Consider the following 512185-nt stretch of genomic DNA (forward strand, 5'->3'; position numbering starts at 1 on the left):
TATACAACCTTTGTAAATTTGTTGTCAAAAAAGCCAAATTGTATTGACCATGATTCCATTTATATAAGGAATTAAAGGGGAAAACACACAAAGGGGTGAATAATTTTGAAAGGCACTTGTATCTGTGACACACAATACAGGGACAGCATAACACATCACAACTGCTTATTATTACATATTCTGTTGATACTCGTACTTAGTTTTTGAACGTTTTTAAGAAGAATTCTTACACAATTTATGCAAAATTGCATATGCACTGGTTGCTTGCCTTTGGTTGAGTGGTTATTACGCTGATCAGATATTTGTCCTAAAATTCTCCCTTTCAGGTATTCAATTTGATTTTCTATGGATCATTTATTGGTTATCAGAAAGTGGCTTTATTAAAATCTTTGTCCTCCGAGAGGAAATAGCCCGGCACTGGCATTCAGTCATTCAGTACTTATGCAGAGGTAATACAGTGGTCTGCATTCTGCCAGCATTATATATATATATATATATATATATATATATATATATATATATATATATATATATATATATATATATATATATATATATATATATAATGAATTAAAATATCATATAACAGCCTGACAGGTGTGTACTGGTTATTTTGAGATATTTTGGATTTTGATTTTTGCAGAAAGTATGTATGAGGAAAGGAGAATTTTAAGAAAAATCTGATGAGTACTAATAAGCTGGTTCCCAGATCTATCTTCATATAGACTAGTCTCATTAAACTGCCTGATGACGTGTTGCAGCTGTGAGCATTAGCATGTCATTAGAGCCTTTCATTTTTGATGCCACACAAGTGAACAGCTCCAGAGGGGAATTTACTGGCGCCTGGGGCAGCTGTCGGGGCAAAATAATAAATATATGCATTTATTAAGTTTCGACTGCTTTAGGATGAGCCTCTGTTCTATACAAGTTCACACTGGATAACAAACTTCTCCTCTCTATATCAATAAAAGCGTGCATCTCTGAGCCTTTTATGATCTACCACAAATTAAGATTCTGGTTCATCTTTTAATCACCAGCTTTTAAGCACAATTCATGAACTATATTGCTTCAACTACCCAGACCACATAAATACCATACATAATTGAGTGGTTTTCCTCTTGAAATAGCTATTCTACAATCTTAACAATCGCCCCGCACACCAACAATATATACTGTATATACTGTACATCCAAAAATACAGCTTGTGACTATTAGTGACGCATGAATGGAAAGCACAGGCCGGGGTGAGAGCTACATACTGCATAAGGATATCACTTGTCGTAACCCGACCGATCTGAATGTGATCATAGCTGCGGCCTATGTATAAACACTGTAAGCTTGTGGCGCACACTATAGAGTGAAGAACCGTGAAGTGGAACGTGACCTGCATTAGGAGAAAACGGCTACAAAAGATTTCAACTTGACGCCACGAAATCTATCCACTTTACATGGACACCAAATGTCTCAAAACAGGACACTTTTGACTGTTTTCACTCCTCTGAGCCACTCATCTCCTCGCCATCATCAGGCTTTCTCTTCATCGGTTGTTTATGTCTTTTGGTTTCAGCTGACTAATTTCATCTTCAGTGCACTTCTCCTCCACTAAAGCACGCTGCATCTGTTCATTTTCGTAAGAGGCTGAACTGATTTCCACGAAGCTGTGGGCTTGACTCCAGATTCCTGTCTATCTGCCAATCCATCTGGCCAGCCGCTGATGTACAAGGGAGGAAAACATTTTATACATTTTCACTTCAAATTCTAGAACAAAAATTTTTTTTCCTCCAAAAGGTTAAAGAACCCTGACAGGTTTGTGTATCTCTTGTTTTCATGCTTCCTGGTCTCTGTTCATCCCTTGACGCACACTTCTAACCAGTAACTGGACACATCACAGGCACATGGAGGTATTAGCAGGGTTACCAGGAGGAAAGGACCTGAATAAAGATTAACATTCCTATACATAAAAGCCTCAGGTGACATAATAAATCAGTCTTTTCTAAGCATTAGCATCCTCAATCTATTCATAGTTTAAACAGCAGACAGTTATAATAACACACACACACACATCCTGTTGGGGTGCTGTCTTCTCATGTTACAGTCAACAAGAGTCACCCGGGTTGGGCTGGGACTCTGAGCACTGTGGCGGCGGCTCACGCATCAGATCGGCGGAGGGAGTATGGGATGGCATGTTCATATGGATTACATCCCTCCAAACACTGCAGCCTGTCTGACCTTGAGTCAGCTCTGCAGGACACAAAGTCTTCTCTCGCCTCCTTCCACACAGGACTTGACACGGGAGGGGAAACATAAGCAGAGCGGGGAGAACCAATCAGGTCAAGTGATCCGATTGGTCAGTGATGTCGTCCAAGTCATCCTCCTCCGCTCTCATTGGCTCAATGGCTCCCGAGGAGTGTTGCGACTGGCTGGAGCAGGACAGGTGGGAGGAGTGGCTCTGTGTGTCATCCTCGTCCTCCACCACCATTGCACTCCTCCCCTGCTGCTGCCCCTTCCTCTGCGCCTCCTTGTCCCTCCCTTCCTCCCCCTTCCTTCCCCTCCTCCCCCTGACCTTCCTCTGCTGCTCCAGTGTCCACATGCTCTCGTCCTCGTCCTCCATCCCTTGCACTTCCCGATCGAAGTCGAGCAGCTCCTCCATCATCTCCTCGATCTCTATCTCTCCGTCCAGCTCCTCCTCCACCTCTGACCGGAGCTCGCCCATGCTCTCTGTCCGGTTGGTGTCGTCCGTCTCCTCCTCTTCCCCGAGCACTCTCAGCCTCTCGGGGACGTCGCTGGCCTGGCTCTCTCCGAACTCCAGGATGGTGGGCAGGTTTCCCTGCTTGGGACAGCGCTTCCTCAGGCTGACCAGGAAGGGCTGTGGCAGGGAGAAGATGTCCACGTTGTTGCCCAGGTCAATCCACGTCACGCTGGGGAAGCTGCCCGGATCCTAGGGCAAAAAAATATCAACGCACAGCTATCAAAACATTGTCATCAACTAAGTTTGAATAAATTACAGCAGACAATATATGCAGAAGGAGGTTTTTTTTCAGTCCCAACATGTGGAGTTGAAATCCTCTGGGTTTCTGCCTGCTTGTACCAAATTCAGGTGAAAGTTTCAGCCACTGGTGCTGATGGCTGCTAGATGCTGGTTTCAATACAGCTCAAACCCTTACCCTAACCTTAACCCCTAACCCTAAGGGTCTTTGCATTTCCTTCCCATCTCTCCCTCATGTCCTCCTGCTCTCTCTCTGTCAAGTCTAAAATGAAAAAAAAAACAACTCAAGAAAGGGCAGTAAATGTTTCCCTAGAGGAAGTAATTTGAGTTTAAATATGTAGATTTTAAAAAATAATGTTTTCTTAAGAAAACATTATTGAGCTGTAGCTCAGGAAGTAGAGCGGGTCGTCTAATAATTGTTAGGCCACGGGTTCCCGGCTCCCCCTGGCTGAATTTCTAAGTGCCCTTGAGCAAGATCCTGAAATTGCTCCTGATCAGTTGGCACCTTGCATAGCAGCCTCTGCCATCACTGTATGAGCGTGTGTGTGAATGGGTGAATCTGACAAGTATTGTAAAGTGCTTAGAGCGATCAGTAGACTGGAAAAGCGCTATATAAATGCATGTCCATTTACCATATAAGTAGTTTTAGTGCCAAGACCTACATTTCTCAGTTACCAGACTATGTATTTCACTTGTATGTTACAATAGGTGCTCAAAAAATATACCTGTCGCTGGTATGCTGCAAGGGTCATTTTGCTTTCGGAGCGTGATACAAGTGGTTTTGGCAGTGATGTGTAGCTGCTATTCCAGTTCCTGAGATTACCTCCTCTTCACCCTTTGTACCAGGAATCATTTTAACATCACCAACATCAGCACTACCCTGGGGTCTTCTCTTTTGACAAATCTGAATTTTCTGGTACTTTATATGTTGATAAAAAATCTGTGGTTTATACCAAGGACAGGTGGTGGGAAGAGTTATACTATACTATACTATTATACTAGTCTATAGTCAGACTATACAATATTGTAATTATATTAAAAAAATAAAAAATAATCAAAACTTCAATATATAAGTGACGTCCTTACTTTCAGGGCGTCAGTCAGCTCCTTCAGAATAATTCTGGTCAGCCTGTTTCCGTTTAGTGCCAGGGTCTCCAGGTGTGGCAGTGAGGCCAGCGTGGGCAGCAGCAGGAGAAACGCCTCGTCCGTCAGCTCGGTGAAGCCCAGTTCCAAGCTGACCACGGTGGATGCATGACGCTGTAGGTGTGCACACAGACGCTCCATGTCCCGGGCTGTCAGAGGGATACCGGACAGATCCAATGCCCCGCTGGACAGAGGGGCCGACAGCACCGCCTTTAAACTGCAGATGAGCACAAGAGCAAATATTAGATCCAATCACTTTATTATTTAGTATTTAGTATTTTTCAACACTTTGCAACATTAGCCACCTAAGACTTGCACATAAGACTTGCAAAGTTACACTCTTTGCAAGTCTGCAGATGTTCTATATGTGACACCTCGACCCGTAACATAGCTCTGGGTGCCAACATCCCGAATACAATCCAACATAAAATGCAGTTTTTTGGATGGTGAATGCTAGGAATCAACTGAACAAAAAGTCCACCCTGCATGATGTTATGTGCACAGAAAGCATTGTACCATGGCAGCTACACACACACACACACACACACACACACACACACACACACACATACGGGCGCAGGCACTGGAGGGATTTAGGGCTAAAGAAAACAAAGTTTAATGGGATGAAAAATGACTGCCGAGTAACAAAACACTTTAAGCTATAGCCTCCAAGTGCACGGTCCAAGCTAAAAATAAACCCAGTGGGGTGCCGGGATTTGGCGGAGAATTTAGTGAACCGACATGAAGGTCTGGCCGGGGATCTGGTCCACAAAGAAAGAAAAACTGAGATCAGATGTTCAATCCTTTGAACTTACAAATGAACATAGAAGTACACACTGGACATCAGGTCAAACGTCAATTATCACCCACAAGTACCACATGTGACTGTGAGGTTTGGAAACACACACAAAGGAGGATAATTTCATTTAAGATTAACCAGCTGGCAGTAAACCTGCCTCTAAAGTTGGCCGCTCACTGGGAACAAGTGACAGTGACAGTACAGACTGCAGGATCCAACTATTGTCCTCAGTTAACAGCTGAATATATTCATCTATTCACATACCAGAGAGACTTCAGAGGAATCTAGGCCTGAGTAGCCAAAAGCAAAGCACTGCGCGTGGGTCAAATTTAGCCTTCCAAAAATGTTTCTACTCACTCTCCCAAGGGGTTTCAAAGAGAGTGAGCTGTCACTGCAATACATTTTTAGCTTGATTTTTTTAGGGGCAAAACCGGCAACTGGCTGTCAATCTACTAACCTACCAACATCATTTGGGACTGGGAAAGAGATATTGATATTCATGGTCCCCACAGGATGACTCCTGGTGATGCTGGTGATCACTGACTTCTCCTCATCAAGGAAAATTGTTAGCACATTTACACACTAAACTACGACAGTCAGTGGTGAAAATGATCCCTGTTAAATATCAACATAGCTTAAACTAACAAATAAATATTTTCTTCATTATTCATAATATTCATATTGACATGGTCCTCCATAAAATGGAAAGATATCTGAATCTATTCCTTCAAGTTTTGTTCTTTCTCTTTAACTTGCTTGTCCCTTTGTTAACCTACTAAGAGCACAGCAATATAAAAAGTGGATAGACAATAGCCTGTTGTTCTACTCTCATTGACCACCTCCCTAATATCGGCCTCTGCCATAAAGTAACCCCTGTTCACTGACACACTCTAGGGGCTATGCATGCATTTATACATGTGCTTTCCAGTGCGTGAACTCGCTGGTCAGTGCCCACACAGCTGCTGCAGGAGGAAACCAGGAAAGAGGGAAGGAAGGAGGGAGGGAGGAGGGCAGGAGAGGGCCAATCTTCCAGCCTGATGTTGATTCAATAGATATCTGTTCGACACGGCATGAAAACCTGGAGGGACGTCAGGCTGCGTTTCAAGGTAAAACAACAAACGTGAGAGCACACTTGCCAACATTAAACAACAGCTATGGAATGGCGTGCACTGATTATAAGATAGCAAGTGTATGCTTGTGTGTATGGGGGTTAAAATCTGTTGATAAAGAGTGTGAAGAAAGATTGATAAAGTAGTGAATCTGACAAACTTGTGTATCGGCGATCCTGTTAGGAGTATATTAATAGTAAATATTAACCTGTAACTAGTAGGATCAGTCAGTAGGAGGGAGAAGTCCTTTTTGTTTGCCTTCCTTATTTATTGGTAAGGAGATTAGGTTAGTTATTAGTCATTTATTATGTTTTGTTAAGTTTTGTTTTAATTTGAAAGGGAAGTTTATGGCTGGCAAGACACTGTGTGTTGTTTCGGGCACTTCTCGCATCTGAATTCAATAATCTGCTACAGGGAGCCTTGATTCTAACTGTGCTGCTGGCCTCACGTGGGAGTAGGAAGAGTGGGGAGTCACAGCTTGCTATGTCCCGCTTCCTCCAGGACCACAGGCGTAACATTAACCAGCTGATGTGTACTTTTGAGAAGCTGGAACGACAGATGTCTGCCATTATTCATTTTAGATTTGTAATTAATGTTTCAACAAGCAGTGTCATCACAGAATGTCGGACCAGCACACTGCCTCTAACGTCATACACGACCTGCAACATCAGAACTACAAAAAACGGCAAGTTTCATCCACAGGTTCGTCCACAAAACACTGAGACACAGCGTGGGTTTACAAAGGAACACACTCTACTAAGTGACTGTGACACATGTGACAACTCGGTCTTGTTTTATGGGATCCATCCACTTCGCAGCCACATCTGCTTCCTTTAGGCTATACAATAATAATAAATAAAAGTTGCTGGCAGTATTTTCTTCAACACCGTGCAGCTCCACTCTACTTCAGCCTTCACATGACCGATGACGTGTGTGGATAGCTCTCATGTGGGTTCTGTCCTTTTCACAGCACTTTTATGACCCTCGTTCTCTGACGGGCTTTGAAGAGGTCACTGATGAACAACGCAGCCTGATCTCAGGGGACATCAATGTGTCGGTGCACTTTCTTTTCTAGTTCCATCTCAAGATCAAATATAGCCAAGACAAAACTCTGCCAGACGTTCCTACAGCACCTTTTGATCAGGGATCCAGATTTATGGATATTTAATTCAAGTAAACACATCAATTGACATATGAAGCTGCTGCAAATCATATTGTTTATGCTGCGGTGGTAAGCTTGCTCTGTGTACTATTTCTATTTTTGTTGCACATTACATAAACAAAGCTGTACCAAGTTTTCAGGTCGACCTGCTCCACTGCAGCCCCTCCCCCCAGCATCACCAGCACTACCTTAACACGTCACCTGTGGGAAACCTGGATACGTAAGCTGCTGCAACTGCAGCTGTTGATTACAAGAGGATGTGTTAACTTTCAAAATTAGCATTACATGGACCAAAACACACAGCAAATAACCACCTACAATGTTATTATAATATGTGGCTGTAGTGTGATGTAGCCATACACTCAACCATACACCATTCCACAACTGAAAATAGTCCCCACAAATGAATAATTTGCTCATGTTTGAGTAACATTTATGAAAAACTACAGTGCCCAGCAATGCTAGGAATTACTCACATCAATTTTGCTGTTTTTAATGAGATTTGTTCAATTTTAGCTAACATGTTATATTGTGCATAGTCCAGTACATATACAATAATTATCATTAATCTTCTATAAGATTCTAGGTAGCTCTTCTGGTGCAGTAACATAACAGAGGCTTTTACATCTGACATGACACTCAAGGTTTTGACACCTCCGGGGCTAATGAGGCTCCCCGTCACTGTCTGGGTAAGTTGTCTTAAACCACTTCCCACAGAGGCCCTGGAGGTCTGTGCACCAGGCCAGCTCAGTGCAGCAGCCCATTTCCTCCCCACTGACTGTAAGCACGCTAATTGGTTAACACAGCTGGCAGAGCCATGCCCTCATCTCTCCATTACACATCGTTTGAAACCACTGATCTTATCGTTACAGCTCATATTCTCCTCCCATGGTCCCCTCCTCCAGCTGCAGACTGTCTTCAAACTTTGATGTGTATACGGGGAAATGTTTTCGGACTTCTTTCCCATGCCTCGCCCCCTCCTCCTTTCTTTACTAACAGAAAAATCTACCAGTTCTGTCCAACAGCACTCCGTCCGCCTCAGTTTAAAACACTAAACAAAAAAGGGAAGACTATGTGTGCCAATGAAAAGCAGATGAGACCCTGAGAGAGCGCATGATGTATTTGGCTTCGGACCAGACTCCCACGCTACAGAGAGACACACACACCCCTGCTCCAAACTGAGGTCATCCATCCCCGCCTGGACGAGAACCAGCAGCATGATGGGACGGAGGGCCGGTCGAGATCTGTCATTGGAGGGAAACACTGATATAAACTGTGACTTTTTTACACTTGTATTTTTACTGTGCAAATAAAGTTCAACAGTTTGTTACTGCTGCTCTGCCTGTCACACTTTCCAGCTGTGGCGCAGCCCACTTGCAGTTCACAGTGACAACAGAGGCAGATGTAATGGATACATACTGTGCTCATTTTCAGATTCAGAGTTGCTGTACTACTAGAATGGGTTTACATGCTCTCATACTAAAGAAAAGTGTTCTCATACAGCAGCACTATAACCCCCCCTGTCTGAGATCCTCCATTTTAGCTCCTGTCTCTTTAAGGTCCCCCTCCAAAGCATCCAGTCTGCTCTGCACCGCTCGCTGTGTCCGGCTCTGTCATGTTTTCAGCTTCAAGCAATCAATCAATCTTTATTCCAATGGTGCCAACTCACAGCAAAAGTGATCTCATGACACTTTCTGAATTGAGCGGGTCTAGACCACACTCCTTGATTCATTTATTCACAGAGACGCAACATTTTCCCTGTGAGCGAGCACTAGTCAACAGTGGCGAGATAAAAAATCTTCCTTTTAACAGGCTGAAACTTCAGAGCAGTTGCTTTGCCAAAAGGCACAGTTTCAATCCTACTATGAAACCTAGAGGCCATCTTCCAGTGGAACCGACACCAGAAGATCCACAAGAGAGGAGCTTGATAGCTGAAGTCTCTGCCTGTTGGACACTATATGAACCACAAGTATCCCTGCATCCTGGGAACACAGTGTTCTAGTGGTAATAGTATAGTAGCAGTAGTACTATAGTATGAAGTCTATAAGTTATGAAGGCCCCTGGCCATTTAGGGCTTATATATGAGGAGAGAGATTTCAAATACTATTCTGCTTTTTACATGAAGCCAGTGCAGAGAGACTAGTGGGAGAAATATGCTCTGTAGATAGTTTCCAGGGCAATTTGATGCAAGGTAACCTTGGTGGAGGAACCTGTTGTAGGTTTTCTCCTTTTCTCGGGCATGAAAAGGTTACGACTTAAGTGAAAATGAAACTATTACCAATAAGACTGAATTTTCAGAAATCTATTACAAACCAGAAACAATCATTTGGGCCCAGTGTTCCCCTGCTTGTAGTCTGCTGACCCACATGCCTCTAATTATCACATTGTTGAAATAATATCTTATGAGTCATGAGCTACTCCTCCACTGACTGCTGTAAATGCAGCCTGTGTTAAGATATAGGGATGTCGTCACAACCTGGATTTCATATTGCATCCCTGAAAGTTAGATCAGATCATTTTCAGCACTTCACCACGAGGATTGACTGTATTTCACCTCCGTCCCCGGATCATTCTCTCTGTCTCTCTCTATGTTATCCGTCCATATACGGCCACGAATCCACATCGTGCACAGCCTCGCTCTCCGCCTGATCTCCTCCAGTGAAAGAACTGAAACCGCCCACTCGTTTCCTGAATCAGACTCAAGGGGTGAATCCAGGTGACAGTGACTCTTCGGATTCCATTATACGGGGATTTTTTAAGATAACTCATCTCATTAAAAGAATATGGTCTTAATACAATGCGTGTCCCGTGTATGGCTTCGAATTCAGCCCTTGTTTCTCCTCCACCTGCCAGACTGTCTTTCTGTTTCCCCCCCGGAGATCATTTATCACCCAGTCAGCTGGTATGTGTGCACACTGAAGACAGCAGGTCTCCTGCTGCCTCCTCTCTCCTCTCCTGTTCTGAAGGTGAAGATGAGAAAACACTTCCTACACCTCTCCTCCTGTGCAACAAGGTTTACGAAGGCAGCACAAGAACACTTAATGAGTTTCATGTCTGCTTATTACTGTTAAACTACACTAGACGTGCAGGAGGAACATCATGTGCAGAATTATCCTCTGTCTCTGGGTGACCACTGACGCCGCTGCAGTCATCTTGTTCAGTCCTTATATTTTAATCATATGCCGCCAAGAGGTGCATTTATGCAAAGTCACATTTAAAGCAATCACTACAACATCTGATTACACTGATTAGTGCGACTCAAACCAGACGAGGAGCTTGGGAAATCTGCTGCTCAAGTGTTCAGGTGGAAGAAAAGCAAGACATTTTGTTTCCCATGACGCTGGCCTGACAGCACTTGTCCAGCTGCTGCATCATCTCCTGATGAAACGGCATCATGCCTTATTGTCCCTCTCTACCAGCTGACCCACATGAGTATTTCCTGCTGCTGTGCTTTCCCGAGAAGCTGAACCATAAACCCTGCGGAAATCCAGGTGGCCCGTTATCTATTAGTTGAGCTTCTTTGGATGACAAAAGACACTGGGAGCACGTTTAAGATTTGCGTGCGTTTAATGTGGATAATTACAATAGTCAGTGTCAGTGTTTTCAATACCAACTCTGACTCAAATGACAAAAAAGATAATCAGATGCTGTATCGCAGCCTACACTATTAGCCAGGTTGACCCAGATGCAAAATTGTACCAGACATATTCATCCAGCTCACATACTGTTGGAATGAGCAAACAGGAGTGGACCGTTCTGTTCATGTTCATTTTAGAGTAATTTATGTGAGGCCCTCACTGCATGTAATGTGGATGATATAAATGATACAGTTTTGAGCTGCATTTCTTCTATGAAAGGTGCTATAGGAATATTACAGTTGTATTATTATTCTACATTATTTACACTACAGCGCTTCCTGGGCTCCACCAGTTTTTACAGATGGTTCACCCGAGACTAAAGAAAGGTAGCAGCTGACCTTACCTGTCTGACCTCCACTTGTTCTATCTACTCTTGGACATCAGAGGCTGAGACTGCTTTTCACAAGCTCAAGGAGCTATTCACCAGCACACCTGTGCTTACCCATCCTGACCCCTCCTGGCAGTTTGTGTTGCAGGTGGACGCCTCTGACTCCGGCGTGGGAGCCGTCCACCCCCAGCGCAATGCCGACTTTCAGAATCTCCCCTCAACAAGCATCCCTGTGCTTATTTTTCCTGACACAACTCAACGATGGGACAAAACTGCGATGTGGGAAAAAGGGAGTGGCTGGCCGTAGCGTTGGCACTACAGGAGCGGAGGCATTGACTGGAGGGCTCGGAGGTCAAATGAACGATGCCAAACCCTTTGGACATGCAGCCCGTTCACTCGCTCTAGTCCAGAGACCCTCGGCAGTGAAAATCAGAGCCAGATGAGAAGTAACCTACAACCCCAGAGCAGCATCACGTGGGTCAGGAGGGACTGCGACAGCCAACACCAAGCACCGGGGGGACGAGCTGGAAAACTCTCCTGTCGGGGAGAGGCTGTCACATGACGTACGTGCAGTCTACATCCTTCTAAATGTTCTTTTTTGACAGGTTTGGCAAATTGCATCACTCACAGAAAAGGTTATCGTTACCGTCATCACTTTCAACGCATCTTCAAGCACACAAACGCTGGTGGTACTGCTGGACATACTCTGAAGTAGTTGTTAAAGCCTAAACATTTTCATATTGCAAAGCAGAATTATTTCATGAAGGGAATTAAAGGGACCCAGTTGGTATTTTCAAATAGTCCGAGATACAATAATACTGCCCAACCCTGTAAGGCCAGAATGGCTTTACATTTTATTCTGATCTGAGATGGACTGTGTAGCCATGAACACGACACCAAATGAACACTAAATCTGTTCCACATGGGGATGTGGCAGCTGTGGTGGTGCTCTCTGCTAACGTGTAACTGTATGAGGGTTTTTACTGGAAATATGACAGAATTATCTATACTCTACTGTCTCTTCATCTACAAAGGAAATGCTGAGAACAATCAAGAGTTAGCCTGTACAAAGTGTCTTTATCTTATCGAGCAGCAGCGGAGCTCAGCGGGTAATACAATTATTCACACAGCTACAAGAGGTCACTGGTTCACTGGGAATAAACATGAGTCACACTGAGGCCAAGACAAGTCCTGCTGTTGTAATGTGGAGGAGGCTGGAGACAGAAATTCAGACCATGAGTCCATCTTGTGTCTGTTCAGGCCAATGCATTCGAGGCGGACGACCCGTGCGGCACAGCGCCACGGCTCAACAGCCAGCCTCACATCACAGACACACACTGCAGAAGGTCACATTTGAATTTCTTTACATTACAACAATACTCTCTATGACTGTATGCTTCATAGCACAGGAAGAATTAACATTTATAAATCATACATTTATAAATGCGAAAGAAATGGTGGGATTAAAGGGATAGTTTGTGTTTTTTTTGTGGTGGGGTCATATAAAGTACATATCTATCCTTGTTCCCTGCTGTAATCACTGATCAGCAATCTAGAATAGTTCAAGTGTGTGTTGTATAGAGAGAATTCACACTGATTTACATCGTCGTCAGACATGCCTTTCTTTTGGCACTACATTTTCTCAACCGTAGGACCTCCGTATCCCTACGCATTAGCGCAACTGGGCAACAGGTGACCTGCGAGTGGCAAAATAGAGTGCGAGGCCCAGTTGCTGGATGAGAGGTTTACTTTTTATTAAAACGAAACTGAACAATTTCAGACACAGACATCGACAGTAGAACCTCCGTATCTCTACGCATTAGGGCAACTGTGAAGGGATATGAGGTTCTACAGTTGAGAAAATGTAGTGCCTAAAGAAAGGGCGGTCTGACGGCGATGTAAAGCGGTGTGATTTTTCTCTTTACAATGTACACTTGAACTGTTGTAGATTTTTTTTAAGGTGAGCCTTGTTTTAGGTTTATTTCACTTTTTCTCTGGACCCCGTTCACTGCAGTACAAAGCTGAGCATCTGGGCTGGAGTGACTCTCTACTTCTCCAAACTCGGTGATTACGGTAGAGAACAGATCGACTATAGATATGTACTTTATATGACCCCACTTCAAAAAACGCGAACTATCCCTTTAAGACGTGTGCCTCACTACACCACCTGGACACACGAATTAAAAAAACACAGTCTGTTTCTTCTCTCTCAGCCCCGCCAGAGCAGATCGTTAGTATGTATCATAAGCACAATCTGCCTGAATCGCCTTTTTGAATCGTCTCTCATTGTCCCCCATTCACACAGCATCGTCATAATCACATACAGTTTTAGAAACGGGTGTTTCATTGTTTCCCCGTTCTCTTCAGTGAGCTACGAGCTATTGTAAAAAGCAGCAACAGCCTCAGGCTAACGATGCTGTTCAGTGAGAGAAGACAGAAGTGTACAATTTGGGAGCTGGGATGACGGTCAGGGAGGATGATGCATTGGGTGAGTCATAGAGAAGTGAGAAAAGATTTGGATTAAAACGAGGGAAGGGAGAGGAAGAAAAGAAGTCAAAAAGCTTGAAGTGCTCAGATAAGTTTTTGAAACTTCATTATCTTACTCATTGCATTATTTTCTGCATTAATATTTCAAGACTGACATTGTCAGGGGTCTAAACCTTACCAGGAAACAGAAACATTAAGGGTTTTTAAGAGAAAATGTGAATGAAATAAATTGAATTGAAACAAAAGAAACAGAGATACAGAGAAAAATGTAATGTAACATTTAACAAACGTTAAAGGACAGTAATTTAGCTGTTTAAGTGATTGAATCATCCATGCCACATTAAAGAAAAAAAAAAAATCTGTGTCATGATTTTAATGTCTGTGAGATTCATGGATAGGATCTCAAGGTACAGTCGCTGTGAGCAGCAGCCACTTGGAGGGTTTACAGCCCAGTGAGGAGGGTTGGGATCACGGCCGTATCCAGCATTGAGGTGTACCGAGGTCCGGATCTCTGTATTTTTTTCCCCAAGTAGTCCAATAATTACCTAAACATAACTCTACTTGAAATATGCAAAGGCTAAGATAACTGATTTTACCATCTGATAAATGACGCTCATGAATTTAATTTTGGACCTCGGTATTTCTAAAATCCTGCGTACGGCCCTGGCTGGGATGAAGGTCAGCACCTCAGCACAGATTGTGTGAGCTAGTTGGCTGCCAGCTCAAGTCTTTGCAGTGTGTTCAAGAGCAATGAACAGTCGGCAATAGCGGGTTTAAGTGTGTTTGATTTGGATGCAAGATTCTTGACAAAGCTTCTACTGCCTCGTCAACCAAAGACCAGAGACCAATCTACCCAAGCTTCCTCTTCAGTCAGAGCTCTCTCCAGGAGCTGATTAATGCACACTGTAACAAAAATTTTGTTGTTTTTACGGTAAAGTACCGGCAGCAGCAGTTGCCAACACACTACCGTTAAAGTACGGTAAGATCGTTTCTTCATTTACGGGAAAAAAATGTATTGGTACTGTTGATTTTACAGTTAAAATATGTGCTTAATTCAATGTTATTCTGTAAAAAAAAAAGTTTTAAAGTTTTAAAAAAACATTGTTTACCTGAAAATTTAATGTAATGATACTGTTGTTCTTGCGGCTGAAAAATTTGCTTAATTTTATATTTTACCGTTAAAAAAAAAGTTTCAAAGTTTTAAAAAAAACACAACTACCTGAAAATTTTATGTTGATACTGTTGCTTTTGCAACTGAAAAATGTGCTTAATTTGATATTTAAACGTAAAAACAAAAGTTTTGACATTAAAAAGAAAATTTGTTTTACCTGAAAATTTAAATAAACAATTGTTACCAGAACAATCTCAATAATATCAACCGTGAAATTTCAAATAAAGAAAGTCTTTATTTGGACAAATTAAACATTTTTGTACAAATCTATCAGTGTACACAGTGTTTCATTTTCACGTTCAAAATCATACCTGAAGGGTATGAAGGGTAAGCGAAAGTCTCAAAACTTGCATAATAAATCTTAATACTTCCTCTGTTACTGCATCCATATCTAGAACTAGCGAGTTTACTTCAACGTGTTTAAAGTACAAAAGTAGTGCAGTAAAGCTGAACATGAACAAACTTGTAAAACTTTCAGAATTTTACACAATACAATACAATATCTGCAGTGTATACATTCAGTGTACCTTTTATCACATCATCCCTCAACATCACTGGAAGGTCCACTCGTGGTCAGCGAGGTCTGAGATCAGAGTGAAGACTGTTGGATTGACTGAGAATACTTTTTTCTTCTTCTTCCACTCGACTTTGGTGCCTTTCTCAGGGTTGATTGAGAAGAAACACCTTTATGAGAAAGAGAGTAAGGGGGGGAATAACTTCAGGTGGGATATCTAATGCCTTTGATTTTCTATGATGACACAAAGTAAGACATTTTACCGTTGGAGGAACTCCAGTGTAGACCTTAGTTCCACTGGGTAGTGTATGTTGAAGCAATAGTAACTGCCAAACATCAGGCAGATGGCAGATGTGAAGGAAGTGATGCAGTCGTTGACAATCTCATTGTCGATGCTCAACATAAATGTCTCAGCGGCAAAGCAGGAAGACCCTAAGAATAAACAACATGAATAAAAAAAAGAACTTTAATGACAAAAGCTTCAATATCAACGATTAATAGACATTCAATGATGTTTTTTCAATATAGGATGAGAGTCATCCAATCTACTGTTGGCAGAACTTGTTATCAGTTAAAATATTTGTCACCATCTTAAAATAGGCTAAAAGCAAACGTGAATGTAAACACACCAAGAGTATAAGTGGGTGTTAGTATAGCAATATAGAAGGCTTGCAGGTTTGGTTCAATTTACTTACCGCAGACAATAAGGCACGGTGTTGGGGGAACCCCGTCCATCTGAACCTCTTCAGCAAGGCTCGTCTTCTCAACAAAATGGAACATGTGCTCCTCCTTCTCATCAAAATGAGCCAGTAAAAGAAGCACCATCTGTATGACTTCTCCTGAGCAACCAGTGGACTGACCTATTTCAGTTTGAACTTTGAGAAGAGCATCCAGGACTTGTTTGTGTTTATGTGCATCAACACATTTGAAGAAGTTTAAGAGACGTGCCCCCTTTTTCTCCACATTGGCAAGGAAGGACTCAATCAAACACACGCCAGTCAGTTCCTGGAATGTGCTGCCATGCCGACTTCCTTGAACAAAAATGGCCATTCATGGCTTAAGTTCTTGATGCTTTCCCCATTATTGATATCTTTACGCTGTGTGAAATAGGTGGACTTGATTAATTCTTTCACTGCATCTGAATTGAAGTTAATCTCTTCAAATGTCTTCATTTTTTCTTTTTTTTCTGACTGACTCGTCACAGTCTCAGGGAGTGGCAGATGTTTCGGCATCCAGTTGACACAGCCATATGTGTCTTGAACATGTGCTCTTTGTTCGACAGAAATTTCATCGGTGTCATCATCTGAGGCTCTATTGCGTCTCTTTATCTTTGGTGTGTCAGGTCGTTTGACATTTTCCACTCTTGACTGGAGTTGCTTTGCCAGGGAATGATATCCAAGTCCAATAATATCACCATCAATCACATCTTGAAGAGATCTTGGATATCTGGCTACCATCCTTTTTGCTATCTCTGTGGTGTTCTGTTTGGTGGGATTCTTACAAATCTTCATCATTTCAGAGACCACAATCCTTATCATTTCTCTTCGTAGTCGCGGACTTGGCCTCTTCTGTCTTTCCAAATTCTGTACTAACTCTTCAGAGAGCTTCTGCCATGGTATCTGAAAAGTGTCTAACCAATTTGGTGCACGCGGAGAACAGCTTTCTGAGGATGATGTAGCTGTGGATGATGCTCGTGAGGGAGTGACCGGGGAACCAGAGGAAGACGAAAGGAGAGACCCTTGAGAGGAACATGCCGGGGCTGGAGTTGGAGTGGATGACTCTGTAAAAGTACCAAAAAGATTTGAAATCATAAACCTTAAACATTTTTCAACTCTGTAACACAATGTAGAACACTGATTAATTTTATTGGGCTGCAAAATATTTTCAAAAGTTGTTGCGTTTAATTTGACCGCTAACATTTAGAACTGTATTAAAAATTATATTACTTGTGCAACACTGTAAGAGAAGTGTGCTGTGGTGTGGTACCAATGTTTTACACTCACTGTTTTGGGCCCATGCAGCAACAAGTCTTCTGGCTTGTACGGGCTTCAACACTGGCAGTAAGTCTACCTCTGTAATGTACTGTAAATCATCTGCCGTCACTGCACCAAGTGCCTTTAAGGTATCTTCCACTGACTTGAGAACGTGGTCAGGAAGATCTGGCAGCACTGCTGCTATGGCATCGCTTACTGTCTGTGATTCAGCCATATCTGTTAAGACACATAAAAGAGATAGTTTAGCATCTGGTCAGCTGATTTAGTGTGACAAGAGACTGTGCTTCAATGGGACAATCTGGTATCCATTGTGTATGTAATATGATAGAGGCCACATGTCAATCAGTTCACTGACAACTCTGCATTCTAATCTTTCAGTTTCCTTTTTCACAGAGTACATGTGGTAGTGTGAAAGAAATTCCCCATCATACACTCTCATCAGAAAATGAAGTGCAAAATCATCTTTTACAAGAATGAGGATTATTTCCCCAAACTCCACTGAATCATCATGCTTGGTGACAACAATTTGGCCCTTCCTATAAATTATACCATTGTACTGCACATCAACAGGAATTTTTGTGTTTCTTTCAGTGAAGCCAAAATGTAGGATTGCTCCTTTAACTTGCTCACTGTAAAGCTCTGAGTAAAATGGTTGGCCATCTTTTATATGCAAGGGTGGAGGACTCACTGACCCAGCAGAGAGAAAGGCCTGGAACATCTGATGCCTCTCTGAAAGAGTGAAACACAGATTTTTGAAATTCTTAAGATGCCTTGTACACCTTTTGAAGTAACTGTGTTTACTCTCAAAACGCATAGTCCATAGTCTGATGAGTGGACCAAATTTCAGGATTAGTCCTGGATAATGCCGCAAAAAATGGTGTTTTGGTCTCAAGTTGATATCTGGAAAGAGTGCCTTCCTAGTTTCCAAATATTCTTGGATGAGAACATCCAGATAGGCGATCTGAGCCTTGGAAATTTGCTGAGCACAAATAAGGTCAACAATGTCCTTAAGCTGCAAAATTAATCGCCACACATTATCTTGGGGGTCCTGCACCTTGTCTCCAATTATCAGAGGCAACAATCTCAAGAAGTTCCAGTTTTGGACAGCGTGTCCACTCAGTTTTGGTGTTTGAGGACTGACCTCACAAGGTTTGGAGCAAGCATCTGTTGCTTTGTATTTGAACTGCTTGATTCGCCTGTTCAAAATTGTGTATGTGAACCATTTATTTTTCTTGATTAGGTACTTCAGATAAAGAGCAACATCATATGAGAGGACACCCTCAAAGATGTCATGACCAAGACAGGGTGGCAAGCCAGGTGAACAAACATCAAAGTTTTGTAGTGTGTTAAATACTGACTTGAACTTCAACCCTTGTACTTGTGGAGCATCCTCTGTCTCCAGCTGTTCGATGGCAGATCTGTACGTTTCTGGAGTCCGCTCCAGTCCACAGATGTTAGGATCAGCGCCCTGAAATTCAGTTCGAGAAATCAGACAATATCTGCAGAAGTACTGAGATGAACTGAAATTTTCTGTGAAACCACCAATGGTGTGAGAGCCTAGGTTGTCCCCAGCAATACAGTAGAGAGCTCCTTTTACTACAACTTCATCTCCCATTGTTATCCCATTTTCCTCCAGTTCTTTCAGATCAGTAAGCAGTTCAGAAAAAACTTTGGCATGGCCAAAGTTCTTAAAATCATTCTCTGTGCACAATAAAACCAGCTGCATGTGGTCAGTATTTGATCGTACATGAGGGGGCACATTAAGTAGAGAGAAGTACACAGCCAAAACCTTGTGCTTCTTTTTTGCAGATCCCAAAGGGTTCACAACTTCGAAAGCATCCTGGTATAAAACCAGCTTGAGACAGCTTGGGTTTTCCTGAAAAAATGTGTTTGACATAAACACCTTACCATCACAACAGTCAGAGAGAACATTGGTTTTGGAAACATTATTAGGATCCACTGACATGAGCCCCTGCCAGAACCCGGACTCCAGCATTCCCTTCAACGTTTTAAGCACAGGAACATAATAGGTACACCTCTCTCTTCTGTTCTCATCTCTGCCCAGCATGATTTTTTTGGGCTCCACATATTTAAACATGTCTTTAAAGCACTGGGTTCTCGAGTACGCAGTTCTCATGGGTCCTGTGTGGCAAGCTGTAAACAGGTCAGATTGTTTAACAGTGTCACTGATTTTTACAATGTCTTCATCTGAAACTGACATATCTTTTAGAAGCAAGTTTAGTCGATTCAATGTATACATCTGTCCCAACTCGTGTATATTCTGCATTTCTTCAATAATAATTTGGATGGTAGACACTGGGAGAAGATGCTGTCCCTGTAGTTTCATGTAAAACATGCATATATTTCTCAAATACAGGTTGCTGAAATGTAGCCAATCACCTACAGTGTCCTCAGCATCTGACAGAGTGGCAGGCAAGGATTCCTCCTGTGTGCTGGTACTTGTAGTGGGACTCTCACAATGTGTATCTTGGATTGTTGCACCAGTGACATTTTCTGACCAATGTCTGTGCTTTCTGGACATGTGAGAAGTAAAAGTAGTTTTTGCAGTAAACACACGTTTGCATCCTCTCACTGGGCAAGCCACATGGCGCCCTTCTGCAATGTGCTCCTTCAAGTGAGCAACCAGCAGTTTAGTTCCCTCACACTGGCGTTCACAAAGCGAGACGGTGCACTTTAGTGGCGTTAAGGTCACAGCCTGAGACACGTTAACGGTTGGCGTAACGTCACTGTTGTGGCGGCGATAGAAGTGCGACTTTAGAGCTGCATAACTTGAACAAACCTGATTACAACTTCTATCTACACATTTAAAAATACGTCGGGGTTCATTACGGTGCAGCTTGCAATGCAAAAAATACGCCTTCACAGACTGGACATTTTGTTCACATATATTACAAGAATACATTTTCAAATACACCGAGTTAACTCGCAATAAACGCGCGGCGCGGGTGGAGAGACTAGCTAGCTGCGGTTAGGGAACCAGGGATTTCGGCATATAGACTGGTGTTCTCCTGCCAGCGCATCTTTCCTATGGCAGTCAAATAATGAAACGACATTTTTATGTTAAAATACCCCCATCTCCTCCCTTTGCTTTAATTTATTCACAATAAAGATGAGCAGCGCGGTTGGAAAGACAGTCCTTGCTGCGCGGTTAGGCAAACAGGAGCTTCAGCACATAGACTGATCCCGCTTTAGCCCGCCAGCGCAGCAGTCAACTATTGAAACAATAACTTCACATTAACACTCTGTCTCCTCCTCATGATTTAATTTACTTACCGAGGTGGCGGCGAATGACAGCAGGGTAAAATCCTGGTGAAGACCGTGGACCTGAACGGTGTGAAGTCCGAATCCGAAATATCCACCGGGTCAGAGGACGGTGAAAGGCTGGTATCCGATACAATGCGCTGATTGGCCAATTTCAAATTTGGCGCATTAATGTCAACAAATGCACAATCCCGGAACTGTACGAGGCAAATACTTGCGTTTGGAGATGCTTCTTTTTTAATACTAATATTGATCTATGATACTGATGTGTGTGTGTGTGTGTGTGTGTGTGTGTGTGTGTGTGTGTGTGTGTGTGTGAGGATTAGGGGCCACATAATGAGGAAAAAAAATCACACAAAGCATATATGGAAATGGAAACTTATAATAATACATTATTTTTTCATTATATATCCTCTTGCGTAAAAAAAATAATAATAATTAAGGTATGACTGCAGAATATAAAACTCAAAGTACAGCAGAATCATTAATTCAGACAGAATAATGCCTTTTATTTTAGGGTAATTACTGTTTTGTAGCTTTACAGTATTTTCTCATGAATTTGACCTTTTTTTTCATTCTTACAGAAAAATTCCATGTTTTCTACATATTTCAACCGTAACAATTAAAGTTATGCTCTTCTTCTCTTTTTACGGTAATTCAATATATTTACTGCGGTGATACACTATTTTATATCTTACGGCCCTTGACTGTTGGCATTTGACATTTTTTTACCGTAATTTCTACAAACTTTTTTTACAGTGCAGGTGACTGCTTGTGACAGGTGTTAAAACAACAGCAGCACTGATTGATGTCTTCCTAAAGGCAGGGGAATGATTAAAAACCAGCAGCTCTGCATCTCCGATAATTGCCTTATATCAGAACAGTTGTCAGTACTTGTTCTGGCTGTTTAGTTCTTCACGTCCTTCCCTCCCACGTAGGCACTGAAATTTAAATATATATTAGGGCCGATATCCTCCCCGCCTGTTAATGCCTGCTGGTGAGACGAAGAGAGAGGCGCGGACATCCAGAGTCAACACTCATCTTCTGTCTCTCCCTCCACTGGCTGGCGGAGCTCGGGGAGGCAGCCAATAAATCTGTCGGTGCAGCGGCCACAGACATCCGGTCAGCAGGTGGCAGATGCACCGACAGACAGGTGCAGAGACAGCAAGCACAAAACATAGGTAGGTAGAGAATGATCATTTGTGCGTGTCTGTGTGTGTGTGAGCAGGCAGTTTCCATGGCAAACAATGCAGTGGTCAAGCAAATCCTCAGCGAGACTTCATTAATTCTCTTCCAACGTCATGAAAATGGTGCCATTCGGTAAATAAACTCACAGATGCCGGGCACAGAACATTTTGTCTGGAGAAGCTTTTTAGCTGGCTGCTCCTTGAAGTCAGCGGGTGCCTGTAGCCCACTCTCTCCATCTTAATTTACAAGAGTGTGAGGTGGACGGGCAGAAGTGGAAGTCATTATTTTTTTATCATTATTTTTTTTGCTCGGAAACACATCAGTTTTCACTGCATTTCCCCTCTGTCTGAAACGCACTGTTTCAGCTCTGGTCTCTTTAAGGCCCCTCCCCTGAAGTCTGCTCTGATTGGTCAGCTGACACTCACACCTGAGCCAGCGCTGCTCACCTTATCTTCATGTCCGCACTGTTGTGTTTTCAGCTTCCAGCTTAGCTTATTATTCCCTATAAGAGCAGTGTGCCAGGACCTGTTAAATATTAACCAGCGGCGCTCATCGTCACTGAGGGAACAGGACGTGATCCTCGGCTGCTGGACCCTCTGTCTGGCCATTTCACAATCATCTGTCCCATCAGTAAGTCTGTTTGACTGCATATAAGAAAATAAACTGATAATTAACTGAGAGGAGGAGGAGAAGCACTGCTACACTTCCCTCTGTGTGTGTGTGTGGATCTCAATGTGTGGATCAGGCGGGATATATCATCCTGATCAGTAACGGTGGGATGAGAAAGTGAAATACTTCCTTAATGAGGAAAATATTAATGACATTACCTGAAGTGATCCTCCAGCAGAAGAAACAGTATGTGTATCTACATTAACATGTGCATTTGTACAGGTGAGAAGCTGATAAACATGACTGATTATTTAAAACTCCTGACCTCACTTAATGCCCAGCACACCCAGGGGCGCACAGGTACATTTGCTTTTCACACAATGTGGGCGCTGGGGGTGAAAACCAAACCTGCGTCAGTCTGAAACTTATCTGTGGTATCTGTGGCAGAAATACACTCAGCTGACATTTACTCTGGTGACTGGGTTGGCAGAACCTACTAAGATCCAAGTACATATACATATAACGTGATGAAGTATCCGGTTGTTACTTGGTTATCAGCTCTGATTATCATGACATTTAAGGATAATTCCGGTGTGTCCTCCAGACCTGTTCAGTGTTTCTTTTCTCCACCTACTTCTCGGCCTTCAAAGTTTTCTCTGCAGGGGGGCCCACACTTAGCTTGTAAAGCAGGGAGGGTCTGCTGGCTGCTGCACACATTCAGCTGTGCAGCCGCGTCATTTCTGACCACTCAGTGGACTTGTTGAGCACCCTGAGAGGAGCTGTTGTTTAGCAGCAGAACAATGAACAGTAAGCCTTGTTAATCTTGCTTTGTTTCAATGATTCACCATCTCAATTGGTCTTCTTGAACAGACAGCGACTAATTGCCTCCCAGTTGATTTACATTATGTATACAGTATGCTCCTCCCTTATCAGAATTGATCTGAGTGATCTCAGCATTAAACTCAGGTCCAGAGGCATAGCTGCCAGGCTCATCTGGGTCTGATCAGGCTCCTCTTTACTTTTCTGTCCAATACACTATCAGTGATGTAAGGCCTGAATCTGGAAGTGTGAGAGCAAACAGAGGGCTTTTTCAAAAAGGTTTTCATTCCAAAATACTGTTTTTCTTTTGTAGAAGACAGCACTATGTCTTCTGGATGATCACAGTGGACATGATCACTTGTTTCACCTCTGCTGCTTAAGCTCATATTTGACTGTCAAACAAACCGAAGGCCTGAGAAACTGAGTTTTTTTTCTTTTTTCAAGTAAGTTAAGTATTTAGTCATTTCTCTGTTGCTGTTTGTCCATGTTTGTCTTTATTCTTCGACAAAAAGATACAAGTCCAATATCTGACTCATGATGTTGGCAGCTCAGTAAAGCTGTGTCTAACATTTAGTGGAGATTAAGTCATTCAGACAGAATATATCAAATACTGAATAATGTTACAATGTTGGCCCAATGAAGGTACTGCTAAGCCAAAGAGGATGTCACACATGGGAGATGATCCCAAACACACATGAAAGCAGGAATTGTGAGATGTGGTGTCAGTTTCCATGGTGCAAATCTGTGGGGCTATTAACCACATGCACATTTGGACTGGACTGGTGAACATCTCAGTCAGCCAGGTGTTTTCAGGTCTCCTGCGTAACAGTCATGAAATGTCTCCAAACACACCAGGACATCGTCTTGAGGACAACAACATCAGTGCCTATATTCTGTCCCAGCTACAGACCAACAGCAGAGACAGTGAGTTGTGTTTCATTTTTAACGACAACATGCTGGCTGTGGAACGTGTTGGCTTGTATGTGTGTGCTAACCACTTTACATGGGACTGCGTCAGTAACGAGGGTCAGTACAAAGCTGGCTTTGCCTCGACACTGACACCCAGCATCTGCACCCAAGCCACAGGTAAGTGTCGCCGCGGTTTGATAGTATTTACAGTTCCCTACGAGTATGGTGAAGTCAGCTGGACGATGGCTAACTCGTTGAATGTTAATAATATTACGAGGTGGCTTGGTTGTCACCGTAAAAATCTGAAAACGTGCAGATTGGAGACAGAGACTATGCTAACAGTCTGTACTTCTTCAGGAGCCTCTCCTTCTGGGTCAAAGTGGTATAGTTAAATGACAGCATCTCAGTGAGCCATAGCGATACATCCACTCTAAAACATTAGCGCATGCTACCGCTAGCATAAGCGGCATCCTCTCCCTGAGAGAGGCATGTAGCAGGCAGGGCTCTCCAAGTAGGCATTGACAGATGGAGCTCATTAGCATTTAAAGGTGCAGGCACAGAAACAGCCTGCTCTCAGTTGAGCTCACTTGAGCGATTTTTAGACAGCTGAAATTCAGGACCACAGATGGGTTTGGGGCAATGCATATCAAATGCAGTGTTGTTGGACCTCTGACAGCTGTGTGAAATAGATGAAAAACAGTATAATATGGGAGCTTTAATTCATTTCACTGTGCCCCTCAAATATACAGTATGAGTGTATCCGTACATGGATGCATGTGATGCATATTAGTTGCCACTCATGACACTTTGAACCTGAATTGATGATGTTTTTTATGCATTTTTTAATATGTGATAACTTGTCAATTCATCTATGTGATACCTGGTATCACACTACAGCTAAGAGTATCACCTTGTTAAATCTGTAAACCTCAACCTCCTCAGAGATATTGATATGATTTAAGTAAAATGACAGTTTGACAGCAGAGGCGGACACAGGGGAGGAATGAAGTGTCACCTCTGATGACATCACGGGTCACCTCTCAGTCTCCAGACTCCTTAAAGAAACAATAATGATGATCTTCTCTTCTGCTACAGTAAAAAAAAGTCTAAAGCTTAGAGCCAACAAGATGGGAGTCTCCCTCCCTCCCCCCTTGGAAAGCTGGCCACCACCCAGACCTCAGCTGCATGCTGGTAACTCAAGCATGCTTGGAGAAAAGAACTTGCAAGCCAGAGGCCTGCTACACCTTTGTGTCCTGACTGAACAAAGTCAGGTGTGAAGAAACTGGAGAAACTTCCCAAACAGAGAAACAGAGAGAGAGAGAGAGACAGAGAAAGATATGCAGGACCCCACGCTAACAAAGGCTGACCGGAAGATCGGCGCCTCCTCCCTCTTCATCCTCATCAGACCCAACTCCTTCTCCTTCTTCTTCCTTGCAGCCTTCGCTTCACTTCCTTCTCTGGATATCACTCAAAATAAAGGACGCTCGATATAGGAGAGAAATGTCACACTTCAACCCACGAAGCAACGTTCCAAGACCAAACAACAGTGACGTGTTAGCAGGTAGCATCTTTGGCAACTCAAATAAAAACTGAATTTGTATCTGATAAAGTCGCTGTCAGACTGTCTGTCGGCTGTTTGCCACACGTCCGCCTGAAAAAAGTGTCTGTTCCCTGGCAGTGATTATGTTACTTGATTTTGAGCAACAAACTCAGAATGTCTCTGTAGCCCTCCACTATTGTGTTGTTGCAGTTACTGTCTCTGGCAACTTATAAAGAAAATAAAATCAGCAAAAGTAATGAGGAAAAAGTCAATGTGATCCAGTCAGGCAACGTGATACATTACAGCAGATGATAAGTGACAATGAGTCTTGTCAGAATGTCTTTGGCACTAAGACTCTACAGGGAGATTTCATGATCCCAACCCACGATCACCCCATGGAGTCCAGACACTAGTGGTGGTTGATGACTCTTCTGAGACAGACAGGCTGATGAAGCTGATGGTGCTGGTGGATATGCAACGATTGCCAAGGCCTTGGTGCGGCATCAGTAATGGAAGTACAGCGATTGTACATGTAGTAGCAGCCTATCCATCATCCTTTGCTTTTCTTCTCATTTAACCATGTTTGTCTTCCGAGCTGAGCACGGGAGGTTACGGCTAACATCACATTTTCCTGCCAGATTAAAAACCCTCTTGAAAAAGCATGTAAAATCATCCTAACACACCTGTCCCAAGGTTATCGAAATGATCCTATGTTTAGCCTAAAGTACAGGCATGACAGGGCTCTTTGCCAAAATACAAGGATGTGGCTTTATTGTATGATATGATTTAAATAACAAAAACAATTCACTAATATATCATTTTAGGTCATTATGGCTGCAATCATTATTTGGATGGGGGTGAAAAATGACCTGCATACGCAATTAAAATGGCTGACCAGGACAGGTAAGTCTGAAGCTAGCCCACCTCTCCTCAAGAAATAAATCCAGCACAAACAGGGCTTTAGAAAAGTCTGATCTGAAAGAATCTTTCGAAAATAATGTTGAGCCAATTCGCGTTCAGAATGTACACAAAAAAAACACACTTGGGTCGTCAGGGGTCACAAGAACCCACAAAATTGCCAGTGAATGATGTCTTTAGAGTTTCTCAACTGGTTTTCAGCCGTAGAGAAACAGTTTTCATCCTTCTTGTTGATCCCAATGGGACTGAAGTAATCAGCATGGAGATGACTGTGCGTGTGTGTGTGGAGGGCATTAATGGTGTTTGTTCCATGCAAAAAGAGGATTCAATCTATTGTCCTGCCCTGCCGTGGCCTGCCTGGCAAATCACTGGAGTTCACGGCAGCCTGAAGCGCCGACTGCAGCGCGGCGTTGATTAAATCCGACCCAACGGTCCAGAATTACTTAAGATAATTACCAAACTCATTTTCATCCACAGCGATCATTTCATTTCAATATAGGTGACACACTGCTTTAACAGCGACTGTCTGAGCTCGCCGTGTGATCAAACGAAAGCAGCCCATCATTTCTATTGACCGTGAAAGCACTGAAAAAAAGAACGCCCCAACAGACTGCAGAGATCCAATCTTATTTTCTCTCTCCACACACTCGAGCAAAACTGCTTCACGGCGGAGGTGACACCCGGAGTTCATGCTGACACCTGAGGAGGAGAGATTTTCATTTCCTACAGATTCTCCAAATGTATGCTGCTACAATTCTTCTTTTTCTACAATTTGCTCCCACCAGGATGCATTTTATATCACGTCTGCACTCGACTTAGGTTCCTTTAGCATCTAGGGCTGTGCGATATATTGTTTCAGCATTGACTTGGACAGGTCAGTGAACAAACTCAAACCCAACCTGCAAAAGCTTCGGTCTTATTGTAGTCACATCATTGTACAAAAAAACTAAAGCCTCATCTCCATGTTTGAGGAATGATGATAATGCTAATAATAATGTGGTGTGTGTGCCGTGCTTGAAGTAGAGATGCTGTTACTCCCCTCATTCATATCTTGGCTTGCGTGACAGGGGGCTGCTCACAGTGGCACAAGAGGCCCTACACAGCCGGCAGTTCCGACTGTTGGACTGACCATGTCTGATGGCCAGTTCAACTATGCTGCCGTGTGTCCGACTTTGGCACTTTTCACAGACAGACATAATTACGTCTGGTGATTCTGGTCATTCGGTGAGATTTCAGATTGCAAACAACCGAGCACCCCTCCGCCTCACCCTTCACTACTTCCAAAAACATGAAAAAAGTGCAAGGATTACTAATGCAGTCAGTGTTTGGTTTGTGCTTTCTGGGCTACTGCAGCATCTAGACTGCAAGCTGGATGAAGGGTTTTGCATATGTTGAACAATTAACTTCTAGAAAAGCTCTTTAAAGCCTGAATAAAGTTGTTTGATTTACAGAGCTGGAGAAACCCAGGCATCAGTTGTTTAAGGTTTCTTTTTATGACTGATTCGCATATTGTGACACACTGATGTATAAGTGTGTAAGTCTCCATCTTCATTTGGTTGCAGGCCTTCAAATGAGGTTCCTATGATAAAGGCAATGCTACAGCAATGCAAAGTGAATAAAGATACAGCTGCACACTCGCAGACTAATCAAGCGACATTTATCCGTGGGAGTGTTTGTATGTCACACTGTAAAATCCAAACAAAATAACACAAAATGAAAAATGCAATTCAGGCAATAGTGACACGCACAAACATTTTGATAATCACGACTGAGCAAAAAAGGCAAAGAGAGACACAGAAGGTGGGAAAGAAGGAAGCTGAGTCGGGAGTCGACTCCAACTGTGTCCATGAGAGGGTGAGAAAATAACGAGACAGAGACATCAGTGGATTTTTCCATGGCGTCCAAAGGAGCAGCAGATGATGACACACTGGTGACACGCTGAGAGGCACATACTGTACCGTAGTGAGACACACACACGCACACACACACACACACACACTCACTCACCAGGCCTGAGGTTTCCTCTTGAGCAGGCCCTGCCTCCTCCACCGTGAGTGCGGGCTGAGATGGTAGGTCAGCTGACGACAAACCTTCTCCATCGCCCCGAGAGAGTCACCCTCCTGTTGGATGGCAAGAGACAGAGGCAGACAGACTCGGTTACAAAAAGGGGAAACCATATGATGGTTTACAAAATCTCAGCTCATTAAAAAATGTTATCTATTCGTTCGTATTTCATGTCTTATTAACCGTTTTATGGGACTTTATTTCTTAACATTTTTATTTCAAAATAATTCCAATTATTTTCCTAGTATTCAGTGTTTTTACACTAACATTTCTATTCTAAAATGCTTTGTAACACTCTTTCAAAAGTTTGCTTTCATTTTTGTCACTTTACTGACTTTCCATGACTATGGTATTGTAGCTGCCCTCTCCAGTCTCTTGTCCCGTGCCTTGTAAGCAAGGAATGTCAATAACATTTGCATTCTTGTTGCTCTAGCTGCCTGGAGCTAATCAGTATCAGTAATTACTATCAGTTTTTAAGTTTGCTACTTTAGAGAGGGGGAATGTGATTGGTTGAAAGGTAAGAGCACAGTGACAAAACCACTCTAAGGAAATGTGACTATGAAATCAAACTTGGCATGATGTTGATGACAAATGATATCTTGTAAAATTCAGTGATGGAAATAAATAGAGAAATAACATTTCACAACCATTGTTTGAGTTAAAAAAAAAAAAATTGCAATTGTTGGCTGATCTATTCCATAATGTCTTTTTCATTGTTTTGAAGCAACATTGTGTAACTTTTTTAAAACCTTAAAATAGCAGCTTTGAATCGTTTGATGGTAGAGTGTCTCTGTCACAGACACTCTGCAGTTCACATTTGGTTTTACCATCCAGTCAGTCAAGCTGACAGCTTCAAGCCTTTCATTTCACACCTGACAATACATGCCTCTCCACATGCCTCTTGAGTGAGCTCTTGCGACCGGAGCTCACTTCCCTGCTCTATCATATGCATGTCTATATCAGACAACTCACTTGTTGGTATTACGTTATCTCACACCTTTACACTGTTTCTTCATGCGGTGATACCCCACCTCGCCATCTGTGTGAAAGTTACAGATGTGGAGAGGGGGGACAGTTTGGCTGTGACTCCGGTGCGTCTCCAGAGGTAGTATCAGAGCCGCAAAAGAGGCAAGACAGAGGCACAGATCAGGAGTGTTCAGGCTGATGAGTTTACAGACTGACAGCCAAACAGATCCTTCACTCGTCAAAAGAGAAATGTCCCACACTTCAACCCACAAAGCAGCATTACAGGACCAGACAACAGAAATGTGGTAACTGGTAGTGTCTTTGACGACTTGTATAATAAAAAAAATACTGCAGTTATACGTGGAAAAGTGTCTGTCATCCTGTCTGTCCTACCAACATTTATCACATTTCTGCTTGAAAAATGGTGTCTGGCCCAAATAGCAGAGCCAGGCAGCTCCTGCAGTTGATGGGATTTAGAGCCAAAAAATTTAACTCACCATGTCACCTTCTGCTATTGTGTTGTTGTAGGTAATGTCTCTTGTATTGAGAAAAATCACTATATTATGCACTGACATGTCTCTTTTGGTTCCGCTGCTTGGTTCAGTGTTAACGAACAAAGGTGGCGTAAAGGCGAGCCTTCTTTGCGTCGATAATGCGGAGTCTCTCTTTGAAACGGGCTTTTGTGTCATGACTTTGACGCTGTCAGTCAAAGCTTTTACAGTAAACAGACACGCAGAGGAGTGGAAAAAAAGGAGAAATGTCATTTCGACACAATATTGATGTTGTGTATCGATTGGCTGTGTCCATAATTGCTCTCTATTTGGCGACCAGTGTGCTACTTTACAGTCACTTACTCAGTCAAACACTGAAATGAAAAATGTCAGGTTAAAAAGCATGTATACAACTGTCCCGCAGTGACACCTCGGCAACTCATTCAAAGGCAGTTTAAGACAATAGCTAATGAGTTGCTAATGCACTGCTCCATTTCTAGCCAGCCCTGTGTGTGTGTGTGTGTGTGTGTCTGAAGCTCCCACCCATATTGAAATGTATTTATTCAGGTGGTGAGTCAGGTTTGCAGGTCCCCAGTATCCAGTCTAAAACAGATGGTGAGGGGAAGAAGTGATATCAACAGAGAGGTTCAGTGTTCCTTAAACTGTGAGATAGCACACTGCGTTGTTTTGGTCAGTGTGTCTGTTGTTTTGTGCTCTCCTGGTAAAGTAATATAGGGCCAACGTTGGAAAGTACAGCCGAAAAACAATTTCTCTAGAAGACAGCCGTGAATGAATTGATGCCCAGAGGGTAGCAGACAAAGAGTTCTTCCATTTGATTGACTGCTAAATGAATTTCTCATTATTCAAATTAAATCAAGCAATAATGACTTCCATGGAGAATCTATGAAGATGTTCTTATAAATGTGTCTGTTAAATCTGTTAAATGTTCCAAAAACAAAGTTGAAAACATTTTGTATTTGTGTAAAATGACACTTTTAGATATATAATGAAACGCATACTGCACACTTTGACTTTTCTTGTTTCAGTAAGAAAATACAGTAAGGTCATCTTAATATTCTAATGAAAAACTGACTCTTTGAAAAAAGGTTCATGAGTTAAGAACATGTTAATATGTTGTGTGCCCCCCTTTTGCTTTAATGGCAGTGTTGTCGTCATTTCTGGAAAACAGAGGACTGTCCACAGCAAAGAGTAGCACTTTTCTTTATTCAGCACTTATAGTGGATGCATCAACCAATCAATATGAAAAGCCTTCTTGTGGTCTGTTTTCATAAATGAACACAACCTGAACTGACAGAGACACCTGTAGTTCATACACCAGCACTCTTGACATGACTACCTCCAAGTGGGGTGTTATAATACAAAGAAGAAAACAGCCTGTGGGGTTGACGTCAGGTGACTGTGGAGCAAAGTCCATGACACTCAGGACTCCTCGGTCTTCTTTTGTCATCAAGTAGTTCTTGCAAAGCTCTGAGGTCTATCTGGGCTCATTATCCTGCTGCAGTATGAACCCTTCTCCACAAAGATACGAACCAGAGGATGTAGCATGTCTCTGAAGAATATAGTGGTACTTCTTCTTCGTCAGGGTGAAGTCAATTATGTGCGGGTGTCCAAATCCAGAGGAGGTTAAGAACATCCCAGACTTGAATACTGCCCAACACCATTTCCACTGTGGATGTGAAACACTGTGATATCATTCTCTCTCCTGTTTGTCTCCTAACACACAATCCTCTGTCACTGACATACATTTCAAACTTGGATTCAAAGTAAATGGGGTTTTTCCCAGTTATCCACTGTGAAATTCTGGTGTGTCTTAGCCCACCTCAGGAGTTTGGGCTTGATCAACCTCCTCACATTTACACAATTTAGAGATACAGATTAACCTGACTTCACAGCTTCCGAAGGCTCTGGGGAGAACATGAGTCAAGTCTTCCCAGCAGAGTTACGGACCTTTCTCTACAGATGAATCCAGCTTAGAGAACTATGGCCGGTCTCCACCCCAGGACCTTTTTGCTGTGAGACAACAGCTAACCACTGCACCACCATGCTGCCTAAATGGTCAATGTCAGCCTAAAAGTACAACGTCCTAGTTGCAGAAATGTTGACATTTGCAAGGCTTTCAAGATAAATACCAGGTTCAACATCTAAGTGATATTTGAACAACATTTTAATTTTCAAACAATATTTCCAATTTAAATTGCTGTCTATCTGCCTGGTCCTGGCCGAGACACATTGATGTTGTGTTTTGTACTGACACTCCAGCTAATGCACAGTCGAGACGTCTCATCATGTCAATAAAGCTGCATGAATTGAATTGTGCTGAAGTGAAAGAGGGGGAGCTCAGGTCGATGAGGACAGCCGCTGGTTGGAGCCTCACGGCTTCGCTGCAGCCTTTTCCTACATTTCACTGCATCCTGCTCTCCCTCTCTCATCCCTTTCTTTTCACTTTGTCTCTCGTGACCACCCTCTCAGCTCCACCTCGCTTCTAGTTCTTTGATTCGTTCCCTCCCTCATCTCTCTTTCTCTCTCTCTCTCTCTCTGTACATTATTGATACAGAACACATCTATGAATCTCTCCTGTCTCCATGGAACCGATGACCTATCCTCTCTCTCCATCTCTCCCTCTTTTGTTTATCTGTCTGCTTCATCTGTATTCCTTCCCTTCAGGCTGTTCTGTTGATAAAGTTAGTTTGCACAGTACAAATGGATCCATTATTTTAGTCAGTATTTTTCACTGCCTGCCCTGGTAAATCACTGCTAAATGGTTCCTCAATTCTGCAGCATAATTGTCCGGGTAATTCAATCTTATATTGCTTGTTTCAGCAGTCAAGAGGTGCAAAGGAAAGCCTGGCTGACACAGAGCCATGGATCTCTGATCGCAGGGAGAAAATCATGTGCTCTAGTGAGGGAAAGGTTATGATGGACACTGCTGTCTATCTGTATCTTGGGAGTTGATGACGCTGTCATCTACCTGATGCAACAAGCCCATTTGCACCTGGATGGTGGTGGCAGCACTGTGATAATCACATTCTTTGATTTCTCCAGTGCTTTTGACACCATCCAGCCACTGCTACTGGGGGAGAAGCTGCGGGTGATGGGTGTCGACACTTCCATTGTCTCCTGGATTACTGACTACCTGACAGGCAGGCCACAGTTTGTCCGTACGGGCAGTGTCCTGTCTGATGTGGTGGTTAGTGATACAGGAGCTCCTCAGGGGACTGTACTGTCTCCTTTCCTGTTCACCTTATACACCACTGACTTTCAGTACAACACCGGGTCGTGTCACCTGCAGAAATCTTCTGACGACTCGGCTGTAGTTGGGTGTATAAGTCAGGGACAGGAGGAGGAGTACTGGGCACTGGTGGACAACTTTGTAGAGTGGACTGGACAGAATCACCTGTGGCTGAACATCAGCAAGACCAGAGAGATGGTGATTGATTTTAAGGAAGAAGAGGAGGACAGCTCCCCAACCACTGTGCATTCTGGGAAAGGATGTGGAGGCAGTGGAGGATTATAAGTACCTGGGTGTTACCATCAACCACAGACTGGACTGGAGATCTAACACTGAAGCTGTTTACAAGAAGGGGATGAGCAGAGCAGACTTCCTGAGGAAGCTGAGATCCTTCAACGTGTGCAGCAAGATGCTGGAGATCTTTTATCAGTCTGTGGTGGCCAGTGTACTTTTCTTTGCTGTGGTTTTTTGGGGAAGCAGCATCGGAGCCAGCGACACCAACAGACTCAATAAACTCATCAGGAAGGCTGGCTCTGTGATTGGCTGCAAACAGGACACTCTGGAGGCTGTGGTGGAGAGGAGGACACTGAAAAAACTGCTATGCATCATGGATAATCCTCTCCACCCTCTCCACCTCACACTGGTCAGACAGCGGAGCACCTTCTCTAAAAGGCTGCTTCAGCTATGCTGTCATAACAACAGATACAGGGAATCTTTCCTGCCACAAGCCATCACTTCATACAACAACTCTCTCACCTCTGCCTGACAGAGAGATCTCTGAGCTCTCTACTGCTCTTACTCCATGTTTTAATGTTTGCATCTGCACATTCTAGGTTATTTTAAGTCTATTTATCTATTTATATTACCTGTGGTTCTATTATTGCACGCTTACATGTACATTTTGGTTCTGTTATTGCACATTCATAGAAAATGTTTTTTTCTTGTACAGTTGAATAGATTAGCATTGTTTATAGTATAGTTTGCACTGTGTATATATATTGTATATACACAGTGTAATTCTATTCTATTCTATTCTATTCTATTCTAATTTTTTTGTGGGACCTGGCTCGGTTGACTTCCTGTATGGTGAGGACTGCGGAGTATGAATTCTGTGCAGAGCTCCTGGCACTATTATTATCCTCATTTGCACTAAATTGTCTCCTGTTTATACTGTCGTTCTTATGTGGGGTCCTTGAGTGCTTTTTAATGCGCCTTTGAATAAAATGCATTTTTATTATGGTTATTATTCTTATTATTCTTATTCTTATTATTATTCTTATTATTCTTATTATTCTTATTATTATTGTTATACTCTATTATTAAAGGTTAGACCTTGTATATATGGGTGTGTATTGTACAACAGAGACAGTATTTAAGTATAGACCAATTCCCTCTTGAATCATAGGAAAGGATATATTGTGTGTGTGTGTGTGTGTGTGTGCGCGCGCGCGCGTGCATGTGCACATGTGCGTGTGTGTGTGGCCCCTGTGTAGGTGTCTGGCACCAAAGCTGTGGTGATCTTTGAGTAAACAATAACTTTGCAGTATTCCTAATTACACAGACAGCTTGTGGTTAAGGTTCAGAAGAGGCACAGAAAATGGACCACCATTACAAATGATTTTAAGACTAAAGGTCTATCACAGATGAGAGTGTGGTTGTTCGTCTCTATGTGTAGCCCTGCGATAGACTGGCGACCTGTCCAGGGTGTCCCCTGCCTTCGCCCTAAGTCAGCTGGGATAGGCTCCAGCCCCCCCGCGACCCTGCAGAGGATTAAGCGGCGTACATATAATGTGTACAGATGATGGATGGATGGATGGATGGATGGTCTATCACAGATTTACAAGTGTTCATGTGCTAACTTCTGCAGATATCTCTGCAACACAATACATAACCACCATAACATGCGGGACTTACATTCTGTTGATCATTTCTGAATGTTTTCAGCTAAAATTCTTACATATTGCCCCTTTAGTTCAACATGAAATTACATCCCCATACTAACTGGAAGCTGAAGACATGACAGAACCAGGATCTCACACACACACACACACACACACACACACATACACACACACACACACACACACACATGCACACACACACACATACACTTTTTTGAGCCAAGTAAACTTGAGCTGTGAACTCTCAGATTCACACGGACAGACACGGACGATAAGTGAGAGACAGAGATGACATCACACTAAAGATAGGAGGCAGGGGAGGTGAGAAAAGTGAGGAATAAAAAGGCAACAGAGAGAAAAGAAAAAGAACAGAACAGATAGGAGATGGAGAGAAAATCCCTGCAGCTGCACTGACAAAGCAGCAATGCTCTTCAGCTGCTGCTTCAAGCACAGGTTCACAAACCGCCCTGCTTAGCTGGAGTCACACAGCAGTGAAGGCACCATCCACACTCCTGAAGGAGGCTGAGGAAACATGTGAGTGTGAGAGATAAGGTGACAAACATGAGCACCTCTGTGTGTTTTTATGTAAAAAAAAAAAAGAAAAAAAAAGGAGTATGTGCAAGCAACGGTATGCGCGCGCGCGCGCGCGTGTGTGTGTGTGTGTGTGTGTGTATATGTCTGCCAGGAGGGATCTTCTACAAAGGAGGATTAGTGAGCTGAAATGAAAGTCAGAAATCCTGGATTTTCTTTTTCAAAGGCTTTCCATTTTAGCTCTGAGGTGTCTTTTTACCTCTCCTATGGGCCTGATACAGCATGTTTTACCTGAGTTCAATCATACCAATTTACACTTCAGCCGCTCATCCATTGATGTCACTGACCCATGATGTCATGGATCATACCACGACGGTCTCCACCCCCAGACTGAGCAGTGTTGTTGGATTAAATCTGCAGATATTTGCACTTTAGCTTTGGAGTGACTGTATGACACTATATAGTGAATGTTACATTTTATAGATTTAAATCACTGCTGTGTAATGCTACAATTGTCAGTGATGATGCAAAAATGATGATGATTCTGTCATGATTCTGCTTTTGCATGTTATTTGGTAACATTACCCTCATGTGTCGTGTGTTGCATTTCATTTCCTCCCGTTGTGTCATTTTCCCTCCTGTTTTCTTCCAGCCCGTCGCCCCCCTCCCTGTTTCTAGTGCTTTTCCATTTATTTCCCTCACTTTTCTTGCTCCACCTCACTCCACATGCTCCTCATCTCCTCGTTAGTGGTGTGTGTATATAGTCTCTGTGCTCCCTCTTCATCCATCCTGTGTTACCTCCCTGTGTTCTCCTTGAGTTATCCTCCTGTGTCACTCCAGAGCCTTCCACTGTTCTCCAGTTCTATCTGCTTTATCCCCTGGTTTGATTTTCCTTCTTCTTTTTTTTTTTTTTACTTTGTACTTCTTAGTTGGTACATTGTCTTACCTTATGTTGTACAACATGTTTTTTGATTTTTGGCTTGTCATTTAAAGCTTATTTTCAGTTCTTAATCCTTTCTTCCCATATGTTTCTGCCTCTAGGCCCTCACCTGTAACAGCACAAACTGACAAATAATGGACCAGGCCGATGAATTACTCCAGCTGATTCAGTATTTAGTATGGTTTTAGGACTTGTAGCTGAGTCCCACTTAAGTGGTTCTCACAGTGTAACAGTGTAACTACCTGCCTACTAGCCTCTTGTCAGCTCCAGTGTCGGCTAGTCACCAGGCTGCTTGTTTCCAGTCAGCTCCAGTGTTTTCTAGCCGTCAGCCGGCAAACCTCCCACCAGCTCCAGGGCCCACTGGTCTCCAGCGTACGACTGTTGACACCTTAGACCAGCCCCAAGTGTCTCCTTTCTGGGGAAACCGCCTCGCCTACAGGGTGCCTCCGCGAAGACCACATCCTGACTCCCTGACATCTGGCTGCCTCGTCTACTTTTCTTCACTGCTGCCCAGGTGCTAGCCTTCGCCACTGCCCAGTGCCCAAGAGCAAGCCAACACCTGCCAGTGGTCCTCTGTTGGTTTGGTGTAAATTTGGTATTAGTATCTTATAATTTTGACACCCTTGACTATGTTCATATTTTCCAACCTGTTTCAATTCCTGTCCAAAATGTATTTCCATAGCTATCGACTGCTAATGTTAATGTTAAAAATACCTCTGCTCAACCAGATATGGACACGTTGCTGTTTTCTCTGCTCTCAGTGCATCAGCTGTAAATGGCCTATCACAGGGAGGAACGCTAAAAGACCTGCAGGCCAGAGGTGCTTTCCACACTTTAAGCAAATCAACAAACCTAAAAACACATCAGGGTAAACAACACCTTTCCCAGCACTGTCCTGCTGTATAGAGAGGGGCTAATGACATGTCTACACCATGATGATGCCTGTTCTTCACAGCATGGCTCAGTGCAAGTACCTGGCTGGGAGGAACGTATACTTGATTGACTTTAATCTCATTACACACCAGTGTATATAAATGTTTTTATCATTTGACGGCAGCACCATTTCAGTGCTTCACTAGGGTATGTTTTATGTGCTTGCAATATTAATAAAAATCACTGCATACTTTGGATAAAACAACTTCAACCCAAGGATGTGTATTAATATACTGAAATGGAATATTTATGTTTCTCTTTTTCTTTATCTTTCCTTTCATCTCCCTGAATGATCCATAAATGAAATGAGATGATTAACTCTGATGTAGTAAATCTATTTTTGCAAAACTACAACTGCTGTCTATTAACTAAACTAGAGTTCACTTTCTGTCATTATTGGTGGATCGGTGTTGTTAATTCTGCAGTTTGATTATCATCAGATTAATAAAAATGTGGTGGGTAAAGTTAATTGAATAAATTCTCTGCTCTATGGAGTATTGACTGAAACACAAGAGACTGTGAGAGGATGTACATATGAAGTCACAGTTTGCATTCTGTCACAGTATATTAGCAACCCTCATGTTTTCTGATAGCTTCATGTTGAACAGACGGTAACAGCATGACTGACAACTTGAACACTCTATATGTCATTTCTGCCGCTGCGAGACTGTGCCAAGTGTTCTGTGGGTATGGCTGGGAGGAGAGGGAGGGGGGTCAGCAAGTCAGCTGAGCAGCTGAGGAGCACAGCTGCTCCTCAGCTGCTCAGAACTGGCCAGCTCTGAGGAAGAGAAGAGACTGCAGAGCCAGTGTGTTTCTGGAGAAATAAACACCCAGAGTCACAGCTCATTCTGCTCTGATCCAGACTAGAATGAGATGTGACTAACAGGAGGCGAACTTCTACTTTTTAAATTTGAGGACATCGGGTGTTTATGTACTGCAGTGCTGCCTGCTGACCGGAGCGGAAATGTTCTTTACTCTATGGACGTAATTCAACAGAGAGACTGGAAACGGACAGAGAGAATCAGAGTTTATAGCCTCAATTTCTCCAACGTAGGTCCACTGAAACATTTAATATGGCATTGCAATCCATATCATCTGTGAAATATTTATGTTGTATCTGATTATTGGCTTGCTTGCTGAGATGATTTATTTATTTATTTATTTTTCATTGCTGTTGTGAAGAAACAGTCCTTGGCACAACCAGCAGTGCCAACAGCAGCAAAAACAAACAAACAAAAAACTCGTGAAGACCTGCAGAAGTCACGGAAAACCACCATACCATACTAACCATACCAACCCCATATACTCCAACGAAGACTATCTCACCTGGTGGCAAAACAACCAGGGTAGATATACTCTGCTCTCTAAGGCCTGCAACAAGAGCACCATCAAAGAGAGCATCAGAGGGGACATTGTCACACCTTTTCGATCCTCTCTGAAACAACATAAGGTCAATGTTCATTTTCTTAGCGTCCAACAGCGATGGAACAACCCATTGGGGGAATTCATTCACTGCAGCAGCCCTAATTCAAGGGGGGGCCAAAAGAAGCTTCGACTGATTGTTGAGCCTCGGAGGAGAAACGATGCAGATTCCGTCCAGGTCGTGAACAGCAGACACTCCAGTTTTCTGGATTTGGAGAAGGCCTATGGCCACGTCCCACAGGGTCCTTGTCCCCAGTCCTGTTTGTGATATTAATGGACAGGATCACAAAGCACAGCTCTGGTGAGGAGTGTCCGGTTCTGGACCCTCCGATTTGTGTCTCTGCTCTTTGCAGAGGACATGACCTCCAGTAGGCACTGGGCGGTTTGCAGCCAAGTGCGAATCTCTAAATCTGAGGTCATGGTTCTCTGCCAAAAAGCAGTGGATTGCCAACTTCGGTTGGTGGGTGAGCTCTTGCCCTGAACACAGAGTACATCTCAGGGTCTTGCTCATGAGTAAGAGGAAAATGGAGTGTGAGATGGACATGTGGTTTTGTGTGGCATCTGCAGTGCTGCAAGCGTTGTGCCGGATTGTCATGGTGAAAAGGTAGTGGAGCCGGGGGAATGAGGCCTGTGTTTTCTTCAGTCGCAGTGTGTTCGCCTTTGTTGTGCACCATAGATAACATTACCAGATGCAGAATGGCGCTTATAAGTGCAATGAGAGAAGCAGCTAAATCAATTTCTGAAGAAGAAAGGATTTTTGGAGGTAAACTACTCAAAGTCTTTGCATCTAAAGAATAACTGCGTTTTTGATGTTTTACACAATTGCAATAAAGAAGAATAGTTTCATCTGTCCATTTGTCGTATTTCACTTCTGATTACGTTTTTATTCGCTGACACATAAAAAATACATTTGTCACAAACAAAAGGCGGGAATAATTTTTGTCATTTTTCTCAGCAAAATGACCTGTAAATATATCTTTCTATGGGTGTTGAGTGTGTGCAGATATGCAAAATGCACTTCACTAAGGGGAAAGTGTAACTGACACACAACAACTGCACAGACACACAGATTAGAGCAGTTTGATTAGCTCAGAAATGATTTGGCATCATAAAAGACAGGAGGAGAGAGGAAGTGGTAGATATGATCTGTTCCTCAGAATGACAAGATCTTTTCCAGTAAATAGATTTGAATGGGCTCAGCACTGGTCTAAAATACAGTACGCCCTTTCACCCAGCCAGTATTGGGGCAACAGTGTTTCACAGTGCACCATGCTGCACTTATACAACAGGCCTTTTAATTCCTATCTTCTCCTCCATCACTCCCACTTCCTCCCTCCATTATTCATCCAGCATGACTGCTGTCACCCTTTCTTTCCCCCTCTCAACCTCAATGACAAACTGGACTACATGAATTAACAAACACAGGGCGCCGTGCTTCCCTCAAGGACACACACAGCCACACAACCACTTGGAGCACTTCTGTAACCTAATAGTGTCAGACAAGATGAATCAGGAGATCGCCTGATAGCAGCAGCGAAATGAATCACATCGGCATGTGTGTGTATGGGGGCATGCATAAGCATCTTTACTGTAATCGACAATATTTAAGATTATGATTTTTATGTGTCTGTGTGTGTGTACGTGTGTGAGTGTGTGTGTGTGTGTGTGTGTGTGTGTGTGTGTGTGTGTGTGTGTGTGTGTGTGTCCTACCGTCTTGGGGCAGTGGACGTATCGCGCTAGGCTGATGATCAGGTCATGCGTGATGGGGTCGACCAGGTTTCTGAAGCTGGCATAACGGTACAATACGTCATCCAGAGATGTCGACTCCATGCCCAGGTCCTACACACACACACACACACACACACACACACACATTAAATAAAATGGTAGCCTCACTTACGCGACTGTACATGCACTACTTAAATAGGAAACAGTCACAGAAGCATGGCATCTATTTATATACCACATTTCATACACATGAGGAAACTCACTGGGCATAGAAAAGGACAAAAACACAGAAATCCAGACACAGAAGAGCAGACACACTATTCAGTGGATAACATACAGAACACGAGGCCTACATACTTTTAACATTGTACGCAAACATAAAAAGGTTCATTCATGCCCATACTGAATGAAATGCACTGGTACATAAATCAGCCGATCCTTAAAAGGCTTTAACATTTTCCACGCTCCTTTGGAAAAACTCGCTGACCCACAACAGCATTAAATTAAAGCCTGTTGCATCGCGTCCCGCTGTCTGCCGCTCACTGATGAGGGAAAATCAAGATTTGTCACATCTCAAGCTCCATCAGAGCCGACGGCAAATAAATCAAATAAAGCGTTACTTCAGCGTGAAAGCCTGAAATCAGCAGTTCTTAGTGTAACACAGACATGCAGTATTTGATGTGTGATTCCCAGCACAGACAATATCTACTGATTATTGGGCTGCCATATCACAAGCTCATCGATAATATACTTCAGCTTTTCGTTTTTCAACAGTACCACCAGTGAAAGTAAAAAAGAAAAAACTGCATGAAAAAACTCGATTCTTCTTGTTTGTTATTTTAATGATATAAATGTAATAGCTCATGCTGTTGGATTACTGCTAGACCATGCAGTCTGGTGCATTTTTACACAGTGAAAATGTTATTTTCGAAAGGCTAAATGCAAACAAATATGTACTGAATCGGAATATTTTATTGGGTAAAAACATGTTGTGGATTTGGAAATTGTCACAGTGATCTTTTTTTCCATACTGAACCCGTTCATTCATTCATGATGACGACATCACTTTGGGTGATGAACATTTTGCACAATTTTTTCACATTTTGTAGACTGAACAATTCATTGTGAAACCAACAGGTGGATTAATGGATAATGACGTTGGTAGCTGGAGCTATGACGACAGCGATATCTTCCCCTCAACCTTCTGTCTGTCCGTCTGTTAGCTGTACTAATTAACAGACAATCACCTTTATTGTGCAGTGTTGTGTTTGTCCACACACTTTATTTGTCTCATTCATCATTGTGAGGACAACAGCCATTGATTTTCTGACATGCTCTTGCATGCACGTGCACACACGCACATATGCACACACGCGCGTGCGCACACACACACACACACACACACACACACAGGTAGGTGTATACATTCAGATGATATATACTGGCACACCACCCTGTATACACATCAGTAATGGGTCTGTTTTCTATAAACACCGCTGCTTTTTCTGCCAATTCCAGAGGGCTGGAAACACTTTCTGGCAGAATACATTTTAGTCTGAAGGCACAGGCTCTTACTCTCTACATTTATATATATTTTGGTTTGTTTGTGCAGACAGATCCGAGACATTTAAGTGGCTACAGGGCTGACTATGTTTGGACAGGGAGAGAAAGAGAGAGAAAGAGAAAGAAAGAGAGAGGGCAAGAGAGATGCTCAGTCTCCTACAGAAAGGTATGACTCACTGAGGCTCCATGCTGCCTATTGTTTTGCGTAGGGGGGGCAGTGAATTATGACAGGCGCTTTGACTGGCTGACACACACACACACACACACACACACACACACACACACACACACACACACACACACAAATCAGCTGCTGTGTTTTCAGACGGGAGTGACATTAATAGCGACATAGCAGATGAGAGAAACCTATGATTAGTGCATCAACAGGTGTATGTTGTGATATGTGCCGTTGGCGACCAGGATATACACACTCACACACAGTTTCCAGTTGAGATCACACATGGTGCATTGTGGGTGCATCGCATCGGAAATTATTTCTGCTTGTGTTTGTGTTTGTGTGTGTGTGTGTGTGTGTGTGTGTGTGTGTGTGTGTGTGAGAGAGAGAGAGAGAGAGGGAGAGAGAACTCAGTGGCATTAAACAACGCCTTCAAGAGGCCATTTGGCCAATCAGACGTGCTGAATTGGCAGCAGAGAAAGAAGCATGAAAATAATTGCCGAATTTGTATTTGTGGTCTTTCCATGATGCTTGGATCATGGATTATGAATAAAGACTGGTGAATCATTGTTTCAGTGTGTTCAAGTGCAAGTACTTGAGCCAACATTAGGTGATGTAGTGAATGATCGGCTGATCAATGTCACAAGAGTTCCTTCAAGCCATCTGGTCACAACACTGAATAGTCAAATTAATTGAATAACAATAATAATAATAATAAATAATAATAATAGAATTTTAATAATATTAAGTCTATTCAATGGCGCCTTTCAAGTCACCCAAGGTCACCTTAGATAGAATAAAAGCATAAATAACAACATCAAACATTATTAAAACCAAACATGACCTAAAAAAACTAAAAACAAACAAAAAAAAGTGTAGTGCACAGTGACCAGTCAGTTTGAACAGGTGGGGTTTGAGTTTGGATTTGAATGTTGCGATGGAGTCTGACTGTCTTATGTGTGGGGGGAGGGAGTTCCATAGTCTGGGTGCCGAGCAGCTGAAGGCTCGGGCACCCTTGGTGCTGAGGCGTGATGTGGGGATGGTTAGAAGTCCAGCAGAGGTTGAGCAGAGGGTGCGAGAGGGGCTGTATTCTTGCAGGGGGCTGCAGAGGTAAGTGGGGGCTACATGGTGGAGAGCTTTGTGTGTGAGGAGGAGGTTTTTGTAGTGGATGCAGTATTGTACCAGGAGCCAGTGAAGCTGGACGAGAATAGGGGTGATGTGGTCAGATGATTTGGTACAGGTGATGATCCGGGCGGCCGAGTTCTGGATGATTTACAGTCTGTTGATGAGTTTGGTGGGGAGTCCGGTGAGGAGGGCGCTGCAGCAGTCGATGCAGGAAGTGACAAATGAATTACCACCCTCTCAAGTGTTTTGGAGACGAAGGGGATGTTGGACATGGGCCGGTAAAGGTTAAGTTCAGTTGGGTCAGCACCAGGTTTTTTTAAGGATGTGGGGGGTAAGTTTGAGAGTGGGGGGTACAGTGCCAGTGGTGAGGGAGGTGTTCATTATGTTGGTGATCATGGGAAAAATGGATGGCACACAGGCTTTGACGAGTGAGGTGGGAAGAGGATCAAGCTGACAGGTGGTGGCTTTGGCTTTGCGGATGAGTTCAGAGATGGTGTGTTGTGAAGTCAGAGAAGGAGCTGATCCGAGGTTGTAGTGATGAAGGAGGTCCGAGTACATTTTTGTGTACAGTGAGTCTGTTTTTTGTACAGTTGCTCCAGTCGGACGGCCTGTGGCTTTGAGCTGGCGTAGGTCAGGGCTAAACCAGGGAGCAGTGTGAGTAAATGAGACTGAGTGGGTTTTTAAAATTGGCAATTGTGCATTGAATCTGTTGAATCTGTGATGAATTAAAATGACAAATTAAAGTGATTGTAAAGGAACGCATCTCATATCTGGGGTGAACATCACACCTTCTAACCCTGTATCTCATCTCAAGGAGTTCTGGAATGTGCATTTACTTAAAGAACAAATCAGTTTCATAAATAATACATCTTCAGGGCGCAGGGACTTCTGGTTCTGGGTCACCACAAAAGGAACATACGGAAAGATCTCCAGATACCAGCTAACGTTGAGTTCAACTACAAATGGCTTCAATCCTCAAAGAAGTGTGACAATTCAGACAAGACAACAAAGGCAGTTTGAAGTCATTAAAGGCGAAATGGCAAAATCTCGAGGGTGACACCAAGGATTGTAGAGAATGGGGAGAGGCATCAAATGACAGAAGAGGTGTTAGCAGGGATTCTTTCAATACAAGAGCAGCAACCAGTGGAAACAAACAGACCAAGAAGGGCGTTTGTCATGGAGAGAAAACCTAAGGACTGACAGAGTACCAGAGGGAGCTGAAGGCGAGCACGTCTGAGCACGCTAATCACACAGCCAAAACAGCTGATGGAGAGGATTCAGGAGTTGTCATGGCGACAAAGATATGGCAAAAGGTTAACAGCCTTCTGCCATATATTAGTTGTGTGGAATCCATAAAATCATAAAACTCTTCAGATGGTGTGCCCACGATACAGAATGTGTTCCCAACAGAGGAGGTGAAAGATTTGAATCCTGGATAGGGAGACTTACAGCTTATCTTTCATTTACACACAAAAATATAGGCTATTACAAAGTTTTCAACCCTAGAAAGATAGGCATCCACAAGGCACTATGTGCAGTTTTCAGGATCGAAGTACCGCAGAATTTTGAGACTGGGCCACATTTTGTTTTTTGGGCAGTGGAGGGGTATAAAGCTGCTGCAGATCCGTCTGGCGGCAAGTAAAAAAATCAATCACTAGAAGCGGTTAAACCCATAACCACCAACACATGATGACTGGTACGGAATCATTTTAGAAATATTTCAAATGGAAAACCTGACATGCTGTTTAGGGATTAGACAAGACCTATTCTGGAATAAACAGATCGAATGTATTACACCAATGTGAGCAGACTGTGTACTCCTCTAAAGCGCCACATGCCATGAAAAATAGAAGTATGAGATGCCTTAGTTCAAAGGTTAGTGGCTAACCAGTTGAATTGAGGAATCATCTGGATTGGAGGCATTTTTCATGGACCTCATGGAAATAAGTAGACATGGTATTCCAGTAAGGAAGGACGAGAACTGAAAGGTTCAAAGATGACTGTGGAAGATTTCTCAGGACTCTTAAATGACACTCTGGTTTATACGCACAAACATACTGTTTATGTTCACGCAAAAAAAAAAAAAAAAAGAGGAAAAGGGGATTGAATGTAATGCTGATGTGAAGAAATGGTAGATTGTAAAATATCTCCTTTTTCACAATAAAGAATTAAGATTAAGATAATTACAAAAAAGAACATCTTTAGGACTTGTAGAAAGGTGCAGAATAAAAGCATCTCCTCTCCTTAAATTCGACATAATGATTGAGAATTAATAATTTTACAGTGTTTGTTTGGTCCAAAATGATTGTTTTGTTTATATATGTAAGAATTCAGATGGCTGGTTCCAGTTCCTGACAAGGTCTGTCAGCCAAACGTATAACACAGTAGGTATCACGTGGTGTCTGTGTTTTGTCAGTGATCAAGAGTCTTGGTAGTTGCCAGTTTATTGAAAAATACATGAAACTGGCTGAGTTTTACAATATGAGCCCAGCGTACTGCAGCAGTAATATTAATCAAGGAGATATAATTGCAAAACGCTTTTGCTTTTGTGCTGCTGCACAATGGCAACTTTTACTTTTGATATTTCAATACATTTGTTACAAGTACATTTTGCTGATAATATTTATATATGTCACTAAAGCAAGGCTTTGAATACAGGACCTTTATTCTAGTGAATTATTTTCTCAATGTCACACTAGTCCACTGTACATTTGTATAACAAGCTAAATTAAGTATTTTGACCCCTGTCAATGTTGGATATAAGCTTGTTCTTAAATAACTTGGGCGAAGAGTTAAAGGATTAATTAGACATGTTGGGAAATATGCCTATTGGCTGTCTCGCTGAAAGTGAGATGAGAATAACGATACCACTCTGAGATGTGTTTCTTTTCATCTCCATCTGGGTAAGAAAGAAAATAGCGTTTTCCCCCAAAACTGTTCCCTTAAATGACTGATGCCAATTTGCATCTGCAAAAAAAAAACAAAAAGAAAACACATCTATAACATTTCCTTGGTTTTACATCCAGTAAAGAAAACACAGAGTCCAATATAAATGCAAGATCTTCCTTGGCTTAAAAAAATGACACAGGTACAAACACTCAACCTGTGCTTCCTCGTGGTGTGGCAAGAATTTGAGGTGCTACCTGCAAACTGGTCAGCACAGAATATGAACGCTTCCTCCAGCTCACTCTCATCTGAACCCAAACGCGAAAAGGCTTATGATTCAATTATTAATGTGTTCATAACAGAGTGCTCACTGTGTTTGTATATGGTGACAAGGCCTGCAGTGGTGAAAAACACAAGAACTGTGGAACACAATGAAACAACAGTAAGCAAAACAGGTTCGTGACCCCTCATGAAAAAAAGCATGATGGGGACAAAACAAAAAGAAGCACAGTCTTCCTCCTTGAACTCTCGCCGCTCAACTCTGTGTTGAGTGCACGCACATGCACAAACATCAACCTTTTATGCTACAAGACAAAAAGTGCGGGCTTTTCTTTCATTAGAGAGCACCGCCCACGCTAATTAATGCCGGTCAGTATCAAAGCAGCAGCAGCGGTCTGAATGCAGCTGAATAGGAACAAAGATGGAGCTGGAGTCGGACGGGGCAGACATAATGGCTCGAGTGCAGTTGGGCAAATAATGGCAAGGACCCACGTATGGAGCTGATATTGAACTTTATTAATGAGCATGTACAAAAAAAAAAAGATAGGTGAAGTCAGGCTTTCAGTCAGTGTAAATACAGTTTACTTTGTATGCAGTCTGTATTTTAGGATCACTAATGCACTAATTTTATATTTTTGTGTGAAGGGAAACAAATTAAGAATTTCAATGCCTGGTGCAAACTGTGTATATGACAATAAAACATCTTAAATTTTTAATCTATGAGCTCATTGTTAGCTAATCGGTTTTCACAGCCCCCAATTTTACCGATTTAGATGTCTCACCATCTTTGTCAACATCGTTTCCAGCCACAGCACACAGCTGTTTTCAGGGAAGAAACTCGAATAGACAGACAAAGTTGGTGACTATGTGGTGAACACAGAGGAGCATTTAGTAGCTAATGAACCCAAACCACCCGAAAGAGGCCAGCTAAGTTTGAGTAGTGGCCAAACGGTGTTATTATAACGTCTCGTGATGAAATGGAGCCCAAAAAGACTTATACTGTGAAAGATGTGGCGGTGGATACATATTTTTTGGAGCGTCACGATGCGGACACTCCAGGTATTTTTCGAGAAGTCTAAAGCTTTTTGGCTCCATGAGCCACTGAGAAATGGACAGGGTGCCACCTCTAATGCCTATCCAGATATGTTAGTGTTAGATCCATAAATAAGCTACATATATCTAGAGTTTTGTGAGTGAATCAGACTTACTGTAGTCAGGAATACATGACTGAAAATGGATGTTAATGCTAAAGTTAATAAGCACAGGTGGAGTAAATAACATAATGCTGGCTGCTCTCCTGTCATCAGTTCCAGGTCCATGGTCCTGGTGTTGTGCATGTTGTGGGACACTTTGATAGAACAAGACCATCATTTACATTACTTATTGTTACCTGTTGCTTTCCTGACATTACAAATTAAATGTCTGCACTCAAAATCTCTAGTGTCTCCTCCACTGGCCCTGCCATGCACACTGGAGTGACACACTGAGATGAGATTGCACCACGGGAATAAAAAGCTTATGAAAGCTCTGAGTTTAAATCTTCATAAATATTCATTCTTTTTTAAATTGGTTATAGGCTGAGTGGCTGAGGCCGAACAAAACACCCAGGCATAAACAGAGTAACGTAGTTTATGCAGCTCAATGCAGACAGGACTGCACGGATTTGTGTTTGGGGGAGACAAAACAACCTCTCCATAAACGAATGGCACAACACAGAGAGCCGACTCCTCAGGTCAAGAGTTTGCTGTGCACGTACACCCGAGGAAGAGAAATCATTATGTAAACAGCTTGGCCAGAGAAGACGGTCTGAGAGAGGAGTAAGAGAATCCATCTATGTCAAACTGCAGCAGAGGAGGCGACATCACTTATCACCCACCGACAATGCAGCTCTGAGTTCCCTCGCAGACAGCTTAACAACCATTCACACCTGGGCTCACCTAGCCCTAGCAACGCACATGAAGGGGGGTTTTATGCATCTGTAACAGCTAGCAACTGTGCCATTCAGTCAGTTTTCCACAGGTTTATTGGTGCTTACGATATTCTTCTCACCATGAGGGGAAAATCATAGCTGTGTGAAATTGCGGGTATTGATGACTTGGAAATAATGGAGACATACTGTGCTAATTTTTGGGTTTATAATTTTATTTTGGGTTACTATTAGAATCCTTTTACTAACCTTAATGCTCGAAAAACACACGTCCAGTATTCCCCCTCTGTGTGAGACGTTTTTTTAGCTCCTGTCTTTTCAAGGCCTTCACTCCAGAAAACCCACTTTGCCCTGATTGGTCAGCTCACACATGCCTGAGACAGCATGACTCAGATGTCTCTGGCTGTCTTCTGCTTTTCATCTTTCAAGACCTTTTACATATATACACAAGAACCTATAATACAAACTATAGGGGAACATGGATAGAAAGCATGATATTCTCCTTTAAGATGAGAATATTTTTCAGACTCCTCATAACTTCGGTCTTAAGGATATGACATCAGTGTGACAATCGTCAGCATTTAAACCAGATGGCTGCAAATCTACTTTTACATGGAAAACAGGTTGTGCTCCATTCATAAATTGTTTGCTTCAGTTTGAACATCAGGTCACTGCCTTACAACTGTAGCAGATCACAATATACAAAGGGTTGGAGCAAAGTTTTTATGTGTCTCTGTCTGAAAGTTGCATTTGAATGACCTTAAATCAACTGGTGATGAAACAGACTGTACAGTCTGCAGACAGCACACACACACACACACACACACACACACACCACTGGGATTCAAAATGCAGCCAAAACACAGCTGAACCAATCAATCAATCAATCACCACGTTAGCATGCTGAGACGCTGCCCTTCAAGTGCTGGTCAGACCAAAGAAAAGAAAAAGGAGGATGTTCAAATAACAGCACAGTGTACGTAAAAAAGGTTGTAGTCATATCTTCAATGAAATATATTTCATAAACAAACCAAACACTGGCTGAAGAGAAGACCGCTCATGTTTTTAGCAGCCACCGTAGAGTAGGGTGAGGCGAGGGGTGTTCAGTCAATTCTGCAATCTCTAATTCTACACTTGTGACCTGTAACTGAAATAAAAACATAACTACAACAAACTTGACAACAAACTTTTTTTAGTTTTATAATTTTACTGGCAAATTTTGGCAAAGAAAGGTCTACATTTCAGATGGAAAATGAATGCAGGCCACTGCATAATGTTGTTAGAGAATTTTGTTGATTTAAGAGACTTAAGTGAATCCAACTCGGTAGTATTGACGGCTATGATGAAACCACAACATGTAGAACGTGCTGATTTTCACCCCTCTGCAGGCACAATGCTACGATATGGGCTGAGTTCAAGCAAATGGGTCCCTGTTTAAGAAGCTTGAACATCATTCAGTTGCTGCTGCGATTGAAAGACTGAGTGAAACAAATTATATTACAACAGTAACAGTTGCTAGTAGCTTCTGTGCTTGTCAGATGCCTGATCGGTACTGTGCATGTTCAACTCTCAGCAGAGATCAGAAAGATGTAAGCTGTCTCACTCCTAAACAACTTCCATGATCAGTTTAACAGATCACACCTAATTAGAAATACTTCTTATTGAGTACGCGCCTGTGCAGCACTCACCTCAACTGACCAGTCAGATCCATCAGTTCAGCTGCATTTCTGTGTGCCTTAATGTCCAACCATAGCTACATGCTAATGGTAGCCAGTTGCAACATCCAAAGATAGCTACAGCAAAGACTATAGTGAGCAGCAGCTGGTTATGCTGCCACCTATAGTTTTGGAGCTAGGCTGGAGCAAGTTAACAATATAAAAATGCTCATGAATGAGCTTCAGTGCATTGTTTATCAAACATTAATGGCGACAACATCACAACAGCCTCTCATTATCTGTCACAACACTGGTCACACAACACAAGGAAAGATAAAAATCCCAGCTGTTCACAACAGACTAGAAACAGCTGAGTGGACCTCTGAGGGAACATTTCGAGGTTTCCACAGAGATTGCTGGTTTGAGCTTAGCGATGAGCTCTTTGGCAGCCCAGCAGGAAGTGGTGAAGGGAAGCTAGCTTTGGTGTCAAGTTAACTGAATGGCGGTGATTAAGAAGGTGACCTCCCCATTAGCTCTTAACAGAGCTCCTGCTTGATTAATCAATGTCTATTTAGTCCGAAGCCTGCGGCCATCGCCATGGTTTTCCGAGCAATATAGAGAAGAACCTGTTGACCAGCGATAAGTGACTTTGTGTCTTACACAAACGAGCTCTTTTTCCCACCTGCTCTTTTTTCCTTTTCTGCTATTACCTCTATGTTTTTTTCCTTTTATCATTTTGACATCTATTGCCTCTGTAATCCCTCACCACCTCTTCCTCCCTCTTTCTTCAGCTGTGCACGTAGCACTTCAACACTCGTGTTTTTCCTCCCCTCTGCTCTCTTTATCCTCTGTAATCGTCTTAATCCAATTCATCGCGCAATCTGTTCGTCATGTTCTGTTCTACCAGAGCACAAACAATACGAAATGTGACCGACGGCCATTAAACCGGAGTTCCTCCAATTTAGTTTTCACGACCCCTCGGGTCATCCTCCTTTGCCCTCTGACCCCCAGCTGATACAAAACAGATAACACATGTTCATACTTCAATCTGAAACATCCCAGTATCTCTCTATATCGTTAACGTCGGTCCAGTCGGAGTGCATCATGACTGTGGATGTTTCCTTTCCCCTAATCCCCACCTCCACCAACAGCAGCCAGAAAAAAATCCTGCAGAGATCAGAAGGCCAGATGAGCTTGACCTAACCCATCACCCACTGGATCAAGGCTGAGCCGCGTGGACTGCTCTTCATACTGCAGCTTCCCTTTTCTATTGATACTGCTTGGTATTTCAAAAACACTCGGTGTCATTATATGAAGAATGGATGCACTGATGAGTTAAGGAAACATCTTGAGTTTGTAAACCATATCCAATTACTTGTTGGCAGGAGAAGTAGCTCACTCTGTGCTGATGATGAAAGGCTTTTTAGTTCACCACAAATCTCCGAGCAGCTGTATCTGCTGCCACAATGGAGGTCCGGTACCGAATGTCTGCTTGGAAATAAGGCCCAAATTACAATGAGGCTGGATAACGAGAGATGCTTGAAGCGGCCAGTGGTCTGACAATTTAAGCTGTCCTCCTCAGATGAGCCTCCAGTAGAATAAAAGTGCTTTTTAGTGCAGTAGCTTATTCTGTCGCGTGGGAATATCCATCGAAATTGGGTTTTTCATGTGTGTTGCCATGTGCTCTTTCTGTCAAGTGGAAAAAAATAAAATGAGAAACTGTAATTTTTTTAAGCACACGTGTACTATGGCATCTGTACCGATTCTAGATGAATAACCCGTATCTGTAGCACTGAGCTGCCATCAGATCTCACCTCCCATACAGCAGGGGATTAAAACATTAACGCTGGGCTCACGCTTTTACAGACGCACGGTTTTAAAATCCTAATCGACTGTAAAAACAGCTTTCATCACAGACGTACAGAGCATCTTCACAGATCTTCTTCTCTCTCATCTCAAACCTGCACACAAGCCAGTTGCCAGAATAAATGCTGGCTTCTGCAAGCCACACATACTGTTTATTTAACCTTTACATTGCTTTATGTTACATTATTCTTTTTCATGTTGCGTCCTTTTAAACATGTCTGCCTGTTGTTCAATCGTGCTGCTGTTCTGGGCTCACCCTCCACCTCCCCGTCACTGCCCGGTCTTTGCATATTCACCAGCTTCATCCGCTTCATCAATTCATCAACCTCTCTCTCCCAGATGAGTCCTCAAATATTACTACAAACTACAGTGTCAAAAAATGCAGGTTGTGTTATTAGTGCTGGAACTCACGTAGAGTATCAGTCACAGCTTTGGGAAATGTCCCATGATACCCAGCCGAAGTGCCATAGCCATGTCTGTTCCTTTAGAGTTAAATTTAAACACAATACAATAAAAGAAATGAATTATTGAATTCTGAATTATTTCCAACAGGGAGATAATAACATTGGTTCCACTCTTATGTCTGTCTATTACACAGGGAGCAGGAGCTAAGAGGCAATTGGCATAGCTTTGCATGAAGACTAAACAGCCAGCTAGCATGCCTCTGTTCAAAAATATACCAAGCAACACTTTGTGTGCAGTCTCATTGGTTACAGTGGAGGTGGGAGCGGATTGGTTAGTGCAGATTTGGATATACAGCTGGTCTCTGTGCAGGCACTGTCCAGGAAGCTGCCATCAGGCCCTGCACTCGGGTCATGTTTACTAGAAAGAGCTCTTAACTTCTACTAAAAGATATGATGGTATGGATCATGCAAACAAGATAAAATGTGCTTTTAGGATTGGGGATTTTAAGGGTGCAAACTGAATCTTTAAGTCATTCCAGCTGTCTTGGCTGATGTCATTTTAGCAATCTTACTAGAATTAGCCGAAACTCAACCACTGGCTGGGTCCTAAATGCCTTATCAAGTTAAACATGCTAATACATCATCTGAGGGTTTTTCATGTGACCTATATCATGGTTTGAAACCAACAGTACGTGAATTCCACAATTATTTACAGGGAAATTTTACAGTTTGAGGCACTGCTGTAATGTTAACAACACTACAGAAACGCCTGTGTGTCTTCTTCAGATTAGGCGGACTGCAGTGGCATACTGCTGCCCTCTGATGCTTAATTTTATTGTAGCCTTTGACAGTTATTTATATTTGTATATACAGTGCTGATTGTCCATAACTGTATACATTTTAGTCCAGCTATCAAGGTAGAGTAAAGAGTAAAGTGCACAGCCCTATGAGTATTTTTTGAACTTCAGATAGAGTCAGGTTAGTGTAGCTGATATTTTACGCAGAAATGGTATAAACATATTCACCTAACTGAAACAAGTTTGGCATTTCACACCTAAGAGACTGCAGTTTCAAAAATCACTCTCAATTTTCCACTGACTAAGTGACAGATGTATTTTGCCCTGGGAACAACCGAACCAGTGCTTCCTGGGAAGGACTCTAACTACTACTACTGTTTTGCTGTGTTTCCTCTCTCAGACTGGGAGCAGTGACTCTGCTCCTCTGGGGCATCACAGCTCAATCAAGCGGTGACAGCGATTGTTAACGATGACAGATGAAGAGGTGTCCTTCATCTTTAAGCCTGCTCGCTTTGCTCCATTGTTTGCCATTGATGCAAGGATTAACAATCTAAATGTGTTTGATCAGAAAACTGTAAATAGAAACAGAGAGGAGCTGATGGAAATCTCCAAGGCCTAAACAATAAACTCTGTGTGTGTGTGTGTGTGTGTGTGTGTGTGTGTGTGTGTGTGTGTGTGTATGTGAGTGTACAGGCTGGTAGCTTTGTTCCCTGAGGTTGAGTCATCGGGGATAAACAGCGAACACCGTCAGCATATGGATTCTGTTCAGCGTCTGTAAGAGCTTATGAATGTGTTTCCTCCCTTCACCGTCTTCTCTCTGTTTCCTTCTCAACCCGCTGACAGACACCTATTCAGATCCACTTTTCATAATTTCACTCCTGTTACGCTCTGATCCCCCCTTTCTTTACAAATCGTCCTATTCAACTGGTGGCACTTTCACTTTCCTGCTTCCCCTTTGTTTCTCACCGCACCAGATACTTCCAGTCTGCAGCTGGGCTTTTCCTTCTCCCTGCAGCAGCAGCGGCAGCAGCCAGCCAAGCGCTGCAAATGTCTTGAAAGGGGGTGAGAGGCTATAAATCGCAGCAGCAGCAACACTGTACCAGTGCAGCAGGGTGACGCTGAGCCCAACAGGTCCGGCCAGCCAGGGGGGCCTCCTGTTCAGTCATACAGACACACAATTCATCAGTGACGTAGGCTGTCAATCACTGAATCAGAGTCGGGTCTAAGCCTGGCTCCTGTTTCAGCATCAGTGTCATTGTGTGCACACAGACAGATGAAATCAGGAGGGAAGAGGAAAGGGGAGCAAGCTAATCAGGCAGTGTTCTGGAGATGTGACCCCGTGACCCCTGAGAGCTTCGCTCCGACAAACACACACACACACACACACACACACACACACACACACACAGAGCAGCTACCTGTCGGAGTGTCTTCAGCATCTCTGTGGCCTCGTCCTGCTTGCCCTGTTTGGCCATCAGCATCATCTCCTGGATCATGCCGATGCGGCGCTGGTAGGGCGGCGGTGTCCCCCCACGGCTCAGCCGGTCCCCTGACTTCAGCATGAGGGAGGCAAAGATGTCCCCCCGCTCCTTAGTGGGCGTCCGCTTCCAGCTGTGCTGAGGGCTGGCTCCTCCAGGCTCCTGGCCTTTGGTCTGCTTGGCACCCATGGTGCTGCCTTAAAGTGAACTGTGATAATAACAACACTGGTCCCACCGGGAAGTCATGCAGAGGCAGGTTTGATTAATGTCGGGGATGCTGTGCTCATCAAAACGTAGGTGATCACATCTTTCTAAAAACCTGTAGTATAAGGCTGAAATGTGAGGCAAACAATTCCAAACTGCTGTAGCCTCCTGCTCCTGAAAACGTTCATTATCACTCAGCTACGCATAGGAACGGATGTTTCAAGAGTCCAAAATAAATCTCCAGAACAGCAAGAAACTGAACCACTAGTTTTCTGCTCGGGAGCTTGTTAATCCCAGAGAGTGCAGCTCAAGTCGGGAAGAGGTCGGAGGATGCTGCCTGCAGCATGGCCGCAAAGCACCGACACAGCAAAGTCAGGATGCAGGATGCAGGATGCAGGATGCCTACAGCGCAGATCGTGGCGCGCCGCAGCCTCCTATCCCGAACACAACTTCACCACGAACCCAAAATATTTACCTGCGACAACAGCGCCTCCTTCTTATTCTGCGACCCTCGACAACAGAGCCCCCTGTCCGGGCCCGAGGAGGGGAGCGGGTCGCGGGGAGTTATGGATGGAGCAGGGCATGGCAATGTTTACGTCTCCTGAAGATCACCACTGTCTGTCGGCTCCTGGCCCTGTCCTTCCACATCCGCTGGAAGTCAGACACAACCTGCAAGAAACACAGCGTCCGTCCTTCTCCAAGGTTGCTCCCTCCGGCGGCTCCCGAGCAGGAACCAGTCCCGTTTGGCGCTTTCGATCCACGGGATATGTCTCAGCTGCAGCACGGCTTGACAGGATGGGCGAGACTGGGGTGTTCCCGTGCTGGGACTGAATTATGTATTGGACCCTCTGTTCAACTACGTTGGGGGGCGCGCGGCGCGTGCACGCGACGAGGGCGGGGAGGGGAGGCAGGGCTGGAGCGGCGCGAGCGGCACGCAGCGCGAAGTTTGCCGTGTTGTTGCCGTCACACACGCGGCTTCAGCTGCTCCGCACCAGGCTGCATGACGTTAACCAGCCCGCTGAGTGGTCGGCGGTTCCTCAGGCTGGCGGTGATGACTCATGCCCTTGTACAGTCGTGCACGGTCTGCTAGTAATTCTGCGTATTGCTAATTGTCGAATCATCAATATATGTAATAAGAGACACCTCCAATTTAGACTAATTGATTATTGTTGATGGTAAAAATAGTTTGGTTGATGAAGGCATAATATTACAACCCGACTTTAAAGGTTGGTATTTTATTATTTATTCTTTGCATTATCGTGCGAGCGATTCTTCCAGAGAAACAATATACTTATATGCATTCATTTATAGTCTCTATATGTCTTCACCAACAGGCGTAATGTTGATTTTAAAATGGCTAAAATGGCTTGATTTTAATACATATCTATTTTCAAATGTTGGTTTAATGAGTACAATTGTATCCTTTTCTGCCAAAGGCTGAAATGAATTCGTATGTACGTAAGTATGGATATATTTTTTCATTAGGGCAGGATACTTGGTCAGCAGTGGTGTTTGAGTGGGTGGTGCATGTCAAATGTCCACATGAACGGCAGGACCCACGGTTTCTCTGGAGGAACATCTGACTGTAACAAGATGAGTACTGTTAATCGGTTCACTCGTCAGCAGCTCTAATGTTATGACACTACTGATGTACATGCAGTCACAGAGACCATGTAGATGACTGCACTGCCCTCTGGTGGTCGCTACTTGGAGCTCATGATCCAATAATTATGAGGTTCAACACACTGGATCCTGTCAAAGTCAACATACAGTAGGGTCACAAACTCATTTTGCATTTGTGATGAATTTAATACTGTTGTTTTCATTACAGGCGATAACAACAGTGTGACAATTTTAGTGAAACGTTATATTTGAAAACTGTCCATGAATTTCCGAATATCTAAAAGTATGTTGACCTTTTGCTTTAATGACAGTGTGCCCTCAAGCTGGCACAGAGTCTAAAAGTTTATGTAAAACCTGAAGACTTGTGTTATCGCAGCACAATTTGACGGACAAAACCTCTTGTGATGTCCCAGAATGCTCAGCTTTCTCAGACTTCAAGTGTCCCCATATATGTTCAGTCGGATTGAGTTTAGGTGACTGTGGAGGAAACTCCATGACAGTCAGGAATCCTTGGTCTTCTTTGCTCTTCAAGTAGTTGTTGTAAAGCTTCGAGATGTGTTGGGGTCAACTTGTGGAGTCCATGCCAGAGAAGTGCAGGTGTGCACCTGGATTTATTTTGCAGGGGCATGTCTAAAACTGACAGTTACATGTATAAGCAGAAAACAGTAATTTGCACAAGAAATGTCACATTGTACTTTTCAAAAGGTAGCTTTATTTGTTTAGCCTTTAATTACATCTCTATTTACAATAGCATTTCAACCATCATAGTTGTTTCAAAGGAAGATGTTAGTGTCTCATTTCCTTATTTTACTGAATATATTTTTGGCTCTTAACTTTTCTTGTCACAGAGCTTTTAAACAGTCAGCCTTATTGGAACACATCCAGCATGTGCGAACAGCACCGTGACTTCATTCTTGTTTTTACACAGAGCAGACTACATTTCACAGGCAGGCACGCGCGCACACACACACACACGCGCGCACACACACACACACATCCTGTTAGCCCCCTACACTGGCTGCCGACAGCTTGGTTTAATTACTTAATTGTGAGCTGCTTTTCTGATTCAAAGACAAGTGACACCCGACCCTCACCTCCTTTCCAGTAAAGAATTTCTTTTTTGGCAGTCAACACAGAGTTCACTGCTTTTTAATATAATATTAATTCCCCCTGACTCATTTAGTTTAATCTTTTACAACATTAAATCACAGTGAAGTTAGACGTTTTTCACAAAGAGAGGAACCAGATCTCATCAAAACTTTTATTAAGTATACATTTTATAAATTATACAAAATAATGGTATAAGTGTTCACTCCCTTCAAAATGTCACACCTAAAATATAACTGGGGCAGTTTTAACAGTTTTTATAAGCAGCACTATCACTTGAATAGAGATCAGTTTTTAGGCAAGGAGTAACAACTTTTTCAGGGTGGAATACGTCTGTATCTAGAGGGCTCGACAGCTGCTTTCTGCCTATCCTGGTGTTAATGGCATCAGGAAGACAAAACAAACACCCACCATACATCCCTACATCATGCTAAATTATGTGGTCTTGGCTTGAAGCCTGGTGGTGGCAGCATCATGCTATGGGGACACCTGTCTGTAGCAGGAAGTGGATAGGTTAGCAGGAAAACTGCACCCTGATAGGTGGAGCGGTTTTACACTAAAATGAATGAATGAATTTCTAGGGTCCAGATGTACAAAGCTGATGGAGACCTCCTCAGAAATACTGTAGAAGGCTATAAATGCAGCCAAAGAGCAACTAATAAATAAGGACACGAAGGAGCTAAATATAAAAATCACTGTTCCTCACTTTTAGAGATTTCGTTTTCACATTAAAGAGTCTTTCTTTTCAGTTGGGTTTCAAAGGACCCTAATGCCATCCACTGATCTTCAATGTTGTAAAACAATAAAACATAAATACTGCACTATTACTGTACTTCAACCAGCCTAGAAGTCAGTCTGATTCCCCTCTCCCCCACAAGTGTGACATAGGTAGCATAAGAATAAGAAAAAAAAAACATGACAGTAAAATAAGTTCCAGGATAAAAGTCATGTGTCATGTTTTCATTAATTCAAACAAGACTATAATCAAGGAAGGATGCATTTGTAACATGTAGTAGAAGTGATGGCTTACTAGCAGATGGAAGTATCCAACTGAGGCCCAAGTATGAAGTTCTCTGCAGGGAAACTCACACTATAAAACAACCTAAACAACATTTCAACCTACTGGATGCACAACAAGTCCAGCTCAGCTAGGCAACATTGACTCGCCTACCAATTTCCTTCCAGTGCACTTCCACTAGAACGCACATGCCTCTGTAAGTACACCATGGAGTGAAGATGCACAGGACAGCCGATCAGTTTCTACCCAAATGATTTAATCATAGACATGCTGCTGTTGAGTGCACTCTGGCAGGAAAATGGAAAAGGGGCCTATATTGGATGATCTCAAAAATGTAATATTTTCCCTTTGCATAACTTCTTAAATCTTATGCTGAAGGCTAAGTCAGTGTTACAGGGGGAGGACAATTCTAGACACCCAGACAGGACCAGGACTTGACGGTGTGATCAGGACAGCACAGGTGGGACTACTCGCAGTTAGAATGTGTAGCCAGCGGGGGGTGCTTTGTCGTCTTTGTTGCTCTCCAGGGAGAAAGGAGGAATGCGGACATCGAAGTGGGAGCCGTCAGTCCTTTCAATACGGAACGTCCCCCTAAGCACGAATGAAAGAACAAGTTTAATATTGCAAGCCGTGAATATTGTACACATCACGCATATGCTTATGTTGTGACTTTAGATGTACTATATAGTAGAATATGCAGCAGAGATGGCATGTGACTGGTGAAAGACTGATCACACTCACCACATATGACCACTGGGGGCTTGTAGAGACACATGGCTGCTGTACTGAAAGGCTGGCTGTTCTTTTGACAACACTGGCTCCTGTGACAAAGTACCACGTGACAAGGTTACAACAAAACCAAAGTGCAAGACTGAGTGTGCTTTTAATAATTACTTGTATCACATCTGTGCTGAAACACATCATCTATATAGCTACATCAGTTATGTTTACTACACAGCTGCTCTGGACCACACTAAAATGACAATTGTGTCCCAAGTTCAGACTACATACTGAATTTGAACCAGGTTTTAAGTAATTGTTGTGTTCACTGTTGGAAAGCGACTAAAAGCATATGTTAAACTTTTGAGTGCTGTTTATGCAGGCTATTCTCTCACTATGCAGTGCACAAAGGAAATGGACTAGCAGCTCACAGAAAGACACACAGCATTTTACTACCCCTCTAAACCTGCCTCAAAAGCATTCCGACTCCTGTATATGTTGTTTGTTATTTGTGGTTTTAACATGTCATAATTTCATTTCATATCTAGTATTACATAAATACTCATTAGGTACACTTTCCAATCAATTATTTTGTTTTTTTTATGTTGGCATTTTCAGCCATAAATGTAACATTTAAAGATATTTAGAAAAGCATGGTGGACCAACCTCCCTTACACTGTTACTGTACTTACTTTATGTACTGTCCCTCCTTGATATCAACACAACAGAGCATCTTAGACTAACTGCTAGTTGTGGTTAACCTAAGCTATCATTTTAAATTAGGTCTGCATTTCAGATGAATAACATGTATACATTCTGAAATAGCACAATTAAAAAAGACATTCAATTGAATTTAAGCAAATGCGTGATACAGGGGTTTTCTACCCAGAAGCTATTGTAAAGAAACATTGTGATTCAGTCTATATTGCTGAGTTCCCATTAGTATGCTAATAGAATCAGCCAGCTGTGCATGCTTCTTACAACCGGAGCAGTCTGCATGGCCAAGTGCCAGCGAAAGGTCAAATTATAATCTCTTTTCTGAATAATGAAAATCAATGCAGTCGAGAGGAAGTAGCAGGGAATATAAATACTCAATTTAAGCACCTCTAAAATTCCAGTAATTGAAAGAATTGCACTTAGTTACTTTCCATTATTGGCTATTCTAAATTCTGACACCACAATTTGCATTTTTTCTGCAAATGCACATCAGTTTCAAATATCGGTTATTAGTCACCTTGATTACTAATAATCAGTGTCGGCCCTGAGAAAAACATCTCAACACGTGCATTCTTATTGTTTTCTGTTGATATAAAAAGGAGTACTCAAATTTGTGTACCCATTAACATCTTTTCAACTGTATATTTGTGTGTTCCGTTATGTTTTGGATATTTAAAGACATTAAAAATGTATGACAATACATCAAAAATGGGTTAAGTGACACCGTTTCCAAAAGGCTGCGGCCTTGCATACACAATGTGTGTGCTTGTTGTACTAACCCTGCCGACAACTCCTCGTCCTCGGACTGTCTCCAGGGTTCCTGACAGGCTGAAGATCCTCCAGTGTCTCTCTCTCAGTTGAACCACCTCGCTGCCCATGTTCTCCAGACGGATACAGTATCGCCACTGCAAGGAGAAAACACACACTGAGTCTACAGCCACGCAAGCTTAATGCTCTGCATGAAATATAACAGCACCTGACTTATAGCTGGTGGATTAAACCACATGATGTAACCCCACAGAAAACAAGACAATCTGCTACTCACCCAGTAAACATGGGAGTTCTGGGCCTCCTGAGAACAAGGCAGAAATTCTATTAGTATTTCAAGAGACTACAGAGAAAACTGAGAAAGGCCCCAAAAAGCTTACAGGCCCCCAAAATAACATCACTGCACTGTAGTCAACCTTCAAACTGGTATTACAACAAGCTGTGCAGGATTCAGAGCCATCATGCTGATTCATGCTGGTCACTTACCCTCATGCCCATGTAGAAGGGGATAACGGTGACGCGGATGTTCTCAGTGGTCTCTCTGTGGACGTCTGACAGCTCCAGCCAGGGGTGGTTCTTCTCCTGCCATGCCTTCAGAGTATCTCTGGGTGTGAATGGAGGAGCTACAGTCGAGGACAAAACACAGACATTTACTGAAATACCTTCTTCTGTGACTTCTACAGAGTCACCGGTTAATGTCAGTGTCTACAGCAGATCTGAATCAAGAGGTGAAACTACCCATGAATTGCTGTTTATCAGGGAAATACATTATGATACTCCAAACTAAAAATCAATATCACCTAAACTTGCATTAACTGCATGCAATAACTAAATTGTCATATTTACACAGATGCATTATCTATGTACCACGTGATATAATTTTAGAAAAAATAATTTGATGAAATATGTTCACTATATGTTCACTGTGGTAGAGACTGAAGATAAGCTCTGGGCAGTGGAAAAGGTTTGTGTTAAGAACAGTGATGAAAGTTGAACTGGGGACAGTAGAGGGATGTTTACATTTAGCAGGGTTGTACATGAGGAAGCGCTCAAACAGCTCGTGCTGGATGGGTGCCTGCTCTGTCGAGTTATAGGGCAGGATGTCTTCATGGCTCACATAATCCAGACCTGAAGGGAAGAAACAAACATGCTGTCACATGGGGATGAGACAGAGATCAAGTATAACCACTTCAAATGGGAAGTTCTATGTTCTCTGGCAATGGCAAAAGTTCTTTGTGTAAAGGACACCTAGACTGACAAAATTAGACCAAGATCCCCATTTTATAATAACTTGTCCCAAGCTCCCCCATCTGAAAATAATTTTGCTTTTAGAGGTATTATTTCAGAAAGTGTATGAAACACATGACCAAACTAGTTGTAAATATTGCCACCGTGTTACCTGTGGACTGAATTATTGTAAAGTTAGTCATGTCGTTGGACCCCTGCGCATCTCCAGACCCAACAGGAGCCACTGTTCTATTGCAGGTTAACTACTACTGACAATGATCAAACTCAGCTAAGACATAGTCAACTCTAATATTGACCTTTTAAGAAATCAGAATCCAAGTGCTTTGCCTGAAAGGAAAGCCCCATTAAAAACTGAAATGGAATGTATATGTCCCATCAATGACATCATGTGGTCAGTATGTCAGTGACCAATCTGAAGCCAGCGTTTCCTGACCAGTCTGCATATGGATACCTGGGATGGCGTACAGCGCTCTGCTGTCGTCATGGTTGGCCAGAAACGTCACTGCCTCCGTTTGGGACCTCTGAGACTGTGAAGCACAATACAAACCATCACACATCTGGTGACTCACACAACAGTGAAACACCACAGCCAGATTCTACCATAGTGGTGCTTTTGTTGCACTACAATAATTCCCAAACAAAACAGCAAACACCCAACAGCATCTGGCTTTTGTCTTCAATGGGAGAAGGTACAATCTAGATCCATTCCCGCATCAAATGACTCTGCAGTGGTCACAGGTTTGTAATGGCTCCAGCTCTGATGACCAGTAATAGAAACAAAACACCTGGTTCAACACACTAATCTTTGTCTCTTTAATGGAATGATGCATTGATGCATCATTAACATTGATTTTGAAAGAAAGGCTGAAGTAAAACATGCAAAAATATATCCTCTGTAGGATCATCGGCACTGGCCTCCATGTCGGGATCTGATCAGTACTGCACAAGAACACCTTGTGTGTCCAATGTCATGTCATTATTGATTCATTTGTATATTGTTTTCATGACTTGCTGTTTACTGACAAGAGGTGCTCAGGTTGTTGAAGCTGCACAATTTTCAGATTACAAAATGATCTGATGTCATTAAGCTTCAACATGTCATCGTCTTAACTGCCTGGACTCCCTTGAAAGGATCTCTAGGGGTACTACAGATGTAAATGAAATGTAAGATAGTGATTGGCGGTCCTAAAGGCAAAAACATAATCACTCACTATGTGAGGGCAGTCCCTGGTGTCAATCAGGACTTGGTAGTAGGTGTGGGTCTTCCCCTTCACCTCCTTGGAACCGTGGGCTCCTGGGGGCTCAGGTTTGCTGAAAGAACAGAGGAAAGACAAAAGGAGTCTTAGTTATACTAATCTCACCCACAAACCATGCCAATGAGATCCTGTTTGGTGTAGTCTGCAGCTAGAGATGGAGGTTTACCTGTCAGACATGGGAGGGGTGATGTCTCTGTCATACAGTCGAGCGTGCCAGGGAAACAAGACGATGCCTCTATAGCCAAACACACTGTGGAGAAAAAGCTGAGGAGAGCAACAACAACAGGGAGAAATGGAATGAGATATTGTGAGATTATTACTGGAGAATGTTTAACAGGGCCAACATCAGATGGGATTACAGTTACTTGACAGTATAAAGTCAATGTGCTGTCATAAAAATAGAAGCTACTGATTTAACGCTTAAAAACAAACCAGACAAACACAGCAGTAGAATGTAGGTGTGTATGTATGTGTGTGTGTGTGTGTGTGTGTGTGTGTGTGTGTGTGTGTGTGTGTGTGTGTGTGTGAGTGTCTTACCTGTCCTGTTTCATATTTGCCATGCTGCTTCACAGCCTCAAACACTCCAACTGTCTCCAAAATCTTCCCCTCAGGCCTGTTCCTGCCCAAAACAGGCAACACCATTAGACACTAGATCCCCTGTGTGTTTTGTGTGTATTCTATCCAATAAATTATAGGATAAAAAACATCATACACTAACATACAGGTTTGTATTCAAAACATGGGGAAACATGAAAATGACATCATTAATGTAACAAACACAAAGTCCTTATGTCGCAGAGGAGCCTCAAGAGGAAATCTCACAGCTGTGATGAGAAGGTGCAGGATTTTTCCTCCTACAGAGGCGATTTACAGTCATCCACACAGGAGAGAATATCCCGCTGCTTCTCTTCAGCCTCTCTCCTTCCATTAAATCGTAATCTCAATCACAAATTTGCTAAGATTGAATGAAACACCTCGACTTGTCAGATGTCAACAAACCGGAATGTTATTTGACCTAATTTCAATATCATTACAACTCACACACACACACACACACACACACACACACACACAGAGTGCATATTACCACTGACAACAACAGCTGGTCACTTCAAATAAATAGCACGCATACTTGTGTGCTCCCTGCAAAGCTAATCTTCACAACAGAGATGAAGACTAGGGATTAATGAGGTGGATATATGCACAGAGGGATTTAATATTACACAGGAGGTTGGTTTCAGGTTACTTTCTGATCATGTGTGTATTGCACAAGAATAATCATAAGGTAACCTGATTTCACAATGAGAATTGTGGTGAAAGTCCAGCTGATGTCAAACTATATATTTTAGTCTGCTACAGCTGCTCTGTGAATCACTTGTCCTCAATTTGGGGAGAGATGACAGCAAATAAAATAAATGTCTCCCTTTTGGTTTTATATTTCTTTTGTTTCATAATGGTGCTCCCTAGTTTTGCCACAGAATATGAAGATCAAGGAGATTAGCACATTAGCTTTTCTGCTAATATCTCATTATTTTACTCACAATCATGAGTGAATCGTGTCCTAAACCTAACCACAAACACACAGACAAACACTTGCCTGGGAAAAGTTCACAATATTTGCAAAGCAAAAAGTGCAGTCCACAATTTCTTGCTAGCAATTGTATTCACATAAACTGGACTAGTAGCTTGAATGACTGAAACCACAGTGTAGTGTAACATAACGTGTCATGTGTATTCACTCAACTATGTAAACACATCCATGGATGATGAAGATCGCTTTAGGACCAGCATGTTTGACCTACTGAGAGAGAGGCATGACCCAGAGATCAGAGGCAGAGTACAACAGGTCAGTACTGGAGCATGCAATTTAGTATTGCTTAATGCTACAGAGGGTGACCAATGGACATCTGATGATGTTTTCACGACACTGTACACACCATACATTGCCCTCACAGTGGCTCAGCACATTTTTTTTAGTTCATTCATTTTAACATGAGCTCTTCTGTTCCATTTCTACATCCAACCTGAGGAAAGTCAATACACTATGTGGTCAGCTAAATATAGCCAACTAAGTGTAACCTCTGATACTTTGCCAATAGCTAGCCCTGGTCAACAACCTGCCCAGCACAGGAACTATCCACCTTACATTTACATTTTCCACCTGTACTGGAGGAGCAATGGCAGCTCATCATGCATGAGCTGGCATCATGGTAGGGAAACGTTGGCAATTACACTAATAAGACAGGAGATATGATTTAGAGAATTCATCACCATGTGTCAACGTAGTATGTGTACATCTTATCTGGCATCTTTTACTGATGGCTTAATTTCTTTTAACCATTGTTAAAGTCATACTTTTCAACATGGCATTGTGTGTGTGTACTGCAATCTTGCCTACTCATAGTAACTGAATAATATATAACACCTGAAAGTAGAGCTCCAGAGCAGAGATGAGCTGAATGAAGGCTACATCTTCATAGCTGCTTGCAATCAAAGCCAAGCAGATCAATCATCCACCTCTCTGACACTGCTTTTCCTCCAAAATTAGCAGGTTATTTTTAAACGTGGATACACCCGTTAGAAATCATCTATTGATCCCACTGCCACTTACTGCAGGAAAGTCAGCCCATCTGTGATTCTTATCCATAGCGTTATGTTGTAGGTCATGTTTCATGTCACAAATGTGCAGGAAACAGAAGAGAAGACAACAATAGACATGTTGTGAAAAAAAGCACCTGTAAAACAGCGGATCCTTTTTTTAAGCGTCACAATCCGATTAAACGACTCGCTGGACATATAATTTGAGCCATCAGGTCCAATAGAAGTTTAGAAAGTCTAGAAGAGCTGCAGAATTAAATCATTTAATCTGCATTGAAGTTAGCCGGGAGCTAAACTGGAAGTTAGCTGGCTAAGTCTCTAGTGCACATGCTCCACAACACGGAAGATCATGGTATTTTTATCGAGTCATTTTGGCTTCATGTGCAACTGAGCAGCTTTCACTGGAATGAATGAGGCTGTGTTCAGATATAACTGAACATCATTTGGGAAAACTCTCAAAATGTAATTACCATCAACTGTGAGACACCTAAGCCAGCTAATTACAGTGATATAGCTGATAGGACATTTTCTCAAAATGTCTGATCAGTAAATAATAAAGCACCTTTCCCCACTCACACTGAAGGTCATATACAGGACCCTGGCCTGGATTTAGCAATCGCTGATCATAAGGCCAGAATCCCTGCCATCTCATGTTGACTCTTGGGTCTCTCTAACTATCACATGCAGGAACCTCAAAACTCTGACCTGAGGACGGGGAGTTCCCAGTGACCACAGCCAACAAAGTGATGAGAGGACTGGCCAAACGCGGGCCAAGCGGGACCTAGTGCAGCATGCAGAACCAATGGCTGCCAATAGAGGATGCCCACTTAGGATTTCCGCAGAGCGAGCTAGCTAACTGCCAGTTTAGTGTGCAGCTAACTTGAATGGGGATAAAATAACTGAATCCTGCAACTCTTCTAGACTTTCCAAATTTTATTGGATAGAGGTTAGACAATAAAATAGGAGATTCCATTTTTGTACCAGAATTTCATTCAAATTAGGGAAGAGGACTCTAACCCTAACCCCTAACCCTTTCCAAATTTTATTGGATAGAATGGCTCAAATTTTCACAGTAAAAAAAGGCATTTGTGGAGGTTGTGAGGCTCAAAAACAATTATCCACAGGGTTTTACAGATATCTATCACAATGTTAGCTTATGGGAAAAAGTATTTTTGGGCCCCAGTGCATCACGTGATGATGTAAACAGTTTGGCCACGACAAAAACTGACTTCAAGGCCTGACACTCTTTCTGGGGGCTTGATCTTGACGATGAGGCAAGCAGTCTTCTTTGCAGAAGAAGTTCCAGTCAAGCAAAAAGTGTTATATGCTCCTCTTCTTCATTGGTTGTATCAGACTAAATACCACACCGCCATCCACTTTATCATAGTCAATAACATCGTGCTATTCACTGACAGGTGTGTGACCTAAACAGGATTTGCATATACTGGTGCAACATGACCATCGCCACACACATAACAATAAAAAATTGTAAGAAAATCTAAACAAACTGGACTTCTTTATCGCAACTGTCTGCACTAAATTATGAAATTATCGTTGGTAGTGTCATTCAATATGACTGTTACCATGTTACTAATGATAACACTAAAACTGTAAGCTCTGATGACATATCCAGAATGAAGCAAAAACCCTTGCTTGATCATAGTGGTCTTCATTTATACAGGAAATTACATGAGCAAACATGAGTTGTGCTAATTGTAGCAATAGCTAACAGCATCCCACAATAACCTGACACAACAGGTTAAGCAATGTTTCCCACAGGACTGTGTGAGACTATGGGGGGTGGACCTCTCACCCTCGGGGGTATATATCGATAGTCAATAACAACCCATTGCTTTTAATTTTGGAGTCCTGACTTGTAAATAAACGTTGACTGAGTAAACAGATAATCATTGTCTTGTTTTAAAAATGATGATGACCCCGAGTCCCATCTTAACTACATATTGTCTGGTCTGTGTGATTGAGGCTGCTGCTGCTGGAAAACGCAACCATCATTTAGTGTGTGCACATGTGAACACATGCACACACACAATGGGGTCATCTCAGACTGTGTCAATCCTAAACAGCACTGTGGACAAAAAGTGTGTTGCACTTTTTTAGTGACACAGGATATTACTGTGTCAGGAGCTGTATGTGTGAACACAACTGTCCACTGTTTTTTGTCTCAGACTAAACCTTGCCAGCTACCTAGTCCTAAATCCGGGTGAGCACGTAGAAAGATATCACATATGTAAGAAACCTTGGCCTAAACTATTACCTCAGATGAACCATTTACCTTGTTTTTTGTCCTGTTCGTCGACACATTCTAAACCATTTCTGAATTGTTTTTGCGAGTAGGAACAAAATTTTGATTTGTACTAATCTGAACATGCAGAGGAAGTGTCTCTGTTGACGGAAGAGGCAATACTATAAACTGAATGATGTACTGAAGCAGACATCACAGAGATGTAGGCTTTGCTGACTTTGATGCCAATTATTTATTGATTTCATTTAATTAATTTAAGAATGGCCATATAATATAGCAGAGCAAGAAGAGTTGTTACAATTGTTACTGAGTTTTAATCAAGGATTAAATGTGTAATGTCCACTTGTTCAGGTGCTAGGTAAACAGTGAGTGGTCCAGCATTAAACCTTAAATCCTACAACATAAACTTATCATCCAAAAGACGTTAGAAAGTATGTCAGCTCAATCAACAATGGACTCATTTAGAACATTTCAGATCAGACGCAGATTTACAGCAACCCAGTGTGTTAGCTAACACAGACTGCTGCATCAGTTTTTGTCATAATGCTGTTATTGTCAATCCCTATCTAACACGCCAAACCATTACACGAGGAGTCTTCCACGGTGGTTGTTAACTTGTATAAATGTGTGATTCAACGTTATCTGACTCAGCAGGTTAGAGGCAGTCAGATCAGACTGTACCAGGTGTTGCTCAACCCATGCTGGCTAGTTGCCTCGCTAGCTGACAATCAGCAGAGGGCAACTGTACTTTCTCCACTTTCGGCTGCTGATTGTTGTCTAATGTCGATGACTGCACATTAGTCAGGCACCGTCTCGAGTCATCCGTCCACTCAACAATAAGGGGGCCAGTGGCTTTACGGTGCCAACTTGAGGAGTTCGTACTTAAGTTAGCTAAAGTCTTTAGCATTGTAGCATTAGTAGGGGAGGACACTGGCTGCGTCTCTTACCGTGACGACATGAACCTCCGCTGCTGAACACCGCTGGCTAGTCCACAAGCTCGGCATTGTAACCGCGGTCTGTTCACCTCGAACACGCTGCTGCTGTCAAGGACACTCAGTAATCTCTGTGTGGGTTTCTTGTTGTATTTACTGACAGTGCTCAATAAACCTCGGCGTAACGCGCACGCCGCCATCTTTCCAGGCCTGACGGACTTTACGCACACGCATTTACAACGGGCTGCAGATGTTGCTTTCAGGGAACGACTTGAGAGTCGTACGTACAACTACACGTTAATAAAACAACAAAGCGAGTGTTGGTTTGCTGTCATTATTGTTATTTTTAGTATCTAGCAGTGCTATTTTTAATTACACCAACCGCCTGTTGCATTTATAGTGGATGATAATTTAATACTGATGTGACACGCGTAGTTGTAAGAATACTCCATTAGGTTTAAAGCCCTTATGAGGGGCCATTGAATGCACCAAAGCAGGTCACGTGTACTGCAGCACGCAACATTTGGGTTGAATAATCGATAAATATTCTCCCCTTATCATTAACATTAACAATTTATATAATCATTAATGCTATTGAACCGTTGTTAAAAATTCGAAAAAAAAAAATCACAGAATTGGTGCAGAGACCTCAGTCCAACGGTACCGTTACGTGTTACGTCACAGTACCGTTACCAGTTACGCCACAGTGGACTCAACATTCCTGGAATAGAAGAACAAGGACAAAGGTTTTATTCTCAGTTTACAGACAGTACAGTTCTGTATTGCCAGCTATCACAGTTATGTCCAGATCTACACAGATGCATCAAAGCATTAACATAGGAGTTTCCATTTTTGCACCAGAATTTCATTTAAGTTAGGGAAAGGGGTCTCTGGAACATTATGCGTTTTTGCAGGAGAACTGCTTGCTATATCACCGACAGCACAGTAGATAGAGTACACAATAGTGTTGAGAACCATAATTTCTTCAAACACACCATGGACCAGTATGGACTGAGAAGTTCTCTGTATTAAGTAGGAAATCATGGCGCAGGCAGGTGTGATTACTGTGGCCAAGAAGAAACAGCAGAGCGTGTGGTGTCAAACTGTTAGAGATATGAGGTGTGAGGAAGAGAGAGAGGGCAAATGACTCAGAATCTCAGGGAAATAAACGTAACCTAAAATAGACATTTTACAACAAAACTCATTAAATTGTTATAAGATCCTATTTCAGTACCTCAGAGCAACCAACATAATTGAGGGAATGTAGTTGTTTGTTTGTTTGTTTTTTATTTTGTATTGTACTAGACCTCCTGATCCACATTCCATACCAATTGGTGGCGGTAATGCGCCAATTTGTTGTTTGCCAACTGACGAAAAGAAGAGGAGGAAGAAGAAGAAGGAGGTCATGTGAACACTACGTCATCGCGTCACAAGGCAAACAATATGGCTACCTACTTGGTTTCGTGTTTACCCGTAGCTGTTGTTAACTGTCAGATGCGGAACTTTGATATTTTTGCTAACTAAATAATAGTTTGGCTCCTTTCTCTTGATAGTATATGTGTACCGGCACCTGTTTATTCGCTTATAGCCGGCTTGACAAAAGGTATATTTATCTACGTAGCCGCATCTATCCAGGTCAGACCTTTCAGTCACAGTCACCTAGATAAAATAATGGCCACGACATTTGTCATCGGGGATAAATTCAGAAACAATGCGTCGAAATTATTAGAAAAGACTGACTCGTCCCTGCCCCAACAACTGAGGGAAGAACTGGAGGAGACTCTTAAAAAAACGGGCCCAACAACCCTGTCCTTCAGTACGGCAAGAAAACTCCAGAAATACCTTCAAGGCAATGGTGAAGTATTTAATACTGCATAATGTAATGTGTATACTTGATACTGTCCTCTCAATGAGTCAGATGGAGTGAGTCCTTCTGAGGGACTGCTTAGTTTTACCATCAGTTTAAAGCTCACATTTCATTGCATGCTTTGTTTGACTCAATAAGTCCAATGTACAACATTTACTTACACTTTTGTTGTATGTAGTCGGTTTCTCATTAAAAAGACAACAATGATAGAAAAGCTTTGCTAATGTAGATATGAAGAATTCAGAGCCATTCACTGTTCAACTTATTCAGTAAGAACAGTTGAGTAACACAGATGTGGCTCTTAAAAGCTTTTTTTTCTAAAAGGGTAACTCGTACGATTCTACATGTTACAGTGTTTTTGTTTTGTTTTTTGTTTTGTTGTTTTTTTTTAATATGTATATATAGATATTGGGGGTACTCAAGCATATGTGTGCAGACCTTTTGTAGCTCCAGAGGAAGCTAAATAAAGTGATAAAGTGTCTCCAGTGATGTCACTCAGTCACTAGGTTCACTCTGGGAAATGTAGGTAATATCTCTGGGTTTGCTGTATCAATTTTTCTCTTAAAAACAAACTGACTGTGATAAGTCCTGGCAACTGCATTAACCACAATGCAACTTAGAAGTGTGTGACATCACTGGGGCAGTTTATCAGATTACATTCAGCTTCCTCTGGAGCCACATAAGACTTTATTCAACTTAATTCCACATAGGCAGCAGTACTCCCCAAAGCCTGTTAACACATTTTGATTTTCATAATAGAAACATACTGACCAATAAATCTGCAGTGTTTTATATTGTTTGATGAATAAACATCCCATGATATAGTCAAGTGTAGATTGCTTCACTGATGGCCACTTCAGCAAAGCCATTATGAATGGTGCAACCAAAAGAGTTCTGACATGATGTTCAAATAAATAATTCTTACTAGGAGCCATGCCAGTATTGGTATGTAATGTTAATATATTTTGTAAATCATTCTTATGGCTGTTTTTTTTCTCCAGGGCAACCTTTCTACCTGCATGAGTTATTGGAGGACAGCTCACTGTACCTGCCTGAGGTTGTGAAACCTCCCAGAGTAGGTGAAACTGCGGACATGTTAACCTAAAGGAGGAATAAAGAGCTTAATTTGAAACTACTATAAAGAAACTTCTGCTGCAAACAACTGAAATGATACTTTCTCTCATACTTTAGAACCCCCAGCTAGTGGCACGTCTCGAGAAGATCAAAGCAAAACTAGCCAACGAGGAGTACAACAGAATCACACGTAATGTGAACACTCAGGTACCTTTTTAAATGCAATATTTTTTAATAATTTTGTATTAAGGATATAGCTTTCTTATTTTGATGTCTAAAGGTCAAAATGTGATATCGTGCTGTGAGATTGCTTCACAGAAATCAACAATTTCAATGTAGAGGTCTTATGCATTAAAGACTGTGCAACAGCTAACAGTCTCTGATTTTTAATCATGATGTGACACTTACTAATGAGACATATTTAACTACCAGGCATATTTAAGATTTACACATATTTTACCATGTGATATATATATATGTCTATTTTTGTCTTCAGGAAATCAACCGCAATGGAACATTAGCAGATTTTGGGAAAGAAGGTTGGTCACATGAACTGTTTATTATCTTATCTCAATTTAAGGGCTTTTTGTATCATGACAAGTTCCAGTAAGCAGAGGCTACATTTGTGTGTGTATATGTTACATGAATGTGAACTTCATCTGAACTTGTTTTCCACTCTTCAGTGCGATCAGTCAAAGCTGTGGTGGTGACCATATTCAACTTCCTGGTCACAGTGGTTGCTGCTTTTGCCTGTTCATATATGGGAAGTCAGTACCTGTTCACTGACACTGCAGCGGTAAGAGAACATTCGATTTTTCTAGTATGTTCTGCGCCTAGATGCCACTTAAGTTTACCAAGCTACATGCAGTGCAGTTCAGTTCAACAGCCCTTAAACTAACTCCCGCTGTAATAGAACATGCTCTACTCAGTTCTGGTGGACTGTGTGTCAGACGGTTGTTCAGATCTGCTGCATGTTTGTTTTGTTTTTTTGTAGTTACTGGCGTTACACTAAAAGGCATCTCTGATGTTTTCTTCTTGAAGTTGTGTTTCTGCCCTGCTGAAAGGTAACCTGTTTTTGTTTCTGACACTTGTTTTCCAGCGAGTAATATCGGCAGTGATCGCTGCATCTGTAGTTGGACTTGCTGAGCTGTATGTGCTGGTCCGGACCATGGAGGGAGAACTAGGGGAACCATAGGTGCAAAAACTGTAAGCTGTAGCAGCCCTCGAAGCAGAACCCCACCAACCTGCGTTTGAATTTACAACATACTTTTTTTGTTTTTTTCCAGGAAATTTTGTGATCTTTTTGCTTTTCATTTGATAGGAAAATGTATGTAATTTTGAGTAAGTAACTTAAGTTAATAAAAATGTACAAATCAATCATAGAAGTTAACTGGTTCTAAATGAAATCTGTTGGATCTATGATATCATAAACTGTTAATATTTATTAATGCAGTTGCTGTCCTTTTTTATTTTCCATTACCTACCAAACTTCTCTCTTGGTTTAGATTGAGCCGTGGTGGAAAAGGTACTTGGATCTTTTCATAAAGCAAATGTAACAAAACCACAATGTAGAAATGCTGTTTTGAGTAGTAGAAGTGGAAGCATTAGCTTCAAAATATACTTGCAAAACAAAAAGTGAAAATGCCATGGCTCATTTCAGAATAATGTATGTTTTTGAGTTGTAAATATTGTTATCTTTGTGTTGTAACTTGTGAATCATCATGGCTATAATATTAAACATATGACATGATTTATATAATTAAATTGTGTATAAGTAAATTGAATATTCAAAGTAAAAGAACAAAAAACTTCTTGTAAAAAGCACAGTTTGTGCCTCTGAAGGGTTGTGGAGTGGCAGTAGCAGAACTGAAAATGGAAATGTGCAAGTAAATTGCAAGTTGGTCAGAATTGTAAGTATGGAACACGAGTAATTGTGCAATTACAGTACACTGCTGTACTCTGTTCTGCATTATGGGAACGGTCCAGGCTTGGCACCAGATGTAGAGTCTGATGTAAAGTAAAACTGACTATGTTAGTGGTGAAAAAAAATTCTGTGCGTTGAAAATAGAGTGGTGAAAATGCCTATTTCTCTAAGAATGAACTGATAAATTGTCAAGTGATTCGATTCATTTCACGCTAATTTGATCAGAGTCATGTTTGTCATTCATCCCATGTTACATTCATCATTCACAACACAAAAGAAAGTTATTTATCATTATAGGAAGGCGTCCTCAAGGGGGAAAGTAACAAAAAATAATTGACTTAAATGGAAGTGATGAAAATGTTTATGAATTTATTATAAAAGTGATAAAGATGTATTTGAGTTGAGAAATAGACCTTGTGAACTCTAAATTGATTTGAGAACCTGATTAACATTTAATTTTAAACAGTATTTCTCTGATAATAAACTGGGCTACCAATAACCCAACTGCCATTAATTGTTTAACCGGAACATTATTATGGATCTGCTGCTTTTCTGGCAAACCTGTATCTTGAAATAGCCTTCATCCAGCACACAGATTTGTATGGATTATTATTATTAAATCTATGATCCAGCATAGCATGCCATTGTGTAGACAAACAGCACTACACCTCTGCTCTAAACAGGCTACTGCTAACCTTGAGGATACCGCAAATGATAAATTTTCATTTTTTGCCTGGATAAATGATAAAACATGACTTATCATATCGACGCTTTTTGATTCAAATCGGCTTGAAATGAATCAAATCACTCGACTAAATCAGTCCATTTTTACCCATCTTATTTTCAATTGACATGCTTTTTTATCACCACCATGTAATCTTTGTTACCTCTGCCCCTCACAGTGTTGCCTCTTCTGAATAACCCACCAGCTGTGGCATCAGTTACTGAACACTGTTTACCGGTCTGACTTGATATCCTTCTCCACCTGACAGATGTGCTAATAATCGTCTGTCCTCTGATCTGTGCTTACTGTATCTGGTTAGAAGTGACTTATAGAGCCAACCAACACACGCACATGAAAAAAAAACAAGTGATTATTGCTCCCTGCGGTACAGTAGCCGTGATAGAAGACTTATCATCCAGAGGACAATAACACCATGTCTCTTCTTTCAAAACATTTCAATCCGACACAGAAGATCTGTTCCCTCTGATCCCCTGTCTGAGATATGAATTCATATTTTTGTAAACCATCCCCTCCACTTCTTATTCCGTCCTATCATATCAGTGGAAAGATTAAAAGATGTAACTACATCTGGAATACAAAAAACAGTATCTTCCTAAGATCTGAGATTTGACACCCGGATTAAAGGTTTATTGAAAGATTATTCGGTATTAAAGATGATTGTGATATGCAGAGATCTCTGTCCAGTGCTCATATTTGCCTCTGTATTATACCTCTCATGTAATATTTCAAAACTTAAATCCAGGCAGAATTACAGAGCCTGTAAGCTGATAGACCCTGAGCTCTGGCTTTAATTTAGTTCTTATTTGTTTCCTTCCCTCTGTCCATCTAACCCCTCCTGGTACTTACAGTACAGGGAGATATGAAAAAAAAAATATTTTGACTTGGAAAATAATTATTTCTCTCATGGTATCTTACCACAAGGAATCATTTTAATCAGGATGTTTTGAAAGATAATACTTGTGGGGTCACAGCATTAAACATGGCACGGTTCAGCTTAGAGAAGGAAAACAGGCATCTGTTAGAGGAGAACATGTCAAGTACGTCTGTGTTTATGAGCTGCTCGGTGGATCCTTCAGTCAGTCCTTTATTTGTGCAGGAAACATCAAAATAAGGCTAGAAACATGAATCTTGACCCGTCCACATCACACACAGAAGCTTGCAGCTGCTTCGGCTCAGTTTTCATTTTGCTAAACATTTATAGGGGCATTTACAACACTGAGCACCTGGGTTTATAGGTGAGTTTGAATCATCAATCATCATTTCTTTAATTAGTGCAGAGATGGTAGGTGTATACACACTGCAGTTCCCTTTTTTCTGTTTAATAAGTTTAATAAAAATGTCAAACAGTAGCCAATTATCATCCGAACATCACCTGCAGTGGTTGTTTCTTTAAGATTGTATGAAAAAAATAAACATCAATGTAATTTTATCAGAAGTTTGTGAGAAATAAGCTTTCATTTCATTTATTGCTATAAATATACTGTAGATGACGATGTCTAAAGTTTGATATTAAACTCCAGTAAATGTGACATTCATACGAGACAACATGATGATTTTACTTCACAGAATCAGTTTCTGTTCTTCAAGCCAAAAAGCAAAAAGTTTGTTTTGGTTCCAGACACCAGTCCTTGGATATTTACATCCCTTATGTGTCTCATCATCTGAAACACAGCTGGAGCTCATTAAACCACCATTTACACTACCAACAGACAACAACATTTGACAGTAATCAAACTGCATTTACTGGTCATTTCTTAGTTCCCTTGTTGCCAGACCAGTCCTCCCTAACACCCCAGCGCCTCTGAGTCAGTGAGGGAAACTAGCAATACAGCTGGCGCTCCTTAGCTGGCACGGTGGCTGACTGTTAGCCAGCATAGCTACAGCACTTCTTTTGTTGACCAACCAAAAGAAATTTCTGAAATGAATTGTTCCCTCTAAATTCGATATCAGATTTTTGCTCCTGCTGCCGTGCATCTGACGTGAGATCTATGTGCTCAGTTCCAGGCACAAAAACTTGTGCTGAAATTAAATGTTTGTATTCTGTGTGTGAGTATGTCATTTAGTGTTCACTACTGACTCGCTGGGCCAAAGCAAATGTAAAATACTCTAAACTGAAACGGGATGTAAGGAATCAAATTGCTCCCTAATGTTTTGCACATGAGTGGAACACACTGAACGAAACAAGACAACAGATAAACCTATGACAACTTGAAACCAACTCAACTCTATGTAGACAAACACAAGACGATCAACTGTGGTGTCACAGGACACACTCAAGGGAAATACTGACAGAAGTAAAAGCCTCAGTGTTAGTGTTTCCCACCGCCCAGGCTCCACATCTGGACTGATCAGAATTCTAGAAAGTTGGTGACAATAGCAGCATTGTAGATCAGGTCTGAGATGTAGCCCATAGAGGTCTGAGGTCCCATTTGTGGGTGGTGATGGTGGTGGTGTGGGAGGTGGTGTCCTTGGCCCTGAGTCACCTCCCAGTACACTGGCTGAGGGTGGGAAGGGACGACCTGGTCTACAGAGGTGTGGCCTCCGCCTGCAATGCCACCGCCGTACACGGCCTGATGAGCCCCGGATGGAGCCATCGTCTGGGGTTTGAAGTTCCTGAAGGATTGGTAGGGCCGGGTGGAGGCCGAGTGGTGAGGCTGCCTCGTGATGGGCTGAGGGAAGGAACCAGGAAGGAAACCAGGGAGCGCTGGTCCCAGGTGCTGCCGCTGGTGCTGCTGCTCCTCCTCCCAGAGATGATGGGACTCCGAAGGTTTGGAGGAGCCCAGTGAGGGCTGCTGGTGGAGGGAGGAGGAAGATGGAGGTGAGGACACAGTGTTGCTGTAGATCTGGATCCAGTCGGAATACATTTGCGGGACATCCTCGCAAGAGTGGTTCTGCTCCGGCCTGAAGATGTCTGCCAAGGTGGTGGAGGTGAGGAAAGCAGAGGTCACGGGACCGGCGGAGGGGTCAACAACCCCTCGACCTCCCAGGACAGGCTTTGTGGACTTGGGGAGTCTCCCGGTCTTGATACTCCTGGCTCTTCTGTTTTGGAACCACACCTGTGGAAAATGGCAAGCCTTGTTATGTCTCTGCAATTTTAATCACACTTTTGCTGGGCTGCTAGGGACAGATACTGTCCAGCAATTTTGCAGTTACATAACAGCATGAAGGCGTCGAAAAGTAATCAGTCCCCGTCTGCGAGTACACGAGTCCATGCACTGATCCGAAAACAGAATAACGTATTTATGAGATTTATCCCAGCAGCGTCCAGCATCGCCCTCATCTGTATGCAGCCAGCAGATATTTTACTGCATGTAGCCTGTATCCAGTGAAACTGTACAACTTCAAGGACAGACAGCACATATCATCCATATATCATCCAGCTGTTAAAAATTACTATAACAATTTAAATTTGTTACATAATGATCTGGTATGGTGCTTGGGATCAGCCAAGACAAAAAGCTGAGGTATCAGAATGGCAATGGAGGAAAAATCTGGATCAGTAGGCCTACATCTGTACCTGCCTCCTCTGTGCAGGACCAGCTCTGTTCTTGGAGGAAGTGAAGCCACAAATAAAACGATGGGAGCAGTAATGATTCTTCTATGTTTTATGACTTACAGCACATCCAATGAAATACAACTCTGACCTGTAAAAAGCAGCTGAACCATCATGAGACATGTTCTATGTGTAGTTTTATGGAGTTTAAAAAAAAAAGGGGGGGGGGGGGGTTGTGAGCAGAGCCCAGAGCAGCAGACTCACCTGTATCTTGCTCTCGGGCAGGTGTGTGTGCGCCGCCAGCCTCTCCCTCAGGGTGATGTCCGGGTAGGGAGTCACGGCAAAGGCCTGCTCCAGCTCGGACAGCTGGGCTCGGCTGAAGATGGTCCGCTTCCGTTTCCTCTGGCCCTCCATCAGGCCGGCGGCCCTGCCCGGCTCCGGGGAGGACGCTGCGCTCTCAGCTCGGGCATCCTCTGATGGAAGACAGCACAAATTGGAGTGAGACAGTCAACGTAATAAATACAGACTTTAATAAAATTGTAGTTGGAGGTAAATGCAACAAGGTTTTGGGGAGGGAAAAGGAAGCAGTAACATTTCGATCTGAGCTGATTATTTAAAGCAGACACGCTTCGAACTGTGTGCATGTTATAGTAGGCTAGTCTATTAAAATGAGAGACGGGTATGTTAATTAAAACTACAGGCCTGCTCAAAAATAATGTAATCAATTTCATATTACTGAAATATATTTTTTCATTTTATATTTATATTTATATTAAAGCAGTTTGCTTGCTGTATATATATATAAAAAATAAACATCGAACAAAATCGAACGTGTATATATATACACGTTCGATTTTGTTCGATGTTTATTTTGGCTTATTTGACATTTTAGGTTCTTTTTTTTCTTTTCTTTTTTAAAATTTAGACAGTTCTGTGCATTTCTGTCATGATTCCGTAAAAATCGTCTTTTTAATTAGAAACAAGTGAACTGACATCGAATTATTTTCATGCAAAAAAGTTTCATGTTAGTTGGCTCTCTTATCAATCCCATGAATCATTTACATGTGATGGGTTTTTTTGTTTGTTTGTTTTTTCACCCTTACATATCATACCATTACATGTTCATTATCTTTACGAAAACAGAAGATATGCATGTAAACATAAACAAAAACATATAATTCAGATACATATATACATAAAATATAAATGAATTGAAATCAAAAGACATCATTTGACAGAAGAATATACAATATAGTAATCTATACTGAACTCACCTTTACAGTGATCATGTTCTCCAAATAACGCCTTAAAATCCATCGCATCTTTCTGCTGGTTCTGCCTGAGCAAAGAGAAGTCCGAGTCCATGAACAGAGCCATGACTACACACTCACACACACTGCCCGGCCTCTGAGGAGGAGTGAGCGCTTCTTATATCACATGGGACACCCCGCACCCACCATCCACCATCCACCACCCACCCAGCAAATCCAGGTGTTATTCACCTCTGCCTCTAATCCTCAGACTTGTCATGCTGCAATACATTATGTGATTATCAACTGCTTTCAACTGCTCTGCCTATATACATACATACATACATACAGGGGAAGGGAATATAAGGGAATATTCCTTTAGCACTCACAGCTTCATACTGGTTTGTTTAGGAACTCACTATTCTCAGACATCAGTTTTATAGTAGATGAGTATTGTTTACAATCATTTTTAGATTAAAAGGGTTATAGAGGCTTTGTTGTTATTTCATTTCCATGTATGTATATGATATTTACCCAGTGAGATAATTATGTTGACCATGTTTGACATCTTTCTTGAGGGATCATCCATATGAATCATAATCTGGATGGGTTATCAGTTCCACTGTTTAACCAGCCACACAGATCCTGCCAAAACTGGAATGTGACTGAGCAAGAAAAGAATAGGGGATCGATGGACACATGGATCTACTTCAGAATCAAACCTCTTACACAAAATTACAGCAGCTCGCTAAGGAATGTTTTATACTGCAGTTCTGTTATTTTAGGAGCTAACGGCCATTTGAGATACTTACAGTATTTATTCATTATCAGTGTTTGTCAATTCTCAACTGAGCTGGCGACTTCAAATGCATTGTAAGGTCTAATAACCTTGTGGTTACATTTCCTTTCACCGATGAACATTTCACCAGTTTTCAATTCCGGAAGTTTAATTTAATTTGAATATATTTTTGTATCACGTGTTTTAAAGGAGGCGGAATAACTTCTCAAATGCGACAGAATTCTCTGTAGGAGCAATCAACATTCAACTTTCAGTACATAAACTGAACTGTATGAATCGGCCATGTTCATTCGTCACATCAGCTACAAATAAAATCCTTTTTTTTTCGTACCATTCTTGTTTGAACAGCCTACATAATGGACTGTAGTGGTCCTATTATTCCACAAGGTGGCGCCATGTGGCGTGAAGATTGGGTTAATATTATTGTCAAGTGATGCAAAATTTGTCTGTGGAAGTGTTGACAGCTTGACAGGTAGTTTGAAGATCTGAAGGTCACAGCTCATCAAAAATCCAAACCCTCCAAGTTTCTGGAGTAAGAGCCTCGGTATACAGAACCATACTGAGCCAGGCTGTGCCAGACCGCCATGATCATAGGCCTTTATAATGTGAGAATTTGTTTTAGGTAGTGGGGTTTGTCTTTCTATATGAAGTTAAAGTTCACTGTTTAAATCAATTTCTGTATATCTTTAGATATTGTTGGACCTAGGTAATTTACCTCAGTTTTTACGGGGGTGGTTTCAATACTAACTTCAGTGCATGAATGGAGAGGAAACACCACACATTCTTTCAGATGAAATCCAGACCTTGTGAATTAATTTTTATTTTTATTTTTATTTTTATTATATTATATTATATTATATTATATTATATTATATTATATTATATTATATTATATTGAACTTTTTATTTATTTATCATATTAACAGTTTTGGTAAACATTTGCATCCTTGTCTGATTTCATGTACAATTTTGAATTGTGGTGTCATTTCTGAATTAAGGAAATATAGCTATAGATTTTATTATTTAAAAAAAAATGGAATAACTGTAAAACCCTTCACCTGCCCTTAAATATAAATTCATGTTCCACAATATCAAACACTTTGGAAAAGTCTGCAAACAAAATGAGACTGTCTGATTCAATGAGTGATTCAGTCTGATATGGATGTGAATATCTTGCCTTTATAAAGGCTGATTGATATTCCTGTGTAGGTTTCCCAAGGACATGCTGAAGACGATAAGCATAGGGCGAGTGGTTTATAGTCATTACAAAGCAGTAATTGGTCTCCAGTTGTGTAGCAACAACAGGTGTTCTTTGGTTTAGGTAATAAGGTTATTAAACCTGTCTTTGTGGTTTAGGATAAATACCCTTTTTGAATACATTCCAAAAAGGCTATACATAGAAACTCCCTACTATCATCCCAAAAATGTTCAAGAAATTCAGAAGTAAGTTCATCAATCAATTCCTGACAATTTACTATTTTTCATTTGTTTCAATGCATTATCAGTTTCTGTTGTAGTTAATTCCTCATCCAGCAGGGTTCTGTCTTCCTCACTCTTCCCATTCTGAACTCTCATATTTTGCTTAATAAAGGCTGCAGTAAAAAAAAATCCATATTTCATCATTGATCTTGTATCATATTGTCCATAATATTATTTATTTATCTTTGTTTTTCAAGGCCGGGAAAATAAGATGAAGCTTTTTCCTCCTGTTCGATCCTGTTAGCTCTTGATCTTATATAAGCTCTGCTGCTTTCACGCGACACATCTCATCCAATTTTGACTGTAAGGATTCCAATCTTATGTTGTTTTCTATTGACAATAGTTTGTTGTTTACCAATGAATTAATTTCATCAATCAATTCCTTTTTTTTTTTTTTGGCTTCCTTCGTAATGAAATGATTTCACTCTCTGCTTCACTAACTCCATTTGCTCACGTTAGACGAATCTTGAATTTTGACCTCAGTGATGAGAGCTTTGACATGTTTGTCAAAATCCTTATCAAACTTCCATAAAAACATCACTAAGGACAGTCTAGTCGTACAGTAGTCCGTGAGCAGAGAAGCTGAGATTTCGCAGGCTGGAATATTATTGCGTAGTCTATAGGAGATAAGCCAATAGTCCAGTCTTGAACAGTTCCTGCAGATGTTATCCATGGATGTTGAATACAATCTGAGGTCATCTGTCTTACCATGGATTAAAGGTTAAATTAAAGTCTCCTCTGATCATCACTGTCTGAGGTTTAGGTTAGTTCCTAGAATGAAAACAGAAAACAAAACAAAAAAACAGAAAAAGAAACAGACACCAGGCAACAGACACAGACAACAACTGCTTGAAGTTCTTCTTCATCACACGTCTCTTCAAGTGCTGACAAGTTGTAGTCGATGCCTGGTATCTTTAGGTGGGACACATGAGCCATTCACTTAGCTTTAGCCTTTTTTTCACGTTGGAGGGAGCAGGAGGCTGTTTGGGATGTCCTGTAAAGTTTAACAAAGTCCAACTTACATCGGTTTCACACACCTCTTTTGGCTTTTTAATGCAGAAATAGTGCTTTCTGGGACATAAACACAAGACTTTGAGAAGTTGGGCTATTTATGGTGGCATCTTGGTTCTCTCAGTATGCAACACCAACATCTATAGTGAGCAGAATCAAAATTCCTCAAGCAGAAATGGATAAAGAAGTGTCTACTGCATGTCAAGTTCAGCTTCAAAGCCCTGCCGCTTGGTTTTCTCCACAGGAACAAAGTTAAATGCATTAACTGTCAATGTGAGTGCCAAAGGCAGACTACAGTATATAGTTTTCATCTGAGACACCTTGACACGTCTACACGCGACAAACTTTCAACAGTGATAGCTAAATGTGTGGCAGCAGCTCGCAGGCTGATTAACATTGTTTAGTTAACCTTTAGAAGTGTAAAGTTGGGCTTTGTCATGTTTTGCACTCAGCATGTTTTTTGAGCATGCAGTACCTTTGAAGTTATTCTGGAGAACATTCTAGAATGTGTTTGTCATTGGTTTGGATGTTGCAATATTAATAAACATACATTAGATAAGAAAAATTGACCAAACACTGAAGTTGAACATGGAGATGTAGCCTAAAGTAAGGATCGGGTGCCACAGTCCCAAAGATGTCATGATTAAACATTCATTTTCCTTTTTTCCCCTGTTGTGTCACAGGTTTAACATTCTGGTATTGTCACATTTTATCATCCTTCCTTATTCATCACAATACAGAAATGAGTCTCTTTGGTACCCAGTAAAGCAGTAAAGACACAATATCCACTTTTAGGTGCCAAACAATACAATTTATTTTTCCGTATCTCAACATCATCTCGATAACACAATATCACAGCATATGTGGAGGTACATGTCAGTCAGCAGTCAGCTGCATTTAACAAACACATCTTTGTGTTTTCTGTAATATCCAGTCAGATATTCTGCCACACTCCGTGCTCGGTTTCATCACAAACTAAATGACTTATTCTGTGACATTTATGGAACATACATCCTCTCCATTGTTGCAAGATTTCAGGTTAATTTGGACACTCACTGTCAAACAGGTGTGATGATAATAAAGTTTTGTACAACAAAGCAATGGTTGCGCTCTGCATTCAATATATCTCAACTACACACACACACACACACACACAAAAACTACTGCTGATAAACCAACCCTGACGTTCGTGTGTAAATTCATCCTCTTCATTACAGCTGACATCACACAGTGTTCTCCCAATCAGTTACTGTCCACTGTGTATCTGTGAACTGAGCTGATGGCAGTTTGGCTGCAGCATGTGAACCAATGGTGACCACTCCACCACCAGGGAGCAGTCTAGTCTTTTCAAGGTTGCTCCCATGCCAGCTGCAGATCTCAATCAGCTCATGTCAGGCACAAAGAATGAAGAAGAGGATGAGTCTGGAGGGAGAACCATGCAACAGAAGGGATCCTCTGCTCTTGAGCTTCACTCAAACTTGCGCAGGTGGTTGTAGAGGGACTGGACGTAGGTGAAGACACACATAGGGTCTGGTTTACGACCCATGATCATCATATCGTCCACCTCGATGAGCCGGTCGCAGCCTGCCTTCAGCCTGGAGACACGGACAGAGAAACACAAGTCAGAGCGGAGCAAGCATCTGCTGCCATAACACCAGACCACAGAGCTGCGAGGCTCCTGAACTCATCCTCAACGCTCCACTGTAAGGAAGAGTTTTTCCTCTATAGCATAAAGGGACATTTGTACATCAATACAGTTGCTCAAGTACTGCAGTTGAGCTACTTTTATTGAGTATTTCAATTTTCTGCTATCTTATACTTCCACTCCACTACAGTTTGAATATTGACCTTTTAACTCCACTATATTAATGTAATATCCTTAGTGACTTTGCAGACTGCCAAGCCACAATACTGCAGTTTTAGATGAATGTATTCTATTGGCATTAGAATAAAATGAATAAATAAAAACTGATTCTGATAATCAGAAAAACGCTGAATATCAGATTCGGCCAGGCCGATCATTTCTTGACCCATAGAACACATTATGATACACATAAATACATGTTCGATTTACTTTTACATGTACTTTTAAAACATGAGTATATTTATTGCCAGAAAATTACTTTTGATACTTCAGTACATTCAACTTTGACTGAAGTACTATTCGAATTATTTGAACATGATGTCTTTTCTTTTTTTCAAAAATGACTTGTGATTACTTTTTATACTCACAAGACTGCTGCCATAACCCAACCAAAACAGAAAGTTTGGACAGTGAAACAGCATACATGCACACATGTGTAGAAGTTGGTGAAAATGTTTCAGCTGAATCAGTTGAAGGTTTCTTTAATCTATTAATTGCACTGCAAAATGTCAGAAGATGTAATCACATTTCTTTAGAATTGCTGGTTTTCTCACACCAGCTGTCCAAAATGCAAAAATATAGAGTTTGCAAGAAATGGCAAACCATCACATAAGACGCTGGAACCAGAGACTGTTTAGTAATTTTTGTGTATTGAAACGATTAATTTTCAGTTGATTCTTGTTGACTAACCATTCCATATGTATGTGATGTGGGAGGTAAACACTGTGGCAGAAATGTATCAAGAAAACAGTGATAAACAGCCAATACCAGCCTGGTATATCAATCTAACCTTTCTAAAGCCATAATCTGCATCTAATACAGTGCATGCATAGTTCTGATGAAAATACTGATTTACTTGCCAATAAACATGCTTTGAGGGGCCAAAGAACAACACTATGCTTGTAATAATTCATATACACTTTCATATATATACAGATGCGTGATCTCTTTAAGAGGTCAAGTCTAAATCTGACTCTATATATGAAGGATTGATTCTGTGACCAAGTGAAGATTGTTTTTCATTCAAATCAGCTTAATTCTGCAGCAGTGTTATCAGTCAAAGAAAAACATATTCTTAAACAGAGTGCCAGTGTTTAAGCCCTGATAGAGAGCATGTTCAGAGCCATGCTGCAGGCCTGTATCAGTATGCTCTATAGTGCTCAGCCTGTATCGATGCTATCAGTCTGTGGAAACAATAAGCCATGCTCTGTAAAGCCACGGGGCCCTATTTAAATGATCTATGTGGTGCATAGACTAAAGCACATTAAACAGTGACACTTGTTTTCACTGAGGGGCAATATGGGTAATATGGTCCCCCGCTGCTGTCCTTCTGTCCCAGTCATTCCACAATCATCTGTACCATCAGATGATGACTACATAGGAGAAAATACAATGAAATTATCTGAGGAGGAGGAAGAGGTACCCTGCTGCCGCTACCAGCCAGCAGCATCCTCCTCACTTGTGCTTTACTCATGTTTGTGCTTTATCAATTGGTGTTCCTTGAGAGCTAGAGAGTATGTTTAGCTGAGTGCTAGTGTGTGTGTGTGTGTGTGTGTGTGTGTGTGTGTGTGTGTGTGTGTGTGTGTGTGTGTGTGTGCATCTGCTCTGCGTGATAATTTTCATTATCATCAGCACAAGGAATACAGGGTAGGCTTAATAGATTTTCCTCACCAACAGGATCAGTACAGGATCGGTTAGTATCCCATGTGAAATGTTGTTCTGTGTTATTCTACACATCAAAATGTCTCGCACACAACCCACATTCGTACAGAAAAATAGTTGCCGATCACATGTGCCTCGACAAATGTTACAGTGACATTACTACAGGCATGGAAAATGTATGCAATTTGCCTGTGAAGGTGCGCCTTACTGTCTGAATAATTTGCCCTTTAAATTGCAGGAAGAACTCTGCACCATTAACTTTACATCAGCTTTCTGTTGCTCTAACGTGCAGTTGCTTTTAGCTGCCTATAGGTAGCAGTGTGCAGCACCTCAACGTCACGTGATGAGAGCACAGGTGGGAGTGAGTGCATTTCCTATTCATACAATGTGGGTGCCGGGCATGAAAATGATAACTGTGTCTGTCTGAGACTAGCAGCAACACTTGCACTGTGTTGTGAACTGCTTTACGCCAGACAAAGCACCAAACATAAAACAAAAGAGCCTGGTGAAACAAACATGATAGGCAGGAAAATCATTATATAAACTTAGGGCTATAATATAACAAAAGCAACAATGAAAACATATTAAGAGACACTCAGCCACATAAAAGTCAGGAATTGCATTGTTGAACTGCTGAATTGTTGAAAGGCCAATAAATACTTTCAGACCAATCCAGCAAAATTCAGAAACCACAACCGACTCCGTGCTAACAAATAAGTCTTTCTGCTGTTGCATGACGAGAGCAACGGCTTAAATCAGCGCTGATTTCTTTCAGCACAATTCCTGTTGTGGCTTTAAAAGAATAGTTCAACTTTAAGGGTAATACGCTTGTTGGCTCTCCTTCCAAGTGTAGATTGATGCCTCTCTTATGTCTGTGCGCTACATTTTGAGCTGGAGTCTGGATGTGACTAGCTTTGCCTAGTTTAAAGAATGGATTCAGGGAGACACAGCTGCTTTCTACAAAACTAGAAAAAGAGCCTGTTAGTGTAAATGACCTGTCTAATCCGTGCACAAACTGTTATGTTTAAATACAATGTTAGTTTTTTTGTTTGTTTGTTTGATTTTTTGTTTTACTTGTTCCAAGTATTTTAAGAAAAACATCAGTTCATCCATCTGTCTGGAACTTCTGTACTAGATCGCTTGCTACAGTGTGGGTGGCCAGAGAGGTTTCACTGTAGGACTCTGTGCAGGCATCAATAGTATCAAACCGTGCAGCCTCACTGCGGCAACACGAATGTGGGAGTACCTTTCTACCTGCAGAACTTTATTTATAATTACTTTTTCTGTCCCTCAGTATGTAATTAAACAAACAATTTAATGTGTTAATTTCTGAACATGGGAGATGTTGGTGCAAGTATATTTTGACTTTGGGAAAAGCTAAACACAGGTTTATCATTAGGCTTATGAATGTTGCATGGAAACATGGGAGTTGTTGTTAGATAGACTTTTTTTATGCAGATCGCTTACATATTATATAGTTAATAGTTAAGTCTTTGCTGGATGGTCTGCTCTGAAAACAATCCAATCTTTACCACTCACACACTATACACTGCCCTATATCTTAAAGGAGCCATGCTGCTTTTATAATCCTATTGGAGGATAAACACTACAGTCATACGTCACTATGCCAATGACATTTGAATAAAAGTTTAAATGTAGTGACTTTGACACAAAATTAAGTTATTTCTCAGAAAACATTTCTCAACAGTAAGGCTCACCTACTTTGTCAGGAAATGACTAATAAGAATATAGAAATATAGAAATACCATAAAAATGTCAAAATACACTGGAGGCTTTGAAAGTCACATTGATGATATTTCTATGTAGACAAATATATATTTTTTAAATGAGGCATCTACAGAGCTTGCAGAAATGTGCAGAATAAAGGTATTACTTTTCCTTCAAGACATTATTATGATTACAAATCAATAATTTTAAATGGTTTTACAGGTCCAAATTGATGATACGTAAAATTTCTGATGGTTGGTTCAAGCTTCTGTCAGCCAATAGCATGATGCCACTGGTATCACATGGTACTAATCTTTTGTTGCCAGTTTATGGAAACCTAAAAATGACTGAGTTCTCCAGTGTGCAGCCATTTTGTCCTACCATAACATCAGCTAGCCAGCGTTACCTTGCTAGCATTAGAAATGTTTACGCTAACTAGCCTCAGCAATGTTAACTTCAGGCAGCAAGCATTAGCAACATTATAGTTAGCCAGCTAGCATAAGCATTAATATAATCTAGTGCAACAAACAGAACCACTCAAAAGGGCAGATAAACAACAGTGCTGCTGTGGCGTAAATGCAGTTTTAGATGGGAGGAGTAATGCCACATCTTGTGGTGGAATGTTATCGATAACATCTTTAATGCACAAACAGAGATTGGTACCCGTCTTCTCATATCAGTGACAGAGGGAAAGACAACATAAGTGTTTCTCCAATAAACCTAAAATCAATACACTGTAACTGTGACCAGCAAGTAGATGTTTACCACATCAATATGAACCCAAAACAAAGCCATTTTGCTGTGATCTGACAATGATATGGATCAAACCCAAGCATGATCAGTTCTACAATAAATCTGTAACTGATCAAAACCCATGATAATCATCATATCAGGGACACAGACACAGAATTCCAAAAAGCTGCCTTGTCTTCGTATTCTGGTATCACTCACTCTGCAGTCCTAAAGGCCAGTTCAAAGTTGTCTTTACGGTGGGCGGGCAGCAGAGAGTTGTAGTCAAACTCGGTGGGGAAGAAGGAGTGCACCAGAGCGCAGAAAGCCATCCCATCACTCCAGCTGGACGAGAAGTTCTGGATGTCAATGTTCTACCGAGAAACAGAGAAGAAGGACATTTGGATGATGATGCGGCAAGTGTGTATGTGTGTGTCAGTTCCTGTGTCACTCCAGTCCGTTTGTGTGCCTGGAAGACAGCAGTAAAAACTTAAAGACTGAAGGACGTTTAAGAACACCACTTTTAAAAAGTCATAAGGCCATCCCCTCATTCACTGTGTGGCTCATAATGATGATGGATAAAACAGACTCCCCTCTCCTCTTGACTTTGGTCTGTTACATGCTTTTGAACTCATGTCATTGCAAGGCTGTCCTTTATTAGTCTGGAGTTTGCGCTGAATGAAATGCAACATGTCAAGTTATCAGATGAAAATCTGTCTTGTGTGTGTGTGTGTGTGTGTGTGTGTGTGTGAATGTTTGCCCGCTTTTAATAAGAGTCTTGGCTTTGCCTGGCTTGACTATAACCAAAGCCACATGGAGCAGCTGGCACAGGCTGTTGCAGGGAAAAAGGTTACCAGTGTGCAGCAATGTTCTCAACCATGACTCGAATGATCTTAATCCTGCACCCTCAACACAAAGCACACACATACACACACACACACACCTTTATTCACAATAGCACTCACTTCCATACACCTATATGGCTGAGAGGTAGATGTTAAACACATTAACGCTACACTGTGTACTGACAGGTTAAAGCTATATGAAAGATAGAGAGGGGCTGGGCTCATTTAAAACTTATTTGTCTCTCTCATGTCAATACTAAGTGCTGGAGCTTTATTGAGCACATTTCTGACAAATTGTGTAAATAGTTATTTTCCGCCGGTCATTTGAAATCTTTATGAATGTTTTTCTTACATTGGCTAACTCTGGAATGGCTACAGTAACGCAGGATATATGAGTGTGCCTTATTCATTTTTAAAGGAATACATTCTGGGAAAAAAGCCTACTCACTTTCTTTCCAATAGTTAGATTGTATATGATAATGATACACTCTCATGTCCAGTGAGAACATGGGACTGAGAGACAATTGGCTTAGCTTAGCATATGTGCTCGAAGAAGCTCGAACAGCTAGCCTCGAAGTTATAAGACTGCTTACAAACATCTCTGAAAAATACTAAATGTAAGCATGATTTTGCATGGCAGATATAGATTCATGAGAAAGCAGTTGCCCATCAGCTGTGTGACTTCCTACGTAACAACAGTTCATATGAGGTTTTAAAGTGCATCATAGCACTGAAACAACACTGGTTAAACTGGCAAAGTACCTCTTAATTGCAGCTGACGAAGGTCTTGTCTCTGTGCTAGTCTTGTTAGATCTTACTGCAGCTTTTGACACCATTGACCATCATATCTAATTACAAAGACTAGACCATAGAACTGGTATTAAAGGAACTGCACTGAGCTGGTTCAAGTCCTATTTATCTGACCAATCTCTGTTTGTATTGTTTGCAAACAATGAATCCTACTGTGCCAAAGTTAGTCATAGTGTTCCACAAGGTTCTGTGCTCGACTCAATACTATTCACTTTATATATATGCTTTTTTTAGGGTGTATCACTAGAAGATACCCACTAAACTTTCATTGTTATGCAGATGATACACAGTTATACTTATGCATTAAGCCAGATGACACTCATCAATCAGCTAAACTTCAGGCGTGTATTAAGGATGTAAAAACCTGGATGACCCACAATTTTCTGCTTTTAAACTCAGACAAGACATTATTGTTATTGTGTTGTGCCCTAAACGTCTCAGTAAAACATTATCTAATCTCTGATATAACTACTCTGGATGTCATTACTCTGGCCTAGAGCACAACAGTGATGAATCTGGGAGTTATCTTAGATTAGGATTTGTCCTTTAACTCCCACATGAAACATATTTCAAGGACTGACTTATTCCACCTACATAACACTGCAAAAAACAAGAACATCCTGTCTCAAGAAGATGCAGAGAAGTCCACGCTTTTGTTACCTCAAGGCTGGATTATTGTAACTCCCTTATATCAGGCCGCCCCAACAACTCTGTAAAGACTGTCCAGCTGATCCAGCTCCTGCGCACATACTGACAAGAGCTTATAAGAGAAAACATATTTCTTCCATATTAACCTCTCTACACTGGCCTCCTGTAAAATACAGAACTAAATTTAAAATCATGCAATAACTTTTCTGCATTAATGTATCATTCTGAATTAAATACTGATGGTCTCTATATTATTTGGCCTGATTTTACAAGGAGAAAAATAAAGGTTGAGATACAGCACAAACAAAGCATGTCTGCCATGTGCACCCAAAACAGGAGGAGGCATTGTTTTCCCCTGGTTTCCCCAGGTAACAGTGGAACAGTGGAAAAACTGTAGAAACTTGTGTTTTACTTCTTAACACTGAAGTTGGGATTTCTAGGAGAAATTGGGATTTGTATAGGTGTTTTTTGCTTGGGACAGTGGCCAAGCTGTAAGAGGTGGCCATGTGGCTGTCTGCAACAGCAGCAACAACCGTCACACCACAGGGAGACACTGGGTGGGGGGGACAAAAGTTATATTATTTTGGCATGATATCGCAGTTGTAAGCCAGGAAGCCAGCTGATGTGGTGTGTTCATGTGCTGGTAGAAAGTTCGGTTATCTAGGACTTAAGCTTGAGGAACAACAGTGCATTCCCAGCCAGCCCCAACAGACTACCAGCTGGAAAACATCATGAAATGGATAACGTGGATTTATGAGCTTCTTGCATTTACTTTGCTGCTGCTGATCTGCTGCCAACTTGAAAGCTCAGATGTTAACGCTTTCCCAAGAGAACATGAACACAGCACCAGCTTCCATTACATTTTGCGCAAAAATTAAATAATTTCCACAAAAAAGACACCAAGATACACAGGGTTACCTATCTTAAGGAAGTATTTGTCAATTAATCTTCATGCCGTACTCAACTGTCAATGACTGTCTGGCTGGAAGACAAATATCTTAAAACATGTAATCAGCTATGATCTGCTTTGAAAAATAGTCAGCAATACTGTTACATGTGTGCAGTTTGTAACAAATGGGATGAAACAAGCATACTTAATTGCATTTAAAAGCTTTGAACTTGTGTGGAGTCTTATAGCATCTGACCAAGTGTTAGAAAATATGCTGAATGTGAATGTGAATATTTTTGGGACGGTTGTGTCTGCACATTTATAATTGGTGTTTTACCTGGTAGCCTATGGTCTTAGAGCGGCACCACTCAAGCAGGATCTGTTTGATGCTGCTGGCACTGGACACCCCGAAACTCTGAGACCTTTTCAGCTTGGGTTTAGAGTCCACTGGTTTGGGGCGACTGTACATAAGCAGGGAAAGGAGTGAAGAGTGTTTCAGTGTTTTGTTAACAACTTCAATGCTAATTTCATCCAAATGCAATGGTAAACAGCCTTTACCTGTTGCTCGTTTCTGAGTCCAGTCTTTCAAAGATGGACCGACGAGCCTGAGCGCCAATGTTCCGTGGCAAAGTCTGTGACCTCACTAGCTCTCGCCTCCTCTCTCCCACCTGCCCGAAGGATCTGTCACCATCTCTGCAGGATGTGAGCACAGAAGAACATGGAATGATGCCTATGCAAAACATCTCTTACCTGTCCTTAAAGATGCCACCTTTCACTCACCCGTCATGCTGCAGCAGCCCTGAGTAGGTGACCGACTTCGCTGGAGCTGAATTTGCTTTCTCTGTAAAAGACAGTCATTGTAAATCAAATCTGTAATGTGCAGTGTCTCAACAGGATAGCATGTGTGTCTGAGAGCATGGCTCACCTTGAAGGTGGGGAGATCCCAGAGCTCTGATAGGTGTAGGAGTCCATGTAGAGGATACTAAAAGCAACAAGAACAAGGAAATTGAATGTTGCAAATAAATCATCCTACACTGATGTCATGAAAATAACAACAACAACAACAACAGAGAGGTCTATTTAGATATAGCGGGGACCATCAATCACCTGGATGAACTGGAGACTCCTCAATTGGTTGTGTCTGTTTGGCACTAGCAGCTGATTGGCCAGTAGGTGAGGCACCAGAGACTGGAGAGGAGCAAGAACCAACAGGGCTGCTGGGGGAGTCGGGGCCCTCGGCCATCTTGGTTGTCGCAGTGATTGGGAGGTGTGGCATTCGCATGGCAACGGGGGCTGTGTGCTCGTGTGGCAAGTCATTGAGCAGAGAGATCTTTCCGTGTACCAATCCTGAATGTTCTGGTTGAATGAAAAGACGTGATCACGTTGATGAGAATCCTTATAGGGGATATAAAACACTCATATTCAGATTCACAATTTAATTTTGGGTTACTACTAAAACAGGTTTACATGCTTTAATGATCCAAAAACACATCAGTCCAATCAGTTTGTCATACTTTTCTGTCACTGTCTGAAATGCTGGGGTTTTAGCTCCTGTCTGTTTAGGGCCCTCTTCCTGATTACCCATTCTGCTCTGATTGGTCAGCTCACATGTGCCTGAGCCAGCACTGCTTTTTGTACTGCAACATCAGAGCAGCTCTGCTCAATAAATTCTTACTTACCGAATTAGCTGTTCTGCTTAAATTATGAAAATATTTGACATTGTGACAATGTGTGAGGTCACAAAGCCACAGAACTGGACCTGGTCATCACATTGTTCAGGACTATCTCAATTTCAAAATCATGAAAAACTGAATGCATATTCAGAAGAGTTAGGTTCTTAATTGAATAGAAATTATGGATGTGTATGTGTTATTAGTGTACTTATCTTATAACTGTCTTGTTTACTATTTAGTAAAGACCATAGTTTTTCTATTTTTTGCATAATTTGATGCAAATTATGGATTTACTTTACATCTTTATCAGATTACTAAGCATATAACTTTTATATGTTTGGTGTCAAATATAGACCACATTACTTCTAGATTTTGTCTAATTTAATACAAATGATGGATTATTAAATGTTATTACTGTTTATTGGAGTTTATTGGTTCACTTTGCTTTTAACTTTTTAACCATATCAATTCAAAAGTATAGCTTATCACATCTCGTTAGTGTACTCTAAAATAAAGTGCGTCTGGAAAAAGAATAAAGCAAGGATTAATATATAGCACACTAGCGAGAAAAGCAGAGAGGCAGAGAAGCAGTAGGAGGTCTGCAGGTAGGTCTGCATTATGTTGATCCAGGTGTAAATGGACCGTGTTCAGCCACACAATAGAACGTGAATGGAGGAACCATAAAACAGGCTGTGTCTGCATTGTTCAAAGCTGAGAGTATTGATGGTACTGTAAACCATCAACATTATTCACCCTTGGATAGTTTCTTATACCTGACAAGACTGCAGGGAAAGCAGGAGACATTATGTTTGACTAGAATGCAGAGGTAGGAGGCATCTGGCAACCCTTCTGTGGGTCTTTTTTGGCATGTGGATCTGCATCTCGCTCTCATTCTGTTTCACACACTCATTGTTTCTTTAAGTGAATGGAACAACGTATCATTTGTTTCTCTATTTGATCAACTTAATTACGTGCATACTTTTACTGCTATTACTAACAATTTTATTCTTGCTTAGCAAACAAGCTAACACCTCTATGACCTTGAAAATGCAGCAGGTGCATCAGTTATGATACTTTATTGGCTGAACGTCAGAAGTATCACCCATAATCCCTCCCCCACTGACCGTCACAAGAAACTAATGGATAACATCCAAGTCTTTCAAAGTCCATTCCTTAAGTTTGTAACAAAGGCTCTAAATCAAAGACTTGTAGTCTCAACCTTGCCTAGCCATAATCTGATTGCATCATCTGGGTTATTTTTTCAAACTTTGTAAAACTCCTCCAGAGTTATGTAAGACATTATTCAACTATTTTCATAGCAGTACTCCCCATGACATGTAAACTGATCTCCATGTGTAAAAACAGTGGAGTCATCCTTTACAACCTTGTTTTTCAGGGCTGCTATGACTTTGAAACAACCTTGAAGCAGGCTGTAGAACAGTGGTGGTGTAGTTACCTGTGGGAGCAGCGTGTCCGTTCTCCTGGCCGGCGTGTGCTGGGGCGGGGTCCACCTCTATTGGCTCCTCTCTCTCAATGCTCTGAAACACATTGAACCGTATAGTTAACAACAACACACTAGCACCCTTTATTGCTTTTAAAGGAGCATGAAGTCATATTTGACCTTCACTGGCGATCAGCAGGAGGGCTGTTGGTGGAGTATTTCTACTTCCAAGACAGTTCAAGCTGGAAAATTAGTTTTAAAACAGAAATATAAGCACCTGGTGAATTAATCATTCTGGATTAGTTGTATAGACTGATGGTAGTGTTTGTTCTTTTTGCCATTCTGAACTCGTGCAAGTTTTTGTTTGGAGTCATTCGTAAACCAACATGTGTTTGGATGGCAGAAAGTCAGGGCATCATGTTCTCCTTGTTTTAACAGAAAAAGAAATCCAGATGTCCGGAGCTCATTGAGTCATTGTTGGACCATTTTAAGTTTTGGACCTTCCTCCAACATATGGGCTTTTTTGACATGACTTCAGACAGAACAAAACAAATCGGCAAAGCTTGACACGACTCGACACACTTCAAAGTTGGCCGGCATGTGTGGATAAATGAGCTGGTTGATGTAGCCGTCAGAGGCACCGGGGTGTTCTGTTCTGTTCTATGTGTCTGCCTCCCCTCCTTTGATAAGACTTGAGTGGTCTTTGTTTTAAATCAGGCACTACTGTCCCTGAGACACCCAGTGACGGGAAGGCTGCCCACATCCGGCAGCGTGACTCCTAAAATGATTGAGCTCAAATTTTAATGTCAAACATCTTAAATATCTTCGGCTCGTATTTCAAAGGCTACGTGTCCCTGTGTTTCTCCCGTCTCTGTGATCAGTGCAGACAACTCTCCAAACACAATCAGCCACATGGAAACAACTATTCACTCTCCTGAGCAGATACTTCTATCTCAAGCTCTCACCCGCATGGTGCTGCTGACCCACATAGGTTGTGGGTCAAGCTGTCACTTTCCATGTGGCCCTGTCAAACAGACAGATGGAAATTGTTGTGTTGATATTTGGCCTCGCAACACGAGCCCGGTCAATAGTGCAGCGCTGATAGCTGCGCACGTTTTCTCAAGGTCGGTATCAAACCACATGTCTCAGTGTATCTGTGTTGGTCTGACAGACCCTGAAACAGGCTTTGAGGAGACGTAACGCACCCTCAGGCAGTCATTTTGGAGATCCTCAGCTCTTTGGCAACAGATAACTTGAACAGCTGGTTGTGTTTAACACTTGGCTCTCACACAGGAATGAAGCAGACAAGGCTGATTTCTGCGCTGTGTCTGACCGAGAACCTTATTTCACCACTGATGCATCTGATGCATCAATTCTTTGTTTAGATAACGTCACCATGTTTGGAAGAAGAACCGCAGCATCTGGCCCGCTTGCCTCTGCTGTCAGAAACCCCTAAATGAACGGATAGAGACGAGACCACATGGACAAACAAACGGAACCAATCACATTCATTTGCAGTCAGTTGAAAGGGAACAAAGTTTGTTCCTAAACCTTTTTTAACACCGTTGATTCTGTGGGAAATATCTCTTTGGCTGCTAAATGTTCAACACCAGGTGATCACTGTCTTTGACTGCAGATTGGTGCTGTGGTGGCACACAACGGGTTTATCACAGCTAATACCCTGAAACCAGCTGCCTGCTGCTGCTGGAAATGATACTGATGAGAGCAGTGAGACTGGACCAAGACAGTAACGCAATGAATGCGACAGGCACCATCTGTGGTGTTCAGATGATGGTGTACTGGAAGACTGTACTGAGTCTGTGCTGGATCTGGGCACATGCCTCTGGCCTCCTTGCCCCCCGGCAGAGTGGAAAAGATCATCACCTTCCAACATGAAATACTGTTTAACATATATTTCAAAATATCTTATATAATATCAAAAACAATCTCTGATCTAATGCCTTATTTTCAATGTATTTCAGTGTGTTTATTCATTTGTTGAACCCACACAAAATAAGCTACACTTTTCCCCTATTCCCCTCCAGCCTGGATGAGAATAAGGGAAAAACTGAGGACTTCTGGAGAAAATATCATCACGTATGAACAGGTGAGGAAGGCGCAGAGGGGATTGCTTGTGTACTGCATTATTGGAAATGAGGCCGAAAGCCATCCATGGTAGTGAGGTAGAAACAGCTGGCGATCCAGCAGGAGGTGGGAGAAATGCAGAATGTCTGGCTCTGAGAAGAGGGCTTTGCAGGCTTAATTACTCAGATCATCAGACGTCCACAGCGGGTCAGAGGGGGAAACCAGCTGCTGAGGCTCCTATAAACTCTCTGGTGTCTCCACGTCTGTTTTGCTGGCAGAACACACTGGTGCTTTCACCTAACATGGCACAGCACTGATGCACACAAACATGCATACACAAACACTTTGGCACCAGAACTTCACGAGCATGCACACACAAACATCAAGTGATATCTGATAGACTTACTCCCAACATGAGGTGCTGATTTGTGGGGATCATCAGCTTTTTATTTTTAAATATAGATGTCAGCAACAAGATGTCGCCAATCGTTCAGAAACAATCCTGGCTTTATATATGCTTCACTCTGCTTTAAAGGTGCAACATGCAATCATTTAGGTTAAAAAACATTCAAAAATTAACTAATTGTATCAATAGAATGTGAAGAAATAATCATTTTTCATGTTATGTCTTTGTATTGTATTATTCTCAGTATGAATTAGACAGGTGGCTGATTTTTACGTACTGCATCTTTAACGCTATGTTGACCTGCTTCCTGGTCTTAACCAAAGTTCAAATATTGCATTTCATCCCTGCTTTATCATTTTAACTTCTTTCTTGCAGTTTCTTTATGTGCAAAATGTGATAATAAACTTTTCTTGCTCAATAGACACAGGACCATTTGAAATCTTTGGTGTCATAGGCTGGATGCTATCGAGCGCAGTGTTCTGCTAGAGGTCAATATTGCTACCAGCATCTGCTCCAAAGCAAATATTTATACATTGAGGAGGTGTGGATATGTAAGTCTGCAACAGCAATGAAACATTGTGCAAATACACAGCTGCTCCAGCGGGACTCAGTGTCCATAGTAACTGCTACCTGCCTCAGTTTTGGGAAACCTTTATATCTTTATGCTTTTAAAAAAAAAATAAATAAATAAAAGTGTTGGACACTCTCACACAACTGGAAAATATTCTTTATGTTGGGGTGAGGTCACAGGTTATTACAAACAACTACTTTATACATTTAAAAGAGATTTTATGATTTTCTCGAATCTCTTAAACTGAAATTGTAGCATGCTAACAATGAAAACAATGAGGCCCAGTAATGTCAGTTGGTCAGTGCAGCACCAGGGTGAGATTTCTTGACAAATATTGGATTGATGAAAATCAAGTTTAATTCAGACAATCGTGTTCCCCACAGAATAGCAGGAAGTAGTTTTACCTCTTCTCGTGAGGCAACTGGTTTAGCGCAATCACATGTTCATGCCAGGTCTCGAGCTATGTGCACTCCCAAAACTAGTCCTTTGCCAAGAGTCAAAGGGTTGATGAATCCCTGTATCCTTGGAAATTAGCAATCAAATTTAAAGATCATCGCCTCAGTCTGGTGGCAGCTTCTCAAACCCATATCAGTCAGTAAGAGTCATGTTTTTCTTTATTGGCAGACACGTGTGTGTTAGAGTGTTAGCTGCCTACTGATAAGGCTAAACTTAGCATCATGTCAAGATGACGCTCAAACAGACCTTGCAGAGCTGTTTCAGGATCCCTTGATAGACACACAGGAGGTGTATTTACATTTCTCTTCATCTCAATTTGTCCCTGACTCCCATAAAGTAAATCAGACAAAGTTAAAGCTTGAAGGGGAATGACCAGTTGTTTAGTCTGGGCTGCTGTTAGCAGCTGTCATCGTCTTCTAGCTCTTCATAGAAGAAGAAAAACATCTGAACACATCTGCAACATCTCTGTCAAAGCAGTCTCATAATGGAGATACAGAAGAGTAGGGAGACAAAAGCTAGCTTTTCTTTCTTTGCTGACTCCCTGGTAGTGTATCATTGCGTCCTGAGAAGTGTTTGGTGACGTTACTCATTACATCGCAAGATAGCTGCTATTAAGAAGTAACTTGTTACGTTACCGCGTTATTTGCTGAGAAAAGTAAAGCGTTCAAGTACTTTAGAGTCACCATAAATTACGGCAAAACCGCATGCCGCGCACAGTCAGTAACTCTAAGTCCTAATAATAGGGATGACAGACGCAATTTAACATTTCCAGCTTTTTATTTTGCTGATAATCTGACAGTGAACTGGCAGAGGCAGACAGTATTAGGCACAGCTGTGTCAATGAAAACAATACAACGCAGGCTCTTATAGGGCTCTCTGACATGCACGTAGCCTCCAGGTACAAATTGTTCTTGTCCTTTCTGCCTGAAAATTCAAAATAATGGGAATATTTCCACAAAGTTAATGCTGTCCTCTCTGCCATCTTGCAACACTGAATTAGCTAGCTTGCACGTGTACTGAGACAACTGTAGGTTACTGTTCCACCTGCACGCAGCCACCTGCTGAGCAGCAGGAGAGTAACAAGAACAGAGCAAAAGCTTCAGGAATTTTATTCAATCTTAGTGCCATCAAAAGGGGGAAAAAATGACATTTTTTCCAATCTTTTATTGATTGCAGCACTAATGGGTTACCTTACTTGTTACAACAAAAAAGTAATCCAAGTAACAGATTACTTTGTAAAAAGTTAAGCCCCAACACTGATCGTGAGTGGGGAGCAATAAAATGTTGGACGAAATGGGTGAAACAGAGCAGAATTTGTGGAACAGCCCTCGGTGTGTCTAAGAGCAGAGACGGATGAGGAGGAGGAAAGAAACAGATGAAGAGGAAGGAAAGGAAGGAATCTGCCATCTTTACTTGCACTCGAAACTTAATTGCACACATCAAATTCTGACAAAAAAGACCACCGGCTTGAAATGCCATTCAACAAAAAAGATAAATCAAAGCGTGTTGTAAAGAGCTTTCATGTAATGGGTGAACTGTTGTTTGTTGTACAATTAATCTAAAAAATAAAAAAAAGAAAGAAAATGATCCTGGTAATTACAATATATTAGCCTGATTCTATGAGACAATGTAACATACTGAAACTTATAACTGTTCCTCTTCCGACGTCTCAGTGGGAGTTTTGACTTTTAATGCTAACAAAATGTCCACCAGAGCATTTGCAAATACCACAATATTGTTACTTTTGAACGACGGGAAAACCTGGGAAACCTGTCTGTGCAAACAGGAGGAGGTATGAGGGTGCTGGGTGAGCGCCATGTCTTGTGTTTAGTCAGAAGACATTGTTCAGCTGTCAGAGGCAACTTCATCACTGACACTTTGATAAAGACCTGGTAGGGGTGGGGGTGAGCTATGAATGGGACATATTTGATGAGGGTACACTGCTGGGAAACATACAGTTCCATCATAACAGTGGCCCAGCGCTGTGTTGGCTCTGTGCTCCAACACTGCATTTGATGCTTTTTTGTTATGTCTTTAAATATTATCTAATTTAGGTGACAGAAAATAGGTTAAATAGAAGAGTTAAAAGAATAGTTTCACATTTTGGGAATTTCACTTTCTGACTTTCTTCTTTAAAGGTTAAATCAGAAGACTGATACCACTTTCATTTAGGTCACTGAATATGAAGCTAGAGCCAGTTATTTAAATGTAGAGGTTCTGGTAGACAGACTTATTTTCCCTTTGGACACAGCCTAACAAGCCGTTTATCCAATTCCAGTCTTTATCTTAAGTTTGTAGGAATTTAAGTTGAAAACACTGAAAAATTAACACAAATTATCAACTGACTGTGAACAATTACCAATTTTGACAACATGATGTCTGTGTGTTGTGTTGCTGGGATATCTACTGAAGTTAGCATGCTAGCCAGCCAGTCCCAGCCTGTCATGTCCAAAGTTCCTGTGGCACTGACCCGATAGCTGCACGAGAATGTCAGCTACCTAGCTAAGGGGCAGCTGCAGTTAGCAGCAGTTAGTGGTTGTTCTGGTGATATGTTGTCCCCTATTTATCCGAGTATTAAAATGGCAGGCGGACAATTTTTACATATTGCACGTTTAAGCTAATAAACTGTTGACATTAAGCTTACCTAGCTTTATCCAAATTATCACATCATGTCTAGTTTGTTTAATTCAAACACACAGACCTTTAAATAAGTTGTGGTTTCATTGTGAGCTATCTGCTGTGACTATTTCCAGCTAATGTAAGCTTCCCTCTAGGCTGACAGAGGACTCCTGCTCTGTAATTTCCTCCCGGGAGTCTATAGAGGAATCCTCTCAGAGGAAGAGACATATTCAAACCACCTGTTCGTCATATACAACCATGCAGCCTGCAATTTCTATGCTAGAAAAATCGCAGGAAACACCACATTAGGCAGAGAGTGGAAAATATGACAAGCCTTTGAACTAAGAGGATAAAAAACGTAATTGCAGGTGAGCCACTGTACAGGGGTTTTCTTTCATAAACACAGCACCACTGAATGCAAGTTACAGTCCTGGCTGCTGGCATGACAAGATTTCACATATGCTTCTCTGCAAACTGCATCTAATGCTTTTGTGATTCTTTTGAGGTCTTTAACAATCTCTTGCTATGATTATAAAAAGGCATTCAACCCTCTGTTCATGGTTAGAGATACAGACCAGTTCAATGGATAGTGATGTCACGTGGGCATTCCTTTATAAAGCAACAATAATTACTTAACATTTTAATTAATTAATTTTCTAGGGGATTTTCTTAGTTTTGGACAATCAACTATACAAGTGTTTGTGGTCCTAAATACATAAGGTCCTCTTTAACAGCTCAATAACACACTCATCACTGTTTAATCACTTAAAATCTAAAGGTATGTATATGTAAGAAATTGACCACATGTCAGACATATACTCAAAACAATGAGGGGGCAGCATATCACCTGGGTAACTGCTAACTGCTGCTACCTGGAGGTGCCATTAGCTAGTTAGCTCGGTTATCCGTTCATCTAGTGGTCCAGACTGGGTGCTCAGGAGAACTGGGGGAGTGCTGGTGTTTACAGAAGCTTTTGACTGGGACGGGACAGGGCTGGCTGACTGGTTACCATGGTTAACAGTGCAGACATCATAATATCAAACATGTTACTTCTTCACAGTCCATTGATAAATAAACATGATTTTGGACTGATACTATAATTAGATGTAGCAGGACTCAAGGACTCAATCATTGTCTTGTTTTTTTTAACCGTTGTTAAAAGAAATGACAAGAACAAAGCACATATATCATATAAGACCTGCTCACAGTGACAGATCTCTACGCATTATAGAGGAAGAACAGTATCTCCTCTGGGACAAGTATCTATGAGAAATGGGTCCTTTGCCTTTTGGGGAAAAAAAATCATTATTCACTCTCTCCTCTATAACATCCAGTTCCAACATAAGTAAACAATAGAGAGTCGTCTTCCCTGTCCCCCTTCCTTCCTGTTCTCCTCTCCTCCTCTGTTCCCGGCAGTGAGGCAGAGAAGTGTAGGATGAGGTGGGGGAGTCTGACATGCTGACCTCAGCTCTACCCTCACTCCCATTTCTATTGGGAGTTTGACGATACTGTACAGGTGGTGTGAGTGTAAGAGCATACATGTGTTTTTGCTTGTGCGTGCTCCAGTAGTAGCTGTCATGTGGTCTTATCAAAACCAAATCCATGTTTTTTTCATCAGAGCTGCATTACAAATTCAATATGATATTATGACACCATTTAGACTGATTAGCATTTTCTGCCAGCAGCAGCTCTAAGAAAGTAGTGGTGCTTAGTCCACCACTTCGGTCCAGAGTAAAATATCTCCGCATATATCAGATCAGCAATCATGATCCCCATACGATGTCTCTTAATGACAGAAGTAATTTGGAGTTCAGGACACTTCTTGCTTAAGGCCCACCACAAACCACCCAGACTTAAACCAACTGCCTTTACCTGACCACCCGTTGCCTCTCATCTGACCCGTTCAGCAGAAAAGTTGCATTGAACATACCGCCTCGACGTGCTGCCAACGCCACAGTAACGCGTATGTTCTGCACTTGCGCGAGATGCAATAAGCCTTGAAACCAAAAACCTTCCTTACTAGACTGCCCATTTTACATCATGAGCTTGCAGCCACCTCACTAATTCATTCATAAAAAAATTCCTTAACTTTTCATGTAGAGCCCAATCCCTGCAGAAATAATGACATTACAATAAGCCTCAGCTGTACTGTGTTTAGTGCTGGTTAGCCAATGTTAGCATGCTAACTGACTAAACTAAGGTGGTGGAAATGTAGGCATTAATTGCTAAATATTGACTTGTTAGCATTATCAGTGTAAGCATTCTCAAGTTTGCTGTTAATTCACAACACTGGTTTTAAGTTCAGTCTCAGAGCTGCTAGCATGGCCTGAGGTCGTTTTTAGGAGTTAACTTAAATGCACAACTGTAAAGACCACAATCTAATCAAATAATAGTCCAAAATGGACAATAAAGAGTAGTTACAGCTGCGTAGTGAGCGGTGAGGGGGTGAATGGAGCACATTGGTAGGTAAGTGGCCCAGAAGTGTCAAACCAAATGCAAGAGCCACTTGGATTGTGGTGGCTTTTGCATTCTGACTCCGGCTTGATGGCTGGTGATAGAGTCACTTAAAAGTCAGCAGACATCATGATGATAACCATCTCCATCTGCCGACGTCATGGCCTGTATCATGTTTCTGCTTGGCCCTGAACCTACCCTGGCCTGCAGCAAAACAAATAAACACACAGAAGACATGCAGAACCAGCCTAGCGTGAAGCTCTCATCACCCTGAGGAGTGGAGACAAGTCTAAAAGTCCAAAAGTTTGGTCTGGAGGCTCACATGATTTTCACACGTCAGACTGCATGTATGTACAGTATATAGGTTCACTGTTCTCTTTTTCTCTTTATTTTGTGCCCTTTAAAAAGCATTCACCCCCTTAACTGTTTTCCCCATTTATTGCTTTTATAAATGGAATCATGGTGCAAACATTTTAGCTTTTTTGCCCCAAAAAATTACAAAAAAAAAACTTCCAACACCTGCTTCAAAGTGACCTAATTCAACAGCGGACCAGTTGACTGGTGCTACTAGTCTCACAATTAGTGAAATGTAGATCACCTGACTGCAGTGAATGTGTCTCACGTGATTGTGGTACAAATACACTGGAACATCCAGTCACTGGTTAATCAGTACAGACATACCATTAGGACAAAAGAACACACCAAGCATCTCTGTGAAAAGGTCACTGAACATCCCCCAGAGTTCAGTTAACTCCATCATTAACAAATGGAAGAAATATGGCACACGTGTAAATCTGCCTGTAGCAGGCCATCCTCATAAACTGAGTGGCCATACAAGAAGGAGAATTCTGAGGGAGGCCACAGAGACACCCATAACACCTATAAGCTTCATCAGCTGAGACGGGAGACACTCTGCATACAGCAACTGTTGCCTGGGTTCTGCACCAGTCAAAGCTTTATGGGAGAGCGGCAAAGACTCTCTTTGACCATGATGCCGTTTATAAAAGCAATAAGAGGGGGACACAATTAAGGGGGTGAATACTTTTTACAGGCACTATATCTACTGTGATTCTTCACAGCAGTGGCTTGAATACTGTGATTATCACAGTAACTCTGTGTTTGCCATCACTTTTGACTGCAAAACACAGTATTCTACTGTGAAATGGAATACTGGATTTCACAGCACATTTCAAGTCAGTATATGTTTTTCTTCCTTTTAGCTCTCTACACACCATGTTCTAGAGTTGAACTAGCCAGCTGTGTTTTATCTAAACACTGACGATTTGCTGTACCTGGTTATTTTGCATTTCTACTGTGACTGTAGCTGCTGTAATCACCCCATTTCCCTGCAGGGCTCCTAATAGTTTTATCTTGTTGTGAAAACAAATATGCTCTCTATGCAATAGGCTGCCTGTCCCCCTCCGACGCTGCATTATGTGACTTCTGCAGAGTTCATTTTTTGAATTTCATCCTCCTGGAGTTGACAGACAGATTGATTAAGTCGGGGTCATGTTCCTACCTCGCCTGGGCCCAATGGAGCAGTTATACGGGGTTCGCCCTCCTGTGGTCTTGAGACTTCATGTCTGATAGAAAACTCTCTCACCCGTGCCCCACACTTCTCAAACCAAATTTCATAAAAGTGCCTTCTGGGCATTCCTCCAGGACACTGCATCTGAGCGCAGCTAAATGAAATTGTGAGGTATCCCCACAGTGGATGGAGCTGACATAGCCAAAGGGGCAACCTTGAAATCTACTTTCTGAAATTGAGTTCCAGAGGGCAACAAGGGTGAGCCGTCCCATCAGCCAGTCAGTTATTAACCTGTTTCCAAAGAGATGATGACGGGAACACGGCCTATTGTCTGGAAGTCATTAAGAGAGCCAGGGGTAGCCAGGGAGTGGCCGCATACCTCTGTTAAACCCCCGGCATGTGTACGCACACACACGCACACACACGCACACACACGCACACACACGCACACACACACACACACACACTTGCGTTCTCTCCTCAGCTGTGCCCTGTTTTCACTTTTATTTCTTTCTTCTCTATCAGTCTCAGTCTATTTTAACTTCTTACTGAAAGCATGTCTTTATCAGAGTAAATATTGCCAAACCAACATTAGAAATGGCCTAAGCAGTAAGTAGTTTACATTGCCATAACACTCAAAATAACAACAGAGGGGACAGACAGACCAACAACCATGCAGAGATGAATTCATAATGACATTTAGTGAAATAAAAGCTCAATCTATGACAGGTTAACAAGTCCGATGACTACAACATATTTTTTTCCAAACATTGCATAAGCTTGTGAGAGTGTGTGTTTAAAAGTCTGCTTTCTGTCTCCTTCATGGCTGTATTAATAGCCACAAACGGGGGGATTGGTGCCAGGAATCCAGCCTTAAAATGTTGCCGAGCTCAGAGGGGGAGATTGGGGGAAGGGTGAGAGAATGGGGAAGGGGCCGCAGAGGCGGGGAGGAGTACACAGACGGACGGATAGATGGATGGATGGGTCTCACAAGAATTTTTGGACACACAGTGATCAGAAGTTGTAGCTGGGACAGTCCGAGCTGGCACAGTCTGGGGGGGGGCGGGGGGTTCCCTATCTTAGTCAGGGAAACACCACAGTGATGTCCTAGTCTGTAGAGTCACCTTCCATTCAGCATTCACTACTGACAAGGTGTTCAGGCACTTCAGGACCCGTGTTTACTGTGGGAGACATGTACAGCTGTTGGTATGGACATTGGGGCTTTTACTTGCACAAGTCTCTTTTAAAAGTGACGCAATGAAACAAAGGGAAATTGTGTTAATGTATCTGGGAGTCAGTACAAAGCAGTTAAATAACCTCTTTCATTCAGGGAATGATGAAAACAAGCTATATTAAAACATTAAAACATTGAAAACCTTTTCATTATGTGCTATGTGTTTTAGTGCTGCATGTTTGTTTTGGGCAGGTGGGAGGGAGGGAAGCTGTTTCAAGGGAGACTTTAAATGAGACAACCACGCCATTTTGAAAAAAGTGATGTACACCTAACCCTATGTTTAAAATCAATAAAGATATGTTATACAAAAAAAAAAAACAATCATCATTTGAATGTGGTGTGTGAATGGTGAATGCAACAAGTGCTTTGAGTTGTCAGTAGATTGTAAAGGTGGTATAGAAATGCAAGTAATCCAAAATTCAGTAATTGACAGCATGGCAGAACCCCCCCTTCACAACAAAAAATAAATAAATAAATAAAAAATTAAGAGAATATGCTTTTACTACTACCCAGACAGGAGAACAGCAGATGGATCAAAACAACCATTCACTTTTTCCATACATAATACTAAAGGAAGGTCTGCGCATGTATTAATGTTGCCCCAGCAGTCAGTAATCACAGTGTAGTTCAGTTTGTACTGGGATCACAATCAATCCACCAGGCTATTCTCAGACTGTGACTAAACTAAAACACAGCAGAGGTCTGCTGCTCGTAAGGGTGAATGTGCAGATAAGAAACGTTAGTAGGAGATGGAGCTAATGGGTGCACAAGGAGGAATGGAGGGGGAGTGCAACCTGGTGAAATCTGCACCAACTCACACACACATCATCATTCACATCATGTGCTGGTCCCTCTGACGGATCAAATCAGACCGTCATATGGCAGCCTGAATGTTTCATGTGGCTTGTGTCTCGCAGCAGTGGTGCTGTGAGTACAGATGTTTCTCTAAATTAAGATCAAATCCAGTTGCTTCCTGCAAAGATCTATTGATTCAATTATCTGTTTTCCAGCCAAATCTCCTACTCAGTTTGTACTGCACTGTTGATGGCTGGAAAACTTCACGATGAAAACCTTCATCTATGCAGCCTGTCCAGCCATACATGAAACACACACCACCCCAAATTCAACTTTTCAATCTCAAGAAATCATTTTTTACACAACGTGTGATGCAAGTGCTGTAACAAGCCATAAATCCAGTGAATCCAGTGTCTGCACACTGAGAACTGTAGATAACCTTCTAACCTGGCAGCTAATGAACACCCAGCCCCAGCACACAGCGCTGGAGGAATGTAGTGTGTCTAATGCTCTGCAGTACTGGAGTCTGGAGTAGTACAAGTGTGGTCTGGGAAGTTTATTATTTAACTGTGAAAGAAAGACAGCACAGACAGAAGGAAATGTTAAAGATGAAGAAGTATTACAGTAATGTGCATTTAAGTAAATATGAAACTTTCATTTGATTTTGAAAAATATAATACTCCCAGCAGTATTATGGGTAATGAGTGCCTCAATATTTGGGTAATCAACACATTTCATTTCCTATCAATTTTTCACAATAAAAGTCCCCTGTTAAATTGTTATGTAAAAGCTTTTATGTTGAAGTGACAAAACCAGGAAATGCTGGGTTTACACCAGCAGGAGCTATGTCTTTGAGACTCCACCCTCCATTGGAAGTCTGCCATCTGTCTCTGTTTATAATTTGTTCTCTCCCCGCCCTCGATGAAAAAACCTTGATGACATCACTATGACATCATCAGGGCTATTTTGGCAGGCTCTACAAAGCTCCTCCAGCACCAAAGAGAATATTTTTTACAGCTTTTTCTCACAGGTGGTGAATTACTAGGTGCACTTACTAATTCAAGTCTGGAGCTTTAACCACAGGATTGCTCCAGTCTGCCCCTCCATACACAACCACCTGATATCAGAGGTCTATATAGAGGGACAGTTTGCCCGAAAAACGAAAATTCAGTCAATTCAGCCATACTTTGGATTTGTCAGCTGATTTGTTTTAAGACACATAAAAAAATAAAAAAAAACATAAAAATGGGCGTCAAACAGCTCGACCAGGGAAATCCAAGCTACCAGAAGCCTGCTAGATGTCCGGTTGAGCTTGTGTACTTGATGTACGTGTAGTGATGATTTAGACATTAAAAAGGTCAAAATAGCGTCTTTTCAAATCGGTATGGGAATGGGATTTGGATTATGCTGGATGAGCTGTATGGGGTCATTTTATGTTTTTCTTCAGTTGTATTTTTTTGTTACCAAGAATATAGAATCTCTGAATTTGCAGTTTTAAATTGACATGATAAGCCATCTCCTTTACAGCTGAGCAAATTACATCCATTTTTTTTTCTTTTTTTTTGTCAAACTATTCCAAAGCCAAGAAGGAATTTACAAGATCAGAGGCAAATAGCAGTTACAATCTGATGAGGTGAGATAAGGGTGAAAGAGAGAGATGGAGAAGAGAAGACGAATGAGTGAAAGAATAATTCAGAGGGGAGGAAGAGGGGAAGGTCCATTCTGTAATCTTTCCACACTCAATGTATTCCTGATGAGGCCAAAGAGCCCACAGCATGGCCCATTAAAACGACTGCTTTGGCACTGTAATTGGCAACAGCAGTCTCCTGACACGTGTGTGTGTGTGTGTGTGTGTGTGTGTGTGTGTGTGTGTGTGTGTGTGTGTGTGTAGGGGAGACAAGAAGAGAAAACAGAGGAGAAAGAGGTGACAATATTAAGGAGGTTTAGGTCTTTGTCCCAATCCTAATCTTGACTAATTCCTGTTGCTGAAAACTATCAGAGGACAGAAAAGAGCCACACAGCTGCGTCTACACACACTTCAAAAACCTTCCAGATGGAAATGCGTACACACTGACACACACAGCTTGGTCTCTGAGCAAATATTTGTATGCAAATTTCACTGTTCTGAATCAGATTTGGGAAACATATTGGGAAACATTACTCTTCATTTTGACAACATTTTGTCATTAAAAACATACCTGGAGTATAAAGCAAACTTGTGTTTATATTTCAGTTCAGCTGCTGAAAGAGCACCAAATCTTCCGTTTGATTTCTTGTTTGAAGAGAACAGTGGAAAAAAAGCAAAAAGAAAGTATTCATGATTTATACATGTGTGCTGCAGGTGTGTTTTTAATGTGAACGAGATCATGCTGATGTGCTGCAGGTGTCTTTTGCAGATCTGCATGTGTGCGTGTATGTGTGTGTGTGGACGTGGAGGTGTGTGTGTGTCATCAAGTGACGGCGTGCCAGGTCACGGTGAAGGTGCACATCGACAGCTGGAGAGCAGGCGGGAAGACAAGACACGCCAATACACATCTCTCTGGCACAGTCTGCTTCCAGCTGGGGTTCAAGTCACTAAGAATGCCCTCAGTGTGTTGTTGTGTGCATGTGTGTGTGTGTGTATGTGCGTGCGTGTGCGACTCGTGCTGTATCATGTCAATCAGGCCTGTTTGAACAGCCAGCTGAACTCAACGTACTGTATCTTCCTATCCTGACAGACAGGTGAGGGCGTGGCAGGAAGAGCAAGCTGCCATTATGATTCAAACAGCAGTGTGTCAGGATCTGACTGCGTGGATGAAAAAATGGCATGGCGCTGATTACCAAGACATGAGAAGAGGAGCAGCGTAGAGACTGTGAACCTTGCATGTGCATGTGCATGGAAACAGTACATGAGTATTTTCTGTATGTTTGATGTGAGCTCTGTGCGGGGGATCTCCCGTGGCAGAAACACAGAAACAAAGGTGCCCTTGTGGTGTTTCACTCTGAACCACATGATTCCACATAAGATAACATTCTTCCACAAAATACTTTGGTAATGACAGATACAGGAGGAACGGCGATTTGCATAATTGTCATATCTGTATCTGCAATTCAGTGTGTGCACATACTTTGCATGAAGTTAGATATTGAAGTAGACTTTGGTATGCAAGACTGAAAACCTGAACCAAACCTTTACAGGCAGACTTCAGGGTAAAGCAAACGTGCAAGGCCCACAAGGTTACCACTACTGTAACATCATTCAGAGGTATAACCTTCTAACCCTTGAAAATATGGTGCGTCTTGCTGATGTTTGTTTAGTGTACAAGGGTATCAATGCTCTAGCCCCTCCCCCATTAAAAGAGTTCATAATACAATACAGCGTAGATCTCCTGAGTCTAGGAAATCAACTCAGACATGTACTCATGTATTTTTATATTTTGTAACTGCTCTTATGCTGTAATTTTTTTTCTCTGTCTCCTGCCCAATGAATGCAGATGTAAATTAGCTTTTAGCTAACTCTGGACCAGCTTAGAGGCTGTGCACTGTCTCTGTGAAATAAACGGATAAGATACATACAGAGCTGATGTTGTCCATAGCAGTCTGTATCATTTTGGAAAGCCGATTCCAAAACTGTGTCGTATCATTGCCATCTCAACCTGCTGCCTGCTGCGCTCCATTATATGCACACTCAGTTTGCATGAGGGATGTGTGCGAGGATAGAGGTATGTGTAGGCGTAATGTGTCCCAGCTTTGTGTCAGCTGTGACTTTACAGGCAAGACGAAATAGCGAGCCTCACCGAGGACCACCTCTGCTCCAAGTAAAAAGAGTCTGAATACTGGCCCCATAAATGTCATACTTTCCAGAGCAGGACTCAGCACCCTGGAAGTGATTAACATCCTCTGTGGCCCTCCTCCTGCCATTCACCTCAGCCACTCGGTCCCAGTATCATATGATTCTGCAGTATATTACTTAAGGAGTCAATGTCCAAAAGGTGTCCAGAATCCACAAAAGTAAGGAAATAAATAAAATATGTCTCCCGATGAAGCTCGTGTATTTTTACTTTTGTGCAAGTTTGTGTAGCATACCCCAGCCAGTGGAAGCATTTGGGTTAAAGTGGATCGTGTTGCAAGACTGCTCTGAGAAATTTCTGGCAAATTCCTTGCAATTAATAAAGGCATTGGTTGGATTTGCCTTCATTCTTGCCAATTCCAAAATACACTCAAATGTATGTAAACACAAAAGCCTGAAAATGGGAAGACAAAATAGAATAAATCTTGATAGTTACTCGTTCTGTTTCCAAATATTTAGACAGATTTGACAGATTAAATTTTTTCTGCTATGAAAAAAACCCACGTAAGTCTCTGATCAGGATAATGCCAGGAAAAAAAAAACATACACATCATCTATTGGCTGAGTGATGCAGCAACCACAGGATGGAAAGAAGGAGCGTCTGTATTTCTGTTTCATCAGTGTTGTAGTTTGAGTTGTGGTTTTGTTGTTTCCTGTTTTATTTTGAAGTTCTGCCCCCTTGTGCCATGTTTTGCTTTGCATTTCCTCCCTTAGTGTGATTTCCTGCCCTATTTCTGTGTTCACCCGTGTCCTATTAGTTAATCAGTCCATCATATAGTCTGTGTGCTCCCTGCTGTCCTTGCTAGTTGGTTTGTTTTGTTCCCCTGAGCCTGTTCCCGTGCCTCTGTGTCCCTTCTCCCATGGTTTATTTCTGGCTTTAATTCCTTGTGTTGTTCCTGGTTTGTACTTTGCTTTTCATGGTTTGAACTTTGTTTAGCTTTTGTGTTCGGGCTTTGTGTTTTTTTAAATTTTGTATTCTTTCAGATCTTGGTTTACAGCTTTTGTTATTAAAAACTTGATTTTTGTTCTTTACCCCGCCTGCCTCCTGAGTGTCTTGTGACTGGGTCCTCACTATTTCGCTCCACTTAACACAAGAGGCAAGAAGAGGCCAAGGAGGGGCACTAAAACACTGACACTGTCTGGTCATCGACGATGTGGTCAACTATGTAGATGAGACACAGACACAAGACACCATAAAACCAGTATTGATGGACTTGGAAAACAGGTTTGATTTTGACTTGACTCATCACTTTTGAAATGTATTCAGTGGAGTTTAGAGGGAGTTTCACAAGACCAGTGTTTGGACATCTCTTTTTCAAAACCAGAACCATGTAATCATTCTGGCCAAGTGAAAACATAGAATTACCCAAAACTGGACTGAGGAGGTTGGTATGGGACAAAAGCGATAATTACTTCTCCCCATTTCACAGTGCTGATTTGACATATTCGACTCAGGTCTGAAAACCACATTAACCGCACCTCCCAGAAGCCTGCTCAACTCATGTTACTTTTTCTTCATAAATCCTTATCCATGCTGGCTGAGGGCTGTTGTGCAATGGCAGTGACACAGCTGGTGACTCGCATGCATGGCGTAAGAAGAATTTAAAATGTGCGTGGGACAATTTCATCAGACGTTTGCCGCTCTTTCCTTCGACTTTTGTGTAACTGCATGAAGTGTGTTTGTCATATCATTTATTCTGGTATGTCATAGCACGTGGTTTGATACTATATCTGGCTGGAGTAGCGTGAGAAAATGTGAGAAAATCGGTAGGCCTACCTTACAGATCCCTAACCCAGATCATATATTTGAATATAAAAAAGAAAAAGTATGTATATTGAGTCAAGACTAATTCATAATAGCTTAAACTGCTTTATGGTAGTGGGTAAATAGCCCACTACCATAAAAAAATGGTAGTGAGTTCAACTACGAGGGAATAAAACAAAGATATGACTGCAATGATGCTATTTTTTAAATATTACATTAACATTTTTTTAAAAAGGTTTTACATTAAAAGTTATTTTACTTTTTAATTTCCATGCATTAAAAATCCATTTGTAATTAAATATTTTCAATTATTGGGTTACGGTTTTATCTTAAGTGTTAATTTGTATTTATTCCTGTCAAATTATATTTTAATGAAAAAGTAAATGTATTAAATTGATCACTATTAGTTTTTGATTCATCTTAATAACATCCTCCCTTCATAGAACACAACGTCAACCCTTTAACACCAGTCCCTGAATATATGGTTTAGAAATAGCACGTTAGACAACTAATTCTTGTCTCTTTTGCAGTCTGATCTCATAGTAAATTCATTGTGGCCAACTGAGCTCCCTCCATCTCTCTGGTTGTACATCAGACCACAGGGTCACCCAGGGGGTCGTGGACACAGGAGGGCAGCCAAGAACAGGCACTTGGCTGTTGGCACTAGACACGGTTCCCACTGACCTCCCTCCCTCTTGTCCAGCGGACTACCTGTGAGTGTAACTGACACGTCATTTATTTTCTATCTTGACTGGCTGTGTGGGTTGTGCTTGTGTTATTTAAAACAAACAACCAGTGGTGGAGCTGACGTGGTGGACTATGTGAAATGGTTGTCCCAGTAAACGGCCCCGATGACTGGCTATAGGCGCTACAGTGTCTCTGGGCTCATTTGGTAGAGCAGACAGGCCGGGTGGTGGGCCCCACCGACGCCCATGCTCATAAGATACATCCACACAGCCACAACACAGCCATAGTCAAACACACATTCTGCATCTTTACCACAGCAGCACACTCCTAATCTATATACGTCAAAGAAAAAAGAAATAAAGACGTAAAAAGCTAACATTAGGCTATAAGTGTACTCCATTGCGGTCACATGACATAAGTGTCACCACCACTTAGCATCTTACTGCACTTTAGTATAGGCATTATCATAGTGCATACTAAAAATGTATCAATTTACAAGTTTGGAAAGTAATGGTTAGGAAGTCCACTATGGTCCACCCGTAAAGATATATTGCGAGAGTGAGTAAGTTATCGCCATCTGGCAGGGCTTTGAAGCCGAACCTGTCCTTCAAAAGACCCTCTTCTTTATCCATTTCTGCTCAAGGAGTTTTGTTTCTGCTCGTCATTCATCAACTCACGCTTCCTGATTTCCCAAACTATGGGGCGAGTGTCATAACATGCGTGCATTAACCATGCGTTTAAAAAATGAACACCTTGCCACTTTGGCATAGAGGTATAAAGCAATATGGATGCTAAGTTTATGATATATTACGTCAACAGCTGTCAACTTTATAAACCTTAGTATATGTTGCCATGCCTTATTACAAACATTTAGTTTTATTAAGCCTTTCAAATGCATGATAATTTCTCATGAAAGTGCTTGTAATACATTCTAGACATGACCTTTATTGAAAGGACTTTCTTCTCTACAAACATTCAGTACTCACATTCGTCTTGCTGGACACGGCAAATGTGGCTCGGCTAGAGAAGCGAGTGGTGGAGGGGCTGCTGCCTGACACCGGGCCCGTCATCATGGAGGAAACTCTGGCACCCACAGGTGGACTGCTGGAAGTCGGTGAGGATGAGAGGGGGGCAGGTGGGGACGCAGGACTGGAATGACTGCCATAGGTCTGAGCCTGGCTCCCCAGGCTGCAGGACTGGATATGGAGGTGAGCCTGGCTCTGAGTGTTAGCCTGAGCCTGAGCCTGACCCTTTCCGTAGACCACCTCTTTAATCTCCTGATGGTTCTTCTGAATGTCACTGAGGTGATTCTTGTTATTCTGGCTGTGATTGTGGCTGTAGTTGAAGGTGCTCCTGTCGCACGTCATCCCGCTCAGGAGCTCCACCTGTCGGGTGAGAACCTCCAGCTGACTCTTGAGCTGTCGGTTCTCCTGCTGGAGCTGAGCCACAGCTCGTCCAAGAGGCCCACTCAGGTTGGCCGTCTCCTCCAGACGTCTTTCCATGCCCAGCTTAAAAGTGCTGACATCCATGTGGATCTCCCTAATGGCATCTCTGAGAGTCTTCTCATAGCGGGCTAGAGCTGCACACACTGTCTCCCCTTCTGGAGAGGGAGACCGGGGGTGACACAAGTCTCCCATCTCTGCCAAGGTAGGGGCTTCCATCACGGAAAACAGTTGTGAAATCAGTTGTGAGTCTGAGATCGAGCTCCTCTGGCCACTGGAGAATAGCTTATGTCAGAGTGCTGAGGGATAGGCTGGACGGGGAGCTGACAGACAAGGGTTAGGAGGTGAAAGTTTGTGGAGGAGGCAAAGGTCTGGTTTTATCCCCACTCTTCCAGATTTTTCCTGGGACGTCCTGGGTTGCTTCTCCTTCAATTAGATCCGCTTTTCAGGTACTTCTTCAGGTAATTTCTTTTGTCTGAAAGGGGGGACAAGAGTTAACCTTTAGTTTGTGATACTGTGCTTAGCTGGGGAAGAATGACATCCTGTGCAAACAGCTACATTTCAACTTATTCAAGAAACTGAAATTAAGGCTTGTACTATATCATTGAGAATCTGCTGAAAAAGAATCCAAAACATCCCAAACTTGATCCAAAAGACTGCTTTGACTGACTTTCCTGCATTGAACTGAACTCGAGACTGTGTTTTTAAACAGTCAGAATGACAGACAGAAAGCTCAAATGTCTATGTGCCATCTAGGTTTCATAACAGTCATAAAACACGTCAATGAGGTCATCTTCACGCACAGCTACAACAAACCTACCTCAGCTTGGCCCTCTGCTGCGGCTCGGTAGAGTTTCCTCGGCGCTCAGCAGCTTGTGAGTGCGTCTGTGCAAGTGTGTGTGCTCTGCCGGCTCTCTGGTTTGTTTAAACTCTCAGGTTGATCACTTCTCTCTTTAAGCCTGGAGGAGGAGGGAGGAGAGAGAGGGAGGGATAGAGGAGGAGGTTGGTGGTGGTGGTGGAGGGAAGAAACAACATGAAGAGAGTAGTAAATGTGAGGGGGGGGAGGGAGGCGGGCCGGGTCGCTTTTATATGCTTGCACTGTGCAAACTGTCGGAAGGAGGACTCCTCTCTCTTAGTCTTCACTCCTCCTCTCCTTTTTGTTACTTTCCCTGCTCTGTGCTACATTTTGCTTTTTTCTCTCTCATCTGTTCTTTTCACTTTTTTAATTGAAAGAAATGTACAACTAGAGGCTTATTTGCAGTGTTGCATTACTTGTGTGTGTGAGTAATCTATCACTATCTTTTATCGATGGCAGCATGGTGGTTATTTCTATCATAAATGAAGCATGTTGCCATGGTGACCTCATAAAACATATGTCTGTAAATGTGATGACTTTGACTGTGTCACCTTTACATCTCCTATATTATGGTCAGTGATGCACTGTTACCAAGTACATATACACAAGTACAATTGTGAAGTAAATGTACTTTGCTTGAGTATTTCCATTTTCTGTTACTTTGTATCTCATCTTCAGCAGGAGGCAAATATTGTGCTTTTGACTTTGCTACATTTATTTGATAGCACATCACTTTGTATCAGTATAGCAAATCTTAAATTCATTTTATTGGCAATTAGATAAAAAATTAATTGACATTAAAAACTTCACGACAAGTAAAATCAAGTGTGACATCTGTGATAGGAAGAGTCATTTATGAACTGTGTTTTAATGTTTGACAACAGACCATTTACAATTTCATCTGAAACACGGCTAACTATTAAATGTTTTGTTGCAGTGCCTGGAGGTCACGATCTAAAACACACTACGATGATTAAGGTTCATAATTTTATTCTGAGTTACTACTAGTGTAGTTTTATATACTTTAATGCCCAATAAAACATACTAGTTTCCTCATACTGTCCAGTGCAGCAGCATTGCAATCCCCCTCTGTCTGAAACACTGTCTGAGCTGTTGTCTCTTTAAGGGCCCCCCTTCCAAATACCCAGTCTGCTGTGATTGGTCCCACATCACATTACGTTTGTAGTGATAAGTGTAATTAAGGTCTACTTCAGCTTTATTTCCACGGCCAATCCCAATACACACTCAACACATATTTTCCCCCAATCTCTGTCTCTGTCTTTAATTCTCTCCCCCGATATCATTACCTTCCCATCCCCTTGTTCTAATGGTGTTTTGTTAAGATAAGTCATTTAGAAAATGTAACAGATAAAGAGGGGAAATCTGACCGTGAAAAGGTGTTGAAAAAAAGATTTCCACATTGGTTGTATCTTTTTTTGATACTCATTATTATACATGTACAGCAGAAATGAATCACCCATGTAGGCCAGTTTATCTTCCACATTTTTATATTTTTTACATGTTGCTAATATTTTCTATTCTATTGTAGTTGAGTGTATCGTGGCCCAACCAGACAGACAGACAGAAAACTTGGCTGCTGAGGACCACTACCCTCCCCCTTGTAACTGGACCCCAACAGAGCAAACATTTAACTCCAGATAGCAATTGTGTGTATGACTTCGACATTCCACCCTCCTGCTTACTGTCAACTGTGTGTGTATGTGTGCACGCACGCATGTGTGTGTGTGTGTGTGTGTGTGTAGGGTTGTGTGAGAGTCAGAGGTGCCACAGGGAGTGTTGGGAGATGAGGAGGGGGTTTGGTGAGGTGATTTACTGGTAGATTGTCTCCCCGTCTCTCTTGCCCCCTCTATCTTACTCACACTCACTCCCTCAGGGTTGTCTGTGAGTCTGCTGGGGGCAGTACAAGAAACAGACTGCAACAAACCACCGCAGAGGGCAGAGGTCACAGGTGTCAGCATTACTGGTCATCTGAGATTTATCTTGGTCTGAAGTATGTCCACATTACTTCTAATGATTCTGCTTTTCCTCTATTGACACAGTTTTCCATCCCTGAAAGATGAGCTTTCATGTCTCCATGATCACAGGTCTTGCTGCGGATCTCACCTTTATGCCAGTATCAGGCCAACAGTGGCAAAAAGCAGTTTTCTTCTTCCTGGAAACACATCACAAATGTTGGAGACTCATCCTGTACTTGGGAGGTATATTTATTTTTTGCCAAATAAATGCTTTCTTTATTTTTTATGGAGCCACCTAAAGGTCATGGCCAGAGGTTTTTTTTTTTTTACTTTTGCATTACCTCATTATATGTTTTTCGCTCCCTTGCAGTGATTTTTCCTACAAGTTTCCTCATAATAGTCTTCCCCTTCTGTTCACAATCACATCCACCTCGGTCTTGTTCGGTCTCACTGCTCTGGTCGGGGGTTCGCTGATCCTCCAGAGCTGCTGTTCCCTGTCAGAGTGTCTCTGGGCTCAGTAGGTAGAGCTGACAGGTCAGCTGTCTGCTGTTGCCTGGTGAGGTGAAATGAGATGTTGACAAGCTAAAAGATACATTTTCAATAATAAAAACTGTATGCCTGTAAACTGTATGACTGTCAGTCAGAATGTATGCTTTGTTTTCGTTGACAGGATGAGATGGATCTAAAATGTCAGTGGCGAAGAAAATACTAGATCTATGATCACACTTTATATTCAGCGAGGGAATACAATGCAGGTTAAAGCAAGACTTCTGGTCAGACAGCTAAGATGCTTTATCACATATTGTTCTGTCATTCAAATGAAATGTGTGTCTAGTCCCACCTGAAAAGTTTAAAGAGAGAAACCAACTTTTGACTTAAACTTGACTAAAATGTAATGACTTAAATTTCTGTTGAGTAAAACTGGACCTAAAACAATGAAACTGCCGAAATGAACACTGCTCATATTCACTGCTTCTGTGTTTTTCAGCTTATTGCTTTGATTTTTACACCCCATGCTGAGGCTGTATGGGTTTACTCTCGCTGTTCTCATGAATCCTGTTCATAGCAGGCAGCTGTTTTCAGTGAAAAACCTGCACCAAAGGACAGACAGACAAATATAGCATCACTAGCTACAAAACACAGGGCAGCAGTGAATGGGTAAAAAGCCAGATATTTGGTCTAATGAGCTGGTTTAGACCAGTGGTTCTCACCCCGCTATCTATTATGCAGGTGCCCTACAGACCATGTCAAATAAAGTGTTGAGGATTTATCTGTTTTGTAATAATGATTATCATCATTTTATTTATTTTTGTATTTTTTTCTTATTATGTGGTTACTTTTATGTGTCAAATTGTCAAAAAGCAAGTTACAAACATTGAATGCAAAATGATAATAACTTGATTTAACTGGACAGGGGTGGGATGAGTGCATTCACAAGTGTTCGTTTTAATTTATTTGCGTCATGACAACTGTAGCCTCAAAAATATGCATTGCTGAGATCTACGGAGAATCTCGCCTTACTTTTTCATTCAAACTTACCTATTCCCTACTTCACAGTTTCACATTTCATGTTTTCTTTGTCTTATTTACATTGTAATTTCTATTTCTATTTTTGCAAATGCTTTCTGTTTGATCATGTCCGTTACTTAAATTCAAATTTTGAATTTGCTATTCCAATTTGTTTATTTTTGTTTTAAATTGATTTATGACCTGATTATTTCTAGTTGTGTAGTGAAATAATTCAACTTTTTAAAATATTTTGTTAACATTTATTTTAATTGTAGTTTTCTATTTAAACTCTGAATTTTTAAAAATAGCCTAAAATATCCTCCACACAGAGGATGCTCAGAGTGCTCTTGAACATTGGACATTATGTTTCTTAACAATTATTTCTGACTGAAGGTATGAACATATTTGAAAGCTAAATGATCAGCAGACTAATGGTAACTCTTGATCATTGAAACAATAGACGAACTTTGGAGTGCAGAGACTTCATGGGAACTTTGATGTTGGACTTAAATTCATCAGGTGGTCAGAAATAAATCCACAGATGAAAGTTAATGTTGCTTCACATCAGCTTGATGAGTAAGTAGGAGACAGCTAGCAACCACATTTGCTATATCAACTCTGTAAGGTGACGTGTCTTTGCTGTTGACTGCATTGTTGTTATGAAGTGGCTGAAATCTATCAACCAGCCCTGTCAACAACAATCATTACCTCGCAGAGCAAAAGCACAGTTCAATGTGTGAAATGGTCACTTGGCTTATTTTACTCAGCTTTGCTGCGAAAGTAAATTAGTTGGTTTACAGTAAAACTGTCCCAAAGGCACCCTGAAAAGCCTTGTGGGTCCCTGGTAACAATGACTCAGCAGGTGATGTAGTACGACCCCTTATGATTCAGAGTGGTGATATGAAATGAAAAACTGGAACTGTCGTCACAAGAGTCCATCTCTCTCTCTCTAAGCTGCCTCCCACATCCTGGTTGAGTTTTTCATTGTTTTGATAATGACTGAATATGTTTTTCCTCCGTGAGGCTGGTTCCCTCGCTGCAGCGCTGAGCTTGTAAATGTCCTGCGTTATTGAGGAGGAGAGGTCAGAAACAATTTTCCTCGCACCTGGTCTTCAGCCAGTTAATGTATTTGTTCATGTTGCAGAGACATTTACAAACATACTTCTTCCTCTGTGCAGGGTGACTGCCTCAGCTGATTAAGTGTGGATTAGGTCATGCAGCAGGCTGGTAGACATTTGGGACTCATGATATATAGCACACTTATGGATAAAATATATCGCTGCTGTCAAGGGCCAAACTTCTGCAAAAAAGAAAATACAAAAGCAGGACAAAGAAAGTCATTGCTATTTCATCACTAATGCTCTTGTATTTTTTTGTTTCTACAGAAGCAGACTTGTGAGCAGAAAGTACCTGCTATTTCAATCCCTCACACACCAGGACACTTCCCCATGTAGGGGTTCGAATCACAGAATAACTCACAATAGGATTTACAATACGTTGCCCATGATAATGACAGTATCAACACAGTTGATACAGCGGTAACTGATAGATTTCTAGACAATTATCTAATGATGCCAGTGGCTCCACCAGTAGGTCAGTGCACCTTGCCACACCACAAAAAAGGATCGGGAACTGCTTGAGGAACACAACAAAGAGCCCAAGGCGTTTAGCGAACCTCCAAATTCCCCAAATCCCAATCTGATCGACAATCTGTGGGGCGTGCTAGAACAAGTCAGATCCAAATCCAAATTATGTTTTGAGGTAGCAGGACCACAGCAGGGTGACACATTTAGGGAAAACAAAAGGTTTCATGTTTCCTGATGTGTCATCTGTCTTAGACTAGACTTGGCATCTTAAAAAAACCTGCCTGAGCCTATTAAACAATCAAGTAACCCATCTAGCTGTCAGTGACTGTGGAAGTGTTGCACACAGAGGCCAGCCTGTGATTATAACCAGCGCCGCCACAGTGCTGTGGAGAGAGTATCAGCATGAGAAGACACACTCTGTTGAAGTCAGTGAAGCCAGTTCAGTTTCAGTAACCCCTTAGTGCTGACCCCTAAACCCTGTGACTTTATCAACATCCAGGTCCAGAGCAGTGATGCTAATACCATCATTGTTGTGTGAAATAAGTCATGCTCCTAATTATAAATCTACCATTTGCTAATTAGCTAATAGCTCAGTTAGCTGTGGAGCCAATGGCCCTGTCAGTGCTCAATCCCGAACTGCTGATGATCCAGGCATAGTAGAATACTCCTGTCAGGTCGGGGTCACACATGCAGTACACAAACGCAGGCAATTGAAAACCACTTGCGGGTGGTGAATGTGGGCAGTCGAGGCTGTGAAGCACAAGGAACTCACTTTGCTGGTTTGTGGTCTGTTCGAGGGGGTCACCACACCCACATCTTTGTTATTGGTTGTGGCTGCAGCTTCCCCCAGTTCACTAAAGTCGAATTCCATGCAGAGCCGAGATGTAGATATGCTTTCAAGACAGATTGCAGATGTTTTCTTTTTTCTTTTTCCCCTTTGCCCACATGGAATGGAAGTAAACTGGAGGTGATGTTGACTGTGTATATGTGTGACCACAGTCTGATTTAAAGAAAGTGTATGACTGGTCATAGAATAGTACCACCCCAAAATATCTCACAAAATGTTTTTTCAATCATTGTACATTTAATAACTTACTATTAGATAAAGGGAGGGTACTGAGTAAAAAAAAAAAAAAAAACATCTCAATTTGCAGAGGCATTTGGGAATTGCTTGAGAATTAAGAAATATACAAATTAATTTAACAAGGAGTTATTAAAAAAAGTTTCAAATATAGATGTCAAGAGATGAGCCCCTATGTAGATAAGGTTAAACAGGAATGAGGCTTTAAACAGAGAACCAAAGGTGCATCCAGATTAAAACAGGGTGAGAAAAATAGCAAGTATCATATTGTGTTGCATCAAAACTTGACTTTCGATTAGAAAGTATTTGTAAAAAGTTTGCGTGTATGTTAGACCTACATTATGCTGATGATTATGGAAAAGTAAAAGTTTGGCTTTACAAATTCAATGACCATACTGCTGCCGTTTAACTCCAACCACCTGATATCCATTGAAATACTGGCTTGTTTCTGACTGTTGTTGAAAATGTGAATCAGTTTAGAAAAACTGAAAGAACAGAGATCTAATCAGTCCAGACACAGATGATGTCAACAACTGCCTTGAGTGTTGCACAATAAGTCAAAACAAGGTGAGACAATCCCTGATTCAATGGAAGACATATTATGATGAAATGAAAGTTCTCACACTGCAAAAAGATGCTGGTTGCATAATACAGTATATAAAATGTCAACATGTTTGGACAGATACAGATCTCTTTGTATTCACAGTAAAATGTGATAAATGACTGTACACTTACTCAGAATGAGTTAAGGTTATTGGAATATGGGTGCATGTATGCACGCGCATGGATATGAAATAAAAAGTCAAACGAAATGTGGACAGACGTAATCACGAAACACAAAATAAAATTTCAGATATGTCACAGAATACACAATCAAGAGAAACAAGATGATCTCCCAATATCCCTAACTCATTCTGAGTAGTGTAACTACATTCATCATGAGCTAGATTCTGACACAGTTACATTAAAAATCCCACAATTACTCCTTTGCCAGCACTAGTGTTCTGGGTATGTCGTGCATTTATGGGTTGTCATTGCAATGACAGGCTGTTTCAGGTGTCTTATAAGCTTTATAAATTCACATCCTATCAGGAAGCATGGACATGCCAGATGTAAATCTTATTCAAATGAGTTTCTCAAAGAGAGAGTAAGCATTATTCTCTGACACAGCAACATGGCTCCTCTCTCCCGCTGTCAACAGCAGTATTTCAATAAAATGTTTAGTTTACAGCGAGCAAGATGAAAAGGGAATTCAGTGTTGTATTCAGGTTAATAATGTTTGACGGATGGTCACTGGGGAATAAGCTGTTTATAATTAAGTTGCTAATAATGTTTATGGTATATGAAGGGTTAAACTCAAACTCAACCACAGTCCGCCTCGTCACGTATACAGTGTTTCTCAAAGACACACGCACACGCACACACACACACACACACACACACACACACACACACACACTCAGTATATTTACATGCACAGCTTAGTCAGATTACAGCCATAGTTCGACTATGCTACTCAATCAGACAACTGCAATTGTCCGAGTACACATTCCAGTGAGAAAAGTGTGCTGAGAGTGAGACGAAGCTACTTCTTTGTACATTTTGTATATGGTGTACACGATAATTGCACAAACTAGATGCACAATGGTGCTGTTGTTAACATCATCAGTCACAGTACAAGAATTACAAGCTGCTAATATCCGAAAATATGACATCTTGAGGGCTCTCGACATTAGTGTGCCCTTGTTACAACCCCCTACAGGGGGTACTCCAAATGAGGTCTATCACAAGACAATCAAACAAGTTCTAGTTTAAAGGAAGCTAGGTAAATGTAAATGTAAGGTAAATGTATGAATTGAACAGCAATCAAACAAACTAACAAACTGATGGGTCTGCCAAAATAAACAAAAGAAGGGCAGCCTCCTAGACCAAGACACCAGGGTCGTCAGAGCTGGGGGCTTACCCTCTACCCTAACACAGAGGAACAACTAAATCTAACTGAAACAAAGTCACAAAAAGTAGACTACTGCGCCCATCAGATAAATCAAAACACAATACCCCAGCCAGCCTCCCAGCTGACTTCTGCATTTCTGGTCAGGTGGAATGGAGTGAGAGCGAGAGACAGAGACAGAGACAGAGACAGAGACAGAGCCTAGTGCCCTTCCACCTCTTATTGGCCATTCCTAATCAGCCAGACCGCAAAAAACGTACATCATGTAATTTTAAAATGTAAAAAAAAAAAAAAAAGACATAAATGGCTCCACACAGCTCGTCTGGGAATACAAAAAAGATGTTATCTTTAAAATGATGTGTGGTCAAACCTGTCTATGATAATACTAGCTTAGCAGCTACAGAGAAGTTTTGGCTTCCAGATCAACTCCTTTGGATGCAGGAGTGAGACCACACGCACACACACACACACACACACACACACACACACACACACACACGCATTATCCTCATACCACCACAATCCATCTAATTTACACACACACACATGCTCGCTTGCTTTAACTGCTGGTTACAGGCTGTAAACATTAACAAGAGGGCTCTGAGTTCGTCCACAGTTAATCGTTTACGTCACCAACACTTTAAACAGAACACAAATATGTCCATGCTCCCCCAAATTCCCATAAACACATGCATGCACACTTACAAATGCAAACATTGCCCACAGAAAGCAGAACTGTACGGGAGCAAGCTGCCAAACTGATCTCAGTATAAATGTTTAAATAACTCAGGATACAAGTGGCTTAGTTTTAAACAACGGCACTACTGATAATAATGAGTACATTAAAGACGTTTCATTCTTAGGTTGTGTTCATTTAGTTAGTTTAGTTTACCCACTCCAGCACCATGGTGCTCAGGGCATATAGTGAACTTGACAATTTTTTATACTTGAGGAGTAACGATATGCGTACATGCCCAAACATGCACTCGTACAAAGAATACATCTCACTGTGGTAAGAGCATATAACAATGAGCAAAAGCATAACTGTTCTGATCTATACAGCACGATCTAGTAGGTGGCATTGCTGCACCTAAAAGCTGCTTTTTCAACTGTACTTAAATGACAAAGGAGAAGGAGAAGGAGGAAGGAGAAGACATGATAAAAAAAAAAGATGACTCAAGAGGCAGCGTGACTGACTTTACTCTATGGCAAGTGCAAATGCTTTTTTCAAACCAGCTGTGTTGGAAAGTGTTTCAAGCACTGGATCGGGGGGGGTGGCTGCGTCAGTGTGTGAGTGGAAACACGCTGGCCACGCTAATGTGCATCAGATGTGTCAATCACCGGAGAAATGCACAAAGCCCAACCAAACCCTACAAAAGCAATACGAACAAACAGGAGTACAAGTTCAACACTATTCTCTGCAACTGAAGAATTTGCATTTACATCAACTTCACGTTTGTTTTATCAGCCCTGCATCATATTAGATTTGTGAATTTATGTCCTATCAGGAAGCATGGTAATAACAGATGTAAATTTTATTTAAATTAGTTTCTCAGAGAGTGAGTAAGCATTATTCTCTGACACAGCAACATGGCTCCTCTGTCCCTCTGTCAACAGCAGTATTTCAATAAAATGTTTAGTTTACAGCTAGCAAGATTAAAACAGAATTCAGTGTTGTGTTCAGGTTAATAATGTTTGATAGACGGTCACTGGGGAATAAGCTGTACATAAGTAAGTTGTTACGGGTGTATTATAGGTACGGTATATGAGTATAGTAATCAGACCTGTACATAATTATGACCTATGTCAGAGTGTATGTTTACTTTTTACTTCTTAATACACTTACAAGCAAGGTGAAGCAGCTTTGAGTTTCTATGCTCTCCACATGTAGAACAGGCTTCCTCAATACCTGAGGGCTGCTAACCTGTCATCTCATTTAAATTCAAGCTTAAAACATGATTGCTTGCTGTGGCTTTGTAAAACAGTAGGTTACCTCTTTTAATCCTTAACTGTTTATTTGATCACTTTTGTTTTTACTGCCTTTAAAGGAGACCTATTATTCTTTTTATTTTTTCCCCTTCCATCAGTTCATTAGGTTCTAGGTCTGCAACAAAAGGAGATCCTCTCTCCTACAGAAAACACTGCTCCTGAGTGTCTGAAATGCCTTTTCAGTGGTCCCACCTTTAATTCTGTGACTCTATGACATCACACTACGTCACTATGTTACACATTTTCACCATTTCTACCTATATTCACGGAAGAAGCGAAGCTAATGTGAAGCTGAAAACAATACAGAGCCAACGACCAGTCAATTTTCAATATAAAAACACCCTGTGCAGACTTCGGATTTACAGCACAGAAAGTTGGAAATATATAAAATATGATTAAAGGTTACAAAGACTAGCATTAGTACTGTAGCCATATACCACATGGAAAGAATACCAGTAAGTGGAGAGTCATTTGATCCATTGTTACAGTAGGCTAATATGAAAAAGCCTCTAGTGACATAATTTTATGTTGTTGTTTTGGAACATTTATCAAATTAAGGGGCTGAATACTCTATTATTGACAACCTCACACAAAGTAGCTATTCATGGTTACCATGCACTGCATGACAGTTGTCAATGACTTCTCTTACAGTCGCTCAGTGATGGATGCAAATTCAGTGGCTACAGAGTTGCAGTTCAGTCTTTGTGAAATATGACTAAGCATGACATGTGGTCAACAAATAAGCTAAAAACAGGCATGAGGGGATTTTGTGGAGAATGTTTATTTAGCAGTCTTGCCAAGATACATGTATGAGTTGCCAGTGTTTTACATCCAGTTGCAAACAACCTTCAAGCTAAAGATATAATATGTAACATCTCTGCATTAAAATGTCTAAAAAATGACTAGACCTATATATTTTGGTGAGTTGAGTCCCAAATGTTTCCAACAATGAGCCAGAATTTTAAGTAACCATGCATTTCATTTGGTCACCTATCACTATAATTTCAGGGAGAGAATCAAATAGTGACGTAACATGAAAAACATTTCTGCCTGAGTCAAGTCAGATTTTCATCTGCAATGGTGGTCATTTAACAAGGAAAACAGCATCTCCCATGAGCCCATGCGACTTACGAATTTGTTTTGATTGAGACATGCCTAGTGGCAGAAGGAGGATTCATCTAACATTCATCGACGTCTAGCATTGGCTGAGCATGACAAGCATGCAGTGTTCATCAACATCTAGTCCTCCAAACAGACCCTTTTCAAAGTCAAAACCTCCGTAGCTGTTTAGCTAAAAGCATTAGCGTGCACCCCACCTGAAGTGGGCATACAAGCTCAACCATGCATCAGGGTGTAAATAATGTCTTAGATATAAGCTTAAGATAATAACGATGCAGTTATAACTCATGCTATCACCGGTTGAAACGGTTTCACCAACAGCAATTTATATAGAGTAATGTATTATGTGTCAAAAATGTTCTATTTGGAATAGTTCCAAATGGGACTTCACGTTCAGTTTCTTAAAGGGAAGTGAGTTTAATCCATGGTCTAACACCGTGACACCGAGTAAGACCCCCCCTTGAGACAACAAGTTTTCTGACCACTAGCTTATGTAGTTTTAGCAACCTCAGAAAACACCACACGATGACAATACACTTCAGTCTATGCCTTCAACCAAGAAACCGCCATCAAAAAGCCACTCATAGCCACAAATAATGCTCAGAACAGCACTAAACCTCAGCAACAGTACAAATAAGGTCCCACCACATAGTTCGAGGCATCAAACATCTGCTAGCTTAGCTGGATTTCTACTGAAAAGACAACACAGCTCAACACTGCCCTGCAGCAGCTAGCTTGTTGTTGGGAAGCCCTGCGAGTCGATTACCGAGTGCAGTAGAGTTCCGCAGCTCAAGGATGAAAATGTGTATATTGGAAATTCAATCAAAGTTCACGTGTCTTGCCTACCAGTTTATAACAATTAATATCAGGAGCGGACAGAGAAAAGAATGAAATTGAGCATTTGTAACTGCATTCGGTAATTGACTCGCAGAGCTTCCCCACAATGAGCTAGCTACTGCAGGACAGTGGAGTTGTGTTGTCTTTTTTAGATGAGAGCATCGTTACACTTGTGCTACTGACTCGTCACAAAACGTCACAAAATGTCAAAATAATCATTCAAGAGAACAAAAAAACTTTCTTTTTTTTTTCTGCTAGTTATAAATCAGAGCAGCACACACACACACACACACACACACACACACACACACACACACACACACACCATGTTTTATATGCATTTCGTAACAGCAGAATTTGTGAGTATTCACACTTCGTAAAACTTCTGCAAGGACGACAGCCAGGTCATTTCTCTTTGTATCAGTCTTTAATTCACACTCTGTAAATTCTGAACTCTTTGCTTTCTCAGTCTGCTGACACACGGCACGGTTCCTGTCTATCCATGTGTTAACAGACATTTCTTTTCACCCCAGTACAGGCCTACAAACATTCTCATACTCTCGCCTCAACCCCACAATCACATCAGAGTTTCCATGGGAACGCGTCATGCATGAACAGGACCTTAGTGATGACAGCCAAGTCATGATGTCATCGACACCTCAAAGCACAACTTTAATTACCTGCTGATAAGGAAAGAGTAACAGAGAAGAAAAAAAGCATTGTTTGAGTACAATGCGTACAAATGAGGTATTATTGGGTCATGTTTATACTGAATCGTATTAAGCTCCACACGTGTTATGGCAACGTCAGTGCTAGTGAGGTCAACCAGACAAAGAGGAAAATAGAATTCATATACAAACCCTTTTATGCAGTGACAAGAACAAGTCTGATTAAAATGATGTTGTGAAAGGATACTGCCATGAAAGCAAATGTCTAATCATATCTCATTAATCGTCATTTTCCTACTCGCCAACAATTGTGCGCATGGGATTCTGGTGTGAGCGTTTCTCTCCAGTATCTTGAGAAATTAGAGAGTGTTTCACTGAAATCACACACTGAAAATCACTGGGTCAATTTTAATTCAGTACATTACTGGGTAAACATTAGTTTGTACCAATCGTACCTTTGAGTTGTACATCCAAACTAAATTACTTTTGCCCAGTTACAATGTCAGATATTTATTTCTGTTGGGCCATATGTCAAACCAAAAAGCATTGCTTTTAGCTGTTGTAATATTACTATGAATGTTTATTGGATGATGAATTAAACCAGGACTAATTATAAAACTGATCGTTGGATTATTGACACATATTAGTAAATGGTTATTTTGTCCCAGTAACAACATCAACTTTATGTTAATGTTTCTTTTTATTAAAATGGCAGTTATTTGTTCTCATGTATTTGGCCATCAGTTTTTTATCTTAAAATGTCCACAGTGGTAGGTGCATGCATATTGCATGAAATTGAAAATTGTAAATGACTCAGTGGGTATTCATAAGGATTTTAAAAGCTTGACTTGATTGCTTGAGATTTTGAGAGAAGAATAAGTCATCGCTCAAATTCAGGTTCAGACTAGAAACTACTTTTATGTCTGGACCAAAAACAGCATTACATGATGAAACTACATTCGTTCATAAACAGTTTGATTGTAATCAAAAGGCTCCTTGTATCTGTGTTTGAGTGTGTAATAACCACACACATTAGATCACACTGAGACCAATGAAACAATTATATAACAGTTATATAACAATCAATCCAAATCACTAAAATCAAACTTGAAATAAAAGTGCAAAAGGGGGTACTATGCTGTACATTTTTCAGAGGTTTTCCAGGATGAGTTGGTGTATATGCTGGTAACTGTTTCTTGGTCAAACCCAAATATTATTTCCTCTGTCCTGAGTTGTTGTGCCAACCTGGCTTGAGCATGTTACTTAGCACTTAGCACCAAAAGACAGAACAAACTGATTTGTAAAATTGTACAATTGCAAGTTGCCATTGTCATCTGCTTACCCGCAAAATGTGTGCAAAGGATTGCTAAAATGTGAAGTGCTAGTGCTCATTGCTTGTGCGTTCATATAGTATAAATGAACCTCACTTGTGTGCAGCTCACAGCAATAATTAATCCACTTGATTGGAGCGATGTTGTAGTTGGATCTATGTCCCATGACGTGACCAGTGCAGCTTGTGTTGACCTTGTCAAATGCTTCTTCTGTTTGTTGGCTCTGACAGTGTTTTTTCACACTCAGGTGCACTTAACATGCTTCCAACTGTCCTCTCCCCTGCAGTGGATGACTCAGGCCCTCTGACTCCTTCACCCCTTTTACAAGAAGCAGGTCAAGTACCATGTTGCTCCTTTGGCAAAGCTTATGAAGACCATTAGATGCAGAAGCTGCATCGGATTAGCTGGACAAAACCATCGCTTCCAATGCAGCCAAGACTTCCTCATAATGACTGAGGATGGAGTAAATGGGTTGGCTGCACATTGCCCATCATGCTGATGAAAGGTTTAAGTGTGATGTAGGAACACCATGTGGACTAAATAAATTCACTTGACTTCCAAAACAAGCACCCTAACTCTAAGATTCCACTGGATGCATGCCCATTGCGTTCTGTCTCCGGTACAGTTTTGCTCCTTCATCCATCGTCCAGCAACCCCCACTGCCTGCATTTTCTGTCTGGCATGGCACAGCACTGCCGTCTCAAAACAGGCAGTGCTTAAATTTATCTCTTTTTTTGAGATTGTTGTGCTGGCTTAGACACGGGGTGTTTTATTTTGAAAAGCTGCCAACACAGCTGGAGCTCACATTGCATGCTCAGCACTGCTGTTTACAGAGCCTTGTCCTGTATCAGTGTTGACACTCAGCTTGTTATCATTGTAGTTAGGTTTACAGTTATAGTTCTTGGTGTGGACAGTCCAACATGGTGGGGATACTTCTGCTAAGTGTCGTTTGACATAAATTAAATGGATGTACATTTTCATTCTATGCAGTAGTAACAGATCATCTCCATGGTAACCACACACTATCCTCCAGCCACTAAAGTAAAGTAATTACCCAATCACAACGTACACCACAACCTGACAGTGTCTATGACATAACAACATTTTCCAGGTGCACAACCTCAAAGAACTGTAAACGGACTGTGTAATGTTTGTTTTTCTGGTCTTAACAACTACTCAAAGCACTTTACAACACAAGTCAGCATTCACCCATTCACACACACATTGACACACTGGTGGCGCCACCTGCTCAGGAGCGACAACCATTCATATGCGCTCGCACACAGAAGCAAGAGCCACCAAGAGCAATTTTGTGCTCAGTGTCTTGGCCACATGGACAGTTATATGGCAGGGGCATGGAATCGAACCACTGTCCATCCAGTTAGTTGACTAACACTCTCACTGCCATGGAGAGGGGGGTGCTGAGGCCTGGTGGTGGCATAAGTTTATAGAAACAGAAAAAGAATATTGGATTTTTTTTTTTTTTTTTTTTTTTTTCATTTTCAAAAACCTGAATGCAACCAAACAACAGAGCAGCAAGAGGACAGTTTCCAGTGACTGTATGCATGTCTGCTAAACCTGCTAAGCAGTTCAACAGCCAGAGCTCCTGCCTTTGGCTCGAATACACATATTACCCACTGCTGGAATCGAAAAGCCACATCAGTCAAATTCAAACTTTCCAGGAAGGAGATTTTGGACAGAAAAATTTGAACAATCATTTCAGCACAGCCTGGCTTTTGAAGTGGCAGTGGCTGCACTCTGTGGCGTATAAAGACAGTTTTTAAAGGACTGTGGAGTCCCTCACGAGTGGAAGATTTTGTAGCTGGCATTAGGAGACCACCAAGTTTGCCCACCATGAAGTAACATAATCTGACATGCATCTGGGCTGTGTCGCATGCCTCAGCAAATATATGCTCCCACACATGACAACGCTACCATGAGAAACACTTAAACTTTTTGTTTCTTTCAAGGAGAGAGTTCGAGAGTGAGGAAGGAAGTCAGTGGACAAGTTTAAAACATCACCTCATCTGTGAACATTTCTGCCAGAGTCATCAGTAGATGTTCAACTACTGAAGACAACAACTTAATATTAAGATTTGTCAGTGAGCATTGGCGGTGCTGGTAGGTAGACTTTGCTAGCAGCCAGGCTACTGCTTCCCTATTTCCAGTCTTTATGATCAGCTGTAGCTTCACATGTATAGCACGATGGTGTTATCAATCTTTTTATCAAAGAACAATAAATAATGATATTTCCAATAATTTGGGAAAATATCATGACAGTCTTGACACAGTTTCAGTTCTTCACTTTTTTTGCTGTGGGTCTGTGTGTGGTGCTCACAGCATCGACAAGATGCAGCGAGTAACTCCATCAACTACATTGTATCGAGGAATCTTCCATCATTCTAAACAGCAGAAGTTCAATGACGTTTTCCACTGGGTGCCTGATGCAGAGAGATCTCCAGAGAGGACAGTGACATCGGAGGGAGACGCGCTGTGAATTAGTCAGGACTGTGTCTACTGGAGGACGGTGCCAGGATCAGATAGGTGTGGAAGTGGACAGGCCCCTAATGTCAACAGTGCAGAGGATACTGAGGACGCTGTGAGGATGTGAGCTCAAGAACTGGATGGACTTTGGGAAGTAAACTGCATGATGGATAAACAAATCTACACACTCGCTCTCTCGCACACACACGCACACTAAGGTTCAATTTGACTTTTTGTGATCGTCACTGCCAACATTTTTGCTCATAATTGACTTCCAACATTTGACCATTCCTGCCAAACAAATCACATATCTACTACAATTTGGTTAATGACTTACGTAAGAATAAACACACACGCACACATATGAGAGTAATATGTTTTTCTCCCAGGAGGCAGTGAACTTACACAACAATAAATGATGACTGATTCTTAGACCTAAGAGTGTGTATGTACGTGTAAGAACAAGATGATGTCATTCACCCACACTGAGCCAAAATACATCTCAGTCATATCCTTCAATTGTTCCTTCTCTGCAATCTGCCTACAGCACATACACACACGCTGCTCTACCGTATCAAAACCTCACAGTGTAACCAGATCAGGCCTTCGGCTGGCAGCGAAGCCCTGATTCAGCATTACATCACTCTTTCCTCATCCAAACCCTGGAGCGAACACACACACACACAATCAGCCACTCGAGCACATGAACGGAGCCTCTTACCAGTGTTGCTAGAGAACATCCATCATGTGGAGCCATTTTAGCAGATAGCATCTCTAGCAGCAGAGCAACATGTTATCAGTGAGCACTTTTGAAAACACAGGGTTAGGGGGTCTTTGGGTAAGCTGCTGATTTCAAACAGATGCCAAACAGCAACACGCAGCACAACTGATGCTGCAGCGAGAGCGACAAACATTGTGTATGTGAGTCAAATTCAAGGAACATCATTTATGACACGTGTTAGCTGTCAAATGTAGAGAAAATGTATTTTGTGTATTGTACGTCATGAAAAAAGGTGAAAACAAAAACAATGTAAGAGTACAGTCAGGATACATGCACGCTTACATCAGATTATTATTATGGATGACTGTATGCTGACTATATCTTACTCACACTTGGTCTTTTCCTACTTCAATCTCAATCATCTTATTGAAATTGAAGTAGCCAAGTGTCCAGGTTTAGGTCAATGAACTCCTTGCCACTAATGGTGCTATGTAAAATAAATGAAGTCTATTAATTATTCTTGAAGCCCTTTTTTCAGTCGTCTGTCCTGATTGAAATACTGTGCAATGGCAAAATGAGGGCTTTCCTCTTTTAAAACATCCAAAATGAATGGATGATCTATACATCTGCTATCAATAATGATATATATCATGTCAAAGTTTTGTTTGGGATTGATGAATTAATCTTTGTGGAAGTGAAAGGTAAGCCCATGTGCCTGGTTTATGTGGATGCGAGGATGGAGGCCATAACGAAAACGGCAACACTTGAGCGTCATTGCAGTGTGAAACATGCAAAACTGGATGGGTTGAATGTACAAGTGCGCGTGGACAAAGTTGCCGCTCTTCACCGGAGTTTGAGCGGCAGCAAGCAGTTTCATCCAAACCGCGAGCGGAGCAGGACAACGTGACGCAGGCTAGCTTCATGGTGAGTGAGCTAACTGCTAAGAAGATGAAACCTCATAAGGTGAATTTGCAAAGTCCCTGTTTCCACTCCACAATTTCACCTCAGATTAATAGTAGATAACCTTAAATGAGACAACTCAGACCTGTCATTTTCAGGTGATTAAAAGCTGATATATGAGATTTTAGAGGGACGTATTTGTTTGCTTTCACATCAGAATGCGCTGAGTCTGAAATTATTTGAGGCACACTAAGAGGTTATCAATCTGAGGTGAAATTGTTGAGTGAAAAGCAGCCTGAATACGGCTCACTCAGATGTCATTTTTCAAGTTTTTAAAGGTCATATATGACTTTTCAGAGGGCTGTATTTTTTTTTTTCATTTCACATCAGAATGCTCTGAAAGGATTTGAGGTACATTATAAGGATGTCTACTGTCAATCTGAGGTGAAATTTATGAGTGGAAACAGGGAGTTTTCCTTCAGTAGCAGCCTGAATTCAGGGGGAATACAACTCAGATCTGTCATTTTCAAGTGATCTAAAGTTGATATGAGATTTTAGAGGGCTGAATTTTTTTAAATTTCACATCAGAATGCTCTGAAACGATTTAAGGGACATTATAGGGTTATCTACTGCTTAAACTACTAAACATCGGTGAATATAAAACCATCAGGAACAGATTATTTAAAAAAAATAATTGGATTAAAACAATAAGATACACTGAGATGGATACAATTAAAATTGGCTAAAACATTCATTAATGGTCATGATATTTATGTTATTACCGTTCAGTTAAAAAGGCCATAAAAAATATGTTGTGAGCTACTTACCTTTTAAAAAAAATAAAATAAATCATGGCCCCTGAGGGATGGTATGAAAGCTGAAATGGCCCTCGATAGGACAAAGGTTCCCCACCCCTGCTTTAGACCAGTGGTCATAGATTGTTTGAATAGAACCCAATGTCTGTAATTTCAAATTTGAGAAAGTAGATTTTTTTTTTCTCATTCTCATTCCCAACTCATCAAATACCAATCCTTCGGAATTGCAGGTTGGCATCTGGATTTGAGGAGTAGGGAACGAGACTCATCAATCAAAAAAAAAAAAACAAAACCAAAAACTTGAAATAATCACTTTTGGCAGCAACCTGTGTGAAACTGCTGTCACAGACCTGACCAGGCAGGGATTTACCCAGGACCAGTGATCCAAATGTCAGACACAGTTGAACAGTTTCAGCCAACTCAACTGTCACAATCTAAGACTGATGAGTTCATCATTCATTTCAATCAGTGAATGAACAAACTATGAGAAGGGAAACCGCAGTAACAGAGAAGGGTGTGAAGACATAAAATAAGATAAAAAGAAAAAGTAGAGAAGACCAACATGTCAAAGGTCTGTGTTTAGGCGATGAGTGACACACACACACACACACACACACACACACACACACACACACACACACACACACACACTCAGTCAGTGTCTTCCATCTAACAGTACAAATGAGGTCATACAGGATGAGTTTTATCTGGGCCCTTGAGAGCCAATAAATCAGGAGTGTGTTGTCTTAACACCATGCATGCGCACCTGTGTGTGTGAGTGTGTGTGAGTGTGTGTGAGTGTGATGCAAAGACACTCTCATGCACGGAAAGAATATTATGGTCGTATTTCCTTGAACATCTCCTCTTGCTGTTTAACAGTCTGGGAATTTGTCCTGCTGACCTTTCCCATGTTAGCTGTTGGGGCACTGCTCTGACCGTGACATCCGAACACACACACACACACACACACACACACACACACACACACACACACACACACGTGCACATTACAAATTACACTGTCAGCAGCACTGACACTGGTTGTGGTTTTTACATGTTGTGTGACCACAGAGTAGTTTCCCTGCTCTGAACCTCCCACCCTTCAGTTATTTTAATCATTTCTCAGTATGGATCCATCCTAAACACCACCTACTCTATAAAATCAGCGCTAGATTCAGCTTGAGTAGCACTTTGACGTCTGCTTTTAAATTATAGTGTACAACCTGCAGAGAGATCTATGCTGGTTGGAAAAGAGAGCACCGTTTTTCAACCTCGTCCTTTTTTTTTCAGACATCAGTCTTCCTGCTGACAAAGCCTCAGTGATAATTTAATCAGAGAAATGTTGGATTAGACGGGTTGGCGTTAGGGAGGTTTCCTTACAAATCTTGACAAATGCATACTGTAGATATAGTGTATTTATTTCAGCATTTAACCATTTACGTAGAGATAGAGGGCGTACCCCTCAGTTAAGTCATGAAGAGGTAGAATAATGTCCTTTTGTCCATAATTAGATGTGGCTTGGGGTATAGCTGATGTGTTTCAGCTGAACAGAAGACAGGCCTTATTTGGTTTGAACCAGCTGAGAGATATGGGAGTTGGGAAAACGTCAAGAACTAATAAGAAAAATGCAAGAGAGGTTTTGTTTAATCAGTAACTAGTTTGACACAGATTTAAAAGACTCATACTACAGACAACAATCACGTATCTTACAAACTGCACCTACATCTAACGATAAACAGTACAAGTATTTTTGGTGCCTCAACCCAGCTTAACCGGATGGTCTGTCATAGAACCATTTGGAAAAGCATTGCTCGAAATGCTTCTGATATTAAAGTACTAAACTTATCTGTCATTCGCGATCTATGAAGTGCTAACTTCAACCAATCAGATCAACGGTTGGGGAGCACCAACACCATGGTGCCATTTGGTAAATCAAACTCTTACCCAAGTCAGTCAGACAGAGGAGTGCAAACATCTTTTCCACTGAGAAAATCCTCAGTTTCTTTCTTTGTGTCTCTTCAAATGAAACATTCCAGTTCTGGTATAACAGATGCTACGGACCCACATGCATGAGATGGGAGGCAGGAAGGTTTAATCTCCATCACAGTTATACAAGAATCTGGGTAACAAGAGGAATAATCAGCAAACTTTTCACACCTCAGCAAGGTAAACTGTGACCATACATGCTTTGGCCCAACACCAGATTGTCTTGCCAGTTGGTAAATCAAATATTCACTCTTGTTTTTGGCTCTGTTTTGGTCTAAACTATCAGGCAAGTCATGCAAATGCTATTATTTCTGCTTGACTTGGCAGAGATCTCATGTCCTCTCAGACTGTAACCCCTTGATATATTGCATTGTTGTTTGGTCCCGTCCTTCACGTGTCTTCATGTCCCACTGGCAGCACTTCAGATATGGAGCGTCGTACCTGCCTGATGTTGTAAACTTGCTGTTTATTTCACAGTTTCTTCTTGAATTTTTTGCACTTCCACTGTGGTTGAGTGGGCTACAGTATTTAAATAATTTAGTCATTTATCTGTTTTAGGTGTGTTTATTGTTAATATTTGAGAGTTTTCTGTGCTGAAGAGTCTGAGTGGGCACCAGATGTTTCATTTTGAGAATGACCAGATGCACTAAGCTGTTCCACGGTCTGACTTCCTGTGTGGCTTGATCTTATCTGTGCAGACTGACACGACTGCGGTCCACTTCTGGAGCTGAGCAGCGGACGCTGGGACGCTGCTGAAACGTGTCGTGGCGCAGCTGGTGGAAACATGAGCGTAGTCTAGAATAACTGCGATCAGCTCCAGCAACCATATTGTGGCTATAACAGGCCTGGTGGAAAATGGAGGTAAGAGCTAGATTGACAGCCAGCTGGAATAACAGGAAGCTCAGGGTCCAGTTTTCAAATTTTGATAACCCACATGAGGACCCACCTGTGACTGTGTTGACATCAACAAACACCTCAGTTTTACAAAGGAGCACACGGTAGCCATGGATCCTCTTCGTCATCTGACCTTTTGCTTTTTCCCTCATGAGCCGCCAGCTTCTTTGAATTATAAGCAAAACTTTGACCTGCGGTCCTACCCCTTAGAGTGTGTACCCTATGGCCCGTGAGAGTGTGTGTGTGTGTGTGTGTGTGTGTGTGTGTGTGTGTGTGTGTGATCATGTGCTTAACACCCTCTCAAACTTGGCGCTGGAAGCAACCATTTTGAAAGGTATGGCACACAATGAAGACATTTAAAACTCCACTGAGAAGCGTATGAAAGGTCAGACACTGTAAACAGGCAAACACACACACACACACACACACACACACACACACACACACACACACACACTGACGCACAGTCTCTGAGGTCCACTATCAATTACAGTTACTCCCCGTCAGTTTCCATGTAAACACAAACAGAGGGAGAAATACAAGTTAAAAATACTCGTAGTGTCATTAATCTCAATATGAAGCAAAACATCCTTCATCGTAACTCTACTGCTGCTCAATAAGTCGCCCGAGCTTGTCCTTACAGTGTCACCAAATAAATCTAATTGCTGTGGTCTTGTGATAGTCTTTATTAGAGACAGTTCCTGAAAACACATATAAGAAATTCCCCCGCCAACTGATCCGGCTATTTTCTTCCAATGTTGTCATGATGCTCACTGCATAGCTATGCAATGACACATCCTGGTTTTACATTCTGACTTAAATGTTGGTTTGCGGCGTTCCACATAAATCATATCTCTCTCCCTCTCTTTCTCCGTCACTCTCTCCCTTTCTCTCTCTCTCTCTCTCTTATGCAACTATGTTGTTTCAACATGAAAACACAGAGCATCCATTGCTGCTGGCTGATTGCAGCACAGCATCAGCCGGGCCAGAAAGTGCTCGCATGAGCTCATCGCCTCCAAGCTGCTGCATGTTTTTTTTTTCTTTCTTTTTTCTTCATTACTCGGCGAGACTTCATGTAACCTGACCTCACAAGAGAAACTGGCAGCGCAGAGAGTTGAGTTTGAGCATAAACTGAATGAGTCAAGGTCTGTCAGCGAGAACAGTGACGGCAGTTAGCTGCATTACTTTTTCAAACACCTTTTGTGTTGGCAGCCGGTCTGGTGTTATTCTAGTTCTGTCACAACAGGTCGGGGGGGGAGAGCCTGATGGTCAGACCATCATTAGAGCTGTTTATTGTTCAAAGATCAGAGGAGCGCCGACAACTGAAGTCAAGAGACAGAAACAGAAGAATGAACAGAGGAAGAAGTAAAACTGGGGCATTTGTGGTGAGGAGGAAAAAGGAGATAAGGGAGAAAAGAGGAGGCTTTAAGCCACAGACAGACGAAACCTCGAAGACTTTCACACACACACACACACTCTCAAAACACACTCAGACAGTGAACTTTCCACCAGCTCTACATGATTCTTCATAATGTGTGCAGTAGTTAAGTGTGTGGCCAGCGGTTTGGTCACCGGGTCTTGTGAGCCACAAAAACAAACGCACACACACACACACACACAATGATGGGACCTTTGCTGCTCTTGACGTGAAATTCAAGGTTCACTGGCGTCATCAGCGGGGGAAAGTTAGGATGATTCTTAAGGCTGACAGGGAGCCCCAAAAATTAGGTAAAAAACATTATGTATTATTTACCCATCATAATTAATATGATACTTGATTCAAAATATAGTATTAAAACTAATGGTCTCTTTTTCTTTACTTGATTTTGGCAAAAAATCAACTTCACTGGGATAGCTCAGTCTCCAAAGGGTTGGTGACTCCTGAGGTTAATGTTTGCGACCAGCTTGAAGGCACTGTGGAGATCACTGTAACTTAGCTGAGTGTGGTACACCCACATTAACTTGTGACATAACTTTATCCAGCGGTGCAGATATACGGCATATAACTACTTATTTTTCAGTCAGCATTGCATGTACCCGCTACACATCCCCTCTGATGCACCATTCATTTCAACAGACCAGAATGTCAACGTGTCCCATTATCTGACTTGTACAGGTGAGGGCCAGAAATGAGACAGGTTGCCTTTAAAGTAAAAGGGGTAAATCAAAACAATAAATAGCCAAAAACAATGTATGTAGTTTATACCTAAACAGTGAAACAGTGATATTGCCTTCATTAGATAATTACGCCACTAAGCTCCCTGATGTCAAAACGCTTTTTCATTCTCTTAATTGGGTTTAAATGAATGAATAATTGATGAATAAATAGGTCATTATTTTGCAAATGTATTTATCTTATATTGAACGCTGCAGCCAGCACACTTCAGAAACACACATTTTTACTTTAAAAGTAAGCTGTCTCTGCTTCAGTCTGTTGACCTCCTGTGTTCCCTTTTCATTTTACAAGTCAGATGATAGGATAAGTTGACAATCTGGTGCATTGAATCACACCGTCCACCAGTGTTTAATGCAACAATGACAAATGCAAAGTTTTAACAGTGTAAACAACATCATCTACTGAAGAGTGAGGTCATGTGCATCAAAATACAATTGAATTAGCACACGCGGGACAGTGAAATTAGGAAATATGCTCTGAACTGGCATTTTTTTACATTTTACATGAACAAGTTCACATGAATTATACTTCATGCACAGACCCTATATGTGAACTGTGGACATTTATCTTTAAAATAGAGTCTGAGTCAGAGTGGTGTCAATAAATTAACACAAAGTTTTATTCAGTGTTTCCATTGATTAATTATTTACCAGCCTGGACCTACATTTCCTGAACACCAACATTCTAGCATCCACCAGAGCATGTCATTTTATTGCATGTGCTCATAAGCACGTACTGTAAACAATGCATTTGTTTGATGAAGTTACAAGAAATTAAGGAAAACAAACAAAATATATCCCAGAGCTCAAAGCACAGAGCAGCATCAGCAGACTTTTCCATGTCCTGTGCCAATTTAGGTTGCACACTGATTTTGATCCTTGTTTATTGTTGCTTTTTGGATTCGACAGAAGATGAAAACAACCATACTGTAAGTATTGTACAATAACTGTTCAACCTGGAGATGACAGGCGAGATCTCACAGAGACGGTGTGTGTGTGTGTGTGTGTGTGTGTGTGTGTGTGTGTGCAGGGCTGGATGGCAGCCGGCAGCTCTGGTGGTCGCACTGTCAAGCTTTATTAGGCTACATTATAATTGCGTTATCATGTTTACATTGGGTTTGCCTTTAATAATAAACATTATTAACTACATATTCTACATACAGACATTAAAACTGTAGAGAAACACCGGTGTGATGTTGATATGACTACAAGTCGTTTTCAGGTTTATTTATCCTGAGAAAGAGTTGCGATGGGGGATGAGTCATGGTACCTTAAACCTGTGATTCCTGTTTAGAAATGGGTGGATTGCTGTCTGCTGAGGAGAGCCGTCATTTACTTTCTTCATTTAATCTTTAGCATTAGAATCACGAAAAATCAGTGCAACGAGAAAAACACATTCAGTTTCACAGAAACCCAAATTCATCTCAATAGGCAAAAGTCAAATGTCGATGACATCCAAAAACATACAATAATGATAGCAATTGAGTGAGGAGGGCAGTCTGTCATCACTGGTGTTGCCGGTTGGTTGGCTCAAAAATCCAAGGCTGTTCAGTATGGTTTCTTCTGCTCAGAACACACACACACACACACACACACACACACACACACACACACACACACACACACACGTATATATAGATACAGACACAGACAGATCAAGTATTTGTTTGATGGTGATGGTTAATTAGAAAGATAGAGGGGTCATTCCATGCCAACCCACCCAAAATCCAGAATGTTTTCAAGTTCATGTAATGGATTAAATGGAATGGGGGAAAAAATCATGTTGAAACTTTTTCTTTTTAAATTCACGAGGCCTTGCAAAACACTGTAGCTGTACTGTAGCTTTTGTAGCTGTGTGTGTACTCTAAATCTCACCAATCGCTTATTTTTCACTTGATTGAGTTGAAATTTATCCTGAACATCAGAGAGACCCCATGGAAACTTGGTGACACGTATTCATTTAGTTGTTGCCGAATGGTTAGAATAATCAATGTAATAATATTGTCATTTTAAAAAATTCATCTCTCTAATAGTTTTCACATTCTTTCAACCAAATTTCAGTTCTGCATAGTACTAATATAGGTATGTCACGTCTACAAATGATTTGCTCTTACATAAAAGAGTGAGTGCCACATAAAAAAGTGTATATATTCACATATCCTTGAAACTGCTGTATGTGAAAATGTTGATACTCATTGCATTTAAATAAAAAATCCAAAGATGTTATACAATTCCTTCAATGTTCATGATTTTTTGAATTAGCTTATTTGTTGTTCTTCTCTCTGACTGTAATGTTCAATTCAGTGGTTTTATTTCATCAGTAGAGATTTGTACTGTGTTGACTCCAATCTGTCAGATACCTACTGAGACTATTTTTCATTGGGTTCAGAAAATGTGCATGTTACAGCTTGTAATGCTTGCTTCGATGACTAAAGGTGATGTCATCTTGTTCTCTGTGTCTAGACAAAATATTAATCCAAGTTCTTTAGATCAATTCACAGATATTTTTATATACATGCAATGAATAACAACACTTTCACATAGTTTCAAGGAAAGTAAAATAATCATTCTTGGAAAAATCCATAGTCAAAATAACCAAAAGAGTAGCTTTTTCAGCTCAGAAGCTATAATTAAAGAAATCTGTGTCACTCCGTTTTTTATTCAGGACCTAAATAACTTCTCGATGTGATCGAACTACACTAATACTTGGAGGCCCTGGGTGTGTTGGCATAGAATGACCCAAAGGCCACAATGATTCTATTTTTACATCATCTTACCTGCACTGATCGTTTTCCTGCAGTGTAGAAAACAAATGATTGATAAATTATATCACTCTTTCAGGCATCAACACCTCATATTTCAAATCAGTAAGAACATTGACAAATTACATTGTCTGTAAACTGCCTGCACTATACATGCCATCATTGCGGGGATGAGTATGATAACTCTAATCATGTTTTTTGAATCTTGTGTGTTTGAATCAAATGTAATTAAATCAAACTATTTGTCATTATGACTGAAGCTTGGACTCATTTGATAGACTCCTTACTATCCACGATCACCATGTTCACATTTCATTCTAACAACCTGTTTGTGTTAGGGCCTCCACTCACCTGAGAGCAGCTGGGGCAGCATCATGCACAGGATGACCAGCAGAATGACCAGAACGAAGACAACAGTGAGGGTAAAAATCCAGCTGCTTGGCTCTGAACAGTGAAAATAAGGATCGAGCATGAGGTTACAGTGGATGTCAGATGTGTCCCTCTGCTGCCACTGTGTGGTGAATTGTCATGCTACAGTGTAACAAGTGTGAGATGTTTTTTTCCTCTCACCTTCAACAGTCAGGATGAAGCTCTTTCGGATGGGCACTCTCAGGGACTTATGTGAGACGCTGCATGTATACTGTCTACCCGAGTCACTGAGCGTAGGCTGGAGATAGAAGAAAGCCGACAGAGAGTAGGTCTTGTCCTGGTTGTGTCTGTGACTTGACAGCAGAATGTTCTGGAGCACCTTGGGGAGTGGAGCACCCACCCTCTGGCCTGACACTGCCGGGCCCTGGTACCAAACTATCTCCACATCCAGAGGATAGTACTTCTCTGCCTCACAAATAACCTTCTGCTCCTGGCCCTCCTGCATCAGGAGAGTGGGTCCAACATTGAGGGTGACAATGGGAGCCTCTGAGGGGATGACAGAATAACATGAAATTAACATTTACTAAACAATTTCAGCAAGAGGTGGCTGTTATCAAATTCACTCCAGCTGTCGATACTTATCTGGTGACTGTGTTTGACTACTCCTCACCTTCGATATGCAGACTAATATCCAAGCTGGCGAACAGTGGCATCACTGACACAGAACAAATGTACATCCCTTCACTGCTCATCTTGGTGAGGGGAAGTTTGTAGGAAGCGTCTCCGCCTGCGAGGGCCTTCAGCCCAACACCTGATCCCTGGACCTGCCCTGTGCGGCTGGTGTGGCTGAAGAGTTTGGCTCTCTCTCCACGATGCTGAAAGTGCCACTCCACAGTGATGTTTGGTGTTTTGTGGTCAACTGCGAAGTGGCAGTGGAGCTTTTGTTCCGTACTAAGGCCCACTATCACTGATGGAGTCTGTGTTTGAAGGACCATGACAACTATGGAAGCAGAGATTAAACCGAGAGTGAGGACTGATATTAATCTCTGGAGCACAACATTTACTCAGGCTGTGGTGAGAGTTACCTGTTGTGGTGAATATCTCTCTGTCTGCGATAGCAGGCCAGCTGTGATAGTCCTGCTGTCCTGAGGGGGGCTGGTCAGTTGGATGTCTGAGGAAGCTGATGATGGTGAACAGGCCACTGGTGTGTTTGAGGGTGCAGCTGAACCAGCGGTTGTACTCCTCGGCCCCCTTAACTGGCCAGCGAACATGGATGCCTTGTGTGCTGTACCTACGCAGCTCACACTCCAGCTGCTCTACCTCCACTCCGTCTATGTACCGCCGCAGGTCCAACTTAGATCCTAGAACAGAGCAGAATACAATAGTATACAATAGTTTTCAGTCTGTGTGTCGTTTAGGCTAAAGCTCTTACCAGTGACTAGGAAAGTGATGGCATTTGGGTTAACAGGAGCGTCTCCTTTTTGACCAAACTGCAGCATAGCCTCTCTGTGGATGAGGTCAGTCTCAGTGTGACCCTCTATATTCCGGAAGACATGCTCATCAATGAACTGACAGGGCAGCCATGACATCTGAGGGACACACTGCACAGCTGAGAGAGACACAGAATAGTTCAGCAAGCTCACATAAAGAATTATATACTGTAGTATAGTACAGTGCAGTATATTACAGCAACGTGTGGTTTATTACAGTATTGTATAGTACAGTATGGTGGTCATTTCATTCATGTCTTGTTAATGCAAATGTCGACCCCACGCATAGAGCTTTAAACACGGCACAACCTGTAACATAGCTGAAGACAATAACTTACCTGCAAACAGGTGCAAGTAAATAAGTATCTTTAATATCAAACCCATGCTTTTGGGTCGGAGTTTCTCCTTGCTGCTCGAGCACCGTACAGACGTGTTCTGTTGAGGGGACACTTTCACTTTCACTTCAGAGGAAAGAAAAACTTGCTTTACCCGCCTCTCGTCTGACTGTACACCTTATTTGCGTTTGCATCACGTGTTGGGATTAAATATAAAAGCTAATATGTATAAAATGACAATTCATTTTAAAATCTACACAACTGAAACAATACCCTAGATGTAACGACATTCTAATGACACAAAGATCGTTAGTCTCCTACATGTAGTCAATTAATCACCCCTGGGCTATAACTTCGGTGTTAACTATGTACCATGTTACAAATAAAATACTGAAAGCACAGACATGTATGTCCTTATTTCAGCTCGATAAACATTTCGCAACAACATTATTGCCACGGCAATGTTTTTAAAGAGTCATCCCTGCAGTACTGACTCCGTCCATTGACGGCGCTGTGACGACACCAGAACACCCGAGAGCAGCGGGTCTCTCTTGTGTTTTGTAATATAACAAGGCGTTAAATTAAAACATAGATACAGCCTTTGAGACTGAGCCCTGTCCATTTATGTGTAAGCTGCTCAGTGGCGCATGAAGCCAAAATGGCTGGACTTTGTGGCGATAAAATGTACCCCGGGCCGATAGAGCGTGTGCCAGTGCTGGCTAACTTCCGGTTTAGCGCCTGGCTAACTTATATGGGAATAACATATTTTAAGTTAGCTCTTGTAGACTTTCCAAATGTTATTGGACCAAAGGGCGCAAATTGTGATAGTGAAACGTGTCATTTCGCGTTGGCTGTGACGCTGAAAAAAATGTATCCATCATCTTACAGACGCTTCTTTCGCAGTGTTTGCCCATGGGACTAGTGTTATTGGGCCGCAGTGCATCACATGAAGATGTAATGACACAGTGTGGCCACTATAGCGGTTAACCGTAAGGCCTGGCGCTCTTTGAATATTACGTCCTGGGTTTTGACATGCCGATGCGGAACCGGAAGTGAGTTATAGGAAATTATAAACATGCTGCTGAAAACCTTGAACGCCGCGAAAAGCCGAAAACATGTTGATGAACCTCACCTCACCACGATAAACTACGTGTAGTGCTCGTGCTTTGGTGGACTAGATAGAACAGCCTGAGGAACAGCTCATGAATGCGACCTAAAAACTGGACTAAACTTTGCTAGATGAATTAAGCGGCTCACGTGCATTCAGCAGATATGACGCTGGTGATGAACAGAGGTATCGTTTAGTTTTTACATAACCTGTTTCTGAAACACGTCTCAGTTTGTCAATATGATGCAGCATTTAATTTCGAATACTTAATTTTCAGGCTGTCTTTTCATTGAATTGAAACTGGCCTTAGTTGGTGTGCAGAAGTACAGAAAGTACCATCCTGAACAAGTAGTTTATACTGTTTGTGGGGGAAAAAAAGAAGTGGTACAATTATAAGGAAACCAAAATCAAACATTGACAATATATTGAACCAGACTCTATTGGGTGAATTAGTCCCATGTCAAATTGAAAAATGTAAGTAGTAAGTTACATATTCATGTGCACATTGTCAGTGGAAGACAATGTCAAACCAGATTTTCGGCAGCAGTCAGAATCAGAATTCCTTCATTTGTCCCACAAACGGGGAAATTTTTTGTCACAGCAGCCAAAGGACAGTAATATTGAAATATCTTCTAATCATTTAATTGGTGATAAGTGAGTAGTAGATGGGCTGTTAGAGCTAAAACTTAAAGCTGCTGTAAGTTTTATCTTGGAGATAAACAGCTATATAGTCCAACAGTAATCACTGTTACAGATAATGGGCTATTATTTTAATAATACATTTGTCTTTTAAGAATTTTACAAGCAACAAATACTCCAGTTTCAGCTCATTACATCTGTAGCTTTGCTGCTTTCATTCTGGTCCATGGTTAAAGAAAATACTTTCCTACTTTTTTTTCCCCCCCATATATAAAAGTCAGTTAAAAACTTTTTTGAAGACACCAGGATGGCCCTGGGAAATTATCATGGGAATTGTCATCCTTTTGTTTTATAGATTAAACCATTTGGAAATAATTGGCAAGTTAATCAATTCAAATTGATCTAGATAGTTGTTACAGCCCCAATTTGGTCATGTCTCCTTATATGATGTTTTTTTGTATGAAGGAAACATTATTCCTTAACTTGGTTTTGACATTGCCTCTATTTTCTTTTCAGATTTGGCCGTTCTTCAGGGTGCTTTCGTCCTGGCCGATAAGCTATGTCTCCCCTCGTCACTGTCCTCCCTTCAGAAAGCAGACTGGAGCAGGGTGGCACATCCGGTCCTGGAGGCACTCAAAGACATCTGTAGACAAGAGGAGCTTAGTTCACATCCTACCACAACCAATGTTAGCTGGATAAAGAAAGTTGTTTGTGTTGTGTGGCTGAAGCTGTTGGCCAGGGAGACTGGAGAGGATGTAGAGACGTCCTGGAGAGAGAACCCTTTCTTTGCCCTCCAGAATGGCCTCCCTGAGGTCAACCATGTTGTTTTGCTGGAATTGTTGAAGTCGATGGAAGCTGCTCAGATATTTGCCAACTTCCTCTTGTATCTTCCTCAAGCTCAGATCTGTGCCGAGCTAGCAAGACTAGTGGAACACATGAAGAGCAGCCCTATTGGAGAGGATGATGTCAGACTTTTTATGGAGGTGTGGTGGGAACTGTGGAAAGGGAGAGATGAGAAGATGATTGGAGGAGAAGATAGAATAGAGACGATGTTTGCAAGACAATTTTCACATCTCTCCTCCAAGTCCTCCAGAGTTTCCCCTCAGGCTGCCAAGAGGTTAAAGCTGGACCCATCAGATCTACCAGCATCCTCTCCAACCACTGATGTCCTGTACATTCTCCTTCACGCACTTAAAGACATAAAGGATCACTTATCTTCAACAGACCTTTGCCTCCAGGCTCTCTCCATATGTCTTGATGCTTTTTACACCAACTTCCTGATAAGTGAGGCAGTCATACTTCCACCCAAAGAGAAACTGCACATCCTGTCTAAAGTCATCAGCATCAGAGAAAGGAATGATGAGAAACTGAGTCCTGAACTCATCCGCGAGACTCTGAGTGACCTGCATGCTTCTCACACACCAGCTCAGTTTCAGTCCAGCAGGATGAAGCTCGGTGAGGCCTTGAAGATTATTACAGGGCTTGCTCAGTTTTGGCAGAGCAGTGGGCTCCTGACAACATGTGACGATACTAATCCGAGCTTTCCCGCTTTCAAATTAGTACAAAGTGTCCAGAGAGTCCTGACGGCTCTAGAGAAAATAGAAGTGCCTGAAACTTTGACTGAAAATGTAGATCTAGAGGCTGAGAAAAGTATGCTGAGAGGTCTGCTGGAATCACTCGCTTTCCTTTCTATAGAGAACACCCCCGAGGTTAACGCCAGGGTCACCACGATCATCATCAGTCACCGTCTGGACGACTATCAGAACTTGGCACTGTTATTTGCCAGTGAGGAAAGTTTAGCTGTCTGTGATGAGCACTGGATGGAGTGCTTGGAAAAGAACCAAGCAGCCTTCCAGCAGTGCGACACACTAATCAAACTGACCTCTGCCCTCATGAGGAAACTACACAACAAGAGTGTAAATGAGAGCCAGTGCAGGAAGCTGATGAAAGTGGTCGCAGACATTTTCACCGCACTCTCCTTAGAAGACAAGAACAAAGTGTTGACAGCCATGATGAGACTGTCCAGCAGGGGGTTCTTTGGGTGCTCCGTCCCCTCTGCTGTGAATGACAGGTTTGAGCAGGAGCTCAACATGGCCTTCAACTGTATCGTTCAAGGAGGTGGTGGAGTGTCGCAGAGCAATCTGAACACAGCAGTGTCTTTGGTAGCGAGAGTCGCGTTTCAGAACCCAGAGGCCGCCTTGAGGGCTTGTTGTCATTCAGCTGTTTTCAATAAACATGGTTTCGCTCTCATTGCTAAGATCCTGCAGCAGCTGCCTGGACTCACAGGACCGGGGGAAAGAAAAGATGAAGCTCAAAGTGAAGAAGAAGACAGACAAGAGGCAATGGAAAGTGTAGCTGAAGGAAAGGATGCTGTGAGAGGTGGCAGTCTGCTGTGCAGCTGTCTACAGGAAATGATGAAGAACAAACCATTGTCAGCCAGTGAAAAAGAGCAGTTCCTCAAGTATCTGGGTCTGCTCATGATGCCTGTCATGGCAGTTGAGGGAGAAGAAAGGAAGCAAAGCTTTCTGCCACCTCAGGAGGTTGTGAACATGTTCGTCCTGCCTAACCTCTCCTCTGTTGGTGAGTGTAATGTTATGTCCACACTTAAACAAAGCTGATGGTAAATTTATATTTTTATGTTTACAGACAACATCTTACAGCTGCTGTTTGCTGAAGACGCCTGTGAAATGTGCTTTAAAAACCATAAAAGTCAATAAGGTGGCCCTTGAGCTAAAGAAAAGAGAGGCAGAATGGAGGAAGGCTACCCATGTATACACTGTAGTACAGTACATATGGCAATGAAATTGTATTTCTCCTGGTCCTTAGTGTAAACAAAGAATGAATGATACAACATTCAGTGAGAATGAGGCAAACATTAAGACTCCAACTAGGTGGAACAAGATTCAGACAAGATACAAACATACAGTGTTTGCAGGACAACTTCTGTTGAGAGTGTAAAAAATGTAAAATATGCACCCAAGTGTAAAAAGAAGTAGTGTGGTTGAAGCAGTAAAAGCAGTTTGTGGGCTGTAGTTGTCTGACAGCCTGAGAGAAGAAGCTGTCGCTGAGTGTGGAGGATTTGCTCCAGTGCCCTTTTCCAGACGGTAAGCAGTGTGAAGAGTCCGGGGGAGGGGTCTTTAATGGTCTGTGTTGGCACCTTTCAGAGATATAGATCACAAAGTGCTTCACAATAATGAAAAACACGAATAAAAGCAATAAATGGAAGTATAAAACAACAATGACAAACAGCACAGGGCTGACAGGTTAAAATAGCAACAGCAATAGAACAGATTAGGGCAGAGGCACATAAACCAACAAGGCAGGAAAACCAGATAAAATGTATTTAAGAAAAAGAGCAGGTATCTTAACTAAAAACCTGTCTAAATAAAACCATCCTCAGCTGCTTCATGAAACTTTTACAGGAATCTAGATCTAGAGTTTGGAGCCCTGAGGGGAGAGGATTGCATAAGTGCCAAAGCTTTTTAAGCCAGGTCACCACGAGTTTTGTAGAGTGTTCAAGGGACAACCAGCAGTTTGTGTTCAGATTACCCAAGGCAGCGATTTGGGGAACAAGGGAGGAGGTCTGAAATATATCAGGGGATTAAACCATGCTAAGTACTAAAGTCTGTAAGAAAAACGTTAAAATGGAGGCAGAGTTTGATGTGAAGGGAGGATAAAATCAGTGTGATATTTGATCTTTTGGGATTTCTAGTTGAAAGCCGAGTAGCTGAGCGTTTAGGACAGATTGAAGACAATTCATGGATTTAAACAGGAAAAAAGAATTTTACACAGTCATCTAATTGACAAGCAGTACAAGTATGAATGATCATCCCTATCTCAAGCTTGGTAACCACAGATCTTAGTTTAGTCAGGAATAGTATTTAACACATGGTTGCATATTTACACTGAGCAATCAAAGTACTTATTTAGAGTCTATTGTTCACTGCTGGACTCCACCAAATCTGGATGTAATATCTGGCTCTTAAAGGCCAACGAAGATTCCGTGAGGGTCCACTTTAGTCCATCTTTTTGTGAGATCTGTCAATGCTACAGTTCCACACTCCAGTCCAATTGGTGGCTTATACACATCTAGCTAGCTTGTTAAGGAGAGGATAAAAAAACGGATGCTTGTTCTGAAAAGAGGTTCTGAGAGGAGATATGTCAAAAACAGCCAGAGTGTGCCTCTCAAAAACTGAAATATCTTCTAACACAGATGTGTAAAGACCAGCAGCTAAATGCTCCACATTGGAGCCAGCTCCCGTCTTGTCTGTCTGCTTCTTTGGGCTGTACAGATATTTCTGCTGAAATCAGTTGCCTGCTGCTGGAAAAGTCAACAAGGTCAAGTGCAACAACATTGTTGCAAGTATACAAAAGTGAAGTTGATCAGCATAAGAAAACAAAATGATAATCTGAAAGACACGGAAAGCGCCATAGATCTGCTACTGTTGATTAATGCTGCTTTCAGGATTCCTTGTGAAAAAATGTTTACACAGTGGTCAATGGATGGAACATAGTCTTTGACCCCTCTGATCCAAACCACTTTCTTTACTCCCTCCAGGACAAAGCTGCTTTGATATAGAACTGAGTCTGCAGCTTCTCCACACTGCTTTGTCTGTAGTCATCCAGGAAGCAGACTCATCCTCTCACTGGATGTTGCACTGCTCTCCCTTCCCTCTTCTCTATGTCCTGGCCGAGCTGGACAGCCAGAGTCTCAGGTATGTAATGTGAATGTTTTGAACGTCCCGTAACTTCTTATGTTTAATTGCGTTATACCTGAACTTTTCACCTCTTTAGTTCATAGCTGTAACCCACTCCCATTTTAACGCAAATCCATCAAAATCTCTGCTAGGTGTTGGGAGAAGCTGCCAGAGGGCACGGTCCACCATTGGTCCATGGAAACCAAGGAGCTGCTGGCGGTGGTGCTGACCACACTAGGGAAAGTGATGGGGGCAGAGGTGGCTGCAGCTCCCAGCACCTGGTCCAGACCTCTTTTCTGGCTCTACAACAAGATGGAGGGACTTGACTGGACCGTTCGTTTCCACCTGAAGCCCGTTTGGGGGGAACACTTTAAAAACGAGGTTCCCTCATCTTTGCTGACTGTGTGTGATCTACCTGAGCAGGTAAGAACTTCACTTAATCTGGAGATTATATATCCTCCTTGAATAAACCCCTGATCTGTGCAGCTCCAGCCTGCCCAAACTAACAGTTTGTTTGAAATGTGTTTTTTTTTTCTTTATTGTTCTTGTTTTTTTCCTCCGACCACAAGTAACTAAGGCTACTAAGACTCTTAAAGAGAGATGGGGGACCATTATGGATCAGTCCATGTTAACTAACAGAACTACTGTTCTACTATGTTAACTGTTCAGAACGTGTAGTCTGAATGGGACAGCCACCTGACGACTTTGAAAGTTGTGTAGTGTGTTCAAGCCCCAATAGTTAAATTGAAGTTTTTAAAAGTAGAGTTGGTATGAAATTACCTTGGCATTCTGGGGAGGTTGTATGTAATCGTTCAGATTTGCAACAGTTAATTGATTTTTAGGTGGTCGGACAAAACAAAACCTTTTGTCCATGAGTAATTGTTTTGCCTTGAGTTAATTGGTTAATCCAGTAAATTGTGAGCAAAGTAATCAATGAGTATAATGTATATCATCACTTTCAGCTTCTGGTCACCAGCGGTCTGAATCTAGATTCAGTGCTGTATCAGAGGCAACTGGGCTTGTTTCAATTTCTTGAAGATTTTGTTTTTGCTTATTTTTCATTCTGTATCAAACTATTTCTGCTAATATGTTTGTTCATATCTTCTTTGGTCCCGTCTCCCTCCGCCTCTACAGGAGTGGTCAGGCTTAGACCTGCCTCAGTATGGCCCGGGTACAGGTCTTTTGGCCTGGATGGAATGCTGCTCTGTATCAGACTCTTTGCAGTCCACCATGTTATCCCATCTGTCTTTGGACCAGCGCCGGCTCGACCACGTCCGCATGTTCAGCAAAGGCCTGCTGGTGGCTCTGACCCAGACCCTGCCCTGGTGTTCTGTCTCCCAGTGGGCCAGACTGTTGAGGGTCCTGAGGGAGCTGATCACCTCAGGCCGCCTCCACGTCCCCTTCTCACTTGAGTATGTGGACTATCTGCCCCTCCTGGACCTGAGGAGGTTTTCGTCTGAGCTCCGCCTGTCTGTCCTCCTGCTCCGGGTCCTTCAGCTGCTGTGCGGGTCCAGCTGCTCCGACTGGCTGTCAGCGGATGGCTGGGCACATGTTGGCAGGTTATATGCCTATGCTGTTAGGGAGATGATCAACTCAATAAGAGCCAAGCTGCCTCTGCCTTCATCTGGTGCTTTGACTGTCCCAGCTTCTCCTAAAACACCAGCGCCCGGAGATTCAAATCCTTCATGTTCTTCAATCAAATCTCCAAAACTGTCCAGGGACTCTGAGAAAGGCCCGAAACAAGAGGAATGCTCTCCTCTCAAATCCAAAGAGTCACAAGTGGAGAAGGAGGAGAGCGTTCCCAGCCAGGAAGTTCTGTTTGTACTCAGCCAGCTTTTCTGCCACGTTCAGCACATCCAGGTTTGAACTGTTAACATCACCATCATGGCTACTAAGAGTTTAGCTTTAATCTTACACTGTCTCTTCTAACGTATCGGTTTTCCTAAATCTCCATCTAAATTTCCTTCTCTCAGGTGATGATGCCAGGAGGTCAGTGTGAGCCATTGTTCCTGTCCAGTCTGGAGATCCTCAGTCACTATGAGGCCATCATGGCCGCTTTCCCAGACAGCAGCAGCGCGCTTGAGAGTGACAACACCCGACACTTCTTCTCCACCATCACAGACAACCTGGAGAACCAGGAGATGAAGGCTGTACTGCAGCAGAAGATAGCTCAGCTTGTGTCATCTGCAGCTTAAGACACTGACTCTGATTCTCCACAAGAGAATCAGGCTTCTCAAATGCTTTATGTATTCTGTATATTCTGAGACCATCGTTTCAGTTGTCAGTGTCATACACTGTACATAATTTAGATATTTTTGTTGGCTAACAAAGCTGCGTGAATTAAAGCCAGTATGTGACAGCAAATGTCTTTATGTGCTGTTTCAGTAATATTCATTTTTACTTTGAAGTTGAACTGTTAGAGGTCCTTGGGCAGACTGAGAAAGTACCCTTATGTCAACCAGTGGATACATTTAGAATGAACTTGTACAGTATCTACCATTCTTCTGGCACAGCATGAGCTTTTTGGACACACAGAGCCATGTATCCCTGGCTGCACACAATTGCAATCAATATGTGATTTAATACAATGTAGTAATTTAAAAAGTCATTGTTTTATTCATACAAAAATGTCCCAGCAAATAGTAAATCTTGAACAATGTACCTGACTAGCTGTAACACAACATTTAAGACAGTTTTGTCTCATAGTAAAATCAAACAAGATTCATAGGCTAAAACTTCAAAATGATAGTAGTGCACAGCCCTACGATGACCACTAAGAGATTATTTTGTCGTCTAACGCTTTGTTTTAGCCAGCAAACTGGCAGTGCCAAGCTCGGGCAGTGATGCACAGCAACCATGGCCTGTTTTTCCTCAACATGGTTAAAAATAGACTACAGCAATGTAGAATAAAACAGATCCTGTAAAGCATGCATTTAAGTGTAGACATGGTAAAAAAAAAAATCATAAAGGCAGAAAAAGGAAAAAAAGTTTAGTTCTTGGAATAGTGCCCCATTCCTAGAAATACCCATTACAGTGAAAAACACTCATTTGAAATGTATGTAGTAAACATGTAGACAAACAGTTTACCCTCTCAACACATTTACAATAGACTTTTCTGCTTGTGCAAGTTGAAACACACACTGAATTTAAGGGCTGTGTGTTTATTAGTTCCAATAAACTTTAAAGCACATGCTGAGGACCATGAAAGGACTTGCTGCAGGTCTGTTCCCCTGCCATTAGCATGAGGAGGCCAGGGCTGAACAAGAGAGTCTATCTTTAGCAGGTGGAGAGGGCACGGCACACTTCACCAAATGACTTGCTTTAAAGATTTCCGTTAGTTTATACTATGGATTACTTTTAAAAATCATTTCTGTGCAGCTCTTCTTCTCAGCAGACAGATCACAGGCAGTAAACTTGAAATATAATATTCCTCACACTCGCAGCTGTAGTGACACGTGAGCTGAATGTTTATGAAGTGCCACACACTGGGAATTTTCAGCTCAATTAACTATATTTACCATCGACACTGATTGGGATTGCCACATAAAACATGGCAATTTTCTCCTTTAGCTTCATGTGCATGTAATGCAAAAATGTGTCATGTAAAGCATAAACTAATTATCATTATGTACCAGGAAAAAAATAACAGAACTCAAAGACTTCATCAAATATATTTGTAGAAAATAAACTAATGCAAGTGTAATAAAATGGACAATTCACAGGAGAACGGCTTTATTTCAAGAAAAAAAAATCTAAACTTTATAACAAGAAAATATATATTGTATTTGAAGAAGGCAGCCCTCTGTTGTATCTTGAGTGTTAGTGTTGAACCCTGTATTTATTTATCAGTTGGTGAATCCTTCAGTCTGTCTTCGGCCTGTCTTTGCTCCCGTCTTCCTTCCCTCTCTTCTGGCGCTGGTACAACCTTTTAGCTTTCCTCAGCAGCAGGATAAACCAATAGACCTGTGGAGCCAGTATTGCCATGTTACCCACGTTGCACTGCAGGGGCAGATGGAAGGCCACTTTATGCACAGGAATTCCAAACTGCCGGCCGTACATCCAGTACATGAAGGGGAAGATGGCGATCCGACACGTAAAGAAACTGAGGAGGACAACGATGCCGTTGAGCCTGTGCAGCCTGGTGTCGTCAAGGCCCAGCTGGATATCAGGGGACAAGAAAAGGAAGGAATGTGAAGAGGAATAATACAGCAGCTTATTTTAGTATTTACTTTGAGACCTTAACTGTTTGTTACAGACACAGGTGGGTGTTAGAGAAATAAAGCAGATGGTTCAGTGCTGGGTAAGAGGTCTCACTACATGGTTTAATAGGTATGAATGTGAATCAGTTTCTATGACCTTCACAATCACCAGATTTCATCCCCCTCGTAAAACTTCTGATGTAATTCATTAGACTGTGAACTCCTAGAACGCTGTCATATCAGCTTTGTTCTTTAACTTATCACTCTGAGGCAGCACGGTGTAAAGGCATTATCTTCCCCACGCAACGGTGGAACAACCACAATAACATGAAACTTTACAAAACAAGAAGAACCCTGCTGATGGTGGAGGCCTAGAATGTGAAGAGGGGGAGCGATACAACCCAAGGTCTAACAAGAGTGAACTGATGGCGGCGTGCTACCGTGTAAGGCGCTGATGTGACCGTAAGGAGCAATTAGCCCCAAGGACACTGCGACATGAGGACAGGAGATCAGGAGATCAAATCCTCAACCCTGTTTGGCACCCGTGCTCACATCGAAGCCTCCGTGTGAAACACTGTCAAAAGGTTGGGCACTCCAACATAAAGGAGCTGGAGTAAAAGAGGTCTTTTCTATATTCTTTAAAATAGTCAAACATAGCAACAGTGTGGAAACAGTGGTGAGCTCCTTGTAGAGAAATTGGGATGCAGCAACACTTGTATTAATAATAATAATGTCCGGATGATTTACTTGGATCAGAATCTTCCCCAAAGAGACGAAGGGAGTGCTGAACTCTGTGATGAACAGGCAGCCAATGAAGAAATCCCCCAGTCCTCTTCGGAAAAACTGAAAATCAGACACATTGCACAGTCAGCCATCTGGGACAGCCTCTTTAGACGGACCAATCCCATCTGCAAAACACACCGCAAGCATGACAGTCACTCCTCCCCATACTGACCAGTGTGATGGGCATGAACACGAGAAGCAGGGCCAGGTGGTGAAGGATCAGCATCCACTCCTTGCGGACGAAAGCCTTCACTATCTGAAGAGAGTGGCTGCTGCATGACCCGGACTGACCTCTGACCCTCTGGACATGGTAGTGGCTCAGATACATGGCGTAGATGTCATGGACCATGTAGGGCGCCCCGAACACAGCAAAGCCATTGACCAGCCAGTGACTGATCCAATCAGCGTTGTTTGTATGCAAACAAAGCACAACAGGATAGGAAAGGTTCATATGTAGATTAATAGGATATGGAAAGACAGTGAACTTACTTTATGTATTGTGTTTTGCCACAAAGGGGTTGGGGCTGATTCACAGAAACTAAGAAACTGTGACTCTTGTACCTGTCCTTCATGGTGTCCCTGCAGGAGGTCACTACAATGACTCCAGCTGCAGTAGCCAGAGAAGCGTGGATGGCGGAGACCAGCCTGAACACACAAAATCAGCACAAACGACCAAATATGTTGTTATGTTGCTTATCGGCACCCACAGATACATCATCAAACGCTTCGTCCACTCGAAGGTCCACTTTGGTGTCTTCGGCAGACATGATACACAAATGTGATGGAGTATTTTTTTTAATACTTTCAGACGGCTCTTGTCGCAATGTGTGCGACGTTAGAGCAGCACTTCACTAAGTCGAGCCTCTGGTTCATTATAAGAAAGCCCAACTTAGCAGCTCTTCATATGAACCGATAGAAAGTAGGAAGTTCATCTCAGTTACAGTATGTGAGCTGACAGATAGACAAGACGACATTAAACAGCCGCACGTCTAAAGGAGTTCGGTCCAGTGACGGGCTCGTGTCGGTTCTGCTGACCTCTCACTGACAGAAACCACGTCGGCATCGCTCCACTGTCTGAACGAGTGTCTCAGGGTTTTCCTGAAAGCGTAGAAAAGTCCTGGGAACACCACGGCTCCACACACTAGAGCACGAAACATGATCTGAGACGACATCTTCGTGTCTTCGCTGCAGCGCCCCAACGGTCAAATCCTGAGGTACGAAGTCACACCGGTGACATCATCGACGTCAGTGAGACAGCCGTCTGTCATGTCTGTTTACAGACCTGTAGCACAGAAGCTAATGTTGCTAAAAGGAGCCACTTCCTCACTGAGCCTTCATACTTGACATACTTGGGTTTTTTTTTCATAAGAAGGGCTGCTATTGGCTGGAGGAGACCTCGTTTGAACCAATGGCTGACAGACTCACCTGAAATAACCTTTCAATATGTCCGTGTTAAAGTGTCAGAACAGGGACAGCGGCTCTGCTTCACCACGGCCATGACACAAGTTTTACAATAAAGTCACGCAGGACACATTATACCACAGCAACACAGTCTTAATGACAGAGGAGAAGAGCTGGACATTTAATAAGGCAGCTGTGTGAGTCAGGTTCGTCCTCCGGGACTGAAAGGACTCTCCAGCCACCGTCTCTTTATTTTATTCTATAAAACGACGCCGGTCGTTGACCGGAAACGACATGAAAGAATTGCATGCCTTGCCTTGGCTAGAGTATTTTCAACTCCTAATACCTAAAAAAACTACGTTTTTTCTGTTGTGCTGTTAATGCTGATTCGTTAGAATTAGAATCGATCCCCAGTCAACCCGGAAGGGGGCGGGTCATGAGGTAAGGGGAAAGTACCGGATGGGTGGATCTTTTCTATGGTATTGATTATCAAGTTGCACCATCTATCAGTGGGAATATGAGATGTATTTCATTTATTCAGTCTGAATAACCACAGGACTGATATTCAGAGCGGAGAAAAACGGCATGGAGAGAATTTAACCGCTTGAACAATAATACAGTTGAACCACAGCAAAATGTAGTTGAACTACTAGTTTAATTACAAGCCTCATACAACCTGCTTTAGCAGCAAAATGAGTTTTGTGTTGACATGTAGCTGTGATCATCCATTCACTTTACTGACTGTCTGAAATGTCTCACACGCTTCTTGTCTGTCACACGAGCATCATCTCGATGGTTTAAAAAGCTTGGTTATGCAACTCCAAGCTGCAAAACCTGCAGCGTCTGAGTGTGAGTCCCTGACTTGCCTCTTAACTCTAACTAGTTTTAGTATTAAACTCTGTCATGTCTTGTTACACTGTAGGGTTTCTTACATTTAAAACCAGTCCCTATTTAGATCAGATATTTAGTAGAAGCTTCGGTTATTTTGCTGTGAAGCTCCATAAATGATTTGTGGACTACGAAACTTCCCGTCCCTTGGGATGAGGGTGAGTAGATAATGACTGAATCAGTTTCAGCTTTGGGTGAGCTTCTCCTTTAAAATTCTGAGGAAATAACATTTTTGGACATTTTTGTCAAATGCTCAGGGAATAATGCATGGATCCTGATGGACAAAATCAGGTCTATTTAGGTGACTGGGATCTATAAATGACTCATAAAGGGGATTTTTGCCCCCCCCCAAAGAAGTAGAGCTCCTGTTCTTTTTCCTTCTGTTACATTCACAATGCTGTGTCCGAGGTCACCCACTCATTACCTACTCCCTAGTCACCACATAGTGAATCCAACATAGTGCACTATATAGCGAGCTCAAGGGCAGAAAGAAAAACGGACTTTTGGACACTACTCCGGCACTGTTAATGACGTCACTACTGTCGCGCAGTTGAAACGTGAATTGAAACCTCCATGTGTTTGTCTGCAGCGCAATGCATGATGGTAAATATTGCTTGGTTAGTGACCATCGGTTGTACGCTACTTTTCGCGATGCATTGTGGGATACTTTGAGTGCACTATATAGGGTATATATAGGGCACTATATAGGGTATAATATTCCCCACTAGAAATTCGGACAGCACTACAAAATGGTGTAGTCACAATATAGTTCACTATATTGTGTCTGAAATCAGCACTATATAGTGCACTATATAGTGCACTATATAGGGAGTAGTGAGTGATTTCAGATTTCAGACACAGCCAACGTCTGAGCACTCAGGGCCATCATTTCACCATAAAAGCCAAAATAATACAGACACAAAGTAAAACCATTGTTTTGTCAACTTTATTTCATATATTTGTGTGTGTGTGTTTATATATACATATATAAATATATATCCACATATATATTTATATTTTTATATATATATACACACACATGCACACATATCACACACATAGGTGTGTGTATATATATATATATATATATATATATATATATATATATATATATATATATATATACATACATACATACATACATATATACTGTATACTAATGTGTTTGACTGCCACTGTTAAAAGGTGTGACTCATCACATTTTCACTTGTAAGCATAAATAATAACTTTTTTTTCTCTCTTGAAACTTGGGAAATAAACCAACTGACAACAGTTATGGGTCATTTTCAGCACCATTGAATAGTACATTCTCTATATTGCATCAGGATATAAAAATATACAGATATAGTGAGTTTTTTTTTCTTTAAAACATTCTTTCCGTGTTGTTCAATGGCATGAAACAAGAGAGGAAGAAAAGACCTCATGCTGACAATGAGGATTGTTACCATTATTATCGTCTATATTATTAATCCTTAGTAGATCTGTACTGGACTGTCCATTCATCCCTTCACAGCACTTTGAAAACATCAGTAGCAGCCACACATGGGAGAAACAAATGAAATAAAACACATTAGAGGGTCGCCCTCTGAAACATGTCACGTTCACAGTGCCATCGGCCTCCCAACCACTTTTAGAACAAAGAAAGAGAGTGAAGAAGTTGCCAACAGAGACATGGGAGTGTTGGGGTGCAGTGGAGGGGAAAGCCGTGAAAACCAAGCTGGCCGGTGGGCTCTAAGCTCTGTGTAACCATTAGCAGTCTGTTACAGTCATACACTAAGAACATTTTCTCCACAGTCCGAAGTGATGGTGGTAATGAAGATGCTCATGGTGCTAGGGTAATAACCCCACCCGCCCCCCCCCCCCAAAAAAAAAAGCATAAAAACAACATGAATTCAAAGCAGGAAAAAAGTCAAAAATTGCAACAAGTCAGTTTTAATACTTTGAGGCTTACAAGAAGAAAAATAAGCGAGGCGCGGCAAGGGTGAGAGTTCGGTTTGCAGTGCATAGAGAGGGACTTCTGAGATGGAGACGGAGTCACCTGCAGGTCAGTCAGATGGGATTATTGCCCTGTGTCAGCTTTGCACACTCTCTCTCTCACACTCACACACACACACACACACACACAAAAACACACAATAAACACACACCTCCAGCCAGAGTGAGCAAGACGCAAGAGTAAAGTCAGAGAGGGAAAGACAGCAGGGCTGGTTGATCAGGTTCCTGTGATTTCCAGAGTATTCCCCTCTCCAGCTCTCTTAGTGGAGAAAAGCAGCCTCCAGCTGAGTGGAAGTTTGTGCCAGAATGCGCGTGTGTGTGTGTGTGTGTGTGTGAGTGAGAGAGAGAGAGAGAGAGAGAGATATGTCCAAGTACAAGTCCAAAATATGCCTGCCTCCACCAACACTCTTGTTTTCCATCCTTCAGTCAGAGTGGTCCTGCAGCCCATCTTCCTCCAGGAGGCTTCACATCCGTGAGGAGGAAGCCAGCTCATAGAACAATACGTAAGCGTCACTGCTGCGCACTTGGCTGGAGGACATTGGCGTTACTCTGGAAAGAAAGCAAGGGACGAATACAAAGCAAACATAATAAGCAAAAAATGTATGAGGAAGTGTGTGAAGACAAAGAAACGTATTATCCTACAACCAATTATGGGACTAATTGTGAAAATGTTTGGTAATAAGGACAATCGTAAGTAACGGCCCTAATCTACAGCACCTAAGTACATAAACCAATTACTACTGACTTCTTTTCTGAGTTTAAAAAGGTTTTCAGTCTATAAAGCACACGTGGTACATCATGTGCATGTTAAGTTATAAATAAAAAAAACAGCTGGAGTGGCACACACACAGATCCACACATAATGCATTAATTTGAAGAGAGAGTGTATAGTGATGTCCTGAAGCAAACAGATACATAGTGGCAGAGACTGGGGGAATACATGAGTTCTGTGATATACGTGCTTCAGTAAGAAGGAGGGAGGTAGAGGCAGTAGAGTGGTGTGTTCTGAGTGAGTGCATTATAGCAGGAAGGAGCCCAGAAAGACTGACTGGATACTCAGGAGGAGGCAGTGGAGATAAAGGAGGTCAGGAGGATTATCTGCACCTTCATTACACTCACTGGAGTCTGCTTATCTGTTGTTGGTCATGGTAACTGCTAATGAGGTCAGGTTTATGACAGACAGTATTAAGATGTGGTAAAACATTCATTATAAATGATTTAGCTCTTGCATATGTAAATCAAGCGCGATTGTACATTTATTCTGACAGCCCAGCAATATATATTCTTCTATGTACATTTTTTCACATAACACCAATAATTGTATTACTAATTGGCAAATTGAATTTGAGGTGGTGTGATTGTGTGTTGATTATGAGCAGCTACCGTATAGTGGTATTTGGTTATATATAGTAGGCTTAATTTTTAACGGGACAATATGAACGATTTTTATTTGAAAAGTTGATGACATCATATTGATCATCAATTAGTCAATAAGCAAAAGAAAAAAAACAAGTTGGTATTTTACAAATCAATTCCAATGGAAAAAAACTACAAGTTATGTGTTATAACTGGTTTTTAGTTTGTTTCACTAACTACATGGCCAAAGTGGAGAACAAATTTGAGCTTAGTCAAATCTCAATTTTCAAACTGGTGGTGCATTTTTGTGTGGTATTTATGCCAGAAGAAGAAAGAAAATTCTGCTAGTTGTATTTAATCCCAGTTTTTAATGGTTATTCCTGCACTTACATGTGTTTTTATTCATGCTGCAAACTACATTTCTAATAAAGTGTGTCTTGATTAGTGATGATGGTGGTACATACCTGGAGTCATTAAAGGTGTACCATTCTCCCGAGTTGGGATTGCGACAGTAGGCTGTGTAATGACCGCCCATAGTGGTGCCTGAGTGGTTGGACACTGCATACAGGTTGTACACTGCATTTACTACAACAGGACAGAAACAAGAGACAAAATGGCTGAGGTTCTGTTTTTGGCACAAATCTCTCAAATCAACTCAAAAATCTGATACTTCAGAATTACAGATGTTTTGCATCTTTGCACAACATGTTTGATTAATGATATGATAACTGTAAGTGGAGAAAGACTGGAACAGCAAAAAGCATTATGCTGGTTGGGTGCTACTCAAGTATGGAGGACTGAAAATGCCCAGTTCAGAAATAAATAAAGAAATACATAAATGGTTTGATGAATACATTAATATGCCACTGAAAGCACCCAGAACAAATCAGAAAATAACAGTTTGTTAAGTTATTGAATGAGACATTGGTATTGATATCTCTGCTTTAATTTACCTCTGTATTGATTTACCTTTGTATTAATTACACTTTTTATTTACATCCTGTTCAGTTTTCATTTTAATTTATTAACTTTTAATGTAATCTGGGCACATAATTAATCTTGTTCAAGTCACATGACACAATATGCAATTCAATAGCCATGAGATATCAAAGGCCTTTTTAACTCATCATTCTCACTCAGACTTCAACAATTCTCCACTTAAAGTGATGTGACACTACGTCTATATTGAATATATTATAATCATGTTCATTACAAACAGGTCTGGACCTTAGAATCAGTACTTACTGCTGTTTTCGGAGGCAAACTCCCGCAGGTCAAGATCCTTCATAGGGAAGTTAACAAAGGTGGACAGTTTGCTGGTTCGTCGCGCCTCAGAAAAGCGTTTCAGGTCTGGAGAGTCAAGGACCAACTACTCTGTGTGAAGACTTGTATACAATTTGCCAACAATTTGTATGATTCTGTCAAAAAATGTCTTATTTGGTGGAATATGTTCAAATCTTCACTCACATAGAAACACCTGGGCATTGCTGGATATGAGTGATCACCACAGCCTATTATACTGTGCTTCAAACATTTCAGGGTATCAAAGCAGTCGTTCACAGAGAAGCGGCTCAAAACAGCTACCGCACTGAACCGTTCCATTCTACATGGGTGTGTGATTAAATGGACATTTTCACAAATGATGTGCAGATGCACCAGTTGCAGTTTCTCTGACAAATCTATTGGGGATTACAAACATACGCAAATTACTGCAAAATGGTACTGTCTGACTTGTTTCATGGCTCGGGTGCATCTCGTAGTAAGTTGCATCGTTTGAATTCCACTCGACTACTGTGTGATACAGTGTTGCCATAATACATCCCACTGACACTGACATACTCTCACAGCCATTCAATACTTGTACAATGTAGTGTGTGACGTGTATCCATTTAAGGAGCTGCACATCTGTTTACTTTACCAAAGCCCCCAACCTTAGTGATAACATGTCACACTTAACAACATGTATCAACGTGAGGGAACCAGAAGTCTGAAAACGTATTTCTGGCTTTTAGGACTCATTCCTGTAGCGCCCTATAGGCTCACTGCAGATGTCTAATATAACACATCAGTATCAGAGCCTGATGTCCTGAGGAAAGGATACGCAGCACTAAGATCTTGGGGAACTTCTGTATTGTGAACTTCTTTGTGCATCTCCTCCTGGCTTTACACCTGTAGCACGTCTGTGAAGAACAAACACAGAGTTAGTTCAGTCCCTGTTTACAAGCTGCCGACGCAATATGAAGCACACAGACTGACATCTAGTGGAATTACTACTACAATGAGATGCCTATTATATTCAAATAGGCAGAATTGAGACTTTGTAAGCACCTCTCAACCCAAGTAGTGTTACATGTTTGACCATAAGGAAAACTAAAGAATGCTCAGTAAACCAGTGAACCACTGATTAAATTTAAATATAAGTAATGAAAAAAACAAATGTGGCTACAGAAATTGTCCAGTGAAATGAAACATGTGGTAATGTTGTAATGATACTGTAGTTCTACGAACAGGGCTGTAGAATGTCTTCCATTGGTCCTTACCGGCTTTTCGTCCCCGTCGAGGACGTCTTCTTTGGTGAAGAGCCGCACGCAGTCGATCAGACTCACCTCACCATAGCCCTTCTGAGCACAAACGTGGACGCATTCACATTAGCATGCACACATAGCACACAACACATAAAAAACACACACACAAAGCAGCACACAAAGAGAGACAGGTAGAAACCAAAAAGCTCATGTTAAGAGCTATGCATCAGCTCATTAATGCTCCAAACATTTCAGCTACAACTTCAAATCATCAAGAGAAAATACAGCTAAAAATTACAGAGAGAGTCACCTCTGCAGAAACTGTGTGTGTATGTGTGTGTCTGTCCTAACCTTGGCGATCGGTAGAGAAAGATCCCAAAAGGGGTCGAAGACAGTGGAGCAGAAACCGCAGTGGCTGCAAGTCAGAGAGCTCTTCAGCTGCCCGACAAACAGATCTGTAAGAACAGGAAAGATTACATGAAACAAACATGTTCCTGATGACTGGAGATAATAAATGAATTTTTCTTTGTGCTCATCATATGAGTGTCATCTTTCTTTTCGGTGCGAGGGTTTAGCCTGCCCTGCCTCTACTATGCCATGTCCAAACTAGACAAGTTTGATTTGTAAAACAGATGTCATCATACAAGTCCAGAGTTGCAACACTTAATCGATTAATCACTTATTTGATAGCCAATTATTGATAATTGATTTTCAGTTTGAGTGAGTTTTTCTCTAAATCTCACCTTGTTAAATGTGAATATTTTTCAGCTTTCTTTACTCATGACAGTAAACTGAGCTTGGACATTTTCTAACATTTTACAGACGAAGAAACTAAATGAGTAATTGAGGAAAATAATCAACAGATTATTCGACAATGAACAAAATCATTGGTTATGGCCCAAAACAAGTCAAGTCTAATTTCATTACAAGTTTCAATGTATCCCTATCTATAAAACATATTAAAAGTGATCATGATGCATTTCTACTTACCGACTATTTTACTGTCTTCTCTCTCCAGATATTTACTCCACATCTTCTTCCCTTTCTCTTCATCCCTGAACAGAGATTAGAGATGAGACAGAATATTACATACAACATGGACACAACACTGATGATGACACTCAGCTGTTTTGAGTCAGTAAAAAGGTTAATAATATAACAGGGATCATTTCTGATAACTGAGGGAGCTGACCTACTTTGTCATAGGTGGCAGAATCTGAGAAAAAGGGATTAAAAAGACACTTTCTAACCTGACACACATTTTCAAGCTGGAAAATAGTATTTACCTGCATTGTTTTTCATACTCAGGCAGAAGGGACTCATATCGAGGGTAATACTGAAAGTTGCAGAGATTAACTCTGACCCTTAAACAAGCGACAGTTAGATAACTGATAATTATATCCAAGGAGAATTGGAGCATTAAGCTGGTCTGGGCCCCAGAGAGGCAACAACTCAACACAGGAGCTCAAACTCTTGCACGCAACCTCAAATGATGAAGCCTTAATGATTCATGTTGCTTTGGTCAGATACTGTATACCATACAGAACATTTAGCAGGCTTCTAAAATCGTCCCATTTTTCCATCCGTCAGTTAAAGTGGGTCCCATTCTGCTCTTTCACCAGTCAGAGAGATTGCTCGTGGATAAAAAGTCAATACAATACATGCTTGAAGATTTAATTTAAGTTCCCTAATATCACCCATACAAATTACTCAGTTTAGGATAAACTTTACAAAATAGTGATTCAGATATTTCATTTAGTTTCTATATGTCTCCGTCTGTTCAGAGCTGCACCAGGGCTGCTGTCCTGTGCAGAAATGTTACTTACGGCAGGTGGTCAAAGTCCTCCACAGTGCCTCTCGGTCTGACAGTGACCCTGTTGACCTCGTTGTGTAGCCCGTCCAGGAGGAAACGCAGGAACTCCTGAGCATCCTGTTGGCTGCAAGACACAGAAACAATCAGTCAGAACCACAAATATCAGGTGATGTTACTGTTTTCAGATGTACATACACTTACAATTTCACTAATGCAGTCATACTATTATCAGAAAAATATGTACAGCAGCTTACTTGTATCCCACAAATCTGGGAGCATATCTCTGGATCTGAGTTTTGAACTCAGACGGGCTGACTGCCTCACTGCTGGACAACGTCCACATGGTTTGTATCAGCTTGGCAAATTCTACCAGAACACAAACACTTGAGTTACTCACACTGGGACATAAAATAATACATACAATAATATTCTGGTTGATGGTCTACTGAAGCTACAACTAATTTTCTTATCCTGTCAGATTATGTATATCAACACTTAAAAGACCTGGAAAAATCTTAAGGAATTACTGTGTCTCTTTTCCTCACGTGTTCTGCAAGATGCACATCTTATCCAGGAATACAAAGTTAATGAGTTTGTTAGTTGTGTGCAGATATGAGTGTTTTGGACTCTAGGGGGCTTGTGTGACACATCTCTCACCTTCCATGAGGGCTGTGTTAGTGCGGCTGTTGTTGTTAAGGTCTCTGCGGTGCGAGTTGTGCAGGCAGTAGTCTCGCAGGCTGTGTGTGTTGCTGAGACACTGCAGGATACTGTTCATGAAACACTGTAAGGAAAAACAGCACAGAAAGTTTGATTCCCTGACTGATGATGAGACACAAAGCTCCTGCCTTCCTGTTCATTGATGACATTTTCTGGAAAGAAGTTAAAAACTCATTTTACACTAAAAACAACATGTCTGTTTAGTTATATTTGAATTGTGTTGTTTTGCCTGTCTTTTAACATACAAGTTTTACATTGTTTACAGATGACACAATCAACCAGTATCTTGGGCTGGACAATATATATGGTATATATCATCATCATGATATGAGTATACTGTATCCTGTCTGAGATTTTAGGTATCATTAGATACCTAAATAAGTGTTTTCTTTTCCTGATTTTAAAGGCTGCATTAGATTAACAACAGATTAACATGTGTGACGTCATTTTCTAAACTTATCAGACCGTTCTACTTGTTTTAAAACTTGCTCAACTTGCCAAAACATTGTGATGTTTGATTTCATCACCCAGTCCTAACATCAATAAAGGGCTTGTGAGAAGATGTCATAATATCGAGATTTATATCATGTATCGTGATATGGCCTAAAAATAGAGATTAAGAAAAAAAATATGTAACTAAAATATAGATTAGAAAATAATGTTTCCAGCGTTAACAGTCCTTATGCTAAGCTAAGATAACTGCTTGCTCCAACCTTGTATTTTTTCAAAGATCTTCTCATCTAACTCAAAAGCAAAACAGTGAACGACCCAGTCTTAATATTTAGTTGTTAATGTGATGATCAATGCCGCTGATCAACTTAGGAGGCTGATATTTAGATGGACAGGTGGACAGTATGTGATTAAAATACATAAGATTATGCAATTAAAAAGATTTGTTGATCTGGAAATATACAACATTTTAAAAACTTACAAGACAAATTGAAAGAACCCTTACAGAGTATAATGCAATCCTCCATTCAACGTAATGAATATACATGCAGGCATGTTGTCCAAGAGAGCACTGTGTATATACTGCTGCTCCCATCACGTGAGGCACGAGCAATTTGGTAAGATTAAACCAGTCAGAGAAGGAGAGAACGAGTTCTCTCTGGTCCATAGTTCAGAGCTCTCTGATTAGGTTACTGTACACAAACACTCACGCACACACAGCACACATCGTTTATTTTAGGAGTCGTCCACCTGCCTGTTGCCTGGTAGACAGATATGCTGCTGGACCATCAACAAAATACTATCAGCGTTACACAAACTGCATTATGGGAATTCAGATTGAGCTTCATCGTCCACTGTGAAGAATAAGATGCTATTGCTGGACTCTTGGCACTAGACAGATGTAATTACATACAATGTGTGTGGCTGCAGACTTACAGTGTTTCCTAGGTTTTTTAGTCCCACAAGGCCTTGGGCACTCTTTGAATTCTGAAAGACAAAAGACATAATATTTTAATAAAATTTACTGGACAAATTGACCTTATAATGAACTTCATTTATATACTTTAATTCACCAAAGCATTAAGACATGTCCATCTTGACAAAAAACATTTTTCCATCGATACTGAACAGTGGAAACATCTGAATGAACAGAGTTTATAGTGCATGGTCTAAAGCACAAGGCACTAGTGCAGGATTTACCGAGTCTATTTTGTTAGTTAAATGGTGGATAATGTTGGTGTTAAATGAGGCACCAGGACCTGCACAAATCAGACAGTAGCACTCGTCTTTGCTAAGGGAAAGAGATGTGATCCTGGGCTGCTGCATCCTCTGCCCCCCATTTCATAATCATCTATCCCATCAACAACTCTATTTGACTGTACATGAAAATATACAAATATACAAATAATAAAATACACTGACATTTAACTAAAGAAGAAGAGGAGGTGGAGGAGGAGGAGGAGTGCTGCTGTGCGTCTGTGTGTGTGCTCCATTCCCAGTCCATGGATCAGGCAGGATAGGTAGCAGCAGCAGAAACAGTATGTGTATCTCTACATTAACATGCATATTTGTGCAGGAGGACCAGCTGTTAAACTTAATTGCTTAATTTAAAACACCTGACTTGTTTTCATCGGGGAGTTTCCTCTGCAGCTTTTAAGTTTCCCTGCTTAAATGTGCCAAGATATATGTTACAGTGACATGACTGGATTCGTGGAAATGTTTAAAATAACTGAGAGCTGCCTCTCAAATCATAAAATCAGAGTGTATCAATGATATGAACCCGTCTGTGTAAGTCTGAAACTAGACAGACACTCGCACTGACAGTTTGTGCAGAGCATAAGATAGGGCCCTAAGCCTTGCTTGGCAGTGCTTTACCAGGTATTGATCAGTAATAGATAAGAATGTAGAATTAAGTATTTCTGAACTGCTCTAAAGTTCTAATAAAACCTCTCATGAAAACTTCCAGACATTCTCTCTCTTATTTACATTAACTACTTCTGCTTTTGCATGATGCATTTTCACCTTCAAAACTTGTAAAGCATACATTGTACAAATACAGTATCACATAAATAACTGTATTCATAATTACCGGAAGGGAAAATTAATTAAAACCACATTCAGTCACTTGCAACAACACAGCTCTCACAGATGTTCTCTTGTATACTGAAACCACTGGTTGTCTGGTCACCAGACGCATATTTACTGTGTTTTTCCTTCAGGGTGGATTTGTACTTTAATGAGATCCCAGGACAGCAGGACAAACAATAAAACCCGGACATGTGATGAATATGTGATCTATCTACATTTTGCAGTTGAATGTGTGTGTTGTGTACATCTAGAAATGACAGGCAGGAAGATTTTCTTTGTCAGAGGAACTTGTTTTTGTTATCTCGCGCTCAGTTCCTCCCATGGTAATCACTCCCAGATGGCAAAGTTCTGATCAACAACAGTAGATAACACAGCATTACTACACCTTGAGGAGTTTCTACGCTCTGCTGTTCACTGTTGCTGTTACTCAGGGCAACAAACCATGAAATACTTGCACTTAATCTCTGTGAATCACAACAGATGGCTAAGCATATTATCATGATATCAAAATCTTAAAATGGTACAAAATGCTTTGCAGAACTTATGTCATCGCTTGCTGCTTTTAAATTTCATTACATAAGTCAAGCGGTTATATAATTGAGTAGTGAGAGGAAGAAACTAACAAAGAACACGGGGGTGGCTAAGGAATGCACTTGTGCCCTTCACTAAGGAGCTGCGGCAGCACACGTTTACACTTAATAAAACAGGAGCCGTGCAAAATTTAATTAATTTTCCACATTGTTAGTCAGTCAGTACAGTTACAGTCAGTCCGAAAACATGACAACAAGAGAGAGAGCACAACAGCAAGAGGGAAACCATGTTGGCAAATTCCAAAACACACCAACATTAACCAGAAATCATATCAGAATTTTGCCAACCGGAAAGGGTGGGACTTTTACTTGTTGATTATGATTGGGCAGATCAGTGTCAGTAACAGTAGGAAATGTGGGGAAGTCCACGCTGAACTGAAATTATATAGAATTGTTGAATGTTTTGGGAATTTGCAATCCTGGTTTCCAACTTGCTGTTCCAAGATTTTTGTGTTTTCTCTTTTGCTGTTGTGATTTGCAGTAATCAGCCACCGTACATTTTCAAGACTACACTCCTCTTCTACCAATCCTTTCTGCATAGAAAATTGTATCTGTGACACAATACTGTACGTGTAGAGCAACAAAAATGATGGTTCGATCAGCTTCACTCTATGTATAAAAACAAGCCGTCTAGCAGTCCAGCAGAGAAACTAACAGCATGGTAACTTGAGTTTGTATTTTCTAGGCAGAGAGCAACTCTGCAGGACCAGCGGCTTAACGCCAGACACCTGATCTCTCTGGTGACTGAAATCTATCTTACCCACATGGCCCCTGTTACCCTCACCTGTGGTGAAGCTAAGGCTCATTCACTAAGGAGCACTATGGATTGGGACCACCAAAAAACTGTCTAAATCCAGACTTGAGACCACATGAAAACTAGAGTCATCTAAGTATTTAAAACTAAACCAAACAGAACTCTGAAAGACAAAGGGGACATGGTTGTTACAGGATGAATGTTAAAGAGCTAATTAGGGGAAAGGGACTAAGTGGTGGTGATCAAGTGTTTTCTCAGTAATTGCTGTGTTGCAGTGGTGGTATTGGGTAACTTTTGACATTATTCCACATTTGTCCCTGGTCTTAGTTTGGTTCTTGTGCAAAGAGCGGTTTGCAGTACTAATATCGTCAATTTAGGTTAACCAAATATGATTAACTGACAACTTTTATGCACAAGGTCATATACATGTTGGTGTTTTTTTATTTGTTTTGTTTTCTAAACTATAATATTAATTTTCCCATTGTATCTAGCTGTGGTGGTCATGCTCTAGCTGAGGGGATCCACCACTCATAAATTAATGTTGAAGAAACACTGTGATAGCTTTTTATCTTAGTATTGTCAAAGAAAGGTATCAATTACAAATGTTTGACTACAAATGTGACCCTGGGACCCTCGTGGGTTTAAACTTGAAACGCAATCAAACAGGATTATTTTCATTGTCCATTTTTCTGTTGATTTTTTTTTTTTTTTTAATAAATCAGTTACTTGTTTGGTCTATAAAAAGTCAGAAAGTTGGGAAAAAGGTTGTGTTTCCCAAGGCCTAGGATGATATCCTTAAAAAGTGCTCCCGAGTGCGAACTAACTGGAAGGAGAGTAACGGTGGACCTCCTATCTGTTTGGTCGCACTCTGGGATCGACACTTTTTGTCTGCCATGACGGCTTGCTGAACTGTTTTTGAACTGAACATTATTCTCAACCTGCTGTACATAAACATGAGAGAAAGGTGATATTAGCGTCTCAGTAAAGTTTTTTTTATCACATGACTGTTGAATCATTTACTAGTCAGTGTAGCAGAAACCTTGAAAGATTTACTCACTAAAAGTAAAATCTACCTCTCCTTTGAGCCTGTGTGCTAATTTCGGACCCTGTAAAAAGCATCTACAGGAAAAGTCATAGCCTATATTAAAATACTGATCTCAGGAATTGCAACAGCTGCCTGTTGCTACTACTAACAAGGTTAATAGAAGCCCTGAGACTGAACCAAATAAGATGAAAGACACTAACACACTTTCTAGACCTGAGTGGGAGTGCAGAGTAAAGAGACAATTCTATGTGGGTCACTATGAGCAAATTACACATTTTCAATATAAAGAATCTCATAGTGCAGCTTTAAGGAACTAAGTGATTACCAAAATATGGCGATTGTTGAGTACTTTTCTGTTATTTCAGCTCTTAATAGAAGAGCATAGCTTGCATCGCAGGTTTAGCCAAATAACCCTGAATGTAATTACAGAAATCAAACTGAGCAGTCCTGTCCTGAGCTGTGCTGTTAGCCTCCCGGAGGTATACATATTGGGAGCACGTTCGTTTGTTCATCAGTAGCATGAGCCTGCAGCTTATCTATGAGTACTGATGAAGCATGGGCTTTTTGCTATTTCATAAACAACCTCTGCCATCTGTCTCTGTTTCAGCAAAGAGAGAGAGTCACTGCAGCATGTGTGTGTGAGTGTGTGTGTGTGTGTGTGTGTGTGTGTGTGTGTGTGTGTGTGTGTGTGTGTGTGTGTGTGTGGGGGGGGGTAATTAACCATGGCTTATCTCTAAATCCACCTTTCTGTAAATTCCATTGTAGTGAATGGAACACTTTATTGGCCACGGTCATATAACATAAGTACGCAAACACACACACACACACACACACACACACACACAGCTTTGCTAACTCACTGATGACTCTAGAATGACAGGATGCAGGACAAATCCTCTGTGGTCACGTAAAATTATATTTCATAACAGACAGACACACACAGACAGACAGACACACACACACCTCTTTGCCCCACTCTTGGAATGTCACTACAATGAAACATCTTGGCTCTGTCTCCATAGCAACGCTATTCTTATGTTTTGCTGGATGGAACGCTAGAGGACATGGTGACATCACAGTGACAAGGCCAAGTGTAGAGGGAGTGTGTGTGACTCAGTGTGTGAGGGAGTTTGGATCGGAGGAGTCGAGAGTGAATGACTTGGAGCAGATGTGACTTTCACACGAGGACCATCATCCCACGTTCACATAAATGTTGATTCAGTTTTTATATCAAGATTTGACTCTTGTTTAAAGGCAGCATTTGGAGCATCAATGGATGCTAACACTAAAAGCTGCACTGATAACATTATTTTTGGTGAGTTAGCAGCCCTATGGGGCAGTGTCAAGCAGCTTTTATTGCGGCTTTGACAAAATGTTGAGAAAAATCTCCATTACCACACTGGAAGGATTTGATCATCATCATGAGCATTGTTTAAAATGGAAGTCAATGAAACCAAGAAGTGACATCATGTTTCAATTAGCAGTCTATTGAGTATAAATTAAATGAGGCTGTTTAAAGCAGCTTCTAACACTGAAGCAGAACAGGACACAATAAGTGAATGAGGAATATAGTACTAACCACCGTAGACAGTTTACACAGGTGCATTATTCCAAAAATGGTACAATGGTAGATTTATAGTCAATTAAACTGTAGTTAGTTATTTCATTGTTAACAAACAATGAAATGCTTTATAAACAATGTGCAAGTCAAGACCTATTATTAGTTTTCATTTTTCCATTTCCTTCAGTGTGTTATCAAGTTTTTTTTGGCATTTCAATGGTTTTGAAAATTAAAAGGTCCAAAATCCAAGCCAAAGAGAGCTCCTCTCTCCCACAGAAAACACTGCTCCTGAAGTACCCGAAAAGCCTCGACAGAAGTTCTACCTTCAATTCTGTGACTTCTTGACATCACTAAGTCACCATGTCAGACATCTGCAGTCTATTTCTGTATTCACTGTAGAAGTTAACCTAACTGGAAGCTGAAAATACTACAGAGTAAGGCTGCATGATATTGTCAGACAGTGATATTGCAATTATTCAGCAGATATCACGACTGTGATATAATTCATGATTGTCATGGATGATGACATTTTTTCAAAATTTTAAATCACAATTTTCATCGCCTATACTAGTGAAATCATGATGATGTGGCATTTCTCCCAGTGTCTGCCAAAAAACATGTTTTATTACATCTAGAGAACAAGCCTGGAAGCAGTGGAGAGATGGGAGGAAGGGGTATAGTATAAGTATAGTAGTATAAGTATAAGTATAATAATCATTATTATTATTATTCACACGCCACCAACTCTAGTCCTTACAGTTAGTGCTAAGATTACATGACTGCAGTATTATATGCTCCTGCAATACATTCTCTCCACTATTCAACCCTTTCTTCATTTGACTGTTTGCTGACTCTCTAAAGTTACAAATAAAATACTAAAATTACTATTTAAAGTACTATATATCTTAAATTACTCAATATCAAATGAAACGGCTAAATAATCTTACAAACAACATGTAACAACATAATCATAAAATGTTTAAGAATATTTTGACTGCTACAAAACAATGTGGACTAGTAATTTTTACACCACAATTTTATATTTTCATTGAGAAACATTAAAATCAGGATGATGTGACCTTTGTTGGGGTCTGTACCAAACAAACATATTTTCTTTCGTCCGGAGAAGAAGATCTATGGGCCAGGTCATCTCTGCAACACTACAGTACTTCCTTATAATGTATGTTTAATGTTTAGTCTGACTATAAATTGCAGTTGCTAATTTATTTATAAAACGGAAACAAGAGTGATTACATACTCAAAATTAATTATTGTTTCTTGTAGAAGATAACGTGAAAGAATGGGAGAAATAAAGAGTGGGAGGAGGACCAGAGCAGACACATTTTACCAACAGTCACAAGAAGGATCATACTTTTACTGTTCACAGTGCGACTCGTTCCATGTGAGCAGACTGATATACACAAAAGAGGCAGCCCAGGGGGGTAACTTTGCAAAAATGCTCTATTCATAAATAACAGAGGCAGCTCAGTCAACTAGAAAGCTGCTTTTGAAACCCTACTCTTCTTAGGCTAAAAAGCATGCCGAACAGAGAGGCTTTCCACGGGCCAGGTTGAACTGCTTCCTGAAGCCAGGAATAAGAGACACCGGAAATGTCCCTTGGCGTGTGCCCAGCTCAGTGGAAGTAAAATCTCTCTAACCACTGTGCTCAATTAAGTCAAAGATGTGGGCCTGCTGGCCTGAGGGATGGGGGCTGGTGTTGGAGCAGAGGAAATGGGTCAAACCAAGGTGAGTAGGCTGGAAGAAATGGATAATCCCTCATTATGGCTTTCCTTTCTAGGGTGACTTAATAGGGAAACAGAGGAGGACAACAACAAACTAGATTAAGAGAGAAAGATTCTGCATTTGTGCCTGTTTGACAAACATGATACTGCTCAATGAACTTTGGCCTCCAGACGGTAGATTAAACTGTGCAGTATGCATTCTTTGTTAACATCAAGCTTAGTCTAAGGAATGTTAAGTGTGACAAATGCCTGACATGCATTCCTTTAGCCTCGGACATCAGCTGATATTGATCAGAAGATTAGGACAGGAAGGATTTCAGGTTCAACTGACGGTTTTAAGGCTACATTCTTGTCATAAGGACATGAATGTGGGAATGCATTTACATGTTTGTTGAAGTCTATTAAAGCTATTTTACTTGGAAGCCATGCACTTGATGATCGCATTCATGAGAACCATTTGCTTTTGACTGTTTAAATTAAAATAAGAACAACATTTCCACATCTCTTAATTTTGATCTTAAGGAAAGTCATATCTCATCAACGTTATTAACTAGTGATGCTAATGTGATGCTAAAGTAGTGCTATGGAGCAATGCATTGATGATGACAGGGTCTCCATTTGTTTAAACTGTGCACATCCAAACATGCACAAAAAAAAAAAACCAGACCCGTTAAAGGTTCATGGTAAATAGAGAAACAGCTCTGTAACAACAAAGGAAACAAATAAGAAGACATTTTAATGGATAAAGTCAGATGTTAAATGTGCCTTCTATTGGATGAGGGTAGGCCCCAGCAATATGGCAAAAAACTCTACCACGTTAGTGAAGTTTCATATCTGCTGATGTTGATAATAACTGTTGATATTGTTTACTGGCCAGGTGAAAAATGTTGTAATCAATCACTTTATTTTGAATTTAACCACTTTATCAAGTCACACAGTTTATGTTAACACAATAATGAAAATTAATGGGTTGCGCTTCTGTTTTTCTCACGGTTGGTTTGAAAAACACTCAGCCATCAGCAGAACTGGTGCGGCGCATTGTGAAAATTAGTTGCTGCGGTGGTGGTGCTGACCACTTTGGCTGGCGCAGCAGCAGCGAATGAGCCCTGCCACACTTTGGCAGCGAAGAATGGCACCACAGGATGAGCGACACCTGAGAGGAGCAGTGCAAGACTGCAACACTGGCTGAAAGGGCCAGTGTGTTTGCCGGCAGCTTGTAAGCCACTGTATCAGACCACAAGAAAAGCACAAATGACTACAGTGTGAGTTAATAGTTTAACAGGCAGAGCATGGCTGGTATAGTGAGAAACAACCTGATGCCACAGCTCCTCAGTAATCAAAACCTCGTGGAGATGTGCGAAAATAACAAGCTCAGAGCACAAATGATAAAGCTTAATGAAAACCCACAGGGGAGCTCATTCCAAATGATTAATGAGTGCACAGGAGCATTCTGATGATCTCTGCACCATCTGCTATGAAGTTTAACAAGACATGCAAGTTAGATTAATTGGCAATCCTAAATTGGCTGTAGTTGTTAATGTCTTTTAATGTGTACCAACCTCTTGCCCAGTGTCAACTGGGATGGACTCCAACCCCAGCAACCCTCCAAATGATAAGCATGATGATACGCATGGCGTTAAAGAATGGATGCTCTTCGTATATCTTCGTGTGTATGAACAAAGAAAATGGTAAATTTGGTGAATAAAATTTACAGTACTTTCATATCAGTGTATTAGGTGCTTACATTATGTCCTTAAATCGGAGTCGGCCCAAAAACACCTACCATTGATCAGCAATAGTCCATAGGTTTAGTATAGTCCACTACCATTTAAAGTAAAACTCTCCAGTAAAACAGTCCTGTTCTATTCCTGGGAACTCATAGAGCTGGTTCAAAATCAATGTGGATGATTAATATCTAATTGCAGTATTGGCAATGCTCGAATAATATGCCTCCAACACCAAAGCAATAACACATGCCACTTTCTCCCCCTCCATGCTCTGCTTGTGCCTCCTGGTTTGTAAACTAAACTTTACACTACCAGCAGCAGGATGCCTGGGTCCACCTGGCACTGCAGAATGCCAACTGCTGATTGGCTGGCTGCGGAGAAAGAACAGCAGAACAGTCTGTTCTGACCTGTCCCTCTACTTGGCAGACCATCATAAACAATCTCCCTCTCACTCTCTATGAGTTACCTTTTTGGCTGCTGTTAAGTTTCTCCCATGTGAGAAAAGGTGACACTTTTGCTCACATACCAGCTTATGTATGTGTGACTACGCAGACACACACTCAATGTTGCCGCTTTATCGGGAAAGAGGGACAATCTATGTATTTTAAAAGCATACAAAGGGATGAAGTCAGTCATCAGAGCTTGTGGAGTCAATGTTGGGTGACGTGTTTCCCACACTTACATGCAAACAAGTAAACAGTGAGATCCTCTAACTGAGAAGAATGACTGAGAAATACAAATAAATATAGCCTATGATCCTATGAACAGGGCCAATGAGTCACATTTCACTTGATCGACGGCCGTGAGAAGACACTGTCCACACACCAGGGGTATCACACTAACATCCAGCATTGTATAGATAACAGTGTGAGAACATGTGACCATAAAGCAATGCACTGGCTTCTTACATAACAGCTCTGTTCATCTTCACACATCTCCAGTTATGCATTTCTCCAACAGGAAAAAAAACCAAGAGCACTCTCAGTGGTAAAACTGTTAACAACTACTTAACAGGCTATCATACTGAAGACTGGATTTCATATTACAACACCCTGCAGTGGAAAATCACATCACTGGTTTGAGTAAGTACACGGAAAATAACCAAATACTTACAGTATGTGTAACAAATCACCTCCACATTGTTTACAGTATAGGTACCACATAACTTGCACAGGAGAGGGAAAAAAGTGATTCCCACTTAAGTCAATACCAGTGTGATATTCTCAGGCTATATCTGGCAGTATTTTTCTTTAGTATAAAAGAAATTAAATCTTAATACCCCTGACCATGCCTTATTACCTTCATATAAACAAAAAAGCCACAAAAATGCCAATGTAAAAGGATGTGAGAAAGGTGCATCTGTCCCTTTATCTGCATCCATACCACAAATGAATGGGGTCCACTTAAGGCTGAAACCCATTCTCCATCTTTCCAGTTTTGTAGAAATACGTTAGGTAGTTTTAGTGTCATCCTGCAGATAAACCAACCAACCAATATGTTGTTCTGACAGACAACAAACTTGATATAACATAAATGTACATACATGTATATATGTATATATGTACACATATATATACGCCATATTATGAGATACAATGAAAAAAACAGTATAGAGATTAACACTGTTATATTGATTCTGACTCAACTGACAGACTTTGCTTTTGATAAATTAATATTATTGGGTGGATGATTACAATTGTTTGCAACTGATTTTCTGTCAATCATCTAATTGAGTCATCATTCCAGCATTAAAACTACTGAGCAAGATTAGAAAGTTTCAGCTGAAAGCAACCTTTGGCCTTCCAGCTGTCAGTGCTAGTGTGCTGCGAACATGCTGTGCAGAAACACACACGAGATCACAGATAACCACACACACTTGCAACTGCACATACATTTTTCTCATGCACAAATTCATGTATCCACTTACTAAGAGAAAGACAGAGTACCTCATGGTGGTTTGTAGGGGGGGAGGAGTAGAGGACGGATGATGACAAAGAGCAGAAGGAGAAGGACAGGACAGGAGGAGCAGGTGGACGATAACAACAAGGCTGAAAGCATGCCAAGCAGCCAGGCCTGGCCTGTACTAAAGTGTATTCTAGTGTGATGTCTCATTACATAACAGAAGCTGGCACACGGCAGCTCCACTCCACACTGTAGCTTGGGAACATACACACATACAAACAGAAACACACACACACACACACACTTGCAGCAGGAAGACTCCAGTGACAAACTAAGCAGTTCCTCTTCATCTTCTAATAGTGGGCTTTCAAATTTCACTTTCAATTTCACAAAACACACGCAATTTAACTTCCCCTTCTGCACACAAGGAATGGACAGCAAGGAAAGATTTATTGGTGCAATATGTTATAGTTTGAGAGCCATTGCCAAACTTAATATTACACAGATTATGACAACTTATTGGTTTGCCAAAATAACCTTTCTTAGACATCAGAAAATCTGTTACTAACAGTTACAGTTTTGTTTGGTGTGGTTAACATGTTTGAGACTATATTTATTTTTAATTACTGAAATCAGTTCAGTGCGGAAAGACTTTTTCAGAGGAAAAATTATTTTACAATCTTTTCCACCATGATAATAACTAAACTCATCAAAATAATTAGATAGATTTACCCTGTGGAGATGTTTTGTCTACAGACTGAACTGGCTTAAACACAATGATTTTCTGTACATTATGTACTCAGACCTAGATTTTGTGTATAATCTATGTGGCTGTGTGTCCATATGGAAACAGCCAGAGGCAACATTCATATCCATGATATTCTAGGGCATAAAAAGACCTGTCAGAAAGGGTCAGTCCTTTATTTATTTCCATTAGAGGCCTACAATGGAATACATAAGAGCAGTACAGTAGAAGCAACTGTAGTCTATGAGGGGGATTAAATGGTGGTTATATAACCAGTGACCTGCCAGTGCAGGCCTACTGATCCTGACACAGCGGAGTACAGCGGCTTAAAAGAGCGGCTTACCTCTGCAAATGACTCACTTCAACGTTTAACTGATCATCTTTGACAAGATACAGTGAAATAACCATCTGTGTCCTCTTTATAGTGACATCAGCCTCGTTTCTCCCTACAGGGAACCATAGCTCTATCACTATATCTCTGGATCCTGGTTCCAATTCCTGCTCACATTCACACATATCATCCTGGTTGAGTGGAATGTATAAAGTAGTGAAATTGACATAAATTCAGCATCATTTGACACCCATGGGAGCCATTTAATATGCGTTTAAATCTTACTGTAGGTTTACACTGCTTGTTACCACCCACTGAGAATCATTGACAGGAGATGGTGGACCACAGGAGCACCAATTTCACAATAAGCAAGTGAATAACTGCTGTTTCCCATGTAATACATGGCTCTTTTCACGGCTACTACCAGACAATTCACACACATTACACGGCCTTGTGACTTATGCAGCTTTGCCAATAAGAAATAATAAAACGATTAAAAAAAAAAAAAAAAAAAAAAAAAGCCAGATTTTTCAATGGAGTTTGGTGTGCCGTTCTGTGTGAGGCAGAGATAACGGGACGCAGCGGGCACCATCTCTTACCTTGGCTTGGTTTATTAGAAGCCCCACGAAAGTTGAGACCAGCACCGAGCCGGACATGCTGCCTTTCCTCCGCATCTCTTGCTTCAGAAAGGGGAACGCGGCCGCCGGCGGCTCCTCGGACACGGTCACCGTGTAGGACTGTCGCATGCTCGGCATGCTGGCGGAGGAACGAAGCCAAGGACTGGTGCGAGTTATTCAGCGGGTGTTTTCCGAGCGCTCCTGCTCCGCTTATCACGAGACGGTCTCTGTTGCAGGAATTAGACGTTTCACTCCGTTTTCCGATAGCCCCCCTGCCTGTTGTCATTCATTCATTCATATAACGGCACCAGCCTCACAAATCACGCCGGAACACAGGACCTGTGGCGTTCCCCTTAAATCACTCTACTTACCCCTATTGGGAGCGATAAAGCGCCGGTAGCACCGATAAAGACTAAATAATTACCAGAGAGCCGCCGAGTGTTGAGACATTACACATTGCTGTGTGCCAAACGCGTGCCCTGTCACTGGAGTAGGTCCGTAAACGATAATAAATACATAGTGTGCTCCCTCTCCGTTGCACAAGACTGGAGGTCTGTCTCCTCTGGCTCGGGTAAAAGTCGGCCTACAACAGACGTCAGCGACCGCCTCCAACCCTGCTGCCTACGTCACAGTCCATCCTTCCCCACGCTGCTGTGTCAAAGCTGAAGCACCAAAGAGACTGCTCATCTCCACAATGATCAGAGTAAGCCCTGTTTCATCCTCCAAGGTTTATATGCCACCGTACATTCTGCCACAATCATTGTTACAGCATGAGAATGGCTACATGTAAAGCACACTGCTGTATACCTTTCTTTGACAATAGGGATGTAGGCTCCTTTTTACTACAGTCTGACTCAGTGGGTCTAAAATTAGATTCTGCTGTCCTAAAATTGGTCTTCAATGAGGTTCCGGTGATTCACCAGCAACAGTCTAGGTGTTGAGTAGTAATTAGTCTCACTCTGTCACAATATGAGGATGAAGACGGATGTCTGCCGCAAGTCTAGATTTCACCAGGATTACCCAAGTATAGGCAGTTTGTGATCCTCCACCTAGGGTCTCTGGGGAAAAAAACACCATAGGGTCCATAACAGGCATAACAAGCTTAATTATTATTATAATTGGAGGTACAGTTTACAAACAGCACACCAATACAAAACAGGCATATGACTAGTTTAAGACGGCAAAGTTTTAAAAGCTAACCAGCAGTCATGAACAGCTGGAAATGTAACCTAGTCACCAGGTTGTTTAACATTTCTGTTCCTCATTTCTAACATCACCTGTGTTTGCAATGACAAAATATAACGTTTTTTAGGACCTTGTGTGGCCTAGTATTTATATATTTGATCTGGAATAATGTTGCCATTGGTGAAAAAAAAAACAGATTGCTATTGAAAGAAATTACTACACCAGTGGCACCAACTAAAAAAAGAGCCACAGTTGTTTACATGGTTTTCCCCCCATGCTAGAACAAACTCATCTTTCTCTCTCTAAATACATCTTGTTGATTGCTAGAGAACCTGAAAGAAAATCTGGAATACAGAGAGGTTTTGCATCGCTGTCTTTTGATTCCATGATCAGGCGATAGACAAAAGTGTGACTGACTCTGACTGAGGCAGAAACATGTGTCTTAAGACATTTGGACAGACTAGAATGAAATCATTGGGGATTTTTTTTAGGTGGAGCATGCCACTGCACTGCTGGTGGTTACACAAGGCTGTTGACTTTAAAGCACTTGATGACAATATTGAATGTCTTGATACACAAGATCTGTGACTGGGAGTTCTAGCCATTTTTCAACAGAAGTTTCTGAACTGCTGCAGTTAATATGTAAAAAAGACTGTGTGTGCTGTGCTTCACCTTTGACGTGCAGGCAGTATAGTTCAGGGTCAACAAAATGCAATCCTTGTTATTAATACCAAATGAAATTCATGATGTATAACCACTTATACATTAGAGGGTCAAAGAAACCTGTAGTAGATCCCAGCTGAACTGGACAGGTCACAAGTTGTCACCAAAATACAAAACTCACAAAATTATGAAGAAACAGTGTGCCAGTGATGCTACGTGCTTATATGTCATGAAAGCCGACCCTTTGTTTCTGTTACCTAAACTATCGGCCAATAGCCATATCAATGCAACATACTTTTCTGTACTTGTCCTCAGACAAAGGGTTGAAACAGATACTGGGTTTACAGTGTTTGTGATTTTAGCTGAACAGCAGTATGGAGTGAAAGAAGTGCAACGTGTCCCCAGCAGCAATCTCATGACCCTGGCTCAAGCTTGTGTACACAACAAATAAGCAAGGAGCACATTCCATCACCAGGCTAAACATGTGTGTGTTTGTATGTCTGAATGTGTAAATCCCAGAGATGGAAAACTACAACGTAAGAGAAGGGGGCAAAGAGTCAATGTTTGTTTAATGATATGCAATTATATCTAATGCATAAAGCTAAGCAGTCTGGTATAAACAATGGGGCTAAAGTAGTCTGAGCAGTTATTTAGGAGAAGCCAGAGTACAATTGCCTAAGGATAGCTGTTCTGTTCCCTCAGCTAAATTAGGCACATGAGACTGATAATCAAGTGTTCCAATTTAACCTAGGTGCAAAAGACTAATGTAGAAAGCAATTCAAACAATTCATTGTTGTAGATGACAGACCTGCACCCTTATTCTACATTCCTACAAGGTGGATAGTGTTCTTTAACCTGCTTGATACTTAATGCTGATGCCACCTCATGCCTGGTGGGTAAGCACATGCGGGAGAGTTTCAAGACAGAATGTATGAATGAATCAATGAGTGTCACTGTTACAGAACAGAATGAAGTATACCGTATACTGTACAAATGGATATCAGATAAAGTCAGAGGTCTGCTAAATAATTATTAAGCTAGCAAGATGAACAAATTATTACTGCGTATGAATTATTTTTTTAGTCGATTAAACCAGATGCTGATTGGCTAATTAATAGGATGCCTGCATCTACTGAGACAACTGATAAATATAACATCCTTAAGATGTCTCCGTCATGCTACATTTTAACAGAAAATGTGTATCATATCTGTCCTCATGTCTTCAGATTGTAGTCAGTTATGACCCCTTCAACTCTCCAACACCTGCTGAGGAGGCTTGCCTCAGAGTGTGAAACTCTCTAAATGCTAGACTTAAACCAGCTTCTTAAATGTAAGGATTCACTGCTTTTCTTAGTCATTTATGATGTAGAGTTGTTGAACTGTTGATTGGACCAAACAAGCAATTTGGGTGATGGGAAACTGTGATGTGCATTTAGAAACTTAGAAATTAGAAAATGGACTTCAAAGCACTATCGCAATATTTGTAAAAAATAATTGTGCAATACTGATCTATATGAGCAGTTTTCTGTATATTATAAATGCAGAATCTGTTGGCAAGATTTTGGAGAAATTATTGGCCACATATATATTATTCTTTATCCAGATATCTACTAGCTACACCGGAGGCCCTAATACATTGGCCATTGTTGCCAGATACTGAGCAGTCATTAGACTCTATAATAGTCGATGGGTTCCAAGATTGGTTCAGCACCAAGATGCCTTGTTTGATTTAAGGACACAATAAAAATACTCATACTGGTGCATCCTCAGAATTCTAGTTTTACTGTGTTAAAATAGCTGTCCTGACAGACACGCCACACACTGACCCACAAACCCTACCAAGCAGCCCCCTGATCGAATTATGGTCCGGCCTATAATTAAGAACAAGGTGAATCATACTAGACTGTGTTTTATTTTGTTTTGTTCTTTTTTATCAAACCATAAGCTGTCTGACCGAGGAGGCGAAGTGAGAGTCAGGCAGTCTAAAAATATTGTTGACTCAACATAAAGTCTAGACACAAAACCTGAGCAGACAAACCTGGAGAAAAAATAAAGGAAGCTTTAACTTAGGCCTTACTGTGGCTGTTTGTAGGAGCCAAAGAGCAAATTGTGAGTGAAAGGTTGTTAGTCTTTGCACAGAGCTGGCTCTAAATTCAAGGTGAGGCAACAATGCCCCTTGTCGCGTGTTTATAAGTCACACATAGTTCCCAAAAACTGAAAAAGTTTGCACAGTAATAAAAAAGTTAGCTACAATGTTGCCTGTCATACTGTACATCGTTGAACACCTATGGTAAAGTTTGTGTAATAGTAAATCGGACTTATCCAAAAGTCTGTTTTACAACTTGTTTCATCTCTTGGCCAAGTGCAGTGTTATCACAACTGAAACAGTGGCCTGAGCAAACAAAACACCCAACAAACTAATAAACAAGTTGTAATCAGATGTAATTTTCTTCTAAGCTTGGTTGGTAAAGTTAAGCTAAGTTAAGTCATATACTTAGTAAAACCATAGAAATACTAACATCATCCGTTCTTTTCTCGTACATGTGATCTCGTTTGAACATCACACCGGAGAAACAGAGAAAACATGTATGAGAGTTATGGTAAACAGCTTGACTTACTCATAAACATGGCACAAGATGAACAAGACCATGTGGCACCATCAGCTGCTATTTTTGCTATTCATAAACTGGGTTTACTTTGTTTTGCCAATGCTATTTAAAGACAGGCTTCAACAGTGGCATAAATGAAGAACATAAGATACCCCCTACACAGCAGTAGGTACTCTTTATCTGAGCCACTGACTAAGTTTGTTGATCTCTCCATGAAAGACATTGTAACGTCAGTTATAGTTTGTAAGGCTAAAACGTATTTGTAACAAAGAGCGTTTTGACATCAAAGCAAGAGAAATAAAGGCAAGGTTTGTCCAAAGAGGTTACCATGTTGTAGATATAGCCAACAATAAGTCTAACTCTAAGTTCCTTCTGTGTCTGACTACAGAACTATTTCTGGAAGGGGCAAGATATTATCAAAAAACATTCAAGCATACTAAAATATGACCCCTCGTAACAGCATAACCTTGGCCTCCATACCAAGGTTTTATTATAAAAGGATAAGGGACTCTATTGTGACATCTATTTATAGAGCACTTATAGACAACTAACTGTCTAAAGAGGTCTCCACATATACACATTGCTCTAATACTTACAATACTAAATAGTTTTGCCACCCTCATACAAGTATGAAATATAAGATTAAAGAGTTTATTAACTGTATGTTTACACGTCATCTATATGCTGAAGTATCCATGCAGCTTTACGTAGTATGTAAGCCAAAAAAACTGTTATCTTAAATTGAAAATGGTTGAACCAAAAGCATGCATAAGAAATGAGGACATGGATTATGCTATTGCGAGGCACTACAAGGACAGAAAACACGTTTCTGCTGCTTCCCTTAAATTAATAGTGCTAGGCCCACCCTAACCCTACATAACATCATTATAAATCAGTTATTGAAGGGGAAGCAAATTTAATATATACTCATACCCTTTGGAGCCACATGGGCTGAATGAGACATTGGATAAAAGTCAATATTTGTAGTGTGTACTTGTATGTCTAACCTACATTGTCTCATTGGTGAGATACGTTGGTAAAGTTGAGCCACTAAATCCTTCCTGGCACAATCCCTTGCCTTCGCTCCAATGATAATTAGGCATATTCATGATCTCCTTATTTTTTGTATGTGTATCATGAAATTTGTTTTGATAGTTTTTTTTAATATATATAAATTTTTAATCAATTAGATTCTACACTATTATGGGGTATTTTTGTACTATGTACTCTGATCATTTTGATATTGGCTTGGCTATAAATTCTGTCTTTTGTAATGTAGGCAAATCTCCTATCCCTCCTTTATATGTACAAGTTTGATGTGCATTTGATGAGGATATTTATGTAGTTTGTACTCTTTTATATATTTAAAAGATATTTAATAGCCATTGAAACCGTATACATTCTGTATCTACTCTTCTACTCTGTACTCTTCTAGTACTGTGACTGAAGCAGCCTGACTTTGTATTCAGATGTAAATATTTTTTACTCTAATTTTTGAATCTCATTAAAAATAATGAGTCTGAAATCATAAGAGCTATTCATTAAAATACACTTTCATGTAAAGATTTACCAAGAAATGCCATCCTCCACTCTTCCTCCTTTCTACTATCCATCTCCACCCTCCCCCCACTCTCCAAACCCTCCTCCACTCATGTAAGCGATTGGATGTATAGTATCGGGATTAATCCTGAGGGGAATTGGGTCAGTTGTGCTGCATGGAGGAAGCTCAGGTCAGTCTCAGAAGACCGAGCTCATCATAACCCAGTAGCACCTTCTGAGGGGTGTATGCCAGCTAACTGCTGGGTTAGAAGGGGTGGTATCATGCTAAAACCCAATTTGTGACCTGACGATCAAATTCCTTAAATAGTATACTGGAACATCGATCTATTTTTTGTATATGATGGGTTTCTTATTAGGTTAATAAAAAATTAGACCATTTGTTAGTGTTGTTTAACTGAATGGCTTCAACATGTTAACAGAAACATGTAAAAGGGATGTAAGTGAGTGTCTGATGTAATACTGTTAACCAGGACAATATTTGACTTGAGCAGTAGTGACCCCATTTGGTAAAAAACAGTACTATCAGAAGACACGAGCACTGTGGGGCTTCACCGTGTGTGGAACTTAAGTGTGCCTCTGTGGTGAAGACTGCAGCTCTAACTCAGCCTTACTCAGCATCTGCGTATTGATCCCTCTGGAGCAGCACATTCTCTGTAAAAGCAGCAAGCTTCAAGCCGGCATGTGTGAGAACAGAGGACACTCTCTTACCATCGAGTCCCTGGTGGGAGAATCGGACAGGCCATTACTGCTTGGCTCCCATGTTGAAGAGCTGAGCGCTCTGCTGCTGCTGCTGCTGCTGCTGCTGCTGCTGAAGGCCTCCTGGGTGGAGCTCCGCAATAGGCCTGAGTAGCCTGAACGGGAGCTAGTGCTGTACGAGTTGGCTCCATCACTGGCTCGACTGCGGTAGCTCCGCAGGACACTGGTGGAGGAGGAGGCGGTGGAGGAAGAGGACGAGGTGTCGTGGAGCCCCAGAGAGGCCAGGTCCCTGCTCAAGTCACTCTGGGATACAGATTTCCGTCGGCTGAGCGAGATGCTAGAGGCCACCGGTGAAGAGGAGAGGTAGCTGGACTGGGTTGAGGACGAAGAGTAGGAGCTGTAGCCGGTGTAGGCGGACCCCCCACTCAGCCCTGACCTTCCGTAGCTCTTGACAGGGGTTCTGCTGAGGCTCTCACTCCGACGGCTGCTGCTGCTGCTCCCGAGGATGTCAGTGCGCGGGATGGTTCGACCCCTTTCATAGTCGGGGTCTGATGAGGTGCTGTAGTTGCGGCTGCGGGCTGCAGAGCTGCTCATATAGCTGGTGGAGGAGTAACCTGAGGAAGAGGTGGAGGAGGATGTGGGGGACTTGTAGGAGGACAACCTGTCCCGCTCGGTGTAGGAGCTAAGGCCCGGGGTCAGGGAGGAGCTGTAGGAGCTGTAGTGGCTGGTGTAGGAGGGGCCAGCGTAGCGCTTGGCGGTGGAGGAGACGCGGGACATGCTGCTGCTGCTGGTTTCTCAGCCACAGGGACGGCGAGTCTCTGGAAGACCGCATTGACTGCAGCCACAGCAAAGAGACACGAGTATTAGTTCATCAGCAACAATCAAATCAATACTTTCACTTAATGTAGGCTGCATCTAGGGCATCAGTTATCTTTGCATTGATTTGACTATTCACTATGCATTAATTTGCTTTTAAAGACACAAAGTGATTAAGAATGTTCATAACTGACTAAAAAACATTTTTGGCACAATATTTAAAAAAGAAACTCGAAAGTGATACATGCCAGGCTTACTGTGTAACACATGACCAAACTGACCCACACTTATTGTTCTGGTATTTTGTGTTTTCTCTCTCCCTTTCAGGCTGCCATGAGCACTACATTATCAAAATCAACTTACAACTTGACACTTGATCATTTAGATAATATGTCAAAGTAAACTTCACTTCTCCTTTAAATGTGAACAAAGCTGATGCTTTTTCTGTGCGGTGCACAATGCATCAGTTGGTTCAAATTGATCTGAAATGTTTCACTGCATTAGCCTGCAAATTTAAAGGAACTTTTACCAACTTTAAAGCAACAATTTATTTCTCACTCAGGCAGCAAAAAATATGTTTGTTAATACAGATAATATTACTCCCACCCCGTGACAGATGGTGCTGTCCAATCTAGTAATAGTGCTCCAGTGTTAAAGTTGTAATAATATATATATATATATAATAAAGGTATTTTTATTATCCTGAGGCAAAAAATAATTAATGGTGAAATCATCAAAGGTTACACCAATGAAGTTACATCATGGAATGCAGTTTTGAAAGTGTTTTTGAAGGGAGAACTGCGAAAAAAAATAAACAATGCAAGAGTGGAATCAGATGCAACTGAGGGATGGAGGGACAGAGGTTTATTCTGTAACTTTTTACACTTCACATCTGTGTTTGGATCTGGATCTTTCTTACACTTCTTTGTAGGGATGTAATGAGCTCACAGTACAATATCATCATGATATATAGTCCATGATATGATATTTATCTTGACATTTAAAAAGAAAAGAAGATGCCCTGAATAATGTAATACATATGATGAAGCAATCCCTCCAATAGCAATCCCTCCCTCCCTTCAGCACTCTCTGCTGTTCAAATAGAGAAATACAGTGACAAGGGCAGATAATAGAATGCTTTCATAGTTTTAGATCCATGAGCTGTATGCGCAAAATAGCCAGATGATAGGTTGGTAGATATCGCCACAGTCCCATGACAGTATCGCAGCATTTTTGGGGGGCGATATCGTGAAATTCTGTATATCTTTACATGCTTTCCTTGTTATGTCTCTGGGTGAAATGTGTTTTTAAGTTGAATCCACATTTGTGACTATGTTTTTCATACAAAGCTATGTGTGTCACCTCACATATTCTGATAGCTGATTGTTAATTTCAACCCCTTGGAGGATTCTCTTAAACAACTGAAGTACCGGGGGACATGTTTGAAAACATAAAAGCAGTAACAACAAAAAACCTCCCCTCCTGAAGCTAAGAACTTCACAGTAGCAAGCTATGCTGAGTTTAAGGTCTCCAGGCTCGCATAGCGCACAAGTCTGTTACCCAGACCTGAGGTTTCCAAGCATCACAGAGACACCTACAACATGGATTCTATACCATGAGCTGACATCACGCAAGCCTGGGGAGTGTGATATACAATCCAGCAGAGACAGATCTGGAGTGGCACAATTAGCACTAGCTAGCATGCTTGCTGATACACTATTGAGGCTCAACGAAGGCAAATGATCTTGTGTTAGGCTTTAAAACACACTCACTGAGAAAAAGAAAATAGAAATTTGGAAAATAATCTCTCCAAACTATTTTGACAGCTCAAATTGCTGATGCTCTCTCTTGCAGGCCACCAGTCCACCCCTCCTCCATGCCTCGGTATAGTGTGAGTCTCCCACAGCTATTATGGAATAGTCCAGTTGTCGGAGGTAAAGCCAGGCAGGCAGCACAGTGTGTACCTGTGGCGGCCGTAACAGAGAGAGAGGCTCTTGTTCACATGCACAGCAGCGTCTGAATAAATAAAAGTATCTGGTGTTGCTCGTCCGTGTTGAGTTTAGTGAGAGGCTCCTATTTCTTTAATCTGTCTCTCTTTCTCTTACTGCTCCCTATCCTTTCTTACCCTCTCTCTTCCTCATCGGCACCCTGCCTTCTCTTCAAGTGCACCTACTTCTCCTCAGTGTAATTTCCCCTCCCTCTGGCTCTCTATCGCTTTCTCCCTCTGCCTCTCTCTCTCTCTGACCACAGGTCTATCAATAATTCAGCTTATGGATCTGGAATAGGCAGACAAGCAGTGTGCTGGAGACAGGCCAACACAGACTGTTGGCCAAAATACACAGAAGCAGGCAGGCGGCCGTGGTCATTCAGTACTGCTGAATGTACCGCTAAGCCAGCCAGGATAACAGCACCAAGAAGCTGGCCTCACTTGAAGTCAGCCAGCTAAAGGCAGGTTTGTTCCTATAATTTGGCAGTGGTGGGTGTAGGAGGGATTTTAAGGTTTTGGCACTGTAAGGCACATGGCAACAGTAAAACATGAACACTGTCTCTGACATCACCCAGTTTTCTAACAGGAGTATGACTGGATCTGGATTTAATCTTCACCACCACCTTTGACAAATACAGGAGCCAGATATTTACCAAGTTTGGGTAATATGTCAAGCAGCAGAACTGAAGGTGGATAAACAACTAGTGAGAAAGGTTGAGTGACTTGTCACACAAGACAAAACTTACTTCTCTGAAGATGATGAATGCATTTTTATTAATTTATGTCAGTGTACATGCTCTGGTAATTTGACCTGGTTATTTGCTGCCTGAACACAGAGAGAACACTAGCCGAGCAGTATTTTAAAGTGTGAACCTGCAGAACTTACTCATCAATGGAGATTCCACCGATTTACATGACTGCAGTTGGTAAGACCACAGGGTCAACAAAATGTGAGTGAAAATACAGTAAGAATCCTGGGTGATCCACACCACCCATAACTTGTGTTTTCCTTGACAAAACTGTCAATGAGACCTACTGAAGTGTAGGCTCTGTGATATTTTGGAGCTATACAGCCCTCAAATAAGGGTAGCCTGCTTCTCTGAACCCATGACTGCACCATGTTGGCTAAACAAAGCATCTTGGTTAAACCTTATCCATACTGCCTCATGCATGCACCTCTCTGTTTTCCCACAGTTGTGTCACAGTCAAAGACCAAGGGCAGCTGAGCGAAACAAGCTCAGGCTAGCCTGCTGGGAAAGCTGCTAAGAGTGAAGTCCAGGCAGCAAGTCACATCGTGGGAGTAACACCACACAGCATGGACACACAGGATTGATGAGATGATAGCAAACTATGGATATCACTTCTGAGAGGAGATGTCTCCAGGGAAACAACACACACACAGGAACAAGCGTGTGCCTCAAACACATTCACAAGCGAACTCTGGCTGCTCTGCATTTTCGGCCTCCCCTGAGGTTGTGCTTAACAGTTGTTACCATAGCTACCATGGCAACAAGCTGCCTTTGTTTGCTTGCTACCGACGCATAAAGGACTTAAAAAGTAGCAGCAGGGCATATTCCATAGATCATTTACACACTATCTTTCAGAGCCACAAATGAGTGGCTGCATTTAATGCTCCTTATTCATTTCCTTCTTTCAAGAAAACATCAGCGAAATTAAAAGTTCTGGAAAATAGAAATAAATATTTGGGGTCAGAGGAAATACAGAGTGAAAGCATAAAAATGTGAAAATACAACATTCTGCTACTATAAAAGAGCTGGTTGGTCTGCCAAGCTGATGCTAAATCTGTATTATATGTTGGGGACACTGGTTTGGTTATTAGCAATAATAATTACTTATAGTAATTATGAAAGATTGTAATAAAATTTCATATCAGGAATGAGGGACCAGTAATGCAAAGATGGCGCCCAAATAAACCAATGAGAATTGCTTGCTGAGCACATATGCCAAAAACTGGCTTTTGCCCTTACTCCTGATTGGTCATGCGGTCCACTGAATATGCACAAGTTTCCTACGAGTTCCCACTTGGCCAATAGACTTTTTAAAGGTGAGCCCAGGTGTGAATGGTTGTCAAGCTATCTGGGAAGGGAACTCAGTACGGCATTGTGGGAAGAGTGATAGGTAGTGTCACCCACTTACATCTGAAGGGGAAAAATTACCGGTATTCCTTTGTGTAATTGTTCTCAGGAAAATACTATGCCTAAATCTGCAAAAAAAAAAAAAACAGCTCAAGACTATGCCTCCATAATGGAAATTGTAGTCTTTACCCAATGTCACATAATCTAGCAGATTGTAGGCCCAGCAGCAGGCCCCAGATTTTTTAAGCTTCTTGTTCCCAAACTCCAATGCCTCATCCAGGTCCTCAAACCTGTGGGACTGGTCGGTTTTGACATTAGCATACAGTTGGCGCTCCATCTTTACCTTGATGAAGGCTGTCCTCTGCTTAGCCACGGAGAGGGTGAAGTCCAGAAAATTATACACTGTTTTCCAATTGTAAAGCAAGGGAGAAATCTCTACAGCCAGGGCTCTACAGTGCAAGCATTTCACTCGCATTTGACCCTAAAAAAAACAGTATGTGCCTGGAAAATGATTTCGGCGCACACTGTGCGAGCAAAGGTCAGAAGTTACCATGGCAACCAAAAGTTACCATCACAACCTATTCTAATCCTCTGGCCACAACTCACCAATCACAGTAGTTTTCTGTAATGATGCAACCAGGGTCATGCAAGAGGTGACAGGTCAACGGAGGGAAAAGAAAGAGTGAACCGCCAGTAACTATGTAATGTTAAGCACAAAGCCAAAGCTAAAGGTCTCTGTTGTGTATGATCTTCTCCATCTAATATAGATGACAATCACTCCAGTGTGAAATCCACAAGAGAGCTGTATGCGCTGAGGCAAGAGTTTGGTGTTTATATCTGCAAACCGAGTAGTGTCAATGAAACTCGCTGGATTCCTTGTGTCCATAGAGCCCTCAAAGTACTGCTGTGGCATGGACTAGAGAAGGATATTGTGACTGACGACAGGCAGTACTCTGTCGCTCTGCAGCACATAGAACACCTGGCCTTTGGCATCAACAACAGCAGAAGTTCAAGGGCGGGCAAAGATGGTCAGTTTAATTCATGTTAATTTAACGCGTTTAAAAGTTTATAAAAGGGACAGAAATTAAATTTCATGATCAAGAGACAAAGGAGTAAAACAGAAAAAATAACACTTCTATTGTGTATTTTTTTTTTTACTCACAATTCAATTCAGGTGATGTGGGAAATTGAGGCACTAAAGTTTAGGGCTAAGGCAGGAGGCATGCTGGAGAGGTTCCAGACCATGCGTACTCAGCAGCAGGGTTGAGGAAATTCCAGTTGTGTTAGGATGAGACTTTGTTAGGATGAAATTTACTGATGTATTTATTGAACAACAGAATGGTGTTAAGGAGGAAAATGCAGTATAGATAAGTCTAAAAACTAAAAGACACAAATGGCCAGACATTTCATTTCTCCCTCTCTCTCCTTCACTCTCTCGCTCGCCCATCCCCAGCTGAAGCAGCACATGGAGGCAGCCATCAACATTGGAGTGGGAGAACTGAAAGCCAGGTTTGGTGATTTACTGAAGGACGAAAGCACTGAGACCCCACTAGACTCTTTTTGAGTGCTAAATGCTGACACGTGGCCAGAGGACCAGGACAGCCTTCTCACCTTTGGTAATGATGATGTGAAAGAACTGGTGAGGCACTTCAAGGAGCCTCCGGAGAGGTAAACATTTATTCCACACTGCATGGCCCCATGAAACTGTTAAGTTACTAACAAACTATTTATCTGTGTTAAAGATCAGGATGCAACATGGCTGCAATCGAGGATGAGTGGCAGGGCCTGAAAAATGATTGTGTTTAGTATCCTCTGTTTGGTTTTAGTTTGTTGGTGGTCAGAGTTTAAATGAAATTGAAAGATGCTGTTTTTTCATAGAACATCCTGGATTGGTGCAGATGATGCTGGTGCTGCTCATCTCAGCTGCCCAGTGTGAAAGGGGGATTTCTGCCCAGAACCGGATAAAAAACTCCACATGAAGTCGAAGTCTCCCCTACCGAAGACTTGGTAAGGATCAGCCTGGAGGGCCCCTCCACTGAGGAGTTTGATCCTACTCCTGCAGTGGAAAACTGGCTGGAGTTCTAAACATCCAAGGTGGCCAACATACAAAAGCACTTGGACAACTAAAATCCTTTGTGTTTAGTACAAATGAAATCACTGTGAATTTATGAAATTGTTTTGTGCTGCCTGCAATGAAAAAAATGAAATCAAAGACTGAATAATTTTGTTTGTGCTGCCTATTTAAGAGTGAATTGTAACATAAAATCGATAAAAAAATATTTTTTGTGCTCCCAAATATTTTACTTTGGGAGCACATGTGGACACTCGTTGGGAAAAATGTCAGCATAGAGCCTTGTCTACAGCCTGGCGTAGAATGTCTTGAAATTGAAATTGTGTCACCCAGACAATAATTAGACATCTTCTTTGGTTTAGCATGTAATTCTGGCCTTGTTTAAACCAGTTTTAGCCTCAAGTCCCTTGTTGAATGTTGTTCCACCTGGAGCAAGCTTCCATATCTCCACATTTGTTGCTCAAAGATTCCACTGTAGCAGTGAGACAATCAACGTAAGCTTGAAGGTTAGCTATCACGTACCAACAGGAGTGCCATGAATCTCGATCTCAATTAAATGTGCATCTATTGGTTTTTCATTACTACTTTTCATGCATTTCTCTCCAAATGTCTGTGTGTATGTCTGTGTCCTGCAGTGACAGCAGGTTGTGTAACCGGAGAATAACACCATCACCATTCAATCAAACCTTACCAGCTCAGATAAACACAAATAATCACGACTGCATGTAACAAACCTAATCAAAACTGATATCTAAAAACCGAGGTGCATATCTAATTGTGGGCAAACTGTATTGCTGCATCCCTACCTTCCACTGGTCATTATAGATATGCGGCTTACTGTGTGCTCACACAGCAGCAAACCTAACACCTCCACAAAGAGGAGAATTTCAAATCAGCATGTGATGAGCACAAAGGCAAACAGCAATCACCATATTTTACAGTGTATGACAACAGAAAATCAGTCTAAAAAACTCACAAGTGAAGGTTAGAAAGCATACAATACATGCTATCAATAACCAGTATCTGCCCAGACACTGATTGCACTGATTGAGATTGTGTCCATTTGCCTCGTTCATTCATTCATTCATCTCATCTCTCAGCTTGGATGAATGGCACTGGCATAGCATCCTGGCTGTTATTGCCATCGTAGCAGAGGAAACAATAAAGTTGACAGCGGGGCTTGACAGTGGCCCTTTCTTTCTGAGGGAAGTCTTCACTTCTGCAAGGATGAGAGGCTGGAATGCATAGCATCTCCTCTGGATCTGGAATATTTTCAGCAAAATCCAAATATTTGGGTGATCCCTAGTAACTGCTGAAATGACCGCTGATGGGTCCGCTTCTAGCCAACGGAAGAGGGAAGTTTTGAATCTGGAGAAATGTAACTACCAGGTGCTACTTACTAGACCAGTGGTGTTGGTGCACATTTCCATTATTGGCAGGCTTTACCAGTGCATGGAGGTTGCATGTTGGCCTTTGGTTTTACATGCGGGCCTCTCTAGTTTGGACCATGTGGTGATGTCCCAACATAAGAGATCTGTTAACAGACCACATGAGCACAGGGGAAGAGAAGATTTTGGCAACTGACTGCTGACAACACTAAGGTCAGGAGCTGCAGGGATAAGGTTTCACTTACTGAGCAGATTTCATGAAACCTTTTGGTTATACCAACAATTTAGGCTAGTGGGACGCAGTCAATTACCAGCATTACCAGAGCTCAGTGATGAGCAACTGATGGTGTTTCTTTCTCTCAATTATAAAGATGCACTTGAACCAATCAAAATGTTTGTTTACAGTAACATCCTGGTAGAAAACCCCTTCATCGTGCACTAGCTTATGAAGAATGTATTTGTCTTTTTTCATCAATTTGATTCAAAGTGTAAACGTCTCCTTTAAAATGCATTTTTGATGCTTTCATATTCCATTAATAACAACACTTTCGCTAATGTTTGGTTGGATCACAGACAATGATGGCTTGAGTTTACACAGAGCTGGCAGTTAGACAGAAACGTCATGGTTGGGTAGAAGCTAAAGTACAGCAGAAACCTCAGATAGTTCACACCAATTTGCAAATTTGTTTCTAATCTCCAGGAAGTGCAAATAATGTGTCATGAAAGCCCATCAGTGTTGACATTCACTCATTCACATATCATGACATTCATGTCCAGGCATTAATGAACAACTGTGGAGGAGAGGATAATAATCACTAATCATCGCCGTTCCCTGAAAACCCATATCTACCTTTACCAAGACAGGAAAAATAAGAAGCTGCGATGGAGGGAAGTGAGCGAGAAAGTAATACTACCTGGTAAGTTCTGGAAATACATCTCAGCAAGGCCGAGTGTGGAAAAGACCTGGTACAGACTTGCTTCATATAAAAAAAAAAACAACACATCAAGCCACTTGAATGTTGCACGCAGGAGCCGCCGATGTAAAATCTTGTTGTGTAAAAGCAGGAAAGTGGATACAGAGTGTTGGGTTTTCCAAGAAATATGGACCACTCCAATATCAGACTTCCAGGGACAACTGAGAGCAGAGAAGAATTGCTGGCAGATTTGAAGAAACAGCGGTCTATTTTTATTCATGGTGGAGAAATGAGAGACACAGCTGCGAAAGCTAGCTACCTTAATGCTAACAAAATAGCCTCTGCTTTAAAACCATATTCAGAGAGTGAGTTTGTGAAGAAATGCGTGTGGCAGAGAGGATTTCAGAGATTGCTGGAGATGTGGACCAGCGATTTATGGACAAAGGGAGGTAACTTGTTGCATTTTCGGTTGCAACTGATGAGAGCACGGACATTACACATGTTCCTCAGCTGACCATATTCATCCATGTAGATCAACACTGCAACAGCTAATTATATTTTCAGCTCTCTCATCAGAGTGCTGGTCTGGGCTTGCGCTGACAGCCTGGCAACAGATGGTGCACCATCTACTTGGTTACTTGGTTAGTAACCAAGTGTCAGCCTTGTTTTGTGTTTGAGTTTGTTTCCTTATTGTTATCCTACCTGTTTCTCCCCTCCTTTTCCCTCACCTGCTCCTTCCCTGCGTATGTGCTTGTGGGCGTGGTTTGCTGCTGTAGCAGAAAGACGCACCTGAGTTTCATCAAACTCATCAACAGCTACTACATAACTCTGTCTCCACTTCACAATGGTGCCAGATTGTTCCATGTCTACCAGTGACTTTCCAGCTTTCGTTCCTTGTGACTTATCTTGTGTTTTTTTATTCTCTTTTTTGATCTCCAGTGTGCTTTATGTGTTTGTTTGAAGCTGTTTGTGCTTGCCTCAAGTGCGGATTTCTCCGGAATTCGCAATTTCCTCTCCAGCTCACCTGTGCTGCCTGCTACGTTCCTGTAACCCAGAAAGACCACTCATTCCTGCAACTATCTTTCTACAAGGACTTACTACAGCACCACCTGTCCATTCCTGCTTCAGTGGCTTCCCACAGTCTCCCTGTTAACTATTTATCACCATCCCTGCCAGGTACTCAGGAGAGTTAGGTAAATGTGGTTGTTTGCTAGTTTTTTGATCAGCAGCCTAACACCTACGTCTCCGATGAAGCTTAAATTGCTTTTGTTATGAGTTTATTAATTTATTAACCACCCAGTACAAGTAAAGGTTGTAAGGGTAAAGAAACAGCTAAGTGGCTGCTCTCACTCTGACAGTGGATCCATCTATCATGTTATTGACTTTCTGAGAGTGAAGATATGTCACTGCAGGGGGTGTTCATTCAGGGGTTTACTGATTGCATTAAGATGAGCTATCTGCTAGAGATGAGACAACTTCATTTACATTGTCATTTAGCAGACGCTTTTGTCCAAAGCAACTTACAGTAATTCATATATACAGTCATACACTGATGATGGAAGTGCCGACCAGCACATCAGGAGCAGTTTGGGGTTCAGTATCTTGCCCAAGGGCAATTCGACATGCAGACCAGGGGAATCAAACAAGCGACCTCCCAATAACAAGATGCTGGCTCTACCCCTGAGCCACAGCTGCCCAGGCAGGCTTGTAAAGGACCCCCCCCAGCCCAAAAATCCTCCTCACTATCCACCTTTTGCTTCTCCTACCAGAGTGCCATCTCTCTCCTCTTCTGAGGAACTCATGCAGCTATATGAGACTTGGAAAGACAAAGAAGATTTTGAGAAAAACTCTGCATCTACTGTGGCGAGTCTGGTTACTTCCTTCCAGGGCGAGCTCATCACGGTTCGGGGGACATTGATAAGCCAGCTCACTTCTCCCTCTACTCAACTGCATACGCTCTTTCAGTTATTTTAAAGATGTCACTGTAACAAATATCGTGGCACATTTAATCAGGATAACTAAAAGCTGTAGTTATAAACTCTCCAAAAGAAACAGAATTAAACGTTTAGCTTCTTAAATACATATGTTTCGACAGGATCTCAGGATTTATCAGGACAGTTGCTTTTCGCCAAACTCTTTTTGTGTGTGTGTGTGACCTTTTTTGATGTGTAGAAGAACATAGAATATTAACATGATCAGTCAGGACTTTTAAACAAGGCCATTTATCAGCTGTTCCATGTGTGCAAATGTGTGGGCTGCTGCTGGATGATCACTGCAGGTAATGTTATTAATATTTTCCTAAATTAGGGATGATGACTTTTTATGACTTCTCCAACCTGATCCACAGACTTGGATCCGGCCACACACAGAGGAATGTGTAGCAGTGTGCCTCTTTCCACCTCAAGCCTTGTACATTTTTACTCGATATAGACACGTCTAACAGCGTCTCACTTGGCAAAAATCAACGTGACTACAGCCAGCAATCAAGCTGGCTAACTTCCGGTTTAGTGCCCAGCTAACTTGAATGGTGAAAAAATTATTTTATCGAGCAGCTCTTCTAGACTTTCCAAATTTTATTGGACCGAATGGCTCAAATTCTGAAAGTATAATGAGTCATTTTGCAGCGGTTGTGAGGCTCAAAAACAATTATATGTGTATACTGGAGGAATGTAGAATTGGCTTCTTTGTAGAGGAAATCAAGCCAACAGTGTTGAATGCTTCTCCTGTTCTTTGTTGGTTTTAGTGGTTTTTAAAGACATAGTTTTGTTCTTAGAGGTAATAATGTCAGGAATCAACATGGGGCAATTAGGAGATCTCTGAGCTGTGCTGGGTTTGGCCTGGTCTTACAGGCAGCTATAAATACCCTGAAATGTGAGCAGATAAGAGACTGCTGATGTCTGTGAGGGCCACACTGACGCCTCTGCCCTCCCTTTCTGCCCGTCACAACTAGTTGCCAGGCTGTGTTGTATTGAAACCAGGCTTGACTACGTGGTCATTCTGACAAGCCATAGTTGGACCTTCTCCAGCCCTCCCTAGCTACAGATAAGATGCCATTCCAAGTGCCCAAAAAGACTCTTCTTCATGTTTCAACTCTATTTTCTGCTACAAGATTAAATTCAGATTCAATACAAGAAAAAATTCCCTCAAGAACTACCCTCAACCGCATATTTCACTACACATCCAAGTTTCTACAATATGAAAACCTGGAGAAGGGTAGTAAATTAGCATTAATCATAACCACCATCTGTTAACGAGTCACAGGAGAGGCCATAGAGCAGCAGTAGTGACCTCAGAGAGGACTGAGTCTAGGCTACAGTGATGTTCTAGCCTCTGCAGCTGACTGGCATAATTCTTTATTCATTGTCACCTAATCATTTGGTAAATTATATACTGTGATTATTTGAAACATCTGTCAATCTCTGCCATTCCACTGAGAGACACATTAGATACACAGAGGTGGCTTAAAGCGGCTAGAGGTTGAAGCATTAATTGACCATGATTGAAAAATGTCACCTTTCAACACACATGCTTCCTATCTATTCACAAAGACTCAACTCAGCACTATAGCTCACATGCGGATCAGTGATGATGTTAATAACTTTAGATTTTAAAGACTTCATCTAAAACAATATGTTGATGTAATCTTATAAACACTCCAGTACAAACTGTAAATATTCTGTAATACTATACTAAAAAATGATCCAATTTGGCTTCCACGGACAGGACTCAATGGAGAGACTTCACTTATTCATGTCACAATTTAGCCTCAGATATAGGCCTAGGATACCTGGAACTATACAGTATGTGAGAAGTGTAAATCGTATCTCAATAAAAATGGAACACAAGACGTAGGCAGAGCTAAGATGTAATGAGTTTAATTTACTCCTTTACACATACCTGATTAACTTTTTGGGCTATATTGTTTTTTTTGGAGTTTTTATGTAGCATGCAACTCTTACTCTGTTACATTTGGAAACAATGGCACTACTAATGGCACTACTTTTGTTATTCTATGCAGCAGGAGGATGGCTTTCAAATCAAGCTAACTGCCAATATTTCAGGATGAATTAACAGTGCACAGTACAGCAGACGGCAGTTGTATGAAGTCGGTAGAAAAGCAGAGGACTCATTCCTGACAGAGAGATGTCAATGTGTCTGTTGTGGAAATAAGTTTGATAATATGTATACACACAGTATATCATGCTTCAAAACTAGTGCTACTGTTCCTGCTTTCTGCCCTAATGTAAATATTCAGGCTAATGGTGTGTGAGCACCGGGTACCATTTATTTAACTAGTCATACTTACTGGCATAACCTGAAGAAAAGAGACCAAAAAGCAGAGACGAAATCATGCCAATGAATGTGGACATGACTAATTTAACCACAGGTGGTCTTCTTCAGGTCTAAGTACACAACTGAATTTAATATACAATTATGAGCCATTGCAGGTACAGCATTATCTACCAGTTAAGCTAAATAAATAATTTAACCGCACCTGAATGCGTATTGTCTTCATGTGATTGGGTGCCCACACCTGATTATGATGGAAACTGAGAAATCTATACTGAAATGGTTGAACTTGAAGGATACATAGTTTGACATAACAGACACAGTCTTTTATACCCAAGATTTGCAGATCTATTTGCCAAAACATAATGTAAAATGGGAGACAACAAGAACAAGAACATTACAAGAAACTTTATTCATAATAGTGTATAAGACTATAACTTTTATGCTACTCGAGTAGCTGTTTATGAAAAACAGTACCTTTACTTGAGTACGTTGACTCCAACAGACAATAGACTATAACCACAATGTAAAAAAACCCAGAAATGATTTGTATTGACATAGAAACTAAAGCCCTAGTGATGCTGGATTTCTTCAGGGCAAAACTGATATTAAAATTTGGAATTTTCAAAATCTGATAATTATATCACTTGCTTAATATTTTTAATTTTCAAATTAAATAGGATATCTTATTCTCAAATTTAGCCTTTCATCAATATTTACAATGTAACTATACACTATTATACATTCAATCAACTAAGTGGCAGGCCAACAATACCAATACACAATAAAGTAATACCTTTCTTGCAAAGTAATCATTAAAGAGCCCTCCAGTGTGTTTTGTGATATTTCATATTTCTTTCCGATGAGCCATACTGTATGACATTATTTTTTGAAAAATAACAAAATTTTATGTTTAAAGTTATAAAAATTAAACATTTTAAGATGGTTCTAAAATTGTCTAAATTACAACTAATCCTGGAGCCCTATGTCATCCTCCAAGCTTGGCTTATAAGAGGGGAAATAGGGGAAACAGGGCAGTGTGTAGTGTGTGAGTGGTCGAGCAAGAGAAGGAGAGATGGCTCTGATGGTTGTTTTCACAGCAGACCAGTGCTACTGACTGAAGCAGAAGCAAGGTTTAGCAGAGAAGTTAAGTTAAAGTTACAGTTTCATCATGAATAAACTCTGCAGCTCCTCAATACCCAAGAAGTACTTCTGTCTGTCAGCTAGCACTATCCCTGCCAATATTCAGGCAATTGCTTTTCCATGCTAATGCTATCCATGCTAGAGATGGTGATCTTGCTAGAATTCTAGCTGCAATGGTAATGGGTTAACCACACCCCCATTCTCTGTCTTTGAGAGAATGTCGACTTTAATAGGCAGAAAAACTCACTGGAGGTGTGCTTGAATCTTGGGCACTGGTAAACCCTGTGAAGCGGAGGAGGGAAGTATTGTTTTCTGACATTATAAAAGTATCTGTGGGAGCTGATCAGCTGCACACTAAATGTGGCTAGTGACTGCTGTGCTGACAGCATCCTACGTTGTGTTGTTAACCCTCTGCTAACATAGCAGTAAGCTACCCAGGTCACTTTTAGGATTAACTTTAATGTGATTTTGACACAACATGGTATGTATCTAAAAGGAAGGAGGCGTTCTGGAATATCAGAGCAGGGACTTCTGGCTGTTTCTTAAGTCTCAACCAGCCTTCCATAGACTCAGAGAAGTCAAATCAGGGCACATCTTTAATCTCATCATCTTTCTCTTGCTTGCTCTTGATTATAATTTTCAAGTATACTAGATAAACTGGCCTCCATTGAAAATCTGAATATATTACCATCATTGCATTAAACAGTATTACTGCATTGCATGGAAGTTTTGTAATGCAGTGTGCATGTGCTGAATATTATTTTCACACTATTTGTTATGGTGTAAGTATAATCAAAACCTTTCAACAGTGTACGCTGCAGTCAAAATTACCCTATTGGTGTCACAGCTTGTAGGTCTACATGGCAGTCCTGCTGTAAACTGAGAAGGAACCGACGTGCAGCATCACCTTTCCAGTTTAGTCATTTCTGTGAGTCATTGCTAAGCTGATAAAACAACACATAACTTATCTGTGAAACTTTTTCTAAGTATCTTTCACAAAGGGACGAGTCAACTCTGCCATAATACGTCAGAACCATGCAATCAGTGACGTCAAACAGGAATGCGATATCAACTCCATGTACTTGAGGATACTTAAGACTTCACACTGTCAACTGGGTCAGTCTGTGTGTGTGTGTGTGTGTGTGTGTGTGTGTGTGTGTGTGTAGTTAGCTGCCTACCTGCTGTATTTGCAGCGGTGTGTGTCAGTCGCCACAGACTGTGATGGCTCTAGGGCAGCTCATTCTACTGTTGCTACCCCACAGTGTACACATACACACAGGCCCTGTGACACTAATCACTCCTGTGGAAACACACAGACATTTTACATTACATATAACATTCAATACAAAGGACAAAACAGTCAAACAGCAACATTAAAACCTTTTCTGTTGACTGGGAATTTCTTTAAGGTAAGTGTAATCTGAAACAGGATTCATACAGTATCACCAGATTACATGCTGCCAAACACTACTATTGAGCTGTCTGAGTGGGACAGAGGCTTGAGAAGAAGAAATATATTGGCTGTAGCCCTACAAATTGACAAACATAGCAGTTCACATCAACACCATAATCTGTTTTGGGCTGTCTCTCCCAGCAAACTGTTGACTTTACAACTAACACACTCAGCATGAACTGAGGCCATCGGGCAACACATTCTCTGGATCTCATGTCCAGTCATTAAAGACTGGTGATGCTTCCTTCAGCTTGTATTTTCAATTCCGGAAAAGTTGCTCAATTATAAAGCTCAGGTAAAACTAGGCATTCAACTGACAAACAGATACCTAAAAGGAGAAAAAGGGAGGAAGAGTGGCGGTTAAGTTGGTTTGTAAGAGGCTCACCCTTGTTGTTCTGAGCGGACAGGCGAATAGACAGAAAGCAATGAGGTGCTACTTGGGAGGCTGTGGCCCCAGAGTGTGAGAGGATAGCATGAGCACAGCGATCCAGAATGCCACAGATCAAGTTACAGGGCCGGTAAATATAGCAGATGCCTATGACCTCTGCAGGTCGCTCAACCCTAAGCAGCGTTCCAATTTGCTCTTAAAGGACTAGCATTTAGGCTTTATATAAGTCAAGCTGGGAGTGCATCAAGTCACACTCCTTCAGTTGGCGGATTGGCGGCTTTCACAGAAACTAAAATCTGACGTGAGAGTGGCAAGCTTCACTGGATCATGATTCATCCACAGCACCTCCAGTGATAGTGCCACTGCATAGCAAATGGCACAGATATAGTGTACACCCCAGAATTCCCTACTTAGTGATTTGTAGGCTGGAGGTGACTCTGACATTTCACATATAAAAGTGAAATCCATCATCAATTTTGATGCTCATGATGCTAATTGTATCTCAGTTTTATATGACATGGACCGGTCCATGCATTAAGTATCATTCATTTGCATAGGTTCAATGTTTCATCGTATATGAAAAATTATACTTAAGGAGTTACCTCCTAATTTCACTGTCCTGTTTGGGCTAATTTAATTGTATTTTGACGCATGTAAGCTCACTCTTCATTAGCTGATGTTGTCATTGTCAAATACTGTGCCGTGTTACACTGGGCATGGATTTCAATAACATGAGTTACTAGGCATCTTGTGTGAATACATGCATTTATTTATAAACACTGAGGTCATAGAGCCAGCAGATCTAATTTTGCTCTCATAGTTATTTGAGTGTGTGCAGTGTATTTGTGCAGCCCATACTGAATCAATTAAAGGTCATTTATCGAGGCAGTGTTAATAATGTGTATTTTTACCAACAAGATGAAAAATGGGACTGAGATAAAGTTTCATCCTCTGAACTGGAATTAATAAACATATGCAGACGTATGCACATGTAAACTTGTGGTTCTCCATACCAGTCAGATATTGGGACAAGCTGACATTCTGGCCCGTTCAAAGGAACGGCATTCAATTGTTTAATGCATGACAAAGGCTAAGCGTTAATTGCGTTTCGACAACGTGAACTCACACGTGTCAAATTACAGGTTTAATTACAAAAGCAGTGCAAAGAAATCAGGAAATAACTTCTAAACTGGCACTGTTCACCATACAGCTTAAACAACTGCTAATGACATATGCTTCACGCACTCCGTTATTGTGGCCACATGTGTATATTGCCTAATGCCCTACTGGTGCATGAAATGTACATTACCAGTTAATTACCAAATATAATCTTGTAGTGCCGAGCATGTGTGCAGGACAATGGAAAAAGACAGACGTAGTAGCCTGCTGTGCTGGACTGTGGGCTCTGTGAGGGGTATAGCACTGGCACAGAAGCCATAGTTGATGCACCGCAGTGCGGCCGTCAGCACACGATTGTAACTACACTGATACGGCGCGAACATCGCAGTTGTCGAAAGATTCGACATTACAGTATCTTATGTGGATAAAGATATTCCGCACAGCGTTAGGTAACCGCTCAGACCCCCGGAGCGTTGCTCGGTAATGGTCGCGGGGCAGCTTTGACAGCATGCTGTCCGGAAAGGGGGCGGAGAGGAGACTGAAACGGCGAACACTTGCCGCCCCCAAGTCCTTTGGACCGGGAGACAGAGACGTTTAGAGTTAATACAACGCGTGGTAATGATTATTTTGTCAGTGTAACCTGGGTAACGTCATGCGCTGGATAGTTCCCTGGCTAACTAGTTAGCCAACTCAGCACCCAGTGTCGGTGTAGCCAGGACAGCAGCAGTGCTACGCCAGTGTGCTCAGACACCGCGCTGTGAGTCAGTTGTGGCACTGCTCATAGGCAAACATATACATATACATGTACATATTTCACGGTAATAACAAAACTAGGATCATTACACTAAGGAGCCCACTCCTCCACTAGGACACAGCTTTTTTAAAATAAATAAATAAATAAAAAAAATAGAACAAGCAAGACTTGATTCGACAGAATCTCAACTTTTAGTTATTTCATCTTTTATTTCTTCGCCCAGAATACCCCGTAAGCCAGTTTGTGTAGCTGACTAAAGTCATGACAGTAAAAAGAAGGAGCCTGCAACACCGAATATTTTAGTGGATCATTGTAACTTCTTACATTTTTTTTTTCAATGGTGGCTGGTGAGAAATACATCCATTCCTGACTAGCAAGGCAATATAACATCACCAGAGTTCGACAAGAGTTTATCCTGGGCTTCTGTGGATAGGAGAGCAGCTATCTACCAGGGTTATGGTGGTGTACGGTAGCTAGTTAATTGCAGTCACTCACCTCACAGTTGGAGATCATCCCGATCCGAACGGGCAGCGAAACGCCCCCCAAAAAGTAACTTTACGGCCCGTTCGTGCCGCTGTTTAGACCATGACGTGAGCTGTTTTGGAGGTTGAGCGGTACTGTTCGACAGAGGACTACGCCGCCATGAGCTTTAATCAAGACTATGCTGGTATTCAGCCATATCTTCTGTCCCTTTGCAGTTGGAGAGTTCGGCAACCAAGTAACGGTCCTTTTCGCTTTAACGGTGACGTCAGTCCGGTAACGGAGTTGGTTTGTGATTGGTTCTTACCTCTTTGTGAGCGTCACTCGAACCGCCTCCTACACCGTCGCCATGGTGATGAGCGTAAACATCAGAGACTTCTTTCATTGAAAAAATGCGTCGTTCTTGTGTATGGGAAAGATGGCCACTTGTATTCATTCACTCGAGCTTTGTGGTCTAAGCACCGCCAGAAATACTATTAAGCTACAGGGTAAGCTTTCCAGTGGTAAATAATGCTTAATCCACACAGTAAGTGCATGTTTTTTTTTGTTTTTTTTTTGTTTACTTTTTTTTTTTGTTTACATTTTTTTAACATTTTTTTTTAAATGCAAAATCATTTAAATTTAACAATCTCCTAAGAACAATTCAGACACTTCAATTGTGCAGTGTTTTTTTTTTAAACAATAAGCCTTTTCTGTAACTGTCACCATATACTGCAAGCAAAGTATTTCTCTTTTCTTTTGTAGTAGTAATGACAACAAAATGAATACATGCATTTAACTGGTCCTAGGTTAATAAATACTAATAAATTATGAATATGAAATAAGTGCCTCCTAGCTCATACAGTAGATGACTTTTTTTTTTATTTCTCACCATCACGAATGGATAACGGAATGGGTCCACTGGGCACAGGCTCAGCTTGGCCCAAGAAGTCAGGGTGCCCATGGGCCAGAGCATCAGTTCGAACTGAAGTTAACATTTCTTTGCTAAAGTCAATCAGACGAGTGCAAAGAGACACAAAATAACTACAGAGCCACAAAACTACGACAAAGGGTCAGAAAAAAGACTACAGGGGCAGGGAACTATCAAAACTGTCTACTGAAATGACTGAGAGTAAACATGAAACCACCATAAAACAACAACAAAGACACACAAAACAACAACACAGACACTGTGACTCTATCCATCTGGGTGTGGTCATGTGAGAGGGTTGGGGGGCTTTACATTTCTGTTGCCCAGGGGCGTGTTGTCTTATAATCTGTCCAGGTCCATCGTTATCATTAGAGTGCCCTTATATTTGCTATACACATGCACTATGCTGCTGCTAAAATCTGTTATGGAAATATATTCCTAGAAGACGTAAATAGAGCTTCACGTTTATATATACAAACAGAGATGGGTGAGGTGATCAGCTTAAATACTGGTGCATTAGTCTAAGTGGAGATGAAATCTGCATATTTGGTCCAACTGAAATCTATACCACTGTAATAAAAGAGAAATTTAGTCTTCGAGAGTAGTAAGTGAGTATTTAGTTTCACAGGGTTCCATTCAAACAGTATGTGCTGTACTGAAGCTGCCAGATGTCTTATGTGATGAGTATTTCACTAAGCAAAGGAAATATCAAGCTTTTCAATGTATGAATTATCTCCATTTGAGTAGGCAAGCTCTAATCTAACAAAGAAGTGGTTCATCTCCTGAAAATACATCTGAAATCAGTATTTTATATCATTTTGTCATAGTAACTTCCTTCTATGAGTTAATAAGCATCGATGTTACTGTGTGTAACTAACGGGAAAAAAAGAATTCTTATAATGAACTTGAGTATGTTAGTATGTCTAAGACTGTTTCTTTGTCCAAGCAGTCACTTGTGCTGGGGAGTAGAAGCATCTTCATCAAAGAGAGTGAGTCATACAATCATACTGCATTATAACCGTCTCTACCACAGAACACATCCAGACCCATGAAGCTGTTGCTGTGAATGAAACAAAGTGTCACACACTGAGGAGGGAGATTGCCATTTATTACCATTCAGTGATGCATCTTCTCTACTTATACTAATACATGAGAGACGACTCAATCTGTTCCATTTAATACTTCATATAGGTGCCAAATAAAAATGATTATGTTTTTATTTGCCAAAGATTACGAACAGTCCCGTGTTATATATAGATGGGTGAGGTGATCAGCTTAAATACTGGTGCATTAGTCTAAGCGGGGATGAAACCTGCACACTCGGTCCAACCAAAATCTATACCACTGTAATCAAAGAGAAATGTTTTCTTCGAGAGTTGGAAGTGTGTATTTAGTTTCACAGGGTTCCATTCAAACAGTATGTGCTGTACTGAAGCTGCCAGATGTCTTATGTGTTGAGTATTTCATTAAGCAAAGGAAATATGGAGCTTTTCAATGCATGAATTATCTCCATTTGAGCAGGCAAGCGCTGATCAAACAAACAACAATCAAACAAATAAGTGGTTCATCTACTGAAAACATATCTGAAAACAGTTTCACTTTTCTGAGCAATTATGCAGCATTTCAACTCAACTTTGGCTTCTCATTTGTTTCTTACAATAATTTCTGACTGCACTGGTTTCCAGGAGTAGAGCAGGAATTGAAGGTAAGTTCAACCAAAAAGTTCAGTGATTCCTCTCCCCACTTCTCTCTCGTATTCTGATGAAGAGTCAAGGGAAAGTGAAGTTTTGTAGACCACTTAACATTTCTGGGGCGACACACAGTGCAGCAGCATCTTACTAAACAACTGAAGTAGCTGGAGACTTGAATGTAAAAATAAAAAAGCCCCCCCCCAAAAAAAGAAGAAAAAGAAAATTAAAATGACCGAGATCCAAAACTGAATTGGAAATATTTACACATTATACATTTACACCCACTTCAAACAGGTTGCACGCCAACACTTTTAGCTTTGCAGTTATAGTGCAGATTTTGAATAAAAACTTACATTTAGGAGGACTGCTGTGACGCCCCAGAAATGTTTGTGGACTAAGAAACTTCCCCAAACTTTCCATTGCAATGGGGGTGCGGGGATAATGACTGAATTTTTGGTTTTGGAGGAATATATCCTGTAATGGGTTATACCTGGTTAAATTTAAAGGAAAAGTCCACCCTCAGTAACTCTTGAGTAGGTTTGTTTTTGCCACTTAGATGAATACATTTCCAGGTAATTTGAGTTGAAGGTTGTGTCAAATCAAGTCCCAAGTCAAGTTAACAGCAGTATATGGTACTTGTAAAGAAGAAATACACTGTGTCTGTACCTTTTTAATAATATTACTGGCCAATGTATCTCACCTGTTAAAAAATACGACAATGAGTTGGTATTCAATGAAATAACTGTCATCAAAGAAAACAAAAATATAACTTTAAAAAGGCCAAATTATTTCTTAGTTTCTTCTCAATTAATATATCACTAAATACCCTTATTAACAGTGAAATACTGTCAGCCAGACTCTAAACAAACTAAACTGATAACATAAAAATGAACACAGACAAGTCATCATGTCAAACAGTGACTTGAGTCAAATCCAGTCCAATATATGAGTGGTTATAGTGAATTCTGACCTATTGAGACAACTGCTGGTAGAATTATTGTGCCTACTTCTGTGACAGATGTGTCTCTAGAAAGGCCTCACACAGGCCAAGAATCTGAGGTATGCTGTTGATGGTCCAGTTGGTAAGAGTACAGTAACTCAAAATTTGCAGTGTAAAACAACAGATTATTACATAAAACCCAAACGGTGCATTGCTACAAAGTGTCAGGATGGAATTTTCCTTTAAAGGGTCGCAAGAATTTGTTTTTCTGATTCACCTTGTCATATCACACAACATATAAAGTGTTCATGTTGTTTGATTTTGCCTGAGTTCTTCTCACTTATTTGAATAGACAGGTATCAGTTGGTGATGTCACAAAATATACCAGTCAGAAATTGAAAGTGAAGTAAAAGTGAAAATGTGATGACATTTGGGCTTATTTATTTATTTGCAAGGCTGCTGTCAATCACATTTAATCAAACCACATCCACACACTCTTGATGGGGCTGATCAGGTGAGTTTTTGTTCAACTCTTAGAAGATAATAACAGTTTTTAACCTAACTTTTATTGTTGCTTTACTAGTAACGATTTCTTAATGTACCAGAGATATACTTTTAAATCAAGTTTTCAGGAGCTTTAAGCACTGTAAATTGCCTCTGCCAATATTTTTGGCTTGTAGGAGGTTGGACAGTAATCAACAGACACAAAATAACATATTTACATTATAACAAATTTTAAAAACATCTGGATGAATTAAACAGGTAAACAATAAATATAGATAGAAGAATATTTTCTTGGGCCGAACAAACAACAAACTTCTATCAAGATCTAAGCAGGCATGACGACTTCCCTCTCAAACACATAAACCCCTACAAACAATGATATACTGCATGTTCTCACTTCTCACTAACACATCTCACACTGATTAGTACAGACACTGTAACTCAGCACTGAAGTTGGTGCCAGCACTGCATTGCTGCCTCTCCCTGTGCTGGTTTCAGTGGCTGTGGTTCATGCTTCGCAAACATTTAATCAGCATTACCGTGATCCCATGGGACAACAGGTTCCTGCATTGCAGCTTGTTTCATCTAACCTGCTATATGTCAGTGCTACACCTTCATACTGTCTCTTTAGTCTATGACATCACACTTTCTAGTATTCAAGTATTGCAGTTGTGTTTTTAAAATAAAAACTGGTAAATTATGCTAGTAAGGAATGAAATATTGTTGCATTTACATACTTGAGATATTGATACTATTAGAGTGAAAGAAAACTGATGAAAAGAGGCCAAACATAGCACACTGAGCTGAGTGTGGATGAACTGAGAGTATAACCCAAACCAACATGTGAATATTTAATCTTGTGGTTTGATGAATCAGCGGTGTCCATAGCTATAACACTGCACACCGTCAGGGATCCCCTGCTCTGCTAAGTTGCTTGCTATAGGAAAAAAAACGATAGCACCAAACATCAATGCTCCTCTGATACATGGTGGAGGCTGTATAATAAAATCAATACATACTGTAACTTTTCTATGTTATAGTGATAATAATACCCTAATGAGCTATCTTTGGTGGAAGTACTTCTGGGCATGAACGGAGTAAAATGCAGAATGCACTAAGGTGGAGCAGATAGAGTACAAGGCATAAAGGAACATTTAACTGAATAATGGGCAGTTGAAAAGTGCATACACATGCATGAAACTGAGCCAAAATTGTTCATTACTTTCTTAAAAAACATAATAAAGCGTAAAGATGTAGGTTCATTGATTAAGTGTTTAAAAGTGCATAAAACAGGATCATATACAATGACAAAAAAACATGCAATTATATTACACCAATGAGTAAAAAAAATGAACTGAAATAACATAATGCTTGAACAAAATTTAATTAAATACTTTCTCCCTTTAAATTAATAATGACAAGCTCTCAACCTGCTCCTGAATTGATTAAGATGATATGAATGAGCAGGTTATGTAGCTGAAGGAATGACAGGTGGATGAATAGAATCAAATCTGTAATTACATGGTGATTTTAATATTTAAGATGTGCCATCATACTGCTCCTGTGCAGAATGTGCATGAGAGATTGTATACAATGATCCCACCGTGTGTGTGTGTGTGTGTGTGTGTGTGTGTGTGTCACTTTTCTCCTCACAAAAAAACCCAAACAAACTGAGCTGTTGAGATTACTGTAGAGGCAGACATTTTACTCTCTAACACTGTGAAGCCTGTAGGGGGCAGCACATATCATGATACTACAGCTGCTTTGTGGTATGTGCACGTATACATGTTTGGAGTAGGTGTCTTGCCATCCATCCATGCACTCATCCATGCATCCATCCATCCTCTGCAGCTTATTCTGAGCCACCTTCCCAATAACATTTTGCTGCTTCTTCTGGGGGATCCCAAGTCGCTCCCGAATCAGATGAGACACCTTATCTCAACATGTTCTGAATCTACCCTGGGGTTTCCTCCTCCCCAAACATGCTTGAAAAACCTCCAAAGCAAGCTGCTCTACTCCTTACTCCCCCCAGATGTCTAAGCCTCTCACCCTGTCTCTAAGAGTTAGACGGACCACCCAATGGAAGAAACTAATTTTGGTGGCTTGTTTCCTTTGATCTCACTCTTCAAGTTACTACCTGAAGCCTGTCACCATGGGTTAGGGTTGGAATGTAGATTGACTGGTAACTTAAAAGCTTTGCCTCCCGAATCAGCTCCCACTTCACCACAATGGTTCAGTGCGGCCTGTTGAATCATTTTATCTTCACTAGTGAATAATAACTTGAGATACTTGAATTCCTCATCTTGAAGCAGAAACTCACTTTTAACCTGAGGAAAGTATTTTTGGCCAGGAACCGGGGATTCAGACTTGGAGGTGCTGACTGTCATCCATACTGTTTCACCAACAAAACACTTAATAGCATGTTAAAGTTCTGAGTCTGATGAAAGTAATAGGTCCACATTGTCTGCAAAATGCAGAGGAGCAATTCTGAGGGCCCCATACAATTCCCCCTGGCTGAACCTTGAGATTCTATCAACAAACATGATCAGTGACAAGGGACAACCTTGATGAAGCCTAATAATCACTGGATGGCTTGTAGCAACAGCTCCAGTGCCCCATATTCCCATAAGACTAGATGCAGAACACTGTCATAAGACTTTCTGTAGTCCACAGAATGGTCAGAAGATAAATAAATGAATGAATGAATGAATGAATGAATGAATGAATGAATGAATGAATGAATGAATGAATGAATGAATGAATGAATGCATTTAAGCCAAGCCAAATTTGCTTGAAAACTCACCATACATTGCACAAGGGCTAAAAGAAGAAAAAAAAGTTGAACATAGGTGGGGCTAAATGGTTCGGCAGCACCCCCTAAAAATGTTGCCCTTGCTATACATTTCACCCACACGTATGCAATTTGGTAGGCACATTTAGCATCCGAAGACTTTAAAGTAAGTCTCTTGGGGACAATGCCTAAACCCAGCAGGTTTGGCTATTTTGTTTGATTTATTTTGAAATTTGGCTGTTAATAGGACTCACAATTCCACCTTGATCGTAGGACTTAACAACGCTCAGTAATCAAGTAATTTCAGTAATCGTGGTGTCTAACGAAAGTACTCTGTCATGAAGCAGGAAGTGTTTTGTCACTTGACTGCTCCAAACTTCACTTGTTTGCTGAAAGTCTTGCACTGAGGGCATGCCAATATTCAGTTACAGTTGTAGTTCCACCCTATGGCAACAGAAAGGAAGGCCCTATATGCTTACAAATGACTTCTGGCGTGTAAACCAGACCCATCCCATATGGGGTAAGCAAAGCCATAATACATTCATTATGGCAAATAATGAAACTTAGAAACTTTCTTCAAACAACATTTCCATTGCTCGCAATAATTGCACATTGTCCAATCTGCCCACAACATGAGCATGTGTTCAAAGACTGTCCAAGGACATCTACATCCAATATTCAAAAGTCACTCTGCCATCTACTGATGACAGGAAGAACATATTGTGTCACAATAATTTTGTTGCTCATATATTCTATGCTGTGGTCTACGCTTGATACACTAAATGGAAGATAACGTGTAATTAGTGGCTGTTTTCTGGTGCCATAGGAGGTGACATTCAAATTCAGAGCCAATTTCGAGTCAGTGTCCATGGCTACCACATGCCCCAATGCACAGGGGGTGCCAGGGCCTGCTGCTTGCTAAATTAATTTCAAAGCCAATAGGGTCATTTCGTGCCAACTCACCCAAAGTTCAGAACTTCTCCCAGTTCATGTAAAGGACCTTTCTCAGAAATATTCATATTGAAACTACAATTTAATTCATAAGACATTCCAAAGTCATATAGCTATACTCCAAATACTTTTTAAGCTATGACCTTTGAGGTCTGAGCTAAATTTCAACATTTTTGTGGTTCCTTCTCCAAGCTATTTCAAACCTCACCAATTTTACATTTTCACTGGATTTCCTGAAAATCCAAGAGACCCAGAGTGCACTGAACTGGATTATTACTACACAGGACCAAAATTTGGTTGCAAGACAGTGAAAAATAGTGGAGAAAGGAATTTTTGAAATTGACAGATTCTTTTAAAAAAAATGGCTCCTGATTATGAATCTGATTACTTTTACCATCCAGCAACAACCATTAAATTGAAAACATGTTGCCAAGTTTCCTTAGTGTCTCTTGGATGTTCAGGACAAATTTCCATCCAATCCAGTATAAAATAAGCGATTGGTGGGGATGAGTGTTCACATACAAGGAATCAAAAAAAAAGCTACAATATAGTTCTGAGGGCCAAACATCAATACTTAATAACTTACAAAGCATTTGGAGCACAGTTAAAGGGTTTTACAAGCTCCCATGAATTTCATAGAAATCTAAACATGATTTTCTTCCCAAAAAAATCCATGACATGAACTGGGAGGCCCACTGAATTGACATAAGAAGAATAACCCTATACCTTATATCATGTGCAAATATTATTGTGCATCCCTCTCTTAATTCATGTACAAACACAATGATAACTAGTTTGGAAGCCAATCCTGATGCAGTATGCAAACATGTGATGTGGAAACCAGAAGCCGACAGGGCACATACACTGACAATCAGTGAAGTAGGAAGATTTTACCACAAGTAGTTGATCTTTTATGGCTAATTCCAACATTTGTGTATTTATAGATTCTGGATTTTAGGATGAGGGAGAAGGAGTCAATCCGTTCATTCATTTCTAACTAAAACCCGTAGAGAAATTAGAATTCAAAGGAAAGTATTTTTACATATCTTAAAACATCTGGAAGGCGCGTAAGGGTTTAAAATCTGTGTTTTCTGTTATTAAATCCAAACTGATTGTTGATTGTCATTCTGTCTCAGGAATGATTCCTTGCCTTTTTGATTCTTTTGTCAAACAATCTGAATGGCATGTAACATCTTGTAACTTTGGCAGTTACACACAGATATACAAAAAAAATCCACCACTGAACAACAAAACAAACTCGAAAAATGCTAGTTTCATTGTGAACCCCTGCATTTAACATTGTATATGGCATGATTTTTCGTTCAGCAGCTGCTGCTCCTCCTGATATGGTGCCTACTTCAAATGTGCAGATGCGCACAGAGCTCCCTCTCCACCCTGAAAGCACGGCGTCACTACTTATCAGGGTAGCTTTTGCATCAACTGGGCAAGTCATTGGTGTTGGATACTTACCTAAGCAGGTGCTATGGTACATACCGTGTACTAAGAGATAGAGCTGCTATGCTGGCACAGCAGTGCCCTCCCCTCTGTTTAAGCTGTTAGCTAATCGCAAGTTGCTCTCTAGGTCGGTTCACCAGTGTGACAGATTTGTCCATTAGCTCCAGTGGATGCCCTTGAAAAAAGATGAAATAAATAAAGTTCTTAAAATCCACTCCAGACTGGCTGCATTTCCAGCCAGAGCCCCCCAGCAGCCCACTGTGCAGTTGTCATGACGGTGTTCACATCATTTTCTTCTTTTACTCTCCAACATTCCATGTGGGCTGCTGATGCTGTTCCATATGCATTTCCCAGTTATTTTGTGATAATCAGTTAACCAATCAACAAATAATCCAATTAATCAATCAATCACCGAGTCACTCTATATCAGCCAGTTGGACATCAGCGGCTCACTTGATCTTGGGCACCACCAGTATTTCATCCCCATCTTGAATGCTGTAGGAATGGAGAACCCGGGTGTTGTAACGCATTTCCTCTGGACCAAAGGCGCTGCACTTATCAATGTAATAGAGCCTCATGCTATTGGTGGACAGCTGGACCACTGTTGTCAGCTGCTTCTTCAGTTCAGCTACCGTCTGGTCCAAGCGGATGTTCAGCTGAGACAAAGACAAACAGTTTCTACATTTAGGTGTTAAATGCACACCCATATATCTCAGAGTAGGTACATAAAGCCAAAGTCTTATGTTTTAAATTCTGTACATAGTATAGGTGGGTTTTTGGTATCAAGTGGCATCCACATGAATGATGATTGTTAAGTAATTACCAATGTTTTTCATACCACCTGCTTGCCCTTTTAATGTTTTGGCTGATAATGTATGTGTATAAGCTATTGTACAGTAGACTAGATTGTACTCTTACCCAGCTAAGGTAAACTACATCAGAATATCCACTAGACTTTAATCCAAATGCATAGTTAAGTCTGTATTCCTTTGTTTTATGGTCATTTGAGGGAAAAGGTCTTATCTCATTATAATACAACGAGCTGAAAACACAAAAAGAAATATATCTATGGACACTATAATTCAGGAAAACAGGAAAACACAATGCAGTAAAGGGAGACTGAGAGACGATCTGTGGCTTAAGTTTAAGTGGTGATAATAAAAACAACCTGAAGAGTTGAAAGCCCTTAACTATAATAAATTGTCCAAAGGTCAACTCAGCATACTTGTAAAATTTAAGTTAGTGTTACTGCTCAATCGGCTTTGACAATTTCTGGCAAATTTGCTCCCAAACCATGCAGACTCTGTTTTGTTACTCAGTTTGTTACCTACATTGAAATGTTGTTATGTGCATGCAAAAACCCTAACCCCCTTGCAAGTCTTTTACTAATAACTTTATAACTTGTCCGGGTCAAGTAATAATTTTGGTGAATTGCTTGAGATTTGTCCACTAAAACTAGACTAAAACTATGAAGGATGGAAATGACAGAAATGTGAGAACTAAAAAGCATTTTCCTCTAGTCTGTGTCTGAGACTAATCCTAAAATAGATGCAAAAATTAACATTGTCATTTCTCATTAACATTCAGGTTGCAGGTGGATAAAATTACACATTAAATGACTACCTGCAGTGACCCCCAAGCAGCAGAAAACTTTGGGTTATTTGCATAACCCTGTTTCTCTGAGTAATATGAGTGAGATGTTTCACTATGGGATGCATATCTTGCTGCAGCCCTCAGAAGCATTAATCTCATTACACCAATCCTGAACGCGTCCGTCAACCTCAGGTAGTCCCATCTACCTTAAATAGCTAATGTTGATGGCACCACGACATTCAAGATAAGCGCCTTTTCTCACTTGCCCAAGCAAGAAGGGTTGTCTGGTGACACATCTCACTCATATTACTCAGACAACCAGGTTTATGCAAATAACCCAAAGTTCCCGATGTCTCACTATGGGATGTGGTAGCTCCCGTATTGCCAGACAAGCTTATCTCGCGTCCACCAACCCACAGAGAAAAGTACTTTGTTCCAGGACAGCAAAACAGCGCGTGCCACGCATGGAGCGGAAACGTCCAGCATATAGAAACGGACAAAAGTGAGAGCCGAGGACCAACTCGCTGCAGCACAGATGTCTTGAACAGAAACTCCCCTGAACAAGGCCCACGATGCGGCCAAACACCTAGTGGAATGCGCTCACAGGCCTACATCCTCCATTATGAGGATTAGCCCAGGACACGAACATCTGATCGCTCCTCCTGAAGCCCTTTGTTCTGTCCATGTAAGTGCACACCACACAGATTGGACACAACACATGTGACCGCTGCTCTCCTGGTGAAGCAGCAAAGGCCACAAGTTCAATAGGAGGACGCGAGCCCACCACGTTGGGCACAAAAGCCGGGATGGGCTTCAAAATCATCCTTACATTCCCCGGAAAGAGCTGAGCACATGACGGATGCACCAAAAGCGTAGAGATGTCACTAACACGTTTAGCTGAAGCCAGAGCCAGTAACAACACTGTCTTGAGAGACAGGTGTTTCAAGTCTGCTCCCTCCGGTGGCTCAAAGGGAGGACCTTTAAGCTGCTCCAGAACCACAGCCAGATCCCATGGTGGTGCCAGTGGTCTGGACATGGGGAGAAGCCTGCACGCTCCCTTCATGAAACGTTAAACCAGCAGGTGCTGGCTCACCGTTTGCTTCCCAAACCCCACGTCACAGGTAGCGATAGCTGCCAAGTACACTTTAACCATGGAGAAGGCTTTATGTTTGTCAATCAGGACAGTATATTATATAATACAATATATATAATATAGACATAAAATATATAATTAAATAATATAATATATATATATATATATATATATTTGTCAATATCACTCCTACTGGACACTGAAAGGGAATGTGGCTCTGTCTGTGACACCATCCTTCAAACACTCTCCACTTACAGTCATAGAGACCCAGTGGAGGTGGCTCGAGCACTTTGTATAGTGGAAATCACATGTCGTGCGAGTCCCACAGCTGACAGATTGAGCCACTCAACACTGTGGCCCGACTGTAACGGGCCCATATCTGTTCCACATTCTCTAGGTGTAGAGTCCACTCCCCGTATAGTGGCATGACCCTGGATAACAGGTCCGCGCCCTTGTTCAGAGCTCCTGGGGCGTGTGTCACTCTCAGGGAGAGGAGACGACTGCAGCACCACAGGATCAGTTTGCGTGCCAGCATGGGCAACTGACTGTAACGTAACCCCCATTGAAGTTTGATGTACGCCATCGTCGTCGTACTGTCCATTCTCACCAGGACCTGATGACCCATAAGAGACGGAAGGAAATGTTTCAGGTAGAGGAACACCGCTGACAGTTCCAGAACATGTATGTGAGACTGCTAGAGGTCCAACCTCCAGTGGCCCATTACAGACAGACCCTCGTGAATTCCATCCCAACCTGTCAGGCTGGCGTCCGTAGTGACAACCTTCCTGGACAGAGCCCATGGGCACCCTGTGTGTCAGAGGGGACGGGACTTGCCAGTGGCGTAGCACACTGGCACACCCCGGTGTGACCAAAATGCTCTGTGCGCCATGACGCATGGGATCCAGCTCGCATGAGGCCACCCAAAGCTGGAATTCCCTCATGCAGAGGCGACCGAGATGGACTATGAGAATGGCAGACGCCATCAGCCGGAGTGATCTTAGACACAATCTGAACTGAACAGATTTGCCTGGATGAAAGAGCGTGAGACATGCCCTGAAAGTTTTCACTCGTTCTGCTGACATGCGCGCTGTAAAAGTCACCGAGTCCAGGGATAATCCCAGAAAGATTATGCCCTGTGCTGGGGACAGCATGCTCTTTTCCGCATTTATCACGAAACCCAGATCAAATAGGTGTCATATGAGATACATGTGTGCGCCCTGGCCTCCTGCTCCGACTGTGCCAACAGCAGCCAATCTTTCAGATATGTGGCTGAGCGGATGCCCTGCCATCTCAGCAGGGCAACTGCTGCTTCCGTGCACTGCACAAACACCCTCAGGCTTAAAGATAGACCAAAATTTAGTACCCTAGTGACATTACTGCATGCATATATTTAAAATTACCGAAGAAGGCTTCTCTAATCATGTCAGGAAATTGTTAAGCAAAACACACATCACATCTGAGAAAACAGTTCACTCAGTCATTTGGGAGGTGATTGATTTATGTGTACATGTTGAATTTGGATGACATCAGAGCCACATAACTACTGCTAGGTATGTTTGGGCTGATGCAGTGGTTGATTACTAGCTACTCCTACTGGGCAGTTAAGAGAAGGGAGGAGTCAGCAGTTGGTAAAATGGGTTTTTCAAAAATGTGAATCACCACAACCACAGGAGGTCAAACATTCATACAATGCGTGTGCCCAGAAATGATCCGGCAAATGGTTGAGTAGTATGTGAGGTTAGCTGGGGATAGATACACACACACTCACACACAACCACAAACACAACTCATGATCCCCTCCAAGCTTAACAAAAACACCATTAACAGGATTGCAAGGAGGAAATAAGGTTACATAATATCACTTTAGGGCCCACCTTCCTACATGTGTGAACAATTTGGAATCAGTACCCCGTTACCTGCTCCACTTTTTCCTCACAGTGAACCTCCACCTGGGCACGACACCGAGGTCGAAGATCAATCTCAGCAAGCGGTTCCAGCCTCCCATACTTGGTTACCAGGGAATGGTATCTGAGGAGGAAAAGAGCAGCTTTTGCTGTCAGTCTTAACATCACACACACCAATGCAGTTAGTGTGTACAGACAGAGAGTACAGCAACCTGTAAGGCAGCTCTTCCTCAGGGTAGTCAAAGTAGTAACGGATGAAGAACCGTTCTGCGTCTTCTCTTTCACTGTCAGTCACAACACTGCCATTTAACAGTGATATTGAAGGAAGCCTGACGGGAAGCACATACATTCTGTATTATTGCAACAGTCCTCAATGTTAGGAAAATACAAACCAACCTCTATATCTACACACTATTCTCACTGATGTCATTGATAGAACTCACTGTGCTATCATGAGGCTGCGTCGCTCTGCATTGGTGTAGGCCTGCAGTAAGGGAATGCCCTGCAGCCGTACTTCCTCTAACTTAGGGAAGAAGTTCAGCTTCTCAATGTCACCCCATTGGTTGAGACCTGATAAAACACACACAAGTCACGTTTCAAATAGTTTGGCATATGGTGTGTTAAATAATAGCAAGCGAGCATTCTCCTGAAAGGAGAAAATTAGAACATATGGCACCAAGGCCCCGAAAAAGCGACATTAAGCATACATAGATAGATACATACACCAGAGCAAGACTTCAGCACCAACAGCAGTAAATATAACTGGCAGGTGTGCAAAGTCCTTCTGAGAGGGAATATAAATACAGCTGCTGGTCCACATAATATACCTGGTTGTGTACTCAAAATGTGATGATCAGCTAGCTGATGTTATTACTGACATTTTAACATCTTACTCATCCTCACGCTGGACGCTGTTTTTTTTTGTTTTTTTTTTTACTTCAGCTCAGTGTTCAACACAGTCTCACCCTTGAAGTTGATTGGAAAACTAAACACTCTGGGCTTGAGTACACATTCTGCAACTGGATATTGGACTTCCTCACAAGCAGACCCCAGAGAGTAATGATTGGTAGTCATGTCTCAACTACAGGAGCCCCCCAAGGCTGTGTGCTCAGCCTCCTCCCATCAACACTGGAGACTGCACTCCCAGACATCAATATAACTCTGTTGTGAAGTATGCAGAGGAACCACCATAATCAGCTGAATTCTAAACAACCAGAGTAAAAGTAAGAGTACATACTCGGAGGAGCAACGCACAGAAAACAATCTACTGCTCAACGTCAGCAAAACCAAGTAGCTGATTGTTGATTTTAGAAAAAAAGAGGTAAAGACAGGCACCCCTATCTACATCAGTGGAGCCGAGGTGGAGCAGTTATTGGGTCTTTGGAATTACCATCACTGAGAACCTATCTTGGTCATCACACATCGCCAAAAAAGCTCCCCTGATGCTTGTACACTGGGACAATGGTGGTAGTCCAATTAAACAGCCTAATCGAGCTATGACCGTAGCTCGACTTTGGTGTGCATGGAAAGGTAGTGACTGTTCAACTGGGTGAGATGTTTCTTTATTACCATGAACACACACACACACTGTTTATTTTGACTGAAATCCTACATACAGTACACTGTCCTGCTGTTTAAAATAGTCCCCTATAAATGCATTTTTCCGCCTTTCTGAGTAACATTTGTTAAAAACTACAATGCCCAGCTGGTTTAAGCAATTAATGACCTTGTTTTTAAATGCCAGGAACTAACAGATTTTGTGAGAGACACAGACAGGGTACAGAAGTTAGAAAGTATTGAGAGATACAATACACATTTTTATCAGTTTAAAATAAGCCTTGAAGTTGGCCTGGGCTGAAAAGTCTACCACAACAGTGAAGTTTCATATAGACAGGGCAAACAGGCCAGGGTGGCCGAGCACATGCTGGCAGAGCTGGACTGTCAGCTCTACCGAACAAGCTCAGAGACACTCGGAGAGCATTTCTGAAGGATGAGTGACACCGAAAGGAGCAGCAGAAGATCAGAAAAGAGATGGAGGGAGTCGATGTGTTTGCCGCAAGAAAAGCCGAGATGACCAGAGCTACTGTGTAAGTTACCAGTTTTAATGAGTTATGTTTTTAGTTGTGAGAACTTTCGGTGGGCTCCATAATAACACCTCATGCTCTTCTGCTGGTTGTCACTGACAAGGCGATACAAACATAAAATAACTGGCCTTGTGTGTAATTCGTAGTGTATTCCAATATCAAGGGACAATACCGTTCATAAGCCAGGGGATATTTGCTGTGTGTTTGTTTGTTGTTTCGCATGCAACGTCTTTGATGCATACATGTAACACTATCAAATATTTTCTCAAACAATCTTCTTCTTGCTTTCAATGACATGTCTATAGCTGATACATATTGCTTTCATTCTAATGCCCAGACTTACCTAATACAAGTATTTAGTCAACATCTTAATCCTATTTGACAATGTTTGCTGCCTTAGTATCTCCTGTCTCAATACTTTAAGGCACAAGTCTAAAAATCCCTGACACAAACTGCGCTTGTAACCAGAGTAATAATCTCAGCCCGTGAGCAGAATTCAATTTCGTTTCAAGAAAAATACATCTTTAGGACTTCATCTGAGACAAAATGACTTGCAGAAAGGATGTTTCCTGTGCCTCTGGTGATCTGACAAAGTGATGCATTGAAGTCGATTTGAAGATGTCTTTGGTTATTGTTTTTGCCCCATCTATTCTCAACAGAACTCTAAAAATAGATTCACCACTGATATTCCCTGAAATAGAAACAGTTCCTGCGATTGGACGACATGGAGAAGAATCTAATGTAATACTCTCCAAATAAATCAAAGCTTTTAAGATACGGTCACATGTTTGCTTGTGCTAATTTTATCATCTGTTACAAAGTCAGTGCCCACAGACCCAGATACTGTCATCCTGGGGAAACATCTGTAACCTAAAATCAGTGTTAAATTACACCATCACAGGACACTCAAACACATAGTTTTAGTTATTGAACATGTCCTTCACTAAAACCGACAGACAATGAGCCAACACTCCACTATTCCACTGACCTGAGTTGTTCAGGTTGATGCTGCGTAGGTTGGGAAAGAGTCGCGGCAGGATATCCTTGTTGTCCTGGATAGAGGCTAAGTTGTTGTTGGCCATGACCAGCGTGTCAAGGCTGGGGAACATGGAGCCAAACTTGCGGACTTCGGCCCAATCCTTGAGGCTGTTGTCGGTGATATGAAGCAGGCGCAAGGTGGGGCAGGCCACACTGGAGGCACTCACACTACTGTACTCATTAAGGCAAAGGAACAACTCCTCCAGCCTGCAGGACAACACAGGAGAAAAAAAGGTTGAAGAAGACAGTGAGAGAGTGATCCAGTCCTTCTGATGACAATTCAGGGACTAATTATTTAGTAGAAATCGCTCTCTCTTATTTTTGTTATGGTGATAGCTCATTAAAGATGACAAGGGCAGGCCCTTTCTAGCTGGTTTTGGTGGACAAGGATAACAGCAGCGATGCTATGTGGAAATACCTCACAACTGAGGCAACTTTGAGGTTACAGAGCAGTGCTCACAAAAGTGCTAACACACTAAATTTAGCAAAGAAAGAAAACACAGCACACTGATTTCTGTAAAGAATTTTGAGAGCTGTGGCAGCTCCCACTTCAGCATCACCAATTCATGAAGATTTTCATAATAAACAGACAGCAGAGTTTAAGCTGACAGGAAAATACTCTGATCACGGAAAGATGCAATCACGCTAAGAAGCAGTGGTGCTACAGAAACATTGTTATATTTATCATTTAATGAAAAATGTTTTTTATATTTTGTTGTGTACATTTTTTCCAAAGGTATAAAACATGGTATTGATTATCAATATTTTTTCAAGATATTTTAACAGAGCAGGAAATTCCAGTACAATGCTCGTAGAAAGCTGCTCCTCAACTGATTAACCCCCCAGTTCCACCAGATCTGTGTTTGTCCATCTCTGGTCCGCCACAGCAGCGGAGCTGATAGGTTTCACTCTAGTTTATGTGTGTACTTCCACTGGCTCCGCTGCATTGCACATCTACTCTGTTGCAGCTCTGACAGTCCAGACCCTTCCACAGCAGATACGCAAGGCTTCTAGATCTGCCGCAACATGGCCATATTCAGCACAGATCAGATCAAGTGACACAGGAAGCAGATACTGAAGCAACATTTAAACATCTGGTGCATTTTTTAGAATAAAACACTCCATGATGACACCTGCACAAAAATGTCTAATAATATAGCTGCTCTGGATGTCATTCCTCTGGCCTCCAGCACCACAGTAAGGAATCTGGAAGTTATCTTAGATCAGGATTTGTCCTTTAACTCCCACATAAAACACATTTCAAGGACTGCCTTCTTCTACCAGCAGCACATTACAAAAATCAGGAACATACTATTTCAAAAAGATGCAGAGAAACGAGTCCATGATTTTGCTGCCTCAGCGCTGGGATATTGAAATAACCTATATCAGACTGCTCCAATAAGTCTGTGAAGACTCTCCAGCTGAAAACATATCTCTCCTATATCAGCCTCTCTGCACTGACTTCCTGTAAAATCCAGAAGGGAATTCAAAATCCTCCTGATGTAATGGCCAGGCACCGGCATATCTTAAAGACCTAATAGTACCCTATTACTCTACTCGTACGCTGCACTCTCAGGCTGGAGGGTTACTTGTGGTTCCTAGAGTCTCCAAAAATAGAACAGGAGGCAAAGCCTTCAGCCATTTTCCACCATCTTACAGTGTCAGTTCAGCAGGCAGACACCTTCTCTATGTTTAGGAGCAGACTTGAAACTTTCCTTATTGATGAATTTAGGGTCTGTATAGGGTCTCTTAACTATGCTGCCATAGGTTTAGACTGCTGGGGGACTTCCTATGATGCACTGAGCTCCTCTCTCTTTCTCTTTCTATCTGTACATATTCATGTCTCATTAATGCAGGTTACTGACTTGACTTCGTCCCCAGAATCTCTGTGATTTCTTTTCTCACTGGTTCCCATAGATGGTGGTTGGCCCTGCTGCTGTGGTCCTGCTTGACTTCTACTATCATCACCATCATTATTATCATTATTATTATTATTATTATTATTATTATTATTTATCATTCACTTAAAATGATCATTTCAAGTCAGAAAACTACTAAATCTGTGTTTGGCCTTCATTCTCAAAAGTACAGGATTGCCCCCCACCCCCTTCACAAGTCTGTGTAGAAAAGAAGAAGCACTGGTTAACTTTTCTTCTTACTCAGGTATCTCCCTGGTGAGCAAAAGCAAGGTGTCCCAGGACACTTGAGTGTTGTTTAGGACGAGGCGTCGGACCCGACAAAAGGCTTCAGCCCACTGTGACTCAAGGTGCATTCCTTGCAGAGGGTTGGAGCTCAGGTTCAGGAACTCCAAGTGTGGGATGTTGGACACAATTTTGCTGATCTGAAAATTAGACAAGAATCCTTTATTAGTCCCACAATTAGGACATGGGAAAAATTACAGCAGCAAAGGGGATAGAAGAAACTGCCATAGAGATATAAAGAGCTCCAGCTTCATGAGATTGATGGTTCCTTAGCATACAGAGTGTACGTTGTTAGCATTCATTAGCAAATTGATTGTTCTTTACCGAGACCAAGAGACTGGTAAAAGCTGCAGAGATGCCTGCTAAGGACACCCGTCTGCCCGTTTGTTCATCAGAGACCGAGAGACTGGTAAGCCTGCAGACTGCACTAAGAATGCTAAAATAAAGGTACCAAGCTTTTATTTTTGCTCTTTTGAGTGAACCAGCCATACATTTTGGGTCTCATTGCTCCCAAGCCTGGCATCCGGCCTGCAACAGGTGATTTTCTATATTTTGTGTTATTATGCCAGCTTAGGTGTGTAATGGTTGAGTGTAGCCCCACTGACTTCAAAGTGCATTTTAGTTAAGGTAACTTGAAGTTGGTTATATTGTGTGCTGCTACATCTGAAATTGTTGAGAGGTGTTAAATATTATTTCGGTGTGTTATCTGAAACTTTGAAAGGTAAAAAAAGGAATTCATTATTTTCTAAATTGGTCTAAATTTCAATCCAGTGATTTATTACTATTTTGTTAAAGGTTACCCAAGAACATTTATATTGTGTTAGCATGAGAGAAATATAAGGACATTGTGATCAGGTAGCCGGTACAGGGGGTAATCGGGTAATGACTGACAGCACCTCAAGCCAGTCCCGCAGCTTGTTATGGGACAGGTCCAGCTCTATGACATGAGCACAGAAGGCAGCGATCTCAGTCTGGTCTCCCGCCCTGCTGATCCCACAGCTATTCAACACCAACACACTGGGCAGGTTCAGACGGTCTGGAGTTGATGTGAAGGATGATGGGGGGAGAATTGATGAGAATGAGTCAGACAGAAAGAGAAGGTTCACACCAAATGTTTTTAAGGGTTGTTTGTCTAGGTAAAATGGCCTTGAGACTTAGCGTTATCTGTCACAGGAAACTGTGATTTGTTAAAACAAATCTACCAGACTAGCAAATAGTTCAGCATAATGCTGAAAAAGTAAAATAAAATTTCACCCATAAATGAAAATTATCTACTCACCCCCATGCTGATGTATAGTTGTGGTTTACATACATTAGTAAAGAATATGTATATCATGGAACTCTTGAGTTCCAATGATTTCTACAGCTCTAATTTTCCTGTGATGGAATGAGTGGAACACCTAATACTTTCATGCAGTTTGGCTCAGAGATAGATCTATTATAGATCTGGCCAAATCTGCTGGGTCAAAAATATACATACAGTAATTGTATTATTTGGTTTAATGTCTCTTGGCCATTTTCACTTCAGTTAGGTGCTTCTGATCACAGTCTCCTGGTAGTCCTTTGGATTATTTTTTTCTCTTGACAGAACCAATGAAGTTCAACTATATTTGTTAGCTTCCTGGCACTGACTAGTTTCTTCAGGACAGTCCACATGTTCTTGATGGGGTTCAAGTCAGGACCTTGGGAAGGCCATTCCAAAACCTCAATTTAGCCACAATATCATTCCATCCCAGAGAATAATGTATAGCTATAGAAATCACTGGAAGACTGTCATGGTGTACATGTTCTTTGCAAGTTAATGTAAACTTTTGAGTATGACTGTAAAGTCAGGTTACGTTTTGTAGTCCACAAAACATTTTTGAAGCTTCAAAGCAAACAGTGCAAAATACCTATATACAGTGGTCTCCAGAAGACCCGAGATCCAAATCAATTTGAAAAGGCATTATTTACCCCCTTGACACGGTTGTGTCTTCCCTCTTCCAACCATGTCAGGGCCAAGACGGTGTACTGTGCTAAGTATGGAGCAGTCACACTAGTCAAGCACACTAGACTTTGGGGATTAAATGTGCTTGAGCCTGGTACAGATTGCCTAGTGTAAGGGCACCTTAAAGTGTTTCCTCAATTTTCTTGAGCAGTGTAGGAAAAAAAGGAGGAAGTCACAGCGGCAGACAGCTCTCCCGACCAAGTCTTTCAGTAAACGTCCCCCTGGAAACATCAGAGGAGACATTCTGCCCTCCTTGGACTGTGCAGTACATTGAGGTGTACAAAAAAACTACACAATCAATACTTGCTGTTTGACTCTCATCACCCACTGGAGCACATGTTGGGGGTCATCAGAAGCCCAAACCATCGGGCTGAGACCGTGACAGAGGGGCTGGAGAGGGGGAGGAAAAGGAAGGAGAAGGAACAGAAGCACATCAGAGTACTTAAAACTGTCACTACTCAAACGGGACCTTTGTCAAAATGTCTAAAGGATCTAGAGCATACAGAGAGGAGGAGACTGAAAGGCAAACAACATCATCATTCCTCATTTCACAGGCGTATCTGAGAAACTCAGGAGGGTATTCAATGAACATCCTATCCTGGTTCACCTCAAAGCTACCAACAGGATGAGGCAGAAACTTGTCCATGGACAAAACACTCAGGCATGAGGAGAGTAACGTATGTTATGCTGTTCAAAGCAGCGAGGAAAAAAAAGCCTTTCCATAAACAAATGGCATAACACAGGAGGGCCAACTCCTCAGGTTAAGATTCTGCTGTCCACTTACACCTGAAGGAGAAAAATCATTCCTTAGAGAACAGCAATCTAAACATCTTGGCCAGAGAAGACAGGTAGTTTGAAAGAGGAGTCAGTGTCAAACTGGAACAACCATCTTTGAACAGGGGAGGTGGCATATGACATCACTTATCACTCACCTACATACAATGCAGTACTGAGCTCCCTAGACAGCTCAACGACCATTCACACCTGGGCTCACCTAGCTCTAGCAACCCACATGGAGGCCAGTTGGGTCAACAACCCACAAATGGCCTAACGACTCTGTAAGGACACTCCCACACAGGGTTTAAAAGCCTGCAACTCCCCTCCAGTTAGTTGGGACTTAAGAAGCCTCTTGGATGAGAGGTGAAACGTTTTCAAGAAACTGAAATAAGTCCAGTTGCCAACGATACAGCACTTACAATTACAATGACCGGGATGACTGAGAACCTTCATCAACAAACACCCCCCTGGAGAACTTCCCATTACCCTTGGGTTGAGTAGATAATGACTCTGTTTTCATTTTTGGGTGAACTGCACTTTTAAATAGAAAACTATCATACTGTTACAAAAACAGTTTGTCAAAGCCAGAGAATTTAGTAATTATTGCAATTCAAAATAAAGTAATACAGTCATGAGCTGATTGTGCTTTACAAACAGTAGGGAGACGAAAATCAGTAATTGCTATGGGACAGTGATGCAAGTTCCCAAAATAAAGAGCACCAACTTAGAATTGTGACGTTTTAGCTAATGAAAGGGAGCACATTTTACAAAGTTTAATACAGTTTATTTGTTGAAAGCCCTGGTTCCTTACAGTATCTGTTTCTTCTACCTCAAATAAAAGAATGGATACATCTCGTATTCATGGGTCCAATTTTTCAACACCAGAATGCCTCAAAAGACCAAAAAGCAATGCAGCCACATGGCATGTACTGAATCCAAATGTTCTACCTTCTCTACAACTTTTGTACTTGTAAAAACATCCATCCATCCATCCATCATCTGTACACATTATATGTACGCCGCTTAATCCTCTGCAGGGTCGCGGGGGGGCTGGAGCCTATCCCAGCTGACTTAGGGCGAAGGCAGGGGACACCCTGGACAGGTCGCCAGTCTATCGCAGGTGTAAAAACATCTGTTTATATTTTTTTAATGTAGTCTAACTATTACTACGTGTATAGCATTACTTATTAATACTCAGTACCTTGAAGAAAATTCATAAAACATTGACATTCATTTTTTAAAATGGCTTCCAAATCACATTTGAAATGAGTGAGGCCTCATCTAATAGTGTTCTTTATCCCCACACAGATTTGATGGCGAACACAACCCACGTGCACAAGATGGAAGTTCATGAGAGCTGTTTTTGTTTTATATGCATCCTGTTGTCAATGTCTTTCAAATACGACAGTTGAAAGAGCTTTGAATGACATCTCTGAGTAAAACTTCTGGTATTGTTAAGACTGTCTAGACAAGAGTCTTTTTGATTATGAAAATCTGAAAATTCTGGTTAGAAAGAACTTTGCATCCTTGTTATGAACTTCTGTCTCCACTGATCGGTGAATAAAACTGAACTGAACCAGCCACAGAACTGAACCTGCAGAAATATCTTCCTTCTACAGGTGCAGCTAGCTAGAAACTCTCTCTGTCTGTCACTCTACAGGGGCTGTAGTGAGGTAAGTAATGAATGAATGATGCTCACATCTATGTATCTGTCAATTTTACAAAGCAAGCCATTATTCACCTCCAGCTCACCTTTCATAGGAGAGCCTTGAGGACCTGCAGTGGGCACCACCACCACCCCCATACCAGGCCCTCTGCGGTATGGGAAGTTCTCTGGACTGTACTTTTCACTCATCACCTCCACAAAGGTACGACCCTCCATGTTCTCTGGTGGATCCATGGCTAAGTCCCACTGAACAGCCTCCCCCTCAGCTGTCGAAAAGAGACAGAGCTTTAGATTAGATTAGATTAGATTAGATGTCTATATTGTCCACTAGGGATATTCATTTTGTTCAGGTCAGTCAAGACAGTAATATACAAAACAAGTAAACACTGTAAATGAGTAAACAATATGCTAGTACATAGTCCTGTTTTATTTTCTAGTTCTATTTGCTACTCAATACATTTTGCACTATGGATTATTAGTCTTTATATTTTATGCTGATTTCTACAGTGTTAAAAAAAGTTAGAAAAAAACAAACAACACAAATCGTGGATTTTGTAAACCGTTCCACCCCTACCTTCCTTTTGAGTAGTACCTGATTGTGACAAGGATGGCCAGTAGTAACTCTGTGACCCTTACCAGTTCTAGTATTAGGCATTGAAACTATCCTCTACCCATGAGTTTTTTCCCCTTGCATGAAACTACCAATTGTGGAAGTGTATTGTATTGTATATGGTAGGGACCGGAACACTAACCCTTTCCCCACCCCTTATCTGACTAGGTTCCTGTTGAATTTTAGCAGGTTAGAGTCCAGTAGTGACCGGTTAGAGATTGGCAGATACACAGCAGATTCAAGTCCACTGCTTTGTTATATGTCATCATTACTAGAGAGTGTCACTGTCTAAATATGTGTGTGTTGGACCTGGAAATTAGTGCAGAAATTCAAATTACTGCTCTGACTACCAATTTGTGATTTATTCTTTTGTTTGTTTTTATTAGTTTTTACTGGTTGAGATGGATCAGAAACTTAAGTAGATAGTGAGTTCCTGACAGAGGATCCCTGACCTGGTAAATGCATGTGAATGTTGGAAGCAATTATGCTGTGGATATCCCAAAATGGTTTAATAGACACAAGCAACAAAGACATGATGTCAATTATAAGATTAATTTGACAAAAGGGTTTTAGAACAACTAAAGGTGTAAGATACAAGATGAAAAGATTTGAATAAGACAGTAAATTGGTTAAGAGATATGGCTTTGTGATTAAGGTAAAAGAAGAAATAGAACCTTGTGTTTGTCTTCACCCAGCAGGTAAACTGTGTTTTCTTTGCTTTTTTCGGTGAATCGTTTTTGATTCTTTTAACTGAGTCCATTGACAAAGTCAGAAAATCAGTGGAGAAATCTGGTTTTACTTTACAAAATAGTGAAGAACAGCTATTTTCAAGTGCGCAAGATGATGTCTGTAGCTGACGAAACTAGTTGATTAATTAGTTGATTCACTGATTTCTCAAACGTTTGCATGTTCCAGCCTCTTCAATGTGAGGGTCTGCAGCTCTTTTGTCGCCCTTTTTTGTTTTTTGAACTGTTGGTTGGACAAAAGATCAACATGAAGACGTCACTTTGGGCTCTGGGAAATTGTGATGAGCATTTCTCACATTTTACAGACTAAATTATGGCAAATGGTAAATGGAATGTACTTTTGTAGTGCATTCCTAGGTTTAGCAACCACTCAAGTGCTTTATAACCCAAGTCCGCATTCATCCATTTACATACTAATTAATTGGTGACACAGGCTACCATACAAGGTGCCACCTGCTCATCAGGAGCGCTAACCACCAACCACTAACCCCCTAACTGCTAACCTCACACATACACCCTGTGAAGAGCCCCAGGGAGCAATTTCAGGTCTAGTATCGTGTTCAAGGATACTCGACATATAGACTGCAAGGGCCTGGAAACAACCCACCGACCTTCTGATTGGTGGGCAACTGCGCTAACTCCTGAGCCAAGGCCGCCTCATAGTTAATCGATTAATCTTGAAATTTATTTGCAAATAAATCAATAATGAAAATAATCAGTGGTTGTAGACCTCTTGAAATAGCATCCTTTCTTGATAGCATAGAAAATGCAGCAAGTAATCAAATTAACGACATTGGAGTTAGCAATATTTAACATTTTTGCTTTACAGTTACAGAGACAAATAAATCAACTATCAAAATGTGTTGTTTTTTTTTAATCCACTGGGCCTTTCAGGTATATATTAGTAAATTGTTGATAAACTCAACTGTAAGTTATGTACTGTTGGAGAAATTCCATGACTGGTAGGGTACAGTAGTCCACTGTTTTAACTGGCTGTTTCAGTTTAACAGCTGGTTTCACATACTGGTCTAAAATTTCAAAACACTGGTGTCCTGCTGATGATCAGTCTGTTTATTTCAGGAGTTCGTTTGCCATTTTACAACCTCCTCATTCCATAAATCAGCCATTAATAACACAGTCACCCCGTGTTGTAGATAAACCATTTCACTTCTCCCAGTTGTAGCCTGTTTAGATCAGGCATACAAGCAGAAACACAAAGAAGGCTAGGTCTGATCAATGCCTGTGTTTCTATTTTTGGAGCGGTATGGATGATAATGTGATCAGGGAGTGACAAAAGGGGGTGTCTCTAAGTCTTTATCAGGAAACCACATAGGCACTGTTCCATCCCTGATTTTGCCCAGAGGAGAGAAATGAGAAACCTAAACTTTGTAAAATAACAGCGCAATATAAGGAAAGCCCTTTTAACCTCCCTTATCACTTTGCTTTCTATAATTAAAATGACAAGTAGATTAGTGTGTTTTAAAATGCATGGACAGAGCCTTGACCTGGAATCTGCTGCAAGCAGGCATAAATTATGTAGAGTTTTTTGCTGAAATAAAAAAATAAAAGGATCCTGTTACAATATCTTTGTTGACAAAAATGGGATGCAGTAAATTGTGGTAATGTACGAAAGCCCCTTTTTATTGTTGAGCATATAAATCCAGTTATTTGCTGTAATACCATTGCTGTTTCTACAGACATAACACAAATAAAACACAGATGCCAAACAACTCGCATGTGAGATTTCCAAACTGTTTCTGTCATCTCCAACTGAATATGGTTATAGTTGATATAATGATATGGCAGAAAGTGTCTTACCTGAAGGGATGTTTCCTTTAGTTTGACCACTATCACTGCTCACTGTCTTCTTCTGTGTTTGTACCGATGGCCTGTTAAAGAAAACAGCAGTAGCCTGATTCATTTCATATCCACTAACAGATCTATTCTTTCATTCACTTGAAGTGCAACTGGAACCGAACACAATTAACTTTCACACTAGACAAAGCTGTCTGTTTGGTAGATGAAACAAGAGGCCAATAGTCTAAGTCAGAAATGTCTTACTCCAGAGTGCCTGGCAGGGCTGACATATGTCTCCAGAAGAAATCCTTTCCCTCTTTTGATCAGTTTGTCAGGATTTGCTCTGGACAGGCCAGAAAATGGCAGACTTGGAGGGCATTCACCACATGACACTGGAGAACAAACAAAGTCAAAGATCAGCTTCTGCCCTGGTAATCATTTGACAATATCAATAAAACATCGAAAGACCATGAAAGCACAGTTCCATAGCAGAGCAGAGCGCTACTGTGAGCAGCCAAGCTTTCTCAACCTGGCAGACACACAGCAGACAGGAACAACTATAGGGGCTAATAAAACCAAACACTTATCCATGAGTGACAATATAAACACACTCGGTCTTATGACTGTACAGTAAGTATGTCACATGTATAGTGAAGAAAATAGGAGATAAAGAGGTGATGACGTTTTGTTGTGTCAGTCCACTGTGCCGAACCCCCTTGAGAACTCTGACAATTTTACTCACCTGTGCTTATGAGAACATGTACGCACCCAACACTTCAGCATACGTTTCACAAAGCAAGTACTATTTCAGCAAAATGTTCACTTTTAAAGGCGTCTTACCAGCCAGTGCCTCTCATAGAGGAACATCTGCTCGGTGTGGCAACAACAATCACAAAATGACTGTAAAAAGTTAATATTTCATATCGCAATGTCGTGCTACTGATCCAATAAAAACGACGCCGACCTCATATTCAACTTTGTGATTCGCTAAAGATCTCACGGAGGTGTTGTAACGTTCCACTGAATCGGCACTGGCACCTACTGTATGAAGTGACAGATTTTCGAATGAAATACGGCCAGCCTGTTCTCCATGCTAAGCCTGCTATGCCAAATACCTTTTGACCGTGTCGTAATTGTTTGCATATCAGTAAATGCACATATCTAACGATTGAAACGAGACAGCTTGCTATTCAATACATAATTCTTGTGAATTCGGCATATATCCCTTTGACAAAGCAATAGTCAGTTAGACAAAATATGAACTTCCATTGGCGCTTTACTAGCTACAGTCCCGTACCAGGCAGCGTCAATTTGGTTGAAAGCGGTCCTGGCAACAACAGGCAGAGTGATTACAAAAGTTGATATTTCATTGTTGTGAGTGACACTTCTTTAATGAGAGTTATGCCGAATTCATGTATGACTCGAGGTGATTAATAACGGTCCTTCTTTGGGCTTGTTACGTTACAGCTAGGCCGATAAGGCACAGACACCGAAAAATCGACCGATTTGTGAAGCTAGATTGGTTTTTGATTAAAAGCGTTTTGCTAACCCTGAACGGCCAATAACAGCACATTCCAAAATATTCTTTCCCAAGTGCTCCTAGTTAGCATTTGACCGGTAAATATCAAGCGCAACTGCCGGTTGTCGGCAGCCGAGAATGAGACAGTGTCCAGTCCAGACTCAGTGAGCCTGACCCCCAGCAGCACCTCGATGGAGTCTGACATGGATTACAGATGGCAACGATATAAACATATTTCCAGTAACCACTGTATGATGACAGTACGCCAAGAGAACGGCTCAAATACTGATAAAGTAGGAGGTCGTCGCTCTACATACCTTGAATGTCTATTTTGAATTTTCCTTGTTGATAAAAACAAACCAGCTGTCATTTTGCTCTCCCTTGCATCCCGGAAGTGACGTAGCTTCTTAGCTGAGAGCGATTTTTTTTCTTCTGCTTTTAATTCATTAATTCTATTTAAAGTAGCACGTTTGTGTTTGTTGTTATGCTTACGAGATGCTGCTGTACAGAAACAATTACAAATAAAAGTGAGTGGTGTCTTACAAGAGGAACTATGATGTCACTGTGTTCTGTGGTCTTCTCTCATGTAGCTGGTCTGACATACATACGGTGCTTCTTATTGTGTTGACAGACCGTGCTCATGGCAGATATTCTGACACGTCACGACAGGTAAAGAACAGGTGGAACTAATATCACTAACGATGGCTGCGTTCACTTTAGGTGATAAGGTTCAAGGTTCTGGTATTTTGCATGCTGGCTCACTGAAATGGCTTACTTACTTACCTACACTTATTAATGAGAGTGCAATTGTAAGTGTAATACATGAGTCAAAATGTCTGCTGAGAAAAATGCCTCATCAAAATAGCTTAATGTGGTACTAAACAAATGACTGCTGCTGCATTGTAATAAGATGATCAGTGTCACTCATATTTAGTGTTGTGGCTGATCAGTGCACAGCAGGAAGAACAATAACTGGCCATTCAACATACAGAGGAGACAGCATTTACTATATATTGAATAAAATGAAACGATTATTATGCAATACAGTGAGGACATTAAACCTCAAATTTGTGAATGATGTTTTGACTGTTTGCAGCAAAGGCAGTGGTGATTGATTGTAACTAAGTTTATCCACTCAAGGTCTGTGTAATTAATGTATCCATCCATCTGTACATCTCATAGTGGGTAGTGACATATTTGCATTTTCTGTTACTCCGTGCTTGCGCTCCACCTCATTTTGTAAACAAATCTGCACTTTTCACTCCAATACATTTGATGCATTTAGTTTTCTAGTCACTTTGCAGATTGCGTGCTGCATCAGAGTAAAACTAGGGCATCTTTTAAAAAAGTACTGACTCCAGTGATCAGGGAATATACAGTACATGAAAACATGTAAAGTTTAGTTTTTCTTCTATGCTTTATATGCAAGTACATTTAGTACCAGGCACTCAGGTGTTATTCGTATGGGTGACTTTCACTTTTACCAAAGCAATATTTCATCATATCTTTACTTTTATGCATGTATGGCTTTTTGGTACATTTTACAACACTGGAATGATACAAAAAGCAAGACAACAGCACCACCCTCAGAAAATCTTAATTCATCAAGAGTAAATCTAGAGGATTCCATGATAAAGTTTTTTTTTTTTTTTAATGAGTGTAGAGCAATAGAAAAAACACAACCACAACCTTTTATAAACATAAAGGAGCAAACACATTAGCACTAAATGGGACGAACCAGGGCATTCTGACAGAGTCTGTTCTTGTAGACCTGGCTCTTCAGCCACTCTCAGGCTCTCAGCAGGGATTCCATTACTCTGTCCACTAGAGCCCTCTTGTGGCTGCATCTAATAATACCATTGTCTCAGTTGTACAGTTATCTATTCTGTTGCTTGCTGAGACAGCTTTTTCAGTGTGAAAAGTTGTTAACCTTACTGTCCAGTTTCCGTTCTGTTGTGTGGGTCTTGGTGTGAAAGTAAATGTAGATTGGTACTAGTAGCACTGAGACAATGATTGATCTTCAAGGTTTCAGTGGAGAAGAAGATGAGGTTGTAGATGTCTTCTTTTGGACACAAGAGGCTACTCTGTCCAGTTAGAGATGGACTGTTCAGCCTAAGATGAATGCCATTCTAGCAGTGGCCAAATTATCCTCAAACATGGTGTCACAGTGTATCCATGAATGTGGACTGCCCTGTGAAATTTGACAGGGCACGGTACATTGTGGAGGATTTAGAACTAAAAAGACTGCGTGCATTGGCCCTACTTTCAGCAGCACCCCTAATTACAGCCGGTTTAACGTAAACACGCACCTGCAGACATGCTACACCAGACAAATACAGCAAACATTTCATTATAATTACTTAAATTATTTAAAATGTTGTTGGGATCACAAAGAACACATCAGTCTTAAAGCTGCAAATGAAAGTCACTGTAAGCTCTTCAGTCTCATTAGAGGACGTAATTTAGAGTCTTCTTACGAGTATACTGATATACTCGTTCATCATAACAAGTGTCAGCAGAGGTGTAGTTTGTAGGAAGCGGCCAGAATTCTAAGGTACCAGCAAATAACCGCCAGCTGCTGCTTGTTATACTCTTTTGTGTAGTGAATAGCTGCTGATAGCTAATAAGTTAAACCAGAGGCCAGTTTGCCAACTTTGCCAGGCATCAATTCATAGTTCATGATATGTTTGAGATAAGTACATGTCCATCGACCTGAGAACTATGGATGGTCACACGCTGTGGATAAGAAAAGTCATTTGTCAAGAATTGCAGTATTTCCTCTTTAACTGAATGATAATTACATACAGGAACTTAAGCTTCAGAGCGAATTTGGGTCTGTGAGATTTGCTGGTGCAGTTAGCCTCGAGTTTGACCTCCACACTGAGATCTTTTCACATGCTGGTGAGTTTAGTTTTCTGTTGCAATTGTTTTAATTGTTGCTCTCTATTTTTGCTATCCCCTTAGCTGCTCGAAATAATGCAAATTTCCATGGGACTAATAAAGGATTATCTCATCTTAATTAACAAAAAAAAGTTCGAACAATGTCATCCAAACCTTACCTAAATAATAAAAGCCCAAGAAAGCGAGATTTAGATCACTTTATTTCACTGTCCACTGTGCATGTCTTTCATTAACAGCAGATAAGTCTTAACTGTATGTGTACAATTCCAGAAAACAGACATGGAATTACACAAAGTTCAGAATTGTATCAAATGATACTGGAATCAGCGACCACCTGAGGACGGACTACACGTCACACTTCAAGCTGTGAAAGAGAAAAGAAAGTGTTTGCTTTATGTGGTTTTGAGGTTAATCAATATAAGATATATAGATTTTCTCTGTATGCTGTTACGGATTGTTACCTGCAACACAAGGGTAGCTGTATTCTGTCTCAGCCTGGTCACCTAGCAGAAGAGAGACGGAAAAGAAAAAAAATCAAATAAGAGTGAACTTTCTTAAATTGCTCAACAGTCTAACTCATTAAAAACATACAATACTCCAATTTACTTATACGATACTCTCTTGATACTTAAAACAGATGGGCTTTGGTCGTGTGAAGGTAAATACAATCTTGTAATTCTTTGGGTATTTTCTGATGACGGTTTGAATTTGTTTCGCTTTCTAAACATCTGCACAATAAACTCCTACTGTCTTGTGCCTCAAGGTGCTAATCGAACTGTAAATAATGACCTGGGCAAGGAAGAGGAAGTCTTGGCCCAGATATTTGTTATGAATATCTGATGGCTACAACTGAAACCTCAAAACATTGGCCATTGCCCTCAAAGGCTAAACTGTCATCAGACAGTCATCAGGGATTGCTATTCTGACAAATGCTCAGGTGTTTAATGCTCAGGATTGACTGAGTATTGGAGAGGACTGCAGTAGAGTATCTGACTTACTTGTCTGGTAGTAGTCATAGATCTTGACCACAGCTGGCTTCAGGTTCTGCACTGGGTGCTCCTGTACAATCTCAAGGGTGTGGTTGATAAGAATGTCCTTTGTTAGCTGTTGGAAGAAAAACAGACAACACAATCAGTAACAAATGTGTAGAACATCATTAATTGTCACTCACTGAATTCCTCTCACCCTCTTTAAGTACACGAGAACGTGATCTTCCTTTTGTTCAACACGATCCACCAGCTGGGCACCTTTGAGCTGTGAGGAGGTGATATTCAGCTGGGTCATCCTGTTGTCTTGACATCAACAATAATAATGCAAATCTGAAGTGTAACTAACTACTAAAACAGCTTACCCTCTTCAAAGACTGTGGGTCTGGGACAAACCCTGAGAGCATTTTGATATCCAGGATCACCATGTTAGTAGTGCTCTCCTTTCCACTGTATCTGTAATTCAAGCATAATAATGTGATGTTATGGAGTTATAGTTCATCCATTTCTTCTACTAAAGATCTACAAGTTGCATGCAGAGAAACTTATAATAGGGCTACAGTATCTATCTAGATATCTACAAGATATGCTTGAGCAAAGTATAAACTACTAAGTTATGGACATTTGCCACACGTTTGTTTTCAGAGGATTGTTCAGTATCTTAGTATTCTTCTATCATTGCTGTCATGTAGATCCAGTTGGTGGTGATTACTTACAGGGACTTAAGCTTCAGAGTAAGTTTGGGTCTCTTGAGGGTGCAGTCAGCCTCTGGTTTAACCTCCACACTGAGGGTATTCACATCAGTAGGAGTTGGGATGTTGTAGTGCAGAGAAATCTGGGAAAAGAGGTGCACAAGGAAGGTTTGATAATCATAAACGTGGACAAATGTGGTGTAAGTAACATGTTTATTTGCCCTGGAAATCAAGCCATTTACTATTGCTATCTGCAGGTATTTACCACAGCACTGAGCATAGTGTTTCACTTTATGCTGATGACATTTCTATATCTTTACTCTAACCTTCACCAACATCTGGACCTGCTAAAAGGGAATTCCTGTGCTTTTAAATAAAGTGCCTTGCAAAAGGATTCACCCCCTTGAACTTTTGAAAAGTGTGGAAAAGGGGGGTGAATACTTTTGCAAGGCACGGTATGAGCCTGTGTTTTACAAACTTTGGTGTGTAAATCATTTATAGCTACCAACTGTTTCAGAACTGGTCCAGTAAATCACCTCAGTGAGCAGCTGAAATATGGCTGTTGGTTGCATCATAACCCTTTTGGGGCAAATCCAACTGTCAAAGTTAAGTTCACTTTAATTGCTTGTTTTTGTTACTGACAGGCTGAGATTGTTATTCTTAAAACATTACAGAAAAAAATAGTATGGAGATATAGCTTTTTGTCAAATGATGAGATCTGTTTTGTAACTAGAGGTGAGTTGCTGCAGGAAGACCATGGTGTGAATGTCAGTCAGAGCTGGAGAGAGGAGTTTGGAGTGTACCTCAAAGACTGCCATCAATAATTCATACCAAGTCATGATGACTAACTGATTTTGATGATCTGGATGAGGCAACAACTGTTACAGCTCACCTCAAAAGATTTCAGAGTGAGACTTATGTGACGTGTGGCTTTGTTACAAGGATCGTATTATTTGACAAAAAGGTCTTTCTCTGTAGAAAGGGTTAGGGTTAGTGCTGGCATCTGCTGCCTATCCTCCTCGGTGGAATAATTAACACACAAGACGTGTTTCCTAAATTGTTATTCTTATTTTCAGATCACATAACCTTCTCAACATTATATATTTTTTTAATAACAGAAATAGTCAGATTTCACCCCTAATTTGGAAAAGAAACAGCCTATGATTAAACAAAGCATACTACAAGAGACCCATTACAATAGAGGTATGGCAAAAAATCCTATTTAACATTGGTGTGTTGCTGTGTTTATGGTAATTTATGTACTGAATATAGAGCTGCAGTGATGACTGACCTGTACTGAAGCACATGCAGTGCCCTTCACCTCCAGGCTGTACTTTCCTGTCACATACTTCAGCACCTCCTCCTGGTAGAGCAGTTTGTTGTCCTGATTAACATCAAATGTCAGCTGGCCACTGGGAGACTGGACTGTCACTGTGCTTGAACCAACCGGACTGAACACCAGAGTTGCGTAGAGAGCCAGAGCCTGAAGAGCCACCACTGTGTCCTACAACAAAGACATATTTTTTTTTTTAAAAAAAGACTTAACTTCATGAATTCCTGGTCTCTCTGAATACTGATCTTTATTCAGAAAGCTAATGCCAGCCATCACTGCCTCCAAGTTAAAACCATGAAAGTTAAATGCTCAGATCCTCAATAATTGTAATTTGTGATTAAAAGTGTATTTTGTAAGGTGTGGGCATAATTTAAGTTCAAGACATTCAAAAATGAAGTGTGATGAAGTAACAGATCAGGTGTTACGTCCAACATGCCTATTTATTGTTTTGCAGAGATATCCACTTCTAAGCTGCCACGTACGGGTCATCTCCTGTTGTAATAACTTATATTGCCAGAATATAATGTCAAACGTCATTACTTGACTAAACACAGAGAGCAATATGAGAAGCACCCGGGAGACGAGAGTAAACAATGGACCAACCGTCTACATAGAGGACAATCGTCTCAACAAGGTCTTTTCCATAAAGAATGTTGTGAGTGAATTAATTGCCAAAGCTGGAAAGCCATTCACCAAAGGGCCATTTAGGATTGCATGTGGCAAGTTGCTAATATTCCATGTCCAAAAAAAAGAGCTTGTTCAACAATATCTCTTGATCGGAAAAGACATTGACAGAGCAAATTAATGAGATATCAAGTGACATTTATAAAGTTACGGGACATGACGTTTCACTGCATACTCTGTGGAATTTGATGAAAGCACAGACTGGACTGAGAGTGCACCGCTGGCTATTTTCATCAGCGGTATTAATGACAAATTCTAGGTGACAGAAGAGTTGCTGAGATTGTGAGCTGAAACTAAATTCAGAGAGGCACAAGGAGAAGACAACATGACAATGTCAGAAAGAACTCCCTCTATCCATCCTGCCTTTTTGGAAACACATCTGTGTGAGAAACTGTTTCTCGACTACAGTATGAATGTTAATATGTGCCAGTACAGGTCCTGGCTTACCGATGCTCATCAGTTTCAACTGTGACCTCCATCAGGGTAAATGTAGCTCAGCTGTGTGAGTAGAGGCGCTGTCTATCTATTCTATTCTATTTTATTTAATTTGGTAGTTCATTGCAAGGTTTAAATAAGTTATTTAAGGAAAAAAAGATTTGCACTAACATCCACCCATTGTCTGTAACTGCTTTATCCCTTTTATGGGGTCATGGAGTTTTTTGCTGTAGCCAATCCCAGCTGTCTCTGGGCGAGGGCAGGGTACACCCTGAACAAGTCGCCAGATCATCGCAGAGCTCAATGATGGCAGAGGCCTCCATGCAAGGTGGCAACCGCACATCAGGAGCAAGTTAGGGTTCAGTATCTTGCTCAAGGACACTTTGACATGCAGCTCAGCTCAGTCCGGAGCCGGGATTTGAACCAGCGACCTTCCAATAACAAGCCAACCTGCTCGACCTGCTGAGCTACAGCCACCCTGATTTGCGCTCAGGGGTGCACAGGTGGGGGCTGTTTCCTATTTACACAACATTAGGGCTGGGACCACATAAGGACAACTGCGTTGGTCGGAAAATAACGAAACTGCATTGCATAGGTATTATAGGTAGCTAGCCATCTGGACATAAGCTAGGGTCTCCATGATTTCACCCCATGATTTCAGACACATCACTGAAGACGTGTCTAGATGCCTTCACAAAGTTTCACAAAGGTCCAGCTGTTTTTCACTTTTCACTGTACCTGTGTAGAGGAGAAGCCTCCGTAGTAGTTCTGCTGCCCTGTAAGCCATCTGACAATCGGTGTGGTGTAACCCAGGTCTTCAGCAGTAGGAGAGGCACTGAGTTTGGCCAACAGCACATAGGAGCTGATCTCCACAGACAGAGAGGCTGACGTTTCTGCTGCTGTCTGAGACCAGTGGAGGAAACCTCCTACAAACAGAAAAAAGGGACCAGGTCAGCTAAACTTACAATAACGGTGCCTCAGTGACTTCCCTCAGGAGGATGACTCACCTTGTCTTACAGCAACAGTGTCTAGGTGCTTCAGAAGGTGAGCGCGAGCCTCCATGTCTCCTGCCAGGGTGAAGACGTATGCTAGCAGAGCAGTGGTGTAGGTGTTACTGAGGTCACTCATGGACTCCCTGAGGCATGACAGACTCTGTTTTACCAAGGCATCCTACAAAAGATTAAAACAAAATCATTTTAAAAAATCATGATAAATAAGTGTAATATTAGTTGAATTTACTGATCAAAACACAGCATGTTTCTACTGTTTCATGAGTATTTTTTGTTAGAATATTGTGTGAACAAATTCTTGGATTCAGGGAAACTTTTGACCTCAATGAATGGATACTGAACAAAAGGAGAAAAAATAATTATGTATCAAAAGTATACAATCTATGTTTTATTCATTGTTGCTTATGGCAAAGTTTACATTTTAAACAACATTAACTGTTTGTACGGCCGAGACACTACTTACATTTGCAGACGTATTCATCTCCAGGAAGGCAGCAGTTATGTAGGCACTGAGAGTCACTTCATCAGACACTCCACCCTGCAGAGATTGAGCATCTTATAGATATTATAACGCTGTATCTCCAACAGTCAGGAGCCCAAAGTTATATAAGTTATCTAGTGAACTGCTCACATTCAGATGGATGGTGCCAGTATTTCAAAGTTACTACTGAGGCATGCATAGCTGATGGGGGTATGGAAATGTACATGTCTCACCTTCATCAGTTATCAGCAGCTGATGATGATGTTAACTGATAGTCCTTTTAGAATATGAAACACTTCAGGGATTTTTCACCTTACCTTCATTCTGTTGTTGAAGAGTTTTCCTGACTGTTCAAAACAGCCGTTTTCACGTTGTTTGCGCTCCAGCCAAATCTTTGACTGCTCAATCTTTGTTGGGTCGATGTAGATGAAAGACTGGGCTTTGGCGAAAGATCTGAGCACGAAAGCTGTCAGCCTGAGGATGTTACAACAAGGTTAGACATTAACTGACAGGATACGACACCAGGACGAACCTGATCTGTGTAACGTCTCATGATAGTCATCAGAGAACAGCTGAGGTCAGCTGTATTATATTGATAAGAGATGGTGCACCTGTACAAACACTATTCTATATGGAGGATTGATTAGTATTGTCCTCACCAAGTGTTCCCTGCTCCTGCTCCAAATGTGCTATAAGCACCGTCAGAATGTTTGTAGTTCAGCTGTCTCTGGTAGCCTGAAGAAGAAATGAAGCCTGTCAATGGGGCATTACTGGTTCACATATTGACACGGAGGGAAATTTGTTCATGATATCTCTGTCAGTTTAAATGTACAGACAAAGAAAAACAACATTTTGGGAAATATTTTGCCTTTGTTGGACAGCTGGTAGCAGAGAGAAGACAGGAAAAGAGAGGAGAGATGAGGAATACTATGCAACAAAGGTCGCCCCAGTGACCTCGGGGTTTTGTTTGGGACGCTCTCAAGTGATTAAACACACCAGATCTCCTGTTAATACATATAATAAAAGGAATCTGATGCTTACAGGTTGTATATTTTGCACATCTTAAGGGTCTTATATGTTTCTAAACAGAGACTCACCACTGGTCAGGTAGTTGTTAGACTTCTCTGTGATAGCTGGGGTCAGCTGCTGTGTATTTCTCAGGTACTGGAGGATGTAAATGTTCGGGGCCAGAAGTGCCATGTTCTGCTCACCACATCCGTATGGCATCGTCAGCAGCCCATCCAGGTTCTTCAGGGCTCGGCCCAGAATGTCACCTGCACAAAAACACTGACTGGCTAAGCAAGAACATGTAACCAACCTGACACAGAAAATAAAAGTGAGTGTTATGTTGCTACAACACCCATAAAATACCCGCCCATAGAATCAGAATGTAATTGGATTTGTCATAGTTTGTGTTTTTGGTTTTGTTATTTCCTACATTATTTTGAAGCTGCTTCCTCATGTGTCATGTTTCGCTTCTTATTTTCTTCCTTTGCCATTTTTACTCCTCACCTGTGATCTATTAATCACCCCTGTGTTTTGCCCTTGTATTCTAATGTGCTACTCCTGGTCTGGGGCAATAGGACTAATATTGTTATATTTAGAGAAAGGCTTCAAGGGAGGTAATACTGTTAACTTTCCAGATTGTGTATGGTTAAAGATTAACCAATTACTGGGGCTGTCAAGCTATACAAAAATCAATCATTACAAGCTTTGTGATTAATCAATCAAAATTAATCATATGTGCCAATATTTACCTGTAAGCTTTCCGAAATATATCAACACAAATACATTTTGGTTGATGAGTAAATCAATGAATAAATAGATATTCTAAACTTTTAAAAGAGGTGGTATTCTAAGTTGAAGTACTTTGATGGTTTGAAGCTTCACTCCAGTGTATTTTGGTATATATATATATATATATATATATATATATATATATATATATATATATATATATATATATATATATATATATATATATATATATATATATATATATATGTATATATATATATATATATATATAATGCAGAAAAATAATAATATATATATAAAAAAAATAATATATATATATATATATATATATATATATATATATATATATATATATATATATATATATATATATATATATATATATATATATATATAATTTTTTTTTTTATGTCTAATTAATCCCTTACAATAGTTGCTTGACGCCCAGTTTTAAGGTGACTAGGTGTTTTGGTATTTTAATGATCTTTCCTGACAATGTTTTAGAATTTTTGGCAAATATCTTAATTTTGTGCTTTTGTGTGTCGCTAAAGTGGACTACAGTAGAATCTTATATGTCACCCACCAAGCTTGGCTTCTGGTGTGTTAAGAGTGGTGTGGCTCCTTGTTAAGAACAAGGGAGTTTGTGCAGAGTGTGCCTTCAACATGTTATCAAAGCAGTAACATCAGATCAAGGGGCGCAATGAAGCGTGATTAATCTGCATTTTTTGTTGTTGCTGTGTAATTATTCACGTAATTATTCAAAGAAAACCTAATAATTTGACAACCATACTGATTACATCTTCTTAAATTACAGTTAGTGAGTGTTCATGAACTTTTATACTCATACTTGTACGAATGTTACTCGTACTTAAAATCTTAACTGATATCTAAACTTAAACCTCAAAGCTTCATTTGGTGGCTAATAAGGCTATCCAATCACAAATGTGCCAATGAAAACCCTGGCGTGTGGACAAAAAACAAAACTTTGCAACAGGCCCTGGTTTGGAGAGGTGACCATGACCACTGAGCAGACCTGTCAGAGTTTGAGCTGGTTATTTTCTGTTTGAGTCTGAAGACAGCATGCAACATGGCTAATGCTAGCTGACATTTGAGAACAATTATAATTTGCGCTATGTTTTTGCATTTGGGGCCTATCTTGTGTGTTTTGACAAGAACAATGCAGGAGTAAAAAGTAATTTCAACTTAAAAGTAACTAATACTCTAAAGTATTATTTTAATACCAGTAGCTTTACTTGTAATTGAGAGCACAGTAATGTCACTGTAATTGTGGTTGAGTTCAGGATTTCAGTACTTTCCACCACTGGTTAAAACAACACTTCATTCACTTCATTTATCAGTTTACCCAGGACTGATAGTGTAGCTCGGCCAGATCCATCAATCATGTTCTCAGGGAGTTCTATGTCTATTTCTTCTGTCAAAGTCTCATCTGTGTGCAGAGAAAGAGAACAAACATAATATAGAGTGAAAACTCAAGTAAAACTCAAGAGATTTAATTAACACTTCAGTTAGTATGCTGAAACAGGTCAGACTGGAAATAAGACCAGTGTCACAAAGTGGATCCATCCATCCATCCATACTGACCTTTTGGACAGAGCAGCCAGTTGTAGTTCTTCATCATCTCAGTTCCCTCAGCCTGAGAGGGAAGAAAATAATGACTTCTGTTAGTTTCTCTTTTCTATTAAATACAGTGCAGACATGGTTTCTTTGTCATCTTTTGTTAAGGTACCAACCTTTACAATGAGAGATCGTGTGACCACATCAATACGACCTCTTTCTGGCACGCTCACAATCTCGTTGCCACACAAAGCGTGGGATGCTACAGCCTCAGCAGTCACAGATACATTCACAGCCCCTAAAGAAGATCAGCCAACACAGCATGAAACACAATCAAAACATGAAATATTATAGTGTGAAAACATTTTGTCACTGATTTCACTGAGAATAAAAAAGGGAAGCGCTGGGGACATTTCAGCATTTTACTGCAGTGTGGATGAAAGCTTGATACTTACCCAAGGCTGAGGGAGCCATGGTCCAGCTGAGGGTCTTGCGCTCGCCGCCACACAGACAGGATGTGTACTCGTCACCAGAGAGGGGGGTGAGGGTGTAATCTAAGGAGGGAGCTGCAGTCACAGTGACCTGTTAAATGGAGACAGCAATTTATATTTTCAGGTTGTCCTCATCAGAAAAACATCTACAACTGTGAAAGCAGCTTATCATCACCCATATATATTTCACTTGTTTGCTGGTGGCCTCTGTTTTATGCAATATCATTATCATTAAGACAGCAAAGGAGGAAGTCAGATTAAGTAGTATAAAGGCTGAAATAATCCACATATGGAGGAAGTTAGGGATGGATGGTCAGTTCAAACAAGCAGAGGACTCTCATCCAGGAGACCGCTGTTAGTGTCACATGTGAAAACCAATAGTCAGTAACTTTAACTTACTGACGTTAAGTTACATCACGTTCATAACATAACAAAGTTACATAACGTAGGTACATTTGTGACTGAAGTAACCTAGTCTCTTTAACTGAATGATGATGTTTTCCTAAATCCAGCCAAACAGTTATCTTCTAAAAAATCTACCCAAACAGTGAGCATAGAGTGAATGACCATTATGCCTGTTGCTTATATACTGCAACAGTCATGTTGTTTTTGGGAACAGTGATATATGTTGTTTTAAGGAGTCATTGTCAATGACAATTCAGTTGTTTGGGTATGAGAATGTGTTTTATGACTGGGAATTTATAGCATACAGAGAACAACTGTTCAAAATGTAGCACAGCACAGCACACATTTAACAATTTGAAGCTGAATCTTGGATTTTTATTCTAAATAAATCATACATCAAAACATAAAGTATTCTGTAAATTAAACTATTTAAGAAAATAAATCCAGAATGTTTACCACTACCTGTTGAGATGATTGAGTTGCCAATATGGTAAACATAAATATGGTAAGCATGTTAGTGTAATCATGTTCTTATGCCAACATTAGCAACATTAAATGCAAAATATCTAGTTTCTGCATTCATGGGGTCTCTTCATCAGAAAACAAAAGACTCATGGGAGGGAGGGCTGTGTGTTGGTAAAAAAAACTCAACAAAACATCGAGCAAAGTCTTGTTACAACAATTAATGCCGAAATCTTCCTTATTGTATCTATAAGTAATGTCAAAGCATTGATTACCATGATGCAGCTGGACAGGTAGTTGAAGATGGTTGCCTTGAGTTCAAAGTGCTCCCCCCGAATGATGGAATAAGGCAGACTCAGCTCAAGGAAAAAGGGTTGGAACACTTTGATCTCTTTACGAGGAGCCAAGCCAAAACCCTGAGGGGACAAACAGAAAGCCTCTGTCTCCCAAGTGGTGATTGTGTCTGGGACAGTGAAGGGCACGTCCTTCGTTCCAGACTCTCTGGATGAAAGAATACACACAAACACATTCAGTGAGCTGTAAAAAACATACTAACATTAAGTCACAATAATTAAATATGATGGCTGTAACTCAGGAGGTAGAGCGGGTCGTTTAATAATTTGAAGGTAGCTGGTTCGATTGAGCAAGATACTGAACCCCAGATTGCTCTGGATGAGCAGCGGGCACCTTGCAAGGCAGGCCCACGCTGTATTTCTGATTGGCTAGTAGACCTATCGTTAGTGTGATTGAGTGAAAGTTGCGCCTCTGTTAGATCCAGAGAGCTGTGTGTTAGATCAACGGGCAAACACATTTTTTTTTTTTCCAGTCATGCTGGTACGGCAGAGATCCGGCAATCAGCCCTGCGTGAGTGACAATGACAATGACTATTTGTGTATGAGCGGCGCAATGTCAGTGGTAAACACTGACACATGTAACGATCAACAAGAGACAGCATGGAGCGCGGGAGAGAGCAGGACCATGCAGCGTTTAATGCTTGGAAGTACTGACATTACTTTGAGTTTGACTTGGATACTGGTGACAAAAACAAAAACATCAGTGCAAGTAATCAGAAAAGTAACTGGATTACTTTCTTGGTGAAGTAATCACTAATTAGTAACTAAATACTATTTCCAAGTAACTTGACCAATGCTGATTATAAGTAATAAAAATGGTTCCTTAAACATATTTGTGGTTTTCGCAGTAAAAAAATCTAACTTTTCCCTGCTCAGATTTGATGTTTTTTGTGATTTTAGGTCCATTGTGTTAATACAGTGAGTCAAAATGAAAAAATAACTGTACAGTCACACATGTGAAGTTATGCTGACAATAATGACACCAAACAAGGCACAGTAAATAGTTTTTACGGTGAAATATAATGGCAAAAACAAAAGGAGACAAAAACAGCCAATTATATCTCTGACGTCCCACCTTCAAACACAACCTCATTTGGCCATCCATGAAAAAGCTACTTAACCTCCCACTTTTCTATAGGAATACATACTTCCAATGGGCAATGAATTAGTTATAGTAATGCGAGAAGCTCACCCAACTTCCACCAGGTCCCATATCCAGGTTTCAGGGAAGAAAGTGCGGACAGTCTCTATTGGTGAGGTATCTTCAGGATAACTTCCCCCAACTAACCTAGATGAACCAGGTGCAGCTGCTCCTACACGGGAACCTATTCTTCTCATATGAAACCTGTCATACGCTATACCAACATCTGAAATGAAATCAGAAAATATATCATCAGAATCAGAGCACAGCAATGACACAGTGCACTGTTTAAAATTTAGAAAATATTCAGCATGTCATTATATAGATAAGAAAAAGAAAGTCACCATAGCCACGGCGGTATTCTATTCCCCTGTATTTGAGGCATGAAGGTACTCGGATTAACAAGTTTGTTGCCATCTTCAGCCCTACGTTCTAGATAAACGGACATAATACAGCCATCATTGTAAAGTTAATCAACTGTACAACAACATAATGTCTCAAAATATTTATATGGGATGTTATTTTTTGTGCAGTACCTGGAAAACTGTATAAGCGTCCTCTCTGTCACTGAGGTTAGGAGGATAAGGCAGAATGTATCTTCTAGGTCTCACATACAGACAATCGATAGGATCTTGAACGTCATTTGGAGTATTGGATACTTTTCTGACCGGCAGCAACCCAAATATCTGAAAAGAAAGGAACAGCTCAAGGCTATTAATGACCACATGTTTGTGCTGTATGAAGATTTTACAAAAAACAATTCTTGGGATTTTCCTCATGCTCTTTAAACGTGGATGTAGAAAACTGTACCCAGGTATAGTCTTACAGGGGGGTACACCTCACATATCTGAACATTGTACAGTATTTTCATTCCTGCATACTTCACAAGTGGGTGAAATTATCAGTAAAAATCTGTAGAGTTGGTTAAAAATCTCCAACTGGCAGAGAGTGAAAGGAAAACATAGCAGATTAAAATGATAACCTTATATAAAAAAATGATTATTCAGATGGCACACAGGTGATCTGCATCTATCTGTGGGGATTCCAGCAGTTACCTGCTCTGCCTGCAGGGTCTTCCCTGGCTCCTTGATGAGGACACTCTGGTCGACAGCACTCACACCACAGAGAGAGTCCGGCTGGGCCGTCACCTGCAGGTTGGTCTCCTCTCCTGGGACAGCTGACGAGGGAGAAAACTCCAAGGACACCTGACACATACAGAAAGACACAAAACGCACCATCTGGATTTTAGTGGTTCAAGATGACAATCTCTGATCTCGTCAAACATGTAAACGACTCCAGAAAATCTCCTTGATGGATTTTTAATCAGGAGGCCAGTCAAATGAAATCACTGTGTTTTTCATCAAGCCAACACCTTTATATGTGAAGTACCTCGCAGGGGAGAGGCCACATAGAAGTCACTCACTAGAATGTAAATCCTGTAATGGTCAGTGCTGATCAGAAGAATGATCTCCTAGTACTTCACTTTCATTGTGCTTTAGTTTGTGTTAGTAAGTATAACTACTGCAAAGGGATTGCACAACCATACTTGTGAAATATTAAAAGAACAATTTGTAAGACATGGCAGCAAACATTAGAGAAAAATACCTGACATTATCATCAGTTTAAAAAAAAACTGTGTTGACATTATTCGTCATGCTAATCAGCTAAGCCTGTCCTGTCTTAGCTCAGAGCTGGGAGTTTCATTTCCACAATTTCCACAAGTTCTCTTAGTTTTCATTGTTGTAAATGAACAAAACAATCTAAATAAAGATTGAAAACAAATGACAAAACAAAGTAAAGAAAGTAAACATTTTCCCTTCCCAAATATTAAAATATAACCATATGCCGTCTGTAGTAACATTTCTCTCTAACTGAACAAAGAGCAGCTAACATTAAGTCATCTTCATTCAAACTCAACAGATACAAACACAACTTATTCACAATCTTTGTCTTTCAGCCCTTGGATACATTTGTCTCTCAGTGAGCAACACATCTCAGACTGGACTAATTATTCCGTCTTTGAGCATGTGAGTCAGCCCAAAGAGTATCGCATACGGTTTGACCCAGGTATCCCAGGTGACCGTGGATATCCAGTGATGGGTTAAATAGAGTACTGACTGGAATGCTAGTTAGAACAGTAGTGGTTGGCAAACTGTACCCGTAGCTATAGAATAAAATAGAATTCTTTTATTGACACTGTAAGCTCAGCTTACATACGAGAATAGAGAGCTAAGAGCTGCTGCACTCATGCGCGCCACCATCTTATTGTTTTCCTTGATCAAGCCTGTCAATAAATGCTCCTTCTTATGACACTGAGGTCTCCTGGCATCTTCCTCATAACCACAAGGCCACCAGCAAAATTTCAGCACTACATTTTCATCCACTGCTGATGCCCGATACTCTCTCGCTCCTCCTCCGCTGTATACCTCTGCTGTCCCCACCTGTCATGTCTTCTCATGCTTGGAGTTATAGTCCTGCCAGAGCTCCTGTAAATCACCTCTGTACTCGGCTGGTCTTGGAGGGCCAAATATTGACCTTTTGTAGTACAACTATAATACCTTTTAATTCTACGCCTGCTTCTGACAAGCACAGTCAGTACCGCAAGTCTCCTTCTCATACTGACCTTGTTAGTGAAGCATTTCTCAATGGAGAAGTCAGCACTGTGGGCGATCACAGTCTCACTGGGGAGGACGGCGTAAGCCACAATCTGGACGTCTGGTGCTATCTCTGCAGACACCTTCAACCTGAAGGACACCTCGCCCTCAGTCACTGAAACAGCAACAACAATCATCATACACATGAAACTATAGATCTATAACAATGCAGGTCAAAAACCATTCAGTCTAGAATAAAGGGTTATTTTAAGACGTCATCCTTTGCCCACCTGATTTAGCCTGCACCTCGATCTGTTGAAGTCCTTGCATGACAATGGCTCCTCTGGATAAAACCTGAAGAATTTGAGAGAAAGTGACACAAAGAATGAGTGATGTTACACTAAAACTGATCCTTTAACATCAGGTTACGACTCTGCCTGATGTTCTGGTGTGTGATTATTTGTCATTTTATAAAGTACTGAGGGGAATTTGTTGATTGAGTTTGGTCAAAAGGTTTGCTGTACAGGATCAGTATGTAGGACACCAATATGTAGTAATAGCTAAAGGGCTGTCGTGCTAAAACCAGATCTGGGGCCTGTCTCATGAAGCAAGTTCAACACATGTTGCTCAACTCCTATTATTTGTATAAAAGCAGTAGACGGAAACAAGGTACAAAGTTCAAACACACAACAATCCATACCTTGTTTTTGTGTTTAGAAAGGTGATTACAATTTGCAACATTTGGAAGCAGCTAAGTTGCAGTGTACAGTGTAAGAGGCTGGCCACTCATCAGTGGGGATCAGTGTACATTTTATCTCTATGGCATTTTATTTGGTCAATCAAATATTTTCTTTCTCCACAAAGTAGCCTCATAATACTCAATTGTACATTTTACGTATTACTTTCTCTGCAACTGAAACTGTGTATCCTGTAATTTTGGATTATTATAAATCTACCAGGTTTTTTTTTAGAACACATTTTTTGTGTTAGACGGTAGTGCAACATCTTTGGAGGAAGATCTGCTCCATCTGTAGATACAAAAGGCTTGTTCAAAGGTAATGAAACCACAATGATTAATAGTTCCAGGTGATTATACACTGATCAAAACCCTCATTATAAATGTTATATTCCCTGAACACTGACAGGTCCAAAATCCTACACAGTGGATCTTTAAGACAGATGCCAGTAATCTAGTTTAAAGGTCACTTTAAAAACATGTCTGCTGTGCATGTCTCTGGAAGAGAACTGGTGTTGAGCCGACAATCAGTTCACCCACCACTCACCAGATACATCACATCCACAGAGCCTGGTGCCTCTCCAGCTACAGTGTATTTAATGGTGATGTCTTCTTCTCTGTCACAGGGAAGTGGTGCATCCTTCTTCTTCACCTCCAGGGAGCTTGTGGTTTTAGTATCAGGAGTTGTAGGTTGGATCAATGACACCATGTGATCTCCGGTCTCATAGTGTGCAGCTCTATAATGATCATACCCCAGTGTCGGTTTGTTGCTAACCTAGATTGCAGAAAAAAACATAAATAAGTGAAGTGGTTGAGATAGAAGAATGCTTTGAAATGTGAGTTCACTCTTCACAGCCACGCAAATAATTAGGTTGAAATAAACTGTTCCAATATGGCCACTAGCTACTGTGCGAGCGCCTGGATCAGTTGCAGCATTTTGAGACACCATTTTAAATTTTAGTCTCTTTGCGTCGCATACTGTAACTTTCTGTGGCAGATCCTTGTGTTTTAGTGTTTTTCTCTGGCCACTCGCCTGAGCAGCAGAGACACACACCTGCAGCAGGTTGGTAATCGCCATCTGCTGATAAGCCCTGTTCTCTGTGCTACCTGCTGCTAGATGGTTTTGTCTCCTGATGTGGTTTATGGCTCCAGGTAGATCTATTAGCATTAAGTCAACTAGTGTGTTTATAGTGCTCTCTAGTAATCTAATTTGTCTCCTGTGTTTGTCTCTGTGGTCCTGCTCCAACTGCCCAGCTCGCTGCACCTCTGCAGGTAACTGCATTAACCTGTGGTTTTAAGACAGCCCCCCCACACTTCACCAGCACCACTCTGATCTTCCCTTGTTAAGTCAATAAATTAACCTGAACTCTGCTCCCTGCCTCCCTGTCTGCTTCTGTGTTCACGCACCTTTAACCAAGCATAACAGTCACCTTTAAAAGAGTGTTATTAGGGGATTGTGAATACAGTGTCTCATCTTACTTACATAGAGGTGGAAGTTTCCTTTAAAGTTAGCCGTGCTCAGTGAGAAAGCGGCAACACCATTGTTGTCAGTTGTGAGATTCTGAAGCCGATTTGCTGACCGTCTCACACCCTCAAACAGGTACACCGGCATGTCAGGAATGGGTGTATTATTGAAATAGACTGCTTTAACCTGTAGGAAGCACAAAGTGGTATCACCGTCATTGTCCACAGCTTAATAAGCAGAGAATCATACGGAAGAAGTGAAGATCACATTCACTTACTTTTCCCACCACATTTGATCCTTGCTCATAAATCTTGGGTGTGTCAATGAACGACAGCTTTCCAACAACATATGAAATCTTTATTTTCTCCTGTGCTGGGTGTGAAATATCTGCGCAAGAAGCCTTCATGTTACAACAGAAAGTCGTATTGTTTCAATTCATGACACTGCAATTTTCTTACTTCTGACTCTCTTTGTAAATCTGAATTTATGATTAAATATTATACAACTTGCCTGTCCCCTCCTCTTCTACTGTAGCCTTGAGGACCAGCTCATCCATCAAAACCTTCTGGTCAAGCTTTGTGAAAGTGGCCATCTTCATGGTGAAAGTGGCACAGCCCGCCTTGTCCGTCTGTGAAGTACAATAAAACAAGATAAAATTCAAATAAATGAAAACATGAATGAATGGACAAACTTTCCCAATTTCAAACACATAATGGAATTACTCCTTAAATGCATAATATGTATTTTCTGCCTCTGAAAGTCTCTCCATCAAAGCAAACACACAGATGTTTGTTGCTGTGGAAGGAGGACCAATGAAGAAGGGGACATAGCTGCTGCAGCTGCCCAGGGTCGACCAGCTGTGGAGGAGAGAGTCGGTGCAGACCCAGATAAAGTGGAGGAATAAACACCCAGAGTCACATTACATTCTGCTCTTATCTGGAGCCATTTACCTGGAGCTCTGAGATAACATATTTTATGTTAAGGATTAAAAAAGTGGATTCATCTTTGCTTCCATTTATCAACCTGACTGCAGCAGTGATCAGTTGACCTGAACTCCATTGTTTGGTGCTGTTGTACTATAACCTTGACTGTAGAAGCTGTTTTGGGAATGTGCTCAAGCATAGTATTGAATGTGTGTTACAATGAATTTCCCCCAACATGATTAAACAGATAACCCAAACATTTCAGATGTGGCTCCAGTATTTCATTGTTATATAGTAAATGATGCACACACATGTACAGACTGTATTAGCACATACATGGTCTACCTTTATATTCACATTGTTTCAGCACATAGGAAACTGTACCTGCTTTGTCTCCTTGTGGCATGGGGCTGTTAGCTCGGGGGCATTGTCCGGATTATCAGGAGTATAATAATAGTAGCGTTGAAGAGGTCGACACATCTCAACATGAACACTGCCTGGTACAGGCTGGCCATATGTATACCTTTTTATGATGGTCATAGAAAATTGTGTTGTTAAAAGCAGTCATTCAGCACCACACTGGATCAATTTAAAATGATAAGAGTGTAAGGACCTTGACTTACTTTGCACATACTTCAGCTTCGATTTCCTCCTGATCAATACTTGCCTTGTCAGATGATTTGATTTTTACATCAAATTTAGGCAAAACTGGGGACAAAATAGGATTGTTAGCATTACTGATTCATTATCATGTTATCTTTCAAATATAACAAACAAAAAAAACACAAATATGCCATACCGTATTTCTCAACCTTGAATCTATGACGTATTTTTTGTTGACCAACTGATACAATAACGTTGTAGGTTCCTTCACGGGCCTCAGAGTTCAAGTTGTAAAAAAGCTGCAGTATTTTACCGCCCGATGTTTTGTTCAGCCACTGTCCAATCCTGTTGTTGTTAACATCCTGTGTATTAAATTACATGCCACAAAAAGGTATTCATGACAAGAGAAATACAGAAATACAGTTGGTGTAAAACTTTGCTTGACTTTTTGTGAGAATCATCACTTTTACATAAAACACTTGAAGAATACACTTAATATTACACACACTTCATATATTTCTTAAACCTGCCCTCAAACAGATCCCAACTAATGGCAGTAGTAGTACCCAGTTAAAGATATATGGGTATCAGTGAATACTGTCCATTGCTTATATATGAAGAGAAATTATCTATAAAAAGAATTATGTATACCTTTTTTAAAGTTTAATAAAATTGCCAAACTAAATCTTAACTAAAGATTATCTTTAATATCACCATCTGTATAACTGAGGGAAGCTTTGAAAACAGAGCTTGAGTTGAGATTTAATTCATACAGAAGAACGAGGGATGGGCTGATAAAACTAGCCTTTAAAACATGATTTTACAGTGAAAGCAACATTACTTAACCTGAAATCAAAAGCTTCAAAATGATTTTGATGTTACAGTGACTTGTAACATGTTGCATATTGTCCCTGTCTCAGCTACTCTGCCTTCGTGTTGCTTGTTTCAGAGCATAACGCTCTATGTAACTATCATGCGTCACTCACTATCAGTGATTTTGGTGAAAATGGGTCGTGTTTTATGGAGAAAAAGAGGTTTTCACTCTGATGTCTACCAGCTGCTCTGCCTCAACTCTGTAATTCAATGTAATATAAAAGAATCAACTAGTTATTTATCATTAGCCAAGTCAGCCCGTTTCTACAGAGGTTTAGCCGACTGAATGTTATAGCCATGTGTTTTTGTTCTTGTGAGTTAAATTTTGAGGTGACAGAATTGTTAACTTGGTAAAAAGGGTATGTGGACATGGTCTTACCTCGATTTCAATGATATTGTACTGCAAGAAAATAATGACAGACATGTTAAATATGATTGATTTTTCAGCAGAAATGTTCAAACACAGCACAGACAAGTTTACCTTAAGAGACCCTGGTTACTATTGACCCAGAGCTTCACCAGGAGCCGACTGAGTCACATAACACCGACCATGTCAGTCAACTCATTACACAACTGACTGATCAGTTTATAGCACGATCCAATAACTAAAAAACTAGATCTAAAAGTAAGGAGTCCAAAACTCACCAGCTGACTGGCAGCTCTCAACTTGGAGTCTAGTGTGATGACTCTGAAATGCACTGTGAGAAATGTAAAGAGATTTCATGAAGGGTTTGCAGAGAGGTTCATCAGTCAAGTCAGAAATCAATTTACAATCAAACTTACTTTAGAATAACAGATAATTTACTATTTAGTATTGGCTTGCTTCCTCTGCTATGTGTTTTGAATTCTTTAACATTAGAACAGAGCTTGTGACACACTCTTTCAGCTATACAGCTGCCATTCAGCTAATTGTCACAGGGCATCTGAGGCCAATTCCAGCAAGTGGTGAAATAAAATCTGGGAGATTATGATGGGTTTCCCAGTGAGGGATAAAAAACAAACCAGAATAACTGAGATCTTGACATGAGATCAACATGAGAAGTTGTTTTGTGCAATAAACAGCATGAAAAGTATTTTGTAGCAAATTTTCACATTCCAGAAATAATCTATGTTGTGTACAGCACCATAGATAATCATCTGAAGGTTACCTGTTTGTCCGGGGAGGTAGATTGGTTTATCTGTTTGGACAAATGTCCTTGGTTTGTGGAATTGGATTTTGACTTTTCTGACTTGTTTTGAGTAAAACGTGTCGCCTCGTACCTCCACTTCCAACTTCTGCACCACTTCATTCTGCACTAAAGGAGCCTGTTACAGACAAATATTTGTCAGTAAAAGCACCATTAAGATCTGTTTTTTTCTTGTAGTGTATGCCTTATTACACACTCATCTGTTGATAACAAGTCTGTGTCTTATAGTCCATTTTGAGAACTGACCTCAAATTGAATGCAGTCGTGAAACTCTGTACTGGATGTCTTCTGGAGAAGGGTCGTATTTTTCTCTTGGGACACCAAAGTGACTGTCATGACCAGAGTCTCATTGGGCTGCAGGAGACTTGCACAGAATTTGGTCTTAGCTCCAGCTTCGAGAACTGCAGGAATGGCGACCATGTACTGCCTACAGTCAGGAACATACACACATACAGTGGATACCTCACTGTATCTGACATGGAGGACACTCCAACCCAGAAGATTATGCAGCAATAAAGCATTATTCAAATTAATGTAAACCCCCATATGCACGCTGTTATTCTTCTGTTGGATAGAACAGGTCAACTTACGGTCCTGCCGCTGCTCGACCAACACACATCCAACTTAAGAAGACAAACACTGTCCATGTCCACATCTGAATCCCAGGATGACCCATGGCTGACTGACAAGAGACTCAGAGTCAGCATCTGTTAAATAGCCTTCAATACAGAAATCCACCCCCGCTCCACACACACATGATGCAACTCATGATGCACCCACTCTATTTGATTTTCAGGGAAGTTAATCAGTTACAGATTTGAAGTTGTTTCAGACAAAATCAGATCTATTTCACGTCAGTTGTAATACAGAGAGACATTTTATACATCTGTTGTTTAAAGTATTGATGTGTTCACTTTTGCTGTAACATCACTGTATATATTAAGAATGAAACATTAAAAGCTTTACAAAGGAGGCTTTTTTTTTACAGTCATTTTAAAATGTTGTGGAGCTATTCATATTGTTGTGTTTTAAATCTTATCACACAATTTACAAGCATTTACTTCTGCACATTCCTTCAATGATGACATTGCCAAGATATCAGGCTTGTAGTCTACTAATTTTTTCCTAAATCAGTTCTAAGTAAGTCTGACTTAATTCTGACTGATTTTGACATTCCAACAGCTCTTAACCTGATTACTAGGGCCAAAGTAGACATTCCCTCTTCCAGCAAGTTAGCCTTTCAGCTTTGTTAAATCAAAGCTTGCTTCCCCGAATCCTGCCTCCCCTGTGTGTCTGCGTTTGGGCCCATATCTAGTTTCCCACTTAAGTGTCACAGCATAAGCCATAACTTGGAACTATGGTTCTGTCACTGGAGATGTTTCAACTGGAAGGACACCTTGTTCAAAACCTCTTAAGACCTGACGTCCACATTTGTGGACATCACATTTTGGGCTGTCTATCCCATAATACTTTATTCTGCTTAACAGGGCTCAATGTCCACATTCATGAACACTTACACTGCCATCTGGTGGTGTCAGAAGAGTAAAACACACTACAGTTTAAATTCAAGATGGCTGCCAACACACCAGAACAGAAAATGTGAGTATGAAAATGTAGTTTTGGAAGATTTTGGTAGAAAACAATAGTTTACAACAGTACAAACAGATATAGTATGTTTTTATAAATAAATCTACATGTATTTTGTATTTGATTTTTCTCATGATTTAATTTCCAGAGCGTATTATGCTGTCAAGGGCAGGGCGGACACTAAGGACAACTGTTGGAGACAACTCAGAGGTGGAAGATTTGTCTGACATAGATGATTTCATGTGGGATGCTGATTATCAACCCCTACCACAGGAGCCGATTTTATACTTTGTAAGATGGGTAGATCCCCGAGGCCAAGGATCCCCATATGCGATCATCATTTTTCTCAAAAACTACATCATGCCAAAAGATGATGCTTGGTTCTTATACTTATCAGGTCCCAATAAGCCCAAATAGCAAAGAGAAATTAAAAATGCATCTTGAAAAAGAGCTCAGGTGTTGTTGTACAACAACAAAAAAACAAACAACAAAACCAGCTGTTTTTAATAACAATTGTCATCTTCATTTGTAGTTGAGTTCCAATGATTTCAACAGCTCTCATTTTTCTATGATGGAATGAGTGGAACACATACTACTTTGTCAAAAATAACATTCATGAATTTTGGTTCAGTAATGAATTTATTACAGGTCTAGACCAAATCTGCTGGGTCACAAATACACATACAATAATTCTATTATTTGGTTATATGTCTTAGGTTAAAGAACTTGTACGTCTAAACTCATGAAACTTAATTAAACTAAACTCGTTTTAATGTTTGGAGATCTTGTTTCACCTTTCCCAGGATTTCATCATGGCTTAATAGGTGGACTTTGTCTACATGAAATAATATGACAGGATTGAAATCACTTAGGAATCAAAAAAGAAGTAAAACTTGATAAAAACATAAAAACACACTTGAATATACAGTAGAACTGAGGACTTGTACATATTTCTTCAAGTTTTATCTTAATACTTGTTAACAAAAACATGTCAGAGACATTTACTGGTCAATAACCAAAGAGTATCAAATAAAGATTTCTTGAAAATCTCTTCCAATCATACCAGGACACACCATCATGAGGTGCTGTGTTCCACCACACACCAGACACATTCAAACACAGAAATGTTATCTTATCTCAACTTTATCATTGAGAAACATCGAAAACATCAGTTTTAAGTACTTCTTTCACTGTTTCCTAATTTGTTAACATTAAGAAGATGAGATTTTAGTTTAATGGTTATCTAAAACTTGTTGGAAATCTGGATGAACTCAAAAACCATTTTGGATTGGAATGTCACAGATAACATAGTCATAAAAAATAGGTTGACAAGGGAGGAGGAAGACACATGATAGACACCTGCCTGGTGGAGGTAGGAAGAGCTTGAGATAAACATGCTGGGATGGGTTATCAGCAAACGGGCACGCCATGAGAGAGTGTCCAGCAAAATGATCAGGGTGATGACGAAACAAATGTACGCCACCGTGAGTGACAAGCAGAGATGCAGAGTTTGCCACAAGTGCTGGCTGGTTAAATCATTTCCTCCACCGTAACAACTTCACTTGCAGAAGACGTACAACTATTGAATTAAACGCCTGTCCCAAATTGCTGCCTGATCCCAAATAAACGCCTGGTCTGTTAAGTGATTGAAACAAATTATTTGGTCATTTACGGTATTCATCTTTCTGCCTTTGCAGCTTCTTCATACATTCAGCTTTATGTTCAGCTGGAGAAACTGTTCAGCTATCAAACTGTTCACATTTTTAAGCTCTTTCAGTCCTCTTCCTTTTCAGCTTCACTGTCTGAATATGCTTACATTGTTTCATACCAGTGGGAACAAGCCACCAAATTATAAATGGAAGGACTTCCTGAATGGAGGGTGTTGCATGAACAAGCCCAGCACTGATGGGAACGGCAGTTCTTTGAACTGTACTGAATCTCTAGAATACATTTATTAAAATGATTTGTTGAAAAGATTCGTTCACCGAGTCATTCAGTGCTCTCCAACTCCCTGAACTGATAAACAGCCAAACGATCAGTCATTCAGTTCATGATTCAGTCCTGAGGTTCATGTTCACTTACTGAGGGACGGTGCGTTCACGGACTATAGCACACAATCATTCGCGGGAGACGCAGTGCTGCTTTGAGTGGTATACATGCACTAAAATTATTACACAGTGAAAGTGTCCTCTGTGCACAGTAAAATCACTTAACATGATGCTACACGGATGTTAGCAACACAGCGCTAATTTTAGCAGTATGGTTACTGAACGTGAATCAACTCCTCTGCCCTGAGTGAGTGACACAGCGCCACTTTCAGCACAGTACGTGAACGAGTAACTGTTAGCCTCTCTGATCAGCTGTTAGCCTAGCAACGCTGACATCCAAACCGGCGTACTCAATAACTGAAATTTCTGAAAGAGAGGTAATGAAAATTGTCTGGTCTCTTAACAAATCTGATGCCAAGGATGACTATGGATTTGATACAAATTTCTTAAAACTTCACATAGATTCTCTGGTTTGTCCCATCATGCAGCTGGTAAATCTGTCTAACAGTTATTCTGTTGTCCCAACTAACTGGAAGGTGAGCACGGTGATTCCAATCTTAAAATCTGGAAGTAAATCTGAAATAGACCAATAGACCAATAGACCAATCAGTATTTTTCCTGTCGTCTCCAAAATAAAAGAAAAATGGGTGGCTAAACAGTTAGTAGAACATCTCAACAACGGTTATACAGCATTACATCCAATGCAGTTTGGCTTCCGGAGTCACCATTCCACAGAGTCGGCCATACTTGTTTGTTGAAAAAACCAAGTGTCTCCTGGATAGGAACAGCTGTGTGGGAGCTGTTTCCTTAGATCTTAAAAGGGACTTTGACTCCGTTGACCATCGAGTACTGTTAACTAACTGATGGAGTAAGATAGCTATCAAAAAGATGTGTGCATGATTCTAATAATTCGTATTTGTAATGTTAAACATTTGTATGTCAATAAAATTGTTGTACACAAAATTCTACTGTCATATACGCAAGTCTGATAAATTATTTGGGTTAGGATTGTTTTTATGTGAATAGGGATCTAAAAGCTGTGAGTGCAAAGTCGTGTGAGTACAACTGTAATTTCTACGACTATGAAGTCTTCACAGTGAACAGAATTCAAGTTTGTGGCTATGAGTAAAAAAGTGACAAAGTGAAAACTGACAAAGTGAGATGAGAGTTAGTTCACAGAGGACCATTTTAACTAAAAAAAGCAGTTACATATTTCCCAAAAACAAAGATGGGAGAGTGTCAACATGACTTCTGTAACAGAGTCTTAGTCAGTGCTGAATAAATCAAAAGATGCTGGCTGATGTACTCAAACAGAAATGATAGCTTGCACTACTTCTGCTGCTACATGTTTCCTCCAAAAGAATACAGACTTAATAAGGAAAGTACTAAAGCACTGGAACAATGCAAGTCACTTGCTGAAGGTTCATGAGGATATCCAGGAGCACAATACCCACATGGCAGTGTGGAAGGAGTTGGAGGTCATTTTGCAAAGTGGCTGACGATAGATAAGTGAGAGAGAGATATGTTTGCACAATGCCTTATTTATACTGTATTTTTATCCATTGTTTCTTTCTTCAGTCAGCTAAGACCTTACCTAGGGCACCAAATTACTCCGGGCTGGCAGTGCGGATGGAGCTGCCAGCTTAGGTATCACAGGTAAAGTCAATAATGTGTATATCCAATATTTATTTAGTAAAATTGTACTATGTAAAATAATATACAGTTCATGGACCTACAGACTTACTGCTTACTGCCTGGTCCACTGCTGTCAGCCATCTTTGGTGCATGCACGTTTTGAGTAATTGGTGTTTGATTATTGTCGAACTGCGACCTGCCTGTGACCTATGTGATGTCATTTCAACTCTTTTCTGCTCATACCCATGAAGTTGAATTCGTGTTCACTGTGAAGACTTCGTAGTCATAGAATATAATGTCGTACTTATAAGACTTTGCACTCACAGCTTTTAGATTAACATTATGAATACGAATGGTTAGAATCACTCACACATTCTTTTTGATAGCTATCTTACTCCATAGCTGTCAAAATTAAATTTCCCTACACAGGCCCTCAATTGGTTCAAATCATATCTTGCAGAGAGAGAGCATGTGTAGTGGTCGGCAGTGTCAAATGCAAATTTCCCTGCAGTGGGACTAATAAAGGATTGTCTTTTCTTAACTTCACAGTTTGAGTAATGTCATCTAAACCTTACCTAAATAATAAAAAACCCAAGAAAGTCATAAGAGCAAATTGTAAACAGTGGAAATACAGTGAAACACAATAGTAGTTGTAAGGTCGAGATTTATATCACTTTATTTGATTGTCCACTGTGCACATCTTTCATTAACAAGCAAATAAGTCTTGACTGTATGTGTACAATTCCAGAAAACAGACATGGAATTACACAAAGTTCATAACTGTATTAAATAATAATGGAATCAGCGACCACCTGAGGACAGACTACACATCACTCTTCAAGCTGTGAAAGAAAGAAAAGAAAATTCACAGTGATTGCTTTTTGTGGTTGAAATGTTTGAGTTTAATGAATAAATAAATATATACAATATATAGATTTTCTCTGTATGCTGTTACGGATTGTTACCTGCAACACAAGGGTAGGTGTATTCTGTCTCAGCCTGGTCACCTAGCAGAAGAGAGACGTGAAAAAAAAAAAATCAAATAAGAGTGAACTTTCTTCAAGTGCTCAACAGTCGAACTGAATGTGTATTGCTCTCTAAATATCTGCATAATAAATTCCTACTGTCTTGTGTCTCAAGGTGCTAATTGAAAAAAACAGATATTCGTTATCTGAATATCTGATGGCTACAACTGAAACCTCAAAACATTGGCCATTGCCCTCAAAGGCTAAACTGTCATCAGACAGTCATCAGGGATTGCTATTCTGACAAATGCTCAGGTGTTTAATGCTCAGGATTGACTGAGTATTGGAGAGGACTGCAGTAGAGTATCTGACTTACTTGTCTGGTAGTAGTCATAGATCTTGACCACAGCTGGCTTCAGGTTCTGCACTGGGTGCTCCTGTACAATCTCAAGGGCGTGGTTGATAAGAATGTCCTTTGTTAGCTGTTGGAAGAAAAACAGACAACACCATCAGTAACAAATGTGTAGAACATCATTAATTGTCACTCACTGAATTCCTCTCACCCTCTGTAAGTACACGAGAACGTGATCTTCCTTTTGTTCAACACGATCCACCAGCTGGGCACCTTTGAGCTGTGAGGAGGTGATATTCAGCTGGGTCATCCTGTTGTCTTGACATCAACAATAATAATGCAAATATGAAGTGTAACTAACTACTAAAACAGCTTACCCTCTTCAAAGACTTTGGGTCTGGGACAAACCCTGAGAGCATTTTGATATCCAGGATCACCATGTTAGTAGTGCTCTCCTTTCCACTGTATCTGTAATTCAAGCATAATAATGTGATGTTATGGAGTTATATTTCATCCATTTCTTCAAAGATCTACTAGTTGCATGCAGAGAAACCTTTTAATAGGGCTTTATCTCCAGTTAAGATATGCTTGAGCAAAGTATAAACTACTAAGTTATGGACATTTGCCACACGTTCGTTTTCAGAGGATTGTTCAGTATCTTAGTATTCTTCTATCATTGCTGTCATGTAGATCCAGTTGTTGGTGATTACTTACAGGGACTTAAGCTTCAGAGTAAGTTTGGGTCTCTTGAGGGTGCAGTCAGCCTCTGGTTTAACCTCCACACTGAGGGTATTCACATCAGTAGGAGTTGGGATGTTGTAGTGCAGAGAAATCTGGGAAAAGAGGTGCACAAGGAAGGTTTGATAATCATAAACGTGGACAAATGTGGTGTAAGTAACATGTTTATTTGCCCTGGAAATCAAGCCATTTACTATTGCTATCTGCAGGTATTTACCACAGCACTGAACATAGTGTTTCACTTCATGCTGATGACATTTCTATATCTTTTCCCTCACCTTCACTAACATCTGGACCTGCTAAAAGGGAATTCCTGTGTTTTTAATTATGTGCCCTGAGTTTAAATACTTTGGTGTGTAAGTCATTCATTGTTACCAACTGTTTCAGAACTGGTCCAGTAAATCACCTCAGCTGGAGTTAAGTTCACTTTAATTACTTGTTTTTGCCACTGACAGGCTGAGATTGTTATTCTGAAAATGTTACAGAAAAAAATAGTATGGAGATATAGCTTTTTTTTAATGATGAGATCTGTTTCGTAATCAGAGGTGAGTTGCTGCAGGAAGACCATGGTGTAAATGTGAGTCAGAGCTGGAGAGAGGAGTTTGGAGTGTACCTCAAAGACTGCCATCAATAATTCATACAAAGTCATGTCTGAGTGATTTTGATGATCTGGATGAGGCAACAACTGTTACAGCTCACCTCAAAAGATTTCAGAGTGAGACTTATGTGACGTGTGGCTTTGTTACAAGGATCGTATTATTTGACAAAAAGGTCTATCCTGTAGAATTTCTTTCTGGAAGTGAGTTACTACACCAAATCTGACACTTTTGGTGAGTATCATTTACATACCAAAACGTGAAGGAAGATGTTGAGTGCTGACATCTGCTGCCTATCTTCTTTATTGGAATAATTAACACACTGAAGACATGTTTCTTAAATTGTTATACTAATTGTCAGATCACATAACCTTCTCAACATTATATTTTTTTAATAACACAAATGATCAGATTTCACCCCTAATTTGGAAAAGAAACAGCCCACAATTAAACAAAACATACTACAGGGACCCATCATAATAGATGATGTATGATAAAAAAAATCCTCTTTAACATTGGAGTATTGTTGTGTTCATGGTAATGTATGTACTGAATATATAAGAGAAATAGGTTGAGCTGCAGTGATGACTGACCTGCACTGAAGCACATGCAGTGCCCTTCACCTCCAGGCTGTACTTTCCTGTCACATACTTCAGCACCTCCTCCTGGTAGAGCAGTTTGTTGTCCTGATTAACATCAAATGTCAGCTGGCCACTGGGAGACTGGACTGTCACTGTGCTTGAACCAACCGGACTGAACACCAGAGTTGCGTAGAGAGCCAGAGCCTGAAGAGCCACCACTGTGTCCTACGACAAAAACATGGCCAAGACCAAAGAGCTGTCGAAGGACACCAGAGACAAAATTTTAGACCTGCACCAGGCTGGGAAGACTGAATCTGCAATAGGTAAAACGCTTGGTGTAAAGTAATCAACTGTGGGAGCAATTATTAGAAAATGGAAGACATACAAGACCACTGATAATCTCCCTCGATCTGGGGCTCCATGCAAGATCTCACCCCGTGGCGTCAAAATGATAACAAGAACGGTGAGCAAAAATCCCAGAACCACACGGGGGGACCTAGTGAATGACCTACAGAGAGCTGGGACCACAGTAACAAAGGCTACTATCAGTAACACAATGTGCCGCCAGGGACTCAAATCCTGCACTGCCAGACGTGTCCCCCTGCTGAAGCCAGTACACGTCCAGGCCCGTCTGCGGTTCGCTAGAGAGCATTTGGATGATCCAGAAGAGGACTGGGAGAATGTGTTATGGTCAGATGAAACCAAAATAGAACTTTTTGGTAGAAACACAGGTTCTCGTGTTTGGAGGAGAAAGAATACTGAATTGCATCCGAAGAACACCATACCCACTGTGAATCATGGGGGTGGAAACATCATGCTTTGGGGCTGTTTTTCTGCAAAGGGACCAGGACGACTGATCTGTGTAAAGGAAAGAATGAATGGGGCCATGTATCGAGAGATTTTGAGTGAAAATCTCCTTCCATCAGCAAGGGCATTGAAGATGAGACGTGGCTGGGTCTTTCAGCATGACAATGATCCCAAACACACAGCCGGGGCGACAAAGGAGTGGCTTCGTAAGAAGCATTTCAAGGTCCTGGAGTGGCCTAGCCAGTCTCCAGATCTCAACCCCATAGAAAATCTGTGGAGGGAGTTGAAAGTCCGTGTTGCCCAACGACAGCCCCAAAACATCACTGCTCTAGAGGAGATCTGCATGGAGGAATGGGCCAAAATACCAGCAACAGTGTGTGAAAAGCTTGTGAAGAGTTACAGAAAACGTTTGGCCTCCGTTATTGGCAACAAAGGGTACATAACAAAGTATTGAGATGAACTTTTGGTATTGACCAAATACTTATTTTCCACCATGATTTGCAAATAAATTCTTTAAAAATCAAACAATGTGATTTTCTGGGTTTTTTTTCCACATTCTGTCTCTCATGGTTGAGGTTTACCCATGTTGACAATTACAGGCCTCTCTAATCTTTTCAAGTGGGAGAAATTGCACAATTAGTGGTTGACTAAATACTTATTTGCCCCACTGTATATATATTAAAAAAAGGACTTAACTTCATGAATTTCTGGTCTCTCTGATTGCTGATCTTTATTCAGAAATCTAATGACAGCCATCACCGCCTTTAAGTTAAAACAATGACAATTAAATGCCCAAATCCTTCATATTTGAAATTTGTTGTTACAATTGTTTTTTGAAAGGTCTGTACATAATCTAAGTTTAAGACATTCAAAAAATAAAAACAACAAAAAACAAACAAAAAGACCTATCAACAGAGTGTGAAGAAGAAACAAATCTGGTGCTATGCCCAAGATGCCTATTTATTGTTTTGCAGAGATATCAACTTCTGAGCCGTCAAGGGGGGCGATAGTGAGTCACTGTTTTGTTGTTGTTGTGGCGTTGCTAAAGCAGAGCTAACTGAGCCTTATTTTGACCAGCTGTATTCTTGCTCTGCTGACAGTTATTAGCAGGGATGTATATCCATAGGATATGATCAATACCAATACTGATACGATACTCCTTATCAGTACCGATACTTATCGATACTCTTATCAATACTACAACATGTAATTTTGTGTAAAAAAATTAAAAACTTTACATGATGTTAAAAAATTCAACATTCTTTTTATTACCACAAGGTAATAATAAAGCTTCACCAGAACAGAAGCTATGCAATTACAAATGATGCCGGAGCATGACGCAGCCATTCAGCTAGATTTAGCACCGAGTGGACAGGATGTAAAGCACCAGATTAAACAACATAACTTCTAGTTTCTTTTCAAATTAAAACACTCTGTGTCAGCTAAAACTAAATTCATAGAGACACAAGGAGAAGACAAAATGACAATGTCAGAGAGAAGTCCCCCTATCCTTCCTGCCTTTTTGGAAACACATATCCGAGTGAGAAAGTTTCTCGACTACAGTATGAACTTTAATAAATGCGGGTACAGGTCCAGGCAAAATGATGCACATCTTGAAGCTGTGTTTCAACTGTGACCTCCATTAGGGCAAATGTAGCTCAGCTGTGTGAGCAGAGGCGCTGCCAAGTGTCTGACAGGAAATAAAGTACAAATCTATTCATGGATTTTAATTTGGTAGTTCAGTGCAAGGTTTAAGTAAGTTATTCAAAATATAAAGAAAAAAAGATTTGCACCACACAACAGTGACAATAAAAAGATAAAATATAAAATGTCATTTTCATTTTAGTATTGTTCTGTTAATTATAGAAATAACGCTACATTTTACAGAAATATTGTGCTTTCTTGTAGTAGCAGTACTGGAATGCTGATGCGGCCCACCTACCCATATCTTATCAATTAAATACGGTTGACCTCAAGAAAAGCAAACTATACTAAAAGCACAGAGCTGATGATGTGAATCATGGTGTGTAAGCAGTCAGGGGCAAGTCAATATTCCACTTTCTAAGTCTGATCTTAATTGCTTTCTCTGTGTTAATTACATGAGAACTGGTGGAAAATGTGCCTCCTCACTAGCACACTTTGTTGTGCTAGTGGAGGACATGCATCTTACCATCTGAACACTGCATTCTTTAAATAGCAGGAGACAGACTGCGCCCCTGAAGTTAAACCAGATTTTTTTGGTTGCTTTCTGTTGCCTCAAGACAGAAATCCGCGATCAGTGCATCTAACCACACCTCACTTTAAGACCAACACAGGTCAGCGGGTGGGGGCTGTCCATTTGCTATTTATACAGTGGGGGGCGTGATAAGGACAAGTGCATTGGTCTGAAACTAGCGAAGACGTGTTCGCCGAGAGCACTGCTTTGCACCAAGCAAAAGATAGAGTCCATGGTGTTGGTATTAATGCAGTCTTTATTCAGTTAGCTTCGCTTAGTTTAACAGCCGTACCTGAATACGTCTCCATACGTTATTTTTCTCTCTACTCCTTGTCTCACCTCAGTGATGTAGTACCTCGATACATATTATATTCTATTAACTCAGAGTCCAGCATTGTAACATTTAATCTGTACCTGTGTGGAGGAGAAGCCTCCGTAGTAGTTCTGCTGCCCTGTAAGCCATCTGACAATCGGTGTGGTGTAACCCAGGTCTTCAGCAGTAGGAGAGGCACTGAGTTTGGCCAACAGCACATAGGAGCTGATCTCCACAGACAGAGAGGCTGACGTTTCTGCTGCTGTCTGAGACCAGTGGAGGAAACCTCCTACAAACAGAAAAAAGGGACCAGGTCAGCTAAACTTACAATAACGGTGCCTCAGTGACTTCCCTCAGGAGGATGACTCACCTTGTCTTACAGCAACAGTGTCTAGGTGCTTCAGAAGGTGAGCGCGAGCCTCCATGTCTCCTGCCAGGGTGAAGACGTATGCTAGCAGAGCAGTGGTGTAGGTGTTACTGAGGTCACTCATGGACTCCCTGAGGCATGACAGACTCTGTTTTACCAAGGCATCCTACACAAAAGGAGAAGAAATAATTGACTTTATTTGCAAAAGTGAAATGTATCAAAAAGTATACTAACTGTGCTTTATTCATTATTGCCTATGTCACCGTTTACATTTCAAACAACATTAACTGTTTGTACGGCCGAGACACTACTTACATTTGCAGACGTATTCATCTCCAGGAAGGCAGCAGTTATGTAGGCACTGAGAGTCACTTCATCAGACACTCCACCCTGCAGAGATTGAGCATCTTATAGATATTTTAACACTGTATCTCCAACAGTCAGGAGCCCAAAGTTATATAAGTTATCTAGTGAACTGCTCACATTCAGATGGATGGTGGCAGTATTTCAAAGTTACTACTGAGGCATGCATAGCTGATGGGGGTATGGAAATGTACATGTCTCACCTTCATCAGTTTCAGTTATCAGCAGCTGATGATGATGTTAACTGATAGTCCTTTTAGAATATGAAACACTTCAGGGATTTTTCACCTTACCTTCATTCTGTTGTTGAAGAGTTTTCCTGACTGTTCAAAACAGCCGTTTTCACGTTGTTTTCGCTCCAGCCAAATCTTTGACTGCTCAATCTTTGTTGGGTCGATGTAGATGAAAGACTGGGCTTTGGCAAAAGATCTGAGCACGAAAGCTGTCAGCCTGAGGATGTTACAACAAGGTTAGACATTAACTGACAGGATACGACACCAGGACGAACCTGATCTGTGTAACGTCTCATGATAGTCATCAGAGAACACTAAACATTAAAAAAAACTTATTGGATTTTTGTTTTCACGTGTTTTCATCAATGTAAAAAAAGGATTAAGGAATTTAGAAAGATTATTCAGGCACATTTTCTACCAGTTCTCAAGTCATTAACAGAGAAATCAATTAAGAGCAGAATTAGAAACTGGAATACTGATTTGCCCCTGACTGCTTACACATCATTCACATAATCAACTCTGTGCTTTTAGTATAGTTTCCTTTTCTTGAGATGGTCAATGTTGCACCTGTCATGACTCTTGTTTTGTTTGTTCTTGTTTCTGGTTTTTTGGCTTCTTGTATTTGATTTACATATTTGTATCATGTCTTGTGTCTCGTTTTGCTTTCTCCATGTCTTGTGTCTCATGATTTGATGTTCCATGTCTTGTGTCTCATGTTTTTCTCACCTGGTTTCCTTCCTCCTCTCTCCTCACCTGTGCCTCGTCATGTCATTAGTGTCTGTGTATTTAGTCTCTGTGTTTCCCCTCACTCTTTGTCCAGTCATTGTATTCTGTCTTCTGTTCTCTGTCTGATCCTTGCTCCTGGTTCTTGTTCATGATCCTGATTCTTGTTCATGTTCCTGTTTGGTAGGTTTTGGATTTATTTTGTATTTTGTTCTGTTTGATTTTGTACTTTGACATTGATTTGAACTTTGTATTTTTTTTGCTTTGCTACTTTGACTCGTTCTTAGTTGTTACTTTGTTTTTCCATCCCTGCTCGTCCGCTTTTGGTTTTTGTATACAGCTTTTCAATAAAGCTCGCTTTTTGTTCTCCTTATCTTGCCTCCAGTAACTGCATTTGGGTCCACCTCCCCTTCCATAGTTTTCCCTTTTACCCCATCGAGACAGAATGACCAGACCTAGTAAAATGGACCCAGCAGTAAAAGGCATGGAGATAATCCGGTGGTATCAGGACTTTGTGTCTAATCCTGAAAGCAGAGCTCGTCAGATAGCCGCGAGCAAACTCTTTTTTTCAAGCTCATGACTCAGCCCTTGCCTCAGCCCATGCCACAGCTCCAGCCTCAGCTCATGCTACAGCTCCAGCCTCAGCCCATGCCACAGCCGAAGTGTCTCCGTTCTGGGGAACCCGGCTTGCTTACAAAGTGCCCCCACCGAGAAAGCGACGAGCCCGTCCACGTCCTGGCTCCCTGAAGTCAGGCTCAGGGGCCTCAGCTACAGCCACAGTCGAGGTCCCAGCCCAGGCCACAGCCACAGCCACAGCCACAGCCGAGCTCCCAGCCCAGGCTGCAGCCACAGCCACAGCCGAGCTCCCAGCCCAGGCCGCAGCCACAGCCGAGCTCCCAGCCCAGGCCGCAGCCACAGCCGAGCTCCCAGCCCAGGCCGCAGCCACAGCCGAGCTCCCAGCCCAGGCCGCAGCCACAGCCGAGCTCCCAGCCCAGGCCGCAGCCACAGCCGAGCTCCCAGCCCAGGCCGCAGCCACAGCCGAGCTTCCAGCCCAGGCCGCAGCTTCAGCCACAGCCGAGCTACCAGCCCAGGCCGCAGCTTCAGCCACAGCCGAGCTTCCAGCCCAGGCCGCAGCTTCAGCCACAGCCGAGCTCTCAGCCCAGGCCGCAGCTTCAGCCTCAGCCACAGCCGAGCTCTCAGCCCAGGCCTCAGCCTCAGCCACAGCCGAGCTCCCAGTCCAGGCCTCAGTCTCAACCCCGTCGACACCTGCCAGTGGCCCCCAGTCGGCGGTCCGGTCGACACCTGCCAGTGGCCCCCAGTCGGCGGTCCGGTCGACAACTGCCAGTGGCCCCCAGTCGGCGGTCCGGTCAACACCTGCCAGTGGCCCCCAGTCGGCGGTCCAGATGAGGCCTGTACCTGCACCTTGGTCGGAGGACCGGCCGAGGCCTGTACCTGCACCTCGGTCAGAGGACCGGCCGAGGCCCACGCCACGTCTTGTTCTTGCACCTCGGTCGGAGGACCGGCCGAGGCCCACGCCACGTCTTGTTCTTGCACCTCGGTCGGAGGACCGGCCGAGGCCCACGCCACATCCGGTTCCTGCACCTCGGTCGGAGGCTCGGCCGAGTCCCACGCCAAGTCCAGTGTCTGCACCTCGGTCGGAGGCCCGGCCGAGTCCCACGCCAAGTCCTGTGTCTGCACCTCGGTCGGAGGCCCGGCCGAGTCCCACGCCAAGTCCAGTGCCTGCTCCTCGGTCGGAGGCCCGGCCGAGTCCCACGCCAAGCCCTGTGCCTGCTCCTCGGTCGGAGGCCCGGCCGAGTCCCACGCCAAGCCCAGTGCCTGCTCCTCGGTCGGAGGTCCGGCCGAGTCTCACGCCAAATCCAGTGTCAGGTCCTCGGTCGGAGACCCAGCCGAGTCCAGTGCCTGCTCCTCGGTTAGGGGTCCGGCCAAGGTCGTTTGTTGCCAGAGACCCTTCATCGGCTCTCAGACCACCAGCTCCCGGCAAAACTCCGTCGGTGGTCCGGCCAAGAACCTTGAGGGTTTCCCAGCCAGTGGTCTGGTCGCCAGTGGGTCTCCGTCCACGCCTTCGCCTTCGTCTAGGTCGCCAGCCTCCAGCGGGTTCCAGCCCGCATCTTCGCCTTCGTTACCAGCCTCCGGGGGGTTCCAGCCCGCACCTTCGCCTTTGCCGTCGTCGCCGCCCTCCGGCGGGTTCCAGGCCGCGCCTACGCCTTCGTCGCCGCCCTCCGGCGAGTTCCAGGCCGCGCCTACGCCTTCGTCGCCGCCCTCCGGCGAGTTCCAGGCCGCGCCTACGCCTTCGTCGTCGCCCTCCGGCGAGTTCCAGGCCGCGCCTACGCCTTCGGCGCCGCCCTCCGGCGAGTTCCAGGCCGCGCCTACGCCTTCGTCGTCGCCCTCCGGCGAGTTCCAGGCCGCGCCTACGCCTTCGTCGCCCTCCGGCGAGTTCCAGGCCGTGCCTACGCCCTCGTCGTCGCCCTCCGGCGAGTTCAAGACCGCGCCTACGTCTTCGTCGTCGCCCTCCAGCAGGTTCAAGCCTGCGCCTTTGCCTTTGTCCCTGGACTCCAGTGGGCTCCAGTCCTCGCCTCCAGCCTCATGTTTGTTTGGACCTCGGTCCTCCCCTTGACCCCCTCCACCCTCCCGGTTTTGACTCTGGCCCTCCTCCTGACCCCCTCCACCCTCCCGGCTTTGACTCTGGCCCTCCTCCTGACCCCCTCCACCCTCCTGGCTTTGACTCTGGCCCTCCTCCTGACCCCCTCCACCCTCCCGGCTTCATTTGGACTTTAAATGTATGTCTTGAGGGACATCTGGGAGCTGTCCCTTAAGGGGGGGGGTTCTGTCATGACTCTTGTTTTGTTTGTTCTTGTTTCTGGTTTTTTGGCTTCTTGTATTTGATTTACATATTTGTATCATGTCTTGTGTCTCGTTTTGCTTTCTCCATGTCTTGTGTCTCATGTTTTGATGTTCCATGTCTTGTGTCTCATGTTTTGATGTTCCTTGCCCTCATGTGTCCTTTAAGTTCTCCTGTGTTCTCCCCTCTGGCTCCCTCTGTCTGTTGTCTTGTTCCCTCCTGGTCTGTTCCTCTGTGCTCCTCCCCCTCGTTATCTCACCTGGTTTCCTTCCTCCTCTCTCCTCACCTGTGCCTCGTCATGTCATTAGTGTCTGTGTATTTAGTCTCTGTGTTTCCCCTCACTCTTTGTCCAGTCATTGTATTCTGTCTTCTGTCCTCTGTCTGATCCTTGCTCCTGGTTCTTGTTCATGATCCTGATTCTTGTTCATGTTCCTGTTTGGTAGGTTTTGGATTTATTTTGTATTTTGTTCTGTTTGATTTTGTACTTTGACATTGATTTGAACTTTGTATTTTTTTTGCTTTGCTACTTTGACTCGTTCTTAGTTGTTACTTTGTTTTTCCATCCCTGCTCGTCCGCTTTTGGTTTTTGTATACAGCTTTTCAATAAAGCTCGCTTTTTGTTCTCCTTATCTTGCCTCCAGTAACTGCATTTGGGTCCACCTCCCCTTCCATAGTTTTCCCTTTTACCCCATCTTGACAGCACCTGTACAAACACTATTCTATATGGAGGATTGATTAGTATTGTCCTCACCAAGTGTTCCCTGCTCCTGCTCCAAATGTGCTATAAGCACCGTCAGAATGTTTGTAGTTCAGCTGTCTCTGGTAGCCTGAAGAAGAACGGAAGCCTGTCAATGGGGCATTACTGACTCACATATTGACACGGAGAGAAATTTGTTCATGATGTCTCCGTCAGTTTAAATGTACAGACAGAGAAAAACAACATTTTGGGGAATATTTTGCCTTTGTTGGACAGCTGGTAGCAGAGAGAAGACAGGAAAAGAGAGGAGAGATGAGGAATACTATGCAACAAAGGTTGCCCCAGTGACCTCGGGGTTTTGTTTGGGACGCTCTCAAGTGATTAAACACACCAGATCTCCTGTTAATACATATAATAAAAGGAATCTGATGCTTACAGGTTGTATATTTTGCACATCTTAGGGTCTTATATGTTTCTAAACAGAGACTCACCACTGGTCAGGTAGTTGTTAGACTTCTCTGTGATAGCTGGGGTCAGCTGCTGTGTATTTCTCAGGTACTGCAGGATGTAAATGTTCGGGGCCAGAAGTGCCATGTTCTGCTCACCACATCCGTATGGCATCGTCAGCAGCCCATCCAGGTTCTTCAGGGCTCGGCCCAGAATGTCACCTGCACAAAAACACTGACTCGCTAAGCAAGAACATGTAACCAACCTGACACAGATAATAAAAGTGAGTGTTATGTTGCTACAACACCCATAAAATACCCACCCATAGAATCAGAATTAATACTGCGTGCTGCTTATTACTGAAACAAGGTTTGTGTTTTAACTTTATTTTATTCAGTGAACGAAACATATTTAGATGACTAGTATCTACGAGGGATGACAGTTTGATGTGGATCCAACTAAAAATTTAGATCGAGCAGATTTAATTATGTTTTATTTGTAATTGGATTTGTCATAGTTTGTGTTTTTGGTTATGTTATTTCCTACTTCATTTTGAAGCTGCTTCCTCATGTGTCATGTTTTGCTCCTTACTTCCTTCCTTTGCCATTTTCACTCCTCACCTGTGATCTATTAATCACCCCTTGAGTAGTTCAGTCCTTGTATTCCCTGCGTTTTGCCCTTGTGTTCTAATGTGCTACTCCTGGTCTGGGGCAATAGGACTAATATTGTTATATTGAGAGAAAGGCTTCAATGGAGGTAATACTGTTACCTTTCCAGATTGTGTATGGTTAAAGCCAGAGATTAACCAATTACTGGGACTGTCAAGCTTTACAAAAATCAATCATTACAAGCTTTGTGATTAATCAATCAAAATTAATCATGAAAAAAAGATTAATAACATTTACTGTAAGCTTTCAGAAATATATTAACACAAATACATTTTGGTTGATGAGTAAATCAATGAATAAATAGATATTCTAAACTTTTAAAAGAGGTGGTATTCTTAGTTGAAGTACTTTGATGGTTTGAAGCTTCACTCCAGTGTATTTTGGTATATATATATATTTTTTTATGCCCTTTATTTGTTTCTAATTAATCCCTCACAATAGTTGCTTGGCACCCAGGTGTTTCGGTATTTTAATGACCTTTCCTGACAATGCGTTAGAATTTTTGGCGAATACCTTAATTTTGTGCTTTTGTGTGTCGCTAAAGTGGACAACAGTAGTATCTTGCATGTCATCCACCAAGCTTGGCTTCTGGTGTGTTAAGAGTGCCGAGGCTCCTTGTTAAGAACAAGGGAATTTGTACAGAGTGTGCCTTCAACATGTTATCAAAGCAAGTGTGCAACGTGTTTGTCAGTAACATCAGATCAAGGGGCGCAATGAAGCGTGATTAATCTGCATTTTTTGTTGTTGCTGTGTAATTATTCACGTAATTATCCAAAGAAAACCTAATAATTTGACAACCATACTGATTACATCTTCTTAAATTACAGAACTGTCAGAGTTTGAGCTGGTTATTTTCTGTTTGAGTCTGAAGTTATGTCCTCTGCCTCTGGGATTGTCTACCCCTCCCTGATATGTTTAATTGTCATATTAGTTAATCAGCCATCTGTGTGATCTCTGTTGTCTGTAACCACATTTCCATAAAGAATTTTTATGCATATTATGAAGAATATTACAAAAAAAGTGTTTTGGAATCAGCATGATTTAAAAAAATAAAAACTTCTTCTAATTTGCAAAAAGTTTGCACACACACTTGAGGTTTTTTTTTTCGTCTTTTGTGAATCAGCGTTAATGTGCAAAATGTTGGAATGAAACAGATTTGCAGAATAAACTCGAATGAACGAACGAACATTTAATTCATATGGCTGATCAGCTGTTTCGTCTGTCGACGAAAAATATGTCCACAGGCACGTTGTGTCTGGACAGCATGCAACATGGCTAATGCTAGCTGACATTTGAGAACAATTACACCTTGCCCTATGTTTTTGCATTTGGGGCCTATCCTGTGTGTTATGACAAGAACAATGCAGGAGTAAGAAGTAATTTAGACCGAAAAGTAACTAATACTCTAATGTATTATTTTAATACTAGTAGCTTTACATGTAATTGAGAAATATTTCAGTAATGTTAGTGTAATTGTGGTGGAGTTCAGGATTTCAGTACTTTCCACCACTGGTTAAAACAACACTTCATTCACTTCATTTATCAGTTTACCCAGGACTGATAGTGTAGCTCGGCCAGATCCATCAATCATGTTCTCAGGGAGTTCTATGTCTATTTCTTCTGTCAAAGTCTCATCTGTGTTCAGAGAAAGAGAACAAACATAATATAGAGTGAAAACTCAAGTAGAACTCAAGAGATTTAATTAACACTTCAGTTAGTATGCTGAAACAGGTCAGACTGGAAATAAGACCAGTGTCACAAAGTGGATCCATCCATCCATCCATACTGACCTTTTGGACAGAGCAGCCAGTTGTAGTTCTTCATCATCTCAGTTCCCTCAGCCTGAGAGGGAAGAAAATAATGACTTCTGTTAGTTTCTCTTTTCTATTAAATACAGTGCAGACATGGTTTCTTTGTCATCTTTTGTTAAGGTACCAACCTTTACAATGAGAGATCGTGTGACCACATCAATACGACCTCTTTCTGGCACGCTCACAATCTCGTTGCCACATGAAGCGTGGGATGCTACAGCCTCAGCAGTCACAGATACATTCACAGCCCCTAAAGAAGATCAGCCAACACAGCATGAAACACAATTAAAACACAAAATAGTATAGTGTGAAAACATTTTGTCACTGATTTCACTGAGAATAAAAAAGGGAAGCGCTGGGGACATTTCAGCATTTTACCGCAGTGTGGATGAAAGCTTGATACTTACCCAAGGCTGAGGGAGCCATGGTCCAGCTGAGGGTCTTGCGCTCACCGCCACACAGACAGGATGTGTACTCGTCACCAGAGAGGGGGGTGAGGGTGTAATCTAAGGAGGGAGCTGCAGTCACAGTGACCTGTTAAATGGAGACAGCAATTTATATTTTCAGGTTGTCCTCATCAGAAAAACATCTACAACTGTGAAAGCAGCTTATCATCACCCACATATATGTTTCTTGTTTGCTGGTGACCTCTATTTTCTGCAATATCATTATCATTAAGACAGCAAAGGAGGAAGTCAGATTAAGTAGTATAAAGGCTGAAATAATCCACATATGGAGGAAGTTAGGGATGGATGGTCAGTTCAAACAAGCAGAGGACTCTCATCCAGGAGACCGCTGTTAGTGTCACATGTGAAAACCAATAGTCAGTAACTTTAACTTACTGACGTTAAGTTACATCACGTTCATAACATAACAAAGTTACATAACGTAGGTACATTTGTGACTGAAGTAACCTAGTCTCTTTAACTGAATGATGATGTTTTCCTAAATCCAGCCAAACAGTTATCTTCTAAAAAATCTACCCAAACAGTGAGCATAGAGTGAATGACCATTATGCCTGTTGCTTATATACTGCAACAGTCATGTTGTTTTTGGGAACAGTGATATATGTTGTTTTAAGGAGTCATTGTCAATGACAATTCAGTTGTTTGGGTATGAGAATGTGTTTTATGACTGGGAATTTATAGCATACAGAGAACAACTGTTCAAAATGTAGCACAGCACAGCACACATTTAACAATTTGAAGCTGAATCTTGGATTTTTATTGTAAATAAATCATACATCAAAATATAAAGTATTCTGTAAATTAAACTATTTAAGAAAATAAATCCAGAATGTTTACCACTACCTGTTGAGATGATTGAGTTCCCAATATGGTAAACATAAATATGGTAAGCATGTTAGTGTAATCATGTTCTTATGCCAACATTAGCAACATTAAATGCAAAATATCTAGTTTCTGCATTCATGGGGTCTCTTCATCAGAAAACAAAAGACTCATGGGAGGGAGGGCTGTGTGTTGGTAAAAAAAACTCAACAAAACATCGAACAAAGTCTTGTTACAACAATTAATGCCGAAATCTTCCTTATTGTATCTATAAGTAATGTCAAAGCATTGATTACCATGATGCAGCTGGACAGGTAGTTGAAGATGGTTGCCTTGAGTTCAAAGTGCTCCCCCCGAATGATGGAATAAGGCAGACTCAGCTCAAGGAAAAAGGGTTGGAACACTTTGATCTCTTTACGAGGAGCCAAGCCAAAACCCTGAGGGGACAAACAGAAAGCCTCTGTCTCCCAAGTGGTGATTGTGTCTGGGACAGTGAAGGGCACGTCCTTCGTTCCAGACTCTCTGGATGAAAGAATACACACAAACACATTCAGTGAGCTGGAAAAACATACTAACATTAAGTCACAATAATTAAATATGACGGCTGTAACTCAGGAGGTAGAGCGGGTCGTTTAATAATTTGAAGGTAGCTGGTTCGATTGAGCAAGATACTGAACCTCAGATTGCTCTGGATGAGCAGCGGGCACCTTGCAAGGCAGGCCCACGCTGTATTTCTGATTGGCTAGTAGACCTATCGTTAGTGTGATTGAGTGAAAGTTGCGCCTCTGTTAGATCCAGAGAGCTGTGTGTTAGATCAACGGGCAAACACATTTTTTTTTTTTCCAGTCATGCTGGTACGGCAGAGATCCGGCAATCAGCCCTGCGTGAGTGACAATGACAATGACTATTTGTGTATGAGCGGCGCAACGTCAGTGGTAAACACTGACACATGTAACGATCAACAAGAGACAGCATGGAGCGCAGGAGAGAGCAGGACCATGCAGCGTTTAATGCTTGGAAGTATCGACATTACTTTGAGTTTGACTTGGTAAAAGGTGACAAAAACATCAGTGCAAGTAATCAGTAAAGTAACTGGATTACTTTCTTGGAGAAGTAATCACTAATTAGTAACTAAATACTATTTCCAAGTAACTTGACCAATGCTGATTATAAGTAATAAAAATGGTTCCTTAAACATATTTGTGGTTTTCACAGTAAAAAATCTAACTTTTTCCTGCTCAGATTTGATGTTTTTTGTGATTTTAGGTCCATTGTGTTAATACAGTGTGTCAAAATGAAAAAATAACTGTACAGTCACACATGTGAAGTTATGCTGACAATAATGACACCAAACAAGGCACAGTAAATAGTTTTTACGGTGAAATATAATGGCAAAAACAAAAGGAGACAAAAACAGCCAATTATATCTCTGACGTCCCACCTTCAAACACAACCTCATTTGGCCATCCATGAAAAAGCTACTTAACCTCCCACTTTTCTATAGGAATACATACTTCCTACGGGCAATGCATTAGTTATAGTAATGCGAGATGCTCACCCAACTTCCACCAGGTCCCATATCCAGGTTTCAGGGAAGAAAGTGCGGACAGTCTCTATTGGTGAGGTATCTTCAGGATAACTTCCCCCAACTAACCTAGATGAACCAGGTGCACCTGCTCCTCCACGGAAACCTATTCTTCTCACTGGAACACTGTCATACGCTATACCAACATCTGAAATGAAATCAGAAAATATATCATCAGAATCAGAGCACAGCAATGACACAGTGCACTGTTTAAAATTTAGAAAATATTCAGCATGTCATTATATAGATAAGAAAAAGAAAGTCACCATAGCCACGGCGGTATTCTCTTCCCCTGTATTTGAGGCATGAAGGTACTCGGATTAACAAGTTTGTTGCCATCTTCAGCCCTACGTTCTAGATAAATGGACATAATACAGCCATCATTGTAAAGTTAATCAACTGTACAACAACATAATGTCTCAAAATATTTATATGGGGTGTTATTTTTTGTGCAGTACCTGGAAAACTGTATAAGCGTCCTCTCTGTCACTGAAGTCAGGAGGATAAGGCAGAATGTATCTTCTAGGTCTCACATGCAGACAATCGACAGGATCTTGAACGTCATTTGGAGTATTGGATACTTTTCTGACCGGCAGCAACCCAAATATCTGAAAAGAAAGGAACAGCTCAAGGCTATTAATGACCACATGTTTGTGCTGTATGAAGATTTTACAAAAAACAATTCTTGGGATTTTCCTTGTGCTCTTTAAACGTGGATGTAGAAAACTGTACCCAGGTATAGTCTTACAGGGGGGTACACCTCACATATCTGAACATTGTACAGTAATTTCATTCCTGCATACTTCACAAGTGGGTGAAATTATCAGTAAAAATCTGTAGAGTTGGTTAAAAATCTCCAACGGGCAGAGAGTGAAAGGAAAACATAGCAGATTAAAATGATAACCTTATATAAAAAAATGATTATTCAGATGGCACACAGGTGATCTGCATCTATCTGTGGGGATTCCAGCAGTTACCTGCTCTGCCTCCAGGGTCTTCCCTGGCTCCTTGATGAGGACACTCTGGTCGACAGCACTCACACCACAGAGAGAGTCCGGCTGGGCCGTCACCTGCAGGTTGGTCTCCTCTCCTGGGACAGCTGACGAGGGAGAAAACTCCAAGGACACCTGACACATACAGAAAGACACAAAACGCACCATCTGGATTTTAGTGGTTCAAGATGACAATCTCTGATCTCGTCAAACATGTAAACGACTCCAGAAAATCTCCTTGATGGATTTTTAATCAGGAGGCCAGTCAAATGAAATCACTGTGTTTTTCATCAAGCTAACACCTTTATATGTGAAGTACCTCGCAGGGGAGAGGCCACATAGAAGTCACTCACTAGAATGTAAATCCTGTAATGGTCAGTGCTGATCAGAAGAATGATCTCCTAGTACTTCACTTTCATTGTGCTTTAGTTTGTGTTAGTAAGTATAACTACTGCAAAGGGATTGCACAACCATACTTGTGAAATATTAAAAGAACAATTTGTAAGACATGGCAGCAAACATTAGAGAAAAATACCTGACATTATCATCAGTTTAAAGAAAAAACTGTGTTGACATTATTCGTCATGCTAATCAGCTAAGCCTGTCCTGTCTTAGCTCAGAGCTGGGAGTTTCATTTCCACAATTTCCACAAGTTCTCTTAGTTTTCATTGTTGTAAATGAACAAAACAATCTAAATAAAGATTGAAAACAAATGACAAAAGAAAGTAACGAAAGTAAACATTTTCCCTTACCAAATATTAAAATATAACCATATGCCGTCTGTAGTAACATTTCTCTCTAACTGAACAAAGAGCAGCTAACATTAAGTCATCTTCATTCAAACTCAACAGATACAAACACAACTTATTCACAATCTTTGTCTTTCAGCCCTTGGATACATTTGTCTCTCAGTGAGCAACACATCTCAGACTGGACTAATTATTCCGTCTTTGAGCATGTGAGTCAGCCCAAAGAGTATCGCATACGGTTTGACCCAGGTATCCCAGGTGACCGTGGATATCCAGTGATGGGTTAAATAGAGTACTGACTGGAATGCTAGTTAGAACAGTAGTGGTTGGCAAACTGTACCCGTAGCTATAAAATAGAATAGAATAGAATTCTTTTATTGACACTGTAAGCTCAGCTTACATACGAGAATAGAGAGCTAAGAGCTGCTGCACTCATGCGCGCCACCATCTTATTGTTTTCCTTGATCAAGCCTGTCAATAAATGCTCCTTCTTATGACACTGAGGTCTCCTGGCATCTTCCTCATAACCACAAGGCCACCAGCAAAATTTCAGCACTACATTTTCATCCACTGCTGATGCCCGATACTCTCTCGCTCCTCCCCCGCTGTATACCTCTGCTGTCCCCACCTGTCATGTCTTCTCATGCTTGGAGTTATAGTCCTGCCAGAGCTCCTGTAAATCACCTCTGTACTCGGCTGGTCTTGGAGGGCCAAATATTGACCTTTTGTAGTACAACTATAATACCTTTTAATTCTACGCCTGCTTCTGACAAGCACAGTCAGTACCGCAAGTCTCCTTCTCATACTGACCTTGTTAGTGAAGCATTTCTCAGTGGAGAAGTCAGCACTGTGGGCGATCACAGTCTCACTGGGGAGGACGGCGTAAGCCACAATCTGGACGTCTGGTGCTATCTCTGCAGACACCTTCAACCTGAAGGACACCTCGCCCTCAGTCACTGAAACAGCAAACAGCTGTTATTAACAACAATCATCATACACATGAAACTATAGATCTTTAACAATGCAGGTCAAAAACCATTCAGTCTAGAATAAAGGGTTATTTTAAGATGTCATCCTTTGCCCACCTGATTTAGCCTGCACCTCGATCTGTTTAAGTCCTTGCATGACAATGGCTCCTCTGGATAAAACCTGAAGAATTTGAGAGAAAGTGACACAAAGAATGAGTGATGTTACACTAAAACTGATCCTTTAACATCGGGTTACGACTCTGCCTGGTGTTCTGGTGTGTGATTATTTGTCATTTTATAAAGTACTGAGGGGAATTTGTTGATTGAGTTTGGTCAAAAGGTTTGCTGTACAGGATCAGTATGTAGGACACCAATACGTGTTTGTTCAGCTAAAGGGCTGTCGTGCTAAAACCAGATCTGGGGCCTGTCTCATGAAGCAAGTTCAACACATGTTGCTCATTATTTGTATAAAAGCAGTAGACGGAAACAAGGTACAAAGTTCAAACACACAACAATCCATACCTTATTTTTTTGTTTAGAAAGGTGATTACAATTTGCAACATTTGGAAGCAGCTAAGTTGCAGTGTACAGTGTAAGAGGCTGGCCACTCATCATGGGGGATCAGTGTACATTTTATCTATGGCATTTTATTTGGTCAATCAAATATTTCTTTCTCCACAAAGTAGCCTCATAATACTCAATTGTACATTTTACGTATTACTTTCTCTGCAACTGAAACTGTGTATCCTGTAATTTTGGATTATTATAAATCTACCAGTTTTTTTTTTAGAACACATTTTTTGTGTTAGACGGTAGTGCAACATCTTTGGAGGAAGATCTGCTCCATCTGTAGATACAAAAGGCTTGTTCAAAGGTAATGAAACCACAATGATTAATAGTTCCAGGTGATTATACACTGATCAAAACCCTCATTATGAATGTTATATTCCCTGAACACTGACAGGTCCAAAATCCTACACAGTGGATCTTTAAGACCGATGCGAGTAATCTAGTTTAAAGGTCACTTTATAAACATGTCTGCTGTGCATGTCTCTGGAAGAGAACTGGTGTCGAGCCGACAATCAGTTCACCCACCACTCACCAGATACATCACATCCACAGAGCCTGGTGCCTCTCCAGCTACAGTGTATTTAATGGTGATGTCTTCTTCTCTGTCACAGGGAAGTGGTGCATCCTTCTTTTTCACCTCCAGGGAGCTTGTGGTTTTAGTATCAGGAGTTGTAGGTTGGATCAATGACACCATGTGATCTCCGGTCTCATAGTGTGCAGCTCTATAAGGATCATACCCCAGTGTCGGTTTGTTGCTAACCTAGATTGCAGAAAAAAACATAAATAAGTGAAGTGGTTGAGATAGAGGAATGCTTTGAAATGTGAGTTCACTCTTCACAGCCACGCAAATAATTAGGTTGAAATAAACTGTTCCAATATGGCCACTAGCTACTGTGCGAGCGCCTGGATCAGTTGCAGCATTTTGAGACACCATTTTAAATTTTAGTCTCTTTGCGTCACATACTGAACTTTCTGTGGCAGATCCTTGTGTTTTAGTGTTTTTCTCTGGCCACTCGCCTGAGCAGCAGAGACACACACCTGCAGCAGGCTGGTAATCGCCATCTGCTGATAAGCCCTGTTCTCTGTGCTACCTGCTGCTAGATGATTTTGTCTCCTGATGTGGTTTATGGCTCCAGGTAGATCTATTAGCATTAAGTCAACTAGTGTGTTTATAGTGCTCTCTAGTAATCTAATTTGTCTCCTGTGTTTGTCTCTGTGGTCCTGCTCCAACTGCCCAGCTCGCTGCACCTCTGCAGGTAACTGCATTAACCTGTGGTTTTAAGACAGCCCCCCCACACTTCACCAGCACCACTCTGATCTTCCCTTGTTAAGTCAATAAATTAACCTGAACTCTGCTCCCTGCCTCCCTGTCTGCTTCTGTGTTCACGCACCTTTAACCAAGCATAACAGTCACCTTTAAAAGAGTGTTATTAGGGGATTGTGAATACAGTGTCTCATCTTACTTACATAGAGGTGGAAGTTTCCTTTAAAGTTAGCCGTGCTCAGTGAGAAAGCAGCAACACCATTGTTGTCAGTTGTGAGATTCTGAAGCCGATTTGCTGACCGTCTCACACCCTCAAACAGGTACACCGGCATGTCAGGAATGGGTGTATTATTGAAATAAACTGCTTTAACCTGTAGGAAGCACAAAGTGGTATCACCGTCATTGTCCACAGCTTGATTAGCAGAGAATCATACGGAAGAAGTGAAGATCACATTCACTTACTTTTCCCACCACATTTGATCCTTGCTCATAAATCTTGGGTGTGTCAATGAACGACAGCTTTCCAACAACATATGAAATCTTTATTTTCTCCTGTGCTGGGTGTGAAATATCTGCGCAAGAAGCCTTCATGTTACAACAGAAAGTCGTATTGTTTCAATTCATGACACTGCAATTTTCTTACTTCTGACTCTCTTTGTAAATCTAAATTCATGATTAAATATTATATAACTTGCCTGTCCCCTCCTCTTCTACTGTAGCCTTGAGGTCCAGCTCATCCATCAAAACCTTCTGGTCAAGTTTTGTGAAAGTGGACATCTTCAAGGTGAAAGTGGCACAGCCCGCCTTGTCCGTCTGTGAAGTACAATAAAACAAGATAAAATTCAAATAAATGAAAACATGAATGAATGGACAAACTTTCCCAATTTCAAACACATAATGGAATTACTCCTTAAATGCATAATATGTATTTTCTGCCTCTGAAAGTCTCTCCATCAAAGCAAACACACAGATGTTTGTTGCTGTGGAAGGAGGACCAATGAAGAAGGGGACATAGCTGCTGCAGCTGCCCAGGGTCGACCAGCTGTGGAGGAGAGAGTCGGTGCAGACCCAGATAAAGTGGAGGAATAAACACCCAGAGTCACATTCTGCTCTTATCTGGAGCCATTTACCTGGAGCTCTGAGATAACATATTTTATGTTAAAGATTAAAAAAGTGGATTCATCTTTGATTCCATTTATCAACCTGACTGCAGCAGTGATCAGTTGACCTGAACTCCATTGTTTGGTGCTGTTGTACTATAACCTTGACTGTAGAAGCTGTTTTGGGAATGTGCTCAAGCATAGTATTGAATGTGTGTTACAATGAATTTCCCCCAACATGATTAAACAGATAACCCAAACATTTCAGATGTGGCTCCAGTATTTCATTGTTATATAGTAAATGATGCACACACATGTACAGACTGTATTAGCACATACATGGTCTACCTTTATATTCACATTGTTTCAGCACATAGGAAACTGTACCTGCTTTGTCTCCTTGTGGCATGGGGCTGTTAGCTCGGGGACACCGTCCATATTATCAGGAATACGATAATAGTAGCGTTGAAGAGGTCGACACATCTCAACATGAACACTGCCTGGTACAGGCTGGCCATATGTATACCTTTTTATGATGGTCATAGAAAATTGTGTTGTTAAAAGGAGTCATTCAGCACCAGACTGGATCAATTTAAAATGATTTAAGAGTGAAAGGCCTTTGACTTACTTTGCACATACTTCAGCTTCAATTTCCTCCTGATCAATACTTGCCTTGTCAGATGATTTGATTTTTACATCAAATTTAGGCAAAACTGGGGACAAAATAGGATTGTTAGCATTATTGATTCATTATCATGTTATCTTTCAAATATAACAAACAAAAAAAACACAAATATGACATACCGTATTTCTCAACCTTGAATCTATGACGTATTTTTTGTTGACCAACTGATACAATAACGTTGTAGGTTCCTTCACGGGCCTCAGAGTTCAAGTTGTAAAAAAGCTGCAGTATTTTACCGCCCGATGTTTTGTTCAGCCACTGTCCAATCCTGTTGTTGTTAACATCCTGTGTAATAAATTACATGGCACAAAAAGGTATTCATGACAAGAGAAACACAGAAATACAGTTGGTGTAAAACTTTGCTTGACTTTTTGTGAGAATCATCACTTTTACATAAAACACTTGAATACACAAACAGATCCCAACTAATGGCAGTAGTAGTACCCAGTTAAAGATATATGGGTATCAGTGAATACTGTCCATTGCTGATATATGAAGAGAAATTATTGATAAAAAGAATTATGTATACCCTTTTTAAAGTTTAATAAAATTGCCAAACTAAATATTAACTAAAGATTATCTTTAATATCACCATCTGTATATCTGAGGGAAGCTTTGAAAACAGAGCTTGAGTTGAGATTTAATTCATACAGAAGAACGAGGGATGGGCTGATAAAACTGGCCTTTAAAACATGATTTTACAGTGAAAGCAACATTACTTAACCTGAAATCAAAAGCTTCAAAATGATTTTGATGTTACAGTGACTTGTAACATGTTGCATATTGTCCCTGTCTCAGCTACTCTGCCTTCGTGTTGCTTGTTTCAGAGCATAACGCTCTATGTAACTATCATGCGTCACTCACTATCAGTGATTTTGGTGAAAATGGGTCGTGTTTTATGGAGAAAAAGAGGTTTTCACTCTGATGTCTACCAGCTGCTCTGCCTCAACTCTGTAATTCAATGTAATATAAAAGAATCAACTAGTTATTTATCATTAGCCAAGTCAGCCCGTTTCTACAGAGGTTTAGCCGACTGAATGGTTTTTGTTCTTGTGAGTTAAATTTTGAGGTGACAGAATTGTTAACTTGGTAAAAAGGGTATGTGGACATGAGCTTACCTCGATTTCAATGATATTGTACTGCAAGAAAATAATGACAGACATGTTAAATATTATTGATTTTTTCAGCAGAAATGTTCAAACACAGCACAGACAAGTTTACCTTAAGAGACCCTGGTTACTATTGACCCAGAGCTTCACCAGGAGCCGACTGAGTCACATAACACCGACCATGTCAGTCAACTCATTACACAACTGACTGACCAGTTTATAGCACGATCCAATAACTAAAAAACTAGATCTAAAAGTAAGGAGTCCAAAACTCACCAGCTGACTGGCAGCTCTCAACTTGGAGTCTAGTGTGATGACTCTGAAATGCACTGTGAGAAATGTAAAGAGATTTCATGAAGGGTTTGCAGAGAGGTTCATCAGTCAAGTCAGAAATCAATTTACAATCAAACTTACTTTAGAATAACAGATAATTTACTATTTAGTATTGGCTTGCTTCCTCTGCTATGTGTTTTGAATTCTTTAACATTAGAACAGAGCTTGTGACACACTCTTTCAGCTATACAGCTGCCATTCAGCTAATTGTCACAGGGCATCTGAGGCCAATTCCAGCAAGTGGTGAAATAAAATCCGGGAGATTATGATGGGTTTCCCAGTGAGGGATAAAAAACAAACCAGAATAACTGAGATCTTGACATGAGATCAACATGAGAAGTTGTTTTGTGCAATAAACAGCATGAAAAGTATTTCGTTTTAAATTTTCACATCCCAAAAATAATCTTTTGTTTTGTACAACATCATAGATAATCATCTGAAGGTTACCTGTTTGTCCGGGGAGGTAGATTGGTTTATCTGTTTGGACAAATGTCCTTGGTTTGTAGAATTGGATTTTGACTTTTCTCACTTGTTTTGAGTAAAACGTGTCGCCTCGTACCTCCACTTCCAACTTCTGCACCACTTCATTCTGCACTAAAGGAGCCTGTTACAGACAAATATTTGTCAGTAAAAGCACCATTAAGATCTGTTTTTTTCTTGTAGTGTATGCCTTATTACACACTCATCTGTCAATAACAAGTCTGTGTCTTAAAGTCCATTTGGAGAACTGACCTCAAATTGAATGCAGTCGTGAAACTCTGTACTGGATGTCTTCTGGAGAAGGGTCGTATTTTTCTCTTGGGACACCAAAGTGACTGTCATGACCAGAGTCTCATTGGGCTGCAGGAGACTTGCACAGAATTTGGTCTTAGCTCCAGCTTCGAGAACTGCAGGAATGGCGATCATGTACTGCCTACAGTCAGGAACATACACACATACAGTGGATACCTCACTGTATCTGACATGGAGGACACTCCAACCCAGAAGATTATGCAGCAATAAAGCATTATTCAAATTAATGTAAACCCCCATATGCACGCTGTTATTCTTCTGTTGGATAGAACAGGTCAACTTACGGTCCTGCCGCTGCTCGACCAACACACATCCAACTTAAGAAGACAAACACTGTCCATGTCCACATCTGAATCCCAGGATGACCCATGGCTGACTGACAAGAGACTCAGAGTCAGCATCTGTTAAATAGCCTTCAATACAGAAATCCACCCCCGCTCCACACACACATGATGCAACTCATGATGCACCCACTCTATTTGATTTTCAGGGAAGTTAATCAGTTACAGATTTGAAGTTGTTTCAGACAAAATCAGATTTATTTCACGTCAGTTGTAATACAGAGATACATTTTATACATCTGTTGTTTAAAGTATTGATGTGTTCACTTTTGCTGTAACATCACTGTATATATTAAGAATGAAACATTAAAAGCTTTACAAAGGAGGTTTTTTTTTACAGTCATTTTAAAATGTTGTGGAGCTATTCATATTGTTGTGTTTTAAATCTTATCCCACAATTTACAAGCATTTACTTCTGCACATTCCTTCAATGATGACATTGCCAAGATATCAGGCTTGTAGTCTACTAATTTTTTCCTAAATCAGTTCTAAGTAAGTCTGACTTAATTCTGACTGATTTTGACATTCCAACAGCTCTTAACCTGATTACTAGGGCCAAAGTAGACATTCCCTCTTCCAGCAAGTTAGCCTTTCAGCTTTGTTAAATCAAAGCTTGCTTCCCCGAATCCTGCCTCCCCTGTGTGTCTGCGTTTGGGCCCATATCTAGTTTCCCACTTAAGTGTCACAGCATAAGCCGTAACTTGGAACTATGGTTCTGTCACTGGAGATGTTTCAACTGGAAGGACACCTTGTTCAAAACCTCTTAAGACCTGACGTCCACATTTGTGGACATCACATTTTGGGCTGTCTATCCCATAATACTTTATTCTGCTTAATAGGGCTCAATGTCCACATTCATGAACACTTACACTGCCATCTGGTGGTGTCAGAAGAGTAAAACACACTACAGTTTAAATTCAAGATGGCTGCCAACACACCAGAACAGAAAATGTGAGTATGAAAATGTAGTTTTGGAAGATTTTGGTAGAAAACAATAGTTTACAACAGTACAAACAGATATAGTATGTTTTATAAATAAATCTACATGTATTTTGTATTTGATTTTTCTCATGATTTAATTTCCAGAGCGTATTATGCTGTCAAGGGCAGGGCGGACACTAAGGACAACTGTTGGAGACAACTCAGAGGTGGAAGATTTGTCTGACATAGATGATTTCATGTGGGATGCTGATTATCAACCCCTACCACAGGAGCTGATTTTATACTTTGTAAGATGGGTAGATCCCCGAGGCCAAGGATCCCCATATGCGATCATCATTTTTCTCAAAAACTACATCATGCCAAAAGATGATGCTTGGTTCTTATACTTATCAGGTCCCAATAAGCCCAAATAGCAAAGAGAAATTAAAAATGCATCTTAAAAAAGAGCTCAGGTGTTAGTACAACAACAAAAAAACAAACAACAAAACCAGCTGTTTTTAATAACAATTGTCATCTTCATTTGTAGTTGAGTTCCAATGATTTCAACAGCTCTCATTTTTCTATGATGGAATGAGTGGAACACATACTACTTTGTCAAAAATAACATTTATGAATTTTGGTTCAGTAATGAATTAATTACAGGTCTAGACCAAATCTGCTGGATCACAAATACACATACAATAATTCTATTATTTGGTTATATGTCTTAGGTTCAAGAACTTGTACGTCTAAACTCATGAAACTTAATTAAACTAAACCCGTTTTAATGTTTGGAGATCATGTTTCACCTTTCCCAGGATTTCATCATGGCTTAATAGGTGGACTTTGTCTACATGAAATAATATGACAGGATTGAAATCACTTAGGAATCAAAAAAGAAGTAAAACTTGATAAAAACATAAAAACACACTTGAATATACAGTAGAACTGAGGACTTGTACATATTTCTTCAAGTTTTATCTTAATACTTGTTAACAAAAACATGTCAGAGACATTTACTGGTCAATAACCAAAGAGTATCAAATAAAGATTTCTTGAAAATCTCTTCCAATCATACCAGGACACACCATCATGAGGTGCTGTGTTCCACCACACACCAGACACATTCAAACACAGAAATGTTATCTTATCTCAACTTTATCATTGAGAAACATCGAAAACATCAGTTTTAAGTACTTCTTTCCCTGTTTCCTAATTTGTTAACATTAAGAAGATGAGATTTTAGTTTAATGGTTATCTAAAACTTGTTGGAAATCTGGATGAACTCAAAAACCATTTTGGATTGGAATGTCACAGATAACATAGTCATAAAAAATAGGTTGACAAGGGAGGAGGAAGACACCTGCCTGGTGGAGGTAGGAAGAAGTCTAGCGAGGAGCTTGAGATAAACATGCTGGGATGGGTTATCAGCAAACGGGCACGCCATGAGAGAGTGTCCAGCAAAATGATCAGGGTGATGACGAAACAAATGTACGCCACCGTGAGTGACAAGCAGAGATGCAGAGTTTGCCACAAGTGCTGGTTGGCTAAATCATTTCCTCCACCGTAACAACTTCACTTGCAGAAGACGTACAACTATTGAATTAAACGCCTGTCCCAAATTGCTGCCTGATCCCAAATAAACGCCTGGTCTGTTAAGTGATTGAAACAAATGACTATTATTTGGTAATTTACGGTATTCATCTTTCTGCCTTTGCAGCTTCTTCATACATTCAGCTTTATGTTCAGCTGGAGAAACTGTTCAGCTATCAAACTGTTCACATTTTTAAGCTCTTTCAGTCCTCTTCCTTTTCAGCTTCACTGTCTGAATATGCTTACATTGTTTCATACCAGTGGGAACAAGCCACCAAATTATAAATGGAAGGACTTCCTGAATGGAGGGTGTTGCATGAACAAGCCCAGCACTGATGGGAACGGCAGTTCTTTGAACTGTACTGAATCTCTAGAATACATTTATTAAAATGATTTGTTGAAAAGATTCGTTCACCGAGTCATTCAGTGCTCTCCAACTCCCTGAACTGATAAACAGCCAAACGATCAGTCATTCAGTTCATGATTCAGTCCTGAGGTTCATGTTCACTTACTGAGGGACGGTGCGTTCACGGACTATAGCACACAATCATTCGCGGGAGACGCAGCGCTGCTTTGAGTGGTATACATGCACTAAAATTATTACACGGTGAAAGTGTCCTCTGTGCACAGTAAAATCACTTAACATGATGCTACACGGATGTTAGCAACACAGCGCTAATTTTAGCAGTATGGTTACTGAAAGTGAATCAACTCCTCTGCCCTGAGTGAGTGACACAGCGCCACTTTCAGCACAGTACGTGAACGAGTAACTGTTAGCCTCTCTGATCAGCTGTTAGCCTAGCAACGCTGACATCCAAACCGGCGTACTCAATAACTGAAATTTCTGAAAGAGAGGTAATGAAAATTGTCTGGTCTCTTAACAAATCTGATGCCAAGGATGACTATGGATTTGATACAAATTTCTTAAAACTTCACGTAGATTCTCTGGTTTGTCCCATCATGCAGCTGGTAAATCTGTCTAACAGTTATTCTGTTGTCCCAACTAACTGGAAGGTGAGCGTGGTGGTTCCAATCTTAAAATCTGGAAGTAAATCTGAAATCAACAACTGTAGACCAATCAGTATTTTTCCTGTCGTCTCCAAAATAAAAGAAAAATGGGTGGCTAAACAGTTAGTAGAACATCTCGATAACGGTTATACAGCATTACATCCAATGCAGTTTGGCTTCCGGAGTCACCATTCCACAGAGTCGGCCATACGTATGTTTGTTGAAAAAACCAAGTGTCTCCTGGATAGGAACAGCTGTGTGGGAGCTGTTTCCTTAGATCTTAAAAGGGACTTTGACACCGTTGACCATCGAGTACTGTCTATCAAAAAGATGTGTGCATGATTCTAATAATTTGTATTTGTAATGTTAAACATTTGTATGTCAATAAAATTGTTGTACACAAAATTCTACTGTCATATACGCGAGTCTGATAAATTATTTGGGATAGGATTGTTTTTATGTGAGTATGAATCTAAAAGCTGTGAGTGCAAAGTCTTGAGTACGAATGTAATTTCTACGACTACGAAGTCTTCACAGTGAACAGAATTCAAGTTTGTGGGTATGAGTAAAAAAGTGTTGAAATGACAGGTCACAGGCAGGTCACAGGCAGGTCCCGGGGGACAATAATTGAACCCTGATTACTCCAAACATTGCACTGTACCTGTCCTCTGTGACGGGGGCGGGTCGAGAGGCTAGCTGCCTGAATCTGACTGGACTGAGACCCCAAGACCAAGACAGAGATTTACCATAGTGGATACTGTAGTGGAACCACAAGGTCCAAAAGACTGAAACAATCCAGTGAAGGAAAAGAAGGAAAGAAGAGGAAGACGTGAAGAAGCTACAGGTACAGTAACGTCAATGTGATGAAGTGAATGAAATTAATAGTTTATTGATCGTAGTTACCATTGTTGGAGCAGAGTGCTAGCTTGCTGGCTTACTTTGGACGATAGCAGCATTGTTTAATAATCAATAAATAGCTGAGTTGACATGTGTTAATGTTAATCCACCTTAAATTTATCAGGGACATTTGGAAAGTTAATGTCAGGCCTGTTCAGGTGTTATTTTACAGGTGTCTTTCCTGCTGGTATGTCAGTTATATTATATTAGTATATTAGTTTTTTTCCAGCGGTCACATATACTTCTCTTCTCTCTTCAGATGCACTTTTAACATATTTCACCACCAGCCCAGTGACACAGCATCAGGTGCTGCTGTCCCTCGACCACAGCACAGGAGAGTGACACAGCATCAGGACTGAGGGCTGTACCAATAGACCTGATGACTGGCCATCTCTTCTAACTGACAAAGTGAGATGAGAGTTAGTTCACAGAGGACCATTTTAACAAAAAAGAAGCAGTTACGCATTTCGCAAAAACAAAGATGGGAGAGTGTCAACGTGACTTTTGTAACAGAGTCTTAGCCAGTGCTGAATAAATCAAAAGAAGCTGGCTGATGTACTCAAACAGAAATGATAGCTTGCACTACTTCTGCTGATAAATGTTTTCTCCAAAAGAATACAGACTTAATAAGGAAAGGACTAAAGGACTGGGACAATGCAAGCCACTTACTGAAGGTTCAAGAGGATATCCAGGAGGACAATACCCACATGGCAGTGTGGAAGGAGTTGGAGGTTGACAATAGATAAGTGAGAGATAGCACTTGCTGAGGCTGTTTGCACAATGCCTTATTTATACTGTATTTTTATCCATTGTTTCTTTCTTCAGTCAGCTAAGACCTTACCTAGGGCACCAAATTACTCCGGGCTGGCAGTGCGGATGGAGCTGCCAGCTTAGGTATCACAGGTAAAGTCAATAATGTGTATATCCAATATTTATTTAGTAAAATTGTACTATGTAAAATAATATACAGTTCATGGACCTACAGACTTACTGCTTACTGCCTGGTCCACTGCTGTCAGCCATCTTTGGTGCATGCACGTTTTGAGTAATTGGTGTTTGATTATTGTCGAACTGCGACCTGCCTGTGACCTACGTGATGTAATTTCAACTCTTTTCTACTCATACCCATGAAGTTGAATTCGTGTTCACTGTGAAGACTTCGTGGTCATAGAATATAACGTTGTACTCATAAGACTTTGCACTCACAGCTTTTAGATTCATACTCACATAAAAACAATCCTAACCCAAACAATTTATCAGACTTGCGTATATGACAGTAGAATTTTGTGTACAACAATTTAATTGACATACAAATGTTCAACATTACGAATACGAATGGTTAGAATCATACACATGTAGTACTCTGATAAATATTAGTTGTATTTATTGTGTTTTTTCGTGGGAATAAGTTACAGATAGAATGCCAGTTGTGGTGAAATTAAAAGTTGCATAAATAATAATTTGACATAAATAAGGGACCGGGATGTATAAATAATTTATGGTTAAAATGAGTGATTTTAAAATATCATTTCATAGGTTTGAATTTTGTTAAAGTTAAAAAAAAAGGCATCCTTAGTACATCACCTTGCGTGCCTTGCGTCACCTTCATGATGTTAGTTTTTTTTCAGACTTCCGAAAAAAAGAGAGGAGGAAGAAGGGGCAACGTGTTAATGGCGCTGAGTGGAGAACAGACTGTGTGTGTGTATTTAACAGGGACGGATTACGAACAGTTGTTAGACAACGTATGGTAGTGTGTGAGTCGGACTTTAGCCACAGTTGGAGATTTTGTGTTTTTGTGCGGATCTAAAGCTGAGTTCGGTCGAGTTAGCTGGCTGGAGCTAAGCTAGCAGCGCCGGATCAAGACGCCGTCTGTGCCGACAGGAGGAGCTTCGCCGGGTCGTCTCCGGGAGCGTCGTCGACGGGGAGGACGCATCGCCGCTGCCGGGGAAGACGGAGTTTCATTGCTGCGGGCGGAAACGGTTGACGGAGGAGTGGTTCGTCAGCTGCGGCCTGGTCCTGCCGACTTTTTTCCTCGACACTTGGAGGTACAGTTGTGGAGGATTTCTTTATGAGCTCCAACGTAAAGCACGCCAATGAGATGTCTTACAGTGCACCAGTAACCCAGGTTGAACAATTAAAACAGAACGTATTTACCCGGGTTGTTTATTATTTTCAAATGGTCTGAATGTGTTTTCTGCAAGCACCTGTACAATATAATTTCACAACCAGATACTGTGTGGTGTGTTATTGCATGAGGTTTGTCATTTACATTGCCATAAAGTACTGGTCAGAGTTTCCCCGGCCTACGCTAATAAGTACTACTGTACACAGTGAGTGATAATCATACAGTACTCTAACCCTAGACAGTTATTATTTTTTTTGAGATGTCCCTTTACCACATGATATTGAGCATAAGGTGGGCTTCCTATTACACGAGCCGGTGGTAAAAGGGTTACACACACATTCTTTTTGATAGCTATCTCCATAGCTGTCGAAATTAAATTTCCCTACACAGGCCCTCAATTGGTTCAAATCATATCTTGCAGAGAGAGAGCATGTGTGGTGGTTGGCAGTGTCGAATACCTTTGCCTGGTCTGTCCAGTAGGGGCCCCTCAGGGATCCATACTTGGAACTATTTTGTTTTCTTTTTACATTAATGATTTCTTTGATGTCTGCAAGGGTGTTAATGCACAGTTGTACGCGGATGACGCAATTATTTTCACCCCCACGAAAAACACGACAGAGGCTCCAATGGCTGAAATCACACCAAACACGCAAACACTAACTTGACTTGAGACTTCTTGAACTTTGCTTTGCTTTTTCTTTTTCATTGTTATACTCTTCTGGGTCTGGTATCCTCCTGATTGTGTAATGTATTGTGTAATGGACCATGTATGCAAATTAGCGGCTTTGCTATAATCCATCATATTTACAGAGATGTTTTCAAGTTCATTAATGTGCACTGTCCCTATCCAAAAATAAGCATAGTGCAAATTCATGCGGGACACATAAGTCATAAGCCCCAGCTGCAGTCAGCTGACAGCCAGCTCAGCACCAGACTCTGACCAACCACATCCACTCATCCACATTTAAACCCAAGCTGTCATTCACTGATCTCTCCTTCAGCACTGCTGCACGCACACCACTGCTGCTGGCAAGCCTCACTACCACCCCAGCCTCCACCTGCTTAGTCTGAGTCTAAAATGGCTAAATTTATCTAATTGCTTCGATTCTACTCCTGCGGTGGGTATGCATCACACTGCCCGGATTGACTTAGCATCCTGCTTGTCAAATCTGGGGAGCTTTTAGAGTGGAGCCTTAAGCACCAAGCCTAATGATATATCATTTGTTGCAATAAATGATTTAATCAATGACGAGAGTGTTCCTGAATGAAAAGCATTTTATTATTACTTATTTTTATAATCAACTTGTCCCTAGAATCTGGCATGGCACCATCCATCTTCAAAACGGCTTCAGTCACCCCATCCTCAAGAAGCCAGACCTGGACCCAGATGACTTACATAACTACCGGACGATCTCCAACCTTCTTTTCTTAAGCAAAATCCTGGAAAGGGTAGTTGCCACCCGACTCCATCAGCACATGTCCTACCATGAGCTCTATGAACTCCTTCAGTCTGGTTTCAGGGCACGCCATGGCACACAAATTGCCCTCATTAAGATCACCAACAAGGTCCTCATCACTGCCGATTCTGGCCACATCAAGATTCTGATCCTCCTGGACCTCTCTGCAGCCTTTGACACAATCTCCGACACCATCCACGTCACTCGCCTATCTGACTACCTTGGCCTCACCATTACAGCACTCTCCGGGTTTCAGTTCTATCAAACAAACAGAAAACAGAAAGGTTGTCACCATTTGAAACTCCAGTTCCACCCCAGCTCCAGTCAACCAAGATGTGCCTCAAGGCTCTGTGCTTGGACCCCTCCTCTTCACCATCTTCATGCTCCCCCTTGGTCGGATAATCTGCAAACACAGTCTCAACTTCCACTCCTGTGCCAATGACGCTCAGTTATATCTCTGCACCAAACCATCCACCCAGCTAACCCCCTCAGTCACTTGTCAACTGCCTGCATGATATAAAACTCTGGATGACATCAAGTCAACTCAAACTAAACACCAATAAAAACAGAGCTCATGGTTGTGGCATCCAAGGCGCTGCTCCCAGAGGTTGGAGATCTTCTCTTGGACGTGGACGGCTGCTCTATCTCCCCATGACACCGCAGAAGTCTGCAACCTGGGTGTCATACTCAATTCCACCCTATCCTTTCAACCACACATAAAATCTATCACAAAATCAGCTTTTTATCACCTTGAAAACATTTCCAGACTCCAACACTCCCTCTCCAAACTTGTGGCTGAGAACTCTCATCCATGCCTTCATCAGCTCCCTCCTGGACTACTGTAATGGAGTCCTGTCTGGGCTCCCTTCCAAAACCCTAGACAGGCTCCAGTATGTGCAGAACTGTGCTGCCAGGGTCCTCAGCTGCACCAAATCCTGGCAACACATCACCTCCACTCTCATCTGCCTTCACTGGCTCCCGGTCAAACCCATCTCTTTAATAAGGCCTATCAGCTCTAGGTCCAGCCACAACAATCAACTTAGGAGCTATATAAACTAAATGTATTATTATTACTATTATTGTTATTATTATTATTACTATTATTATTATTATCATTATTATCTTCTATCGATAATGTTTACAATGTTCTTACTGTTTTTTCTACTTAATGCAAATTTCCCTGCAGTGGGACTAATAAAGGATTGTCTTTTCTTAACTTCACAGTTTGAGTAATGTCATCTAAACCTTACCTAAATAATAAAAAACCCAAGAAAGTCATAAGAGCAAATTGTAAACAGTGGAAATACAGTGAAACACAATAGTAGTTGTAAGGTCGAGATTTATATCACTTTATTTGATTGTCCACTGTGCACATCTTTCATTAACAAGCAAATAAGTCTTGACTGTATGTGTACAATTCCAGAAAACAGACATGGAATTACACAAAGTTCATAACTGTATTAAATAATAATGGAATCAGCGACCACCTGAGGACAGACTACACATCACTCTTCAAGCTGTGAAAGAAAGAAAAGAAAATTCACAGTGATTGCTTTTTGTGGTTGAAATGTTTGAGTTTAATGAATAAATAAATATATACTGTACAATATATAGATTTGCCTCTGTATGCTGTTACGGACTGTTACCTGCAACACAAGGGTAGCTGTATTCTGTCTCAGCCTGGTCACCTAGCAGAAGAGAGACGGAAGAGATAAAAAAACAAATAAGCGTGAACTTTCTTCAAGTGCTCAACAGTTGGACTGAATGTGTATTGCTCTCTAACCATCTGCATAATAAATTCCTACTGTCTTGTGTCTCAAGGTGCTAATTGAAAAAAAAAAAAAAACGGACATTCGTTATCTGAATATCTGATGGCTACAACTGAAACCTCAAAACATTGGCCATTGCCCTCAAAGGCTAAACTGTCATCAGACAGTCATCAGGGATTGCTATTCTGACAAATGCTCAGGTGTTTAATGCTCAGGATTGACTGAGTATTGGAGAGGACTGCAGTAGAGTATCTGACTTACTTGTCTGGTAGTAGTCATAGATCTTGACCACAGCTGGCTTCAGGTTCTGCACTGGGTGCTCCTGTACAATCTCAAGGGTGTGGTTGATAAGAATGTCCTTTGTTAGCTGTTGGAAGAAAAACAGACAACACCATCAGTAACAAATGTGTAGAACATCATTAATTGTCACTCACTGAATTCCTCTCACCCTCTGTAAGTACACGAGAACGTGATCTTCCTTTTGTTCAACACGATCCACCAGCTGGGCACCTTTGAGCTGTGAGGAGGTGATATTCAGCTGGGTCATCCTGTTGTCTTGACATCAACAATAATAATGCAAATATGAAGTGTAACTAACTACTAAAACAGCTTACCCTCTTCAAAGACTTTGGGTCTGGGACAAACCCTGAGAGCATTTTGATATCCAGGATCACCATGTTAGTAGTGCTCTCCTTTCCACTGTATCTGTAATTCAAGCATAAAAATGTGATGTTACAGAGTTACAGTTCATCCATTTCTTCTACTAAAGAGAGATAGGGCTTTATCTCCAGTTAAGATATGCTTGAGCAAAGTATAAACTAGTTACAAGTTACAGACATTTGCCACACATTCATTTTCAGAGGATTGTTCAGTATCTTAGTATTCTTCTATCATTGCTGTCATGTAGATCCAGTTGGTGGTGATTACTTACAGGGACTTAAGCTTCAGAGTAAGTTTGGGTCTCTTGAGGGTGCAGTCAGCCTCTGGTTTAACCTCCACACTGAGGGTATTCACATCAGAAGGAGCTGGGATGTTGTAGTGCAGAGAAATCTGGGAAAGAGGTGCACCAGGAAGGTTTGATAATCATAAACGTGGACAAATGTGGTGTAAGTAACATGTTTATTTGCCCTGGAAATCAAGCCATTTACTATTGCTATCTGCAGGTATTTACCACAGCACTGAGCATAGTGTTTCACTTTATGCTGATGACATTTCTATATCTTTTCCCTCACCTTCACTAACATCTGGACCTGCTAAAAGGAAATTCCTGTGTTTTTAAATATGTGCCCTGAGTTTAAATACTTTGGTGTGTAAGTCATTCATTGTTACCAACTGTTTCAGAACTGGTCCAGTAAATCACCTCAGCTGGAGTTAAGTTCACTTTAATTACTTGTTTTTGCCACTGACAGGCTGAGATTGTTATTCTGAAAATGTTACAGAAAAAATAGTATGGAGATATAGCTTTTTTTTAATGATGAGATCTGTTTCGTAATCAGAGGTGAGTTGCTGCAGGAAGACCATGGTGTAAATGTGAGTCAGAGCTGGAGAGAGGAGTTTGGAGTGTACCTCAAAGACTGCCATCAATAATTCATACAAAGTCACGATGGCTAACTGATTTTGATGATCTGGATGAGTGAGACTTATGTGGCGTGTGGCTTTATTACAAGGATCGTATCATTTGACAAAAAGGTCTATCCTGTAGAATTTCTTTCTGGAAGTGAGTTACTACACCAAATCTGACACTTTTGGTGAGTATCATTTACATACCAAAACGTGAAGGAAGATGTTGAGTGCTGACATCTGCTGCCTATCTTTTTTATTGGAATAATTAACACACTGAAGACATGTTTCTTAAATTGTTATACTAATTGTCAGATCACATAACCTTCTCAACATTATATTTTTTTAATAACACAAATGATCAGATTTCACCCCTAATTTGGAAAAGAAACAGCCCACAATCAAACAAAACATACTACAGGAACCCATCATAATATATGTATGGCAAAAAAAAATCCTCTTTAACATTGGAGTATTGTTGTGTTCATGGTAATGTATGTACTGAATATATAAGAGAAATAGGTTGAGCTGCAGTGATGACTGACCTGCACTGAAGCACATGCAGTGCCCTTCACCTCCAGGCTGTACTTTCCTGTCACATACTTCAGCACCTCCTCCTGGTAGAGCAGTTTGTTGTCCTGATTAACATCAAATGTCAGCTGGCCACTGGGAGACTGGACTGTCACTGTGCTAGAACCAACTGGACTGAACACCAGAGTTGCGTAGAGAGCCAGAGCCTGAAGAGCCACCACTGTGTCCTACGACAAAAACATATATATATTAAAAAAAGGACTTAACTTCATGAATTTCTGGTCTCTCTGATTGCTGATCTTTATTCAGAAATCTAATGACAGCCATCACCGCCTTTAAGTTAAAACAATGACAATTAAATGCCCAAATCCTTCATATTTGAAATTTGTGGTTACAATTGTTTTTTGAAAGGTCTGTACATAATCTCAGTTTAAGACATTCAAAAAATAAAAACAACAAAAAACAAACAAAAAAAAAGACCTATCAACAGAGTGTGAAGAAGAAACAAATCTGGTGCTATGCCCAAGATGCCTGTTTATTGTTTTGCAGAGATATCAACTTCTGAGCCGTCAAGGGGGGCGATAGTGAGTCACTGTTTTGTTGTTGTTGTGGCGTTGCTAAAGCAGAGCTAACTGAGCCTTATTTTGACCAGCTGTATTCTTGCTCTGCTGACAGTTATTAGCAGGGATGTATATCCATAGGATATGATCAATACCAATACTGATACGATACTCCTTATCGGTACCGATACTTATCGATACTCTTATCAATACTACAACATGTAATTTTGTGTAAAAAAATAAAAACTTTACATGATGTTGAAAAATTCAACATTCTTTTTATTACCACAAGGTAATAATAAAGCTTCACCAGAACAGAAGCTATGCAATTACAAATGATGCTGGAGCATGACGCAGCCATTCAGCTAGATTTAGCACCGAGTGGACAGGATGTAAAGCACCAGATTAAACAACATAACATCTAGTTTCTTTTCAAATTAAAACACTCTGTGTCAAAAAAGAGACAAACACAAGCTAATCCTTCAGTCAGGAACACTTCGTGTTGTTGTTTTTACAACACATACCTATAACTGTGGTTGTGAGTGATTATGTGATTATCGCAAAAACTCTTTGGCCTCGCGATGCCAGCTGTCTACCATACTGCGCCATGGCGCACTAAATGCAACCGGTGGCGGGCGGTGGAGCAAAACCCGTAAGGAGCCATAACGCAGCGGACAGTATCCAGTGGAAATTCGGGGTAAGCAACATCACCAAACACCTGGAACACGTGCATAGTCTGAAGCTAAAGGAGTGTGGCGTGTTTTATTGCTAAAACAATGCCAGTAAAGTTAGCAGCCCGGCTAACGCTAAAGACTGCAGCGCCATGGCAGAGCACCCGGTTTCGTTTCTGCAACGTCAAGTCATGGAGTTTGTTGTTAAGTTTGCAGTCATTACAGTTGGGTAGAAGCTCAAAAACCATCCAAATCACAAACTGATAAACAATCATCGGTAACAGTACCGTTTGACCAGAATCTTAACGGTACCCTGGTACCACCCCAATTAGGAGCCAGTACCAAAGAGGTGACAGGAGAGTTGCTGAGATTGTGAGCTAAAACTAAATTCATAGAGGCGCAAGGAGAAGACAAAATGACAATGTCAGAGAGAACTCCCCCTATCCTTCCTGCCTTTTTGGAAACACATATCCGAGTGAGAAATTTTCTTGACTACAGTATGAACTTTAATAAATGCGGGTACAGGTCCAGGCAAAATGATGCACATCTTGAAGCTGAGTTTCAACTGTGACCTCCATCAGGGCAAATGTAGCTCAGCTGTGTGAGCAGAGGCGCTGCCAAGTGTCTGACAGGAAATAAAGTACAAATCTATTCATGGATTTTAATTTGGTAGTTCAGTGCAAGGTTTAAATAAGTTATTTAGAATATAAAGAAAAAAAAAGATTTGCACCACACAACAGTGACAATAAAAAGATAAAATACAAAATGTTATTTTCATTTTAGTATTGTTCTGTTAATTATAGAAATAACGCTACATTTTACAGAAATATGGTGCTTTCTTTTAGCAGTAGTACCGGAATGCTGATGCAGCCCACCTACCCATGTCTTATCATCAGGAAACTATACTAAAAGCACAGAGTTGATGATGTGAATCATGATGTGTAAGCAGTCAGGGGCAAGTCAATATTCCACTTTCTAAGTCTGATCTTAATTGCTTTCTCTGTGTTAATTACTTGAGAACTGGTGGAAAATGTGCCTCCTCACTAGCACACTTTGTTGTGCTAGTGGAGGACATGCATCTTACCATCTGAACACTGCATTCTTTAAATAGCAGGAAACAGACTGCGCCCCTGAAGTTAAACCAGATTTTTTTTTGGTTGCTTTCTGTTGCCTCAAGATAGAAATCTGTGATCAGTGCATCTAACCACACCTCACTTTAAGACCAACACAGGTCAGCGGGTGGGGGCTGTCCATTGGCTATTTACACGGGGGGGGGGGGGGGGGCGTGATAAGGACAACTGCATTGGTCTGAAACTAGCGAAGACGTGTTTGCCACGTGCACTGCTTTGGACCAAGCAAAAGATAGAGTCCATGGTGTCATTGGTAGCTAGCCATCTGGACATCAGCTAGGGTCTGATCAGCCCTGGCTGGGTCATACTGGGGAGGGTGTATGATATAGAAAGACCTGAAACACCCCATGATTTAAGAAACATCACTGAAGATGTGTCTAGATGCCTTATTAGATGTTTGTTCGAAGTTTCACAAAGGTCAAGCAGGTTTTTTTTGACATTTTAATGAAGTCTTACTTGGTATTAATGCAGTCTTTATTTAGTTAGCTTCACTTAGTTAAACAGCCGTACCTGAATACGTCTCCATACGTTATTTTGCTCTCTACTCCTTGTCTCACCTCAGTGACGTCATACATGCGTATAACCCATAACCCTAACCCTAACCCTAACCCTACTCCAGTAGTACCTCGATATATATTATATTCTATTAACTCAGACTCCAGTTTTATAACATTTAATCTGTACCTGTGTGGAGGAGAAGCCTCCGTAGTAGTTCTGCTGCCCTGTAAGCCATCTGACAATCGGTGTGGTGTAACCCAGGTCTTCAGCAGTAGGAGAGGCACTGAGTTTGGCCAACAGCACATAGGAGCTGATCTCCACAGACAGAGAGGCTGACGTTTCTGCTGCTGTCTGAGACCAGTGGAGGAAACCTCCTACAAACAGAAAAAAGGGACCAGGTCAGCTAAACTTACAATAACGGTGCCTCAGTGATTTCCCTCAGGAGGATGACTCACCTTGTCTTACAGCAACAGTGTCTAGGTGCTTCAGAAGGTGAGCGCGAGCCTCCATGTCTCCTGCCAGGGTGAAGACGTATGCTAGCAGAGCAGTGGTGTAGGTGTTACTGAGGTCACTCATGGACTCCCTGAGGCATGACAGACTCTGTTTTACCAAGGCATCCTACAAAAGATTAAAACAAAATCATTTTAAAAATCATGATAAATAAGTGTAACATTAGTTGAATTTACTGATCAAAACACAGCATGTTTCTACTGTTTCATGATTATTGTTTGTTAGAATATTGTGTGAACAAATTCTTGGATTCAAGGAAACTTTTGACCTCAATGAATGGATACTGAACAAAAGGAGAAAAAATAATTATGTATCAAAAGTATACAAACTAAGTTTTATTCATTGTTGCTTATGGCAAAGTTTACATTTTAAACAACATTAACTGTTTGTACGGCCGAGACACTACTTACATTTGCAGACGTATTCATCTCCAGGAAGGCAGCAGTTATGTAGGCACTGAGAGTCACTTCATCAGACACTCCACCCTGCAGAGATTGAGCATCTTATAGATATTATAACGCTGTATCTCCAACAGTCAGGAGCCCAAAGTTATGTAAGTTATCTCGTGAACTGCTCACATTCAGATGGATGGTGGCAGTATTTCAAAGTTACTACTGAGGCATGCATAGCTGATGGGGGTATGGAAATGTACATGTCTCACCTTCATCAGTTTCAGTTATCAGCAGCTGATGATGATGTTAACTGATAGTCCTTTTAGAATATGAAACACTTCAGGGATTTTTCACCTTACCTTCATTCTGTTGTTGAAGAGTTTTCCTGACTGTTCAAAACAGCCGTTTTCACGTTGTTTTCGCTCCAGCCAAATCTTTGACTGCTCAATCTTTGTTGGGTCGATGTAGATGAAAGACTGGGCTTTGGCGAAAGATCTGAGCACGAAAGCTGTCAGCCTGAGGATGTTACAACAAGGTTAGACATTAACTGACAGGATACGACACCAGGACGAACCTGATCTGTGTAACGTCTCATGATAGTCATCAGAGAACACTAAACATTAAAAAAAACTAATTGGATTTTTGTTTTCATCAATAGAAAAAAAATAATTAAGGAATTTAGAAAGATTATTCAGGCACATTTTCCACCAGTTCTCAAGTCATTAACAGAGAAATCAATTAAGAGCAGAATTAGAAACTGGAATACTGACTTGCCCCTGACTGCTTACACATCATTCACATAATCAACTCTGTGCTTTTAGTATAGTTTCCTTTTCTTGAGATGGTCAATGTTGCACCTGTACAAACACTATTCTATATGGAGGATTGATTAGTATTGTCCTCACCAAGTGTTCCCTGCTCCTGCTCCAAATGTGCTATAAGCACCGTCAGAATGTTTGTAGTTCAGCTGTCTCTGGTAGCCTGAAGAAGAACAGAAGCCTGTCAATGGGGCATTACTGACTCACATATTGACATGGAGGGAAATTTGTTCATGATGTCTCCGTCAGTTTAAATGTACAGACAAAGAAAAACAACATTTTGGGGAATATTTTGCCTTTGTTGGACAGCTGGTAGCAGAGAGAAGACAGGAAAAGAAAGGAGAGATGAGGAATACTATGCAACAAAGGTTGCCCCAGTGACCTCGGGGTTTTGTTTGGGATGCTCTCAAGTGATTAAACACACCAGATCTCCTGATAATACATACAGTAAAAAGAATCTGATGCTTATTATGTATTGTACATCTTAAGGGACTTTTATGTTTCTAAACAGGGACTCACCACTGGTCAGGTAGTTGTTAGACTTCTCTGTGATAGCTGGGGTCAGCTGCTGTGTATTTCTCAGGTACTGGAGGATGTAAATGTTCGGGGCCAGAAGTGCCATGTTCTGCTCACCACATCCGTATGGCATCGTCAGCAGCCCATCCAGGTTGTTCAGGGCTCGGCCCAGAATGTCACCTGCACAAAAACACTGACTGGCTAAGCAAGAACATGTAACCAACCTGACACAGATAATAAAAGTGAGTGTTATGTTGCTACAACACCCATAAAATACCCGCCCATAGAATCAGAATTAATACTGCATGCTGCTTATTACTGAAACAAGGTTTGTGTTTTCACATTGTTTTATTCAGTGATGTAACATATTTAGATGACTAGTATCTATGAGGGATGACAGTTTATTGTTGATCCAACTAAAAATTCAGATCGAGCAGATTTAATTATGTTTTAATGGGAAATTCCTCATGTGCCATGTTTTGCGTCTCATTTTCTTCCATTGTCATTTGCCCCGCCCTTTTCACTCCTCACCTGTGTTCTATTAATCACCCCTTGAGTAGTTCAGTCCTTGTATTCCCTGCGTTTTGCCCTTGTGTTCTAATGTGCTAATGTGGCAACTCCTAGTCTGGGGCAATAGGACTAATATTGTTATATTGAGAGAAAGGCTTCAAGGGAGGTAATACTGTTACCTTTCCAGTAGTGTATGGTTAAAGCCAGGGATTAACCAATTACTGGGGTTGTCAATCTATACAAAAATCAATAATTACAAGCTTTGTGATTGATTAATCAAAATTATTAACATTTGCCAATATTTACTGTAAGCATTTAAAAATATATCAATACAAATGATTTTACTCTGATGGTTTGAAGCTCCACTCCAGTGTGTTTTGGTATTTTTATGATATTTCCTAACAATGTTGTGGAATTTTTGGTGAATAACTTTTTTGTGCTTTTGTGTGTCGCTAAAGTGGACTACAGTAGAATCTTGCATGCCATCCACCAAGCTTGGCTTCTGGTGTCTTAAGAGTGCGGTGGCTCCTTTTTAAGAACAAGGAAGTGTGTGCGAGTCACAGAACAGCTAGCTGTTAGCCACTAGTGGAGACATAACGTTTGGCTGAGAGTCTAGTGGCAGTAAATGTTACAGTTCAAGTTACAGTTTAGCAATAAATGAACTCTGCAGCTCCTATGACACAAGAAGACCTCATGTTTGAGTAGCAGCTATCGCTATTCCTGCTAATATCCATGCTACTCCTATCCATGCTAATGATGCTAATCATGCTCAAACAACTGCCTCAGGAACAACGTCCGACTATTAACCACAGCCCATTCTCGGTTTTAGAAAGACTGTTGTGTGACCGTTAGAAACACTGGCTGCAGTTGGACTTTTCCATTCAGTAGGCTCAGCAACGTTTAGTCATCTGCCTCCATCATGTTAACAAAGCTATTGTGGAACATGTGTGTCAGTGATGTAAGGTCAAGGGGCGCCATAAAGCGTGATTAATCTGCATTTTTTTGTTGTCTCTTTTTTTTTTTTTACGTGTAACTTTTCACGTAGTTATTCAAAGTAAACCGAATATTTTGACAGACATACTGATTACATCTTCTCAGATTACAGTTAGTAAGTGTTTGGGTACTTTTGTACTCGTACTTGTACGAATGTTACTTGTACTTACAATTTGAGTTGATATTTAAACTTAAACCTCGAAGCTTCATTTGGTGGCTAATAAGGCTATCCAATAACAAATGTGCCAATGAAATCCCTGGCCTGAGGACAAAAAACAAAACGCTGCAGCAGGCCCTGGTTTGGAGAGGTGACCATGACCACTGATCAGACCTGCCATAGTTTGAGCTGGTTATTTTCTGTTTGAGTCTGAAGTTGTATCCTCCTGTGTTACATCTCACCTTCCTTTTTCTCCCTTTGTTGGTGGTGTACCTCTGGGATTGTCAACCCCTCCCTGATATCTTTACCTGTGTCATATTCTTTAATCAGCACTTTATAGAGTGTATATAGTCTGTGTGCTCCCCGTTGTCTGTAGTCACGTTTCCATGAAGCATGTTTATGCTTATTTTGAAGAATATTGCATAAGATTTCTTTTGGAAATGGCATGATTTGAAAACATTTCCAAAAATTTGCACTTTGCACTCATTTGAGATGTTTTTTATATTTTGCAAAACAGAGTTAATGCGCAAAATATTTAATGAAGCAGATCTGCCAAAGAAACTTGAACGAATGAACGGAAGATCATTCAACTCACATGGTTGAGCAGCTGTTTCAGCTGCCTATGAAAAGCACATCCACAGGCACATCATGTCCAGACAGCATGCAACATGGCTAATGCTAGTTGACATTCAAGAACAACTACAGTTTGCCCTATGTGTCTTGCATTTGGGGGTACACAGTAATTTAAACTGAAAAGTAACTAATATTCTAAAGTATTATTTTAATACTAGTAGCTTTAATTATAATTGAAAAATATTTCAGTAATGTTAGTGTAATTGTGGTTGAGTTCAGGATTTCAGTACTTTCCACCACTGGTTAAAACAACACTTCATTCACTTCATTTATCAGTTTACCCAGGACTGATAGTGTAGCTCGGCCAGATCCATCAATCATGTTCTCAGGGAGTTCTATGTCTATTTCCTCTGTCAAAGTCTCATCTGTGTTCAGAGAAAGAGAACAAACATAATATAGAGTGAAAACTCAAGTAGAACTCAAGAGATTTAATTAACACTTCAGTTAGTATGCTGAAACAGGTCAGACTGGACATAAGACCAGTGTCACAAAGTGGATCCATCCATCCATCCATACTGACCTTTTGGACAGAGCAGCCAGTTGTAGTTCTTCATCATCTCAGTTCCCTCAGCCTGAGAGGGAAGAAAATAATGACTTCTGTTAGTTTCTCTTTTCTATTAAATACAGTGCAGACATGGTTTCTTTGTCATCTTTTGTTAAGGTACCAACCTTTACAATGAGAGATCGTGTGACCACATCAATACGACCTCTTTCTGGCACGCTCACAATCTCGTTGCCACATGAAGCGTGGGATGCTACAGCCTCAGCAGTCACAGATACATTCACAGCCCCTAAAGAAGATCAGCCAACACAGCATGAAACACAATTAAAACACAAAAGAGTATAGTGTGAAAACATTTTGGCAGTGATTTCACTGAGAATAAAAAAGGGAGCACTATGGACATTTCAGCATTTTACCGCAGTGTGGATGAAAGCTTGATACTTACCCAAGGCTGAGGGAGCCATGGTCCAGCTGAGGGTCTTGCGCTCACCGCCACACAGACAGGATGTGTACTCGTCACCAGAGAGGGCGGTGAGGGTGTAATCTAAGGAGGGAGCTGCAGTCACAGTGACCTGTTAAATGGAGACAGCAATTTATATTTTCAGGTTGTCCTCATCAGAAAAACATCTACAACTGTGAAAGCAGCTTATCATCACCCACATATATGTTTCTTGTTTGCTGGTGACCTCTATTTTCTGCAATATCATTATCATTAAGACAGCAAAGGAGGAAGTCAGATTAAGTAGTATAAAGGCTGAAATAATCCACATATGGAGGAAGTTAGGGATGGATGGTCAGTTCAAACAAGCAGAGGACTCTCATCCAGGAGACCGCTGTTAGTGTCGCATGTAAAAGCCAATAGTCAGTAACTTTAACTTACTGACGTTAAGTTACATCACGTTCATAACATAACTGAAGTTACTTACATAATGTAGGTACATTCATGACTGAAGTAATCTAGTCATTTTAACTGAATCATGATGTTTTCCTAAAATTATAGCTGATGCTGATATACTGCAACAGGCATGTGTTTTTTGAGAACAGTGACATATGTTTTAAGTTGTTTGGGTATGAATGAGAATGTGTTGTATACTTGGGAATTTATGGCATACGGAGAGCAACTGTTCAAAATGCACCACAACACGGCACATGTTTAATAATTCGAAGCTGTATCTTGGGTTTTCATTTCAAATAAATCATACATCAAAATATTAGTTAAACTAATTAAGAAAATAAGGACAATCCCAAATGATTACCACAACCTGTTGTCATGATTGAGTTGTGCCAATATGGTAAACATAAGTATGGTAAGCATGTTGGCGTTGTCATGTTTTCATGCTGAAATTAGCATTTAAATGCACAATATCTGGTTTCTGCATTTAAACGGTTTCTTCATCAGAAAACAAAAGAAAAGTCTTACGGGAGGGATGGCTAGATGTTGGTACATTTTTATACAGAAATCTTCCTTATTGTATCATTAATTCATGTAAAAGAATTGATTACCATGATGCAGCTGGACAGGTAGTTGAAGATGGTTGCCTTGAGTTCAAAGTGCTCCCCCCGAATGATGGAATAAGGCAGACTCAGCTCAAGGAAAAAGGGTTGGAACACCTTGATCTCTTTACGAGGAGCCAAGCCAAAACCCTGAGGGGACAAACAGAAAGCCTCTGTCTCCCAAGTGGTGATTGTGTCTGGGACAGTGAAGGGCACGTCCTTCGTTCCAGACTCTCTGGATGAAAGAATACACACAATCGCATTCGATGAGCTGGAAAAACATACTTACATAAATCATCACATTAATTCATAGTGACGCTATAGCTCAGTGGGTAGAGTGGGTCGACTAAAATTGGAAGCTAGCTGGTAAGCATCGAATCGAATCCAAATTGCTCCTGATGAGCAGCTGGTACCTTGCATGGCAGCCTCTGACATCAGTGTATGAATGTGTGTTTGAATGGGTTAATGTGACAAGTGTTGTAAAGCGCTTTGAATGGTCAGTAGACTGGAACAGTGCCAAAGAAATGCAAGTACATTCACCATTCCATTAAAAAAAATAAAATGAAATAAAATAAAATAAAATAGAAGATGAGTTAATGTCAGGATTGATTGTACGACTGTAAATAGCTCTACAAAGTAGATACTCCGACCTCAAATATCCTGTGCAAATACTTCTATATAATGTGTTCTTGGGAATTCAGATATAACACTGAATGAGAGAGTTTCAGAGTTTTATGCAATTCCTTGAAAAACTGAAAATATTTCTCATTATGAAGAGCATAACACTAAATATGATGCTATATGCTATTTCTTTACTTTAGTCAAAACATAAGGTGTGTATATTGATTAATAAGTGACACAAAATGACAAAAATGAGATCACATCAATTATTTGTATTCACAATCAGGTAAAATGAAAAAATAATGTCTGGAAGAGTACTGTCAATAGATTACTTTCATGCCTTACACATGCTCTGGCACTATATAAACAAAACAAACAATAAACATTATTATTATTATTATTATTATTATTATTATTATTATTATTATTATTATTATTATTATTATTATTATTATTATTATTATTATTATTATGCCAGAAGCTCACCCAACTTCCACCAGGTCCCATATCCAGGTTTCGGGGAAGAAAGTGCGGACAGTCTCTATTGGTGAAGTAACTGGGGGATAACGTCCCGAAAATCCCTCAGCAGGGCCGGCCAAACCTATCTGTGCCACAGCCACACCCAGTCTGTCATAGCTCATAATAATACCTGAAATTAAATCAGAAAACATTTAATCAGAATCAGAGCACAGCAATGACGCAGTGAGCTGTTAAAAATCTAGTAAATATTCAGCATGTCATTATATAGATAATGGTGGTATACCATGGTGGTATTCTCTTCCCCTGTATTTGAGGCATGAAGGTACTCGGATGAACAAGTTTGTTGCCATCTTCAGCCCTACATTCTAGATAAACCAACACAATACAGTCATCATTGAAAAAATATTCAACTGTACAACAACAATGTATCAATATATTTTTTTTTATGGGGTGTTATTTTTTGTGCAGTACCTGGAAAACTGTATGAGGGTCCTCTCTGTCACTGAAGTCAGGAGGATAAGGCAGAATGAATCTTCTAGGTCTCACATGCAGACAATCGACAGGATCTTGAACGTCATATGGAGTATGGGATACTGTTCTGACAGGCAACAACCCAAATATCTGAAAAGAAAGGTACAGCTCAAGGCTATTAATGACCTGATGTTTGTGTTGTATAAAGCTCTGACAAAAAAAATATTATTGGGATTTTCATCATACTCTTTAAATGTGGATGTACAGTAAAGCTGTCAAAACTGTACTCAGGTGTACTATTACAGAGGAGTACACCTCACGTATGCGAATATAACTTTTTTGTTCAGTATTTTCATTCCAGCATACTTCACAAGTGGGTGAAATTATCAATAAAAATCTATAGAGTTGGTTAAAAATCTACAACTTACCTGCTCTGCCTCCAGGGTCTTCCCTGGCTCCTTGATGAGGACACTCTGGTCGACAGCACTCACACCACAGAGAGAGTCCGGCTGGGCCGTCACCTGCAGGTTGGTCTCCTCTCCTGGGACAGCTGACGAGGGAGAAAACTCCAAGGACACCTGACACATACAGAAAGACACAAAACGCACCATCTTGATTTTAGTGGTTCAAGATGACAATCTCTGATCTCGTCAAACATGTAAACGACTCCAGAAAATCTCCTTGATGGATTTTTAATCAGGAGGCCAATCGAATGAAATAACTGTGTTTTTCATCAAGCCAACACCTTTATGTGTAAAGTACCTCGCAGGGGAGAGGCCACATAGAAGTCACTCACTAGATATGCTTTTGTTTATGTTACTAAGTATAACTTCTGCAAAGGGGATGCATAACCACACTTGTGAAATCCATCCATCCATCCATCATCTGTACACATTATATGTACGCCGTTTAATCCTCTGCAGGGTCGCGGGGGGGCTGGAGCCTATCCCAGCTGACTTAGGGCGAAGGCAGGGGACACCCTGGACAGGTCGCCAGTCTATCGCAGGGCTACACATAGAGACGAACAACCACACTCTCATTCACACCTACGGACAATTTAGAATAATCAATTAACCTCAGTATGTTTTTGGACTGTGGGAGGAAGCCGGAGTACCCGGTGAAAACCACGCTTGCACAGGGAGCACTTGTGAAATATTAAAAGAAAAATGTGTAAGACATGGCCAGAATTTTAATTTCACACATTAGAGAACAAAAAAACTCACATTATCATCAGTTTGAAGAAATAACAGTGTTGACATTATTCGTCATGCTAATCAGCTAAGCCTGTCCTGTCTTAGAATGCCACTCTGTCCCTTTCATTTAGTTTCATTTATACAATATCCACAAGTTCAATTAGCTTTTATTATCATAAATGAACAAAACAAATGACAAATGTCAAGAAAGTATGTTTCCATCTATTTTCCTTGCCAAATAATAAAATATAACCATGTGCCATCTGCAGTAACATTTCTATCTAACTGAACAAAGAGCAGCTAATGTGCATTGTTAATTCATCTTAAAACGAACTTCATTCAAACTCAACAGAAAGAAAATACAACTCATTCACAATCTTTGTCTTTCAGTCCTTGGATACATTTGTCTCGAAGTGAGCAACACATCTCAGGCTGGACTAATTATTCTGTCTTTGTACAGAACGCATGTGAGTCAGCCCAAGGATAGAGTGTAGCATACAGTTTGACCCAGGTATCTCTTAAGTAACCAACCTTGATCAAGCCTGTCAATAAATGCTCCTTCTTATGACACTGAGGTCTCCTGGCATCTTCCTCATAACCACAAGGCCACCAGCAAAATTTCAGCTCTACATTTTCATCCTCTGCTGATGCCCGATACTCTTGTGCTCCATCCCCGCTGTATGCTTCTGCTGTCCCCACCTGTCATGTCTTATGCTTGGAGTGATATTCCTGTCAGAGCTCCTGTAAATCACCTCTGTACTCGGCTGGTCTTGGAGGGCCACATATTGACCTTTTGTAATACAACTAATATACCTTTTAATTCTACGCCTGCTTCTGACAAGTCTTCTTCTCATACCGACCTTGTTAGTGAAGCATTTCTCAGTGGAGAAGTCAGCACTGTGGGCGATCACAGTCTCACTGGGGAGGACGGCGTAAGCCACAATCTGGACGTCTGGTGCTATTTCTGCAGACACCTTCAACCTGAACGACACCTCGCCCTCAGTCACTGAAACAGCAACAACAATCATCATACACATGAAACTATAGATCTATAACAATGCAGCTCAAAAACCATTCAGTCTAGAATAAAGGGTTATTTTAAGACGTCATCCTTTGCCCACCTGATTTATCTTCCACCTTGATCTGTTGAAGTCCTTGCATGACAATGGCTCCTCTGGATAAAACCTAAAGAATTTGAGAGAAAGGGACACAAAAAATGTGTAATGTTACACTAAAACTGATCCTTTAACATCAGGTTACAACACTGCCTGGTGTTCTGGTGTGTGATTATCATTTTATCAAGTAATGAGGGGATTTTGTTTATATGAGTCAGGTTTGCTGTACAGGTTCAGTGTGTAGGACACCAAAATGTAGTAACAGCTAAAGGGCTCTCGTGCTAAAACCAGATCTGGGGCCTGTCTCATGAAGCAAGTTCAACCCAGTGTTGCTCAGCTCCTATTATTTGGCTAGCAGCAGGGTACAAGGTACAAACACACAACAATCCATATCTTATTTAGCTTTTTTGGAAAGGTGTAAAATTTGCAACATTTGGAAACAGCTAATTTGGCTCGGCCTGGCCCGACATGTAATTATGTAACTGTAATTATTATTCAGTAAAGACTAATCTAGCACATTAATATTTACAAACCAGTAATCAGATTAAGGAACTTGTTCAAGTCACTGTGCGTCACTGTTATTTTTGTCATTTTCCGTTGTAAAAATATATATTTTTGCTTTTTCCTTGTGTCTTAGGGAGTGATGTCACATGTACAACAAGTCACGTTTTCAGCATGAGGTCAACTCACTCAGGTGTGAGACCATGCAGCGACTCAAACAACATGGAGGAAGGAGAGCGATGCATGTTTTGTGGCTGGAAATACAGTCATTATTTTGAATTATTAAAAAGATACAACACAAATGCTTGATCAATGGCCTGGCCCGAGGATAGTGGAGGGAAATATCGACCCGACGCGGGCCGCGGGCCGGGTCGGGTCGATATACTGCCGATGCGCGAAGGAAGGTCACTCTAGTTGTTGGTTTGCCTGCCGAGCTTTTAATTGTGTGATATGTTCATAAGAAAGGAGAGAAATAATTGCATACTAGCGTTGCAACGTAGCATGCTAGCATGCTATTTAATGATTTTATGAACTGACGTTGAATCAAGTAACTTTCCGTGATCAACGACGTCAGTAAATGGATGGGCTATGCTACAGCATTAGTGCGTGGTGGTGTTTAACGCGAGTGGCGTGCGGGCCCTTTAAATTTAGAAGCAAGGACGAACAGGGTGACAAAAGCGAATTAAGCGACATAGGTGGAGTGGACAAGGTGACAAGGCGTATTTTCCTCTTTATGTGCTTTCGGTCTGAACGCACAGATACTGTACGCTCAGACCAAAGGCGCATGAAGAGGAACAAGATCACGGAAGTCATTCACTGTTTATTGGGAGCCAGGCGGACAAGGAGAGAAAGGTGGAAAAGGCGGAGGTGGGTGGAATAGGTGGGTTAGGAGGAAAAAAATGTTAAAAATCCTCCAACTTTATGTAATGAGCTATGACACGTCTAGGTGGAAAAGGGGGAAAAAATTCATGTATTGATATTCACATTCCATTTTTTGTGTGTTGTCTATTCAATAGATAGTGAATGCAAGGAAAAGTGTAAGTATCTCCGAGGGCAGTCGAGGAAAGAGGGGACTAAGGAGAAAGAGAGGTGAAAGAGTGGTGCAGCTGGAAGCAGGGTGAAGCCATGGCGTTATGCCACTGTCATGAGCTTTTTAAATCCCTTCTTGGAGGACTGCTCCACCTCCAGCAACATGGAGGGGGAGGATTCTGAGAGTGAGGAGGAGGAAGATGATGATGATCAGGATCAGGACAGCTCAGTCAACCAGGACTGTTCAGTCAACCTTGATGAGGGCTCAGAACAGCAACAGCAGGATGATCAGCCATTGGCAGCAGAAAAGAACAGTGCAGAGCAGTCACACAGTAAGAGAGTCGACCAGGAATGGGGAGTTTGAGGAGCGAATGCTATTGGCCTTAGAGGCGGTAAGCAATAGGCCATCGGGGCAACGAGGTGCACCTGACACCACTGGGATGACTCCTCGCAGTATATAAATAAAAGTTAATGTGTTCATGTTTTGAAGGCTATCAGTGTTTGCTGAGTTAATACCTGTTAATTTAATAAAATGTCTAATATTTTCAACAGTTACAGGCGTGTGTTTCATATTATTTCAAATATGCCATGCAATTTCCCATTTTTACTTCTCAGGATACAATCATGAGCAGTTTGCAAGAATTACCCTGAATTAAAAAGTGTTCTTGGTAAGGTGAAGTGCAATTGGTTAAGTTGATGTCATTGTTAAGACTAGGTGCTTAAGGATTTTAATTAGTGTTTTCTGACATGACATTTAATGATAGCTATGGAAATATGCTTTTTTTGTATTGCATTTGGTGGCTCTTAAAAGAGCCATTTTAATATGAGGATCAAACTGCAGGTTGCCAGGTAGCAGCTCCCTCATTGGAGTAGGACACCAATGTTTCCCTCACACGGATGGCCTCCTGACTGGCGTTGTTGCTGCCTACTCGGGGGACAGGCTGTAGGCCCACAGCATCGCCGTCTGCTGATGGTGCTCGCGATGGTCCTGGTTGGCCTGCGGGTGGTATGGTTGTCCTGTTGGTGGTTTTGGTGGTCCGCCTCAGGAAATTGTGCAGGACACAGGTAGCTTTCACACAGGCATCCACATTTGCAGGGCTGACCCCAATGACTCCTCTGTACATACACCAGTGGCATGTGAGACTACCAAAGGTATTCTCATCAATCAGCCTTGCATGGGACAACCTAAAGTTAAACACCCTGTGACTGCCAGACTGGTGCCCTGGAAAAGGCTGCATGAGGTTGCGGCGCAGTGGGAAGGCCTCATCAGCCACAAAAACATATGGCTATCGTCCTATATGCTCAGCCCCTGGCAGCAGAGCATCTGGTGGCAGGCCAAGGGTCCCATCCAGCAGCTTCTGGCTAAAGTTGGAGTTTGCCAGGACACCGCTGTCACTGGTCCTCCCATAGCTGCCCACATCCACCACTCGAAAGCAGTACTGTGAGTCCACAACTGCAAGGAGCACGATGGAGTAGGTCCCCTTGTAGTTGTAGAAGAGAGACCCGGAGTTGTCTGGGGCTCTGATGACTACATGCCTCCCGTCAATTGACCCAAGGCAGTTGGGGAACACCCACCGGTGACGGAAGCCCTCTACAACGCTCCTCCAGTCCTCTGTGGTGGGCACTGGCATGAACTTGGAGGAGGTGCCACTTTCAAATCTTGCTAGCTCTCTTGTTAGCTCTCCAAGATTGTAGACCCTAGCTTTAATATTTCTTCAAACTAGAAGCATGTACCCTAGTATCATGTTGCAGTAATGTGTGGAAATAGAGATGAGACATGTGAAAGGAGTTTTTTTGTTTGTTACTGAGTTAAAAGAAAGCTGAGTGGTGAAGGTAGATTTTCTTTTGCTTGGAGAAACTGTTTACTGTATAGTTGCATGAATACGTGAGAGAGACATGAACATGGTGATTTGTTATGATATAACCGTAGTAATGTTGAAAGCCAAAGGTTGAAAGTTACTCACTGTCAAAATGTATTTTATTTTTTTGTGTAATTTGGTAAGAGTTAAGCTGTGGAAAATGTGACAAATGTGAGAAAACTGAGTGAGGGATAATCTTTGGAGGAGGATCTGCTCCCTCTGCAGATACAAAAGGCTTGTTCAAAGGTAAGGTACAATGATTAATAGTTCCAGGTGATTATACACTGATCAAAACCCTCATCATAAATGTTATATTCCCTAAACACTAACAGGTCCAAAATCCTACACAGTGGATCTTTAAGACAGATGCCAGTAATCTAGTTTAAAGGTCACTTTAAAAACATGTCTGCTGTGCATGTCTTTGAAAGAGAACTGGTGTTGAGCCGACAATCAGTTCACCCACCACTCACCAGATACATCACATCCACAGAGCCCGGTGCCTCTCCAGCTACAGTGTATTTAATGGTGATGTCTTCTTCTCTGTCACAGGGAAGTGGTGCATCCTTCTTCTTCACCTCCAGGGAGCTTGTGGTTTTAGTATCAGGAGTTGTAGGTTGGATCAAAGACACCATGTGATCTCCAATCTCATAGTATGCAGCTCTATAAGGATCAAACCCCAGTGTCGGTTTGTCGCCAACCTAGATTGCAGAAAAAAACATAAATAAGTGAAGTGGTCGAGATAGAAGAATGCTTTGGAAAGGGAGTTCATTCTTCACAGCCAAGCAAATATGGCTACAAATAAGCCACTAGCTACTACACTGGCGCCTTGATCAGTTGCAGCATTTTGAGACACCATTTTAGATATCAGTGTTGTTGCGTTTTCACTGTCACATTCTGTAACTTTCTGTGGCAGATACTTGTGATTTGGTGTTTTTCCCCAGCCACTCACTGGAGCAGCAGAGACACACACCTGCAGCAGGTTGGCAATCGGTGTCTGCTGATAAGCATGGCTTCGTGTAGATCTATTAGCATTAAGTCAACTAGTGTCTTTATAGTGATCTCTACTAATCTAATTTGTCTCTTGCGTTTCTCTGTGCTCACTGGTCTGCATTAACATGTGGTTTTTGTAGGACTCAGCCTCGCCACACTTCACCAGCACCACCCTGATCTTCCCTTGTTAAGTCAATTAATTAACCTGAACTCTGCTCCCTGATTCCCTGTCTGCTTCTGTGTTCACACACCATTAACCAAGCATAACAGTCACCTTTAAAAGAGTTAGACAACTTATAAATGTTAGCTAACAGATTGTGAATACAGTGTCTCATCTTACTTACATGGAGGTGGAAGTTTCCTTTAAAGTTAGCCGTGCTCAGTGAGAAAGCAGCAACACCATTGTTGTCAGTTGTGAGATTCTGAAGCCGATTTGCTGACCATCTCTCACCCTCAAACAGGTACACCGGCATGTCAGGAATGGGTGTATTATTGAAATAAACTGCTTTAACCTGTAGGAAGCACAAAGTGGTATCACTGTCATTGTCCACAGCTTGATTAGCAGAGAATCATACGGAAGAAGTGAAGACCACATTCACTTACTTTTCCCACCACATTTGATCCTTGCTCATAAATCTTGGGTGTGTCAATGAACGACAGCTTTCCAACAACATATGAAATCTTTATTTTCTCCTGTGCTTGGTGTGAAATATCTGCGCAAGAAGACTTCATGTTACAACAGAAAGTTGAATTGTTTCAATTCCTGACTCTATAATTTTCTTAATACTTATTCTCTTTGTAAAATCTAAATATGTGAAAATTAATTATGTAACTTGCCTGTCCCCTCCTCTTCTACTGTAGCCTTGAGGTCCAGCTCATCCATCAAAATCTTTTGATCAAGTTTTGTGAAAGTGGACATCTTCAAGGTGAAAGTGGCACAGCCCGCCTTGTCCGTCTGTGAAGTACAATAAAACAAGATAAAATTCAAATAAATGAAAACATGAATGAATGTAATAATATTAATACTACTACTACTACTACTACTACTACTACTAATAATAATAATAATAATAATAATATTTTCTGCCTCTAAGGGTCGCTCCATCAAAGCAGAGCAAACACACAGATGTTTGTTGCTGTGGAGGGAGGATCAAGTGAAGAAGGAGACACAGCTGCTGCAGCTGCCCAGGGTCGACCAGCTGTGGAGGAGAGAGTCGGTGCAGACCCAGATAAAGTGGAGGAATAAACACCCAGAGTCACATTCTGCTCTGATCTAAAGCCATTTACATGGAGCTCTGAGATAACATATTTTACATTAAGGATTAAAATGGTGTGCTAATATGTTATCTTTACTTCCATTTATCAATCTGACTGCAGCAGTGATCAGTTGATCTGACCTCCATTGTTTGGTGCTTTGATTACATGATTAAACAGATAACCCAAACAGTTCAGAAGTTGCTCTAGTATTTCATTGTTATGGAATGATGCACACTAGGGGTTCATCAAAAAAAAAAATCCGCCCCATTGGGATGCTTGTCACAGTTCGGCGCACATGTGTACCATTCGGTTCATAGGCACGTGCAACTTCTTTTTCTCATTTACTAAGGCAAGGCGAAGCGTGTACACTCCAGAGTAGCAGGTGGCGGTACTGAGCTGGATGCCAACCGCCAGTAAACAAGAAGAAGATGCGAAGCGGTGTGGAAGATAGTAATAGAGTATCTTTGGGTTAGAGTCCTAAGGAGAGGACTCTACTTTGGGTCAGCTATGGAGACGTTTGTGGGCACTGCGAGTGGAAAAGAGTCGGAGCTAGAGGATGCGCCAGCAGCACTATATAGGTCTACTGTATGGGACCACTTTGCATTTAGAGTGACCTATGATGACGGCAGTATGAAAGCTATTGACAAAAGTGCGACAAAAGCCCGTCCCGCAAACTCTTCAGCAACAAGGTAATTCCCATTCTTTATGAAGAGACCCGACGAGGAGTTGTTAAAGGGCTGTCTGACATAGGCTATGTAGTGCTTACTAGTTATGGATGGACCTCCAGGACTACTGAAAGTTTTCTGACTGTGACTGCCCATTACATTACATTAGTGACAGTGAATAACTATTTGTTCTTAGCATTTGTTAAAGATAACTTTCTTTGCCAAATAAATGAAAAACATGTTGGAACGAGCAATATCGCTTCTCTTACAGTGCCAGAATTGACCTATTTTTAACCCCAAGACTGTCACAATGATGTATCAAATGTCAGAATGCCTCATTTTTTCAGTTTTTACCTGACAATACAAGACATAATTGATTTTCTGAACGATCAGCGTATACCGAACCAAATCGAAAACCGTGATCGAACCATGGATTTTGTGAACCGTTCCACCCCTAATGCACACACATGTACAGACTGTATTAGCACATACAAGGTCTACCTTTATATTCACATTGTTTCAGCACATAGGAAACTGCACCTGCTTTGTCTCCTTGTGGCATGGGGCTGTTAGCTCGGGGGCACCGTCCATATTATCAGGAATACGATAGTTGTAGCTTGGAAGAGGTCGACACATCTCAACATGAACACTGCCTGGTACAGGTTGGCCATATGAATACCTTTTTTATGATGGCCATAGAAAATTGTGTTGTTAAAAGGAGTCATTCAGCACCAGACTGGATCAATTTAAAATGATTTAATAGTGTAATGAGTGAAAGGCCTTTGACTTACTTTGCACATACTTCAGCTTCAATTTCCTCCTGATCAATACTTGCCTCGTCAGATGAATTGATTTTTACATCAAATTTAGGCAAAACTGGGGACAAAACAGGATTGTTAGCATTATTGATTCATTATTATGTTATTTTTCAAAAGGAATGAAATGAAAGGTGATAAAAAAAACCATACAAATATGACATACCGTATTTCTCAACCTTGAAACTATGATGTATTTTTTCTTCACCAACTGATACAATAACGTTGTACATTCCCTCACGGGCCTCAGAGTTCAAGTTGTAAAAAAGCTGCAGTATTTTACCGCCCGATGTTTTGTTCAGCCACTGTCCAATCCTGTTGTTGTTAACATCCTGTGTAATAAATTACATGCCACAAAAAGGTATTCATGACAAGAGAAATACAGAAATACAGTGCAAACCATACCATGCTGCTAAATGATTCTTTTATCTTGTTCTTTGGGACACATTTGGTGTAAAACTTTGCTTGACTTTTTGTGAGAATCATCACTTTTACTTAAAACACTTGAAGAATACACTTAATATTACACACACTTCATATATTTCTTAAACCTGCCCTCAAACAGATCCCAACTAATGGCAGTAGTAGTACCCAGTTAAAGATATACGGGTATCAGTGAATACTGTCCATTGCTGATATATGAAGAGAAATTATTGATAAAAAGAATTATGTATACCTTTTTTAAATAAAATAAATAAATTTAATAAAATTGCCAAACTAAATCTTATGTAAAGATTATCTTTAATATCACCATCTATACATCTGAGGGAAGCTTTGAAAACAGAGCTTGAGTTGAGATTTAATTCATACCGAAGAACGAGGGATGGGCTGATAAAACTGGCCTTTAAAACATGATTTTACAGTGAAAGCAACATTACTTAACCTGAAATCAAAAGCTTCAAAATGATTTTGATGTTACAGTGACTTGTAACATGTTGCATATTGTCCCTGTCTCAGCTACTCTGCCTTTGTGTTGCTTGTTTCAGAGCATAACGCTCTATGTAACTATCATGCGTCACTATCAGCGATTTTGGTGAACATGGTCGTGTTTTATGGTCGTGTTTCACTCTGATGTCTACCAGCTGCTCTGCCTCAACAAATTCAATGTAATATAAAAGAATCAACTAGTTATTTATCATTAGCCAAGTCAGCCCGTTTCTACAGAGGTTTAGCCAACAGAATGTTATAGCCATGTGTTTTTGTTCTTGGGGGTTAAGTTTTGAGGTGACAGAATTGTTAACTTGGTAAAAAGGGTATGTGGACATGAGCTTACCTCGATTTCAATGATATTGTACTGCAAGAAAATAATGACAGACATGTTAAATATGATTGATTTTTATAGCAGAAATGTTCAAACACAGCACAGACAAGTTTACCTTAAGAGGCCCTGGTTACTATTGACCCAGAGCTTCACCAGGAGCCAACTGAGTCACATAACACCGACCATGTCAGTCAACTCATTACACAACTGACTTCTTTTATATTGTGAATCTGTCCCTTTTTTTTTTTGAAAATGATCCAATAACTAAATGATGATTAAATATAAATAACACATTCAACAAACAGATGTATCTTTAAGTCTCAGGAGTACAGACAGTAGCTGTAGAGAGCACGAAACCCAACAACAAGCACATTTATTTTGGACTGATGTATAAAATTCATTACAATATGCCCAAATGGCCTTGTAAGGAGTAAGTAAGGAGTCCAAAAACTCACCAGCTGACTGGCAGCTCTCAACTTGGAGTCTAGTGTGATGACTCTGAAATGCACTGTGAGAAATGTAAAGAGATTTCATGAAGGGTTTGCAGAGAGGTTCATCAGTCAAGTCAGAAATCACATCATTGCAATCAAATTTAGTTTAGAATAACAGATAACAGTATTTAACATTCGAACTGAGCATGTGACACACTCCTTCAGCTATACAACTGCTATTCAGTTTTTCTCTTCTGTTTACTACAGCTAATTGTCACAGGGCATCTGAGGCCAATTCAGGCAAGCAGTGAACTACAATCTGGGAGATTATGATGGGTTTCCCAGTGAGGGATAAAAAAATAAACCAGAATAACTGAGAGCTCGAGATGAGATCAACATGAGAAGTTGTTCTGTGCAATAAACAGCATGAAAAGTATTTTGTAGCAAATTTTCACATCCCAAAAATAATCTTTTGTTTTGTACAACATCATAGATAATCATCTGAAGGTTACCTGTTTGTCCGGGGAGGTAGATTGGTTTATCTGTTTGGACAAATGTCCTTGGTTTGTAGAATTGGATTTTGACTTTTCTCACTTCTTTTGAGTAAAACGTGTCGCCTCGTACCTCCACTTCCAACTTCTGCACCACTTCATTCTGCACTAAAGGAGCCTGTTACAGACAAATATTTGTCAGTAAAAGCACCATTAAGATCTGTTTTTTTCTTGTAGTCTGTGTCTTAAAGTCCATTTGGAGGACTGACCTCAAATTGAATGCAGTTGTGAAACTCTGTACTGGATGTCTTCTGGAGAAGGGTCGTATTTTTCTCTTGGGACACCAAAGTGACTGTCATGACCAGAGTCTCATTGGGCTGCAGGAGACTTGCACAGAATTTGGTCTTAGCTCCAGCTTCGAGAACTGCAGGAATGGCGACCATGTACTGCCTACAGTCAGGAACATACACACATACAGTGGATACCTCACTGTATCTGACATGGAGGACACTCCAACCCAGAAGATTATGCAGCAATAAAGCATTATTCAAATTAATGTAAACCCCCATATGCATGCTGTTATTCTTCTGTTGGATAGAACAGGTCAACTTACGGTCCTGCCGCTGCTCGACCAACACACATCCAACTTAAGAAGACACACACTGTCCATGTCCACATCTGAATCCCAGGATGACCCATGGCTGACTGACAAGAGACTCAGAGTCAGCATCTGTTAAATAGCCTTCAATACAGAAATCCACCCCCGCTCCACACACACATGATGCGACTCATGATGCACCCACTCTATTTGATTTTCAGGGAAGTTAATCAGTTACAGATTTGAAGTTGCTTTTAATGTAGTCTTTCACACTGACTGCAACTGAAAGGCTCTTTAAAAAAAATGAAATGATTAATGATTGCATTATGATTTAATGCAAGTATAAATCTAACAAAAGGACAAACTCAGATTTATTTCAAGTCAGTTGTAATATAGAGATACACTTTATACATCTGTTGTTTAAAGTATTGATGCATTCGCTAGTGCATGGCTTATGCTGTAACATCACTGTATATATTAAAAATGAAACAATAAAAGCTTTACATAGAAGTTTTTTTTACAGTCATTTTAAGATATTGTGGAGCTATTCATATTGTTGTTTTTTAAATCTTCTTCCACAAATCATTAGAAATCAATTAAGTAAGTATGACTCTGCTACAAATATGAAACGTCTCATACTGCCCTTTACCCAGCATGTGATGTTTGATCTTGTCATTGCAACAGCTCCTAACCTAATTACTAGGGCCAAAGCAGACATTCCTTTTTCCAGTAAGTTAACCCTTGTGAACTGAGCATCCTCAAATATTTCTGATGGGTTACAACATAGTGATAAATGTGCTTACTGTGTAAAATGGTGCTGTTATGCAAATACTTTTGTTTGCAAGCAGTGAATCAAACCAGCTCGAGCTGCAAAGCTATTGGCAGCAAAAGTCAGGACCAACAACAATGAGCCATTACTAGAAGCCAACAAAACTGAAACCATGTACTGTATGAAGACGATCATGAAAGGATTGGAATCTACTCTAAGGACCATCTGGTGTGGTACCAACACTATATTTGTCACGAGCTGTGTGTTTTGTTTTTTTTTTTCAAAGTCATCTTTATTTCAAAAAGGGTGTCACAATAGTTGAAATCCATTTACTCCTGTCTAATACAAATGCCAGTATGTACACACACACACAGACAGTGTCAGAAAAGTTGAGTCATACACTCAAGGCTCTGTTTATCAGTAAAGTATTAACTTTGCAAAGTTAGAGGGGGTGTAATGTGTAACCATGATGTATTAAAGTTTAGAGATCTAATGAAAATCAGTAAAGAAATGGTGTTGAGCTGAGGTCATGAGAAAGTGTTAAATAACTGATCAGGTCAACATGAGGCCAAAACGAAGTGTCAAAATCTGATCATGCTTTGGGCATGGGCACAGACCATGGCCAAGGCGTGTTAGATCATTATGAAATCATCAGCCATTATCAAGGGACTATTAGTCATTGAATGGAGATTTGGTGGGAAAATGTCCTAATAAGGACATAAAATCGTGCCACTGTCCAAAGCAAGAGAGAAGCATTATGAAATCTTAATCAAGGGGTTATCAACCAGTGAATGGAGAGATGCTGAAAAAAATGTCTTAATAAGGACACAAAACCAAGCCAGTGTCTGAAGCAAGAGTGTACATAACCTGAGGAGCACGGACTGAAGATCGTTATTCCACTCACTCAAACCTTGAGGAAACACCTGAGATGGAGAATGTCATTAGCCTAAACATTGCAGAAAGGCCTTTAAGAAATCTTCAGCAGAAACAGGCCAAGGAATTAAGAGTGCAAAGGATTAACCATTTTTGCCAACATGCTGTGGATTACAGTTTGGATATTGGAGTACTTTTGTTCACTCTGCTGGTGTGAAGTTTGGATTTTGAAGAAGTTACAAGACCTTGGCCGGGGTTGTGATTTGCCTCAAGGACTTGGACTCTATTTATTGTGATTTATCAATAACTATTTTGATTATGAGTGATAGTAATTGAAATAAATATTGCGTTGTATGCTTTGCCCTTGCTAAAATCTATGCAATAAAACCTACATAATATAGTTAAAGCTAAAGTTGTGGACATTGATTTTATGTCTCTTTGATGGAAGTCAAAGTTAGGTGTTACATGTGCATAATATCTTAAAGGTTCTTAAAGGTTATTCGAGCCTACCAAATTGGAACACTTTACCAAAAGCCCATAAAATCCTACCTAGCACCATACCAAGTGCACAGATCATTTAGAGGAGAGCTGTCATAACGAGTGTGGCTGGTGGCTGTATCTGACTCAAGGACTATTCATGTCAGTTGCCAAACCAGAGGAAGCAGGGTAGACATTCGGATTCAGGCAATTAGAAGCTAGGCGAGTCTTCTCACCACCAGCTTAAGCATCCCTATTTAAATTGCCAGTTTTTAACTAACCTCTTGTAGGGTTAGTGATCTAACCCTTTAAATGGAGAGCTTATTTACACACCAGGAAAATACATTGTGCTGGCAGATGCTTTATCATGAGCACCAGCTCCAAACAGTGACATGCTTGTCATCCCTGCGACTGATGATGCTGAAACACACATAAACATGACGACTGCCTCACTCCCAACATCAGGTGCCACGTTACAGCAAATTGTGCAGGAGACAGCAGAAGATCCTCTGCTGCAGAAAGTGTCCCACCATATCAAGAATGGTTGGTCAAAAGGAGTCTGCCCAGGGTTTTACCCTGTGCGTGCGGACTTGTGTATGGCTAATGGACTGCTGCTGTGAAAAAACAGGATTGTCATCCCACAATCCATGCATCGGAACATGCCTCAGCGTATTCATGAGGGATATCTGGGCATGGAGAAATGTAAAAGGAGAGCAAGAGAAGCAGTTTGTTTGCCGGGCATCAACAGAGACATAGAGGAGATGATACAGAAATGTGAAACATGTCTCAGACATCACTATAAATGAACAAAAGAGCCTGAGCTAGGCTAATAGCAGACCCACCCATGGCAAAAAGTAGGCACTGATTTGTCTCATCTGCATGGCAAAGACTATCTTCTGGTGATGTACTATTATTCTAACTATCCAGAAGTTGCACAACTGCCCAGAACATCAGCACAGTCTGTCATCACGCACATGAAAGGGTTTTTTGCCAGACATGGAATTCCACAGTGTGTCATCAGTGACAATGGTTCACAGTATGACTGTGGTGAGCTAAGTGAATTTGCAAAGCAATATGGATTTCAACATGTCACCTCTGGCCCTTTGTATCCACAGTCTAATGGACAGACAGAAAAAGGGGTCCAAATTGGAAAGAGACTGTTAAAAAAGGCAAAAGACTGTAAAGCTGACCCTTACCTGGCTTTGCTAAGCTACAGGTTTGCAGCTCTGGAGTGTGGAGCATCCCCTGCTGAGCTACTCATGCATTGCGAGCTGCGCACTACGCTTCCACACACTCTAAGACACAAGAAAGACAAAAGCAATAACAAGCTGGCTGACAAAAAGGATGAGACTCAAGCACAGACAGAAAATGAACTATGACAAAACAGCAAGGCGTCTGGAACCTCCAAAGGAAAGGGATGTTGTGAGGATTGAGGGCCCTGAGTTCTAGGACAGAAAAGCAACAGTCCTCAGTGAAGTAGGTCCCAAGTCTTTTGTGGTTAAAACAGAGAATGGACAAGTGTTGAGGAGAAACAGGAGGAGTCTGTTAAAGACTCCGGACATTGAGAATCAAGCTGAGGAGACTGGATCTGAACAGCAAGAGGGTGCTACACCAGATGTGCACCACAGCGAGCCTCCTTTCACCTTCCCCAATGACTGTGACACTCAGAAGGTCTACCAGACCGAGGAAGCAGAAGGATTGTTAATCCACCAAACTACTAATGCCTTGACAACTCCTCCATCATCATGGCTAGCATAATAGCTATTAAAACAGCTATTATAATAGCTATGAAAATACCTGGACACTCATTGTGGAAAATCAAAATACCAATCGACTCCTCATCACTGCCTATTCTGGCCACAACGGTATTCTGATCCTCCTGGACATCTCTGCAGCCTTCGGCACAATGTCCCACACCATCCTCCTCATCCACCTATCTGACTACCTTGGCCTCACCGGTACAGCACTCTCCTGGTTCCAGTCCCATCTAATAAACAGAAAATGGTTTGTCACCATTGGAGACTCCAGTTCCACCCCAGCTCCAGTCAACCAAGGCGTGCCTCAAGGCTCTGTGCTTGGACCCCTAGTCTTTACCATTTACATGCTCCCCCTTGGTCAGATAATTTGCAGAAACAGTCTCAACTGCTGATGACATTTATATCTCTGCAGCAAACCATCCACCCAGCTACCCTCTCAGTCACTCGTCAACTGCCTGCATGATATAAAACTCTGGATGACATCAAGTCAACTCAAACTAAACACCAATAAAAACAGAGCTCATGGTTGTGGCATCCAAGGCGCTGCTCCCAGAGGTTGGAGATCTCTGAAGTCTGCAACCTGGGTGTCATCCTCGATTCCACGCTATCCTTTGAACCACACATAAAATCCATCACAAAATCAGCTGTTTATCATCTTAAAAACATCTCCAGACTCTGAACCTCCCTCTCTGAACCTGTGGCTGAGAACTCTCATCCATGCCTTCATCACCTCCCTCCTGGACTACTGTAATGGAGTCCTGTCTGGGCTCCCTTCCAAAACCCTAGACAGGCTCCAGTATGTGCAGAACTGTGCTGCCAGGGTCCTCAGCTGCACCAAATCCTGGCAACACATCACCTCCACTCTCATCTGCCTTCACTGGCTCCCGGTCAAATCATGCATCACTTACAAAATTATCCTCCTGACCTATAAGTCTCTCCCCAACATCTGTCTGACTTCCTCCACCCTATACCCAGTCTCGCAAGCTGCGCTCATCAAGCACAGACAAGCGTTTCACCCCTTACACCAAACTGCAAACCTTCAGCGACAGAGCCTTCTGTGTGACAGCCCCCACTCTCTGGAACACTCTCCCAGCTGACTGAGCAAACCTCCTTGGGTACCCCGAAAGGTGTTATTAAATGTATTGTTATTAATAGAAGATAATAATAACAATGAAAACAAAAATAATAATTCTAACAATAATTATCTTCTATTAATAATGTTTATAATGTTCTTACTCCTTTTTCTACTTGTATTCTTTCTCTAAAATCCTAACGTATTATGACTGCTTTTAATCGTTGCTCTCTAGTTTTGCTATCCCTTCGCTGCAATAAATAATGCAAATTTCCACTTCCACTTTCCACAGAAGGCTGACCTGCATAACCTTGACACTGGATGAAATATATGTGATGAATAAACTTTAGAGAAGAGAAACACTGGAAAAACAGTGAAACACAAGAGTGATTGTAAGGTTGAAATTTAGAGCACTTTATTTCATTGTCCATTGTGCATGTCTTTCATTAACAGCAAATAAGTTTGAACTGTGTGTACAATTCCAGAAAACAGACATGGAATTACATGAAGTTCATAATGGTATTAAATAATACTGGAATCAGCGACCACCTGAGGACAGACTAAACTCTTCAAGCTGTGAAAGAAAGAAAGAAAAGAAATGTGGTTGAAATGTTTGAGGTTAATCATCTATATATATATATATATATATATATATATATATATATATATATATATATATATATATACATACATACATATATATACATACACACACATATATATATATATATATATATATATATATATATATATATATATATATATATATATAGATAGATAGATAGATAGATAGATAGATAGATAGATAGATATATAGATATAGAAAGATTGTTACCTGCAACACAAGAGTAGCTGTATTCTGTCTCATCCTGGTCACCTAGCAGAAGAGAGACGGAAGAGAAAAAAAAATCAAATAAGACTGAACTTTCTTCAATTGTTCAATAGTCTAACTCATTAAAAACATACAATACTCAAATTTACTAATACAATACTCTCTTGATACTTTAAAAAGGTTGGTTATGTGAAGGTAAACATTCAATGTGTAGAGCAAAACAGATTGGGAAGGGAATGACCTAAATACAATCTTGTAATTCTTTGGGTATTTTCTGATGACGGTTTGAATTTGTTTTGCTTTCTAAACATCTGCACAATAAATTCCTACTGTCTTGTGCCTCAAGGTGCTAATCGAACTGTAAATAATGACCTGGGAAAGGAAGAGGAAGTCTTGGCCCAGATATTTGTTATGAATATCTGATGGCTACAACTGAAACCTCAAAACATTGGCCATTGCCCTCAAAGGCTAAACTATCATCAGACAATCATCAGGGATGACAAATGCTCAGGTGTTTAATGCTCAGGATTGACTGAGTATTGGAGAGGACTGCAGTAGAGTATCTGACTTACTTGTCTGGTAGTAGTCATAGATCTTGACCACAGCTGGCTTCAGGTTCTGCACTGGGTGCTCCTGTACAATCTCAAGGGTGTGGTTGATAAGAATGTCCTTTGTTAGCTGTTGGAAGAAAAACAGACAACACCATCAGTAACAAATGTGTAGAACATCATTAATTGTCACTCACTGAATTCCTCTCACCCTCTTTAAGTACACGAGAATGTGATCTTCCTTTTGTTCAACACGATCCACCAGCTGGGCACCTTTGAGCTGTGAGGAGGTGATATTCAGCTGGGTCATCCTGTTGTCTTGACATCAACAATAATAATGCAAATATGAAGTGTAACTAACTACTAAAACAGCTTACCCTCTTCAAAGACTTTGGGTCTGGGACAAACCCTGAGAGCATTTTGATATCCAGGATCACCATGTTAGTAGTGCTCTCCTTTCCACTGTATCTGTAATTCAAGCATAATAATGTGATGTTATGGAGTTATAGTTCATCCATTTCTTCAAAGATCTGCTAGTTGCATGCAGAGAAACCTTTTAATAGGGCTTTATCTCCAGTTAAGATATGCTTGAGCAAAGTATAAACTACTGAGTTATAGACATTTGCCACACATTCATTTTCAGAGGATTGTTCAGTGTTTCAGTATTCTTCTATCATTGCTGTCATGTAGATCCAGTTGGTGGTGATTACTTACAGGGACTTAAGCTTCAGAGTAAGTTTGGGTCTCTTGAGGGTGCAGTCAGCCTCTGGTTTAACCTCCACACTGAGGGTATTCACATCAGTAGGAGTTGGGATGTTGTAGTGCAGAGAAATCTGGGAAAAGAGGTGCACAAGGAAGGTTTGATAATCATAAATGTGGACAAATGTGGTGTAAGTAACATGTTTATTTGCCCTGGAAATCAAGCCATTTACTATTGCTATCTGCAGGTATTTACCACAGCACTGAGCATAGTGTTTCACTTTATGCTGATGACATTTCTATATCTTTACTCTAACCTTCACCAACATCTGGACCTGCTAAAAGGGAATTCCTGTGTTTTTAAATATGTGCCCTGAGTTTAAATACTTTGGTGTGTAAGTCATTCATTGTTACCAACTGTTTCAGAACTGGTCCAGTAAATCACCTCAGCTAGAAGCTGAAATATGGCTTTTGGTTGCAACATAACCCTTTTGGGGCAAATCCAACTGTCAAAGTTAAGTTCACTTTAATTACTTGTTTTGGCCACTGACAGGTTGAGATTACTAGTCTGAAAACATTACAGAAGAAAATAGTGGAGATTTTTGTTTTACTTTTTGTTTAAAGATGAAATATGTTTTGTAACTAGAGGTGAGTTGCTGCAGGAAGACCATGGTGTAAATGTGAGTCAGAGCTGGAGAGAGGAGTTTGGAGTGTACCTCAAAGACTGCCATCAAGAATTCATACAAAGTCATGTCTGACTGATTTTTGATGATCTGGACGAGGCAACAACTGTTACAGCTCACCTCAAAAGATTTCAGAGTGAGACTTACGTGATGTGTGGCTTTGTTACAAGGATCGTATTATTTGACAAAAAAGATCTATTCTGTAAAAATTCTCTCTGGAGTTGAGTGACTACACCAAATCCAACACTTTTGGTGAGTATCATTCACGCACCAAAACGTCAAGGAAGATGTTGAGTGCTGACATCTGCTGCCTATCTTCTTGGGTGGAATAATTAACACAATGAAGACATGTTTCTTAAATTGTTGTACTTATTTTCAGATCACATAACCTTCTCAACATTATATTTTTTAAATAACGGAAATAGTCAGATTGCACCCCTCATTTGGAAAAGAAACAACCCACAATTAAACAAAACATACTACAAGGACCCTTTATAATAGAGGTATGGCAAAAAATGCATATTCAGTATTGGTGTGTTGTTGTGTTTGTGGTAATGTATGTACTGTATATATTATAGAAATAGAGCTGCAGTGATGACTGACCTGCACTGAAGCACATGCAGTGCCCTTCACCTCCAGGCTGTACTTTCCTGTCACATACTTCAGCACCTCCTCCTGGTAGAGCAGTTTGTTGTCCTGATTAACATCAAATGTCAGCTGGCCACTGGGAGACTGGACTGTCACTGTGCTTGAACCAACCGGACTGAACACCAGAGTTGCGTAGAGAGCCAGAGCCTGAAGAGCCACCACTGTGTCCTACAACAAAGACATATAAAACAAGGACTTAACTTCATTGATTTCAAGTCCCACTGAATGCTGATCTTCATTCAGAAATCTAATGACAGCCATCGCTGCATTTAAGTTAAAACAATGACAATTAAATGCTCAGATCCTTAATATTTGAGGTTAAAAGTATACTTTTGAAAGATCTGGACATAATTTAAGTTCAAGACATTCAAAAAATGAAAACACTCCATCAACAGAGTGTGAAGAAGTAACAGATCAGGCGTTACGTCCAACATGCCTATTTATTGTTTTGCAGAGATATCCACTTCTAAGCTGCCACATACGGGTCATCTCCTGTTGTAATAACTTATATTGCCAAAAAAATTGCATATGTAAAGCAATATAATGTCAAACGTCATTACTTGACTAAACGCAGAGAACAAAATGAGAAGTACCAGGGAGACAGGAGTAAACAACGAACCAAGAATCTACATAGAGGACAATCGTCTCAACAAGGTCTTTTCCATAAAGTGAAGAATGTTGTAAGTGAATTTATTGTATTAATGACAAATTCCATGTGACAGAAGAGTTGCTGAGAATGTGAGCTAAAACTAAATTCAGAGAGGCTTGGCACAGCCAAGTGTCTGACAGGAAATAAAGTACAAATCTATTCAGGGATTTAATTTGTTAGTCCAGTGCAAGGTTTAAATAAGTAATTTAAGATGTAAAGAAAAAAAAAGATTTGCACCACACAGCAGTGACAATAAAAAGATAAAATACAAAATGTTATTTTCATTTTAGTATTATTCTGTTAATTATAGAAATAACAGTACATTTTATAGAAATACTGTGCCTTCTTGTAGTAGCAGTACTGGAATGCTGATGCGGCCCACCTACCTCTACACACTTCATTTGAAATGTGATATCAAATCTAATATAAATCAGGTAACAACAGCCAGAAAGTGGTTAAATTTAGGCGAGGCTGCATCACAAGAGGCTGCTGGCATAGAGAGAAAAGTCACCTAGGCTGAGGTTTGAAAAACCAAGCCACACTGCATCCAACTTCTCATCCAGGCAGTGTACACTGCACTTCCAAATCTGTACACTTTGGACAAGCAATATCACTTGCACACTTTGTTGCGCTTCAGCTGTGGAACCCTGGAGCACAGCCTCTGTGGCTCTTCAAAGGCACTTGGTACCAGACCGGTACCAGTTGTCAGTGCTTGTGAGCAGTTTAGACCCACCGAAAGAACAGCCGCAGGCATCCTGACTTCTCCAAGGGACTGGCAGCTGTTTGTGGACACTGACAGGCAGCTGAAGCTTCCCAACCATATTATTGCCACAGCTTTTGTGAATTAAGAGAGAGAGGAAGAGGAGAGCCATCCATATTACCACTGATGCAGATGAGAGGACTTCAAGATGGCTGTGGCTTAAAGGCTACTTAAGACTTGGGGTTCTATTTAGACAGCATATAACGCATCATATAAAGCACAAAGCACTTGTGAGTTTAGGTCGCAGTCCATTCTGCTAGTTGAAGGGAAGATTATCTGGGTGCAAAGTGAGGTGCACGGTCCAAAGGGGTGGCATCTTTACTCTGAATTAGTCCTGGGTGTGTTTTAGGTGCAACATTAATCAAACCAATTCAAGTGTCATCTCTCATTCCCTTTGAGAGCTCGGTGCGCCAAGACCTGACACATATTAACTAGTGGAACCCATCTTTGCTGAGGGAAAGGATGTGATCCTCAGGTGCTGGACCCTCCACCCCATTTCACATCTTCTGTCCCATCAACAACTCTGTGTGACTGCTTATGAAAAATATACATTGATATTTAACCAAGGAGGAGAAGGAGGAGACGCATCTTACTATCTGAACACTGCATTCTTTAAATAGCAGGAAACAGACTGCACCCTTGATGTTAGTGCAGAATTTTTTTGGTCCAAGGCTCTGTCGATTTGATGTAGAAAGACCTGACACACCCCATGATTTCAGAAACATCACTGAGGATGTGTCTAGATGCCTAAGTAGATGTTTGTTCAAAGTTTCACAAAGGTCGGGCTGTTTTTTTGACATTTCAATGAAGATGTCTCACATATTATATCTTTAACTCAGAGTCCAGCATTGTAACATTTAATCTGTACCTGTGTGGAGGAGAAGCCTCCGTAGTAGTTCTGCTGCCCTGTAAGCCATCTGACAATCGGTGTGGTGTAACCCAGGTCTTCAGCAGTAGGAGAGGCACTGAGTTTGGCCAACAGCACATAGGAGCTGATCTCCACAGACAGAGAGGCTGACGTTTCTGCTGCTGTCTGAGACCAGTGGAGGAAACCTCCTACAAACAGAAAAAAGGGACCAGGTCAGCTAAACTTACAATAACGGTGCCTCAGTGATTTCACTCAGGAGGATGACTCACCTTGTCTTACAGCAACAGTGTCTAGGTGCGTCAGAAGGTGAGCGCGAGCCTCCATGTCTCCTGCCAGGGTGAAGACGTATGCTAGCAGAGCAGTGGTGTAGGTGTTACTGAGGTCACTCATGGACTCCCTGAGGCATGACAGACTCTGTTTTACCAAGGCATCCTACAAAAGATTAAAACAAAATCATTTTAAAAATCATGATAAATAAGTGTAATATTAGTTGAATTTACTGATCAAAACACAGCATGTTTCTACTGTTTCATGATTCTTGGATTCAAGGAAACTTTTGACCTCAATGAATGGATACTGAACAAAAGGAGAAATAATTATGTATCAAAAGTATACAATCTATGTTTCATTCATTGTTGCTTATGGCAAAGTTTACATTTTAAACAACATTAACTGTTTGTACGGCCGAGACACTACTTACATTTGCAGACGTATTCATCTCCAGGAAGGCAGCAGTTATGTAGGCACTGAGAGTCACTTCATCAGACACTCCACCCTGCAGAGATTGAGCATCTTATAGATATTTTAACACTGTATCTCCAACAGTCAGGAGCCCAAAGTTATGTAAGTTATCTAGTGAACTGCTCACATTCAGATGGATGGTGGCAGTATTTCAAAGTTACTACTGAGGCATGCATAGCTGATGGGGGTATGGAAATGTACATGTCTCACCTTCATCAGTTTCAGTTATCAGCAGCTGATGATGATGTTAACTGATAGTCCTTTTAGAATATGAAACACTTCAGGGATTTTTCACCTTACCTTCATTCTGTTGTTGAAGAGTTTTCCTGACTGTTCAAAACAGCCGTTTTCACGTTGTTTTCGCTCCAGCCAAATCTTTGACTGCTCAATCTTTGTTGGGTCGATGTAGATGAAAGACTGGGCTTTGGCAAAAGATCTGAGCACAAAAGCTGTCAGCCTGAGGATGTTACAACAAGGTTAGACATTAACTGACAGGATACGACACCAGGACGAACCTGATCTGTGTAACGTCTCATGATAGTCATCAGAGAACAGCTGAGGTCAGCTGTATTATATTGATAAGAGATGGTGCACCTGTACAAACACTATTCTATATGGAGGATTGATTAGTATTGTCCTCACCAAGTGTTCCCTGCTCCTGCTCCAAATGTGCTATAAGCACCGTCAGAATGTTTGTAGTTCAGCTGTCTCTGGTAGCCTGAAGAAGAACGGAAGCCTGTCAATGGGGCATTACTGACTCACATATTGACACGGAGGGAAATTTGTTCATGATGTCTCCGTCAGTTTAAATGTACAGACAAAGAAAAACAACATTTTGGGAAATATTTTGCCTTTGTTGGACAGCTGGTAGCAGAGAGAAGACAGGAAAAGAGAGGAGAGATGAGGAATACTATGCAACAAAGGTCGCCCCAGTGACCTCGGGGTTTTGTTTGGGACTCTGTGAGGTGATTAAACACACCAGATCTCCTGCTAATACATATAATAAAAGGAATCTGATGCTTACAGGTTGTATATTTTGCACATCTTAAGGGTCTTATATGTTTCTAAACAGAGACTCACCACTGGTCAGGTAGTTGTTAGACTTCTCTGTGATAGCTGGGGTCAGCTGCTGTGTATTTCTCAGGTACTGCAGGATGTAAATGTTCGGGGCCAGAAGTGCCATGTTCTGCTCACCACATCCGTATGGCATCGTCAGCAGCCCATCCAGGTTGTTCAGGGCTCGGCCCAGAATGTCACCTGCACAAAAACACTGACTGGCTAAGCAAGAACATGTAACCAACCTGACACAGATAATAAAAGTGAGTGTTATGTTGCTACAACACCCATAAAATACCCGCCCATAGAATCAGAATTAATACTGCATGCTGCTTATTACTGAAACAAGGTTTGTGTTTTCACATTGTATTATTCAGTGATGTAACATATTTAGATGACTAGTATCTATGAGGGATGACAGTTTATTGTTGATCCAACTAAAAATTCAGATCGAGCAGATTTAATTTTTATTATTTGTAATTGGATTTGTCATAGTTTGTGTTTTTGGTTATGTTATTTCCTACATTATTTTGAAGCTGCTTCCTCATGTGTCATGTTTCGCTCCTTACTTCCTTCCTTTGCCCTTTTCACTCCTCACCTGTGATCTATTAATCACCCCTTGAGTAGTTCAGTCCTTGTATTCCCTGCGTTTTGCCCTTGTGTTCTAATGTGCTACTCCTAGTCTGGGGCAATAGGACTAATATTGTTATATTGAGAGAAAGGCTTCAATGTAGGTAATGTTGAAAGCTGAAATGTTGAAAGGAGGTGGTATTTTAAGTTGAAGTACTCTGATGGTTTGAAGCGCCACTCCAGTGGTTTTTGGCATTTTTATGATCTTTCCTGACAATGTGTTAGAATTTTTGGCGAATAACTTAATTTTGTGCTTGTGCATGTCATCCACCAAGCTTGGCTTCTGGTGTGTTAAGAGTGCCGAGGCTCCTTTTTAAGAACAAGGGAGTTTGTGCAGAGTGTGCCTTCAATATGTTATCAAAGCTACTGTGGAACATGTGTGTCAATAATGTAAGGTCAAGGGGCGCAATGAAGCGTGATTAATCTGCATTTTTTGTTGTTGCTTTTTTTATGTGTAATTATTCACGTAATTATTCAAAGTAAAACTAATAGTTTGACAGCCAGATTACATCTTCTCAAATTAGTTAGTGAGTGTTTGTGAACTTTTATACTTGTACTTGTATGAATGTTACTTACAATACTTACTTACAATTTGAATTGATATCTAAACTTAACCCTCAAAGCTTCATTTGGTGGCTAATAAGGCTATCCAATAACAAATGTGCCAATGAAAACCCTGGCGTGTGGACAAAAAACAAAACTGTGCAACAGGCCCTGGTTTGGAGAGGTGACCATGACCACTGTCAGACCTGTCAGTGTTTGAGCTGGTTATTTTCTGTTTGAGTCTGAAGACAGCATGCAACATGGCTAATGCTAGCTGACATTTGAGAACAATTATAATTTATTAATGTTTTTGCATTTGGGGCCTATCTTGTGTGTTTTGACAAGAACAATGCAGGAGTAAAAAGTAATTTCAACTTAAAAGTAACTAATACTCTAAAGTATTATTTTAATACCAGTAGCTTTACTTGTAATTGAGAGCACAGTAATGTCACTGTAATTTTGGTTGAGTTCAGGATTTCAGTACTTTCCATCACTGTTTAAAACAACACTTCATTCACTTCATTTATCAGTTTACCCAGGACTGATAGTGTAGCTCGGCCAGATCCATCAATCATGTTCTCAGGGAGTTCTATGTCTATTTCTTCTGTCAAAGTCTCATCTGTGTGCAGAGAAAGAGAACAAACATAATATAGCGTGAAAACTCAAGTAAAACTCAAGAGATTTAATTAACACTTCAGTTAGTATGCTGAAACAGGTCAGACTGGAAATAAGACCAGTGTCACAAAGTGGATCCATCCATCCATCCATACTGACCTTTTGGACAGAGCAGCCAGTTGTAGTTCTTCATCATCTCAGTTCCCTCAGCCTGAGAGGGAAGAAAATAATGACTTCTGTTAGTTTCTCTTTTCTATTAAATACAGTGCAGACATGGTTTCTTTGTCATCTTTTGTTAAGTTACCAACCTTTACAATGAGAGATCGTGTGACCACATCAATACGACCTCTTTCTGGCACGCTCACAATCTCCTTGCCACATGAAGCGTGGGATGCTACAGCCTCAGCAGTCACAGATACATTCACAGCCCCTAAAGAAGATCAGCCAACACAGCATGAAACACAATTAAAACACAAAAGAGTATAGTGTGAAAACATTTTGTCACTGATTTCATCGAGAATAGAAAAGGGAAGCGCTGGGGACATTTCAGCATTTTACCGCAGTGTGGATGAAAGCTTGATACTTACCCAAGGCTGAGGGAGCCATGGTCCAGCTGAGGGTCTTGCGCTCACCGCCACACAGACAGGATGTGTACTCGTCACCAGAGAGGGGGGTGAGGGTGTAATCTAAGGAGGGAGCTGCAGTCACAGTGACCTGTTAAATGGAGACAGCAATTTATATTTTCAGGTTGTCCTCATTAGAAAAACATTTACAACTGTGAAAGCAGCTTATTATCACGCATTTACATGTTCCTTGTTTGCTGGAGACCTCTATTTTCTGCAATATTATTATCATTAAGACAGCAAAGGTCCTCCTTAGTCAGATTAAGTCAGTCTAAATCAGATTAAGTTGTATAAAGGATGAAATAAATCTACATATGGAGGAGGTTAGGCAGACAAGCAGAAGACTCTCCATCCAGGAGACCACTGGTAGTGTCTCATGTGAAAGCCGGAAAAACGGTCAGTAACTTTAACTTACTGACAACTTTGAGTTGCATCATGTTTATAACATAACCGAAGTTACTTACATAATGTACGTACATTCATGACTGAAGTAATCTAGTCATTTTAACTGAATCATGTTTTCCTAAACCCAGCAAAATAGCAGAATCTACCCAAACAGTGAGCGTACAGTGAGTGACCACGTTTAACAATTCAAAGCTGTATGCTGGGTTTTTATTTCAAATAAATCATACATCAATATAAGTATTCTGTAAATTAAACTAATTAAGAAAATAAGGACAATCCAGAATGTTTACCACAACCTGTCATCATGATTGAGTTGTGCCAATATGGTAAACATAAGTATGGCAAGCATGTTAGCGTTGTCATGTTCTCATGCAGAAATTAGCATTTAAATGCACAATCTGGTTCTGGTTTCTGCATTTAAAGGGTCTCTTCAGCAGAAAACAAAACAAACAATTACGGCGGGGAGGGCTGCATGTTTGTACAAAACTCAACAAAATATTGGACAAAGTCTCTTTACATTTTAATGCAGAAATCTTCCATATTGTATCTTTAATTCATGTAAAAGAATTGATTACCATGATGCAGCTGGACAGGTAGTTGAAGATGGTTGCCTTGAGTTCAAAGTGCTCCCCCCGAATGATGGAATAAGGCAGACTCAGCTCAAGGAAAAAGGGTTGGAACACTTTGATCTCTTTACGAGGAGCCAAGCCAAAACCCTGAGGGGACAAACAGAAAGCCTCTGTCTCCCAAGTGGTGATTGTGTCTGGGACAGTGAAGGGCACGTCCTTCGTTCCAGACTCTCTGGATGAGAGAATACACACAAACACATTCAGTGAGCTGTAAAAAACATACTAACATTAAGTCACAAAAATTAAATATGACGACTGTAGCTCAGGAGGTAGAGTCATCTAATAATCGGAAGGTAGCTGGCTCGAATTGAGCACGATTCTGAACCTCAAATTGCTCCTGATGAGCAGCTGGTACCTTGCATGGCAGCCTCTGACATCAGTGTATGAATGTGTGTTTGAATGGGTTAATGTGACAAGTGTTGTAAAGCGCTTTGAGTGGTCAGTAGACTGGAACAGTGCCAAAGAAATGCAAGTACATTCACCATTCCATTTTTAAAAAAACTATTTGAGAAGATGAGTTAATGTCAGGATTAATTGTAATTGTAAATAGCTCTACAAAGTAGATACTCTGACCTCAAATATCCTGTGCAAATGTGCAAATACTATATATTGTGTTCTTGAGAATTCAGATATTCAGATACTGAATGAGAGTTTCAGAATTTGACACAATTCAATGGAAAAACAGAGCATATTTCTCATTGTAAAGAGCATAACTCTAAGTATGAATACTTTTGTCCATACATAAATGTGTGTATACTGATTAAGAAGCGGCATGTAAAATGAGAAAAATTATTTACTGAAATAATAATCACAATGGGGAAAATGAAAAAAAAAGTCAGAAAAAAGTAGTGTCAATATATTATTTTTAGGCCTTACACATGCTCTGGTACTATAAAAAAAATAAAAATAAATAAAATAATAATAATAATAATAATAATAAGAAGAAGAAGAAGAAGAAGAAGAAGAAGAAGAAGAAATTACAGAAATGCCAGAAGCTCACCCAACTTCCACCAGGTCCCATATCCAGGTTTCAGGGAAGAAAGTGCGGACAGTCTCTATTGGTGAGGTATCTTCAGGATAATTTCCCCCAAAGCCTCCGGCAGGACCTGCCCCGCTCATACCCACATTCATTCTGCTTACCACTGGAACACTGTCATACCTTTCATACATAATACCTGAAATTAAATCAGAAAATATTCAATCAGAAGCAGAGCACAGCAATGACACAGTGATTTGTTTAAGATCTAGTAAATATTCAGCATGTCATTATATAGATAAGAAAAAGAAAGTCACCATAGCCTTGGTGGTATTCTCTTCCCCTGTATTTGAGGCATGAAGGTACTCGGATTAACAAGTTTGTTGCCATCTTCAGCCCTACATTCTAGATAAACCAACACAATACAGTCATAATTGAAAAGTTAATGAACATAGTGTATCAATATGTTTTTTATATGGGGTGTTATTTTTTGTGCAGTACCTGGAAAACTGTATGAGCGTCCTCTCTGTCACTGAAGTCAGGAGGATAAGGCAGAATGTATCTTCTAGGTCTCACATGCAGACAATCGACAGGATCTTGAATGTCATACGGAGTATGGGATACTTTTCTGACCGGCAGCAACCCAAATATCTGAAAAGAAAGGTACAGCTCAAGGCTATTAATGACCACATGTTTGTCTTGTATAAAGCTCTGACAAAATATTATTCTTACAGAGGAGTACACCTCACAAATGTGAACATAACTTTTTTGTACAGGTGATGTTAGCATCTATCTGTGGGGATTCCAGCAGTTACCTGCTCTGCCTCCAGGGTCTTCCCTGGCTCCTTGATGAGGACACTCTGGTCGACAGCACTCACACCACAGAGAGAGTCCGGCTGGGCCGTCACCTGCAGGTTGGTCTCCTCTCCTGGGACAGCTGACGAGGGAGAAAACTCCAAGGACACCTGACACATACAGAAAGACACAGAACGCACCATCTGCATTTTAGTGGCTCAAGATGACAATCTCTGATCTCGTCAAACATGTAAATGACTCCAGAAAATCTCCTTGATGGATTTTTAATCAGGAGGCCAGTCAAATGAAATAACTGTGTTTTTCATCAAGCTAACACCTTTATATGTGAAGTACCTCGCAGGGGAGAGGCCACATAGAAGTCACTCACTAGATATGCTTTTGTTTATGTTACTAAGTATAACTACTGCAAAGGGGATGCATAACCGCACTTGTGAAATATTAAAAGAAAAATGTGTAAGACATGGCCAGAATTTTAATTTTAAACATTAGAGAAAAAAAAAACCTCACATTATCATCAGTTTGAAGAAACAGCAGTGTTGATGTTACTTGTCATGCTAATCAGCTAAGTCTGTCTTGTCTGTCTCTCAGCTTTAAGTGTTATAAAACAAAACAAATGCAAAGTCAAGAAAGTAAATACTTTTTCATCTATTCTCTTTACTGAATAGTAAAATATAACCATATGCCGTCTGTAGGAACATTTCTCTCTTTAATTGAACAAAGAGCAGCTAACATGCATTATTATTTCATCTTAAAACAAACTTCATTCAGACTCAACAGAAAGAAAATACAACTCATTCACAATCTTTGTCTTTCAGTCCTTGGATACATTTGTCTCTCAAGGCAGGAACACACCGGCCCAACCGTTGGACGTCTGAAGTGTTTCGGACGAGGTCGGGAACAAATATGTTTGGTGTATTCAGCTGCATTGGAAGCTTTCGGAGCTGCGCAGACATCTGCTCTGACTCAACATGCGAAGTCTGAGGAGGAGGGCCGTCGGACGTCTGAGCCATTGGGATCTCTGACTGGCAGTGTGCTAGCGCATCAGCACGGTGTGGGAGGGGCGGAGTACTGTGTGCGCATTGGTTTCCTACGCACTCCATACCGTCATTCCTCGTTTTCATGCTTTAAAGTCCTGGCACGAGACTAGTTGTTATGTCCGTTCAGGACAAATTCATTTGTGTTCGTTTGGTAATGCCTCGCTGCATGTTTAGTATGCAGCTGTTTTTATATGAAATAGTTAAGTTTTGTTTTGATCAAAAGTAAAGAGATTTGCATGCATAAGCCTGTCGTTTACAACTCACAACACGACCACCACCCGCTTACTGCATCTCGCACAAGTGCAGAACGTACACACTACTGTGGAGTGGGCAGCACGTCGAGGCGGTGTGTTTCCGTGCAACTTTTCTGCCGAACGGGTCAGACAAGAGGCAACGGAGTGGTCGGATAAGGCAGCTGGACGTCTGAGCGGTGTGGGGGGCCTTCAGTGAGTAACACATCTCAGGCTGGACTAATTATTCTGTCTTTGTACAGCCCAAAGATAGAGTGTAGCATACAGTTTGACCCAGGTATCTCTTAAGTAACCATGGATATCCAGCGATGGGTTAAATAGACTACTGATTAGAATGCTCGTCAGAACGGTAGTGGCTGGCAAACAGTACTGGTTGCTATTGTTTTCCTTGATCAAGCCTGTCAACAAATGCTGCTTCTTATGACATTGAGGTCTCCTGGCCACAAGGCCACCAGCAAAATTTCAGATCTACATGCCATTTTCATCCACTGCTGATGCCCGATACTCTCCCACTCCTCCCCCGCTGTATGTATCCTGTAAATCACCTCTGTGCTCTGACCCCTGATGTTAAACTGACCTCACCTGGTCTTGGAGGGCCACATATTGATCTTTTGTAATACAACTCATATACCTTTTAATTCTACGCCTGCTTCTGACTAGAGAACAGTCAGTGCCACAAGTCTCCTTCTTATACTGACCTTGTTAGTGAAGCATTTCTCAATGGAGAAGTCAGCACTGTGGGCGATCACAGTCTCACTGGGGAGGACGGCGTAAGCCACAATCTGGACGTCTGGTGCTATCTCTGCAGACACCTTCAACCTGAAGGACACCTCGCCCTCAGTCACTGAAACAGCAACAACAATCATCATACACATGAAACTATAGATCTATAACAATGCAGCTCAAAAAGCATTCAGTCTAGAATAAAGGGTTATTTTAAGACGTCATCCTTTGCCCACCTGATTTAGCCTGCACCTCGATCTGTTTAAGTCCTTGCATGACAATGGCTCCTCTGGATAAAACCTAAAGAATTTGAGAGAAAGTGACACAAAGAATGAGTGATGTTACGCTAAAACGGATCCTTTAACATCAGGTTACAACACTGCCTGGTGTTCTGGTGTGTGATTATTTGTCATTTTGTTAACTACTGAGGGGAATTTGTTGATATGAGTTCGGTCAAAAGGTTTGCTGTACAGGTTCAGTATGTAGGACACCAATATGTAGTAACAGCTAAAGGGCTGTCGTGCTAAAACCAGATCTGGGGCCTGTCTCATGACGCAAGTTCAACCCAGTGATGCTCAAACACACAGCAATCCATACCTTATTTGGTTATTTTGGAAAGGTGTAAAATTTGCAACATTTGGAAGCAGCTAAGTTGCAGTGTACAGTGTAAGAGGCTGGCCACTCAATCATGGGGATCGGTGTACATTTTATCTCTATGGCATTTTATTTGGTCCATCATAACATTTTCTTTCTCCACAAAGTAGCCTCATAATACTCAATTGTACATTTTACACATTACTTTCTCTGCGACTGAAACCGTGTATCCTGTTCTTTTGGATTATCATGAATTTACCAGTTTCTTTTAAGATCGCATAACTGATGTAGCGTTTTTGTGTTGATAGTGCAACATCTCTTGAGGAAGATCTGCTCCATCTGTAGATACAAAAGGCTTGTTCAAAGGTATGAAAACACAAGGATTATTAATTCCAGGTGAATATACACTAATCAGTATCCTAATTATGAACATTATATTCCCTAAACACTGATAGATCCAAAATCCTACACAGTGGATCTTTCAGACAGATGCCAGTAATCTAGTTTATTGTTGAGCCGACAATCAGTTCACCCACCACTCACCAGATACATCACATCCACAGAGCCTGGTGCCTCTCCAGCTACAGTGTATTTAATGGTGATGTCTTCTTCTCTGTCACAGGGAAGTGGTGCATCCTTCTTCTTCACCTCCAGGGAGCTTGGGGTTTTAGTATCAGGAGTTGTAGGTTGGATCAAAGATACCATATGATCTCCGATCTCATAGTGTGCAGCTCTATAAGGATCATACCCCAGTGTCGGTTTGTTGCTAACCTAGATTGCAGAAAAAAACATAAATAAGTGAAGTGGTCGAGATAGAAGAATGCTTTGGAGAGGAAGTTCATTCTTCACAGCCAAGCAACTAATGAGGTTGAAATAGACTGTTCTAATATGGCCACTAGCTACTACACTGGCGCCTTGATCAGCATTTTGAGACACCATTTTAGATGTCAGTTTCTTTGTGTTATCACTGTCATATTCTGTAACTTTCTGTGGCAGATACTTGTGATTTGGTCTTTTTTCTGCAGCCACTCACTGGAGCAGCTGAGACACACACCTGCAGCAGGCTGGCAGTCTGCGTCCGCTGATAAGCCCTGTTCTCTGTGCTACCTGCTGCCAGATGATTTTATCTCCTGACGTGGTTCATGGCTCCGGCTAGATCTATTAGCAGTCAAGTCAACTAGTGTGTTTATAGTGTTCTCTAGTAATCTAATTTGTCTCTTACATTACATGTGCTGTTCACCGGCACCCCTGTAACCTGTGGCCCAGCTCTCTGCACCTCTGCAGGTAACTGCATTAACCTGTGCTTTTAAGTGGACTCAGCCTCGCCACACTTCACCAGCACCACCCTGATCTTCCCTTGTTAAGTCAATAAATTAACCTGAACTCTGCTCCCTGCCTCCCTGTCTGCCTCTGTGTTCACACACTGTTAACCAAGCATAATGGTCATCTTTAAACGAGTGCTGTTTGGTGACTTATGAATGAAAGCTAACAGATTGTGAATAGTGTCTCATCTTACTTACATGGAGGTGGAAGTTTCCTTTAAAGTTAGCCGTGCTCAGTGAGAAAGCAGCAACACCATTGTTGTCAGTTGTGAGATTCTGAAGCCGATTTGCTGACCATCTCTCACCCTCAAACAGGTACACCGGCATGTCAGGAATGGGTGTATTATTGAAATAAACTGCTTTAACCTGTAGGAAGCACAAAGTGGTATCACTGTCATTGTCCACAGCTTGATTAGCAGAGAATCATACTGAAGAAGTGAAGACCACATTCACTTACTTTTCCCACCACATTTGATCCTTGCTCATAAATCTTGGGTGTGTCAATGAACGACAGCTTTCCAACAACATATGAAATCCTTATTTTCTCCTGTGCTGGGTGTGAAATATCTGCGCAAGAAGCCCTCATGTTACAACAGAAAGTCGTATTGTTTCAATTCATGAAAATATATGAAAATTAATTATACAACTTGCCTGTCCCCTCCTCTTCTACTGTAGCCTTGAGGACCAGCTCATCCATCAAAATCTTTTGATCAAGTTTTGTGAAAGTGGACATCTTCAAGGTGAAAGTGGCACAGCCCGCCTTGTCCGTCTGTGAAGTACAATAAAACAAGATACAATTCAAATAAATGAAAACATGAATGAATGTAATAATAATAATAATAATAATGATAATAATGATAATAATGATAATAATGATAATAATGATAATAATAATAATAATAATAATAATAATGACAACAATAATAATAATAATGATAACAATAATAACAATAATAGTAATATTTTCTGCCTCTGAAAGTCTCTCCATCAAAGCAGAGCAAACACACAGATGTTTGTTGCTGTGGAAGGAGGACCAATGAAGAAGGGGACATAGCTGCTGCAGCTGCCCAGGGTCGACCAGCTGTGGAGGAGAGAGTCGGTGCAGACCCAGATAAAGTGGAGGAATAAACACCCAGAGTCACATTCTGCTCTGATCTAAAGCCATTTACATGGAGCTCTGAGATAACACATTTTAAGTTAAGGATTAAAAAAGTGGATTCATCTTTGATTCCATTTATCAACCTGACTGCAGCAGTGATCAGTTGACCTGAACTCCATTGTTTGGTGCTTTGAATACATGATGAAACAGATAACCCAAACAGTTCAGAAATTGCTCCAGTATTTCATTGTTATGGAATGATGCACACACACGCATACAAGGTCTACCTTTATATTCACATTGTTTCAGCACATATGAAACTGTACCTGCTTTGTCTCCTTGTGGCATGGGGCTGTTAGCTCGGGGGCATTGTCCGGATTATCAGGAGTATAATAATAGTAGCGTTGAAGAGGTCGACACATCTCAACATGAACACTGCCTGGTACAGGCTGGCCATATGTATACCTTTTAATGATGGTCATAGAAAATTGTGTTGTTAAAAGCAGTCATTCAGCACCACACTGGATCAATTTTAAATGATTTAAGAGTGAAAGGCCTTTGACTTACTTTGCACATACTTCAGCTTCAATTTCCTCCTGATCAATACTTGCCTTGTCAGATGATTTGATTTTTACATCAAATTTAGGCAAAACTGGGGACAGTATAGGATTGTTAGCATTATTGATTCATTATTATGTTATTTTTTAAAAGGAATGAAATGAAAGGTGATTAAAAAAACAAATATGACACACCATATTTCTCAACCTTGAAACTATGATGTATTTTTTCTTCACCAACTGATACAATAACGTTGTAGGTTCCTTCACGGGCCTCAGAGTTCAAGGAGTGAAAAAGCTGCAGTATTTTACCGCCCGATGTTTTGTTCAGCCACTGTCCAATCCTGTTGTTGTTAACATCCTGTGTAATAAATTACATGGCACAAAAAGGTATTCATGACAAGAGAAACACAGAAATACAGTGCAAACCATACCATGCTGCTAAATGATTCTTTTATCTTGTTCTTTGGGACACATTTGGTGTAAAATTTTGCTTGACTCTCATCACTTTTACTTAAAACACTTGAAGAATACACTTAATATTACACACACTTCATAGATTTCTTAAACCTGCCCTCAAAACTAATGGCAGTAGTAGTACCCAGTTAAAGATATATGGGTATCGGTGAATACTGTCCATCACTGATATATGAAGAGAAATTATTGATAAAAATAATTATGTATACCCTTTTTAATAAAGTAGTTAAATTAGTTTAATAAAATTGCCAACTTTACTAAAGATTATCTTTAATATCACCATCTGTATATATGAGGGATAATATATATGAAAACATAGCTTGAGTTAAGATTTAATTCATACAGAAGAACGAGGGATGGGCTAGTAAAACTGGCCTGTAAAACATGATTTTACAGTGAAAGCAACATTACTTAACCTGAAATCAAAAGCTTCAAAATGATTTTGATGTTACAGTGACTTGTAATATGTTGCATATTGTCCCTGTCTCAGCTAACTTGCCATCGTGTTTGTTTCTGGACTACATAACTATGTAATGAATGGAGCATAATGCTCTATGGAACTGTCACACCTCACTCACTATCAGTGATTTTGGTGAAAATGGGTCGTGTTTTATGGAGAAAAAGAGGTTTTCACTCTGATGTCTACCAGCTGCTCTGCCTCAACTCTGTAATTTAATATAGAATAAAATTATCAACTACTTATTGATCATTAGCCAAATCAGTCCGTTTCTATGACTTCTTCTTGACGTGCTATTGTTCTTGGGGGTTGAGTTTTGAGACAGAATAGTTAATTTAATAGGAGGCTTAGTCTCTTGGTGTATCTATGTTATTACATGAGAAAATAGGGTATGTGGACATGGTCTTACCTCGATTTCAATGATATTGTACTGCAAGAAAATAATGACAGACATGTTAAATATGATTGATTTTTTCAGCAGAAATGTTCAAACACAGCACAGACAAGTTTACCTTAAGAGACCCTGGTTACTATTGACCCAGAGCTTCACCAGGAGCCGACTGAGTCACATAACACCGACCATGTCAGTCAACTCATTACACAACTGACTTCTTTTATATTGTGAATCATTTTTTTTTTAGCACGATCCAACAACTAAAAAACTAGATCTAAAAGTAAGGAGTCCAAAACTCACCAGCTGACTGGCAGCTCTCAACTTGGAGTCTAGTGTGATGACTCTGAAATGCACTGTGAGAAATGTAAAGAGATTACATGAAGGGTTTGCAGAGAGGTTCATCAGTCAAGTCAGAAATCACATCATTACAATCATTGGCTTACTCCCTCTACTATCTGTTTTGCATTCTTTAACATTAGAACAGAGCATGTGACACACTCCTTCAGCTATACAGCTGCCATTCAGTTTTTCTCTTCTGTTTACTACAGCTAATTGTCACAGGGCATCTGAGGCCAATTCAGGCAAGCGATGAAATAAAATCTGGGAGATTATGATGCATTTCCCAGTGAGGGATAAAAAAATAAACCAGAATAACTGAGAGCTCGAGATGAGATCAACATGAGAAGTTGTTTTGTGAAATACACTACATGAAAAGTATTTCGTGGCAATTTTTTATTATCCCAAAAATAATCTTTTGTTTTGTACAACATCATAGATAATCATCTGAAGGTTACCTGTTTGTCCGGGGAGGTAGATTGGTTTATCTGTTTGGACAAATGTCCTTGGTTTGTGGAATTGGATTTTGACTTTTCTCACTTGTTTTGAGTAAAACGTGTCGCCTCGTACCTCCACTTCCAACTTCTGCACCACTTCATTCTGCACTAAAGGAGCCTGTTACAGACAAATATTTGTCAGTAAAAGCACCATTAAGATCTGTTTTTTTCTTGTAGTGTATGCCTTATTACACACTCATCTGTTGATAACAAGTCTGTGTCTTAAAGTCCATTTGGAGAACTGACCTCAAATTGAATGCAGTTGTGAAACTCTGTACTGGATGTCTTCTGGAGAAGGGTCGTATTTTTCTCTTGGGACACCAAAGTGACTGTCATGACCAGAGTCTCATTGGGCTGCAGGAGACTTGCACAGAATTTGGTCTTAGCTCCAGCTTCGAGAACTGCAGGAATGGCGACCATGTACTGCCTACAGTCAGGAACATACACACATACAGTGGATACCTCACTGTATCTGACATGGAGGACACTCCAACCCAGATGATTATGCAGCAATAAAGCATTATTCAAATTAATGTAAACCCCCATATGCACGCTGTTATTCTTCTGTTGGATAGAACAGGTCAACTTACGGTCCTGCCGCTGCTCGACCAACACACATCCAACTTAAGAAGACAAACACTGTCCATGTCCACATCTGAATCCCAGGATGACCCATGGCTGACTGACAAGAGACTCAGAGTCAGCATCTGTTAAATAGCCTTCAATACAGAAATCCACCCCCGCTCCACACACACATGATGCAACTCATGATGCACCCACTCTATTTGATTTTCAGGGAAGTTAATCAGTTACAGTTTTGAAGTCGTTTTTAATGTAGTCTTTCACACTGACCGCAACTGAAAGGCTCTTTAAAAAAATGAAATTATTACAGTGTAAAGTATAAATCTAACAAAAGGACAAAATCAGATTTATTTCACGTCAGTTGTAATACAGAGAGACATTTTATACATCTGTTGTTTAAAGTATTGATGTGTTCGCTTTTGCTGTAACATCACTGTATATATTAAAAATGAAACATTAAAAGCTTTACAAAGGAGTTTTTTTACAGTCATTTTAAAATGTTGTGGAGCTATTCATATTGTTGTGTTTACCACAATTTACCACAATTTACAAGCATTTACATCTGAACATTCCTTCACTGATAACAATGCCAAGATATCAGGCTTGTAGTCAGATATTTTTTTTCCTAAATCAATTCTAAGTAAGTCTGACTCAAAACAAACATGAAACGTCTCATACTGCCCTTCACCCAGCATGTGATGTTTGATCTTGTCATTGCAACAGCTCTTAACATGATTACTAGGGCCAAAGTAGACATTCCTTTTTCCAGTAAGTTAACCCTTGTGAACTGATAACATCCTCAAATATTGCTGATGGGTTACAACATAGTGATAAATGTGCTTACTGTGTAAAATGGTGCTGTTATGAAATACTTTTGTTTGCATGCAGTGAATCAAAACAGCTTGGGCTGCAAAGCTATTGGCAGCAAACATCAGGACCAACAATGAGCCATTACTAGAAGCCAACAAAACTGAAACCATGTGCTGTATAAAGATGATCACGAAAGTATGGACACTACTCTAAGGACCATGTGGTGAGGTTCCAACACTATATTATGGCTACATGTTGATCTGACCCATCCCATTTCTTCTTTTCACACTGACCTTATGACTGAAGCATTTCTCAATGGAGAAGGCAGCACTGGGGTCTATCCAATTCCGATGGGGGAGCATATGTCATGATCCTGGGTTTTAATGTTTTATTTCCAGTTTTATTGTGAAACCATGCCTGTGTGTCTCGTCTTGCTTTTCAGTTTCTCCTGTGTTTTTTTTCTCTTCATTACCTCACCTGTCCTCTTCTGTCCTCACTCACCTCACCTTTACCTAATCCCCTTGTTAGTGTGTCTGTGTATATAGTCTTTGTTCTCCCTCGTGTTTGGCAGTTTGTTCCGTCCTGTCATGTCTCCCTGTTACTTTTGGTATGTTTCTGTTTTGTTTTGTTTTTTTTTGTTTCTGTTTTGATTTGAACTTTGCTTCTGTTGGCACTTTGTTTTAGCCTTTTGTTGCCACTTAGTTTTTGTCCCAGTGGCTTGTTTTGATTTTCTTGTTCTCTTGCTGACTTCATCTTTGTTAAATTAAAGCATGCTTTTGTTTCCACCAATCCTAATTCCCATGTGTGTGTCTGCGTTTGGGTCTACGTGTAGTTTCCCACTTAAGTGTAACAGCATAAGCAATAACCCGGAACTGATTCCATCTCTGGAGACAATTTCAACATGAAGGACACCTTGCTTAAACAAAATCATCATCTTCAGTTGTAGACATGAGTTTCCATACACTTATAAAAAGCATGTACAGCGTGTCAAGGCAGTCTTGAGTTCCAATGATTTCAACAGCTCTCATTTCTCTGTGATGGGATCAATGGAGCACATACCACTTTGTCAAAAATCACATTCACGAATTTTAGTTGAGTAATGAATTTAATTAGACCAAATCTGCTGGGTCACAACTAAACACAATAAGTCTGTTTAGTTATAGGTCTCTTGGCCATTTTCAGCTCAATTAGGTGCTTTTGCTAGTTATCTGGATGAATGTTTAACTCCTTGACAGAATGTCAAGCTTCCTGGCACAGACTTGTTTCTTTAGCACAGTCCATTGGCGGACCGCTTCCATGCCAGGCCACATTGCTACAGCAATTTGTGCAAGAAGAAGTCCAGACCAAGTATTTAGTGCATAAATGAACATACTTGTCAAAAGGTTGAAATTTCTGTACTCTATTCTATGTATTATTTATTTTTACCGTTCTTTTGTAATATTCTAATATTTTGAGAAACTGTATTTTCAGGAGCTGTAGGGTGTGATCATTGAAATCAAAGCATGAAAAGGCCGTTGAACCATTTTGAAATGATTCTCATATACAGTATGTATGTGTGTATATATTGTGTGTGTGTGTGTATATATGTATATAAGTGTGTGTGTATATATATGTAGGAGATAGGCTACTTAATCATAAATGTAAATCACTGGTGATTAATTATACACTTGTAAATGGGGCACCACCTCGCTTGTTTAACAATTTGAATAATCCAGAGGCAATTACTCAAATTCAAACTGTACAAGTTTGGATTGAACAGTTCAAATCAATTTCAAATCAATTACTTAAATTTCGAAATCTATATTCAGTCTCATATTCTGAAGCAATGATTTCTTCCATGGGTTCTCCACATTAAAATTAAATTCCACAGTCAATGACAGAGGGTTATATATGTTTATTAACTAAATGATTCAGTGTAAATAAGTGAGATGACAATTTAGATGAACAACAACAGATAACAGAAAATGTAGAGATGGTAAAGAGTAATAAGGTTATGTGATCATGGGTGGTTGGTGAAATTATGGTTTTAATTATGGCTTTAATAAATCAAATATTACAGGAGTAATTTTTAATACCAATGAGACCCTAATCTCAATTCTCTTAAATTATTAAGGTAGTAGTCAGAACTTAGACACCAACTCATTCTCTCGTGTGTGGATCCAGCTGTATGGAGACGTCCAGCCTGCTTTGACTGGGAGTCAGGTCCTTAAGTTTGGGATTCCTCGGGTGTTCTGGGTTGGACTGCAGGCTCACGGTGTCCGTCCAATAGCCAGAGGGAAGTACGGTACTCTGTTTAGGAGCTCTCGGTCCAAAGGTTCAGCAGGATGTCTGCATTGGGAGTGCTGGGGGCAGAGTCGGTCTTGGCTTGGAGCACACAAAATCTCTTTTTAGTTGGAGACCACTGGTACGGCTTATGAAGCAGAAAATTACTGCAACGTTCTTCATGAAATGAGGATAGTCTTGATAAAGACTTTTTCTTCGTGGTTTCGAGTGGTGGTTCTTAAGTTTTGATTATGATTCAACAGCTTTTCTTAGAGCTTGTCGCTGCTTGTCTCTCTTTCATTGGAAACCACTTGTACAGCTTCTGAAGCAAACAGTTACTGCACGTCATCATCAGTGAGGATAGCCTTGATAAAGGCTTCTTCTTCGTGGCTTCGAGTGGTGGTTCTTAAGTTTTGATTATGATTCAACAGCTTTTCTTAGAGCTTGTCGCTGCTTGTCTCTCTTTCATTGGAAACCACTTGTACAGCTTCTGAAGCAAACAGTTACTGCACGTCATCATCAGTGAGGATAGCCTTGATAAAGGCTTCTTCTTCGTGGCTTCGAGTGGTGGTTCTTAAGTTTTGATTATGATTCAACAGCTTTTCTTAGAGCTTGTCGCTGCTTGTCTCTCTTTCATTGGAAACCACTTGTACAGCTTCTGAAGCAGACAGTTACTGCACGTCATCATCAGTGAGGATAGCCTTGATAAAGACTTCTTCGTGGCTTCGAGTGGTGGTTCTTAAGCTCTGATTCTTAAACTTCTTCTGAACTAGGCGGTGATACTTTCACAATATATTTAAAAGAATTTGCTTGTCTTAGGGCTTGTCACAAAAATAAAAAAAAGGATTATAATTTGAAAAGAAGAGTAAATTAGAAAGAAAATAAGAAGAGTGAAAGAGAAGAGGGTAGATTGAGAGAGGAGAAGAAGGGGTAAGAGAGTAAAGTGAGAGAGCAGAGCATGTCTCTGCATGTCTCTATGTTTATTACCCATGCTAGCAGGCCCAGGGGCCAGGCTGACAGCATTCACTTCTTAGATGACGTTGTGAGTCTAAACTCCTGAAACTTAGTTTAATTAAATTATTGTTTTGATGTTTCAATATTGTGTTTTACCTTTCCCAGAATTCACCATGACTTGATAGTGGGACTTTGTCTACATGAAAGGATACGACATGACTAAAACCACTTATCATTCAAAAATAATTAAAACATGATTAAACATAAAACACACTTCAACATACAGTATGACTGAGGACTTATACAAATTCCTTCTAGTCCTATTTTCATGTTTGTTCACAAAAACATATGTCAGATATATTTTACTGGTAAATAACAAAAGTATTAAACACAAAGAGATCTTCTGACTGTCTGTTCCAGTCCCAGACTCACCGAAAGGGAGGGGTTGGTTTCTGCCTAGACCTCAAACTCATTAAACAATAAAACTTGATCTTAGCTCTATAATAACAGAGAAATGTAGAAAACATCAGTTTTATGAGTTTTCTTTATCATTCCTTAATTTATTAAAATTAAGAGGATGAGATTCTAGTTTATTAGTTAATCACAACTTATCGGACGACCTGGATGAGTACAGAGACCGATGTGGGATTGGAATGTCAGGCTGAAACAACAGAGTCATAAACAACGGTTTGACATGTGAGGGGGAAGAGCCAGATTACATTTCCAAAGTAATGCTTCTCTGGAGGAGGTGTCTGTCATATCAAAGGGGAAATGAGACAATCCAGTGACTATCCTTTGATTTATAGTTCAAAAGGCACTCAATTATCAACACATCTGTGTGAAACAACAGTCCTGTTTCCAGCTCCAGATGCTCAGGTCCTGAACTCCTGAGTGTGGCGCGTCGGTTTGACCTGAGAAGGGGGATTCACCCATCTCAAAAAGGGGGGCAAACAGAGCAAATGTTGGTTTCACTTGCGAGTTATGAAAGGAGTGTATATGTGTGTACATCCTATCTGTACACAATGACACCAGGACTGACATGTTCATTGACACAGATATTTACTTTTGAGAGATGAACTAAGGATTTTGAGCAAGAGACTGGCTTTTACAGGTAATCCATGGTGTTTTGCTATTTGTACGAATTGTTCTGAGAAATGCACTTACTGTTTTGCAAATGTCGAGGATGATTCGAGAGATGTACCAAAGTGACTGAGAAAATCTGTAATACCACTGACAGTTGACTGTGGAAGCGAGGAAATTTCACAAGTGGACGTGTTGCATAGGTGGCATCCTGTCACAGTACCACCTGGAATTCACTGAGCTCTTGAGAGCAAGCCATTCTTTCACAAATATTTGTAGAAACCGTCTGCAGGCCTAGGTGCTTGCATTTATACACCTGTGGCTATGGAAGTGATTGGAATACCTGATTTCAGTTATTTGGATGGGTGAGAGAATATTTTTGGCAGTATAGCGTATGTAGTTAAGCTGAAAGAAAATTAGTCATCTCTGTGATGAGACAAAATCATTACTTTTAACTAAATGACTTGGGCAGGTCACCCACACACACACACTTAATGTGGTACATCAAATAAATCAACAATCAGTGTTGGGAAAGTTCATTTTCTACATGAACTAGTTCAAAGTTCAGTTCACAAATTTTGAAATGAACTAGTTCAGTTCATAATTCAAAATGTTGGACTAAGTTCACAGTTTCAAAAATTAATGAGTCCATAGTTATTTATTTTCAACTTGTTGCTGCAAGCTATTATTTTTCAAAATTACTGCCACAGCTTTAGTGCAATGTGCCATTTCAGGCTTGCTGTTGGTGTTGATGAAAGTCAGATTTTTTGCACCTGGATCATCACTGACCTTTTTATAGAATTGTTTTAACTAACCGTATTAATGGTAATGTGTATATGTATATATATATATATATATATATATATATATATATATATATATATATATATATATATATATATATATATATATATATATATATATAGATATATATATATATATATATATATATATATATATATATATGTATATATATATATGTATATATATATATATATATATATATATATGTATATATATATATATATATATATATATATATATATATATATATATATATATATATATATATATATATATATATATATATATATATACACACACACATGAATTACTGCATTTGGACACAGACCTTTTTTATGTACACAGACCTTTTTTATGTAATATAAGTCATGTGAAACAACAATAGTAGGCTCAATTTTTGGCTGTTTTTTTACATTTTGAGATTATCTTTATCCTCTTAGGCATTTGGCCAATCAAATATTGACACACTCCATTCATGAGAAAGATCTGACACACTAGATGTGTACTCAAATGCACAGCATGTTCACCGTTCAGTTTTTCTCCAGAAAAGGCAAGCTTTACTGAAAGCACTTCATTATACAGCAGATAGTCAGCATGGCAAACATGTACAAAAAGGACTTTGGCAGAGGTCAAAAAACACTAAGAAAACAAAGATGAGACAAATGCTGCAATACTTGCAATGAGAGCCTAAAACAAACAGGCAGCAGGAGTAGGGAGCAAACAGAGGGGAGGGGAGGGGAGGGGATAATTGGACACAGGTGAAACACATCAGGAAGGGTAAACAATAAGTGGCAGGAAAAACACAAGGGCAGGAAGGAGATTTTAAATGATAGGAGAGTTACAGGTAACAGGAAACAGAACTGAGGATGAGGGAAACATGATGATGAGTATAGACGGAACATGACACTTCCATTCCATTCATCATCATCATGTAAATTTGAAAATATTACTTATTATTATCATTAAATAAGAATTGTGTAAAATCATTACATACTGTAGTGACCCTGCAGTAATGTAATATTGCCTTAAACATGAAATCCCCTCTGAGATGAACTGCAGGATTGTCCCCAAAATGGAAACGTCTCTTAAAAGTCAGTGGTTATGGTAAGCTTTCATGGCACACATTTTGAAACATTAAGTCTTTGAAGGAAGGTCACTGAAGATTACTGTCTGCCTTGATAATCAGTAAATAACTCTGTTACCAAAGTACATTAAAACAAACGGATACCAGAAAACTCTACCTAATGCCATCAGAGATAGAATGAACAGCTGCTACTGTCATATATAAATATATAAATATTCTAACTGCACACAGAAAAATGACAAGACACCAAGTGTTTCCAAGGTCTGAATGTAAAATAATTTTCAATTGAATTCAACACTTTAGAAAAATTAAGACAAAAGATAACCACAAGATAATCATCATAACTTATAAATTAAGTGTAATCAAGCGTTTCCATGACAAGTCCTGTACTATTATGATTATTATTTTTGTCGTTAAAGCTGGCTGGTATTTCTCAACATCTCAAATGCCCATGTAGGTTAACTCATGCTGGACTATTTGCTTTTAGTTTTTTTTAAAAACAATTATTTTCAACATATTATTAATGCATATTTCAATTACTATTCTGTATTTTGGAATGTATTTTCACATTAAAAAACGTTAGTGTACAGTGAAAATATTTTCACCATAATTAAGCAAAAAAAAAAAAATCGTCTCAGTAATCAGTAGAAAATGTAGAAATGTTGTGTTTATAAAAATAACAATAAAAACAGAAAGAAATACTTTTCATCTGCAATACTGAATGATGATCCAACAACAGTCAACTCAGGAGCTTTTTCCACCCAAGCTCCTATTTGCTACATATTATAACAGTCTATCAAAAGAAAACTAAGTGCAATCAGCCACATTTGCTGAAAGCACAAGTTATGAATCAATATGTAATAGACCATGCCCAGACACACACTTGTAAGGGCATTAATTATTCAAAAGTTTGCTCCTCCTTTCATTGGATTATAACTAAAATATGTGTGCATGGTCAGGAGACCGCTTGGGGTGTCTCCAGTGAATTTAATCACAATTAATCAAAGCCAAGACTTAAGAGCCACTAAAGCCACGTTTTGAGATTGATTTTGACTGACCTTTCTTGAAGAGCACATTGAGCTGGACTTATATGTCCAATTTCAAATCAATCAGACTTACTGTTTTGGGGACGTGAGCTTTCCTAAAATGAATTTTGAGAAGTTGGTGGCAAAATGGAGTTCTGTTGATTACAGGGCCACCATGTGACCAATTCACTTCTTGAGAAATGTTTGGACACTATTCCCAGTTATTGGGTCAGTTTCATGTTTCTATGTTCATTGGGGGTGGTAATTAGATAGAAATGGATCAGTTCACAGTGATTTAAAGAAAGAATGAGATTAACTTACTCCAGCCAAGAGACTTCCATCTAAAGGAATGTTGCATCTGAAGAAGAATCAAGAGGTTCCAAAAAAAGACCAGCATTAGTTTTTTTTTTTTTTTCTGGACTAGAGTTGACAAGAGCTGACAGGAGTAATGACTGTTGATTCCAACACAAAGCAGCTTGAAACATGTTTCATGGAAAAGAAGTGGAAGTTGTTTGCCTCACAAGTACATAGAGGTGGTAAATCATGCCAGTTTACAGCGAAGGTTATCTCAAGAAAATGTTGAAGTCAGTCTAATCTTACTAAATTTGTAAGAGAGAGTGAGTCAGTTATCCATTGATTATTAAAAATGAACTTCTATATTTTGGTCAAATCTTAAACCCAGCCCTCAAGACACACTGAGCTTACTACACTACAAATCTAGGACCTGAACCCCAAAAAAGAGTCCCTTCTGTCAGCTGCTCCGGAGCTGCACTGTTCAAACAAATAATTCTGCTCAACCTCAGACAAGCATGGCGTTCCAGCTACCAATCAGCATAAACCAAATTATTAAATTAACAAAAGACACCAAGCTGGAAAATGGACAAATTAAACCAAGACTCAAAACAAATTTAACAGCTATCTGTCCCTGAACAATGAATACAACTTAGCAGAGTATCTCTTTACTCAAAGAGATACAAAGCAGAGGTAATCAAAATGTCTTTAAATTGCAATGCTTACAAATGAATTTTATGGGGGATATACCACAAAAATATTAATTGGTGTGAACTTTTTTCTTTCAGAAAACACAGTTGGCACAAGAAAATGGTCACTAGCTTCTGAACCAGGCAGTGACGGTGATGAACATCTAGAAATCCTCTCTGTGAAATGCAGTATCCCAGTTCCAGATCTCAGTCTGACTCAACTGACAGCTGATCAGCTGGGGAACATCCTGTCAGTCTTGGACAAACTTCTGTTTGATGAATGGATTAGTGCTCATCCATCCCTCAGCACTCTGCAGCACACTCAGGTGTTCATCACAGAGCTTTGTATTCTGTGTCCTCTGATATCTCAGGGAGTTTCCCTACAAAGCGTCTCCGGTCATGTGCAGTCCCTGGTGGAGTCCATCAGTGAATCAGCATGTAATGTTTTTGAGAGTTTCCTGCTGACTCAAGCCCTGTATCTGAACTTAATGCACTTTTTCTCTGACTATGGCAGCAGTGATAATGACACAGTCAATGACTGTTTAACAAGAGGAGAAAAATAAAGCAAAAAAGAAGTCAGAAAACTGAAAATCTCAGCAACACACACTCGCACTCACCACACTCACTCCCAGCATGCACTCTACATGAAAGGGATGTAACGTGTTTAACATGTACAATGGTCTATTTCAACCCAAACCATGTTATTGCCCCAACCCAACTACGTATTTTTCCCTAAACCTCACCAAGCAGCAACAGGAAAAAGAACACAATTAATGAAGTTGCGATTGGATCACACCAGCTTCAACCACCATCGACATGTTCACATTCCTACCCAGGACTACTTGGCAGTATTACTACCCATCTTACCCGTACTCAGCCTTCATTTTGATTTCAACTACACACGTGTAAAGTTTCATGACTGAACCAAAACAAATGTGGGTCTGGGGCATCGAGTGTGAGGGGGCCACCACCTAATTTCGTCTTCCATGCTCAGACCACAGTCATCTTTTACTTCAGCCTTCAGTATGACCCCAACTGCACAGCTGTGCTGTTTTGTGACTGTATCAGTTGTGACACATTCTCATTGACAAATATCTGTCCAAAGACAAACAGACAGACAGAAGGACATAAAACACATGGAGAAATACTCAAAACTGTCTTTGTGGGAGTTTTTGCTATAAAATGGTGTCTCCAGTACCACATTTAACCATGACCATACACAGACTGAAAACATTACCAGTCAGTGCTGTCCTCGTTGCAGGATTCCTTATTTCTATTTTACAATGTACAACATCGTGAAACTGGTTCTCTGCAACATGCCGATCCCTGAGGGTGAGTGGGTAGCCAACATTGGCTATGTGCTTGTATGTTTTCAGAGGTGCTTTGAGAGGCTGGGCGTGGTTTCCTGTATGGCTGGAGCTGCTGCCTGTCACACTCCTGCATGCACTAGTGCTCGTTGCCAGATTATTTCATCAGCTCTCTGTGGAACATGGTCTCTCAGTTACCTCATGCTTACACATGAGTGTCTCAAGTTTCTTGTTGGTTCGCTACTCATAGAATTTCAACTTCTTCAGTTAATGGACCACTAATGAATCAGCTCCCGGGCCACACTACGACCCAGACTTTGGCACCTATGCCACCAACCTACTCTACACTGGATCCTCTGTGGATCCACTCACCCAAGAACTCAGCCTGCACCACCGTGAGTCTCCTTTCCACCAGTGCTCTGCCTGCCTTAGCCCAAACCCTCCTCCACCAAATACCTAACTATCTCCCTGTTTGGTTTCCGCTTTTGGGTCCTACTAAATTACTACTACTTACTGCAACATTTCTTTCTGGTTTTCTGTCGTTGTTCTCTTTCCACTTGAGCAATGTTGATCAGCACTGCCATGGTTAACAAATGATGCACATATGGATTCAGTGTGCGCATACCTCACAAATGTCACAATATCATAATGATTGCCATGTGATTTAGGTCAATGGCCTCTCTACTTGGTGATTAGCTGATGTGTGAGCAAATTGGTAATAATTCCATCTGTTTGTGTTGTACGTGGTCAGCAGCTGCCCAGATTTCTATCTCAGTTGCAAATGATCCACAGCTTTTCATGTTTTAGAAATTTAAATGTTCTTCAATACAGAACTGTCCTGCTATCAAATACTTGTGAAATCCTGCTGCATGTGTTGCAAGATGAACAATTCCCCATCAGAGTTTCATGTGTCCATGCTTACTTCCAGAAATGGCATCTGATAAAGCTGGAAAAAAACAACACAATTGCCAACGCCTTGATTTGACTTTGTTACATAGACTCTCCCCAAAGCAGAGATTTCCACAGAATGTGGTTGCTTTGTATTCTTATTTCTCACACCCATCAGTAACCATAGTCGCTCTTTTGTCTGAGCACCTAGTGGCTAGTACACAAAAGGCATCATAGATACATTTATTATTTCAATGTCAGTGTCATTCAATGTGTTCAAACAAGTTGCACTTTCTGGGTTACTTGTGGTTTCATTTCCCTCACAGTTAGTTACATTTAAGGCACATATTTTCTTTTTAGTCAAATGCTCATGTAAATATGTAGTGGGAATGGCACTTTGTGTGATAACCTTTCACCACAGTGCTGAACAGTCTGCCATCTTGTTATTTACTGTTAACATTGGTGTATCTAACAGAGTCTTTCTGGGTGGTTGCCACTTCACAATGTTGTCTGCTTTTGCCCGAGATTGTCATCTTGACTCCTCTTACCTGGCACGGCTGAAATTCTGTTGAACAGGAAGAAGTTGTCTGGCAAGTTTCTCCAATTGGGCATACACTGTCTTGTTCTCAGTGTGATGAATCAGTCTCAATCAGCTGCCTCATCAAACATCATGTCTAACAGGTAGTTTTGCAGTACTATTACAAGTAGGTGCAGTTTCAATACAGTAGGTATCAAGAATTAAGACTAGATCCACTTGTAGGTTTATCAATAGCTTTATTCATTGTGGCAGGGGCCTGCAGTTCACTAACACATTGTGCTGATACAAGATATTCAGACGTGTTAAGGAGCATTGAAAAAAATGGAGCACAGCTTATAATAAGTTAGAGAAGGACTTTCAGAGTTAACAATGTGACATCTGAATATTCCCAAAGAATATCATGTAACCAAATGAGTGGTTATGCCACTATGCAGATATTACTCAGTGAAATACAATACTGTCTTAAAAATGTTTGTACTGAGCAACCAGTTAACATATAAAAGAAAACTTCAATTATTGAATGAGGCACACCTTCTCCACAACAGTGATGGCTAACAGTAATTTGTACATTACCATTAAGTACCACAATCTCTGTAAACTGAGAAATCACTATGCATGTCACTTCAGTTACTCTATTCAACCTACATGAGATACCACCAAAATACATAGTTAGGCTGAAAGAAAATTAGTCATCTCTGTGATGATGCCTCAAAGACAAAATCATTAATTTTACCTAAAAGGCTTGGGCAGGTCACCCACACAAAACACTTAATATGGTCCATCACAGAAAGAAATAACCCGACGTGAGACTGAAGGTGGTGCCAAACTCCTTGCAAAAAGCCTGCCAGTCCTGAGATGTAAACTGGGGACCACAATCAGAAACAATGTCAGAGGAAAGACCATAGAGCTGGAAAACATGGAGGGTGAGCAGGTAGATGGTTTCTGAGGGGGATGGGAGCACGACCAAAGGGATGTAATGGCCCATCTTGGAAAAGTGGCCCACAATGGTTAGGATGACTGTGTGTCCAGCTGGAGACGAGTGACAAAATCCAACATTATGTGGGGCCAGGGACAACTAGGAACAGGCAGCGGCCTGAGGAGGCCAGCTGGAGAATGATGAGATGCATTGCCCCACACACACACACACACAATTAACTGAGCCACCAGAGGTGCTGGCATAGGAACCTGCAGCGCCTGCTGGGCCCAGGGTCGGCGGATGAACCTGGATGAATGGTCCAACACCTTGGATTGGACCTCCTCCAGCATGAATAAGCGATTAGGTGGACTGGTACCTGGGTCAGGGTGACTGCATTGGGCCTCCTGCACTATGGTCTCAATCTCACAGGTAGCAGCTCCAACGATCAGGGGAACAGGCATGATAGGCTCGAGGTCAGCAGGAGCTGCATCTCAGGAGAGGGGTGAGAAAGGGCATCTGGTTTTCCATTCTTTGAAACGGGGCGGTAGGAGATGGTATATTCAAAGCTGCTCAGGAAAAGGGACCGCGGGCCCGGCCAGAGTTTAGTCTTTTGGCTGAGTGCAGGTAATAGAGGGTGGTCTATCTAAATGAGAAAGGGCTTCAGGGTACCCTCCAGCCAATGTCGCCACCCTTGGAGAATGATTGCAGACTTCATAGTTTCTCTCCGCTTGGGAGAGACGTTAGTTGGGTAAGGGGGACAGCGACACAGCTGTAGTCACAAATTAATCTACATTAGAAATTGGCAAATCCCAGGAATAGTTGGATGGTGTGGGCCACTCCTCCACTGCCCGGATCTTGGTGGGGTCCAGCTGAAGCACCCTTGCACTATCACAAAACCCAGGAAGATGACTTTGGTTAAGTGAAACTCACACTTCTCAGGTTTGACGTAGAACTTGTTTTCTAGGAGTCTCTGAAGCACCAACCTCACTTGCTCAATGTGCTTGTTCAGGGTCCTGGAGAATATTAATGTCGTCCAAGTAGACAAACACGAAATGGTTTAGCATGTCACAGATTATATCACTTATGAGGGCTTGAAATACAGCGTTGGTAGGTGTTGGAAAGACCAAAAGGCATCACCTGATATTCAAAATGACCAAGGGAGGTTTTAAATGCCGTCTTCCACTCATCTCCCTCCCGAATGTGGACAAGGTGGTAGGCGTTCAGCAGGTCCAGTTTAGTGAAAATATTTGCATGACACAGTGGCATCAGGGCTCCTTTATGCAGTGGTCTGCTGAGGAGATAGCAGCACCGACAGGGACAGGAAGAGACTACACAAAATGGTTAGGAGGGCCAGCTCTGTCCTGGACTACTCCCCACAGCCATCTGACTGTTCAAGTAAAATACTACCTGAACAATCACTTTCTACTCACTTGTTTGTTTTTTTAAATATCTTATTTTTTTTCCCTTTATTCTCTCTATTATTTTTCCTGTACTTGTTGTAACAACTGAATTTCACCACTGTGGGATAAATAAAGCTTATCTAATAGATACAGAGGCGAAGGGTGCCATCCTTCTTACACACAAAGATGCCAGCCCCGAGGGGAGACAAGGAGGACCTGATTAAACCTGAGGCCAGAAAGTTGTTGATCTACTCCTCCATCGACTCTCTCAGGGTGTGACAGGTTGTACAGGCGGCTGGATGGGAGAGGAGCACTAGGGAGCAGACTGAACACGATCATTAGGGCAGGGAGGAGTTGATTAAATTGTTGTCAGCACTGGAATCCATAAAAACAAGAATGGGTATGGACTTGCATGACCACTGGAGGGATGCAGGACAATTAATATGGACTGGAGGACGTCTGGCTCACCAATGTGCCTTCTATCATTGGGGAGCCAGTTCTTTTTGCAGAGCCGGGCAGAAGGCGAGATTGTGTCCGGGCTGACCACAGTAAATGCACAGCTGGTTATTTCTACAGTGTTGCTGGAACACGAACCTAGGTCGCCAGAGTAATGATCAGGTGGGGGAACAAGGGGCTGGGGTAGAAGAGGGTTGGGCAGAGCTCGTAGTATGAGGATTACTCACAGTGGCAGATGTAGTTGAGGGAAGTGCAGGTGGCTGTGAGGCAAGCCGGTTGATTTGGTGGCAGAGCTGGGAGAAGTTGGAGTAAAGAGCATGGAGCAATTACATGACCTCCCACAGCATGTGCTCATGTTTTCCCACAAGGATTCCTTGAGCATTTGGAGCCTGGTGGTGGGATTCCAGATCTGCTAGGTCCATAGTAGGCCAGATAATTCTAATACACTTCATTGTGGGTTGTTGGACCCAAAAGCTGACAGCGAGGCAGGGAGTTGCATCCAAGAAATTACTGTCAATGACTACATTAGTACAAAATCATACATAACTGTTTAATAACATGCTAACGAAACGGATGAAATAAGACACAAATACAGAGACCGCTCTCGACAACAGCAAACATGGGCACACAGGAAGCGAGGCGTGCTTTCAGCATCCAGTTCTGCTACACATAGAAATCCCTCTCCCCATGTTGCTAATTACATTTGACTGGTGACATAATCTCCCCATATGCATTACTTTCCTAGTATTTCTTCACAGCATATCTTACAGAAGTGAAACTAGATTTGAATAAAATATAAAAATAGAAATAATGTACTTTAACTGTCTCGAAAAGTAAACTTCAGCTTTTGGTCTTCTTAAGGGACTGATTTAAGAAAAAATGTCCACAGTGCATGTTTTAACATGTGAACTTTTGGCATTTGTGGCACCTGCAACGGGTTGTGCCAAAGATTCTTTAGTAGACTTATTCCCAACCTGAGCTTGAACATATGTACCAAATTTGATGATGATTGGACCATTGATTTATGTTATTGTCAATTTAGTTTAATCAATAGTCTATAAGACAGTTGATATTAAATATAGCCGTAGGTGACTATTCAGCAGCTGTTTACTTTCAACACCCCAAAACTAAAGCCACAGTTGCAATGACCAGGATTCAGCGAAATTTGCAAACTTTGTCTACCCCTTTGGCACCCCCTGTGGTTGGTGTACAAAGTTCTTTGGTAGACCTAATCCCAAACTCAGCCTGAAGATACGTGCCAAATTTTGTATACTCGTTCCAAATTGTTTGCTGATATGTTTCAAATGTCATAATAGTGTAACCAATTTAATGTTTATGGGGTGATAAGCCACGCCCCCTTACACAAATTAATGCAGTATTGCAGATTTTGGTTAATGATCGCAACCGAAACGCTTTAGTAGACCTATATTCATTGTGGTCCTGAAGTATCTACCAAGTTTCATGATGATTGGACTAATGATTATTGATCTATGGCCAATTCATAGTTGAAGTGATAGGCCACTCTCACCAATCAATACTTCATTTCAGATGTTGGTTAATAATTGCCCCTGACCTGGCAAACCAAAATTGGTTAGAGTAAGTAGCACAGATTTTGATATATGATATAGATATATGATTTTAGTACTTGTAGTGGCCCCCATGGGTTGTGCTGGAAATGCTTTAGTAGACCTATTCCCAACCTCAGCCTGAACATCAAGTTTGATGATGATTGCACCAATGGGTCACAAGTTAAGTCTAACCCCAACCTTTAGCTGGGATATTTTGCTTGATAGCAGCCATGTTTTGAGATTGATCTTGACTGAGCTTTTTTGAAGAGCACATTGAACTGGTCATGAGCTATCACACTGTTGAGCTTTTATTAAAACAAAAGCTGATTGCAAAACAAAAACTAAGGACCACAAATGAAAATGAGTTTGAGGACCAAAAACCAAAGTTGCAACAAAACAGCAAGACAAAGACAAAACTAAAGCTAAAACAAGGTACACCCAAAAGCAAAGTTCCAATCAAAAATGCATCAAAGAAATTAAGATCTAAAACATACCAGGAGACATGAGAGGAGGCAAGGCAGGAAACTTTGACGAGGGGCATCACAGAGACAGAATCATGAACAGAAGCAATGAATGGACAAAGACAAGAAGGAAAGCAGAGACTAAGTACACAGACACTAACGATGAGACGAGGAACAGGTGAGGAGAGAGAGGAGGGAGGAGGCCAATAGTGATGGTGAATGAGCTGAATCTCTAGAATCCGTTCAGTAAAATGATTTGTTCAAAAGATTCATTGACTGAATCGTTCAGTGCTCTCCAACTCCCTGAACTGATAAGCAGACAAACAATCCGTCATTCAGTGAATAATTCAGCCCTGAGGTTCACGTTCACTCACTGAGGGACGGTGCGCAATCATTCACGGGAGATGCAGTACTGCTCTGAGTGGTATACATGCACTAAAATTATTACACGGTGAAAGTGTCCTCTGTGCACACGGATGTTAGCATCACAGCGCTAATTTTCACAGTACGGTTACTGAACGTGAATCATGAGAATCATGAGTAAGAGACACAGCGCCACTTTCAGCACAGAACGTGAACGAGAATCATGTCCTCACAGTTCGCTGAGTGAGTCAGTTCCACTCCCGGCCGGCATGCTCACGGCTGAGCTCAATTGAACTGAGAAAGGAACGAATCAGTCCATGAAGTGATCCCGTTTACTTCGTTCACTGAAAAGATTTGTTCATTTGAACGACACGTTCCCGACCAACACAACACTAGAGGCCAGGTGAGGTAATGGGGGGGGGGGGGGGGGGCACAGCGGGGAAGACACTGAGAGACAGAGGGAGACAAACTGCAAGAAGGGGAATACACAAGAGACACCTAAAGGACACAAGACTGCATGGAAAATCAAAACATAAGACACAACAGGACACAACACAAAGACACGGAAACTCGAGCAACCACAAATTACTTTGAGGGATTTCTCACCGGTTGTCTATTTTGTATTAATGTAGATGGCAGGGAGTTCTTCTGACTTCAGCACACATTATTTGATACCAGCAGGAGCAGGCCACCAAATTATAAAGGAACAACTTCCTCAGTCCAATCTGGACCAATCTTCACATGTTTGATATGAGTCCAGCCCTGAACACATAGGCCAGTATACAGTCATAGTCAAACACAGAAAAATGGCATTTAACTCCTCCCTGCACTATCCGAAACACAGACAGTTAAAAGATGGGTACACAATCATTGGGTGATGGGGCCAGGTATGCCCCAATGCATGTGGACTGCGAGGGCCCGTTCATTGCTGCTTGCAGTTTTAATTAACTTCATACCTTCACAAATCATAACCATACTAGAACATAAATAGTATTGAAGGTGTATATTCATTGTCACCTAAAACACAAGTCAACATAAATACTTGTCATGGAGGACTCATATCTGAAAAGGGAAATATTTGAGTGGAAGGATGACAGACACAACTTTCCTTATATTGTCTGTGTAATGATTGAGAGAAAAAAGCATGTTGTCTCTAAAGGTTGAAATAAGGGGACGTTTTCTGGTTTATCAGTAGAGATATCAGAAATAGTGCCAGTTTAAAGCAAAGGTTATCTCAAGAAACTTTTTAATTGGAGTAAGTCTAAACTTAGAGTGGGAGAGTTACCCACTGATCATTAAAAATGGAACCCTTTTATTTTGGTCGAATCTTAAACCTTCAAACACTACAAATCTAACAACTGAACACCAAAAAGAGTCCCTTCTGTCAGCTGCTCCAGAGCTGCACTGATCAGACAACAAACAATTCTATTCAACCTCAGACCAGCATGGCAATCCAGCTACCAATCAGCATATACCAAATTATTCAATTAACAAAAGACGCCAATCTGGAAAATGGACAAATCAAACCAAAACTTAAAACAATCTTAATAGCTATCTGTCCATGAACCATAAATACAACTTGGCAGAGTATCTCTTTAATCACAGAGGTACAAAGAAGAGACAGACCCTGACCAACCACAGACTCAGTGCGCACAACACATAAAGAAAGAACAATACAAGAAGTCTTGAAATTACTAGCAGCCACTTCAGTTTTTTTTAAGGGAGAAATGCCACAAAAATTTTAATGCTTAACCTTGTTTTGTCTTTCAGAAAAACAGAGTCCACATCAGAAAATCATCACTAGCGTCTGAATAAATAATCAAAAATGGGAAACAAAGTACCAAAAGAAAGTAACATGGGCGACAGCCTGAGATGCTGCAAGTGTAACAAAGTCCTGCCTCCATGCAAATCCTTCAGTGACTTATACCAAAGTACTGTTCATGGGCGACACGTACATGTGTTCAATGGAGGTGAATACTACAGACCAGTTGGCGACAATGATTTGTATGAGTGTGATTACTGCTTTAATAAACCAATCAGGGATCAAGAGGAAATGAGGAGACAAGAGAGGAGAAGAGAAGAGGAGAGACAGAGGAGAGAGGAGGAGAGGAGAAGAGAAGAGGAGAGACAGAGGAGAGAGGAGGAGAGGAGAAGAGAAGAAGAGAGACAGAGGAGAGAGGAGGAGAGGAGAAGAGAAGAGGAGAGACAGAGGAGAGAGGAGGAGAGGAGAAGAGAAGAGGAGAGACAGAGGAGAGAGGAGGAGAGGAGAAGAGAAGAGGAGAGACAAAGGAGAGAGGAGGAGAGGAGAAGAGAAGAATTGGATCAACGACTGACAGAATCCCATCTGCGTGCTGAGGAGCAGCTTGAGAAGCAACAGTGCAGCAATGTTTTAGAAGAACACAAGTCCAGACAAGATGTTCTGATTACACATCCGGAGTTTGAGGCGGACTATGAACCAGGCAGTGACAGTGATGAACTTCTAGAAATCCTCTCTGTGAAATGCAGTATCCCAGTTCCAGATCTCAGTCTGACTCAACTGACAGCTGATCAGCTGGGGAACATCCTGTCAGTCTTGGACAAACTTCTGTTTGATGAATGGATTAGTGCTCATCCATCCCTCAACACTCTGCAGCACACTCAGGTGTTCATCACAGAGCTTTGTATTCTGTGTCCTCTGATATCTCAGGGAGTTTCCCTACAAAGCGTCTCCGGTCATGTGCAGTCCCTGGTGGAGTCCATCAGTGAATCAGCATGTAATGTTTTTGAGAGTTTCCTGCTGACTCAAGCCCTGTATCTGAACTTAATGCACTTTTTCTCTGACTATGGCAGCAGTGATAATGATGCAGTCCTCATTGCCAAGCGATGGGCTGAAGATGAGCTTTCCACTGAGCAGCTTTTTCTGATCGTCTTCCTGGGCACCCTCACATCATCATTGCAGAGTGTAGTTGGAAGAGCCAGTATGTTCATTTTAAAGATGGAGATTCAGTGCTTGAAGCTTCTCTTATCCACACTCACACATCTAAATGCAACCCACTCAGAATCCACTGAAATACTCCTCAGACTTGTGCAAACCAAACAATGGACCCCAACCGAGGCAGTGACTCTGCTCAAAGCTCTGTCACAGAAACATATGGACGATGTTTCAATAACTGAAGTCCTGATGTTAGTACATGTGTACGACGTATCACCACAGTGGACGGATGAGTCCGGACGCTCTCTCTTCCAGGCTCTAGACTGTGCTGGCCCTGAGAGGTTCCATCAGGATTTCCAAAAGACACTCAGAAGGAAAGATGAGAGCAGTCTGCTTGCAGCTTTAGCAGAATTAAAAGTGTCACGTAATTTTGATAATTCTCTGATCGATGTGATAAAAAACATTACCACTGGTGTCCTACTGTACTCAGAAAACATACCAAAAGGCGCACCATCAATGAACAAGTCCTTTAAAAGTGAAACACTGAATGTAGCCGACTTACAGAACTCTCTGTCTCAGCTGTGCAAAGCAGTTTTTGACACAAAAGGCTGGTGGCCCACAGTGCAGCAGATGCTGCGGTGGTGTGCTTTGGTGCTTACTCAGAAGAGTGAAGCGCCTCAGCTGGTCGGTGTGGAAGAAGACCCGTGTGTCACAGCCATGTTTGCTGCCAGACAAGTCTGCATGGGAAACAAACTGGATATTGTGCTGAGCTCTGACATTCACCGTGAGGAGCAAACTAAGGAGTGGTCCATCTTCTACAAGCACCTTGGAATTACTGTCAGCACAAACATGAGGACAACTGGTGCATCATACAGGGACGTCTATGAAGCAGACATTGTGTATGGTACCATGGGTGACTTTGTGTCTGATTACTTTCAACACGGTGTAGAGGTGATAGAAACAGGGAGCCCTCAGCTCAGTCGTGGATTCATCATTGAAGAACAATGTCTCAGTGCTTCCCCTAGTCTGAAACTTACAAGGCTTGAAGACAATGACTCTCTGGTGTTTGCTACGGAGGTCCTGCAAAGCCTCATGGGTAAATTTTACAGTGAAGAAAGGGAACTGAGACACAGGTTTATTAAGGCTCTTTTTCAGGTGCTCCACACCAACCTCAACAAAGACACAAACACCAACAATAAAATCATCTCCATCTCAAAGAAAATCACTGGAAAGTCTTTGTCTTCTCATGAGGTCTTCATGCTGACCTTTCTTGAGACTCTCCTGAGAGTGGTAACTGAAGAAAAAGGAAGTGAGAAAAACACACACCCTGCAGGAAAATGGTGTTTGGAGGTTTTATTTGCCTATGTGGAGAAACTCCACGCTTCAAACAGGCTAACCAAAGAACTCCTCCAGATGGTTTCAAATCTTGGAGAACAAAGACTCTGGTCACCAGTCGAGGCTTTAAACCTCCTTGGAGCATTAACTGACCACCAACATAATGATGGCTGTATTTCTATCATGAAGATTTTACATTTGATGGCAACGTATCAGGTGTCTTCCAACTGGAAAGATGAGAACAACCAATCCCTCCTTGAGCTCTTAGATTCATTTTTACCTGAGAATCTGATTCTGCATTTAGAAAAGAGCCTCAGCAATGAAAACATAAAAAGCATTGACACTGTTTTTGATGAAATCCGGCAGATGAAAGACATTGATGAACAAACACTGACTAAATCATACAGTGTAGTCACTCATGTAACAAACCTGATCAGAACAGATGAAATCAAAAAGCACACAGATGTGCAGCGAGCTAGGAATATAAGTCATAGCACTGACAAAGAAGACCTTCAGGAGTTGCTAGCAATATTATGCAATGCTGTACACCTGAAAAAGGCTGATGGGAAGTGGTGGCCCAGAGCCACTCAGATGATCAGCTGGTGCCTCTTGGCCTTGTCTGACACTGGGAAGCTCCTGGAGATGGGCACTGGAGAAGGAAAATCATGTGTTATAGCCATGTTTGCAGCATTGAGAGTGCTTAGAGGTGAGAAAGTGGATGTGGTGTCCAGTTCTTCTGTGTTATGTCAAAGAGATGCAGAAGAATGGAACAACTTCTACAAGTTCTTTGGCATAACAGCTGACACAAACACAAATAAAACCACAGATGAAGGTAGAAAACAGTGCTACCAGGAAGACATCGTCTATGGAACTATCGAAGCCTTCGCTGCAGATCACCTTCGTCAGACGTTTGAGATGAAGGATGTGAGGCCTGATCGCAGCTATCAGTGCATCATAATTGATGAAGTGGACTCACTGCTGCTGGATCAAGGAGTGCAGATGACCTACCTGTCCAGCCCCATGGTCTCCATGCAGCACCTGAACATTATTCTGGCCATGATCTGGGGCCACGTAAGCCAGTATGGCTTCCTGTCTGCAGGACACCAGACGTTTGTACGTGGTCCTCCAGCTTCATTCTTCAAGGTCATCTTTGACTCAATAAACACGGAAGAAACTGACATTAAAGATCCAGCGGATATTTTACGTATCGCTGAGGAATGCAGCACTGTGCCAAAAGGATTTACAGAGGACATCTACAAAAATGAAAAGGATGAAGTTCTTGTGAAACTGAAAACTGTGAGTCAGGATGCTGTGATAGATTTTTTCCAAGAGCTTGAGGACTATGTCCCCTATGGTTTTACCGTTTACACTTTAGACGACAAGGGAATGCTCTGTCCCAGAAAGCACAGCCCGTACAACAACCAGGACATCCCAAAGCTTACATTTCTTGTCTTGGAGGAAGGCTTGTGTTGTCCACTCTATGATTCAGAAGAAACTCTCGTCATGCCTATTGCACAGTTACTGTCAGAGAAGATTCAGTACACCCCATGTCCCAACAATAAAGACAAAATCAGCATCCCTGGATTCTTGCAGAATCTGGTGGAGAAGAAAGTGTCAGTGTGGGTTCAGAATGCCTTTCTGGCTATGCAACTGAGGGAAGGACGGGAATATGTTGTTGAAAATGATAATGTCTGTCCAGTGGATTTCAGGTCCACTGGTATTATAGAACTGAACAAGAAATGGGGTGACGGTCTGCAGCAATTTGTTGAGATTAAACACCAAATCAAACTGAGCACAATTTCAACAGTGACAAACTACGTTTCAAATATCTCCTTTTTTGAAAAGTACCACGGGAAAATATATGGAACAACAGGGACACTTGGGAGCAGGACAGACATTCAGTTTTTGCAGGACCTATATCCAAATCTTTCGGCCTGCAAAATGCCAACATTCAACAGGAAGAAGTTGTTTGAGGTAAAAGGTACTATGAAGACTTCGGCTGAAGAGTGGAAAAAGGAAATAAAACGCGTGGTTTTGGCTCAGGTTTCCCCAAATCCGTACAGAGATGGAAGATCAGCCCTGGTGATCTGTGAAACTATCAACAAAGCCAAAGAGATCTACGAAGAGCTCAAAAGCAGCATCCCAGGTGAAATCCTTCTCTACTGCCGCAGTGACAAAGACAGTTTGAGCAAAATAGATAAAGAACTGCTTCCTGGTGATGTCATTGTTGCCACGAACCTTGCCGGACGTGGCACAGACATAAAAGTTTCCAAACAGGTAAATAACAACGGAGGACTATTTGTGATCATCTCTTTCCTTCCTGAGAACACAAGAGTGGAGCTCCAGGCTTTCGGACGAACTGGGCGCAAAGGGAAACCTGGATCTGCTCAGATAATCATGTCCACTGAACCCCTGGAGTCGTCCTTCAGGATGGTGTCTTCTCTGGAGGAAGCCAAGAGCACAAGAGATAGACTAGCAGCAGAGAAGATGAATTATATGATGAATGATGTCACTGTGATGAAACTGCGAGAGGATCTGTTTTCAGAGTATCTCAAAACTCTTCAAGTCATTTATGAGGACACAGATGAAGATGAGAAAAGAGTCGTTGTTGAAGTCATGAATGAGTTCTGGGGCATTTGGTTGCAAGCAAAATCAGAAGAAATTGACCAGCTGAAGAAAAATGAATTGCAGAACAGTTTGAGAGATAATTTGTCATTAGCAAAGAGCCAGTCTCAGAGTCAGACTTCACCATGTTCTAGCATTTATCACTACATCAAGTTTGGAAATGTCACACTGAGTGAAAAAAAGTGGGACGTCAGCACAAGGCTCTTTGAAAAAGCTATGAAACTAGATGAAAGTTGGGCAGCTGTAGCTTTTTACAATCATGCATACTGCACTATACAGCAGAAGAAGGCAGATTACCTAACTAAGGCCAGAGATGATCTAATGAAGGCACAGGAGTCTCTGAAGTATCTCAGTGAGGAATCCATGGTCTGTCTGCAGTTTGTAAAAATGTCCTCTGCAAACTCAGCCAACAGTGACCCAACCAGCCTCGAAAAACAGCTGACAACCAAGTGCAGCATGTTGAATTACCTCGACAAAAACATTAACGAGGCCATCCAAAAACTCGATGAAATAAGAGAAAGAGGGAGAGATGCAGTCGCTAAAAAATCCCCAATTTTCTCCCTGGTATCGACTGCTGATGAAGATTTCCAAGTGGAAGCCTACAACCTCTACAGTCAAGGTCTGAAATATGTGTTTACTGTAGAGGAGGAGCCTCGATTCCCATGGGAAGGTCTGCTAGTGTTCCTTCTTGGAGTTTTACAGATTATTGGAGGAGCTTTGCTCACTGCTTTTACGTTTGGTACATTTGCTCAAGTTGGCATGGGACTCATCACTGAGGGAATATCAGACTGCATCTCTGGCATAGAAGCCATGGTGACAGGAGAATTCAGCTGGAAGTCATGGGCTATAGAAAAAGCTATTTCCATCGGTGTTTCTCTCATTGGGTTTGGAGTTGGAAAGCTGATTGCAAAGGGCTTCAAGGCATCTAAAATGTTAATTAAGGGATTTGGCAAGAAACTAAAGTTGATGCCAAAGTTTCTCTCCAAACAGGCTAAAGACAGTTTGAGTGTTGTCACAAAGACAAATATGAAGAATGCAGTGAAGCACACTGCTAAGAAAATGGTAGAAGAAATCATTACGTATGGATTTGGGAAGGCAGAAAAGGAAATCCTGAAACAAATACTGAACGGCATCAAAAATGAGGTGGAAAGAGGAATTGTTGATGAGGTGAAATCCAAAATGGAAAAGAAGCCCTTGTCTACATTAGTAGATGACATCATCCTTTCGCATCTTGAAGACAAAAAACAACTTCATGATCTCCTGAAGAATGAGAAGAGAAGGAGTGAACTTCTGGCCCTATTTAGGAAGTTAAGCAACACTGCAGTGCAACCTTTCTATGAAGACCTGGACTGGCAGAACAAGCTGAACTCTTCCTTCTCCACAGTGATTAACAAAGCTAAAGCTGAGGCCAGTGGAAAAGCACATTTAATTCTGACGCTGATCCAAAGTGTCCACATGGGAGTGCTGGCAGCAGACGCTATCAGTGCAGCGCTCACCCTATCCAGCAAGTTTTTCTCAAACCTTCATGATCAGCTTAAAATATTTAAATCAGAAAAAGTTTCTTCAGAGAAGGTGAAGGTATCTGAGCTGTCTGACTCAGACATTGAGATGCTGAAGGAATTCAAGCACGAATTAGCCAACACCATCAGTGCTTTAGTGGCTGATGCTTCAGTAGAAGTGTTCCACCAGAAGTTCTCCAGTCACTTTGTTTCACATGTTCAAGGCCAAGTAAATGGAATCATCGGCCGTCATGTAAGAACTGGCTTAAAGAGTGACAGAACAGAGGAAAAGCTCAGAGCTGGACAGAACAACAGATACATTGCACACATGCCCACAGACTCAAAACATGCAGGTGATGCTGGTAAACGCTCACAGTCACATGCTGAAAACATAAAGAATTCAGAGACTGCAGGCAACATCCTCGATATCAGAGTCCTCTCAGAAGCCACTGGCACTAAGGTTGTCCTCCTAACACAAGACAGCCATGGTAGACTCACCAAAATGCAGGAGCTGAGCCCAAACACTGATCCCGCCATTCAAACTGTGACACTGATCTACAGACCAAAGAGTGACCAATACCCAGATGGACATTATGATGTGCACATTAATAACCAGACAGTGAAAATCAATAGTGAGGACAAGAACTGCCTGTTCCATGCTTTGGCACGAGGCATGAAACCAGAGGCCAGTGAAGAAGAGATCACTTTGGAAGCACAACGCCTCCGATCTGTAGAGGCCAACACTCTACTCAGAAACCCAGGCCAATGGGAGCCTTTCATCAAGCGCAAAGAGTGGACTGAATCAATCAGAGGAGGAGACTGGTACATGGCAGAAGGTGCTGCACCAAGAAACAGAATACTCATGGCAGAAACCCAGCAAGTTCTTCAGCAAGAAGTTGGGACAATCAAACTGTACAAAGAGTGGCAACAGGATTGTTTCTACAGAAGAAGGCTTGGACAATTTATCAATGGAGATCACCAGCCACCAGTGCAGAGTATATTGGATGCTAGACAATCGAACCAGAATAGTAGATTAGCAGAAGCCATGCTTGAAGTGGCAACACAGTCACGTCCTCTAGATCCCAACCTGATTCACAGAGTGAAAGATTATCATGGCCGAGAACTTCCAGTTGTTTATGTACCTACAGAAATACATCGGGAGTTTCCAAGTACAATATCACCAGCGTTCAGATCCTTATTAGCTGGAGCCATAAGCCAAGATAATGTTGTGGACACCTTCAAACTGACAATCATTGGTGCCATGCCCAGATTCAGGTTGAAGAGCAACAACAACTTTAATAATTTTCAGACACACCCAATGAGTCAAACCAGGCTTCAAGTTTTTGCTAACAGTTTTCAGCAACACAGTGAAAAGATGGTAGACACATGGTTCAACCAGCTTCCAGGCGTAATGACAAACAATGATCTTCAAACTATTAAGGCATGGATCAACAGGCAGGGCTACAATGATCAAAATGACCCACTCAGGAACCAAGTCTCCAAACTCCTCTAATGAAAAGGTAACATTACATTTAATGTGATCCTTAAAAACAAAGCGTGTATGCATCATTCATATTTAAGTGTTTATGGTGTTAACATAGTTAATCTGTTGGCTGGCCAGGCACCTGCAGTTTTTATGATCTTTAACATCATTAGAATATGTCATCTGCGCCTTATTGCACTGTCCAAAATCATAAATGTTGATAGACACAGTGCAGTTGTGTGCAGCTACTTCTTCCTGAGTCATGGGAAAGTTTAACAAAATACATTGTGAACATTTATATCAAGTTAATGCAAATTAATAGACCATTTTACACTGTATACTTTGCATTATGGAGAGCAGTTGATCAAAGTGACTTTGTATTGTTTTACAGTGTGTTGACGCCTGAGAAACTGACCAGTCATATTCCTCAACCTGCCTGATCAACATCAAGAAAACTGTCTGGATCATGAAGATTACTTTTCTTTTTGATTAACAAAACCATAACTGCTTTTCCTTTCTCATCACAAACGTGACAGAGAAAAAAATCCTAATTTCCCACCCTTTTTAACTTTAATATGAATAAAGGGCTGTGTCACTGGCTGACTATTTATAAGATACATTACAGCTGAAAGTGCCTATTTTACATCATAGGAGTTGGCCATGACATTCTGTGAGTAGTTGAAATGTACTACTATTCATTTGCTGAAGACATATCTGATTTCACAATGGTAAATGGTTAGTATAGAACATAACTTTAAATGGAAATTGTGTTTTTAAAAACCTATGAGTAATGGTTTAAAAGTCATAACATCTGAATCATGCCAAGAGTTAATGCAGTTAAAAAGGCTTGATCTGTAATGAGTAAAGTCCTCCATGCAGTCTGACCTTAAATGAGGTGATTGAGGTGATTTCAGATTTCAGATGTTTTTTGATGAGGACACGTTCACTGACCACATTCAAAATTAGGAAATTTCCAATGTAAATGTTGGATTATGAATTATATATAAGTGCTATTTATATGTATTCTCACTCTTACAGGCAATGTAGCGGATGTTGTATTGCAATCTTTAAATCACTCAGGCATCACAAGGAAAAGCCTCTCCATGTCATCTTTGATTATTAATTTCCAATCTATTTGAAGCATCACTTTTTAAAGCCAGGCTTATTCAGCTTCATTAATTTCGTTTTTACCAACAGATTTCTCCTGTGCTCAACTTAACTGAGTTCAGTGTCCTCCTTGTCATTAATATGAAACAATTTTGTTGTCATATTCATTAAGCAAAGGCTGTTAGTTTTCATATAATATAACAGGATGAAATGTAAGATTAAATATTCCTTTATTATCAGATAATAGTTTATGAAGAGTTGGAGAGAAAATTCTTTCTTTTTGTCTTTAATTCTTTCTGTGCTTGCCGTAGTATATTTGTATTGTAATTCCAAACTGTGGTGAATTGTCAGTAGACTACTGGATTGCATTTATCATTTACTTATTTCTATGTATTAACAATTACATTTCCTTTATATTGCTGTGTTGACAAAGCTCACAGAAATCACAGAAGGTGCAGAGAAAATGTGAGAAACTGTGAATAATTGAACTCTACAAAATGATGTACTGTGGGGAAATAATTATGGGAAATATTACAGGAGACATTTGAAATGTTTCTGACCGATTGAAGAGAAGTGAACTCTGACCTAAACAGACCTGATACAATCCACACAGTGTGGACGACAGGAATCTTCTGAAAATGAATTATGTCACCAAGGTAATCTGATTACCTTCAGGTTCCTTTCAGCTCAGATGGCTTATTCTGTTGATTAAGTCTGTGCTCTGTGTCTACAGCATCTCATCAATTGTCTATGGTGTCAAATTTACCTTTGCTTTAGGAATTCAATTAAACTCTAAGTGCTTCAGCTACTGTATATCAAAGGTTTTAGGGGAGTAACAATGAAAAATGCACAATGTATTCTGTGTGTTATTCAACACAATCCTCTGTCATTGTGACCTGAATAACATGACAACTGTATGAAATACTTCTGTCTTCATAAAGAAAGATAAACGTTTCAGACTGTCTGCTTGTGTTCATCCACTGGGTGCTGCAGGTCACTGAATATAATAACAATAACAATATAGTTTAATATCTATGAACTGGAACAGTTGTCTCACAGTAGTGATGGTTTGAAAAGTCATCCACAGCTCTGCATTAGCAAACTGAACCAGTTAAGGTTAAAGGTTTATACTAAATCTGTGTCTTATACTATCCTATGGAGAGATTTGGGTTCCCAACATTGAGGTTAATTCTTTCAGAGATCAAAGTTCAGCTCAGAATTACAAGGTTTCAAGGTGAATGTCATTTTTTAAAACACAAGGGTTTAAAACAACTCAGTCAGCTTTAATATTTTAATCATCATCCAAGGAGGTGGACACCTGGTTCAGTCTGCTCAGGGACATGTTAATAGAGAATATAACATTTATTGTAATATAAAATGGATAAATCCATAATATATACGTACATATATAAAAACAGGGAAACCTTGCTTGGTCCAGCAGGCCTTGAGGGGAAACCAGGTTCCTGAACTGGTTTAAAACAACCAGGAAGGAACAATGAGATGAATAATGATGACAAATCAAGTCTAAAGGCAGCAGGTGAGGCTGAATGATGGTGAGGCTTGTGAATCTGAAGTGTGGAAGAGGTGATGAGAAGTGTGGCTGGCAAAGAAGGCGCGATGGCTTGGAGGTTAAAGGGATATTCCGGTGTAAGTTTAATCCATGTTCTAACACACCTTGACACCGAGTACGACCCCCCCTCGAGAGATAAAGTTTGTGGACCGCTAGCTTACGTAGTTTTAGCAACCTCAGAAACGACCGCACAACAACAATGAATTTATCAATTCATTCATGTATTTTTAAATTATGTACTTATTGACTGTTTTATGTTGTGTTTGTAAATCCATTTGTAATTTGAACTATTTATTAATGGATTCATATTTCATGTATACATTTTATTTATCAGTCCTCTTTGCATTGCCCATTACAGTATCAAATGAATTGCTTTTTTAATAGATTAATTTGTAAACTGATATATTAATGTCCATTTTTATTGTTGGTCAATTGAATGCATTTTAACTATTTCTTGCAGTCTTCCATAAGATTGAGTCTCTCGGTGTGGAAACAGTTACTTTGTCCCATCTAGCTCTTTATTTCAAAGTCAATCAAGATGCGGGTTATGTTAAAAACTCACACAAATGGAACCAGCCCCAAGTGAGCTGTGACCAGAGAGTTGCTGGCTCAAGTCCTCGGGCCAGCAGGATCATTCTGGGTGGGGAAGGAGAAAGCCAGTGCTCACTCCACCCTCATTACCACCACTGAGGTGCCCTTGAGCAAAGCCCATTAGTGCAACTTCTCCAGTGGAGCTCCCCAGTGGCTTCCAGGTGTGAATGTCTAACTGTCAATGTGATCAGGTTGTGCCTAAAAAAGACAGTGTTGGCCTCAGCCTTCAGTAATGAAGACCAGTGACTTGTTACAACATAAATATTCTTCTTCTTCTTTTTTTTTTTTTTTGCCTTTACATGTCTTTCATTTGGAGCACAATGCAAGGCTGGTTCCAGAGCAAGAATTTTAGAGGACATGGGCAGACAAAGCATGCTGTGGTGTTTTTATTTCATCTTTAGAAATAGTATCACACTTGAGAAGCAAAATGGGACATTGATTATTGCTTTTTACTACTGTTATTTTTTCCCATGTGTGTAGAAATACCATGTGATTATTGTAATTAACAATTATTTCGCAATTATTTGTATTAGTTTTTACACAGAGAGGTTTTGGTGTGAGAAAATGTCCAATATTAATAATAATGAACAGAGTCATGTTATTCAATACAGTCATAAGGTTTTACCATTTTTCATTTCACCTCTCCAAAAGATACTAATGAGCAAACTAATGGTCCCTGACGTACTCCTAAAACCTTCTGACGAATCAGTAATATCCACAATATCAAGCGTGAGGAAATATAGAAATAACAGTCACTTACCAGTGTGATGACCATTTTGACAGTGAAGATTAAAGCAGGAGAGAGTTAGATCTTTGCTAACACAAGAAAACGAGACACTCTCGCAAGAGCGAGTGCAAGCAATGTGACCAGGTATCACTCTGAACTGACAGCGAGCAGAGTGAAGAGCAGGGTCTGATGCTGCAGGTGTGTGTGATGTCTGCAGCTCCGGTCAGAGGGAACTGACAGTGTGGTTTTTTGTGCCTGTTGTGTTTTAAGAGATGGTCCCTCACCCTCCCTCTCCAGTACAAACAAAACAAAAAACAAAAAAAGCCACAACAAAAGTCTGAATATGACAGTTAATGTTTATTTAGGCCCTTAAGGTCCTTTGTTGCCTATTAACATTATCATGTGCTAACAAGACTATTGAAGTATTAATAAAATCAGTATGAACTTGTTTGTTGTAAGATTAGAAGACATGTGTAAGCAGTTATATGAACATTTACTGACAGACAGCTGAGAATGTTTCATGTTTCTTATGATTGTTTATAATAACATTACAATGTCATTTATTGAGTCTGATAAACTATACACACTCAAACATGTTGTTATGAGGAGGGGACATCCCCCTACCTTATTACTTTGACTCAACAGTTCCTCCTTGTGGTTGTAACTTTAGCACTTACAACTTATGCATCCCCCTTATTGCCTGCATGCAAAATACATGAAGCTTATTTATATATATTTTTATTTATTATGTTTGAGTGCTATTATACATGTTTAATGTGCATGAAATGGGGAGATCTGTATGTTCTCCAGTATGTGAAAGGAGGAAATTGTGTGTGAATTACATGACTATTGTATTTTGCATGTTATTTGGATAACTGACCAGAAGGGGTCATAGTTCACCCCCAGCTGTTTACTCCAGACTTCAAGGGTCACTGTTGGCCTGTTACCATGATGCCTTGCAGGATCTGACTACACAGCTACATGCACACATACCTTGCAGGACCTCTATACCCAGGTGGGACATTTGAGTAATGGCGACTTTATTCAGACTTCTGTTGTTGTTTTTTCTTTCTTTTCTTTTTTTTTTTTTTGTTTGTTTGTTTGTTTTTTTGCTGGAGCAAATAACTTCTAAATGTGATAGAGCTACATTCATACTACACAGAATCAGTACTTGGTTGCATGAAAGTAAAAGCTACTGGAGGTATGAATTTTTGAAAATGACAGATTCTTTGTTCTGGGAAAAAAGAAGAAGAAGAAGAAGACCTCTTGTTATTTTATTCAGTTTATTCAGTTGTGAAAAATGAAGACAGTGTGGTTATATAATCTGTTTAGGTATAAAAAATCAGTCAATGTGTCAATCAGTCTTTCTCTTCTGATTGAAATGTTTCTTCCCCAGAGCTACAGGGCGCTCTTTTAATCACAAGGCACTACTTAAAAAATATAGCCCTACTTAAAGAATATAGCCTTTGCATATAAGTGGGCTTTTTATTCAGTTGGAGTTCTCCTTTGAGTTTTGTGGGGGTCTCTAAATTAACTAACCCCCCGTTTAGTTGTAGCAGTGGCTTCAAACAGCTGCTGGGAGGGAGGACATACTTTAGATCTGGAAGCAGACTGGATGCATTTTAAACACAAAAAACAGACTGGCTTTTACAACAATGCCCCAAAACAAACTGACACGTTTTACAAGGAAAGAAACATCTTGTATTGTATTTAATGCAAATTCACAAAAAGGAACCAATGACTTAGAATTTGCTGCAGCAGATTAATAAACATTACATTTTCCCTAATGCCACTTGTAAGTCTGAAATCACGCAGTTTGTGAGGGAGTTTTTGTTGCAGGCACACCCAGAAGGAGAGACACAAGGATCTTCTATAAGTATGTTTGTCAGTATGCATTATGATAATTATAATGATCTTTATATAAATAAAGATTAGTTCCTGTATTATTGGGGAGGAGGAATACATTCAGCTGTGACCTGTTGTCTGGTCCTTTAAACAGCACTTTAAAAGGACTGTAGCTGTGCGTAATGGCTGTGCCATGTGATACTACTGCTGCTTTGGCATTGCTTGAGGACACTGCCAATGTGCAACTGAGGCAAGATTGAGTTTTCAGAGACCGAACTGATGTTCTGGCCCATGATGACAACCACTTATCAAGCAAAGAGCGTCGGGATCCCCTCTCCTCCTCTAACAGCTCACATGTCACTGTGAGCAGTGAGACTTTTTTTAACTACTCCAAAGTCTGAAGAACGCACGGCGTTCACCGCTTCTGCCGCTTTCTGCCCTTCAACTTAATTCATTTTGTTGTTGATGTCAGAACGTAAAGGTACAGTGTGTATTACATGGAGTATTTGTCGGCATTTAGAAGTGAGGTTCTAGATTGCAACGCTCCCTCACTCACCCTCCTTTTTTCGAAGATGTTGGAGAAGCTCCAGAAGCTATGGCTGCCCTCCTGGACACGAGACTAATTTTCTAAAGATGGAGTTGTCATTTTTTTGACTGCCTTTGGCACACTCCTAGTGCTAAATATCTTAGTTAGTTATCACTCCAGATGTTGTCTTACTGTAACAGACAAGGAATAAACCTAAATAAATCTTGCTAATGCGACGTTACCACCAGCTCTCTGAGAGGCTCAAACTGAGGCTACAGTGTGCTGACAATTAACGTGGGACGAGGCAGCATTTCTTTGCAGTGAAACTGATGTCCTGCTAATAAACACTGTACATGATCTAGGTTGTGTACCTTTAGCAGCGGAGGGAAATATATACTACAGTTGGTTTTAATCAGGATTGTAGTGCTATGTTTCAGTACTGGAGTGCACCTAAGACGCACTCTTGCATGCGTACACACGCATGACTAACAATGGGAATACTTTTCATCAGGCTTAGCTGTCACATGCTGGCTCCCTCATCAGTGAGGGCCCTGCGATGAGCTGGCGACTTGTCCAGGAAGTACCCTGCCCTCACCCTGATACAAGGCTGGGATTGGCTCCAGCAGCAACACCCTGCGACCCCATGGAAAGGGATAAGTGGTTACGGACAATGACATGACATGACATGCTGGCTTCCATATTTATCACCTGACCGCATCAGGTAGACTGCTAGTTTATTCAAAGCTGCTGCTGTGCACTGTAACTTTTGTCATCATGTTTTTCATTCGGTGAATATTTTTGCCACTAAAATGTCAGAGCAGAAACTCCTGATTGACTCTGTGATCACTGCCTGCACATGTTACGTTTTAAATGAATATATGTTAATAATTTGTTGACTCGGGTCTAAACACAGTGGCTGCTTCTGTTCCTGTGCTGTGACTTTGTGCTGCTTGTGTAGGTTGGTGAAGTTCAGCCCCTCACACAGAGTGTCTGACAGGATGATACTATACATATTACAGATCACATAATGTAAAAAGCTGAGTATACAGAGCTGTAGCTGTAGTATTGTCATTAATTCATCATTTTAACACTGAACCGGATTATACACACTGAACACTTATTTTCCTCACTTGGAGATAACCAGCAGCACTTCACCCGTGTGTTTTAATTTCTTCATGGTCCTGTGATTTTCTTGCACAAGATTAGTATGATCATCCATCCCTTATCAGATTGTTGTTACAAACTTCCCACAATACTACTTGTTTACACAGCGTCCACTCACTCTTCTTCACCCATCCATCACATGTAAAAACACAAAAGGCCCTAACAAGTGGCAGGTTTGTCAGAGTCATCCTGATGAAGGCCACGAGCAGAAATATGTTGTTCAATCATTAAAGTTGTTCCATAAACTACAGATGTTGCTGGAGTTTTAAAAACTAATAAGATTACCATCAGCCTCAGCTTTACTTTTTGTTTAGGTCTTTTAAGAAACAATTATCATACTAAAGTGCTAACCTTAGATGGTGAACATAGTCACATCACATATGCTGGATATCAACATGCTAGCACTCATGCTCAAGGTCAAAGAGGGAAGCCAGAGCCCACAGAGAAAACCCTGTCAGACAGGAAGAGAGACTTACAACCAGAGCAGCTAACAACTGCACCACTGTGCAGCCTGTCCTCCTAAAATTCATCTTCCAGCCTCTCAGACAAACACAGAATTTACATACATATATTATTCATGTGTAACAAAACAATTGTTGAATACTGGGACACCTCTGTGATGGATCAGTTTAACGCCACAATCTGATAAATACATGTTTTCCCAGTAGCTGTGTGAGTCTGTCAGAGTATCAACTTGATCTTGAACAAGAAAAAGTTCAGCACTAAAAGTACTTACATAGAAAAGCTGGAAAAAAGCACTCCATTGTAAACACTGCAGGACAGAGAGGCTAACAGGTTGTTCCCTTCAGAAAGAATCCAAGCAACTGAGCTCCTGTCAGCCGGTGCTGCTTTTTAAGCATGTGGGTGTGTCTCTCTGTTAGTCATCTAGTCAGTACACCAGCTCCACACCAATTGTCTATTCTCATACAGACACCTTAACCCTCTCAGCCTGAACCCACATTCTCTATTTGTCTACGTGTGTGTGTGTGTGTGTGTGTGTGTGTGTGTGTGTGTGTGTGTGTGTGTGTGTGTGTGTGTGTGTGTGTGTGTGTGTGTGTGTGTGTGTGTGTGTGTGTGTGTGTGTGTGGTGGGTCCGGTGGGTAGGTGGTTGGAGTTCTAGTTACAGAGTCTGGAGGGAGAGTCTGCCACTACTCCACTGCTACTATTATGGTCAGCAACAGAACTTTCTTCCTTTAGAGCTAAATCAGCAGATCATCCCCTCAGCCTGCTGCTCCACAACACTCTCTACTCATCCAGCAACACTCACATGACTACCAGAGACATAGATTTAATGAACTGCCTGCTGTGGTACAAGAGCATCCACTGACAGGAAAAGCCTGTTTGAAGTGTTCTCAGTTAGTACTGAGGCAACACAATACTAAATATTCATTGATTATTTTTGTACTTGATGTAAGGCTACCTTGAGTGCCATGAAAGGCACCATCAAAACAAATGTATTATTACAGTGTTTTTCCAATTGCTAACACACTAAAATGACATGCATAGCATAAATATTTAAACTGACACACAGAGAACAAAACCTCTTCTCAAGTCTCTAAAACTTTAAACTCATGTTCTGCTTCACACATATTTTTGCAATTCAAAATGTCACTTTTTAAATGCAGTGAACACGGTTCTCTGCATAAGACACAACAATCTGACATAAAGTCACATGTTTGCCATTTCCAAACACTGACATTCAAAATTACACTACATGAGCCAATTGGCCACTTTATGTGCCACCTGGCCAAACAATTGTTACTGTAATTGTTACCACTTCAATCAGGAAGTAAGCACTAAAAGACCACAGGGAGGGTGAGAATGAGAGGGGGAGGAAGAGTGAGAGGTAGAGCTGGTAGAGGAGGTCATGGTCAAAGAAGACAACAACTTTCAAATGAATCAGAGCAACCTCAGTTGATCATGTCATCAACCATGGCCTGACGATGTGAGAGGCTGGACAGAGAGTGCAGTGCATTTTTTTTCCTGCAGTTTTCTGTTTCAGTTTACTGTTTTGTGAGCATATTTTTGTTCTCTCCAATGTAAATATCTCTGCTATGCATATGTTGCACTGATTTGTTTGGTGAAAAATAAAATAATAAATGTTTCAACAGCATGTGTGTGTATCTGCAAATATTTCTGGACAAGCAAACAATCTGAAGAATTCTCTACAGTTTTAAATATTGTAGTATTATGAAAAAGCATTCTAAAGATGAGAGTGCTTTTCATTATGCCCAACAGTATGTAGTTCGTTAGACAAAAATCTGATAATATGAATGAAGTGTGGGCCATTGGGTGCAAAAGTTTGATTTTGATAATGCTATATGTAGTTTTGGTTGCAGTGCTTCATTTTGCAGGATATATGAGGTATTCTGCAGTTTGGGTGTGTGGTTTTGTGAACTGTGTTAAGTATTTTGATAAAACCAGCCTAGTTTGCAAAATTGTGTTTTAGCAATTAGAAAAAAAAAACTGTAGTATTACTATTACACTTACAGTTAAAGATCTTCTACCTTTGACAGTGTGTATAAATCACAATGGCCCTCATTTATCAATCTTGCGTGAAAATGGGTGCAGATCTGAGCGCAGAATTGGTCTTACGACAGGACACACGTGTGGTTTATGAAACATTCGTATTTGACCAATCCCAGCGTACGAATGATTGGGTCTTGATAATTACATTAACATTAACATGTTACACCCTTACATATTCCTGGTTCAGAGGCCTCGCCCACTGAGGTCAAACACGGAGAGAAGAAACACTGGCAAGAGGAGAAACTTTTCCAACACATCAAACAAATCCACAGTCTCAGATTTGTGTACACAAGCTGAGACCTGATGTGAGATCTGATCGTAGCTTCCGCTCATGCCCAAATTGATAAATGCCGAAGCTTAGTGGAAATGGTCATTCGCACGGTTTTCTGCCGTGCGTTCGTTTGATAAATGAAGGCCAATGTCTTACAGAGGGGCCACATCTTAAACTCATGCGTTGGACAGAACCACGATATAAAAGGTTGCTGCTGCTGGTGATGAGTCATCAGAGAACTGGGTCAAATTATGTCACAGTCACATACAGGACAAACTGCATCTGTAGTTATTAAATACACTTTTGAAATCATGAGAATGTGGTAGAGAAACCAGTTCAATGACATATTCTGATCATTTTCCACAGATAAAGGAGCAGATAAGGAGCTCGACATACAGCAGCGAAATACAAATAAACCAACTATGTGTACACATGCATGAGTGCATCTTAGGGGACCTCTGGTACTGAAACACACGGCTCTTCACCTCTGACTGCCGCATGTAAGCTGACTGTTGTCTTTCTGTGTTTATTCACAGCTGCTTCTGCACACTGCAACTTTTGTCAACATGTTTTTCAAACTTTTTTGTGCAGGGCCCCCCTTTTGTAGATAAAAAAAGTCAAGTCATAAATGAGCCTCTTAATATGATTGTCTGACAGTGGAATTAGCCTTTTATTTTCTGGCTTCTGCTTCATCAATCATAGTTGAAACCATATCAATATCAGAAGGTACCACCACCAGTTTGAAACCCACTGCCTTATAAGTTTGAATCAGTCTCATGAATCAGTCAATCAGTTGTCATTTGCTTTTCACTAATTCACAGACATAAGTCATCTCATTACACTTTCAAATTTGAACATGTCTAGATTATACTCTTCAGTTAATTTGAAGTGTATGGTTTGAAGAAGTAAATAATTTGAGGCATTGTGGAATAGGTAAAATAACAGAAACATACACATGAATCAACAATAGACATAGAATCTGAAAAAAAAAAAAGTTTTCCCAGCAGTGTGAGTCTGTCAGACTAGGAGAAGATGTGTGTGTGTGTGTGTGTGTGTGTGTGTGTGTGTGTGTGTGTGTGTGTGTGTGTGTGTGTGTGTGTGTGTGTGTGTGTGTGTGTGAGGCTCTAGCATGAATTCTAAGGGGAAGTGGGGCTGATCTATCTCTTCTGCAATTCTCCACCTTCATACAGACACCTTCACCCTCAACAGGAATTCTGTTGAATAAGTACGACTTGAACCCACATTCTCTACTTGTGGCCATATTTAGTGTCATTATTTTGGTCAGCAGCAGAACTTTCTTCCTTTAGAGCACAATGAATTTTTACAATTACACTTGCCATGAAGTTAAAGTTCTACCTTTGACTGTGTGTATTAAATCACACTGTCTTACAGAGGGGCCACATCTTAAACTTCTGTCTTTGGACAGAGCCACGATATAAAAGGTTGTTGCTGCTGTTGATGAGTCATCAAAGAACAGGGTCAAATTATGTCACAGTCCCCAACATACAGGACAAACTGCATCTGTAGTTATTAAATACACTTTTGAAATCATGTCAGACATAGTCTCTCTCTCACTCACACACACACACAAACACACACACACACACACACACACACACACACACACACACACACACACACACACACACACATACTCTCTAACTGTTCATGGCTATTCACAATGAGAGAAAACTGTTATCTTAACCGGCTAGATAACCTGTTTGAACGTTTACAAGAGACCAGAGAGAGACCATCATTTGAAGAATCAGCAGAGATTAATGGTGGCATGTAAGTATTCATACCTAGCAGCTTACATCAGCATAAACAGTGTAATCCTGCAGTACAATGAGGCATTAAGTGATTCAAAGAGCACAGAAGTGTAACGTGGTAACTCTCAGGGACTAGCAACTCCAGCAAGTGTTTGTCCAGCCTGCACCCCAACCCCATCCCCCATACGCCATCTCAGTAAAACTTTCCAGCACTCTCCTCTTCAACGGTGAAAGCACATGTGTGTGTTTCCTCTTTTTCTTTCCATCCTCCAGCTCAACGAAGAAGCATTGTTGAGGCCACTAAGATTTCACAGTCATCTTATAGTCAGGGCCGGTAAGACACCTTGTTTGTTTATCTCCTCATCACTAATAAACATGAATGAATCAGACTAACAAGGATTTTCATATCTTTCAGACAACTGTGAATTATTGGTCTGCCCAACTCAAAAGAAAGAGCACAAGCAACACAGAGTCATTATCCCTCACTGGACATCAGAACATGTGCAAACATGTTTGTATGAAACAGTCACTGAGTTCCCCTCTGCATGAATCCTTGTAACTTTTGTGCCCCCTAAAGGTTTCATCTAGTGTCATCATTAGGTCTGGTTTTTAATACTGTCTTTTTTGAAGCTGAGAATGGCCATGATTGCTGTTATGTTGAAATCAAGAATTATTTTTTTAATTACATTGAGATAATGCAATAATCAATATCATGACAAACAAAAGGTCTTGTCTTGTCTTGTCTGTGTTGCCTTTTGTTTCAATAAGATGTTATACTGGCTGCTGTGTGGGTTCCTCAGTTGTTTTCAGTTCATACCATATCAAGATGGAATGTGAGTGCGGATGTGTCTGTGTGGAGGGGGTTCTACAGACAGCCTGAGACATTTTCAGCCATGAAGAAGACACGTTGGCAAGTGCACAGGAATAACATGGTGCTTAAAGCTGTATAAGACTTTTTATATTACAGTTTTTCTTGATTGTTTACACACAAAAACTGGTACTTGAGACACAATGACCACAACATGTAACTCATGCACCAACCCCCTGAACCAATTCTGCTAAACTACAAGCACAATTCCTGCTTTACACTCAAATTGCAGTTCTAAAACACACTTTTTTCAAGACACTACACTCAATTCTCTGCATTTGGCACAATTTTCATGGAGAAAATCTCTTGTTTTCACAAGGAACACACTGTAATTCAAGCACAGTACAGTAGTACAGTATTGCCTGTGGACTGTTCTGTTGACTGTAAAAATGAAGTATGTTTCAAGTATTTGGGATACTTGATACCTACTTTGTATTCCTACACAGTATTTACAGTATTTTATGCTCTGTATTGCAGAACTGAAAGATTACCAACACAAGGTGGTCGGGAACGTCTTCTGTCTCCTGAACAGGAAACTGAAATCCTGTACATGGTCCTAGAAAATAACGCCATAACATTACAGCAAATACAAAGAAAAATAATAGAAAACAATGAGATATTTCAAAATATTTATAGGGTAAGCTTATCAACACTGGACCGTGTCTTGCACAGAAATAATCTGAGGATGAAGCAGGTCTACAGGGTGCCATTTGAATGCAATTCAGAAAGAATTGCGATATAACTATGTGCAAGTGAGTCCTGTACAGTCCCACAATTGATGCATACTCTCAACACTGTATAAAATATACATATTTCAGTATTGTAATCGTAATGATTGTGCTTCACAATTGTGACCACTCCATGTCTATTTCTGATATTGTCAAGTGTGTTTCAGAGAGTCCCTGAGCTAGAGGTGGCTGCAGTGGAGCACCAGTTCATCTTCATTGATGAGGCTGGATTCAACCTCACGAGGAGACGAAGGAGGGGAAGGAATGTCATCGGCCAGCGTGCCATTGTGGAAGTTCCCGGGCAGCATGGAGGGAACATCACAATGTGTGCAGCCATTACTCACCACGTCGTCATCCATCACCATGCCACTCTTGGTCCCTACAACACCGCCCATCTGATCACATTCCTGGACACCCTACACAACATACTCATTCCACCAGATCAGATAGACGGCACAGAGCAGCTTAGGTATGTTGTCATTTGGGACAACGTAAGTTTCCACCGGGCTGCTCTGGTTCGTAAATAGTTCACTGCCCACCCACGCTTCCTAGTTGTCTATCTCCCTCCATATTCTCCATTCCCCAATCCAATTGAGGAATTTTTTTCTGCTTGAAGATGGAAAATTTATGACAGAAATCCACAAACGCATATACCCCTTCTGCAAGTGATGGAAGAAGCATGTGGAGATATAGCAGTCGATGCTCTTCATGGCTGGATTCGCCATGCTAGACGATATTTCCCTCGATGCTTGGCCGGGGAAAACATTGCTTGTGAGGTGGATGAGGTGCTGTGGCCAGACAGAAACAGAAGAGAGGATGCAGCATAGTTTTTTTTGTTTGTTTGTTTTGTTTTGTTTTTTACAGTAACTGAGTAAATTCCTCTGTTTTGTATGTAGACCACTGTATGTGGAACTTTGCGTTGGTTGAGATGTACACTGTGTGCATTTTTTTTTTTTTTTGGGGGGGGGGTGGATAAAATATATTTGTTACCACGTATTTGTGTGTCCTGAGTATAAAAACAATATTCTCAAATATTTTACAACACACTCATGTATGAGCTGTCTGTACTAAGTGTAACACTGAACAAAAAAAGGCCTAAGTAATTATGATCAATGAAATCAATGAAGAAGAAGTGTTGTCCATTCATCATAGTGTTTTACATTGAGAACATCAGTGTTCAACTGGTTCTTCTAAATGTCTATTCATTTGATGGTTTGTGTGTGCCATTTGAAAACAAAATACCATTTTGAGAAGAAATAATATTGTTTTGAATGTAAAGTTTCAATTGAGGGGTTTTGCCCATTGTGTGTGCGATTTTTGATTTGTGTGTAGAGTTCTGAGAGTATGAGGCATGCTTTCAGAAAATGTGTATAAACAATCGAGAAAAACTGTAATCATTAGGTTGATGTGATGTTTTACAGTGTTATTTTGAAATTATGCACTAGAACTGCAGAACATATGTTTCAGTATTGACATCTCATTGTGTGCATGTGCAAACATTTTCTACTTGAGAGCAAAACTCCCACAGTTCTCCTTTTCCATAGTTAATCGACAATAGATGTCCATCTGATACAAAATAATTTACTCTGATTAGGAGGGTTCATGGATACATGCCAGTTTGTTGCTTGTGAGTGATAGTCTGGCTCTGCATGCATAGTGAGCCACCAATCATAATCATTATTGACCATTAATCAAACAAAGCAGGGCCTAATTTGGTTCTTTGACAAAATGCTTCTACAGATTTAATTTTACACTTCAAAAATCATAAATTGATATTCATCTATGAAGATTATCTTGATAAACAAAAAGGAAACTTGTGGTTTGAGATTATTTTCTGCAATAATCAAAAAATCCAGTTAAAAAATCCAGTAGGTTTTGGTGGAGCCAGGGCAATGCTAACTTCTGGGTTCACCTCAAGACACACATCATCCTGCTGCTGTGTATACAGTGTACCACACTAGCTGCTCTCCTCCAGCTTCAAGCCAAGCTACCGAGAGCCACTGTACAAGTGAGTGCTGCAGGAGGGGTCTCACAAAGCCTCACGACCCTGCTGTTTCACTTCAACAGTCTGCATGCACAGTTGAGCATGTTGCCAGACACCATGAAGACATCAGGGATTCAAATCCATGTCAGACCATGGATTAAAATTACACCGGAATATCCCTTTAATGACTTGACGTGCCTCCACATACACCATGATGTTCTAGCACAAGTGGACATGACTGCTGTTGCAAAGGAATTCATCCAGCAAAATGAGCGACGCAGACTTCTTCAGGAAGTCCAAGGACCACTAAAGTAAGTCATTTTTTAAAAAAGGGTTGCAAACTTTATCTCAACAACAGAGATATGAGCACAGTTGTAACTCTGGGTACCTGACACAGAGATAGGGACAGTAACACTAAGCTGAGGACAGGTGCTACCTCAGACACCTAACCACTGACACACAATTAACACTGAAACACTTCTAACTCATCAGTACTGGATCAGTTTATTGACTTTGTGATCAAACTATTACGGAGCCCTTCTGGTGACATTGGCATGTAGTGGCCACGCGTCATTAAGGCGTGGGAATGAGACAACGTCAACACGAGCTCCAGAAGTGGCAGGACGGTTGTCAGTTTCGGAGTGATGCTGTATATCAGGGACGGGCAATCGGCGTCGCTCGTCCTCACTCAATGCGGCCCACGAGACAATTTCATTTCCAAATATCGATAATCCACATTGTCAACAGAACTAAAGAACATTATGTAAGCAATTTTTATCTTGACGAGATAGATGGGGGAACTTCACCCACCATACCTACAGCTTCAAAAACCCAACGCATAAACATGTTTCATCCTTTTTCATTCATAGAGAGGAGTTAATCGAGCCTGTTTCATATGTCCCCACGCTTGCACTCCATGGATAACACCGGAGCGTACTACAAGGATGCGCTCCGACTCGGACTGTCCTTTCACCTGGACCCCGCATACCTCGACCCCGTGCACGGCCAGAGGTTACCCTGCACACGGTTCTCCTATTTCCCCTTTCACAGACCCCTTGGCGGATAATTTGACGCAAGAGCTGGAAGACAAATGACCCAGCAAGGTCAGGACACTGCAAGTAGCTATTTACTATATCAAACACCTGCAGCGCCTACTGGTCTTGAACGCATCCGGGATGGAGGTCTCACTCGGAGACGCGCGTAACTGCCCCGCTGCTGCAGAAAACAGAGTGCAGCAGTGATGAAGAGTACTCGCTCAAGTTGGCACAGTGTTAACAAACAGACCATCTGAATTTAGCGGTGTATGATCTCCAAGTCTCCCACTGGTTTTGTCTTTGTGGCACATTCGTAACGCCAGAGCCGGCCCTGAGCATAGGCAATATAAGCAAATACTAGGGGCACTGTCATCCGCGGGGGGCGCCGAAAACAGGGGGAAATAATGATAACAATAATAATAATAATAATACTACATTAATTTTATTTTTTTTACCTGTGCCATTACTACTATTATTTCGAAATATTATATAAGTCCACAGTAACATAACTTCATAGCAAAGACTAATAAATAACGGAGAGGCCTTTTTTCTGGGTCCTCTGTGACAGGGGCAGGTCGAAGGGCAAGCTGCCTGAATCTGACCGGACCAAGACCCCAAGACCAAGAGAGAGATTTACTGATACTGTAGCAGAGCTTCAAGGTCCAAAAGACTGAAACCATCCGGCGCTCAGTGAAGGAAATGAAAGAGGAAGAAGAGGAAGACGCGAAGAAGCTACAGGTACAGTAACGTCTATGTGATGAAGTAAGCCTTTGGTCTATTGTGTCACAGTTTATGTTTGTTAAAGTTTACATCAGTGTTAAAGTGCAGTTAAAGTGTATTACTGTTAATACTCCACACCTTAGCTTTCCCATATCATTCACAGGCAAAATTAGATAATACTATATATATATATATATACACACACACACACTGCACTTGCAGTCTGCATTCTGATTACTGTGAAGTTCAATAAAGTACAATAAAGTTCAATGAATCTCATCACATTCTCAGTATTAGTTTATATTAGTCTTATGTATAGCACACATCAAGTATCTGTTACACAGTTCCCAAAAACAAAGATGGGAGAGTGTCAACATGACTTCTGTAACAGAGTCTTAGTCAGTGCTGAATAAATCAAAAGATGCTGGCTGATGTACTCAAACAGAAATGATAGCTTGCACTACTTCTGCTGCTACATGTTTTCTCCAAAAGAATACAGACTTAATAAGGAAAGGATTAAAGGACTGGAACAATGCAAGCCACTTGCTGAAGGTTCATGAGGATATCCAGGAGCACAATACCCACATGGCAGTGTGGAAGGAGTTGGAGGTTGTTTTGCAAAGTGGCTGACGATAGATAAGTGAGAGAGAGATATGTTTGCACAATGCCTTATTTATACTGTATTTTTATCCCTTGTTTCTTTCTTCCGTTTATATTTGGTGTGATATTTTTGACTTAAAAGAATGAAAACCTTGAATACATACATGCAGTTTCTGTGTGTGTGTGTGTGTATGAACACTGTGAAACTGACTGCGGTGCAGTAGCGCCGGATGAGATCTTGCCTCGGGCACCAAATCACTCCGGGCCGGCACTGCGTCTCACGCTGCCAACTTGAGCGATTCTTCATAGTGCCGCTAACCTTTCGTCCCTTTTGCGGATGAACGCGGGCTCGAAGGAGTAACCACACACACCGAGGGGTCCGTGAAAAAGGAAAAAGCTGAACTGTGTGTACGGTAACATCTGGCCGTGCACGCGGGTCGAGGTATGCGGCGTTCAGGTGGACGAGCGGTCCGACACGGAGCGCATCGCTGTAGTGAGCTCCGGTGTTATCCACGGTGTCGCCTCGCGTTATTAACCGATAATATTTTTTTTCACCAGCGTCACCAGAGGCTCTCCGTTAACTATGAGAGGATCAACTCAATCTAAAACGAGAAAAAGTAAAAGTAAAAAAAAAAAAGTACTCACGCGTGAAAGCTGCAATGAAGCCGTTCATGGTCTAACAGTCCCTTCTCCTTAGAATGAGCGCAGCGAATGAACAGCCGCGAGCCTGTTTTCTTTCTCTGTGTGTGTGTGTGTGTGTGTGTGTGAGAGAGAGAGAGAGAGAGAGAGAGAGAGAGAGTGAGAGAGAGAGAGAGAGAGAGAGAGTGTGGGTGGGTGGGGCTCTAAATGGGAAGCAGTCGGTCTGCCTTTACACCTGGAAGCTGACACATTCACGCTCCGTGATCAACATGAGGAATTCTGTTGAGCAAAATGGCCTGAACCTACATTCTCTGCTTGTGGCCATATTTAGTGTCATTATTTTGGTCAGCAACTGAACTTTCTACCTGTAGAGCTAAATCAGCAGATCATCCCCTCAGCCTGTTGCTCCACAACACTCTCTACCCGCAGCAGTCACACATGACTACCAGAGACATCTCTCTATAAAAGCAAGGTATCTCTGTCTGTCTGTCTGTGTGTTCCTCAAATATCTCTGCGGCTCAGGATCAGACTGACCTGAGAGTTTCAACATGGCTGCTGCTTGGTTCAAGGGTGTGCCAAGTCAGATTTGTTTGGACTGCAATACTACCGTTAATAAATTAATTCATAAATGCTTTACAAATTCGTGAGCATTGTCCACCGGAGCCACCACAGTCACATGCGCACCAGAGCCAATCACTGCAGAGCTCACTTCCATGACGTACCTTAAGAAACAAGTGGATTTATACCTGCAGCGGCGCGAGCTAGACCAGGATTTTGCCGGCGGTTTGGTTCCGTTCTGTTCTGTGCATCTAAACTGACTGTTGTGGATTAATGAGACTAAACGAGTCCGGACCAAGTCTGTTCGGGTCTGAGGAGATCTGGAGATGAGCGGACAACAAAGTGGAATCGTTATCTGTGGATGTTCGTGTGTAGCTAGCTGCTAGCCGCTACCCCACACGGCCCAAGTCCCGAGTCGACAGATGCACTAGCAGGTCCAATACCGGATTTAGGGTAAATAATGTCTGCCACGCTTTTTCACGAACATTGCCGTCACATTTGTTTTGTGTCTGGTGCAGGAAGAAATGGCAAAAACGGGCTTTTGTCACGAAAGTGTCCGCAAGCAGCAAGTTTGGTTGAACAGGAAGTCGTGGGAGGGACGGAGGCGGATGAATGACAGGCAACGACGGTTGGGGTAGAGACAGAAAGCGATATTGAGAGTTGAGAGATTTGTGACATTTAGCATGTTTGGAATGTATATTTAGTGTGTCTTGTAGTGTTTGGTGTAGTGTGTTTAGTGTGTAGTGGAGTCGGTTTTTGGTTTAATGAGTCAAAACCACAAGGAGACTGCTGAATGTGGAGCAGGCAGTGCAGCTCTTCATTCGGCTGGAAGGAGCTCAGGCAGACCTGAGCACTGCCTGCATTTAAATGTAAATAGTTACATATAACGTTGTACATTTTTTAAATGTATGCACATATTTAGCAAACAACAATTTGTATTTGCATTATAAGTAATAATAGATGGTTTGTTAAACATATTTGTGGTTTTCACAGTAAAACACCAAGTAAATAGTTTTTAAATATTAAATATAATATTAAATATAATGGCAAAATCAAAAATACCCTGGAATATCAGATTTCACAACAAACCTAAATATCCCTGACGTCCCACCTTCAAACACAGCCTCATTTGGCCATCCATGAAAAAGCTACTTAACCTCCCACTTTTCAATAGGAACACATATTTCCTACAGGCACTGCACTAGTAGATTTAATGAACTGTCTGCTGTGGTACAGGAGCAGGGCAACAGAAAAGACTGTCAGTGGATGGTTTGTTTGATCAAAGTGTTCTCAGTTAGTATTTAGGAGACACAGTTACACTTGTCATGCAAGTTCTTCTACCTTTGACTATGTGTATAAATCACACTGTCTTACAGAGGGGCCACATCTTAAACTCATGTCTTGGGACAGAACCACGATAGAACCGGTTGTTGCTGCTGGTGATGAGTCATGTGGGGGAAAATATTGTGTAACACTATCAGTTGTGTCCAGGGTGAAAACCTGTCAGTTGCCACAACAGTCATCAGGGAAAAGATCAGCCGGCAGGTTGCACAAAAACCCACATTCCTCTGACCTAGGAACGTAGGAACCGCCCCCTAAAAAATACAAAGGATTTTCCAATATGCCAGGTCCAACTACAGAGTAAACAATGGACATATCCAGCTTAAGGTCATCCACCATGATATGGATAGATTTGAAGAAACATGTCATGTCAGTCATGGAGCTGACTTTAGAAACCAAATCTGTTTCCCTGACATTCAGAGTCAGACTCAGACAACCTTATCAGTCCAGCCAGGTGCAACAGCTTGCCTTCTACAGAGACACAGCCTGAGTAATGTGACAACTGCATTCTCTAATGAGCCACTATGATGATGTTTTGAATATGAGCAGGGGTAAACTGAGCCACAGTGAGCCTGACAGTAAAACTGCAGTGGTGAGGGTCTGTTTGAAACAAACAACAACTATCAAAATATGGTGCAAAATATATGTTTCAGCATTAACATCTCATTTTGTGCATGTGCACACATTTTCTACTTGAGAGGAAAGCAAAACTCACACAGTTCTCCTTTTGACTGTGTCTGCGGGCGTGGCAGCAGCAGCAGAGTAGCACACTTGACGTCTTCCATGCCTAAATCTACCTGGCCTCCCCACCACATCGGCACTTGATTATTGTGTCTGATACTTTCGTGTTTTCTGTGTTTTTGCCTTTATGCTCATGCCATTCTCTTTGTTGTTTTCCACGATGGTCTCCAGCACCATTCTCCTCTGCCCTCTGTTCATCAGTTCACCTGGGATCCTCCACACTGGCTCCACTCAACCCTCCCTGCCTGTGTGCCTGCAAACCCCGTCATCTCGTCCATATCACCCTCCAGCACAGTTTGTCAAATAAATCTTCACTTCACTACTTCCTGCCTCTGTTGTCTGCATTTGGGCCCTAAAATACAGTCTCAGCTGTGACATCATCAATCGACAAGAGACGTCCGTCTGATAGAACATGATTTATTCTGATTAGGAGGGTTCATGGATACATGCAAGTTTGTTGCCTCTTAGTGACGGTCAGGCCACCAAACAACAAACAAATCCAGACACAAGAAATCACATCTATCAAAGGTCAGACTGTCCACTGTGTGTGTATAAGGACTCTATTGCAACTAATACAGTAAATTGAACTTGAACTTGAACAGTCATAATCATTATTGACCAATTAATCAATCAAAGCAGGGCCGACCTTGGTTACAAACTATTCGAACTCTAACTTTACAACATGCGCATTCTTCAGTTATAGAAAACGTGTACAATAATTGTCCAGTAAGATGCTTAGTGGTGGTGACAGTCAAGTCACGTGACCATGATGTTGTCTGTTTATAGCCTAACTTTTAACTTCTACAGATTTATTTTTGCGCTTCAAAAATCATAAAGTGGTGCTGCTCTGTAACGATTCTCTTGTTAAACAAAACATAAACTTGTGATTTGAGATCATTTTCTGCAATAGTCAAAAAATCCAGTTAAAGCTTTTGGTGGAGCCAGAGCAATGCTAACATCTGGGTTCACCTCAAGAGTCACATCATCCCACAGCTGTGTACACAGTATATCACCCTTAATCCAAAATATCACAATGTCATTTTATCCCTGTGTTGTGCAGCTCTACTAGACTGCTGTGCTAGAGGTTCAAATTGCACCATCACAGAACTGTAACGGAGCAAAATAAATTAGACCCACAGTTTTAACCCACATAATTCAGAATGATCATGAAGTTTTGTGGCCGGCACATGAGTTCAAGTTATACAATTCAGGGTTAGAAACAACAACGTAATCTCTCTGGATCATCACTAATGACTCAAGACGCTTCTGGGTGTCAGCAGTTCTGGAGAAGGATAACTGACTCACTAATCAAAATCGTCAAATATTTGAGTGTCATTCACAGGTTACACAGGTCGCATTCTCTCATTCACTAGTGTGAGTGAGTATCTGACAGGCAGCATCAATTGTGGAGCTCCCCACGCTGACCACACCCTGACATGTTTGTTTCCTTTTTACATTTACCTCAATATCTAAATGTGCTCAAGATTCTTTAAGAACACTGCCAACATTTGAAGGTGGGTCCTGCCACACCATCCTACAAAGTTTTTGATTAGTTCCATCTATCCCTCCTCTTTATTGTCTGTGATACTTCCAACAATGGAAGAGTTGGAGAGAAATGGAGAGAAAACTTCTGCAGTTGGAATATCCTGGAGTTCGAAAAGGAGTCGGTGAAAGAGCGGTTCCCTGGGGTGCGCCAGTGTAGCTTGTCACTACCTCTGGCAGGCAGTGTTGCAAGTCTGACATACTGCAGTGGGAAAAAAAGCTGGGGAGTGACATTCAGGAAATGAATCCCACACCTTGTACATTAAACTGTAAACTGATGAAGTCATTTACCCTTCAAGTTCTTTAGACTTTGTGGGGGGTTTTCATGTTCAATTCAAAATCTTTGTTTATCCATATGTGGTAATCCCTGAGGCATGCATTATAAAAGGAAGAAAATACGCAGTGCATACTGTATAAGACAATAGGTAACAGCCAAACTGTAACACACATGACAACACATGAACAACAGTGACTATGTAGCAAAAGGTAGACTCAGGGAACAGTGATCACCAGTAATAAACATTTAATGAAGCGTCTGACAGTGCCTGTAAGTGCAGATTCATTGAAGTGGAACTTTAACTTAACTTGTCACAATGATTTTAACCACCCGCTCATAATGGCCACCTTGTATTATCACTAGAAGGTAGAATGATTGGTCATATATTATAATCTATTTTTACTTGAACGCATGTTGTTATTGTTGTTTACAATATCAGCACATACATTAAAATCACTAAACTTTAATGTAGAATTATAGGCAGGAAAACAATGACTGTGTGCCATGTTTATGTAAGTATTCCTGAGTCCAGGTGACTCACGTACCTCACAATGTTAAATCATATCTAGTTCAGTTCAGTTTTATTGTAGTCACACACATTCATGTTGAACTAACTGAATCCAATAGGTGGATTAATATCAATTTTAAATCAAATATCCTCTCAGAAGCTACGGTTGACATTCAGCCGTGCTTACGAGCACATTTTAAGGTATTTTTTATATCACATATCCCCCCTCAGTGGCAGCTGCACTCACTGTTACCTGCTTTAAACAGCTGGGATTACATCAGGGCAACAATGATACCTCTACAGGTTTTACAAAAACAAACAGGACATGTGTAATCCCTTTAAGCAGACATTATATCTTACAGAAGTGATTTGATTAGAGATTTTTTTTCACAAGTTCTTTTTGCAATCTGGAAAAAATACCAGCTGACGGAGAACGGCTGCTATTTGTGTGCTTACAGTGCCTGCTCCCACTTCCCTCCCTCTCTCTCTCTCTCTCTCTCTCTCTCTCTCTCTCTCTCTCTCTCTCTCTCTCTCTCTCTCTCTCTCCCACACACACACACACACATTGGTGGCTGCCAAAAGAAGACCGACCGCTGCCATTCCAGACCTCTAAACAATGCTGGCTATGAAAACGCGACCAGGGGACTGATACGACACACCCCCTCAGACACACACACACCTGGAGGCTGTCTGAAGGTTACCCTGTTTAAATGTTTGTTAAATATTGTTTCTAGAGGCTATTTTAGCATTTTTGCTGCCTGCTTTACCTTCCTGTCAACTATTTTTCTTCCATTCTCTGCAGAACAGTCTTTACTTTATGTTTAGATCATTTTAAGTATTTCATGAGTCATGATTCATTTATTTATATATGAATATAATAATTTGATTTTAAAAATACATTCCAGTTTATGCCCTGAAAAGGCCCCTTAAGTGTGTCAGTTCATTCCACAGCCCACTGTCTTATAGTCTTGATTACTATCTGTATTCTGGAGCTAACAATGGAACAATGATCAGCAGGTCCAAGTGAAGTGAAGGGGCCGAGGTCAATATGCACCTTGGACTGAACCAAATCTCCTAAAAGGAATTTGGGAATCAGGTGAACTCTGTTCCTGTGTATTTACCGTGGTCACGGTCCGTTCAGAGGTTGGGTGTGGCAGCAGAAATTCTCTTGGAAGAAAAAAAAGGACAGAGCGTCACAGCCAGGAGGATACTTTTAGCAGTTAAGTGTGAGCCCTCTGAGCCCTGAACTTCCTGTTGCTGGAAATGCTGACTTCATCAGTTGCTGCGTATGTTTAACCTGTCTGTGCTCAGTTGTGTGCACTGTGCTGCAGCATACATATACAGATGATTAATACAAAAAAGCTTAACAGTAAATCTGTTTACGGGCCGCTTGCTCATGTGTCTCCACTAAGCGTAACTTGCTTAATAATTCGAGTGTAAAAAAATCATAGCAGCACGAAGCCAAAGTTCTTTGTTTCCTGGGTTTGTGATGACATAAATGCTTGTACTGCTGTGACAGAACAGGCGATTGCTTGTCTGTTTGTGTTTTCATGTTTGACTTAAAGTGTCAGACAAAGTCAGTCATGTTGGACAAATCATGTGGAGGATACTTGTGTAACTGTAGTCATTTCTTACTCAGTCATAATGAGCTGATTTTTTTCTATTCTAATCTGAATCAGCAAAGTAACCAGTAGCTACAGTTTGCAAATATTTGCCTCCATAGTGTGGCAGATAGAAGTAGAGAGCGGCAGAAAATGGAAATACTCAAGATACTAGTCAAGTACCTCACAACTGCTGTTGTCTACAAAGGAGTAAAAGTACCTGATAATTTAATCACTGCTTGAACACTGTAGACACATCCAAAGTAACATAACTTGAAGTTGTTGTAAACAAAATGTAACCATACCTAAACCAAAAGTGCTGCTTTGCACTTTAGTTGCAATTCTGTAACACACTTGCTCCATTCTGCAACTCACTTGCACACTACTACACACTACACACTATTTCATACATAAGACACTTAGTTCAAAAAATGTAATTTCAGGGTACCACTGCGAAAACACATCTATTCAAAATACAACACACATTGGTTAATTGAAAATACTCAGACGCACACCTGAAAATACTTACAAAACTGAACACCAGTCAGCCAGCTACAAAAAGGCCTCAGTTAAGCTGAGTTTTGAGAACTTTGCAAGCATGGAGGCAGGGAGAGCTAGAGGCAGAGGAAGTGGAAGACAGAGAGAGAGAGGAGGACGTGGTTGAAGAGGTTATACAAGGACCTTTATTTCGGATGACATAAGAGCAACTTTGGTGGACGATGCCTGACTATGAGGGAAGCTGGGCACACAGTCCACCCTAATCTAAGCTGTTTCACAGTTTCATCCATATAAGGACATTCAGATTGCAAAACAGGTATGTCTTCAACTCACTACTGTACTCAGACTGCATCTAGAGTATTTACAGTACTGTACCATATCACGTTACCATATCACATGTACTATATTGCAGGGTGGCTAATGCTTTTTGAACAAAAGTGGCAGTTTTGTGAAACATACCGCATATTGAGATGTTTCAGTACTGTGTACAGTAAATACAGTAAAGTACAGTATATACAGCACTGTAAAAAGAAGCAAACAACAACAATTTGTGGTTGCATTTTTCTAAAGCATGACTAAAAGACCTTCTGGGGGTGGACACCAACACCTGCTCACCCAGCTGCAGGAACTCTCCATAGTGAACCTAGTCAGAGCAAACAACGCAATCCATCTCCACCAGCTACAGCAACAACTACTTGCAGACAGGAAACAACATGAATCAAGTAAGCATCACCACTATTAGACGCATCTTGGTAAAGCACAACATGACCATGAAGCAATTGTACAGGGTCCCATTTGTGTGTGTCAAAGAACTTCAACATGAATATGTGCAGGTAAGTGTTACAGTCCTTTACATTTACAGTACAGAATGGGTGCAGTGCAGTAACAGCTGAATATGTACCATTGGATCAGTACCACATAGATACATCTAGGAAGCTACACTGGTACCTGTGTGGTTGGGTGGAGCGGTTCTGTATGTGTAGTAGTGTGGTTGTGTCCTTTGAATAAAACCATCCACAATATGTATTTTTTGCTACAGAGAATCTTGGACATGGATGGAGCTGACCAGCCTCATGAATGTAAAATAGAGTTTTGCCTGTTTGTTATTTCAGCACATTATTCTACATCAGGATAACAAACGAATATTGAACTTGTTGTGATAACACGACATCACTAGATTAACATAACACGTCTGTTTCAACTGTTGTCGCAGTGCATCATGGGCAATGTGCACAGACACACCGAACAAACTATGCAACAGGATATAACATTACATAGGAAAGAAACTGTTTAAAAATATTCTTCAACATACTTTACTATGAACATGTTGAATCTGATATAAAGTATATGAGTAACTATACAACGATGAGTGACTGTCCTGCAACAACAAAAAAATCATTCAAATTATATCAGTATCAATAAGATGCTGTACATGTATACAAAAAATGGATAGTTCCTGTTTTTTCAAGTGGGGCTGTATAAGGTTTATAGTGTAGCAGTGTAGTGTTTACCTAGACAGGGATCAGCGTGATTGTGCTCTGATGACTCATCTCATGCCAGAGTGGTACAGCTGCTTCTGCTCTTGATGTTTGCTATCTATTATTACACATTAATTGCAGCTGATAATTTTTCTGTTTCTGTTGTACATTTCTATAAGGGCAGACTGTGACTGCAGACAGTTTGCAGAGGATATTACCAAAGTGACGGGTCGTCTTTTGCCCCCAACAAAAAGTATCCAAAGGAGCAGATGTTCGCACAGTGTACTGTGTGTACAGACATTCAAAGATCCTCTGTGATGATTTGGACTTTGTGTTTGGTATTTTTCTGTGCTTTGGGCCTATGTGCCGTTTATGTGTTCTCATAACCCCCTTCTGAGGCGGACGAAAAAGTTTTCTTTTTTTTTTTAGTTTTGTTTTTGTAAATATGAAGAAACATGAGCAGCAGTGCTGCTAGGTGTCACAATTGTATTTCATTTGTTAGTTCAGTGCTGTTAAAAACTAATCATATATAAATGTACAGAAACTGCTGTTTGCATTATTGTATTTTCATGTTAATAATGGAAATAAAAATCGAATATTCAGAATCAATATCAGCAGTGGCCCCAAGATAATTTGAGTTTGATAGGACTGCTTTAAGATGATTAGCATGTTGCCTCATTTGTACTTTATGTTTTACCTTTTTTAAGTGGGGTTTGGAATCAACCAGCAATGTCACTAAGCTCACTGAACTTGTTAACAATGCTGCCATCTCATGGCCTAAAGTGTTTTTATTTTGTCCCTGGAAATATACTGTTCATTGCTGCAAGTTTGTCAGGTTTGTGTTCAGTAAACCAAGAGCTGTATCTATACAGACTGACAGGTAAATAAATCACTGGTCAGGTCTGGTAATCTCATCATGCATTATCAGCACCACATGGAGCCTTGTGGGGATTTCAAAGTCAGTTTAGTGTCACGAATAGCGGACAGAGAAATAAATCCTCTGTTCAGAACGCAACTGAACCTCACAAAATGTGACGACAAGAAAGGTGACAAAAAAAGATGCATGTTGTCCCATAAAACTGATGGGGACAATTACAGTGTGGTTGTTGCAGTTCATTTGTTTCATTCACTTTTTATTGGGGAACTGTTGTAAATACAGAGTGAGGCAAAAGCTCAACAAACTTGTGTTATAACTGCCTATGACTTCTCTGATGCATCAGGGAAAACACTAGCACTCACATAGTGATGCACATAAGTGTTACCATGGACAGTAAAGCAGTATATACATTTAGGGCTCTGCATTGCTCATAAAGATCAGGACTGTTTATGATCAGCAAGTCAAGAATTATATTACCCAACAAACAACAGATGCCATCCTCTGTCCCTAAACCCTCGATTTGTTGACAGTGGAGGAAACCTGAGAAAGAGCACCTCCAGGACAGACTTGCAATAGAGGATGTGTGTGCAGTAGAGTAGACCAACGTAAATTATAAAGCATGGACAATCAGAATGACAAAATCAATGATAGATTGTCAACACATGTAAACAATATGGATCTGTGAAGACATCAAGCAAAGCAAACACCAGTATTCATTTAACTGAAGTGCTCAGGTGTGAGGGCAACTCAAGGGTTTATTTCAAGTGCAAACAGACAACTTCCTCCACCCACAGTGTTTCCAAGTGGCATTATTGTTGGCACCGCTGCTGCAAAGGCAACCAGATCTCTGAAGAAAACCTCATTTGAATTCATATTTCATTTATTTGGATAAAGGAGGCACATGGAGCAGACAGAAAGAGTGCCAGACAGCCAGCCTGACTGCTTCTCCAGTCAGCCTTCATTTTCTTGAGATTTCATTACTGGTGGCAGACAGAATGGCTCAGTGAATGTGAGGTTTATAAGGAACTGATCTAAATGCTGATGGTGTTTTTATTACATAGCCATTACACTGTCAAGTCAAGTGGAGACTCATGATAGTTAAAACATTTTTTCTTCTTTTTACTGACTGAAGAACATCATTCACCCCAAATACTTTCACATCTGCAAAGTATTAAAATATAAACATAATTTAATCTGTAGAAGTGAAGAGCCGTGGTTCAGCACAAAGTTAAAACAATTGCGCCATCTGATGGTGACGAGGTGCAAGTTATTCTCCACGTCATTTGGCCACGTTGACTTCCAGCTCTAATGAGGTGAAGGTTCCTTTCTGACCACAGAGCAGAAGTTTGCAAAACATTAAATTAGACTTGTTCTCACATCATGTATTTTTCTTAGTCATGATCATTCAAAGTGCTGCCAGCTGCAAAGAAAACTTAACAGCTTTAGGCTCTGAAAATCTTTAAATATATAAGAAATTCAGGCTTTCACTTTCAAATGTTGATTCATTTCATTGATGTTACTTATATCTATTTAGAGAAAAATAATTCAAACTTCATTTTGAGCCATAAAAGCATTCTGTTGAAATTAGCTGTTTTCTTTTTTCATTACAATGGCAAAACACTTAAGACGCTGTGTTTGAATGAACTGCATTCCAGGAAAAAACATATATAAAAAATACATTTAAAAAAACCTAATGACTAATGACAAGTGCTGCAAATATGTAGGTCAGAGTAGATCAACAACAAACACGTCTGATGTTGAACAGCTGGAACATACTGTCCCTGCAGTTCAAAGGCAAAAGCAGAAGTAAAACCAAAAGTAAACAGAGACTAGCAGCCGCTCAACATTATTATGAGTTCTCATTCTAATGCAACATACATACATATGTACTGAGATCAGGTCAGGCTGAGACTCTAACTTCGTACCAAACATACAAAGAAAAAGCAACAACTAAACTGCACTTGGCACCTGGAGCACGTAGTCAACTCCACTGTGAAGTGCGCGCCACAGAAACACACAGCCAGCCCTGCAGATAAACCTTTCACTTAAATACAAACAAGGTGTGTCAGCATGTATCTTTGACTAGTACACACACAAACAGCAGTCACAATAAGAAAGCCACATTAAACACTTTGCAGAGTAAATTCACGCAGTTGTTTTTCTTACCAGCAGTGTGATCTGCAGCAGGGACTTTGAACGTGCAGAGAAGGAATGTGTTTACTTCCAGATTTGACGGAAGGGGTGGCTTGTGTCAAAGAGCAGGAGGTCTTTCACTTCTGTCTGCTGTGAGTTCACAGTGGAGAAAGCAGCCGCAGAGGGAAAAGACAGTGGAGTTACTTGTCTCTTATTTTTTCTTGTTTTGATGTTGAGCACAGGAAAAGAGTGTGGATAAAAAACTCAGGGAGAAATTGAGGGTTGTGCTTGCTGCCTTAAAATGAAACTCTCGCCAAAAAGCAACCAAGGCTTTATTTGTGATTGAATATGAGTCAGACTTTTGTGTAAAAGCATAATTACGATGAAAGAGGTACTTTTAAGATTTATCGTAGTTTAGTTTTCGGGCAAGCTAATTTTCACTGGAGTGCATGGGGCACTCTTACAATAGCATCAAAATCGCTATTTTTAAAACACTTAGATGGCCCGATACAACATGAATCTTTGCTTGTAGTATCACCAGGGTCTCTACACATGAACACGAGCATTGAGTACACTGTCTGTGTACACAGAGTTTACTAAAAAGGAAGTTTATGAACTGCTCACAGTAGGAGCTGGATCTCTGCCGCTGTCTTTGTAGACAAAAAGTGTCAATCTTGAGTGCAACCTAACAGGAAGGCTTGAGGAGCAGTCCACCATTACTCTCCTGCCAGTTAGGTCGCACTCTGTATACACAAACAAAGTGCCTCTTTTGTTGTAATTATGCTTTTACGCGAAGGTTTGACTCATAGTCAATCACAAATAAAGCCATGGTTGCTTTTTGGCGAGAGTTTCACTTTAAAGAGGTTTTAACAATAGCCCCATTCACAATGCCGTTTGGATGCGGGGATCCTTCACCAATTCCACACCTCCCTCTCAGCATGAATCTCTCGGAGGCGGCAAAGGGTGAAGTTTCACTCCGGTGCTGATATGCATCTGGAGATAGTATCAGAGGCGCATTATTGGCGAACTGAAACAGTTGCACTTTACACAGCATCTCCATTATCTCAGGAGGTGGTTCACCAATTCTCCACCCATGGTTACTGACGCAGAGCAAAGCATCTCCGCCATTTCACACAGAAAGCCAGCACTGCAGCTCCTAAAGAGGCGTGATGGAACACGTCATCTTGATGATGTCGGTGTTTCCCAGGTGTCCTCCTGTCAATCTAAACCCGTGGACAGTTTACAATCATATGGATGCCGTTACAGTGTGTAGTGATTGAGATCCTGACCCACCAAACATCCTGGAAAGTGACAAGGTTATGTTTTTCTCTCTAAATTACATAATTACATAATCGCCATCAGCAAACAGGACGCTGTCTGAATCACTCGCAGGGACAGAGGCTGCTTTCTGGGGGAAAGTTCCCTGAAGTGTCGGTCCAGAGGGGATTTATTTTCATCACAAATACTCGGTGAGTTAAAGTTTTTTGCCAGTGACAGACACTGTTTTTCAGGCAGAAATGTGATGAAGAGTCACGAGGACGGTCAGGAGGACAGACACTTCTCCGTGCACAGCTGTGGTATTTGTTTTCCTCATATAGGTTGCCAAAGACAGTTACAGTTACTACGTTACTTTTGTTTGGATATGTAACGTTGCAGAGTGGGGGCATGCAGGGCTTCCCCACAGCAGGAAGCTGCGGCAGGAGAGTGGTGAGTTGTGTTCACTTTACAATAGAAATCCAGCTAACCCAGTGGAGGTTTGATGCGTTGAACTATGTGCTGTGACCCTACTTTTACTGTTGCTGAAGTTTGGTGCTGTTCTGAGCATTATTTGTAGCTTTTTGATGGCGGTTTCTTGCTGGAGGCGTAGACTGCCGTGTATTGTTATCGTGCAGCCATTTCTGAGGTTGCTAAAACTACATAAGATAGCTGTCTGCAAACTTGATCTCTCAAGTGGGGGGTCTTACTTGGTGTCATGGTGTGTTAGATCATTGGATTAAATTTAGGCCGGAATATCCTTTTAACTTAAACACTTTCCAGGATGTTTAGTAGGTCAGGATCTCTATCACAACACATTATAACAGCATCCATATTATTATAAACTGTCCACGGGTTTGGATTGACCGGAGGACACCGGGGAAACCCCTTGAAAACACACGGACTTCAGGAGCTGCAGTGCCGGCTTTCTGTGTGAATTACACAACGGTGCGTCTTTAAGGTGGAGATGCTTTGCTCTGTGTGAATCACCGTCGGCGGAGAATAGGTGAACCACTGCCGCGGCCTTATTGTGTCTTCTCCTTTGTGAGAGGGGCTTATCACCGAAACAGTTCATCGGAAAGCAGATTGTAAATGGTGGTGCCCACCCCAGTAGAGTCAGTTAAAAGCTGCAGCGTCTATAGGCTGTTTAAAATTTAAGGCAGCTGGTATAGGACGGCACCCGGTTGATCTGCTGAGATAAGCCCAGAGATCGCTGTTACGGATCCCGTTACTGTGGGCGACTGTCCACTCTCTCTCTCTCTTTTTTTTTTTTTTTTTTTGCGAGCGCTTATGCCATCTTGGGAAGTTCCTCTGATGCCAGTATGAGGAACTGCGACTGCCTGTAATCAGTTTCCTCATGTCCAGAGAGTGGATGCATGCTGTCTGTTACCGACATGATGTTCTCAGTCATTATCTTGTCAATCACAGGTAAATGTCATTTTCTTACGTATTGTGTAGTTAATCAACATCGTATTTTATTACCAGTGATTTGTTTTGATTGTTTCACTTTCTCAGTTGAGTGAATTTCATAGTAGTCTAACACAAGTTGAGATAGACAGGTAAATAATAATAATAATAATAATAATAATAATAATAATAATAATAATAATAATAATAATTTGACACTGATCAATGGTTGATTGTTGAGGTGCCTTCACTATGTCAACTGAGATACTTACTTTCACATGCGTCATTGGTCACTAAATAAACCACAAAACTTTTTTAGTGTATTTTAGTGTTTTTTGTCAATTGTATATAGTTCTTAATTGTTCCTATGAATTTCCCCTTGTATTTTGATTGTATTTGTATTTAAATGTTCCCACTGCTATGGAAATTTAATTTCCCCTTGGGGATTAATTAAATTATCTATCTAGAAGAGCTAAGACAGATAAATAATAATAATAATAATAATAATAATAATAATAATAATAATAATAATAATAATAATATGACACTGAATAAATGTCATAAAAAAAGAAACAAAGTTTAAGAGAGATACTTACTTTCACATGCGTCATAATAGAAACAAAAAGAAAAAAAAAAAAACACACAAACATGGAAGTGGTGGCTACATTCGTGCAAGATGAAAATGATGACACCCACAGTGGGGACAGTCCAAGTTTGGCCAGAGGGAGTAGACTCTGCACTTAAAAAGCGTTTTGAAAACACTGACTGGAATACATTTGCCATTCAGACTACCGTTCTGGACTGTATCAAGTCCAAAATTAATAGTGTTACCACCTTCATACGGATCACCACATTCCCTTATCAGAAACCATGGATCAGCAGAGAGGTTTGACTCCTGTTGAAGGCACATGACACCATTTTCAGTTAAGGCATTGCTTGGGCCTGTAGCTCACCCAGGGCTAAACTGAAGAAGGGCTTCAAAAAAGCCAAGCACAGCCACAAGCTAAAGATCGAGGAGCACTTCAAGAACAGCTCTGACCCCCAACGTGTTTGGAAACGCATCCATGCCACTACAGGCTACAAACTAATCAAATCCCCCACTCCATCCAGCATCGCGTCCTCAGTGTCTGTGCTGTGCAGCTGACTAAGGTCTGGACTGACATATTCAACCTGTCACTAGCCCAAGTAAAAAGGAATGGGATGCTCCTAAAGATGAATTTTCAGTTACTGAACTGTACAACTTATTGATAACTAAAATACTGTTTGATGGTAGACAATTTTCACTGCAGAAGCTGACTTGTGACCAACGTGAACAAAAGTTGTCAAAGCCTTACTTGAGTTGCCATGACAAACATTGTGTTATGAAAGCATCACCCAATTCAAAGACTATCTTAAGTTTAGTCAAATACCTGTAACGCATGCCCATGGTGGTTTGATGAGGTAAAAATCTTTTTGCATCTTGCCAAAAAAGTAATTTAGCAACCACTTAAAGGCCCTTTCTATAGTTGAACAGGTACAGCATGACTGCAGGGAGCCTGCATGCACTTGGGAAGTGCAACCACAATTGCCATTTTAGGCACAAACTAACTTTCTTTTGCAGTAACTGCAAATTGCACATTGCACAATGACACACTGCGTCTCGGCCTTGGAGTCTCACATTCAGCACATTCAGAGGTTTTGTTGTGTCAGCTAAGAACGCCACATCTGCCAGCCACACAGTATCTGCCAGTTCTTGCATTGGTTGCCCGTTTTGAGTTAAAAAAACAGTCCAATTTCCTATCAGTGAAAGAAAAACTGCTGCAGTGTGCATCCCCGATGGCATACCAGGGATTCAGAAACTCCAGGTGATGAAGAAAACCCTGATCGGCTAGCAACACTCAGCAGCTGTTAGGCCCAGAAGCATCCAGGAGAAGAGAACTTGGAGGCAGGCAGCCCTGTAGGGAACAAGGTGCAGAAGGGATGTGACCGCTCCAACACTTTTCATACCTGGAGGAATAGAAAATAAGCACAAACACAAGTGATTGTGTTTCAGCAGTGAGGTGGTCCAACAGCATCACAACAGCTGTCATTACACGCAACACTTATGCTAGGCTGTGTCTTTATTCAGTGTCAGTGCAGGAAAAAACAGGAGCCTCTGCAAGTAAATTTTAAAAATATCTGCCGTGGCTACACAGATTGATAACCAAAAAACCCTGTTGATATATAAATAACAAATAATATTGTTTTTAAGTTTCGTTTAGTTTAGATCTCAATCTTTCACTCATCAAAGCATCATCAAAAACCTTGAGCAGTAATGTCTTAAATACTGGCTCGATGTACTGATAGACTCCTTTTCCTTTTTTCAGTTGCTGTCATTTCTTCAGAGACACGGATAACAAAGCGTGATGGAGAGACTGTGACCTTACAGATGAACACATCGATGATTCCTATTAAGGATTATCTTTGGACCTTTGGGCGAGATAACCCTACAACAGCAATCACCATTGTCACCAAAGGAGAAGTCACTCGTGTCAATGGGACAGGCTTTGAAGACCGGCTAAGCACACACGTAGCAACTGGGTCTATTACCATCTCTAACCTTACCATCAATGACAGTGGGGTATTTTTGGCTCAGGTCTTTACAGCAACAGGAATCCTGAGACAGAGATTTGAGCTCACTGTCCTTGGTGAGTGACCTCTTCTCAACCTACAATTTATTTCATGTAGTACAGTTAGCAATTCACACAGTCATCACTTGATGCTGAGGGTCTGAGCAGGTGCAAAATATTACTGCAGCCTCGGGTTATAAATACATTTCTCTGACTTAATGACTATTTAATGTTCCTTTTGTATTATTTGTTTGTTTTCTGTGCGTGTGTGTTTTCAGAAAACTCATATATTCATCTCAATGTGCTGGAGGGGACAAATGTCACTCTGGATCCTGAACTAACTCAACTACAGAAAGAACATTATGTCAAGTGGACATGGGGTCCAGATTATGTTGGGCAGCTGATTGCTCAGTGGAAGAACTTCAGCTTCTCTATCGAGGAAAGATTTGAGGGTGTTGTACAGCTGAACCCAGACACTGGATCACTCACCATTATCAGAGTGACACAAGATTTGTCTGGCTTTTACTGTGTCCAAGTGCTGTTGGGTCAGGAGCTGTACATAGTGCTAAAATATTCCCTCACTGTCTATGGTAGGTGTTTTATAAGTAAAATTTCATGTTAATTTAATTCAGAGTAAGCTACAAATCAAGTGCATAGCAACAAGGTTAAGCTTTGTTCACACTACAGGATTTCAACCCTGATCTCATCATCACTTAAGTATATGGAGCAGGCACAATAATAGCCACTATTTCATATCAAAATACATAAAAGCTGTTCAGTATTTGTAGCAGTGTCATCGGTGGAACCACAAATCCTCAGTTTTCAGTGCAAAACTTATACTTGCTGCCCACGTTTCATATCCTGTCCTCCCCATATTCTTTTGTTCTCTGTGTTTCAAGGGAGTCAGTCCATGAGACTGAAAGTTTCTTTATGTGTCCTTCAAATTCAAAGTCCATGTTACGATCAAAATCTGATGATCTTTTGCAAGTCTGGCAGTATCTGTTCTGTTATATGGCTCACCCACTTCCTTTCTTGACTTTCCAAGTCATATGATCACACATGACCAATGAGCGCCATTACAGGATCATTGTCTGTAAATATAAAAAATATGTCAGCCATCCAAGTTGTGATGATGTGTGATCATATGAATTGGAAGGTTTTGAAATGTGGCCAAGGCATTAAAATGCAAGATCGTCTCTCTCTTCTGCACTGTCTGACACTCGCATACACACACGACCCTCGTCACATTTCATGAGGAAACGTTTCTCCAGAGCTGGCTTCCTGAAATCTTGGGCCCCAGACATATTCCTAAACCCAATCATCATAGACTGGGCCCACTGACTACTTGGGAGACAAGCTCCACATAGAACCCCCCCGTCCTCTCATGATAAAGTCCCTCAATCATTCCTGGCAAGGTGTGGGTAATGAGAGCAGCTCATCAGAAATGAAGAGGGATGTATTGAGACCACCAGGTCATGTTTGTCCCTGACCTGCGGAGACAATACAATGGGCTGAAGCAGCAGTTGTGGGAATTAAACATTGACTTTGGCATTATCTTTCAAGGAAAAATGTAGATTTTCTGCCAAGGTCTCAGAATTTTTTCCATACCCTAGCGGAGGTGGACGAATTCCGCTAGCAGGTTCGACAACAGCAGATGGGGTAGTCAATCAAATAGTTGACCTGACCTGCATTTAGAAGAGATTTGAGATCTGTCATTAGTTGTTACGCTGCTTCTATTAAATATATTTGATTAACTGGAAATGATGCTGTCTTGCAAATGAGTTGGGATTTAAATCTTATCTCTTGGAATGTTGATCCACCCTCAAGCCCACACTCATTCTGTAATGTAATGTGAAGGTAATGGTTGCAGATAAGTTTGACAGACATGTCTGATCTGGTTTATGAATCAACTAAACACTAGTTAACTAGGACTAATCGGTTTGAATAAGTGCTGATGAAACCACTCAATTATATCCTTTTCTGTCTTGTAGGACCTGTTTCCACACCAAAAGTGTCTACAGCCAAACACTCACTGAATGATAAGAACTGTTACCTGAGCTGCTCTGAGAAGAATGGACTTAGTGTAAACTTGACCTGGTATGAAGGAGAGAAGATCATAAACCAGACCTGCAGCAAGGACATCTCATCCAACCTCACCCTCCTTCTGGTGATCAAGAATCAGGATGAAGGCATTTTCAGCTGTGTGGCAGCCAACCCTGTCAGTAAGGAGGCAGTTACTGTCAACTCCACCCTGTGGTGTCCACCACATGGTGCAGGTACAGCTCCTTCCAGATCACTTTATAATTACATTTCTGTAGGAACAGTGGGTGAAATGACTTCATGTCTGAGACAGGGATTGCTCATTTTAATGAAGCCACAGATGATAACAGTATTACTTTCAGTTTATTCAAGAACTTAACTGTTTCAGTTCAATCTCAGTGCTCTCAGTAGCATCATTTCCAACACAGCATGCAACAAAAAGCTCTGATAATCTCAGCGTGCCTGAAAGTCTCTACATGACAGTCAAAGATTGTGTCCAGCTGGTGAAGTGGCACATTTAGCACAAAGTAGTTGAGACCAAATCAGTGCTGAAGAAGAGTAAATGTCTGTGTTACATTCAGGTTGGCAGAGCTGCAACTCTAAATGAATGCAAACTTTATCCAATAATTGCTAGATGTGTACATAAGCAATAATTTGCTAACTTAACAACTTTATATGGTGATGAATATGGCAGCTTGTTGCTCTGCCAGGGAGTGTCCTGCTCTGTGCCCTGCGTACCTCCTGGCAGTGCAGTAGAACACGGGCCTCACTTGTAAAATATAAAATATTTATGGATTTGTACGTGAATATTGTCTTATGATCATTTGCAATGAAGACCTTAAACTTACTAATGGAAACAGGTGAGACATCAACTCTCATCAGTTCAACTGATGTTGAACTGGTAGCACTGAGGCAGTTGGTCAACATCTGCAACATGACTTATTGAAGTTCAATCATGTCTCGGTCTTGCAAGAGTCAATTTGAGACCTACTGTCCAATTGAAATATAGACAGCGCCCTCTGAAAGAAACAAGTTAAATATCGATGCAAAGTCACCTTGCTTCTTACAGATTTTCTGGGGATTGTAAAAAACACAACCTAAAAACCAAAAGATTTGTTTATGCTGAGAACTCTGCATGTGTCACAGGAGAAATAAGCTAGACTCTGAATCTCTAGATGTTGCACTGCAGCCTTCCTTGACATGCGTGTGAGAAGCACATCTCACACATCCAAGGTGACTTGTTAGCATGGACGCAGAAATGAAAAGCAAGATGTAACATCATGTAGATGCACTGCACGTGCCCCCAGTGTGTCCAGCCTGTTACCGTTACATACAGATGTCGTCTCACCTCTGCTGCATCTATGTTACTACCTGCACTGACAGACCAGAGGTGGAGGCAGCTGTCCCCCCAATGCACCTGTATAACTTTTATACAGATGGCAGAACAGAACAACAGGGCAGTATTCCCACCTTGAAAAGGCAGTGTAAATGTGGCTTATGATACATGTGGATTCAGGCAAGTGGAGGTCGTAATCAGAGCTAGTAAATAAAGCAGGTAAAGTAAAACTATGTTTTTAGTTTCACTAAACTATCTCCTGCCTGTTCATCTATGTCTAAATTTCCCTCAGGATCAATAAAGTATCTGTCATCTGTCTCCCCTTTTTTCCTGTCTGCTTCTTTACCATCTGCTGTCTTGCAAACAGTATCTGGTGTCTCTCTTTAGCATTTTGACATACCAACTGTTGGCATGTTACGTTACAGTAACATGCTCATGTTAGCATCTTTCTTTCAAAGGACAGCCCAACAGCAGTGATTGACAGGCCACACCATTTAGGCTCAGGGCTGAGTCAGAGCAAACTTTCTGTCATGCACCTCACCCCAACATGATTGCAATCTTTTACAATCATGAGAGAAGAGAAGCAGCTAATTAATCTGAGTGAAAATAAGATCACAGCCTCAGACTTCAGAACGTCTATAAAAAAGTTATGAACAATGAACCAAGACTTTTCTGAGGTAGTTAAATGATGACATATGGTGATTGCAGTGGTGCATGACAATTAAATTATTCTGTTGTAAATGTGTAATTAGATGAGAATTAAATCAACTCACTTTGGGATTAGATGGAATGATGTTTGTGCCATGCTCATGTTTATGGTAGAATTGATAAAACATGATAATAATGATGATATAATAATAAAAATAATGTAGATGTTTAAGCATTGTCATTCATTTACAGATCCTAATTGGATGCAGTGGATTCTTGTTGGAGGAATTGTTGGAGGAATTGTTGTAGTGTTGGGATTGATATCTGTCATCAATCTGTGTCTGTGCATGCCAGGAAATACAGAAGGAGCAGGCGGTATGTGAATGCAATGCAGTTCGTTTTCATGTTGATTTTTGACTGTTCATTATTTTAGCTTACAGAGTTTGCTGTGGATGGGCCAAGGCCTCTGCATAGCCCAATGTTGCACCTGTTTTTAATCTCTTATTTCTAATCTAGATTGTTTAAATTTGAGAGATATGGTGGAAGGAAGGCCATCTGAGCCCAATGAAGCTTCACAGGTATCAATGACAGAAAATTTCACATATATAGTTGTATAAAAACTTGTATAACGTTCTCTGTTCCCTTTACTATAAGCACACAGCAAGTCCAACTCCAACTGACTCCGCAAAACTCAACACTGAACAGTTTTACAAAGTAAAAACAAAAATATATACAATATATCTGTGTACTGCTTGTATTGTATTTTCTGATTTTCTTCCTATGTTGTTTCTATACTACATGTTTAAACCACACCTTAATTTGAGAGCCTGTTTTAGCTTGAGTCATTGTTCTTCTTGTATTTACTAAACACAAGTCAAAAATCATACTTGAAGCATTTGATAGTGTCAAAAGTCTTTCACAAGGTATAGTAAGTCAATTTTCTGACTTGACTTTTGGGTTTGACGCCAAAATATGTGTGGACATGTGTTTCTATATTGAACAAACATAATGTGCATAATATGTTCTGCTTTCAGGGCAATAATGGAAGTGAGGACGCCCTGCTGTCAAACGGCTGAGGAAGGGTCTGGAAAGAATTTATTTCATATTTTCATCCCTATAGTAACAATCATCATCCTCAGTGCTGTAATTCATGTCATGATTCTGTAATACTTATTTTTGATAAACATGCTCTTTGTTGCTGCATGTTATCTTCCAAGTATATAATGTGTGCATGGTTATGGTCAGGATGGAGACGAGCTCAAAAAATGTCAAAATGAACAGAAACTCTCTACGTAAGCAACTTATCAAAAGCTGTGTGTGAGCACATCTAAGTAAATTGAATACAACTATAATGTTTCAAACTCAAGTTCAGTATTATCTACAACAACTTCATGCAATTTGGCTAAATTTGAATCAGTTGTGGCCTCCGACATCAGTAACTGAGGCAATTACTAAGATAACATCCCAGAAGTAGAAAGCTGACTCCTTCAAATACCACCAATGCTAACTGATCCTTTATCACAGTCTCCTGTTGTACATTCAGTGGGAGATATGACAGTTTTTTCCACACAGAATTTTGAACCATAAGGTCGTTGTGTTTGTTACCAGGTGGCAAAAGCATAAATACACTAAAATAAGATTCATCACAGAAGCAAAATTCTGTAGGCATTGACTTTGAACAGCAGGGGGTGTAGGTTGTAGGGAATTTCAACAGCTTCCTTCCACAAGCTGTTAGATTGCTGAACTGGTACAAATACAAATGACAATAAAGCTTTGATTGATTGACTGATTGATTGATTGATTGATTGATTGATTGATTGATTGATTGATTGATTGATTGATTGATTGATTGATTGATTGATTGATTGATTGATTGATTGATTGGTTGGTTGGTTGATTGGTTGATTGATCATTGTGAATTTGGGCTTTTGTCCTACAGAAGTACATTCCGCTATTTTAAATACAGGATCATTGTTTTAAATGGAAATGGTTTAATGTTAAATTAAGTTAAGTTAAGTTAAGGTTGTGTTTGATTAAAATACCTCTCAAACCCTCTTAACAACCTTATTTCTATGACAGTTTCATTCAGAAACTTTCTCTGCAATGGAACGTGAAACTAAGTTGGTTTATGTGAGCTTCTCTTCCTCTCTGGATTCAGGTGTTCAATAGATAGTAAATCAATACTTTGCTTGGTCTTCTACCTAAATAAATAGATTCTTTAATGTCAAATGTGATGACTTTGTGATTATTTAGCTGAAGATCTATCTAACATTAAAATGACTTTAAAACAATTTCTCCCTTGCTGCATCACAAATACTACACTTTGTGTAACTTGTGATGGCATCATCAATCTGCCTCTTACCCACCACTGTAAATGGTAAATTAATACAAAGTTATGTTAAAATTATGTAACCCTGTAGAACATTTATCAAGAACCCTGCATTATTTGGATTTATTCCTTGTTGATGTATCGTTTGTTTGGTCAGTCAAGTATGCATGGCTCTGATGTACATGGCGTGTTTTCCTGGCCCTATTTACCAGCTGCTTTGATTAAAAAATGGTCAAGTTGCCAAAAGACTACGGTCAGACGTATCAATCCATTTATTTCTCACCACAAAACAACATCTCTCAAAGTGAACTCCAACTTCACCATGTCACGGTCAAAAACCATAGACACTCATTGTGCACCACACCTGTTACAATTAGTTCTATACTTAAGTCGACTACCATGATTCCAAATGGAGCCACCCTGGTCATCATTAAAATGACTCCAACATTCATACTCATTCTAATGACAGGTGATTCTAAACCTCAAGTTGGGTTTCGGAAACTGCTCACTTCGCAAGCCATGCTAATAGTTAATCTGTGTGTAACTTTTGACCTCATTATGTGATGACAATGCTCAATAAGGCTAGTGCCTGTGAAAAGGCGAGATGGGCTGGTGTACGTGACAATTTGTCCCATGAGATAGATGGCGGGTTCACCACTGCACCTGTTCAGATGTCAAGACATCACTTGACACTGAAAGCTTTTTGGACAGGTTTCTTCAAGGAAAATTTAAGTATACTTTCTTACTCTGCCTCCATTCATGGAGTCAGATATAGTCAGGCACCACGACAGCCTTGTGATGGATAACTGCGGTCAGTGGCATATGTACTGTGCCGTCAGGAAGAAAAAAAAAAAAAAGCTGTCCAGAATTGCCACAGGCTCCAGTTTTTGTGAATGAAATAGCTGGGGGCCGGTCAGTAAGGTAAGGCTGAGTGGCTGGTATAGGAGGAGGAAATGATAATTTGTCCAATCACCTTGTTTGCCCCTTGCACAGCCCCAGTGTCCAGTAGGTGGCACCAGGATGCTATAGTTCCCCTTCTATTTGAAACTCCCTTCTCCCATTGGCTGAGAGTACACCTGAACGCACTGTCAGTTCTGTGCGGCAGCCAGATAGCAGAACCGTCAAAACTGCTGCATGGTACAACAAGTTTCACCCCAGTCCCATACTAAATTGTTGCTGAAGCATCAGCTTTCATCTGCGCAGCTGTTACTCAAAGGGAGCAACCAAACGTTTGCAGTTTATCTTGCCATGGCCACAGTCTTTTATCTCTTTTACTCCCAGCAACTTGCTATCCAGTGCCCCAAATGGCCTGCCTGATGGACACAGTTGCCCCACCTCCTAACAGTGCACCTCAGTCCAGTTTCAGTCACACAACTGCATGCTGTGAAACCGTCAGGTGCAATCCAGCCTCTCTCATCACTTCTGAAGTGAGGATCTTTCCCCTCAGCTGGATGCACATATCAAGTTTGTGCCGCTCTGACAGTCTGATAACAACACAGGTCTTTCTCTCAACTAAAAAAGGAGAATTGTCCCACAAAGCAACATTACAGGACCAAACTAAAGTAACGTAATAACTGTATCTGTCTTTGGCAACTTATATGAGGAAAAAAATACTGCAGCTGTACGCGGAGAAGCATCCGTCCTCCCGTCTGTCCTCCTTTATGTCCTCCCGCCTGTTCTACTCTTCATCAGCTCTCCAGACCGAGAATTTAGTGAACTTTCCCCTAGAAAACAGCCTCCGTCCCCGCAAGTGAGAGTCAGACCACGTCCAGATTACTGATGGCAAATAAATGTAATTATGTAATTTAGAGCGACAAACGTAACTTTGTCACTTTCTGGGATGTTTAGTGGGTCAGGATCTCTATCACAACACATGGTAACAGCATCCATATGATTATAAATTGTCAGCGGGTGCATGTTTAGATTGACAGGAGGACGCTGGGGGAAACACCTTGAAAAAAAACACAGACATCATCATCATGATGTACCGCAACGCCTCTTCAGGAGCCACAGCAGTTCGTCTTTAAGGCGGAGATGCTTCGCTCTGTGTGAACAACCATCAGCAAAGAATTGGCAAACCGCCGCTGTGACTATAATGTGGAGTCTCTGTGTGAAAAGGATTACTCTTTCACCATTGTTTGTTCAAGCCTTGCGTGGTCAGCTCCACTGCCCAGCCCTGAACACTCGTGATGTCATCCACGAAGAGATCACGTCGGCCATCTTGGCTCTCTCTCCCTTTGTGTCTCTGACTCACAAACCCACAACCACACTGCATACTTGTTTGTGGTCTGGTTCTTGAGTTTGTCTGAGTGTTTTTGTTTCACAGTTTGGCTGCTGTAGTTGAATGATAGCTGGTTGTTGATTGAAGTATTAATGATGACTGATGAATTTGCTCAAATTCATAAATGCTATTATACTGTACAAAGCAATTTTCTGTGATTATTTGTGCTTATGCTTTGTGGTGACAACTGGGTCTGATGGTCAGTGCACAGATTCATTTCCTTTACTGTTTCTTTAATTTTAAATATTTTAGAGATATTTAAAGTGAACCCTTCATTTGACACTTTGACACTCGGGTCTGGTTAATGGATCCTGATCCCAGGGTGGTGCTTCGTTTTATTGATTTAATTGATAATTTTGATTAAAATTTTAATAATTACTATTAGAAATTTTTGACTGCTAATAACCACACTTGCCCTACCTTTGTACCCAAAAAATGTACAAGTCCAAACTGAGTGAAAGATGTTTTTGCATGTGTGTGTGTTTTGTTTGTTTGTTTGACATATAACTGTCCCTGCTGTTTACATTCCATTTTCAAATTGCATATGCCCAATCCGACCGTTTACATTTTCATATTGCACATGCATAATTGCACGGCTCACATTTGCACTGTTTTATTATTATTATCGTTGTTTCTTTCTTATTTATTTTTCACATGCAACCTTTGAAATGGCCTTATTTTGCGTATTCGTGTTTTATATATTTATTTTCAAATTGTTGGCATTCTGTGGACAGCAAAAGGAAAAATGTCATCGTACAGGGAAACATGTTTCTTTACTGTGCATATGACATTAAACACTTTGAATATGCACAGACAGTGTGTCATGTTATTGGAAGATACAACCTTTGAAACATTTCATTTACTAAAATATTCTTTAATAAAACACGTTTTTTTTAATATATAGAGCAGCATGCATGCATAGTGCCATTTTACAGTCCTGTCAATGACAGCAAAGTAAATCTTTACTGTTGCATCTCAGACGCCTTTCTGTCTGTTCTTTTGTTGGTTTTTTTTTAATAAGGAGACCTGTTTCCTCTTTCCAAAATCATTTCATGACACTTTTAATATTGGGCCGGTCCAGACCTTACTCCTATATTGATATATTTACACCCCACAAATATAAACTGGCGCCTCTGTAGTTCAGAGCATACTTTCACCATCTTCACCGAAAAGTGTGGCAGTATCAACCACAGGTCGTGGGTCAGATATTCATGGTGGTTTCACAACTACAATATCTATATTCAAGAGTTATCCACTGATCTGGGACCGCCAGGATTAATTTCCTGTCGCGCATGCGTGTAGCCGGCTCAGACGCTGGTCTGTTGACAAATTTCGGGGGAGGGACCACTGCGGCGTAAGTAGATCTTTGTTCACGCTGACTATTTCCACCACAGTTGAGCACCGTGGCCGTCCTTTAACCCGTTACACGTCATTAATACAGCGCGTGTGTTATTGCGGACACTGCAGCCATAAAGGTGGCGGACAGCTAAGTGCTTTGTTAAACATCTGTAAAAACCACTGGGCCGGATGGTAATGGAGCAAAAAAAAAAAAAAGAAAGGATCAAGGTAGCCACAATAAAACATGTAATTTCCGGTGCGAATTCCCAAAGTAAGATGCATGTTTATAAACATATTAATAATTGCAGTATATAAAGAGCATAAAAGTTACAATAAAGAGCGGGGTTTCTGCGAAATTATACGTGCTTCTGCAATGCCGCCTTCATCGCGCACATTAACGACCACAGTCGGTGGTTTGGTAAATTTGAGTCTTATGCTTTAATTCTGAAGGCGAAGACCTTGAGTTTCCGCTGTGCACCGTGGTAATGTTCGCTAATAGACGGCTGAAACAGCTTGACGGCTAGCTACCAACAGCCCCTCACTAAAACACCTCCACGGGGTTATCTCCTGCTACAGGGCCACTGGCGGTTCCATTCACATCAATGTTCAATATTCCTTCGTTTTCCAGCGAAGCTTCTTCCGTCTCTTTGTCAAACTTATGAACTTGTTTCACAGTGTGGCTGCGGGAGCGAGTGAAGGCGGTCGGCAGACATGAAGAGGTGAGTGGGACGGTAACATGCGCCATTGTCAACTCGGTAAATAACAACACAGATGTGTTGATAGAGTTGGCTGCCCGTCCAATGATGACATGTTATTTGGTTAAATCGTGAGGTTATGTGACCACAACGTGACTCTGCTTTGTGTTTCTTATGTGTGCAGCCAACAGAAAAGCCCTGAGCCAGATGGGAGTGTCACCGTCAGCGAGGAAGGTAACGTTTAAGAAGTGAAGCTTGACTTTTTAAATGTAACCACCATCTAAACGGTGCAGTGGAAAGGTGTTTAAAACTATTAAACATCGGTACAGGGCATGTTGTGATATAAGTGGAGTTGTCAGGCGCTGTCTGTTAGTGTTTTAAAGCTTGTAATGTTATCATCATATGTCACAGTGTCATCCTGTGTCTGTAAAGTGCCCAATCTATTGACATTTTCACACACTCTCACCATGTAAACAGTGCTGTGTGTATTTGCTTACTCTGGATCAGTTCTTTGCACTCTGGTCAGTTCCTGGTTGTTGGATCACACCTGAAGCACTAGGAATGTGGTTTAAAGCTGCTCTTCCTGTGAGCTGTCTTCGACAGCTGCAAAAGGTGATTTAACATATAAATGTGGCCTTTTCTGCCCCACCAGGATCTGTTGCCACAGCAGAGGACCCGGCAGCCATTGCCACCATCCAGTCTGCCGCCACCTACGCTGACCAGCCTATCAAATATCTCTTCAAGACAGAGGGAGCAGGCGGGCAGGTAGGAGGAGTTCTGAATCAAACATCTGATCATTCCAGTTAACCAGTGAGATGATATTTCAAGTCTTAAGTCAAGTCTTTGACGGTTAGCAAGCACATTCAGTGATTATATATTACACTTAACCACACAAACATCTGGAAGTCTACAGACAGAAACTGTGAGTTCCTTGGAGATACTACACACAGACTGCAATCAGACAGACCCCAGCACGGCAAGGACATGAACATTTTGGAATAATATTGTGTTGGACAGGAAAGTGAGGAGAAAGACGACCAGAGTGACTATATATGAAAAATTGTTAACAGAAATAAAGTGTGAGATATATATAGAGATATATATATATATAGATAGAGATCTATATATATAGATATAAATATATATATATATATATATATATTTGTTTTCCTGATGGGGTTGAAACCAACTGAGTAGCTTCCTAAATGTCACTGTAGGCGCCCACTCGTGAATCCACAGGATCTTTCCCAGGGTGTCTTGTGATTGAGAGCCGTAGACAGAAGGGACTTAACAGTTTCTTCACAATTGTGCCAGTATGCCACTCGCATTACCTCCTGGTCTCAGTACTCATGACCCACTTCACTTAATGGAGGGCTAAAAGTAGAAGTTAGATTTAGAGCCTGTATCTTTATGCTCTACAGGTGTGTGTTTATCACCTCGTTGATGATGAAATATTGACCACTCGGTGTAATGTGTTGTGTCCCAGGTGACCTACAGAGTGATCCAGGTGTCGGATGGCCAGTTGGAGGGTCAGGCAGATGGAGCTGCAGCAGTCAGCCTGGTCACTGGTTTCCCTGCAACCACTCAGGCTGTCACACAGGTGAGAACATCGCTGACCAATAATATGAGCACATAGCTTCACTAAAACTGATCGACTTAAAGTGGTGTATTAATTGAAAGCAGCTTTTAAGTCCAGCAGTTTGGATGAGCCAGTCCTAAACAATGATATCTGAGCGGATCCGTGCATTTTTACTGGTTAACGGTCAGGATGAGGGCCAGAAATCTTGCACAACTCATTCCTGGCATTTGTTCCTTGGCGACTGACAATGCCTGGGTAAATGTTACCTCTGCAATGTGACACCGACCTCAAAACACTTTTGTTTGAATCAGACACAAGTCTACTCCTGTTTGGGAAAAATTAATAGCTTCCTTGCTCTGGATGTGGATGTGGAGACTGGTAGAACAGGTTAAGTTACACCCACTCAGCTCCTGATTCAATGCTAGTTGTGGCTAGTTGGCTAGTGGCAAGTCATTGATTAACTGATCGCCACCTTTGATCCAGACGGAGGCCCAGTCAGGCTGGAGCTAGACATTTCACCCTCAACCTGATTTAATTCCCTGATGTACACCCTCTGTTAAAGTGTAATTTTTTTTGGGAGTCGTTTTGTTATTGCATCTTCATCTGCCCCTTGACTTTATTTTTAAGCTATTTAGCCATTCATCACCCTGTCTATGAATGAGCACAAAGTCAGACATACACATTTATAACATTTTATATAATCTTCTTTCCCATAAATTAAGTTTTTTTCACCCTGCTATAGGACTACATACTCAGTGAGGAGATGTGAGGAGTGTTTCGGTACTTTGCCCGATAAAAAACATAATTTTTATTTGTAACATAAATTGATATAATTTAGTGTAAAAGTGATGGCTGTCAACTCAGCGATTACTGGCCGATACTGATATGTGGGCGATAAATGGGTGCATCACTATTGTTTTAATTAAATTAACTTACTAATCTATGCTCTGCATCTGTTTTTGTATTTCTGCTGCAGTGGCTGTGTGGAATCAGTAAAGCTCATCTTATTATAAAGCTGTGCAGCATGGTTCACCACTCAAGGCTCATTTATGCTCCCAGTAGAGGGAGCCACCATCCAACTCACATTTAATTCCTGTGGTTACTGTTTCTGTGCCTGGGCAAAGTAAAATCACACAGATGTTTAAAGCTTTTCGCACTCTGGGATTTGATCTCTTGTTTCTTTTGTGCCTGTTGAGTGAAACACAAGGCTAATGTTGGCATTGATGTTTCTTTGATGTCAGGCTGTGTTCTCCCAGTCTGAGGGGCTGGAGGGAGACGCCAGCACTGAGACGCAGTACACCTACTACCCCGCCACCATCGCAGACGCAACCACTGGCACCATGGTGACCACAGTGCAGGCCTCAGACACACTGTTGGGCCAGCCCACACCCACAGGTAACCACTGCCTAAATGTAAGGGCTGACATGTAGCTATGACAAAGGATACATGTGCTAAAGCTTACGCCGTTGTATTTTCCCCAGGAAAAACATAGTACAAGGCCATTTTCTTTTGACACTGGCTTTGTAAAATCTAAATAACAATACTAAACTTTAATCAGAAGAAATAATAATTATAAATTATACAGTTAAGTTAATGAAGTTAATGAAATTCAACTTTTCAAACTGTTTTCAAACCATTGTCTCTTTCATATTGTCCATAATTTACAGGCTTCATGTGTCTGCTTGTACTTTTACAGGGCAGCTTTATGTGATGATGTCACCCCAGGAAGTTTTGACGGGTTCCAATCAAAGGACAATCGCACCTCGCACTCAGCCATACATAGCGTAATTACATCACAAGTACAGCACCACAGCAAGTTAAAAGTGATCGATTTTAGCTGAATGTATGTTCAGCTAGTGAATCGAACTCTGTCTATTTCCTATTGTGTTTTCCAGAAAGCAAGAGGCTCCTCGGGGGTCCAGAGACGAGAAACGGCGAGCCCAGCACAATGAAGGTCAGTGCTCACATGCAGTGAGAAATTGAAGGAAATATCAGAGTGGGTAGGAATCATAGACCAGCGTCTCATATTCCGATGTGGTTTCAACAGTTGAGCGCCGGCGCAGGGACAAGATTAACAACTGGATCGTGCAGCTGTCAAAGGCCATTCCAGACTGTAACATTGACTACACCAAGACTGGACAGGTGAGTTCAGCTCAGACTCACACCACGCTCTGCTATTCACACTCGCAAAGATGATTAATCCAGTAAAGGTTTGTGACTTTGAAACATCATCTTTACAAATATCATGGTTATTTTCCAAAGGGTAAAAATTATCACATAGTAGTCACAGTCTCCTCCCTTTTGTTTCAGAGTAAAGGAGGAATCTTGTCCAAAGCCTGCGAGTACATCAAGGAACTGCGACAGAGCAACCTGAAGATATCGGACGACATAGGTGCTCTTGATCGTCTCAGGATTGACAACCAGCTCCTTAGACAGGAGGTATGTCTGCATGCGTCTCCTCAGTATTTGGAGACTAAAGCTGCTAAGTGTCAGTATTTTTTGCTACAGTACAAGATTTGAGCTGTTCACCGTGTAGATCTATTAAGTAGGAAGAAAGGAATGGCAACAACATAGTGTGTTCCCCAAAACTGAGAAACACCATTTAACATTACCTATAAACTAATCTGCCTGCTGAAGAAATGATGTTTGGGTTAATTGAAGTTGATATGTGTGAATGTGGAAGTTATTTGTCCTCAGAGACACTTGAGAAATTGATTGATGACCTCTGGCCTTTTGGAGCAAAATAACGTTGTCGACCTCCACAGTCTAGATGGGAAACTGCAGTATACTGCATAGAATTGGCACCATCAATTTATGATGTTAGGGTGACCGTTGATCAAAACCGTTATTTCAGCACTGACAGCTCTGCCATTGTCAGACTAAGTGTTCAGACTGGTGAAGACAAACAGATCACTGCTTCGATGTCCTGCCAGCTGTTTTCAAGATTTTCAGTTGATCCTGAGCTTGACTTTTTGCACGTCACCGCTAGACAAGTTCAAATAACGTTCACCAAAAACTAAAGACTCCACAGTCAGTCACAGTCATTTCATCCTTGAGCAAAAGTGCTGAGTCAGCTGAAGATTTATCATTACGACATAAACACTGCATTGTTTTGTGTTGTTGCTCAGGTGGAGGACTGGAAGTCTAAGAATCAGATCCTGAGGAACCTGCTGCGGCAGCATGGCATTGTGGGATCATCCAGCACAGATCCGCAGTGAGGAGAAGCCTGTCGCCAGTGTTCAGTGAGCTTTCGAAGACAACCACATATGGGCCAAAAGAGTACTTGAAATGCTTTGAGATACTTTATTTGTGGTTGAGCGTGCATGGAATGGGGGAATAATGGAATATTGTTATTAATATTCAAATCCAGTTTGTCTACGAAATGACACCCTTCCCTATCATATTTGAAGCTTTTTTACGATATTGAAATTTTTGGCCTGGTGAATACAACACATTCATAATAACATGATGAAAAGAGAGGAATGTTTCTACAGTAACTTGAGTCTGACGAAGCCCTCATGAATGCCTTCCTCCACAAACATGATTGTTCATTAACCCTCCAGTACAGTAAGCTCTTAAACGTGACCAACTACTCATGTCAGTTTCCGTTTCTTAACCCTCTGCTGTACTGCGTCTCGGTATCCAGTGCTCTCATGTAAACGTCTCGGACAACCATTGTAATCATGCTTGGACTTGTTTTCATCAATTTGACCCATTGATACAGTTTGTCATTCAGTTCATAGCTGAGCTCTTTTTGCTTTGTGTTTTTGTATGTTTCATGAAACCTCACTGGGGACAATAATTGCATTGCAACAATGTAACTAACTAAATAAACAGGAGTTGGTAAGCATTGCATTGCAGGTAGGCTATGTGCTGTATGTCTTTGTAATAAGAAATCTAATAATATGCTATATGTCATGAACCATTTTCAGCCGTGTTTATTAAAGTTGGTAAATTGGTTAAAATATGTAGAAAGATTTTCATTTTTGCGTCGTAGTCATGAATTGTGTGTGTGTGTGTGTGTGTGTGTGTGTGTGTGTGTGTGTGTGTGTGTGTGTGTTTAACACTGCCTATGTGACTGCAGCACCAAACTGTCGAGGTGACGTTTTACTTTGAAGTTTCTTTGCGGAAGTACATCCTTTCGTCGATGCTGGGAGAATTGAGCACTCACGGCTACCGTAGATGTTTGTCAACCCCCGTACTGTTTTTATTGAAATTTTTAAAGCAGTTCGGGACAGAGTGAAGTGTCATCAATGATCTGTATCCTGCTGGTCGCCGGACACGGCACCGTGTTGGAGACCCAAATAAAGGTAAGTCGCGTGCACGTTGCAGTGGAGAGTGGATAACCGGGAGCAAAGTTCACGTCCTGCAGCCCGGAGTCCGTCTGACTGCCTCAAACAATCACACTTCACCTATGCTTCACCTGTCAGACCACCACTTCAGACAGCTACGGGAAAGCAAGAATGCATTCGGCTTATGTCTGACCTGTCCAAATTCACGTATACGTATATATTTTTTAAATCAAGTTCACAGCTTGATAATCGTCTCCTGGTGGTTTTCACTGCCCCCTAACGAGCATTTGTCGGAAGAGCAGGAGTGCGAAGGCGATTGTTTGATGAAAGTTTAGGTTTTGTGAAAAATGAACGCTGTTTACTGGCTTAGCATTATCTGCCGAATTATTGACGGTAACATTGTGGTTGATATGCCAGCCTTACTCAGTTTAACACACACACGTCTTAACAAAGAAGGGGAGGCAACATAACGGAGCCAGCTTCTTGCATTAGGTTTGGTGTGCTTTTGCCACCTCTTAAACCGAGGGCGATGTGTTGTGTTCAGGAACACCTAAGAATTCACGTATGATCCCGAGCTCGAGTTGGTCATCATATAATTTCGCCAGTAGCTACATTTGACATATAGACCTCGCGTGAACATATCATTATTTGTAATAACGTCTACAGAATGAGAAGAGACAGGACATGATGCAATAAGTCACCTACAGTCAGCACATACTCTGTGGTAAAGAGGAATAACCATGTGGGTGATTGAACCTCTTTATGTCACAGTATTACCTAAACTGTCAGAATATAGCTGTGAGGTCTAAAGGCAAAGTCATGTTGTAGTATCAGCATGTTATTCAGCATACATCGTATAGTATATACTGTACTGTATATACTGTATATGCAATACACCACCTGGAATGTTTTTTTTTAGTATGTTGAGAAGCTGCATTTGAGTCCTGTTTTTTTCTCCTCCCCTCCCAGAATGATGACACAGGCCTGTACAGCCTCCTGAGGGGGGTACCGAAGGCCTTACTTCCTGGAATTGGAGGAAAGAAGATCCTTGACTTTTGGTGGGAAACTGTCAACATGTGCGTAATTGGTCCAGACATGACCAGGCCAAATTTCTGATTATTTTCTGAGTCCTCTTCCATATATGAAGTCCCGCTGCAGTGGTTCAGTGGTTAACTTGTACTCCTGCATCTGTGATTTGTCTCCAGGCGACAGCTGTTCACAGAAGTGTATCTGGTCACTAATGCAGACAAGTGAGTTCTAACGGCAGGAGGACCCAACTTGGTGTTGTTGTCACAGTCTGTCACCAAATAACTTTTTATCCTCCTCCTGCTAAATTCTCATTCTGTCACACTGATCAGGTATAAGCACTTTGAGCGCTGGGCCACAGCTAACGACTTCCCGGTGGAAAATGTGATAAATGACGGCAGTACCACGCTGGAGGACCAACTCGGGGCTGTGGCCGACCTGCAGCTGGCCATACGCAGCCGCAAGCTGCAGGACGACATCATGGTGGTACGATGAATCATCTGTGGTGTCTCCACTCACACAGCGGCTCAGTTACACTTCACTGTGCTGAATAAGAACTGAATGAGTGTCTGCCGTAATATGAATCTCTTCTTCTTGTGTAAGCAGATTGCAGGAGACATGCTGTGTGCAGACCAGAACTTTGACGTTGCTCAAGTGATCCGATTCTTCAGGTCAAAGGTCAGATTTACTACAGTTCTTTAAAAACCTTTTACAGTTTACTCATAAACACCACCACTCAAACAAGTTTTGGAGCATCTTAAAAAATGTCACATTTGACAATGACAAGATTAGAAAAAAATATTTCTTACTTGAAATAATAATTTTGTCCCCCATCCGCAGCAGTTTAAACTGACCTTTCTCATTGCAGCTGTCAGTTTGTTGAGATAGCCTGAGGAAATGTCCCTCTGTGCTTCCTGAAGCACCTCATTATCCTGTTGGAGGATGAAGTTTGCTTCGGTAGAGACCAGACAGCTTTTTTTTTTGCTGCTGTTCCTAGAAGGCCAGCGTCCTGGAGTCTCCTCTTCACAGTTGACGTTCAGACTGCTGTTTTACTGTTTCACTATTTTATGAAGCAGCCAGTTGAAGACCCATGAGGCGTCTCAGACACTCAGATGTACTTGTCATCTTGCTCAGTTGTGGACCGCAGCCTCCCACTTCTTTCTATTCTGGCTAGAACCAGTATCTGCTGTTCTTTGGGAGTATGGAGTAGTACATACCTTTCTATGAGATCTTCAGCTTCTTTCTCACATTGAATAGCCTTATTTTTTATTACACAAATGGACGGGCGAGTTTCAGAAAAGGTTTTTTTTCTGTCCATTTACAGTCAGTACCAAAAATGCTTATGCTCCAGATAGTCAACCAGCCTGAAAGAGGCCAACTGCATTGTTTCATAAATCAGTAAAACAGTTTTCAACTGTGCTGATGTGATTGCACACAGGTTTTTCTAACGACCAGTGAGCCTTTTAAGAAGACAGACTTGGATGAGCTAACATATGTGCCACTGGACCACAAGACTGATGGTTGAAAATGATCCTCTCATATTAATAATGTCTTGGCTGTACCTCTGATCATTTAATGTTATTTCAATTTAACTTTAAAAATATGGCCTTTTTTAAGTAACCCTAAACCGTTGAGCAGCAGTGTACACATAAACATTTCAGTGGACATAAAACCAAAATAAAGGGATATATATTTTAAAAAATCGCTATGGATGAGCTATGGAAGATCAGAATACTTGTCTACTTCTATCAAACATTAAAAAAAATCTCCAGTGCATTGAAAATGTCAAGTCCTGGCCAAACAGCAGGGATCTGAAAGGATCCAGAATTAAACAAAGTAGAGAAACCTGCAGTAACCCGTCCTTCTGTGTGTGTGCTGCAGCCTGGAGAGCTGATCATTTACTACGAGCTGGAAGAAAGTGAGAAAAGCAGCTCCAGGGGCATTGTGGAGGTTTGCCCTGACACACACAGGTGAGAAGACGCTTTTTTTTCCCTTGAGGGCACTGAGCACTAAGAAATACTGCTGTGTGTCTTTGATAAATAATGTGCAGATGTCAGCAATGTCGCAGATTTGATTTAATCTGTGGTAGTTTCATGAATCAGGATAACTCGCTTCCTGGAGAAACCGCAGGAAGGGCTGACAGACTCGCGGCTGGCCAGCGTGGTGTTTTACTGCATCCAGAGAGACACGCTGTCCCACCTGTCGGACTTCCTCTGCCTGCAGCCTCAAGCCACTGACAGGAGCTTCGGACGATTCTGGGTTCGTAAGTGCTAATTCAAAATGTGTTGGTGTGTGATAAATCTGAATAGATCGGCTCTTTAACTTTTTAGCTTCTGTACAGTTGTGTTCTTAAGGGAAATTTGAGATTATACATATGTAGTCCAACATAGCTGACATGGGTGCATTATCATGAGTTGATGAAGTAATAGCCAGTTCCATTTACGGCTCCTTTCTCTTCAGGAGTGGCTCATTAACGACAAGCAACTGGATGTGTTTGGGATGAAGCTTCCCACTGGCTTCCAGCTCATTGGACAAGTGGTTTGTATCCTTTAATCAATTCATCAGCCACGTTTGATCTCATTTCACACAGCGCTGCCCTCAGATTCATACCTCATTACGGACAGAGCCTGAGATGAATCTCCAGAAATGACTCATTCTACAGTGAGTTTGTCACGTTTACATAAGAAAATATTGATGATCGTCATCATCAGTGTTTTTCGGTCTGCAGGACTCTCGACGGAGAGTCTTCTTCAACATCAAAAACCTGTCAACAGTGGAACTCGAGTCATTTGATCTCTAAATTGTAGTCGTCAGAACAATAGATGCAGACACAAGTGACAACTCTGAGATGGTTATCAGACTTTACACAGCTAAGTCTGGGGACACAAAAGGTTTTGTACTACTATTTAAAAAATGCAGGAGCCCAGCAGAACGCCAGTGGAGTTTCCCTCTTAACTAGCATTAAAGCTGCACTAAGCAAAGTTAGCCAGTGGCATGAAGAGAAACCACTTAAATATTTTAAAGAAAGCTGTCATCACTCAGAAATCATCAATCATGTAAAGTCAAATCAGCTGCAAACTGGGCACTCAGACCCTAATGCCTGTTAACGGCTGTCATTTAGGGGGCAAGTCTCCATTAGATGACACTGAGTACTTGTCATGGTCATGGAGTGAATGTTTCTTATTACAACTGTCTAAAGCACTTATAACAGTTCTCAGAGCACAGACAGGACTCACCACATCATTGTGTTAGCTCCAGCAGGGAGGTGATGTCTCCACCTATGTCTGTGTGTTCACTGGGTCATCAGGAGGATCGGTCTCAGGTCTCAGCCCAACATTAACTGTTGGTCCTGATCCACATTAGAGGGCCGAGTCCAGGATTTTCATCACTGTCTCAGGGATCTGAATGAAAAACATCAGGTGTATTTAGGTGGCTGGTATCTATTAGATGTGGATCCTAGATTTGGTTGATGTTAAATGACAGTTAAAACAAGAGGACATAAACTCATGAATAATGATCTCCAGCTGAAGCCTGGGCACAATGTGAGGACGACATTACTGCTTCTTCAAACTCACGTCATACCAACATCAACAGCATGGTCCCTGTTTTTTTTTCTCCTTTTTTTGGTTCTGTTTACATTAAGAACCTTATGTGGAACAAAAAATAAAGTACAGCAAAGGACCTTAGAAGTCATTTGGAAATTTGGAAAAATGTAAACTACCCCTCAGCATCTCGCCCAGCCCCTCCTCTCTATCTGCTGACAGCATTCATTTATATATTATACCCCTCCTGAAATCCCCTTTTACATGATAAGCTGCACAACAAAAATGTAGGATGACACGTCTTGTTCATACTGAGGGCAGGCTGGCTGACTGAGCTCTGTCCTCACAGGGACTGGATGTCATTTTTCTGTTGCAGCTGATGGATGTGGGTTTTTTTCCTGTCTATTTAACTGTACCTCCTCTGGACACCTCAGGGCCTGTCGGACTACACCAAGTGGCTCACCCACTACTCCACAAAGCCACAGGACAATCCTGCTAAACCAATCACATTCCGATCATATGCCAGGTGAGAGAACACCCGCCTGATGACCCTCCTACTGCACTCGGTTTTGAATCTAGCTTGGTGATTGTGTTCTCTCCAGCTTGTTAATAAAAGCCTGCTTCTACTTCATGACTCACAACAAGAGCACAGCCTGACAGACACTGTTAGAGTAAGTTTCCAAATATGTGATGCTCACAGGGTTGGATTAATAGGGAATCCCTCGGACGGCTTTAATGGGAAAACCATCGCCATGTCCATCTCTAACTTCTGGGCCGAGGTCACTCTGGTGGAGAGCCAGACTTTGGTAACACACACACACACAAACACACACACACACACAAACACACACACACACACACACACACACACACACTTGTGAAGGGGGGGGCGTGGCCAACATGCTGATTTGTTTTGGTCTAACACGCACCACTAACAGCAACAGAGCAGCTGTGCTAAATCAATTCTAACATTCTAAGTAGCTGCTGGGCATGAATTATGCAAATGTGTGACATGGTGACATTTTGTGATGTCATGAATTCACAGAATTAAAGGCAGGACTACTGGAGAGGTGTTCAGGGACAGTGTTTTGTGTGGAAAGATGAGCTTCTGTTGGAGTGATCTTTGACCTTTTTAACCCTTCTTTTTAACGTGCACAAGAACAAATAACACACTGAAGGAAAGGACAAAATCAAATAAGTACATAGTGAATTTCCTCTACTGTTGCGCGAAAGTCATGTGAATCTCTGTGATTTTGCAGGTTTTAGTCCCTCATCCACTCAATGACCCCACAGAGTTTGGAAGCCTGCAAGATCTGTTCTGCATCAGCAGGAAAGAAGGGTGTGTAGACGGCTAGCTCACATACATGACTGAGATGATCCTGTTCAGGCTGTTCCAGTGCTTCATCTGTTCATCATCTGCTGTAGGTACCTGGGAGGGCTGCGGCTACTGCAAGCCACCTGTAAGAAGTTCTACCAGTTCTGCTCCAAACAGGGGTGAGTTAACACAAGACCGACATATTCATCATAGCCTCTCTGATTTGTGTCATTCATTAGAGGGCAAGTGAGTTTTTCATGAGATGCAGAGATGTTTCTGTAGTGTTGTCCAGAATCATCTTGAACCTTGGAGAAAAACTTTGACTACATTCAGACGGAGTGAATATGAGGGTTAGCACCACCTCGTGACTGTGACTGTGACTGCCTCTTTTTTTAAATTCATGCATAGACTCTGTTGTCACCATGGATGCTGCCACTTAATTAACTAATTTGAACTTTTTTCATACTTCTGAAGTTTTGCTACCTCAAAGTTGCTGTCAGTTACAGTAGTTGAGTAAATTTACTTTAGTTACATTCCTCCACTGTGAATATATTGAACAGCCCTTGAAGGAAAGTGTTGGCCAAATGAATCTTGTAAAGTACATAAGTAGCATCAGCTCATTGCTCTCAGCATCGGTCATGTCATCTGGGATATCACAGGAAATATGCTCAAAAGTTGTTGTTGTTTTTTTAAAGCTAGCTAACGCAGCTCTGATGCATGAAGGGGTGTCAATAAGTACATTAGTCTGACAGTTTATTTAATAAGCTACTAACACAAAATGAAATGACAAGACAGCATGACTGGAGCCTGTTCAGACTCTGCATGAAACACCTAAGGCAGTAAGCTAAGCTGATAAAAGAAATAACCAAGATCACTGCAAGAAACTTGGCTAAGAAAACCTGTTGAAACAGTTGAAGCTCCACCTTTAAGTGGAGCACTGGGAAAGACAGGCTGCCTTGCTTATGAATCACGTTCGCCATCACTGTTGCAGCTCTATTTTTGATCAGACAGAGGACAAACTTCCTGTACCTGTACCTGTAATTATTGTACATCTGGCAGCTGATAACAATACTGTGCTGCTAACAATGTAAAGAAAAAGCTTCAGCTCACTCTTTCATTTTGTTTTGATCAGGACACTTTCTTATTAAGACACTCACATTCACTGCGAAGGTTCATCTGTGTCTGCTCTGTGTTTTCTCTTCCTGCAGTATTGCCTTGACGAAACAGAACTTCACCCTCAAGTATGACACCAACATCCCTCGACAAGTGGTGAGGATCCATTTAAACACCTGTTTCTAAGAAGTGAAGACAGCACGCAGTGTGAGATGAGAAAATATTCTGTATTAATATTTATTTGTCTCTGTTTTAACCAAGGGCCTCGCTGGAAGCAGGTAAATAGTTCTGTGTGATTTCCTGTCCATACACCCAAATGTAAAGGTCATTGTTGTCATTGTTCATACTTTGAATTTCAGTGGTTGACTTGTTTCCTCTCTTTTCACAGTGCCATCGTCTCAGCTACCCTCAAGTGTCTTATGAAATTCTACAACATCACAGACAATGTAAGGATAGCAAACATGTCCCAGCTCAGTGTTATCGGTGCCATCAGAGGCTGTCATTCCTTCCACTGGTCGCTGTTAGCAAAAACTCTTAGGGCAATCGTTAGCTCTCCTGTTCTAAGTTAGAATAAGTTAATTTCAACTTAGATAAAGCAGCTCTGTAGAACCTGGTGGAAGCCATCAAGCAGCGTCCCATGTACAGAGGCTTTTTCCTCGCTGCAGCAGCCCGGGATTGGAGTCCCTGCCTGGGGCCCTTTACTGTGTCACTCCCCCTCTCTCTCGTCCTGTTTCCTGTCATCTTTAAAGCTGTTCTGTCAATAAAGGCGTATACAGGCAACAAATATACTTAAAAAAATAAATAACTCACAGGATTTCGCCAACAAGGTGAGAGAAATAACCCTGGACCCAGACTAAACAATAGCTGCTTATGATGTCACATCACTTTTCACATGCATTCCCACTCAAGAAGCAGCAAAGATGGTGAAGAAACTGCTACTGGAAAGCACTCTTCACCCCCAGACCACATTTGTGTCTTACTTGAGCTGTATGACGTCCACCTACTTGCAGTACAGTGAAGGTTTCTACAGATAGAAGCACGGTGTCATGGGTTCACCAGTGTCCCCGATAGTGCCCAACCTCTACATGGAGGTAGTTGAGAGCAGCACATGATTACCTGTGCAGGAACTGCTCCTAGCCACTGATTCAGGTGAACAACACCTGAGTCAAAATCAGAACAAGGGAAGTGGAAGCCTTTCCAGAACTTATAAATGTTGTGGACAGTAACATCCAATTCACACGGGAAGTATCAGAGGAGACAGTCTGCCCCTCTTAGGCTGTGCGGTACACACTGAAGAAGATATAAGCCTCAGCATTGAGTTGTACAGAAAACCTACACACACAGATCAGTACTTGCCGTTTGACTCTCATCACCCACTGGAGCACATGCTGGGGGTCATCAGAACCCTAAACCGTCATCAACAACCCACAAGTGACCCTAACAACCTTGAAACTCAGAGCTCAGAAGTGTCTCTGTAAGGACACTCCCACACAGGGTTTAAAAGAGGTGAAACATCTTCAAGAAACTGAGACAAGTCCAGCTGCCTACGATACAGCACTTAGAATTACCATGACCTGGATGACTGAGAACCTTCATTAACACATTTACATTCTTTAGTGCTTAGAGTTGTCTCCTGTTTACCCTCTGTCTGACACACTGTATTTAAGCACCTGTCTAATTAAGGCCCGTCCCTCTGAATAACCATCATGCTCTAATTGGTTGCCTCACACATGCCTGAGCCAGCACTGCTAAATCAATTGTAACATGGCAAAGTAACCGGTAGGCATGAATTATGCAAACATGGTGATGAAATGTGATGTCACAGAATTAAAGGCAGGAGACAAGACAAAAATACCCTGAAGGAAAGGACAAAAACAAAAAAGCACAATAAGTCTCATGTCCACATCTCAGTCTAATGTTTGTATGTGTTTTACAAACCTCCCGAGACAAAGTTGATAAAAAGTTTCACCACGAGAAAAACAATGAAAGAGAAATGCAGAAATGACACAAAAATTCCTCCATGTGTTTTTAGCTATTCATATATATGTGTTTTGCTCTCCAGGATCTCCCAAAGCCGATCCGAGCCAACTTCATCCTCAACGTGGAGACTGATGAGCTCTTCATCACTGCTGGCCTGCAGGACAGAGTGGTGCAGGTCAGTAACAGAGTCAGCACCACACAGATGTACAGGCCTCCGTCACCACTGCTCAACATGTCAGCCACATTTCATTTAACATCTACAGCAGCATGAATTCTTGTCCCCGTTCTCTTTGCAGGTGTATGAAGGCTTGGTCTACATGGATTTCAGCAAGAAGCTCATGGACGAGCAGGGCTACGGTACCGAATTCATCAACTGTCTTTGCTGTAGGTGACAGGCAGATGATACAAATACACATTTTGTTCTTGATGTGTGTGTGTGTGTGTGTGTGTGTGTTTGCCATTCTCAGGGAACTATGTTCCTATGGACATGAGTGGGCTCCCACCATTCTGGCTGGCGTACCTGAGCGACCCCAGTGACTCTGGACGCATCCACAGCAACATCAGACAGCGCTGGCTCAGCGGTACGTCTTCACGTCAAATATCTCACCAGCTTCTTGTGATTCCTGAGGTCAAAGGTCACTGTAAAAATAGGGGTCAGCTCTTTGACCAACATGATTTTGTTTCTGATATTTGAAAAAATATATATTTTTTAGTGAACTTCAGTGTGTCAGTGAGTCCACCACTTTGGTACGGACTGAAATAGCTCAACAATTTTTGGATGGATGTTGTAAAACTTGGTATAAATATCCACCACCATGACTTCTGTGATGCCAAGACAGTTCCTATAGCTCCTTCAGCAGGTCGCAACTTTCACCCTTCATTTGACATATCTTAGTATTTACTGGATTAATTTGCAAACAGACATTCATAGTTCTCAGAGGATCAATCTTACTGACTGTGCTGATCCCCTGACATTTACTGTTGCACTGACATTCGGCTCACGTTTTTCATTTTAGTTGAAATGTCTCGACAACGTCAGGAATTCTTTTATTTCACCAGGATAATCCCCTCAGCATTAATCCTGCTGTTCACTGAGTCCAGTATTCATTTAGAAATGATGTTCATGTTCCCCTCAGGAGGAATCGTGCCAACTTTGGTGATCCCCTGGTTTTTCCACTCCATCATCTGTGGTCTTATATTTAATGTTACTTTTACACTATACATATTGTTTTCTTAAGTATAAGTACCAATACCACAATGTGAAAATACTCTAGTACATCTATAAATACTGTATTCAAGACCATAACTCAGTAAAAGTATGTAAATACAGTATTATCAGCAAGATATGTGAAAAGTAAAAGTCCTTCGGTTTATAAAAAACATTTAACATCACCACATCTGGAGATACGTGGTTTTCAGAGGCCAGGAAGGGGAGGAAAACAGTATAAAGCTGTCAGGCAAATGTAGTGGTGTAACAAGTACAATATTAGCCTAGGAGATTGAAGTAGAAGACTAGAAGTATAAAGTGGCATGAATGAATGAAAGAAAGAAATAATACTTTTTTTTAGTACAAGTATCTTATATTTGTTACTTTGTACCACTGGACATTTATGGACTTTTATTTCTATTTCCACACTAAATCTGTGATCTGTTCTTCTGATGAACTACGTGTTCTGTGATGCTCTGTGTTTCCACAGGGGAGCCTCTGGTTGTTGAGGCCATGAAAACCTTTGCCGAGCTCACTGATAAAGCCAGGTTGGTTTGACTTCTCACAGCTGAGTGTTGATCAAGAAGTTCTGCAAATACATCAGTGCAAAGTCCGGACTTCCATCACCATCGGCTTAAATATGTCTAGCCTTTGCACAACAGTCTCAAAATAGATATGGCCTTTCTTCAAGGTGTTAAATGTTAACACCACATGCTTAGTGCTGCTGCAACTTTTGATGATAGAACTAGCCACGGTGTTTGTGTTTGAGGCAGCGTTTCAGAGGTTGAGAACATCAGGTGTGAAACTTTGTCTGGCACTCAGTGAAGATGTTGTCCCCTCAGGATGGCTCTACAGGACAGAGACTGGAGCAGTCTGGCACAGCTGATGGACCAGAACTTTGAGCTGCGCAGGTAAACCATATATATTAGCATCCTCGATTTACTGTAACAGTTAACTCTCTACCACAAAAACAACATATCCCACTCCCACAGGACTGTCTACACCGATGACTGTCTGGGCCCAGGGAATCTCAAGATGGTTCAACTGGCGAAGCAGGTATGGAGCTGCCTGCTAAGAGGCACTGCATGCTTTATTGAACATCTGTGTGTTTCCCTGTTCATGCCTTCATAAATCTTCTGCTGCTCTTTGCAGTTTGGCTCGGCCGTGAAGTTGCCAGGCAGTGGCGGGGCCGTGGTGGGTCTGTGTCTGGATAATGCAAGACTGGTAAGACTGCACTACGTGGAAGTTGTTGCCGTTAGCTGAAATCGCCTATCCAAAACCGAAAGTCTGATAGGTTTGGAGTTTCGTGTTCACGCTCCCTTGTCTTGGTTGCTCGAAGTATTAGGGATCTGTGGGATCTCAACATTTACTTCACTCCAGTGTAAAAAACAAACAGTTGTTATATCTGTTTGCAATCAGTCAACCTAAACCTGGGTTCACACGACAAGGTTTTAGCCCTGATCTTCCACTAGTCAGTGGGTTCTGAAGTCTGCCACTTGCAGGCCCATGTCGCTGATGTCTGCTGGATATGTAGCTGGTTAATTGTCCGGTTGAGTCTCAGTCAGGTCAGAGCGCCAGAAATGAGCTCTTTTTGACGTTAGCTCTTTGAACCCAGGCTGATCATACATTTATGTGTATGGAGCAGGCACAGTAATATGTTTTAGTTTCTATCAGAAAACATACACACAAGCTTTTTAAGTATTTGTGACTGTGTCGTCCTCACTGAGCCGTGACACGAGCAGGCAGTTTCACATTTTCAGTGTAAAAATAATCCTTACTCACACATCCTAATCCATCCTCCCACCCATACTCGTTGCTTCTTCTTCCTCTTCTTTGTTTCGTGGCTGCAAATTAGCATGCAAAACAACTTAGTCTGCATCATTCCTGTGTCACGTCCCTGGGTTTTGACCTTGTAGTGTGTGACCCGAAGCACAACAACGACTAAACTTTTGATTACAAGACCTAAAGATGTGCACAGAGCAGCAATCTGACAACTCTGAAAGTGGTGGTCAAAGCATAAAGAGACATATTCTGTGGTGTAACAGATCAAAGAGGGAGGTCAGAGTAGAGTCTCTAAATTAAAGATCGCCTTAGTCATTTTGATTTGTGTTTCCTTGCAGGGTTATTCACTGCTGGCTTTATTACCCCAAACGTGATGTATTGTTTGTTTCAAAGATACTCCATCCCTAAAAACACAACTTGTTTAACTTAATGGTCAGGAAATAGCTGCTGTCACATTTCATTGTCTTGTCATCGTGTTTATAGGAGAAAAACAAAAGCACTTTATTTTTTTCTCCATCCGCCAGCCCAGCTCTGCTGTTTTTTGCTCTGGTTTTGCTTTTCCACCACGACTGGTCTACCTGCCTGAAAGTGTGCCGTAATGACAAGTTTATCTCAATCCTCGCAGTACTATCAAAGAATCACCACTAACAAAGTGGCTCAGCTAATTCAGTCACAAACACGTTTCATTTACGATAACTTCTTCACAGTTAAAACCCCCGTTATTGAATCATTTAAAAGCTTTTACTGTGAAGCAGCATTACAGGAAATGTTTGGCGATGGCAAGGCAGAGGCGCACGATTCCCGCCTTGAAAGGGCAGTGCTACTGATCCAGTTATAAGCTAAAAAAGTCATGAGAGCTTAACACTAACTTTTAAAAACAGTCTTTCTCTCAGGTGTCCTGCACAGACATGTGGTCAGTATCGGGGTCTACCTGCGTGCTGGCTGCAGTCGCGAGACATCTTCTGCATCCATAACGTTTTTGTAGAATTCTAAACAGACAGATGATAAATCAATAGAGTTTAAAATGTATCTATCAATTTAATTCCTTGTGGCCTATTTCACGGCTCGGACCAAATTTAGTCTATGGTACATGAAAAAGATTAGGAGACAAAACTCTGTCATATGCAGAAATATTAGTCCCATGAAAATTGTCACCACCCAATAATATAGCAGATAAAATAAATGCATTTACAAACCTTAAATGTCCTGTTACAGTATGCAAAAGCTCAAGCCCTTACCTAGCTCCATAAAGAGTTGTTTGACAGGACCGGGAACAGACAGATCTCAGTCTCATGATCCTGGCCACATTAGTAATTAACCTGTTCTGAGTTGTAAAGTCTGTAATTGAATTCGACATTGCTGCCCTGCTGTCTGATGCAGTCTGTGTTTGGCCCACTAGGTGGAGTTAAGGCAAGCCTTCCAGGAGGCAGGCTGCGTCTTCTGTGTCATCACACCATACAACCCATCTGCCAGCACTGTCGGTGGCCAGCACTAACCTCACCTCTCCCCACGCCTCAGTCAGGCTTCCCAAGGCCAAGTCATGGCCATCGACTGAATACAGCACAGTGTGGCCTTCAATCAATCCCAGTGTCATTTCACAGGACTTCCTATGATGGATGATAAAGACTGAGATCATATACGTGATATTTTGTGTAAGATAAAAAAAAATAATAATAATCAGTGCTGCTATTAGGATCTTTACTTTGTATAATAATTTGACCAAATAGTGTTTTGTCAAACATCAGGTGTCGCTTGACTTTCTAGCTAGAATATGAGGGAATCTTCTTGTTTGGAAGCTTTGATGATAATATGATATTCTGGTTGTTTAAAGTCAATTAAAGTGTACTGAGGTAATACCCAGTGTAAAAAATGTAAGTATCTTTTCTACATTCATGATATAGACACTTATTATTGATTTTGTTATCTTTCTATGATGAATGTAACTTTGTTAACAAATTAAAATAATTGTTATACCTCTGAATATTTGTGTGTATTCATACTAGTTGAAATTACATGAACATCACAATGAAGAACCCTTCTTTTCTCTTCTTCCCTATATATTCTGATCTACTCTATTCTACACTGTGTACTGTCAGCATAGTGTGTGTTATTCAGTGCTGTACACTGTGTACAGTGAATGTAGTATGTAGTATTCAGTACTGTACACTGTATGCTGTCAGTGTAGTGTGTAGTGTTGTACACTGTATACTGTTAGTGTTGTGTGTGTGGTATCGTATACTGTATACCACAGTGTAGCATTCAGTATTGTTCTGTATACTGTGAGTGTAGTGTGTAGTATTGTGTACTACAGTGTACTGTGTTTTGTGTAGTTTTGTGTCCTACAGTACACTGTGAGTATAGTGTGTAGTATTGTGTACTACAATGTACTGTGAGTGTAGTGTCTAGTATTGTGTACTACAGTATACTGTGTTGTAGTGTGTCCTACAGTACACTGTGAATGTAGTGTGTAGTATTGTGTACTACAGTGTACTGTGAGTGTGTTGTGTAGTGTTGTGTACCACAGTGTACTGTGATGTGAGTGCAGTGTGTAATATTGTGTGCTCCAGTGTACTGTGAGTGTAATGTGTAGTATGGTGTGCTACAATGTACTGTTAATGTAGTGTAGTGTTGTGTACTACGGTGTACTGTGAGTGTAGTATTGAGTACTACAGTGTACTGTGAGTCTGGTGTGTAGTATTGTGTACTACAGTGTACTGTGAGTGTAGTGCAGTGTGTAGTATTGTGTACTACAGTGTACTGTAAGTGAAGTGTGTAGTATTGTGTACTACAGTGTACTGTGAGTGTAGTGTGTAGTATTGTGTACTACAGTGTACTGTGAGTGTAGTGTGTAGTATTGTGTACTACAGTGTACTGTGAGTGTAGTGTGTAGTATTGTGTACTACAGTGTACTGTGAGTGTAGTGTGTAGTATTGTGTACTACAGTGTACTGTGAGTGTAGTGTGTAGTATTGTGTACTACAGTGTACGGTGAGTGTAGTGTGTAGTATTGTGTACTACAGTGTACGGTGAGTGTAGTGTGTAGTATTGTGTACTACAGTGTACTGTGAGTGTAGTGTGTAGTATTGTGTACTACAGTGTACTGTGAGTGTAGTGTGTAGTATTGTGTACTACAGTGTACTGTGAGTGTAGTGTGTAGTATTGTGTACTACAGTGTACTGTGAGTAGTGTGTAGTATTGTGTACTACAGTGTACTGTGAGTGTAGTGTGTAGTATTGTGTACTACAGTGTACTGTGAGTGTAGTGTGTAGTATTGTGTACTACAGTGTACTGTGAGTGTAGTGTGTAGTATCCAGCGAGCTGATCTCATTTGCTCCTTCCTCCGGTGGGCGGAGTAGCGGGGCTCTGCTCTGCTCTGCCTGGCCGCTCCGCGCTGCTCTCAGCTCCGCTCGGAGTCGTCGCTGTTACCTCTCCACTCATGCACAGTCAGCCGTAGCTCATGGACTAGCCGGAGGTCTGCTGGTGGACTGTATCGGGCTTGAAGCGGACAGGGTGACCCAGGGGAGCATGGCTGCCAAAGAGGACCTCTACAGTAAAATCCTCCCTCGGAGGCTCCGACAGAACCGTCCGGGTTCAGTGAAATGTGGCTCCAATCTGGACGTGCTGTTGTCCATGGGCTTCCCCAGACCAAGGGCGTAAGTAGCCTGACCTGAACGCCGTGTGTGTGTGTGGGGGTGTGGGGGGGGGCTGGAGCGTTACGTGCATGTCAGAGGTCGTCCGGGGACCTGGCGATGTCACAGCCGCTGCGTGAGCACCGAGGAGCGGTGGCGCTCGCTCGGGGCTCACCGGCAGGTTCGCGGAGAGGTCGACCGCAGCATCACTGCACTCCCGCTGCCTCCTCGCATCGTTCACCGCTGTGCGCAGCTAGCTGGTCCTGCCTGTATACAACCACACAACTGAAGAGGTGAACACAGTCAGATGAGTGATGGCAGCTGACACACATGAACACAGCAGATGGAAGTCTGGTTTAAGTGAAAAGATCACAAGCGAAGTGCTGAGCTGAGCGTCAAAGTGTAACACTTGCATCAAAACTGACAATTTTATGAATATATTTTATTCCCCAGTCTTTGTCTTAGTTTAAATTGTGACCGTCAGTGAGGATTGATATGTTACAGCTTCATTCTAAAATGCTGCCATGTTATTTGCTGGCTGTTGCAGTCAGTGTTAGTACACCAGAAGTACTGAAGTGATGTTTGAGCCATGCAGCCGAGGAGCTGTCACACGAGATCTATTGAGAGAAGTGGAGTCAGGAGTCATGACTGTGTGTGTTTGTGTCATACGGTTCACCCTGTGTCCTCCGCTGCTGCTCAATGGAGGGACTGTCTTTGACTTGGTCAGATCAGTGAGTTCACATCCGTCCTGTCGGCCACAGGCTCTCACTGTAAACACTGTAAATCAGCAGCACTCCACACACACAGCCGGCTGCCAGAGGCCAGGCGTCAACTGGTAGCATTTATCATTTTGGTGCTTTTTATTTATTTATTTATTTATTTGTATTTGAAGTGTGTGTGTGTGTGTTAGTTGACTCTAAAGTACACAAATGAAGAAGAAATTGCTAAATTACATCTTCCAAAGAGCAGCAGCCGTGCTGACACTGCCATCACTGCATCCTGGACACCCGGTGAGGTGTAGGACATGATCCCGTGGCGGGACCTGATGGTGGTCATGCAGCAGCTGGGACACTGGTGCTGACAGTGTCTGTTACAGACGGAGAACATGTGATTTCATGTTGTCAGCTAGCCTGCTCGTGTCAGCTGCATCGCCTGCGCGGTGGCTGTTTTAAAGGCCCCGTGTGATGCTCATGGTCTTGTTTGTGCTTTTATCCGAGGGGGGTTGACTAGAAGTATGTTTAAGAAAGTTAATGTTTTAAAAACACATTATTTTTCATGGCTGCAGCACCTCTGTCAGTGCTTTCGCCACTTAAATACACAGAAATCTAGTTTTCTGCAACATGGGACCTTTAAAGTTGTTTGGGGTCAGCAGAACGAGCCCAAACACAACCCCGACACGTTATCACCTTCTGAGGTTGATGTGGCGTCTCAGATGGATGAGCAGACAGTTGTCCTTACACACACACAGCAACAATAACATTTATTTGGAGTTGTGTTTCTCATCTCCGCCAGCTCCTGAGGGAAATATGCGACTCTGTAGCTGCTAAATGCTCCACTGTGCTCGCAGCGAGCAGATAAGTGTGTCTGCTGTTTGGTGCTGGGCGGGCAGTGCAGACTGCAGTGGGTTTATCACAGCCTCTCTCTGCCTGACTGATCCATTACTTTTGGTTCTTGGAAATGTGATCCAAATATGTGCTGCACGGGACCGCTTTACAATATGAGAACAGACTTTTAAGCCCAAACTATGTAATGCTGACACTGTTTCCTAATTGTCACAAACGTGACTTGTGCAGTTTCTTGTTACGTAACATTGAACATATACTGTGCACCAATATTTACATGTCTATGATAAGCTGGTATCAGCAGGCCGTTTTATCGGTCGGGCTCCGTATGCATTCCGTCCATGTGTTTTGTACTGCAACTCTCAGAGGTCATTTGTTTGCCAAATGCTATTCTCATCACTGTGACATCATCGATGGCATGATAATGGCATTATGGCACGGTGCCACTGACTACCAGAGCTGCTTTTTCTAATTCTAAATAACCTTTAAATGTGATAAAACAAAACAAAAAAACCATCACTTCCTGTGTACCAGAATGTTTTCCAGGGACTGACCTCTCTGACACCGGCCAACCAGAACTGCAGCTGCAAAAAGCTTTCACAGGACATCTTTAGTGGAATCAGTATTGTGTCATTTTTATTAGCTAAAGCAGATAAATCTATTTTTGTCCGTATCATTTGTAGTCCGGGGGAAAGTCTCACAGCACTTCCCTTTTTTTTTTTTTTTCAGTTCATACACTTAACCTTGGGAGTCTCTCCACCCCTTTCACCCAGACAGATGTCACACATCAAGAGTGTTTGTGTGTGTGTCAGAGGAAGTGTGCTGTGGTTTGCTGAATGGACACAGCAGATGATGACAGGCCCCCAGGCAGGCCAGCGCTGGCCTAGAACACACTCCCTCAGGGAAGTCACAACCTCTTTTATATCAGCCCATGACTGCTTGGCCTCGAGACAGCCACTTATTAACTCCCTTTCTCTGTCTGTCTGCCTGCCTGTCTCTCTCCCTCTTTTTTTTTCTGTCTAAGGAGGTTGACCCACTAAATTTCCTGACCAACTTCAGGTGTCCTGGTTCTGCTGTAAAAGGATTATCTCTGTGTGGAAAGATGAGATTTATCTGCTCTTGTAGTCGAGCCATTGTTTTGGTTTGGGGGCATCCCCACATTGCTCCCAGTGTTCACTCGAGAGAGGAGATGCCCTCTGGCTTTATATAATCGAGTTAAGTCATATCAGCACAGGATATCATTTATCACACAGCCGTAGCAGAATTATGAATTGCAGTTTTTGTTTAGAGATATTGAGCGTCGCTTTGTTGAAAAATATTGATTCAACAGGGCCGGGTGTTTAAGATGGATATTTATTGAGCAATGTGCGTGGCATCGAGCATGAAAGTCTACCATCATCTACCATCTTCATTTTACACTTACGCAACTAACATTTACCGCCAGTGGAAGAACGAGCATCATTGTCATGCATCATCAGTGAGTCATCAAGTTTATTTAGCGAACACAAGTTATCATTCTACTTAGGGCTTGCCAATTTATCAATATTATATCACTATCATGACATGAGACTTTATATGGAGTGATAAATATACAGTATATCTATATGTAGGTTTGGATATTTTGGATATCTTTATTTTGGGGTTTGACGTCAGTGTTGTCATTTCCTGGTTTTAAAGGCTGCATATATATACAGTTTTCAAATAACACCATGCCTGGGAAAGATCAGTTTATTACATTAATAATAATATGGCAATTTCTATCAAAGTAAATTGATTCTTATGTAACATTGTTTGATGCTAAAACACTAAATTGCAAACCCAGTGGACCCAGTTCCAGTTGAGGCTAGAAACCTTTGCTCATTTCTTGTTGTCTCTTTGTTTATTGTGATATGTGTGTGTGTGTGGATATAAATAAATAAATAAATAAATAAATAAATAAATAAATAAAAATATATATATATATATATATATATATATATATATATATATATATATATATATATATATATATATATATATATATTCTTCACTGTTAAGTCTAAAATTACAGAGCAGATTATATAACAAATGTATCTTTAATGTCAACTTTCAATTTGAGTCAAAATGTGTCTAAATTCAACGTCAGAGCTACGAAAAAAAAAAAAAGTCATTGAATCTGTTATCTTATGTCAAAGGACCACAGTGGAACTGTACACAGTACTGATAATAAAAAGATGCATCCTTTTAACAACTGACACTTCCATCATCTTGGATCCAGGAAATGGCTGTAGGTCTGCTGTCTATCGAAAGGTTAAATCAGTCTGAAAACAAAATCGATTGTGCACATTATTCATTTCCCCGGGGAGAAAAAGCTTTTAGAAAGTCACAAGGTGCATCTCCCCGACTTTGTAAATGACAGTCTTGTGCACGTCAGCTAACTCTTAATGCAGAGATCAATTAGACATGAAACAAGCAGAGTCATGCTTGTCTTCACTGGTCGGGCTGCTTTAACATCTCTGTTTGTTGGCACAGAGTAGCGAGAGTATCACTGGGTCAAAGACGTTATTGCCAACATCCCTCCCGTTGTATGGATGACGGTCTCACTTAGATATGCCTCGATAATATAACTTTAAATCACCTTCTCATTATCAATGATGACTTCACAAATGTGCATCTTATTTTCTACCAAAGTACAAACTGTCTGCACGTCAATCCCAAAACATATTGCAATTGTAGCCACCCCAAAGCTAATGTAAATTATCCTCAAATCAAGTCCTTGTGCCTTTACTTTGTCATCTTCATACGTAATTGTCTGTTCAACATATTAGCATTCAATTTACTTTGACTTCTTGTTGTGTTGTCATATTAAACCATTCACTATTTTTTGCTGATCTTCCTCTGAATGGAAGCTCTCAGTCCCGCTGTGTGTTCAGAGCTCTGTTAGCTGTCGGCTGGTTAGCTCGTTAGTCGTAAGCTATAAGCTCCGTCAGCTGTTCGCTTCCTCAGCCAAAATGAAGGTCTTAAAAAATAAATTGCACCAGTCAACAAAAAATAGTTGCGGTAATTCCATTCCATTTCATTTCCCAACTGATTGGACATAACCGTAAGTAGTGAATAAAAATATTCCCTTCTTTTTTATTATTGTTGTATTTTGTTTTGCTCTTCAGTTTTTATTACTACCTGACAGTGTTACTGACTGAGTGATGAATTTTGACTCTGGGGCTCCATGGTTGAATAGCATTGTTTTCAAGTGGAAAACTTAAGCCTGAAGTGTGGGACTTTGACATAAATGTTTGTCCATTACATTCAAGCCCTTCTAAGAAAGTTCATACAGTTGGCACTGCCCGCTCAGTCTCTCTGTACTTCATAGCATACCAGAGTTTTTAAATCTGTCTGTGGCAACTTTCCCACACTGGCGCACCATGACGCATGCCGAAGCCCACTGCATCATAATCACACTGACAGTGTTTATGTAATTAGCCTCACCACCAGTGATGGGGTGACTTGTTAATCCATTAGAATACTCAGTTTACTTTTTTGCTGCAACGAGTATTCAAGTAATTCAAGTAATCTGTTATTTAGTCAGTTTTTCAAAAGGTATCCGTTTCTGGAAAAAAGATTGTCCCTGAAGCCATATCACTGTTTCGGATTCTCCCCTGCTGCTCAGCAGGTGGCTGCGCTCATCCTTGAAATCTCATGATTATTATTCTTTAATTAGGCCCTACAACTGTTGTTTAAAAGGTGTATATGTGGTGTATGTAGGAATGTGTTTTGAAAAAAAAGCCCATGCACTTTCATCATATTTGTGCTTACGGTTCCTTTGTAAGCACTTATAGTTTACATGTTCATTAGTTTCAGGTTTAAATATCATATACTGTAAGAGCCCTTTGTTGTATTGTTTTATACTGTCTATCTCTGCCCAGTTCACTGTCAGATTGATCGCAAAATAAAGAGCTGGAAAGTGTTATATAGCAACTGTAAATCCTATTATTAGGACGCAGAGTTACTGATTGTGGGCAGTAAGGTTCATGTGCTAAATGTAAATGTTTAACTTGACAACAAATTCTTTATTTGACTAATCCCACATGTAGTCATTTTTTTAATTAATTAATTAATTAATTAATTATTTTTGACATTTTCAAAGGTTAAATGATCAGATCACTCTTCAGTTCCAGTTTTATATTCTTGGCCTGTGGTTTCTGATAGCTGGGATTATAAGCACTTTAAAAAACAGCCAGTCGGGTAAGTAAAAGCTTTACATTATCTCACCACTGAGTCTCCTGTCTGCTCTCATTGTACCCACGGCTGTCCTATTAGCACGATGGGATCAGTATCTTGAGATCTAAAGTTTTTAGCTTAATAATTAAAGCCAGCTCTGTGCTTTTGAAACTGTGTCATCTTTTCTTAAACCACCACTAGAGCAGACGCTCCCCAGAAGATGCTTCATAACACTTGACAAAGTGTGCCTGATAGCACTTTTAAAGCAGCTAAAATTGGACTGAATTCACGTTGCAGTGTTTTGGGCCTTGGTGTACCAGTTCAGTATTTACTGGCTACACAAAGTCTTAGAGACAGAGAGTCAGTCTTGAAGCCTGTGTCATTCTGTATATGAAAGAGGCCTTCTCTAAGGTCGGCAGAGAGCTTTTTTTCACTTTATGAAGTAAGATATGACTTCTTCTTCAAAATGGACGCCCACTCACTTCCTGTGTCGATAATGTTTTTGTTTTTTTTTTGCTGTTTTTTTTTTTTTTTCATCATAAAGTTGTAAACGGTCACACACTGAAAAGTGTAATGCACAACTTGTGTCTTCTGGAGCCCAGATGGACAGTCGAACAAACAATGTTACACCCAGCATATTTGCTCCTACAGAGCCATACTTCCACTCTTTCTCTCTGCTGATTTAGTGCTTTCTCTCCAGCAGCTGTCTACATAGGAAATGTATTTTCTGTGTAGCTCAGCTTAAGGGTCGCATATTTGCTGAAGGAAGAAAGGAAAGTGTCTATATACAGTATGTGGGCTCAAGTTTGCTACATCTGTGAGAGCGGCGTACCGTATGTCCCAGCAATGGGAAGTGCTGTGCAGTTGGTAGCGCTCATGAATTATTGAGTCGTTCCCTTGTTTTTTAGCCCAGTATCTTTGAAATGCAGATGAGTGCGAGCTCATTCTTCTTCCGCTCTTCCTTCACAAATTAGTCCCAGCTCTTTGGGACTAATTGAAGATGATTGTTAAGTCAAAACTGAAGTACCTGATTATTACATTTCACGTGTCATCGTTCTGCGTCTGCCTCGGCAGGGGAGTCTCTAACAAGGTCACATAAATGTCATTAGTCTCCTTCCTGAAACAGGAGAGGTGCATCACTGATACAGCGTCCGTCATTCACTGGTGCTCTTCCACTGCAGCTCAGCGATCATATCGTGGTTCATTTGAAGCTCTGTCCGGAAGCAGGCAAACAGACAGCACTATCAGATTATGGGGCCATTGTCTCCACTCAGATGTCTCAGTGTGGCTGTATGAAATTCAAGGTAGAGAAACTGCCCGCTGCAGGCAGTGTGCATTAGACATCACCCACAAACAAATGCTCTCCATAAGAAGAACCTGTGCTAATTATAGTTAAATTGAAAATATGTTTTGCCATCTTGAATTACAGGAAAATTATTCTATGCAGTATTTCAGTCTTCAAGCTCCACATTGACCCACAGTAGTCATCTTTTGATTTGCAGCTGATTTCACAGTCATTCATTGTTTGATTCCTGTGTGTCAGTGTCAGCGTGTGAAGCCTCAGGCACAGATGGAGAGATACTACAGGAGCAGCAGAAAAGGGACAAGTGTACTTGTTGGTTAGCATCCAGGTTTGAGCCATATGGATTTCTTTAAGGTTCACGCTACCAAGTCAGTATGTTTGGATTTGAAGCTGATAATTTCCGGTAAATTGTGCAACTTTTTGTGTCTTCAAATCGCATCACTTTAATGCCTCATACCCAGTATAAAAGTATGAAGTGATTTCTTATATTCCATTATTTGTAATTAATTGTGATCATGGCGGTTTCTATAATGTGACGTAAAAGGTAGAAAATCTCTTGAAACAACACTTAGATCAACACTCAGACACTCCAGCTAAGATGTTTTTTTAAGATGTGTTATTTAGATGTTGCGGCGGAGACATTTTGGTTTTGTTATGATGGGGGCACAACATCTGTGATTTTTTTCAAGTCCCACTTCTTCCGTTTCACCTCCCTCCGATCATTCTTGGGCCAGGAGCAGCCCTCACTACAAACTGGATCCGACTCTTCCTCTCCTCCTTCGGGTGATGTTGGGTGGCTGAAAGAAGCCGTCGTCACTGGTCATACAGAGCAAAGGTGGAGTTGTTCTTAGACATTTGACTTTTTAGACACCCTACGTGGTTCTTATGTAAACCTAGAGATTGATGCATTATGATGAACGTTTGGTGGTGCTGATTCTTCGGCCCGGTGCCGTTAAGCTGCTGCTGTTTTTATGTCCTTATTGAAGCGAAACCCATCAGTGGATGTGGGTTAGTGGTGAAGTCACATGCTTCACATACATAATGATTCATTTGCTTCGTCTGTTTGCATTTTAGGTTTCCACTCAGCTTTTTTTTCCTTTTTTTTTCCATACATAATTGAAGATGCATATACATTTTGTTTGGCTATAAAACAAAAAAAAACTCATATATGAAAAATACACGACACATATAATTATGAGGTATTTTAAGCTGCATGTTCTGAAATGGAATATGTTACCAGGATTAGGTTATGCAGGATTAGGTTATTGACCACAGTACATATTCATTGCACTAGCGTCGGTTATGCTGGTGATCAATGGCAGCGTGTATGTGTCGACCCTCTGTGAGCAGCTCCCAGGACAGCTGTCTGCCCACAGTTGCTGAGCCAGCAGCAGGTTTGCTGGAGGCCTGGAGGCTGCTCGGACTGACAGCTGTCCTCTGCAACACCACTCCTCCATCAGCCTCACACTGATACTTCGTCTCTTGCAGTAGCTCAGTGCTCACCAGCAATGATTAAAAGTCACAGCAAGCATAAAAAGTCATACCACAAAGAGATGTCTTAACATCACTGGCAGCCAGCTGATGGGTTTAAATTATATCGATGAAGAAATAAAAGTGAGAAAACGTTGGCAGGTAATGAGCCGATCATTGCTGAAGCTTTGAACGTTTACTCTGCACGACTGCAAGAAGTTATTTATTGAAAATCTATCCACTGAATGTCAGCAACACTATTCATATGCATGAACCATATCTCAGTGAAATCCCCCAGGACCTGGCTTGTAGAAGTCAACCTGGAACAGCTACTTATAGTCAGGCAGGAGTTAAAGATGCCAAAGGCAGATGAAACAAAGTTCAGCCGACAGCAAGATTAGCGTGTCGTGGTACATTATGTAGAAATTAATATTTTGTGCAATTTGGCACCCCCAGTACAGCTGTCCTAAACACAAACCCGGGGCTGCTGTAACAATTTGTCATACGTCACGTAACGTTACAGGCACCTACGGACAAAACTCAGCACAAACTAAACTTTGTTGTGTCTGGAAAAATGATTTCCTGAAGTAAACATGCACGCCCTGCGGCCCTGCGGTCCAATTCCCAACTCGCAGCTAGTTACAGGTTGGTTTCAAATAAAAATCACCTGGAGCTGAGGCACAGCAGCCGGAGGGAAAATCCAAAAGCTTTTTCTTCATAAAATATGATCTAGTTTCACCCAAGTCACTGCTAGCTGGTGCCGTGTGTGAGGTAGTGCTGTGAGGATCATTCGCACTAAGCCACAGTGCCATCAAAGTGATTCTGAAGCAGTTTTTTTCGGCTTTTTTTTTCAGCTACAGTCGTTTCATAATGCTGCTTTAATGACATAAGTTGTGAAATGGAAAACAATCTTTTTTCATGGGGAGCGCGTGGATGACTTCGATAACGATGCAAAAGTAAATGACCCAGGTTCTCCTTTAAGGTGGTATTTGTACCGTAGCCAGCCGCTGCAGCTGATGGTCTAGATCCAAGAAATTATAGCAAAACCAATATGCAGAGAAATAAATGGAAATAAATTTGTTACAGTGATCAAAAAGGCTGGTGAGCAGCATGTTGTGCATTACAAATAATGCCACTAATGTTAGGTACCGAGCGAGTGAAGTTGATTAACTCCAGCTGTTAGCGTGACGAAGGTTTCTTGTTCTAACTGTGAGAATCAAAGTTATCTCTGAAGCCAGACAGGCTGCAGTCTGCTCACCTCCCTTCACACAGTCATCCCACGATCTTGCTCTTTTACCTACTTGATGGTGCGTCACAAACTTATCTGGTCAGACGGAAGACCTGTGTGGTCTCCAGCTCATCTTTGCCTTGCGACATTGACAGTGTTTCAACACGATAAGTAAGAGGAAGTTGGCATTCATCGGACCAAGTTGCTTGAACAAGTAAAAGATCATAAAAACCCATGAATTGAATAAAGCTAGTATCTCTTTTTAACACTACGGAGGCTGTAGAGTGTTTCACTGTGGGCATGAGCTTTGAATTTCAACATAATGTGAAAGTCAAACCTGCTGGGATTTCCCCAAATCACAGAATACACCCTGACACCGAGTAAGTGATCCAGGGACTGATTATTATTCATGCAACCTCTGGTTTCCCTCCAGCTGATCGGTGACAAACAACACCACCTCCTCTTATGCGCAGCCTTCACATTTCAAAGGTCCTGAGACAATACCATCTACTGTGCTCAGTAATAACAAATCTCACAATGTCTCACACCAAGCATGAACGAAAACCTCATTCGTGTAAATGAGTCATTGACAATTTGTCTGATATAGGCTCGGGTGCCTTCTCTTCAGGCGTTCATTGTCTTATTTAACTTAAATACAGTTCAGAGAACACAAAGGCTAAACCAGTCACACTTTATATGAAGCCAGCAGGATCAGCTGTCCTTTTAAAGCTCATAGTTTTTTATTTGTTATCGCAGTAATAATGATCGCAGATGCAGCTTTCATTCTTGATAAACCCCGTGGAGTGTGCTCTTGGCTCACTGATTGATAGTTTGGTCTAAAATGTCAGAAGATTGTGAAGAATGTCGATCAGTGTTTCATCCTCGAATGTCTCGACTGGCCAAAACCTAAAGATACTCAGTGCACTGTCACAGAGGAGGAAAGAAACCAGATGATAATGATGAGATGATAAAGTGTCACACTTGAAAGGAGTTGTTAAAACAGGTGACATTTAGAGAGCTTTGAGCCAGCGGTCACAAACAAATGCAGAAAGTGACTTCCTGGAGCTTTTCTTAGTGTGACTGATGAGGTTATCCCGCCAGCACGCACTCAAGTTACCCATGAACATTTGACATTCACCCACTTCAGGTAAATAAATAACCACTACCAAACATTTGCTCTCTGTAAAAATAGACAGCAGTCACTGCTTTTGTGTACACGCACTTATCCCAGAAACAGACCTCCATAATCGACTGCAGATCCTTTTAGGCTTTATGTCCAAAAATCTGAGCTCGGCCTTTAGGACGGTAGGAAAAAAATGTGAGATACGGTGCTCAGAGTGAGCTCAGTCCGCACGGCTGCTGCATTTGACCTCCAAATGTCGAAGTTTAGAAGCTATTTATCGCTTGTTGCTACAGTTCACCTGAAAAATGAATATGAAAAGGCTCCGATATTTCTGCCAAGGACTCGTGAGTGGGACTATACAGGATATCACTTCTAATATGTCTGTCTACGCTCAACAGGAAGCCACTTGCGTCCAAGTGTCATAAGGACATGACATGATGATGTGTCACAGGTTTCTCCACCTGACATCCACTCATTTTTAGCCAGAGAACAGAAAACTGCAGCTCTCTGCAGCCGCAGTCCAGCTCTCTAAAACATCAGTGTGAGCCTTCAGACCATCATTATTCAGACCCTGCATCGTTGCCCCTGCTCCTGAACCAACTCTCTGTGCTCTCCAGCACTTTTTAAAAATGTATTTTGTCTTTCTCAGCTCACAGTGTGAGCTCAGATCCAGAAAAAGCATGCAGCGGCCTGGTGGGCACAGAGCTGCTTCTGACCTGTGAGGCAAAATGGGACTGCTGGGACTTTCCTTTCACGACACTGCTGAGTGTGGACAGTGAGACACTGGAAAAGAGACATTTGTCCTTTTCCCATGGTTCCTCTCTCTCTCTCTCTCTCTCTCTCTCTAAAACACACACACACACACACACACACAAACTAATCTGTGAACACAGTTGCTGTTTTTATTTTGGTTGTGTAAAGGAGGGCACTACGGGGTTGAAAGGATCAGGAACTTAAGTAGATTGGATGTGGCATTTAATCTCATGCCCAATTTGATGTGGACTGTCAGTGTGTGTGTGTGTGTGTGTGTGTGTGTGTGCGTGCGTGCATCTGTGTGTTCATTCACATCTTTCATTGGCTTTACACTAATGTGCACGGTACTTGTTCGCTGCTGTTTGCATGTGAGTGTGTTCATGTGTCAGGGGCTTTTACATACATGCGTGTGTTTGTGTGCGTGTGTTTCTGCGCGTGTGTGTGTGTGTTCGATGATGACTGAGCCATCTGTGCCTGCAGTACCTTTGCCAATGCAGCGACTGGAGCGGCTCCAGCAGCCAGCGTCCTCCAGCTCTTGCCGTCTCACATTCACTGCGCTGAGACACGACAGGAAGCTCCTCCATCTTGGACCGGCTTCCTGCTCAACTCTCCCTCCCACTGCGCTCCAGTAATCCTGCTGGATGATGGGATTGAAATGATTGGGGAGGAAAATAGATTTGATGAGACATTTAATTAAAGGCCTCATTGGATGGCGATATTGCCGGTGTTGGGGAGAGTTTCCGCAGAGGCAGACGGCAAAGGCGGAGTGTTCCTTAGTATTTGTGCAACGGATTTTCACATCTTGGTGAATCTCAGTGTGTTCTTCCTGCACCCTCTAAACTCTGTGGTGCTCAGCAGATAGCACTCGATATAAATCCAAACGCAGCCGAGCGAGCATCAGAGTGTGAAAAACAAGACTCTGCTCTTTCCTCAGGGTGACCAAGCTGATGTAGAGATAACACACAGCTCCTACGTGACTGCAGTTCAGTTCTGATCGTGCGTGACGTGTAATCTATAGCTGCATGTTAGGCCCATCGCTGTGCTGCTCGTGCTTCAGGACCAGGCCAGAGGCTTTTACACACAGCACAGTGACGAGCAGGACCATTAGACACAGCGATCACAGTGAGAAAGAAGGATCCCTTCCCATCAGTTATCCTCCAGTGTTCATATTGATCTTTTGAAATTCTACTTGTCTTTCAGGAATCAATACTGTGGGCTAAAGAGAGAGGCAATAAGACAGTGACTCCCCCTTTATACGTTTCTTCTCAGTTAAACAGAAGCATTAGAATAAACTGCATTTAATGACACCTATTATTATTGTCATTATAATTATTATTGTTATTATTATTATTATTATTATTATTATTGTTAACCTGGTTTTCACATCACCGTGATTTTCTCGCTCATTTGATTATTATTATTTCAACTATAGATAATCTTTTGTTGGGGCTTCACAGGTAACCAGACTGTTATTGAAATCACAATGTGGCCAAATGCAAAGACCCAAATCACAGGCGGCCGCAGTTTGTTGATAAAGGTGGTCATGCTAATTCAACTTATGGTGAATCATGTTGCAGTCATAGTATCTGAATTAAAAATCCCAGTGTGTGATTTTTGTACAATTTTGTGCAGATTTTTTTTGCTTATCTCAGTGCAGAACATTTGCTTTCACATAAACACATATGAGTGCATGGTTTCTAAGGCCTGAAGAGAAATACTGGCTACACTGCATCGTGATGGATATTTCTTCAGCGTGAAATCTTTTCATGTCAGCTAATGTAGCGTACCACTGAGTTTGGAACAGCATTTTATGTTATATTTTGTAATATTATTCAGAATCTGCAAAAAAACATCCCCAAATGACCTGTAGCAAAATTGGAAAAAGACAAAAATAAGGTTAGAATTATACTTGTTCTGAAAGTAGGATATCAGACTGTGTGCTGATAAGATGTGGTATATCTTCATCTCCTGCTGAAAAGAGAACCTTTTGAATATTTTGATCTTAAATAGATGAAAAACAATTAATGTTATTTTAAAATAGGGTCAAATTTGATTATATTAGAAAATGGAGCTTTAACTGTGAACTATTTATTGTTTTTTTTTAATTAAAAGCTTGGATCTGTATGAGGAAAATACCTTGTAGATAGATAATGTCTAGAAATAGACAGATACTATAGGTTGTACATTATTTATGAACTGAATCAGGCTGACACAATCCATCTGCAAGTTGTCAATATTTTAGTGAAGAAGATTTCATTTCTGTGCTTTTTAATGTAAAAGAATCCCTGTGGCTCCCATTAAGATAGTACGCTATGCATGCTGGTATTTATACATATACACATATATACATGGTTTATTGTTGAATGATTAAAATTGAATCATTCATTTGAGCATTCATAGCAGATGCACAACATATTTCTATATTTCCCTGTTAGTTCCAGACTTTTAGAGCGGAACAACACAACAAATGAAGATCTACCACCTTTGTGTTCATGTTTCAGAGGCTGGTATGTCATAATTATTTTAGGTCCCTGGACTGTTGAGACTGCAGCTTATCCTTGAAAAACGAGTCGTGTTGCATGACGGTGCGTGCCTTCAAACATATGTTCTACTCTGCTGTGACCTTAATGTCTTTCAGTTAGCACATTCAGCATGTTAGAGTTGTGCATGAGCTTCCGTGTGTTGCATGGGATAAGAACAATTGTGTTTAGAGCTCCAGTTAATAGGAGCTCTGTGCAATGGCTTGCTCTCCTACAGTGAGCTTATGAAAAGGTCAAGCTGCATCACTCACTTTTTCAATATGAACACCAAATGATAGACGGCGTAGACGTTATTTACACCCCTGACGTGCGGTCGAGCTCATGCACCCACTTCAGGGTGAAAGCTAACGCTTCGAGTTGAGCAGCTACAGTGACGATTTCAGCTTTAAAAGGGTCTTTAAAAGGGCGTCTTTTCAGATGAGTTTGTGATCTGGGGACTTCTGGTGACTTGGCTCACAGCAGACGAGCTGTGCAGAGACGTTTGATTTGTTTCTTGGGTGTTTTTTACATTTTAAAACAAGTCCCCAGCTACTCCAGTCCCTTAGTTTAACAGGTTATGACTAAAAGAGTATAATTTCTATCACCTTGCTGAATGATATTGCATGAAAGATGTGAAATATTTGAAGGTTTGTTTAAAAGCTTTACTCAACTACATTGCCGGCTTTAATTTGTATGATGAAGCAGCTGTAGGAGAATTTTTCTTTCGTTTTTTCTTTTATTCTTTCTGTAGCATCATAAATCGATTAAAAAAAAAAAAAACACAAAAAAAACAAGATCTGCCAGGAACTCTTTTGATAAGGTTTTAATAAGGTCCCTCCAGTAACCTCTCCCCTTGAGGCTCCCCTGATTCTTAACAAAGAGCCGGAGCTGGCAGAGACCAAACTAGAGCTAAAAAGAAAGTGAATATTGAAGTTTAATCAGGTGGAACGAAACACAACTTCAAATGAATATTATAATGTTCTTCCATGTCTGATGGAAATTCATTTTGTTTGCTGCATTATCAGCCATGACAACATGAGGAGTCTCATCTGCCTCTGAAAAAAGTGAAAAAGATGATTGAGCTTTAATCAAAGCCTGCCCGCACGCTGACCTGAGCTTGGTTTTGAATGTGACTGGTCTTACTGTAATCACAAAGTGCAGATTATATATTTGGACATGAGCCGGGGCACACATTGGCAGATATTTTAAAGCAGGAGACCTCAGAAGTGTGAGTGTTGTCGTCAGTGAGAAAAATGTCTGGTCGGTCGGTGCCAAGCTTTCAACAGTGCAATATCAATGAGATTTTTCTTCTCAAACAGTTAATCTGTGGATGAATGTGTGTGGGTAATTGGACTGGAATCAGCGAGTGAATCACTTGTCTGAACGCTCTCTGTGGGTTTGGGCGGCTGGAGTGTCTCTACTCTTCCTCCAGTAAAGACCAATTAGGATTAATGAGTTGGGAGGGCAAACAACTCAGAAACGAGTCGAGAAAAGATGCCTATTGTTTCCCCGAAGACGCCAGAGTTCAATTTCAGCGTGAGTAACAAACAGCCTGATCCTCCTCTTATTACTGAGCACATTAGAGTTTTAGCTCTACAAACATTTCCTGGAGGCAGCGCTGGCCCACGAGCACCGCTCACTCTCACCGCAGAGCCAGAGCTTCACTGTGATCGTGAAAACACAGCTGAATGTTAAACCGTGCAGTAAACACAACACTGAAGTGATTCTTACCTTTGTAAAGAGTCTCAGGTCAAAACTCTATGTTATTAAAGTCTTGCTGCCCCTGTAGAGAGCCAACAAGTGCTCTGTATTAAATAAAAAGATAATAATACATATATAATAACATTTATGAAGTGAGTCAAAGTGATGAGTTGTTGCTGGCAACAGTGTTTCTTCTTTATCTGCCCAACATAAAACAAATATTAGAGCAGTGAAAAAATTGCTTTCATTGTTTTCATATATTACAGGGTAAATTCACTGTACACCGATAATTCTTTGAACATGTTACAAATGCAGCTAACCGGCTAAATGTATTAGCCTAACTGTTGACGCTATAAAACATTGACATAATAAAACTGTAAAAGGAGCTGACTTTTTAAATTTAAAATTTGAAATACACATTTCTAAAATTAATTCCTATTCACTATAAAAAGTTTAATTTACGCTTTGGATCTCCATACTGTAAGTATGACAGCATATTATTTTTCATAGTAAACTGTCACATTCGTACATATATGTGTGTATATATGTGTGTATCTATACTATATGTGTGCTTATATATGTGTGTGTATACATATATACACACACGTGTGAATATACACACATATATAGGTTTATATGCAGATGTTGTATGAAAAGTGACATGTACCTCCCTGCACAGTAACTCTATCATCCATGCAGAAATGCACCATGATTTAATTTATAAGTTATGGTGTTAGTGTGACTGTCAACATCCCAGCCGATAAAATCTGTCAAGGAGGCAGAAGAAGATTCTGGATGAAAGCATATTTAAAGGTGCTGGCACAGTGTATAAGTCAACAGCAGCTTAAATCCACACATTTCTGTATGGGGACTTGGCCTGATCTGAAGTTACCAGAGTCTGAGCTGAAGAGTGGTGTGTGTGTGTGTGTGTTTATGTGTGTGTGTGTGTGTGTGTGTGTGTGTGTGTGGGTGGGCGCTTTTGTCTGACCGTTCTGTGGAACAATGTACAGTAACACAGGAAAAAGATTATCAGTGCTATTATTGTGAGGACGGAAGTTTGTATTCTTGTCCGTCCTCCACACATTACAATGCTGGCTCAGTCTCTGAGAACAAACACACGCTTCTGCCAATACAGCCAGAGCAGCTGAAGCTCCGGGGCAGCCATGAAAGAGCACCCGTTCACCACACCGGTACTGTCAGAGGTACCCTAACAGACCGCTGTCACACAGCGTCTCTGCTGGTTCTAACGCTGATAACATGAGATCCACAAGGACTAGATGCATCTGCATTTGTATTGTACAGTACACACAGTGGTTCAGTTATTATTCACAGTCTTACATTTACATTGTCACATAATTAGCACAGACCTATTTCTTTTTTAATTTGAACTCAGCTTTTTGGGTTCAGGTTAGGGTAAATAACATTAATAGATTCAGGTCACAGTAAGTTATTTTGGTGAAAGCTATGCTTCCTGATTTTTGCTGTAGCGCACACATTGCTCACTGTTTTCAGACTCGCTTGTGACCTGTGCAGAATTTAAAGCAAAAAGCCCCCCGGTGACATCAGGCTGACAGATGACCACAGCCCAGTTCTGATGGAGCGCACTGAAGTGACCTCATCTGAATTATGAAACATTAATAAAGTTATTACTTGCAACATATAAAACCTTTATAATGGCCGGCTCATTAGAAAAAGTGGTACCTTAAAGTGTTCATGGTGCAACCAGTTAAAATACTAGTTGTGATAGTGGTCCATCAGCAGTGGTCCTTTGTGTCCAGTGACTGGATCGACAGGGTGAGGTTGTGAATGAATTGTGTTCTTTTCTATCCCCATCACATACATATTGAATGACATTAAGACAATGCCGGGGTTGCCACAGTAACACAGCAGAAATCAACACAGCTGATTATTGGAAATGTCCAATCAGTTTACATAAATGTCCCCATGAAGATGTATGAGGGTGTTGAAGATTTGTCCCATTTCACAGGGGAGACTTAAAAAAAAAACACAAAATCATTATCATCGTTAGTTTGCAGGCTTTTCTCTGATCATAGGGGGTTTTTTGTCATGACTTGATCTGTTATACCGTTTCATGCCAGAAACAATACGAGAAGACAGAAATCTCCCCGTGATTAAACGACCCATGCAGCCTCGCGCTGTGGTGAGGGCGGATATGTGGAGAGTCACAGTATGAGATGTTTACTCCTCTTCCTCTGTGAGTCGGTGGAACACAGCGAGAGGAGCAGAATCCTGTGGGGTTACCTCTGGATACTGTGGCTCACCAAGCTCTTTCTCTTCACAGAGTTACATGTACTTTTCAACAGCGTGCGTGTGTGTGTGTGTGTGTGTGCGTGCATGTGTGTGTGTGTTTGTAAACAGGAAGTGTGAGGATGCATGCAGTCAGAGGACACAGAGCCATGGGATTTCCCACAGTGACAGAGCTGCTCAGCTGAACGAGGCTTCCCGTGAGGGGGTGGTGTGTGTGTGTGTGTGTGTGTGTGTGTGTGTGTGTGTGTGTGTGTGTGTGTGTGTTTGTGAGTGTGTGCGTGTGCATGTGTGCGTTGTTTCCTCTTACATGGGTGGGCCCATTTGTGGTCGGTGTGAATGCTGGACAGCTGATAAACAGCCTGAAACCAACAGACAGCAAAATATATTCACCAGTTTAATCTGAATCTGAGTGCGATCAGATGTTGTCATACGTACAGTCCAGGCTGAGGACATTCAGTTGATGTGATATATGTGTGATATGGGAATGCAAATAGTCAAACTGAGTCACATCCATCGAAGTTGAGCAGCCAGGCCGGCACTCGTGTTTCGGGGGGCAGTCCAGCAGTTGTCTGACAATGCGACGGACAGGCTCTGTTAGCCGCCGTCAGGACAACTGTCCCCAACAACTGGTCACCACTCTCTGTTTTTCCTCATTGAACATAGCGGTTAAACTGCTCCGAGTTAAAAGTGCGCAGCCTCCGCACCGACTGTCGAGGATCAGTTTTGTTTAAGCGTTAATATGCTCTGAACTGTTGCCTGCTCACAGCTGCAACATGAAGCAGAGGACAGACAAGTGAAGCCGGTTTCAGGTCTCACTGCTGCTGGAGCTGAGCGTCAGGCTGTGTCAGAAACATGTCTTATAGCAGGATGGAGGGACTCTGAACTAAATCAATACACAGGTTTAGTATTAATAACCCTTTCCAATGTAATGGCTTCTCATTGATAGCTGTATTGTTTCAGTGTGGAAAATGACTCATTCTAGATACAGGATGTCTCTGAAACTCTAACACTACTGTGATTTTCTAAGTTTTTTTTTTTTTTTTTTCAAATATGTGGGTCTTTATGACAGATGTGTGATTGACAGAGGGGTATTAAATATCAGTCAGAATGTATTTCTTATGGAACATTTTGTGGGTTACGAGTGTGAAAAGTGAATGATTAAAGATGTGGGTGCAAAGGTAACCCCCGGGTGCTCTGGGTTTCTCTACTCACTGAACGGTGAGTCATAGAGCTCCATGATGGTCTCAGTACCAAAACCGATGCAGAATGTCTGATGTGAGAGTGAAAAAAAAAACAATGGAAATGATTTTTCACATAGTAGAAGGTTAATCATTCAAGCTGTTAAAATGTACCAGAGTTTTATTACGTCAACACTTTAAACCAGGCCTGACCAAAGCTGACCTGCTGTAAGGTTCAGTTTGACTTTCCAAAAATAATAGCTTAAAAAGTGAGAGTTATAATTTTTTTGCTGCTTAATTTTTTTTAGTTTGCAAAGCTAGTGAGTCAGTTAGTGGAGCGTGGGACCCTCGTACCGCTGTGTGTGCTGTATAGTTTGAGTTTTGTCTCACCAGTTTTGATGTAAATGATTTGTAGAGGGGAACAAAAGAGGAGAAGCTTCTTGTTGAGTGTGAGAAGCGTTTGCAGCAGCAGCAAACACGTTTGAAATGATATATATGAAGAAGTAGCTCACCAATGTCAAGTTTCTTGACATGCAGTAGTTACTGTGTGTTACATGTTATCTGATCCATGCAATCTTTAAGTAAGTTGTTTGCTGACTAACACAGTTAGCAGAAAATAGCAACCAGGCTAACCAAAAGCCCATGGATGATATATTTTATGTCCCAGTGACTTCTGAATACATGTACTGAATACATGACCACTCTCAAAACAATTCAAAATTCAGACACTCCCATCAAAATACTAAATGTATTGCATTAAAGAGGAAAATTTTAAAAAAGTGATTTGTTCATTTCTTTGTGTTCTGCCAGTATTTTACCAACCTGTGTTATTTTCCAAAACAGTGTCAGGGGGAATGTTAATATTCTCATAGGGAGGAACTCTGTCGTTTCTGCAACCAGTGAACAATTCTTCCATTTATTGGCAACTATTTTGATAACTGATTCATTGTTTTCAGGAGTCTCTTCAGAAGAAGAAGAAGTACAGATTCTTTGATTTCAGCTTGTTGAATGTGAATACGTTCTGGTTTCTTTCCTCCTCTGTGACAGTAAAGTGAATATCTTGGGGTTGATGGGACATTGAGTAAACAGCACAGCTACTACAAGCTCCATATACAGCAGTCCTACATAGCAAACAAGCCTTATGTGTAATTATGTATGAACACTTGCTGAGTACATGGAGATGTGAAAACTGATAATATTGAGAAGGGTCTTTTTTTTCTGTAAACCTGCCAAAGCCAGGACACGTACACTGTCTAACCTCGGAGCCCACTTCCTGTGTCTTTCAGTGTAAAGCTGGTAGCCCTGTTCATGTGAATGTGTCTTGTTTATTCTGAAATCCCGCCGTGTGTCGGGCCGCGGCATAATCTACTTCGAGTTAAACATTAGCGCTGTGTGATGTACAGGCCCGAGCAGTGTTGTGTTGCGTGGGCGTGTTGCGCGCTGCCTTGTCTGTTTCTCTTCCTGTCTCTGTGAGGCGAGCAGTTAAAACAGGACTCTCTACGGTTGGAAAACTTGCTTTCACATGTCTGTGGGCGAGAGTGAGCAAGTGGTTTTCTCACAATAAAAGCCTTTAAGGTGATTGACTCTGCATGTGTTAATAAGGAACTATTGCATGTCACAGTATATATATGTGTGTGTGTGTGTGTATATATATATATATATATATATATATATATATATATATATATATATATATATATATATATATATGTAATATACATATATATATATATATATATATATATATATAAAATATATAAAACCGAGTTTGACTCGTTAGTAGATGCAGCGAGCTCGGGGGGCCACGTCTGCGATCTGAGGTTTGAAGAAAACCAGCGCAGCTCTCAACAGCCTGTATTTAGTTTGACTTTTTTTTTTTTTGCACTATTTTCTTTACTGATGAGGAAAAATCATCATCCAGGGACATTTCCCTACAAAGACCTTTTATTCGGCCAGCTCTCTACCCACACTGCTCCGTCTGCTCGCAGGTGGAGAGCCTCTGAGAGCTTTTGTTGGGACTGCACGGCAGTGAAACAGCTGTGCAGCAGTGGTTTTATCATGGGAACGCAGGGAGTGCTAACCACCGGAGTGGAGCTGATATTGGCCTTTTAATACCATTCTGATATCCGTAGCAGATATTATTTTCACTATCCATTCATCCGCCAGTTACTTTGTCGTTTAATTTGTAAGTGAAATTTGTAAGTAACTGTCCAAAAGAGACTGGTTTTGTGTATCAGACAGACAGCTTTCACTATCTTTGGCGGATGAATAACAGAAAAATGAATAAATATGTAGGTGATTGAATACACATCTATCATATCTAATGCATAACTAAGTATACAACATAAGTAACTCAGTATGTATCTGATATATCTCCAGACATGACTTAGTGACATTTGGGAGAAGACTTACCTTAGACCGTCACGTAAGAAAATCTCATTTAGAGAAAATACATGTCAACATCTAAACTGAATGAATGAAATGTAAAAAATGAAAGGAAAACTAGAGACTTTCTCTTTTGCATCTGCTGGAGCTGACTGAAGGCAGGCCAGCTCTGGGTTACAGTTGCAGTCTCTCCCTGTTAACAAGCTAAGCTAGGCTAATTTATCATCAGATAGAAACTGATAAATTTTCTCACCTGACTGGGTCTGACGACACATTACCATAACGGTCCTGTTCGGGAGGCTTTTTCCTGCTGACACACAATTACAAATTTTGCAAGCGTGTTGAAATTTAACATGAAGATGACTAAAAGACAGATTGAGACACAATTGGGCTGTCACTAGCATTAGCACGCTGTTAGCATGAAAGCTAGCTTCTTTTTTCCTTGGTGTGTCTCATGCCGGTCTGTCATTCCCTGCTCCATAATTTGTAGCTTCAGTTTATAGTAAACGCAGAGTTTTGGAAGCCGGATTTGACCTCTAACACAAAGTAGCGCTCAGCCAAACTGGTGGCTTTTCTAAATCATATTATTGAAATCTTCAAGTGTTCCCCTGGTGCTTTTTTCCAAGACCCAGTTTCTGTACAAACCAGAGTAAATTCACCAAAGTAATGATGGTTCTGAGGACATTTCTGTTGACAGCCGGATTTTCTGCCGTGAGCGACTCCTGCCGCATTAAGCTGAGGCCGAGCGCTCGGGGGGCGGAGCGCGAGGGCACAGTGGTGCTGTCGTCATGAGAGACGGAGCGAGTGGTGAGGAGCAGCAGCTCTGCTCCCAGCAGAACCAAACCCATCGCTCCCTGCTTTAATCAGCAAAACCTCAGGCCCGGGCTGCTCCACCACCAGCCTCTCTGAACACACTACCTTTGATTTTCTTCAAACTAAAAATCAGTCTGCTCCAGAAGAGGAGCGCTTGCAAGGGATCCTCCTTCGGTCCCCACGAGCCTCTAATCGACATGTTTGACTCAGCTCAGGACTCGCCTTATGAAACAGCTACCCACAGCTATGGAAACCCTGAGAGGCAACAGCACAAAAAGGAAATGTGAGTTGTCAAGGGAAATCCAAAAATATAGGTTCTGTCAGTTTTTTTTTTTTTTTTTTCTTTTTTGCTCTGGTTATTTTTAAGTCATGATTCAGGAACAGGTATTAAAAGAAAAAGAGTAACTTCACATCTAGGTACCCACTAACCCTGTGTGTCGAGGTAGAGCTGGTGAATCTCCTCCACAGCGCTGCAGGCAGGAGCAGAAATAACCCCATAAAGCAGCTACATGACGCCCCTGAACAGTTCTGTTTCTAAAGAAGGAAACTCCATCAGAATCAGCTCCATGACAATTCACCGATCATCTAAATCGCTTAGATGTTTTCAGCAAAACGGTGGGTATTTGGAAAATTAAATGTTTTTACGTTTCACCTTGTGAAGATGCTTTGCTTTTTCCCTGGTTAGGTTCAGTCTTTAAAACCACATGGTCCTCTCTCGCTGCAGCGGCCCCGGGTTCCAGTCTCTGCCCGGGGCCCTGTGCTGTGTGTCACCTCCCCCCCTCTCTCATCCTGTTTCCTGTTATCTCTCTGAAGCTGTACTATCAATAAAACCAAACAGAGGCCAACAAAAAACAAAACAAAACAAAACAATAAACGCGCACTGTGAACGTGGTGTGACACGTTTTGTTGAAGTGTAAACCTGTAACCTGTGTAAGCATCAGTAGACACACAGAGAACCACTAGATGTGACTTGAAGCACGCTTTGCGCCGCTGGTCCTCAGATGATTTGTTCATCGAGGCAAGCACGCGTCCCTGTGTGATGAAAGTAATGACTGGTTACGGCACGTTTAGCAGCAGTAAGTGGCACCGAACACTAACGCAAGTAGCTGCTCACAGTGTTGTGGAGGAGTTTTGGCTCCGTCCTCAGCATAAATACCCCTCAGCTCACTGACATGTGTTCGCTCTGAGCAGGAGTTGCTCGTACAAGCTCTGGATTTCTCTGTCACTTCCTGGAACTCTGTACACATTTTTTCGTATGGTAAATGCATTTGCCTGGACAACATTTTGGCATTGGCGTGGTGAGGCCTCGGAGCTTTAGGATTACCTTTTACTGACATTTTCAGTTTGGCAGGTGTCAGCAGATTGGCTGACTCGTGGGGGCTGATTCGACTCAACTTCCTGCACGGTAACAAACTAAACCACACTGGTGACTCGTGGACGTGGGAGGTTGGGGACTGGTCATAACTTTATCGTTGTGTGAATATTCTGTTGATGGATTTTGTAGTCATTACCCAATGCTGTAAAAAAAAAAAAAAAAAAAGAATGGTGTAATTATGCGTCTGTGGTGTCAGCAGCTCATTGCTTGGCCTGTCTCCATCTCGTCATCGACAAGAAACTGCACGCTCATCTAATCCAACTCGAGTCGACTTCTAGTGTTCCAGAGGGAGGACTAACCATCCACTGCACTCCATCAAACCGAGTCACGGCTGACTGTTTGATAACCCCTGGCTCCCGTTGCTACTGCTGTGGAGCTCACCAGGCACACGTACAGGACCACGTGATGATGATGCTGGTCTTAAACTCTGCGTCCTTTGATTTCAGACGGAGTCAGGCAAAAGCGGCGTCTCACTTCTTGTAACTGATTTCTTTTCTGATCCGATACCTGGTAGAAAACACACAGGCTGGTATCACTGATGCAGACGGCAGCCGTACTGTAGACAAAAGCGTAACACAACAGCATTCAGTAGTTTCAGGAATCCAGGGAAACTGAACCCTGTACAGATGCAAATCACTTTCCGTCACATATTAATCACTTCTCGTTGGCCGCATGTGAGCGGACTGTAACGTTACGTGAAAAACGCGACCTTCCCGTCTACCTCGGCTCTCTGTTGGACGATGTGCGCCACCGGGCTGTGGATTTCTTTGTGAATCCTCTGAAGTCGTGTGTGACAGCAGCGTTTTACATCCGTGCAGTATCTTTATCTGTTGAGCTGCACTTTTGTCATGACAAACAAGGAACCAAAAAAAAGTAGTCAGGTCCACTGTGGCTGACTAACAACCTCATGTCATAGTGTCAGATTGATTGATGCGTAGTGACGCTCTTTATCTACGTGGTGGAAAACGCTGCCGCTCAGGAACAAGACTGTCACCTTCGCGCAGAGCGGGCAACGTGAACAAACTAAAATGACATTTGAGTGAGTTTTTACAGTAAGCGATGCTCTGACTAACATGATGACACATCACATATCATATGTGTCACAGGACCCACTTCTCCTTTTCATTACTTCGTCATGGTTCTGAAGCTCTTCTCAATCACATATCAGCCTGTCGCTAATGCTGATTGTTAACCTGGTGTTCCTTTATTGTGTGTGTGTGTGTGTGGCTGGGGGTATGTGTGGGTGTGTGTTGAAGTGGTTTAGGGTCCTTCCTTCAGCCGCTGCCTCTCGCCCTCTCCCTTCTCTCTGACTCTCTCAGACACATAGTCAATGGTATGTAGGTCTCCACCTGTGGGACGCCATAATCTGACTCTGAGGACCGTCTCTGCTGTGGTCGCGACTGCTGCTGACTGAGCTCGCTGTGGTGAGGCTTCACAGAAAAGTGTGGGGCTGTCCTTCCTCGGTTTACATGATTTGCATCATGTGTGTGAACCAAGTGTTGCTTTGACCTTCCAAAACAAGTGTGGTGTGAAAAAAAGCGGGCTGGCCCACTGCTGACGTGACACATGCGATCATATTCAAGCGAGTGACGGGAGCCGGCTCTGTCAGATCTGCAGGCTGATTCACTGTGGAAGGGTCGAGTGTCTCATGAAGGCCTCCAGCCTAACGATGAATAATCTCAGGGCAAAAAGGCTGAATCCACGACATGCTCGCCTCTTCTAACTTCCTTGTATTTTGTTTTTACTTACTGGTCTTCTATATTTAATTTAGATCTGTAATGTAACAATTTCGCCTGATCGGGAGTTAGGTACTTGTCAAACACTTCTTTTGGACGGCGCAGTTTTATGTCCCTTCAACACACAATGTATGGATAACAACATGAATTGTGTATTCATTTAATTTTTTACAGTGTTGCTCTTAGAGTCAAAACATATGCGGACAGGACTGAATCCTGCCGTGTGAACACCGAAGACCCCCTTGACAAATCTAATCTCGTCACCATCTGCTGAGCTGCTAAACGGTGTTGATCAGCTAGTTGCTACATGTGTCGGTCTGCTGTTTGGTGCCGGGCAGGAAACTTGTATTTTATCAGAGCTAGTTAGCAGTGTTAGCGTGTTGCTGCTCACTGGCACACAAGATGAAACAACACCGGCCTTCAGTCCAAGCCGCACACCTTCAAAGAGCTGTAATAATCTAACCTCAGCACACGGCCAGCATGCAGCTGCCAGTGCACGCACGCAGACACACACCTGCACATCCCACAGCAGCAACATGTGGCGGCGTGCTGAAACTGCTTGCTCCCCAGAGATGAAAAGCACATTAGCATGCAGGAGCTCTTATCTTCTGAGTGCGAGTTAATTAGATCCTTATATGAATCATCTGATCTGCAGATCTGCACAGCCTCCAGGTGCTGCCGAGGTAAGGACGGAGGCAGCGAGCAGATAAATCTCTCGTCTCTCTGGCCTTGTCGGTTTTGGGAAATCGGGTTTTCAGCATCTCCATTTAAAGAGTAAGAGTATTTAAAGAGGCTCTCAGGAGCCTCTCAGCCAGAGAGAGCAGACAGTGGACATGTGGCCGAGAGAAGAAAATCCTCCCGAGCACAGTGGGGAGGAGAAATTATACACTTAAGACGGTGAACACGTCTTTCACCAGTAACTGTGAGTCCGTAGGTGTGGTTAAAGAGGAGTCATCAGATTCCTTCTCGTGAGAGGAATCAATGCTAATGTCTGCTGCCTACACAGGCCACGTATCATCCTCCACGCCGCTCTGGGAAGCTACAAGGAACTGACGCTTCCCCCTGTCTTGTGATCCATTTTGCTCTGCTCAGAGTCAGCGACTCTGCTCGACTCACATTTGCCTTTCCCAGTTCTTGGTAGTGATGTACAATTATGACCACATGTACATTTTCAATTACTCATGGATACACTGTGAACTCACAGATCAAAGAGTGGGAAAGAGAGATGAAAAATATCAGTCCTCAAAGAAAGGGCTGTTACCTTGACACGGGAGACATTCCACTGGAAAACAAAACCAAAAAGGCCTCAGTGTGTATCAGAAACTGTGACTGTGGCCAGCTGCAGGGCTGTTGTTGTTACACTCACCCAGGGCTTATCTGCTGGAGTTGCCACACTGTCTGAAATGTTGTGGCAACCCACCGGAGATGTGAGGCAGAAGTGTTTGTAAGTACAGTCTGTGTACCGACCAACAGATGACATCATCTGGCCTGAAGCCGCGGCACATTTGCGCACGGTTCCAAGCAAAATGTGTCCGACCGAGCATGAACACAGCCTTGTCGGAGTGTGGATTTTGAAATACATGTGGTTATGATTGTTGAATTATTAAAATGCCCCTCTGTATAATTCAGTGGCATTACAACACGGTGGTGGATGTTATTGGTCTGACCTACCACTTACATGGTAATGATACTAATGGCGGTGGTGCTAATGGTGATGATTAGACCAGGGATCTTCCTGCTCTCAGAAGTCGAAATGATTTCAACAGGAGAAACCAGTTATGAACTACGGTAGCTGTCTGAACAGCTCACACAAAAACAGAGTGACACAAAGATAAAACTCTAAACTCTAAATGCTAAACTCCAAATCAATTACCTAGCTGTGTAAACAGGCAACTGTTTGCTCCCCAAGATCAGAATCATTCAGTGCAGCTGTAAAATGAATTCTGCACAGTCTGCTTACAGATGTAAGGAAGTGCCTGGGTGTGATGATCGTGTTGATTGGATATGTAGATGTTAAAGTTAATGAATCTGCACACATCAAAGTGAAAGCAAAACTCACAAATCTCCAAGGAAGCTCTTCATAAATGCTTTTGGATTCATAGGACATAGGACTTCTGTTACCCCAATATCAATATTTGACAATATTATGGAAACTGTTGGTACTTTCAATATGAACACAATGAGATTTATGATCAATAATCATCAGTCATGTGGATAAAATGTGGTAAAGACAAGTATTATCACGCCAGATCACCATTGAATGATATCCAAAATCTACCACCATATAGTCTCACGTCAGACACGACACGACATGCAGCAGCCATACATGTCTTCAGTGTAGACTAAGAGAGATGTGATGTTTTTTCATGAAGTAATTCTCCACTCCATGAAATACATTCCACGTATTACTCTGGTGGCCATAGTGTCAGGAAGTATGGGCTAGCATTAAAACTTTGTGGCCCCGGGGTAACGTTCAGTTTTGGAGCAACTGATTTACCAGAGGCTGACAGGTGTGGCATTCAAGTCGCATCTAGTCTCAAAAAGCAGACCATGCCAGACCTCTCTCATGTGACCCGTTTTCAGTGTATCTGGTCTCAAATATATAACGCCACACCACCACCTTGTCCACGATGGGGACGGGGCACTGAGGGCAGCCAGGCAGGCAGGCCGGAACAGAGACCATTCTGTTAAAGTTACGTTACCTGGTACCGTGTCGCGCCCTATTCCAAACAATCCAGCCACGGAACTGTCCATCCATCCATTCATGAAATGAAATCACACACTGTGTGATCCAAACATTAACAGCTTACAAGACTGCTATTTAACATTTAACAGTAACGGGACGTGAGACAGAAGTAATCCTGACTGGTTCAGCCTCGGAACAGCTCATCGTCCAGTGTAAACAGATTCCAACGATGTAATCCACCTCATCACACGTTTCCAGATCTTGCGTCTTGCAATCAAACCAACAGCTACTGCCAACTTTTCCCTCATTTAAAGACTGTGTCCTCCGCATATCTAAAGCTACTCAACTCGAATGGCAGAAACCTTGAGTTTCACCAAAACTTATGACCGAGAGGGGGGCCCCTGATGTTCAACTCAACAGTTCTAATAAAGTTAATACCAAAGATCAACAGCCTGTTTCGGCCTTTAAAAAGCGGACTTCTACTCAGCATGTGAACAAATGTTTGGGTAAAAAAGTGCACACAGAAGCATTTTCAGCTCATTTTAGCAACGACAGAATATATCCTCAGTTATTTCCAGCACTGCCAGTCTTCTCTTAGATCCGACTAGTGAGGAGAAAAATATATTTCCATCTGCTGTATTTCTGTTGAGAAGTTCACTTCAGCCAGTCGAACCAGGAAAACGCTGAATAATTCACCAGTTTTCTTTTTCCGCTGACATTGTTTGTACCCAGCTCCCCCGGCAGCTCCGTTCAGTCAACAACTTTCAACCTTTTCCACATTATTTCCTCCTCCGTTAAAGCCCTCAATTGGATCTCTAACTGTTTACGGAGTCAGAGTTTCCACACAGGTGTGTGGATGCAGAACACTTTTATTTGCCATCTGCTGCAGGGAAAAAAAAAAAAAAAAAGGACACAAACTACTGTACAGAGAACAAGATGAGTGTGTTCCTCTGCAGCTCGGCTCATTTACGCGCAGAGGTCACCGCTCTGGCTTTCACATTGTACTGACTATTCTCACACTGTCACTGGACCCAGTCTCACAACACAGAGCAGTAACATGTCGGTGAACGTCTCAGTGTTGCTGAGGACATCATTTAATCCCATTTTTCCTCCCTCCTTGTGTTCTTTCACAGGCTGAAGGCTCTGGTGTCAACGGGAGGTCGGAGTGTGCAGGCAGCATGTGACTGGTAAGTTAAAACAACAGACGAGTGTTCACAGTGTTCACATATACACATCACAAGACGGGGCAAAGCATGTGTTACACTGCCCTCTGCTGCAGGAAGGTGTCAGCAATGTTAGTGTTCAGAAGGCAGCGTCTGTGCTCCTGTCTTCTGTGGGTAATTGCATCGAATGATTGAAATATTGCGTTAGAAATAAAGACTTTTGTGAAATTGCTTGACTCCAAATGCACTGAATATGTGTGTGCGCACCGAAAACGCCAAAGATGGAAGGGCAGTGCTGAACACACACGCTGTGCTAGAAGAAGCCCTGCTGTGGCATCTGTCAACAAAAAGGATCACAGACCAAATAAGAGCTGCAGCAGTTCATGGATCGGTTGTCAACTATTATATTGACTGACATCGATTTAAAACAAACGAAAAAAAACAAACCTCAGAGTTCTCTGACGAAGCTTTCTGGTTCTGGAGACTGTTCATCATGGGCTTTTCACAATTTCCTGACATGTTATAAATCAAACAACTAACAATTAATCCAGGAAATACTTGACAGATTAGATCGATCGATAGAATCATTAGCTACGGCTCTTGAGAGCAACATTGATGATGTGAAATGTTAAATTAAGGTGCGAAAAATGTTAAATGTCATTGCTGCATCTTGTTAAAACTGTCATGGCAGTAAAGTAGACCTGTGACTTCATTCACCTCCCCCCACCTCAGGCTCTTTTCCCATGTGGATGACCCGTTCCTGGACGACCCGCTGCCCAGGGAGTTTGTCCTCTACCTGCGACCCAGCGGACCCCTACAGAACCAGCTCTCGCACTTCTGGCAGCAGAGCCGGGTCACCTGTGGCAAAAACAAAGCCCACAACATTTTTCCTCACATCACCCTCTGCCAGTTCTTCATGGTGAGTTGGAGAGTTGAACCGATCCTGTTGAGGCTTATGAAGGCTGATGGTGAAGAGTCGTCACAGGGTCTCAGCTCACACCTCACACAGAGTTAATATCAGCTGGATTCTGGAGGAATGATTCTCTTCTTCACTGCTGTGTCCAATGCACCTTGTTATGTGAATGTTACAGCACTACTTGTTATGATTATGATCCAGTGAATGCTTTATATACAGTATGTGAGCAAATAGGATTAGATGTCAAGTGCTAACTTAAAGGTACCCTGACAACACATTTATAGTTACATACCCTGTTACTAAATCTGTGTTTTTAGTGAATTTCCTTACAGAACATTTGCAATTCTAAACTTCTTTTTTTTCTGTTTGTTGTTGAGTTGTGTACTTACATTATCCACAATGTACAATGTTCAAACTCAAGTTGAAGAAACGGTGTGTTTCATTTAGTCGCCTGTCGCTATCACTTCAGAGGAGAGTCAGAGAGGGAGGAAAGAAGTCTGAGTCACATCAGGTCGATTTTCATCAGCAGCTGGTGGTTGTTTAGTGATGTGTACACCACCTACTAACATTACTGTGATCATTGTGTGTGATCACTGTGATCAAACTGGCATTACTTCCCTGTACATTTGCCACACGCTTTTGCTGTAACGTTACATTCATGACGTAAAGCACACTACCCCTCTACCTCCAGTCAGCAGGCAACATTACAGAACATAAACACCTGACAATGGAGGTCACCTCCACAGATCCCTGCTGACGTAAGGTTGATAAACAGGCCTGAACATGAATCCACTTTTCAATCCCAAAAGTTAGAAACTAGTCTCTGAGCTCTCCTCCCATCAGTACATTGCCCCAGATCAGAGCAGAATCTGATGAGACTCCAGGTGTTTATTCCTCCAGAAGGTCTGGATCTGCACCGACTCTGTCCACCAGAGCTGGAGGCTCTGAGCAGCTGCTCTCCACACACAACACTTAAACATCCTCAAACATCTTTTCTTTTGTTTTGGCTGAGACACCCAGGGGTATAAGTGATATAATTGTGTGTTTAAAGCATTGCTTCAGAGTTGTTCCATGTCTGAGGAAAATCTTAAGGAAATCTTAACTCTACGTTCCCATCACTCCTCATCTTTCCAAACAGTGTGCGGACCACAAAGTAGAAGCTCTATGCGAGGCCCTCCTGGCCACCGTCCAGCAGTGGCGGGGCAGATTTCCCAGCCCGCTGCCTCTAGAGCTCTACACGTCCTCCAACTTCATCGGTCTTTTTGTGGAGGAGCAGGTGGCCGACATCCTCAAGCAGTTTGCGGCCGACTTCGCAACAGAGGCCGCCAGGAAGGCAGGTAGGAACCACGGGCAAGTAGTTTGTCAGCATCAGTGCATCATATTCACCGTGTTATGTGTGGGGACCAGCTGGGGCAGGAAGTGATGTTGGTAATGCTGAGTTATTAAAGCACTCACTCAATCTGTCGCTGTAAGTATTTTTAAACACAGCCCAAAGTGAGACTGACTGCCAAACAGTATGTCAGGCAGCTAAGTGCCAAATCAGCTTAAAGCCGTGGTGTTAGCGTTCATGCTCTGTTGGTGCGGAGGCAGATAAGAGCGTGGCGTTCAAACCTGACAGAAATTTGAGCATTGTCGGTCGGAATGTCAGAATGTGTTCCGACGTGACACACCTCACTGTGTATAACAAAGTCCTGTCTCATTCAGAGGTCCATGTGGAGCCTCATAAGAAGCAGCTCCATGTAACTCTGGCCTACAACTTCCCCACCAACCACCTCCCGTCGCTGGAGAAACTCGCCAAGGGCATCGAAGTCAAGCTTGGTTGTGATTGGCTGGCAGTCCTGTTCTCCCGGGACATTCGTTTTGCAAACCATGAGGTGGGTCTGAGGTCACATGATGTGCTCTGTATTTAGTAAGCAACAGCATCAGTACAAATTGACGTGCGCTCGTGTGTTCTACACGTTATCAGCCGAGTCGCTGCTTGTCCTGCCTCTGCAGACCCTGCGGGTGATGTACCCCTACACCCCCCAGAACGAGGATGAGCTGGAGCTGGTTCCTGGTGATTTCGTCTTCATGTCCCCAGTGGATCAGAGCAGCACCAGTGAGGGCTGGGTGTACGGGACCTCGCTGGCCTCCGGGCTGTCTGGCCTGCTGCCCGAGAACTACGTCAGTCTGGCCGACGAGTCCGACACCTGGGTCTTCCACGGGTCAGCACTGCTTAGTCTCTTATTTGTTATTCTTATAATCTAACACACAATGACTTCAAGTCCCCTGAGATTCTTTGTTTCATTTCACCTTTATATTTCTTTATGTTTGCAGCTACACATTTCATGTGTGTCTGTTTTCAGTTTTGTGTTGTGGCAGTGCTGTGCTTATGGTCTGGTAAGTTGGGGTTAGGAAAAGATCACGTTGTATCTTAAAGGAACTGTTGCTGGAAATCGTCCCAGCATCTCATCACAAACATCTGGCGGTTTGGCATGTTGAAACCCAGTCTTGAACAGTGGTCTCTGGCTCGCCACCACCCTCCCCCTCCACCTTCCCTCATGAGAGTCGGCTCCTGTATGTCTAATGTGAATGTGAAACAACACATATAAAACATCAGTGGCTTGTAAACATATAAATTACCAGCATTTAATGCTGATGACAGGGCTGATTTATTTAGTTCAGCAGCAGCATCCACCTGACAGAATGTGGTGAATGGTGTCACATCATCTGTGCTACCAGCCACAGTGAGTTGGTACATTAAAGATTATATTAATCCGGCAATATTGGGATAGAGTGCAGCCGTATGATTTATGTTTTTGCACGACAGATTTTGAAAAGCTGTTCAGTTAATGAAAGAATACTATGTGGAGGAAATGACTGAATCGTGTTCTGATGTCTGCTCTCCCGGTCCACCCCAGCTCCCATTCGTTCTTCAGCTGTGGGCCCAGCGACAGGACCAGTAAGGAGAGAGGGATGTTTGATGGACTGCTGGACAGCCGACGCCCCGAGAACACCAGTCCTGGAGATACGCCCACCCTCAGTCTCATCTGCCATCCGATGCAGGTAGATTAGTGTTCGTACCTGTTCTCAAGTATTCTATATACTGTGTCTAAAAAGATGTATCAGAATGGGAATGTGGCTTCCTTTTTGACATGTCTGGAGCAGTGGGTTGGTGTTAAGGTTACAGCACTGAAAATTCTCTATCCTCATGTCCTGTCACTTCTAAGCTAATGATTCTCAGCTGTACCTCCCTCTAAAATCTGCAGCCTCTCCTGGACAGTTTTGATGAGATTAAAGGCTGGATGGCCATCCTAAACAGTAGTAAGGCTGAAGTAATTACCTTTATCTCCATCAGCCATGTCGCCAGCCACCTCACCGAGCTTGTGAAGTCACATGCAAAGAGCCTGACTGTGATCTTTGATTCAGTGCTCCGTCCTGATAACCACACCAGCACAGTTATCATCGTTCTCTTGTAACTCACTTTATCCTCCAGCAGGTGCTGCGGATCAGCGGCGGTCACTCTCGGCAGCCGAAGAGGACACTTTTTGTGTGTCGCCACGGCGAGAGGATGGACGTGGTCTTCGGGAAACACTGGCTCTCACTCTGCTCTGACAGTAAAGGTGAGGAGTCACGTGAGGTGAAAAACAGGAGCAGGTGAGAAACAGTCCCTCGTTCCACCGTTTGACTGTACTGTTATCCTGTTCTTCTGCAGGCAGATATGTGCGATCCAATCTCAACATGCCTCCCAGTTTGCCGCTGTGGGGAGACAAGAGGGATTATGACATGGACGCTCCCATCACTGTGGTTGGATCCACGCAGGCTCGACTAGTGGGTGCGTCACCAGTATGGACCAGAATGTGTTGTTGTTGCATTTTGTACACGTGTACTCATCTATATATATGTGTGTGTGTGCTCTTCCAGGTGAGGCCCTGTTAGAGAGTAACACAGTGCTAGACTTTGTGTACTGCTCTCCCTCCCTGCGATGTGTTCAGACTGCACAGAACATCCTGCGAGGTAAGAGGAGATACGAATGAAACAAATTAAACAAAGTGAAATGAAAGCTGGTAGGAAGGACCCATGTGTTCTTGTTTTTTTGGGTTGTTTTTGAGCTGAGCTCTGACGACTCGTGGTTTGTATTTCCAGGTCTGCAGCAGGACAGTAAGCTGAAGGTGCGAGTGGAGCCGGGGCTTTTTGAATGGACCAAGTGGGTTTCTGGGAACTCTCTGCCTGCGTGGATACCGCCCACTGAACTGGCTGCAGCCCACTTCAGCGTGGACACAACGTACAGGTGACACAGACAGCTCAGGGAGAAATACACCTCAGTCATCTGCTTTTACACAACGATCTGTTTGTCTTTGTGTAGCAGAAAAGCCAGTTGATGGTATTGTCTCATGTTTTTAGTTCACCGTTATCTTAAAGACTAAGAATCAAGCGAAGTTACTTCATAACAAGTGTAGTGTTTGTTGAAACATGCGCAGCATTCACAGAGCAGCCCGGCTTCACTGAACTGGACAAGTGCGATCATGAAGCTGGCTGTCATCTGGCTCTGTTAGCTCTGAGTTTACTGATCCAGCTGTGAGCATGTTCGCTTTAAAGCTCGGCGGCAGCCTGATGTACATGGAGCGTTCAACATGAGAGAGCCTTTAACCTGAAGCCTACAGGGAAATCAGGTTATTGCGTAGCGAGGAGTGATAATCAGATAATCCTTGACTGAGCCCCTTAATGGTGTGTGAAATTAATGAAACAGTAGGTAATTAGAGTTTATTGTTTGAAGGCTCATTTCAAACCCGGCTGGATTCATAATTGCGCAAAAAAAAAAGAAAAAAAAAAGAGAGACAGTGACACAGTTTTTCCACTGATCTGATTGGTCAGTCGTGCGGCTGCTGTGATCTGATCCTCCGATGTTGACTTGCTCTGGAGCAGGTCGCCATGGCGATCCAACCTGGTTAAAAAGTGAACCAACTTGACGATTTGAGAGAACCTGAAGACAGATGGCTGACGTGCTGATCTCACTCTGCGATGAGTTCTTTTCTCTGTTTGCCTCTCTGATGAAGAGAAACCAAACAATTATGTTCTTCTGCCTACAGCAACATGTAGCCTGTCTGTGTAGTGCGATGATCAGCGTTTGGGTTGTTCCTCCCAAAAAGTAATTCTTTAAATAGTAATGTATTACTTTCCTTATGATCTCTATATAGAAAGTCATTCTTTGTGCTTCCCGGTACCCTCCCAGTACATCAGTGTCAGCAGAGTTACAGTCACTACCTCTGGAATTCATGCAGTTGTGCTTTCAGAGTTGATGCTGATTTGACTTTTCAGCTTAGTTAAAAAGACTGGCTCATCACACCTCATACTGACTTTACAGCGCACTCTGCAAATGTTTTTTTCTTTGTCTTCATACAGACCTCTGATCCCGGTCAGTAAGCTCACTGTGTCTGAATCCTACGAGAACTACATGAGCCGGAGCTACCAAGTGACCAAAGATATCCTGTCAGACTGCAAAAACACTGGTAAGGGACGCAGCAGGAGAGGCTGTTGAGCCCGTGTAGGGGAACTTTTACCTTCTTGTTTGTCCACCGCTGATGTTGCATCCTGCCTCGGTTTCCACTCTGCGTAGGAAACAACGTGCTGATTGTAGCCCACGCGTCTTCCTTAGAGGCCTGCACACGCCAGCTGCAGGGCCGCAGCCCACAGAGCGCCAAGGACTTCGTCCAAGTCGTCCGAAAGGTCTGTTCACTGCATATCTCTGTTTGATCCAGTCCAACTTTTCCCCTTCCCTACATCCATCCATTATTACTTCCATCTGGTTTCTTCCTCGGCTCCTCTCCCTTCACCCATTGTGACTGGATCTGCTCAAACATGTTTATCTGCACTTAGAGCTCTGAGGAAATGTCCCCAACAGTTTAGTTTTTATCCACCTGACCAGCAGACTGACACCCTGAGCGTGAAAGGTGTTTGTAGAGAGTGAAAGACAAACACACTGAGCATGTCATACAGAATGGAAACGCTCATTTTGCGTTCTGACACTGAAGTAAACGAACGAGCAGTTTGTCTTTCCCACCGGTGTGAACGAATGCAGCACAACACAAACATTGTGTAACTCACAGTGACTGTCGGCATTTTCAACATTCAGTCCAGCATGTCCGCCCCGATCTGTCTGAACTTGGTAAACTTGTTCTTGCTGGCTCATAGTGGCGACCAGACTAAACTTCCTCTTTAGATAACGCGGCTTTGTTGGGTTGCTCATTAGCAGGAAGCTGTTGTTACTCGGCTCAGTGAGCCTTTAGTGTTCGTCTGCAAGTTCCCTGACAAACCAAAACTCTTAGTTTCCCCCAGTTTCTTATTCATTCTGACAGTTCCGACACACGATCTGCACTGGCTAAATTTAAATCAAATAGATGACATGAGGTGAAGTACACATTGACATTTCCTGTTTTTATGTATTCATTGTGTCATAATTACATGGAAAATATGTTTAAACGGAAGAAAGGGATTATTTGGCATTTAGTCTTCAGAGGGGCTCTTCAGCTGGTCGTTAGTTCACGTCGGTGGTGTTCAGCAATAAACCAGTCAATGGCTCCTCCATTAGCTGGCATGCTCTCTTCCTGAAGATAGCTGCAATATCGCCTTTGAAAATAAGTTGAGATGTGTCCTGCTAGACTGACTCAGATCAGTTTTTATAAGAAAATAAGACATTTAGGATTCACTTCATTCACTTCATTATATTAATCAGCTAAAGCTGTCAGACAAATGTATTGGAGTGACAGAAAAGGGTTATTTTTTAAATTTATTATGATGGGATTAAAATACTTATCTTGGGATTGAAAGGGACAGTCCACCCAAAAAGTAAAACTTGGTCAGTATCTCCTTCCTCCATTCTGATGGAAAGTCAGGTGAAGTTTCGCAGTCCACAAATCATTTCCGGAGCTTCACAGCAAAACAGCGTTCTCCTGAACAACTGGAGTAGCTGGAGACTTGGATTACAGCAGACGAGCTGTTAGGAGCCATTTGATGCTTTTTTTGTTTTGTTTTTTCTCTCCCCAGCTTCTTCAGTTGTTTAGGAGAAAGCAGTGCCCTTTGTGTTTACCAGTGGATCATGGCCTCAAAAAGAGGCTCTGCCACCTCCACAACAATTAATTTTGGTTGAAGTGCATTATGTGCATACACTTTTTTTTTTTTTTTAAATGCATGAAAAATATTCCATTCTCAAAAAACAAGTAAAAAAGATGTGGAAAATATATAAATTAATCCTCAATCAAAACTTTCAAATGATGAAACTAGGTTATTGTTTATACCACAAGATGGCTGCAGAGTGCACAGTGTCAAATGAGCCACCATCCAGCAGCACAGCCTCGTGCAACAGGTGTCAGGGGCTTAAACACAGAACACCTTTACATGAACAGAATCATGCTGCTGCTGTCGGCCCTGGCCTGTCGTACGTATCTCAAACCGCTCTCTCTCATCCACAGAGAATGAGTCATTTCCTTGAATTTGTTTCATAACCACCTTTGCTCTGCTGGGTCCTCAGATCCCCTACCTGGGCTTCTGCTCCTGTGAGGAGCAGGGAGACACGGGGGTGTGGCAGCTAGTGGACCCTCCCATCCTCCCCCTCACCCACGGACCAAACCACAGCTTCGACTGGAGGGAGACGCTCCTGCAAGATTGACGTCCGTCTGATCCGAACTCCACCGAACCCTGATTGTGCTGTCCTCCCGTGGACAGCAGCGCCCTCCTCCCCCCCCCCCCCCCCTCGCGATACTGAAACCTTTTCTCTGTCAGCCTCTCCACACAGCTGCTGGGTCAAGCAGCGACGGGTGAAGAGGCTCCCCCGCCTGAAGATGAGGAGCCGAGGCCCCAGCCGGCGAATGGCTGGCCAGCTGAGCGCGTCCCTCTGAGGCCATGCTCAGATTTCATTGTATCATTGTGTTTCCTGTAAGAATGAGGGCGAGTGGGTGTTCGCTGCGCTGTGTGGGAGAGCGCTCACTGAAATCCAGCCGCTCATCTCAGTCTCAGAAAATGTTGTGAAATAAGCACGTTTCCTGACAGCGCACGCTGAAAATCAGTCGTGCCAACATGAATGTACATCGTGGAGAACTGTGACAGTGGGTGACGGTTGGTAATGTGATGGAGAGCACAAGTGTGCAAGTATAGCTGCCTTTCTTTATTTCCCACTGACTCAGGATGACTCAGCTTTAATTTTGAACTCAGCAGTGAAATTTGTTTTCACTGAAAAATGTCTAAAAAGCTCCCTGAATATAAGCCAGACATCACTAAACTCAGCCACAGAAACCAGTTTACTTGCCTGAATGTATCGCCGAGCTAACTCTAAACACCACTGCATGTTGTCTCCATCCTTCCTCCATCCAAGACTTTTATTTCCCAGTGTGTAATGCGCCATCAAGCCTCAGAGGTCGGCAGAGTGTCCACACGTACACAGGTATTTCTTCAAATGAAGCTTTTTTTCTCTGTGTTTTGGCTTTTCACACTGGAAACAGAGCTTTTGGAAACTCCAGCCAGGGCGAATAGTTTCAGACCTTCGTCTCCAGTGTTTACAGAGCTATTTTGGAACTAATGACACAGACGTCAGCCTCCTCACTGGGCCTCATCACTGTCACATGAAACTGGAGTATTTGAGTTTGTACATGAATGATGATATCAGTAATACGTAATGTTTGAATAAAAACAGGATTGTGTAGAGAGCAGTCACGTTTTCCTGCCTCGCTCACAGTGTTTTCTGTAACTAAGCAACCGAACAGAATGTGCCGTCTGCTTCCCGTGTGAATGGCCTCGTCATTTTCATGTTCAGGGGTGTTGGTGTAGTGGTTTTTTTAAAAATACCTGTGTACGTGCGGACGAGGCCGCGCTGTGTTAAAAAGAGGCCGTTTCCGGTTGGTTCTGGGTCAGTCTGAGCAAAACGTTTGGATAATTTGTGTCCACAACATCTGATCTGAGTTTGTGCTTATTTCACAAAGTTGACTGAGACGGTTGAGGATTTGCGGTGTCAGGGTTTTCACAGCTTTTCCTGCTCAGGCGCCGGCAGCAGTTCCACCTCACCTGAAGACATGAGTACGTGAAGAAGTACTCATGTCGACTCTGTGCTCAGCTCCAAGCGCAGGGCTCCTGACCAAGACAATGCCAACAGGTTCCTTTGTCTGCTGGCCCTCTATTCAGTCGCTGAGGGGAAACAGTGCTGGCTTCAGGTCCCCGTCAGGGGCTCCCCCCCCCCCCCCCCCACGCAATGTGGCCCCACATGTTTTTCTGATTCGGTGCCACGTGTAGCAGATCCCGTACAGCGACGTCCTGGACGTGTCGTGTCTGTAAAAACTGAAATCAGCACAACCTGCACTATCGACAATCATACTGTAGCTTCTTGATTCTGGTCCAGCACATTTTTTTAGCGTGTGAAATGTTGGTAATGTTGTGTTAGGGTTCAGAGTAGCTGTAAATAATCCTATTTTAACAAAAGTCTTCCAGTCGCATTTTTTTTTTTCTTTTTGTATTTATTTGTTTAACTTTTCTTTCCAGATGTTCCAAGCAAAAAGTATTTAAAGAAAAGAGCATCATCACTTTCAACAGCATGCAAGAACCTCTGCTCTGTATCTCAGGTGTTGACTGCATTTAAAACACACATATGCAGCTTTGAATCGTTTCATTGGGTGACTGTGTAGTTGTGAGAACCTCCTGGAATTAAAGCGATGTCTTCCTGATGAACTGACTGCACAGAAGCGGACGCTGTGAGCTGCATCACTCGTCGGCAGAAATGGGAAGATCGCCCGGACGTACGTCACACGTGGAACTTATTAAGAAATCATAAAAGTTGCATGTTTTGAACTTCTCAGAAAAACAGCTCTCGTCAGAGCCTCATTTATGAATCCTTCTCCGTTGTTTTCAGTGATATGTCATCATGTGGAGAAATGATGATGTGCCTGTCTGTGATGGCAGGGGCTTTGTATTCAGAGTGCGCCAGTACGGCTCTCTCATAACGTGTATGTCAAAATTTCAGCAAGGTTTCAACCCAAAAGTACACCGATCTTATCAACTCACACCGAAAAGTGTTGCTGTAACGGAGACCTTCCATCACGACTCATCAGATCCTGTATTTGATTCATTGAAAGAGCTCTGGAGTAGATTTTGGTCACTTCACCCAACAAATTAAAGATCAATTGTGAAATACAAGATTCCTTTTTTAATTCCTAATGTGTCATTAAATATGTCATGACGAGGTGTTTTTGTTTGAAATTCGTCTCTGTGTCCCTCAGTGAAATGATAACAGTTTGTCCTTTAACTGTACAGACAACAGTACAACATGTGAGCTTCCAGCTCCGACCATGATGTCAGAGGAAAAATGTCCGCTGTGTGAATTTGGTCTGTCAGGCCAAGAAGACACGTAAGGATAAAGAGCCATGTGAACACACCCTTAATTCAGCAACTGCTTCTCAAGTTGATTTGCTCCTAATCGGTTCTCCTCACTGAAGTATGATTGAAACAAATCTGTCTGTTTTTGAAGGCAGCAGCTGCCGTCCAGGATCTTCATCTTCAGGGAGGCACACTGGAGACCAGCATTCGATCGAGTGCCCACCATCGTCTCAACCGTCACCAGTAATATTGTTGAGTCTGGTGAAATGGTCGCACTGCTGCGTCACTACAGAAATGTGAAAGGCATTGTGATGGAACATGAAATGAAAGCATCCTTTCTCTACAGCAGCAACATTATAAAACAACAGCTGTGCAAAGCGACTTCATCTTATCCACTGGGTTTGCACCTACACAGCCAATCATGTAAAGCAGTACAAACCCAAACTTGCTTGGTGAGTGTATCCAGAATGAAGCTCCTCTTCCTCAGGTAGAGCAAACTGTGTCCAATACTGGTGATAGTTTTAGCTGAAGGACTATTATTGTCATCTTCTTGACAGTTGGAAGTGGCTGCTTCTTTTATTTAAATACACATTTTAAAGGGAATTATAGTAAATACGCAAGTGAATAGTGAGTGCAGTGACTGAATGACACTATCAGAGCATTAATCTGGCTTTTTCCCAAAAGAGCTTTACCTCCTGTGTGTTCCATTAGTTTGATACCATTGCATTTACTGCGTTTCTCCTGGTGAACCAGCACACTGAGCTTCATAATAAGTAACCGTAACACTGTTTGCATTGACTTTATGAACAGGTACTGACTGGCTCTTTAGCTTCTGCTTTTAACTTACATGTGCATCGAAATTTGTTGTATTCATTTTCATGAATGTTGCGCTTTGGGCAAAACAAGAAAGAAGGAATGGAAAACGGAAAAATACTTTGCACATCTATGTCATGAGCCAGGAGCGTGGGAGAGGACTAATAATCCAAAAGTTGTGAGCAATCTGCCACACACTGTGGAATCAAAAATCATTTTGCCCGAGGAAGGTCTTGTCCAACTTACAGAATGTGCGGGAGTGTTAAATAAGTGATAAAAGTGATAAAATATAAAAATCTATACAGCCTACATAAATGTATGAATGTATGGTTGAATTCTAAAATAGCATTTCAAAGGTTCTGTGCTGCTTTCTGCTGTTTCCTGTTATCTGGCCCATTCAGGATGTCCCAAAAAAAAAGGCAAACTCAAACACAAAAACACTTTACTAACATTTGTTTGTTGACATCGGTGCTTTAATTTGACATGATATTCACAGACATGGCAAAACAAAGACACGTGCTGATACCAACTCAATATTTTGTCATTAACAGCAATATGGGAACTGACGTATAGAATCTAAATGCAGGAACAGTCTACTTTCATTCACACGGAAATTAAAGCTGAAAAACAAATATGGCTAACGTTATCTCTCATTGTCTCCGGAGGTTTTAAATTAAGTTTAATATACAACACAGGAAATTCAATATGGTATCACACTAACTGTACAGTGGGTGTACTCATGCAGAATGAAGATCTAAACAGACATTGTTGTATGTAAGGCAGATATGATACATTTACTCAGATGGCACTTTGACAGAGGCTACAGGAAGATGAACAATGGCGTTCAAGACGTTTCAATAAGGTCAATAAGTCTGAAGATGTATTGCTTTCAGAAACCCGTCAGTTTGATATGTGGAGAACAGCATCATGATAGACAACATGACAGCAAATATTCCATTCTCTGAATATATACAAAAAAAAAAAAAAGAATAAACTGCTAAAATTCTGAATGGCTGTGGATGGTGTACAGAAGCATCTGCATCTCTTAATTAAAATAAACCATGACCAGAACAGTAATCCATCAAGCACATCTATACGTCTCTGTGAGATAAAGATGTCATGATTCTGAATGACATATTGTGATGACTATACTAATCTATAATATTACAGAAGTCTTCATTATGAGAGTATCTGCTCCCGACGGGATCTTCACCTTGTATTTAGAGGAGAACTCTGTTTTAATTATCAGATGCAGCAGTCAAATTCTGAATGCAGTGGTGCTTCAGTAGAACTTCACCATAACACACACCAACCATCTGCGTTAATGAGTTCGCATTGGCCATTAATCAAGTTCTGAGCTAATGTGTTGAGTGTAGCAGCTGTAAAACAGTTTGCAGAAAAAAAAATATATGTGATTTCTTTCAGTTAAATAAGGTCTTTATGGCTACTTTACATCTATAACACAACAGTATATCACCCTATTGGCAGCTTATGAAGCCAGTGAGTAGAGCTGCTGCTTAGGCTTATACCTTTTAAATAGTGATTATACTGACGTACATCAACAAATGTAGCATTTACACTGTATTTAAAACTCAGAAGCTGACAGCTGATGCTTCACATGGCGCTGTAGTGTTGTATCTGCAGTGATACAATATCAGCAAAGCATAAACAGGACAAACTGGGCCCCAGTGCACACTTAAAATCATAGAAGAAGACTGAAAACAGATGCAGTGATAGCTCCAGTGTTAAACAAGGCATCTCCAGTCATGTAGTGGAACGATTCTTCGTATGGGCTCAGGACAAAGCTGTACCAACGTGGCGTCACTAACTGTGCCTTCAGCTTATCATCATCATCCTCTCTGGAGGATCAATCGCACACTCTTAAAAGCAGTAAACTTTGAAACATGGGCTGAAAGAAGGCTGTGCGGAAAATTTTATTTTTCAGGCGGCGAAACACGATAAAACTTGACACTATAACAATGAACAGCACGGACGAGGCCTGATCAAGTACTGGTGAACTTGAAGGAGCTGGAGAGAAAGTCTATGCTGACTCATGGCTGAATCCACATTTATATTTACATTTCACATCTCATTTAGCCCCATTTTATATTGCAGTGCTGCCTGCTCCCAACCAGAAAATGTGCCCACATGCTTGTAAACTCATCTTTGGTACTATAAAAAGCCAGCTTTTCCAAATGAGGACGCACTACGAGAGGAGCTGTGGGTTAACTCCTATTTTGTCCCTGCTTAAGGAGAACTAGAAAAGGATGTTGATGAAACAAACATCCTTGGTTACGGGGAAAAAATTGACTATGCTGAGTATTAGAGACATTACATTTAATACACTGATACTCATAATATACTGCTATACTTTAAAAAAACAAAAACGGTTTAACCATGAGGAAATCAGCCAGTAATGGTACTGTAAATGCTGTGACTATGTTTGAAGGCTGTTTGGTGTTTGTCACTGATAATCCCAGTAAGGCGGTATCTACGTGGCTCAAGTTATGGTTCCATGAGGTCAAGTACGTAACAGGTTGGATCCAAGGCCAAGAGTGCTGCAGACTGCAGTGACCCTGAACAAGCGATCAGTTTAGAAGCACTGTACCACACCGAGCACAACTTTGGTCCAAGTAGTGTTTGAAATCCTCTAAAATGTGCCTGCTGTTGACTGAGTTCACCTGGTGGAGCAGGAGGTCGACATTGTTTTCCTCAAGCAACATGAAATGGGGAACATAAAAAAGGAATTCAAGTTTTTACTTGACACAAGGTTGTGACTGACTCCAGCACTCGAGGACCCGGTCACCTCTGGAGCCCGGGGGCCCTCAGCCGAGCCCGATTATCTGGCGTCGTTGAGCTGCCTGGCCACCGTCAGGATCTCCTTGGCTCCTTTGCTCAGCAGTAATTTGGCCAGGTCGACCCCCAGCCGCTCGGCGTCGTTCTGGGCCTCGCCGGAGATCTTGCTGGCTGTGACACCCACTCTCTGGACGCCCTCGTCCACCTCCTCTTGGCTCTGTCACATTAGTATAAAGTTTGGTATGAGAGCTGACACGCAAACAAAATACACAGAACCACACACCTATCACACGTTCCATCCTGTCCCTTATTGTTGATGGCATAAACAGGCAGCATTTTTATATGTGGCAATAGTCTACAAAGTGTCCGGCTGCCAACACGCTGTAAAACACGCAGCTGTTACCTTTTTATCAGCAGCAGCAACGCTAGTCTGCATGGTTTCCTTCAGGCTGTCTGACCCGTCCAGGCTGTACACTGCCCCCGTCAGGTAGAGCTGGAAAAACGTCACAACAGTTTAGCCTTCTATTTTATAGTGACAGATGAATCACAGGCTGCCTTAATCTCAAGTTCAAAAAGATGAAACATCTGAATGGAGCAGTGAAGTGGAGCACAGACATTAAATGGATGGATGGAAGAATGGGTGGATGGATGGATAAATGGATGGATGGATGGATGGATGGATGGATGGATGGAGTTGCCCATTAGGCCAGATTTAAACTGAGGTTGGCATGTTGGTCTGGTAATGTCCCTTATGTCCCCATATTCTAACAACCATTTGTTTGTAGACATGTTGTGGTGGTGTGTATGTATGGAGTAAGGGTGACTTGTTTTCTCCACATGAGCAAAGAGGCACAGAATGGATTACTGTGTGTACGTAGCTAGCTCAGGCTAACATTAGCAGCTCTGTCTCGATCTGTGCTAGAATTCGGGAAAGTTACTCTCTTGCACCTTATCTACCAAGTGCAACAGTCGATGCTCAGCCTCAAAACATCTCTTGTGAAACAGTGAACTTTTTTTTTTTCTCTTTAGTAGCATCCTAACAGGGATTATGTGATAACAAATCAACAGTCTAATCTCTAACATTTTCCATGTCATCACCAGGACTAACCAGCTCCTTATTGTAATGAAGGGAGAATTCTGTTTCATTTCTGTCGGTCAGTTTGGAACTTTTTTGTCTGGGCTCGGTTAACTTCAGTCTTTTAGTGCATACTCTGGTCTTTTTTCCAGGCTTTCTGTTTTAAAAGCAAGTCAGGTGGCGACTGAACAGGGTCCAACACAACCCATGGTCCGATAGCCCGGGGCCAGCAAAAGCTTGATTGGACAGTAATGATTTGGCTGCATGGACTAAGCATTTGTTCACAGCGCCTATGAGCAAATGAACAGAAAGAACTATGCTGAGACATGCTGTCCCCTGCTCTCTGTGTTGGAGTTTCACCGTCAGTGAAATGGACAGACGCACAAACAGTAACAGAGACAGTGATTCAGGTGAAGTGAAGATGAAGAGTCACTCGAGGCTAATAAGTGTGCTGTGGTGGAAACTATGAATAATAACCAAACTTGCAAATATGCTGCAGTTTCGCAAAGAACAAGGTGAACTAATGAACTTTTTTGACGTCTCAGATTTATACCATAAGCTTATGACAAAAACATTGAACAGGTCAAAAAAAAAAACTTCCTGTCAACACTGTCCATAGTAATACTGAATCAATGCCATCACCAAGTTAAAACATATTTTACTGTAAATAATGTAAATAGTATGGGAGAAAAAGAGGTATTTTCATTTTTTGGCTGCCAGGCCGGTGAAAATACACAGGGGACAGTAAAACTCCGATCGACTGACCAAGCGGGGAAAAAAGTGTCACGTTGAACCCTGCTGTATAACTCCTAGAGCCAACGATTAATCAGCTAGCTGTAGTTGGTCAAATCTGCCAGTGACAGTTTTCTTTTCCGGGGACTGTGATTTACTATGTTGGAAATCAAAGAGCTACTGTTTCAAGAGTTATCATGTGTCATAACACTGTGCCACCCAGGTGCTGTGACCGCATCGCAGGAAGTGAATGCTGAATGAACACATTTACGTTAAAGACAAAAAAAAACCAAAACAGATTAGTTGGTGGTAGTGGGGTTTTGTCTGGTGAAAAACGTGTGTGTGTGTGTGTGTGTGTGTGTGTGTGTGTGTCTGCCACTACCAAGCATTCTCACCTGAGAGTCCTTCACTTCAGTGTGTACTGCCACTGGAACACTGCAGCCACCCTCCTACAAATAACAGTAAGATTGAATTATGCAAATGTCCATATTCATACAATATGAAAATGTGTCAAAGAATATGTGTGTGATTTGTGTGTGTGTGTGTGTGTGTGTGTGTGTACCAGGTGCCTGAGGAAAGCTCTCTCAGCTATGCAGCGCAGCACAGTTTCAGGGTGATGGAGGACAGACACCATCTCCAAGATGTCTGCATCTCTGGCACGAACCTCCACAGCTAGAGCCCCCTGAAAACACACACATATGGATTTCTTTCACCCAACAGCTTTAAACACACACAGATGCATGCAGTGTGGTATTATTAACCATTATTAAACCTTATTTTCTATGTATTAGTACATCCTATTTTCAAAGCCACTGTTCTTTACCTGTCCAACAGCGTACATGCAGTCTTCAGGCCCCAGGATCTATCAGTGGAAACAGACAGTGTGGCGGAGAGATGAGAAATGTCCCCCTCAGACATCACAGAGAGGACTTCAGATGATCAGAAACTGTACCTGGCTGATCCGGTTATCCCAGCCCATTCTCCGGAGACCTGCAGCAGCCAGGATAATGGCAGCATAGTCCTCCTTTTCATCAAGCTTCTTCAAACGCGTGTTCAGGTTCCCACGCTGGAGACGACAGCTAAGGAAAACATTTCAGACACGACTATCCAGTCTGGCTGACTAGCACCCTCCCCTGAGACCAAAATGCTTTAAATGCTGCCTAAATGTTCAGCTGTCAACAGCAACAGAACACCTTCTGAAAGGATACAATATCTTTGAATTCCAGTTGGGGGAATCTCTTCTTCAGCTGAGCAGCGCGGCGCAGTGAACTGGTGCCGATCACACTACACAAACAAACAATATGAAGTTATCCACACTGCTGATATCAGTGGAAAATCACTGCTAGTTTGATTTTCTGTTTGACTGTACCTGTTTTCTGGCAGGGTCTCCAGAGTTTTACCCACATGTTTTGGGTGAAGGACCACTGCATCATGGGGGTTTTCTCTCCTAAAAGCAGCAGGAGGCAAATAACAGTGAGTGACAGCTGGATGTAAGACAACTGCAAGAGATTTGCACAGCACCTCCGCTAAGGACCAAGAAGGAACTGTTCCAAAAAGGCAGAGGGGGTCTCCTCCACTCCACTTCAGTGGCAGTGGTTTGGAAAATACTATTAAAGATTCTCTTAACTAAGCCAGGACTTTGACACAAAGCCCCACTCCCCTTTCTGTCCTGCAACTTTTTCCCTTTCCACCAATGAAGGAAAAAAGTTAGATAATGACAACTTAATTCCTTTTATGCTGTGCTAATCTAAGCATTTGTATCCTTTATCCTTTTTACCGTTTTAGTCCCTCACGTTTTAGCCTCTATGCATTTATGTTTTAGTCCCTCATGTTTTTAGCCTTTATGCTTTTTTTGTTTTAGTCCCTCATGTTTTTGGTCTCTATGCTTTTTGCTTTATTTTACTGTTTTAGTCCCTAATGTTTTTAATCTCCAGTGTTTCCTCATGGGGCCCTGCCAGACTGGGAGGTGTGTCTAGTCTGCCACTGGGGGCGCTGTCCTATGGATGATTTCAGCCCATGTGACCAGAGGGCTCTGCACCTGCTTGGTGTGGGGCCTCCTGTCTGCCTGGATTGGGGTGGTCCCTGTGGCGGCGCTCCCTGCGGCCTTGGACCAGGATGTCTCTCAGTGTGGCTGGCCCCCCAGAGGTAGCTTCCTCTGCGCCTCAGGTCTCGCTGCCCGGCCATGTCTCTTTAGTGACAGCTAGTGTATGTGTGGGTGTGAGTGTATATATGTGTGTGTATGTATTTGTGTATGTCTCTGTGCATACCTGTGGTGGGTGGGAGGGTTGGGCTCTTTTGATTTTCTTCTCTTGACTTTTATTTACTCTCTTGTTTTTTTAATCTCTGTTGTTGTTTTTAATCTCTGTGAGGCACTCTGCACTACCTTTTTGTATGAAAAGCACCATACAAATAAAGATTGATTTGATTTGAAATGCACAGGGGTCTTTTTATTAAAACAAGTGCAAATCCAGACCTGCTAGAGGAATAAACACCTGGAGTCTCATCAGATTCTGCTCTGATCCGGAGCCGTTTACTGAAGGGGATTTATGTTCACTCCTGTTTGTCAACCTGACTGCAGCAGTGATCTGCAGAGTTGGGCTCCATTGTCTGTTTTTTTTGTTCTTGACTGAAATGAAGAGAGAGAACCAGAGTCTCTTCTGAGTGATGAGTTCACCCAGAGCTTCACCTGAATTCAAACACACACCGTCGGTGTGTGCCGCTGCTTGCTAGTTTAGAGTAAATGTACAGTAAAGTAATCTGGCTCTTTGGAGCAAATAAACACAGTAAAGACTTGCACAGGTATCTTTAAATGTTCCCTGAAGAGTTTCTTTTTAAACAGACTATGTTTTTTATCATTGTGTTTAATCTCAAGGCTTTATAATGTAACCGATGCATGTTCCCCTTCACTACTTTCTCTGGAGTGGGACTGTAAAACATTACATGCTGCCTCTTTCTAAGAGTATCCACAACGTGTTGAGTTTATCCAGATAAAGTGTACTACTGCACTTACTCCAGCACAGCCCCGATGGTGAATCCTGGAGGCAGAGTGGTGGGGAGGTCTTTCAGTGAGTGAACAACCAGATCGACCCTGTGGGACAAACAGGAACAAGGTGGATATATATACATGCTGCATTATGTCTCATGGTATATAATAAAGCCATTCAGTGGTGTGAATGCTCTTCGGGGCAGCCACAGAAAAGAACCACCTGCTACATCTGAGGCTGTGGAGGAAATCAAAGGGTTTCCCTCTGAATGATCTGTTACAGTGGTGCTATTATGGATGTTTTAGGTCAGTGTGGCTACAAAATATTCAAAGGTCATGGGATTTCTCTGCTATAATGATGCTTTAAATCCATATCTGTTAAATATTAGCTGTAAGTGACAGCTACAAAGCAGTAGTCTGGCCCTGTTAGTGAAAACCTAGCGGTTTATGTCAGTTGGTGAAACAATGGTGTGAAGCCAGACTGGTGTCAGCCACAGATGACATCGGTGACACTCACTCATTCCTCTCCAGAGCATTCTCCAACTCTTTGGTGAACAAACTCTTCTCTCCGATCTGTATTTAAAACAAGAGGAAGAAACAGTGATTGTCACTTGCGTTGTTACTTAACATTTATCATACAATAACCCTACAGTGAGCAGTGAGCATGAAGTGAAACGTGACGGTGAGCCACGGATCAAAAGCAAGCTCCTATTACACTATTGTCTGGTTAAAATGCTAAATGGAGCAGAGCATTGTGTGATAATAATCTGCACAGCACTGAAGGTAATTATATACTGACTGCTACTTAATTCTTACAGTGCTTGTTCTATTGGATCATTTTTGGCTAAGAAGCTATCCTAAATTAGTCACGACAATCACATCTGTCATAATGCAGCCTCTGATCTGTTGCCTCACCTTTGACAAAGCGGTGTCGAGGATTTTGTCTCCTGTCGTTGACATGCCAACTGAAAGAAGAAGACAGAGATTCAATCACATGAGAACCCAATAACATTCATGTGTACTCAGGTATTAGATAGCTATTCAGGTGAGAGGAATCAGCCACAACAATGATTTAGCCCATTGGTTACAAACCATTAATTATGTGAAGCCAGATTAGACATTTTGGCATTAACTCATTTTTTGTTTTTTTTTGCACAAATGTCTGTTGGTGATTTCGCCATTCAAGATTATTCAATTATTATTATTCAAAGTGTATCATAGGCTGACCCAGGGTTGATGTTTGAGGCTGCTGCTGATAACTGTGAGGAACTAGATGTTAAAGACATTAAACTCCACCAGTGTTACACATTTAAGTGTGTTTATAGCTGGCGGGGTGTTCTACTGCATATGTGAAAATGTAGTATAATGACTGTTGTGGCTCCAGAGGATGCTGCATCTAGTCTGATGAAATAAACAGTCAACTGGTCTATTATGACACTGCTCTTACACTGCTGGATTTATTAAGGACAGTTTAAAAACAAATGATTAAAATCAATACAGCAGAACAGAGATATCGCCTTATCATTCAGCACATTATTCGTCCTTTTCAAAACCTGGTGCCAACATTACCCACAATGCAACATATGCTCTGAGTGACGTCACTGGAGGCAGTTTATCAGATTACATGTAGCTTCCTCTGGAGCCACAAAAGACTTGAAAAGAAATGTGGTCAAATTCCCCAACAGCTGTAAACACACTTTAATATGTTAAACTGATGGAGTTTAAAGAGCCTGCACACATGCACAGGTGTCTCAACTTATCAGCCAATTTCTGATCTCTGCTCAGGGTAAAGTCGTGTAGGAGCTCTGCTGAGATTGAGTGAAGTCACTGGGTGTCATGAACCATTAAGAGTGATTCATGTGTAACATGTGCAACCCAGACGGGTGGACCAAAACTAATGGAAGGCTAAGACAGATGTCAATCAAGCAGTCCCTCACATAGCCTTCACAAACATTCCTATAAGAATGAGTGAAATCGTCTGTGTGGATGTGATGGTAACTAGTTAAGCCGCAACTTCTGACTTCAAAATTAATCTTAACAAAAAAAGCACAAATCTATAGGAGAATATAACAATTATCATTCAACTCAACCCTCGTTTGCAAATCATCGGCAATTATGGAGCAGATGTATATGAAGATGCCAGCTAGAAAATAAGACAGATAGAAAACGATGTCAAACAGCGACAAGGCTGGGACGATCCTCACCTATTTCCAAGTGGACATCTGGGTACAGTTCTTTCAACTTGGCCGCCACGCTGTCAGTCTGGATGCGAGCCAGCTGGGACAGAGGAACACAGTAGTTTTTAACTTGTTTGAACTAATTTGCTAATTGAAAAAGTTTCAAAGGCTCATCCACAGAGCCAGAGAGCATCAAATGAGTATAATGGTCACTGATATCAGGGGGAGGAACAGTTATCTTAAAGAGACATTGTTGAGCCAGAACTATGTTATCTCTGCGAGGAGAGCTCCAGATGTTTCACTCCTCTGTATCTAAACCGGCATGGAGAAACGGAGCACCAGATAATTCACATTTAACTGACACACTGTAGGGCTCAAGTTCACATTCAAATTAGAGCTGAAAGATGAAATTAAGACAAAAAATTTAATAAATCAATCTGTCAGAAATATGCAATAGCTCTGAAATATTTCAAAAGTCAGCAAGCACAGTTGCACCCAAGATTTAATAATCGTAGTACTGTACCTGGCTCTTGCGCGTTCCGATCCGGATGACTCGGCTGACCTTGCCATTACCGTCCTGCCAAGACAAAACAGAAATCAGCCAAAAGAGTTTTAACTCAATTTTTGCCAACACCCCTTGAACATCTTCCAACTGATGTCTTCCCCATCTCTATGACCAGCTCATGAATGAACCATTTTCTCTGCTCGTCTCACCCTGATGTACTTGTAAGGTCCTTCCTCCATAATTCTGTGTGGCTGCACTGAGCGTCTGCACTGTGGAGGCTATTGTGTCCGATGTGTGGCTGAGACTGCCTGCTGTGTGTTGGTAAGGAGCTGTGCTGAGGTCATATAGCCTCTTGATACTGAACAGTGGTCTTTTTTACTGGACACCCCCCTCTCCTTCAGGAACTCCACCCCAAGATATCTCTGGTTCCAAAAGATAAGTGTGCCAATTCATTGAGTCCGTTATACAAGGCAGGGAGGGGCAGCTAAGTAGGGTCTGGTGTATGAGGTGTGGTTGCAGGGTTTTTGATACGTGGAGGGTCATGTGTGGTGGTGAACTTTCTTCCTTTAAAATCGCTTTAATTCTGAATGAAAATGATCCTCCATCAAAAGTAGGGCTGTCATGGATGAGAGGACAGAACAATACACGCAAAATGAACATTTAAATCAGAAGTGTTTCACTGATGGAACGATAAATATACACACTGCAAACCACAGGAAATATATATCTTTGTACAAACTGCAGCCTTGTAACTACGCATACGAGAATACGAAAATTTCATGTCACCAATATCCTGGGCCAAAATAATTGCAATAAATATGCTTAAAACTCTTAAAATGCAACCGTACCTGAATGACTTTTTTTTATTTCAAACGATTCATTCACTGCAAATGAATATCGGACCCAGATATCAGTTTTCAGTCTTCTTGACCTCTAATAATCAGTATCGGCCTTTAAAAAGATGAATTGGTAAAAGAAGCAGGATCCCCTTTTATGTAATTCAAAATAAATCAGGATATCAGAACATGATTGTACATTATCAAGTCACTCATGTGAAGGTCTTACAGATAATGCAAATTCACCACAATCAACTTATCCTGAATGACTTTGTATGATACGTATGACGGTATACGTAAGTACAGGCACTGGTGACAAAAACACTATTATGAAAAGAGCCATATAAAATAAACTCATCCCCGACAAAGATTCAAATAGGAAATTTTAGAAAGTTTTGTTGCTATTCTGCTTTAGTAATATAACTCAATTTATAACATTTTCCAATGAGCGACTAATACATCCATTAACATATACCTGATTGTATAAAACATTACAGAACTGTAATACTAATAGATGACATCAATGCACATCTTTTTGAAATCTGGCTACCATGTTGAGGCTGCACATATTCTTTAAACGTTATGATGTGAACATCTGCAAAACCTTACACGACCCTGCACAAAACTGTCCTGCTTCTTCATTTATAGAACAGTCACACTGTAAATATTCATAATTATGTGAATCAGTTTTATTGTCAGTGGCCACACACACACAGCTGTTGTGTCAAAAAAACTACATTCAGAAACCTTCTGATTTAATGTTGCTTTGCCAGGCGTCAGGTTACTGCATCATCCCAAGGACTAAACGTGGTTTCCCAGCTATCAGTAGCTGACACTCTTCTATTCGGCAGACATGGAGTACAACAAGCAGCACGTTATCACATAAAACCTTAAAACCTTTCTTTGGTTGCTCGTCTCGCCAACAGTTCCAGCTAAACTGCAGACTCCATCTGAAAGCACATGTACCGTAACACTGGTGGGCGGGAGCAGGCAATGCTGCCCGGTGCTAACTGGAATTAGCTAAAGGCTGTTAAAAAGAGGAAAACACAAGATGTTTCTGATGGTTTCTGTGTCGGACGTTAATATGCGTTCACCTCTTTAAAAGGTCAGACAACGTGATGTGTTTCGGGGTGCTACTGGCTCACACTTGGGGTTTTACGAAGCAGACGAAGAGGAAAACGGTTTTAACAAGCCCTTTGAGTTACTCGCAGTGGGAACTGCTTACGCACTGCTAACAACACGTTTATACAGTATCTTAAAGTTGTTAGCTTCAATCCAGGTCGTCGAGTTCTAACATTTAACATTGTAACCCTGAAACCCCTCTCGTAACTCCTGTCAACATTTGACACCGCTCGTCTTTGTAATCGTCCAATGAAGAGCAGAGCAGTCAGACAGACAAACGGCTCGACCAATCATGGCGCTCCAAATTACGGCACATACGGAAGTGGCAACCCACGAGCACTTGAGGTGCTTCATGCACGATGCTAACTACAGACACACCACCGGGTCACTTTGAATCAAACCTACCGATGAACTTGCTTCTTCCGACATGTCGGTGATCCCCTTCACGCTGCCAACAGGGCGCAAATCAACGGCGTGTCCTTCTCGACTCAGAGGCCATTAAAAAACGTGAAATCCTTGAAAACAGTTAGCGCGCCCCTCTCGTGCGGCTCCCTATGAATGAACGCGGAAGCTGTGATGTCATTGGACCGGTTAGAGGTCATTTCCTTGTTCAGTCAGTCAGTTTCCTCTATCAGACAGTGTGCAAGTGTACTGTGTTTGATGCTTCTTTGGCTATTACTGTAATGGCTGCAGATGAATAAAACACACAATATTAATTGTTCGTGAAGACAGTGGAACAATTTAGCGAGGAAGGTCTAAACTCTAAACTGTTTTCCGAACACAGGGAGGCAGATGATTACTGCTGTATTCTGATCATATGTGACCTGATGATGTGGCCTTTATACTACCAGTGTGGCAACTCAGGGGTGTGTTGAGTGCCACACCTCAGTCTTAAACAATGCCATGAGAAGATGTTGCCAGCAGGAAAGGTTGAGTCCTTAATCTCTTAGATACATTTGGAAGAGCGCCCGTGAAACGTGTTAAGACCTCATTCAGTAACCTGTTGCTGTATGTGTGCTTCTATACTTTCCATACACACTTAATAGTGTGAATCGTGAATAGTGACATCTGGTGCCAGAGGGAAATTACTGCAACACTGATTTCCCCTGAATTATGGTAAAGAATAAACTGAATAGTTCTGTTGGTCTTTATTATTAATATAGACCAATTAAATATCCAGTGGTGAAAAGACATTAAGCAGGCTTTGATTAAAACAGTCATCAATCATCAATATATCATTTTAACCTTCAAAGTGTGTGGATGAGAGAAAATGCAAATTAAATGTTCAACATTTTATTTATTTACGTACAGGGTGATGTATTAGGCAACTATTTGGAGTGTTTGAATATATTTTAAACCCATGTGTTTATTCTGTGTCTGTATTTAAATTGTTTTGTGAATAACATCGTAGTTCGACATCACAATAAACCAGAACAATGCAAAAAATGAACAACTTCATATTTACAGAAATTAATTTGTGTTTGTCCTTCCAGTGCATGTGATCTTCAACCCAAGCTGCAGTAGACCAGGTTGGACCAACTGATCACATGTCGCTGGCACCTACAGTAGACAGCTGTTAGGGCCAAAAAGATGTGAAAGTGAAGCTAGATTACATCGCAACACCTTTCAAACACGTTTTATACGATGGTGATTTAGTAGAGAAAAAAACAAACATTTGGAAGTTCAATCGATATCTGTTGATAACACTCATTGCTGTCAACGAGCATCAATCAGTGTGACACAACTGAGAGAAGAATTATTTTTTATGATTAAAGTGTATTAACTGCCACATCACTGATCACGACCGTCGCTCAGTCGACACGGGCACAATGGCATTAAAGGTTATTCAGTGGTAAATGTTTGGCACCACCGGAGGAGACGAAAGAAAGAGGAAGAGCGTCTGTGGGAGCAGTACCAGAAACTCATTTATGCAACAAGGCGAACATTTTGGGGCCCACGTCATTGGTTTCCACGGTGGGCTGATCCAGTGCTGCTCTTCCGGTGGAGACGTGGCTCTGTACTGCTGCCATATTGACGCTAGCTAGCTAACAATCACACAACTTGAAGGCAGCTGTACATCCGCACCTTGCTATTCCAGAGTGACTAGAAACCTCCAAAGGGACAAGCACGAGAGACGGAAGATCGTCGTACCATAGAGAGAGACCAAAATGGTGAGTGACAGTCCAATATCAAGATATTTCCCCTGCCTTTATCGGGCCTAGCAATTATCATAACATTGGCTAACCTGGTAACTGGCTAAAGCTAAGGTATCAGTTAGCTAGGTTGTTCAAGAGCGAAATGAGACGAAAACCAAACGTTGCTTTTCACTGAACTGACAGCGCTAAGCTTTTGTTTTGTTTTCACATTGAATAAAGTGAATGGTTGTTCTACCATATTGAGTCAAATTTCAGCTTAGTAGGCGACACTGAGTGTGCAGACATTGCTGACGTTAACTAGCTTTACAAGCTAGCGCTAGATTTAGCTCCTGTCACTAGCCGGATCCGAGCTAACGTTACCTGCTGTCATATTGTACCCAGCCAGGCAACTCTCGATAACGCTAATCGAAAGCCTGACACATATGTATATTTGTATAATCATTATGGCGTGACAGTTGCTGCAACATGTATCTTGGACTGTCAATGTTAACTTTCAGAGGAGCTTGTCCATATCAAGTTCAGATCTGTCCTAGTCGCTGCCTTTCGTTTCCAACTTCAGCCATTGTCAACGTGGAATGAATGCAGTTCCTTTATTCGGTTATCAGGGTGAAATTAGGAGTGTACGTATATTCATCTTAGCTATATTTAGCCAGACATTCAGTATTATATACGTGAACATTATTGACTGTTGCTAAAACATACAGTAATTGTCCACAGTCGCTACCGTTGTCTGTGATGTGGTAAGTGTCACGCCAAGCTCCATTCAAAAAAAACGGTGATTAAGAGTTGGGTTGCCTTCTCTGCAGTCAAACCATAGCCAAAATAGACACATCTTAGCGTCTTTTGTTAAACCGCACTTTACCATATACCATGCACAAGTTCAGCATTCAGCAATCTCTGTGGCAGAAGTTAAACTCTTAAAACGTCAGGCTGTATAGTATGCAGCCTAACGTTTTAATAAGATAAAGCGTCAGGCTGCAGTGTATACCTTGTTGCTACCGATGTCTTCCACCAGAACTCAAAACAGCAGGTAGCCTTGCACAGTGTCAATCAGTAATATATATTGAGCTGTCTGCCAAGAGCTTTGTGTGCCAAATCTGCCGCTGAATTTTGTTGTAAAACTGCATTTATTTGCTGATATTCAACTTGGCAGTCTTTCTAGGGAGAGCAAGGCTTGTCAACATTAGTAGGAATTCTGTCTGTCCCAAGTTGAACTAAAATGAGACACAGCATTTGCTTTTGCTTTCCAGCAGCATATGCATGCACACACAAACTATAAATGCACAGTGTGTTTATTATATTGGATAGACCAGCAACTGTCAATTAAAATTAATTAATCAATGATTTGTCAAATGTTAAATTCATAACCAAATGTTTTGATAATTAATGAATCACTTTGAGTTTGTATTTGTTACTTTTCATTAAGAAAAAAACAGTAAACATTCTCAAATATCTTTGACAAGACAATTTATGACCTCATCTTGGGCTTCTTGGGAAGAAGTTTCCCATGATTTTATTGCATTGTATAAACCAACAAATGAATCAATTAATTGAGAAGAAGATCAACAGATTAATCAGCAAGGAAAATAATTGTTATTTGCAGCTTTAATATTGACAGTCTGTAGGCACTGTTACAGTTGGGTTTTCTTCTCACCTGTAGGTGCTGTTGGCAGCGGCGGTGTGCACCAAGGCCGGCAAGGCCATTGTATCGCGGCAGTTTGTGGAAATGACCCGGACGCGTATTGAGGGTCTCCTGGCTGCATTCCCCAAACTGATGAACACTGGCAAGCAGCACACCTTTGTGGAAACAGACAGTGTTCGCTACGTGTACCAGCCACTGGAGAAACTCTACATGGTCCTCATCACCACCAAGAACAGCAACATCCTGGAGGACCTGGAGACTCTCAGACTCTTCTCTCGAGTGGTATGGAAACAAGAAGGATGTTTTCATGTAAACCCAGAAAATGAATTACATCCATCAGCCATTTAAAGTTAACAGTGTCACTTGGCAGTGTGAAGAAATGGCAGTTGCTTTAATGTATGAAGCTGAAGGTCCATAGTATTTGCTTCTCAATCAATGTAAATGATGTCATGCCATGGATGTGATGATTTTCACACATCCTTCACATGCAGTCATTGAAACGTGTCAGAACCTGACAACAGCTTCCTGTTCTCCCGTTTGAGTGTATGTGAAGCTACTTTCAGCATTACAGGGCATATTAATGGCATGTTTATGTTGGAGATGGATTGTGGATATCCAGAAGTATAGAGATTTGGTGCTTTAAATGCACATGGATTACAATCTGCTTCTATAATAATCTAGTATAAAATAATAGTTGCAACAATGTATGAGCTATTTCTTATGTTAATTTTGAATGTAGCTGAAGCGACACCCTCATGCTGTCATCCAGTGCTTGAATGACAAGTCTGGTGGCACACAAGAAAGAATAAGTTTGAGGATAAGCCTAAGACATAGACAGACAGGATACCTGAATTGTATCTGGGTGTTTTAAGTCAACCATGAAAACTTTACTAACATATAATGTAGTGATAGATACTAGTGGCTTCACTGTATTTTTACTTTGTATTTTTAGGCTTTTTTCTCTAAATTGAACAAATCAAAATGGCCAGTTGGTAGTCAAAATAGAATATGATATTCGCCGTTATGTTTTTTTTTTGTAAAATAACCTGAAAATTTGAATCATAATGTTTTGTTGCCTTTCACTCGGGACAAACTGCCTGTGGGAGCAGCATGTGATGGCTGCTGTGGCTCACATGCATCACGCCCACACACAGTGTTGCTGCTGCGGTGCTGCTGCTGTCAGCTCTATCTCTTTATATGGAGCTGGCTTTTGATAATGATGAAATAATGAGAGTACCATAAAAACATGATTTTTGTCATGTCTCTGACTTGCCCACAGATAGTGATACTGGGTCTATTTTTCTGCAACATACGTGACACAGGGCAAGAGGTTCTGCAATGCACTCTGGGTGGTTAGGAGAACACCTTTATATTTACTAAGGGAATGGATCCGTTCCCATAGATCTCAAGGACAAACCAAACAGGAACATTTCGTTGGTTGCAAACTGCAACCTCCCTGCAGGATGTCATTCAGTCCTACACACTGAACCTTTTAAAGTGCAAAAAGTGTCCAAAAAAAAAAAAAAGGTTACCTAATGTTACTAAATATTTGTAATAATTTTAACCTAATACACAAAACTTCAAACATCAGACTCTGTAATACTGTACAAGCAAACTGCTCGTCACAAACAGCTAAAAGATGCAGTGGAAGCGTCATCAAAAAGAACCAATGCTTAAACAGTCTCACACTGTTAACCCGTGTTTTTAATCAGGAACAGACATATTGTGATGTCAGAAGTAAGGTTTATAACCTCAACTGCCATGTGGATCTCCTTTCTGTCACACCTCTTACTGCAGGCAGTGCCAAACGATAACATCTTTTCTCTGGTTCACTTGTCCTTATTTTCTTCTCTCCATTCCAGATCCCAGAATACTGCCGCGTGCTGGAGGAGGGTGAAATCTCAGAGCACTGTTTTGACCTGATCTTTGCCTTCGATGAGATTGTGGCACTTGGCTACAGAGAGAATGTCAACCTGGCTCAGATCCGCACCTTCACAGAGATGGACTCCCATGAGGAGAAGGTTTTCCGTGCTGTCAGAGAGGTTAGATCAGACTGTTGTCTCTCTGTTTTATTGGATAAAGCAAAGACTGTTGATCACTATGGTGTAATCAGGTCTGCAGCAGTTTACTGTATTATGTCTTTAACTATTTAAATGGTGTATTTTATTCTATTAACTGTAATTGTGTTGAAAATGATTTCCTAACCCTGCATTCGTTTGCAACACTTGAAACACCAGTTAAAATGATGCATTTCTCTCAGTGTGTCACCATCATGTAGTGTAGTACAACTGTAAATGTTTTTTTTGTTACTCCACAGACCCAGGAGAGAGAGGCCAAGGCAGAGATGAGGAGGAAGGCCAAGGAGCTGCAGCAGGCTAGAAGGGATGCTGAGCGCTCCGGAAAGAAGGTGCCAGCTTTCGGCGGCTTCGGCAGCGCTGGCATGACCAGCATCTCCTCAGGGTCCATCATCACAGACACCATCGTCGAACCGGAGAAGCCCAAAATCACACCGGCTCCAGTCAGGTACGAATTCAAGAAATACATAGAAGTTAATGTTCTTTTCAATAGTGTGTGACCAGTGCTCAAAAATGATGTCTTCTTCTCTTTCCAGACCAAGTGGACCTAGTAAGGCTCTGAAACTGGGAGCTAAAGGAAAAGAAGTGGACAACTTTGTCGACAAGCTCAAGTCTGAAGGTGAAACCATCATGCCTAGCACAGGAAAGAGGGGCTCAGATGTATCTAAAGCTCTACCACCACCAGTCAACGTGGAAAGGTACAGACACATCACAGTCTCTGTGATTCAATATTTTTAATTTCTCTGGAACTGTTATTAGAGTGTCAAGCTTATTTCCACTGACTGCAGCTGGCTGAATGGAGAATGTAAGCTGTGGTATGGGCAGATTTAGTCAAAACTTTCAGTAAGCTATTTAATTCTAACTGAGTGAAATAGTGACTAGGGAAAACAATAAAAGAACCTCCTGTTTCAGTTGAGCAGTGACAGACGAGCATCCTTCATGCTGTATTTTTCTTTTACTTTATTTTTCTAGGAAAATCCAGCCTATGTGACCAAATATCATAGTGAAGTTGAGGTTTATAGTCAACCATAAAGGTGTAGAGTAGTAGTAGTAGTATATTTCTCACAATAATGAGGTGTTTTGTAGTAAAGGCATCAGTTATCAATTGTGTTGAGTATGCATTAAAGGACACCTCGGAGGCGACTCGTTATTCTGATAGGGTGTAACGTGATCTGATGAGCAAATATTTGACAGTAATACAGTTGAGCTCAGAGCAAACAGAGCCAATGCACACGTCAGTCACTTCATCAGACGTTTGTTTTGTCATGTTATGACTTCATAGGACACTTGTACTTGATTTAGTGTCATTTAATACAGCTCCTGCACCACACTGGAAAGAACATTGGCTGAAATACTACAGAACATGATTGTATTCATACTCAAACCAAGTTGTATATGACGCAGTTATGAATTTAATGAATGAAGATGTATCCACGATTTTTATGCTGTAGAGTGATTTATTGGTTCACCAGAGCTTGAAGAAGATAATTGATATGTAATTAAAATCAGAAAGGAGTACCTCAGTGTCATTCATTGGCAATATTCTTGGGGTGTGTCTGAAAAGCAAAGTGAAGCTTCTCTTTTCCTGCATTAAGCCAGTCCTCACTCCCGTAAATGCTGTCATCTACTCTTCAGTTGAGTTTGATTTCTCTTTACTTATAGATGCTGGTTTTGAGGCTGTTTCACTTGATCAGGTTGTGGCATGAGAATGGTAAAATGTAGTGTGTTGGCTCAATTCGATCTGGTCTTCAGTATGAAAATATCTTTGACAAGTCATATAACATTTAGATCTTCTTTCTACTGAACCGGCCTTAACTGTCTTCAGTGTGGTGGATTGATGACTTGAAGCGTGTGTGATTGTGTTTTCTCTCCAGTGTGCATCTGCGTGTGGAGGAGAAGATCACGCTGACTTGCGGTCGTGATGGCGGCCTACAGAACATGGAGGTGATCGGTATGGTGACGCTCCGAGTCACAGACGAAAAGAATGGACGTATCCGCCTCATTATCAACAATAATGACAACAAAGGACTGCAGCTGCAAGTAGGTTCCACATACACATGTTCCAAACACATGGTGGAGACCTTTCTGTGCCATGCACTCGTATAGCTTCTAGTTTTAAGATGCTTTGCAAATTTTGGAAACATTTTGGATGTAAGGCAGAGTATAATTTACAACATTTCAGCAATTCTTCAGACATTTGTATTGAAAATGAAATGTTTTAATGATGTCCTCACACTTTTCTTAAATTAATTTCAACATGTATATTGTCATTGAAATCTGTCAAAGCTCGAGCTTTAGGCAGAAAGTGACAACTCCTACTCTATGGTATTACAGATGACACAGAGATAGTGTTAGCAACATGGCTACAGCTAGCTGCCTGGGTACTGTTTGAAGCAAATACAGACCATCAGAATCTGTGTTTTGATCTACAAACCCTGATCTCAGTGCTGTGAAAAGACAGGGCAAAACAGTCAGTTGTATAGTGACCAGGGAAAATGATGCCTCTTCCTGTTGCAGTTGAGCAATGGCTGGCGAGCTTCCTTAGCACCATAATGTAAGAGAAAGTGATGTTTCTGTTGAACAGATCTATATGAGGATGGTGTCATTTCTCTACAGAAAATACGCTGCATCAGTATTTACTGCAGAGTAAAGTTAATGCAAAAAAGTGTGTCTGTCACTTAAAGTGCTGAAGATGAAAGTTTTGAAAATTATGATTTTTCTTTAAGTTGAAACAACATTTAACTCAGCATGACAATCAACCCTTTGAATTAACTATAGTGATACATTCTTACAATGTTTTACATTGTGTAACATACTAATATATCCCACCCCTAACAATAGAATATAAATGACAAAGAGTCCTAATGGATGAAAATGTAACAGACGAGGTGAAGGAGAAGTGGCTTCAATAGCATAATGGCAGTTGTAGTGATAATTGTGTCTGTGTCGTCTCAGACACATCCCAATGTGGACAAGAAGTTGTTCACCGCTGAATCAGTGGTTGGCCTGAAGAACCCAGAGAAGTCCTTCCCTCTTAACAATGATGTCGGCGTGCTGAAGTGGAGACTACAGACCACAGACGAGTCCCTCATACCTCTAACCAGTGAGTGGCAGCACATGTGCTTCATCTGGGCCATTTTCATGTGCTGTTGTTCCCTTGTGATATTCAGCTCCTCATTGTTGTTGACATGACTGCATTGTTTCTTCCACAGTTAACTGCTGGCCTTCAGAGAGTGGTAGTGGCTGTGATGTTAACATTGAGTACGAGCTGCAGGAGGACAGCCTCGAGCTCAACGATGTGGTCATCAGCATCCCTGTACCGTAAGTGCTAACCACGTGTGAGATGAATTCGTGTACAGACCCGAGAAAAACATCAATAATAATATGTTTTCTGGTTGGAAAGTGTCTGAAATAGCATCCAGCTCACAGGACTTAAAATAATGATTTGATATTGTAGCTCTATTTTGAGGCCACTCTATTAACACACTTCAATGTCAGAGTAGACCTGTAATGGTAAGCCGTCAGCTGTAAAGGTGTTTGTCTGAAATGAGGTCCACGTGATTATAATACACACATCCAGTTTAAGATGTTTGAGAGAGGTGCTGTTTGTCCTGCGCTAAGATCCTCTAAGAAGTGTTTGAGGATCTACATGTCTCGAGCTGTTGGCGGAACCCATGTATCTAATTTGTGCTGACAGGTTTGTGTATTGCTGCTCCTCTGCAGGTCTGGTGTGGGAGCTCCAGTGATTGGTGATCTGGATGGAGAGTACAAACACGACAGCAGGCGAAACGTTCTTGAGTGGTGCCTACCTGTCATCGATGCCAACAACAAGACCGGCAGCCTGGAGTTCAGCATCGCTGGACAGCCCAATGACTTCTTCCCTATCAGTGTGACCTTTGTGTCCAAGCGCAACTACTGCGACATCCAGGTGAGTTGGAATCTTTCAATGACTAAAGCCACTGAGTTTACACTTAGCTACCACTTTCAGGTACACCTGTATAGTGCAAACTGCTATACTTTAAGTCTATTTTTATGAAGCCTGTAAGATTTTTTCCTCCACCATAGCTCTAACCTCTAATCTGAATCAATCTTCATGTGAATGACCTGATATGGCTTCATAACTTCTTGAAATCATGCTGGCAGTGTGTTGTTCTCTTGGACAGGCGTCTGAATTTAAGACCTGCCAAGCACCAAATGAGCATATATTTTCTGTCTGAATACTATCAGGCACACTGGTGGTGAATTTTTGAGAAGAGCTGCTTCTCTCTGCTGCCTTCTGTGTGTCACAGTTTCACACTGGCAGCACAGGGACTTCATGTTGCATTCATGGACACCTTGTAAACTCTAGACTTGAATGACGACTAAGGTTGTTACGACATCTGTCATTACCTTGTTATTTAATGACAGCATTTTAATACATACACTATCCCAATCATTTATCCATAGATAGAGTTCAACCGCAAATCTCTGGAACTATTAAGTTAAATTCTAAATGTGAACAGTATTGTCAAGTTCCTCAAACAATTTACAGCATTGGTTCTCTCAGAATGTTACTGTTTACTTAATGTTACTGAAACATTCGTAACCAAATAAAATCGAGACCTCGTAAATTGGAATCAGATCAGTTGGGTAACTCAGAAGCGATACCCAGCTCTACTTCTGTATTGAATTTTGTCAGTTAAAAATGAACACTGTCATTTTCCTGCTGACTGTGTCCTGTCCAGTCAGAGAATTAATCGATTAGCTGATTGGCTGAAAATTATATCGATAATCAGTAACTGTTTGTGTGGTTTCTTTCTGTTTTAGGTCATTTTAGAATGAATACATTTGGTTATCAAGATTATTGTCTCATGTATTAATGATATTAAGTTTGATATGTTAAGTTTATTTATGATCAGCCAATATATTATTGTTGGTTTTTAAAGCCTGAAAAATCCAGTATGCGTCAGGCTAACTTGGTTATTCTCAAACATTTTTCAAAAAAAGTCACAGCCTAACTCTCTCCTGAATGCTTACTCATGTTCTTTATGATACAAACTCACACTCTGCTCCTTTCTCTTCTTTCCAGGTTACCAAAGTGACTCACGTAGATGGCGACAGCTCTGTTAGATTCTCTTCGGAAACCTCCTTTGTTGTCGACAAATATGAAATCCTGTAAAAATATTGAAAGAAAACATCAAAATCAAAAAAATCACCAACAAAAAAAAGTCCAAATCTATGCTACAGAGAAAGATTGAAGATTTCTTGCCTGCCCACCCTGTATACTATTTCAGAGACTGTGTACATCGACAGGACTATGTCAGCCCTCTGGCAAAGCCTCTTCCTGTGGTGGAGCAGAGCAGCGGTGGTGTATTTATATGTTTGTATGAGAGAGGATCATCTATATATAGAGTTAATTGAACAGGAAAAACCAACAAACACACAAAAGAAAAACTACACTGATGCTGTCGCGTTGGCCCAGCAGAACTGTAAAGAGGACTTCAGACTAAAGTAGAGGATGACTGCGGGGGTGCAGGAGAGGCCGGCGGCCGTCTCCTCGTCCATCTATCAGTAAAACCCTGCCAGGAGCTAGAGAGGGAGAGCAGGGGCCGAGGCTGCTGTATCAGTCTCCATTAGAACGAGTGCTGGTAGTTTAGCGTCCCCTGAGAATCAGACATCCTCCACAGCCTTTCTGCTTCACTCATGTTGCAATGGTTCATGGATAAAGCCTTCTTCAATGGGCTTCTTGCTTTTGTTCTTTTCAAATTTTCTTATCCATAATAACTGCAGAATTGTAGCCGTCTCAATCATTATAAGCCTGTCACTCTTTAATCGTTGAACTATTGTGATTTGCTCTATTGATATCTCACTTCAGATGATTGTTTTCCTTTTTGCTTTCTTGTGAGGACACAGTTTTTGTAGAGAGTTAACACTTTGGTTCTTGGCTGAAAAGAAAAATATGGCTCTGTGCTCAGTATATTGTCTGTCCTGTCTGCGGTTATCATCAGCAAAATTGTCTCACGGTGTCCTTTTTATTTTTAACTTTGATATTTTTTACTGTTTGCTGTATACTTTGTCATTGTTTACCACTAATCCAGATATTGAGGTCAGACAGTGAAGAGCAGGACTTTGTAAGGAATTCTCAGCTGCAGGGCAAAGTTACCTAACAGTAAACACATTTGACTATTGCATCTGTTGAATTTTCTTATGATCTATTTTTTTTTTAACACCATTGCAACCACTCCTCACTGTGTCCAACAGAGACGCCACATTGTCCCTCAGGTCCATTTCAGTCGAGTGATCAGCCCTCAGATATCAGCGAATCAAAATGACTTTGAATGCAGCCCAGAATCAACATCCAAGCCCCCTTATCTATCATGAGAGTTTGTCAGATGGGACACACACACACACACGCACACACATGCACACACTTGCATGCAGACTGCCAGCCTGGTTTTGGACCCTCACATCCAAGGTAAGCAGAGAGACGAGTGGAGCCCTGGCAGTAAGCGGTGCTGCCGGCGCTCCTGTTCATCCACCCAGTCATCCTTTACTTGCATCCTCAGTACATCACCATTATTCAAAATATAACATTTGTCTTTCATGTTCTTGTTTTCTTTTTTCATTTGTACTCCCCAAATTTCAATTTAGCAATGGTTGTGTGGATGTGGGGTTGAAAATGACTAGATTGAGCATTTTTAACTAAATTACTGAAGAAGGGGAATCTTAACATTCCAGTGTACAATTAGAAAAAAAAGAATCTTTAATGGAATAAAATGTATTATTGAAAATTTAAGTGTGACTTGGGTTTTTGTGTCAGTGATGCTCTTAATTAGCTTGGCTTCATTAACACCAGGAATGTGCCCTGCTGGGAATCATCAATAATGCAAGAATGTGTTCGTGTGTGTTTAGTGAGAAGAAGTTTACAGAACAACATTTGTCCGGCGGCTTGCGAGGGAGAATGTTATGTTAATGATATCCAGCGTAGTTGCCAGACTATGAATAATTAATGTGATAGAGAGGCAGTGAGATGATCCACCACAGTACAGAGCCGTAAGGCTGAATTAGCCACCTGTAAACATACTATTATTCTGTGTTATCATGTAATAGTATGTGTGAGGTGATTCATGTTGTTCTTTCACCTTTAAGCCTCATGACTCATCCTGTCCGCTCATACCAGACATCAGCCACTCAGCACTAACAGTGAAGGTCACTGGAGTCAGACTAAACATGGAGACTCTTTATTGTGCTGCTAAAGTACAGGGTCACTGACTTTCTCCCTTAAGTCATGTAGCTGCGTAAATGTATTAAAGTTAAACATTTTTAGATGCAAAAATAATGAAATGAAACAACACATTCGATCGTTGACCTTACTTTGGCACCAGGTGAGAAGCTGACGTCAGCCGAGGTAAAAGGATTCATCCTCCAGATACCTGGAAAACATGTAATTCATCCAGAAGTACCTGGCTGACCGCCTGACCAAGACTGCCCTCCATAGCTGCGCTGCTAGATTGATTAAAAAGCAAAGATCAGATCTGTTACTGTCAGGGTGGCATGTGGGCTAATGGCAAAACCACTGCTGTAGAAGATCTATGACAGCTGGACAGTTTTGACAGACGGACAGACACACACACACACACACACACACACACACCCATACAGATAATTATGATTTTAACAGGCTGAAAACATCATGTGAAAATGTTACAAAGACATTAAATTAAAGGCACA

At 41.3% G+C, this 512185-nt stretch overlaps 21 protein-coding genes and 3 long non-coding RNA genes across 52 annotated transcripts; 10 read left to right on the forward strand and 14 right to left on the reverse strand.

Annotated features, from left to right (window-relative positions):
* Positions 1–549: 549 nt before the first annotated feature.
* Positions 550–56180, reverse strand: lrrc75a (leucine rich repeat containing 75A). Of its 2 annotated transcripts, none has more exons than XM_037082287.1 (5): positions 54918–56180; positions 40805–40933; positions 28604–28716; positions 4073–4346; positions 550–2938 (listed from the first exon to the last, which is right to left on the reverse strand). In XM_037082287.1, the coding sequence occupies exons 1-5, from the start codon at positions 55164–55166 to the stop codon at positions 2327–2329; spliced, it is 1377 nt and encodes a 458-aa protein (XP_036938182.1). In that variant the 5' UTR covers positions 55167–56180; the 3' UTR covers positions 550–2326. The 2 variants fall into 2 exon arrangements, with proteins under 2 accessions (XP_036938182.1, XP_036938191.1); XM_037082296.1 differs by lacking the exon at positions 54918–56180 and adding an exon at positions 50466–52235.
* Positions 15039–21339, reverse strand: LOC119010284. Of its 4 annotated transcripts, XM_037082318.1 has the most exons (8): positions 20626–21339; positions 18690–18799; positions 18024–18060; positions 17341–17547; positions 16376–17117; positions 16033–16115; positions 15601–15769; positions 15039–15507 (listed from the first exon to the last, which is right to left on the reverse strand). In XM_037082318.1, the coding sequence occupies exons 4-8, from the start codon at positions 17543–17545 to the stop codon at positions 15375–15377; spliced, it is 1332 nt and encodes a 443-aa protein (XP_036938213.1). In that variant the 5' UTR covers positions 17546–17547; positions 18024–18060; positions 18690–18799; positions 20626–21339; the 3' UTR covers positions 15039–15374. The 4 variants fall into 4 exon arrangements, with proteins under 4 accessions (XP_036938213.1, XP_036938205.1, XP_036938221.1 ...); XM_037082310.1 differs by lacking the exon at positions 18024–18060; XM_037082326.1 differs by having other exon boundaries at positions 17341–18060.
* On the forward strand, positions 36623–37883 carry LOC119010307. The gene is made up of 2 exons (XR_005071945.1): positions 36623–36680; positions 36841–37883. It is a non-coding gene; the product is annotated as an uncharacterized LOC119010307 (long non-coding RNA).
* Positions 56181–58027: 1847 nt separating the features above from the next.
* poldip2 (polymerase (DNA-directed), delta interacting protein 2) lies at positions 58028–69675 on the reverse strand. Of its 2 annotated transcripts, none has more exons than XM_037071285.1 (11): positions 69447–69675; positions 64176–64257; positions 63805–63902; positions 63594–63693; positions 62834–62909; positions 62155–62262; positions 61621–61757; positions 61412–61438; positions 61146–61271; positions 59671–59750; positions 58028–59520 (listed from the first exon to the last, which is right to left on the reverse strand). In XM_037071285.1, the coding sequence occupies exons 1-11, from the start codon at positions 69629–69631 to the stop codon at positions 59406–59408; spliced, it is 1134 nt and encodes a 377-aa protein (XP_036927180.1). In that variant the 5' UTR covers positions 69632–69675; the 3' UTR covers positions 58028–59405. The 2 variants fall into 2 exon arrangements, with proteins under 2 accessions (XP_036927180.1, XP_036927187.1); XM_037071292.1 differs by having other exon boundaries at positions 64176–64251; positions 69447–69674.
* Positions 69676–70827: 1152 nt separating this feature from the next.
* On the forward strand, positions 70828–73816 carry tmem199 (transmembrane protein 199). Its single transcript, XM_037071326.1, has 6 exons — positions 70828–71286; positions 72300–72373; positions 72490–72579; positions 72869–72911; positions 73056–73168; positions 73472–73816. Exons 1-6 carry the CDS (start codon positions 71103–71105, stop codon positions 73565–73567), a joined length of 600 nt encoding a protein of 199 aa, XP_036927221.1. The 5' UTR covers positions 70828–71102; the 3' UTR covers positions 73568–73816.
* A 77-nt stretch (positions 73817–73893) lies between these two features.
* sebox (SEBOX homeobox) lies at positions 73894–80679 on the reverse strand. 2 transcript variants are annotated; one of them, XM_037071313.1, is made up of 4 exons: positions 80597–80679; positions 79809–79873; positions 78799–79007; positions 73894–78097 (listed from the first exon to the last, which is right to left on the reverse strand). In XM_037071313.1, exons 2-4 carry the CDS (start codon positions 79849–79851, stop codon positions 77390–77392), a joined length of 960 nt encoding a protein of 319 aa, XP_036927208.1. In that variant the 5' UTR covers positions 79852–79873; positions 80597–80679; the 3' UTR covers positions 73894–77389. The 2 variants fall into 2 exon arrangements, with proteins under 2 accessions (XP_036927208.1, XP_036927199.1); XM_037071304.1 differs by lacking the exon at positions 80597–80679 and having other exon boundaries at positions 79809–79963.
* Positions 80680–83862: 3183 nt separating this feature from the next.
* Positions 83863–116217, reverse strand: smtnl (smoothelin, like). The gene is made up of 10 exons (XM_037086450.1): positions 116054–116217; positions 114778–115708; positions 95378–95459; positions 93356–93604; positions 93174–93230; positions 93029–93089; positions 92807–92941; positions 92586–92709; positions 89279–89430; positions 83863–84668 (listed from the first exon to the last, which is right to left on the reverse strand). Exons 2-10 carry the CDS (start codon positions 115450–115452, stop codon positions 84542–84544), a joined length of 1662 nt encoding a protein of 553 aa, XP_036942345.1. The 5' UTR covers positions 115453–115708; positions 116054–116217; the 3' UTR covers positions 83863–84541.
* A 24487-nt stretch (positions 116218–140704) lies between these two features.
* dhrs13b.2 (dehydrogenase/reductase (SDR family) member 13b.2) lies at positions 140705–146126 on the reverse strand. Of its 6 annotated transcripts, none has more exons than XM_037123662.1 (9): positions 145954–146126; positions 145071–145167; positions 144675–144851; positions 144328–144603; positions 143913–144242; positions 143444–143788; positions 143225–143317; positions 142889–142905; positions 140705–141674 (listed from the first exon to the last, which is right to left on the reverse strand). In XM_037123662.1, exons 1-9 carry the CDS (start codon positions 146008–146010, stop codon positions 141660–141662), a joined length of 1407 nt encoding a protein of 468 aa, XP_036979557.1. In that variant the 5' UTR covers positions 146011–146126; the 3' UTR covers positions 140705–141659. The 6 variants fall into 6 exon arrangements, with proteins under 6 accessions (XP_036979557.1, XP_036979539.1, XP_036979548.1 ...); XM_037123644.1 differs by having other exon boundaries at positions 142889–142908; XM_037123653.1 differs by having other exon boundaries at positions 142889–142908; positions 145071–145193; positions 145954–145996.
* An 18-nt stretch (positions 146127–146144) lies between these two features.
* gemin4 (gem (nuclear organelle) associated protein 4) lies at positions 146145–153883 on the forward strand. Its single transcript, XM_037123633.1, has 6 exons — positions 146145–146361; positions 147331–149394; positions 151373–151529; positions 151664–151934; positions 152646–153371; positions 153485–153883. Exons 1-6 carry the CDS (start codon positions 146340–146342, stop codon positions 153704–153706), a joined length of 3462 nt encoding a protein of 1153 aa, XP_036979528.1. The 5' UTR covers positions 146145–146339; the 3' UTR covers positions 153707–153883.
* Positions 153884–155211: 1328 nt separating this feature from the next.
* LOC119033509 (TLC domain-containing protein 3A-like) lies at positions 155212–157833 on the reverse strand. Its single transcript, XM_037123703.1, has 5 exons — positions 157529–157833; positions 157055–157138; positions 156666–156885; positions 156458–156553; positions 155212–155669 (listed from the first exon to the last, which is right to left on the reverse strand). Exons 1-5 carry the CDS (start codon positions 157663–157665, stop codon positions 155373–155375), a joined length of 834 nt encoding a protein of 277 aa, XP_036979598.1. The 5' UTR covers positions 157666–157833; the 3' UTR covers positions 155212–155372.
* A 2858-nt stretch (positions 157834–160691) lies between these two features.
* usp2a (ubiquitin specific peptidase 2a) lies at positions 160692–206679 on the reverse strand. Of its 6 annotated transcripts, none has more exons than XM_037075586.1 (14): positions 206660–206679; positions 203337–203458; positions 187466–188288; positions 168575–168625; positions 167129–167252; positions 166726–166837; positions 166485–166595; positions 165649–165713; positions 165010–165113; positions 164674–164754; positions 164235–164313; positions 163379–163483; positions 162598–162718; positions 160692–161326 (listed from the first exon to the last, which is right to left on the reverse strand). In XM_037075586.1, the coding sequence occupies exons 3-14, from the start codon at positions 188228–188230 to the stop codon at positions 161242–161244; spliced, it is 1803 nt and encodes a 600-aa protein (XP_036931481.1). In that variant the 5' UTR covers positions 188231–188288; positions 203337–203458; positions 206660–206679; the 3' UTR covers positions 160692–161241. The 6 variants fall into 6 exon arrangements, with proteins under 6 accessions (XP_036931481.1, XP_036931498.1, XP_036931472.1 ...); XM_037075603.1 differs by lacking the exon at positions 206660–206679 and adding an exon at positions 206368–206640 and having other exon boundaries at positions 164674–164751; XM_037075577.1 differs by lacking the exon at positions 206660–206679 and adding an exon at positions 206368–206639.
* On the forward strand, positions 197499–198807 carry LOC119006673. The gene is made up of 2 exons (XR_005070867.1): positions 197499–197918; positions 198495–198807. It is a non-coding gene; the product is annotated as an uncharacterized LOC119006673 (long non-coding RNA).
* Positions 206680–208353: 1674 nt separating the features above from the next.
* LOC119007776 (tubulin-specific chaperone cofactor E-like protein) lies at positions 208354–235199 on the reverse strand. Of its 6 annotated transcripts, XR_005071231.1 has the most exons (13): positions 234927–235007; positions 233355–233482; positions 233112–233182; positions 230024–230203; positions 226404–226543; positions 225466–225647; positions 223257–223513; positions 220628–220754; positions 220397–220513; positions 220197–220308; positions 216048–216250; positions 215634–215769; positions 208354–215534 (listed from the first exon to the last, which is right to left on the reverse strand). XR_005071231.1 is itself a non-coding variant. In XM_037077682.1 (12 exons), exons 2-12 carry the CDS (start codon positions 233378–233380, stop codon positions 215718–215720), a joined length of 1467 nt encoding a protein of 488 aa, XP_036933577.1. In that variant the 5' UTR covers positions 233381–233482; positions 235153–235199; the 3' UTR covers positions 208354–215717. The 6 variants fall into 6 exon arrangements, 5 of the variants coding, with proteins under 5 accessions (XP_036933577.1, XP_036933569.1, XP_036933605.1 ...); XM_037077682.1 differs by lacking the exon at positions 234927–235007 and adding an exon at positions 235153–235199 and having other exon boundaries at positions 208354–215769; XM_037077674.1 differs by having other exon boundaries at positions 208354–215769.
* A 2494-nt stretch (positions 235200–237693) lies between these two features.
* Positions 237694–258436, reverse strand: LOC119006033 (alpha-2-macroglobulin-like). The gene is made up of 36 exons (XM_037074361.1): positions 258288–258436; positions 257944–258124; positions 257659–257815; positions 257156–257208; positions 256890–256910; positions 255834–255999; positions 255658–255742; positions 255419–255557; positions 254622–254739; positions 254389–254498; positions 254130–254297; positions 253194–253421; positions 252201–252264; positions 251940–252085; positions 250372–250521; positions 249853–250002; positions 249661–249748; positions 249368–249542; positions 248098–248323; positions 246920–247046; positions 246641–246762; positions 246492–246543; positions 246253–246336; positions 244229–244405; positions 243791–243866; positions 243449–243605; positions 243114–243188; positions 242648–242810; positions 242379–242566; positions 240480–240692; positions 239213–239331; positions 238862–238952; positions 238696–238764; positions 238509–238614; positions 237972–238013; positions 237694–237874 (listed from the first exon to the last, which is right to left on the reverse strand). Exons 1-36 carry the CDS (start codon positions 258371–258373, stop codon positions 237870–237872), a joined length of 4377 nt encoding a protein of 1458 aa, XP_036930256.1. The 5' UTR covers positions 258374–258436; the 3' UTR covers positions 237694–237869.
* A 5184-nt stretch (positions 258437–263620) lies between these two features.
* Positions 263621–289525, reverse strand: LOC119006028 (alpha-2-macroglobulin-like). Its single transcript, XM_037074347.1, has 36 exons — positions 289424–289525; positions 289080–289260; positions 288795–288951; positions 288291–288343; positions 288024–288044; positions 287025–287190; positions 286849–286933; positions 286608–286746; positions 285816–285933; positions 285583–285692; positions 285324–285491; positions 284389–284616; positions 283404–283467; positions 283129–283274; positions 281555–281704; positions 281036–281185; positions 280844–280931; positions 280551–280725; positions 279289–279514; positions 278111–278237; positions 277832–277953; positions 277683–277734; positions 277444–277527; positions 275269–275445; positions 274832–274907; positions 270558–270714; positions 270217–270291; positions 269905–270067; positions 269636–269823; positions 266212–266424; positions 264999–265117; positions 264662–264752; positions 264496–264564; positions 264309–264414; positions 263933–263974; positions 263621–263809 (listed from the first exon to the last, which is right to left on the reverse strand). The coding sequence occupies exons 1-36, from the start codon at positions 289507–289509 to the stop codon at positions 263805–263807; spliced, it is 4377 nt and encodes a 1458-aa protein (XP_036930242.1). The 5' UTR covers positions 289510–289525; the 3' UTR covers positions 263621–263804.
* A 9284-nt stretch (positions 289526–298809) lies between these two features.
* Positions 298810–412043, reverse strand: LOC119006017 (alpha-2-macroglobulin-like). Of its 3 annotated transcripts, XM_037074334.1 has the most exons (38): positions 411958–412043; positions 407506–407622; positions 350506–350597; positions 350162–350342; positions 349877–350033; positions 349383–349435; positions 349098–349118; positions 347950–348115; positions 347765–347849; positions 347524–347662; positions 346750–346867; positions 346556–346665; positions 346297–346464; positions 345320–345547; positions 344419–344482; positions 344158–344303; positions 342171–342320; positions 341857–342006; positions 341673–341760; positions 341380–341554; positions 340326–340551; positions 339310–339436; positions 339031–339152; positions 338882–338933; positions 338643–338726; positions 336959–337135; positions 336521–336596; positions 336179–336335; positions 335838–335912; positions 335407–335569; positions 335138–335325; positions 332816–333028; positions 331545–331663; positions 331208–331298; positions 331042–331110; positions 330855–330960; positions 330286–330327; positions 329841–330024 (listed from the first exon to the last, which is right to left on the reverse strand). In XM_037074334.1, exons 3-38 carry the CDS (start codon positions 350589–350591, stop codon positions 330020–330022), a joined length of 4377 nt encoding a protein of 1458 aa, XP_036930229.1. In that variant the 5' UTR covers positions 350592–350597; positions 407506–407622; positions 411958–412043; the 3' UTR covers positions 329841–330019. The 3 variants fall into 3 exon arrangements, with proteins under 3 accessions (XP_036930219.1, XP_036930229.1, XP_036930210.1); XM_037074324.1 differs by lacking the exons at positions 329841–330024; positions 330286–330327; positions 330855–330960; ... (33 more) ...; positions 407506–407622; positions 411958–412043 and adding exons at positions 298810–298998; positions 299128–299169; positions 299512–299617; ... (32 more) ...; positions 324518–324609; positions 351601–352225; XM_037074315.1 differs by lacking the exons at positions 407506–407622; positions 411958–412043 and adding an exon at positions 351601–351907.
* LOC119006011 lies at positions 371638–379298 on the forward strand. Its single transcript, XM_037074301.1, has 2 exons — positions 371638–377283; positions 377638–379298. The coding sequence occupies exon 1, from the start codon at positions 371718–371720 to the stop codon at positions 377274–377276; it is 5559 nt and encodes a 1852-aa protein (XP_036930196.1). The 5' UTR covers positions 371638–371717; the 3' UTR covers positions 377277–377283; positions 377638–379298.
* LOC119006040 (CD48 antigen-like) lies at positions 410056–418530 on the forward strand. Its single transcript, XM_037074372.1, has 7 exons — positions 410056–410154; positions 412479–412799; positions 413000–413311; positions 414713–414997; positions 416998–417120; positions 417262–417323; positions 417780–418530. Exons 1-7 carry the CDS (start codon positions 410103–410105, stop codon positions 417819–417821), a joined length of 1197 nt encoding a protein of 398 aa, XP_036930267.1. The 5' UTR covers positions 410056–410102; the 3' UTR covers positions 417822–418530.
* On the reverse strand, positions 413349–414870 carry LOC119006070. Its single transcript, XR_005070661.1, has 3 exons — positions 414816–414870; positions 414330–414406; positions 413349–413812 (listed from the first exon to the last, which is right to left on the reverse strand). It is a non-coding gene; the product is annotated as an uncharacterized LOC119006070 (long non-coding RNA).
* A 4122-nt stretch (positions 418531–422652) lies between the features above and the next one.
* Positions 422653–428934, forward strand: usf1 (upstream transcription factor 1). 3 transcript variants are annotated; one of them, XM_037074380.1, is made up of 11 exons: positions 422653–422709; positions 423369–423412; positions 423573–423622; positions 424041–424153; positions 424875–424988; positions 426209–426362; positions 426664–426751; positions 426863–426921; positions 427015–427109; positions 427278–427406; positions 428096–428934. In XM_037074380.1, the coding sequence occupies exons 2-11, from the start codon at positions 423405–423407 to the stop codon at positions 428183–428185; spliced, it is 900 nt and encodes a 299-aa protein (XP_036930275.1). In that variant the 5' UTR covers positions 422653–422709; positions 423369–423404; the 3' UTR covers positions 428186–428934. The 3 variants fall into 3 exon arrangements, with proteins under 3 accessions (XP_036930275.1, XP_036930285.1, XP_036930269.1); XM_037074390.1 differs by lacking the exon at positions 422653–422709 and adding an exon at positions 422812–422830; XM_037074374.1 differs by lacking the exon at positions 422653–422709 and having other exon boundaries at positions 423008–423412.
* Positions 428935–429091: 157 nt separating this feature from the next.
* Positions 429092–443205, forward strand: LOC119012341 (glucuronokinase with putative uridyl pyrophosphorylase). Its single transcript, XM_037086065.1, has 23 exons — positions 429092–429277; positions 430229–430335; positions 430465–430509; positions 430618–430771; positions 430892–430963; positions 432167–432255; positions 432388–432544; positions 432746–432823; positions 434262–434353; positions 434528–434633; positions 435087–435166; positions 435253–435321; positions 436351–436411; positions 436517–436533; positions 436644–436701; positions 438318–438410; positions 438532–438592; positions 438703–438816; positions 439933–439990; positions 440285–440353; positions 440435–440498; positions 440595–440666; positions 442624–443205. Exons 1-23 carry the CDS (start codon positions 429221–429223, stop codon positions 442717–442719), a joined length of 1869 nt encoding a protein of 622 aa, XP_036941960.1. The 5' UTR covers positions 429092–429220; the 3' UTR covers positions 442720–443205.
* A 1385-nt stretch (positions 443206–444590) lies between these two features.
* On the forward strand, positions 444591–485433 carry ubash3bb (ubiquitin associated and SH3 domain containing Bb). 3 transcript variants are annotated; one of them, XM_037085332.1, is made up of 14 exons: positions 444591–444876; positions 474283–474336; positions 475045–475231; positions 476367–476565; positions 476933–477102; positions 477224–477432; positions 478129–478273; positions 478704–478830; positions 478923–479042; positions 479132–479224; positions 479354–479498; positions 480611–480717; positions 480825–480934; positions 482736–485433. In XM_037085332.1, exons 1-14 carry the CDS (start codon positions 444749–444751, stop codon positions 482871–482873), a joined length of 1932 nt encoding a protein of 643 aa, XP_036941227.1. In that variant the 5' UTR covers positions 444591–444748; the 3' UTR covers positions 482874–485433. The 3 variants fall into 3 exon arrangements, with proteins under 3 accessions (XP_036941227.1, XP_036941234.1, XP_036941241.1); XM_037085339.1 differs by having other exon boundaries at positions 478707–478830; XM_037085346.1 differs by lacking the exon at positions 444591–444876 and adding an exon at positions 467936–467967.
* A 1394-nt stretch (positions 485434–486827) lies between these two features.
* LOC119010969 (porphobilinogen deaminase-like) lies at positions 486828–499204 on the reverse strand. 2 transcript variants are annotated; one of them, XM_037083664.1, is made up of 14 exons: positions 499008–499204; positions 496663–496716; positions 496167–496239; positions 494878–494927; positions 494480–494535; positions 493990–494067; positions 492349–492426; positions 492188–492263; positions 491932–492045; positions 491803–491841; positions 491542–491661; positions 491375–491428; positions 489576–489665; positions 486828–489389 (listed from the first exon to the last, which is right to left on the reverse strand). In XM_037083664.1, the coding sequence occupies exons 1-14, from the start codon at positions 499029–499031 to the stop codon at positions 489216–489218; spliced, it is 1080 nt and encodes a 359-aa protein (XP_036939559.1). In that variant the 5' UTR covers positions 499032–499204; the 3' UTR covers positions 486828–489215. The 2 variants fall into 2 exon arrangements, with proteins under 2 accessions (XP_036939559.1, XP_036939549.1); XM_037083654.1 differs by lacking the exon at positions 499008–499204 and adding an exon at positions 496854–497227.
* A 1207-nt stretch (positions 499205–500411) lies between these two features.
* On the forward strand, positions 500412–510679 carry arcn1b (archain 1b). Its single transcript, XM_037080230.1, has 10 exons — positions 500412–500773; positions 502419–502682; positions 504263–504442; positions 504718–504923; positions 505012–505173; positions 506350–506515; positions 507431–507578; positions 507688–507796; positions 508199–508403; positions 509544–510679. Exons 1-10 carry the CDS (start codon positions 500771–500773, stop codon positions 509631–509633), a joined length of 1533 nt encoding a protein of 510 aa, XP_036936125.1. The 5' UTR covers positions 500412–500770; the 3' UTR covers positions 509634–510679.
* Positions 510680–512185: the final 1506 nt, after the last annotated feature.

The sequence above is a fragment of the Acanthopagrus latus genome, chromosome 2, assembly GCF_904848185.1.
Source record: "Acanthopagrus latus isolate v.2019 chromosome 2, fAcaLat1.1, whole genome shotgun sequence".
In the NCBI taxonomy this organism is placed as follows: Eukaryota; Metazoa; Chordata; class Actinopteri; order Spariformes; family Sparidae; genus Acanthopagrus; species Acanthopagrus latus.

Bases quoted from the DNA above. Each gene is read 5' to 3' on its own strand.
- LOC119010284 (XM_037082310.1), bottom strand. From the start codon at position 17,545: ATGGCTGAATCACAGACAGTAAGCGATGCCATAGCAGCAGTGCTGCCA. The intron at 17,118-17,340 runs GTGAGTGTAAAA...GTACTTTTACAG, and splicing joins TGCTGCATGGGCCCAAAACA to AGTCATCCACTCCAACTCCA. The intron at 16,116-16,375 runs GTTCAAGGAAGT...GGAGGAGCACAT, and splicing joins AGCCATGAATGGCCATTTTT to GTTCCATTTTGTTGAGAAGA.
- lrrc75a (XM_037082287.1), bottom strand. From the start codon at position 55,166: ATGGGTGCCAAGCAGACCAAAGGCCAGGAGCCTGGAGGAGCCAGCCCT. The intron at 40,934-54,917 runs GTAGCTGCTCTG...GTGTGTGTGTAG, and splicing joins TGCTGAAGACACTCCGACAG to GACCTGGGCATGGAGTCGAC. The intron at 28,717-40,804 runs GTAGGACACACA...GCCATCCAACAG, and splicing joins ACGTCCACTGCCCCAAGACG to GAGGGTGACTCTCTCGGGGC.
- poldip2 (XM_037071285.1), bottom strand. From the start codon at position 69,631: ATGGCGGCGTGCGCGTTACGCCGAGGTTTATTGAGCACTGTCAGTAAA. The intron at 63,903-64,175 runs GTAAGACACTCA...TGCTCTCCTCAG, and splicing joins GCAAATATGAAACAGGACAG to CTTTTTCTCCACAGTGTGTT. The intron at 59,521-59,670 runs GTGAGTGTGATC...ATTCGTGCTTAG, and splicing joins GCCCCCAGTGGTCATATGTG to GGGGACGTTCCGTATTGAAA.
- tmem199 (XM_037071326.1), top strand. From the start codon at position 71,103: ATGGCCACGACATTTGTCATCGGGGATAAATTCAGAAACAATGCGTCG. The intron at 72,374-72,489 runs GTAGGTGAAACT...CTCATACTTTAG, and splicing joins AGGTTGTGAAACCTCCCAGA to AACCCCCAGCTAGTGGCACG. The intron at 72,580-72,868 runs GTACCTTTTTAA...TTTTGTCTTCAG, and splicing joins CACGTAATGTGAACACTCAG to GAAATCAACCGCAATGGAAC.
- sebox (XM_037071304.1), bottom strand. From the start codon at position 79,911: ATGGCTCTGTTCATGGACTCGGACTTCTCTTTGCTCAGGCAGAACCAG. The intron at 79,008-79,808 runs GTGAGTTCAGTA...GTCTTCCATCAG, and splicing joins AGAACATGATCACTGTAAAG to AGGATGCCCGAGCTGAGAGC. The intron at 78,098-78,798 runs GTGAGTCTGCTG...CATTTTCCACAG, and splicing joins TGCCCGAGAGCAAGATACAG to GTGTGGTTCCAAAACAGAAG.
- smtnl (XM_037086450.1), bottom strand. From the start codon at position 115,452: ATGGAAGCCCCTACCTTGGCAGAGATGGGAGACTTGTGTCACCCCCGG. The intron at 93,605-95,377 runs GTAACTACACCA...TCATTCAACCAG, and splicing joins CGGACACGCTGCTCCCACAG to AACATTCAGGATTGGTACAC. The intron at 93,090-93,173 runs GTGAGCCATGCT...TGTCTTTTACAG, and splicing joins GGGATCTCCCCACCTTCAAG to AGAAAGCAAATTCAGCTCCA.
- dhrs13b.2 (XM_037123644.1), bottom strand. From the start codon at position 146,010: ATGCACTGCGGCCCAATAACACTAGTCCCATGGGCAAACACTGCGAAA. The intron at 145,168-145,953 runs GTAAGATGATGG...TCCCCTCAACAG, and splicing joins ACACTGCGAAAGAAGCGTCT to AACACGTCTGTACGGTGCTC. The intron at 143,318-143,443 runs GTGAGAGGAAAA...TTCACTGTTCAG, and splicing joins CTTCATCCTGACTGTTGAAG to AGCCAAGCAGCTGGATTTTT.
- gemin4 (XM_037123633.1), top strand. From the start codon at position 146,340: ATGACGCTGGTGATGAACAGAG. The intron at 149,395-151,372 runs GTGAGTGTAATG...TACTCCCTCCAG, and splicing joins GCCTAACCTCTCCTCTGTTG to GACAAAGCTGCTTTGATATA. The intron at 153,372-153,484 runs GTTTGAACTGTT...TCCTTCTCTCAG, and splicing joins GCCACGTTCAGCACATCCAG to GTGATGATGCCAGGAGGTCA.
- LOC119033509 (XM_037123703.1), bottom strand. From the start codon at position 157,665: ATGTCGTCTCAGATCATGTTTCGTGCTCTAGTGTGTGGAGCCGTGGTG. The intron at 156,554-156,665 runs GTCAGTATGGGG...TCTGATTTTCAG, and splicing joins TGTTCATGCCCATCACACTG to TTTTTCCGAAGAGGACTGGG. The intron at 155,670-156,457 runs GTAAATCATCCG...CCTGATATCCAG, and splicing joins TGGGGAAGATTCTGATCCAA to CTGGGCCTTGACGACACCAG.
- usp2a (XM_037075586.1), bottom strand. From the start codon at position 188,230: ATGTCCCGCGTCTCCTCCACCGCCAAGCGCTACGCTGGCCCCTCCTAC. The intron at 167,253-168,574 runs GTAAGTCTGCAG...TTTTCCTTACAG, and splicing joins TAAAAAACCTAGGAAACACT to TGTTTCATGAACAGTATCCT. The intron at 161,327-162,597 runs GTATGTACCACC...CTTTCTTTCCAG, and splicing joins TACACCTTTAATGACTCCAG to AGTAACGCCAATGTCCTCCA.
- LOC119007776 (XM_037077682.1), bottom strand. From the start codon at position 233,380: ATGTCAGCCCTGCCAGGCACTCTGGA. The intron at 233,183-233,354 runs GTAAGACATTTC...TTTCTTTAACAG, and splicing joins GCCCTGCCAGGCACTCTGGA to GCCATCGGTACAAACACAGA. The intron at 215,770-216,047 runs GTGAGCCGCTGA...TCTTTTTTCAAG, and splicing joins CTGGTGGTGCCCAAGATCAA to GGCATCCACTGGAGCTAATG.
- LOC119006033 (XM_037074361.1), bottom strand. From the start codon at position 258,373: ATGGGTCATCCTGGGATTCAGATGTGGACATGGACAGTGTTTGTCTTC. The intron at 258,125-258,287 runs GTAAGTTGACCT...TCCTGACTGTAG, and splicing joins GGTCGAGCAGCGGCAGGACC to GCAGTACATGGTCGCCATTC. The intron at 256,000-256,889 runs GTAAGACCATGT...TTTAATACACAG, and splicing joins ACAATATCATTGAAATCGAG to GATGTTAACAACAACAGGAT.
- LOC119006028 (XM_037074347.1), bottom strand. From the start codon at position 289,509: ATGGGTCATCCTGGGATTCAGATGTGGACATGGACAGTGTTTGTCTTC. The intron at 288,952-289,079 runs GTCAGTTCTCCA...TGTCTGTAACAG, and splicing joins ACGACTGCATTCAATTTGAG to GCTCCTTTAGTGCAGAATGA. The intron at 283,275-283,403 runs GTGGGCAAAGGA...TTGCTGTTTCAG, and splicing joins CGAGGTGCAGGCTAAATCAG to TGACTGAGGGCGAGGTGTCC.
- LOC119006017 (XM_037074315.1), bottom strand. From the start codon at position 351,669: ATGCTCCCCCATCGGAATTGGATAGACCCCAGTGCTGCCTTCTCCATT. The intron at 344,483-345,319 runs GTGAGTGGTGGG...CAAATTCTTTAG, and splicing joins CTGTGGATGTGATGTATCTG to GTTTTATCCAGAGGAGCCAT. The intron at 342,007-342,170 runs GTAACTGCTGGA...CTTTCTTTTCAG, and splicing joins AGACCCTGGAGGCAGAGCAG to ATATTTGGGTTGCTGCCGGT.
- LOC119006011 (XM_037074301.1), top strand. From the start codon at position 371,718: ATGGTTTCAAATCTTGGAGAACAAAGACTCTGGTCACCAGTCGAGGCT.
- LOC119006040 (XM_037074372.1), top strand. From the start codon at position 410,103: ATGCTGTCTGTTACCGACATGATGTTCTCAGTCATTATCTTGTCAATC. The intron at 410,155-412,478 runs GTAAATGTCATT...TCCTTTTTTCAG, and splicing joins CATTATCTTGTCAATCACAG to TTGCTGTCATTTCTTCAGAG. The intron at 417,324-417,779 runs GTATCAATGACA...TTCTGCTTTCAG, and splicing joins AGCCCAATGAAGCTTCACAG to GGCAATAATGGAAGTGAGGA.
- usf1 (XM_037074380.1), top strand. The intron at 424,989-426,208 runs GTGAGAACATCG...CTTTGATGTCAG, and splicing joins CCACTCAGGCTGTCACACAG to GCTGTGTTCTCCCAGTCTGA. The intron at 426,752-426,862 runs GTAATTACATCA...TGTGTTTTCCAG, and splicing joins CGCACTCAGCCATACATAGC to AAAGCAAGAGGCTCCTCGGG.
- LOC119012341 (XM_037086065.1), top strand. From the start codon at position 429,221: ATGATCTGTATCCTGCTGGTCGCCGGACACGGCACCGTGTTGGAGACC. The intron at 430,772-430,891 runs GTACGATGAATC...TTGTGTAAGCAG, and splicing joins TGCAGGACGACATCATGGTG to ATTGCAGGAGACATGCTGTG. The intron at 435,167-435,252 runs GTGTGTAGACGG...CATCTGCTGTAG, and splicing joins TGCATCAGCAGGAAAGAAGG to GTACCTGGGAGGGCTGCGGC.
- ubash3bb (XM_037085332.1), top strand. From the start codon at position 444,749: ATGGCTGCCAAAGAGGACCTCTACAGTAAAATCCTCCCTCGGAGGCTC. The intron at 476,566-476,932 runs GTAGGAACCACG...TGTCTCATTCAG, and splicing joins AGAGGCCGCCAGGAAGGCAG to AGGTCCATGTGGAGCCTCAT. The intron at 479,499-480,610 runs GTGACACAGACA...GTCTTCATACAG, and splicing joins AGCGTGGACACAACGTACAG to ACCTCTGATCCCGGTCAGTA.
- LOC119010969 (XM_037083654.1), bottom strand. From the start codon at position 496,883: ATGGAGGAAGGACCTTACAAGTACATCAGG. The intron at 496,240-496,662 runs GTACAGTACTAC...CCTCTGTCCCAG, and splicing joins TCGGAACGCGCAAGAGCCAG to CTGGCTCGCATCCAGACTGA. The intron at 492,264-492,348 runs GTACAGTCAAAC...TTGTTTGTGTAG, and splicing joins GAGACCCTGCCAGAAAACAG to TGTGATCGGCACCAGTTCAC.
- arcn1b (XM_037080230.1), top strand. The intron at 505,174-506,349 runs GTACAGACACAT...TTTTCTCTCCAG, and splicing joins CCACCAGTCAACGTGGAAAG to TGTGCATCTGCGTGTGGAGG. The intron at 507,579-507,687 runs GTGAGTGGCAGC...TTTCTTCCACAG, and splicing joins GTCCCTCATACCTCTAACCA to TTAACTGCTGGCCTTCAGAG.